This window comes from Harpia harpyja, chromosome 1, assembly GCF_026419915.1.
Source record: "Harpia harpyja isolate bHarHar1 chromosome 1, bHarHar1 primary haplotype, whole genome shotgun sequence".
NCBI classification, from domain to species: domain Eukaryota; kingdom Metazoa; phylum Chordata; class Aves; order Accipitriformes; family Accipitridae; genus Harpia; species Harpia harpyja.
In genome coordinates, this window is record NC_068940.1 from 97,357,713 (window position 1) to 97,934,428 (window position 576,716).

At 40.1% G+C, this 576,716-nt stretch overlaps 2 protein-coding genes and 1 long non-coding RNA gene across 14 annotated transcripts; 2 read left to right on the forward strand and 1 right to left on the reverse strand.

Moving 5' to 3' along the window:
- The first annotated feature begins 24,644 nt into the window (after positions 1-24,644).
- DIP2C (disco interacting protein 2 homolog C) lies at positions 24,645-362,509 on the forward strand. Of its 4 annotated transcripts, XM_052806472.1 has the most exons (39): positions 24,645-25,076; positions 203,863-203,934; positions 206,522-206,689; positions 216,190-216,300; positions 233,669-233,794; positions 234,651-234,860; positions 241,215-241,346; positions 242,706-242,825; positions 243,774-243,971; positions 254,073-254,164; positions 258,057-258,167; positions 273,864-273,987; positions 274,587-274,696; positions 276,059-276,161; positions 276,514-276,578; positions 278,412-278,505; positions 278,623-278,742; positions 279,549-279,663; positions 285,405-285,544; positions 287,147-287,283; positions 289,526-289,734; positions 290,564-290,678; positions 295,219-295,420; positions 297,539-297,648; positions 298,439-298,519; positions 302,297-302,420; positions 304,056-304,177; positions 306,881-306,992; positions 307,112-307,221; positions 310,015-310,145; positions 319,967-320,135; positions 321,083-321,253; positions 328,825-328,854; positions 330,555-330,616; positions 348,463-348,520; positions 351,185-351,259; positions 352,375-352,549; positions 354,397-354,520; positions 359,361-362,509. In XM_052806472.1, the coding sequence occupies exons 1-39, from the start codon at positions 24,992-24,994 to the stop codon at positions 359,611-359,613; spliced, it is 4,866 nt and encodes a 1,621-aa protein (XP_052662432.1). In that variant the 5' UTR covers positions 24,645-24,991; the 3' UTR covers positions 359,614-362,509. The 4 variants fall into 4 exon arrangements, with proteins under 4 accessions (XP_052662432.1, XP_052662441.1, XP_052662450.1 ...); XM_052806481.1 differs by lacking the exon at positions 328,825-328,854; XM_052806490.1 differs by lacking the exon at positions 206,522-206,689.
- An 11,147-nt stretch (positions 362,510-373,656) lies between these two features.
- ZMYND11 (zinc finger MYND-type containing 11) lies at positions 373,657-484,287 on the reverse strand. Of its 9 annotated transcripts, none has more exons than XM_052806511.1 (16): positions 484,031-484,287; positions 436,898-437,032; positions 418,317-418,476; positions 404,986-405,030; positions 402,024-402,185; positions 392,987-393,064; positions 392,494-392,586; positions 390,925-391,012; positions 389,658-389,713; positions 388,869-388,946; positions 388,206-388,324; positions 386,190-386,397; positions 384,239-384,307; positions 382,077-382,349; positions 380,795-380,980; positions 373,657-376,039 (listed from the first exon to the last, which is right to left on the reverse strand). In XM_052806511.1, exons 2-16 carry the CDS (start codon positions 437,011-437,013, stop codon positions 375,917-375,919), a joined length of 1,854 nt encoding a protein of 617 aa, XP_052662471.1. In that variant the 5' UTR covers positions 437,014-437,032; positions 484,031-484,287; the 3' UTR covers positions 373,657-375,916. The 9 variants fall into 9 exon arrangements, with proteins under 9 accessions (XP_052662471.1, XP_052662499.1, XP_052662481.1 ...); XM_052806539.1 differs by lacking the exon at positions 484,031-484,287 and adding an exon at positions 482,775-482,795; XM_052806521.1 differs by lacking the exon at positions 484,031-484,287 and adding an exon at positions 439,719-439,857.
- A 74,864-nt stretch (positions 484,288-559,151) lies between these two features.
- Positions 559,152-568,933, forward strand: LOC128150428 (uncharacterized). The gene is made up of 4 exons (XR_008238056.1): positions 559,152-559,217; positions 561,015-561,225; positions 565,440-565,492; positions 568,777-568,933. It is a non-coding gene; the product is annotated as an uncharacterized LOC128150428 (long non-coding RNA).
- The last annotated feature ends 7,783 nt before the right edge of the window (positions 568,934-576,716 follow it).

The following is a 576,716-nucleotide window of genomic DNA, read 5'->3' on the forward strand; positions in this document are numbered from 1 at the left end:
AATGAGCAGTTAATTATCTTGGATGGGAAAGCCTAGCTACAGGACTGCAGCATGGAGAGATACTGTGCACTGTAAAAATAGAAAAAAGATAAAACTGTGATATTAAAAAAAGCTAGTTTTCAGTGAAACAGATGCTAAAATATTACAAATACCCTGACAGACTAAGCAAAGCTACAAGCTGAAAAGGAATCACATTTGTTAAAAAGAGGCTTTGACACAACTTTCTGGACTGTTTCTTCACCAACTTTCTTTCCCCAGCAGCAGGGTGTCTGAGTTGGGCTACAGCCTCTCCAAGAATGTAGTGCGGCCTGTGACACAGGCAAAATTAATTCCTACCCAACACTGAGCCCAGACAGTGTTTTTTGCTTCTGTAGCTATGTCCCGCACCAACTGCAGCAGGGCACCAGTGCAGCCCCAGGCTAGAAACCCATCACCTGCACTCATGCTCACCCAGGTGGCTGGTGATGCTCCATCTCCAGTACTAACCCAGGGGCATCTCTGCCTGCATCCCGGGGCCGAATCCAACCCTTGGGCTAAGTCATCTTGGGATTTATAATGCAGTGCCTAGGTTGGAGGTTGGAAGGGGTACCCTGAGGCACGGGGGTACCTCCTTCTGATCATGCTGCCCTGTGGTCACAACCTGCCGTTTTTATTTGCGTAACCCCCAATGGTGGGGACCTCTGTGGTTTGCATGCGTGAAATAGCTGCTGACGCACAGCTTGGTCTCATTGTCTGTCTCCTGGGCCTGCCTCAAGGGCTGGATGTGGTGACATTTCCACATTATCTAAATTAGACCCAACCTCCTCAGACTCCAACTGCTTCCAAGAATGTGCAGCGTCACGTCTGCTCCCTGCGATCTCCTGGGTACGCGTGACCGACAAGATCTGGGGCTCACTGCAGTTTATCCCAGGCATGTTTACTGTTTTATTTTCTCCCTGGCTTTAAATGTCTCCTCACCTTACAGTCTGTATTTATGACTGGCTCATAGGAGTGATTGCCGGGCGTGCCATTGTACATCCGCCTCAACCACGAGATGCAGGCAGCTTCACTCTTCCCATTGTTTCATTGCTAAATCACTAATTCATTATACATTAAAATGTCAGACAAGATTTTGAAAGCCTTACTCACAAAAATGAGCATTTACTCATATGAATAAGCTTCCTTTTGTTATGGGTGTGCTTCTATGCCCATTGAATGAATAAAAGAGTATGACCTCTCAATCATGCTATTAGGAGGCAGATCTAGCTCTAATTTTGGTTTTACCCATTCCTTAGTCTCCCAAGACTTCCAGAAAGTCACGTCTAAAGGTGATTCTTTCTGAGACAGGCTGGAGGCATGTAGAAACACAGGCAAGGAGCTCAGCACCAAGGTACAAACCTCTTGTGCAATCTTGCCAGTACACACATAAGGAAAAAGGGACCGTGGTAGGTTGTTGGGCCAAATTTGTCCTTCATGCCAGCTATGAGATAGACTTAACTGTAACCGCTGACCACTTCTGAGTGCCATGCAGAGCACAATTTATGCTACTTGACTCTAATTTGAAGAGAGGACATAATCTTTTCTTAGGACTTCCTCAAAGTCTGAGGAAACTTAGAATAACTGAAGGTTAAAAACAGGGGGCAAAGCAATTATGGCTAACTTGCAGTCTCATAATTCTATGGAAGATCAAAGTAACCTATGTATTCCAGAAAAGACTAATTCCCAGTGTAATGTTTCTTACCATTTCTGCAAATGTTACTCTGTCCTCGGTTTAAATTAGATTTTTCTATGGGAATTATTCTTCCAGCACCTTATATTCACATGCATTTCTATCTCCCAAATATATATATTTTTTAATTCCAGTTGCATTGGTCCCATCTCCTCTTCATTTTTTGGAAGTTGCTCTTGCTTACACAGAAGTAACTGCATCTTTGGGAAACAGTCCTGACTTGGCAGGTATTTTATTAAGAACATGGTGGGTTTTGACCATCTGAAGAGACTTAAAATGAACTCCATTGCTCTAACTCATTCAAGATGATTCTGGTGATTTAAGAAGCTAAGAAGCATCATCTTAGAGTAAAGAAAAAATCTCAAGATTTAAAACGGTCCTTGATTATTTTCAAAGATGTGATATGTTACCCATAAAAGCAGGAAACTCAACTGAATTCAGTAACTTAAGTAGATCTGCCTGTCCAACTGAGGTGGTCTATAAAACATCCCTCCTTCATAGCCAGGCAACCAATAGCTATGACTAAGGCTGAGATTACACACAGCGAAGCAATGACTAAAGAAATCTATTTTTTGGAGTACAGATGATGGCCATGGATCCATAGTGTTGAGGAAGAAGTCAGTAACACTCTGTATTTAATATTGAACTTAGTTTATGACCTCAGGTAATTTGCAAGAGGAGTAATAGCTTGTAGCTCTGAGCTTCTTGTTTTGATTTAATGTCACAAGAAACTAAACTAAAACTTCTTTAAAGGATTGTTTCAGTCATAAAAAAGATGGTACTTCTTTCCATGGCACATTTTGCTAGCCATAAGATTTACATATTATACCAGCACGTATGACCCATTCAGATTTGTTAGTGAGGGATGCTAAATAAATTTGCTCTAGGAACTAAGCTGGAAAGTGGGCAGACTTCAGCTTTAATGCATTTAAACTCTTAAGTCTGACACTCCCTCTCTTTTCTATGTTTGAGCAACTTGAACAACTTTAATACTGTTTGCATACACAGCACATACTCACATGTTGTCATTTTAAGTACAGTTACATTTTGGCAGCAGGGTGATACAGCGAATGAGACGTGATAAAAACAAAGAGTCCTTGGTTAGGCTCTAAATAACTGACTAATGCTCAGATTTTATATCCCCATTTAACTTTCACTGGCTCGAAGTAACAGAGTGGGTCAATTAATTCTCATAACAGGAAGTAATGGCATTGGTGTTCCAATCCAGCCTGCAGAGAAAAAACACCATGCTATTTTCAAAGAAAGCAACTGCTGTACCAAGCCAGGGTCCCGGACAATTTATTTAGTGTCAATTTGTGACAGCCTCCAAGATCTGTGCTGCCACATCTGTGCATTTAATGTCATGGACCTGGACATAATTGCTTGTCGTGAATGTTGCAAAGTCCATTAAAGACCTTACTCCCTCCAGGAGGGAACCAAACCTGCACCTGTGATCTGTGTGGCAATGGCTTTGTCTGCATGGACCTGACGCAGCACTTGCACATTGTTTGTTCTACAGCCCATCAGATATCATGAGATATTCCTATCAACTTAAGCAGCTGATAGATTTGCCCTGATGACTTACTTGTTCAGGAGCGTGCTCACACAGTGTGCAGGTATTTTATGATTCGTTATCTGTATTGCAAGAATGGTTCTTTTCGTTATGTACTGCAAAATCTTTATACTCTGCTCTAAAGAAAAAGATTATTAGATAGGAAATTTCCTCATTAGTCTTCCTATTATGTTCACCACAATAGTATCTGAGGTCTATATCTAAAAGAGGAGGTGTGAACACACTGAGTGTGGTGGTGCCTGGCTTCTAGACAACTAACAGACTGAAGATGTTTCCTACTTGCAGGCAGGAGCTGGGTAACACCTGGGTACCTAGAACAGGAGATAAAGGTGTAATTTAAAGTTTTTTGCACCGTCCTCAGTTAATTGTGCCTTCTAGTCCTGAGTCCCCTCCAGGACAAAGTGAGGACTAAGCACTGCAAAAAGAAGATTGTTACATATGCTTTTTTCCAAAGAGAAGGAAGTTCTCATTATAGCCAGTAATGCAATGTATGGAGCATTCACCCAGGATGTAGGTGACAGATTAAATTCCTTTCTCTTACTGTGGAAATGTCCCACTCATTTCACATATATTCTCAGTTCTTCTTTGATCCAGTGAAAGTGCATGGAAATCAAATTCTGTGTGCTCCTTGCAAACTGCCCATGTTTGCTGGCTTTACCTCGTTCTTCCCATGTAGACTTTGCATCATGGCTTGTCTTCTCTGAAAGTATTAATAGTGTCTTTGCCATTACCTTGCTGCTGGGAACCAGCAGTAGAGCCAAACATAAATCTTGCCAGAATTCATTTAGACAATGGCTTGTTTAATTTTCTGTTTTATAATTTAAATAAGCCATCTTTCACATACATCTGTTGCTCTGCATGAAACTTTATATATGTGAGCCTGCAAGTAATGCCCCAGCACAATGTAAGTCCCTGAGGTTTGTTTCCCAGCATCTTTCCCTGTTACAGGCAAGAGTAGCTGGTCACTGAGCAGCATTAGAGAAAGGAGAGAAATTCCCATGACAGCTGCCTGCAGAGAGGAAGGGCCTGTGGCTGATGTTTTATCGATTGCAATGCAGACATACACTTTTCTATGAACCGTTGCAGTATCACTATAGAGAAACATGGGAGAGTTTTTCTGCCGGGCTCTGATGCAGGCTCAGAAGCTATGATGATGGCTGTCTACCTGCTGAACATCAGGTACCTTGCTTTAGTTAATATGCAGCTGAAAGCTGTAGGTGCAAAGTTTAGGGGATTACTTTTGAGGTATGGATGTAGGAAGGCTTTTTGCAATAAAAGTAACAACACACAGTTGAAGGTATATTTATTACGCATTCATGTCTAAGTTTTCAGTGGGCCAGATTCACATCCCTCACGTATGACTGAGGAGTAGCTCCAGCAAAGGGCACAGGATTACTGCAGGTTAGGCACAGGCCCCCTTCTACTGATTCACCACTTTCATAAACATTTCACCTATGTAAAAACTCTTATGTCCTTTGGCAGGGGCAAGAGCTTTTGCTTGATGTGTGAAGCAGCAGCAAACAAGGCTGCTCAGGATTTGTCTCTATAGGATTTGTCTTGGTTTTGCTGTAACTTCAACTGATTGCCAGTTACATCTAATTAGCCAGCACAGTTACCAATGCTCATCCAGATGAGACTGAACTGGAGGAAAGCTGGTGTCTCTAACTCATCATTTGCAACTGTATGAGGGAAGATTCAGATGTCCTCTTATGAATACGACTGACAAAGTTTAATAATTAATGTCTCAAAAAAAATGAGCTGATTAGGCGAACAATACTCGTTTCCTTCAATGAAAAATCAGCCTTTCTGGTATGAGGGAATTCATAATCATCTGCCTTGAATTACAACACAACAAAAATTATTTCTTCCAGTCTTCTATGTAGGAATAGGAAAAGAAATAATTAGCATGGGATGACACAACTGCAAAGGGTGTCTTTAGTTCAACCATGTAGTCTGCTACACTAGCCACATGTGGAATTCAATATTTTGATGACAAATGAGAACACTTACTACATTCCTCATGGTATAAATGATTCTGCAGCCATTGGTAAATAGGGTTACATAAAGGCCTGACTCATGGGATGCTATATTAAAAAGAGCAAATTGACGGGGAACATCCCATGAAAGGCCTCAACATTTCTGCAGCTTGAATAAAATTATCAAGGAATTGCAATCACAAGTTTTGCTAGAATATTTGCCTTTTAATACTGAATGACAGACTTCTTAAAGTAGCATGAAAGGAGAAAATAAAAAGGAAAAGAGTCTATTATCCTGAATTGATTCTTAAAGCATGAAACAGTTTAGGAAAAAAATAGGAGGAGGAAAGGAAAAATTGGGCTGCCAGGAAAACAATCTTCTCAATTTCCTAACTAGAAATTGTGTGAAGAGTGATACACAATAATCTCTTAGACTGGGTCTCTAAAATTATAAATCCAATTCTCATCAAGAGTGGTTCAGAAGCAAAGAGTTTATGCAAAGCTGATACTGCTGCTTGACAAATCCAAGATCTGAATGGGACACATCATTGCTTTCTGAGTACTATGAAATGAAGAAGAAGAGCTACTGTTGGTGTTCCTGTTTCTTCTATTAATTATCTTTTATAATGAAAGAATGATATCCTACTGAAATATACTTTAGTTCAATCACTGATGAATCAGGAGTCCCTCCCATACTCCCATCAAAGATTCTCGAACATCTGCAGAATCTGAGCTTTGCTTTTTAAACAAAATCATTTCTAGTCTCTGTGTTTGAAGAGAAAAAAAAAAAAACTTTCAAGTGTGAACTGAGTGCAAACTGGTGCTATTCTCTGCTATGAGCTGAGATAGTAAATCAATAGCAGTATGAAACATGAACTCCTTCCCCATCTCCCACCTTTCATCTCAGTAGGCTGGAGACTCTGAAGATTGTCTCTGAAGGGTGATTTTAGTGTCAATGTTGTTATCAATTTATTTTTCTGACAAAGGCTGTGAGGAACATGGAAATAGGACTGAGCGATCCTTCTAGGTCACTGAATTGACTCTCCTGCCATGGCAGCACTGCAACATACAACTCTCCCCATAAATACACAGTACTATTTTTTTAAAAATCTAACTCTACTTTTTGGCCCCCACTGTTCTGATTAAAGGCTTTACTGCTCCAGGGTAGCAGGTACTTTCTTTTAAAACCAAGGCCAAATGTATTAATGATCAGTTTATACCCATTTGATTGTGTGCCAGTATCACTCTTCAGTGTAAATAGCTCTTCTCCTTTCTTGATGTTAACCCCACAATGTATTTAACAGTAATTGAACCCCTCTTAGCCTTCATTTGCCAGACTAAACAAACGAAGCTCTGCGAGTCTTCTCGAAGCCGGCCCCTACTTCCCTCATCCTGCTAGAACTGTACAGGCTATTTCCAATAAAGACTCACCAGTATATTGCTTAAGTGGCAATAATGTTTTCCTAGTTTTCTTGGGAAAAGCCTCCTGAGAGTCTTTCTTTTCTCAATTCTGGCAGGTCTGAGAATAAGAAAACCGATGAGAATTACCCAGACTGACGAGGCCATTTAAAATATGCCTATGGGCACCCAGCTGATGGAGTGGCAACCCTTTCGAATGCCGAGACAGAACTGCTGAGTCTGAGGTCCCCAGGCATCTCAGCCCACACACATAGTCTGGAAAGAAAAAGGGAAACAAGGAGAGTTAGTTATTATTTCTTAAGTAATTGTTTTTGTAATATATATTTTTTTAAAGCCCAAATGCTCTTATATTCCTTTTTCCTGCCCTGCTGCCTGACACTCTCTGCTTCACAACAGAAACCAGTAAGGAAAACCAGGAACCAGGCAGGGCTAGGAGGAGGCTGGGGCACGAAGTGACCTGAGGCTGGCAGCGGGGAGAGGGAGCTGGTACAGAGAGGTCCATCCTGAGGACACTCCTCATCCCAGAGGTGCAACCAGGGTGCTCCTGTCAGCCCAGAGCTGTGTATCGCCTATCTGAATGGTTGTCTTATATGCCATCAATATTAGTTTCCCTGATGTCCCCACCATGATGGGAATTTTCAGAAAAGATACATTATAATAAAATGCAAATAGCATATTGTCTCTGAAAATGCCCACAGCTGAGTGGGCAGCATAATGGTATTAATTCAAGCTTCTAAACAACATCACTGCTATTGGTATTGATCTGACACCCATAATTGATATTAATGGGTTGTATATTCCGTTTAGTTACTCCCTTCTAAAATATCACCTTGAAATTTTCCACTGCTGATAGTACACAGCGGTGAGTCCCTTTCCAGAAGAGGTAGTTGAAATATGCCCAGAGACAGAGAAATGAAACGCAGCAGAGTTAGAGACAGAATGGCTATGGAAGAGTGTCCATAATAAGAGAGGAGAGGAAAGGCAGAGGAGAAAAAGGAACTAAAATGGGCCATACTATAGGCTGGCTATATTCGTATATAACGGTCACATCTCTTGCTGGGGATCTCTCAGTTACACAGATATAAGATAATAATTTGCTTTTGCTATCAGCTTGGCCCAGGAGAAGAGCGCTGGCCCTCTCACTAAAGTGAAGTTCCAGTAGAAGGAAGAAGGGCCAAGCATGCTTGGTGCCTCGGTTCACGCAGACCTGACCACCACCAGAAGAGCTTTCGTCAGACGGCAGGGACACCACTGTCAGGAGCTCTCTCATGCACTGCTCTGCCTGGAGCACCAAGTCACCACCAGAGAGAGCACTTCCAGACCTTTTGGTCAGACAAGTCCTGAGGTGAGTACTTCCACTTGTGATCCACGCAGACCTGCTTCATGAGCGAACAGTTTAAATATGACTGACGTGTAAAACATGCCATCCACTGGAGTGTGCTGGTGGAGATGCACTTCAAACTCCATTATGGCAAAGTCCATAAAAACACCTTAGCCTGAATTTAAAAGCACTTTAATAAATCTTCCATCCTTATGTATGAATTCTAGATTAGGCTTAAAACACAAGCTGTGTGGTTTGATCTCTGAGAGTGAGCACTCAGGACCTCTTTCCCAACGTTTCATATTGGTCTAGGGGCAGACAGAAGTATCAAGCCTTGATCTTGGGGAAATGAGAGCTGGAAGCCAAGCTTAAGTAAAGAAATGGTACCATTACAGTATCTTTCCCAATCTTATGATGAAGCAAATTCACAGGCTTGCTTCCAAAGGTTTTCCATAGTTGTTTTTTTCCCCCTTTTTCTGGCTGGATATTTATTTTCTCCACCTGTGCTAGCTTGAAACTATAATTGGAAAGCTCATAGTCTTCCAGTGCCTGCTTTCCGTAACTATTGACCCTATTAAGGATGACAAGGGAAACCAAGGGTCTGCTGTCCTCATATACGTCCCAGAATGTCTGACTGAGACAACACTCTGGAAAATTTGCTGATCACCTGTAATCTTCAAGAATCCCATATAAAAAATAATCCATGTAACCAGAAATAGGAAGGAAAGATGCATGTTATCTGAATGTAGTTCCAGTGTTCTCAGAACTAATTGCTTGAAGTGCTTGAAAGAAATCTGATGGATTATAATAGTTGTTGAGATGTTTTCCCACTGCCCAGGAAACACAGTGCTGATCTTACTTGGCTTTGCATGTTAATTTTGTGCAGTATTACTGATAATACTTAGAAACGTCTTGCTGTGTGGGTAGGATTAATGCAAGATGGCACTGATGCAAATATAGCTTGCTTGCTGAAAGTGAGCTGGAAAATTGTTTCACATGTTCACTAAGCTATACCCTGTTAGGCACATATCAAAATGTGTTCAGAAGTTGATGTTATTTCTGTGCAGCAAGAACATAAATTAGAATCCAGATTTCATAAAGACAGCAAAAGATGGATCTACCAGAATGGGAGAGATATAGGTTAAGACACACAATTGAGTTTCCCCAGTTTAATGAGTCACTACAGACCACTTAAGCCACTGCAGTTAACCATGTACAATGCCCTTCACCTGTGGCAAATATGAAGTAAAACACTGTGCAGAACTGATCTGCAAGCTGGCAGGAGTAAGCATGTGCTCCACGACAGTGGCCCAGCTGATGCTCAGTAGCGTGTCCAGCCAGGACTCACATTCTTCTGTGCAAGGTGGACACTTACTATTTTTCTGGTTTGGACTCAGTGAAAATAAGCTGCTACCAGCATCCTCAAGCTCCAGTTCTGCGGACGAAAGGAGCACCTGGCACTGTTCACTGAAGGGCTAGCAGCCCCTGTGCTGGTAGCTCAGTTGTGTGTTTGAGACATGGATCTCCAAAGCTCTTTAAAGGTTGCTTTGATCTCTAGTGGTGCTGAATACAGCATCTTGCTGTGAATTTAATGGGATCCAGAAAAGCTCAGCACTCCTGGAAAACAGTCTGCTTGAATCTATCAATGTTAAATATATTCAAAGTTTTTTTTCTTGTACTAATTACATAAGATGTTGAGTCATCATCCTAGTGTCAGTGATAGTAGACAACCTTCCGAAAGCAGTTCTACCTCTGTCTGCACTGAATCAGTCACCCTTTACAGGAAGTGATTAGGGCAAAGGATAATCAGAGTCAGGGTACACTGATACCACTGTTGCTAGCTTACAAAGGCAGCACTGGGTATTTCATGAGCTGTCATTACCTTTTCACTGGACAATGATTTTTGTTCTCCACAGATGTCTAACTTGTTAGCTGGATGCTCCTGTGAATTTGGAAATACCCTGGAGTACCAGCAACCCCAGGTGCTGAAGGGCGCTCAGGTTTCAGGGCTTCCTCCCTGACCTTTTGCACATTACCAGGCATGGCTTAATTTTTGTATGAAAAAAGTCATATTAAGTAATAGTCTACATCCACTTTTTGTAAGGGACATGGCCAAGTATCACGGTAATCTACATGTTAAACTCTGTATTAAAGGTTTGTGAAGAGCTCCATTCCATGTTCTCATTTTAACCATTATCTCATCTCCATTTCCTGACCCTGCCTCTCCTATGCTATCTCCAACATGAACTGCACTGGGTCTGATTTCATTTACACTCATTAAAGGCAGAAATCATCTTGTTACATATCTTAAAGATAGTTCTGAATTAAGAACTATATTTGATCTTTCTCTCCGAAGGAATTTCTACTCCATGTATGTAAGTCTTGATTAATGTATGTATACATCTGATGCAAGAGCAGTATCAAATATTCTTCACTGTGGTCTTTTACAGTATGATTTGACCACAATATGTCTTTGAATATTCAGTGTATTTAGAAAGCTTATTTAATGGTTACAGTTAGGGAACATTTTAAACTGATGAGATGATTATTTTTCCACAAACCAATAGCTTTTACTCATGTGTCAACCTTTTTGGCATTGGATATCGTCTTTTAGCTTTTTGCCTGTAAGTGACCCATAAAGAGGAAAAAAACCTTGAGCTCCTTTTGCTTTCTGTTCAATTTTTTAAATAAACCTGCCTTCTTGCCTTTATCCCTTTCTGCTGAATTTGGTAGAGGAGGGAAACACACTGGAGTCCTGCAGACTTCATGGAAATGGATGGTGGGCAGAGGCAGGAAATCCAAATTACTGTCTGTCCCAGAGAGAAGGGCTGTGGGTCAAGCCCAGGTATGCTAAGGCATAGTGCCCTGTTATGGGGACTGGGCACCGAGGAGGAACTCGTGTTGAAACTCCCACTCCTTTATTAGTGTAGGAAGGCAGTGAAAAGTGTCTCTCTCTCAAGCCCTCCAGCAGAGAAAGCCAAATGTAACAATTCTGATATATATTTACCATATAAAAACAACCAGAGGAAAAAAGATTGTACATTTTTAATCTTATATTGAAACAAAAGAGATATAAATCCAATCCAAGCAAAAATCCCAGTAGTCATCTAGTTCATCATCCCACAATATATATAACTCCAGTTGAAAAGAGTAGGTATTTACTCTGTCTCGCTAAGAAAAACTCAGGCCCTTAATATACTACCAATTACAGTTAGAATTATGTATGGATTATTTTAATGTTTTATTGACATGCTAGTGAGCTAAGTACCTTGTTTTATTAGTATCATTTAAGTCTGTATTAGAAAAAACATTACAGACTTTCAGTCTCAATAACAATAATAATCTAGATTTTTGAAGGAAAGACAAAACTGTCCATATGTCATTTCCATGATACAGCCACATAACAAGACATGATCCTAAAAGCATATGAAATTCCGAGTTGATCATAGAACTGATAGCAGAGTAATTCAAGAGTTTTTTAAATACCACTTTGTTCACAGTGGTAATTTACCTTTCATATGATATCCCTATAATAATCAATCATATCTGCATTGCACAGATCATTTTTTCTGATGTATGCCTTTCCACAAATTTATCCATCATAATTGTGCCCCAGACACCTCCTCTTTCCCTAAATTGCATCATTTTTTAAGTAGTTTCCAATTAAAAAAAAAAATTAAAAAAATTGTCCATGAGTGGATACACTGTAATGTACAAAAAAGGCTATTTCACTGAAGGATATCCATTACATACAATAACAGTGATTTGTTTTGCAACATCTATTTTATGCTTTCAAGCTACATAAAAAGCACTCTTGTCCAGTGGTAATTAAAAGCAAGACAACACAGACAAGTATTTTTACTCCCCTTTCTGTAACATAAACAAGCCTGAAGGGACGAAAGTTTGGTTCATCCTTTTACAGTGCCTGGAAAAATGACAGCCTAAATAATGGGGCAGGTGGTGAGCCATTCAGGTGTCACTAGCAAAGGGTGAACAGATGCCACCAGATCTTGCCATTAATATTATCTGGAAAGGTGAGTAAATGGCAGTTCCTAGGAGCAGGAGCATTTGACATCCCTTGCTTAGTCTGAGCCTGAGAGCCTGCAGTTCTCCCAGTGCAGACCTCCTCACCCACCAGCAGCAGCTCCTTCAACACCAGTCCTGAGGGACCAGACCAGGGTTATCTCCTGCTGGCCACTTGAAGGTCCTAGACTATTCAGTTGTCACAACCCAGGCTGATCCCTCACTCAAGCTGAGCAGAAGGTGCAAAAAAGCCCCTGGGGCTGGAGATGCGCCCTGCCCAAGGCTTTGGGTCAAAGAGCAGGGGCTCTTCAGAAGCAAAGTCACAAGGACTGCAAGGTCCCCAACATGGTGGCAGGGGCCCCAGGGCACATGGGGGTGTGGGAAGTGGGGATTATGAGTGGCAACAAAGATGAAGACATCTGGCTAAAGAACTGACTGAAAAATTAAGTTGGGGATCTAGGAGAAACAAAACTGTCCATGAGTTGTCTCTGGTGTGTTCAGAAAACAAGGTCTTTGCTAAACGAAAACATTACATGAAAGAATATATCAAATCCATATAATCTGTATTTTCACCCTGCAAATGCACTCAAGTAAGATATCGACCAACTACTCTGGCTAAAGAAGCAGTAATATCCTCTTCCCTTATACGTGTGAAATTGTCACATCAGGGTTTTTTTTCAGACAAACTCCCAGAAAGCATTATAAAAAATCTGGAGTTACCTCACCTACGCTGAATCAACATCACAGCTCAGAGAGAGGTGAAAACTTGGAAAAACTGTGAATCAAATCCTTTCCTGCAATACAAACTCTGTTGGTTTTTTTTCCAGAGGAATTACCTATAAGAAACCCAAGGACAGAATTTAACTCCAATGAGAAGAAATCTTTCTTACCAATAACCAAAAAAGTGACAAAGCATCAGGACATTTAACAAACTGTCTATGCACATAAGGTTGGGGAAAATGAAGAAATTACTTGAAACCTTCCCCTGGGCAGAATTTCATCTGAATAAATTATTTCAAGAGTGCATGACACTAAGTTTTCTCTATTACAGACAGTCACACCAATTAAACTGGTGTAACCATTCTTATTTTGGATTAAGGGTACTTTTACTTCATCTTAGTTTTAATTTGTTCCTAACTGATATAACTCAAGTTTAATTTGAAATAAAAGTGTTTTAGATAGTTTTTAACTAAAACTGCTTAGAAACAGTCTGTAAGTAACTCCCACGTGACCTGGAGACCTCACATCAAAATACAGTGTTCATATACAGACTTGCACCAAAAATATCCAAAGGTTTGAATTTCAGCCCATCTAGTTATTTCCCTTCTCATTATCACCCAGACAAACCTGTGGTTGTGTACTCAGTTACTGTCGGTGGTTCGGCACCACATACATCTGATAATGTTGCAAGTCAAGGCAAGAGTCCTCCTGAAGTGATGCAGGAGAGTTTTTTAAAGGTCAGTAAATAGATCAGTTAAACATCAGACCAAGAAACAGTAGAAACAGCAAGAGAAGAGAATGAAGCAAGATCAAAGCATGTGACTGAAGGATTACCCTATCTTGGGATGCAGGGCTGCCCTGCTTGGAGAATCATAGAATCATTTAGCTTGAAAAAGACCTTTAAGATCATCGAGTCCAACCGCTAACCTAACACTGCCAAGTCCTCCACTAAACCATGTCCCTTAGCGCCACATCTACACGACATTTAAATACCTCCAGGGATGGTGACTTCACCACTTCCCTGGGCAGCCTGTTCTAATGCTTGACAACCCTTTCGGTGAAGAAATTTTTCCTAATATCCAATCTAAACCTCCCCTGCCACAACTTGAGGCCAGTTCCTCTCATCCTATCACTAGTTACTTGGGAGAAGAGACCAGCACCCACCTCACTACAACCTCCTTTCAGGTAGTTGTAGAGAGCGATGAGGTCTCCCCTCAGCCTGCTTTTCTCCAGACTAAATAACCCCAGTTCCCTCAGCTGCTCCTCATAAGACTTGTGCTCCAGGCCCCTCACCAGCTTCGTTGCCCTTCTCTAGACACGCTCCAGCACCTCAGTGTCTTTCCTGTAGCGAGGGGCCCAAAACTGAACATAGTACTTGAGGTGCGGCCTCACCAGGGCTGATACAGGGGAACAACCACCTCCCTGCTCCTGCTGGCCACACTGTTTCTGACACAGGCCAGGATGCCGTTGGCCTTCTTGGCCACCTGGGCACACTGCGGGCTCATATTCAGCCAGTTGTTGACCAACACCCCAGGTCCTTTTCCACCAGGCAGCTTTCCAGCCACTCTTCCCCAAGCCTGTAGTGTTGTGTGGGGTTGTTGTGACCCAAGTGCAGGACCTGGCACTTGGCCTTGTTGAACTTCATACAATTGGCCTCAACACATCGATCCAGCCTGTCCAGATCCCTCTGTAGAGCCTTCCTATCCTCGAGCAGATCAACCCTGCCTCCCAACTTGGTGTCATCTGCAAACTTACTGAGGGTGCACTCGATCCCCTTGTCCAGATCATTGATAAAGATATTAAACACGCTGTCCCCAATACTGAGCCCCAGGGAACACCACTTGTGACCAGCCGCCAACTGGATTTAACTCCGTTCACCACAACTCTTTGGGCCTGGCCATCCAGCCAGTTTTTTACCCAGCGAAGCATACGCCCATCCAAGGCATGAGCAGCCAGTTTCTCCAGGAGAATGCCGTGGTAAACGGTGTCAAAGGCTTTACTAAAGTCTAGGTAGACAACATCCACAGCCTTGCCCTCATCCACTAAATGGGTCACTTTGCCATGGAAGGAGATCAGGTTAGTCAAGCAGGACCTGCCTTTCATAAACCCATGCTGACTGAGCCTGATCTCCTGGTTGTCCTGTATGTGCCGTGTGATGGCACTCAGGATGATCTGCTCCATAACCTTCCCCGGCACCAAGGTCAGGCTGGCAGGCCTGTAGTTCCCTGGATCCTCCTTCTGGCCCTTCTTGCGGAGGAGCGTCACATTTGCTAACCTCCAGTCAGCTGGGACCTCCACGGTTAGCCAGGACTGCTGATAAATGATTGGAAGTGGCTTGGTGAGCACTTCTGCCAGCTCCCTCAGTACCCTTGGGTGGATCCCATCTGGCCCCATAGACTTGTGTGTGTCTCAGTGGTGTAGCAGGTCGCTAACCATTTCCCCTTGGGTTATGGGGGCTTCATTCTGCTCCCCTTCCCCGTCTTCCAGCTCAGGGGGCTGGGTACCCGAAGAACAATTGGTCTTACTCTTAAAGACTGAGGCAAAGAAGGCATTAAGTACCTCAGCCTTTTCCTCATCCATTGCCACTATGTTTCGCCCCGCATCCAATAAAGGATGGAGATTCTCCTTAGCCCTCCTTTTGTTGCTAATGTATATATAGAAAAATTTTTTATTATCTTTTACAGCAGTAGCCAGATTAAGTTCTAGGTGGGCTTTGGCCCTTCAAATTTTCTCCCTGCATAACCTCATGGCATCCTTGTAGTCCTCCTGAGTTGCCTGCCTCTTCTTCCAAAAGGTCATAAACTCTCCTTTTTTTCCTGAGTTCCAGCCAAAAATACTAATACTAGAATAGTAAGCTCTCCTGCTTTCTCTGGAAGGCAAGGTTTAAAGCCCAGAAAGTGAAATGCTGTCCCTCTTAATTATGGTGAAGGGACATTTCTGTAAAATCTTGAGGACATTCTTCTTAAAAACAGAAGGAAATACTGGAGGCATTTTAATGCATAGAATTGTCTTAGTTATTAAGTAATACTGCTTTCTTCTATTGCTAAGAAAATGTTTATCATTAGATTAACATGGCATCTGTGGCATTCATGGCATTTCCTAGAGAAATGCACAAGTACTATTAAATAACTGATCCTTGCAACACCTGATGAGGTAAGTAAATATTGTCCTGTTTCTACACAGCTAGATGTTACCCCATTCTCTGGACGATGATGACCCAGAGAAATTAAGTGATTTCACTGTCAGCTCCAATGCCCCTGGAAGACAACAGAACTTAGATGGGTGCCTGTACTTAAAAGCATTAAGAAGATGAAGAAAAAAGTAATTTTAAACTTGGGAACTGAAGTTCCCAGCTGTCAATCCTGACCTGAATTTCCCGGACTATTTAAAACACAAATGTAAAAGCTTGTCACTGGAAGTTAAACAGTACAGGGATGATTAATCTGAGCCACTGACATGGGGTTGCAGGCCAGTGATGTTGTGTTTGTGGAGTTTCAGTCTTTTCTGGTAAGAATAGCTCCCAGGGCCAGAGAGAAGAGGGGGCAGGAAGCACTGTCTACTGTTATTAAAATGGTCCACTGATCTCACGCCTTTAAGGAGGCTTGGACAAATAAATAGTCAGACATTAACCTTTTTTGCTTAGAAAGGAAAGAAAAATGTCCACGCACAATGAAAAGCTGTAATGCGGTGACCCATCCTCTGTCTGCGGCTCTAACTGGTGCTGCCCAGCTGTTTGGTACCCTTCCGCTGCCAGATGCGACTGCTCACAGCAGTGCTCGCTGTTGGGTTCATTTGTCCACACGTCAGGGAAACCAAGCACCGGTTTCTCATTTGAAGGGTACACTTTAATTCATTAATTTGCTGCACAAGTGAGGCAAAGACTAAATCAATGACTTAAGCATTTGCGGAAAGCACACAGAAATCGAAAAAACTGCTGGTTAATCTCATTTCCAGCACTGAATTCAACCTCCATGTAATTATTTAACAAAAAAAATGACACAAATTCACAAATAAGAAGTTCCTCTTCTGTGCTGCCCTGAGGTAGTGCTAAATCATGCACCTTAAATAAAGATTGGGGATGTGCTTCATGTTGGAGTCTTTGCCTGCAAAACCATGGTAGTATACTGCCTTGAGTTTTGCACTCATAAACCAAGTAAGGAAATGACATGCAAAGAAGAAAACTTCCGGGACGTTTCATTAATGGCTATGTAAACAGCAAAGGCTTGCCACTTAAGCCCTGGCAGGATTCTTTTGCAAAGGGTCAGTGAGAATAGTTTTTGCAGGGTAGGTTTTAAAAGATGGCAGCAAGCTGTCAGGAAAAGTATTTCTACAGAGAAGCTTTAGTATAGTTCTCTGCTAATTTTCTCCTGGATTCAGCAAGCCCTAAAGGACTTCAGCCCATAGAGAAGTTGATACTGCAAACTTGAATACAGCAATATGCTAGAAGACATCCTTCAAAGCCTCATGGTAACATTGGAAGGAAGAAATGGCTCCTTCTGAGGCAAAAATAAGGATGGGAGTTTGAGGACAGGATCAAATTAGAAGATTTTCTCAAAAAACCTACCAGCTTCCCTATGGAAGGAGCTCAGAGGTGAAAAGCCTGGCCAGAATGAGGCAAGGATCTCGGGACAACTAGGAGGGATATCGTGAGTGTTGAATTCCCAGAGGACATCCCTGAGTCTGCACAGCATTTGCTGAAGGCTGACCAAAATGTGTATTTGCTTTTTGGAACAAGTATCTAGAACCTGTTGAGCCAGAACCAGGTGCACAGACTAAAAACTGATGAAGAGCTAAGACTGAGTCTAAGTATTATTTACTTGCATTTAGCTGAGTTAAATTCTTACATGGATTGTGACGGTGAAAGTGAGGATGATACCAGTATTTTCTCAAAAGTCAAGTTACTGCCTGAGAAATGAAAGAGTTTTCTAGCTTCCAGGAAGGTAGAAGAAATTACTTTATGCAGTTAAATAGTGAGATCAGTAATTGTCATATGTTTACTGCCATTTGTGCAAAATTGCTAATGCTAGATGTCAGATGTAAGATACTATGCAATTGGAGCAGATTGTAAAGATAATTCTAACACCGCTTCTCAGAACAAAATTCAAGCTTTTTTTTTTTGGTTGCTAAGTAAGAAAAAAATGAAAATGTAAAGATGGTGCCATAGACATTGTGAAAGCATTTCAGAATAATTCCACTATTGTTCAGATGGGTCATTGGGATGCAGCAGCAAGGAACTATATTTGCTTCCAGGAGTCACTGATAATTCAACTTCTACACCTTGCGGGCATAAATGCTCCAAGTCTTACTGGTAGTAAACTAGCCCCCACATCAGCTGAGAAAACAATTATGAGAAGATGGAGAAGAGTATTTTTTCTGTAACCACTGATACTTCAAGTCACAGAGTTATTCAAATGTTTTGGATATATATCTGTTACTCTGCATTAACAAAAAGTAACATATCATCTCCTTGATTATCTTCAAGAAAGCATGAAACTCTGCTAGGACTATCTCAAACCATCAAAAACATTCAAAAGTGGAATGTTTTGAATTTTTACAATGCATCCTCATTGCAGATGGTAACCTTAATCCTAACTTTGGGTGACAACAATCAAGCTGAAATGGATTTAACCTATCTCAGATAGTGCAAACTGAACAAAATGCTCAATGTTTAAAATATCCTTCTGTTTGTAATAAAAAATTTTAGTAATTTTTCCCTCATTTCCCAAATAATTTCACATTTGTAAAGGATATTTCGTGTTGTCTGCTGTGAATCCATGAAAATATTAAGGCATGTCCAATGAGTTTATCCCTGTTGTAGTAGAAAGCATCTTAAGATGTTTTCCAGGTATTAAAAGTTATTTTTGTACATTAATTGAGCATTGACCTGTTGCGATTTTAATGTTCTTTAGGAATGGTGAAGATGGACATCAAAGAGAGGCATATTAAGTGACAGAATATGACTTATATTTCTTTTACAATGTGCCAACGGTTTTGTATGATAGCATCTCAAAGCAACAATCTGATTTTTTGTTGCTAAAAAATATGATATAATGCATTAACTGGAGGCAAGCTATTAAAAATTCTTAGTTCCTTTTCCATACATGTATGTTTTATTTATAAAAAAATTTTTAGAAAAAGAAAAATGGAAAAGAATTTACTCCAGGGAATTTAATCCAGGAAATTTGCTCTCAAATACTCAATTTCACATTTTAATTTCAGTAGATTGAAATTTTTGCTAAATCTAGTTTAAGAAATTTCATTAAAGAAAAACTGCTGACTTTTCTGAAAACTGTAAGCATCACCGAATTTTCAAGCCTCAATGAAAGAGTGGACAACTATTATTCCTGTAAGATGCATGGTGCAGTGAGAGACTGCCTGTGCATGTGCATGTATTGGGATCTTGTAGTAGAATATTGGGACATTTCCTATCTTCTGATGCCAGTTCCCTCAATTTCTCTGAACTTGTGAAATGTGTTATCAATTCCTACCTCAAATGCAGCAGTGGAGAGGATCCTTTTTTTTTGTGTAAACAGGCTTTGCCAGACTGCAGGAGCCTAATGAACACTTCTTACGTGAGACTAACTTTCAAACCGGTTAATTTAAACTGCACCAATGAAGGCTTTTTATTAGATTTTTGCTTTTAATAAAAAGAAAGATGTATGAAAATTATGAAAATGTGCAAAATATCATTGTAAAAAAATACTTTTAAATTGACAGTAATCAAATTGTTCCTCTAAGAACAACGGAAATGCAAAGTGGAGAGAGAAATATCTAATACATTAAGGGAAATTATATTTCCCAAGGTTTCCATTTCCTTCCTTTTCCTGTGCAGTACCTCACTTCTAGCCAAGAAAGTTCCCTTTTATGCATCTTAGCTCAAATCCAGTTTCATCAGCATGAGAACTAATATGCCAAACTATGTGCAGAAGGAGCTCAGGCATGAATTTATGTTCCCTGCTGCCAGCTGTGCTACAAGGCCAGTAAGCTCTGGCACAGGGACAGGTGGAGAAAGGAACTTCTCAATTCCCCCACTACCAGAGCTCGTCTGCAACGATGTTAAGGAAGAAAATGACTGAAGGTTTGCTCACACACTTTTCTGCACACCTAGGTAGATCAGTCTATCTACAGTATTCATTTGGCTTCCCTCGGATTCACTTTCATAAACCATAGTGAATTAAGAGAGGGACATCTATATTATTTTAAAGTATTAAGGCAGAGAAACAAATGCCAAGATATGCAGCGATTTACATCTGTCACATATCCATGATAATTAAAGGGATCTAAGGTGTCTAAACAGCTTGGAGAAATGGAAATTGGTGCTTGCCCGGGTAGTACAAGAGAGAATGAAAATCATACGTGAGAAGTGCTGAGTGGCCTCCTTTCCCTTCTTCCCTTCTTCCCTTCCACCCTTCCCCTCCCTTCCCTTCCTTTCCCCAGGAGAGGAATTAGAAGATGATATTGGCTTTAATTTTTAAGTGTTAAAAGAAATTAGAACCCAACTTGGAAATAATTATAGAACCATTTGCATGCCATTTGGAGGTAACTTGATTAATGCATCTAATCAATTATTTTTTGCTATTTGCAGTATGGCAGCAGGTAGCCATCCAGCCACTTTGTGGTAGATACTGTAAAAGAATAATACATTTCACGGCCTGTGTATGACTCACAAGCAGACAGATGCAAACAGAGGGAGTGGGAGTGGAGAGGTGAAGGGGAAAAAATAAATTGAGTTCAACAGGAAAAATAAAAAGCAGTACATCTTTGCATAAGCAATGCCAGACAAGCATGTTCATCCCATCCCACAGTAGGATTACTTCCTACAGCATATTCATGATTGCTTTGTCTACTCTGGTTTTAATGTTTCAAATTATGGGGATTCCACCATTTCCTTTGAGAGCCTCTTCTGCAGTCTAGTGCTGCTCATCCCTTGGAAGCTTTCCCTGATACATGTTTCCACTCCCTTTCTTATTTCCATCCAATTATTCAAAGTTGTATCCTCTTCTCCCCACTTTTTCCCCCCTTCAACTTCCACAGTGCTTCCACCTTCCAAATATTTGTGGGCAGCTATTTGGGCCATCCTTTGCTGTTGCTTAGCAAGCTGAGCAAGCACGGTTGTAATCTTTCCCTATAACTCAGTCCCTCCAGGCAGCTGATTATTTTTGTTGTTTTTCTGTGAATGCCTCCTGCTTTTGACTTTTTTTTTGCTACATTGGCCAAATCCTGACTCCTCACTTCCACAGACAGAAGAGAAGCTAACCTGTTCATTCACAGACACGGTCCTCTTGCTTTTACTACGGTGTCCAGAAGACACACACATCATTTTAGGTGCTTTAGGTCAAGGTAATAGTGTCTACACAGGAGCTGTTTCTTTTTTCTAAATGTCTTTAGTGCCTTGCCCCCTTCCTAAAGTTATGATGCTGGGAACGTCTTCTAGTATAGACCTGGCTTCGGGCTAAATCTCTGCAAAATTGGATACATCTTTTGCTGTGAGAGAGCTAGGAAAGAGAATTTTTATCTAGTCAAGGTCAATTCTATGTAGTCCTTCAGAGGTTTCACTCAGCTACCAACACCATAAGGTGATTTGTATGGAGCACAGTCTCCAGTAGGATTTGACCACTACAATAAGCATTGTTAAGTAAAAATACACCTTTTCCCTTTCTTCCCTGAAGATACACATGTTCAAATGGGTCACTGCATGTAAATAATCCAAATCATTTTAACGAAAGCATTTGTGTACAAAGTCACTCATAAGTTGCGTTGACGAGGGCTGCTGTTGGAAAGCCATCACTGACGCATTTCTTCTCTTGAAAGCAGATGAAACCGTAGGCCATGCAACTATCGCCATGCCGTATGTCTTGATAGAAAAGCCTTCTACAAATCGTGACCATGCTAATTAATCACTGCATCCAAAATACAAATAGTATCCTGCTTTTCTTGGAGTCAGGAACGTATCTACCCCTCATTCCAGGGGATGATTTGGACGCAGCCTCTTATCTATAAAGCTGAAAGGATCCAGCTAGGTCAAATCTCCTGACTTGCTTTTTTTTTGGTTGGAATTTCAGCATTTCATCAAAATCATTGTGCAAATTTATATGCTTGAGATTTCATTCCTGGAGCCTGGGCCCTGATCCTTTGCACAAGTAAGAAATCTCTCCTCTTGAGATCAGCCCCAGGGGAACAAATGGGCTTTCCAAGGGAGGCTGCCATGGCCCTGCGCACATCCTCATGCTAGGGCTTGGCTGATGGAGCCCCAGGTCAAGGTTCCCACACTGCTTGTCCCTGTCTGCACCCACCCCCAGGTGGTGGGATGGCCCTGCCTGCCCGGGGGCCCCTGCAGCCCCCCAAACTCCTTCCACGAGAGCCACCATCCAGCACATCGCCCTGGCAGAGAATTTGCCAAATTCAGCCACTTCCATTTCTGCCGGGTAAGTTCCAACCCCAAGTGACTTCTCTTCCTCTAAAAGCACCCGATGCCTGAAATGCGGGGCTTGTCGTGGAAGCGCCAAGAAAATTTCAGGCGGAATGATGTGAATGTTAGAATATTTCTCTTTAGGTCCCTTTATGTAACATCACAAAAGGAAAAATTTGGAAAGTGAGGTGAACACCACCAGTACAGATTCTGTAATGATCAGATAACGAGTAAAATAATCAGCTCCTATCAGGACTGGGGAAGTAAAGGTGCAACTTGGAGATACGCATTAGCAAAGGAAACTGGATCACTGCAAAGCCTTCCCTTGGCTGCCTCCATTGTACTTGAAAAAGCTACTCCTGCAGAAGGCTGATACTTTCAGCCTATTTCATCCCACATAACACAACAAAAAACCCAACCTCGGATTCTCAGGTAGGAACCCTGGAACATAGTTGCATTTAATTGCTTTTCATTGTTTAGGTCTTGATGTAATGAACAAGAAAGACCTGGATAATTTTTTTAATGTCTGTATTTGAAACATGCAGTGCTCAACAAAAGGTAAAAATCTTACCCCTGTGTAGCACAGCACTGGGGGAGAGGCGTCTGTATAGCCCTAAATGGCATGCGTGTTGCCATGCTGCTAAAAGTAATGACCCTGCTAAAGAGAGGCTAACCAGATGGCTCTCATCTTGCAGTGTATTAAAGAGTAGCCCGGGAGTGGTTACTAGAAATCAACATATATGACAATAGAACAAATAGCAGCACCATAAAATTAAGGCACTTTTTGTGTTCAAGCCTTGTTTACGGCAGGCAACCTCGTCAAAGTATCCCGACCAGTTCTGCCACTGGTCTGGCTGAAGTGATGCTGGCATCGGCCATGATCTGGGTGTAGACAGCTCTCCCGCGTCTGGGGCTGGTAAAACCAGCAAAAACAGGAGAAACCACCAGCCCTACACATGCTGCAGGAATTGCTCCAGTGTTGACACCAGTTGAGCACAGCTGGTAATATGATGTAATTTGTTTTTGTTCCACAACGTATTAAAACATTACATTGTTTAGTATAGTTGCAGCCTAAGCTTTATCTTTTGAAGAAACTCCTACATCCTTGCTTTTCTTCCACTGACTGAAACAGTAAGCCAGTAAGCCAAGGTTGGCCTGGGGATGATTACGCCTTTTCTTTCTGCTAGCGTGGTGTCCCACCAAGACCTGTTCTACCATTGGAACTCCCAAGGATTTTTGAAACGATAGCTGCTGTGGTATCTTGCTCCTTCCTTCTTGTGAGAGATTTAAAGAAAACCCAACCAAAACCCAACCCAACCCAACCCAAACAAAAAAAGGAAGAAAATATGTACAGGGAGAAAAAGACAGAAAGGAAGATGTTCCTTGTGAAATATATTTGTTGATCTGAAAGGGAGTTTTATGAAATGTTTTCAAAACAGTTCCCTCTTATGTTGGAGCGGTGTAATGAAGAGTGCTGGCAGGTCAGCCCCTTTTACCACGTTCTCCAGATACGGGCTCAGTGTCGGCTGGTACACGCTGGTGCCGAGCATGGACACACCACAGTGTCAACTCTGTTCTTTTTTATTATATTAAGATCACACTACTCTGTCACGGAAACATGCACCCAGGGTTTAGCGATATATGTACCGGAATTGCCACGGCTTGTTTGGAACAGAAGAGAAGAGAATCACTTAGGTTGGAAAAGACCCTCAAGGTCATCGAGCCCAACTGTTAACCTAACACTGCCAAGCCCGCCAGAAGTTGGCGGAATGCAGAGAATACAGGTGAAGAGAGGGGTACACTGGCAGTTGTTCAGCAGGCGGGGAAGGAGACCGGGGCACAGGAGCGCGGTTCGCCTTTCTGGTGTTGAATTCCGGCCCGCCTCGAGCACCTCGCTCCCTCCCCCGCTTCCTCGGTACAACGGGGACCTGAAGACCTACTTCCAGGCAGGGCTCTCGGGACGAATACCTGGCAAGGCACCCGGTACCAGCCTCGCCCTCAAGCCACCGTACACGTGCGAAGCGCTGGGACGAGGGCGTTCCGGAGCCCGGAGCGGGGGCCGGGGAAGCCGCCGCGCCCCCGCGGGTGGTCGCGGCCCGGGGCGCCATGCCGGGGCAACGTCGCCTCGGGGCGCCGGCCGGCGGAGCGCCCCGGGCGGGGCGGGGCGGGGCGGGGCGGCCCCGCTGCGCGGCCGCGGAGCGCCCCGCGGAGCGCCGCCGGCGCTGGGGCGCCCCCTGGGGGCCGGCGGCGGGGGCGCGGGGCGGCGCGGTCACGTGGATGTGACAGCGGCGCTGTGCCTGGCCAGCAGCAGTCGCGGCAGCGGCACCGCAGCGCCAGGCGCCGCCGCCAGCCCGAGCCGGGCAGGGAGGAGCGGGCCGGGGCCGGGGCCGGGGCCGGGGCCGGGCCGGGGCGAGGCGAGGCGAGGCGAGGCGAGAGCCGCCGCCGCCGCGGTGCCGGGCGGCGGGGGGTGGGGGGTGGGCCGGGCCGGGCGCGGCGCGGAGCCGATGCGGAGCGATCGCGGGCGGGCGGCGGCGGCGGCGGGAGCAGCAGCAGCAGCAGCAGCAGCCATGGCGGGGCCCCGCTGAAGGAGGCGGCGAAGGAGGAGGAGGAGAGGGGAGGAGAGGAGAGGAGAAACCTCCGCATTCCCTCCCTCCGCGCCCCGTCCCCCCGCGCGGACCGCCCGCCCGCCCGCCTCCCCCCGCTGCATGCCCGGCTGAGACCGCGGGGAGGACTCAGCCACCCGCCGCGGCCCCGCCGCCTTCCCTCTCCCCGTTCCGCCGCGGACAAAGGGGGAGAGCGGGGCAGCCAGAGGAGGGGAGAGCCCGTCCCCTGCCGCGCGAGCATGGCGGACCGCAGCCTGGAGAGCGTGTCCCTGCCCCTGGAGGTGAGGGCCCGGCTGGCCGAGCTGGAGCTGGAGCTCTCCGAAGGTAAAGGGGCGGCGGGGCGGGCCCGGCCCTCGCGCGGGCGGCGGTTGGCGCGGGCGGCGGTTGGCGCGGGCGCGCGGCAGCGGAGCGGAGCGGCAGCCCCCGGCCCGCTCCCTACCCCCCCCCCCCCCCCCCACGCACACTCCGCCCTGCGGCCCTGCTGCCCGCCGGGCTGCCGCGGTGCTCGCCCCGGCCCCCGCGGCGCCCGCGGGCTCTCCTGGCGGACCTCCCTCCGCTCCCGCCGGCGGGCTGGCGGAGGATACCGGCGCGGGTGTTTTGTTCTACCTGTGAATTCCACCTCCGCCCGCTCTCCGCCGCGGCGCTGGCGGGGGCGGGAGAGGGGCTCTGGCAGCAGGGCCGGCCGCCCCAGCCTTGCAGGCTGTGGTGCGGGAGGTGGAAAAATGCGTACGGCTGGCTCGGAGGGGTTCCTGCCCTGCCACGAAAATGCAGCTTCACGGAAATCTGCCGTGTACCTGCGTGCACAGCCCCCCCTCTGACCGTATCCAGGGGCTCGCCACGGAGTCCGCGCAATGTGTGTGTGTCGGTTGCAACAAAATACCCCATGATAAGGTCGTTTTGGACAATACTAGTTAGGTCGCTTAGAGGAAACGATTTTTTTTTTTTTAATTGCGGGATTTTTTTTTTTTTATATGTATAATTGAAAGCTTGTGGTGATTTTCTTGGCGCGGTTGATCTTGATGCTCCGCCGGTTCCCGGGTTGGGAAGGCTGTCATGCAGTCCGCATATTGCTGTTGCCGTGGCTGGGAGGATGAGCCGGAGCCCCAGCCCGCCCTCCTCTCCTCAGCCTGGCTCCAGCTCCCCGTTTCCATGTGTGTCAGTCAGCTCCGGTTAAGGAGGGAGAGGCAGGCAGCGATTAGTGCCTGTCAGGATCCCTCGCTGATGGGGATTGAGCGCCCAGAGTGCCATCAGTCTTGGAGACGATTTTAGTGTATCAGATGTAATCTGTTCCTCCCAGAGGAAGAGAGTGGGGAGTATTTATACACATACACTGATGCTAGGGTTGGCTCTTTCCTGAAATGAAAAACTGCTATTAGCTGCCCCCCTTTTTTTTAATGGAAAGCCCCAAATATCAGGGTTCATTCACCACCGAGAGGCTGCAGCGCTTAACAGAAGGGGCAAATGACCCAGCATGTCCCAAATTGGTTATTGGAAGTCGTCGATATATTGAGCTGTCTGTCTGTCTTTCTGTCTTTTTGTAACGGTTTGTAAGGGCTCCAAGCCAGAAAGTAAAATGCGCTCGAGCCAGTTTCATCAGCAGGGAGGAGCTGATGTTGACATTGTATTTTCCTTTTAATGCTTTGAGGGTGAAGAGGAGAATGAGCTGCTGGGATTGCTTGTGGCTCTCATTTCTGTGCCTCCCCCTCCCCGAGGGTGCCCTGAAAACCTGAAATAAGAGGAATTATATACAATATTGCCTTTCTGTGATGCACTGCCCGTCGATTGGCCCTTATCTGTGGTAGTGAGGGTGGGAGGAAGGACTGTTTATATCACGGTATACGTAATGTTCTCGCTTCATGCAGAAAATGCTTCTTGGTGTGTATCACATCTTTGTCTACACACCAATGAGATACTAATTAAAACAGCTGTTAGTAAATGCTTGCAGAAGACCAAAATCAAACTGGCATAGACCTTCAATGAGAAATATGCTAATTCAGTCTACTGAAGTTGTAATACAGTTTTACGGTGCAGTTTCTGTTGCTGTAAGCATAATCCAAGAAGGCTCTGAGGAAGTGGGACGTGGTTTGCAATTGGACATCTGTATTCTGCACTGCTGTAGCTTCCCTGCAGCTAGAGCTGGAATGAATTTAGCCCACTGACAGAATCTTTCCTTCTGTGCCACTGATGTTACACCCAGCAGACGGGACAGCTTGTGTTTTCTGACTATGGCAGCCTAAAAGAAGGTCAGTTGGAATTGGGAGGTGGGTGGAGAAAAGGTCAGCGTCCCGGTTTCAGTGTCTTCCCCCAAGCTGCTCTTGATGTGCTCTTCAAGTACGTGACAGTGCTCAGTGCCTGAGAAAATGAAATCATTCACTGCTTAAAGCACCCGTGTTGCAAGTCCTGGCCTGTTCCCAAAACTAATCCCTACAGATAGTGGGATCAGTAATTTGTACAGTTTTGTGCTGTAGAAGACGGGTCCTACTCTGGCCATGCTAACTCAGAGTTAAATGGTTTTCAAGGCAACTTTGTACATCTTTATGCCCTGAATGTGCAGCACCTTGCCTTGTGTGCTTAACTTGACAGTAATGAGCCAGTCTACTGGCTTCAGTGGAGTACATTCACTGAGATACACACTCATATACATAAAAGTTCACAAGACTGAGGTTTTAACACGTGTGTGTTAGGGTGTCTCTGCTGCCTTCGTGAAGCAGGAAACTGTTGAAGGCAATAGACAGGCAACTGCATGCTTAAACACGTTTGGGTCTCACTGATAACATTGGGAGCTGAGTGACTGCCGTGAATTGTGCCCCTTTTTAAAGTGCTTTCCTTAGTCAGACTTGCTAGGAAAATATTTTTCAAATGCTGGATGCCTCAATCCGTTTGCTGTATTGTTTGTGAGCATGAGTTTTTCAGTTCTGGTGCCGCTGAATGCTGTGGGTCTCACAGCTGTTGCTTGTACCCAAGCAACCCAGTTCTCTGGAGCCAAAACCTGTTATGGACAGTGCAGCTTTAGGAACGGCTTCTGAAAGCGAGCTGCTGCTTTGTGGAAAAGAGAGGAGCACTGGCAGGATTATTGCAAGATTGTTTCTTGGGAGGGAGCTAAACCTGTCTCCTTCCTAGCTCTTGGAAGTGTCTTGTGCGATAGCGCGGGTCCTACCCACGCAATGCATCTCAAAACGTAACATAAAATAGCTGTTGTCCGTGTGACCAGACCGCTAGTTACTGTGTCACTAGCACAGCGGGCACTGTGCAGATGTTGTAATTACAGTCTTCACTGGTAGTCATCATACATTTAAATTTGGCCGTGGTATTTTCCCCCCTCCTTGTAGCTGAATTCTGAGTTCCTTTTTCAGCTGTGCACTAGGCATAGCCTCACTTGTGGCAGGGATGCAGGCAGGAGAGCCTCAGGAAGCGGCTGCTGCCGGGCACGTAGCACGTGCTTTTTAGATGGTAGGGCAAGGTGCCTTTTTTTTGTGAGCGTTTAGGCAGTTCTGCACTGCTTGTTGGTTGAGAGGGAGGAGCAGTTTGTCAGGAAGCTGTTTACTTGGGATTCTGCTAAGATCGTCTCTGTGGCAATCCTAACCCGTTGGTTATTGTGGGCAAGCCACATGCCTTCTACCTCCCCTTTGTTGTGGTCTGAATGGGCTTTTTTGTTTTAAACATAGCTATTTAAAAGGTACTATGGGTGCAAATTAGAATAACCATTTTAGTTTTCGTTACTTTCATTATTATGATTTAGAAGGTGAAGATCAGTTAGAATCAGAAATGCTTACCAGTGTCCTCTGTGCCTGCGTGCAGGTAGCCTGCCCCACGCAAGGAGTGAGTGATGGAGGTAGCCTAGCACTCTGATGAGAGCTGAGAATGACTTTCACGTTGATGTATTGGCATGTAATGTTACGTTCAGCTTAAGGCATCAATAGCACACTTTTTGACGGTGTTTTCACTTCGTTTTGGGAGGGGGAAATTGCTTCTGGGTTTCTCAAAACATAGAGGCACAGCAGCAGTTTAAATTTTATGAATACTAGACGTTGTGGAATCATCCTTATCCCACCAGATACTCTGAAAACATTTGTTTTGCTGTGTTTGAGTGAATGTGCCTGATGCTGGCATGTTACATACGTGTTCTTTGACACTCTAGTAGTTTCCACTGAGCGTACTAAAGCTTGCATTGCTCAAAACTATAGCCCTCCTAGGCTGATGCAATCAACGTGTCACTCTGCAGTAGTTGTTCTTTAGGGCTGCTTAGAATTTTACGAGGCTTTAGTTTTCTAACGATGTATAAAATTGTACTGGGTGGAAATAGATGAATCATCTTGTTTTTTAGAATAGCTTGGGGGTTGTTAACTGAAGAACTGATTTAATAAAACCAAGAGTCCTGAAATGTGCTGTCTTATTAAAAAAAAAATGTAATTCTACAACCCCTCCATTCTTAAAAACACTTAAGAATTTAAAACAAACAAAAAAAAGCAGCCCCCCAAATAGTTTTCTCATTTTCCCCTCAATTTAAGGATATACAAGGTTATATTGCCCTTCCAATTACTTCCTGAACCAAAATTAATTGGGAAAAGATGCTCTACAGTTCTTCCAGTATTTTATCCAAGTGTCAGATAACATAGCAGAAACCCTTAAAGAACCACAGACGCCACATGGAAAATGTGAAAACCATCCTGTTCAGAAACTATTCTGCCTATATTCCATACTATACTTCCAGTCCTCTTCCATTTTAAACATATGAGGCATAGCAGGTTTTTTTTTTTTTTTGAAAGTCTGAACTTTTCTCCAAAGAGCACTTTCAAGAAAGTGTCAGTAGATCTTTAGTGAGTGTTTACTTATTTCCAAAGGGACTGGATGTGCACTCAGCTAATTAATTTGGTCTTCAGCTTTTATTGTATTGACTGGCTCGATTATATTTGGTAATATTATTTGGGTTGATTGGGTCATTGTCTGGCCAGGTTTATTATTTTATTGAGTATAAGTTCTGTCTTTTATTGCCTGCATGTAGTCACTGAGTTGGGGCCAGAGAACTGTAGTTAGCTTTTCTAGTTATTATTTCTCCATAACATTTGCCAGCTGACTCTTCACCTGTGGAGAGGTTTCAAAATGTGAAAATTTCAATAACTAGCACACCTCTGTGATTTGGGACACAAATCATCCTTTTAATTCACTCCTTGAGAGATAGTGCTCTGCTTAGCAAGTGGGTATCACCTGCACAATGACAAAGTCTTAATACTTTCTGAGTTTAGGTGAGAAATGAACTAAGAAATTCAATACTCACATTTGCTTCTTGTTGTTTTTTGAGCTGTTAGGGTGCAGTTGGCTTATGTTTTCAGTTCTTTTTCTGGCAAAGAGAGGACTAATTTACTCAAAATACATAAAGCTGAAATTTTCATGTAAGTTACATGCAAGATCTAAGGCTTTAAGATACCAAATACCATGGGAATTATGATAAAATCAAGAGCTCTGGCAACAAAACCTTTTCTTTCTTTGTAAGATGAAGCTCCTCTCATCAGCTGTTCTGTTTCTTGGAAGGTGCTGAGGTTGGAGAGGGACTGTAACTTGATTATTTTAAAAACAGGTTAAATTCACTCATGAGTTAACCATTTGCATTTTAAGGCACTGGAATTTGAAGTTTGTTTTTTGTTTTTGTTTTTTTTAAATTATCTACCTACTTCACTTTACTGTGCTATTTGGACTGAAGGGCTTTTAATGGGTGGTGTTGTGTCCAAAGGATTCTCTGTTACTTATTCAGTAGAAGTACATTGTAATGCCTTGTAAAATAGACTATGCAAATCTCCAGGATGTTCCCAGAACAGCTGTCCCGAAGGCATGCTGTAAATATACCTTTATTGCCAGCTGATGTTCAGCAGCATTGATGCCCAAGGGTTACACTTAATAGATCATTCAGATGATCTTTACTGTATTACACAACAGACATACTCGAAAAACTTTTCCCAGGGATGTGTGAAAATTGCCAGTGGGGTGTCAGTTTTATAGGCAAAACAGGCAGTAAGCAGCGTATTTATAACGAGAACATGCATTGTAAGGAGTTGCCCTTTGCAGCTTCAGGGTATGTCTGCGTGATTCTGCTGCACAGTGTAGGGAGCAGAAGCCAGCACTGCTTCCCCTTGCCAAACCAACAGTGCGATGTATACCTATGGTTGTGAGTCAACGTGCTGCTTTTCTCTAGAAGGGTATTGACCTGCCTTTGTTACTCCACTGTAAGGGGAATGCTGTCATTTTGATTTGAATAGTCTTTATTCTAGCAAACCAAATATCCTTTGGTACCAAAGGAGTTCAGCTTTAGCACACCTCTTCCCTTTGTGTTTAATTTTTCTCAGGGAAAAATATTTTCATGCTGTATAAAAGACAGATATAATAAACTAATTTTTGATGGAGGATTTGGATTGGGAGCGGCAGAAAGATCAATGTTTCTCTGAAGGGACATCAATAGACTCCTTTAGGTTTTCATAGCTCAGAATGGATGTTTGTGGTGTGGTACAGCGAATCCTAAATGTACCATAGCTCTTCTATACTTAAAAATGCATTGACTGCATTTTAATTTTTTAAGAGGCTATTTGTATAACGCGTCAAGCAGGACATATAATTTTTTAAAAATAACTGCTTTAATTCCCCGGCAACTGTCAGACAAGATGACTCACTGCAGTATAAGAATTCACCACAGCACATCACAGATTTGACACAAACTCTTAATCCGTGTAAAATTATGCATGTATATTCCCCTACCTTCCCTGTGGGTGAGCTTCATTTTTGCCAAACTCCTGATGATCCCATTCTGCGTTCTCTCCTCCCCCGCCTCCTTTTTTCTCCCTTTCTTCTTGAGAACCTCCTTGCAGTCAGTAGCCCCAGCTGCGGGGTATGGATGCAGCAGTCTTTTCCTGGCTTGTTAAGAGCCTTTCCTGATCATTAATAATGGCCCCTGATTCTCTCCTTGACTGTGGTGGTGTGGGGGGCATTTCCAAAGCATGATTGCTCTCTGCAGGGTTATTTCTGATCTTTTCTTGTATTACTAGGGTAAACATACACTAAAAAACTGGAACTGGTTTCATTTAACTCCACGTGGTGGAATGCATCAGGGAATTGCTCATTTTAGGCCTGTATAAATCAATCAAGTTTTTTTTCAGTAATCTTAGCTAGGGCTTCTAATTGCTAGCCAGTATTATTTATTGCTAGGATTAAGTATAACTTTAAAAGATGTATAAAACGTATTGGGGACATCATGATCTTCTGCAATAGAAAAAGCAAATATAGGAATAGGAATACTCAAAGCAATTCAGCTTGAGACACATGCTGGGAAGGCCATGGCCACAGCTTTGGCTGGAGCCTCTGGCTGCAGAAGAGGGAGCTTCTGCCCTAAAGCCTTGTGGAGTCCTACCAGAGCAGCCTGTGTATGGCTCTCGAGGGATGAATGAAGGCATGTCATGGTGCTTCTTGTAGTCCCTTCTCTGAGAACAGAGTTGATTGCTGGTTCTTGGCAGTTTGATAGGTATAACCTGCAGTGCTTAGAGCAGCATTAGGTGCCGGGGTGTTGATAATTGTTGCATATTTTACAGCAGAAGTTAACATTGAAAAGTATATGATGTTTGGTCTCAATGACCTGTTTTGAAGAGTATCCTGTTAAATGGGTACATGACTAGAGAAATAAAGAATTCTTACAAAGTATCTTGATAACTTGGAAGGGAAGGTGTTTCCTATGGCTTTTTGAAGGGGCTGTTTGATTTCCAAAGACTGCACTGAACCATTTATAGGCCGTTTGAGGTGGTGTTTGCTTTTACGTGTACGGCTGGGTCTGCAGAATGGTGGCCATTGAGGGGAAGGAGGGATTCTTCGGATGTTCTCTGCTTATATGGAAGTAAAAATGGATGTTAGGATCTGTGTTTGGTCCTGTTTGTCTCTGGATCCAGAAACCATACCTCCACACTAACCATGACATCTGCAATTTCTTCATTTGAATCTTGGCTTGATCTGTATGTAAGATTAAAATATCAGAAAAAAGATCTTGTAAGTCTGGTCTGGTAGGAGCTGTTCAGAAGCCAGGAAAATGTTTCTTAACAAACTCTGTGACAAACACTGAAGTGTAAGTAATGGAGCCTGCTTTTTCGCTGGTGGGCTGGTGGTTGAAAGTCTGCCTAGACTAGCAAAAGTTCGGAGACTTTTGGTTGGCTTAGAGATCCAAACAAAGTGTGCTGACACTCTTTTTCCTAGTGTGTGGATGTCCTTGTGTCCATAAACAGCCTTGCAAAATAAAGAGACCCTAGCAACAATCTCTTCACAGAAAGCAGGCCTGGACTATCCACTCTGTGTGGCCCCTCCAGATGGAGTTATGCAGTATTAGCAGGATGATTAGAGGGCTGTTGCATCTATTACCATTTAATGAGAAAATAGACCAATTGGTCTTTGGGGTTCTAGTATCTCATTATGGAACAGTTCTGAAATTGTACATAAAGTTTCTTTCCGAAATCCATATACTCTATAACTACAGCCTTATAGAGCTACATGCCTCGAGGTCATAGCAAATAATGAAACTTCATCTTTTTTCATTTGAGGGGATACCCTTAGTCATATTATCTCATATATTTCATTGTTGTAATTGCAAGGAGAATGAGCAAAATCTAGAATTTTACATGCCATGCCTCTCTTATCCTTGATGAAAGAGATGTATTTCAAATAATGGGATAATATTTTTGGTAAGTGCCTGAAAAAATAAAACGATGGCATTGTGGTGACATGCGAACAGTTCAACTTTGATAAAGAATCTTAAAATGGAAATTGTGTTTCAAATGCTAGACTTCTTTGACAGATGCCTGAGGATGAACAAACAACAGTTATCTAGTGAAACAGCAAAATGCAGAAACATCCCTTTTCTTTCCTGAATGATGACAATGGCAAACCCCTCTGCTGAATTCACTGGAAGAGCCCAGTTTCATTTGCCAAATTTTTTAGTCTAAAAAAGGTGAATACATTGTTTAGAAGATGGTGTAAGTTTTTCTAAGTGTTGTGAAGTGAGGGGTTAACTTTTTTCAGGAAAAAATGAAAAAAATACTGTTGGACTGTGGAGCGATTTTTACTTCTGAGAGGGAAAATAACAGATTGGCGATACTTTTAAATGGCTCTACTTTTAATCGGCTCTACTTTTTATCAGCTCCATGTTGTAATGGAGAAGGTTGGTTTGTTGTGTTGAGCAACAACGAGACTATCAGGAATTAAATTTAATGTTTTTTATGATGGTGAAAAAAGTCTTGCATTTTATGTTTATGAATTTTATACTACTAAAGCATTTGACACATTCCAGTCACAAGGTTTTATCTGCGTCTCACAAACTCTGACCTTAGTCCTACGAGTATCCATACCACAGGCTTGGGAGAATTTGACAAAGCAGTTCAGAAGAGATCTTGAAGGGTGACCAAGAGTAGAGACATGGACTTTGGGGATTAAAGCAGTCCTAATAAACATTGTTAACCAGGAGAAAGAAGGGGAGTTTATTTTGATTATTTGACAAACCTTGTGTTGGGGAGGAGGAATACTTTCTCATAGTGCGATATTAGTGCAACGTTAGCAGTCAAAAACATGAGAAAATCCAACTCCTAGGAAGAGAGGTTAGACAAATTCATATTGGAGATAAGACAGAAAATACTAATAAGGCTAGATAAACACTGAAACACTTGCATAGAAAAGAAGACTCAACAGCTTTCTAAAAAAACCTACCCACTGGTAGACTTAACAGAAGTCTCCTTTCTAAGGAATACCTAATGTAAGAAGTTCGTGTATGTAGATAGATAATGTAAACCACTGAATCCACCCTTGACTGGAAATACGCCAGTTTAAGTGCGATAAGTACTTCTGTAGTGGCATTTTATGAAAGTTTTAGTCCAGTGTTGTTATATATATTTTCTGGTAACTTCAAAAACCACTGCAACAGTTGAGAATTCCAGGTTTAGTATGTTTTCAGTAGTTTACTAGTGATGACTTGACATTTACTTCCAGTAGTAATTTGTCTTAAATCAATATTGAACACCGTAAGGATGTGCATACGTTACAGTTTGAGAGGGTATCAAGTGCAGCCGCTCTGATAATACTTGCTTAAATACTGACTACTCGTATATTTACGTGTAGCTCAGGGGACTTCTGTATAAGCATGAAGTGGCAGAACAACATTTTTAAAAGCTCCCTTAAAATTTGTTATATGTAGCTTGATCGTTGGCTTTTACGTAAAGGTAGTGTCCTTTTTAATCATTTGGATAAAGAATAAGAAAGCACTCACTTCCTCTGAAGATTAATCCTTCCTGCATCCTATTCCCTGATACTTCAGGGAGGTGAGGTCTGTACTCAACAATGAAATGAGTTGCAGTAAGACGGTTAGTGTATTATTTTCCTGCTTTAGTTGTGTATTTCCTTTTAACTTTCATACAGTAGATATATATCATGGTGTACATTTTTAGTTAATAGATCTGCGAATATTGTTTCTTCCATTGCCCTTTAGTATTTCTTGAATTTTTTATTATTATTTGTAATTCCGTATGTGATTTTAATAAGCCTTGAATCCATGCTTTTCCAGTATACTAAGTTGCAGCTAATGAGAAGCCCATTTCTACTTTGAAGGCGAACCCAGTTCTCATGGGAAGGTTTCATCAGGATGGCTGCTCTTTGCTCTGATGTCTTTGCTTTTGCCTCACTGGCCAGTCGTGCTAACTTGGGTTTGCTCTCTGCACCGTGGTGATAGGTAAAGGGTATAGGAGGAGTGAAAATGTCTCTGTTCCTTTGTGCTGCCATCGGAAGGTCCGTGAAAACTGTTTTGTTTATTGGGAGTTTCACAAAGCTGGTATCTTTGACCTCCAGAGGCAACCACTTCTGGAATGAACAGTAAAATGTAGAGAGAACATATTGCTTTGTCTGCAGTGGGAAAAGTAAGATACTTCCTTTTGCTTAGCCCAGACACTGTTTTTCTTCTTGAGTACAGTGATGCTTCGGCCGGCATTGTCTGCTGATGGTACTTCTGAGGAAGATGAGGGCTCCTGGCAAGTCCAATATTTCTTCTTTAGCTTTGAAGGTCAGCCTCCTATCTGTTTTTTGTTCCACAAAGGATGCTGTGCAGCCGAGTGAGGTGACTGGGGTCACCTTGTGGGAAAGTGAAGAAGCAGTGTGTGGGATGCCTTGAGCCAGAAATAGGTGCAGTGATGTTAAATTTCATCTTTGACTGCTGGACCTTTTAGAGACGTGGTAACTTCTGGTAACCTAGTCCTTAAGAGTTTTCCCTCCATAGTATACTTTTAGAACAACAAATATAGGAAGCCTGGGCTCTTTCTTGTCAGTGCCAGTTTCTCTGTCCTTCTGGGAGGAATCTAGGCTGGTTCATGCACCAGCTCTTTGTACTATTCAAGAAATACACTGGGTTCTTTTCTGTCCCGAAGGTCATGCAAAGACCGCAGCACCTCTGAAGCTTAAGGATTTTCAATCTGAAGTCCTCTTGTTGTATAATGCTGTTTGTCATTCCTAGGTGGTGGTCTGGCGTTGGCTGACCTGCAAAATGCTTTTCTGTGTATTTTGATTGGAAAATATCACCTGCAGTGTTAGGTCTATTATACATCATTCAAAATGTCAAATTGCATATGTATGTTGCTACAGGTGCACTTCGGCTGTTCATGATTGTAATTGGTTACTTTTGGTAAATAATAAATGTAGTTTCAGATCTAACTTCCTTTATGAGCCATTCTGCTTCAGGATATACTAGAAATAACTCCAGGCCTCATCTGCCAACTTGCTCCTCTGTACTTTTTTAGGGCTGAGGCAAATTGAGTATCTAGGACTACGTTAGACTGAAATTGGGAAGAAAGAAGCCAACTCTTCTTTAGAGTTGGCTTTTTTAACATGAACAACTTCATGATCTAAATTTTACACAGTCTTTTTACTTCTGTCATAAATCTGCTCTAACTCAGACACCCGAAGAAGACTCCCCTGACTTCTCTGTGGATACAAGTTGTTTTGCTACTGGGGGCCTTGTGGAAAGTAATAGTTTGAAAATGGTAGCTGATAAATGCTACCTAAATGTCTTATTTAAGTAATAATAAAACATGTTATTTATGCTGCTTCATGAAAAATTGCTCACATGGGTATGTCAGGGTTAAGAGAGAGAATAAAGCATCTAAGTAACCATATCGTTCTGAAATACTGTGGCATCTGTTTTTCTCCAGGCTTCTTTTGAAAATACTGTATGACTGTTGTCATGGTCTGCGTCACCTCCCTCATTGGGTTCTGCATTCCACCCCCGGGCCCAGCAAGGACAAAAAAGCAGCCACACCTCCTGGAGCTGGGCACCTATGAGTGTACAGTAGGAATTACAACAAAATTACAATAGGAATTACAGTCAAGGAGGTAAATAAAGTCTCCCCAAAACAGAAGTATGGGAGTACTCTCAACGTAAAAGCCAAAGCTTCATTTTCAGGGGCTTGAATAAGGAGGGAGGGTGAGTTTTGCCAAAATATATTCTTGTATTTATTTTTTCATTCAGAATGAAGTCCAGTTCACCTAAAAATAAATGGCAAAAACTATGTTGGCATCAGGACTGCACTACTGGGTGTACTTCCACTTAAAGCTATGTCTGTGAATAGTCAGAAACAATCTGTGATATTTAAGGATCTATGCCAGGGTGTATGGTAGAAAGAAACAGATACTTTTTCTTCTCCTCTTCTCTTTGTGTCTAGTCATTGCTGGTACTAAGAGAAGTTTTGCATTTCAGACAAGAGCATTCACATATATGGAACAACAGGCCAGGATGTACTCCCAGTGGAAAGATAGGGACCCCATTCAGGACTGGGAAACTAGTCCGTATTTAGAGAAGTTGTTACCAATTTGCTGGAAGTAACGAGTGATCACAAAAGCTCTGTAGCATTTCTGGTCCTTTGTGAAAGGTAACACATGGTTGGTATCACCTCTTCTTATGTGACAGAGAAAGAGAAAGCCAGCATACGTTCCTTTTGCTCTCATTTTTGCTACTCCTCACCTCTCTCGCTCTGTTTTTTCCCTATTGTTTCATTGTAAACTCTGACCTTTGGCGCTTCTCTCCAAAGGCACCTGGCCCTGGTATGGCAGGTCAGGGTCAGTCTGCCATCCTGTGCCATGTATTTCCATTCCTTGGTCATCTGTCTTTCCACCAGTCCTCTTAAACAGCAGACTTGCGTGCAGGATCACGATGTAGATAATTCATGTGATGCCTCCTTTTGCAATAGCTTCTTTTTTTCACATGTGAAAGTGTGCTCATGAGACATCTCAGGATCAACGTGCTGAAAATTGAAATCTTATAAGTTGACTTAAAACAAATTCTTGTCTTGGAGTAACAGACTTGTTAACTACTGAAACTCAAAGACTGTAGAGACACTAGCTGAGGTATATGTGTTCTGCTAATCATGCTTGATGTTTGCTTTTTTTGGTTATTGCTGTTTACTTCTACTTTATCATGTTTGCTTAGAGCTAGATTAGGATTTTCTCCATGCAGTGTGAGGCATTTATGGAGAAACGTGCATCTTAGATTTTTTGAAATCTGATCTGGAGATAAGTAATGACATTTATTTTCCATCTAAAAATGCATTTCTCTTAATAATACTCCCATTCAGTGTGGGTTTGGTTTTTTTTTTTTAAATTCATGTGAAACCTACACTAAACAAAAATACAGCTTACAGAGCCTGAAATTATGAAGGAACTACTTGCAAAGAGCCGGCAATGCTGTCTACATGATGAAAGCCATTTAAATTGTTCAGGCATAAAGCATGGATTAGAAACTGTATCTTCAAATCATCTTTGCATATTTATGAGTACACCTGTTACATAAGCAGTGGAAAGTGCTGAGATTCCTCCTGCCCTGTGGTACGGTTAGCAGGGTGAAGAAAAACAAGATCGTTTGTCAGTTTAAGTCTTTTAAATCCAAAGTGAAGCCTTATCTGCCTAATAGCCTAATACCAGAGAAAGATACTGTTTGTGTTCAGCAGGGCTGTATTCATGTGACTGTCAGTGGCTGAATTACTGCTCTCAGTTCTATATAAAGATTCCTGCTCCCACCCTGCCCCTCCCCGGCACTGTCATTTAGCACAATGTGCAGCATGCAGTGTGGCTATAAAACATCCCTGAAATACTGAAGTGTGTCTTCTTTCACGCTTGTATATGGAAAAGAAGAAACAAATAGAGGGCTGCCTTCTTGGCTTAGTATGTTAACTTCCTAGCTCTGTTGGGTTCAGCGCCAGCTGAGGCAGAGTCATGTTACTTACATGTGTTTTCAAGCATGGCATATATTCAGGGGAAGAGTTGGGGGGTGTATGATTGCCATATCCTGCACCTCTTCTCTGCTCAGTGAAAGCGTTATGTTCAGTTTAGACTTTGGTGTTAATCTGAGTACCCACAAAATACAACTTCCTCAGGAGCCCGACTTGCAGCAACAGTACTGAGGGTGCTACACGATGTGGCACAAAGCTGGCTTTGAAAGTCGTTTCCAGTGTCCCTGCTGCCATACTACTGTTTGCCGGTGGGTCATGATTTCAGTGATGCCTGGGTTTACAAAGAAAAAAACAAAACCAAAAGAAACAAGAAAACAAGAAGAGGAAGAAAATCTTGTGGGTGGTTTCTTTTGTTGTTTCCCCCTGAGGAAATTTTTTTGTAGCTTTTTAAAGTTGGATTAATGCAGCAACCTGCTACATAGTGCAGCTTCATAAATAGCTGCACCCTACGGAGAACAGGGATCTGAACAGCGTGGATGGAGGAAGGAAATGATGGATGCATTGAGAAAGAATGTGTGTATAGAAACATCTTAATCCAGTTTTGCTGCTGAATAGAATATTTTACATAACTACACTGTCTGAATATAAGAAATTTTTTTTTTTTCTGTGAGACACTAGCACAGGTTGCCCAGGGAGGTTGTGGACTCTGTCCTTGGAGATGCTGAAAATCTGTCTGGACATTGTTCTGGGAAACCTGTTCTAGGTGGCCCTGCTTGAGAAGGAGGGTTGCTCAAGATGTCCTCTAGAGGCTTGGTCAAGATGTCCTCTAGAGGCTCCTTCCAGCCTCAACCATTCTGTGATACATCCTTAAATTTCCACCCTTTCACTGATAAGTAATTTTACTCTTCCCAGTACATTTCTCTTGGATTTCACACTGTATGTGGTTCTTGGAATGACATGCTCAGCCTATCTTGCAGTATGTTCGTACCTGCTATCGGTGGCTTCCCAGCAGAGATCTTCTGTAACACCAAGTTTTTAAATTTCCATTGCAATTATGCCATATGCACATTAGTGATAGTCAACAAAAATATGCAACATGGGAGGTGAAGCATAATGCATTAAACAGGTATTTGATTTTGAAACAGTTTCACTTAAAATATTGTTACTGTTTTTTGTATGCAAAACTTGATAATGGCAGTAAATTTACATCTTACATAAACGATCTAGAATTCAAGTGTGGGTAAGGTTGCTTGTGATGATTTTAATACTGTCATTATGATCATCACTCAGGTATACGACTGTCAATTAAACAATTCTTAGGTTTTTTTCTGTATGACAGAAGTATATGCCTGTTTGTATCTGGAAAAGTAATTCCTTTGGTTCTGTCAGGAGCAGGGAAATGAACAGATCTGAATGGTTTTGAACATCAGTTTGTTCGATTACTTATTAACACCAATTTTAGATACGAAAATATCTTGAATGTTTATGAGATCTTTTTTTATTGAAACCTGTTTTGAGAGTTGCATGCAGCTGTAACCATGCACTTAAATATAAAAATTTTTTCAAAGTTTCATGTCAGTAATGCAATAATGAATCCTCCTGACTAAGCTAGAAAGCAGTCTCCAGATACCTTGGCATTGTAGAACCACCCACAGTAAAATCTTCTCATGAAAGCTGTTTGGTGGCTGTGGTCCTCAGCTGAATGTTTGGCCTCACGCTATTAATTCTTTCCCAGCCGCCAGGCTTTCTTTTCCTCTCTATAAAAAGGGAACCTGGACTGTATTTTTTGGGGGTATGAACACAGCTTTTAAATATGGAAGAACTTCCATATCTGCATTGTCTCCTGACTATTCAGTGAGCAGCTGGACATAGCTTTTGCAAGAGAAAGTTATGTGGAGTATGGTCCCAACTCAGCAAAGCATTTTAAGCATGTCCTTCAGTCTCATTGATATTGCCAGTTTAACTTAAACCAAATTGTCACACATGGAGTGAGCATATCTGTCTCCTGCATGGAAAAAACAAATCTTTGTCATCTTCATTGCTTGCTTAAAAAAGAGTCAGTGTTAATCAAGGGATCAACAGTCTTTCTTTCACATTACTGTGTGAAAGGTGAGGGATCTTAAAAGCATTTTTTTTTCCTAAATGATGCTCTACTATATATTTAATATTGTTAGGTCATTAGATGAAGAACAACAGAACTCCCCATATCTGGTTCTCATTTTGTATGCTTTCTCTGTGCTTTATTGAATTTGTAGATTTAAGAGATTTTGGGTGATAACATTCTTCATTTCTACAGTATGAGGTTGGAGGTCCTCAAACTTAGCTTGCTTCTGTACCACAGTCTCAGAAACAGAATTGTATCATCCACATTCTGTCTGAAGAAGTGCCTTCAGTTGCCTTCAGGGTAAAGATAGTGATTACACGTGTCAGGATGGCAATGTTGGATTCCAAGACCTGAAATCAGGTTGATGTAAGTAAGTCAGCATTCTGTGCTGCAGGGTACAGTGGTAACCGCAGTTCTCAGATGGGCAGGAAAGTGTGAAGTCTTGTGATATTTGAGAATCTGCTTTAAAAATCAGACTAACCAGATAACAGAGAGAGAATCTACTTTTATTTCCATGAGATGGTGCATGTCAGCAGAAGAATATAATATAATAAATGTTTTGGTGAAGGATATGTTCGATATGCTTGCGGTGAGTTTTCAGAAGCCACGTGTCATGGAGAGGGGCCTGCTGTGTGCAGCCATACAAGTGCAATCACCTTAAAAGCCCAAGGCGGGTGCTTGCGTTTGGTATACTTGGTGCCTTTGAGTGACAGTGAGAAAATGAGGGATTACAGCAATTGCCTTTCCTCCTAAATATAAGGAGATCTAGGCACCCATTTCTGGAAAACGTTTTGAGTCTGTTCTCTTTACCTTTTGCTGCAAGGCAGGAAGAGGCAAGAAGCAAGGAAGAAAGAGCAAGGCTGGAGCCATTCTTCTATTTCTAGAATTGCCTTAACAAAAGTGGTTCATAGGCCAATTACTGTTATCAGCAGCCAAAGACAAAAATGCCTGTCTCCTGTTTTCCAGGGCTGAGTTTGCAGCTCAGGCACATGTCCTAGCCATTCTTTTATAGGAAAAAGAGGCAGTTGAGGGATGGGTGAGAAGATTTTTTTCTTTTCTTTTCTGGATTTTCAAAATGTCAAAAAAAGAATGAGAGAGGCCAAGTGATAGGTATCTCTTTATTTGTCCTTTGACATTGTATGGCAAAGGCATAAATTGTATCAGTTTTAGGAATTTGATAGCGTATTACTGTGATCAAGACATGAAATAAAAGATTCTGTTCAGGATCACGGAACACAATTACGACTTGTTTTGTATTTTTATTTTCATCTTCCTTTTACCATCCATCATGGTGTTTTCCTCTGTGTACCTGGGATCTACTGAACTTGGTCTGAAGGATCACTGTTTTCCCACTGAGTTTGCTTTGCTTCGTTAAGCCTTATGAAAACGTAGTGGCTGCAAGGAGCTTGGTCCTCTTGTAATATCCTGCATATATGGTGGTTTAGTCCTCTGTTACTGTGTTTCATGAGATCTGAATAATGAAAGAAACTTTTGATTGTTCGTGCAGTAAAAGGAATAGTCTGCAAAGCCTAATACAAAATTCTTGTGTGTACCCACTGCTACGGGGTGAGGAGGGTAAGAAGTTATGCTGTCACTGTGATGGAATAACTAAAATTTAGGCATAAAAACATATTTGGACAAGGACTGTGTGTTCCATTAAAGGCTAAATGTGATGCATTAGAGAACCAAAGAATTTAGCTGTGGAAACATCTCTCGAGGCAATGATTTATTTTTGGTCGTATTTAATGAAGTAGCTTTTTTAAATTGTAAAAATCAGTACACAGGCGTCATTATTTTTACGTGCAGTGTGTGTTTGTAGGCATATTTAAAGAGGTAAAGGAATATACATGCAGAGAAGATGGGGAAGGAAAAACCTCATACACTGACTCCTCAAATGAACAAATCTTCCCACTTAAGGGAATGTTATGGGAAGCAATAGCTCCCTTAGGGATAGGCATGTGCAAGTTACCCCTGTTCTGAGTCACGGATTTTTTCTCAGTGTTGCGGCTCAGATGCGCAAGCCCCTTCCCCACCATGCTTCCAATTCCTTAAATAACAGCTGAGGTCAAGAAGGACAAGGGACAGATCGCTGTCACTAGGAGGCCTTCTGGATCACACCAGGGTATGTGGGGTTTCTTGATGTTCCGTCTCAACTGTCTGGTACAAGAAGATAATTTTAATCCTATTTTATTTATCACTTCTCAGTAGAGTTTTGTCTTTTATACTGACTCACACCCTTTCTAATGAGTCACTAATGCTTTTGTTGTTAAATGCACTTAACAAATATCTTTACTCCAGTTAGTTTTGTGATGTGTATGTTTCTACTCGGTCACATGAAATGAATTACACACTGCTGTTGCTGAATTTACAGTGATGTCTTTTGGCTCGGAACAATTAACCATAATGACCCTTGGTACCTCAAAATACACAGTGAATAAAGTAAAACTATTGTATATATCTTGAGGCTTATTTTAACACATTGTGCCTTTCCAATTGCAGTATCTGGTGATCTCTGTAGGGGCATTTTATTACAGAATGCTCTGGCTCCCACTGAACCAAATCTAAAACTGGAGCAAATTCAGACCTGTATAATTGGTTGGGAAAATAATGAGAGAGGGAAGATCAATTTGGCAGACGGGGACACAGACATACAGAAAGTCTTTGGATGGAAGCAAAAGAGCTTTGAAATCGAAAGCTGGCTCAAAGACTTCTCAGCAGCATCAGGCAGAATTGAACTGTAGGAGAGGTGAATGCTGCTTCTGAACAACAGCCCTTCCTCTGTCCTTGAGGTGGTGGCTGAATGTACATGCTCAGACCTCCCTGTCAATGACAGAAGCAGTGTTTGCTTCTCAGAGCCTTAGCATAGGCAGTAAAGCTGCAGTGGTTTCACCATCTGAAGCAGTGGCTGCACTGACAGCAGCTTAATGCCGATGTCCAGGACCAGTTCTCCTGAAATGTTTCTGGATGAGCATGTGCCCCTAAAGTTATGTCTCCAACCAACATGTCAGTAAGTGCTCCAGCATATAAATAATGACTTATCAGTAGCTCAAGACATGAGCAGTGATTTTTTTTTTTTCTTTTTTTTTTTTTTCTGTGATACTTCAGGGATTCATAAGTTGATTGCTGTTTTGTCTGAGTTTTTCTTTCAGGTCAGTAGAAATTTGTATGTCTGCTGATCACACATAGACGAAAGGTACTCCCAGTAATTCCTACCTTGGGTCTAATATCCTTTGGATGAACTATAGTTCTTGTTAGATGACCATCCTTTCCTGTGCTGGGGGAAAAACTGTATTTTTTTTCCAGCTTGAAGTTCTCCAGTGGTGATTCATCCTCAGATCTTAGAAAAGGCTCTTGTGTTTAGGAAACTAATACTGTATATGGCTTCTTAAAAAAGTATTAGCTTTGGACATGAAGTTATGTATTACGGACAAACCTGAGCTTGATGTAACTTACTATATTGAAGTTGGACTCCCTTATACTTTAAGAAATGGAATTGCTACTGTGGGACCACTGTGCTACCACTTAAAGCCAAGAGCAAGTACTTACATCTTTCTTTACAGTCTATTATAAAAGGCTGTGGGGCATTTTATTGTGGACTGTCCTGTGAAAAACTGACTGGACTGGAAATTGCAGTATGACATTCACATAGAAGAAATTTATATTGGAATAGTGGTGTGAAGTTGTGCAACTATGGATTATATTATTTGCTTATGGAGGTATATAGGTGCAACCATAGTTGCATGGGACACCCTGTTTTTATTTATGGGCTTGCTTAAGTCATGTTGAAACCAATTAGAACTGAAACACATGGTTAAAAGTGGGCACATGCTTAGGGCTTGCATTGTTAAGGACTGTGCTGTCTAGGGTTGGATTACGGAACTGGAGCTAGAAGAAGAAAGCATCCACAAGGGCACATAAAAAGAAAAGATACCTGGAAAATCCTAAAAGAGTTCAACTGGTGATGTAAGGGATTCAGTACAAGGAAGACCAAGACTTTATGAGGCATCTAGGCCATTTTGGGAGACTACACTGTATCCAGCATCTTTAGTTCCAACAGTACTGAAGTGAACACAAAACCTGCTTCTGCAACTATTTTTAAGCCCCATGATCTTTCCAGTATTGATGTGGTATTGAGTTCTTCAGCCTCAAAGACTTTCACATCTGGAATAATTTTATTCATATTTTTTTTAATCATCTAAACGATATTTGATTATAATACTGTAATACTGTACACTGCAGAAGTCCTAAAGAAGAAATAAGCCTGAAGGTCCTTTAAATTCTTTATTTTACTGGACTAAATGCTCCCACTTTTAGAGCTGGATAAATAGTATTCTGGATATAGCTGTAACTTTTTTAAAATGTTCTTTTAGTAGGCAGGAACTGCAGTCTTGGAAACACATGGTTCTTCTTACTCCCTCTTGCCCTTTTTTATATCTGGCACAGACAATGAAGGAAAAACAGCAATAGTGTCCAGTGGACAACAGGAAAAATACAATGTTGGAACATTTTAGCAGTGAAGCAACAAGCATCTGTTCTTCAGCACCAAGGCTTAGTTTACCTTCAGACATGTTCTGCTGTTCACGTGGGAATCCCTCAGGGTGGTGTTGCCCCCAGCTGTCTGCACCGTCCCTTTCCTTGTGGGCGAAGTTGAGGCAGCTGAGGATGTGTTCTGGTACCCAACAGCGCCATTGCTTAGTTATGTACATTCACTAATTTCATGATTAATGTACTGGACTGTGAATTGAAGGACCTGGTGGCACACATTCACTTCTGCCACGTTTGCTGTGGCTTTCATGGCTGCATTCAGAGGGAGATGGTGGCAGCTGAATCCCAGCAAGAATGGGAGCATGTCTCTACAATTAACTTTACCAAAAAAAGATGCAGCAGGATTGGAAATGTATAGGTTGGTGTTCCAAGAGACTTACTTGACTCTCCCACTGTGTTCTTCAGGGGTTTTAAAGACGGTCTCTAGTTTAAATATAATTTGGGGGGTTATTTTTCATGCTGGTGTAATACTGAAAAAAATATGGTTGGTTTTTCCAGAGTTAATCGTGATAGTTTATCATAAGCTTTTTTCGAGGCTCAAAAAATTTAGTGTTCTTGTAGCTTTTAGATTTTCTTCTGTTAATAAAAAAACCTCATCTGAGTTTGGAGCATACTGAAGAGGATGATGAAGGATAGTCCAGACCTCTGGAGGCAGCCAGTTTAAGTAGAATCTTGGACCGCCCTGTTGACTGTTTTTAAATGAGATGTCCCCATCATTCAGCTCTGAAAGATCAGTATCCGAAAATGAGGCAACAGTTTACCCAAATGGCATTTAGTTTCTGTTCCAGAGCTCAGGTTTGCATGAGTTTAAGTGCAATATATAACTGACCAAGTAATTCCTTAGACCAATTTCTCATGGTTAAGGTTTGATATGTAAAATCAGAGTTCAATCAATGTGTTCTCTTTCCTACATAGACATTTTTTTTTTTCTTTTTGGTGTGTGTTGTTAAAGTAGCACCTGAAACCCTAAGCCCTCATCTGTCAATACTAGCATGGAAAACCATCCAGGGCCAGGGATGGTTCTCTGGTCCTGTGATTGAGCGGCCCAGCCTGGCTCACATGGAGATGTCTAAACCTTTTTGCAGCATATGGTCATATCCAAACTGCCTACTGTGAACAGTCTGTGATATGTACTATTCCCTGAGCTGTGTCTGGGCATTATCTGGGACAGTGCTGGCTGTCATGGGCCAAAACGGTGTCAGTGAGAGCACTAACTACCAAACAGAAGTGTGGGTCCATGCTTGACCCCATGCCCTGGCCCAGTTGTATTTCCTGCATATCTCAGCCATGAATGAAAACCTGTTTTTAAGAAGGTAACATGGCAGCAGCTTCAAAACTGATGCTCTTCCCAAAGAGAAGAAAGTCAGCGGAAGAATGCAAGCCAGCCTTAGTACTGTCCCACAGCAGCCCCATGTGGGGCTTTTGCCATCGCATTTGTCTTGCTTCTTTCCCAAGGGGTAAGCAAGTAGAGCACTCACATTTCCTAGGAATTATCTGTTAACAGAAGGATAAGACAGTGATAAAATAACCTTACCTTGTGATATGGAGGTTTTGGGTGTTGGCATTCACACCTTTTGTTGAAAGAAAAAGAGGGAACACCACACAAAGGATTACTGCAGTCTCTGCTGAATACTGTGTGGTGCCAATTCAGAGTTTATGAGCCTGTAGTTGGTGGCTTGGCATGAAGGTGGCTGCTTGGCTTCCTTATGAGGAGAGGTCATTAGTGAGAAGCAGGAAGAAGAAAATAGAACTGACAGAAAAATAGTTTCCGAATTGAAAGCATTTGCTTTTAATCAGAGATGCTAATAAATACTTTTTCAAAGTTTTGACATCCTGGTCAAATCTCCCCCCTCCCTGTTTTTTTCCATGAGCTGATGTCATCACTGGATCCACCATGCAGTTTCAGAACTATTGCTTTAGATTGCATCACAGTGTTAAAACTTTTCAGTTTTAATCCAGAATGTCTTTCTTAGAACAGTAAGCAGATGACCCATTTTAGCCAAATCACATCAATTTTAAGCAATGTAAACTGTAGAACCAAAAGCAACCTGGATCAAGCTGCTTTTTACTTCAGTGGGTACTTTTTTTGGAAACTGCAATTTTACGCTTTTATTTAGTGTGAGTATTTCCAAAGGCTTGGGAATATGGGCGGGGGGAAGAATGGGGTATGGAAAAGTATTGATTAAAAAATGCTGTCTCCTCTTCTTGATTTGTATTTCCCATTTCCTCCCCTTGTCACATCTCTGAAAATACATAAGTCCCTTCAGTCCATATTCTTGCATGTTATTGATGTATTTTTCAATTTGATTAGGATTTAGAATATATTATTAAAACACAAGGATAGCTTATAGTAAAAATTAAGAGCCACCCAAATGCCTGTGGGGAGTTTGAAATTGTCACATTAAAAAAAATTTCACAAAAAGCTTAAGACAATTCAACTGTTGCGATATTGTTTGCAAAATAGAAGGCAAACTGAGGTTTATTATAGTATGAAATAATGAGACAATATGCAACTGAATACATGCTTGGAGTTGGAAAAAAAGTAGCAATTGTAACTACAGATCTTTGGCCTTAATTTCAAAACCAAATAAATGCAGTGTATCTGAAGAAAAGACTCTCTTATGCTGCATTCGTTCTTGCTGGTTTTTACACCCATCTAATTGTCATGCTAATTTATGAGAGTGGCAACAGAAGTTCTGTCATAGTGTCTCAGTGTTTTGAACTCTAAACCCCTTTTGCTTTAGACTTTTCTTGAGTAGGGGAGCAAGCAGAGCACAAAAATGTAATTTAGGAAGTTACTAAAGTGCAGTGCTAGATAGGGACAGTCTTGATACTGAGGCATAATACTTCCACCCTAGGCTATTGAAGTACCTCACTGGTAGAGATGCACAAACATTCTTTCAAATATACAGGTGTTTCTGTTATGTGTTGGGGGTTTTTTTTGGCTTTTTTTTTTTTGTGGTTGTTTAGGGGGTGGGGGGTGGGGTGTTAATTTATTTTGTGAGACCTCTGTTCAGGTACCTCACCTGGATATCAGACTGCTTGTATACTTATCTCTAAGAGGGTGTACTTATGCACAGAGGGAAGGGATTGACTCAGGTACATGACTAACAATGTAGGTTTGCCATCAATAAGGTGTAAAGTCTAACAAGGTCTAAAACATACAACTGTTTTAAATGAAATAACCATAACCAGAGTTATCAGTAAATGACAGTAACAACTGTCATGGAAAGGTGCTGTAGTTTCAGATTTGAGAAATTATTTATTGTAGTCTTTTAAGTAATTATGTTCTAAGAAGTAATAATGTTAATATTTGTGGATATTTAAAATACTTCTCTTGCCTCATAACACTGATACATTCTTCTGTCTTAGTTTGTGTCCCATCTTAAATTAAAAGAAGTGAGGTTGACTGCCACTTTGGTTCAGAATAACTGGACCCCAGCTATTGATGGCAAAGAGAATTTGTAACATCTGAAACTACTCTGGGTCTATCATTTTGATTTTTGCTGTATGTTCAGTAAGACCTAAAAAGGAACCGGCAAAGGCAGCCTTAGAAGTCAGGATATGTTGGGAGATCTGTGAAAGAGGGTATTAGCATTACCACGCAATGTATCTTCTGTTCCTTGACTGTGACATGATGGAAAATGCTCCATTATGAGCTTATGTTAGCCCATAAGAAGGGCAGTATTTAAGCACGTTGAGAAGTTGTCCTGTATATTGATGCTTTTTCTTAATCAAAACATTTCTGTCACATCAAACACAGGTTGGACTCTGTTCGCTGTAGGGCAGTGTTTCTTGGGGGGCTAGGGTGTTTTGAGGAGTACGGATAACAGCACAGATTGTTGAGTATTGTTATTTACTTGTTTGTGTTTAGATTCATAAATCTTTTCTGTTTTAGCAAACAGAATATTTTCTGTTGTAGCAAAAGAAAAAAAAACAATGGAAAAACATGTCTGGTTTCCATTCTTATCCTGGATTTATATGAATTTGCTGTATTAATCTAGCTCCATTTGCTCATGTTGGATCTCTATATAGAAGACTGTGTTTTTGGCTCCCTTGTGTCTTCTAAGTGGGTGCCACTTACTGCAACAATGCGCCTAATGGAGTATAATTCTGTGATCTGCAGTTTTGGGGTTTTATTATTATTAATGTGTGGTTTTGGATATTCTGGATATTTGTTTTTATGAATTGTTACAGTTTGCTTTGTAAAATGATAAATAAAGTTAATAATTAACCATGTTCTGCCAAGAATTCATGTGTGTTTTAGTTTTGGTTGAGTGACAAACTAAGCAGCCCGTAAGTATATCCCTGAATATTCTTTTAATGTTCCCAGCCCTCGATGGGTGGGGTTGCCTCTCATGCATTTTGGTGGTATCATGCCACATCTATTTGCATGAACTGGCAAAAACTTATTCCAGGTGTACAAAAATGATGCAGCATTATAAAGTATCTTTGAAGCAGTGGCACCTTTAAAAACAGCGTGTACCCTGATTTTTGTTTAGTGTTTCTCATTAATTCTTAGCACATCCGTGTGCGCATATCAACCTGGAATAAAAATTGTATGGAAATGCAGGTTAGCTAATTTGCCTTAAAGTCCATAGAAACAATACGGTCAGATGACATAATCCCAAATCTCATTGTTAAATCACTTACGTCTTGCAGAGGAATGTTCCTACCGCATGTTAATTTTCAGTGGACAGTGTTTCTTTTTGTGTATGAAATAGTGCATTGTGTTGTAGAAAACAGTGCCATACAGTATTAGGCCAGAAATGTAGATGGAAAAAAATTCTTACCAACATTCATGTTTTCCACACTTGTTCTGGGCAACATTATCTTCCATTGGGTTAACTATATAAAGATCTGATGTGACATGATTTCATATCATCTCCTTCCTATTTCAGTACATCTTCAAAATCTTAATGGTGTTATATATACCTTCTACCTTCTATGTTACTATTTTCCCTTCCTATACAGATTACTGCTTAGGGCATATCCAGAGAGTAAATTTAGCTGTGTCCTAGCTCTGCTGACAGCCACAGGATTAAATGTCTGTTTTCTAACTGGTAGTGTTTTGATGCAGAAAGTATCAAAGATATTCTCGAATTCTTTGGAAGAGCATTCTGCCTGCACTCCCAGCACCCATGTGAGAATTTCCATACCTGCTGCATCTGCTTGCTCGTGTTTTAACGACAAGTTTTAAAGGAATGGTCCTTAAAGGTTTGGGATTAGCTGGCATTCATTGGAGTTTCCTTTAAATCTTCATTAGTCAAAGATGATTGACTTGTGGAAAGTGTGAATCTGCTTGTTTATCAAAAAAAAATCATGTTATTAAAATTTTTAACAGCACACATGTCCGTTTTATCAGTTTCATCTCAAAAAACAACCTGGAAACTTCATGTGATTTGAACATTTTGGATGTAGTGTAGACTCTGCATACCAAATATAAGAGGTCCCTAAGGGTTTTGGAGTCACCTGGCTGAGACCAGTCAGAAGATTGATACCCTGGATGCATGACTGCACCTCTGAGCATGAACGGAGGCTTGCTGAAGGCACGAGGATGTCCCCTGACATTAATTCTAGACCGTTTGTCGTGGATTTCACTTGACTCCCCTTGTTGTGAAAGCCTGCTGCTGCAGCAGCACGCTGTGGCCCGTCCATGGAGGGCAGTTCGGTATAGAGAAGTTGGAACACCTACACTCATTTGCCATCTTACGTGGAGTATCGGAAAGTTCTTCAGAAATGGTTGACTGGGGAACAAGGATTTGAGATTGAATATTTACATCAGATACTATAAAAAAAGAAATTTAGGTTAAGTTGTTGTTCCCTGCATCCTTTTCCCCAAAAGACAAATCTTTCATTTTCGTTTTATTTGCTTTTACCTAGGAGAGAAATACCAAGAAATACTGAGGAGCTGTTACTGGAAAATTCTGACTCTTACTGTGTTTCTCGGAGAATATTTCAAGTACACTCTTATTTTTCCTAGTCATATATTCTGTTGCTGATTTTTTTTTTTAAATTATTTTTTGCATATGTGTTTTAATTGACTTCACAGATGCTTTGTGTGACAGTGCTGCAAATAATTTCATGCCATCCTCAAAGCCAGGCAGTTTCCTGCACAAGGTGTGGGGAGACCCATGTTTGACATTGCTCATTAGCAGCAATGAACCGTTATTTGTGATCTCGCATGGTGCCTTATGGAGTTGTCTGCATCCTAAATCTGCAGTTACTTGTAGCTAGAGATGCAAAAAACCCTTCATAGTGCAAAGGTAAACTGTCCTACATTTCTGGGAAATTGCTTACAGTGTGAAATGCAGTGTTTGTGTCACCCCGGCTAAAAATTTGAGGCTTTTTATAAGGTTGCAATCAGCTTTATATGTCTTATTGATTTTATAAGCTTTCTATGACTTCGTTGGCTTAAAATGTTTTGTAAAAAATCTGTTTGACCTTCAGATACTATATGTAGTTCACATTTGTGGATTTTGCTATAAGAATACAGAAGTATGGGGAAATTTTAATTGTATTTATACTTTTAATCCAAGTCTGTCAGACACTAACACAGTTATATTGTAGAAAAATGGTAACTTAGTGCATATGTTATAGCAGTGATGTGCTTCTTATGCAGACTACTTCTAAGTAGATTGAACATCAATGTCTGTTTTCAATCTTATTGCAAAAATATTATGGTCTGATGACTTGAGAAATGGAGACTTAAAGGTAATTGTGTCCAACATTGTAAGTAGCAACAGGAAGCTTAAGATGCTGGCTTTGTCCAGTGTGAAAAAAAGTTAGAGGTACACTTCTCATATTCCTAGGTATTACCTCTGGATATGTGAGGAGATGGTGTGGATGCTCTTTTCTCATTCTTTGGGTAATAGCTCAATGTGAAGCTTTCAAAATTTCTGAAATGGAGACGGAACTATTTTTCTTTCATTATTCTTGTTGGGAGCATCCTTGCTTTTGGTGAGTGCAAGGCTCAGTCACTAGTAGGATGGAATTACGTAAATATCCTGTCTCCCTTCGAGACAATATTTATAGACCACATTTTTCCCCAGCTGAAACTTCTGAGTGAGTCTTAGCCCAGCCAAAGTCAAGGCAAAGCTTTCATCCATTCCTGTGGAGCCAGGGTTTAATCCCAGTGGTTTGGTGGGTAACAGCAGAGAGGAATTGATGCGAACTTTGTCAGGTTTACTGCTGCTTGCACAGACATTTCTCGCTAGCAGCCTGGGAGCCATGCAGGGTACCGTATGCACCATAATGTATACAGCAGAAGTGTGGTTCAAATGCAGAAGCATTTTCTCATGTTAGAATGTGAGTATTACTAAATCTTAACTGAATAGACTAGAAAAGTGAATGTTCATTTAACAAAATGTCAAAATTTTTTGACACTCAGACACTCGGAGCAAATCATTACTTGTTTTACTATCAATTTTTTAATCAACTAAAAAAATACTCAAAATCACAGAAGCGTATCAATGTGAGAATATCACTGAATGGATTCTTATTCTAGAGATGTTTTTCTTGCTGCCTTATCACACGGACAGAATTACAATGCATTTGTTTCTGAAGATGAATACATTAACACCATTGGTATGTCTCTCTCTGCTTGCTTGGTCTGTATTTTTACTCCAGGGTTTGGACTGCAGGCGAGACTTAAGGAAGTATCATTACAAGCATTTTGTAGATCTCAATCTCTAAACATCAGTTACAGTAAATGTCTGCTACTGAGGTTGAAGACTGAGGCTTGCAAATCTGTTTTTCTGTTTTTTTCTTAAAATTACTAGATCTATAAAAATCTGCCTGTCCCTGGCTTGGCTGCCTGGTTGCTGGTATGTCCTTCTCTGTAAGAGAGGACTGGAACTGTACCAGCGGTAACTTGTGCCTTGGCTGATAAGTAGCTTAACGACTCCTAATAAGTGGCTATTAGTAGGCAGATTGACTGATGTGAATAAAATTATACTGAAAGGTGCAATAAAAGCACTTGAAATATGCAGTAAAAGTAGTTAAACAATGTGTGTTTGATACAACTGATGATGTTATTCATCTTAAAAATTCTTGCTCAGATGATTTTGGAAAGTGCTAAATACATATATATGGAAACACAAAAAAAGGCGAAGCAGAACTCCACAGTAGAAGTTCCAGCTGTTACTTTTTGTTATGACATGCTTCTTGGCCAGATGGAGGTTTGTGATCTTAATGTTTGTTAAGTAATACACAGCTCTTCTTTTTTATGTTAAGTGTGACTACTTTTTTTAATACCATGGGTTTTTAGCAGTAATCTTTGAAGTGGTGGGGGGTATAACGTGTGTATGTGCTGCATAAATACATATGGTCAATTAATTATGAGTGCAGAATCTTTTGTAGAGAGAAAGGAAACATTAAGTAAAATAAAAGGTAAAATTATAATTAACATGCTGTAAACTTTTATTTGTAACACTGTCTACGCAAAGAAGTATGCTGCTTTAGAATAATGTTGTGGCCTCATAGTATTTTCTATCCGTAATTGCAAAAGCAAATGGAAATGCTGTGTTGCATAGAATAGTATTTCACATACTGTGTGCCCTAAAAGTATGTGAACCATACAACACAATATTATACAATAAAATATAAACAATATAAAATGAGTCATATTAAGATAATTGGAGCAGAGACCTAATAAAAGAGCAAACTTGTAAAATAGGCTTTACTTGAGACTAAAACTGTATCCACAGTCAGAATGGGAACGGGAAACTAATACTATTGCATTGTGCAAGGCTTTGCTTGATGCTGAATTTGTCACAGGAAGCTCAAGATATGTTTATAGGGTAGTTTATAGCTTGCACTGCTTTTAAAAACAGCAGGGGAGAAAAGAGTTAATGTCTTGAACAGTTACTTATGGCCTTTTTTTATTTGTTAGTTTCTGACATCCAGGAAACAAAGCTTTAAACAAAGAAAGAGTGTTTAAGAAACACTCTAGATCCTTGCTCGAACATCTGAGCATTCTTGCTCTCTTCTTTTTGCTTCATTATCATCGCTGAACTTGACAAAGACTGATTCATCATTGCTACAGTAAGGTGTGGAGAGCAGCTGCGATCAGGGTGCTGTTGTGCAAGGGTTGCCCAAGTACATAACCCCTGCTCTGAAGGGCTCCAGAGCAAACGGGCAGACAGCGAAGGGGTGCTGCGGTGGGTAACAGAAACCAAAATCACAGACTGATTTCCTTATTGACCCCGGTGCCCTGGAAGCGCTTGTTAGTTTCCAGGTTCTCTGCTGATCCATCATCGCAGCTCAGAGGCTGTCTTCCAGGAATCACGCATTTGCAATGCACAACCCACCTGGCTCCTTCCATTGTAGCCCTTTTCACAGGATTGGCTAAGTGCTGGTAGTGAGCTAACATTCTTCCTCTTCCCACATTGCTCTTAGTTCCATCTGGCAGCCTGCACCGAAGCACCATGCGTTAGGTGTTGGGAAGGGTCTTAATAGCAATAGACCCAGGTTGCAGCTGTGAAGAATGAAAGAACTGCTTAGAAATCTCCCTGGGCATCATTTGTTAAGAAAGCAGGTGCTGCTTCGCACTTAGTGCTGGGCTTTATCCTGAAGGGTTCTTCTTCCCAAATTCTGCCAGTAAGGGTATTTCATACCTTTTTTTCCACACTGACCTTCCACGCTGAAGTTAGATGCCTGCGTATCTTTCACATAAACTGTTCTGCTTTCATTTGACGTTAGTTGGAGACCTCCCCCAGGAGATGTAGCAGTACTCTGTGCAAGGGTAGTAGACTGAAAGTGTGGGCAAACTCCTTCTGTGTCTGTAAGTGATCACCCATCAGAAGGAGGATTCTGCAGTGTCTGTTAAACTAGAGGGTTTTCTCCCTTTTCAGCTTAAAGACCTTAAATGTAATTTTGTTGAGAAAATTGTTCAACTCTTTCACAAATAGTTTTTACTGATACAGCTATTTTTCTTTAAAGAAAGCACTCTCTGTGCCCTTATTTCCATATTAACCAGATCAAAGAATGCCCTTTCTAGCTCTTGGGTGCTGCAGAAATGCTGATATTCTGACAGCAAACAGTCAGGCTTGCAGTCATCTTTCCATTTAAAAAGGTGATAATATCTGAAAATTATTCCAATGGAAAATCTCTCAAACTTCAATGGAGTTTTTGCATTCTGGGGTAGACTGTAGTTGTCTTAGGATGTGCTCTAACTCCAGCTCATTTGTTTCCACTCCTGTTTTGAATGTTTCCCGAAATGAGCTTGATTAGAAGAGATCATGAAAATGCCGCTTGGGTGTATTTAAGCCATATAAATACATACTAATATATTGAAGAAACTTGCTAAATGTTCAGACCAATTCTAAGATACTGCCAGGACTAATGAAAGACTTACCATGAAATCCTTTTCAGTCCTACTTCCTGCTGTCGTAATACATTTCATTCTGCAAGCTGCAAGGCTGTGACTGTGAAACCTTATCACGTTTCCAAAGGTATGCACAAATCTGTTGATTCTTATGGTATACTTCTTCCAAATAATATCGTGGCCCATCTAGAAGATCTGTTTGTTTTTCAAAAGATATGCATTCTGCACAAGGACAGTTTTACCCAGTATTCTGGCAAAGTAAAAAGCCGGTTTTGAAATGCATGGAAATAGTATGCATTGATATGAAGGAACCACCTAGATCCACAGTTTTTAACACAGCCCAACTTCTTTTTCCTAATCAAAGCCTGAATTCTTAGCGGAATACTTAAGGTTACATAGTAATGACACCTTTGGTGCTTCATCAGATAGCAGCAGGTGAAGGAATAGGGATCTTTTTGAGATTATGAAGTGTCTGCCACCCAAATTCTAGCAAGCACAATCAGTTTTATTATTATTATTGTTATTACCATTATTATTATTACAAGAGGAAAATATTATAGTGATCACACTATGGGAAAATGCTGTGACAGTGTCTTCTTTGCACTTTCACAGTGACGAAATGCATTTAGTTTATGTTAAAAATATAGTACCCTAGCTGGGAAGTGACAGCATGACATTCTGGAGACTGTGCTCAGGTATTCTGAGGTCATAGAATCGTAGAATCACAGAATGGTTTGGGTTGGAGGGGACCTTAAAGATCATCTAGTTCCAACCCCCCTGCCATGGGCAGGGACACCTTCCACTAGACCAGGTTGCTCAAAGCCCCATCCAACCTGGCCTTGAACACTGCCAGGGATGGGGCATCCACAACCTCTCTGGGCAACCTGTTCCAGTGCCTCACCACCCTCACAGTGAAGAACTTCTTCCTGACATCTGATCTAAATCTACCCTCTTTCAGTTTAAAGCCATTACCCCTTGTCATATAATTTCATTTTCTGGGTTGCTTTCAAAACGGGCAAGCATCCTGAAAATACCAAATACTGCGCGGGTGGCTTCATAGCGGGATGTACTCTTAGAAAGTGGCAATGTGCCTTTTTTATATTCTGTTGATGTAGCTAGCAAACAGTGGCTTACCGTTTAGAAACCCATGATATTGTAAGTTCAAGTGTGCAGACAGAATTTAATCTTTGAAAGACTGGAAGTTTTTTTGAACCTTTAATGGATTTTTTTACAGAAGCAAGAAAACCATAGGCTGTGCCTGAAATGCGTTGCTGAAAAATTGTATCTCTTGAAAACTTTTTCTTTGAATTAGGTATTTGGGATACCACCTTAGCTCACTGCTCTCCAGAGACATCAATAGAAAAGCACCCTGAGGCTCTCTGCACAGCAACTAAATTTTCATTTCCATTTGTTCTCCTTCAGTGTCCTTGGGGCTTCGGAAGCTTACAGGATGAGGGAAGAGAGATGCATCTGATACAAGCGATAATTCGCATGACATTTAGGGTTATAGTTCTGCAAGACACTAGCAGAGAAAATCTGCCCAAGTTGGATCCATACTATCCCATCATCCTTATTGAGTGGCATAGATTAAAATCTAAGACAATATTTGGTTAACACATTTCAAATTTAAAGTCAGGTGAGCTATAAGAAAAAGAAAAGAAATTTAATCTAAATCCACCAAAGGGAAAAGATTAAACTTTGGAGAAAATTAAGTATTTTTGTGTTTTAGAGCACATACGGAATGTCACACTATTTAAGTGCAGTGCATTTGGTTTCCATGACGTCTTATCCTAGCAACACATTTTCATGTTTTGTTATTTTCCGTTCTGCCTTCCTTTTGCTGCAGAAGGTACAGAATGCAGCGTGTCAGTTGAGGTCTCTGGGTGATACCATTGTAGGAGGATTAGATAATTTTAAAGACAAAATATGTAGCTAGGATGGTACCTTCCACTTTGATGTTTAGACTTCTTTAAAGTGAGAGTGCAAGAATGTTACATACATTAGATCTTAAGATATTGCAATTTATCCCATAGAATAAATTTAATTCCAATTTATGTATAGTATTGGCAGAATTTTCATGTGTATTTCAGTGATTTTGGGACAAGGTTTCCTGTGATCTGATGTGGCCAGGCACGTGGGAGACGTCAGATTTGCATAGCTTCTGTGGAGGTGAACTTTGAAAGTGGAATTAGAGTTGTATGTTGGAAGGTATGAATTTGCCTAAGTGTTTCGGTATTGTGTGCTGAAGTATTTGAAATTAGATGGCAGTACCCTTTCTGTTCTTACTAATTCCAAGTAAGGATTGCAGAAATACATACTTCTTCAACAAAAGAGAGGTCAAATACTTGGTGTTATATAGCCTGGATGACTAACTAGTTGCTGGGGCCTGAAGCCATGCTATGTAATTGGAGTCCTTTGTAGTCCCTCCTTTCTGCTTTCTTCCCCTGAGACTGCTGGTGGGCAATGAGTAGGCTCAAATGGGATCCTGCGTTCCATGAGCTCAATCCAAAGCCTTTGGAAGCGTTTCTGAATCTTTCCACTGATTTCAATGGCACTTGAAACCAGGGCCTATATTATTATCTGAAATTTGAATGCAAGCCCACTGCCTTGAGGGTAAAGTTTAATTCAAATGAATAATTTAAGTTACCTTATAGGACAGGGGTCTACTCTGTTCAGCATGTTGAATCAGTATGTCATGCATTTTCTGTGTGAATAACTGCTACCACACTATGATTCATGGCCCATGCAATGCTTAGCATCGCAGTTTTATAATTAAGCAGTGTGAACGAGACTGGTGAGGTTATAAAAGCAGCCTCCATAGACTGCAGCAAGATATTTGAAACCACCTATTTAGAGACTATCAGCTTCCCCCTGTGGAAGAGGCCTTTTTGGGGTCAGGGCCCATTTCAGTTGAAGTTATGTGTGTGAATAAATGAGAGTTGTAATGGTTGCAAAGATTTGTACATATTTGAAATGCCTCAGAGCAGGTCAAGATGTTTTTGACACCTTTTGACACCAGGATCTCTCGATCTTGCTTTCCTACTCTTCAGCTGTAAATTCTGCTGTAAGACATGTTGGACCAGTGTAAGTGTTAGGGCAGCGGTGTGACCTGGTGGAGTTCCCGCTCCCTCTGTTTTGGATGGAATTTGAGTTTTTCTATGTAACTTCATCAGGAAAAAGCAAATAAAATGAGCTTTTGAAATTTCCACCCAGGTCTGATTGGTCCCGTTGCTTGTATGCTGTGGCACAGCAATGATCTGTAGCAGCTTTGCATTTAGGATGTGGGTGTAACAAGTGAAGTTTTAGCTGAGGTCCTGGTCATCCCATCTCACAAAAGGGGCTCTGGGCTTTGCTGTTAACATCTGGGATCTCTCCGAACTCTGCTCAAATTCAAACACATGCAGCAGCATCCCAAGTCAAAATTCCAACTCTGATGTTAGTATTGAGGCTTTTTTCTTCTCTCTTGTCCTCAAAAGTAATATTGTAGTGCCTTAGAGGTGACTTTCATTTATGAAATAAAACCTACTAAGTTTATTTGGTGTATAAAATGCTGTATAATGTATTCTGAGATTGCTGTGTGGATTATGCCGTGCAGCAAAGAAGGTTTGTTGACAGTTTGATTAACCTGTACTACTAGATTTCTAGTTCCTTTATTTTCTGTAAATACATAATAACATACCAGTTAGTTTTAGCTCCAAGTAATATCATTATAGCTCCAAGTAATATCATTAAATCAATATAGCTCAAAATTATTGAGTCAGACTGTATAAAGGCTTAGTAAATCGGGAATTTTTCACTAGTTCCTTTTTTAATAGGGATTTTAAAAATATGCCCACATTCTTCTCATCCTTCATCAATTTATATGTGCACAGAAATAAATGATGATTTGGATATATGCTAGTATGAATAACATGAGAGTATGCCTATCCAGATTTCATCAAAGTATATTTTCACTTCCACCTCTTTAATGAACAAAATCTATGAGTTAAAAAGCTTTAAAATTTGGTATTTGAGCCACAGCATTTCAAGCTAAGTTCTTGGGGAAGAGATTTGAGCTGGGGTGTCCTGCATGTGTCACTGCTGGGAAAGTGCTGAGCAAAACTTATTTAGGCCAGGGAGGATGAGGAACTCCTGGTAAGGTCTGCCAGTGCTGCCAGGTGGGGGGTGATGGTCACGGCAAGAGCACTGGGAGGGTGGGAGTGGGGAGAGACCAGCCTAAGGCTGCGGTTCGATGGTAGGCTTTCTTTCTGCAGTGATTCCTGCTGTTCCCTTTTCCCAAGCATTCGCTGCTGTGCCATCCCTGCCTCTCTGTGCCAGGGAATCGATCTGGCTTGAAAACTTTGCAAAAGTGTTTTGCACCTGGATCAGTTCTCGATCCAGTTAGCAGCATGGCTCTACAGAGAGTGTGTCAATGCAGTAAAGGGAGAGGGTGAGCCACAGGAGCGGCTGAGGTGGGAAGTCCTTGCTGAACCACGACTGGGTGCAAGTGCAAAAATACAATCTATGGGTGAAATAATAAGGGACACATTGACAGCAAGAGGAGGAAGAAGGGAAGAGAAATGGAAGCCTACGGTGAATGCAAGAAAGAAGTGAAAAGGGAGGTTAGCATCTGGGGGAGGTAAATTGGATCATGGGCTCAGACTGTGAGGTTAATATACATGGTCAATTGGTAAGTGAGTAGTAAAAATACTTTGCTCCGTCTTCCATCACGTAATTGTCTGTGTTCTATGTCTGGTTGGAATGTAAGTGTGAGAAACACAAGAGACATCTATTGTACATGTGAAAGTATCCACAGGAGGTGCAAAGTCTTTTCACTTCACTTTCAGGAGGCTTTGTTTTACTCATGGAATTAAGAAATAAAAACCAGAGCACACAAGTAGTAGAGAAACTGGATGTTGGTTGCTGGGTTTGGCTTTCAATGGAGTACACGCACATTGATCTGATCTTTAACTTCTAACATGCAAAGATATTCTAAGCTAAATATTGTCTATTTCTGAACATTGTTCCACTTTTCTTTTCTTTGAGACCATGGTCTTTTAAAAGACTGTTTTATTTTCTTGTCTTATTTTTATTTATCTTTATTTCCTGCTTATCAACATAATTTGCAATCTCCAGTTGTGTATTCTCTTGAATTTTTATAATACCTTATTGCTCTGTGAAAGACCACAAGCTGTAATAGAGTACGTATAATTTAATATTCCAGGTTTCTTACCAGTCAAAGATGATTTAAGTGTTGTCGAGGTAGACTAGTCAACTCCTGAAACACATTTAGCAGTTGCTTTGTGAGATCAGTATCACGTAGCACAAGTGCTGATTTCTCCATGCCTTGCTGTATAGTCCTTTTGTTTCTCTGGAGATGCGTTTCAGTGGGTGTGGAGAGATCTCAGTTGATGCACATGCACTTTGTATTGCATTCTTGCCTTAATTTAGAAACTCTTCTAGACCAGCTGCAGCCTTATTTAAAAAGAGAAGAGGATGGGTGGTTAGCTATAGAAGCGTCCTGCAGGGTAGGAACAGTCAGTTACAGTTGTGAATGGAGGTGCTTGTTATCTTGTCTTGAAACTGTGGGCTGTATATCTTATTTTTTTTTCCAAGTTCAAACACTCTTCTGATTTTTGGAAAACTAAAGCTACCATTTCTGCAAAATTACAGTAAACAAGAAACCTAAAATGAGATAAAATAGAGAGAGATGGATGCCAGTCACAAGATTTATTAGAATTTTACAACTGTCTATTAAATCGAATAGCCTGTTCAGTAGAAGTAGAGATAGTTATTAAAATGGCAGATGTTAAGTACAGTGTTTGGCTACTGATTGTATTAGAACTGCCCTGCCAATATTTAATATGAAGAAACTATTTCTGTAATATACTTACTACAAAGAAACGGAATTTGTAGGATGTATCGTTTGTGCACTTTTTCATGAAAATGGTGGCATAGGGTTTAATGAGGTTGTGCTGGGAATTTGCTCATCCTTTGAAAACAACCTTTTAGTCAAAACACAGAAAACACAAAGCATGTAAGGGCAGAACAGAGAGGTCACTATATTTGCTAGTTTGTTTCTAAACAAACTTTACAGTTACAGTAAAGCTGAGCCTGGAGCCCATGACTTCACCTGCTGCTTTTACCCTCTGAATTCTCTCACTGGCTGCTAGCATTTTATGAAACCACCCTGATTTATTTAGAACTGTTCATTGTTGCTTGTATCCATTTATTTATTTTTTTTTACCTTCTCCAGTGTTACCTCCTGGTGTGTGACTGATCAGTTCAAATGAAATAGTGAGAAATCCTTCTCCCAGCAAGAAGGGAATAGAGTTGGCTTTTAGTACCGAATTTAAGATTTATTTCCACTGAGTTGGAGCTGATTTTATTGGGCAGATCTTCAGGAGGTTTAAACTTTTTCATAGGCGCAGTCTCCTATAAGGACGGGGTGCCTCTCCCTCCCTGGGCAGAGCTGCTCTCTGCAGGGGCTGCTGGCTGACCCAGCCAGGGGCTGGAGCCCGTTCCTGCCCTCCCTGCTTGCAAAACTCTGTAGTTGTCAACCTCCTGCCACCCTGCCCTCTAAAACGGTCTGTGTCGCTGAAGACTGCCCTAGTGCCAAGCCTATCTTCAGGCAAAGATCAAAATTACAGGCCTATGTATTGCTGCAGCTAAGGCTGCAAACTGGTAATTAGAAGTTATTTTCTTTTCTTTAGTAATGGGCTTACTTTGCACCTGTCTTCATCCTCAGGCTTGTGGCTTGGGAGAGGGTTCTTGTAAGAACGAGTGAAGGCGAAGGATTCAGATTTCTGCAAATTTGATAGATGGTTGGGATGCATTTGAGGAAGCTGATTAGCTGTAGTATGAAGTGACAACTTGGTTAAAATTACAGGATTTCAGATACACTGTCAGGTTCCATACCATGCTTTGGCCGTAAGCTGCAGCAGTGCCTTGCCAGTAACTTAAAACACTTAATTCACAGGCTTAAAAACAAGTGTAATATGTCTGATGCTTAGTATTTAAATCTGGTGCTTCAGAATTGGTGTTCTTAAAAGCATGGCATAACTAAAGGACTGTTTGTTGCATTTGAAGTAAGAAGATGCCATGAAATGTAATTTTGAAGCTGCTACTTCCCATAAAAATTGATTGGCGTTTTGCTGTAGTCAGACTTGAAGGGCCAGATTGTGTAAAAGGAGGTGGGGGCAGAAGATTAATCCTCTCTGGATGCCCTACAAAGAGCCAGACACATTCAGACTGTAATTACGCATTTTTGTTAAAACAAACTGGGATTTCAGTCAATAATAAACTCTAATCAGCTCTTGTAGCTAGGGTCCTATACCTTGTCTTCTATTTTCTCCACTTTTCTTTTGACTCCCCCCAAACTCATTTTAAATTCTACTATCTTCCCTTTATTCTTTTGGTTCCTTTTTAGATAACTTTGTTTTAAACAATAACTTAGCCATTTGATCTGTTTAATCTTAAATTAGGTCTTTTTGGCTACTCTTGTCAGGTTTTCTTTTTTCTTGATGATTTATTGGTCCTTAATTAGAACCTTGTTTCATATTTAAGGGCTGGTGAATAGACAGGTGCTTTTTGGTAGGATTCTGTGATTTTTTTGCTGATACTTTAAGAAAAGATCTAGAACAATATTTGCATTCATATAACAATTTCCATCCTTATTCCCAGGCTGCAAGCCTATTCCTTTGCTGAATTGCAGCCACTTCAGAGGACTGTAGCAGCCAAGGACAACGAGGCAGGAATCTGTTTTTTTTCCAAAAAGCCCCAAGCTATCTACTTTGTCCAAGGCAGGCACACAGAGTATGGATATTTAAGGTCTCATCTGAAAGATGCAAATGAAGACTGCCATGAGTTAGAGGTAATTAAAACCACATATTCAGATAATCAGCCAATTCAGTTCTTGCTTTATTGTAGTCTATTTTCTAATCTGAGAGATATGTTTTTATGGTTTTAAATTTTCTAGATGCTCCCTGGTGGACAGAAAAGGTAGCTGCATGTAGCCTGCTTGTGCCAGCAGAAAAGAAGTTTGTTTCCAAGCACGAATGACTGGCATGCCATCATTTGTAGGGTGCGCGTGTGAAGCTGTGTATGGACAAATGGGGAACATGGAAAATCTGCTCTCAGATACTTTGTTCCTCATGAAATAGGGTGCAGGGCTGAGCCTGTGGAGTCTTTGGTCACTTGGAAATGTCCAGGGAGAGGATTCTTTATACCGAAATTGTAATACCAGGTTGTCTCTCTTATGCCCAAGCAAGTGAGTCATTTGCAGTGGCTGGTAGTAACGAGTGTAATTATCTCCTTGGGAGGTGGGATGGTAACAACCACCTTTTCCAACAGTGAGGCTGTATAAAGCAGTTCCTATAATGTGCATATTCCTGTGTCTGTTGTAGTTTTAAATTAGTGTTTCTCATGGTACTTGAGAACATTTTCCTAGGTAGTGTAGGATGGACTGGTTTTGATTTTCTTCTCTGAAAGATTTGGCCATGTTTTTGTAGACATCTCTTTGAGTCTGTGGTGGTGACTTTCCCATCCTAGTCCACTGTACAGATGTCATGGGCTGTGAACGCTCCAGCCCAAGCCTCCCCCTCCAGCCCAAGTGTGAGACCAGTGCTCGGCCACCACTGTTCCCTCTGCAGCGGCAGCTGCCCCAGCTGCATCCGAGGTAGAGGTAGCAAGCTGCGCTTAGGCATTTTCCAACATGGTCAACAACTGCTGCCAGGATGAGTCCTTAGCAGTCGTCTGTTGCACTCCTATTTTTGAAGCTCCTTCTGTTATTTCGTTCACTACAGCTGACGTGGTCCAAGTGCTGCTCTGTGCTTCATTTGTATTTACCTCGTGAATGAAGTCCCTTTTGCTTTGTCTGAATTTATTTAATGAATGGCTGCTTTTAAGAAAGCTGGACCTTAGGTCTGAGAGGAATTAACCCAGAAGCAAGAATAGTAGCAATAATTGATGCCACTGTTAATGGCTTAGCCTGATGTGGGTATCACTTCAGTACTCTCTCTTTCAGGGCTGAGGAAATGAAGGTGAAGCGAGTTAGAACAGTATGATTTCAGTTGTCTGAATAATGAAAGATAATGTGATAGCCACACACAAAGGATTAATTTTTGCTTGGTAAGTTTAATTAATAACTCACAGGAAGTCAATTTCTACCTTCAGTCAAACGGATGAAGGACAGAAGATCAATTTTCCATCCACATCTAGTTTCTGGCAGGTTTAGGACTGCAGAGGTCCTTTTTCCCCTCGGCGCTCGCTACGTTTGGAGACAGCTGCTTCTAAATGTGTGTTTGAGCCATAGCGGGGCAACAGGTGGAACTGATATTGTCAAATCTTATCTCTATTCATTAATCTCAAATAGTATTATGCCAAAGTGTCTGTATAAAAGCAATTATCATAACCTGTCTTTCTAAATCAGTATGCCATGGCTAATGTTTTGGCCTCCTTCCCTCTGATGCTGTCACGCTCTGGTGCATCCTACATTTTCGCCTTGTAAGACTTCATCCCAGAAGAAAATGCTTGAGGGTATTTTGTTTTCTTTTTATCATCCCCCCCCAATAATGGATTAATTCTGTTTAACTGGGTTAAGTGGTGTTAGCTAGAAAATGAATCTGTTCCGGCAAAGGGGTTGAATTGCAAACTGAACTGACCTGTATTACCTAGAGATCTTAACCCTCAGATAACACGATGCAAGAAACTGTGTGTATTATTGTAACAGGTCTGCTTAAGAAGGAGGGATTTTCTGTGCATAGTAAGTTAGCCTAGGCTGTAGAAAACCTCAGGTTGAATTTCGGTTGCAGACAGCTCCGACACTGAGTTCCTTGTGTGCAGAATGGGAATGAGGGTACCACTCTGGTCCTTGATGGCATTGCCAGGTGTTTGCAGTAATGGTGTGACTTGTCCCTTGATAAGAGAGGAAGATCTCGGTATATGAGGATCTTGGATAGGAAATGGGTCAGTTGCTCATTGGATGTAAGGGAATATCTTATCTTTATCATGGAGCTTAATTTCCCTCTTAACTCTTCACAGATCTCAGCTTTGATGTCTCTTTATACTGTAAGAGAAATCAGGCATTTGAATTATTGCTGTCTCTGATTCCTTTTCTTATTTTTGGGCTGAACCTGAGTTACTAGTTTACTCTTTAGGATTTCCTACAGAGATAACTGATAATATTTAATATTGACATATTATCTAACAGAATGAAAGCTCTGGGAGTTGCATTTTAATGCTTAAAAGTATTATTACTGGTGAAGCTGTCTTCAGGTCTGTGCTCTATTTTCCTACCTTAGTGCTTTCACAAGAGAGCAAAGGACATAACGTGATTTCTTTTCCTAAGAGGCTGTTCTCTCCAAATAGGATGAGTGAGACTGGCACTATTTTAGTCAATTTTAAGCTTGCTGTAAGAATCCTCTGCCTTGTGTGTAGGAAATATATTGCAATTCCCGATTGCCTCATCTTTGTGTCCTTGGGTTTGCGTGTGGTTTTACTGTGGATTATTAATGAAACTTAACTCCTTCAGGAAAATTTATATGTAAGTTTAAGTGACAGAGACTAGTGCCTTGAAGCTACCACCCTGTAGCTAGTTTGGTTATCTCTGATGACTGCAACAGCATACTCAAGTTGTTTAAGCACAGCACCTTTTGTGAATAAATCAAGAAATCAACCAATAAATAAAGGGTAGATTCTAGGCTGAATTTAATTTTTGTTTGTGGTAAAAAAACACAGAATACATTTGTAATTCAGAGATAGTAAAAATACTCTCTTCTCATACTCTTCCCATTGCTTTTTATACTGTTTTACAACTTCTTAATTTAGTTAACAGCTTTGCTGTTTGTGCAGTCAAGCAAACAAATGACTCTAGTGTGTGATTACAAGTATAACAGATACTAGAATTTTGAACATAACAAAGTAGAGTGTCTTCTGCAAAATAGTGTTTTGTCCAGTTAAGAATTAAGCACTTTACTTACCTGGCCCAGTTCCCATAACATTGTTACTTGTGTGTGCCCTTGTAGTGCTCTCTGTTGTAGGGAAATGCTGGTGTCTTTGCTTCGCTGGTGGACATAGCCTTATGAACAAATCAAGAGAGAAACCTCTGGAGGTCTGTGGGCATGACAGCATGTCATTAGTGGGTGCTTGACCCCTGTAGCTGCGTGCAGAACCAGAGCTATCTACCTTTACATGCAGCTGGGTCATGCATGAGACGAAGTTGCCTTTACATGTGACCTAAAAGGAAATGCAGAAATCTTATATACTGATTAATTGGGTTTTCTCTTACCCCACAGATAGTGTTCTTTATTGATTAAATAATAAATACTGTTTGTTATTGGTTAAACAAAACAGTATATCTGAAATGCCAGCTCCTCCGTAGAGCTGGTTTCTGCACTCGTGGGGATACAAAGATGCCTCACTCTTACTGGGTCAACATCTTACTTCCCTTCCTGAGTTGTCTGCAGATCTTACTTCCAAGAGGTGTTTCGTCTTGCTCTCTGAAGGCGTACAATAAAAGTAGCAGGTGGTGATCCTCCATACCTTTTACGTTCACTTTCCTCCACTTTCCACAGTTGGCACTGCAGGTTTGCACTGCCTTGATAGTTTCGGAGTTCTGGTCTGTGGCTTGACGAATTCCCAGTCTACCCTAGTGTATATGGGAGTAAAACACTGTGTAATGGGCTATACAGACAGGGTAGGCATGCTAGAACAAAGAGGGCAGAGAATAGGCTTGCAGAGCAGTTCACCTCCTTTTATTATCTTCTCTGTACATTGCATGGTGATGAATTAGCTTCCTATACAGTTCTAGTTTTCTGCCTCCAAAATATCTTAACTGAAACATGAGATTAGACCTTGACTTCACTTGTCTTAAAATAAGTTAACTACAAAGTTTTAGAATTCTATAGATACTTTACTTTTTATGCAGAAAAGGAGGAGAAGGCTTGAGAACATACAGTCTTTTTCCAGATACATACAGTGCTGTTAGTACGTATATAGAATTTCAGTGTCTGCAGCTCAATGGTGCTGTCCTTACTAATGTTTTATTTGAAAATTCAATCCATTCTTTTCTCACCTAAGAGTAAATATTAAACCAGGAGAAATATGTGAAGTCAATGCAATTTGGATAGTACTCCTCAGAACTGGCATGGTCCTGGTAATTCCCAGCAACACCAACTGTGCTAATGTGGGTTCAGTCTCTGGCAGTCTGAGTGTCACTGGAGAAAATGGAAATAGTCCAAGCCAAATCTGTGTCTGTAGCTAATAATAAGGGTGATCACCAAGCTGCAACTCTCGAATAGTTCCCTTTCCTTTCCTGTAAGTAGGAGACAGTAATAATAACTTGGGTCTGTAATTTTTTTTTTTTCCCTAATGTCAGCAAGGAACTGTTGCATGTGCTGTTACATATCATTTTTATTGGTACAAATGCTACCAAAGGATGGATATTCAGTGACTCTACCCAAATCATTCAGAAATGAACAGGGTGTTTCCTTATAGCACAAGGTGTAGTAGTTATGAAAAACTGTAAGTCCATTATTTACCAGTAGGCATTGAAGCTATTACCAGTTAATGCAGATTCCCAGTTACAGACTTTCTAAAAAGATAATACAGTTCTGTAATGGTTCCAAATAAAACTTTCAGGGATTATTCTGTAAAAGGTCCTTAGCTCAATGAAGTGTGAAAATTCCTTCAGTTTGTTACCTTAATTAGTCATTAAGTACGTGATACAATTTTTTTTTTTTTCCTATGGAAAACGTACATGGCTCCTACTTAAAAATAACTTCAGAATGACAAAATGCCCTGCGTGTTAGGAACTCTTAAGCAGATCAAAACAGATAGGCAGAATGAGCTCTTGGATTTCTCTTGTTGTACCTTACCAAAGCTACCATTTCTTTCTGAAGATCCATCCTCACTGAATGTAGAGCATTAATGGGAATCACATATGTTATAAAAAGATTACGTTCCTGGAAAGTATGTGGATAGAGAGTCTTCATAAACATGTTCTCAATTCTTCCCTGAGCCGTAGCCTTCCTTCAGCAGCAGGGCTTGTTTTGTTTGTAGTATTTTTTTCTATTCGCTAGCTCAGTATAATATTGCAAGTAGAAATTCCACTAATGACTACTCTTCTTGGATATTGTGGTGGTGAAGATTTCATAACTAGTTCATTGGTAATGTATTTATGATACTTTCTGAAGTTAGTAGTGGAATGCTCTAAGAGGTGTTTATTCAGTATCATGGTGCAGTAAGAAACTCCTTATGGAAGTTTTAAATTGAAGCTTTGCCTGTCAGAGTGGGAAGATTCTTGTCCATACTTTGTAGGTGCTCATATATTCACATCCAGGTGTTGTAAGTGAAGGCAAAGTGATTGAAGTAAGATGTGGGCAATGTCAACTGCATATTTCTTTGTCACGTTGTTAGGATCTGTATCATGATGTATGTTACTGTTGTAAACCTTTCCAGTTAGCAGAAATCAAAAGCCTGAAAAAGCACGGTTTCTGAACCATGTAATCCAAGTGGTTGGATTGGGTGGAACCAAGGTGATTCACTTGTTGCTTTTCGTCTTCTATGGATACAGTAAGATAGTTTCAGTTACTCTAAATCAGACACCAGTCACAAACATTTAAGTATTTCTACTTACTGCCCTTAGAAAGCTGTCTGTACTAGTCCAGAAAAAGTCTTTAAATTGACAGCAGCTATGCTCTCTGCATGGTTGCACAAGAAGAATTCCAGATCACCACTTTAGCAAAAACACCCTGACAGAAGAATGGTAGTCTCCGCTGTTGAAAGGACTGTTGTGGTTCAGGTACATACCCATGCGCACTTGGAAGAGACAGGTCTTGCAGTGTCGATGGGACACTCAAATCAGACTGATAAAGGATTGGAGGCTCCTTGTGGCTTCGAGAGGACGTTGATTGATGTTGCATATTACTTCTTCCATAAAAAGTCGTAAGGTGACAACGCTTCCTTCTCCTCCTCATTTCATTAGTTTTAGGAGCCATAGCCGGTAGAAAATCTGAAGGCAAATGGGACGAGCAAATCTGGCAGTGATTTTTTCATAAAGTAAAATTGGTTTCTGTGGAGAATTGTTTATATTGTATTTTTTCACCTTTTTTCTGAACCTGATTAATTATGTTCCACAGTTTTAAGTAATATTTTCCCTGTTTCATCTTTTCTTTCTTTTCAAAAGTAAAAAGGCTGTATTTTTGTCTCCTTACACCTACACTTCAAATACATTTTGGCAGGATGTATGAATTTGAAATGTGAAGCAAAGTTTTCTGAACTGTGTGGCTAGCTAATAGCAATGCAAATTAGTTACGTAACGAGAAAAAGACATCAGAAGATTTTTCTTGAAGGGTCTACTGAAAGAATAGCATCATCTTATATGTCAGCAATGTCTGCCTAAATTCAGTTTACAGCATGTCTGTTCTACGCAGTTTTTTGGATTATTTTAGCTCAAGAGATGAGGGGAAAATGTTTGAGTTTTTGTTTTTCCTCTGCTGTTTGTTTTCTTTATGAACTTGACACCACATTAGGTTTAACTTTACGAGTGGCTTGGAAAGGCAGGCCTCATTGATTTGCCATGGTGATTGAGCTCGTAAAACATTAGGCTCTTCTGGAAATCTTCCCTGTTGGTGGGGCGTCTGTAGCACTTGCCCAGCACGGTTAGCCGGTGCTCTGCCTGCGCGGGGAGGCTTACCGGGGCTGGGGGCTCCGTTTGCATTTTGCTGGTGAGATGCTGCTTTGATTTTTGCCCTCCAAGGCATGGCAGGGGACCAGGCTGCAGCGTTGGCAGCTTGCTCTGCTGGGTTCTGCCCTCCAAACGGTGCTGTGCCGCTTCTCTGCTTTCTCCTGAAATGCCTGCAACACAGTTGAAAGAATTACTACAGTGATAATTATGTAGGCTCATGTCTTGGTATTTCTCTCAGCTGAGAAGACTCATTGGCTGCTCTTTCAGGACTGATCTTAAGGTGATTATTAATACAACATGGGATTTTTTCCTGTGTTAAGAGGTCATGCTATTTTGGGGTGAAGCAGTTTCACCCCAACTGTAAGTTTCTTAAAGGAAGAGCACTTGTCTCAGGGGATGACAAACTATACTACTGCCAGGATACTGCCTCCTCACCTCCATGTCTTCAGCACAAGTTCTTGGGAAGCCCAGCCCAGGGTTGGAGTCACAGGCTGTCCTTCTCCCCACTTCCCCTGGGATGTGGCAAGGAGAAGAAGTGTGGCAGGGTTCCTGCCATGGAGAGCAAGCATCTTCCCAAGTTTGTGGAAATCCAGGACCTTTCCATCTTAGGTGCATGCTAGGAGAAAAAGACACTCTGTAGACTTAATTTCATTAATTTTTGATCTTCTTCCTCACCAATGTAAGCTTGGTGCTTTCCTCCTAAAAGTGATATTGATTTATCTGTCCCTTAGTGAGTCGTCTTGTGTTCCCCACTCCAGAGGGAGGAGAGACAAGTTCTAATCTTGTATCTTTAATCTACCAGTCTAGGAATATATCTCCATTTATTCCTTAAATAGAAACAAATCGTTGTTTATGCATTTCTCTAAAGCTGGTAGCTTCAAGGTATTTCCATCCACTGGCTAAGATAGAACCTGTGGTGAACAGTCTGAGATATAAGCCCCTCCGAGATATAAACTTCAAATATTAAATATTTCATTTTGTGTTTACCATGAAAAACTTCCTTGCAAAAGCTCAGGTTGAGATGCTTTTAGGCATTTCTAATAGCTTTTCATGTCAGCACTAACATATGCATACATGCTAAATATAGAATGCAAATTACCTGTTCTGTGCTGCAGTCATTTTTCTAGGTATTGTATTCATAGAGCTTCATTTGTTGTACTTTCTAGGCAATCAAGTGCAGCAAAACAAGAGCTAGGACTTGGAAGGAAAGTGGCTTTCAATGCTACTTTTTGACACATTTATATTTGCTCGTTATTTTATGTCTGCATCAAATTAGATGCAAACCTACCCTTTTTATTTTGGCGCATTTGCATTTCTGGTTCTTGTTGGATCTTATTAAAAGGGAACGGCTGTTTAACAGCAGAGCAGGTTTTAATGTATGACTCAAGTGAAGTGTGTGAGCTCAGAGAAGCCAGTTGCTTCTAAGAAATGCAAATACCATGTAAAATGGGAAGGAATAGAACTGCACCATTGGAAATGTGTTATTTTAAAATTAAAATGTGATTAGAGACAGTGTGAAATTGTGTTAACGATGACAGCTGTAGGTATGTTCTAACGAACACAGTCACTGCAGCTTGGAGGGGTGCATGTTTTAAACTGCGTGATCCTTGCTGAGGGCTCACTGCTGCACATGGCCGTGGCTTTTGTAGCCAAGTGACAAAGCGATGAGACTTCCAATACTTACTCATCCTGCTTCGTTTCCTGCATAAGCCAATCTTCCTTCATAGGCCAGTTTTAACCATTTGGCTTACTGGGGTTCCAGATTTGGAGACTGGAATTTCTTACGGATGTCCTTTGACTGAGGATCCGCTGTAGCAAGTGGACAGGCAGTGTTCCTGAGGTGTAAGGCTTAAGCAAGGTTGCCCTTTTCTGAGTCCTGAGCTGCTTTTCTCTGACCCTGCAGTATCCAAGCCCTGTGCTTTTAGCATATTGGAAGAAATCCCACTGCAATCAGTGTGGCTGGACTAGCCGCGTTTGAGACATTTGGGACTGTCCCCATTTGGGACAAAAGATGTGCATGGCAAAGTAAACAAAAACGAGCTCATGAATCAAATACCCATTTATATCAAGGGTTTGAGTTGCCTGCCTGGTTTGCTTGCTTTTGTCTTTCAGATAGACATGAAAAATGTTGCAGTCGGGAATAAGCCAGCTACTTAATGGTGTCAAGCAGTCATAAGTTTGATTCCGCATATGATAGACTGAAGCAAGTTTCTGATGAAAACATGCACTTCTCTCATGTTTAATGTCCTTGAAGTAACCTCTGTGCTTGAAGGATGAAGTTAGTTTATACTCATTTTTTCTTTCTGATGTGACTAGAGTAGAATCCAACTAACATTAGTGGTTCTTTACTGCTATAATCATGAACTTCTTTTTGGCAGAATCACATAAAATAAACACATACCTGTTTGTAAGATTTAAACAACAAAGTTCATTTCTTAGTCCGCAATAAAGATGTCATCTTAAAGATTCATGATGGGATTTTGTATATTTTTTCATTTTGCATAATTATGCAAATCTTGTAATTAACCTTTTCATTTAGTTAAAATAAATCACTTAAGTAGGGATATTGTTGCAATGGTCTAAAATGTGTTTATTATATGTAAGAATTAAATATCAAAGTTATGAAATAACTTTAAAGAACAGAGGCCTAATTTGTTTTTTCTTCTTACTGTATCTTTTTAGCTGACATAAATAATTCTTTTGGTTGCAGGCTGAAAATGTTTGTACTTAACAGCAACAAAACGAAAAACTAAAAATTGTGTGCCTTTGTTTCTGACTCCTTTTTCCACTTTAGCAATTTATAATGGCAGCGGGTATTTTGCTGAATGGAAAAAGTGTTTTGAAAGAGATAATGACTTAGTTTCACACTAAGATTCACACTTTGTTTCTAATGCTAAGTATTATGGTTTTGATTTTTTGTGATGAATAGATTTGTTTATGCGAAGTTACCAAAGCTTAATCTGATGATAGCATTTGTCCAAAGCCTGGTTGTTGTCTCTGGAAGAGGATTCTTTTTAGGTAAAACTTTCTCGTTATCCACTGTGGTTGTTTCTCTTAAGTTTCCTTTTCTTGTGTGCTTCGAATACTGTGTTTATCAAAAAACCATTGAAAAGAATCAGCTAGACCCTGTGACGATCCACTGTACTAGAAGCAGGTGTAAGACAGATGGAGGTTTCTGGGGAGCCCCAGTACGCAGCACTGTGGTTCTATACAGCTCTGACAGAACACAAGTCTTGCTTATAAATGATGTTAAACCCCAGTAACTTTAAAACAGACAAAAAAACCTCTTGCATGGCCGCTAAATTGCTGGAAGAGTACAGTGTAAGGTAATCTGCTATAAAGATCTTTTGAAATAACTTCAATGTATTCACTGTTGGTTGCTCTTTCTAAATCAATCCTATTACCATGGTACAAATTTGATGTGTGGACAAGGCTCAAATTAGGTTCAGGATTTAATTTTTGCCTCTTTCACTGCATGGCTTAGATGTTCAGACTGTGCTTTATCAATCAAGGTTTTATGAAAGTGAAAATTACTTATTCGTTGTTTTCTTTAAGGGTGTTAATTTTTACTACCTGACCAGTCCTCAGCTTGCCACATCACCCCTTAATATTAATTTCCTTTTTAGATGGATCCAGGCAAGTCACCATTTTAGACTCACAAATAGCTCTGTATTAACTTCTTTCATAAATCTACTGCATTGTCTTCTGTGTAATATAGTGGTATTGATCACTAAAAAGATTAAGTAGATCTTTATGGTTTTAGACACTTTCAAAAATTATTTGTACAAGTTAAGGGGATTTAAACTGTAGTACAGTTTATCATCTAGAATGGTGAAAAATCATTTAGAGTTCAGGATGTAACATCACTGGATGTGTTTTATGAAATTCTTTTAATCAGCGGCTATGCTAGTGACTTCCTGTGGGTCAGCAGTGATTTTATATCATGACAGGTTTTAGCTCTCTAAAAAAAAAATTTAAAAATTGTTGCCAATCTGCATTATCCTTCTTGCTTTAAAAAAGCAGTCATTCATATTATCCACTCCTAAGATATCCCTTAGGATTTGCTGTGACTACAGAAGAAGTTCAGCTGAGAGAGTCCTACAGACAAAAACTGCTGAAGCTTGCAACTTTAATCATTATTCCAAGTGCAAGTTACAGGCTTAAGCCTATTATTAGCTTGCATACAAAAAAAATTAAATATATAATTTGACAACTAACTCCTACAAATTACCCATTATCCCTTTCTTTAAAAACTGTGAGCGCTTCTGTATTTGGGCCAGTTTCCATGCTTGTTCTTAGTCACTGTCATGGGGCTCTGTGTTAATTTGACTGGAGCTGGCAGATGCAGGGTATGCTGCTTAACGTGCTAGCCAGAACCCAATTGGAGGTTAGTTTGCAAAGAAATAATAAAGGATTTGTTTTCAGAGAAGCAGACTTTGGGTTTGAGTGTTTTCCTTTCTTCACATTCATCCAGTGGCCAGCTGCACAAGTGTCTCTCCAATTTTAGGGCTGTACTTCTGTTTGGATATCCAGGTTTAAACCTGAGCCTGCAAGCTAAAATGCCTGACTGTGATTTCAAAACCCACTAAAAAATAGCAGTAAGGTTTTTCTTTGTTTTTCATTTCTTAAATACAGCCTATTCTGTCAGTAGTTCGTGTGTGGTATGGGGCGGCTGTGTTTTCAGAAAGTGCCTATCTGACAGAATTGAATGGAGCCTGGAGACAAAGTGAGTTACTTTTCTCTGTCCAAGGAAAGTGAAAGAATACTTTCAAGTGTTTTTTCTTTTGTTTTCCTACATAATGGTATAAAGGCTTTCTTTTACAACCCATGGATTGAATTCAGGGCTTCTCAAGAGCATGTCTGTCTCTGGCCTTTCACGTTTTTGAACACCAATCCAAAAAGCAAAGGAGAAGGGAGTGAGGGATGCTTCCTCCTGCAAGTCACTTCAAACCCGAGAGCTGGATGCTCAGAATTCAGCAGGCTGATGTGAGAGGCTCCAGGTCATGAGGCTGTGCTGTTTCATGCTGGGACAGGTCACGGTGAAAGGGACCATGACTCAGTGGTACTGCTAAAGGGCTAGGTCTCTTTCCATGTAAAGCTCTCCTAGGAGAGGCATTTTTGGGGTCATGGCTATTCTTTCTCAGCATGGGCTGGCTGGCAGTATCTGACATGCTGGATGATGGGGCGAGGTTGAGGTCCTGGAGCTACGTCACTTGTCTTCATGAGGAGCACGAGGTAGGGACCACTGGATGAGCTTCATGGTCACACGGCAGGGACTAGCTGAAAAAACGAGTGTTAAAAATGCAAGGAATAGTGGAGTGTAACAGGGAAGCATGAAGAGGTTCAGTTGTGGGGAGGAAAGTTAGATGCCCATGTTTTGGAGAAAGGAAGGGTATAAACCAAGGTCACTGTACTGGAAGTAGCTGTCTGGTGCATGACTGAACTGGCCATTGGTAAGAAAAGAGTGGACAGAGGTCAAAGGGATGGCAAGCCTTTAGCAAAGGTTGAAAGATAGAAAATGTCATGGTAGCACTTGCTTACTTGAAAGGGGAAGACTGAGTCCAGAGATTCACACTGGCTGTTTCTGGATCACTGAAAACATCAAACAGGTTTTGAGTATATAATATGTACTGATGCCACCTGCTTTAAGAGGGAATTTCTGTGTTCCTTACTTGGGCAACACTGCCATTTATTACGAATGAAGTGCTGACTGTAATGGCTGAGAAAGCCATTGAAAATTTCGGCCTAACAGAGCAAATAATTGCATAAGGAACAAGCCTGTAATCATTCCAAATGAGAACTGGAACATTTGAACTTGAAAACACAGATTGCTCTGTGCAAAATCTCTCCTTGCCTGATGATCATTGACATTACGATTGGATTATAAAGACTGCAACGTTTCTCTCTGATAATTTTTTGTGCCCTTCTGTGCTGCAGAAGTAACGGATACAATCAAGTAACGCAAAGAGCAAGAATTGATCAGCAAAAGCCCCTTTTCAACATGTATTCCTAATGGAAAATAATGGTTTCCAGAACCAGTCTTGGATGATTTCTAGAGATCTTCAGGTTTTCTGTGGATTTGAACCAAATTAAGAAAAAAATTAATTCCAGGTGTCACCATTAAGACTGTAAAGGGAGAATCATATTGAGTTTAATCAAGTGAATGAACTAGGCATTATATTCAGAGAAAATATTATATATTTCTTCCCTGATTAAAAGGCTCTGAGCTTGTGATTTTGGTTTTGGCCTTTTTTTAGCAGGAAAGATAGAGTGGAAGGAAAATTGAAACATGAAAGCATGGCTGATGCAGATATTCTAGTGTCCATCCCAGACTTTGCCAAGCAGCAGCTGCATGCTTGCTTTCTATAGCAGGTGTCATAGTGAGATGTTGCATTTGGAAATAGCAAAATAAGTTAGATGTAGATTTGCAAAACTTTGAATGTATTTAGTTGGAAAGCAGTAATGAGGTGAGAAAGGATAAACAGTAGTGTAGAGCCTGCAGAGATATTGCCTCTTCGTACTGAATAATTAGAGTGCCATAGCGAGAAGTCAGTGGAGTATGTAACATCTAGTGCATCACGCTGGTTGCTTTCCTGTGCAATGCCTAACATGTTGTTAGTCCTGGCCTCGTGTGTGGAAGTAATATCTGTTGAAGCAATTTTGTAAAAAGGATCTGTTAAAGAGGTTCAGGATTACAGTGAAATTTTTATAATCCATTTACAGTTGATTTATAACTTTACTAAGCAAAAAGTAACCCAACACATCACGTCCTCAAGAGCTTTGTCATCAAAGCTTGAATAAAACTGTTAAATTTTAAAGCACTTGAGAGTTTTTTTCCCCAATTACATTAGTTACTGGCCCTAATAGAAAAAGTGAAAGCTGAAATGAAAACATTCAGGCATTTTGTTGAGGAGGAATCGGACTCTATTTTATATTGCAAAATGAACTGGTGATGGATTATACTGTATTTGGGGAGGAACTGGGTTTCAAATATGGGTTTAGACTGAGTCAGTGGAGTCTTGGGCTGTCTTGGAATGGCTGTCATCAACTATGGCGCTTTTGTCCCATTTTAATTTTGCTGAAAAACGAGTTGTGGATAAAAGGCTGGAATCCTTCAGTTTGACCTCCTTTTTTGATCTTTATCTTCAACAGATTCAGAGAAAAACTGAAAGCAAGACTGTAAATTAGAGCAAACCTTGATAATGAGATCTGGTTAATTACTTTATTTGCATGCCGTCAGTGGTGAGGTGAAATTTACTTAAACACTGAATTTTCCCCTTACATGGAGGCCTTTCATTTTATCTTTCATATCCAATGCCACAGCATGGATCATGGATTGACGTTTTTAATAGTTTGTAAAATATATTCTTATGATTTTTGGTATTATCCTAATTTGTTTTCACTTGCTTTTAAAGGCTCAGTTCACAAGTAAGCAAGTAGAGCCACACTCTCTAGGTGTTTTTGTTATTACCTTGTTCTGTTTAATGCAAAGAAGCTCCAGCATATCTGACTTTCACAGTTTGTGCATGAAAATCTTTTTTAGTGTACTGTTTACACTGGGCACAAGTTAGAAAATGTGTTTTGGACACTTCCAAACTAGAGGTATGCTTTCCACCCAAATTGAAGAGTGGTATATCTTGGTCACAAAACCCCGTGCCATTAAAGGATCACGTTCAATATTGTTCACTCATAGGACTTACATGTCATCAATTGTTTTGCAGCCTCAAGGCCATTTTATACATGGTTGGACAGTTGAGCATTTAAAATGATTTTGGGAAGGGCCAAGAGCTAGGAGTCATTGAATTTCTTACTATTGTGTTTGAAATGTTATAAGCAGCAGTTGTGTTCTGTGCATCTAAGAAATGTGGGTAGGTCAGCTAATCCAGCCATGGGCTGATGGGCGGTTTTGCAGTTCATCTGTGACAAGACCTCATTAGCAGTACATAGTTCAGCCATTGGTTAAGCCTGGTGGCAAATGTGCCATCTGCTTGCTTACAGTCTTGGATCCTGCCAGACCTGCGTTCAAAGGCATCCCTTAGATCTGTCTGAGCATCCAAGTCCTGAGAACACACCGATAGAGGTGACAGTTGTGATCAGCGGGAGCATCGCACAGGGATCACAGAGGTGTGTATAACCTCAACAAAAAAGCATCAAAAACTGCACTGAAACTGCATCGTGAGTTCTGTGAAGTTATTCCAAGAAAACATACGTACTGAACATAGTGGAAATACCACTCAGGTGAAGTCAGCAAAAAGAGGCTTAATTATAGCAAGTAAAGTAAGTGGTGGAGATTATGGATATAAACTCTCATGCCTGGGGGCTAAGACTAGTTGTAAATGACTAAGTAGTATGGAGAAATTTCCGTAAGAGCAGATTATTGTATAATGCTTTCCTGAACCTTCACTACAGCATTTGTAAGTCCCTGTTGTCAGGGATGGGATATTGAACCAAATAGCTGACTGGTCTGATCTGATATTCCAGATCTATTTTTTATTTAAAAAAAAAAAGGGCTGAGCAGAAAGATACTGCAGTGTAAATTGTGATAGCAGAAAATTGCTTTTAATGAAAAAGTTATTTAGGGCTCATACAGGAAGAACATGGAATGAAGCATTTTTATTGCAGATAAGAAAATGCATAAAGCAAAAAAGCATTGTTTAACTGTGTGGAAGATTGAAGTTGAGCAATTTCAAATTTTAATGAGTCAGGAATATGGAGTACAAATACTCCAGTACAATATTTCAGCTTAGAAATATTTTGCTGCTTTCCTTTTTTGGCTGAGATGCTGTAGTGTATGTGAATTCTAAAAATACCGCTCTCAAGTTCCCTTGTCAAAATAGATTTCTTTCCCTTTAAAACTGCACATAAACCCCCAGTATTTTCAACATTCCAAACTATGTTCATGTGTAGCTATGCACATTAAGCTATACAATTGAACTTATGTAAAAAACTACAAAAAATAGGTTTGCACAGTGAAATCTGTATGGAAGGCATTGCTTAGCTCTGGTCACCTGCTTTGCCAGTTAAGTAAGGGCTGCTACCCTGCGAGGCGAAGTTGCACTCTGAGCAGTAGTTATCTACATAACACTAGGGACAGAAATAGAAATGAAGTTGGCAAATTTAGAACTAGTGATATTTTAGGGTATTTTTTTTTGTTTTACTTACGGTTATTTAATGTGTGGAAACTTTGAAAACTTCCATGGTGTTGCTGATGGTGGTGGTTTGGGGTGTGTATGTGGAGGGTTGGTTCGCCCCCCCTCTCCCAGTTGGTGCAGAACTGCAACCTGTATGTAAATCCTTGATTTTCCTCACCAGTGTCTGACGCGCTGTGCACACCGGAGAGATCAGTGACGTGTTGTGTATATACAGGAGAGGTTTTATGCCACTGAGTTCTGACCGGAGAGAGAACTTCACAGAACCCAATGATTCTCCAACAATGAATTTCTTACAGAAATATCACAGCCATAATTTTGTCCACACCTGTGTATGCATAAAGAAAATCTACCTGTATATATGAAAAGAAAAGAGGTATTGGTAAGGAAAAAATCCATCTCTGCTCATGGAAGGTTTTTAGGTGAGAGACTGTAACCCCCCTTTTTTTGTTTCAGGTCCAGTTATTTCTTTCTCTTCCTTTTTAAATTGAGTAATATGCATTGTCGCTCCTAATTCTGTACAACAATACAGGCCCTGTTTCAATCCTGTTCAGAACAATAAGATATCCAATTTGCCACTAAACGGCTTGACAGACTGTTTAGTTCTCCACGAGCTCTGAGTGAGCGTGAGATCTTCCAGTGTGGTATTCGTATGTCAGCTACAATTTTATAGATACTCTTTACCGCTGTAAGTATATAAGGACATTAGATGGCAAAGAGAAAGTGTTTGTTGGTATTGTCTTCTGGAAAGAAAAGCAATTCAATGTTTACAAAACTTGCATGTCAATGAGACAGAGTTATTAATGTTTTATTTTTGCTAAGAGAGACTTGAAATTGTTTCAGTTCCAGAATAGAAGAATTACATAATAAAATCCTGACACTAAATTAGGAAAGGATTATGCTGAAGAGAAAGCCCCATTCATTACTCAGAAATCCTATCATAGACAGAGGGAGAGGATCTTTACCGTTGGCTGAAAGGACTGGAGATTTTGTGCATGATGTATTGCACCGTTGTATGACAGATGCTCATTGTTTAATGACTTTTATACTTCAGCAAAGTTCGTACAGCTTACTTTGCTAACAAAGACTAATTATTGGAGTTAATATGCCATCAGCAATGCACATTATAGGCTTACTGGATTTGAGAGCTTCTTTAACATTCTTAACTAAACCAAGGCCTTTTATTGAAATAGGTATATTTTCCTATTTTCCGCCTTCAAAATAAGCAAAAAAATCTCAAAATGCATCAGAAAGAGGGAAATTGGCAAACTCATCCTTTGAAAAGAAATCAGATTGTTTACCACTTGCACAGATACTGTCTAGCACTGTGCCTGACTATCATAATTGGTCTTTCAAACAATATATACAAATTAATTGACATTTCTATCTGGCATTCATCTAAGATGTAAGTATGGGCTATGATTGCAATTCAGATTAGCCTGGAATTTAATATCTGGTTATAATCAGAATTGCTAAAGATGTCTGGCTAATTTAATTGACATAATTGTTATAATGTCTCTAATTTTATGTTGAAGTCTGAGGTAATGACTGCTGAGTCACCTCTGCTTTGGGAGGCTTTTAAAATAAAAATGAGGGATACATCGGACTGGGTTGAAAACCCGTACAAGAAAAGAGTTTATATCAGTTTTTCTCTCTCTTTTGGTAGGTTGCTGAAGGGGAATGAATGAAATCTGGAGGTGTACAGCAGTATACCAGCGCTATCATTCTCTAGTAAAGATCAGCATGAGAACGCAAATGGCTCATTTATTGGACTGAATCATTGTTACTTATTTACAGGACCAAAATAGTTTCCTTCATATAAAAAGCCTTCAGCAAGTTCTCCTCGGATAGGAGGATTTATTTATGAAGTCTCTCTGGGATAATGTAGGATGATTCACTGTTTCTGCTACTTGCCAAAAATGACTCCAGCAGATTAGTAGAATTTAAGCTATTGAAGTATCAGGTAACTTGTAAAAGTAAGCCAGGGACCTAACTCTGCTTAAAGTGTCAAGGGACAGTTAAAAATCTACCTGATGTAGAGGGCATGCTGGTGGTGGGGCATGCTGGTCAGCTGCTGACATCCCTGTGTTGCCATGGCCAGTCCCAGCTACTTGGTCCGGGAGTGACTTTCCAGTGCAGAAATGAGGACACTGACATTCCCCCGCCTTCCAACTGATGCAAAAGCTTAAAAATTTTCTTAAGTTGGCCGGAGTAGAGCCAAATATCGGTTTATGAGCTAAAATTATCTTGATTACTTGATTGTGGAGATCAGTCTCCTGACTTTGACTTCACCCCATGTCTCCAGCTGAACACAAATGCGTGATTATGTGTGGAAGGCGAGATACCAAACCGACTGCTTAATTCAGTACGTGCTGACAGAGAGACCCTGTTCATAATTTGGGAGCGGAGGGGAGCGGGGGGAAGCTGGAGAAGCAATAGGAAGAGGGAAGCTGTCGACGGTCGCACAGCTGGACGGCTCTGTGGGATGTGGGCACCGCAGGCTGTGCCTGATGGGTGGCTGAGGTGCACAGACCAGGATGGTGCTCAGGAGGCGGGCATCTATCTGACTAAAGCCCAGGATATTATTGCCTTCGGTTCTCTGAACGTATCATATTTTTCCCCTTGAAAAGTAGAGATTCAGTACAGAGGTAATGACCGCCAAGATTTACTTTATCCCTGCTCTGTGCAGAAGAAAAATGCGTGTGTCGTAATGTGTCTGGGTTCCATTTTCAGAAGGTTTCTCATTTCGAATAGACTACCTGAGTTTAGGCTTTATGTGCTGTTCTTGAAATTCAGATGGTCTCTATTAACATAATGGTTGTCTAACAAACTATCCATCCTGCAGTTCTTGGATTTTCAGTAAGCTTTTCAAGTGTCTGAGAAGATCAGGCTCTTCCTAGAACAGAGATTCTCTTTCCTCTCTCTAGTCAGGCTTTTTTTTTTTTTTTTTTAATTTGGCAAATGTCAGCAGACGGTGTCAAATGTGAGAAGATGCATCCATTCCCTTGTCAAAGATGAAGTTTTTTTGCAAACAGGAGGATATATCCAGGCTACTCTGCAACAGTGGTTTGGATCACCTGTGGCCATATCAGAGGGGATGATCACAGCACCATGGTTTTGTAGGTACCATAGAGGGGCACGATGCCATGTATTATTTGAATATTGTTTTAAAATGGAAAGAGTGAATTAATATTACCCAGGGGACAGCAGGGTGGTCTGCTGATGTGTCCATCTGCTCTTGTCCCTCCCTGGAGTGACTGAGAGATGAACTTTCCGAAAAACCTTGTAGTGTTGGGAGCAGTGTTTGCACAGAGCTATCCGTCATTGCTCTGACATCAGATACCTAATAATAACTTCCCAGCAAGTCATCCACTCTCTTCTGCTTCACCCACTCTTAGTCACTATACCAATTTCTGTAGGCTACAAGTAGTAGGCTATTTATTAAAAGCAGTAGCTAGCGAAAAATGGTTTTCTTAATCAAGTTTCTCCTGCCAAGAATGTAAAATCAGTGAGACCAATTTTAGGTGCCTTGAATCCTGTCCAAGCCAGATTACTTGGCAACTCGTGTTACCTCAGCTGCTTCCATACCTTCCATTCACATTCCAGTTGCTGACGGCTGGAGCACTATTTGAAAATCTGTGGTTATTAAAAATATTGCCTTAAAATTCTTTGTAAGGGAATAAAAATAATTGGCTAGTGTCCTTCCTGTGTCTCATCCAGATCTAGCACTGCATTCCATGATACAGAGTCTTCATTTACTCTGAAGGAGAGGGTCAAGGTTATCTGAGAATAAATCGCCCACTTCTGTATCCCTGTCACCTAAGCGTTACCCACAGGGTCATGCCTGAAAATGCCAAGGGGAAGCATAAGACTGTTGAAAGTCTGCCTGTACGCAACAGGGTTTGTATTTTTTTCTGACCTCGTTGGCTTAACACGCCAGTAGCTGTGCTTATGCCAGTTTTCTAGGTAAGCTCTCTTGACCCAAGTTCTTGCAGGAATGTGACATTTCACTTCCTTCTTATAATCGGTCACTGGTGGACAAGCTCTTCGCCTGTGGGAGCTATTCTGACGGCAGGGGAGCAGCAAAGCCAAGCACCCGCTTCTTCCCGCACAGGCAGAGGCTCGTCCTGCCTGCCAGGGAGGACAGAGAACTGGGAATGCCTCAGAGAGTTGCCTTGAATGGGATGCAGAAATTCGGGTTTGTAGCAAAAAATACCTTTCTGATTTAATTTGTTCAATTTATAGGTCAATATCCTGCAAACAAAAAAGAAAAAGAATTTTATAGATTGGAAGTTTCCCAGTGGAAGATTATTTCTGAATAAAAAAGCTTATGCTATCATAACTCATTGCTCAGAAGATATGACAATTTTTGACGCTGTGTGACAATTTACAGTGGAGGCTGTCTAATAGCACACGAGAGTGAGTGCCCTGGAGCCTCCACCACATTGTCATTTTACTTCATCTTAGCTACATAGGTTTGTCAGTGTGATAATTTATGGGAATGTTCCTCTTTAATTTTTGCACCATCTTTTTTCTGTACTCAATTTTCTATTTTCAGTATGAATTCATGTTTTTATGGTGCATAATTTGGGAGAGGGAGCACAAATTAAAAATTTTAAATCTTAGAGTTTTTTCCTCCAGGTTGGTTTATGCCCTGTGTTTCTGGGCCAACTTCTTAGTTCCCTGTGTTTTAAAACTGAGGAGTAAACTTGCTGCTCTCATGAGGGCCATCGTTTTATTGGTCTTTCTGTAGGTAAATGGCACTTTAAAAATAATTGTAGTATCAAACTTTTCTTATTTCTGGAATATTTCTTTTCTTATCAGGGCATTTTGTACTTCAGTGCCCAGTTTTATTTTTGCTTTTTTCTTTCAGCTTCCCAATTTTTGTTCATTCCTACTATCTATTGATAAAGTATTTCTGTCCACAAATTAAGAGAAAGAAGTGTCATTAAGTAGTCTTAGGAAGATCCCATTTTTGAGTTTTCAAACTGTCTTATACAACTGAAAAAATACAGATACTCGACTGAAGTTGGGGGAGAGGAGGGGTTGGAATTAAGGGTTTGGATTAGCTTTTTTGCCACCTGCCTTCTTTCAGCCACCTTTTGTACCTCTGAGATTCAGGGCTGCTCTTTAGTACAGAAGAGGTGTGTTTGACTGCTGAGCTGGCTGGTTAAGGGAACTTGGTTTTAAAAAACTATCTGCACTGAAACAGCTGGAAAACATCTTTCCCAGTCCAGCTTCAAGAAAGAGTAATAGATCTGTTTGACAGTATTGATATTTCACTACCAATTGCTATTCATCATTAGAATTAAAGCAAAAAAAGGTGCAGGGAAGCACCAGGACACAAACAGGACTTGCTTAAGTGTCCGTGCGAGAGACAGATGGCTGCTCCGAGAGAGGGTCTCTGTAAGCAAGAAAGGGTCGTGTGCTTGTGGTTGTGTGACTGTGCTTTGATAACGGGCTGTGATGGAGAATCTGGGTCTTCTGTTCTGAGTTGGTTTATATTTTATTCATTTAATTGCTTTTTTGAAAGGGCTGGTGTATTTTTATATTGTGTGGTATTGTAGGACTATATTATAAATAGTTTATGGGAGGAGTAAAATACCATATAGCAGTAATTTCGTCTTTCTGTGTTGAATAGTCTATCTTCTGGGGATGATAAAAGTTGTTGCTGGTCTTTGGTTTTTTACCTTAATAGATCGCCTGGAGTTTTAAATATCTTATGAGATCTGCTGTATGCTTTCTGCCTGAGAAGGAGTTTGCTGCTCCCTTCTTCCTTTACATCCACACTGCTTTGCAGCTGGTCAGCCTCAGTAGTACTTGCTGGTGAATGAGATGGCCGTACAAACTCCAGTGATAAGACATCTGAGGCAGACTCCTGAGACCACTGTCTTTTTGCCTAGGATCAGGCAGTGAAGCTGTATTTTTACATTCTTTTAGGTTTTCTGAATTTTGGCTTCTGTCCATGAAATGAGGAAGGTGGGGCCGTATTTGGAAGAGTGCACCCACATCATCCTGGGCTGCATTAGGAAGAGTGTTGCAAGCAGGTCGAGGGAGTCCGGAGTGCTGGCTCTGGTGCTGGGCTCCCCAGTAGAAGCAGGACATGGGCATGCATGAAGGACCATGATGGTGATGAAGTAATTTGGAGCATCTGTTATATAAAGAGGGGCTGAGCGAGCTGGGGCTTAGAGGGATCTTATCAGTATGTATAAATACCTGATGGGGGGAGTAAAGAAGCTGGTGCCAGGCTCTTCTCAGGGTATCCAGTGACAGGACAAGAGGCAATGGGCACAAACTGAAATACAGGAAATTCTGCTAAAATACAATAAACAAGCCTGAGAAGTCTCCATCCTTAGGGCTATTCAAAACCCAACTGGTCATGGCCCTGAGCAATCTCCTTTGCTGTAGGTGACCCTGCTTTGGGCACAGGTTTGGACTAGATGGTCCCCAGAGGTCCCTGCTGACCCCAGCTACTTTGTGATTCTGTGAATTGGTAGGAAGACCTGATGTGGAGGGTACTAGACACTGGTACACGTGAATGTAGCATTCACTTAGATCTTGTCTGAGCAAAGTGGTTGCAAGGATATTAGTAAGTCAGTTGGCAGCTTAGGTTGATACAGCCTACGTGTATGGACACCCCTAAAAGTATTTTATTTACTGGCCATTACTTTGAGAGGTATCCATACAAGTTTGATAAGTCAACTTAAGTAGGTGTAGGGAAAATTCTTGTGTTTCAGGTTGTGAATTGTCTTTCACTGCCCAAAATGAGGAAGACGGTCCACCCATAGAAATATTTTTTAATATATATCCATTAGGTGGTTTTGTACTTGAACAAATGGGTTGAGTGAAGAGCCTTGTGAAAGACCGAATAGGCCTTTCTAACCCCTTTGGTTGCCCACACATTACCACACAGGCTAATGCTATCTGTTAAGAACGTGGGGGAAAAAATTGTGGCCCAGGACTGTATAAAATGAAATTGGTTTTCAGTCCTTCTTGATGCAGACTCCTTGTTGCTGTTTTCAGTCATAGGAACAGCTATATTGGATCAGACAAGCCCTGCATGTTCCTGGCCGGTAACAGATAGTATTAGGAAGGGGTAAGCACAGGGCAGCTCTTTTCCCTGGTGAATCCCCCGAACCTCTCACAGTTGGCCAGCTGGAGACTTTCCGAGTGACATTGTTAGCTTGGTCATCTTGTTCAATAGTCAGCAATGAACTTATTTCCCCTGAATTTTTTCCATAAAACCATTTATACTTTTGGCCTCTGCAGCCTAGAGTTTCACGATTTAATTATTTTGTTTGTGTGGAAAGGTCCTTCCTTTTGTTTTAGTTAGATTTATTTTTTTTCTAAAACCTGCTGAATGATAATTTCTTTGAGTCCCCATGAGTTTTCTGTGTTTACAAGAGAAGGAATAATAATTCCAAAGGTTAGATAAAATACAAAACTACTAGAGAAAATATTCTCAATCAGATGGACCTTTGGCTTCATGCAGTATGACAGTTCATTCGTTCCTGTAAGTGATTAGGTGAAATTCCTGTAAAGTCCTGTAAGTGGTTCTTAAGGAGAGTGATACTCCAGACAACTGGGCAGCTACAGTCTTTGCGTTGATTTCCTATCCCTCTGAGAGTATATTCATATTCATCAGGTTTTTGCCTTTAACTACTCTTCAGCATTCAAAGGAAGTATCTCAGTAGGCAGTAGTATCTAGGAATATGGAAAAATCAGTGCATGGCCAGGAGAGCTATACATTTTGAGAAACTCAGTACATGTATCTGAAGTATTCAAGCTTTATTTGAACAATAGAGAATTAGAAGGTTTCGTTTTTCTGTATATTGTTTGTCTTTAGCTTTTTACAAGTGACTTTGAGATGTAAAGAGGTGGAGTGAGAAATTAATGCAGTTACAAAGTATCTCAAAGGTTAAAAAACTGAGATATGTACTCTTAGCTATTTATGTTCTGACTCCAGAATGACTGAGTAAAATGAGAACAAGAGATTAGGAAACAGCATTTAAGAGCAGATTCATCCTAAAAGGGGAGTTCAAAACTTCGCAGTTTGCTTTCTCTTCTCTGGGATGTGTTTTAGCAGAGAATATGCATTCCCCTTTCCCATGCTTTTAAAAGTTATTTTATTACTGTACTTTTTACAGTGGTCTTACAGATTTAAGAAGAAAATTGCTATGTGAAAACTGATGAGATCTTTTAGAGTGTCACACTCAGAACATGCTTTAATAACCAGATACCAGGTAGAGTTCAGCAGCAATGACAGCAGGAGGGGAATTCGACTGGGTCCTACTGCAACCTGTTTTCAAGCAGATGATTTTGTTTCTTATTAAAAAATACCCAGGCTTATTTGGAGAAGGATATTTTGGTGGTAAGGGTTTGAAAAAGTTGAAAATCTATTCACGATCTTGACAAAATAAAGAAACTTCACATTTGATGGAATATCTATTATACCAAAAAAGTCTTAGTTTAGGGTTATCCCTCATAAATAAATACAACTGTCCTAGTTTTTGGTTTTGACTTGGGGATGGAAAAACTGATGAAAGTCTGGGAGAGGAAACATAATTCTCCTTTTCCTGCCTCTCATCATCCTCCCGCCCACAGCCCCCTAAATATGATTTTGTCAGGGTTAGCTGAGTCTATTGCTTTGTGTAGTAGTTGCGTTTACCTTACTGTAGAACAGTAGGAGAAGGAAATACACAGTATTTGAACTGTATCTGTTGTCTTTTCAAAGTTGATTATAATTTGTAATTTCATTCAGCTAGCCAGTTTTTTAATAATGTGAAGTTATTTACAGCTGTGATACAGACGGATGTTTAAAATAGCATTCTCCTACGTTGAAGGATTTGAGTTGGTCCTGGACTTCATATGGGTCAGCTGTTGCAATGTATGCATTTTTAGTGATGTGTACATTGTAATAGGTACGTTATCCCTGTGGTCACTGGATCTTATTTTTTTTATTTAACACTGGTGCTGCTTTCTCTTAAAGAATAACCCATGTTTATGCTGCAACTTTTTCCTGTGTAATTAATTGTAGGGTTTTTGTATTGACTCCAGAGAGTCTAAATGGCACAACAGAAGACTGAAAGGAAAAGCATGCTTCATAAGGTGGTTGCCAGAGATGGAATTACACTATTATTATTAGGGTAAAAATACTGTAAGAAAAGTTTGATCATGTCAATGTATGAACAAGCAGGAGAACCTTTTTTGTGAGATAGCTTTGGCTACTGCTTCCACAGTATCTAGAAAATGAACTGTTATATTTTCAAGATGCTTGTTTTGAAGCATGGGATTAAGCAGCAAGATTAATTCTGTATATGATCAGTTCACAAGGTTAACATGAGACAACTGGGTTTTCTAAAACAGATTTATTTATCCATAACATGCAATTTCTGGCTTGTGTGTTTTTACAGACCCTTTACATTTAGAGTTTTAACTTCTAATTGCATTCCTTTTCCATACAGCTTGCCATCAAGACTTTAAAACATGTCGCAAGAAAGATTTGAGCTAAATATAGTGTGTCCTCTTCATTTGAAAATGAAGGCAGAGGAACATAAATGTGTAAATGATTTCTGTGATGTGGAGCTGGAGGATTACTGAATGGCTGCTCTCTCCCACTTCTCTCTCCCTTTTTGAGCTGTCTTGCTGCCTCTTCAGCTTGTGCGCTGTGAGTCACACTGATGTCATTCCCTGCGTTGGCAAAGCAAAACTCAGCAGATCCGTGACTCTTTCTATTCTGGGATTTACACATTTGGGGTTTGGTAGCATTGTAAACATCTGAATATAGGAGTAATAGTTTTACTGTCATCCCCCCCTATGACTTCATACATCATACATGTGATCGCTTTCCCACTCAGTAACACCTGAACAATACCATTTTCTCAATGTTTTCTCTCTTTCCCTTCTTACCCCTTATTAACACTTTTCATTAGGGTTGTTAAAACTTTTATCAATTAATTACTGTCAATACAACAGAGCAGCCCAAAGCCTGGAGGGTGCTGTTCTAGGCTCCTGTGCATTGTGAGAACACCAACCCCTGCTGTGTTTCTCTCTGCAAGGATCATTCCTTTATTGAACTGGTGATGGTCCTAAGGCAACTAAAGATTTCTGTTTCAAATAACTTTTCTGTGGAGGTTCATCATACTGTGCTGCTTTCTGAAAGTAAAATTGGACATACTACTAGATATGTTGAAAGTGAGGGTGCAGGTTGCTGAAGCCTAAAATTACTCATCATGATGAAAAAGAATTTTTATTAAAGGAAAGCAGTGCTGTCTCTTTTGTGGTGTGCAAGGTTTAATGACTGATGCATCATCTACCAAACACCTTCAGTTTCCAGGCATATTGCAGTTGGCCTAGATGATTGTTGTAGGTCCCTTCCAACTGAACTGAACTGAACTGTTCTGTTCTATTCTATTCTATTCTGTTCTATTCTTCCTCTTCTGTAGCTATAATCAGAGATACTGCTAACTCATTTTTACATTGAACTAACTTCTCATTTTAAACTAGCACTGAGTTGCCATAGTTTAGTTACTTATTTTTTCTCTAGTGTTAGGAATGTAGTCTGTACGTGCAAGCAAATTCTGTGTAGCATTCCCGAAGGAGGAATGTCTCTTCTTTTTCCATCTTGGCTTTTGTTGAAGTGCTGGGTGTCTGTCAAGCTCACTTTTGCTTAATATCTAAAATTCTTTAAGCCCTCTGCTTTGCTCTGTGTAAGCCTGACTGTAACAGGACCCCTCAGGGGTTAGTATACTCACAACACAGAATGAAGTAGGTTGCAACTACAACTGAATGCTTATGGCAGCTGTAATAAAACAATGTTCTTTCTGCTTTTCATTACTCTTGTACATATTGCGCTCCCACTAGAAAATGATGTTCTAATTCTTACTGAATGGCACTTCACACTTAATAAAGACCTTTTCAATAGGTTGGGGCCGTAAATAATTGTGTTTGTATGCTATATTAAAAATATTGCTGCCTTCTTACTTTTTGACCATACAATAGAAGTCACGAGACAGAAATCAGGAGCTGCAACCAAAGACAATACAACTAAGTAGTTCTTGCATTTTAAGGTCATAATTTATGGAGGCATCAACATTTTAGTCTTTTGAATATTATTTGTTACTGCTCATTGGAAATGGAAAGATTTACTGAAGGTAATGTGACTAAAATTGTCCAAAGCATGTGGCATGCACTGCAAAAGAAAAGGAGTTAGTTAACCAGAAGGCTTCAACAGGGTCTAAAAAGCGGTAGAGGTATTTATACAGCATTTAAATCTTCATAACCTCTGAATTTTGGATGCTGTTTAGTGTGTGACTAATTTGTTTTCATGCAGTGAAGGTAAAATCCAATGTGGAAAAGCTTACTGCAGTAATCTTTTAATAAGAACATAACTACAGACAGAACCCATCAGTATTTAAGGAATACGCTCTTTTAATGCGCTTTGTAGGTTTGAAAGAATGAGACTGGGTTGGAAAGAAAGAGTCAATAACTCAGATAGCAAAATGCTTTCTGATTGCTGCCTCCTTTTTGGTATTAGTTACACTTTTGAAATTACGTTGTCTGTTTTAATTTAGATTAATGACAGGAAAACAAGGGAAGATACATGGTGATAATTTTAAATAGATCTCACATATTGCTCCTCAGGCACAGTAATGCTGCGGCAGGATGATAGGTAAACTTGGTCTTGTGTTTTCGGCACTGTCTTGTGTATGATGCATCGCGGTGGCCAAAGCAGAGCCATGAGTCTTATCTAGGGAGAAATGCAAAACTGTGGCCATTCTTCACGTATTTGCGTATGTACAGGACCACAGTTTACTTGGGATTATTCAAGTATAGCTGGCTGTAATGAGAATTAATTCTCTGTGTTTTGCAAAGCAGAATAATTGGTGTGGGGCAATGTAATGGTGTCAAAAGTCTCCTTGTTATCCAAAGTAAATGAAATGGATTTTCTTTTTAAGAACTTAAATGTCAGCATTAGAACTAAAATATTTACTGTGCGATTAAGTTTCTCAACAAAAGTTTTGTTCTTGCTCAGTAAAAAGAACTTCACAGTGGATTAATACCATTGAAACTAAGGATGTGGAAAATAGTTTTAATACCAAAATAATTGTTTAAATAGAGTCTTAATTACACTGATTAGTGTAGTTCTTATTGAGTGATAATATATTCCAACTCAAAATCTTATCTGGGTTTTAAGTATTACTGTGTAACTGTGCACTGAAGAGTTATTTTATTTAAAACCAAACCAAGAACAGTTTGTGGTAAGGAAGTAAAAGACAAGTTTGATTCAAATGCATCTAGCATTTTTGTTTCATACAAGTTACCTCGAGAATGGAATGCCCAGATGTGTTCAGAGGGGCGCTTCCCTGTCAGTCCAGAATTGAAGGAAAAATATATTTCCCGTTATTTCAGCTATAAGTCCCGCTCACTCAGTGCTTTCTGGGGAGTGTTATGGTTCTGCTTTCGTCAGGACACATGGTTCTCCAGAATAAGGAGCTTTTAGGTGCTCCTTAAAGGGTCTTTTTTTTTTTTTTTTTTTTTTTTTGTGTAATGCATGGCAGTGGATCAGGGTTTGAACAAGTTTTGCCTTACACGTGTTGTGTATCTGCTGTTAATAAATGCTGTGGTAGCTGTGCGAGAGACCAAGGTGTCCCTTCAGTCACAAGTGCCAGTGTGTTCTCAATGGGGTGGTTTGTTACGCTCCATCTTTCCTATGCCAGTTTTTAAATACTCTTAAATTCCTTGGCTAGTCACTCCTGACTTCTGTTTTCTTTCTCTAATTACATTTGTTAACAGAATGGGTCCATGTAATAAGCCTTAAGAATATGTTCACCATAGGGTTTAAATATCAATGTTCAGAAGACTAGCATTGCCTTTTTTTCATGTGTCATGTTGGAATCATTTTGTGCAGCTGAAACAAGTCTTGGGCCTAAAAGCGATGGTATCTAGTGTGGGTTAAGTTCAAAGCTGTGGCTGGCAGGCTGCAATGATAGCCAATTTTGGCAGAATTAAAAAATTTAACAGGAATTTTTTAGTGTGATCTGATTTATGTTCTGACTATTACATGTGAACAGCTAAGCTGCGAGCCTGGTTAAATTTAAACATAAGAGTATTCCCACTGGCTGAAATGAGACTGCCCATGCTTAAGTGAAATGTAGGCATTGGAGTTTGCAGGGCTGGAAGACAACAGAAAATGCCCTCCTGCATTTACTGTTTTATGCTTAAAAGGGGAGTATAGACTCAAAAACGTAACCAGTGCACTAACAGCTGCAGTATATTTAATTTTAGAATGAACATAAACCATCTCGATCAAGTAATACTGTATATTTAATTAAGTTGGTTGCAACAATTTATGACACAAACTATAACCATTGCACACATCAGATTAAATGCTGCATTTTTAGAATGGGGCATTTGATAACTATTCAGAGTCCTTTGTTGTAAATATTCATGAAGTTTCTGGTTATATGTATATATATTTAATTCAGAAGTGTGTATACTTTAATCTCTTGTCTTTTATTTTATGCTGGGCATAAATTAAATGTTTTGGACCATGCATCAGGAGGTATGCTTGTCCTCCTTTGGTTTCTCACTATTTAAAGAAAGAGAATTGGCTTATTGCATTTTGTTAAACTTTAGGAAGAATTTGAAGTTTAGTAATAACATTTTGGATGCTTTCTCAGGGAAATGATTTCAAAAGAAAGCTTGGAAAACCTTGGTTGAGTAAAGCTCAGATATGAAAGGAGGAGGAGATCTGGAAAGTTATTGATCTTGGCAATGCTGTTTCTAAGAACTGAATGTTGCAAAACCTATTTAGTGACCTGGGAAATAAGTGGTAATTAAGAAAGGCCAGAATGGTCAGAGCTCCTCAAGCAGAGGCATGAAAATTTGTATTACAGCAGTTGAGTCAAACCAAATGGAAACGTGGCTAGGGTGGCTGCTCCTTTTCCTGATTATTGTCTGAAGGAAACAGATGAGGCAGCACGGCTCACAGCTTCACATGCAGTTTTAGGTTGAGTTTCTGTAGCTTGGAAAAGAATGTTTTAGCTTAAGGCAAGTCAGAAAGCATTCAAATGAAGAACAAGTCAGAAAATATACCCTGAGATCAGAGCTGCTTTATCCTGATAGATAATTTTAGTCCTAGGACCTAGATATGTCTCTCTTTTCTCATGGATGTTGTAGTTGTGAGATGAAGAAACACTTAATACCATAAATGGTGGTAAAAGCTCTTCACAGAACCTCTGATATAGTTTCCTTGTAGTTGTAAAGTTGTAGTTGCTACTGTGTTTGTGGGGATAACCATGCATACTGCACCGGTCTATTAACGTATAGAATTCAAATTCTCTTTATTGTTAACTTGCCATTTAGCATTTATATAGCATTAGCGATGGGACAGTTGATTTGCATCTCGACACCAAGGGTATGGTCCTGGGCCAGACTTTACAGTTGAGAAGCTAGTCCGTTCTCTGTGGCATTAGTAATTGAGACATTACAGATTTTCACAGATAAGAGCTGTCTGGATCCACATAATGGAACCTGAAACATGTTTTGTAAAGAGCAATTTTTACCTCTTTGATCACTGGGGCAATTAAATCCCTGATTTTACAGTTATGTATAGTTAACTGTGCCATTTTTACCATCTGTATTATGTCTATAGTTGCAAGGGGCCCTTGTGTTTTAGCTAGCTTGTTTGACTGTGTCCTTGTCATGAAATATGATGTCTTTTAGATTTAAAGGAGGCTGAGCAGCAGGCCTTGATGCAAGTGACCCAGCCTCTTCTCCCTTTCTTTGGGCCACCCAATAAGCTTGCCTTGCCCATCCACCCTACCCCATCCCACCCCACCCCACCCTACCCTGCCGTACCCGTGGCAGGTGGTTTCAGGGCTTTATCCCCATGCAGGAGAAGGTAGCCTCAGCTCCATCAGCTCCTCTTTACGTCAGGCTGAGGGCCTGCAAGAGCAGAGGAGGTTTGGTTCCTCAAGCGCTGTTTGCATCCCAGTCATCGGTCCTGGCTCCCCTGAGGACAAGGGTGAACCGTCGTGCAGCTGGTGTCCTTGCACAGGGTGAGCCCTTGGGCTCCGAGGTGGGATGTGCTTCCTCAACCTCCCATTCCTCAGTGCTGATTCACTCTTACGGGGTTGTCCTGGCATTCAAATCCTGTTGTTTATAAAGGTTTACTAAACACTTGAAATTTATTTACTATGTGGTAAGACACTTTTTTCTTCTTGCCTGGCTTTCACTGCATAGATTAGTGTTTCGCCAGGGGTATTATGACACTTCATTATTTAAGTGGAGCTGTTACTTTTCTAATGTATTCAAGACAGTGCAAGACCTGTTGTTTTAATGCTATCAAATCCTGGTGCATGGTGATGGATGTATTGCTAGCCAACAGAAGAAATCTTCCACTTTCCTGAAGTTTTATTTGCAATCTGAGAATTTAATTAAAAAAAAAAAAAGTGTTGGCTTCCTTTAACCTCTGTCAGGACTTTTGGAGCAGAGTGGTATTTGTCATCAGTAGTGTCAATAGTTTCCTTCAGGGGACTTTCAGGTTGACTGGCTACTGCATTGGCGTCCTCTTTCCTTCCCCCTCAGTCTTTTTGGTACATCTTTTATGGTTTTAACTAGGCTGTTTACTCTGTTGGAGTATACGGCCATAGGTGTGTAAGACATCTAGTCTTGCTGAGCCATCTTGGGCATTTTTCTGGTCTGGAGTTAATAAATGGTGCAGATTCTTAACTACAGTAGCACGTAGTTCAAACCACTACTGTTGTGTGTTGTGGAAAGTAAGAGGCAATAGCTGTCGTAGGAGTTTACAATATAAAGACATGAGAAATGAAAGCTGGTACATGAGATTTGTTATTATCTGCCCCAGGTATGAACAGGTAGGGTAAAAAGTCAAATGATATATCTAGTTTGAGCCACCTTGGTGACATTTGAGGTGAGACAGAAGGAGATATTTAGAGCCCTGTCATAATATGAATTGTTCTAATTAATCTCTTCTGAAGGAACCATGTAAGTGTGCAGTGCTGATAGTTATTTATGTTTCATACAGTCAGCATCAGGTGCAGTTACTCCAGTTTATTATGCAAATGTATAAAAAGAAACAATTTTTACCCCAAAGACTTTCCAGCTTCAGAGAAAGTCCTGGCAAGCAGACATTGCGAGAGGGGGAAGCAGGGAAAGGAAGGTGTGTGTATCGCAGTGTTGACAGATCTCATGGCTACACAAGAGTCACTTTCAAACCACGGGAAGCACTTGGCATCTTGCAGGATAAGGCCTCTTCAGGTCATCACACAAAGAATATACTCCTTGTTCCACCAGGTGATAAACGTCTTTCGAGTCCACTCTAGCTCCACTGCTGTTGATAAGAAATGCATATGCTCAGCATCTTTCAAGTATTAATTTAGAAAGAACGAAATGGAGAATTAGGCCTATGGTTTTTGTTGAACTGTTTAGTTTATCTAACCTGTGTGCAGCCTTTCACCTCTTTCTTAAAGTATGTGTAAATATGCTGTATACTGACTACCCTGTTGGCTGTTGTTACATGACAGAAGCATAATTTTGTAAGCTTCTGGAGGGAATATTCTCCATATAGGTATGTCCAGAAGCACTGCCTGATAAGAATAGCTAGCGCTTCTATACGAAGCTATCTGTGTGAAAGCAAACTGCATCAATTGTATAATCATTTTGTTTAGACTTGAAAGCTGGTAAAAGCTCATGGTAACACTGTATAAAGAATTGACAAGAAAAGCGGAATGTGTATATTAATACTGCTGATGAAATGAACCCAGTGTTAAGGATTCTGCTATCCCCAGGTTGGCCTCATTAATCAGTATCATCCCAAACTTGATTTGAGTTCATCACTGTATCCTGTATTTATTTCACTGGCTCTGTGTCTCACGTCTCATAGAATCGTTTAGGTTAGAAAAGACCTTTAAGATCATCAAGTCCAACTGTTAACCTAACACTGCCAAGTCCACCACTAAACCATGTCCCTTAGCACCACATCTACACGACGTTTAGATACCTCCAGGGATGGTGACTCCACCACTTCCCTGGGCAGCCTGTTCCAATGCTTGACAGCCCTTTCGGTAAAGAAATTTTTCCTAATGCCCAATCTAAACCTCTCCTGGTGCAACTTGAGGCTGTTTGCTCTCGTCCTATCACTTGTTACCTGGGAGAAGAGACCAACTCCCACTTCGCTACAACCTCCTTTCAGGTAGTTGTAGAGAGTGATATGCTTTCCCCTGAGCCTCCTTTTTTGCAGGCTAAACAACCCCAGTTCCCTCAGCCGCTCCTTGTGTGTATTCCTGCCTGCTACACTAGTGCTGTGTGCCAGGTTTAATCGTGCATGGTTTTGCTCAGGGCCAGTGGTGCACCTTTATTTCAGAATGAGATGAGAGTACTTAGCTATAGGACTCCTACCAACCAAACAGAAGAAGGGTGACTTTTTAGGAAGTGTAGAAAAAACCCAAACCTAACCAGGAGACCTTGTTGCGTAGGTTCTGATGAGTCTCTGAGCAAAATGTAGGCAGGCTGCTTTAACTTTGGAGGTAACCTGCTTGCCTGTCTTGCTGAATGCAGCCTGCCTGTGTGCTGCTATGCTATAGGATCACCCAGATCACATGAACGAAGGGACCACAGTGCGGTTTGTCATGAGCTGGGATTTTCAGGCATTCCTGCCACTCGGCCAGAAATTTTCACTCCAAGATGTTAGAGCTTGCGTTCCGTGTAGAATTTGATTTAAAATAATGGTATTTGAAACAAAATGTTTCTCTGTTGGCATTTCTCTTCTGTATAACATTTTGAAATGTTATTTTAATATAGAACATAAAAGAAACTTCCCATAGCACAAAGGGCTACGGTTCCTAGCTGGTTGTGATAGCTCAGCCCCGATGTAGCAGTAGACCTGAAAGAGTACATTTAGTTCTTATTCTGCCAGGGTGGTCACCCATGATGGGTCCTGGGAATTGAATCAACAATATTGGTTTATTTTGGCTAATAGCTGCACAGAGGTCTTGGGGTAGAGTTTGTCAAAGCTACCGAAGTTGTGAATCGTCTTGTATAGCTTCACATAGCAGTTTAGGTGTCTACCTCTGATCAAATCATACTAGAATCCATATGTAATCAAGGGAGAAGTATAGTTTTTTTTCTTGGACACAATTAATCTGATCCCTTTTTCAGACATCTGAGGGTCAAGTGAATTGTAGCCCAGGAGTGCCTGTCTCTATCCATTGTCTAGGAGTGGAAACCAGATTAATGAGATGGATTCATTTGACAAAACTGAGACACCCTAACCGGAGAATCTCACTATCGATTTTAATAAGGTTTCTGATCAGGCCCCAGATGGATTGACTCAGTGACTCTTGCCAAACAATGGAAAAATGGGACACGAATTCTGACTAGAACTTTTACGTATTCTAGAAATCCAAGTAACTTGATAAGTAGATTTAGTTAAAGTTATTTTAAGTACTGTATATACAACCCACAAAGTAGAAAAGAAGGATTTTTTTTTTTTAAATATATGGCTTTTCATGCAAGAAAGAATAGCTTCCTTTGTTACAGTTGGAATAAGATTTGTTTGTTATAGTCAGAATAAGTCCTTTTACTTCAGACTTCAGGGGCCTTTCAATTCCAAAAGCTGCTTTACAGATTTTACAGCTATCCAACTTAAGACTGATAGTCTGTGCATAGATGCATCACAGGCACAGTTACGATGCAGGGATGCATCATAGCTGATTCTCTTACAAGACTTGCTTACTAGAAGGGAAAATAACAAAACCCAGAGTATTTATTCATGGCTGGCCTGCATCTGGTATCATTGCCAGGTATGTTCTTCTCTTCCTGGGTCCCTAACATGTCCAGAAAAGAAAAGGAAAGAACCAGCACATTGCAAGTTCCAAACTTGGTGGGAGCTGTTTTGGTCAACATACTACTAGAAAGGCCTATCTACCTGGGATGCCACCCAAGGTGTGCCAGGTTAGGGTGCTTCCGACATCCAAAGGTCTTTGACCACTTATTGATGTTAAAAGGGCAGTCTTGGCTTTAGTGCAATTAAAGTTCATTTCACAGTCTTTTCAGCTTGTGGGGTTGTATTTTGTTGTTGTAGGAACAGAAGTTTCTTGCAAGGTATTTACATACTTACATGCTGGTCAGAGAGACCATCCTTGCCTGGACCTCAGTACCATTGTCTTGAAACTCATAAGGCCTGCTCTGGAACTGTTTTGCGTGTTGCCCAGTGTGTATTGCGTGTATGAAACTTAAGGCACTGCGTTAAACATCCCTATGCAGGAACAAGGTCTGAGATATAGGGCTAGAGTTCATTGCTGTGTACGTTAATTGGCCTGCCCCTCCACTTTCTGAGGGCATGTTTGTCCCTTGCAAAAAAAAGGAATTCCTGGACATACCCAAGATTTTACTTTATTTTACCATGTGGACCGCACTGTCTGTACCATCACTACTTTCAGCTGTAGCCAGACATACTATAGGTCAAGATATCTCAACACAGAAGATACTGAAAGGAATAACAGAGCGCCACTCACCAAATTAACAGCTCTCCCACTGGACGTCAAGGTTGTTTTCATCATGGTGCAAACAATATTCTTTGCTTCAGGGTTGGCACAGGATCACAAACTTGTAAAGCAGCAATATAATGAGAGCCCACTGACCTTTGTCGAGCATGCTGCCCTGCTCTTAGCTGCTGATTTCAATGACCAATTTGAGAGAGCAACCGTGTAATCAATACTCTATAAACACAGCAGAAAGTCTTTATCCTTGTCATCCTAAAAGGTACCGTTGGCCTGTCACTGCAGGGGGGATGCATGCTGATGGGGACTGGAAGGGGAGAAGACGGCTACTTGCCCTACAGTAGCTGTACTTCCCACAGATCCTGTTTGTTTATTCTGAGAACTGGTATCTGTCACTGCTTTTCAGAGACCCCCACTGTCACAGCAGTGTGTGGTGTGGAGCTGAGGGAGGGTCACAGGCATTTCACCTTCCAAGCCCTCTTAGGGGGATAGGAGGAGACCTGGAGAACATATAAGACCTTGATGCTGCTGCTGCCATTGAAAGAAAAGGTACTGTTTTGGATGGATGCTTGTAAGGGTGTTCCTGAACACTGCTGTAGCATCTGCACTGCCTACAGTATCTTGAAGTACTAGTTACTCACTGGGTAAGTCATACTGGTACTTTGGTATTGTATTTTCTCAAATCTACAAATGGCATCCTGGCTTCTTGGCATTCAAAATGAAATCTGCCTTGGTTCTCTTCATTTAAGCTACATGGCAGGCACCAGCCCACTGCTTAATTTACATTTTGATGTGGTATTTAAAGAAAAAAATATTTTTCCCTGGATAGAGAGAAGTTAATCTGTTAACATAGAGCTAAATTATTTTTATTTTATTATGGAAATATTTTTATTGACTTCATTGGAAAAATTTTGTATCAGTGAGGCACACAGTGTTTGGCTTGTAAGCAGCTGAATTTAACATGCTATGCAATTTAAACAAAAATGCAGATTCTTAGATCCATTTGTCCTTTTGATCTCTAGAGTATGCTAATTTAACTAGTGTTGCATCTTGTATTGATTATAGCGCCTTTAGATTTTAGTGAACATTTGCATCTTTGGCATTTCAGCTTTGGAAGGCTAAATGCATTTACTTATTGGCAAACAAAATCATTTAAGGGTTATTGATGTATTTGTTTATCAAGATGTTTTTAAGTCAGTCTTTCAACCATTCACAATTGTTCTCTGAGCTGGCATCCCTTGAACACAAGAAGTCACTGAAGGCCATCTGTATTTCTTCCCGACTTGAACAGGACTGTTGTAAAGTAACTAGATCCTTTTTAAGAGCTTCTGGCCCATCTCCTAAAAAATGAGATGGGAGAGACTGGAACAGGGGAAATCAAAAAGACCAGAATATAATTGGTACTTTATAAGCACTTGTGAGGTTTGTGTAAACTCTATAGCTGCAGTGGGCTGGGCATGGTCAGGTGGAAAAGGAGTAGAAGAAAACATTTTGGATGAAGAAATGTTACATAATTCCCTGCAAAGAAAGGGCTGGAATCAGAGATGATGTAGCACAGTGGATTGTTTATGCCTGGATTGTAGTGGTTGAATACAGTTTAGACTTTTTGGACTTGAGCTTGTATTTGTCTTGTATGTTTGCACTTTCCAACCATGCTGCTGAAATACAAGTAAAAATGCTGGGTTCAGAATGCCTTTTGCGTTCCAAATTACACTAAAATTTGCCCTAGATGAATCAAACTAAGCTATTGAAACCAGAGAGGCTTAGGGGGTTGCCTTAATTGAGAGTACAGAAATGAAATCATTGTGAATTTCAACAGCAGAATTTCTCAAGTTAATGCTAATTCTGACCAGTTGAAAAAAATGTACTGAATTTAACTTAATTATGTAAATTATTTACATAATTGAAAACATGTTAAGGGGCTGGTTGAGGGAATGGTGTATGGGAAGTTATAATGGGCCAATCTGCAGCTTTTAGTTGTCAAAATAATTCATTTTAGGTTTTGTGCTGATACTGTTTTGTTTTGAAGATACTTCCAAGGTCTCGCCTGTGGGTCAGGAGGGAGAGAAAAGGGATTCAGGGACTGCGAAATATGTTCTCCCACTGGTAACTGGTTTTGTCCCTTCAGATACCTGTGGGAATTCCTTCAAGTGTCTAGTAATTGGCTAATAGAACCCATAAAGTTTTGGTGAGGAAGAGTTATATCCCATTGGGTTATAAGAGGATTCTAGGATGTACATGTCTAGGATTCATGAACATGTTACGATGGAGGAAGAGGGAGATTTATTATGGAGATATATTTGCGAGTTTGGCATTTGTTGCTTTAGCACAGTGTAAGCATAGGCATTATTCAACCTACATACCTTTCCTTGGAGATGCCTGTTGTCCTCCATCTTGGATGTGTTTCAGCAGCAGGAATGGAGGAAGGCAGTGCATGGGACCTTCATGCATGACTTGTCTCCAAAATAGAGACACACTGTGTTGTGTGTGTGTCTTGGCAGTCTGTTGGAGACCTGAAACTGGTGGTATTTTCTGAGCTGGCAAAGGCTGGGAACATGGCATCAAGCTCAGCTGCTGGAGGAGAGAAGCATCTTACTTTCTTCAGTAGCAATGCCTCTGCCTAATGACCCAAATTAGATTTTTTGGCCTGAGAGGAGATTGTGTTTACTCAACCAGAACAAGGTCCACACAATTGGGTCTCTCGGTCTCAGTAAAAGCAGGAAAGCCTGCAGAAAGTCTTCTCAGATTTTCCCCATTCCCCCCAGTGCAGGGGCAGGTGATGGGAATGGAGAACCCAGTAAAGCTTTTCAGGCAAGTTCTCCAAGCTTTATCTGGTAGAGTGCAATGGTAAGCAGCCTCTCATGAAGAAAACTTTTGTTGTTGATGTTGGAAGGTACTTTTATTTCAGCACACCAGTGCAACTCATTAGTAAGAATGCCGTTTTAGCCCATTCTGACTCTTTAAAAGGAGCTAATAGAAACTTTCTCTAAAAAAAGCTTGTGTGTTTAGACTGGTTGTTTCAATGGTAAAGCTCCCCTCTTATTTCTGTGATAAAATGAATATATGAAGTAAATGCAAAGTACGAAGAAGGCCAGAGGAGGGGTTTGTAACAGGGCCAGCAGCGCTTCTCTCAGAGTTAAGTTCTGAGCAGCAGTCACATGTGAATGTTTGCTATTTCGTGCTGCTTTGCTCTTTTGGTTTAGACACAGAGGGGCTTGTATCCCTGGGATGGGAGTACGTACTGATTCTGGCTTGCTGTCACAAAACTCTCGAAGCAGCAGTAAACTTGTGGTTTCTGCACCTGTCTTCATGGATTAGTGCCCAGAACCTGTAATTAATGTGAGTCCTTGTGTGTCTAATCTGCCTTGAAAAATTAGACTTTCACCCCAGAATGCACTTGGTGCAGTATTCAAAACAGCCTCTGCAGGCTACGGCACTTGACAGGGTGGGATGAATACATGACGTGAGATGGCGGCACCAACTCCGCACTGTTGTGTGGAGCAATACTGGCTCCCTGGGTGGCTTCTTGGCCTGTTTTTGCCTGTGTGTACTGCCCTGTCAAACAGCACTGGTTGTATGTCCCCTGGGAAATCCCAGGTACGTGTATTTGCTCTGTGGTAGGTCCCCATCTCCAGCCATCCCACATGTCCTTGTGGTGATAGCACGAGGCAGAAACAATGAAAGAAGTGTGTTTTGGCAGTTGTCCTAAACCCCTTCCTAGGAAGAATGTGAAATCACTTCTCAAAGGGACAGATGGGATTTGCAGGCTGCTGGGCGCAGGTAGCGTGTGGGCTGTCCCTGAGCGTGGACGCCAGGTCCCAGCAATGGCGTGGAGCTGGGGGAGCTCCCAGAAGGTGGCAGGTACGCGGCGGGTGCTGTCCGCACGCTGCTTCCTGGGAGGTACCTTGAGGAGCCGTCAGCTTTTAAGCTGGTGTGTCCTGTAAGACGTCTGAAGAGCACATGTATAGCAATGTCACTCTAAATTGCAGTAACCAGCTTTGGCAGCCTGTTCTTGCAACTGGCTTTGGCCCACCAAGCATCCTTGTTCCTTGCTTGGCTCACGCGACAGGTGATGAATACAGATGTGAACAAGGAAGGGATAAGGGATATGGAAGATGCTGAAGAGCTAGAGCCTGATTTCCCAGTGAGAACTATTGTTGCCATTGATTACACTGTATAATTGGTATGAATTTATGAATACTGCAAACTTATTCAGCAACAGATTACCAAATTAAGAAATAATAGTAAGTATGATGCGCACAAACCAGAATAAATTGCCAGGACAGATGATTAAAAAATACCAGGTTTCAATCTTGTGCTTAAACACAAGAAATTTTTTAAGTTGTGCTTAAACACAAGAAATTTTTTAAGAGCTGAGCGGCGATAGCTATGCAGTACTTGAACAACAGTTTTATCTCTGTGTAGTTGACATTAAATGCCAGCTGAACACTGTTGATTGTGATTTTATGCTCTCTGGGAAGAGCTGAATTGTGAGCTGCCAGCCCCTGAAGACTACGTTGGTAGGATTTGTTTTCCAGAACCAATTTCTGGAAACAATAGTCAGGAAAAAAATGTGGCGAGTCGTATGTGCACATCATAATTTTGTAATAAAGGGACTCTGTTTTAACAGGATTTGTGGAGTCTTTCTAGGAGAATTAAAGGTCACCATGGCCTCAAGGTAATGAGGTATTGCTCTTGGTTTCTTTTCAGCTGGGATTTCACCATGTGAGTTAATTATCGTATTGGTGAGGATGAAATAGTGCACACAAGTACCAACTACCTTGAGCTTGTTACAATCATATTTCATTTTAACCAGGGATCATTTCAATGCTTGGGTAATTCTGATTGCCAAACCCATTTATTCCTTGCCCAAAGTGGCTGATGAGACTGTGTTTATGAAATGACTGAAGTGGAACTACTGCAAAATGATATAGCAGGTGATTCTCCTGATTTTTCCCAACATACTTTTCTCTGTCTCTGTGCTATAACATAGACTTCAAAAGTGGCATGAGTTTGGGTTTTCCCTGTATCACCTGGAGCTGCAAAGTGGAGCTTAAGTAACAGACAGAGGCAGAATAATTGAACCAGCAGTACAACTGCTGAGATACACAGTGCTTGATGTCGTTTGTGATAAATGTAGCTAATTATTTTGCTTTTAGTGGTGAAATTAATATAATCTGTCTGCAGTGTTGATCTAGACAAATGCAGTTGTAGAACTAATGTTTTGTTCAACTCAAACCTTACCATTAGCAGACTTCTTTTGCATATTGTCGAGAAGGAAAACCAGCTTCCCCGATCTAAGATATAATGGATTCATACTGCAAGTTTGTCGTGGTCATTGGTTCTGCTCAAGCAGGAGATAGACATTTGGGCTGCTAAATAACCTTTTTCCCCAGCCTGCACACACATGAGCAATATATTAGATTGCAGAAATGGTATTGTTATTGTTGAACTTAAAAAGTTAGCTGAGTGTTAAGGTAGTTGGCATGTACCTAATGCCATTCTCATTTTAGTTTTCTAATCTGGGGTGACACACACATGTCTGGGCCTCATAGCAGTGAGAGAAAACATGCTCTTGTGTCTTGGCACATTTCTACTTTGGAGGAGGGCTTCAGCATTGCTTTGCAGTAGGTTGGGTGTTGCGCTCTCCTCCGTGGCTCCCAGGTTGTCATGGGGACGTGTTTTCAGCTGGTGAGCTGAAGCAGAAGGGGGTTGCACTTGCAACCAGTGAATCAGATCTTGCAAATACTGCAACAATATCGCATAAAGGTTTGGAGGCTTTGTAATTTTAGGCAACTCTTAAGCATCATTTTGTTATCGGGCACATTGTCTAATGTCAGATCTCAGGATAGTATTTCCTTTCTGGAGGTTGGCTACCTGTAAAAATATTGCCTCCTCTAGCTCACATTTTTCCATTTTTACCGTATTGATCGTATCTTATTTAAACATGCTTTTGTTTGTGTGCTCAGGATAGTCTTCTGACTTTCCCTGCTACTCATTCCAGCTCAGAAGCTGATGGCTACTGTAGCTGAAGCTACTCAGCTGTGTAGGGACAAAAGAAGACTTAATTTTAAATGGGTTCAAAGTGTATCAGCATCAATCCATCAGAAAGGAAATCTCAAATTCATGAAACCATTGTAGAACCTGGCCGCCAGTTCTTGGCTAATTTCCTTCCTTCAGTCCCACTGAAGTAATTTCTGTTGTGTTTCCTGAATGTTCAGTCAAACTGAAAATAAATCTCAGTGCTAAGAGAAGAAGAAAAAACAAGCGCCCTACCCTTTTTACAGATCAGTACTGTTTTATTCGAACAGAAATTTTACTTTCATTTGTCTTGTTAGGAAGAGGAACAGGTTTTAAATTTTCCACAAATAAGGCTAGAAGAGATTTTCTTATATGTTATGTGTGTGTTATAATACTCACTTTAATTACAAATGAATTTGAGAAGAAAAGAATTTATAAATGAAACAGTGTAATTTTTATTTACTAGAATCTTTTATCTTAAATAATTTAAGCCTTTTTGATGCCTTTGGAACCATCAGCCAATCCATTTACAAAATAACTCTTGATTACTGTCTTTGTCAAGTCATCTTTTCCTTTCAGAGAAAGAATCTCACTTGATTTCTTCTCTGTCCCTGTGACCACTAAGCTGATTTCATCTTGCTGAAAATATTTTGTGTTACTACTGTACCATAAAACAAATTCCTTAAGTCTTGATATAATCATGATATTCAGCTTCCCAGGATTGTTAGAAATTTTTTTTTTATTTTGGAGATAGACATTTGGTAATACAGCAAACTTACTGTTGGTGCCATCTAAGAACAACACCTGAAAAATGCAGGTAGTTAATTTGGCTGTCTATGCCAATGAAGAGTTAGAACACCACCACACGTAAATAATCAGTATGCCCAAATCTATTTGTATTTAAGGCAGAAAAAATACTTCAGGCTAATCTCTGGACCAATCCCTTGGGCATGATAGGAAGAATCTTAATAAAATATTAAAATCTTAAACTCAGATTTGACTTCTCTAGAGCAGCATTGAACTAAAAATGCTGTCTATTACATCTCAGCTTTGTAGCTGCACTTCAAATCCCCATAGGCAAATGAAAAGCGAGGGGTGTTGAGCATGCTGTGGAGGTTAATAGTTTGCCCCAAACTGCATGAGAGGTGAGGGGCAGAATCCTGGAGCTGCTTGTGCTAGACCTTCCCCTGTCTTTCTGGTTGTAAGTGCATGATTTAGTTTTATTTTAAAACAAGTTTCTTTTCAAAACAAAAACACAACTGGAGTGGTTCTTTATGGCTCTTTGCTGTGTTTGTAAAATTTGTATTTCTGGCTGATTGAATGTTACAGGAAAATGGCCAAAATTCCTTTACTTATTTTCTGGCAGTATCTTTATACAGCTTAGGAACTCTTGTGTTTTCCTGTCAGTGCAGATACCATTAAATACCGGGTTTGGAATAATTTAGCTTACCTTCTTTCTGAAGTAGATATAGGTTTCATAGAGTAGGATTAGGAATCTGGGGGGTAGACATAATAACTGAAGGTCACATTTGATTCGTCACTGTTCTCTGAAAACAGATCTGTTCTGCGCCAAACCATTCGATTGCATGGCTGCATTGGTTGCTCTTGGGGCTTTCTTTTGCAGAGGTTTCTATTTCTTTGACAAAGTAAATTTTGCTTGTGTGATACATATAGACTGCTCTGGGCCTCTGAGATGAACAGCTTTGAAATGCACATTTACAAATATGATTTCATTGAATAAATGACTATAATTTATATGTATTATGGAAAAAGATGAAGTCAGTACTGTATCAACAAAAGGGCCAGAATGCAGCAGATATAGATACTTTAGCATGTGTTTGACTGTGGGACTAGGGGTACCATCATTAACTGAGAATTTTGCTGGACTGTTGAGCACAGTCTTGTATACCGGTGAGAGTATCTTTGTCTGAGATTGGGCACAGAATGTAAGTAGCCTGGAGAAATGTATCACACATTTTTTTCTCATTCCACACAATAATAATTTCATTGACTTCAGTAACTATAACTTTGCATAAGGCTGATGCGGAATCATTATTTCCTCTTTTGCTGTGTTTCTTCTAATTGCTCATATTTAACCAAAAATTGGATACTTACAAAATGCTGATTCAGTGCAGGGAGGAAGTGTAGTAGAGATAGTGCTGAGATTTGTAGAAAAATGCTTTGAAATCTGTAAATTTTCTAAAGTATTTGATTAAAACTCAGCCTTTTTTATGCCAATGGAAAGAGACTTTTTCACCCCTTTCTCGGTGAACTAAGCAGTGATTGGAAGCAAGTGAGAAAACTGTTCTTTACTATGAATTTTCCCCCTTTTCTCCCTTGTCTTGTTTTCTAGCCAATTGAAACAAGGTTTTATCAGTGCATGGTACCCATTGGAAACTTCTGAAGCTTTTTATGTCTTGCAAATGTCCTCCCACATCTCTTTCTTCCCCCGCAAGCATACAGGAGAAGGGGAAAAAAGTGAGCAACACATTTAGGTAGAGGATGATTAAACCACCATGTTTCTGAATAAAAGCAACATTTCTTTCACAGCAAATGACTTTAGTATCATTCTCTGTAATATTATTAAAAGTATAAAATGACATGCTCCTCATTTAAGCTAGAAGAACCCCACCACCAGACTGGTTAACAGATCAAGGCAGTCAGCTGACGAGCCACATATGGTAGAAACTGCTGCATATGAATTGTTAATGATCTTCACTGAGGAAAATAACCTTCTTCCTGTTGGTATGGAGCCCAACTGGAGTGTGGAAAAATCCATTAAATGTATGAAGATTACAGTGAGTCAGACTTTATATCCTCTTTCAATAGGCTGTTTTGTGAAATGGTGATTTAGAAATACTTTTCTGGTTTTTATTATATTCCCTGGCATCATCTGACCTTGATATACCACTAATTGAAACACTGTACTGAAGGCTAGATGTTCATCCGTTTGAGGCAAACCCCCAAAACTGGATTGTCTCAAGACGGGCGTTTGCACTTAAGCATTTCACTTACTGTTGCCAGTGCTGAGCGAAGGATGGGTGTTCGATCCCTCTCCGTCAAACGCTGTTCCACCTGAAGGCATCAACCAGAAAGTTCTGGGCATACACGTTGCCATTTAGGGTAGGTCATGGAGAGCAGCCTGGAAGTTCTGTCTTGTAGGCAAGCAAATCATGGTGGTTTAACACCACCATTGAGGTTTAAATGAGATTTTTTGTGGGGGGAGAATTAGAACTACTTTTAGAGTTGAGGCTTGGAGCATCCCCCCTCCTCTGTTGGTAACAGCTGTGGCTCTGCAGGGGGAGGTGGATGTGGCCAGCAAACCCTGTGGGTCGCTATGGAGCTCCCAGGAACAGGGTCTTGGATCCTGTGCCTTGGGGACGTTTTCCTGCTGTGAGCCCTTGCCTGGCTGCTTGCCCTGGTCCCTTACTGTATGGAGGGAGAAGAAGTAAAGGGGAAAGTTAATGGTGAGGGGTCTTGTTTCTGTTTTCCTCTGGCTTTGGAGACTGTTTCCACCTGTGCTGTTGAACATGTCTTCTGTACTGGTGAGAAACTGTGTGGGTGAGGAAAAACTTCCCTGTGCTCTGAGAAAAATGAATTGTACTGTGGAGTCACTATTGCTAACCTTCTTTCTGCTGGCTTTGGATATATTGTGCTATTATAGTAAAGAAGTTGCAGTATGCTGGGTTGGAGGCCTAAAAGCAAGGGTTGTCTTCATTGAAGACACTGACTTTACTGCACCTGAATACACAGGATAAATTCAAGAGTTTGTTTTAGCAGCCTGGGGTGCTGGTGGTGTGGGACGGCAGGCAGGCAGGCAGGAGGACAGGCAGCTGGCAGTAATGCCTGACCCAGATCGTCTCTATTTCATGTCAGCAGATCACTAATCCATTATCCTTACCAAAATATTCAAGTACTGTAAATCTTTTCAATGAAATTAAATGACAATGATATAAGTATTTCAGAGGGATTTTAATTCATCATCTTTGAAGAATATTTCAACTAAGTCTGCCCTTCTGTAATTTTTGGTTGAGTCTATAGCAAAACTTTTTTTGAGTGAGGCAGGGAAGACTGGCGTAAAGGCACCGTAAGTGCCGGTTTTCATTCCAACTCATCATTTTCATTCCAACTCATCATCATCAGATACTAGACATTTGTGGATACCATTTGAAGAGAAAAATATCAGTGCAAATTTATCAATTTAAGAAACTGAGAAAAAAGGGGAATGCATGAAAACAGAATATATTATTTCCAGAGCTGTATTATTAGCCCCATTTAGTGCTCCGTTCTATAGTCCTTTCTTACATAATGCCGCTGGGTATATTCAGCTTTGCAGAATTTGGCCTTCAGTAAATATTTTTAAATCTATTTATAGTCTGTTAAAATGACAGCATAAAATTGTTGCAACAGAAATGCTTCCTCTCTGCAGCTTCAAGTATCATCTACTTACTTTGGTCACCAAAGCAATTTTTAGCATGACTTTTACTTCTCTTAGGATTGCAGAGCTAACACAGTGTTAGCAATGGGGCTCACGGTGCTGTGTAAACCAGGGAGATTGCAGCTTTGGTGCTTCGATGGAGGTTTCAGCCCTGGCAGTCAAATTAAATGATAGTTTTATTTTTATCACCGAGGAGCAATAAACGTATCCCTACAATACCATTTTAAAGTTAATTTTCAGAGGAGATCTGCACTCCCATTAAAACATATGGTTATCTGGCAGTAATTGTTTTTCCTGCATGGCTTCTTTTTAGAAGGCCTAAGGGCGATTTATGATAAAACACTCAAATTTTGTATCCCCCATTTTACAGATCGCTCTTGGCCAGGATGTAATTTGAAGTCCTGCCTGCGGGTGTGACATAGTTGTGCAGCCTGAGGTGAAAAACCAGGGAGGAACGGTGACTCAGAGGTGAGGAGTAGGATTCACCTACCTTCACTCAGATGTCCAACTTTGAGATGCCTCTGTCTGAACCGGTCCTTCTGGCTCTATTTATAGTCACTGGAGGGAAGCAGGCCTCTGCCAGGGCTGACTCACCTCTGCCTCAGCGTGCACCCTGGGGCTGGGCTGGCACCCGGAGGGGACCTGGCTCCTCCACCGCTGCCCCCCTCGCAGCGGGGGGTACAGCTCCGGTGTGGAAGGCCAGCAGTAGCCAAGGCTTCTGACCTTGCAGACATACCAAGACGCACGTTTCCCCCCACTCATTACATCTGCATAGAGGATTGCAGAAGAAACTGGCAGCTGCACCTTGTCAGAAGCCACCTTTGGGGCTGGAGTCTGGGCTTTGCTCATCGCCTCTGCCCACCTGTTTGCGGCAGAAGCTGGAGCCTGCCTTGATCTTTAGTCCCTGTTTCCTATGGCTGTAGCTTGGATTTGAGAAGGTTAGAGAGGGAAATGTGCATGCGCATAGCTGGTTCGATTATATAACCCTTTAAGACTGCATGAGAGCTATGAAAATCTAACTTTTGAATGGTACTGCCTTCAGAAGAGGGACCATGTATTTTGTCCTTGATGCTTTCACATATTACACAGCATGTAAGATAAAAGTAGCTAGTGAAAACATCGGATGTTAGAAATTTTTATCTCTGTTTTTCTTTTTGGTTTGTGGCAATACAGGTATGTGGAGATACGCTGCTAAGTGTTTAATCTCCGTAACAGATTGAGTTGAGTTGTTCTGCCAAGTTGGAAATTGTTTACTGTTATCTTTATATCCACCATCAAAACTTTAGCAGCTTTTCGTGATACTTTTAAATGTTTTTGTTTCTAATTCTGTATTCTGATATGATTGCAGTTTATCATGCACCTTCATTGTCTACATAATGCTAAAAACAAGGGGTTTTTGAACAGTCAGATGCAAATTTATGGCTAGTTCAGATTAAATTCAGATCTGTTGCTCACACTAGTTTTTTATTTACTCTTTTTAGTTACGGTATCGACATTTTTATAATACGTATTTTAGAGAGTTTCTGCTGTCTCCAAGGCTTTAATAGAATAGCATGAGTTGTAACACTAAATGCTTGATTCTGCAAAGAATGGTTAAAGTAGAGTAATTACTTCAACGGGGCTGTGCAAGTAGTTTGCTTTGTTTTGTTTTTTCCCTACTTGGGGATTAATCTTTGCAGCGTATTAGAAGTATCCCAAAGAAGTTGTTCATAATGTTTATTATGTCATTTCTCCAAATCAGTTATTTTTTGTAATTATTATTTTAACCATTAACACTAAACTTGAGATGAGAGACTGTGTAGAAGTGCTGCAGCTGATAAAATTACACCATAACTTACACATTAAATATTTTAATTAAAAGTATGAATACTGTTGTGCTCCAATTTGGTCCCATTAAGGACGTTTTGATGCCGGCGTCATCCGAAGTGTGAGCAGGCCTTCTGATAGTTTCAGCCCTGAAATGTGGAGATCTCGAGCAGTGTGAAGTTCTGCATTGCCCTGTGGCAGGCCTGTTAGTTTAAGGCAAATTGTAGGAAGCCGACTTGCTACCGAAATCATGGTTTTTGTAAATAATGCTAATTAACAAAGACATGTGGTTCTCTTGTGGGTATAATGGTGTGAATGCAATTTTCTTCATTTATGGGCGAGCGTGTCCCGTTGTTACTCGGAGGAAAGCTTTTGCACTGTGGCACTTTGGTGTGTGTGTGGGGGGGGGGAAATCCTGCCCTCCGATCTGAATAAAGCTCGGAGCAGGCCTGATGTCGAGGCTTGGAGCGGCATAACAAAAGTTTTACAGGAATATTTTTCACTAAGCACTTCTCTGTGCGAAGGGTAATCCGGCATTGCAGCACTGGCACAGTTCCCTGGTGTTGTGTTTCTTGGGCTGAAGAGGAGAGAGGATTTTGGTTTGGGATTTGCTCTTGAGGCTAATTCCTCGCCTTCGTCCAGGTGTTTGTGCTTCAGTATCCCACTGTTTCCCTCCAGCCTCTTCGCTCCTGCCTGGCTTCAGGGGATACTGACCCTGTGCCAGGGTGCTTCCAGATTAAAGACACCTCATTTCTGCCGGGATCTGTCACACTCACGTGCTCCAGAGGCTCCCACTGGCGAAAGGCTACCAAAAATCTCGCCAGTCCCGCTGGAGCTGGTGCGGGAGCGGAGAGCTGCCCGGTGACACTGTGCTCTGGACTTGCCCAGCGCCTGGATTTGCCCTGGGCAGCCCCAGGCCCAGGTGGGCTCTCGGGTTCTCAGTGTAGTCCTGACTGTTCAAAGGCAGGGTTGTCTTCTGTGCAGCGTGCAACTGTTGATACCCTGAATATGTTCAATTAACAGCTGTGCTTCATTATAAAGTTGACTGATTCCTTAACTCACTAAGGACGTATGAGGTACCATATTGTTAATTGTTATAGCGACAACTTAAAATATAGGAAACACAGCAGTGTGTATAATACTGCTCACGCGTGTTCTTTGTGTCCTATTTTAATAGTTATTGCTGTTGGAAATAAACATCTATTTGAATGATTCATTTTTTTCATGCTACAGAAAGTGATATATCGAGTGGCTTTTTGTTAAAATGTAATTACTGGTGTTTGAGAAGAAGCCTGAAAAGAGTCAGCCATGTTGGAGCCATGGCGAAGTAATACCTTGAAATGTACTTTACATGTGTAATCTGGTACTAGCAATGCCATCTCAAGTCAAAGCTGCACTAGTTAACCATTGCAGTATCTTAGTGAGCTAAGTTTGTGCTTAAAATCCTTCTGTAAAATTGAATTGTTCTGGTTCCAGGCATTACCACTAATCACGTCTGGGATCATTAGATGGGGGCTACAGGTGAACCTTGGTGAAGTCCACAGAGTGGCTGTGGGATTTTTTTTGTTTTTGTGGGGGCTTCTTTTGCTCTCTAATTATTCTTTGCAAATGAAATTAAAAGACATCTGTAATTAAAATGTTCTTTTTTGAGGTTTTGTCATCTTGAGTTGGTAGGTAATACTGATGTGTCTCCTTTGGTGACAGAAGTACGGTATGCAAAACAAGGGTAACTAAGGAGGCTGTGAGGGAGAGGGCTGGGAGAAGTCATTTTCTGTGGTGGCAAAAGAGAGCGATTTCTATATTGTGTGCAGAAACAATGTAATGGATCTAAGCTAGCATTTGGGTTTTGTTTTTCTAATTTGGGGGACTAAAACCCTTTCCCTGCCCTAGTCATACAGCTCATCTGGACTTTCAGGGCAGGTTCTACAACTGAACACACTGGCTGTCTTGTTTCTTTATTTATTCACTGGAGAATTTAAGTGGAGCGAGTGCTCGTTGTTTTCCTCCATGCCAATTCAGCCTTGTGAGATTAAGCGGGGGAGGATCGGCTGGGCAGAGATTTCCGTCGGCGGGGCTCTGGATTGCTGGTTATTAGATGACCCACATACATCGGGCCCCTGTTGTGACGTGATTTTTTCAGCTCTTCGGTGGAAACCGATGGTGCACAAAGCCCCCTTTGAGATGTGGCTAGATGAAAGGAGATGAAACAGCTGGTTTGGTTTTATCCCATTCAGGTCAGATTTTTTGTAGTCAATGTGCAGCATTAATAATAATAAAACCAGCTGTTGTATACCAGAAAACTTGCCATGAAAGGGACATAATTACTGAGGGGGCTGGTACTGTCATTTAACCTATCCTTGCTTCAAAGCAGAGATCTCAAGTTTTAAGATCAGGAATGATGAATGGCTGTGGTGTTACTATTAAAGTATTTGCATTGATTATTTTTGTGTTTGAAAGGGGGAGGCAGAGATCATTCTTGATCCTGGAGCGTCATACAGAAATACTTGAATGCATACATAAAAAACACCTAATGTCAGAGAGATACATGGTTGATAATTAACTTCTAGCTCCTGAGGTTTTAGTAGGAAAAGGAGGAGCTTTGAGCAGTCAACAATCAGCAAAACAAGGAAGGTATGAAGTCCATAGTGGAGAGAGAAAGACAGACCTGGTGGATTGAAGGAGGAGGGATCGGCTATGGAATAATATTACAACCCCAAGCCAGTGTAATGGATAGACCCTGCTTTCCTTACAGCTCTGCAGTTAGTACCCTTCTGCAGCTAGTAACAAAAATACAAAGGGTCACTGCCACCACTTGCGCCAGGGGTAATTTATTTCTGGAAAGCATAATCAATTCGGCAGTTGAGGACAGCTACTTATAATGCACAGAGGAATCTGAATTCATGTGAGCCAATTAGTGGAAATCAGTGGGATTTTGTCCAGAGATGGTGATTTCAGGAATGATACCTACAGCAATTTCTCAGAAGTGAAGACTGATGCAGATAAAGATTTGATGGTAGATATTTTTTAAACCAGTATTAGATATATTTAGCCTAATCCTGGCCTGAGTTATGACTGTGCAAGCTTACTGAACTTACTCTTTTCTTCTGGGTTCTGAATAGATGTCCTTCTACGGTAGGCTATTTAGGATAAGCCCTGAAGCCTGGGAATTTTACATTGAGAGTTACAAAAATCATTATATCGCTCACTCTATGTATAAGCTGCATAACCATCTGATTCCTTCAAATATGTCTAACTTCCAGTTCTTTGACTTCAGTGAATTTCTGTTATAGCCTGTGCAGTCTTATTCAGTAATTCAGGAAGTATTAAGAATTCAGGAAGAGACGGCAGTCATATCTAACCTTGCTCACAAATTAATATTGAGATCACCTATAAAGTTTTCTGAGCTAGTTGCCTACATACATACACTGAGGCATCCTACAGATAAACTTCAGCTTCCTCAAATGCTGTTCTGCCATGGAAAAGACAGGAAAAAGAAACAATTTCAGGGAAGCTCACCAAAATTCCCTGTTAAGGAATTAACTTAATTAGATTTTGACTCTCACCTTTTTTTTTTTTTTTTTTTTGTCTGTGAAGAACTTAATATGAACTGTAACATCTTAGTATTTTCTGACTCCTAAAATTTTGGAGTAATTTCATTTTGTGTAGCCAAGCATGGAGACAAGATCTACTTTTACTTGAGACAGGAAGTCATAAGGGCAGCCAGAAATCCAGAGTGCTTTTGAGATCCAACTCTGCTTTCATGTTATTTTAGGGGCATCTCGAACTCTGTTTTACATTGTCTGTAATCCCCACCTGCCTTTGCGCCAGGTGATGGCAGAACTCCTCCAAGAAAGGTGTTGAGCTGCTTTTCCTGTCTGATGTTAGTCAAGTGGAATTGAAAACAATATGATGTTTAAAAAAAGATTATAATCTGTTACCACCTAAACAACACCAGAGAGGTATTTGATGTAGATTTTAAACTTAATTTAAAATGATGCTTGGCCTTGCCTGAGTTTGGTTCATGGTTTTGATCACAGGGTGAGCAGTAATTGCAAGAGATTTTAAAAACTCTTTAACATGAAGCATGCAAAAGATACATTAAAACTATTACTTGTATTATTTGTCTTTAATGCATATGATGATTGATATAAAACACAAACTGAATGTTATTATTTGTAACTTAAATTTGTTACCTGACTTGTATGTTAACTCTGTCAATGTTTTGTGGCTATAGTGAGTCTTCTGTGCTTAATTCTGTGGTAGTGCTAATGAAACCCAGGGGGTTTCTTCCACGGCAGCTGGGGGGCATGCGGCTGGAGGGAGAGAGACTGCTGAGTTGATGCAGGGAGGGATGTACATGGTACTGGGAGAGCAAGAGGTGTTTTCTGCCTAAATGTGGGAAAAGTGCCTAAATAGGCTGTTCCCATATTGATGAAGCAAACTTGAGATTGTTAATAATCTGTAAATTATGCAAAGCAAGATATTAGCTGAGGGTATGGCTGTATGATGTTTCATGTCATTGGTTTCCTACATTTGCTAATAGACATTTCAAATTGTGACTTGAAAAATATCTTTATTTGTAGATGGGTAATATGAGCTGTGTAGCTGCATAATGGTCACAAGGGTGTGGGGGGAGAAAGTATATGTGTGTTTATGGATATAAAGTAAATATTTATGCTAGCAACACAAACTCAGTTTCAAGTAAAACAGAGAAAGCTCACTGGTGTCTTAGTATTGACTGTGAAATTATTGTGGAAAGACTTTTCATTTGTCATATATGACCTATTAGTCCTAAGTGCAAATTGGCCAGCTTATGACGTATCAAGGGAGGAAACAGGGAAAGACAAGCACAGTTAAGTAAGTTTCTTGGGCTTCAGGAGTGAAGAAGCAGGGTCTTTCACTAGCTGGGGAAAGGCTGCATTGCAAAATTGGCTGCAGATAGGTCCCAGCCATGGTTGGGAGTAAAGGAAAAGATTTTAACCTACAAGTGATTGTACAGTTTGCTACTCTGAAAATTAAGAGTAATGTTTTCCACCCTTTTTCCTTAAGCTTTTCTCCATTTATTTTTTCCAAATCTCCCTCTCCCATTAATCTTTGCTGAGTATAAATTGTCCTCTAATATCAGAACAATGAAAAAATAAACTTAGTTTTACCTGAATGTTTTTTTAAAATCATACTATTTCTTGCCACTCCATAACTACTAATGTGTATCCCATGTGGTGACTGAATGTTTTTAATCACTGCATAGTGCTAAAGAGCTGGTCTAACCTCTAGAGGGATTTAAACAAAGCGGTGTAAATGCCCCTTTTTTTTTTTTTTTTTTATTAGGAAGGTATTCTTTAAAGAAAACAACAGTGGTGACATAGAATAAGATTAAAAAACCACGAGGCTCTTCCTGTCAACTTTAATGATCAAAATTCAGAATATTTAATGTTTTCTACTCCATGGGAATTCTTTTCAGCTGGATAGCTTTCTGAAAATGTTTTCAGGGAAATACCTATCCAAAACACCAAGTGAATAGACTGCAATAGAAGAGTGTTCTGTAAACACACATTGGTAATGCTGTGGGATCAGTGACTGTTAGAAAGTGTAACTACTTTCATTAGCAAAAATTCCTCAAAAATTGCACATTTTTGCTTTAGTCAGCCATATGACTTCACTTTATTTGTTTTATGGGATCATTAGCAAGGCATATAAGCAAAATTTGTTCATCTGATTATTTATTCTGTTGCATATTTGAGTCTTTGTATATTTTCAGCTGAGTGGTGATTTGAATTCTGTTGATTTGATGCAGAAGGCAATGTACTTACACAGAGGTCAGGCTGCAGACTTCGAATGTCTTGGAAATTTGGAAAAGTGCATTAACTTCTTAGAATGTACACAATGGGCATCTGATGTGATGAAAGCAAAGCTACCTGAGTGTTACCTGAAAGAAAAAGAGAACAGTAGTAGTATTTTGTGTGTCATTGGATCTGACCATGTTAGTTGGACACTGCAACTTTTAACAGAAGGATTGTTCCTTATAGTTCTACTTTGTTTTTCTGCTGCCTGTTGAATCTTTTTATTTATGTTGGAAAGTTGCATGGGTAACACCAGTAAGACTGTTTTCTAAGCATCAGCCAGTTTCTTGGTTTTCTTGGACTCCTAACATACAGTAAAACACTGAGCCGCACCTTAGCAACAGTTACCTACATCCCTCTGTGGCTTAATTACAAGAGGGAAGCAGGAGACTCAAGGATGCTTGGGTACCCAATGTGTGCTGCAGATTCCTGCTGACGTCTGTGTTGTCTGGGGTGATCACGTTACCCTGACAACCAAGAACATCCCTGTTTTCACGGCTGGTCCCTGCATCTCTTTGGATTTTATGAACATAACTATTTTTGTTAGATGTGCACCAATTTTGTCTTGCACACTCTGCAAGATGGACATCTACAAACCGCCCCAACAGAACAACAAAGAGATCTTCATCTAGGAAGACGGATGGCAGGCTGCCTCACCACATGTGTATCACATTTGCCTGCCAGATCCTAACTCCTTTGTACTTTCCTCTCAAGCCGTTTCTTATATTATAGCCTTCCTTCAGTTCTGCAGAACGTAGTGATCCCAATTAAAGCCAGTTCCTGTGTTCTTTCTTCCTCGTTAAATCTTTCGTTATTTATTAATTTTGGTCAATCTAATGGTGTCACATGGCTGGAGCAATGAGCAAAGTCACCTGTTTATTCTCTCGGAGCAGTCAAAAATAATGGAAACTAGAACCAGTGGGGGAAATAAATTAACATTTCAACTCCTTAAGGAAATCACAGGTCTTTGTAAGCGTAATAAGCACGTAAATTTTCTACAGAAACTATGTATTTGAAAAGGTCCCTGCAGACATCAGCCCAGATTTGATTTCTTACTGAGTCTCTTTTTACTAGTGCAGAGTAAGAAGTTTAATTATCTGATAAAGTATTTCTTTCATATAACAGATTACTTTAGATTCATAGAACCGGATACTGTAGACCAGCGTGTAGAGAGCTGTGCATTCTGTTTCTGATTTTATCAGTTCTTGGTTTATTGTCAAAATAGAGCATTTTGGCCAATGTGCTTTCTTGGTTGTTCTTTTCTAGAAAATGAACATAAGACTGTGGAAAAAAAAAACCAAAACACTTTTGGGGAAATTTTGTAGGTTAAAGGAATGCTTAATATGTGACAAAAATCTGAATACTGCTTCTTTGAAAATGGCGTTCCTTATTCAAGGCCATTTAATGACTTCTAGCTGAAATAAGCATCATCGATGAACAATTTTCCCTGTCTCCAGATGCCTAAGTGCCAACCCTATAAATTGAATGTCAGGCCATGTTTTTCATGGCTCACACATTCCAATCAGGAATAGCAGGTCTGCAACTGGAGTTTAACTAACAGGTCTAATGATGTATGAACCAGAAATAGTCTAGTTCCTCCTTTCAGTTTGTGTTGGATTTTGCATTGCTAAGAGCTGCAAATGAGTAGAAAAGTAATTTTAATCCCTAAAGCAACCAGAGCTAATATGGATGTCACATGCAGAGCATATCTTTTAAGAAAGGGTGGTTTTCTCATAGCTGTTTTTCTGAACATCAGTGCACTGTTAAGACCATGAGACTGGTTTTCCTGAGGCTAGGAGCAAACTTTCACAAATAAAGTTGGACTTTGCTAACTATGAATTTAAGAAATAGTTCTTTTTTTCCCCAGAATATATTAAAAGAATTCCTTCTTCTGTTTTCTTAGATGGAACTGCTTGTCAAAAGATGTTTGGATGTCAGCAATCATCTCACTCCTTACATGGATCTAAAATGTTCCTGGAGCCATTACTATTTGTCTTTGCAGTTCTGTATTTTATCTCATAACGCAGTGTGGTAATTCCTCATTTTGAGAAGTTGGGCTTTAGCAACTGCTTGGTGTACAGCTGTATTGCTGAGATCCTTAGGCAGGTATAGTGCAACAGACATTGAATTTGTAGTAGTAATAGAAAAAGTGTTTTTCTGTTGAGGTTTAAAGTCATCAGGACAAAACTACTTCACTTGGGATTGCAGAAAGGGACTTTACTGTTAATGTTCTTAGCAAATAGGGTTTGGATTGACCTAGAGAGATTGTCCAGTCTGTTCCTTTTTCTTGGCTGGAATCAGCTGCGTATATATCTTTTGGGTGATTTATAAGGACTTCACCTGGACACTAAACAGGGCACAGATGAAACTTTCTAGACCTCTGCCATGCCGTGTTGAGTAACTCCAGACTGTCTTAATAGGTGCTGAGTTAACGTATAGTGCCCAGAGCTGATCACCAGGTTTCACGTGAGGTCTAGCAAAGCTGAACAATGTGGAAGGATTATTCAGGTACTTTGCAGGCTAAACACCTGTTTGTATTTCCAAAATGTGGTGATTAGCTGTTGTGCAATTGCCTGGAATTAGTAATATGTGTCCTGCAGAAAACCAGTTGTTGCCTGTTCTGTAGTTTTGTGTGTGATTGTTTCTTTTCATACTGAACCATTGAGAAAACAAATAACAGGCTAAGAATGGGTAAGATACCACAAAATTTAGGATACAAGCAACCTCATATGTCCATTAAATTTCCTGTTTACTGAAAGCAGATTAATGAAATCTCTTTCAAAATAATTTTGTTTTCAGCAGAAAGACCCTGCTGAATGCAGTTTTCCTGTGGGGTCAGGAGTATTAATTTTTTCATTTATCCATGAAAACTTAGCAAAAAAATGGAGTATAATTTGAATTCTAATTTAGTTTTGCAAATATTCCTCATGTTTTTTGCCATTACTCATTCTTTTTTCCCCTTTCCTCTCCTTCATTTTGTATGTGAAACATGTAATCATAAGTAATTTTTTTCTTATATGACAGAGGCACTTAAGACCCAGTAAATTCATCGGGTTTTGCACAGGGCTGTTTATTCTTACTGACATGAACAGGAAATGCACTTGTGTGTCTTAGGAGATTAGATCTCTATCTTTTTTTATGACAGCTCTCCATCATGTTTTATTCATCATAAATAAATGAATCATTTTAAGACTACAACTGTTAGTTACAATTATTTTACTGTTTACTTGTGCATTTCCATAAATCGGGTGCTTGAAAACATGGGAAAGATTTCTTTCTTTTTCAATAGAAAGAAAGTAGAACTCTGCTACCTTTTTTTTTTTTTTAATTCAGTATGACACATCACACCAGAGCTAGTGATGTCGGCAGAAATTAAATACAGCTCAGCCTCAGAACCCCATCGACATTCCTGAATTTGCGAGTGTATAATTGTAAGTTAGTTTCCCAGCTCTACAGGTTTTGTGGCTTAATGGTTTTAAATCTAGTACCAAAGGGGAAAAACCCCTTCATATTTTCTCATTTTATTTCAGAGTTGTCTGAAGTCTGATGTGATCTGGGTCTTACTGTCATTATTACAGGCTAACAGTACCATACCAGCTCACTATACTGCATGTCTTGCAGCTTTGGCCATCTCACTCCAAATGTGAAACTGAAGTTATGGTTACCGCATCTTTGTTCCACCATCTGAAGTACTCAAATAAATAACCTGAATGCAAGATGGCTTATAAGTTCTGTTAGCAAGGGCTGGAATTAGCATACTCCTGCCTTCTAGCAGGAATGGACACCAAGATACAAGACCAGTTGTCTGTGAATGGCACTTTCATTTCAATACAGGCATTGGAGACTCAAGGCTTCTTTTTTGATTTTAATGACCCCCTCTTACTGTAAGAAAAGTTATATCAGCAATTCAGAAATTACTGCTTTCTTTTCTTGGGAGCTGGTGTGTTGTGGTGATGGTGGGTGACCTGGGAAGAAGAAAAAAGGAGAGCGATAGCTTTAAAATCTCCAGTGACACCAAAGGTTTAGTTTGAGATCTCTGTTTCTAAGTAAGTACAGTCTTTGTGCTAAAGGCTAGGAAATAAAGGGAGGTGGGTTTTTTTTTCCCCCAGCCTTAAAAGCATTAAGTTTTACTTTGATAATTAACTCTCCCTGCAGTTCTCTATAAGGAAACAATTTAGCTATTATTGGCAAGATTAGCTGAAAAATGCAAATAAGTGGGAGTTTGGTTCCTGGTTCTGTTCCATTTTCATTTTTCTTAAGACTGTACCTTCATGAGTCGCAGGCTTTTGCATATATTGGTCTCTGTAGGAACAGCATAGGCAGTGGCTTCTGTGGTACTTGCTTTTAATTGCTATACAGTGAACTGCCCAATAATAATGTTAAAGATTTGATTTAATAAAATGCTGTGATGATTTTATTGTGTATTTTGGGTGATTTCTGAAGTATTATATTCACTACTTTATTTAGGATAGGCTGTGGCAAACCTTGCACCTGTGGTAGGTGGTGTAGGAAATCAGCAGGAGCCTCACGGAGGAAGACTTGGTGCTAGAGATTTCTTAGTGAGGTAGCTTACTCTGAGGGAATATCAGAGCTCTTTGGTGAAAGCAGTTGGGTTTCCCTATCACTGTAGTTGTACCATGGCAATTTACTTGGGCACAGCCCTTGGTGTACAGTTCTGCACGATGTTGGGTCTTCTTCAGTCTTGGTTCTACAGGAGCATCTCTTAAGGGGCTTGGAGCCTGCTCTCCAAAAAGCCTGATTCTTTGTTACATGAATACATCCACTGTGGTTGTCACTAAAGCCAGCAGCAAAATAGCTTTGTAAGCGTTGCTTTGCATGCATTATTTCTTTTTAACTTCAGAGATGAATTTGCTCATAATGTGTGATAAAATACTGAGTTGAAGCTACCCAGCAGTGACAGTTCATGCTTGTGTAGCAGTTTTCATGTCCAAACTCTCCAGAAGAGCATCCAGTGCTCCTCTTTGGTTGATGTAACACGACAAAGGCAGTTGCTGCTGTTACAGTGAAGCTGGCCGTGATTTTGTTAGAAATCTTGATCTTTATCTTCTCCCTTACATTTTTCTTTGTTTATTGAGAAACGCTGGCTGCTCAACCTGAGCCAGCTGCCCCTGGATCCCAAGGGAGTATCCAGCAGCTGTGAGTAGCTGGAACAACTTGGTGTTGGGCCAACCCTTTCCTCGGTGGTGCCCGGCTCTTGCACACTCTGTGAATGGCCCAGCAAGGCTGAGGCTGCTGGAGAAGATACCTCTGTAAGTCCAAGGAACTGGTGGGCTGTGCCCTCGCTGTTTACTCTCTGGACAGGGCTGAAGACCCACCGCAGCTGAGGATTTTCCTATTTCACATGGTGTAAGTTTGTTGGCACCTGTGAAGCCATTCCCTTGGGACCCAGTGTATCCCTTTGTGTTGGTTTTTTTCCTACCAAGTTATATGTTAAATACATGAGTACTGATGTGTTAAATACATAAGTACTGATGTGGGTAGTGGAGAAAAGAGCATGTACATGCATATGTTAGACATGTTTTCTTACTATTTTTGGCAGTATGTTTTCTCTGCCTGAAATAACAAATTTGCATAGCTCTGTCTCCATTGCTACCACTCCAGCTTCTTTCATTTTCTGTTCATAGGTTTTTAGATGTTAGAATCATAGAATGGTTTGGGTTGGAAGGGACCTTAAAGATCATCTAGTTCCAACCCCCCTGCCATGGGCAGGGACACCTTCCACTAGACCAGGTTGCTCAAAGCCCCATCCAACCTGGCCTTGAACACTGCCAGGGATGGGGCATCCACAACCGCTCTGGGCAACCTCTTCCAGTGCCTCACCACCCTCACAGAGAAGAACTTCTTCCTGACATCTGATCTAAATCTATCCTCTTTCAGTTTAAAGCCCTTACCCCTTGTCCTATCCCTACATGCCCTTGTAAAAAGTCCCTCTCCAGCTTTCTTGTAGGCCCCCTTTAGGTACTGGAAGGCTGCTATAAGGTCTCCCCGGAGCCTTCTCTTCTCCAGGCTGAACAACCCCAACTCTCTCAGCCTGTCTTCATAGGAGAGGTGCTCCAGCCCTCTGATCATCTTCATGGCCTTCCTCTGGACTCGCTCCAACAGGTCCATGTCCTTATGTTGGGGGTCCCAGAGCTGAACACAGTACTCTAGATGGGGTCTCATGGGAGCGGAGTAGATTTTAAAGCTGGAAAGCAACCTTAGATCCTCTAGTCTGCTGTCTGGTATCACACAGGTCATAGAATTTCATCCAATTATTTCTAACTTCATTAAAATGTAACTATTAAAAATGCCTCCAGTCCTGTTTAAAGAATTCTAGATAATCTTTCTGCTTGCCTCTTTCTTGTTTTCTTCTCTCTCACATTCAGTAAGTTTATCTTCTGGTTAAAATTTTTGCTTCTTTATGTCACATCTCATTTTTTGTCTCATTGTGATTTCTCATTTAATATTAATTTCTCTGTGGTTTTGTGTACACTCTCCAATGGGATTGTTTGTAGATCAGGAGAAAGGTTTTAGCATTGTTCCCTAAAATAAACTCCCAACTGCTAATGCTGCTGCTCCTAGTAGTTAATGGCTACTTAGCTGAAATACCTGACTGTAGCCTTGCTTGATCACCTAATTGTGCTTAAAGTATACTAAGGAATTCATATTTAGGGTGTGTAAATATTACCTTGAAATCCCAGGTAAAAAAATACTGACCTAAATGGGCAGTTCATGCTTCCAAGCCCTGTTATAAGACTGACTGCAAATAGGGACTGCTGAGTTAGTCATTCTGAGCTCCCAGAAAAACAAACAAACAAACAAGCAAACAAGAAACCAGCTGCCAGGTGGTGCTGGGGTTGTGCATGTGAATGCTGCCTCTGGTCATGTCCCCAAACACAGCGCATGGTGATTCTGTGGGATACCAGTGCTCAGGCACAATTTCTGAAGTTGCTTGACTTGCATATGCCATCCATAATTCTATGTAAAGTATCAGGTGTTTTCTGTATGTGGTACATCCGTCTGCTTCTGAGGGTAATGGGAACCCTGCCCTGGAATAAGAGTTCTCCTGCGTTTTCTTGTAAGCACAGCACTGACAGAAATGTATGAGCTCTACTGCTACTTACCCGGGTGTGTTCAGGTGCTCTTCACCGCTCTCAGAAATACCACATGGTGACTAAAGTGTATTTTCCATTCCGTCCTTTGTACAAGATGACCCAGCACTTAGGAACGTTCATTCATAGTTGGTCTCTGGAAGGAATTGCTGGGAACCATTATCAGTAGTGTACTGGTGAAGGCAGGCACAGGGAGGGGAGCCAGGGACTGGGTCAGCCGGCAGCCGAGCAGAGCCTCCGGAGAGCCAGGTCAGTAGCAGCCTTACATTTGGCATCAAGTTTTACGAGGACTTTCCACTGAACAGAGTCCATAGGACTTGACACGTAAGTCTGACTGTAGATGAATGCAATCTGTTGTTGGTTGTGCACATTAGACCCTCATGATGTATATCATGTGAAAATACAGATTATAACTGATGGAAGGGTGTAGCCCAGAGCCACAGTCTGAATGTTGCTGAAGTTCAGTGGCTTATGGTATAAAAGCATGGCCATTTGGGAAGAAACACGTGTCTTGGTCTTCATTCTCCAAGACAGGCGACTTTAGGCATGTGAATAATCTTGTCTGGACTGAAATGTTAGTAATTTTGGTGGAGGCTTTATTTTAATCCCACATTTTGTACAGGGAAATTGTACAAATAGTTGGTTGTTACCAGGGAGTATAATAAATACTACTGAACAGCTGCTGGAAACTTTAAGCTTTTTTGGTGGTTTTTCTTTTTCTTCCTTTTTTTTTTTTTAAAAAAAAAACCCAAACAAACATGCACTATTAATTTGGGTCTGGATTGGAACCAGTGACCAAGTGGTGAAATGCTCTGTATCTGATTAACCACTCCCCTGCGTCATTCAATCACCTGTGAAAATGTCTTTCAGTATGGTGGATGTTTACAGGTTAGAAAATAGAAAACATTTGACTTCAGTTATTTTCATAGTTGCTGAGTTTCGCTAGGAGTAGGAGTGGAAGGGATACCCATGAAATGAATCCAAATGGATATTAGGGGCATGGACTTTTTATTCTAGTATTACTCACATGGGAACAAAAAAATGTGTTAGTACTTGTTACTCTTTGTGTAATGATGTAATGCTCTGTTTAGCTGATGTGGGGTTTTTTTTAAAAGTAATTTTCTTTTGCCAATTTTTTGATTCTCCATTTGCAGTTAAGGATATTGGTGACTACAGTAGTCAAAACTGAAGATTTTGCCTCTCATAAATTCATTGTGTAGGCTTATAAATGACTATATCTTAAGTGAAATATTTGCTAAAATGTTTTAAATGTACATTTTGCCAGTGTGATCAACCATTGTGCATCCTGTTATTTCACTTAGAGGGTATCGAAAAGATTAATTCCCATATTGCTCTGTAGTCGTGATCCTCAGCTTCAGACCTGGAGGTAAATTTCACAAATTCGCTCACACCGGGTACTGTGACAAGCTGCTGTCACCCTTTGGAATGACTGACCGGCATCTGCAGTTTGCAGCCAGGGCTTCACTCTCTAAGTGTGAGACTCTGGATCCAGAACTAAGTTAGTCCAAGTGACTGTAATGCGGCTCAGAGCACATGTAGGTCAGGCTTTTTTTCACAGGAACTTGGAAGACATAAGTAGTGCCATTTCAATAAGGTTATCACAGGTCAATGCAGTTTTTGAATATAGTCAAATTCCACACCAAGCTGTCAAGAAGGGTTAACTGTGAAGTTTTGGAACATTTTTCTGAACACCTAGCCAGCCTGGTAAATTGTGAGATTGCATATGTTTCCATTAAAACCGAACCAAAATGATTTTTACATTAAAACTTTTGAAAACATGACTCAAGTGTATAGCTAACAGTTAAAAACTATAAAGAAATAATCCAATTGGATTTTTTTTTTTTAAACCTTCATTATTTGGTGACCCAAACTTAAGATTTTGGGGGTTACCTTGTCATTTCTAAATTCTCAAAATGGCAAACCCCTCAGACTGATAATTTTACTGTTACTCTTTCTATGTGTACCTCAAGTGAGCGCATTCAAGAACAAGCATGTTTCTAGAGTGGACTGAAAGATATTGGAACTCTGTTCTTTCAATATCTGAATACAACTCAATATCAATGAAATATCTTAATATTTTAATAAGATTATCTTTGTTTATGGTGCATCTTCAGAGGGAAGTTTATTGTGTGAAAGGCAGTAAGAGGATGTTTCTGATCCCTCAGTTCTTTCATACCAGAGTCATCTGGGAGTTTGCTTTAAAATAGTTTATTCTCTGTGATTCAGTCATGGCTCTGTTTCACATACTCGAACATTTACATTTCAGGATTTTAAAATTTTGGACTTTTAAATCCAAACCTTGCCTCCTAAAGCCTGCTCTGCAGAGGCTAAGTCTAGTAGAAAATTTCATTTTAGCTATCATTTATCACTCCAAAGCCTTTGGGGAAAAAATGTCACACTGCTTCCTTGCCAAGTACAGTAGTTTCAGTGAAGAGGAAACACTGCCTTGGGATGGTTATGAAATATATTTATTACTCTTGAAAATGAACTTTTAAATATTTCAGAGAGTTGCTGACAGGAATAAGTGTGCTTCTTAGATACCTTGCCATCACCTGGAAAATATGGCACTCTCTGAGGCCTTCCCGATTTAGTGTCGTGTGGGATCCACTGCAGCAGAGGACTGGACTTTTTTGGGTCCCTAGTTTTTGATCATACGCGATGGAAGAGTTGGTGGCTGCTTGGCTCCTTCTTCTCATGGGTTGCCTCCAGCGTTATGTGATAATTATCCGTGATCACTGAAATCTGCAGTACCAGCTTTCCATTGATACCTCGGCGAGAGAGAGAGTAGGAAAGTGTACCTTGCCACGCATAGCTAGTACGCATCTCAGTACTGAGGTTATAAATAAAATAACAGGACTTGATGTATAACATCAGGCTTATCTTTGCTTTAAGTGATGGGCATTCAATGTCCTGTCCTGCCCAGTCAGGTAGGCAGTGCTTGTCATGGCAGCACTGCTGGGAGTGTTTCCATGATGGAGCAGCTTTCAGCTCCCTGTTTTAAATTAATTGTGTATGCCTCCACTTTCATGATGCATCTGTTTCCTTGTAAAACTGAACTCCAGCTTTAGACTTAGGCAGGGAACTCTATTGCAGTTGCCTTTTGTTTTAACTAAGCCTCTCCTGGGGTGCAGCCCAAGCAGGGAGACCGAGTAGTTTCTGCTGTAACAGAAGAAAATCATAATTTCTTCTGGTCTTGTGCTAAATGGTCTCTGTTCTGGCAACAGCTCAGGTCCCTGTGTTGGATAGATATCGTGCTCCCTGCTGGACCTCTGTGGTTTGAGCCATATCTCAATGGAGGGCAAGAAAAATGAGGCTCAAGCAGATACATTTGTTTAACCCAAGGCATCACAGACAGTGTGGCACAAGCTTACAGGACAGACTATCTTGGTTTTATGTTTTCACTGGGTATTTGTTTTCTATTTCTAATAGGCATAGCATGCTATGGCTGGAGACTTTCACTGAGCCCTTTTGCAGTTGAGTTTGTCTTCTGAGGATCTGCATGTTAGTAGTAGACAGGAGAATTTCAGGTACCTCAGCCAGCGTGCATTGCTGCTCACCTCCCCATACTGAATTCCATCCACAGTCATCCCTGCAACTCACATCTTCCCAAGCGCTGAGGCTGGTAAGAAGTACCACACAATCATTTGCAACTCCCTTTGTGCATTTCATTGTCGTGAAAGAGCTCTGTGAAACTGAGCTGAAAAGCTTCTATCAGAGAAAATATATACTTCCAAGTGACTTCTCAGCATATAATCAACCTATGTAATATTATGACTGTATCAGTGATTCCTGCTCTTTCAATTATTTGTGATAATCATTAGTTTTTTTGATTTTTTTTTTTGTGTTTCCTAGAATAACTCAACCTGATTGAGATCTCTGATGGTTGTTGCATTGCAAACAGCCTTAAAATACTGGGTAGACCTGATCTAATAGAGGGCATTGGGGAGTAGGCACAAGGCTGTGTCTCTGCTGTGGGAGTTTTCAAAGGATCTGCAGTTCCTCCAGACTTTAAAGTGATTATACTGTGTCACACTTATGAATGGGGTGCAAAGGCTTCTGCGGGGAGGGGGCGTGGGGGTGGGGGTGCTTCCTTAATGAGTATGTTTTCAAAGAAAAATTACATTTCCTTGTCACATGAAAGAAAGTAATGTGTACACAAATGCTAGCCATTATTTGGGAAATGGCTCGAGCTCAAAAATTCTGGCTGGAAACCATTAGGAAGAAAAACTTCTCCACCATCAATTAATGCATTGTTTTTCTTTTCCTTTCATGTTGCTAAGCAGGCCAAGAGATAAGGGGCCAGCTGTAATCCATCTTGTCAGATGAGTTAAGTCACTTCATGTTATACCGGTCATCTGGAAGATGAAAACTCCTTTTCACTCTGAGTTTGATTTTTAGATCATATTTTTGAAATTATCTTTGCTTATACTTAATGTTCTTGTATTCTACTTGATTGAACGTTCTAATCCAAAAATATACAATGTAGTGCCGCCTTTTACACTGCATAGCATTGAAGAAAAGGTGTTAATACGTGTTTGGTGTGATACTTAAAACCAGCAAAGTAGATTCTGGTAATTAATTGCCCTCTATGTCTTGAGAGCTGCACCTTCATTACCAACTCTAATTACAGAGGGTGGGTTTTGGGAGGAGATACCTAGCTCTCTTTGAAACCGGCTAGATCAGGCACTGCCAGCACTGCAGCCCAGGAGGAGGGAAGCTGGTGTCGGATGCTGAGAGGCTGCTGGCAGCTAAGCTTTGTTGAAATTCACGGGGACAGTTTGAGATACTGGTGCCCTCGGCTGGGGTGCACGCCACGTTGTTTTCGCCACCTCCAGCAGAAGGGCTAAACGAAGGCTTTGGGAAGCGATGGTCAGACTTGGCAGTAACACCTTCAGCTTTTGCATCTCACCTGTCATAGCCTAGAATACTCCGGTGCTTGTCCTGTGGCCTCAGTCTGCACAGTTACACCACGAGCAATATTCGAGCTAGCCAGTCTTTTCCTGACTATCTGTAGCACCACTGGTGCTCAGCTCGTCAGGTCCAAAGGGAGGGAAACACAAGCTGAATGTGGGTCATACACCTTCATCTACTGTATGTGAGGTCCCTGTGAGTGTGGCTTTTTGCTCTGTCCTTCACTCCAGGTGCTAAGGAAAATGATGGCAGAAGTTAGTGTTAAAACTGGACTTACTGGAAGCTAGCTTTTGTAGACACCTCTGACCGCAGGAGATGGGTGAGAGACCTAGGAGCGATACAGATCTGAGTCCTGTGAGCTCCACAACATGGAGCATTGGCTGGTGAGGAGAGTAACGACCTCAGATTGCTTGTCTTGCTCTCTTAACATTTGTATTTTATTGAAACAATAGAATCAAACCCAGTAGCACATTTAAAGGCATGTCTGACCTTTCCTATGTACAGCAAAGTATTTTGGGGTGCAGGAAGGTACAGAAGGGAGCTTGATTTGTCATTTTAAAGAGTTATAATCTAGGCATTTTTGAATACCTTTGCTGAAACCCAGGGTCCTCCTGCTCGGTGCAGCTGTAGAAGGCAGCCATACTTACAGCCCGTGTTCTGCGTTCATAAAGTCCCTTTTAAATAATGGTTTACTTTTATATCACTCAGACTTGTATACTAACTAACAGAAATAGAACACGTTTCCCAGAGTTAAACTCATCGAGTTTTTAATGCTACCAAATTGATTACAGATATTTTTCCCTGGGCCACAGGAGATCACTCGCCAATGTTACAGTGCATCGTCTCTGCTGGAAACGCTGACAGTGATTTGTGTCCATAGCCAGGGGAGAAGCAAACTTGTGGGGACCACGTACCATTGGAAGTGGTTCTGGTCTCCAACAGCTGTACATTAGACTGTTAAAAGACACCTAGATGTAAAACACTTGGAGATCCAAGGCTGGCACACCCTGCGTGATGCTGGTGGTCTGCTGTTGGGATTTGTCGGTGCACGAAAACGCTGCGGCTGTTCTGGCAGGGGGGCCAGTTGGCACAGAGGAGCCCTGGCCAGCACTGTTGAATCTATTACACTCCAAAATGGGTTGGTCACATCCCAACTGATGGGTGGGCAGAGCTCACTCCGGAGCTGGGCCAGAGATTGGCTTGGGAGAGCACTGCTTGGGTTGGGGCCAGGCGCTGCCAGGGACCGACCATCTCCTGCCGTGAGAGTGTAGACGATCAGGTTCCTTCTCCCGGGAACATTCCCTGGCACTGCTTAATGTGCCGGGATAGATGGAGCCTGTGATGCTTGAAGAGTGATTTTATTAATATAAATCTTATGTAGGAGGACAGCTCTCATTTATGAAATAGGTTCGGTCTTGTGTGGGAAGCTGAGGAGAGGAGGAAGATGAGAAGAAGGATTTAACCCCTTGACTACTGACAAGCTTTATTTAAAAAGGAGCTTGAATAAGCTATTGCTAAGTAGCATCAGGGAAAAGTTTGCATAGCTCATTCATCAGCCAGGACACACAGTTACTGTTCTGCTGCGTCTGAAGCAGATGTTCAGTAGTTTGTTTGGTTCTCTGTAGTCTGGGAAGAAATGCACTTTGTCCTTCTGTCTGACCATATTTTTTCAACTGAAATTTCAAATGTTAATTTTAAAATAATTCTTCCTTTTCTGTCAAAGATGCTCTTATTTTTATTTGGTTTTACTTTATTATCCCACAGACATAGGGTAGGTAGAGGACATAGCCTTTTGCAGTTTTGTTGTTGTTTAGACAAAGATGCCTCCATGTTTCTTCAACACTGAAGTTGTTCTATAGAACTCTGAAGACGAAGAAACATTAAGGGCTGTTTATGTGATTCCTGAGTAATTGAAAAAGATGGAGACAAGCCCTCCCTCTCTGCCCAGCAACTTGAGAGTAGATTTGTATTCCTTTTGCTTTACTTGGGCTTTATGGTATCAGCTTTTAAGAATAAGTTAAATAAAAAGCCTGTTCTGTTTGCTTTTAGACACATGGTCAGAGTGTCTAAGAGCACACTTAGAATCAAGGGCAGACTTAATAGTCTTGGATCCCACCTGCAAAGTATTTTAGCTATTGCTGTGTTTCATTCCAGTCTAAACAATTACATAATTTTATTAATTTCTATGGACTTGCTTGGCAGTCCCAGCAATATAACGTAATGGGAGTAAATTGTTTATTATTGGGTTTTGAAGTTGTGAGCTTTTTTTCATATATATATATATATATGAGTCATTTGTTGAATGCCTTCATTCCTCTTTTTGTTCCTCTTCATTGAGTGTATAAATTATACCTAAGGTTGTATAATCCTTTTCTTGTGGTGAACCCATTTTAGTACACTTCTCTCTTTGACTTCTGTATTCTTCAGTTGTCTGAAATGAGAGACCACAGTCGGCGTGTGTTCCTGTCACACAAACTCCATGGATGAGATGTGGGCAAGGAGGAGTCTTCCTTAGCAGAAACTCATTCCATACAGAAGCTGGCTAACTTCTTAGCAGATGCAGTTAATGATGCTATTCATTTTAATTCTGTTTCACAATAAATATAGTGTGGTTTAATTTGTGGCTGGCAGGTTTCTTCTTTTGTAAATCACATCTTCTGAGGCTATTTACATGAGATTTTATTTTTTGGTTTTTTTCCTACAATCTGGAGGAAAAAATCTCCATCAAATAGATAATACCTCCCACACCAGCTTCCTAGGTCTAAATCAAAGAACAGAAAAATGGAAAGCTCTGCGGAGCTGAAAACCGTCAGAACCAGATGAGCCTTGGAAGTTCAGTTTCCTGCCTTGGAGGATACTTTCTTTGCATTCTGCAGTTGTGGATTTCTTATACTACTTCTTTGCTGTGTTTCCTAAAGTTTTAGAATATCTGAATGTGGGTTTAGGAAGAGAAATTGGTAATACATCCAAACAACATTATAAAGCTGGCAATGTAAGAAGTCGGATTTCTTGGTTTAGGTTTGTTTTTTTTTTTACTAGAAAAGGAAAAAGATTTCAAACACTTATGTTTAATTCAGAGAGCATTATATATCTAATACAGATATTGCAGTTTAATTTCTTTTTGTATGATGGAGAGAAGAGTGTGCCAGATTATTTTATGTTTCACAGAAAATGTCATTACATCAATGTTACGCATTTCGTCTCAAATTTCTGCCAGATAGGTGCCAAAATATTTTAGCAAAGCAACTTAATAAACATACCCTTCCAATATTAAAAAGTGAAATCAACCATTGATGCTCTTGTGTGAATGTACCAAAACATCATGTTTAGTGCTATTAACCAATTTATGCTCCGAGAAAACTGCACTCGTTTTATTCAATCTACAAGCAAAAAGGTTAAAAATAATTCTTGCCAATTCATTAAATTTGCCATTTTGGGGGCAATTTACAGAGCCTAAGCAATATATGATGTAATCAGTGTAAAGAGAATTTCTATTCTTCTGCGATATGTGTCAGTCAGAAGATTTCCAAATTTTGTTGACCTTGCAAATTAATGTGCAAATACTTTAATCAGGAGCATGCAAACCCGCCTGTCTGTTGGGCATTGCAAGATCACAGATTCCAAACAGGGTGATTTTTGTGATTGATTAGCCATTTTTGAAGTGAGTTGAAAAACAAGCGTGCAAGTTAGAAAACTCAGCAAAGCATTCCTCTGACACTCAGGAGAACAAAAGGAATTGCATTTGCAGAATTAGCTCTTTTCTAGTGCATCTTGAAACCATTGGATTGGCCTTGAAATGTTTTTTTTCTGATAAACTCATTTTGTTTATGCCTCATCTGTACCATTAAAAATCAGTTTTAGGCATTAGTGTAAAGCAAATTTCTGTGGAGAGATTTCTGTCAAGAAAAGGAAATCATTGTGGTTAATATGTGGTACGTGCTGGCACAGGCTGACTTGTTATTAGCAGCCAATGTATTTGAAAGGTTTTCCGTTAGCATGTGATGCTACTTTAATGCAGTCGTTAGGCCTCACAGTAATGACTTTCACAGGTAATAGCAATAACATTTTTTGTGATCCAGTTTCTTTCACGAATGCATTATGAAATAGTTTCGGAGTTCCAGTAGTACTGCATTTTTGGCATACTGGCATCGTTTTGAAGTGGTATGTTAGGTACATTATTCAGAACAAAAATTCCTGTAAAACTTGTATGCATATCTATTGAGTAGAGTGGGATTCTCTTGAAAATCCTAACTACAAACCTGAAACAAAATAGAAAACTTCACTAGAGAGAAATGGCAATATAATCATTTTCTGCTGTTCACAGAGGTGCTAAATGACAGCTGTTAGATTCAGAGTTACTTCAAGGTGTAATTTAAAAAAAAAGAAGGAATTTTTTTAAAAAAGGTAAAGTTGGATGAGGTCAGAAAATAAACAAGTTCTTGTTAATGATTTACACTGGAAGGAACCAAGAGGTGAAAAAGTCATTTCTCTCAAATCAGCTTTCAATGGAGAGATAATGGCAAACAATAAGCGTACAATATAATGAGTGTTGTCAGGATGATGGGAGAGTCTGTCCAGCCACGTGGGAATGGGATGCTGCTGCCTTCGTGTTTGGGACCGTGGTTTGCTGTGGGATGCTGGGACAGGGCAGGGAGCTACCGTTGGCTGCAAAGTGCGAAATCCTGGAAAGAGGGAGGGTTAAGGAACATGATAAAAATATTCCAGTTGAATCTTTCAATGATGTCGTTCGTTTAAAGATAACTCCTCCACGATAGCTGGAGTTGGAATGTGGCCTTTCAGGCTGACCTACCGCTCTGTTGCTCTATGCAACAAAAAGTCCTGTATATTGATTCTGGGGCAGTGGGGTGTAACAGGCTTTTGGTTATTAATTTCTACTGCTGGTGCCTAGATGCTGTGCAGTAGGACAACTCCATGCCTTTAGTAGTTCTGAATTCAGGTATTTGCAGATAGGCAATTACTTTTTCTTTAGATTCATGTGTACTGCTTGGGGCGGGGGGCAGGGAGGGTTGGAGGAGAGGCTGATTTTTTTATTTTTTATTTTTCTGTCTCCCAGAATGACAGAAGAAATACAGAATTATTTTATTTTTACAGAAAATGCTGTTGAGTTGTACTCTGAAAGCCTAAGGGAAAAGAGAAATGATCAAAAGAGAAAAATCAAATGTTTTGGGAACTGGCAAGTCTCATTTCAACAACAGCTTCCTTTGTCTTGTTTTCATATACGTTGTTTGTTTGTTTTTGTTTTTTGGTTTTTTTGGTTTTTTTATGGAGCATAGTTCACTTTCCTCCTCTGTATACAGATTTCTCTGGTAATTATGAGAGCCTGTCTGTTTGAATTTATCACATTTTTGGCAACCAATGTTCATCTGCAGACACTGTTTCTGTAAAGAAATGGCATACGTGAAGCATGAGGAGGGAGCTAAGGCTCTTTTGCTTCTGAGCAAGGTTCTGAGCCCAGACCCAGACACTGCATGGAGCAGGACAGGCATCTCCATCTGCCTGGGGACACAGCTCCTCGTAGCCACTAATTGCTGTGTTACTGGCTTGGTTGTATTTCCTCTTCAATATAAACGATAGCTTATACTCGTAGCAGACACTTGGTGGTACAGCTATCAAACCCCATTACCCCAAAAGCATCCTCCTCCCCCAAACCTTTCCCTTCTCTTCAACTCAGGCTTTGTTCATGAGATTAAAAACACTGTTTATAACAGAATGGGGAAAAAAAAATCTATTCTAAATGTAAGGGGAAAACAGCAATTGCTCAGGCTACCAAGAGAAACCTGTGGAGAGCTGTGCCATGATGGGTACCTCTGTCTCCTCTCTGACTGCCAGGCATCACGAGAGAGAAGGAGGCGGAAAGGGAGAGGCTCCCTGCCCTCCCCTGGGTACCTAATTAGAGCTTCAGTCTCCAGCTCGGTGCAGAGCATTCATACTGCTGTGCGAAGTCTGGGCAGACTTCTGCTTGCAAGTCATCCCAGGATGCAGTATGTGTAAAGGGCAGGGATACCTCTGCCGTAGCTCATTTCATCTTTCTCCTCCTTTAATTTCAATTCAATTTCTATTTGGGAAATAATTAGGGAAAAAAAAGAAATCACTGTAGGTTTTCCAGTAGCTTTCTGTCACAGCAAGAGAAATGAGCAAAATCACAAGTGTAGTAGCTTGGTGCTCTGACTACCTAACCCTTTGCTTTGCTCTGGTTATGAAATAAATAGCCCAGCAGATAAGGGAGAGGTTTGGGATAGTTTGATTTCTTTATCTCTTTGAAAAACTGTTTTCCTCCATGTCTTACTATGATCTGCTGTGTCAAATTACTCTTGATCTGCTTTGAAAAAGAGTTGGAGCTATACTTAGAAAAACAAAACATTCAAGTTATTTTTCAACATTTTAATTTTATTTATGTACTTCATGCAAAATTCTGCTGTCTCAGGATGTTGGTTGTATTGTTCTTGCCAATTTGAATACATGGCTAGACGACAGGAATTACTAAAAAAGTAGAAGACCAAAGATATATCCTGAAGTTCTGTGAGCAGATTACATTTCATTTTTGAAATGCATGTTACTGCAGCCATCGTGTTAATTTTCTTCACGTGAAGGTTTGTGAACTGTTTTTTTTCCAAGGAGATGCTGTTTAGTGAAGCTGACTGAGGCTGCCAGTTAAGTAAAACCAATCTGTTGACAACTGCTAATGGGTGGAAGCAACTCTGGCAGTAGTTATTAAGGTTGGAGTGATCTGAGGCTTGTCTTTGTCTAACAACCATTTAGAAACAAATAATAACTGGTTTTTTAGGTCCTTAGCAGCTCTCATTTCTAACAGTTCAGAAAACAGAGTGAATTAGGCTTAGAAAACATAAACACAGGTCATACCCAGCTGCGTTGAGTTATGTGTAGTTAGAAATGTAGAGGGTGTTGATTTGAAGGTAAACTAAGTGGTTGTCAAATTATGAGATGTCCAAAGTTGGTTTTGGTTAAAGAAATTGTTCTTGGTTAATGTTGTGTGCTTCCTTAGACACAGAAGGAAAATTAGAGGCATTTTACTGTTTTTAATAATTTTTAAGGGCGTTGTGTTAGGTAGAGATAGGGGTAATAAAACTAATGGAAATACCATTGGAAGCTGTAGCAGAGCTTCCTTTAATTTTGGCTACCCCAAAATTTCCATCGGTAATGGCTTCCAGTGTGAAAACTGCTTCCAAAACTGTTCAAGCTAGTTCTGAAATAAAGAGCAAGGAAGAATTTCTTTTTGCCTATTAAAACCATGCTTTTTTGATGTATCAGTAACCCATAACAGGGTTTTACCGTTTTTTTTCTTTTCCTGTGAAAGTATACCCCAATTTTTGCCAAGTTTTTAAACCTCTAAAGAGGTACCTTTCTGGGAGGGAGTACGCAGACTGCTCAAAGCAAATATTGGGACTGTTTGGGTAAGGTAGGAGATGGGAGGTGGGAAGGACAGATGGAATCTGCCTGGAGAAAAAGACTCGGACAGAATGCAAGCCTGTGCCTGCTACTAGGTTTGCAGCCATGCCAGGCAGTCTCGACTTTACCTTGACTCATGGGAAGCTGTGGATGAATATACAGAGTTAAACCTGAGAAAAATCCCAGTATGAATTGTCCTGGCCTCTTTCCTTCAGCTCTCTGTAAGACACAGCCTCGCTGAGTTGCTTTTCTGGCCCCTGAATCAAGCCAAGGGGAACCGGCACCCCGTCAGGCTCCGGTCTCCCTTCCTCCACTCGGCAGAAGTCACCTTCGTGCCTGGATTATGAAAATGCATTTTCAGTGTAACTGTTAGAGGGAGGAAATGCCAGGCGAAGTTTGGGACAGTACTGTTAGCTGGAATATTAATCAGCTCACATCAGGAAACCATTTGTGACAACGGTGATATTTTTTAGGGAAATACTGCAAAGCAGCTGCACACCTTCTAATGACAATACTCGTACTGAGTCTTTTTAAAAGCTGCCTACATTAGGGTTTCAGTGCAGGAAAGATTTCCATATCAAATGAGCATGAGCAAGGAATTTGCGGGTAAAGTGTCTATTCTCTAACATTTAATGTGGGGGCTTTTAGAAACAGCACACCTGGTTATGACTTTTCTAGTTGGCCTCTTACACGTGAAATGCTTTGTATCTAATTAAAAAAATTTTCCCGTGAATAACATCAGTAACATCTGATTACTTATATACTTACATTTTCCTCAATTAGAGCCTGTCAGAGCTGCAAGGTCACACGGCCATCTTCCTCCTTAGAAATCCCTGCTAACTATTTAACCTTGATCTTCACTTTGCAGTGCTCCCGCGAGCGCGTGACTTGTGATGGAATAACTTAGCATGCTGAAGCCGTAGTCATCGCTGCAACTGGCAAAGAGGGGACATGGTTATTTATAAAGCCTTAGGCCATCACACAGTTTTAATAGACATTCGTTTGCATTCAGATACTAAAAATATTAATCTCAGCTGCAATATAATCTGATTTTTGGATAATGATAAGAAAAGCTGCCTTTTGGAAATAACCTTTAATTATTTAAGAGATCTAATTCTGTTTTCTACATAGGTACAAGCTCTAATTAGTTTTCTCTTACTGTGCATTTTTTGGCACTTGCTTTTTTCTGAAATGATAAAAACTCATCTGAATAAAATTTTGCCATTGTGAGGAGGAAAAAGTGCAAATTTTGAGCATATTTTTCTAAGAAGTCATTTTCTATGCACAGGATAGTGAAACAGCCACATGAGGCATCCACTTCACTGCTGATCTTTTAGTGTCTGCAACATTAAGCTTGAATTATACTGCATTGTATCACTTTGAATTTTTTGTTTGTTTGTATGCTTTATGAAGGGGTTTAAATTGTACTTAAATGAGAGTGTATTTTGTAAACTTCTGCTTTCCTAGAGTGTCGACTCCTTTGGCTTTATTATCTCCATTTTTTTGGATGTCTGTGCTTAGTTATTCCATATAAAACAAATTTGTTAGCTGTATAAAATTCGTGTGCTACAGTACACTGTAGCTGAGGTTCTCTGAACATAGGAAGCAAGCACTGAAGGAAGCAGGAGCAATGCAGTGAACTTCAGACAGGTGCTGCATAGGAAACCTGAACCATTGAAATGGTGTTGGAAGGCAGGAGACACATGCATGCCTGCCTTTGCAGTCATCAAGGGAAAGACGTACTAATAGGTGTTAAGGGGAAGAAAGAGGGGAAAAGGATTTACAGTGACAGTAGTACTCCAGTAGTGTAGAGCAGCATGGCGTGCTGCCCTTCGGGTAATTTTTTTCTTGCCTTTTTTTTTATGCTGTTCCTTGGATAAGCAGTTTGTTTTTCAGATGTCACTGAGCATCTGCAGCCCTCCTTCAGGTGGAGGATTGTGTCTGTGTGTGGACACAATAATTGTAAAAATCAGACCTTTGGTATTTAGATGGGAAGGGGCAAATACAGCAACTGGGTGTTCTTTAACCTCATAGTCCATATATTCTGTGAATTGCCATTTTGTAATTGAAGATTTTGACCCAGTTTCAGCCACTCTTTTGAAGAGGATGACAGAATGCCTTTGGACTTGCAGGTGAAGCCCTACTTCTACTGCCTTTTTCCTATATGACTGATTGTTTCTGGAAACAGCAGTTGACTGAATATCCAGATGACTTTTTCTGTGATTTTGTAAGTGACTACTTCTACCATATGGTGGAAACATTTCTTGAAAGAAGGACAGAGATGGTGGAGTAAAAAGAAATGCTCCAACATCCCCATCCAAAATAGTACCTTGGCAGAGCATGACAGAAATAGGATGTTGTTCAAATTCTTCTTTCTTTCCAAGAAGCTATTAATGTTGAGCATCGTAGATGGAGAGCCTCACCTGGTGTTTTACATCCTGCTGGGCTTCCTTCTCTGCTGCTCGTTCCTACTCTCCAACTCTTCTAAAGGAAGACCGTGAAAAAAGCTGAAGCTGAACAGTGTCACTCCTGAATCATCCTCACTTTATCCCCAGCAAATCTGACGTAGACTAAACCTGAACTGAATGAATCTATCCAGAACACTTCCAGCATAAAAGGATAAAACATATGTCCAGTGAAATGCTCTCTAGAGCCTATTACTAGTCAAAAACATTTTTTTCTTGCATTATAGTATTTTCCAGTCAATTCACCCATTGTGCAGCTTTTTATGTGTGCATAATGGGAAACAATTAACAATTGGTGAAAATCCCAATAGCACTTTGGTAACTGAAATTTCAGATATGTCTTATGGCAAACCTAAGCCATGGGTCTGTTGAGAAAGGCTGAACTTTGCCACCCTCTTTGTAATGGGCTGTGGTGCAACAGAAATAGTTGCTGCAGCTTTCCAGTCCTGGAGAATACCCTGCTGGCACACTGTTCCTGTGCTTAGGATAGAATTAGCCTTATTAATACAATGAAGCAAGGATTCCTTGTCGTAGCCCTTGTAGCCTGCTGACATGTTTAGAACTTCATTTTGCTCCTCTAAGTTATGAAGGGCTAATATAATTTCTGTGCATCTCTCCAGATGTATATGCATGATAAGGTCCCTTGGAATGGTTGCAGACCACTACCCCAGCTTCATCTTCTGCTCTCTAAACAAGCCCAGCTCCCTCTGTTTGCCAACCATGTGCCTTAGACCCGATTATCTTCTGGACCATCTTCCCTTCTTCCTCATGCCTCTTGAACTGGGAGAGGCCTGAAAATGGTCACAGCGTGGCCCAAGTGGGGTGTGTCAGTGGGGATCATCCCGTGATCTGCTGGCCGTGCTCCTCCTGATGTAGCCCAAAGCGTGGTTGGCTTTATTCACGCCAAGAGCATGCTGGTGGCCTTGTTTCTGCCAGGGTCTGTTCCAAATATGCTGTGCCATCGGGTTGTTTCTGTGTCTTCTCCAGCTGAAAAACTGTTTGCATGACTCTAGATCTCCTTTAATCTAAACTCGTGATCATAAAAATGCTGTGTGTTTGTAGCAGAACAAACCTTTCTTATGGAATATTTCTATAAAACTATATGAATATAAGCTATGGTTAGTAAATTCATCCATTTGAAAAAGACAGTATCTTATATATAAAAATCACCCAAATGGTCAAATACTCCTAATGTTAAATCTTCATTATTTTAACTCCTGGTCTGGCTCAAACTCAGTTTTTTTCCTATCTCTACCATACATCATTGATCATTGTAAGTGAATCTGTGCTTCAAAAAACTACGTAACTGTGGCTTATATAGAAGTGCTTTTGGTAATGCAGATTTTTGGCAGGGTGAACAGTATACTTTCAGGATAAAACTTCTTTCTTTTGAGGTTTTCAATTCTGGTGAGTGGAAAGATTGAAAACCTTTGGGAATTAAGCATATCTTTGTTTTATAGCTAGCAGGGCATGAAAATTGCAAGCTGAGGGAAGGAGAAAGAGCAGTTTCTAAAATGGACCATTGGTAAAACCTTCCTGAAAGAAGATTTTATTAGAGTTGTAATTTCTCTGTCATTATCAGGTGTTACTTTGAATGCTAGTGATATCAAGCAGTAATAAAGAGAGGTAAAAAGAAAATTTAAAGATTTTGAAAACATCTACAGTACAGTAAAGTATTTGGCCTAATTTGCATGCTGCTAATAGCAGCTGTTAAGGAACACAGAGCTTTACAGTAGCTTTGGCAAGGAGTTGTAAAATACTAAACTTGAAAAAATTCCCTTTGATCCCTTCTGCGTGTGTTTATGAACTACACAGTACCAACCTCCAGAAGTTCCAACCTGGGCTTCTGCTGTCACAAAGTAAGGGCAACCCCTACAGCTTGCTTACGATAATTTTTAATAGGTTTAAGAGTGAGCATGCAGTAATTAAGTCTCATTTTATTTCTTTGAAGACAACTAGGGTCTGTCTAGGTGTTCACAACTGATATTGAAGATTGTATGTCTGGGACAGAAAGGGAGTATTTTCATTCCATGATTTCAGACCATCAGGAGATTGGAGGGAAGAGCTGACCTGGTATCTTTTCAGTGACAGAAAATTTCTGCAGGGCTGCAAAATAACACAGTTTAAACTGGTAACAATTTTCTTTACTGACAAGTGGTTACTAGCCCAGGAACAAAATCTTGCCCAGCCTTTGGTGGCTATCACTTCAGGAACCTTCAGGAACCTGTGTTTGGAAGAAGGAAGAGGTTTTCTCCAGCAGTTGGCATTTGAGTCAGTTTGGGAGGTTGGGGTGGCAAGTGAGTTTAGGTATCTGGTGTCTAGATGAACCCTGAAATACTTCCTGGTGCTATGACCTGTGTGAATGTGGTATTTGTGTGCCGGCAGCCTATCTCTCAATATTCTCTTGTCTTCGGTCGTGTGTCACAGGGATCAACTGGATGTGTTACAGAAATAACGTCTGTCCAGGTTTTGTTAATATGAGGAAGTGCTGAACTGTTTCCAAACTGTGTACCTTGTAGGGCTACATTTACTCAGTAGTTCATCTCGCCATGTCTTATTCTAGAGTTTGAAACTCTTGGTCAGGTCCTGCTAGCTTCTATTTGGAAAAAAGAAGGAAGTTTGCAGTACGTGGATTATTTTCACCATTAACCCTAAGCCCAAACGCAAAACAGGAGTGCTAAGTGGGCACGGAGGACTTCCACAGAGGTAGCCAGGAATATTGAATGGCCATAATACACAGCTTGATGTACATATACGTCAGCTAATAGCAACAGAGGAAGAAGAGAAACGCATAAACCAGACTTTTTCTAGAGCAGGAAGGCAGTGATTAAAAGTGTCCCCATCGCCCCAGCAGACACAATATCATCATTCCTCACTGACACGAGGGTGGCTGTGCCCCTCCGTTGGTTTTTGTCCGCCCCAGGCACCAAGGCTGGATGTTTGCCCACTGCTGTCAGGACAGAGAGGGGACTCCGTTTGTGTGCCATGAGCATGCCAACAGAGGACTAGACAACGACTCTGGTTTTTCCATACCAAACCCTTCCTTGCAAACCAAAACTGGGTACAGGAGTAGAATGGGAGGAGTGAAGATCTGGTGGAAGTCCTCCAGCAGCCAGCCAGTGTCCCAGCCAGAGACCTCATTTTGTTTCTCCCTCTTTCATGGGAGGTACCATTGAAAGGGTCCTCCTTAAAACTCTGCTAGTTCACCTGTGTTCTGCAATTGTCCATGTCACACTACGAATACATGATTTAATAAGAAACCAGAATTTTAAGCAGATTATACAGACAGTTGAAAACGACAAAAAAGCCCAAAGCCTCAAAATAGCTGTTTTCAATTTTCACTGCTTGAATAGAGTTTCAGAAGGATTTAACCTTTGTTCTTTGATCAAGGCACAAAAGAATATATACATGCAAACGAGGAGTCTGAGGTAATGATTATATGCAAAGATGCTGCTAAGTATATAATTAAAAACTGCCCTGTGAGACACCCCCAAATTTTATATCCTAATTTTATTTTATACTGCCAGTTAAGGGAGGGATGAATTCACCTCTCCCACACAGTCTTTGCACCTGTTTCATACAATGGGCAGATTCAAAATCCATCTTTGTAGGAAGTCTACTCCATATTATTCAGATGATATTATGCAGTATTTGATAACCTAAATTTTGCCCCCGACAGATACTTCAGTCTAGACTAATTGACTGCAGTACTTAGCATTTAAATTATCAAGCGATGGGGTCTGTGAAAATTGATCTCCCCACGTTTGATACTAATTCTTTGTTTTCTACTTCTTCACTGAGAAAATTGCAGCAATTGTTCTGCAAAGCTTGAAGTGAAGGAAATAAATATACACTTATGGCCACACTTACGAACATCAGGAATAGCTTTTTATTTTAGGGCATTGTTATTTTATGTGATGGGATGCTGAAGCCAGGAATTCTCTAACCTTAGAATTACAAAGTACCACATTGTAACACACATCACATAAAGTTATATGCCAATGAAGTATGTAAAGATGAAAATATTGATGAACCAAGGCAATTCTACAGTAGTGCTCGTAGTTTCTGTCCTGTCACCAATATTTTCATTCTCCTACTCATAACTTCTACATTTATTTTTCCCTAACCCAACTTGATGTCTCTTTACATTTATACATCCTGCAGAGTAGGGCCTTGATACCAGCTGAGATGTCTGCGGCAATGCAAAGACTACTAGTAGAACTTCAGAATATAATACCAGAAACTCTGCAGATGGTGTTGCAATGAAATGCAACAGCCAGGTTTTTCTACTGACAAAGGTAGGAAATTCACTTTTGCTGGGATTTTCTTTTTCGTAATCCACAAGTCGCTGCATTCTTTTGAAATAACTTCCCCTGTAAAACATATTTTTCCTATAGAATCTGACCAACAGAAAGCACTTATGTGTGCCTGAGATACTGCAGACATCCATTGCTGTTCTTCCCAGGCAAGAGCATTTCTCAGAGCTATTAGCAATAGCATGTAGTGCATGTGTTCCTGGCTTCTCCATCTCATATACCTGTTTTCAGGAAAGGGGGAGGTAGGGTTGAGGAGTATCAGATACACTTGTTGATCACTGATGTCCAAGATAATGTCTAGATTTCAGAGTGCTTCTGTGACCCTTGCTGTAGCTGCATAGGTTCCAACGAAGAATGCCTCTTAACAAAATGGCTATTTGCATTGATAAACCCAGGGAAATAAAAAATTTGCCTTCTGTAATTATGGCATTTAGCAGATACTCTATTGACTGTAGTCAGAGCAGATTTCCAGGTGAGATTAGGTCCGAGTCATGAGCTTTGTATTTGGGAAGGGTATTCCTCCGAATGTTTTGGAATCTTTACCAGAAAAGCAAAGGGGCCAGCTGCCTAGCTGGGAGTTGCAGAAGAGGAGGGCAGGCTGTTGCACTGTCTGTAGTCACCTGATTGGTAACTCAAATTATTGCTCTTCAAGTTGAAGTATCATCAAGGAGCCATGCTTCTGTGCTAGGTACTGGATGGTACAAAAGCCAGTTTTATTTCTAGCCCTTTATGACTGAGTAAATGTCTCCCATTTTCAGTTCAACACTTCCAGTGTTTTGTGCTGTAAGTTATATACTTGCATTTCATTAATGCTGCTGGCAGTTAATCTAAGTGGAAGAGTTGCGGTCCATAACTGCTGTGTCTCAGATGTCTGGTCAAAATGTTTTCGTGTTCCTTGCTATATTCTCATCTGGCACAAGATCACTGTGCCTGCAGTACACTGTTGGCATTGGGCTGCCCCATAATAACAAATGATTTGTTGCTGGATCACTTGAAATAACAGGCCGTCTTCTCGCACTGCGCTGGATTTTCAGGAACACAGTCTCTGTGATGAGGCAGCTCTGTGGTGTCCCCGTAACTTTCGCGGAGCGTGGGGGAGGCTGTGGGAGGGATGCAAGGACCGGCCGGGCACTGGGCAAGGAGGCACGAGCCAAAGTGGGGCAATTCGGCGCTGGTCCCCCAAGGCTCTGGGTGCTCTGTTGTGTACTCAGTGCGTGGCTCGGGCTTTGTGGGCTCTGGAGGAAGTGGCCAGCTGCAGGACAAGCTTTAGTTTGTGAATACAGAAAATAGAAGGCAAAGGAGCATGGGTGTTCATGCACCGGCTAGCTGTAATTACAGATTTGGATTCCTGGCAGCATTGAATGCACTGGAGGAGCCAGGGCCAGATGGGCAGAGTCTCCTGATGTCTACCAGGAATTGTTTCAATGCATTTTCCCAATATTGATCACCAATTTGTGCAGCTCTTTTTTTCCTAAGTAGGAGCAAATAAATATCAAACTCATTTGCCTCACACAGCATCTCTTCGTTACTGTTAAAACAGTGGCACATGAACAGAAATCAGAATGACTCCTTAATTTATCTGTGACAACCAGTGTTTATTTCTTGGCGGAAGAGGGGGTGTCTTCCTTGGTAAACCTTTCAGCTATCTCCCTAGATGTACTGCTTTTCTGGCCCACGTCTCCGTAGCATGTGAGCATCTTGCAAATGATAATGTAATTACTGTTGTAATGGAGCTCAGGTAATAGGTAATGGAAAAACGCTATTACTTGTAGCCAGAGAGCAAAATCCAAAGGAGAGGAGATGTGATTTCTTAAGGTTGTACAGGATGTTCATGCAAGAAAAGGGTTTTGAACTAGCTTTGATAATTTTGTACCAGCCTTTTCTGGATCAGTTGTGAGAAGGCGGCTTAATCCTGTCCATTCTCAAGGAAAGCTTTGCTATCCATTTCAGGATGCACTAGGAATGGCCTTCATTGAGTTGAGTTTTATTTATTACATCTAAAGTTTGGGGGCATGCTGTGGAAGGTAAGACAGGGTGTAGACCACCAGTATATGAATGAACTGCTTGAGAACATGCTCTGCCCTATGAGAAATGCGGGTTTTCTTGTTCTGCCTGTGTTCTGGTTTCTGCCACGCCACGCGAGGTACTCAAGTGTTGCTGAACTCATGAATTCAATGCAACAAATCCTGTACTAATGTACGCGAATTAACTCTTACACAGAAATACAGTTTTAATCACATTTTTAAACAAGAGCAGAAAAAGTGATTTTTAGATATGTTATTTGTGGGTTTTATGGAAGACAAGTTTGCTCTTTTGTCATTACTGAAGACCATTTGTTTTTTTTACACAGCAGTGACTGTAACAGAGTATTGACTGATGTTTTGGCAAAATTCTCAGTGAGCCACGGCAAATTAATTATTTCCTCTTCTTGAGTATTATGTACTGATGCTCACTGCCATTGAATAGTTACTGTACATCAGTGGGTAACAGAAGGATTGAGTATATATGTGAGCACTAGATAGGTAATGGAGGATCTTCCTTGATGAAAGTTGCTTCTGTATTTAACTGTCACATTGGCAACCTTCCTGATCTTGCTTGGAGTGCAATGCTTGCGGCAAATGACCAGTGACTTCAGTAGGTGTGGGTTTGACTCTGTGCCTTTTCCTTTTTGGTTTATTTCCCTGTGCTCCAGCAGTTATGTCAGAATCTCACCTCTCTCTTTCTCTCTCCTTTTAAGTAAATCAGTAATCCTCAAAGTGTGGAGAAAAGTTTGAAAATAGGACTTTGGCATATGCTAGAAGTTAAGAAGCAAGGGAGGAGGAACCTGAGCATGTTATGTGTCAATCTCATAATTTGGAGGTTGAAGCAGAGATTATTTTTTAATGCTGACAGTAGCAGTATTGCAGCACGTAAAATAAAGTGATTGTTTTCTTACTACTGAAGTTAGGGAAATTTTAAAAATTAAGTTTCTCAATAAAAGTTGTGTAAATCCTCATTCAGCTTTCACTATACTCCGTGTGCTTCTGATCCTGGTGGGGCAGCCAAGATAAATAGAGCTGTGCTGTTAAGTGAATGACCTGTTTGTGGCTGAAAGAATTGGCAACAGTGTTATGAATCAATTTGCATGAAGGAATTACAGTGAACATCTAATTAATAGAATTCAGGCCATTTTAGTGTTCAGAAATAGTACAGGAACAAAATATTTTCATTGTTTTACCTTCCTGCCTGCCACTTGTAATTGTTTTTCACAAGTTTTTATGCACAGTTTAAATCCTGGGAGCAACTCAAGAATTGTTCATTACACCTGTTCCGTAGGATGGTTGATCTTTATGATTCAGAGACACTGGCTATATGGCCAATTACATAAATAACATATTATTTCTCTTTTCTTGATCACTTGAATGTTCTGCAACACCTTATGGTCCATGATTGGAGAAAACATAGCTATCAGCTCAACTTCTACTTTGCGCAAACATTTGAATAGAGTACTTTTTGATACAAACAGACTGAAGAAGTAAATAGAAGTGTTGCAGAAATCAAAACAAAAATTCCTAAATTCTGGAAAAGATTTTCCTTAATACTATCTTGAGCAATCAGTACCAAACTCACTATTTTCTGAATGTTCCATAGAGCCGCCTTCTTTCCTGATGCAGGTCTGTAGGCTGGAGTATCATTAATTGGTGCAGTGAAGCTGATCAGATTAAAACATCATACCTAGTCTAGCCTTCTGTGGCACTCCTCTTACAGTCTTGTTCGAGACTGGGAACAATACTCTAGAAATGTTGTCAGAAATGCCAGATAGAGGGAAATAATAATGTCTATAAGCCTGCTGGCTACACTTGCTATTACAGCCCATGTACAGTCATCGTTCTTTGCCACAAGGGCATAGAGCTGACTCATGTTTCCCTCTTTGGTTCACCAGAACCCTCAGGTCTTTTTCAGCAAAGCTGCTTCCTTGCCAGTCAGTCCCCATTCAGTATATTTGCATAGGGTTATTCTGTACGGGATGCAGAACTTCACACTTGTCATTACTGAACTTCAGGAGGCTCCTGTCAGACCTTTTCTCCAGCCTCTTGAGGTCCCTCTGAGTAACAGCCCTGCCCTCCAGCATACTGACCACCAACTTGGTACCATCCACTGACTTGCTGAGGGTGTACTGTGTCCCACTGTTCAGGTTATTCATGAAGACATTGAACAGTATTGGCCCCAGTGTCAGTCCCTCGGAGACACCAGTAGAAAGTGGCCACTACTTGGACTTTGTACCACTGGTCACCATCCTTTGCGTCAAGGATACAGTCAATTTTCCACCCTCCATGTAAACTTTTCTAGTCTCTATCATCTCACCAGTTTGGCCATGTGACTTAAAGAAAAGATCTGTGTCTTAAATAAGGGACTCTTAAGCCTCCACCCTTCTCCTCCCACTGCCAAAACCTCCTAAGAAAAAGTCCTAGTTCAAGTTCATGAGAAAGATAACTCCAGAAAAATAATTCCTTTAGTAGTCATGTTACATGCTTGATGATGGGTGCTCCAAATATGGCGTGTACACCATGGTCACCATGCTGTCTGGTTGAGAGTCAGGTCCAGGATCTTCATCAGAGGCCCCAACTCTGGAGCTCAGTTATGCGGACACAGTCACCCCAGTTTGATCTCCTTCTTCTTGGGTGAATACTAATTTACATGTCATCTAGCAAATGGAGATTGTTTTGGCAGTTATTAATCAGTAGATCTGATTCATCACTAACGTGACCTCTTCGAGTTTATGTGTCCATCCTGTTGATTACAGGGCCAGGGCTCCTGCTGCCATCGCTCCTTCCCTTTAGCGGCTGTTCCAGGGCTCATCGCTGATCTCCTTTGCCAAAATGAATGGGCAGGACTGTGTCTAAAAGTAGGTGTGATTGCTCAACACGGGGGGGGAAGAGCTTTGAGACCAACACCCACGTGGATGCATTTAACGCTATATGCTAGAATGATGATCATATAAATATTTTGTGCAGTGTATGTGAATTACAAGTACTGAGCAAGAAATTTTGGCCAAGGAGAGTTTAGGAAAAAACAAGTGATGTGTTTTCTTTCAGTCTATGTAAAAAGTATTGCCCATGATTACCTTTATCTGCTTACATTTTATTTCTTCTGGTCACTTTGACTCCCCTTCTCCACTTTCTTTCCATTATTCTTTCCATTACTTCTGCCATCAGCTTGTACTCCTCCTGTTAGGACTAGGGTGTGTGTTTTTAAATACAGATTATTCCGTTAATGTATGGGTGAAAGGGTTGCAGCTGTTTGCTGTTAAGGTATTTGAACCATGGAGATAGTCCAAGGGCAGGTATCTACATTTCTTGTTAATAGTCTACTCCAAACTTAAGTTAGGATAACATGAAAACTTCGGTTGAATCGTAATGAACTGCAGATCAGGGCTTACTGGAGCCATTTTGGTCAGTTTTAGCAAAATGAAAATGCTATGGCAGTTTACGATATCAGATAGTTCTTGCTTACTATGGTAACTTGGTAACTATGAGGCAGAGCTCAAGTTTATAATAGAGCAAAAGCTCTCTGGAATGTTAACAGTCAGAAATAGATATCTCTGGACACTTGGACATGCCTATAATTACCCAAATCGTGTTTCACGCTTCGAGAAAGTAACTCCCTGGGTGTGTCGCTTTGGGATTTAACTGAAAGGTTCAAGGAGAGACATCTGATATTCTTTCTTTTTATATAAAGTGCAGCGTGTAAAATTTAGGCATCAAATGTTGAAATAGTGAAATTTCTTTAAAAAATACATTTAGTTTGTCAACAGCAAAGAATTTACAGGAAAATTAAAGTTGGGTAGGCATGAAGAGCTTTTAGATTAACAATCCATTTGGAAATTGTTTCATTTGAAAGAAAAGGAAAAAATGAGCAAAAAAAAGGTGTATTTTTAAAGACAACATACTTGAACGCAGTGGAATACAGACAAATAAAGACCAGGCTGTAATTTAGACCAATGTGGCTGCTTTTACCTCAGACGGAGCTGGAGCACTAGTCCAGGCTGCCGAGGTAGAGTTTCGCGGTAGGAGTACACAAGTGGTGCCCCAAACACATGACTTAGGGAGAAAGCTGTGTTTGGGAAGACTGTCATAAATAGTTTTCATTAGTACCTAATGGTCACATTTGGGTCATCTTTATATGTATTGAAGAGCACAAGTATGTTAAGTATTTAATAAACACATTTTAGAAGTTGGAGAGATGGGTTTGGACATGCTGCATTTCAATGCAAACAAAATAAAGCTCCCGAAGAATCCTGTACTTGCTTCATCCTTAAATCTAAGCACTCTTCTCTTTGAGTCAAATAATTAGTTTCCTTGGTGATCTTCACATGTCAAGCACTGAAGATTGAACTTTTTGTTAATCCTTTTCTATTTTAAAGAAAGTATTCTTAGCGAGAATCAACAGTGCATGTCAAAGGCATGTTATTAAATAATAGGTGGTCCAAGTGTAGGCTTCTGACTTAGGGCATCCAGAGTTTTTTGCTTTAACAGGCACTTACTGTACTCACTATATTTACTTACAGATATTAGAAGTTACTAGAAATTCTGTGTTCCCATTTTATTATTAAAATAAGGAAAATTTCTGTGAGATTGTGACTGTCAAAGTTAGGAATCTGCAGATATTTGTGTATACCTAAAAAGTAAAAATAGGGGAGCTAAAAATTCATACATGTGTATGTAATTTCTAAAATCCATGTCTTTTGTTTATTAAGTTTTACTCTTTATAGAATTGCTACTTAGGAATTCTGATTTTTTTCTATTTATCTGCAAGTAGACTTGAGTCCTCAGCTGTACATGTGTGACTCTATTCTCTCTAAACTCCAGGAACACTGTAGTAATCCTGTTAAATACCCTTAGTGCTGTGTACATGTCCCAGTGCAACTGGAGGGATATTCTGTGGAGGTAGTACTGTTCTTTACATAAGACTGAGAGGAACAAGTTGAGTTCGAGTCCAGGTGGAGGCCTAGGTTCTGGCTGTTGGGTGAAAATATGTTTTATTTTGCAAAGGAAGCAACTGTAATATTGTAGTGTCTGAAAAAATCCTTCAAGTACAATCCAATAATGTTAATCTTTTTAAAGTACTTTTTTAGTGCGGATACTCTTTTACTTTCACTGTGTTGTTTGTCCTTACCCTTGCAAAAAAATGTGGCCAGAAACGGGGTTAATCAAGCTGTTGACAGTGACATGTACATGAAGAGTATGCAAAGAGGAAGAAAGGTACATGAAAATGGAAAGTGGGACAGAAATAAGTTTGTCTCTCAGACATGACAAGACATGCTATCTGGACAGAAGGGCTTGCAATCTAAATTTAGGTAATGGGAAGCAGCAGTTGAGAGAAGAAGAAAAGAGAGGGCAACAGTGCAAAAGTCATGCAGTGTGTTCATCCACGTAAGCGTATGCTCAGACGTCCATGGGGTTTGGAGGTGTGGACTCTGAAGATAAGTTGCAATCGTGATGCTTTTTTGAAATATCTTCCCTTAAATACAAGGAATTTGGAGTGAGATTTAGAGCCAGAGCAAAGGAAGGGGAGGTGGAAGGTCCAGGGGCTGGAGGTGGTAGAGCAGATGGGCAAAGGCTGGGAAGGGTGGTCTCTGTTGTCTCCAGGGAAGCTGAAGCTCCCAGCCGGAGAGGCCAGCTGCAGACATGGCTGGAGGGCCGGGGAGTGGGCAGAGCGGGGCGGTCTGGCTTGCCGTGCGGCCGACCTTCACGGGAGAGACTGGAGACCCGGGCAGGCCAGGCGGGCCACATGCTTGCCTCATGCTCTGCCCACAGAATTTCTTATTTTCATCATCCTCACGACTGGGGAGGCCACCTGAAACATTGGATAGAATGAAATAGGGGACCTTCTGGTATGAATGCTCATCTCATCAAAGCAGAGTGTCACAGGGAGAAATCAGAGCTGATCTGATTTTGTTATCACACGCAGTACTGGGATGCGTGCCGAAATGGACCATAAATGCAGTCACATTCATGTGCCGATACGCTAAAAGCAGATACACCTTTAGTGGACTTGAGGAATCTGTAAGATATTCTAAGTCTGAAGAAATTTGATCCCATAAATTTAGTCTGAAGGTGACTCTGTCGTGTTGTGGCTCTGCCCTGGGTGGGGAGGGGGAAGATGCAGAGACCTCCTGCATTTGTTTTTTTTCCCCCTACCTTTCTTCCTCTGCCATGTTGGACAACTAGATGCTGTATCCCAAAGTAACCCTCCTCTCCCCCGGATGATTTTTCAACCACTTCAGAGCCCAGACACTGGCTGTTCCCCACTTCCTTCCTTTAGACAGAGCTTGTGAGGAGGTTTCTGCTAGGAACTGGGACTGGGTGAGTAGTGGAAAAAATGCTGATCGTAGTTTAATTTTGTGAAGCTCATACTAAGAGGTGACATGTAATTAAGTCACCATTGTCTTGCATAAACTGTATCAGTCGTTAATGGAAACATAGTTATGTATAACAGGATTTCTTTTGTTAAGTATTCTGCTATTTATGTGGCCTTGCAAAAACGATAAAAACTGCTGGACATTTTCCCCATCCTGTGACGCAAGACTCTCTTACTTATCTACCCTCAGATCACGTCTATCTCAGAATTTATTTTACTTTTTTTTTTGTTCTGTCAGCCAAACATAATTCAGCTTTTAACACTGTCTTGCGTCGGAGTAGCTCATCTCTCCGATTTCCTGTCTCTTTACTAAGGCATCAGATGGCAACAACTCCATCATTAATTATCAGTGATGGAGGAGCAAGTTTACTTTAATATCTTCTTTGAAGCTCACCCAAGAGGAACGGAGTAAAGGTGGGGGCAGCTCCATGGGTGACACTTGCTGCCCCGAGGTCCAGAGCCAGCTCCCTGCACATGGTCGCATGCTTGCATAGCTCTTGGCTGCAGAAGGGAGGCTGGCAGCTCCCGCCTCGCTAGCAGATCCCTTTGGAAATGTCCTCTGTGAGAATACCTTCCTAGCAGCCGAACGAGGAGCTCCTGGCAGAAGGATGATCTGCATGTGGCATGGGGAGGTGTGGCGCTTTGCACGCCGTGCTGTAGGTAAAGGTCTTCTGTAATCATCTCTTAATTATATTGCATTTAGCTCCTGACATGTTTTCATGGAGCCTTTAGCCAGAATTTGATGTTCACTTTCCTATATCTATGTGATAAATGGTGACATAGATTTTTTTTGTTGTTGTTGGAGATATTGGCTGATTTCCTTCAATCATCTCCTCCTGCAATTACCCATTTCTTAATGATGAGAAATGCTTGACTGATAGTTGTTGGCATTCTGATAGTCGGTTGTAATTATGAACTAGCAAGATTGTGCTTCCTTAACATTTGTGATCTTTAAAAAAATAATATTCTCCCAGTCATCTTCTCAATTAGAAAAAAAAGTGGATTAGTGGCAGGATTGAGTAAAGGTTGTTCCAATAAAGCATTGCCCTGGGGGATCTGGAGGAGCTCTGTACTGAGAGCTGCTTTTCTTTTTCTGTCTCCAGTGGTGACATTCAGAAGCACATAATTTAGGACATTCATATTTTCCTTAGATATATGTTTCATAAAATGGCTGAGGGTCTAGCTGAATTCTTAACTTTCTGCTGTAGTTCTCAAGATCAGTGTGCAACAACTCATATAATTTGAGAACTTACAAGTTCCCACATAGCATGATGGTATGTCTAGATAAAATGTGTAGATAGCAAGCAAATAGAGTATTAGATTAATTGCTCTGGGTTTTCTTTAAAATAGCACCCATGGTTCCTTAAAGCTGCTGTGTGTTTACCACAGCTCTTGCCAAAAGTGCTCTCCAGCTGCGTCGATAGAACACCAGTTCCTGCTGAAAAAAGGGTAGAGGTGGCTCGCTGCCTCCCCTTCCTGACTGCAGGTCTCACCGGCTTTATGCAACAGAGCTGCCTCAAGAAGATTGCAGTTCACGTCATTGGTATTAACCCCTGCACTTTTCACACCTCTGGCAGCGTGGTTAATCCATGCCACAATAAATTTGCTTCTCCAGGTCATATTTTTAAGGAACTCCCGAGCTGAGCCCAAAAGAATGAATATACCTCTATGGCCAGGGACTGTGGCAGACAGAAAATCATTCTGCTGTTAATATTTATTTGTCGTAATGGACAACGTTTAGTTCCTTTCATCATTGGAAAACCAACTGTGTTCAATTTTTCTCAAGTCATATGTTCTCAAACTAATAATGCCGTTCAAGAATGCAGCCTGGAAGCCTGTCTTTGTGAAATGTGGTTACTCTGTGGAGCTTGCAAAAAATAGATGAACTTGCATTGTGAGGCTTTTTCAATTTTTTGTGCACACCTAATTATTTTTATAGATCTGAATTAGAAAGGGCAATATATGTAAAAAAAACTGTATTGGGTTTGTGTGGCAGGGTTTTGGTAGCGGGGGGGCTACAGGGGTGGCTTCTGTGAGAAGCTGCTGGAAACTTCCCCTGTGTCTGACAGAGCCAATGCCAGCCAGCTCCAAGACGGATCTGCCGCTGGCCAAGGGCAAGCCCATCAGCGATAGTGGTAGCACCTCTGGGATAACAGATTTAAGAAGGAAAAATAGTTGCGGGACAGACAGAAACGGCAGCTGGAGAGAGAGTGAGAACACGTTAAGACAAACAACCGTGCAGACCCCCAGGTCAGTGCAGAAGGAGCGGGAGGAGATGCTCCAGGCGCCGGAGCAGAGATTCCCCTGCAGCCCGTGGGGAAGACCATGGTGAGGCAGGCTGTCCCCCTGCAGCCCACGGAGGTCCACGGTGGAGCAGATCTCCACCTGCAGCCCGGGGAGGACCCCACAGTGGAGCAGGGGATGAGTGAGGAGTCCTGCCCCCGAAGAGGATGAAGCGGCAGAGACAAGGTGTGATGAACTGACCACAACCCTGTTCCCTGTCCCCCTGCGCTGCTGTGGGGGCTAGGTAGAGAATCCAGGAGTGAAGCTGTGCCCGGGAAGAAGGGAGGGGTGAGGGGAAGGTGTTTTAAGATTTGGTTTTATTTCTCATTACCCTACTCTGGTTTGATTGCCAATAAATTAAGTTAATTTTCCCCAAACTGAGTCTGTTTTGCCCGTGACGGTAACTGGTTGAGTGGTCTCTCCCTGTCCTTATCTCAACCCGTGAGGCTTTCGTTATACTTTTCTCCCCTTGTCCAGCTGAGGAGGGGAGTGATAGAGCGGCTTTGGTGGGCACCTGGCATCCAGCCAGGGTCAACCCACCACCACAAAAAAAAAAAAAAAAAAAAAAAAATCATACATCTATACTCCCTGTCCCTGTTGAGTAGGAACTGAATACTGCAGTACTGTAGAGGCACTGAAATAAGAAATGGATCTACTTGTTTACTAGTTCAACTGTTTCTTAATTTAATGTTTTCCCTGGAATAAAATAGATTTCCAGTTTTAGAAATGGATAGGAAAGGTGGTCCTCACCTTTCTGTGTTGGTATTGCTGATGATCTGATCAATCTGTGGTTAACTGTAAAGCATTTTAGTTCTTATCAGAATAGTATCCGTAGTGACACATCTGAATTCAGAATATTAAACTTCTCTAGTCTAGAGATAGGGAATGAGTTATTAGTCTGAAAAATGCTTCAAAGCGAAAAAAACCAGTTTGGAAGTGTTCTGCCTCTTTCTAGCAAGGAGCTGCTGGATAAGCTGCCAATTGACTTGAAAGGTGCTCTTCACTTTCGGTGCAGTCAAGAAGCCGGAACTGGGCAGGTGGGAGCTGTATTGCTCACTGCTAGGCTTCGCTTTTCGACATGGTTGTGTTCCCAGTGGAGAATAAATGGCGTAAAGTGTTTCTTCGGTGGTACTGAGATGCAGGAATATGAAAAGATACCTCATCTAAAACATGGTGCAGGAGAATGCGGAACTTCAGACCATTTGCCTTCATCCAGCCTTGATTAAGTTAGAGACTTACAGGTTTATTCATAACCATGTTAAATATAACTAAAACCACATTCAGCGTCATGAAAACTTGAACAGAGTATAATAAAGCAACAACAAAAAAATGTAGTATATTTGTGTATGTTAAAGAAAAAGAAAAATTATCAGTACACAATTAAGAACAAATACTGTGCCACAGAAATATTTGTTTTAACCAGATGGTCTTAAGTAATGCAGTCAGAGCTGTGGTCACAGTACATTAGTTTTGTTTCCATAGTAACACTAGTTTGGCAGATTGAGTTATTTAGATCTGCACTGCAGTGTTCATAACAGTCTAATCCTTATATACATGCTTTTATTGAAATTGAAAATGATACTTAGGTGATCGTGCACACTTAAAAGTGCGCAGACATCATGAGAAGTCAAATATCCCCAAAGCAAGGATGTCCACATGTACAAATGGTGTTTATTGTTTAATGTTTGTATTAAATTTTTGTTAAATATAGTGTAAATAGAAAAATATAAGTATAAATTTGAATATAGACATAGCATGTGTGGAAGCAGCACGGGGCTGCGCTGTGCGCTAGTGAGTGTGCTAGAGGTAGCTCTCGAGTTGTAAGAGACGAAGCTTAGCTCCAACTTTTCTGTTCCTCTGAAACTTTAAAGGAAGCTAAAGGGAGAATAACCACAAGCAGTTAGTACAGAAAACTCTCTATCAACTAATCTTAAGTTATGACATGCATACTGAGTTGTGTTACAGAGCTGAATTGTGCAGTGAATTCAAAGATTTCTCAGTGAAATGAATCTAATTTAGATATAGTAAATCATATTATTAGCTGTGATAAGTTGTATGCTTACAGAATATGCCCCAAATAATTAAGAGTGATGGTGATTTATGAAATTTAGTCTCAAACAGTTTTGCCAGATGGCAACAGCCAGAATTGTAATATATTGTTTATTGGAGGAACACAGACAGTACTGCAGCACTTTGGGACACAGATTGGATGTCCAGGTCCATCTGCATTTGGAAATCCCAGTTTATAGAACAACAGAGCTAACTTTGTATCTTTCTAAGCTAATCAAAGTTTGGACTCTTTTCAGATATTTATGAAAGTAGTATTTCCTTGAAGCAGGGATAGCAAGATGATGGATTTTCTGTACGCTGCCACCAAAAGGGACCTTGGCTATGGGTGCTCTAAACCAGCAATTTTCCTTTTGCCCCTCGGCACACAAGCAGTACCCTAATTACAGAGGGGTTCGGAAGTAGGAAAGGATTCAGAATTGGTTTAGCAAGTTTTGACAAGGGCCAATAATCTAATTAAGAACAAATGTGCTTTCCTTTTAGCTACAAGTGAACAAATCAAATATATCTTACTTCTTATTGATGATTTAAAAAAAAAGAAAAATATTATCTTAAGATAATCTTACTGTCTGACATAGATAAACAGCAGAATTTCTATTTTTAGCAACAGTGTGTTGAGCACTTGTACAGAAAGAGACAACATATTTTACTGTATCAAATTACAGGCCTGTGTACTTTTTCCAGGGTCTTTGGCTTGCTTTTCATTCAAATTATAAGTGTCCAGTTATTTTTAAAGTTGTTTAGCAAAAAAAAGGCTTGTAAGAGGAACAGTTTAATACTTGATGCGTCATTTTCCTCTGCCACAGCAGAGATGCTGGTCACAGTCCTTATTTAACGTTTGAGAGCCATGGACTACGCATCATGTGCCCTGTGGAGGGAGAGTCATACAGTCTGTATGAACTGAATTTTCCATTAAACTTTGGAAATGCCTGTAACGCTGAGATTCTGGGCAGGCGAAGGACTTGCCTGAGGAAGGGTAGGGAATGTTTATTTCTGCCCTGTCAAATCTATTGTACACGGAACAGTGGGTTTTCCACCCATTTTGATTGTTTTCCATAAAATTAGTGTTATTTAATAAACATTAGCCTAGTGGCTGACTCTTTACTTTGCATTTTGAAAGCTTCTCCCTGGAGTTTGTGTTGCAAAATTGTGTAGCTATGGATATATCCATGAACAGCATCTTGTAATACAAAGATATATAAAGTAATTTTAAACTAAAATGAAGTAAAGATGTGATAGAGGAAAGCATACTTACCATTTTTAATACACCACACTTGGCCTGCTTGTTGCAGCATATACGAAAACATAATGACACTTTGGGGTTATCTTGAATACGTAAGGAATGATGAGTTTAAATCATCAACATCAGTTTTGAAGTGACGCACATAGAAATATTTTTATTTCCATTAGAAGAAACACTTACAAAGTCAGTGACTGAAGTAGGTTAGGGGAAATTATTTTGTACTGTTTGTCATGGGCTTTTTGCTTTGCCTTTGATGTAACATTCAGTAGTGTTTACAGAAATAGCTAGGCTCACAAATAATTTATGTCCCATTGATGTTTTAGGTGATCCTGAATTAAGAAACAATGTTTGTGGTCAGTTTTTCTGCTCCCCATATGGTTCCATTGTTGGGGATTTTTTTGCTAAAACTTTGCTTAGCAGTGGGAGAGAAGAAATTTGGTTTTCATTTTTGAGTGGGAAGTGTAAGCTAAGGAATGCATTTCCAGTGTAGTAAATGTTAGTAATAGATTTGAGTTGAGAACTGCCTCAGGGGGTATGTTGGGGGTGCAGGATCGGACTCTATGCTGACTGTACACCTGCCCTGCCGGGCAGTTGGAGGTGTTCTGTGACGCACAGCATTAATGTGGCTACCCCATCTTCAGGTAGAGTTGCCTGACACCTGGCCAGCTCAGGACAGCAGACTCAGCCAGCCTGCCTTCATCTTCAGAAGATCTCGGTAGATGTGCACTAAGTGTTTGCAAATCTGAGCTCTTAAGCAGTTTTCATCTTATTCCAGGCAAAAAGCAATCACAAGTTGTAGAAGAAATGTCCACACAAGGATTGCTGTAGAAACACATGTTGAAGTAGTGCTGGGACAAGGTGTGATTATATTTTACTGGTGTAGTGTGTGATAGTATTACAGCAAAATGCAATTTTAATAAACAATTCTAAATACAATTTTTCACTTATTTAAGGTTTTTATTGAAAAAAACCTTTTTTCTAATAAAATTTATGAAATTAAAATACATAGTAACAAAACCAAAACCAGTTTCTTATTGAAGTGAGTGCACACTTGACTATTCTACTTTCTCCTGAATTGCAAAATCCTATTATAAACATTTATTAATATGCTCTAAGTTAGAAAAACAAACAAACAAATCTTTTATGGGATTTGGAAAGCACATAAAATGACCTGAATATAGGTATGCACAACCAGGTAGTGCGCAGCCCTAACACAACCAGCTCACCAGCGTGCTCTGATGCCGTTTCACCCCTATTCCAATAGCAATGAACTGTTGCTAGCACCTTTAAATCCTGTTTTTTAGATTCAGTGTGTTTTGATGAAATACATTTTAATCAGGGAAATGGAGACACTGTGATTTTTCATTTGTTGCCCCTTCAGGAAGCAAAGGACTGGGTCCTACAGGAGGTTAAACTTGAAGCATGCGGGTTTTGTAATTGATGGTATTTCATTCCTGATCCAGTGCTAGCAGCAATCATGAGCTCTAATTTAGACTGTACTTATCTCTCCCTCCAACAGGCATCTGTGTCTTCTGAACTTGCAGGAATAAATTTACAAAGGCACAAACAGTAACTTGTAGGAGTTTAGGCAGTGCCAAGGTAAAAAGCAGAACTTTAAACCAAGCCACTTTTTGGGCAAGATGGCTTTACGACGGTTAAGCCAGCCAAAGAGGCCACCACACGATATTTGACAAATGTATTAACTTTTAACACCTTTAAATGTACTGACTTGTCCTATCTAACCACGTGAGGTGTAACAGTGCCGCGCAATACATACCATCCATAGCAGCACGCAAGAACATTTTCCATGGTGCCTTGATATCTGCTATCAGTTTGGCTGGCAAGATACACTCAGACTCAGTTGACAGCAACTAGCTGAAATAGTGAGAACTGGTAAATGCATCAAAGTTGTTCATAACATTTTTGCATTTTAAAGCATCTTCCTGCTATATTTTTAGGAACAGAGAAACAAGTTGTGACAGTCATTTAGACCTTCCTTGGTGCTCAGAAATACCTATGACCTGAGCAATGTGGTGGTTTAATTAAACAATGAGTTGGGATATGGAACCAATACCTTGAAGCACTTGAGCACGACTAATTTTAAGCATGTGAATATTGTGTTTGTGCTTGGCTGTTGTCAGCTAAGTTGGAATGGCAGACTGTCAAACTGATAAACCGTAGCTACTAGGGTCAGCTGAGGGCTGAAAGTTAAGCATGAGCTTAAGCATCTTTCTCTGCCGGTCCAGTGGTGGAGCAGAAATACTGTCCTGGAGCATTAGGGCCTCTGTCAGGATGGCTGCCCTGCAGTTCACGTATGCTTTTTTAAAGCACTGCAGATTTAACTCTTTTCACTTGGCCTTCTGCTGCTTCTTCTCTTATTATTTTTCTAGTGTTCTTATTTTAAATTGCAGCCAGTTTCCTGTTAGCTGAATGTAGGCATACGCCATTTTGCTGCAGGTATATTAGAATACTCATAAAATCTGTCTTATTTTTGTTTCCAAGCATTTTTTCACCTGCAGTCTGTATAGAGGACTTTTTGTCTGCTTTTACCTTTTTATCAGTAGGTAGTGTTAAGTTGCTTCCAGAAGGAAAAGATGCACTATTGAGTAAGTAGGTCATGGGAACAGCCAAATGATGGCATTTCTGCAAAGAAATGAAGAGAAGAGTTAAGACTGGAAGTGGAAAGCTGCTCTGAAGGAAAGACAGGTATCTCCTGGGATGGAGGGACGTGCGCTGCCCGCGGCGTTTGGCTCTGCAGAGTGCTGCGCTGCCAGTCATGCTCACTGAGATGATCTATTTGATTAGTTTACTACAGATGTCCAGTTTAGAGATTTACTCCCATACATGGCCTTTCCTAAAAGATTAGACCTTTTTCTACATTTAAATATGCAAAACCTGTTAATGTGCAGTAGTGGAGGAAAAATTATCTGTGAGAATGAGTCTCTCCCCACCCAAGAGAGCCTCAGTCACTTTTGCAAATTAGTTGTGAGAGCGGAGATAACTCACTTGAATGCACAAGGTGTAACTGCTGGAGGTTTCTGGGAGATGGTAGTGTAGTAAAGGCAATTGCTGTAATAATACATTGGCTGATTTTCTTTTCTTTCAGTACTCAGGTTACAGCTTAGAGCTTTGTTCTCAAAGTCACTGGCCAAGCGTTGTGTTCTTGAAACATGTTACATTTGGAGTAATGTCATTTTTATTTGAATTATTTAAAGTCTTTCTGATAAATGTGTACCTGACGATTGTCAAAAATTGTGTAAACTCCAGTTGTTATGATGCTAGGTGAATTTTTCCCTTCATTTTTCTTAAAATTTTCTTCCTTGTTACCCTACTTAGAAAAAGGTTCACTTTGTTCCTAAAAATAAAAAAAATAAATAAAGACTAATGATGTTACCTTGGTGATTCAAGAAGGGGAGAATGGAATGGTACTTAGACTAAATCTGTATACTTTAAAAAGTATGGAACAAGACTGCAAAATTTTTAAGCAAGTCGGGTTTTTGGGAAGCTTTTGTACTTTATGCTCTACACCAGTTACAGCTATCATCTCTGTGTCTGTGGGATGGAGGGAAGTCTGAACTGCTGACAGTATCTGCAGAAAAGAGCTTTGCAGTTGGCTTAGTTCATACATTTTTTAAACAGAAGCTGCAGATGGAAGAATACAATATTGTAGGCCAGATGTGGCTGAATATGTACATATGACTGAATGTGCTTAAATGGTCAATGGATAACCTATACGGTCATAGATTTCAGTGTATTGTATAATTAGGCCATAGTCTTTAGACCGTTCCCATTATCGGAGAGATTTCTTTAACTTAGCCAGTAAGTTAAATTGCTCCACAACAGAAGAAATGCAAAACGTTTTATGTTTCACTTGAAAACTCCTTGACTGGAAGTCATCGGTGTGCAGAATTTGTGCTACGGCTTCCTGCGCTGGGCTGGGGTGGCTGCAGGATGCATATCCTAGAGAGATCCAACTGTGGGGATTTGAAAACCATACCACATTTTGACTGTATTTTAGGAATCTCTTTACCTGATGTTATGAAAAACAGTAGTTCATAAAGAGCCTATGGGCTCCTTTTTCAATGTTATCCCATTTTTTTCCTCATTTCACATTTAAATTTTAAATACATTTAACTTTTCAACAGTTCATGTCAGAGATTTTAAATAATTACTACATTGAGCTAAAAATGAATTTTTAACCTCTTTTCTTCAGAAGCAAAGAACATGTAAATTTACAGATATTTTTCTGGCCCAGTGCCGAAACATCTCTTTTGTTATCATGAAGGAAAATAGAAAGGTTTGATTAAAACCTTGCTCAGTAATTAAATGTCTATAGTTTTTCTCCTGTAGACATTGTTCCATTTTGGTGGTACTTGTTGTAAAGCTCTGTGGAATTTTAATAAATCCCTCAAATGAACCCCCAGACAGTTTTCAGGGTTTTTATACCACATTAGCAATTACAGAAATACACTGCAAAAATAATAAACGCCTGTTAATTGCAAGCATTTAATTGTGTAGATTATTAATTTAGCATGAAGAGCAAATTATGGGCTATATTCTGCTGTCTGTTGCAGAAGTCTTGCACATATTTTTAAGTTCTGTAAGTAATTTCATTTGGAGTAATGAATGATGCATCCGATACTTGGATCTTAAACTGAACACTTGCTGAACAAATTTGTTAATACACAGCCCTGCTCAGCGCTACCTACTCAACATTGCTACCGAAAACTGTAAGTCTGAGAAACCTGCAGTAGGGAAAGCTCACTCTTGAGTTTAATGACATTTTAAGCTACGTGATGTGTAAAGGTTGTAGAATAACTTGTATTTAATGGGGCATTTAGGAAGCGTGGGGGATTAAGGATACTTTCATGCAGAGGGAACTGGAAGAAAATGTGAATACTAGGGAGGGAAAGGCCGGAGAGGAGCACATGATTGCTTTGGGGTGGAAGTTGACTCTTCTGAGCTAGAATTAACTAGACCTCTTTCAAGTTTTGCTTACACATGGTTACCCCATTAAATATCTGTAGGATGTTTTTTGATGGTGAAAAAGCCATGACCAGTATCAGTCATGTTTCCTATGCTCAGAGCTTGCAGGCAGCAGTGCTTCAGGCTCAGTTTTTAATTTGGTCCAAAGGAAAAACATTACTGCTCGATAGAGTTGTCTGAGAAGGGTTTTAAAGACAATGGTCCATGAGACCCGCACCAGGGGTGAGGGCTAATGCTTTCTTTTGTGGGGCCTTCCATGCTTTCCAACTTTAACTTACGAAAGAGAATTTTTTTTTTTTAATTCTTTTTCTAGTTCCCCCCAGGCAGCACCCCAGCAGCTGCCACCTTCTCCCTCAGCTTCCATTCTGTCATTGCGTCGTGCTGCATGTCATTTCTGGGCCTTCACTCTCCTGCTTCTGCCTTTCCTGGGACAGAATGATGCTTTTCTTCACTTCCTCTTCTCTTTAGTACTTTTTCTCCTGCTCAAATAAAGCTGCTGAAGGACTGCATAATTTTTGTAGGTTTGCATGCAGTATGTAGTATCCTCCACCCATTTTGCTGCAGACATGACCCTTGTGATGAGCCTCTAGATTTAGATACATGGATTTCTCTGAGCTTCAAGTGGACAAAAAACGCTTTAACTTCCCAGTTCTCTTTTAAGGAAACAACAGAAAACTGAATTATTTAAAGCAGAAACCAAGCCCTGGCATGCGCCCTACAGCTTGTGAAGGAAACTGGAAAACTCTATTTGCACAGGCAGCAGTGGCAAATGGAGGTGCTGGGCAGATTGAGCTCTTGCAAGGGCAACAGTGAAGTGCTGCACAGCAAACACATGGAAATAAAGCGTCAGCGAAGTGAGCGGCTACAGAAAATTGATTAATCTGTGAAAGTATACGAATCTCCTCTCTACGTTGACTTCTGGGGTATTTTGCCAAAATACGTAACTGTGATTATAATATACTTTAACAAAGGCTATGTAGTCACCAAGGGCGTCAAGGTTTGGTCAGCTGGTGTAGTTAGATACAAAAGCTGTTCTTCAGGATACAAAAGTATTTCTGTGTAGTCATTACTGTAATTTAATAAAGCAGAGATAAGTGCTTACTACATCAAGGTGGTAACTTCTTTTATTTTAGGTAGAATTGCTTCCATCCTAACATTAAAGCATGAGTTTCAGTTCTGTTTGTAACACGTCTGTTTTAACGTGCATTAATATGCTAAAATCCTTCAGTTTGAGGTTTAATATTTAAAAAAGAAAAGGATATTTGTTGGATTTTGTTTCAGCTGTTTTTAACTTACATAGAAAAAATCAAGGTTGGGAGATGTTTTGGGGGGTGATGTAGCAGCTTGTACTAAACCAAAATACTTGCAAGGAGCCAAGAAGTTTTTGGACCCACAAGTCTTTTGTGAAAAAAGTATACTTTTGATGATCTCTGCCTCTAAATGTCACTGCTCTTTGACACTCTTTCTTCCTTCCTTTTTGATGGTGCCAGTAAGAAAACAGGGCTGTGCTGCCTTTTGAATTTCCCTTTCATCTAAGTGTGCTGTCTTCTACGTCATACAGGAGTTCTTTGTGTGGCTGGGGCGTACGTGACAGGAGGACTTACTTCTCCCTTAATTAGGGACAGGCGGTGGGCGTGAAGGCTCCTTTCGTAGCTTCAAGATTGTCATATACTCCTCCAAACAAATCAGCTAGTCACCTGCTACAAAACATCTCCTCTATTTTTACATAAAAATGGATATTTAAGGCTCTGGGAGGGGTTATGGTGTTTCTTATCCCACTGGGAAGGATTGTACTTGACAGTTGGCTGGAGAGTCCTTGGTGGTGGTCAGCAAAGCTGCGGGAGGGGAGGAGGAGCTCTGGCGAGTTGGAAATGCCAAAAGGGTTTTAATTTATGCAGCCTGGACAGTGTATGGTTGCTGTCTGAGAAAGCCTCCGGTGGCTGCCCGGCACGGCTGCTCTGCTCTTTATGGACAGCCAAACTGCAAGTGCGAGCTGCAGCTCTAATTCAGCAGAATACTGCCAGTCCTTTGCAATGTTATGATTTTTTTTTTTTCCCTAAGGCTTAGCCCTTAGCTATGCATTTTATGCTTTTTTTCTGGTATGATTTATATCTCACACATCACACTGTTGACTGCAATGGCGTCAGTGTAGCCCTGGTGAAGCCAGAGCAGGACCAGCCTGTTGAAGCAGAGGAGGAATGTAAAACTCCTGGTAATAAAAATAGTCTGTTTTATATTTTAAATGTAAACTAAACTTTGCCGTTTGTATGGGACTTTGCCAGGTATGCATACCGTCTGCTTCGTGACCTCTGTAGGACTAATGCAAATAGCAGTTGACTTCAGATAATTTGATGTTATTTAGCTCGTTAATTTATGTCAGTCAAAAGACAGGAGGACTTTCCTGCCAGCAATAAATTAGTTTCTGGTATTGATTTACTGGTAGTGACATGGAAGAATGAGGAATGACATTTAGTATGGCTATGTCAAAAACTATTATCTTAACATCACAGCAGTCAAATTTTAATAACAGCTGCCATGTTACTTCCCTGAATAGGGAGTACTTTCCAAAGTGCGGAAAAAATACATGGTATTACAGGGTAATAACAGGTGGAAAATTGTTTTTTTTTATACTCCAGCAGCACCGCTTCTCTCTGGATCAGTTGAGATCGCTATGTACCTCTCAGAAGAGGTTATCTTCTGGTTCCAGCAGAATTGTTGGATCCTAGACATGCCTTCAAGCCATCTGGCCACATCTCATTGCATTCGAAGAATGCTGCTGGGCACGTTTAACTAGGTCCCCACGCCAGGCTGCTCTGGCTGGCGGTGCTCCTGGGAGGCTCAGGAGGATGGATGCTTCCCTACTGCAGGATACAGCTTTTCCTCAGAAGTGTGTAACTGGCTTCAGTTTGTATACATATTTTACTGCCTTGTAATCTTTTTAGCGGAGGTTGTTTTACTTATGTATATCTGACTTTCTTTTTGGAGGTGGCAAATTTTCAGCACATTTTCAAGCAGTTTGTTTCGTGCCATTTTTAAGAAATATGCCTACAGTGTATTCTGTAAAACATTTTATGCATATTAAAAAAAAAAATCCGTAAAGGTCTTGTCTGCCAGAGATTATACAATGAGACCTTTGAGTTTGCATGATGTGTCTTGTTTGTGGAATGAAGATCCTTTGCTGTGATGCTCGGCCTTTGCAGCCGAGAGGTCTGTGCAAGGCCCATTAATTTTCCATCAGTGCAGTGTTAGTAGGTCCCAGGAGTTCTTTTATTGGTGGTGGGTGTTTACCATTGCCAGTATCGGGTGGAACAATCTCTCACTTCACAGTATTGTTGTTGACTCTTTCTTCTCTTTTGATGATACTTAATGCTTCCTTCTATTTTGCTTAATCTGTCAATCCTTCAGCCTTCTTACATTTCAGAAAATACAGTGAGAAAGCTTTTTTTTTTTTTAAAAAAAGAAGAAAATGCACAAAACAAAAAAATCTGTCTGACCTAAAGTTAGGTAGAGAAAGAAAAATGGAGAATTTTGTGTTGCTTTGCGTGTATGCCTGACTTTTGCATGGACATCTGTAGAGAAGAAGCGCCCTGAAATTACATAGTCTGTTACATTCTTCAGTATATTCATTTTATTTGCACAGAAGTAAGTTATGCATTCATACAAGCTTTATGGCTTTGTTTATAATTCTATATCCCTAGAAATTTAAAATAGATGCTGTGTTACGTGTGATCTGTGTTACCTAATTTCTTATCTTTCCTATGGCCTTTTACATAAATTTCGTGATTAAAGAGTTAGCTTTTCAAGAGGAAATTAATGCTAATTGTATGTAATAAACCTTCTTAATGAAATGTTCTACCCTGGTACATAAAATGAAGAGAGTAATTTCATTGCTGAGTTGGGTATCTGTAGTTGAATATAGTCTTTTAGTAATACATTTAAATATATTTGTAATTTCTTTACAGATCTATTTATTCTGTCACTGTAATTTATCAGAAGTTAGACTAGCAGACTTAAACAGACATCTTTACATTGGTGCATTGGGAGACATTAGGCTGAGTGAGGGCACGTGGCAGGGGGTGGAAGGGGCTAAGGTTTCCCAAGGAAGGGGGGATCTGCTGCCGGTATAGTTTCTTCCAAGGTCAGGAGCACAACACACACTTGCCAGATCAAACTAGATTTGGGAAGAAAGAGTAGTACATAATATGACACCTTCTTTAGGAACTGGTTACTTTTTGAGAAAGGAAAATAAATATATAGGCAGTTTATCAGAATGAAAAGTAATCACGTGGTTGTTCTACATGGAGTGTAGCTGCATGAATCAAAAAATCCTAAGTATTAGCAGATGAAGCATGCCTAGAAAGGAGGCTTTTTCACTATACCTCCTTTCCTCAGCTTTATCTCTTATTCTCTGGTTGGCAGATATTCTTGTACTGCGATTGGTAAGTTCGAATGGAATTTATTGCATTTAACTTTAGCTGCTAACTTCAGTCCTAGTCAGTGGATGTGGATTGAATCATCCCTGGAGATTCCTGTTTTATAAACCTATTTTAGGATCCAGTGAATCACCAGCTGAAAGTGCCTGTCTCTTATTGCTGATTCTAGAGGAAGCATCAATCATTACTGCAGAACGAGTGTCAAGCATATATATGGCTAAAATTAAGTATCATGAATCTGATCTCAGGAGCTGATTAAAAAAGCTCTGCATTTTCCTTTCTGAAGTGCAACAGAGGGGAAACAGAGTTACTTGAAAGTGAAATCTGTAAAATCCCATCTACCCATGTAGGTGTCGGACAGGCCGTGGGTGTGAAGCCTCCATGGGCTCAGGTGGCTGTGGTCCCACTGCCCAAAGTACCTCTCACCCCTCCTTTCAGCAGTGGAGCTCTGCCTTTCTGCCTTTGAACACACATCTCACCAGGCACTTATACTTGTTCTTTAATGTGCTTATGGTCCACATAACCATAAACAGCCAAATAACACGGCATTGCTGCTTAGTGGTGATCTGTGTTGCTTTCATGTTTACAGGCAACCGTTGCCTTCCAGAGTTTCAGAAAAGAATTTGCTTAGTTCACTACCATTTAATATATCTATTTGCTTCTTTCCCAAGGTATTTATTTTGGTGAGATTTTAATTTTTATGGTACCGTATCACCTAATTTTTGATATTGTGTAGAACTGAAAGGGCCACTTGAAATGAGCTGCTGTGACTGTTAGCTAACACAGATTTTTCCACTTTTTTCTTGGATGGCTGTTGAAATGCCTTTAATAGTTTTGTAAGTCCTACGTCTTTTTCTTCTTCCCTGTCGGCTGCTTTTCATTTCCAGCACAGGTATTTCTTTTTCTGTAAGACACTAAAGGCATAAGCACCTGCAGTGGATTGCCACCGGGAGCTTGCGCAGGGAGGATTTTCCAGGCAAACTTTAAAGTTCAACCTCTTCTGTTTACTACTGATGTGCAAATGCCTTCTCTTTGGTCCCTGCTGCCATATTGCATTAAACAGTGATAGGTGACAGCATCTCCTTCAAATTGTTCTGCTGTCCAGACAATGCATCGTAATTTGAGGCCCTAAGCATATAAAACCCAATTTTACTCTCAGATTACAAATTCCGAAACCATTAAATGAAATCTCTATAAAGAAAACAAGTCGACAGCCCTTTCACTTGAACCCAAATTAGTTTCTTTTAATTTTCTAGTGAAGTTAACTAACATACCAGGTTATCTTGACTAAAAAAATATAATCTGAAGAATGACCAAGGCTTGTTAAAATTGCATCTCTGAGATGCACCTGAGAAATGCAGTTATTTGACTGTGCTTTGAGTTTCTGCATCTCCCACAGCAGATTTCTTTACGGGATAAATAGAGTAAGAGAGAAGAACAAAGGGGCACATTAGGACATACTATTCAAGGAAGTGATGTGGCAAAGCAACATTTGGGTTGAATTTCAATTATTGCTTACATTTTTGAAGTACCTGCTGCCTTCCTCTGCCGGGAGTCAGGCAGTGAGCAGGCAGGGCTGGGGGGTGGCTGCTGCCCTTGTACCGAGCACTCAGAAATGAAACCCCCGGCGTTTCCTATGATGTGAAGAGCCCGGTGCGGTGGTTTGAGGCAATGTGTGCTTGCAGGAACCTAACTGGGTGCCAGAGTTAGTCAAGAAAAGCTAAAATCTCTCTGAGGTGGGAATGAAGTCTTTGGACATGCACAAAATACCTTGATTCACAGTCTTAAGAGTGAAATACGCCATTTCTTTTCATGATGGACTGTGAATGAGTTTGTTAACAGATCTATAAAGAGTTTGAGCCACGTTTTAAATTTTGTTGTTCTGGAATAAACCCAGGGTAAGAGAAAATGCATCGATTTTTGTCGCTGTACTGCCATCGGAGGTGTTGTGAGTGAGTGCCAGTACAGTGGTGGCCGGGAGCAGTCCCTCAACGTACCAGTTCTGCCTGGAAATACTCTGATCGTGCATCTGGCAGCGGAGAGGTTAAATCTCTTCAGCCAGCTACCAGCGATCTACTGGCAAGGAAATGAGTTTTCCAAAGTTCTGCGTAATGGGACCATTGAACAAGTATGTTGTGAAGCTGGTGAAGCAGAAAAGCTTTCTGCTTTAGCATTTCTGTCCTTTCAAAGACAAAATGAAAGCCGGGTGAAGCCTGGAAGGTTAAACACCTGCATGGTGAAGTGAAACATTAGCATTTTGATTGAAATCCAAATGTTTCTGCTCCTAATTCCAGTGATTGTGGTGTTTATTGTACCAACATCTGGCTTTTGTCTGTGTGTCCACAATACTGAAGTAAGTTTATAATTTGTTTTCACTGCTTAATGCTTTCACCCTCTGACTGATAACTTCTTTTTCCTCATCCTCTTGAGGTCATGAGATATTGTCGGGTTACTCTTTTTGCTCGACTTTTTTTGTGCACATAAGAGAAGCTTACATTTTACTACGTTTTTTATCAGACTTCACAAATAATTGAACTATAATTGTTACAGATCAGCAGACAGCAGTCTTTAAATGCACAGACCTGCAAGAACATGGTTGGGTTGAACTAAAGAAAACCAGCAGATAACATACAGCACTGGCCAGGGCCTGGCAGCTTCTGGGGCATGGTTTCTCTTGCCTCTGTAAACACATGCATCCTCCCTTCAGAGAATATAGAATTGATACATTGAAGAGGCTGTACAGCCAGCCTGCCTTGCCGGACCACAAGCTTTGTGAGCAGCCTGTCTCCTGCACCGAGTTTGCAGGGCCACGGGCCCCAGGGGGAGGATTTTTCCTGGGTTTCATCCATCGCTTTCCAGGCTATCCCATCCGCAGTGGGGCTGGAGCCCAGGCTATCTCCTTTGCTCTGTTCCAATTAGTTTAGCACTTCGAGAAAGAAACTCACTGGAAAGCAGGGTCTTACTTGAATGTCCAATGTAAAAAAGATACTGGGATGTGTGGGCTGCTTGTCCCATGTCTGCCTCTGTGTCTGCCTTGTAGCCAGCTGGCCGGCCAGCCAGCCCTTGTCTCATCAGGTCATCTCAGCCACAGTGGCTCCTAATTCTTCTTCCTTTCTAATTACATATGGACAAAGAAAAATTTAACAGGTATATCTTTGAACAGGTTTGCTTGGAATTGTGTCATTTTGCACCAGATGTGTTACAAGGAATATGCAGAGATACTTATGCCAGAACTTACTGAAAAAATAGGAAAGGGTTAAATGAATGTGGAAATCCTAAATGAGATAGGATTGCAAAAAAGACAAAGAAAAATACTGTTATTGACCATATGATAGTTATAATAGAGAATAATATCAATAGAAAATGCATAATGGAAAGAAATTGTTTTCAAAAGGATAAAGATAAATGACAGAGTAAACAATATTAGCTTCTTTGGGGAAAAAATACTGAGCTGTCCCAGCAGATAAAGCCACCCTACAGGAAATAGCGATGGAAAGAATAAGAGGGGCGGGTGTTGGCATTTCAGAGTCAACTATCTAAAGGCTACGGTGTGTCAGGGAGACCTGTCTGATGACTACTGGGCTTATGCCACTGGAAAGGGTAATTTGTGTTTCAGACATGCATGTCTGATAATCTAGCAATGTGAAAATCTAGAAATGCATCCAGTGTTTTATGATCAGAAGAGCCCAGGCACCATTCTGCATCCAGAATGATGAAATAGGGCTTAGCTGAAATATTTAGTTTGCCTGTATTTCTTCCGCCAAGCTATGAAAGCAATTTCTGTAGCTTTAGTTATCGATGTCACCTTCCACTGTTTGGATATGGTAATGGCTTTCTTGGGAGGGATAATCGTGCAAAGGATTGTGCTTTTTGCATAAGTACATACACTCTAGAGGGAAATGTGGGAGTACAGGAGAATGGAGAGCCAAGGGAGACCTCTTACCGATTTCCTCTCACAAACTGCTGAACGCTGCATGCAGGACTGAGCCCCTGGAGAAACTTGTCCTGCTACATATATATCACTGGCTTTGACATCCCAGTGTGGGGTAGGCAAAATCAGGGAGCACTTGGAAAGGGCAAAGCATTTGCTCCTCCTCCCCTCCCACACGCAGGCGCTCCCACTCCCCTCCATCCTGTTAAATTGTGACAACAAAAAGAAAAGTGTAGAAAAAACTTACAAATGGGTTCGTGCTTTTCAAAATGATGTACGCTGGGGGAGAAAAATGTGTTTAAATTTGGATGTTAGGCTTTAAATCAAGGCTGGTGGTGGAAAGGTTGGGGTGGTGTGCTTCAGCAGCAGGAGCGATGCCTGCCGTCAGCTCTGCCTTCTCCTCCTGTAGCAGCAGGGTCCGGCCCCGCTCCCAGAGCCTCCCTCCATCGCCTGGGAGGAGAAATCCAGTAGTGTCCTGGCTTCGGCTGGGGTAGAGTTAATCTTCTTTCTAGTAGCTGGTATAGTGTTATGTTTTGGATTTAGTATGAGGAGAATGTTGATAGCACACTGATGTTTTCAGTTGTTGCTAAGCAGTGTTTATAGCAAGTCAAGGATTTTTCAGCTTCTCATCCCCAGCCTGCAAGAAGGCTGGAGGGGCACAAGAAGTTGGGAGGGGACACAGCCAGGGCAGCTGACCCAAACTGGCCAAAGGGGTATTCCATACCATGTGGCGTCATGCCCAGTATATAAACTGGGGGGAGTGGGACTAGGGGGGGAGATCGGTACTCAGGAACTAACTGGGCATCGGTTGGCAAGTGGTGAGCAAATGCATTGTGCATCACTTGTTTTTTATATTCCAGTTCTTTTATTAGTATTGTCATTTTATTATTGTTATTATTACCATTATTAGTTTCTCCCTTTCTGTTCTATTAAACTGTTCTTATCTCAACCCACAAGTTTTACCTTTTTCCTTCCAATTCTCTCCCCCATCGGACTGGGTTGGGGGGGAGTGAGTGAGTGGCTGTGTGGTGCTTAGTTGCCGGCTGGGGTTGAACCACGCCAGGTGGCCATTCCCCTTGGGGAGGGTCTGGCCCCCAGTTGGAATATATTCGCACCAGCCAAAGGGTGAGGGAGAAAAAGCAAATCTCCAGCTGAACTCCTCTGTGGGCTTCCCATCCTATCATGGCTTTCTTCTGGTTTTAAATGTGGAGATCTCTTCTTTGGAGTTGTGTAAGGCTGTCATTGCATACCTCATACTTCCATGGAGCAGCATTGTAATGACTGGGGACCAGCTCAGCTTGCTTCTGCACAGGGAAACGCGGCAGCCTCGTGCCCTTGTGTAGGGCAGAATGCTTCCCCGCTGAAGTGTCAAGCTGGATAAGATTAAAAAAAAAGTGAGGGGTTTTTTTTTTCCAAATAAACATTTCTGAGGCTTTCTGGTTTCAACTGAAAATAAAGGGGTTTGTTTTTGCTTTTCCCAGCTGGCAGAACACTCTCTGACCAGCTGTACAATTTACACTAGATCGAGTAACATCACAGTCTTGGCAAATTGGACCAAAACAAATGTGGCTGGCTGTGAAGCACTGCTTGGTGTGACTTTGAAGCACAAGGGTGAACATAAAGGTTTCTTTAGTGACACCTATACTATTTGTAAGGAGTTTCCTGAGTAAGTTTGCTGCTTTTAAAGCTACTTAAAAACATGAGAGGCTACAATTCTAAATATCGGTACACAGGTCAAATGTGGAGCTATGTGAAAGCGTATTTTTATTTTCAAATTTTGTTGGAAATTGGATGGTGGAAGCAATCTTTGATGCATAATAAGCCTGTATTCTTGCAAATACGCGAAGAGTTTTGAACTGAGCTTTGTACGTATTTTGAAGTGGGAATGACTGGGGGGCGGGGGGGGCGGGAAATAGGCCAGAAGAATCTGTAAAGCACAACCTGGGTATAGGCCATATCAGAAATCCTCAGCTTGCAAGTGTTTGCTTTGGCTGTAGAGAGTTGTCAGATGTCTGGATCTACACTCAGTTATCACTACCAGCTTTCAGCAAGGAACACGTGGTGCTTCTCTACACAATTAATGCATCTGTTCCATAAAACATGTTTCCTAGCCTTGAGGAAGGTGCTTTTTCTTGCTTTCAAACCTCATGAATGAGGGGCAGCCTTTTAATTACGCATAGTCTCCTTTTTTTTTTTTTTTTTATATTCACCCTAATGCCTTTAGTAATAACATCTACTTTTTAATAGCTTAAGGACTGTGTTTACATGGATTTTCTATTGTTGTGTAAGCCCTATCTCTTCTGTGATGGAAAATAGCTACCATCTTCTGCCAGTGCTGTTGCAGAAGCGACAGGGCAAAAACAGGCGCAGGTGCTAGAATAGCATGGGGAAATGGGTCTGAAGAGTCCCTTGACCCGCATGGTCATCTGGCTTCCTTCCTAAGGACATTTCGTCTAAAAAAATGGTATTAAGGATGGTTTCTTTATGTTTGAACTGTGGGAGGTGTGTAAGAGAAGACATGGTAGTGTTACAGAGGTAATGAGGGAAAGATCTGCTTTGATTTAGTGTTCCTCATTGCTGAAGCTCCTGTAGGATTTTTTTGAATTACGTTTGAAGGGGACATTTCTAAACAGGCCAAAAATGTTAAAAAGCATAGAGGAGAGTGATGGACGGGGGGGAGTGGAGTAAGTATTTTGTAGACTCTTCTCATTAAACATCTGTTGTATAGGTACTTCGGGATGTGGTGTACTGCACACGATTTCCCGTGTTGTTCTTTCAGCCCTGGTATGCCTATGGTTTTTCTTTTCTAATAAAACAGAAGACTTAATGTAATAACTACATTGTAATTTCTTATCATTCATTTATTTTCAAATGGACAGAAGATTTGGAGCACAAATATCTTAGTGGTTAGTGGGAAGAGAAACGTTAAATTTCACAAGCTGTGCTCTGTAGCAGGAAGAATAAATTCAATATTCATGTTACTGTAAATATAACTTTTAATAATACACTTGCTTGCCATATATACAGACCTAGGTAGACATAAATTGAGCAATGCTGTGCAACACCCAACATAAATATAGTAAACATGCACACAAAAAAGTGGTCTGAAAGGAGTGGTAGAAATTTGAGAGAAGTGATATATATGCAAATACAACAGCATTGTCCTGCTCTAGTGAAGTATTGTCATATAGAGTGAAGAAATACATTGCTACTACTTTCCCAAGAATCTTCTTTCTTACCCAGTCTAAAGACATATATGCAGCTGCCAACTTGATGAAATAAAGATTTGTATTGCTTTTATATTAGAATAAAAGGTGTCCTGGCTTCGGCTGGGGTAGAGTTAATTGTCTTCCTAGTAGCTGGTATGGTGTTATGTTTTGGGTTCAGTATGAGGAGAATGTTGATAACACACTGATGTTTTCAGATGTTGCTAAGCAGTGTTTATAGTAAGTCAAGGATTTTTCAGCTTCTCATCCCCAGCCTGCAAGAAGGCTGGAGGGGCACAAGAAGTTGGGAGGGGACACAGCCAGGGCAGCTGACCCAAACTGGCCAAAGGGGTATTCCATACCATGTGGCGTCATGCCCAGTATATAAACTGGGGGGAGTTGGCCTTGGGGGATCGCTGCTCAGGAACTAACTGGGCATCGGTTGGCGAGTGGTGAGCAATTGCATTGGTCATCACTTGTTTCATATATCCCGATTCTTTTATTATTATTATTATTGTCATTTTATTATTATTATTACCATTATTAGTTTCTCCCTTTCTGTTCTATTAAACTGTTCTTGTCTCAACCCACAAGTTTTACCTTTTTCCTTCCGATTTCCTCCCGCATCGGACTGGGTTGGGGGGGAGTGAGTGAGTGGCTGCGTGGTGCTTAGTTGCTGGCTGGGGTTGAACCATGACAGAGGAAAAGCTTTTTATTGCCATATGGACAAAGGAGTGCAATAGGTTTTGAGCCACCATTTTAATAATTTTATTTTTCAGTATAGAAAGCTGTGGATAAATTTTACACTGTTGCTATCTAAAAAATGCAGACTTCTGCTTTTGAGTGTCACTGGTAAAGCAGTAGGGTGAAGAGAAGAAAACAGATCAAAGAGAAGTAAGAGAGTTTATTTCAAAGACAAAAATAGTGGGGTTTTAAAGTTTTATTAACAATGACCTGAATTAAGCTTAACTAATTTGGGTCCCAATCTTGAAAATAATTTCATGCATGCTTAACCTCAATCATGTTTGTTGTCAACTAATTACCTCTGTTTACAAACTATTAAGTAAGCGTAGAATGTTTGCAAAATGAACACAATAGAAAAATTGATAAAAACCACAGATATGCTAATGTGAAAAATCAGGCAGATACACAAAGTATAGATGTTATTTCACCTTTTAGCACTTGGAAGTTTAAGAGATGTTCATTCCATGTCTCTTCAGCCGCTCTGGAATTTGATGAAACCTCCTTTTTACCTGAAGGAATGAATTTAAAAAAACCCAAACAACCCAATTGTAAGTTGATGGAAGAATACTGAACTTAAATGAACATTGCAGTAAATTATGGAGACCGAGTAGATTTTTGGCTGAAGGCCAAAAGTTGTTTGGTTTGGCATGAGTCTTATAGGTGCTTGGCTTATCACTGGCTATTTGAATATATACTACATTGAAGTCATTAAAATTTTCCAAGTACCATGCACAAAAAGAATTAAGTAGCAGCATAACAATTAACTCTTATAAAGAATTCATAGCAATGCCCAGTAAATCAAAGCGCTGGTGTTTAAAATCAAGAGCAGAAATCTTGAGCTGTGACTTCTAAAATAATCTTTAGTTCGATCAGGCTTACACAAATAAAGTGTTAAAATTTCAAAGACAGGTAACGCAGGTGGAAGACAGGACCAAAAACTGTGATTTGCTTCCATGCATCATCTTCTTCCTAGTGGAGAACAGATTTTTTGGGGATGGGATTGATGTACTGTATGTTTGCTGTATGTAAATGCTATAAAGCAAAATGATAACTGAAGAACAGAGGCACTGTACATTTTGCCTTTGAATAATTGACCTTTGTGGAAGTCCTGCATGTTATACTGCAGATGAGAGCGCGTAATAGATGTCAAGGTCACTGTTTGGTGGTGCTGCTGGCACTGCCATGCGACTTTGACAAACACCCGGGTTTGTATTCTCTCCAAATTCATTTCCTGCAAGTTAATTTGTTTTCTATCATCGGTGTGCTTGGTGGGTAAGAGCTGTACTGAAAGGACCTTTCATCTGGAAGCGAGTTGGAGGTACTGTTTTAGGGAGACTGTGACTGATGGAGACTGTCGCGTATCAGGACTTCTGTCATGGTAGCTCCTGAGGGCTTCTGAGCAGAGCCAGCTGGAGGGGCGAGCGGCCTTTATGGGATGGCTGGAAATCACTCATTTCCACTGCCTATATGCTCATCTACTCTCTTTCGCTCTGGAATTGAATGAACTCAACTTTGCAGCTTTTGTATGATTTCGGTACAGAATCCGGATGTAGCAGACTTTGAATAAATCAGGCTCAGGTTTGTCAGAAAAGGACTGCAAACCTTTGGTTAGCCTCGCCTCAATTTTGAGTTCTTCAGTATCAACCCAAGTGATGTAAGAGAGGTTTTAGATGTTGCTGATAAGGATTCCCCTGAGTTTAATTCTACTGAGTTTAATGTCTGCTGTCCGCGGGAGCTGAATTAGAGCAATCGCCTGTCGTTGCTGTGTTGCCCCTTCTTTGATGGACTTGCCCCTTAGGTCACTGAGCTTTCCCTGCCTCTGGTACCTGTCAAATGGGGCAAGCAAAGGCAACCCATCCAGGAGAAATAAAAGCAGATATAAGATATGCAAATATAATTTATTTGGTATACAAATGCCAGTCTTGGAGTGTTCTTGCTAGTGAAAAGCACAGGGAAAAGCCAAAGGGCAGAAAAGTCATTAGAGAAATTCTGTGATGATTCCCCAGTTCCTATCTCAGCTCCTGGAGAAGGTGGGGGTCTTCTAACAGAACTGGGTATTGCTGGGCTTTGGGTTATTGGGTTTAAATGCGCACATAATTCCCCATCATCTCGTTTTCCATTGGTTATTTCTGACAGTTTGGGATTGTTTTCTGAAGAGGATTTTGGAGTGGAAGATGTTGAGGGTTTTTCCTACTCTTCTCCTCGCCTGGGCTTTAAACAGTACTGTAGGGAAGCAGCTCCAGTCCTCGTTGGCTTCAGTATGCAACTCCTCCGTGCCCGTGTGTGCGCTTTCATTCTGTGGTGTGACTCCCCAGAGCTGCAGCCGGGAGGGACCAGCACTGGTCGAATCCCACCGGTGACATCAGGCGCTCGCAGTGGGGCTGGGAGCTGGTGTTTTCTTTGTTTTCCCCATGCCCTCAGCAAAGGCAGCTGACCCAGAGACTCCACAAGTTGACTGGGCTTCTGTTTGGGAAAGGTCGTGCTAACAACAGGCACAGTGGGGCTCTGTCTCATGTGACAGGGAGGGAGAAACCTGCGCTGGGTCACTGGGAGCTGTCAGTTTTGGGGTGATGAAGGCAGCATTGTTTCCGAGCAGAAGCTGTTTCTCCAGCCTGTGGCTCGAGGTTGCCCCTCGTGCGTGATGGAGGGAGCTTTACGTTCCTGCCGGCACTCTTTGCATCCCCCGGCTGTCATGCCCTCAGTTAAACATAGGCTCTGGAGAAAGGACTATCCTTCCTGGTTGCAGAAAGCTGCAAATTACACCTCGCCTTTGCTAAAGAGGTCCATTGTGTTCAAGCTGGCAAATCACCCAGCTCAAATAAGCTTTAATTTCTCATAGAACTCTATTGTTACCCTCTGGTAAAAGTTACTGTGGGAAATTTCCATGATAACGACTGTAAATTCGTACCCGCTCCTTTCTGGCGCTGCCTGCATGGCAAACAACAGCAGGAGCAGGGACGGTCCTGCTGGAGCTGGCTGGTCATCCCCTGCCACATAGAGCTCGGTGCTTGGGCTCCTTTGGTCCTCCCTGGCCCAACAGCAGGATTATTCGTGGGTGTCTGTGTGTTGCTGGTCTTCTTCCCCCAGTTCGAAAGGTTGGACATAAGGGCTGCATCGAAGCTTGATGAGGAAGGATTTTTGCATATGTTCGGTACTCTGAACAAGGCACGAGGCAGGTGAGGGTGCTGGGCAGCACTGAAGGAGCAAAACCTGGTGCCTTGTCTGCGACGCCTGGTGGAAGCGAGCCCTGTTGCATGCTGTCATCCCACCGGTCCCCGCCACCGTGCCAGAACCTGCCAGCTGGCACCATCAGCAGCCCCGTGCCGGAGCTCACGCCACGGCCCTGGACGCTCAGCGTGCAAACGCCGCCGGAGACTGCCATTCCGCAGCCGCTGCTGAGTTCGCTGGAGGCTTCCCAGGCAGAATGCACGGAACTTCTTTAATTTGAATTCCCAGCAGAACAACCACGTGTGCGTGCACACGCATACAGCAAAGGCACGTGTCGATGTTTGCCTGGCCTGCTTGAAAGCCTTTGTGTCAGGCTCTGGCGTGGTCCTTGGCGAGACCCTGGTTGTCACTGTGGGGAAGGGTACCCAGGCCTGCTCCTGGCTCAGTGCTCGAAGGGGGAAAGTGAAATTGCAGTTTTGAACACTCATTGAAGCAATTTTAGAGCTTTAGATGTTGTGGAAACACATGCACATCACGCAAACTTATTTTTTATTTTCAGTGTGTACTGGTTGATTTTTTCGCCCTGCAAAATTCCTGAGCTTCGTTTTGACTCCATGGTCCTCTCTGTCTGCAGAAGGTGCTGGCAGCTGTGCAGTTCTTCATCATGTAAAATTGCATCATGTATTCCCATTTTAACATTTTATTGCAGTGAGCCACCTGTAAGAAGGGTTAGTGACTATCTGAAATACTTTTGCACCCCTTTTCTATATTAGATAAGGGGTTATTTTTATTGCATTGCCATGAAAAGGCAAAAATTGTGTAGGCAAAATAATGTTTCTGAGGCAACTCTGAAACCGTAGATTTCTGGTTTAGTCTTGCACAGAAATGGAGGAGTTCAAACAGTTTCTGCAGTGTCATTTAACTTCACGTTTCTGAAACCACTGACTCAAAGAAGTTTATTTAAAACATTTATTTTAATTTCTTACTTATCCAAATGTCTTTCTATAATAACTCCCCATTCTTTTTGATTCAGAGATGCAGAGAGATAGGGTATCCCTTTGCATGGTTTCACCTTTTGTTTCTTGGTTAGTCGTGAGACATTTTGGAAATGCTTTACCATTTTGTTTCTGAAGTGTAGGCTGGAAATCATGCTTCAGTATCTGATAAATGCATGCTCTCCATTTTAAGCCTTCTAGAGAAATATTTTTGTAATGTTTTATAGCTTTCTTTTGCCTGCTTAAAAACTTTAATGTTCCTGACTGTAACCTTGTTATTGCTCTCTGGCATATTTTTGTTAAAATCTTAAATCCAGTGCAGCCTGGAAAATCACTCACTTTCTTAACAAGAAAACCCAGGACTGGGCTTTTAGGTTTCTGTCTTTATTTTTCAAAATCAAACTCTCTTGAACTTGGCAGTAGTTGTAGTTTTCATTTTACTTTAGTTGCCCAACCCTCTGTGGCTTGTATTTTGTTTTCAAGTAAAATGTAAAAGGGGTTGGCAAACAATATCAAATGAAGCTATATATTCTAGAAATATTCCAAATCCCATGGATTTTAAGTCTGTGAGGTGCACCATTTTTAAGTAAGTTCTGTAATGCAGAAAAATGTCATCCTGATCCAACACCATCTATCCTACATGCAGGAAGGAAGTGCAGTTTTTATTGAAGTACTGTAACACCAGTGAAACCAGCTCCACCTCATTTCTAACTCCTTTTAGTTTTAATATTTCCAGTCTCAGATAACTCTGAGCACACATCCATGCTTTCTGAACATTCTCACTCCGAGCTATACTATGTAATGCCGTCAGGTTATATTCAATTATTTCCCTTTTTCGAATAGTTCTGCCCTCAACAACTCACACGATATTAATGTGAGCACTGGCACAGGCAGCCAGACACAGAGATACTTGAACTCATGCTTCATGTGCAGGAATAGAGTACGTCTTTATGCGGGTGTGAAGGCTTGTGAATCTCCAGAAAATTAAAAAGCCATGTCAGTGGATTGTATAAAGCAGCAAGGGAAGGATTTCTTTTCCTTGTCAGAGCTTTATTCTAAATCAGTGGTACCCATGAAGCCCCTTCTGCACGCATGGCAGGGCTCCATATGCCTGCTTAAGAGAATTATACCTTCCTCAACGTTGCCTGCTCAAAAACCAATATAAATTCTTACCAGTTTGCTAGATTTCTTGGTTTAAGCAGAAATTGTACAGCAGAAGGTGGCTTTCCCAGCTCTCTCCGTGGTTTTGGAAACAGCAAGGAGGGTTGCTCACGGGATGCCTTCATCAGACGTGGGACTGCCTTTACCAGTGATCCTGTGTGCGAGCATTTCAGAGGTAGCGTGGGATTTATCTTGAGCCGTCTTGTAGCTCAGCAGTGAGGGAGAGGGGGACTTCCAGGCTGGCTACCCACTGTATTTAGCCACTTTTTCTTTTTCTTCCAACCTTCTGACAAATTCCTTGGGTGGTTTGCCCCCCAGAGTGGTCACGCTCCCTGTCCCGCAGGCGTGCTTTCAGAGGCGCTGCTGTGGAGGCTCCAGAGACTTCCTCTACAGACTTCAAAGGGGCTTTTAGAAGCCTCTTGAAATTTAAGCACTTGGACCATTTTCCAACAGCCTCGAAATCCTTTATAATTGACTCATCTGATTTTTTTTTTTTTTTTTTTTTAATGGGAGGGAAGAAGGGAATGGACAGAGTAAATATGTGGCAGTAATAAAACCTGCAGATGATCCAGCTGCCATTATTGTCCCATCAGTCTACTTGTGCACTCAGCAGAGGTTGTGAAAGTGTTAAAGGCGCTCATTACATTGAAGTCTTTGAATCTCCTCACAGCTTTGGTCATGCATGGAGAATGCAACCACCTCCATTTCATGCTGATGGAAGTCTTCACATCAGCCTGTGTTTTATATATATGCAAATACACACAATCAAGCCAATTGTATATGAGTTGCACATTCAACATCCTTTGCTGGGTGACCTGTCACAGCCGCCACACTGATATCAGCTGAAGTTGTCATGTGCTTTAGCAACTGATAGTCACATGGGAAATGTTGTTTTTTAATTGAAAACTCATTTCTCAGAATTAGTGCTGCAGTTCAAAAGATTTCTCATGATTACTGGTGCGTATGTCTCACCTTCACAAGTCTTTGTTTCATGGATTAAATCAACTTCCTTCTGTTGACAATTGCCTGGGAAATATTTTTTTCCTGGAATATCTATTTTTAAATTGGGAACTCAAAATAAGTAGGTCATACACAGCTTACTGTTCAGAATGCTTATATATATATTTAAAAATACACTAAATTATTTAGTTATGAGGTAAGATGAAACACAAGATGTCAGGGGAAAAAAATCTCATTACCTGCAGTGTCAACCAAGGAAGCTTTGAATTGCTTGTCTCTTAAATTAGTATCCTGCAGCTTCAAGAATATGTTCATATATAAAATTAACATACCTGCTAGTTTAGTTTGCAGATATAATGTGTGATTAATACGTGCTTTAATTTATATTCTCCTTCATTTGCCAAAAATACCCATGCTAGTGTTTAAAGGCATAAACACAAATCATACAAATGTAGCAGGAATTCCTGTGCCTAATTCATGTGATTTGTCTTCTTGCTTAATAAAATGACAAAAATAGCCATGCGTCCCTCCAACTCTCCACTTCTTGGAAGACTGAAAGCTTGAATTATGGCATCTCGAAGGGAAGCGGAGAAATTACTCCCCTGTGGAGAAAACGTGAAGAAAACAGACTGCTGTTTGTTCCTGCTCCTTAAACTGAGTCCTGGCAGTTTGACGTCGGTGTCCACGTAGCCAGGTGGCTCATTTCTTTTCACCATTGACCTCACACACACTGACTGATAAGGAGAGGTGATGGAGGAGGGCCCAGGTGACAACCACCTCTTGCACTCCAAAGGGTACCTGAGATCCACTTAGCAGTGGTTCAGCTGGTATCTGCTAGGGGCTGCAGGCTTCTTGATGAGACTCCCTGGCCGATGGCAGTTGATCTTTATCCTTTTTAAGGAGAAGATGAGCCAGCAGCTTCTGCACTGTGCCCATGGCTGAAAGCAGGTTCAGTAGAGGAGAGGAGCCAGGATATCTGAGAACACCACAACAGCATCACTGAAATCATTCATCTCATCAGCAGCCTGTCTCTGCTCCATCACCCACCAGTTATGGATGATAAGGGGAAAAATATAGCACAAGTCAGGTATAATGTGACTTTGCCCCACACAGAGCTTCCTAGTTTCTGAAAGTAAGAGGCATAAGTCAGTTTGGTCCAACATATGCTTGGACCTCCTTTTTCTATAGATCCCTTTTTGCAGCTAATCTTACTGTTGTCCTTTACAACATGCTGGAGCAATCAGTTCCAAACGGGAGTTATGTGCTATGTAGAAAAATACTTCGTTCTTCAATCTCTTTTAAATCTGCTGCTTAATAGTTTCCTTGGGGTGCCCATTTCTTCTGTTTTGTTAAATGGGAAACCATTGTATCATCATGTATCTGCTATTCATGATTATATAGAAATCTATGATGTCTCCTGAAGGGAACATGTCTTCATAGACTTTCAGTATAGACAAATGTTTCCACAGGTCTGTTCACCTTCACTCTTGTTATCTCCCTGACAGACCCTCCCTAAGGTGAGGTGACTACCACTAAGTATACTGCAGGATGGGGCTCACTGCAAATTTATATGATGCTGTAGGTATGAGGTTCCCTATTCTCTCCTAATGATTCCTACTGTTTGCTTTTGGCTTCTGGTTATTTCTAATTATATTTCATAGGCTTAATCCCAATAATTCACACATTTTTCTCTTCTTGAATTGCAGTAGGTACATTATTATGTAAAAGAAATGAGTAGAGATGATTTTTCATGTTGTTTTAATGATCTCTTGCCAGACTGTGATGTTCACCACAGCTCAGTATTTAATGTTATTCTCTATGGAGGAGATGTCTGAATGCAACCTCTTGGGACAGGTCCTTTCTTCCTTTCTTCAGACAAGATGTGAATCTCCATCATTAATGGGTTTGTTCTTCATCCTATAGCTTTTCCGCAACAAAAACATGAGTGAGCTAGTAATGATATGTAACCAACCTTGCCAGGACTACAGAAGAGCATTGTCAGATATTAATCAAAAAGACCATGTAGGTCATAAAGAAAATCAGTGGGGCCCAAGCAATTGTCAGCCTCTATACTTAAAAAAGATGTACGATCTCAGTCCAGCCAAATTCAACATGCGTTTTCTAAGCTGACTTTTTTGCTTTTATGGAACAAGCAGTTTGCATAGCCTGGTGACCTGTAAAAGCAAGAAAGAGGGAATGCAGGATGTATTTAATCATCAGAAAGGAAGGAATCTTCTACTTTTTTTTAAAGAATGGTTTAATAGTATGGGTAATAAACTAACTGGAGATCTACATTCGGTTCTCTTCACTGCCAAGGACTGCTTACATGACTTTTGGCAAGTCACACATTTTATTTCCTCGTGTACTAAAGTAAGTATAACAAGAGGATATGATGCTGTGATGTTGATAATCACTCACTACTTTATGTGGAAACATTTGAAATAGATATTGCCACTGTCATATACAGAAGAGCAATGAAAATGATCCTGCTCTCTGGCCTCAAACTGAAGGAGACAAGGGCTACTGCGTATCAAACACCTCATCTAAATGATAGATGGGTAGATGGATGTGTGGAGCCTATAATTTCCATGGCTTTTGCAATATGTGGGTGGTATGCGCTTTGAGAAACAATTTCATCAAAAGTCCATCCTGTGCCACTTAGCAGGACCTAAGTATGTATGCAAATACAAAAAAGGTGAAATACTTTCTGTATTAGTTGCTTTAGGAAGGCGAAATCTCAGATACTGTTGGTTCTGTAGTTGTCCTTCTGTAATACTGCTTTCTGAAATGAATATGTAGCTATAATTATTTGTAGTGTAGTTGCCTCTTTTAAAGAATGATTTATTTTTGGTTTTTAATTTTTTTTCTGAATTTCCCTGTTCTTTCTCTGGAGCAACTAAAGGAAGATTTATGTAAAATGGTGATTTGCCATCAGTTTGCCTGTGGTTGTATGCCAGAGAGGTAGTAGTTTGGGGGTAAATAATCTTCCTTGGTTTTCTTCTATGAGATAAAATTGTGATGAGTAACATGTCAAAGCCTTCTGCACCTATGATCAAGAGTTTCTTACGTGGGTTTGTGAAGTATGCAGAAATGTCTTTTCACTATCTAGTGTTTCATTTACTTTATTTCACATTTAGTAAGTGCATCTATCTTTTTGTATCCATCTTAAATGCTGAGTGTAATGTGGACAAAAGACTTCTGTTGTTAGTAAAATTGGGAGGGGAAGTTAGAGCAGTTCGCTTGTGTCACACCGTGGTAAAATTTGGAGTATAAATCTCAGTGTTCACTCTGGAACTGGAACTAGAATGCAGCAGTATCTATTTGTTTAGAAAGAATAACGTATAAATTGTATAGAGAGATTTACATAGGAAAACTCATTCACATCACAAAATTAAGTTACGTTTTTCAAGCATGTCAGCATTTATTTCTGTGAGAGCAAATTACAGATGCAAGTAACTACACAATACACAGAAAGCTGAGCTTTCAGAGACTTTTTCTGAGTCCATACTGGGATTGCTGCTTGCAAGAAACAGAGGCAGTGTCTGAAAGAAGAGGAAATGTAATACTAGATTAGGTTTGTATAAATGAGAACACAGCCAGCCTCCATGTTGTCCAATGTAACATTGTTATTGAAGCTTTGCAACCTCTTGAATTTTCATGAACAAAAGAGGAAAAGTGTTGTTTGCTGAGGTTCACAGATCTGCAATCCATCTCCTTCGTTCTCCTGAACTCTCTACCCATGCAGCTCATTTTTCTCAGCCAGAACCAAAGACTTCATCCTGTGTCTTGCTTTTAAGTTTAAGAAGGGAGCAGCAGCAGAGTTCTGCTCTTAATGTCTTTCAGATTGGCCGGCTCAGCAGTGCCTGGAGTACAGTGGGAGTAGACTGAAGGTTATCTGCCTGTGGCTGAAAGAGAACAGGTTGAGGTTACAAGGAGGAGCTGTAGGTGGTTTAAATGCCATTTGGGTCCCAAGGTTGCATCTAGGTTCCCCATGTCCCCCCTTTCCTCCCTGTTCTAGAACATAAGGTAGTTCTGTTCTATTTTTAGGTTTACTGTGGCTCTATATTTTAAACTTCCTTGGTGTCTGACAACTGTAACAGAGACTTTCCATTATTATTTTACTTATTTCCATTTATTATAAATAATGTATTAATATATTATTATTTATTTATATCCTTACTTTTAATATAAGCATATTACTTTCCACTCTTATCAGATAGCCAATGCAGCCCATAGCTTTGCAGGAGGCTGCAGCCCAAGTTTTACCAGATTCTGTTAGTCCTGCGTTGGTGGGGGTAGCCAGGTAAGTAAGTAGCCTGCTTGCCTGAGAATCTTTCTGGGATTTACCGGTTAGATTTGCTGGAAACTGTGCAAACACACTGCCTGGGAGCAATAGCTGGTGAATCCATCTCTGAAGATCCACCAGTGGATTAGCCACGGCCTTGCAGTCGGTGCGTGAGGAGAGAGAGCTGCCAAGGTTCCTGCTTTAGGAGGACAGATGAAGGGAGGAAAGGGTCACAAGGCAGGCAGGTCAGTGAGGTTCAGCTTCGTGTGGAAACCTCGCGGTTGAAAGCAGTGCCTGCCTGCAGGTTTGACTCTGGAAGTCCAGCTCCTGTGTCGTCTGTAGTAATAGCATCACTGCGACCCGGGGGAGGCTCCGGCAGTGACTTGGCAAATTCTGAGATAAAAGCAAGCAGTGCCATTTTCTGTAGGACAAAGAGTTATGGTCAAGAAGAGAGAACTCTGTAAAGTTGTGGGTGCACTCTGGTATAGTCCTGAAGAAAGTGCATTGAATTGACTCTTACAGGAAAGAGAATTCATAAAATGACAAGGAAAGTATCAAACAATGTTTTGGAGGAGGGAAGGTGGTAGTGAGGCTCGGGACAGATCTGTGACACTCTGTGGGTCAGCAAAATTACTGAGTTCAATTTCAGGGATGCATGTTTGGGGTTTATGTATTTTAACTAAGGCCTGTGTCCCACCCTGTAGTCTTCACATGTAGTGTTAAATACTTTGGCTGCATTAGGGCAGTGATTTCCCTTGGGAAAAGAAGGATACCTTGCTGTATCTCCTTCTAATCATGCACAGCAGGCATCCGTCTTATCTCACCTCTTTCCCTGGCTGGTGTCCTCCCGATCTCCTACGCTTATAGTAGAAACAAATTAAGCAAGCCTCTTGATATCTGAGAGCGGAAAGAGAGCGAGCGCTACTGCAATACATCTGGTATTCCCTACATATACAAGCAGAAGTGAACAATGGCCTTGGCGTACCTGGAAGAAACATGGGCTTGTCTTTCATTACACTGAGTCCATGGCGAAGGTCATTCATCTGTCACATGGAAAAAAAATAGCGATTGCTCTCCAGTGACTTCACTGATATGGTAAAAATGAATCCAATCACCTTTTTGATTAGGTGACCAAAAGACAAATAAGCTGAGCTGCTTTTTTTCTGTAGTTTCTTCATACATATGTATGCAGAGTGTAACTTCTGAAATAAGCCATTATGCAGTGCCTGACTTTGCAAAAACTTGTGATTTTTAAAGGGGCTGTTTGACGTACAGCTTGCAGAGGTTAAAGAGTAAAAATGTATACACAGCCTGATTTATAAAACTCAGGGCAAGTGTTTTTTCATAGTGGAGGTACAAATGTGCTGTTTGTTATTATGCATTATTTATATTACAGTGGTACTTAGAAGCTGCAGAGAAAAGTGCTCTTCCAGGCTATGTGTGACCTAACATGGCTCTGACAGTGCACCTGAAACTGCAGAATAGGTCAGCACTAAACCATGATGGTTTCTTGGTCTGAAGAAGACAGAATGTCAGTTTTGTAAATTAATATATTTTAACAGGAAGATATTTCAGTGTTTGTTCTAGGAGCCGTTAGCTTTACAGAAGCTCTTTTGGCAGGTGGGAACTTAACCTAATAAAAACATTGTAGTCAATATATATATTTTTTTAAATTTAGACTTGTATCCTTGTTGTTCATGCTCCTTCCTTTAGTCAGCTCTTACCACTGCTGGTGGTAAGACCACACTGGCCTACTGGTAGGTAAAGGTACCTACAGAGCCACACCTGAATTCACCCAAATTTTTCAGGCCATCAGCCAGTCTTACCTGGACATGCCTGCAGTATACATGTAATCACAATCCTAGCTGTAGCTTTAGTATCCTCTTGTGTTTCAAGCCCTTTCAACATTTATGAGTCCAAAGAATTGGTGATTTTATGTTGTAACACAATTTTGTGCAAAAGGAGTCTCAGAAACCTTTACGTAAGAGAAATACTTAAATATCAGTGCAAATGCAAGTTGAAAAATGAAGGACTTCAGAGATTTCAGGAATTTATTCCTCCAGTTTACTGAGATGAGTACTAATTTCACATTGGTGCTCATTGATACAACATTTGCATTTGAGTTTTTTACAGTAATCCTGTATTTGTATAGAGCTCTTGTATAGGAGTAGCCATGTCTAAAGAAACCACCAAATATTTTGGGTGTAGAGGCTTGGCTGCATTGCTTTTTAGATTCAAATGGAAACTGTTCTGGGATTGTTTCTTCCAGCTTCTTAAATAAGAAATAAATTGATAGCCACTGGGGAGAAGATGTGCTGTTGGTCTGTTTTGGACTGCTACATTGCTCTCTCTAGTTTCAGCTCTCGAGTCTCTCTAGTTTCAGTCCCCCGTGCTATATACATTTTTTATATATATAAAAATATATATATATGTATGTATTGCATTTCAGAGAAATAAAGAAAAGGAAACTGTATGTGCTTATCTGATTTTAAATCACAGAATACTAAGATATTTAGAAACATTTATACATTAGCCACTATATTAACCACTTTTGGGAGAGAAATTGTAGGGAAGGAGTTAGTAGGAGTGCGGTGCATGCAACGTTATTTTTGTTGTTGAAAGATTTGGAACAGAATCCTAACAAAAAAACAAGGGGAAAAGGGATTATTTCTTTTATTAGCTAAAGTCTTCTTTCTAACTTTGAGGAAGCAAAAATATGTCTTTGTCTTTGTCTTTGCAGTCTCTTCAACCCTCTTATTCTTCTGTTTTTATTATTTTCAAATGAGATATAGGCTCAGACTGAAGTGGGTGTTCAAACCATTCTGCTTCAATCCAGAGAATGTTTTAGGGTAGCATAATGTTTGACTGAAAAGAACCAAAGAAGTTGTGCCGTCCTAAAGAAAAAGTGGGTTTTATATCAGAGCCCTTCAAAGTCAGAACTAGGCAGCCAAGGAAAACAGAGGGGACGTATAAAGCAGAAAAAAACAAGCAACCAGTAGAAAAACTCACTCCTAATGACAACATAATGATTGATGGTACTAAAATCACAAGCATCATAAGGAAAGCTTTTATTAATATACAAGTATATGTAATGTAGAATTAAATAATATATATAAATTTTAAAGGAGAAGTTTTGGGTTTTTTTGGATGTATGAAATACTCCAAACATGTTCTGTATGGGATCTGTGTGTCAGGATGAATAATTTTTCTTTTTCTTTTAAACTTCTGGCCTTGGACTACCTGAATCTTAACCTTACTATAAAATCAGATCTGTCAAGTTTTCTCAGTTAAATGTAGCTAATCTCTGCTTTTGGGAGCTGACAGTATGTTGTAAAAACTCGCTCTGGGATGAAGGTTTGTATTTAGAGTTTTTTAGGTGGGAACAGTGAGGTCAGAAGAGAGACATGAACATAGGTAATCGGTAGTTGGGGTAAGTGGGCAGCACTGCACAGGGCTGGCAACTGGGAGCCATGGACTGGGAGCACTGGGGAAACCCCAGGCTGCAGCATCCTGCCGAGTGCTTCTCCCTGTGCTACCCACTGCCTCGCCTTACCCGCAGGGGAACTGGCCTGTTGCTGTGTTGGTGGGATGAAAATGATGAACAGCATGGAAAAAATCTGTATCTAAAGTGTGTTGAAAATCTGGAATTAATTACCTTGCAAGGAGCCAAATGAGGAGGAACTGACAAAAGTGTGTCAAATAACGAATGCTGCAGAGAAGGTATGTTGTGAACTTTTCATGGCAGAGGGTAGGGGGATATTTAATTAACTTAAAAGTTGGCAAAGTCACACCGAATGTAATTACACTGTGGAATTAATTCTTCATTGAAAGTTATTGAGGCCAAGACTTCAGCCAAGACTTAAGCAAGGTTCAAAATGGGATTCCAGTTTTATTTGGGCAGCAAAAGGTACTCTGAGCTGTAGCAGTAAATCCCAGAAGGTTTTTGCAATGTCATGCTCTGAGGTTTAGGTGAGTCTCTAACAGCTTTTGATCAAATGACACTGTGAGGAGAAGGAGGATAGATTGTTTACATTTTCTGTTTCGAGGTTTTTTCTTACTCTGTCCTCTAAGTAACTCTAAGTGCTGAAAGACATAAAAGAGCATTGGAGGGGATCCAGTGTGACCACTCCTCTGTTTCTGACACTGGACGGGATCCAGTGTGATCATTCCTGTGTTTCTTGCACTCTTCTAGCCATAAAAATAATAATTACCTCTTCAGACATCCAAAGCATGACGTTATTAGAGAAGTGGCAAAAGCCATTATTTGTCTTCTGGAAGACACGAAGATGCTTTATCTTCCTATCTTACACGTACAGGTTTTCAGATGCCTCTCGCTATTTTAATTACATAAGTAGGGTGGGAATCACCTTTTAGTTAATGAAAGCATCCAATTCTAGTTGTGCTGTCCATGTTTGAATTATAAAATTGAAGAATGTAGTGAAAACTGAGACGTTCAGATGGGGAGACAGGCTTTACAGTACTGCTATGGTAAGAAAACATACTTTTAGCATCCTGCAAGTAACATATACAGTAGTGGTGATATCCAATGAAAACCATGAGGCGTTCCTATGGGGGCCAGACAGTTAAACTTCCAGACTGTGTGCAGAAGGGAGCAGTTGCAAGGTCTGATGTCAGCCTTGGCTGTGGAAAGCCTTAGCTGGACAGCAGCTGATCCGTGAGGATGTTAGGATGAGCAATATCTGAGGTTGCAGATGATTAATAAAGATAAATTAAAAAAAAGATGATAAGCCTTGTAAGCATTAAACAGCAAAGGGGTGATTCAAGACCTTTGGCCATGCAGCTCTAGGGTCATCGGTTCTGAGTGTGGCCAGCCCATGCTCAGGTAGTGCGTGGACACCCGTGACCTGAAGCAGAGCCAAGCGGCTCATTATTTGCGAGGCAGGAAAGAATGAAGGTCACTGAAAACGTGATTCTGACACAGCCTTACAGCATCAGAGTCCACTGGAAAGCAGAGGAGAGGAATGAGTAAAATATCAAGTCTGGGTAAGAAGTAGAAGAAAATAAAAGCATGGCTTGTGCCTAGTATTTCAGGATTATCGAGTTATTTCTTAAGCATTACCTGGGCCACCAGCTGGTCTGGGTGGGTGTATTCCTTTGCTGATGTGCACTTACAGTCAGAGGAGGGCTGTTCGGATGTGTGGATCTGCTCGTGTAGGGCAGCAAGCAAAGGTACAACTTCAGCTGCAACTTCATCCATGACTTTGTCAAGTTTAAGCGGACAGTTGTCCACCCGTGCTGGGCACTTGGATCAGCAGCATTTGGAGGCCAAACAGGTGCTTGAAGGCACAACTGCAGGACTGAGGATCTTGGATTTCAGTGTACGAGTTCGGAGGCTGATAGCTGATGCGTGCATGTTGGTCACACGCATTTCTGTCCAAAACAATCTATGTGTATGTGCTATCTGAATTACGCTGAAAAGTCAGTGTTTTGTGTATATTTGCAAGAGGTTGTAAATCCTACTTTATTTCTTGCATTCTTAATTTCTTAAAAAATGGCTACCTTCCCAGGCTCTGCTAGTCCAGTTTCCCAGCTAGGACTTAATAACAGAGTATTAAATGAAGTCTCTTGTTGCTTTTTTGGATGTTAAGTAATCCTTATTGGCACTTCTAAGTATAACTGTGTTTTAACTGTAAAAACAAATGGACTAATGGCTTTTGTAAGGTATGTTATTGGTGTTCCTTCAGTCCTCAGGCTGGCATGTTTGCCGATTTACCTACTGATTCACAAAATTAAGTAAGCCACAATGGGAATTCCTGCAAACCAGTGAATTAAGAAATGTTTGTGATAATAATTAGCTACCTGTCAGCTTGTGACAATTGAAGAACAAGAGCAGAACAGTATCTGTTTTGACATATTGATACAAACATGCATTCATGGGCTTTCTCAAAAACTTCTACTTCCAAACCACCAGCCCTTTCCATGAAAGCCAAACTCAAGTGCTGAACTTTATCATCATGGGAAATGACCTTTGCTAACGTCTGCCTGTTAGAAAGTCATTGCTGGTTTTGGCTTCCTAGTGCAGATGAAAATGAATACTACTTAGTAAAAGTTTGCTTGCTTTTATTTTATTAAGTATAGCTATGATTTAATTCCAGCTTTTTTTTTTTGAAGAACTCTATATTGCATGAAAGCGTGTAACAAAGATGTGAAAGCAGTGGCTTATTTCGGGTTTAAAATATTTTATTATTTTTGAAATCTGAGGGAAAAGGCTACAGAAATCACAGAATAACCTTTTTTTTCCCCCCGATTCTCTCCCCCATCGTACTGGGTGGGGGGGAAGTGAGCGAAATGGAGAAAAATAAGAAGGTTGAGAGTGTGGAGGTCTGATTTTCAACTGCACAGACGTGTGTGCCTTGGATCTAGCAGAAACTTCCGGATTTCCAAGTGCCATATTTCACAGGCACTGGAGGGTAGTGCCTCCTATGAGAACAGCTGCTGTGTGCTAACATCAGTATGAGCTGTCACATTAGGTCTATAATAATGTCACGGACCTTTAGGAGCCTTCGGAGGTGCTACAGCAGGGATAAAATGGAATTGTCAAATATTGTGAAAGCTGTGGAAAACAGGGACATCGATTGTGTCTTGAGGTAATGGAAGGTATGCAACTGTTTTTCCTTTTGAGTTGTTTTGCAGGCTTAAGAGAGTAGGATCTGAGAGCCTTGGGGTAATAGAAGTCCTTGAGTCAAAGGATGCGTATTTTCAGTGCTTCATAAACACTTTGCCCACATAACAGGAGAATAGTGAGCTGCTTTGGGGCTTTTCTGTTATTTTAGTAACACGCTTGGAATCGAGTTGAGTAACCAGATGATGTTAATTCATTTTGCTGTTTGAGGTCCTTCTGGAACAAAGTGGGAAAATTACATGAATACATTTTAGGTTATTTCTTTTAGGAGTGGAATTACTGTACTTCGGTTCATGCAGAAATTATGCTAGTGACAGTTTTCAAATGTAGTTTTTTACATAGAAAAGATGAAGTGATCTGGGTACCTTATTAACATGTATTGCAGTTCACGTATTGTGGATGCCTTTAAATAGCTGTTCGTGTTATCGTATCTGGCTGTTGGATCAAATAAGCTGTCAACAAAATGTATTTTAAAATATCAGCCTAAATTGCATTTGCAGGCTGTAAAATAAAGATTAATTTTTTTGATTTCTTGAGACCAGAGACAGATTTCATTTATTCTGCATTACCAGGACAGACATATTCTAATATTTATAATGGGAGATACATCAATTTGTTCTGCATATATCTTCCTTAGATGTGAGGCACAGATTTGGTTAAAAATCTGAACTGGCTTTTGTTTGAATTACAAATTAATTGCAGTGAATATTTAGTTATGTCAGGTTAGTAAGAAAATAAATACTTCTAGGGACTGTGCAGTTTGGGAAGCCTTTATCTTTTTAGAAACAGTTTGGATAGTTGTTGTTATATATTAATAACAATGGAAGAAAAACTCAGTTTAATTTGCTGAAGTAGGCAACTAGATAATACCAGCGCTGGAATACTAAAAGCAGAAATACTTGTGCGGGAAAGTCCCGTGGTAAGAATTTGTAATTCTCAAACAATAAGTGGCATTACAAGATTCACGAGTAGTGACTAGTAATGTTGTTTAGGAATGGGAAGAAAAGGTGATCTGAGCCACATGTCTGATTTTAATGGAACGGGACACTTCAGGTGCTTTTTGAAGGCAATTTAGTGAAAGACAGAGAGGTAAATGGAGAACTCGATAAAATACAACCTGAGTTATCTTTGATAAGATAGGTTGTACAAGACTGGCCCGATCTCTTGCTTTGTTAAAGTAGCTCACTTTTTTAGACAAATGAAGTTTGTCTACCTGGAGGCCAGTAAAGTCTGTGGTACAGGGTTAAATGGAAAAGAATTATTTCAAGTTGAAAAGGTGCAGATCAGTAGAAAAATGGCAAAAAAGGTAAAGAGGATGCTATAACAGCTTGGAATAAAAAAAGGAGTGTAGCTGAATTTAGTTCCAGACGGAACTGAATTATTTTCTGAAAGGGTTTGACATGCTCTCCTGCAATATAGGAGACTGGACTCAGTGACCCAGAAGTTGCCATGTACCTGTCTGACACCTTTTAAGACCTCCTGAAGGATAAGGTTAGTAAAATGGGAGGTCAGTTTTTCCACAAGTGAAAGTGAGCAGTGAGGTTTATAAATAAAAGTATAGTCCTTCCCTCCACAATGCGTCTTCAGTGAAGGCATCACTTCCAGGTTGCTCCATTTATTCCGCCTGCAGCCTTCATGTTCTGTCTCACTGGTCAGCAGTTCGCCACTGACCTGCAGCGGGACAGAAGTAGTACTTCAGATAGTCTGCTTCGAAGCTGGTGTCTGATGTTGTGCTCAAGTGAAGTTCTGAGGCACAAAATTCTGAACGGATTTCCTCAGGAAGACCACATCAATATGTATGTAGTATGGTATTACAGGTCAGAAATTTGTGAGAGCGGTGTTTTCTGTGTCTAGGAGTAATATTGGGATTACTTTCCAACTGCCTGAGAGAAAGTAACACAATTTTGTACCTGTTTTGGATTATCTGAACTGTTGGATATGGGTCAGAGAATGTTGGTTAGATCCATAAAATGCACCTGAATGCTAAGTCTTGCTGCATCTAAGTTATAAGTGCTCTTCTGCTTAGTGAAACCTATGTTCCCAGGTAAAATAATGTTAGGGTCCATCGCGGCCATCTTAGCAAGAACATAACTGAAAGCCAAGAAGAAATACTTTGGAAAGAGGTGTGGTTTTTTGAAATTTAGGTGACTTATTCTACGCTTTGGACCATCTCCAGCCTGTCTCACAAAATACAACTGGAGAAGATGCCTTCATTTAATGTACGTGTTAGAGCACATATAAAACTAAACTCCCTTTCTCCTTCAGAGATCTGAAGCAACACTTCACCTCTTAGAGTAAATCCATCAATAACCATCTTTCAGAGGGCATTCTAAGAAGGGAACTCTAAATAAAGTAGTTTTATTTTTCACAGAATAGTTAAAAATCTGCTGAGACAGAGAAGATGTAAGCAACTGTTTAATGTTGCTAGAGCACTCATCAACTGAGAGGAGGGGTGTTCACTTTGATCTGCTGTTCTTGCATGGCAGGATGTTGGACTGGGTGTCTGAGGAGGTCATTCCCTTTTGTATGCTTTTAAAATGAATATGTGTCTATACTTCAGATTTTTTTTTGAAAGAAACTAAAGTTATTTTACTCTTGTTTGGAAGCTTGAGAAAAGAACCGGAGTTACTGGGGACTGGAATGGAGGTAACAGGGTTGTGGGTTGGGTTGTTGGGAGAATTGCTTATCAGAACTTGTAGCTGTCTGGAGGCTTCCTCGAGCATCACATAACATGGTTCACATTAATTACGCTCGGGCACTCTGAGTTTATGATAAGGTGGCATCTTAACTGTTGGAAACATGAAAGCAGATGATGGGTATATCAGGCGTTTATGGGTGATAGGCGTTTATGATTCTTGAACGCTGGCAACAGAGTTTGTGATTGAGGGGTTTGAATTGAAAGTAATAGGAAGTAACTTATTAACTGGACTTAGTAAATTAAGCACTATCATTTCAAGAGAAAAATGTGAATATTGTCATGGAAGACACGTTCCCTTCATAAATGATTACTTTTTTTTAATTCTTCAAAGTCACATGTCTCATGTAACAAAACATGGTGTACTAAAATGGTAGACCAGATTATTGAGCTTGATGATCTCCCAAGTGATGCATTTTTAAACACATTATGGTCACTCAGTGTAGTAATTATGGTAATTCAAGTCCCTGTTCACAACTACTTACAACTCCTCAATATTCTTCCACAACCATTAGCGGTCCTCTAACTGTTTGAAAAGGAGTACTCCTGCTTCAGTTTCCCTGTGGTAGTTAAGAAATCTGGGCTTTTCTGCATTTGCATCCAGCTGTCAAAGTATGTGGAAATTTGCATTTGCATGAAGGGGTTCTTTTGCCCAGAAGAGGTTCTATTTTTACAAAAACTGTGGGAAGAGATTTGGACATTTTGGCATTCTAATACTATAGTACAACTGCTCTAAATAGCTATTTTTTAAGTGAACATAATGTCTTTAACCCACATTAGGGTAAAATAAAATGATTTTACATAGTGCTGAAATGCTTCTATTATTGACTGGCATAGCTAATCTCAAACACAAAAGCTTTATGGTGAACCCAAATCAAAAGGGAGAAAGTTGCAATATATCAGGTAAAAGCCATTCTTTTTTTTTTTTCCCAGCATATGAAAATAGGAGTTCCAGATTTCTGTTCTGAATTGAAATTTGGGAAGAGCTCTGCAGTTATACTGTGGTACATCAAAATACTGGAAGCAAAATTATGGATGAAGGATTTAGAAATCTGTTACTTTTTAGAAGATTTGCATTCTCTTCCAAGAAGCTGAACCTATTTGGACTTTTTTGGTTAAACTTAGTAAGGGCCAAAGTAATGAAAAAAAAGTTAAAAATACAAGGTCACAAGCAGGAGAGTTATTTTCATAGCCTGCTTCCTAGAGAAGTGGCAAAATAAGAAATTTCCTGATTAATCAATTTTATCATTTTACTTCAATATTGCAGGTTTTTTCTTTTGGAAAGCCTGGGTATATTTTTTCTACCCAGAGGAGTAAATATGCTTACAGACTGGTTCGGATAATGTATTGTCGATTTTGTTTCATACATTGTTGTATGTTCCTCCCTCAGAATTCCTCCTCCTCTTGTTGGTTTTTTGGGGGGTTTTGGTTTGGTTTTTTTTTCCCAAGGCATTTTCAGGGCTGGGAAAATATTGGGACACAAATTTGCAGTACCCAGCAGAGCGCAGCATTTATGGAAATGCCTGATTTGCTCTGAACTATAAATTCTAAATAATGATAAGTGGAATTGCTCCTGTAATTATCTTTCTTTAGGGAATATTTCTAACTTGAAATATAAAGCCTGTCTATTAAATAACATTTATCAGGAATGTTTCCTCAGGCATACTTTTCAAAATTGTATTTTATTTTTATCTTGGGCAAGATCTGACTCTGCACAGTTTGTGTTAGAGACAAGGAGAATAACTAGAACAGGCAAATGCCTCATAGGCAACAGGAAAGCGAGTGGAGAGATGAAAGATGAGCTTCCAGCAGCTGCAAAAAGGATATACACTTCAAGGGTGCCCTATAAGCCTTATAAAGCAATAAAGGAAGCAAAACAACATTATGAAGGGTCCTAACAGCCATCAAATTCCAAAAATGGCAAGGATTGCTTTCATTATATAAAGTGTTCGTTAAAACTTTAAATAATGAAATAAACTCTTGACACTGAGAATGGAAACCTGCACTGTTCAACCAGCCTCTGTTTACTTTACAGTAATCCAGGCCATAAAAGTAGTGCCGCACAAATACTCCGTTCTGGGGGAGCTCCGGGATGCCCGAGGACCACACAGTTCTCCGGCTTCAAAGGAGCGGGGTCTCCAGCAGCACGCCCGGCTCCTGGCCTGCCGCCACGCCGCTGGCAGCCGCCGATGGTACTCGGCTCGGCTGAACGGTAGAACGTCTGAGTCAGAAAATCCCCAGGATTGTTTTCATTGGCTTCAATTGGGTGTTTCAGGGTTCTTGGGGGGGGAGTTTTTTTACTTTCTTCTTGCTTTTGAAGCCCGGGAGTATTTTGGGTATTGGAAAAATGTGCTGAAGACTTTGGGACCAGAAAGTAAGTGGGGAAACTCATTAAGGAGTCTTCTGGGATTCGAGGTGGAGATACACAAAAATGTCTTCTACATAAAATGATTTACTACTCGCTTACTCGTTTCAAAATGTCGAATTTGAATTAAAACTAAGAATTTAGCAGATTATACAACAGATACTTAATTTGTCTATCAAAAGAATGGGAAGAAAGTATTCATTTTGAACAGAAATACTTTAAAAATTCAAAAGACCTTGTATCTGTTATTTTAACAGTGCTAATATAGTTTACCTTATCTATTAATAGCATAATCTGTTTAAATATTTTTTCCTGAATTAGAAGCCACTTTAGAAAACATTATAAGCTGTAAAGTACACATGGAGCACTCTTCCTTATGTGTCATTGAAATTCAGCCATCTTCTGCTTTGCTTGCAACATACAGGAACAAAATGTATCCTTAGGGAAAAAAAAGAATTCGGCTATATGTAGGTAAAATTATCACTGAAACCTTTAAGTTACAGCATACTCCCCTTCAAGGCACTTGAGCAGTACTGTAATTTATGATGCTGTTTGCAGTGAAAGTGTGGGATCCCATTAATTTTTCTGCCCAGTGCCATAGTTTACCATTTGTTTCTTCGTCATACTTCTGAGTAGCTTTCTAAGCTGCTGCTGAGGTTGAACATCTTTTTTACATTGGAAAAGAAAATGGCTCCTGATATATATATTTTTGTGTTCGTGTACATGTTACATGAGATATATTTGTGCAGTTTTGATATCTCTGTACTTGCACCATCCAAAATGAAATCCTTTGTCTCTTGGCGTATTTTTGGGAGACCAGACAGGGAGACTGTCTGCATCATGAGTGGGAGAAGTAAATGAGTCACAGTTCTCTTTATGAGGAGCTTTGTTTCATTCAAATCCCTCTTGCCAAGATGCTGACACTGAATTTGAGTCATCAGCAATAAACAAGTCGTACAGAAAATTGAATCTTTAGAGGGCAGAAAATCATGGGCAGAGGAAAGGCACTCACCAGTGAGCTCTGTGTTAGTCTGTGTTTGAGAGGAGTTATTGATTGCATTATTTCCCATGGTGGATTTTTCCATAAGTGCCTTAAACTAATTCAAAGTGCCAGCCTGAAATTTCATTTTGAAACATGCATGAGTAGTGAAAACCAGCAGCATCAGTCAGGCTTTGAGATCACTGAACATGAAATTGAGTTTTCACAGCACTAAAGAAGGTGATTGTAGTCCCTGGTTTTATCATTAGCTTTTTACCTGTGCTGTGTCCTCAAGGACTGAGATCAGTAAGACGGGCTGGTATCTGCCAGGAAGAAGGAAAGATCTGGTGAAATACATCTTGTGTTGGGTTTGGTTTAGGTTTTTTTTTCCCTGTATAATGCAATTATCCTTTGCTTGAATAAATTTACTTCATATATCATGGTAGCAGTCCATCAGGACTGGACGTGTTTGTGTTCAGGAAGTGACTATAGATCAGCTAATATATATTTCAATTGGAAAGGAAACTTTTATACTGTATCGGCTTTAAGTGTTTTACTTTCGTGAAAGTAGCACAGCACCTTATTTTTTTGTGGTACCAGAGTTTCTAACCACTCAGCTTAAAGTATAAATGCTTTAAAGAAGGGTGGTAATGTACAGATATTTTTCACGTGGACGTATTTTCACATTTAATAACCTTTCCCTCAACAAAACGCTAAAAAGTCAGTATTTTGCTGATTACCTAAAATGTGCCTTTTTCTTATTTTCATTTTAAGGTGTGATTCCATGATCAGTCTAGGACATGACATATAAACGGATGGAGCTGACTCATGGAGGGGCCAGGAACGGGGATAGGATAATGGGAATGACTTCAACATTTAGAGGCATTTCTTACTCCTCAAAATGTCTTGTACAATGTGGAGTATCCCAAGGGGCTTTCTATTACCTAGAGTTCCTTTTACGAGTGTGTCTGCTGTGCTTATGTTGCTCTGCCCGCCTCCCCCAGCTTTGCCCCATCATCTTTGTAAAGAGGCAGAAATTCAACACTGTTGAAGGAAAGTGGAAAAAACAGTAAATTTTCAAAGAGAATGGAGGGTATAACGCAAACAGTAGCAGTTGTGGTGAGCATAGTCGAATGAACTTACACTACAGTGCGGCTTTGCTAAATATAGCTACAAAATACTTGTTGTCTGTGAGCACCGATGGAGGAGAGCATTGCCATCTGCAACTCGGGAAGTTGCAGAAACAGGGGCACAAATCACAAATAAATAGACAGGAATAGGATTACAGAGTGCCAGAGCCCTGGTCCTGTACTCACTCAACTGGGCAACCTTCTTCCTTGCAGGATCGGATGGGCTTTCATTTGTGCTGTCCCTTTCATTGCAAAAGTGGCATTTCCCCTCTTGTGCCTGAAGAGACTCTGGAAGACTAGAAATGAACTTGTTTTGTGGAAAGAGGGTCAGTGTACTGCATGCCTGTTGTTCAGCAGTCCTTGACAGTCAATTTTAAATATGGATGGGGAAAAAATTAGGGTAAAATTTGCTCACTGTTGGTGAGTTCAGATCTCTGAGGCTTGTGCTTTGCTCTCCCCTGCTGACCGTCAGACGTGGTACCCTCCAGGGTATACATCTGTGGCCCTCCGATGGTGGAAACCTGTCAAATCACCAGTGGAGGTGAGGAGGAAAAGAGCAATATGTCCAGAGGGAAAAAACCTGAAGAGTGCTGATGCAAATGGGAGGCTGCAATCCTTGGGTGCAGTGAAGTGAATGCAGCCTGGGAAGAAGGCAGCGAGGAGGAGGAGGAGGAAGGAGAGGAAGGAGAGGAGGAAGAGGAGGAGGAGGAGGACCTGGGGACCAGCTGTGGGACGAAGCTGAGAAGTAGCGGAGCAGGGCAGAGTGCTTGGGAGCAGAGCCAGGGCCAGGGGATGGGGCGAGAGCCAAGGAAGGAGGCAGGCAGACAGAGCAGAGGGCTGCAGGGAGCTGCTAAATGGAGGAGCCACCTTTCAGCTGCCTGACATGTGATGGTGTCTTGTCCCAGGGAGACCCATCCCCAAAGCTCCCTGCAGCCATGTGCTTCTTCTGCTCCTGCCTGTCCTTAGTGCTGGAGTCTTTTCATCGTCCCTCCATCCATGGCCTGGCCTTTTTCCTTTAACCCACTCCCAGCCTTGTCCCCTGCTCATGCTGGCTTGCCTCCCAGAGCCGTTCTGTGCAGGATTGCAACGTGGCTCGGAAATGCCACACAAGAGTAGGCAAAGGTGTCGTGAGAAGACAGCTAGAGAGTGATGCAATGAGGAGGTCTAGAAGTGCAGGGCCTTTGAAGAGTTTGTTTGTGTAGTAAATAGAAAAACCAACACGTACTGTCTGCTGAAAAGACGTTGCGGGTGAGACCCTTTTCTGTCCTGTCTTTTGAGTTGGACTTTGAATGCATGCAGCAAAGTCCTGAGAGTCTGCTCGCTTTTCAAGAGAAGAAGGGTTAATTGAAAAGGGAAAGGTAGCATAAATCCTGTATTCTCATGGCAAGGAAGTATACTTCATGTAATCCTGTTGATATTCTCCAAAAGCCAAGCCTAAATTCAATATTGTACTGTGGAAGAGCGTGAGTTACTAACTGAAGAGGGGTTTGTTCCACATATGATACTTGTAAAATTGCTGCATTAATTTGCACAGGAATGAAGGACATAGACCAAAGGTCTTAATATTGTGTTTAAAAAACTGAGTGATTGGTAATTGATGATAAGAGCAGAGTTTAAGCTCACTTAAATTTTGATGAGCTGTGTTTAGTATATATTAGGATCTTACACAATGAGTTCCGCATAGCTTTGAAATGCAATAGTTTTGCATATATTGTAATAATATTTTAATGATAATTCAGTTATTGTTCATATTCTGAAGTCATTCTACCTGAAAAAATACAAATTAATACAGATACCATTAATTCTGATAAATAAAGCATTTTCGTTTACTTCCCCAGACTATGTGATACAGTTGACTTCCTTCCATCTCAGAGTGGCAATAGTGACAGACAATGAAAATTTTGGTGATTTTATATTTTCCTTTTACATGTTTTTTAGATTTGGTTACCAGGGCAATGATGGATGTGATTATAGAAAGATTAGTGATAATTCTAAATGATTTTGCTGCTTGCTGCTGGAAGTTGAAATATTTTCATACTAAATTGTCTCAAAAAATCATTTTATTGGTGATTTTTTGGTGGAGAAAGTGGTCTGGGGAAGGAGTCACCATTGTTCCTTCTTCGAATAATTCCTTTACGTGGTGAACTTCAAAAGAGTGAGTCTGGGTACTGATTTGAATGAAAACTTATTACTGACAGGAGGTAACACTTGGTAGTTATCTTTGGTAACTTGGTAGTTATCTTTCCCACTTTGGTGTCAAAGAAATTGCTTGTCCTCTGCATTTCTTCCCATTAAGGACAGTATAGGTTTAGAAACTGGCAGAAGAAACTTAGATTGTGGGAATGGGTGCAGGTTCCATGAGCAATGTCTAGAATGTATAGCTTGCGATATCGATTTGCATGTGTATACACTACCATGTGTGTGGAAGAGTAACCAATAGATAAGCACCTATTGTTAATAGTTTCATATTTAAAATGGCATTGCCAACTTGCACATACCACAGTGGAGCTGTGGTCCTCCATAGGACATCTCTGTTCTCCTTTAAGAGCAATAGTAAACTAATAAAGGCAAATTTTTAGTCAAATTAAAATGTGTCTGGAATGCATAAGAATTTGATATTGATGAGCACAGTAAATTAATGGCTATTTGTTTAGCAAAACTTGAAAAGAAAAAATTCGTTCATATTTTATAATTTTCAAATTGAAATAAACACATTTTTTCATTAAAACATTTTAATGAAGCAGTATCTATAGTTACTGTCTGGTTTGTGAGAAGCTGATGATTACAATGGAGAGGGAGCTTGTTTCACTAGTTTGAACACATGCCAGAAGTATTCAAAATGGGAAGAAATGTGCTTGAAGAGTCTGTGGGTTTGAACTTTAAAGGCTTAGGTCCTCCTGCCAAGTCTGCCACTTCTTCCCTGTGCAAATATGGGACGGTTATCATTTGAAGTGTTTCATTCTCACTTTCCTCATTTAAAAACACAGATATTTTAGTTGACTTCTTTTGTAGAGCAGTTTGAGATATGGTAGCAAAGAGGATAGGTGTTATTTTAAGCACCGTTTTTTAACCAGGAGCAAGAGGTTGGCTCAGGACACTGGTAGAGAGGCTCGGAGAATTTTGCCTCCTTAATGCTTGTTGGAACCATCCCCAAGAAAAGGTCTTTCATCGAGGAACAACATTTGAAGATGTTTTCATGTAGTTATTGATTTCAGACCAACCCACAGGAAGCTCTGTCTATACATTGGTGCTAATTTAGCATCCATTTAGCAGAGTGGCTGGGATTGTAATAAGTATGTAGTTCTCTTGGCAAATGGTCTCCTTAGGTGAAGTTTGAACATAGGGATGGAGGAGCATGAACAGACACACGTTGCTGAATCTAGCTGGACATTACTGCCAAAGCTCCACTTCTTTTTGTGGTTTCTGCCCTCCTAAGCCCTCAACCTTCTACAAACATACAAGTCAAGTGTTGCAACAGACCTTTAACTGCATGATGAGTCTCACAATAGCAGATATGCTTATTGAAAGGGCAGGCAATATGTCAAAAAACTTTAATTGTAAAAGCTATCACTCTTTTGAGCATCCGACATAGCTTGTGTTGAATTTAATACATACGTATATGTGTGTACATCTGTGCTCACACATTTGGAAAGAAGAATCTGCATGTTTGAATTATATTTGAACAAGTATTTCAACTGTTAAAGGTAGATCTAGAACTCCAGAGCCAGGACTGTATCGCAACTTCAGTGCGAAACCTTTCCTGAACTCTAACAAGACTAAAAGTGTATGTTTTGTCCTACGTACCTAATTATCCATCACTTTTCTTTTAGAGAACTTTCACAGAAAATTTTTTTTTTATACTTACATTAAAAAAAAATTACCTGAGGAAACCGCAGACACAGTGTAGGGTCATATTAATTGAATTTAAGAAATTCAAACGTTCATCTCCAAAATTTTTTTTGAGATTTAATTGGAAAGTCAGATAAAGAGTCTTTATGCTACTACTTTCTAGCAGATCTGTGGTAGATTTGGTTTGGTTTGGTTTTGTTCCTCTCAGTACTGCTTAGAAATCAGCTAGAACATTTATATTGCAGAAATGATATAGCCGCAGTTTCAAGTCTTTTGTGCCTTACATGCTTGATTAGAAAAATCCCATTAATGATAGAAAATGCTAATCAGCGATGTGTTTTGCCAGCCACCACAGGCCCACGCACTCTATATAATCCATTGTTTATTAACCTAATGAAGGTCATTGTAGCTTTTGAAAGCTTGTGTGACAGCATCTCAAAATGGTTTTAAAACTCTGTGCTGCTGGACTCCGGTGCTGGAATAAATTAAGGCTGGGTATTTACTTGTCAGAATGGCCCTGGCGTAAATGAGTTTTTTCTGGGTGGAATGATCATACTGTGCTTTTCATTTGTTCATTATAATTGTTAAGACAGACAAACAGTGCAGTGGTGGCTAAGCTGATGGTGCTGCCATTAAGCAGCTAGACACTGTCTTTATCCACATCTTATTGATTTTCCTTTTCTTTTCTTGGCAGGTGACATCACACAGAAGGGATATGAAAAGAAGAGATCAAAATTAATTGGGGCCTACCTGCCACAGCCTCCCGGTACGTGTATCTGTGCTTGCAATATATGAAGATGTCAAGCGTACTGATAGTTGCCACAGTAAAAAGCTGCATCTCTGAAGAAATATATGTGGCAGAAACAAAGCTATTGTTATGCAGAAAAAGCTTATTCCATCGATTTTATGTATATTATTATATATATGTCTGCTTTGATGTGTGTGTACATTTTTTTACATACGTTGCTGTGGGTTTGGCAGTCGTGTCTGGAAAAGAAAATCAGCCTAGAATCATTAGAGAGGCATTGTTTGTTAGAAGTAATGCAAAAAGACAGAGGAAAACATGATGTCCTAACTCATTGAGACCTCAGCCAAGTAAAGCTTTCTGAACAGAAGTATACACAAGAGTGGAAGAGAACCTTGGAGTTTGTTCGTGCCTTCCTCCATTTCTGGGTTTCCTGTCCAAATCTCCCTTTTGAAGACACCAGAGAGACCAGCAACATCCCTAGAGTTCAGCTTGTCCTAGAACGTGTGGGCAGCTGACCCTTCATACATACCTGGTCTCAATGTTGAGGGATGGGTTGCAGGTACTTGCCCAAAAGGTATGAGAATATCTTCAAACTAGATCTAATAGCATATTGCTTCATTAGAATTATTTCCTATATATATATATATAAGAACTCTTCAGAGTTCTTTCACTCTTCTGAGGCACTGGATCATGAAGTTGAATATGTAGTTGTAGGTATTGGTATAAGCTCCCATTTTGTGTCGACCTCACAGGAGCATGCGCCACACACTCGTGGCATCTCACTGTCCTTATGGAGGCTCCGCTTGGGCTTGGCTGTCCTCTGAGTCCTGTTTTTATTGCAGGCCTGGGGGCTAGTTTCCTCCTTTTACAAAATCCTGCCTTTATGGTGGAGTTGATGGTTTTCTATTTAAGCTGCTTGTGTGTGGAGACACTGCCTTGTTCTCTCTTCTTCAGGTCTACAGATATATTAGCTAGCTCCATAGCAGAATGGTATTTTGTGCCTTTGGATTTCACTAGGTTTACTCCACCGGGGGGAACTCCACAAAAGTGATCAGTGTTACAGACACCTCTGTTCTCTGAAGTGATACAGCCTGATTTGAGGGTGTCTGTGACATTTCCTAACCATTGGGAGCCATTAGAGAATGAAACAAATCAGATCAACAGAATTACAATACCAGAGGTGCAGTTATTAAATTTCTGGGTATTTATTGGTCTGACCAGACTGTCAGACATACAATAGTCTTCACAGTATGTTCTCATGAGACTTACTTACGTTTACTGAGTTATGGAAGGACTGTTGCCTCACAGTAATCCTCAACACAGCGGTGCGGTTGGTACCGGTATTTGTTTATACAGTTAGTTGTACCTTTTTTTTCTTCACACAAGAAAATAACAGCTTTTTCTCCAGAAAGTTCATAGTCTTCTCGTCAAACTGTATCCATGGCTGAAACTGCTGGCGATTCATCATGCATGTCATGATAAAAGAGAGAAGGTGGAGAACCCTCTGAGGTTTATCTTTCAAGGTCTCTGTTGTGATATTAAAGTTTTTCCTGTAAGGAAAAGCAGAGGGATCTCTGTAAGCCAGTCCTATAGTGGGGTCCATTCAATAATTTGAAGATGTCATGACTGAGGATGTAGTTGATTTAGTGCCGTTTTAAAGATGGGAGGAAATGGAGTGAATGTTTTCTGCCCTACCACTTCTCAGAAATTCCTGCACTGGGGATGTGGGGTATGGATGAGTGGAGGAAGATGATGATAGGATGAAAAGGAAAAGTATTGAAATATTGTCCACAGTTTTCTTGTCCATACATCAAGCTCAATCATTTAGGTGATGGCTCAATGAATTATTTTATTATAGAGGAAGACACTGCTTCTACTGTATTAAAGTGTTTTCCTCCAGAAACTGATATTATTTGTGCTTGGGTCTTTGCTGTCTTTGTACTTTTTGTTTGTTTTGTTGTGTTACCTTTTGGACAAAACTTGAAACAGTGCAATTTGATATTCTCCTAGAGACTTTACTCATCTGAATGGCTTGAGGTCCCTGCTCACTAGGAAGGGGGAGATGAATCCTTCCCAAGAAGAAATAGGATAACAAAACAGATGCTGCCTTTTGAAAGCCTCTGTCAATACCTGGACAATCACATACATGACCAATTAGTCCTTTCTTTGTTGTAATCTGTTTTGATGGGGAACTGCAAGAATTTAAAAGCTTTGGTGGTCTTGGATCTTGCTATTAAAAGGGAATAGACATTTTAGAGATATTTTAAAACTGGAAATGTACATGGCTCTTTCGCTAGGATTGGAGGCATTGAGGAAGGGCAGGGATTTGCGTTCTGTGACTACATTCAGCAAACTAAAGGAAATCCAAAGGCAGTTCCCATCTGTTGGGACATCCAGTCCTCTCGCTGCACCTTTGCTAACATTACTAACGCCCATGTTGGCAGAGTGGAACATTGACCCGCGTTGGCTCCATGAGTGTCCTGTGGTGTCTGTGCGTGTGTGTGCGTGTGTGCTCTACTGCATGGGGGCAGCAGCTCCATTCGTTGCTGTAACAAATGTAAAAAAACTAAACGTGAATTAATTAGTTTTTTTCAACTTGTTACAGCAGCGAATGGAGCTGCCGCAGTACGGTGTAGACTGCAACACAGTGAAGGAGCTGCCAGAAGAATGCTCCGCACTGCCAACATTGGTGTCTGTGACATCCGGGAAGCGGCCGCTAGAGAGAGAGCAGCCAGCACAGCAGGAAACCGGCCTCTCTTTTATTTTCGTTTTGGTGAGCACAATGAATATATCTTTTCCAGTCCATATCTGTCTGTAACTGTGCCTCATCTGGAAGCCTCTGGTAGACACCTGCATCAATATGATAGACTAGAAGCTGCCAGTGACAAGGCAGGACAACCAAAGGACAACATCTGGAAGGCCGTTATCGACTTCCATCTGCCTAAGAGTGAAGTGATGGGAAGGGAGAAGGAATACTCCTTCTTAATAACATTTGAACATGTTAATGTCTCTGTAGCTTCCATACTATGGATACTTTGGAGGAGGTTTTATACAATAAGCTGGTGAAGCACAGGAAGGCATGTGTTTCTAATTCCCTTTTTGGCACTGCCTTTTTACAGAGCTCTGGACAGGTCCAAGCCCACCAGAATCCGGAGGAAGCTGTAAAAATCTAAGCACCCTAATTCTGTGCTATTTTCAAGTAGAGAGCTCCGCTCACGTCCAAACCATTCAGAAGCAGACTAACTTTTAGGAACAGGAATAAGGCTGGTAGAGCAAACTAGAGGAAGAACATTCTGCAGGGCCACATGTCTGCAGTGTGGACCGGCAAGGCATGACCTCAGCCATGGCTGCATAGCTCTGCCCTTCAGCGGATACCTGTCCTGCCTTCTGGGGGAGACCTGTGGCTGGTGGCAGGCAGTCTGCTCCTACTCCCTGGGTTTGTAGCAAGGCTGCAGAGGATTCACAGCCTCTCAAGACACCACGGTTTCTCTTGCCAACCGTGTGGGCACACGGAGGACACCAAACTCTTGCCTGTGTGCTTGTTCACGCTCCCACAAGGCAGTCCAGACGTGGTGTAAGAGATGGCTACAGGGAGGATAAGATTTGCAGTTCTGTCAGGACAAGACACGCCTGTAAAAAGACGATCCCTTTGAGAAATGCTTCCACACTCATTTTCAAACCAATTTGCTGTAATACTATGGTGGAGGTCCATATTGGATTCTGACTGTGTTGTTTGTATTTCTCCTCTTACGTGGGGCTGCTCTAAGTCAGGTTCCCTCAGTCTGACATGGGTTCCTCTGCCCAGGATTTTTGCAAAATGGGAATGATTAAATTTAAATTGCAATTTCAGGTTTAACAGAATTAATGATATAAAATCACGTAAGTGCTAAATATAGGCAGTAGAAGGGTTGGATATATACATATATAAACAAGCATACATATACGGTCTTTTTTGTTGTGCTCATTGGGATGCTGTCATTTTAGAAAGGGAGAGCTATTGCTTTTCAGGAATGGGATTAATGAAAGGTGAAGCTGGGCAACCATGTGGTTGATACTCTACCAGGTGATATGGGAGTTCACTCTTAGGCTCCCTATTTTTGACAGGACAATCCCAGAGAGTATATTGTTACATATGCTGTACAGCAAACATGCAGTGAGTCTGACACATGAGGGACGTACTGGATCCGCTGCACATCTGCAGGTTGACTCCACTGTGCATGCACAATAGGTCTGACACATCCAGATGCTGCACAGACTGCACATATGCAAAGGACATTTGTACTGTTCCAGACGGGCTGTCGAACATCCAGAAATCCGGAACGGATATGCTGCGTTTGGCAATGTTAATGGGAGAAGGGATAGGGGGAGCCCCCTTTTTCTTTCCCATTAAATCCCCACCTGCTTTAACTTAGGGAGACAAAAGTACAGCTTTGTTTTCTCAAAACACTTTCTCAGGATGTCAGTTTGTAGCTGGAGATGTTCTGTGCGCAGAGTAGTTTTTCTTTTTTTAGCATGCCCATATGTCAGACATCTAAAAATAATAGTGAATTCGAACCTTTATATCTGCACGTATATCCCAATCTCTCTTGTGCTGTGACCTTTCTCTTACTGCCTCTGTAGAGGAGCCGTGGCAGCCAAGAGCTGAAAGAATAACCACTTAAACAGGCATTTATTTCAGAATATCTTTCTGAAGATTATCTTGATTAGATCAGTCAGTTCTGGGTAAGCTAACGTGGGCAGCTGCGTGCACGCTATTAAGAGAAACCCTCCCTAGAAGAAAAATAACTAAATTAGCTGCATCCCCCATAAGCTGTGTTTTTTCCCAATTTGCTTCCAGTCTTTTGCCAGGAAATTTGATTATTCATTCACAGAACAGAGACAATGTTGTTATCAATTAAGCTTTGCTTCTAACAGCTTAGACATGGGTGGTTCATTCTCTCTTAATCAAGTGCTGTGTCTACACTAGATTACTTTCTTTAATTTCCCATCATTGGTACCACCAGTGTAGCTCTATTTGTAGCGTAACTGTGTAGACCAGTCACCAGTGCTTTATTTATTATGGCTAATAAACCTGTGAGATGCAGTGTTTAAAAGGCACCTGCTGCTCCTTTCACAGGCCTAGAGACAGATCACTGCATCTCCTGCCGCTGGAGCCCCAACAGCAGCAGCACAGGGAGATTTCAAGCTACACAGTGCAGAGAAGATAATACATTCGCACAGAAGATCCCTTTACCTTATGAAGAAACAATTTTCTGTAGAAATACAGGAACCAATTTCCACAGCCTCTGTTATTAGCATGGCACTTATATTTATATATATTTGTAATGTGTGCATACATTTGCATACTATCCTATGTGTATGCGTGCATACATTTGCTTTCAACTATTCCTGCTGCTAGCCCTTTGGGCACTCAAAGTAAACTTGGTGATTACAATTTCATTTTCTCTTCCACAGACATTATTTGGATTGCAACATTATTTGGATTGCAAAGATTGCAAGGAAATGTTTAAACAAAGTTTGATTCTGGAGTTGAAAAAAACCCTCATGTATTCACTTTATTAATAATAATGAGTATTCCTATCACATCAGCCTTCGTAATTTTTAAAGATCTTATCAAGGGATAACCACGATGGGGCATTTCAAAGCATATACGTGTGTTGAGAACATGGATCTCATTGAAAGGCATATGCATTGCACCATTCCTGGACTCATTTCTGAAAACAGTGTGACAGGTGTTTCACAGATGAGAAACTATGGCACACAGATGAATGCTTAGTAAGTCTTGGTTTTAAAAAAGAGTTTTGGTTTGAATAGGTGAATGCCTTGCAGAGCCTAGTTTGGTTAAAACAGAAGGTTGTGAAAGCATCTGAGAACTACCCCTTGATGCGTCACTTAAAGCACGATGGTTACTGCTTCACTTTTGCCATGCTGACTGAGAGCCCAGTTACCGTTTTATGCATACTTTGTTTTATGATGGGACCTCTGTTTCCTATCCTGCAGTAAGACCTCATAATATTAAACCTTGTTCAAACACAGAGCAAAAAATACCTTTCTTCAAAGACTTTACACCCTAATAGTTAGGCCAAAAAATGGGTGTAAGGGAAGAAATGAGTACATGATGAAATCAGTTAGCAATGAGGATAGTGGTTTCAGCACTCGGCATGATGTTTTTTGGGCGGAGGGTATTTTTAGTACACATCAGAATCAGGGTGTTTTTCAAAGAATTTGAAGAATTTCCATGAAATACCTGTTGATGTTCATGGAGACCATCTGTAAAACATAAGAGCATAGGAGGAAACATGAAGATGTTGGTCTAAAAACCTGAAAAATGGGTGAGAAAGATGGCTCAGTCAGAGGTGAGCAATGGATAGTCGAAAGGAGATAGACCATTGAGGGTCTTGAAACAAAGCTTGCCTGTGCTGGAGCAGAGCAGCTGGAGCCAGTGGAGGCATACGAAGAACTGGATGCTGCTGTCAAAACGAGAAACTGCTGGAATTCACAATACTGCCCAAATTTGTCTGCAGTGTAAGTTGACCAGCACATTGGTGAATGTGTTTGCTATGTGGATGGGGAGCCTTTTTCTACATATTCTCCTAAAAGAATCTTCAAATGGTACACTGAAGCTGTGGGACTATGTAGAGAAAAATGGAAATCAAACATTGCATGTGAATTGGAGCTGTAATGTGATGTCCACCATCACTGAGATAATGGAGAGAAAAAAGAAGTCCATGATAGCTATGCTAAGCTTGAACTGAAAGCTAAAGCTTGCAAGGAAACGCTGGAAGGCAAGATCAAGATTGTAATAAGGAAAGAAGATGATCAATTTGAACTATGTGCATTGTTTGAAATCGGAACCAAGTGCAGGAGTAAGTGTGAAAGCTCACCTGTGAAGGAAAGATTGTTCATTAAACATATCTAATCAGAAATTCCATTTTCTCCAGATTTATCTGGCAGAAAGCGGCTCCACTTTCCTGAATGCCTTTAGTTAGGAGTGTTGCATTTTAAATCTCCTTTGGCTTATCCAGTGAATTTGTTACTTAGATGTACATTTGATGGGAAGAGTGAAATGCCATGCTAGGTAATAAATTCCATGGGGATGGTGCGACATTTAACCTGTTTACAAAATACACAAAGTGTTTGTCTCCTGGCTTTTCTTTTAAAGCTGAGCCACCAGCCATTGTGTAGAAGCTCAGGAAATACTTTGAACAGAAGGTAAATACTGTTTCTTAAAACTGCACTGCAAACACTGTTTGCCTTCCTTCCCAGTAGCCCTGGAGCTGCTGGGTTTATCCTACAGCTCTCGGTCCTGGAGGCACACACTGTAAGTTAGTTTTAGAACAATAAATGTAGCCTGAGTCTAAGAATGCCTTCCTATTTCTTGTCCATTAGACATTTCAGCTTTTAAATATTTTTAGATTGCAAAATTTGACACAGACATAGGAATTAGAGATACATCAAAGCAACTTGTCAGCTGTCATTAAGGAAACAATTGTCCTCTGTTGGTGAGGGCAATGTGGCTATTGCCACATTATCAGCACACAGCACTGCAGTTTAGCTACTAGAAGAAGTAATAAAGAAGGGAGGAACAAAGAGGTGAAGGCAAAAAAGGAAGGAAGGAGATGAAGCCTGCTTCCAGCTGACAGTTTGGTGCCTTCTATGCACTTAAAAATAAAACTATGCAGCTTGCAGTGGTATTGCTTAAATAGCTTTACTGAGGATCTTGCATTTTTAGCTAAATACAGTCAAGGCAGGATCCAACTTGCAGATTAGGATTTGTAGACTGATATATCTGCATTAAGTTGTCTGCCTATGAACCTGGTATTTAAGTTCCCATTCTTATGTGAAGAGACACAGTTAATTCAGTTGATGAAACCCAGAGAGCTTTTCAGCTTATTCCGTAGCAGATACCTCCACTGACCACCTGTGTAGCTCTCAAGGCTTCACTGGGCTCATGGAGTTGCCTGAAGATAGATGTCTAATACTGTTCAGGATTTCCTATGGTATCAGAGACATCTGCACAGAGCGAGCACATATAAAACAGGACTTAAATGGGACATATGCCATTCCGGTCAAGCCAGGTATCATAGTCCACAACATCTGAAAAGACATTGGGCACCTCTGTTTAGATTCCTGAGTCCTGGTCTAGGTCTCTGTTTTTCATAATGGGAGCTTAGCTTAAGCATCTTCTTGTAGACACCTAAATATAGGTGTCTTAATCTGCAAGCTGAATCCCACATTAGCAGCATTAGATAAATGAACTAATGCTTGTATTAAGAACGTGGCTGTTTGCTCCAGTGCACCTGGTAATGCTTATGTGTAATGTGATGACCATAAAGCACTGATTTCTCAGCCTTTTATATAAAATAACTGTGTTCCAGCATATATATTTTGCTAAAATTCATTACTTGTAATGAGTCAATCTTTAGTGCTAATTATGCTTACCTTTTAAAGTGCTGCTTTAGCTGCAAGACTGGGGTAGGCTGTGGCATTACTAAGAATGGTGCCAGTTTGACAGTGACTGTGATTGTGTCTGTGCACAGGGCACTGATGTGACACTGTCCTTTCTTTTATGAAAGCCATTCATTGCTCTGCTGCCTTCTTAAATTTAGGAATCGATCCAAGTATGAATTCTCAAAGCCCATTACGCCACCGCTTCCACTGATTCACAAATGCATCTGAGCGAAGCCGCACTTGAACAAGCATTAGCACTTAACTCACGGACCCTATGTGCTGCCTGTGAAAGCTATCAATTTTGGGAGTTTAGTTCTGTTCAGAAGTAGAAGTGGAAAAAAAAAGAAGATGCTTGTTACTGCACTATATTGGTAGAGCCTTCATGGAGGTGAACAATTCTGCTGTTAACACTGCTTCGCTATTTATGGCAACACTTCACTGATTTCATGGTATTCATTATTCTGCATGGCTTTTACTCCTACCCATTGCTCAGGAACGGCAGCGTGTAGGTTCTCGCTATTGTGTACTTTGTCTCACGCCATCGTTGGTGCTGTGCGAGGGAGCGGGTGCACGGGAAGCGAAGGTGTGAGTCCAGGTGGTGCCAGCTAATTCCTGCTCCAGTCCCTTCAGTAAGGAACCATCATCAGGTTTCTCACTGTCTCTCCAAAGTGGGGCGATGCTTTGTGTTTTCTCACATTAAAGGAACTCAGTACGAACAGAGGTCTCCCCACAGATGGCTGATGGAGAGCTTCTCCTCTCTATTTTAGTGCAGAATTAACTTCCTTGTGTAAATCGGTGCTATCGGCGAGCCAAGTTCACACGTCCTGCTCCATACTTGGGTAGAGGTTTATTCGCTGTTTTTATATTTATGGGCAAGTGGGAAGTAAAGCCATCAAATGATCCCCAGGCCTCATAAAAGCAGTAGATATTTTGATATTCTCATTTACTTTGCTATGGCTTTAAATGACTACTAGTGTAGGATGTTGGGGCTGTCTCTTTCCTAACTGTACAAAGAAACTCCGTACTAGCCATTGTGTCAGAAGAGACTTACTTAACAAACACACATGTACAAAGTAGGAGGGAAGTAAACTAGTTCAAGTGTCTCAATTTTAAGATTAGATGAGAGATTTCTGTATCTGTACTAAGAACAAGTAGCGGTATAATCTCCGTAGTGAACCGGAGGAGGGAAGAGCCCTTTGCAGTTTTAGGGGGTGCCTTGGGCGGCTGTGCTGCCTGGCCAGTTGGGCATCCTGCTGTCTTCTGCAATGTCAGGGTCAGTGTTTGAGGTTACTTTATCCTTTATGCCTTGAAAAGGAGCTTTGTGCACTGCCCACAGCTGCAGAAGAGACTGAGACACCTGAGGGGTCTCATAGCCACGTGGCCAGGAGAAGGAAACCACGGGCTTGAATGTATTTTGTCCAATGGCTTTCAGGTCTGCCTGAAAGGTCTCCCTCCTACAGCAGCTGTGTACCTCTTTGTAACTGATGCTTTTCCTCACAGTTTCATTTCCTCTCAGTGTTTCTAAAGCCTGTTGCATGTGGTTTTGTTGTTGGAAGGATGCATTTAATCCCTTTTCCTGTATAATCATGATGCTGTACTTCAGTAGTAACACCTAAATTATTGTTGTTCATTCTTCTCCACACGCCGTTGCCCTACACAAGTCATTTGCCATGGGAAGTTGTGGCACTGCTTTCTTCACAAAAGCGCCGTCTTACAGCAGCAATTTTAGGTCCATGATTTTGGGGTGTGGTTTTTTTAGGATTTTTGTAAATATATGTGATTTCCAGAAAGTATCTCATTCCTGACAATATGGATAGGAACTGAGATGAATAATGGTGGTTAGCATCTTGTACAGACTGAAAAGTTTCAATCAAAATTAATTTTATTGTTAACTTTATATTGCTGGTTCTCGGGGTGACCCAATAAAGAAAGAAAAACTCTTAAATATACAAGTGAGGAGAAAATATTTCTGATTATTTCAATGATTCAGAAGTTAGGTTCACCTGCCTTAAAGAATAGAAAGGCTTGAGGACAAGTGAAATTACACAGTACTATAGTGTGGAGACAGAGCAGTTAAATGAAGACATTTTATTTGATTTAAGAGTATGAATTATTAATCACAATCCGAGTAGAAGGAAATTTATGGATTCACTCTATCTTTTATGTGCCTATGAGATTTTACTCCAAGTATGTTTTTTAGCCAGCCAGCAACTTTGCCACAAAATCAAAGCAGATTTGACATTGCTGATATTCCAAAGATTTAAGAAAGAAGCTGTATTTTGAGTTCAGTTTGTTTTCACAAAGAAGTAAGTGTACAATGCGAACTTTTTTAAAAGATGCTTTTTAAAGAGTCCATTGAAACATAGTTGAAACTCACTGAAGTCAACATAATATTTTCGGTTGGTCCGTATTGTACATAAAAATTCTTGTTTCCACAAAAGTAAACTCTTATCCCCCTCCAATAAGCAGGCATTGAATAGTTCAGAAATAGGAGTGGAGAGTTTTTACATTGTGTTTTGATTGAAAAATATGAACATATTTCCAAGCATTGTTTTGTTGAATCCAATTTCAATTTATTAGTCACCCATTTGAATACTTAATTATTAATAATTTAATTAAGTAATTTTAACAGATCTTTCCCACCATCAACCCTAAATGCAAGAGGCCAGTTTTACTTCTGTCCCCACAGTTATGCATATTGTGTAACTACTATTTAAAGACAAAAAAATAAAAGGAAAGAATTAATTTAATTTCTTTAGGTACTCCTGGGTTTTTGCCCCTGTGCATCACAGTGCCTAACGCTCTGTGCTTTATTAGCTCTAAGATGAATGCATCACTTACTGGGCTTCTCTGCTCAGGTTCTGCTCTGGAGGAGAGCAAGGTAGCGTATTATGCCACTGTTACAGATGCAGGTTTGCTTTCTTTTCCTTTTGTTTGCTTGAGTTTTCCTGCTTAAGTAATTCACTTTTCTCTGGAATTTGTCAAGGAACATTAGTTTCTAGAAGTGTTATATACAATGCTGCTGTTATACCACTGCTGTTGTTGAAGGAGCCTTTAAGAAAATACCTATTTTTAAAAAAAAGCAGATTTGCAATGAGAAAGGGGTGATTACAAGGTTTGAATCTTAAATACTGGATGTTTAGGCCCGGCATACTGAGATGCCGCAGGTATATATTATAAGGCTGAGTTATTTTTATTGTTTTGCTGGATTAGATTACTATTTTCAGCCTGGTTTCCTGCAGTTACTGTTTACTTTCTGGCCTTTGGTAGCTGAAAATGCCTATAGATATTAATATAGTTCCCTTCTCGCAGGGTATCTAGTTTCCATAGGTTAGTATTGTGTTGTCACCAGCCTATATCATCCAACTGCATGAGGTTTTAGATAATACACACTAAGTCTATTAGGAACTAAGGCTAAGTCTTCTTAGGAACTGTTTTTAACCAATTTCCAGGAAAGCTTCAAGATCCATTGCAAAGTTGTCTGCATTTATTAGCACATTAAAATATTTCCTGAATACTGTTTTATGAAAGGTCACCTGTTTGGGAGAAAAAAACCACCACCAAGCTTACTGTCTATATGCTCTTCTTATGTAGTCTATGATCCTGGAAAAAGATTGTCTTAGAGAGAACCAGGAAAATAACCATACCAGAAAAGCTGACCAGAGGCAAGTACTGTGTAACCAATTGACATGACATGGTTTAGCCACTGAGTGTTCATTTTCTACTTCTAGTGTAGGCTGAACTCCTCCTCACTATTAACTTCTGGAATTCAATCAGAATGAGCTTGGTTTTGTTTTTGTTTTTTTTTTTTAATTAATGCAGGGGTGGACCAGGCATTACCACAAGAGCGTCGAACTCCTGTTACTCCGTCCTCTTCCTCTCGATACCACCGTCGCAGGTCCTCAGGGTCACGGGATGAGCGCTATAGATCGGGTAAGCAGAACTGAAGACCACAGAACTGGAATGAAAATTTGAAAAGGCTAGTTCTGTTCTTTGCTTTTTTAAAAGAATTTTGTTGTAAACTCATGTAGTAGCTATACATGAGAAATATTCGTTGTACGAATACAGAGACACCGTCCAAACATGCAGGGGTAGAGTTACAAAGCCAAAGTACATCTGGAATTGAATCTGGCAGCAAACGTGAAGGGCAACAAGAAGGGCTTCTACAGGCACATCAGCAGCAAAAGGAAGACCAGGGAAAATGTGGGCCCACTGCTGAATGGGGCAGGGGACCGGGTGACAAAGGGCACGGAAAAGGCCAAGGCACTTAACGTTTTCTTTGCCTTGGTCTTTACTGGTGAGACTTGCGTTGAAGAATCCAAGGCCCCTGAGACCAGTGGGAAAGTCTTGAGCAATGAAAAACTACCCTCCTTAACGGAGGATCAGGACAGAGAACATTTGAACAAACTGAACATGTACAAGTCCATGGGACATGGTGGGATGCATCATTGGCCAATGTCATTGTGAGGCTACTCTCAATTCTTTGAAAGGTTGTGGCAATCAGGCGAGGTTCCTGAGGACTGGAAGAAAACAAGGTGCATTCCTGTCTTCAAGAATGGCAAGAAGTAGGATCAGGGAAACTACAGGCCAGTCAACCTCACCTCAGTCTCTGAGAAGGTGGTAGAGCAAATAATCCTGGAAACTGTTTTTAAATACATGAAGGACAAGGAGGTGACTGGGAATAGTCACCACTTATTAGGTGGCTCCATCCATGCTTGATCAACCTGATAGCCTTCTACAATGAGATGACTGCCTTGGAGGTTGAGTGAAGAGCAGTGCATGTTGTATGCCTTGACTTTAGTAAGGCTTTTGACAGTGTCTCTCATAACATCCTCATTGACAAACTGGTGAAATATGGATTAGATAAGTGGACAGTGAGGAGGACTGAAAATTGGCTGAAGTGTTGAGCTCAGAGAGTTTTGATCAGCAGCACAAAGTCCAGCTGGACACCAGTCTCTAGTGGTGTACTCTAGGGGTAAATACTGGCTCCAGTACTTCTTAATAGCTTCATTAGTGACCTTGCTGGTGAGACAGTGCACCCTTCACACATTTCCAGATGGTACCAAATTGGGAGGAATGGTTGATACACCAGGTGGGTGTAATGCCATTCAGAGGGACCTGGACAGGCTGGAGTAGTGGGCAAACTGGAATCTAGTGAAGTTCAGCAAAGGGAAATGCAGAGTCCTGTGCCTGGGCAGGAATAACCCCATGCACTCGGACAGGCTGGGGGTCCACCGGCTGGAAAGCAGCTTGGCAGCAAAGTCCTGGTGCTTAACAAGGTAAACCTGAGCCAGCAAGGTGCTCTTATGGCAAAGGCAGCCAACAGCCTCCTGGGCTGTACTAGGAGGAATGCTGCCCGGCAGGTCAAGGAAGGTGATACTTCCCCTCTTCTCAGCACTGGTGGGGCACATCTGGAGTGCTGGGTCTAGTGCTGGGCTCCCCAGTACAAGAGAGATATGGAGATACTGGAGTGAGTCCAGCAAAAGACCACAAAGATGATTAAGGAATAGAGCCTCTGATATGTGAGGAGAGGCTGCGAGAGCTGGCATTGTGCAGCCTGTAGAAGAGAAGGCTCAGGGCGATCTTATCCATGTGTGTAAGTACCTGATGGGGGAAGTAAAGAAGATGGAGCCAGACTGCTCTCAGTGGTGCTCAGTGACAGGACAAGAGACAGTAGGCACAAACTGAAATATGAAAAATTCCATTTAAGCATAAGAAAAAACTTTTTTACTCTTTAAGAGTGGTTAAGCACTGGCACAGGTTTCCCAGAGAGGTTGTGGTGTCTCCATCCTTGAAGCTATTCAAAACCTTACAGGACATGGCCCCAAGCAGTATGCTGTAGGTGACCCTGCTTTGAGCAGGGAGTTAGACTGGATGATCTCCAGAGGTTCTTGCTGACATCCACTAGTCTGTGGTTCTGTGGCACAGCTGGATTTTATTCTACTGATTCTAGTTCGGTGAATGCCGTAAGAAAAATATTTAATTTGAAGTATAGCAAGTTGGGAACATCATTATGCCCTAAATAGAAGCACTGATTAAGGGAAGATAAAATTAATTCCAGAGCTGAACAAAAGGGTAAAATCTCATTTCCAAATGAATGGGATGCAAGTCTCTTCACGAAGCTGCTCCAGCTTCAAAATGAAGGAAGTTATTGGTTTATAACTGAAGGAAAAGCAAGCTCTGAAACTTCTTTTACCTTTGAAGGCAAAAACTGCATGCACTACAGGGGTAGGTGTGCTTAGCTGTTGTTTCAACTGCTACAGGGATTGCTGCAGTATCAGCACCCTTCTCATATGACAACCAGAGGCCACGGGCTGGTTTGCTGCTGCCTCTCTTGCAGCTGCAGAATAAGGGAGCTATAGACAGCAGCACCCATCAACGGTTGTGGCAGAGAGACCCTTGCAAGCTGAGAGTCAGGAGCCAGGGACTGATGGTTGTGGAGGGCACTGAGGAGCCAACTGTGGAAGTTCTGGATTGTGTTTGAGAGATGCATCTTGCTGGACAGAGTCAGACCCATTGTGCTGACACAACTGGAAAATTACAGCGAACTCCTTATTAAACCTTTTGTAACATATCTCTGGTTCATTCCATTAGTCAAAGAGCTTGCCAGTCCCATTTAAAGGAAAATGAAATGATAAATGATGGCAGAGAAAGTTCATGTATGTCCAGACCATTCTGATAAATTTGACAAACTCTCCTCTGCCCTCAGAAACCTTGGGTTCACACTGTAGATGCTGGTGGTTTTTCATTGAATAATGGTTGTGAGATCTGCGTAGTAATTCCTTGATGTATAAGCTCCTAGAAGCTTCTCCCATATTACACTGAATATCGTCTGATTTCTACCCAGTGTTTTTAAACAGGTGAAAATACTATTCCTGAAATTGTCAAGTTTGTGGGTGTGCAACCCATGGTCCTCAAACCTCCAAGCTGTGACTCTCCAGAGCAGTTCTGTTAAAAACGTGTATTTGACTGTATGTTGAAAGTCCTCCGCTTAAGCTATTCTTGCCATTTGTAAACTAAGATGTTGAGTCAGTCTGGGGATGGGCAAAAGGAGACATCATGCACGTCTTCCCTGTGTGCCTCTCCTGATAACCCAGGAGTGCTCCAAGTTGGTGTTGCTGCTTCTTGGTTTCAGTCGCTGCCCGCTGCCTTAAAATGAAGGCGTTTGTTCAGTGAAATGGTACATAAGGTCCTGCCTTAGGAATGGGGCAAAGTGTTGTAATGATACATATAAATAATAAAGACACAAACTTTGTTGCTGAGAGGAGAAGTAAGGAATTGAATGTAAAGGGTTGCTTGTTGTTAGTGCAGGAGTTTCATCTTAGGAGAGTCAGGACTATAGTATAAATTCAGATATCTCTTGCTGCTCTGAAAATGTCCTTGTTAAAACTGGAAAGCTTGACAGTATTTTGGGGGCTTATGGCAGGGCTCTGAATTCCTACCTTGATTGCTATGTAGCATGACTCCTCAGCAAGTCACTGAGCTCTCCAGCAAATTTGTTTGAACAGCTACTGCATCTTCACTCACTCAGAAGAAAACTCTATGTAGCAAATGTCAATGAAGGTAAATGTAAAGTTCCATTTCAATTTTGAAACGTTATCAGATCTTCAAATTTAGTTTCAGAGGAGCTTTGCTAAGATACAGTGGAATGTTCCTACCCTGATTTATGTTCTCCCCTTCTATACATTGCTCCTGTGAGATCAGAAGTCTCTTTCTCGGTCTCATGACTCACACTCTATTACTGCAGGTTACAAACTTGCAAGTCAGATTGCTTTCTGGTTTTCTTGTCTTCAGATTCAGATTTGCTTCAGGTAGAAGCCTTTGTTTTGCTTGTTGTTTTGCTGTGCTTAATACTTCAGTATCTCTGCTCTGATCATATTGTGATTATTAGATCCTAGCTGTTACCCAGTTTCAATGCTTGTTATCATATTTGGCACATCTTCTTGGAAAAGGCCCAAAACAAAGTGAATGTGCAGTCTTTAACCAGTAAGTAATTCACTTCTAGGAAAACATTTCCCTTCCTTAGCTTTTTTGCACAATTTATTTCAATTAACATCTGCAAACAAGTCCTCTATTCCAACTCTGATCAAAGTCCTTTCCTGTCTCTTCTTGGTAAGGTTTTCCTAATTGGAAGTCTAACATCCTGAAAGTCATCCAACTCTCCTTCCATGCCTTTGCTTTTTACATAAATTTAGATGTCAGTGAAGATTGTTTAATGAACTCTCTTTGGAGACTCAAAATCATTGCTGCCACTAATATCACCTTCAACTTACGCTCTTTTATTATGGAAAATGTCAGACTGTGACATTTTAAATCCCTACCTATTTTCTCACTTCAGTCTTTTTTATTATTATTATTATTTCATTAATGTTGTAACAGAATTTTTCAGCACTATAATTTTGAAAACCTGGTTTCTGTGATTTTTATATTCTAAATAAAATTGACTCTGAGTTTATGGAAGCTATTTTTTTTCCTAAATGTTCCTGGTACATTTTGTGTTTTAAGATAATTTGATTTTAGAATTCAGCCTACATTGGGAATTTAGTCTAATTCTTTAGAACCAGAAAGGTTTAAAATTTCCTGGCTGCTTCTTTTTATAAAGGAAGGGATCCTGAAATCATTATGTTTTGAAATGTCAGCTTCTTTGATCATTTTTCAGATGTCTAAAGAAATAGATAATGCTATAAGTGTAGTAACTGAGTGACTGCAGGGTTAAGCTATATTATATAAATGTGGCAGCTAGTTTAGCTAATACTAACTCAGAAGCATTTTTGATTTGTTTACTACTGAATATAAAAATTCTTGTAGTGTTTACTCACTTAGAAACAGTATTTGGAAAGTTTTGCCAAATGTAGATCACGGCAATGTTTTTCTCTTAGCAGCTGCTGTTCCTTAGCCAGTGCCTGTGCTATAATATTATCTGGGGGCTCAAGATGACACTGAAGCCAAATGTTGCTGTAGGCCGGATCAGTAACTTCTGCCAAGAGGCTTTTCTGGCCAGTAGCTTTTCAGGCAAGAAAACCCCATCAAAGGAAAACTGGCTTGCACTTCACTTCTGCCTCTCCATGCGGAATAGATGTCAGCATCTGGCTTGATCTGGCTCAAGTGATGTGACTGCAAAATCAGGCACAGACTTGAGTACAAAGTTAGTAACGGTCATGTAAATGTAGCTGCAGTTGGACATACGGTTTTCTTTCCTTAGTGCAGTTCAGAAGCTAGGTTTCTCGGGTACTTTTGGAAGCTGCAAATCCATGGATTTGGTATGGTGTGTTGAGATAAGGAGATAGGAATTACGTCGTGGAGTAAACAAGTATGTAACTTGAATGGCTTAGCTTTTACAGTCTTACCATGCTGTCTAAATGAACTAACTCTGTCAAATACTGAGATTTTCAAAGGATGTTGGCCCTACATGTCTTCCATACAGTCACTAGGGACCTGTTGCTCCCTGGTTAGCATCAGCTGCATTCTGCTCCTGCTAACATTGAAATCCCTTGTAGAAGGACCTGAAGCTTCTGCCACCATTATTTAAAAAAACATCATATAGGCTGTCTTGCTTTTGGAAGAACGGTCTTACTGATTTGGTGCTTAAAATAGTGATCTGTAAGCTCTCCACAGAGTAGCCCTGAAGTGATAAAACTGCTCCTAGAGTTTGGCCCCTTGCCTGTGGCTGTCCTTCTGGTGGCCTGACGCAGAGCTGGGCTCTACTGCCACGTAAAGGCTGCAGCGCAGTACAGCAGCATCTGCTGCTGTGGCAGCTCCTAACGAAATACCCCATGGGTAAACTGGGCAGATCGCCAGGATCAGAAATTGGCTTTCTTGATCACGATAAATATCCCCCAGATCTGTGTTTCTCAGCCAGTCGCGGCCTGCGGGGTTCAGAGAGCAACTCTCTGTCAGAGACTTTTCAGCACCTATTTTAACTACTCTCCAGAGAACAAGTTATCCTCCCTCAGCTGGGTGTTCAACACATGGAGAAATGAAACATCAGGTCCTTACTAACTTCATTTTTCCAAAGGGACACCCCTGTGGCCTTTAGAGTATGCCAAAACAAAAAGCTTCAGTTCTCCATCCCAATGCTGAAAGCCAGAGCACCTTCTCATGTACCAGGACCTGGCTTTTACTGTTTCCACACCTGTCAGTAAAAAAACCCCAAAGGGATGATGTAAATACACGAAAAGTATGCACCAATAAAAATTAAAAACTAAAAAAACAACATTAAGTGATAGGAAATGCGGTGCAATATGTTCAAATGCATATGCTGGGAATGAGATAGCAGCTCTTGGCTGTATGATTTCTGCTGTAGAATTCTCCTCTGATGAGATGAGGATATGACAGATGGGTTGGGCCAAGTTTATTAAGTCCCTTGTTTCTCATGAGGTCTCTAAGAGGCCTTGAAGATGACCAGTGTTCTGCACTGCCTGGAGCAAGTGTAATGCTTAAGAAAAATGAGACCAGTGAGCCCTAAAAACTGTGTTTTCCAGATGTCAGAAATGATGTGGGAAGTCGCAGCGTAAGTGAAATTGCACTGCCTCTATGTCTAAGGGTTCACGGTGTCCTAGAGGAAAGACCAGCAAATGAGAGCACATGTGCTACATGAACTATGTGGACAGATTTTAAAAGGCACAGCAGTGGAGCTGAGAAATGGAGTATTTTGAGAAATACCGTATGTGGATTCAGCATCTCTCAGCTGGTAGCATGGAGGAAGGGTACTGCTAGTAAGGTGGTTGTGGTACCCGGACTCTCAGGAGGGAGTACCTCCTTTCTCCCACTCACTCTTGCTGATTTTTTTCCCATACATTTAACTTCAGAAGATGAGAAAGAAAATATTGGTCTGGTACACCATTCTTGGAGGGCTGCCAACCCCTGCCCCAGAGATCCCACCGCTGCAGAGAACAGCTCTTTTTCCAAGCACACTCAGCACTTCTTTTAAAAGACATCTTAATATAGGAGATTTTTGGAGATGCTGCCAAAACAAACGCATCCTAACTACAACTCTCCCAGCTCAAATTCCTGAGCCACCTTTCCCACACTGTGGTTCAATAGGGAAAAGGCTGAACAGCTTATAATGAGTGTGAAATCATTAAACTTCAAAACATATCATCCCAGGCTAGGTTTGAGGGGCATTTGAAATAAGGGAGCTAGCAATGAAAGAACGTTCCCTGTAGACCCAAATCCTAGAGGAGAAGTTGGTACCAGACCCTAGGTAGCTGAGCTGCTCTTCTGTAGGATCTTCAATATGTGCCTTACCATGTATTTGTTCTCATTTACCATGAGGTAAGTGTGTGTATGAACTGTAGCAAAGGTTGCTGACATTTTGCATGTTTACGGCTTACCTCATGGTGATTTTAAAATACATGGGTAGTTTATATTTTGCATTTTTGAAAAGACATTCAAGATCTCGTTCTGCAGTCTTGCCAAAACTGACAAAACTGAATTACACTATGAGAATATAGGAGTTGTAGCGCATGGTAGAGGAAAGGATGGAATGGGAAGATTTGAGGAATCATTTTTATTGAAGCCTTATCATTTAGCATTTCTCCAAAGAATAAGGAGAAAGAAAAATATGATGAATGTGCTATGTATCAAGATGGGACTGCATATAAGTATTAAGGTGGCTCATCATAAAACAAAGAATTTGTTAACCCTTCAGGTGAGCAAGGGTTGCTTGGAAGAGTTAATCTGAATTAACCTGGCTGTAGACACACTTATTCAGAAATTAATTAATCTCCTATTTGATTTAGCTTACTTACAAACTTAATTTCAAGCTCAAACTCAATCAGAGCAGAAAAGAGGTTGAAGAAAAACTTTTGCAAATATGTGATCTATATGACCACATCCTTGCTTTTGACCCAGCAGAAAAATTTGTAAGGATAATTGCAGAACTCCTGAGGAAAATTGCTCAAGGATCTCCAGAGAGAAACTAATAGAAAGTTGATTTACTTCAGATCACATAATAAGGGGGCCTGAGATGAAGTCACTATGTGAAGCTGACTTCCAGATTGCATTACAAATGAGATAATAAATAAATGGAGGGATGGAAATTATTAGTGGCAGGCCTGCATGTTTGGGTTTTTTTTATTTCATTTATAAGTAGAGTTAATATAGTTTTAAATCTCAGAGATTAGAGGAAACTATTTTAAAATCAGCTTTTTTATAATACCTGAAGAATCCAAAGTCAACCAAGAACCATGCCTTTCAGCAAAACTAGCAGTGAAGTCGTAAAGAATTCAGTCTTCTGCTTTGGTGTCCATCACATAACCTCTGTGCTTCACAGCCTGCCCATACAGCTTTCCCATCTGCACATTCAGCTTTTACCTTCCTTCCACCCAGAATTATGGATTATCACCACTGCCATCCAAAGTGAGAGATGACATCCATGCTTTTCTTCTTTAGAGTTAAGGTTTCCGAGTGCATGAGAGCATACCACATTTCTGGCTTCTTCATGTGTGCAGCAGGAGCAGGACAGAAGATGCCCGGGAGGTACTTAGCAGCGGCTGAATAATGGCACAGCACAGCCCTTCACAGAGTGCGTGGAGTGAAGTTTTCTGCACCGGTGGAGTTTGTTGGCTGCAACAACCTAGAAAACCCAGGCCTTTTCCACTGGCACGTTCATGGGATTGAAGATGTTTTCTAAAACGCTGACTTTTCATTGTCAAAATCATGCACGTCAGCAAAATTTGGCCCCGACTTCATGAAAAGTCAGCAGAACTTTCCCCTGCATATCCATGTATCCCCAGTTCCCAGCAAAACCAGAGGTCCCTATATGGTTTAAACATCCCAAAGTCTGAAACTTACACACTTAAATTGTTTTTTGAAATCTAAGCAACAGTTTATTTCTGTTAGTAACCTCCACAGCCCTCGTATAGAGTGTCGTCTTAGAGCAGATGTTCTTGCATTCAGTCGGGTATTCACTGTGTTTGTTGTGAATGCCATATTTCAGAATTAATAGCACACCTGCTTGCAGCTGGAGAGAAATTAGGTGTCACACTGTTCAGGCTATGTGCTTTCCTACCTTAATACCCAGAGAGATTGTGAAAGTATTTTGAGACTGCTTCATTATAGCATCACCCACCGCAAAGATCCGTTGTTACAGGGACTCATTTACTTTCACATTCCCAGGGGTGAGATGATCTTCCAAGGACTGATCTGTGTTGGATGAACACAGCAATTTCTATGAAATCACTTGCCCTGTATCTGCCTGAAAATAAGTCAGTGCTGTCAGCCCAGGACAATCAAAAGACAAAGCCGAACTGTAATCTGTTCTGATGATACCACATTTACCATGTCTCACCCTATTTAGTATGTCCTGATTGCATTTCCAGTAGATGTAGCTACCAAATTATCTCTGCTCAGAGTATTTACAGGCCACGTATTAGGAAATGAATTCTCAGTATATCCTTCGTTTCCATGGTAGCTACAGCAAAGGTCTGATTAAACTCATAAGAGACTTTCATGCTTTCAACTAGTAGTTTCCTGTAAGGCAGCAATTGCCAACCTTTCCTCTGTATAATTACAGCACATACTATTGCTATACTTAGCATTGCCTTATCCACAATTTTCAGTCAAAATTCACCTTTGATAGTACCGGTGGGGTCGGGGAGCCTGTTTTCCTGTCATAGTATCAGTTGCCTCCCAGTAATAACTCAGAAGCTGTTAGGATTCTTCCGTTGCACTATGTGTTGATGCAGCAATAACTGCCCTTGCTCCTATTGCCTCCTGCCTCTCTCTGCATGTTCTTCCAGCTGTTTTCCTTGATGTCACCCCGGATACTGGCTTCCCTGAGACAGACTTATTTGTGGTTTTACTTATTTGTTAAATGTCTGACTTCAGGGCTGATCCTTTACTGCAATATAAATAAGACATAAATATGTATTATATGTACATAAATAACCTCTTATTAAAAATCCTTTGGCATTCTAAACTCATTAGTGCAGAGTATCAGCCTTCTTGATCTTAATAATCTACCATTCTGCAAGCAAGTCAGTTGTGTTTGTGGACTACCCCACAAAAAACAAGGATGCTAAACTTTCTCAGAGTCCTTGGGCCTGGTTGTATCATCATGTTACCAGGAGTTGGCTACTAAAGCAAAGGAAGAAAGATTGTTTCCAAAGGCTAAATCAAAAAAAAGACAAATATAGGTCAGGGGAGAGGAATTACATGAGGCAAAAAGAACAAACAGATGAAAGGGATGAATTTGGATCACATTTAGGTATGTCTCCCAGCAGTTTTATTCTTTCAGGGGTAAAGTCCCCTGAGGGGAGGGGTGGAAGTACCATTACTTCAAAACTGGAAAACCAGGCTGCAGAAGATCTGTTAGGTAATTCAGCATCTGTACAGCAAAAATTAGGCAACAGCTTGTTTCTCCATATATGTGTTTCTTAGATAGCTGGTGATTGGGTATCAAGGCTTTATGATTACTGGGAAACTGAAAACTTGAGCAAAAACAACAGAAGTGATACATTTTTTCTGAAACATAGGTAGAAGCAGACTTCTGCTATCTTGATTCTAGCAGTGCACGATTCCTATCTACAGCAAGTCTAATTTCTTGTCTTAAAAAGAAACAGGGCTGCGTGATAAATTAGATGCAAGAGAACCACTTGACATACAACTGCAAGACCTGATTTAAGTACAAAAGAAGATGCTGTTTTTCTTTTGTATGCTGAGGCATTTTATGCAAGGAGTGCAAGGAACAGTTTCATAATGTAGAAATTTTTAATGTAATGATGCTTACCATGGGAGGAGTGCCCTGTTTTGTGATCTCTGTAGAGCTAACACCCAGATCCCTGATCCATGAGGAGGTATCACTTTGCTTACAGTATGTTGAATGTTCGACATGCCTATGGAGCAAATGCAGCTAATACTGAATAAGGGAAGCCGCTGAGGCATGTTAAACTCATATAGGAAAAAAATTTTAACAACCCCTCCACATTGAGGAAGAATGCAACTGTAATTTGTTGAATAGGTTTTTGTTTTTTAAAAAAGAACTGAACAAAAAAGAGCAAACTCATTCTCCTGCTAAAAGCTGCAAAAGTCTGTGGGAGGACTAGGAATATGTAGCATATTTCAAATGTCTCAGTTACAGTTCAGAGCTTTCAAGGACACTGTATCTGGCCCACGTAAGGAATGGGGCATCCCTGTTTGTGGGGTGTAAGGGGAAGGGCGAGTCAGGATTATGCTCCATGCCAAATGAGGATGCACACTTCAGAAGAGTGCTCTTCTAGCAGCTGTAGAGAAACATGAGATACTGCAGCATGGCTCCCTATGTGGACCAGGAAATGGCTGACCTTGTTCATCGCACAACAATTGCTTTCTTGCTTCAGGAAAGGAAAGCTGATTTGCTTGTGGAGCTCATCTGAGCCTACAAGGATCATACGTACTGCCTTCCCCAAAGTCGATAGCTAGGAGAAGACAGCTTGTCACAGAGGAAACTCACCACTTATTGTAAATACACACACATTTGTGCAAGGAGGAGAGAAAGTATGTTCTACAGAAGAGACTTCAGTAAAAGTTCAGAAGAGACTTTTCCTATCCCAGAGCCAATACAAACCAAACTAAAACTCCTGGCCAGGCTCTCTGTCTGTGTGCCAACCCAACTACTGACTAAAAAAAAAATTGTCTTATCACTTCTCAAAAAAAATTACGTTCCATGTCATCAAAAATGTAGGGAATAAATGGTTAAAGAATGCTGTGATAAAGGGGTAAACAGTATGAGCGATCTGTAATTAACAGTGTTTGCTTCTGCATTTCTGGGCATCATTATTTAACCTTTGAACACTGCCGTTGTGTTGCAACGCAGTTGATACAGTTATGTCCCTAACATCTTCTTTCACCCAGTTCTCTCTGTTGAGAATAGGTTGCTCCGTCCCAGGTCAACGTGTTTAAAATGAATGGTCTCCGAGCACAGGCTTATCCCTCTGGCACGGCTCTGTGCCAACCACCGACTCTCCAGTCTTCCGCTGGTTTGTTACGCCAGTGGGGTCCCATCGGAGCAGCGTGCCAGTGCAGGTATGATGTCACTTTGCTCCACAGAATCAGAGATGTGCTTGCTCCCTTCTCCATGGACAGTCAAATGCACTGATGTGTTGAACATGCAGCCATTAGATCACACTGAGGGATAAAGCTGGGGAAGACCATGGAGAACACTGTGTCCATATCAAGCTGGTGCTGTGTAATAACGTATGTTAGCGGGTTGGTTTTTCTCCTAAGCCTTTTCAGTTGAACAAGGAGCACAACATTGTGCCAAGTTGCAGGATAAACCAGATGAAAAGAGTGACTACGCTAAGCAGAGCACCTCCTGGGAAAGCTGGGCAATTTGTCCTACTGATGGAATGAGGAGTTTACCTCTATTTGCAATGGATAAGAGTTTCTGATTACAGAGCGCAGTGGCCAAAGCCATGGGTGATCCATCACTCTGGGAGTCTGAGCTTATGAACCCTCATTCTCTATGCCAGTTTTAATTTCTCTGCCCTTTGTTTTGAGGCCTCATCTCTTGTTTAATAGATTGTTAGCTCCTTGAAGGGAAACTTTCTCTCTACCACGTGCTTGTTTTTACAGTTCCACTTCCTTTGTATTTCACTTACTGACTTTGCTCCCAGAAGTATGCTTGCCCTCTCTATCTTGTCATAGAAAGTAAAGGGAGAGAATAAACAAATAAAAATGCTTGAATGCAACAGAGAAAAGACTGGGGACAGAGCTGTTTTGTCTGAAGTTTGCTAAGTATTATCAGGCAGCCTATAAGAAATATGTGTCAGGTTGAATACTGAACACTAGGTTGATTGCAAAGCACAAGTTAAGCAAGTAACTTTCCCAAGCGTGTTGCTTTACTCTTTCCCATTTATTGATACCTTGAGTACAAACTCACAAATTGGATTCAACATATGGTTGGCCAACCTAAAACAGCGGAGGACAATAGCAGATAAGGAGCTGCGCATTGGTTCCTACTACTGTAGATAGAGTTGGTGATATTTTACTCTGTGCTGTAGATTTTCCATTGAGACTTCCTTGTAGAAAAGCCAGGTGGGAAGAGTATAAAGGTTTTGCTACCTATAGGAGTGCTTTGAATGGTCAGGACCTGGAGTCGTTTTATCAGCTGTAACAGTATAGTTAGAATGTCACAGACTTCTACATGAAAGAATATTTTGCCTAAAAGCATTTTCTTTCCACTTAGACCCGGGACTTTTTCAGAAGGCTTGAGTGCACCTACATCAAGGTATATCTGCATCGAAACTCTATCAGAAGTTTATAGTAGGTGAGAAATTGTAGCATGCCACACTATAAGGAAAGAGAGGAGAGGTGGGGTTTTTGTTGGGTTTGGGGTTTTTTTTAATGAAAGCTCCTAACTGTGTGGCGTTTCTGGACAAAATCTTCATACTTGGAACAATTTTTTTCAGGAAAATTTAACAAGAAATCTGTGTTTAAAGCAATGCTCAGTCACAATGTGATTAATTCAGTTAGCCTGAGTGTGCCAGAGTAGATTGAGAAGACAGTTCAGACACTTTTGTCAGACCTGCAATACAAGAGGCATCACCCTGACAGAGACAGTTTGAAATTCTAATGTGGTGTTCTCTGCTGATGCTCTGTATGATACGTGGAGAATACAGACTGCTTTGTGTTGATGGGATTTGGGGGGATAAGCAGTTTCCTGTCCCGAGGGAACTTGGATATGTCTTCTTACCCTCATCATACTATGTTCCAGTGTGTATCACAAATGTGGTTTCCTTCCTTCAGTGAACAAGGAGTTTCCAATAACTATTGTATAAATTCCTATTACAAGTCTCCCTGTATTTTTCCAGTAGCTGCTAGGGACAGATTGTGGGCAAGCAGTGGGAGAGAATGGGTCCCATACAATATGACGGACACCATGGCCCATCTTTCACCAAGGTAAAGAGCTACCACACTGTTGCTCAAATTGATAAGAAGCAAATCACCAGGGTCACCCTTTGGTGAGGAATGTAGGTTTCAGTTTAGGTTTAAATCCATGCTTCATGAAACTATGAAAAGAGATGATTAGTTGTATTTTGATCAACATTTGTTGTGACACATCAGCAGACTTGGCTTGTAGATCACAAAAGCAAAACTAGAACCTAGAGAAAAGCAAAGCATGTGTATGGAAAGTGCATACCTGAAGCTGATGCTTAGGGGGAACAAACCTACTTACTGTTTCTCTCTTGCTGTGGTTACAGGATAGGGGCTATAACCCATGAGTTGTTCTCAAGTGTAATTCTTAAGTATCAGTCTGGCTTTCCCTCACCTTTCTGATTTCTCAATACTTTGGGACTTAGTCTCTAGGTATGAATGGCTTGAATGCTGTTCATTAGCCTAACAAGTCCAACTCTGTACAAGGCTGTCAAAATAGGTTGAAGAGCATCTTCAGAACTCATCAATAGGCTTTCATTCAAAAAGAAGACCATACAAACTATATAGGCTGTTTTTCATTCTTTACCTAATCCTTAGTCTTTTTTTATATGCTTAGGGACACTTCGTTTAGCCAAGATTTTATTCCTGGGAGAGAACGTTGTGAAAAGATTTATCACCCAAGCTTGACTGTTTCTGCTGCCTTTTCTTCCTCTCTCGCTAAAAGCCTGTAAGCTCTTGCTGATAGTCCCTGGACCATCTCTGGACTGTCTGTCCTCAGCTTTTTCTAGGCAAGTGTCCTGTTTTTCTTGGTAGCCTCTGTACTCTGAGTAATGCCTTCAGACTAGCTGACCTTGCAGGCTTGGCTGGGAGCAGGTGTGCATGTTCCTTCTCCCCAGTCAGCTTCCTGCTTGTTTATTGAGAGTTTCTTATCTTTTCCATTGTTTCTGCTTTCCTGTGTGCTTTTGGAGTTGGGGTTTTTTTTTAGTAATCTGTAGTTTGGTTTATTCCACAGTAACTCATTACAAATAAACATATCAGGAATGTGCTTTATTAAGAAAAGAATTCAATTTCTGGACTCCCGTGGACTCATTTGAAAATCAAAACCCTGCAGAGTGTTTTTTTTAATTAAGCTGATGAGTTTACCTTTGTACATCAAAAAAGCATCAAAAAAGAAATCAAAGAATTCACAAGTTACGATTCAGTGTCCAGCTGTCACTAAGCATTTTAATAATGATTTTCTGTCAGCTCTCCTCCTTTAAAAAACTTTTGAAGAATTTGAGTTACACCTCATTTCCCTCCTAATACTTACAGTAAAAACCAATCCTAAATACAACAATAGACAAATAATTCTTCCTGTCTTGATCAGCAAAATTTATTCTCTTCCAGAAATTTCTGTAGAGTTTTGGGGTTTTTTCTAAAGGGAAAGCTCATTTTTTACTGCTTGATATCTAATTGCTATCCTTTGAAAGAACACCAAGAATGTTCCCTGTTTGTTGGATAAGAAACACAAATTATTAGTGAGCATGTTCAGTCCTGTATATGTTATTGGCATTGGTGTGGAGTGAGCAGGTAGGAATTTATCTTGGGGACATGCTGTTAGGTAAAAACTTACATTGTTTATTTTCTTAGCCTGATACTTTTCACATAAACTTTTCATCAGGTTTTAATTATAAGAAAGACCTTAAACCTTCTACTTTAAAATAATGACTTGACAGGAGAGAAACTGTTTTCTGGTTTGATGTTAGCATTGCAATCTTCCTCAGTTTTGGAGCCTCATGGCTTTTTTATCTTTTGAGTATGCTTTTCCAGCTTTGCTGTTTGCTTTTCTTGCTTTGCTTTCGCTGACATGCTCGTCCTCTTCATGATTTAAAACAAAAGCAAAACAGCTCACAGAAGCAGCTGATAACATTCTTTTTCTTAGACTTACTCTTCCCTGCAGTCTTTCCACTGAGAGGTGCTTAAACCCTGGCAGAAGATAGGGAACACTATTATTAAAAATGAGACATAGTGGCTTATCAGCAAAGTGTATCATCTAATGCTTCTAGTCATCCTTCCCAGTTATTACTTAAAACAAGTTACTTACTCTGATGTGATCCAACCAGCAGCTCTTCAAATAAAGACATATATACTCTTCTCTTTCCTGTGGCTTTTCTTGGGGAACATTGCCTGTTCAGAGCTGCCACCACATCGACACAGGAGTAGGAAACAGGCTGTGCGCTGCAAACCACCCTGCAAGGGTGGTCTTCAAACAGATTCAGCAGCAGCAGAAGTGGCATCACTCTGGATTAAACCTGCTTCGCTATTCTCCTGCTTCACAAATGGGAACAGCTAAATAGTGCACACAACTTGCTGCGTTTTCTACAGCTGACTAAGGACAACTGGTTAAAAGGCAACATCTAATGTGCTTCCAGTTGTGTGCCAGGTGGTCAGTGTGTGACAACTTCTTTAACCTTAAGTGGCTTTTGTTGGCTGCCGTGTGTTTTGCATACTGTCTCCTCATGTACATCTTGTCCCGACACCATAGAAATACGCAGACAAACAGTGCAAGGCAGTAAACTAAAGGCAGACTTATTTCAATGTACAGTTATGGTAGTTATTAAAAGATCTGCACAAAACAAAGTAATTAATCAAAACATGTTGTTAGTGTCTTTTAGACATGATAAATGGCCTTTTTCAGACTTGGGAAGGCAGACAGCTATATAGACACGTGAAAGATAGAGAAGCTCTTCACTAGGGATGTCCCCATGGAGAAGGGATCCGTTGGATGCTTTGGAATGGGCTGGTGTGAGCTGTGTGTAGCACAAGCCTGCAAAGCACAAGGCCTGCACTCAGAAAAAGCACAAGGCCTTGTGCTTTTTCTTCTCATTCCACCTCAGGCCAACCCTACGTAATACTTACTTTTCTGTGAATAAAACCAAGTGAAGGAAGCAGGAGGAGGATTTGGGAATGGGGGACCTGCTGCCATTTTTATTATGACATTTCGCATACCTCTCACCTTTCAAATAAACGTTCCTGTTCACTTAGTCTTTGTGACTTTTGTGTAAATTGGAAACCTCATTCATTTAAAAAACAGGCAATGTTAATACACCACACTTTCACTGAAAATAGTAATGGTTGCTGAAGTAATAGCTCTTGATGAAACGGAGCTCTGCTCTGGGGAAGCGGAGTTCCTACTCTTCAAATACTGCAACGCTGTTCTGGGAATATCATACAGCTCAGAGGGCTTGTTTGTTGGTACGGCACTTCACTATAGCTGCTTCTTCTACAGTGAGGAGAACTTATGCAGTCCCTCTGAGATCCTGTGCATTCCTTGCCTTTCATCATTCGATATGCATTGTCAGCCTAGCTGGCATACAAACGAACCTGCACGCAGGTGCACTGAATGCACAAACAAACAGCTCGTTTCTGTCTGAAACACTAGCTTGAAATTTCTCTTTCCTTCCAGATGTCCACACAGAAGCAGTCCAGGCAGCCCTTGCTAAACATAAAGAAAGGAAAATGGCAGTCCCCATGCCCTCCAAACGACGTTCATTGGTGGTCCAAACATCAATGGATGCCTACACACCTCCAGGTGAGCATCTCTGTGTATTTTATAAGAATTTTAAAAATGGTTCTTTGTGCTGCTAGGAACTAATAATCTGCCTGCATAGATAGTAATGGAAATGTCATTTGAAGCACGCTGGGCAGAAAACATTGAGATATGTTTGAAGAGGAGAAGGTGAACTGAATGGTTGGAAGGTCAACTGGGGCAGTTCGCATGATTGCTTTGCCCTTGGTGGTACCTCAACTTCATTGGTCCTTTTGGTTTTATGAGGACCTAACTATGGCCAGCTTGTCATATTTTCTGTGACTCAAAGTTCCTTTCAAGTTTCTAGTTTATTCCCTAACACTGTAATGGAACATTGTCTTTACAATTGGTCATGCCATCTATTTTCAAATGTATCTGCTCTTTTACCTACTAGACTGTGAAAATACCCTACATCTCATGCATTCTCATACTCGCTGGATCCAGCTGGGGCTCCATCTCTCACTGAGGGGTGGGCTTTCTACAATTGGAAAAGTTTTTCACAGACTTTGTGGAGTGAGCTTGGGAAAGTATTTTGGGTATTCTGTACTCTTAATACATGGTTGGAGATCTTCAGAAGATTCTCAAGCTGTATTATAAAGGAAGACTCTTTTATTACCCTTTTTTTTGTACAATAACACACAAACCATGGCCTTAGAGCAGGAAAGTTCTCTTGGTGTGCAGTTAGCAATTGACTTCATTTCAGGGCTTTCAGTATTACAGACTTTTCTTATTATGTTTGCCTACCTTCATGAGTTTTTCTTATTGGCAGTTTTCTTTAGATTTCTAATATGAACATGCCTTATTTCTATTAAGAAAACTCAAAAGCACTGCAAGTTAACAGGCTGTTTTTAATTACTAGATACTTCTTCTGGTTCAGAAGATGAAGGCTCCGTACAGGGCGACTCCCAGGGAACTCCCACCTCAAGTCAGGGGAGTATAAACATGGAACATTGGATCAGTCAAGCGATCCACGGCTCTACCACGTCAACCACTTCCTCCTCCTCAACGCAAAGTGGAGGCAGTGGTGCTGCACACAGACTAGCTGATGTTATGGCTCAAACACATATAGGTTAGTATACGGACACTTTGAGTATGTTCAGTTTAACATGAATTTTTTCTCTCACATTGAGCTGATGCTGCTGTATGAAGTCTTATAAAAGTCTTTCCTGTGCTTTTCTTCTTTTCTTTTTTCTATTTACATGTATTATATGGAGGGATAGTCCTATGTTCTTATTTTGTGAGAAAATTTTAAAAAAAGTAACAATTTAGATTTGGGGGTAACCTTATGTTGTGGCAAGCAGGGTCTAGCTGTTGACTCCCAGTATCTTAAAATGTGCAGTTGCATGACTTCCATTACTTAATGCTAAAGAAGATCTCTGTAGAATCCATCAGTAAGGAAAATCAGTGCATGCAGCATTAGGGATTGCTTGCACAGGAGTTTCCCCTAGTGCTGCACCACTTTAATTACATAGTTGGAGTGATTTTTGATAATCCTGTTAAGAGTAGGTCCACTTAAATATATTTTTTTCCACCCTTAATTGAATCTAGAATACTTGGGCTGGGATATCTAGCTATTATAATCCTTGGGGAAAATCTACTGTGTACCCTCGGAGAAGAGGTCTGTTATTGTTATTAGTAGTAGCTTGTTCATATCCTTTGGAAAGATCCTAGGAAGTCAAAGCTTTCTTTCCATTAGGGCTAAGCTTCGCAGACATTAATTATTTCCAAATATTGTGCCATTGACATTAGTCTTCATTAAAATAAGGCAGGTATTCAATTAGGCATGTGGAAAGCAAGGCTTGTTTTCCCTTCATTCTCTAGTAACTGCTGTTTATCATATGAGGCATCTGCTTTGGGTGCATTCAGAACATGGTTTAGTGGGCATGGCTGATGGTTGGACTCGATCTTGAAAGTCTTTTCCAACCTAAATGATTCTATGATTCTTGCTGGGGCTGTGTATTTTGGGTTGTCTCACTGAAAATCTGTTGGAATCTATATTGGGACAGATAAAGCAACCTTGCTACTGTTCTACTACGCATATGATATGCAGTTTTGTGTGACTGTTCCTCAACTGATCATTCCTTTTCAAGTATATGTAATGAGATACATGAAGGTATTTATCTTAAATGTTCCTGACTTTATGTGCTGGAACAGTGGTCTGTATCCCTTTTTTTGTTCTGAGTATAGCTTGATGTAACACCTGTATTTTCAGATAAGTAATCCTCTCATCATGGTCTGGAATTGCTGAATTGCAGTCAGGGGAAGAATTTCTATTGTATTCTTAAATTCATGCTAAATGAATAGCTTAGAACCTTGTTTTAGAAACACATACACTTCTGAACACATTAATCATTGCATTTGGTTATTTTCTGTGGCTTCATCTTGAAATGCTAGAGGAAATTATAGCACAGAGAATTAAATTTATCCAAACTCTGAAAGGTTGCATTACTCACACACCAAGTCTTAATGTATCTTTAAATATAGCTTCTTTATAATGTGACATTTCAGTAATTTTAAATCTGGCACAGTGAGTCTTCTTTTATAATCACTGAGTTTGTGGTAAATAATACAACATTTATAGAGCTAAATTAAGATGGCAGTATTCTGCAGAAGAGGAAAAATAATACTTCTTTTACTTGTTTTATTTTGCCTTGTTGTTGTTGACTGGAAGGATCTCTCCTTTGAAGGAAGCAGTTAAGCTTACCTCGGTTGTATACATATTTTTATCCATTCTGACAATAAGATAACCTTAAATTGCATCTGTAGTTGGACAGTAGTTGTGATGTAGTAATGCAAAGGTCATTTGGATACAAAATATGAGTGATACCTGCTAACAGATTGAGACTGTGATCTTAAGGTTGCCATCAGTCGTTGTTGCTAAAATCACTGGAAAAGTAAGAAGCTACACAGAAGATGACTGTAAGATGTATTTCTTCATGGATGAGCTGCTTTCTGTAAGAATTTGAAATTAAATGGCTCTTTTTTCTTTTCAATCTGAGGAGATGGGTTTTGCACTTAAATCTATTCTAAGAGCTCACAGATTTGAAGTATTCCCACAGATAGCCTTGCTCTTTAAGAACTGAGATGAATAATCCTCTTTGGTAGGAGAGAAGGTGACAGGGAAGAATAATCCTGTTCTCTGAAGCTCCTCATCTACTGGAGACAATTTGTTCTTGATCACAAAGAACATGTATTCCCATGGCTTGATGTTTTTTTGGTCCAGGGAGTTGTTCTCCAGAGACAGATCAGTCTGCAGGAGAGGAATCATCTGTAAATATGTAAGGACATACTGCCATACTCTGAAGATGCCAGTTCTGATAAATACAAATTTAAGGGTCAATGGGAAAGACCTTTAATGATAACCAAAAAAAGCCCTCCATTCTGATATCCACTAGAATTTGGCCTCCAGAGTGCATCACAGAATCAAAGGGAGATTTTTCCAGTTTAAGTACTGTAATGCAGTCCTGAGAAGGGATTTGTTAAAAAGCTTTGGCTATAATATAATCAGAGTTCAGCTTTGTGGATCATTTAGATAATTTGCGTAAGCTATTATATGCTTTTAATGTTATACTGTTCATTTAATTTGGCTGCTGCTGCTGCTCTATTATGGCCAAAGTTCTAGTTTAGGATAGATATCCTTTAAATATTTATTCTCAGCTTTTAAGACACTGAGGGGTGTGTACTAAGCTACACGGAGAATCTCTAGTTTGGCGTGGGTATCACAATTGTGTTGAGTAATTCTTGAACTTAGAGGTCAAACCAGTGAAATCTGTAAAAAATAACTAATGTTGTGACCCATCTTTGGGTCAGTACTGTATATATTTCTAAGGTCTTTAAGCTTTCATTTTTCTGTTTTGTATTTTTTGGATCTATATGTATATAAAAATCAGGAAAAGAAAGCACATCCAAAAGCTCAGAAAGTTCATCTAATGAAAATCACACAGTGCTTACCTATGATTATAAATTTATATAAAGAGTTAAACTTCTCACTACAAAATTTTGATCCTGTAGGTGCATTTAATGTTTCTTTTATATGCTTCAAATATGTTTCTGTTTGAAAATCAAAGGCCTCTATCCAAATAAAAAGCTACATAGATTTCTAATAAAGTAAATATAAAAGCATGTGCCATAAGGCATAACTGATAGTTCTCTGACAACCTGAAAATTCTTGTGTGTTCTGAGGGTGAATATTAACTTATAATACAGGAGACTATTTTAAAATACTCTCTGTCACCTGGACATCAGTACAGGAGAAACCCAGCTGGTGGACAAAGCTACAACTCTGACTCTGGATTTCCCTTCCCTGACAAGCAGAAGGGCTAGCTTGTTTGGAAGAAAAAGCTACATTTTCTTCAAGTATAGTATTGCAGGGATGCTTTTTGAGTTCCTGGAGACTTTTCAAATACATGGTGCTTATGTGAGCTTCCAAACTCCCACTGGAAAGTATTCCTCCACCTCTTTGCTTCTTCTCAGACATGGGGCTCTGTCAATGCACTCACTCTATCCCTACATGAATGTGCTCTGCATTGTTGGTTCTTTCTGATTTTCATGAAATGGAGTAAATTATATCACTCTAGTGGCAGAAATGAAGAGAGCCTGAACTGGAAACAGCTGTTCTGTCTGCGATCTTCTAATGCAAGAATATTGGAAGAGATGAGAAGAGGAGGTGACACAAATATGTATGTTTGATGGAGGAAATGCTTTGAAGTCATGCAGCTGTCACAGTTTCTACTTTTTAGTCAACAGATGTGTCAGGATCATTATTCTTAACTAAACCTCAAATAGTGCTTCAGGTTACCTGATGTAAGACGAAGCAGCTCTATACAGATTGTGTCCATAGTCTAAGCCTGGATTGACTGTTCTATACAAAAAAGGGTACATTTCACATAACATAACAATTATCTTTTTCTTTAGAAGTCATTCAGACCAAATTTTTGTCTGTATGGCTTTCATTTCTCCAACCTGGACTCTGAGAAGGGAACCGACTGAGGATTTGTAAATCTAATGGATGAAACTTACAGTTGTAGATATTGCCATAAGACATCTGTTAAGCAGATACTGTAAAGGAACACAGCAAGACAAACCTTAATGTTCCTCTTCTGCTGGATAAGAGTTCTTAATAGAAATGCAGATAACAGATGGGCAACCAAAGTACTAAACCCCCACTCTCTGGCCAGCCAGTGGTGGCCACCTTGGGAAGAGAGTTTCTTTTAGGTAATTTCAAGTGCCAGTGCTGCTGTTCAAAAGGAAAGCCCTTTACAAAAGAGCAGGAAGCTTCTTTCTCATGTTATTTTACCCTACTCGGCACCATGTGTTACAAAGAAGTATTTGGTTTCGGGTGTATAGATCTGAAGTGAGAACGTCTCTGCTCTGTGGTGCTTTGGATCACCTATCTTCTCTCTCATGCATTAAAAAAAATAATTCGGCTCAGTGCTAAAACCTGAAAGGAGATACTTTAACTCCAATTCAATTTGCCTTGTAAAGTCTGAAAGATGGAAATACTTCACTGGAAATATGTAAACAATTATAGATAACTTTAAAAATACTTTCTCATGTTACTAATAGCTGACTAAGTACAATTATTTTCTTAGTCATGATCTCCTCCTAGTTGCACAGCACGACTGCATTATAAGTAAAAGATAAAAAGATAAACATCAGCATTTTTTAATTGACTTACTTATTGGGTAATTCAATCATGATCTATAAAAAGCTCTTGCCACTTGGCAAGAAAGGGTAAAAATTGCGCTGAGTCTATAGTAGTTGATAGTGACAAGACATCTAAAATGAAGACATTATTCAAATGAATTACCAGCATAAGCTTCATTGTCCAAGCTATTATATTTCATTTGGTCACTTATAGCACAATATAAGGTGTTTGTTTCAGTAAAGTTGTAACAAAGGATGTGATCAGAATCAAAAGGGTCAACTGGACATGTGTAGGATGCAAGATGTTTTTCAGTTGCATGATAAAAGCCATTTTGTGTTTTCCCCAACCAAATACTGTGGTTGGGTGATAAGGTTGAGTCCTTATGATGTTCATGAATATAAATATTAAATAACAACTACAGCCATTAATATCATGTCTTAATTTTTCATTATGATTGTCCATCAAATGCTACTTTCATATAGGAAGTATGCAAAATAGGCATCTAATATAGCATCCTGTTACTGTATGTGTAGCCTTAAAAATTAGTTATCTGTGTTGATGGTGCATGAATTTGGGATTGAACGCACAAGAATTACAATGATCCAAAGTTCAAGACTCATGAAAATGCTTTATAATTACATTTGAGGTGAAATTTACTGTAGAAGTTGGTGTTGTAGCAGAGTTAGGGCACCATAATGCTTATAGGACATATTTAATAAAAAGCACATCTTGAAAATAGTATTGGAACCAGATTAAGTTTTTCCAGAATTTTTGCATTTTTGAAGACTCTTACACTATTGTGAAATGGAGTGCATTCCTCTTCAATTCAGTGGCAGTAGAATGAAGATCTGCCTTCTTTTGTATCTCAGAGGCTGCTGGGGATCATATATGTCAATCGAGAGAGAAGTTGTTACTTGCTCATGGTATTTATCTCCATCTACTCTAATGCTGATAAAAACCTGGAAAAAAATTATGAGACAACACATAAAAATAGTACAAATACGTAGGTAATACAGACACAGACTTGAAAACATGGGAAAACAAATTGTAGTGGCATGCTGAGTTATCAGGCTATGAAAGAGAAAGATTAGCTCTGTGGAATTGTTTAGCAGCGCTGGCATGAGTCAGACAAAATTGTGTTTGCCTTCTGGAAGGCAAGTTTTTGTTATGAGGAAGAATTGAAGTAGCTCTGTCTAAAAATAGTAGACAAGCGAGTGTCCATGCAGAATGCAAAGTTCATGATTCTTTACATTTTATTTCTTTGCCCTGGATTCCAACCCTGCTATGATTGATTTTTTTTCCTAATATACGAACAAATTTCTTTCTTAACTAAAATTGGCATATTCAAAATACAGAGGTTATAAAAGGGATATGCATTGGCACTTGCAAGTGATTGACAATATGCTGTATTCTTTTTATTTAGAAAAAACAATGAAATAATCTGTCAGAAGTATATTTGTCTGCATCTTTTCTTTTTGAGGCTGTTCACAAGCTTTCATTCACTTAGTATAAAATTAAATGTCAGTGGAGAACCTACAACCTAATTGTATCATTTTTTTAGCTTCTGGCAGATATACAGCCCCTGTTTTAATCAGTGGGAACTTTATTTATTAAAATCATTCTGTGCATTATAGTTGCGTACATTCATTTTGTGCACTAACACCTGTTCAGATGTTGGGAAAAAAAAATCAAATGGTATCCTATCCTCTCCCCTTTGCTTTTCTGCCCTTCAGCACTGGAGGTACACGGTTAAACCTTTTAACTTACTTTTCACAGAAAATCATTCTGCCCCTCCAGATGTTACCACTTACACCTCAGAACACTCAATACAAGTAGAAAGACCACAAGGATCAACGGCACGGGTGGCACCAAAGTATGGAAATGCTGAACTTATGGAGACTGGTGATGGTATGTCACAAAGCAAAACTAGTTTTTTTCTGAGTATCATAACTTTCTTAGTGGTTACTGTATGCATCTGCTCTTGGTTTCTTCTGGGCACTTTTCACTTATAAACAAGTACAAAGTTGCAGCATCTTTACAGTCTTGAAATAAACTGGTGTAAATGAAGCAGACATAGGGAGATATTTCTTAATCAGCAGAGCTGACTCCCTGTAGAAATTGTTTGGCAAAAGAAGGCAGTGAATCTCTTTAGATCGGCTTTTATCACGCTGCCTGGTTACAGCTAGTCTGGTTTTTAAATGGCAAGGAACGTGACATGCTAGGATGGCTACATCTTGAAAAGTGACGTGTTTGAAGTTCTATTTTCTGAGGGTTTGTTTTGTTTTGTTTTGTTTTTGAAAAACAGTTATTTGTAAAGCCTTTCTTGTTTACTGCTCCTCTTTTCTAAAACGTATTAAACAATATTTCAGCAGGTTGTGGAATTGTTGACTGAGTGTATCGCATCTAAACTTAGGAGCTTCAGCTCTAAAAACCACTTGATAAAAGTTTTGAAACCAACCTTATGGAAGTGTAGGAAGTTGAAATTTCTGCAATACAGTGACAGAAAGCTATTTGTCCAGGAACAGATGACATGAACATTGCAGAGGCTTTACACTCGACTAGGGAAAAGGAAGGGGGAGGTGATTGATGGGATTATACTATAAAAGTGCCCCTTGCCCCACGCTCCTGTTTGGAACTGTGTTTTTCAAAGTGCTGTATGGGCAAGCACGCTCCCTTTGGAGCTTGCTGGCTGGTGGGGTTGGCTATAGGGATGTTCAGAGAATACAGGGTCATGCTGAAGTAATACAAAGATGTGAACCATGTTTAAGATGGATACCAGACAGATGTCCACTACAGTGTAAAGAGCAACCCAGAATAAATGATGGGGCAGAGCCTATTACCCACACTCCTTGCTGAGCTCCGGTCTAGTGAGTCAATGTTGGTATGACCAGTGAGCACGGGGAGAGCCAGTGCCTGTCTTCTCACTGACCATTGCCAATGCCATCTAGAAGAGTTGTCTAAGGTTACTGACATTTGCTGTAGGGAGGGTTTTTTCACTGTGCTTCTCTCCCTCAGGCTGTTTGCTGTTTCCCCTCTAATTTTGCAAGCTCACTCTGACATTGTGTTGTTTTTATTTAAACCAGGCATCATTGTTCCTTTTTGCTGAAATGATCTTAATGTCTTAATGTTGAATACTTGAGTCATGGTATGGCATGAAACTATAGTTGTGGTGGCCTTGCAGTCCTAGACTTTTTCTTACCCCACTTAACATCTGGTGGTGTTCAGCATAGCGGTCGACTGATGTCTCCATTGATCCCTGTCCTGCAGGAGTACCAGTGAGCAGCAGAGTGTCAGCAAAGATTCAGCAGCTGGTCAATACACTAAAACGGCCCAAACGACCACCATTACGAGAGTTCTTTGTAGATGACTTTGAGGAATTGTTAGAAGGTAAAATGACTGTTTTTCAAAAGATTTGGGGATCTCTTATTAAAACTTTGTAAAATGTTTGTCTCACACATTGACTTTCTAGAAAGCTAAGTAAGCCCTCCCTGTACTGGCAAGTACCAAAAAGCATCGGTATTCAGTGGAATCTGTTTGTAGTGAGCTTGGACATAGTGCTGTAGAGTCAAAAGTTCCTCTTGTTTGCTCAGCTCCTGGGTCTGCTTGCAAAGAAACAACAGAAGGGAGTGGAGGGAAGCTTTGCTTTGAGAACATTCAGCTGTGGGTTACAGCCATTGCTTTTGAACACCAATATGAGAAAAACTGTCAGTGAGGGAGCATGTTAAATGTTTTACACATCCTTTGTGTAACACAGAAGCATCGAAAAAAATGAACTAAATGTAAGATAGAAACAAGGATGAAGTCAATAAATGGAAATTTTTTTTAAGGAGGCCAGTGCTTTGAGAATTAAGATTTGCCAGGATGTAGAGATTTAAATAGTCTTCATAGTAGTTTATAAGAAAGCACTGTAACAGAACATGACTTAAATCAATCTGTTACTGATGACTTGTTAAAGTACATTTTTTCAGTAGTTCTGCAGTTCATCTCATTACTGCATTTTTGCCAGGAAAAAGTATTCTCCATCCCTCTTTAGGAATAAAGAAAGGTTGATTATTTCGAAGATGAATATATGCATGCTGCCTCAGCAGTTTCTTTTCCTGCTTGTAGAGCTAGTGTAAGGATAAGCACGTGCATTCCTGAGATGTTTCAGTTGCTTCATCTCTGTTAAAGTTAAAAGTTAATTATTCTGTTATATTTCTCTGTTGCTTCTCAATACCTTCTAACATGTTATTATTTTCAGGATATTTTGCAAAGGTAGCTTATTCTCTTGGTTACACAGGTGTACACAAGGTATAGAATTTACATGGTAACTGTATATCTTTTCATAATCATAAGTCCAACAGCCAGATCCAAACCAGCCAAAGCCAGAAGGAGCTCAGATGTTGGCTATGCGTGGGGAACAATTAGGTGTGGTTACAAATTGGCCGCCTTCTCTGGAAGCAGCTTTGCAGCGATGGGGGACCATCTCACCGAAAGCTCCTTGCCTAACCACTATGGATACTAATGGAAAACCACTGTATATTCTCACTTATGGTGAGCGCTCTTCAAACTCCTTGTGCTTTTATATATTGTATACAGTGTCTGTGTGTATAGTAAATGCATAAATATACAGTGAAAAAAGCCCTCTAATGATGCATCTGTTCCATTTCTGAGTAGGGTAAGACAATTCTGAAACTGTTGGTGTCTGAGTATGAATTGCTGAGATATTCTAGTATGATTTATTTCACAAAGAGGAAAAGAGCTGAGTAGATACACCCATGGAATCACAGATTATAAATTAAAACCACCTTTTAAATAGAAATACATCCTAGGGAAGATTTTTCCTGAAGATTAACGTCTAAATCCATTGCCCTTCGTTATTCCCCAGGCTTTGTTCTGCAAAAGCAGAACCTGGTATACAAAATTCACCAGCTTCCTGAAGAAGTTAAAATAGGATTTTTTACCATGTTCTACTGACATTGTAGTAAGTGTGATTTGAATTATTCCTCCTGATATGTAGCTGTACAGCTAGCAAATGTACTGCCTTGAAATAGATTTGCCAGGATATATTTCAGTGTGATCTTTGGTATGTTGATACAGTTCAATGTGTACTGCCTGACAATCTATTGCAACCAAGAAAGGCCAAATAAAAATAAACATAAGGATATCTCTGGCAAATAACTCCCATATACCTTCTAATTTTGAGATGTTCAGGGGACATTTGGGAGATGTTCAAAGGAATTATTATGAATAACCGTCAAACTTATGAAAGCAGGTTGGACCATTTCTGTATGCTTTTGATAGGGATATAAAAAATGATTTTGCTTTTTTTATTTCCACCTTCTCAGGGACCTAGAGTTCTGTGCAGAGAATGTTTTTACATGCTGTGATACAGAGGTCTGTCTGTTTTGTTCAGTGCTGAATGCTCCTTTCCATTCAGGAGTCCGACTGAGTGATGGTCCCTGGCCAAAAAAATGTCTGCTGCAAGTTTGACATTGCAAATATAGTTAAAGGCTTTTAAAGCATAACAGAATGTTTGCAACTGAAGGTCATGCATGAAACATTTTCCCTTCAGGTACCTTAGAGTTTAGAAGTTAAATTAGGGCGCAAACATATGATTCACCATTGATCAATGTTTTTCTTCCTTAAGGACATTTACTTGGGACTAGAGAAGAACTTTAAAGTTTGCAGTTACATGTTTGCAGAAGAGCAATTCATATCATCTACTGAATGCCCTAAATAAATTGGACAGGAAAGGAAATTAAGATGTTAGTGAGAATCAGGCCATTTTTCTGAATATGGGACTTTGTCCAGAGAGTCTGAGCATATGCCCTGCTTTGCCTGAAGGGCTGTAGGCTGAGCAAATCAACCTGAGGAACTCATCCACGTGGCTCACAGAGCCACCTAGCCTGCTTCTCTGTCCTAAACTAACTCTTTCCAAACCCCTCTTCTAAATTGTCCAAATCCTGAGAAAAATGGGACTAAAATTCATGTTTTCATTACTTTCATATGGCAGCACTCTAGGATATGATTTTTGCTGTTGCCTTTCAGTAGTTTCTTGAGGTCAGAAAAAATAAGTTCTTTTTTTTTCTTTGTTTTTTTCCTTCTTTTTATAGAGAAAAGAAATTACAAACTGCAACATTTCATAGGAGATTTAGTGAATTCTCTGCTAGCTAGATTTCAAGCTGACATTCTTTTTCATGGGAAATGTCCATTCACTGTGCCGCAGCTGTTTTCTTTACTTAAATGACAACTGCTTTTGAAATATCATTAATATTACAGCCACCTGCCATTTTATTGGTGACTTTATGAATGATTTTGCTGTAACTATTCCACCTTTCGTGTCTGTAATATTTTCTAGCAGTTGTGGGCATGGCATTTTTTAAAGTTGAACATTAAGCCTTGAACTCAGTAAAGACACTCTTATTCATGAATTTTTATCCCTGTGCATAGTTCCACTGGCCCTGCTTGTAATAAACTTCTGAAAGATGAGCTTAACCCACAATCCTACCACATGGTATTAATGTGGCATTTCATTTCCTTGTGTGCGTGTGATGATCAGATGACTAAAACTTTAAAATACCAACACTGAGGACTTTCAGTAGCCTCTGAGTTCGTACCTCACAGTTATTTTCAGGTTCTTTGCCAGTTTAAGGAAACACCATTACCAGGATTTCATATGTTCACTACTTTGACAAATATTCAAGATTTTTAAGAATAATTCTAAGTTTCTAGAGGTTCAATCTTTGACATGTTACCAACATGGTCACTGTGCACCTCTTCTTGAATATTTCATGTCTGTTTACTGTTTCTGCTTTAGTGTCTTGTCACAGCCTCTTGTGTCTTCATGGAAATCCTCTTCATTCATCCTCCCAACTTTCCAGTTAAGAGGAGGCTCCTACATGATGCCTTTTGATCCCTACTTTTTTCATACACAGCATCTTCTCCAGTTTCTTGTCTCTGCATGGATGAATCACAGGTTTGCCTGCTTATTCCAGACTTCTTTCCGTCTTTCCAAACTGGATTCCAGGGGTGTCTCTGTAGCTGTCAGATAGGTCATATCCCGTCTAAGTAAAAGTACTTATTCCCTTAACACCAAGCATATTCATCTCCTCCTTTCTGGATCATTGTAGACAGTATTGCTATCCTGCCCATCACTCGGGCTGTAACTGGAGTATCATACATGACCTGGACATTTCTTTAGTTTTGTACAGCTGTTCTGTGTCCAAACCTCGCAGGTTATTTTGGGAGCAAATCTTTTCAAATGCAGACCTTTTGCTGCATCTACACGGCGAAATCTTATCCCATCTGTCACCTTAGTCTTGATTCTTACAGCAAGCTCTCTCTGGCACTGAAAAATGCAGTGTTGGCCTGTTGCATCTATCCAGCATGCTTTCATACTTGCCCTTGGTGGCCTTGCATGCTGAAAAGGAGCTCTCTGAGAGTCCACAAAATTCTTCTCCAAAGCCTTCCTCACAACTCTTTTGCTGTCCTGTCCAGTGACATCTGGGAGTGGTCAGACCGATAGCCAAGCTATGATATGCCATGGCAGACAGCAGTAGATTAGCATGATAAGACCACCTTACGTGATTTACTGGAATGAATTTCCCTACCTAACAGTGGCTGATGTGGATATGATACAGTTAGTGTGGATTTAAATGGTGAGTGCTCTAGATTGTGATGTGCTGTTGTGCCGTAAGGGGAACTAGTTTAAAGAAGTTATTCTTTCAGCTGTTGCTTAAAATCATCACTGCCTTCCCATTCCTCTGCAGGAGTTCAGCTAATTTGTAATGCCTTATATCTCCTGTGTCTTTTCCAGCATGTGTTTTGCGCTTTTTGTCTTCATAGCATGTTGGGACTGTTTTCTTCCATGTGTCCCAGCTTACTGTAGATGGAAGAAATGAATAACTGCACTTTTTGAACACTTAATCTTTTATTAAAGCAAGTTTTTGAAGTGGCTTGCCTCAGTTCTTGAAGTTCTCCTCAGTGCCCCAGTTGTAATCTTTATTTAATGTACTCAAAACTCTTAAACTCTTTCTAGTGAATGAAACACTATGAATATTACTTATTTCTCAAATATTTTGTTCCTCTGGGAACTTGGTTAAGTGGAGAACATCTTAGTTAAGTTACTCACAATCCCTTTATAAATCAAATCACTGAATATGCATAAATTGAAATGTCTGAGATGTGGGAAGGAAAGGTGTCTTTATTGGGTTTTATGTAAGTCTGAACTCTGACTAGAAACCTAACATGTGCTTTGAGGAAGAGGAAGAGAATTTCTGGCTCAGACAGTTAATCAGAGTAGTCAGGCATCCAGTTTTGGTATTGTTGGTAGTAATAATGAAGTGCTTAGTGATTTCTTAGAGGAAAAAATGTCAATAAAGGACAATTAAATCGTATATAGTACTTAAGCTATCACAGTTAGTTTTTTTACTTAAAATGATTATTCTAAGAAGAATCAGAAAGGCTGGGGAAAAAGTAAAACGCTGAAAGTACTTTGGGAATGAGCAGATTTTGAGCTTTCTTATTGTAACCATTATTAAAAACAACAAAACGAGTACCAGTTAACTACATCTGATTCAAAGAATCTCATTTCCTTTATCTAACACTTTCTGTAATCAGATTTTTTTAAAACCATTTTCAGTGGCTCCGATGTATTGTTTCACATGTCAGAGGCCTATTGGAGACAGCAAGGCTAGCAAAAGGAGCAAAGAAAGCTCTGGGGCTAGAGAAGTATTTTTTTCTTCATCTATTTGGATTCTGTGGAAAAAGAAATGCCTGAAAAATGGCATTTTTTTTTTCAAATGAATTGCCCATTAAAAAAAATACTCAAGGCAACTGTAAACATTTTGAGTCCAAAGTCATGCTGCCTTAGCAGGGGTGGTGTAGGTTATACTGGAGATACCCTGAGATGGCTGAAACTTAACAACAGACCAAAAATAGCCAACCCCAAGCCATGCTGCAGCTGGCGTGTGACCCGGCCACCCGCGTCCTCCTGCTGCGAGAATCTCGTAGGCCAGGAATTTCACAATTATCAGGAGGAGAGAGAGGGAATCGAGACTCTTCTAACGAAGTAGCTGCATAACCAGACTGTCCTTATCCCTGAAATAACTCAGTGCTTACAGAGGCATGGATAGTCATGGTTCAAGTCTCTAGACAGATATCAATGTTATGATTGTTTAAGACTTTAAACCTTTATTTCTTTAATAAAAAGGCAGAAAATTACTTTAAAAAATCTGTATTACAAGCTATGATTAAGACTGGAGTATCAAGCACTGTAATAGCAAGGTTACCTCTATTCTGAGTATGTCTGGAGTCTTTTATTCTCTGCAACAGAACATTTTTGTTCTTTTTCTTTGAATTTTTTGTCCCAAAAGACAACAGTTTCATTTGCTGCTCAGGATGGATCTAAAGAGTTTATTAAAAAAGGGTTAACAGAGCAGCAGAACTGCGACTATTATTTTGCAAAGCAGAAAAAGTGTCCCTTTACCTGCGTAGCAACAGGAAGTTTGCCATTTACACCAGATTTAATAAATAATTTTGTTTGTATTTAATTTAAGAAATGTCATACGTGATATTGAGAAAATGAATATTTGACAAAATTATTTGCAGTTAAACTTTGGCAGTCTTGCAATTGCTGTGCACGGAGATTGGTAAGCAACCACTGGTTTGGCTTTGTTGAGTTAGTGCTGTGTCATTCTGAAAAGCATCCTGAAGATGATAAGGAAATTGACTGTGGTTTGTTTTCTCTCTGAGTTTTCCCCCTGATGCAGCTTTTCTCTTATAACCTTCTTTACATTCAACACAAACATATAGTCAGTCCTTTTACAGATTTGTGAAGGAAGAGGAAGGGGATTTACTTCAGTGTCATGTGGAAAGCATCTAATTTTTGTTAACTGATCACTTTTTGTGTGGTTTTTAAGACCTGGTGGTTTCCTTTACCCTCCTAATGTGTTGCTTAACCAGATTGGACTGACTCTTAACTCACTCCAGCTTGCTAAATATTAATTGGTAAAAGATACTGCCCTCTGAATAGACTGTTAAAAATGAACAAGACTGAATACAAGTGAAATGCAAAATATGTGGTTGCTGGTGTAGAGTTGCTACTATTCAACTAAATCAAAATTCCATCAACAAAAGAAAAGGGACTTGCCCCACATAGGTGTTAACAGTGTTCGTCACAGCTGCCAGAAAGCAAGATGCTGTTTTCCATCCTGTCCTACCGAGAATATCTGCACACATGATGTCTGCCAGATATGGCTCAGATTCAGAGACATAGCAGTACTTGCTGATACTTGCTGGGCAGTGGGAACATTCAACTTAGTCTGCAAGTGTGTGAAGAGCGTTAAAGGCCTCCCTGAATAAACATGCTGCTAGGGCATGCAAGTCTGGCAGCAATACTCTGGGCAAGTGACGGAAGTGGCTGAGGAAGATACGATCATCTTTAGAAGAAGATTTATTTCAGTAAATGCTTAAGCAATTATAAGTAAGTTAGGCAATGACAGATGCAGAGAAAAGCTTAATTTCTTACCATCCTGTGGAGTTATACAAGATCTTGGAAAGCAGCACCACAGTTAGCAGCTTGATGGGAGGTAGGAGCAAGGTTATAATTTGTAGTAGCAGCAAGGTACGTGTTAACTGCACGTTGCTGGAGTTCTGTTTTCCTAAATCAACTTAGGAAACTCTTCTGTGGGCATCTACCAGTCTGCTTTGTTTGGGAAGTAGTTTTGTGACTTGAAAACTGAGGGGTAATTCAGGTACTCTAAACACCTAGTGCCCCGCGTTACCCACGATGTGTGTGTGGCTGGCAGACACGGCACAGGGTCTGCAGAGCCCAGGCCCCTTCTGGTGGGTACCCTTGTGCCTGAAACACCACTGGACACTCAGATCTCTTGCTAATGACTTATCTCTGTAGATGACTTACCAATTCTTCATTTTTAAATGCAAGAAAGTAGCTGCTCATGTATGGCTGGTGAGCAGATCGGAGCCTGGCAGGGACAAATGTGCCCCTGGCGAGGCAGGTAGGATTGTTGTTCGAAAGGACCTTGCGGCAGCGGGGATGTGGGCAGGAAGGTGAAGAAGACGAGGGCTCACGGGGTCTGGTCTTTACATGGGGAAATGGCGGGGAAGCAGCAGTGTTGCTCGAGGTTCCTGCACCCAGTGGCGTGTGCTCTGCCAGACTGCAGGCAGGGCCAAGGGCAGCTTTCTGCTGCGGTGGCACGGCTGGAAGAAAGGAGCTCTGGCATGGACGGAGCCGAAACATGGGCTGGTCCACTCACTAGATGAAACTGTTGCTTGAGCTTCTGACACCTGCCCTCCTGTCTTCAAGCCAACTTATTAGGAGATTAATGGCAGTGTGTTTATCTGAGGAGGACCGGTGCTTCATTGCACTCCTGCTGAGGACAATGGGGCATATCCTCAGCAGCTCCAAACATCCAGATTTCCTCTGTAGCCTGCGTAGTGAAGACGGTTTACCCCGCATGGGGATCGGCCTGGCGGCGCTGAGCCCTGTCTCAGAGCGAAAGCCTTGGATGAAGCACAGCTGGCCTCCTCACCAAGGCCTCCCTCTCCCACTGCGCAGATGTGGCACCGTATGGAGGTCGCGGCAAGGTCGCAGCATCGGGATTTGTGGGAGAGGTTTTAGCAATCGGCTTGTTCCCAGAGACGTCTAATCTCTCAAGTTCGCAAAGGAAGAATTACACTAAATTGCAACGTAGGCAGAACCAAGGAAGGAAATACTTCAAAGATTTCCTTCTTTATAACATCCTCCGATACTGAGGGCTTTTATCCTGCAGTCGTCGAGTCCTTTGTGTTTCTCAGTGATGTTGGGGGGGCCAAACAGTCAAGGTGGCAAAATAAACACACGCTTCAGTCCACCTCTGGTCAGAAGCTTGTGCCCCATGCAGCAGCCACAGATCGGGCCCTGATGATTCATAAGTTCCTGGCTCCAGCTTCTGGATTACTGCTCCCTTTGTAGCCCTTTTTTTAATTTATTTTTGGAATGCAGCTATATACCCTGGAAGAAAAATTATGGGCTTCCTGTTGAACATGATGCAGTTGAAGATCTGCATGGACTTTGCCTGGCCTGCTTGCAAGAGTGCCTCGCGGGCTCTGCCTGCCCCTGGCTGCTGCTGCCCGTGCTGGAGCAGAGGCAGCGGCAGCCAGGGGCAGGCAGAGCCGGCAAGGGTTGGAGTGAAGTTACGGAGCTTTTAAGGGCCGCAGGAGAGACCGTATATGCCAGCTCCTTCCCAGCTGAATGCAGACTAGCTGCTTTGTTCCAGTTTTCCACAGTTTCATACCCATACACACATGCAGTTAGTTCGGGTAATTAACATAGTTTCATATTGCACCAGTAAATAGAGCAGTAAAGGGCTGTGGTGACAGAAAATTCAAGTCTTTTCTGACCGTTAGAAAATATTATGGGCATTTTTTTGTGCAGTTTGAAGTGTATTTAAACAGAAAGGTGAGGGATTAGGGAGGCAGCCTTATATGCTCTATGGTTCAGAAGCTGAAATGAAATTTTGGCAATAAAAGAGCATCATGACAAAATGTATTTAAGGACTTAATTCTTTAAAACTTTACTAGAAAGTACGCCTTTAAATTTTTTTAGTCTTTGAGAGAACTTAATTTCTGCGTTTGCTCAGATCACTTACGTGGAGGTGGTTATACTGTGTACTGAGGTGCTTCTGAAAGAATGCATCTAAATACTTTAATCTGAATAGCCCTTAGATTTTGAAGAAAATACTGTAAGATGGCACATTTGATAGATGAAAAATTGGTATGAATATGTCACAAATGCAAATTTAAGACTTGTAACAGATTTAATCTCTATAGCTCATACAGAACTTTTCACAGCAGCCCCTTATGTCTCTCAGAAAAGGAATTAAAAATTCAATGTTCATTTCAAGCTTGAAAGTGTTTTGTGTAAAGACGGTTCTTTCTTGCAATTCAGAACTTTTGCCAGGCTTTTGATTCCCATTCTCCAATTTTCTGTATCATTACTAATTGCTCTTTTAAGTTTGTTGCTACTGAAACTTTAATGTTGGAAGCTTTTAAGAAAAAGAATATTTGCTTTCTTAAGGCATCCTTGTTTTTATCCTACTCACTTGTCAAGTTCAAGTGCAGCAGGGATGCTCTTAAAGACTTTCTTTCCATCAGATGCAGGTAGTTCTGCCATAGTGCTGTGAGGGTTAACCCTGCAGATGTACTCCTGTATCCATGCTGAGTTTCCAATGGAACAGAATTGAGTCATGTTTATTTCTGAACATCGAGGCAGTTCAGCATGCAAATACCGGAGTAATTTTAAATAAATTAAAAACTTTGCAAAACATAGTTTGATGATACAATATTACCATTTTCATAAGAAGTAATTGCATTTAGTACTTTCTTAGTAACAAGCAGCAGTGACCCTTCCAATTTTCCTTAAGAGGAAAAAAAGAAAATCTGGCCTTCTCATTGTACGTTATATTTACATCAAATTTGCACTTAAAAATAATTCATTAGTATTGCATTTTATAACCAGGATGTGGAGGAACTTATTACAACTGCTTGGCTTAGTTATAAATAGCAATACTGCATGTTTGGGAGCTTGAACTGCTGAACCCCATAGGTAGTCTGTTGTCAGAACCTATTATGGTTTAAGTTATTGGTGGGCATGAATTTGCTACTGTCAGACTGAATACTGCTTAAAGACAGTACCTAGGGGCCAGCCAAGAACAAGGGCTGTTACGCTCGGTATTGTTCAAATGGAAGTAACAAGGTGTCTAAACAAAGGCCATCTGAAAGAGCTTGTATAGTTGGATGATGCCAATCACTTGAAGGATTAATGAAAGGTATGTAACGTGACCAATGAGGTCTTGATGAGATAATTTTTTTTTTAAAGAATATTGAGGTGAGGTCTTGATAAGGATTAGCTAAGCGCAGAGCTGGAGAGATGAAGCGAGGGAGAAGAGAGAGTAAAAAGGAAGGGTACCTGGGGCAAGTGAAATGAAACCGAGAGAAGGGAGGGTATGGGAACAGGTGAGAAGAAAAAGCCCAGTTAAATGGAAGAAGGCCCAGAATTAAAAGTGAAACATGGCCATAGGGATGTGCTAAGGATCAGAGGGTCCCTGCTGCTTCAGTGTGCCCCTTTGGCTGTGGGGTGTTTTCTGTTTGTTGGGGTTTTATTCTTTCTCTCTGCTTCTTGGGACTCCGTTCCTTTTTCCCTTGGTGTCTTGGGGTGAGAGAAGTGCCATCGTGGAACCTGAGTAACACCTTCAGAGGTCAGTCTGGGCTGAAATGCGACTTGTCCAGCTTGTTACAGCTAAGGGTGTTAGGATGATGTCTGGACTTGATGATGTTCCAGCCGCTTCTGAGTGTTAACTTTTGGAGTCAAGATCCAGTTTTCTCCAAAGTAAGAAACTTCTGCCATGAAGAAAACTATTCTTACTTTTTTTTTTTTTTTAAATGCTGCTGTCTTGAAAAAAGTTCAAAGAAACCTTCTGATAAGTATTTAAATACTTCCGCTAGTCCCAGTAGTGGTGTCATATTTAGTTGGAAAACTAATATAAATGTTCCTACTATTTTTTTTCACTGCTCAGTTATTGTTTCTCTTTAATAATCTTGTAAAACATAAAAATAATTTTAAAATTAATTTCACAAATTTTGTGTTAATAGGCAAACTTTGGACCAGAAGTATGAAGGTTGCTTACAATATACTACATAAATTAGGCACAAAACAAGAACCAATGGTACGACCTGGAGACAGGGTGAGTGTCTCAATGATTTTTAATTACTAGTAATTCACATCCCACATTGACAAAGAGAGAATGAAGTATTTGCGGTGCTTAGAGGAAATTAATGAAGTGAAATGTTGGGAGGGTGAAATCTGCCTTTTACTCAGAAAAAGACTGATCATTCAGACAGATATTTTGAATTGCATGATAAATAAGCTGAGCCAGTACTCGCTGAATAGTAACTTGAAGTTGTGGCAACATCAACAATAAACATTCCCATGGAAAGTGATTTTTGGACATAGAACAGATGTCTGTTTAGCAAAAGCTTGCTTATGGAGCCTGGAGGTGTCATGCGGGTAAGAAACATACTTACTAATGACTTTGTAGTTGTTGAGATGGTGGAAACAAGAGAAGCATTGTGGAGGACAAAGACAAGCAAAGTAAGCACATTTTGGCAGCCAGTTAAATAAATAAATTACACTGACTGGTAACATGGAGAATATTTCCATTCCTGGTTCCTGACTCTGATGCAGCTACTGCTAGACGCTGAATCTAGGTGAGCAGATGAAGTCCACAGAGAACGAGGGTTACAGAGGTAACTGTGGTTGTTAAATGTTGACAAGAACAACCTATGGTTTTGCTAATGATGTACTTACAAACCTACCCCTTCGTCTGTCAAGGCTGGCCAAGCCTGCTACCCCTTTTCTCTGCCAGACTGTGTATGGAAATTTCCACAGGTCCCATTCCAGGTTGGCTTCAAGCCATGGAATGGATATTCCAGAACAAATTTGTCAGAAATGCAAATTTTAGTCCTGCCTTAGTGCTTAGAGTTGTGAGAGTCTTCCTTCCCCATGTTCTGATAGCAATTCTCAAGCTGTTAATTCACTTGATCCTCTTGTGCCACACGTGAGAAACATGTCTGTTTGCATTACACATTTCTTAGGGCTTCAAAAATGAGAGCATGCAATAATGCTTCCCAGAAGAAAAAAGAGGAAAAAAAATAATTAAAAAGATGAAACCTGACAGTCCTTCCTATGTTTCTTTTTGAAATAAATCATGAAGAATTTAACTAAATCTAAATTGCTTCCTACAATGGCATTCAGCCAGGAGTAGGATCTGAAGAATCTCTTTTACTTGACTTACAAGTGTGTCTCTAAGCAACAGCAGAAGAAACAAGTTGTTCAAGTGTATACATCAAAACAATCCACCCAGAAAGCTCCAAAAGGAATAAAGTTCACATATGGGCAATGTGCATCTCTCCCTATCTATTGTGTGCTAACTGCCCATCTTTGTATTCATTTACTGCAGCAGTCACTGGCATCTCCAAACATTAAGACGGGATTTGTGGATAATTCAGGCTGAAAGCTGGAAGTTTAGCTAGTGCAGGACACATAGAGAACAAATTGCAGCTCTTCTAAAATAAGTCCACCTAGATTACAGTGAAACAAATGTTTCTAGCTGAGTGCTGAAAGCATATGCTTTGCGTTGTAAAAACATCTTGCCTTAGCATCCCTGTGTAACAGAAACATGATCATTTGAAGCAACTTCACATTGAAGATGAGGTGTTACTGTACTTCTGATGTTCTAGGCTGTTATTCTGGCTGTTATGCCCCTGTTGTAATAACATAAAAGCTTTCTGACCTCTTTGAAGACGGCTTTTTATTCTAAGTAATGTATTTTGTGTGACAACAGTTAAAGGTAGCTTTTAAATACTAAATGAAATACAGACATGTATTTCTGGTCTTTTCTAAATGAGAGTGTAATTGTTTCCTTATGTTAATATTATTTAAAATTCAGAAAGGCCTTTTTCCCTTTAAAAGCATCTTCTATCAATACAACCTCTATTTTTCATGAGTACCATTACATCACCTCTTAGGTTCTTTGTCTGAGCCAAAAAAATGAATGTGCCTGCATTTCATTCCCTGTTTCTGTTATTATTATAGTACATGACGAACTGCATTTGCCTTCTATAGTAACTTCAGAAATTTAACCTTGTGTCACCCCAGACAGCTGCCTGGAAATTAAGCTTGCCCTCTGAAATATCTACTAGATAACCAGATTCTCGTCTGGTAATATACACTGTATGGTTTGTTTTCCTTCAGCCTTACCCCTTTTTGCTCTTACACATATTATTTATTTATTTGGTACAGGTCTGTTAGTGATTAATGTTTTTTGGAGGGGAAGTTAATGCCTCATTCCCACTGGACTTCAGTAAGATTTTTTCACCTCTGTCAGCTCCTTTGCAAAGATTCCGAGCCAAACCTTCCCTGCCTTTATGTAAGCAGAGACCAACACAAAACCCATCAATCTTCAAAGTATCTTTAGGGATCTTTCAACATCTTTCAGATGTTTGCTGTGCTCAGCAAACTCTACCATACCCTCAGTGCACCTAACAAAATCCCTTTCTATCCATTTCCCCTGAGGCTGTTTCTGGTATGTGCACATAGAATGCATACAATAAGCTCTGCACAGCCTTCTCCAGCAGTTGGAGTGTTTCATGTGCAAGCTTACAGTTAAAGTAGCAATGTATTTTCTCTGAAGTTTCTCTAAACAGTTATGAAGTTACGGTCTTCAGCTTAAAAACAGAGATATTTTGGACCTACTTGGACAAGGTTGGTTAGAATTTCTTCTAGTTTGAAGAAATCAAGTTAACCTATGGAAGGCAACTATCTTTGAAGCCAAACTGGAAACACTTATAATCTCCAGTAACTGAACCTTGGAGTGTATATGAAAACATGATGATTTTACTTCGAGAGACTAAAACACAGAACTTCTATGGATGTCAAAGCAGTCAAAACTCAAGAGTTATTAATTAGTTTCGGCAAATTTTAAGATGCTGTAATAATACAGTCTGATCCCGTGTGCAAGCCCAAAGGAATTAAGTTTGAAATCACTCGCCATGCCTTTTGCATGCCACTTCAGTTGACCATGCTGGATAGTTACCAGCTGCATTACAGCTGTTTAAGACACGAGCTGAGAACATCCATCTGACAGAATCAAAACAAAAATGTAGACAGGATTTAGCCACTAAGGTCATTCACCAGTAAGTGAGAGGAGTAGTATTCCCTGCTCTTGCAAGGAGAGTCGTGGACTCTCTAAGTTGCTGGATCCTCAGTGAGACTCTGCATTCTCGCCTTTCCTTCCCTTTGCCCCTGGAGGATCTAAGACATTGTCTGCAATGCCCACAGAAGTAAGCTGCACAGTTCAGCACATTGGGGGAAGAAGGGCACCTAGTGAGCATACAGGTGATTTGCTATGATCTTTTCTTGGCATTCTTTTATCTAAATAATTCCCTAGCCCGAGCCCTGAAGCTGTGAAGTTCAACAAATCCAGGCCTAGGTTGGCATGTTATATGGCCAGCTCTGGATGTGATGTTTGCTTCTCTAGATATCAGTTATTTATGTTCGCACAGTGCACAGAAACTTCTACACTTGGACAACAGCCCAATTCTAAAATAAAATTGTTGTATAAGGCAAAACATAGTGAGACAAAACATAATGTGTTAATGATTGACATAATTGCATCGTAAGTCTGGCTAATCTGAATTGCTCACAGATCCACTTTGTTTTCTGTAACTTCAAGCAAATTATTAAATTAGAATTTAAAATTCTATTAATTCCATTTACTTGTTTATTTTATGTCTGTAAAGCAATCAGTAAATTGAGAACCAGATGAAAGGTATTGTCAATGTAGGAAACAATACAGCATGAAAATATTTAACTACATCCTAAGTGAATATGTTCACAAAAGGAATACCTATTAGAATAAATTCCTTCTGATTCCTCATTCATCTTTCATTAGGTTTGAATAGTTATCATAGAATGTTTCAGTAATCATCTCTCTCCAAAAGGAAGCATGGAAACTCCAATTATCATTATCTGAAACCTGGGATAAAACATTTTTAACATACGTCTCTTTGTTTCAGGTAACACTTGTATTCCCTAACAATGATCCTGCTGCTTTCATGGTAGCATTTTATGGCTGCCTGCTTGCGGAAGTTGTTCCCGTCCCTATTGAAGTGCCACTTACAAGAAAGGTAGGAACTGATTTTCTTCTCTATACTGCATTTTAAAATTTGTCAGAACAAATCACAACTGAACATAGCTTTTGAGTACATTTTTGTGGTTAACTAGCTCTGAATTCGAGCATACAAAGATAGTGCTGTGTGGTGAGTTATATATAGTTCCTTCTTTTCTGTGATGGAAAATCTGAAGATGTGCTTGCAATTTCAGCAAATGCAGGTCCGTCTGGAAAAGGAGAGGAAAATTTTCCAAGAGAACAGTCCTAGATGGATTATCTTTGTAGCCTCTCAAAGCATTCTGGCGTTGGCCACTGACAAAGAATCATTGGCAACAACTGCTGATTTTCCACTTGTCCCTGCAACCCAAGCTACGTTACAATGCCACTAGTGCTGTGTATGCTACTTCAAAGCAGTTATGAAAATGCCTTCTGCTCTGTCTATATGTGCATATGTATCCCAAAGCTTCTGTCACCACGGTCATCTCTGCCAAGGGTGGCACTTGAACAAATTAAGTTTGGGAATTCTTGCCACAGAACATACATTCATAGAGAAAACTGGCCATTACTAATCAAAAGCCTTTCACGTCCAGTGTTGGTTCAGAGATTCAACCATGTATCCTAGGGAAGTGTTAGTAGACAGATGCAGCAGTTCCAGCCAGAAAGAATGCCTGGGGACAGTGAGGGGAGGGGGCTCAGTAGTGTAGGTGAGCCACAGCTGGGAAGCTTACACTGATGCTGCTGAACTTGCCTTTTTTTCTAGGGATGTATGCCTTGAAGGCTGTAAATACAGCAAAATGTATTTATTAATTACAAGTTCTTTTTATTATACCACCTTAATTTTACCATGGCTGGCCGCCATGGTCCTGTTGTAAGGTTCTCCCAAATATCCCCTTACATAATCCATTTTTTATTAGCTAGCACTAATAATGCCTTACTTTTATTATTTGGTCTGAAATTGTCCACACAAAGTGTGTTCTTTAATCCTTACAAGATTTCTTTTTTAAATGAAGTTCTTTTGGAAAATGTTGACTGAAGGCATGAGGTGTTTCCAGGCAAAGGGCTGGGGAAATCTATTGCTTTGCTCACATTTTCAATTTTTCTATTGTCAAGGGCTTTTAATTGAAATGCTCTGGTGTCACAGTACCCCAGAGCAGAAGCTCAAATCTTTGTTTCATGGACAGGTATCCTGCCTTTTAAATGAAAAGCCATGAAAACAAGTTTCTAAGCCCTCATAAAGGCTTTGCAGTTTGCACATCTCGCATAGCAATTTAACAGCTAAAAATATCTGGAGATTCCTTCCTAACTGAACATGTTTGAACCTTCCTCATCTCCAAGATCTCATCATTTCTCCATTATGTTCACACATGCCCTGGCCAACATCTGTGGTGGGCCCTTGCCATGGTGACACCAGAAGCTGGCAGGGAGAGGAGGTGTGGCAGCTGGACGAAAGGACGGTTTGCTGAACTGCTGAAGGGGTAGAGAGAGATGAGGGAGAGTGAGTGGATCAGACAACAAAAGGCCATGATCCAGCTGAGCAGACATGAGAGTAGCTGAGCAGAAGAAAGGACACTGGGAACCAAGGGAAAGAGGAGACAGGAGGTGCCCCAGCTTAACTGGCTAAGACTGGAGGAAAGGTGCAGCTGAGCTAGAAAGGCCATGCAAGGAGAGAGGATGGGATCTCAACTAGTCTACCTGCTTTGAGGAGTAAGGTTATGCTATTTTATTTGTAAAATGTTGTATTTGAGAGCACTGAGAGGTGGACATGACTATAGAATGAGGATAATGATTTTAGTAGAAACATAGCGCATTTGCATCGGGCTATCATCATGCTTTCATGTGTGAGTGCAGTACCTTAAGATAGTTTGAGGCAATATAAAACAGATTATAAATCCATCATCAAAAAAAGGCGAGCAGACTATGTATGTTTTAAGTCACTCACTGAGGCGATCAGCTCCTGCGCAGGCACGTTCCGCAGCGGAGCAGGGGATCGCAGCATACAGGGGGGTTTCCTGAGCTGGGGAAACCCTGGAGGAGCACAGAGACCCGCCAGGAGCCAGCAGCTCTCCGGAGGGATAGCGGCTGACGAGGCGTGGGCAGGGCTAGGAGTAACGGCGGCCGCCCCGTACTCCCACAAAGGGCAGCCCACAGGAGCGAGGCAACCATGGCGGGAAACAGGGCCTGGCGCGTCAGTTTGCGTGGGAGGGCATGCGGGGAGGGCGCCTCTTCAAAGGAGGAGCATTCCACTGCCCGAGTGGAGAGACTTAAAGTACACATAACCCAGCAACTGGGCAACGGGGCACCGTTCTGTGACCACCTGCGCACGTCAAGGGCACTCATCCTACCTGACCCTCAAGGCAGAATGGTCGGCACTTGTCTGAGAGCAAGGGCTGCAGCTCCGGCTGGGGGGTCTGCACCACCTACCCAGTGGTGACTGATGCCTCCACCCAGACGGAGCTGCTGAAGGGAGAGGCTGCAGTGCAGACCTCAGACTGCAGGAAGAGCCTAGACCTTTCTCCTGGGGCAGGGACATGCAGCAGAGCTGCCTGCAAAAGCTGTGCCCAGGCAGAGGACCCCCTGCAGCAGGTGGCTGAGCTGCAGGAGGCGGTGAGAAGGCTGCGTAGCATCGGGGAGGCTGAGAAGGAGTTGGATAGTTGATTCCAAGCACAGTCTGCAGTGGACCCACGGCCCATGGCCATGCAGAAGGGAGGGGGGGGGTAATAATGCAGCAGAATGGAAGCTTGCAACTGCAAGGACCTGCAGGAGAAAGACACTTCCCCCAAAGGCTGAGGTGCCCTTGCAGAACGGCTTCACCACTCTGCAGGCTGAAGAGGAAAGACCCGCCACATCAGGAGAGATGCTGGAGCTGAGTGAGGCAGCCTGATCTGCTCCTTGTATAACAACCAGCGCAACTAAGAAAAGGCGACGGGTGATAGTAGTAGGCAACTCTCTTCTGAGAGGTACGGAGGCACCCGTCTGCCGACCTGACGCACTCTCTCAAGAGGTATCCTGCTTACCGGGGGCTCGTATCAGGGATGTCACCGAGAGACTACCAAGCCTCGTACAGTCCACCGACTATTATCCGCTGCTGTTATTTCATGTGAGCACCAGTGATACAGCCAGGAGCAGTCTGAGGAGTATCAAGAAGGATTACAGAGCCCTGGGAGCAGCGGTAAGGGACTCTGGAGGGCAGGTAGTTTTTTCATCGGTCCTCCCGGTCAAAGGGAAGGGGTTTGAAAGGGCCAGTCGAATCTAAGGAATCGACAAATGGTTATGGGACTGGTGCCACAGCCAGGGCTTCAGCTACTTAGACCATGCGACTTGCTTTGAGAAACCTGGTCTACTGGGGGCTGATGGGGTCCATCTGTCAGAGAAGGGGAAGAGCATCTTCGGTCCTAGGCTTGCCAAGCTGGTGAAGAGAGCTTTAAACTAAAGTTGCCAGAGGAGGGGAACCTCAATCTATCCCACTCCTACCAGTTTGATGCCAGTGCCAGCAACAGATGCCCAGAGCCTGGAGAGGGATCACAGGTCAACAGGAGAGCACCTGAAGAGCAGCACAAAGGAATTCCAGCCACTCCAGCCAGTAAGTCAGCTTCATTGGGGGCCCAACTTAAATGCCTCTATGCAAATGCACGTAGAATGGAGATGTGCTCACACCTGCAGGGCTATGATCTTACTGGCATCACAGAGACGTAGTGGGATGGTTCCTATGACTGGAGTGTTGCAATGGAAGGATACAGGCTCTTTAGGAAGGACAGGCAGGGGAGATGAGGAGGAGCTGTTGCCCTCTGTGTCAATGACCAGCTGGAGTGCATGGAGCTCTGCCTGGGGATGGATGAGAAGCCAACCGAGAGCCTATGGGTCAGGATTAAGGGAGGGCAGGGACAGGTGACATTATAGTGAGGGTCTGCTACAGGCCACCTGACCAGGAAGACCGAGTGGGTGAGGCCCTCTGTAGACAGATAGGAGCAGCCTTGCATCAGAAGCCCTGGTCATCATGGGGGACTTCAGCCTCCATGATATCTGTTGGAGGGACAACACAGAGGGGCTTAAGCAATGCAGGAGGTTCCTGTAATGTGTTGATGATAACTTCCTTCTCCAAGTGATGGAAGAGCCAATGAGGAGAGGTGCTATGCTGGACCTTGTTCTCATCAACAAGGAGGGGCTGGTGGGGAATGTGAAGCTCAAGGGCAGCCTGGGCTGCAGTGACCATGAAATGGGGGAGTTCAAGATCCTTAGAGCAGCGACGGGGATGCACAACAAGCTAACTATCCTGGACTTCAGGAGAGCAGACTTTGGCCTCTTCAGGGATCTGCTTGGTGGAGTACCATGGGATAAAGCCCTGGAGGGAAGATGGGCCCAAGAAAGCTGGTTAATATTCAAGGATCACCTCCTCCAAGCTCAGGAGCGATGCATCCCAACAAAGAGGAAGTCAGGCAAATACACCAGGAGGCCTGCATGGATGAACAAGGAGCTCCTGGACAAACTCAAACACAAAAAGGAAGCCTAGAAAGGGTGGAAGCAAGGACAGGAAGCCTGGGAGGAATACAGAGAAATTGTCCGAGCAGCCAGGGATCAGGTTAGGAAAGCTAAGGCCCTAATATAATTAAATCTGGCCAGGAACGTCAAGGGCAACAAGACAAGCTTTTTTAGGTACATCAGTGATAAAAGGAAGACTAGGGAAAATGTGGGCCCTCTCTGGAAGGAAACGGGGGACCTGGTTACCTGGGACATGGAGAAGGCTGAGGTACTCGGTGACTTTTTTGCCTCAGTCTTCACCAGCAAGTGTTCCAGCCACACCACCCAAGTCACAGAAGGCAAAGGCAGGGACTGGGAGAATGAAGAACCACTACTGTAGGAGAAGATCAGGTGTGAGACTAAGGAATCTGAAGGTGCACAAGTCCATGGGACCTGATGAGATGTATCTGTGGGTCCTGAGTGAACTGGCTGATGAAGTGGCTAAGCCACTACCCATCATGTTTGAGTAGTTGTGGCATTCCGGGGAAGTTCCCACTGACCGGAAAAGAGGAAACATAACCCCCATTTTTAAAAATGGAAAAAAGGAAGACCTGGGGAACTACAGGCCAGTCATTCTCACATCTGTGCCAGGCAAGATCATGGAGTGGAGCCTCCTGGAAATTATGCTAAGGCCCATGGAAAATAAGGAGGTGATTGGTGACAGCCAACATGGCTTCACTAAGGGCAAATCGTGCCTGACAAATTTGGTGGCCTTTTACGATGGGGTTACAGTGTTGGTGGATAAGGGAAGAGCAACTGACGTCATCTGCCTGGACTTGTGCAAAGCATTTAATGCTGTCCCACATGACATCCTTGTCTCTAAATTGGGGAGACATGGGTTTGACAGATGGACCACTTGATGGATAAGAAATTGGCTGGGTGGTCACACTCCAAGAGTTGTGGTGAACGGCTCAATGTCCGAGTGGAGACCAGTGATGAGTGGCGTTCCTCAGGGCTCGGTATTGGGACCGGCACTGTTTCACATCTTTGTCCGCGACATGAACAGTGGGATTGAGTGCACCCTCAGCAAGTTTGCTGATGACGCCAAGCTGTGTGGTGCCGTCGACACGCTGGAGGGAAGGGATGTCATCCAGAGGGACCTTGACAGGCTTGAGAGGTGGGCCTGTGTGAACGTCATGAAGTTCAACAAGGCCAAGTGCAAGGTCCTGCACATGGGTCGGGGCAATCCCAAGCACAAACACAGGCCGGGGGATGAAGGGACTGAGAGCAGCCCTGCAGAGAAGGACTTGGGGGTGTTGGTTGACGAGAAGCTCAACATGACCTGGCAATGTGCGCTTGCAGCCCAGAAAGCCAACCGTATCCTGGGCTGCATCAAAAGAAGCGTGACCAGCAGGTCGAGGGAGGTGATTCTGCCCCTCTAATCTGCTCTCATGAGACCCCATGTGGAGTACTGCATTCAGCTCTGGGGTCCCCAACATAAGAAGGACATGGACCTGTCGGAGCGAGTCCAGAGGAAGGCCATGAAGATGATCAGAGGGCTGGAGCACCTCTCCTATGAAGACAGGCTGAGAGAGCTGGGGTTGTTCAGCCTGGAGAAGAGAAGGCTCCAGGGTCACCATATAGCAGCCTTCCACTACCTAAAGGAGGCCTACAAGAAAGCCAGAGAGGGACTTTTTACAAGGGCATGTAGTGATAGGACAAGGGGTAAGGGCTGTAAACTGAAAGAGGGTAGATTTAGATTAGATATTAGGAATAAATTCTTCTCTGTGAGGGTGGTGAGGCACTGGAAGAGGTTGCCCAGAGAGGTTGCTCCATCCCTGGAAGTGTTCAAGGCCAGGTTGGATGGGGCTTTGAGCAACCTGGTCTAGTGGAAGGTGTCCCTGCCCATGGCAGGGGTGTTGGAACTAGATGATCTTTAAGGTCCCTTCCAACCCAAAGCATTCTTTCTATGATTCTACAAAAAAAAGAAGCAACATGGCTTTGAGGGATAAAAAATATGTCTTTCTGTTACTATTTTCTGAGGTTTCATGACATTTTAAAGTACATGGATAAGTGTAAATTTGATGTATTTTGGAACATCTGATACCACATCCATCCAGTAAACTATAAGTTCCAGCTGTCCAAGTAAACACTCTATGTCAAATTAATAACTTACCCTAGTTTGGCTGAATGTCTTCGGTGTTTTTTTTTTAAATATGTGTGTATATATGAATATATAAATATACACTTACACATGCATATATATATATTTATATAAAGGAATATCTACAGACTTAGACTGTTTAACTATTGCCAAGATCATTCTATAATGTTTAAATAACAAATTAATAAAACAATAACAGAGATGTCTGTGGTACAGTTAAAAAAGCAACATGATCTACGATCTATAAATAAACCTATGCAATTTCACAGCATATACTATTGCATATATTTTTTCATTTGTTTATATGGAATGGGAACTGGAGTGGAAACAATGAGATGAAAATCGTGTTCTGAGTAGTCCCAGAAGGAATACCTCTGCTTGGTCAAATGGCAGCAGATTGCTTCTGGCATCCGTGGGAAGATGTCATTTGTGTCATCACACAATGGCCTAGACTGTTCTTTTATGCTTTCCCATTATTTGTTCTCTTTTCTACATGCTTCAGTACGTTCTGGCAGTAGACATTTTTTGGTTTGCTTTTTGGAAGGCAGAGATGTGAACTAGCAAATAGACCGACAATTATATTACAGGCTAATACAGACTTACAGAATAATGAGCTGGTACAGGATGAGCTATTTCAGGGAGTTACATTATAAGCACATTTTTAATATTAAAAATTTGCATTAGCAGCTTTAATACTGTTCTGCATTATCATAAAGAAGAGTTTTTCACAGCTCTGTGCAAATTTTTTGTGCCTGGCAGTTTAAAATTGAGCAGTAATGCTTGCAGCCAGATAGCTTTTTGACTTACATGTTACTCTGCAGACATCTACATCCACATGGAAGTAAAGGCTTTTGCTTTACCAGCCCGTAGATTTTACGTGCATTCCCTTGTCTTTGTAGCATGACTGTTATTTTTTTTAAGATTTTAGTGGAGGTGCGGGGGGGGGGTCCAGTTCATTATTAGGTGAGGATCCATCTCTCCCTGCTCTTTCCTTCTGTATCCCACCTTTGTCTTAACAGAATACCTAGAATTAGTTGTAGTTACCCCAAGGACTTCAGGACACCTGTCTGACATGGCATCTGGGATGGATTGCCTAAATACCCAGCACCCACGCAGCTTTCTCCAGTTTAGTTTTATTCCCAGAATGCTTCCTGGTGTTCAGCAAAGACCTGGAAATTGGCATTCACGTCATCATGGTTTTGGCTCTTTAGACTTGGGAAATCAGATCTAAAATTAAAAACTGAAATCCCAGGCTTTTTTTAAGTGCATCAGAACTAACTCTTTATTCTAGAAGCAGCAGTCAGGGGTTCTACGATCATTGTAGTGACAGAACAAACAGCATGTTTTATTTCTTCTTCTTCCCCTGCATTAATACCACTGAAATGCCTATATAGAATCATAGAATAGAATCATTTCAGTTGCAAAAGACCTTCAAGATCATCGAGTCCAACCATTAACCATGCCCCCTAAACCATGCCCTGGAGTACCCTGTCCACTCGCTTTTTGAATACCTCCAGGGATGGTGAATCAACCACTTCCCTGGGCAGCCCATTCCAATGTTTGACAACCCTCTCAGTAAAAAAATTTTTCCTAATATCTAACCTAAATCTCCCTTGCCTCAACTTGAGGCCATTTCCTCTTGTCCTATCTCCAGACACCTGACAGAAGAGACCAACACCCACCTCACTACAACCCCCTTTCAGGTAGCTGTAGAGAGCGATAAGGTCTCCCCTCAGCCTCCTCTTTTCTAGACTGAACAACCCCAGATCCCTCAGCCACTCCTCATAAGACTTGTGCTCCAGGCCCCTCACCAACTTGGTTGCCCTTCTCTGGACACGCTCCAGCACCTCAATGTCTTTCCTGTAGCGAGGGGCCCAAAACTGAACACAGTACTCGAGGTGCGGCCTCACCAGTGCCGAGTACAGGGGAACAACCACCTCCCTGCTCCTGCTGGCCACACTGTTCCTGACACAGGCCAGGATGCCGTTGGCCTTCTTGGCCACCTGGACACACTGCTGGTTCATATCCAGCCGGCTGTCAACCAGCACCCCCAGGTCTTTTTCTGCTGGGCAGCTTTCCAGCCACTCTTCCCCAAGCCTGTAGCGCTGCATGGGGTTGCTGTGACCGAAGTGCAGGACCCGGCACTTGGCCTTGTTGAACTTCACACAATTGGCCTCAGCCCATCGATCCAGCCTGTCCAGATCTCTTTGTAGAGCCAAACATGATATCAAAAAACCCACAAAATATCATGAACACTCCCCCAGATTTTTATAACTAATCCTCATCCCTTGGATTATGGGCTATGTTCTTTCAGAATAGTGTCCCTCTCTCCCAATAATTTACGTTTCCCAAACATTAGCAAGTAATATGTTCAATACAACATCTTTTCCTTCTGAGCTGCCATTTTTATTAATCTTGTCTGAAGCTGGAGTATTATAAATTGTTCCGTTGTCTGTGTGATATGATGTGAATTGCAAACTATGTATCATAGAATGTGCCATCAAAGTAGATGATACAAGATTTTCAACATGTTGAGTTCTAGTTCAAATAGCGAGTTATTATTTCCCTTATGAAAAGATTTAAAAGTATGTTTTTGATTTCTTTTTCTTTAGATTTTTTAGCTTAATTTTTTTTTTTCCACTTGATGGGCGCTGTGAAAATTATTACTGTTCTACTCTGAAACAGTCAGGGGAGCATATCAGTTTTAATCTTAAAATAACATTTTTGTCCTCCAAGCACATTAATAGTTATGCTTAATCACATGCTGTGAACATATGAACAAAGTGATCCCACATAGATCTTTATGGCCTCCTTATCATAGGCGGTGAGTATTTGTAGCAGGGTATGACATGAAAGTGTGTAAAAATCTTATTTCTCAGTCAAAACACTATTTCCTAGCCTGTTAGATTTAATGCTATGTGTGCTTCCAGCAGACATTTCTGTGCTCTTCCAGATGCTGGCTCTGGCAGTGTGGAAGAATGTGCCCGTGTACTGTGGGAGATGATACCCACTCCAGGACACTTGTTTTCTTTTAAAGGATGCTTCGTACAGGGTAAACACTGTTTCCAGGAGCTCTTTTTATTAAATCCTGAGAAGTTAGGTTATTAAAGGTTTAACAGTAGCCAGAGAGATATATATCTTTAAGGACAGTGAAATTGTCCCAGTCTTGTCTTCCATTTGAAGGCAGAATTGTTTTCCAAAGGAAATACACCTTGATACCTTTCCTAGTGTTTCAGGGCCTGAGATAAAATGAGCATTGTTTCCTCTCAGCTTTAGTCATCATTGGGCTGTAGTGTGCCAGAAACACTGGAGCTCTACGTACTTTTGAACAGCTTTTGACAATGCATCTCTTTCTCCACTGGATTTAAAATATGCATAAAATGTTATATATTTTCTTTTTGGTGACATAGTCTTCCAGTCCGTCCAAAGAATACAAGTTCCCTCAGCCCCACATGAGCCCCTCATACACACCGCTGGACCCCTGTAAGTCCTGTGCCCATCCTTCCCTCTTCATACTTTGGCAGCTGAGCACTGAGCAGAGGTCTTTGCTCAGTTGGCCACAGTGAATCTCAGATCCTTTAAAGTCAATGTTGTCTTTTTATGTTTTCAAGTTTAGGAAGTGGTAGTTTCCTAGAGAGCATATCGCATTTCATGCAGTGTCCCCTGCCAAAAATAACCATTGTCTTACTTTCATTAAGACTTTTGGACATTAAGACTGCTCCTAGTTGGAGATTTCATGTGCAAATTACAGCCAGATACCAAAGCTATGTCTGAGGAGACAGCTGATTTCTTCATCTTAAAGCTGGTTATGAAGATTGCATCTGCTTTGTGCTTAATTTTTATTAAGGTCTTTGATATTTGTGTTTTAAAAATAGAGGGTTTCCTTGATGCCTTTTCACTTTTGGTTCAGAACTGGTGATGCTTGGCCTTTATGTCTGATGGTTGCTCTATTTGTTCTTCACCAGCAAATTTTTGTTAGGGTAAGGTCCAATGGAGCTCAAATAAGTATCATAACAGAAAACAAGATCAGTTCAGTCTGCAGTGCTTCACCACATAATTCTCATTTTGAAAGCAGTCTGGGATTTGCAAGTGTACAGGAGTAACTTTATCAGGCCAACCTTTGCACAGACTGTCTCTTCCTTCCTTCCTTATTAGATAAGGACATGCACTCTCACTCACGGAGAAAGGATCATAATTGTTTTCCTTCATACAGATATTCTCACAAAGCATTATAGAAATGACATTAACAGCATGCTGAAATGCAATGACACGTGGGAATTTTTTATCCTGACAATGAATTATCACTCTCTGTAGCAGGAAAAAGACTATTTGCCTCCATGTACTGGTGAAAACCTTTAGGGAACCTTTAATAAAAGTCTTTAGAGAACCTTGAATAAAAGTCTTTAGGGAACCTTGAATGGCTACCTACAGCAGAGAGGATTTCCATCTCGCTTCATCTGAGAGATTGATCTCTATAGGTGTGTGCAGACATAGTCTAAAGCTATGCAGACCTCATTTTTCGTACCTCAGAAAGTGCTGTGCTTTCAAGAAATGTAAAATGATAGTTCCAAAGTCAGCAATTGGTCTCAAACCTCATGCTACAATACCTCAGCTCTGTCTTTGCCTTCTACCTGCATTACGTGCTGTTTCAAACTGTGAATTGTGGAGGTTTTGACAATGAGCATCGCTGACAAGTCTTTCCCTGTCTGCGGTTGGGACTGCGTTGGCTGAGTTGTTTTACCTGGTCTGCACTGGCTCCCTGAGGTTTTTTCTACCCCCACAAAATTCAGCAAAATAAAGTGTTTGTGGCAAGTGGGGGGTTGCCAAAGTATCAGATTAGCATAACTTACCAAAATAGCAAATAACACTGCTGACAAACACAGCGTGTCCTCAAAATCTAGTCCCTTTATGGGCAGGAGAGTGATTTTATTCAAGGAGGGGCAAGGATTTTTTTTTTTTCCAGCAGCAGATGATTTAGTTGGGGGGGGGGGGGTGTTCTACTTACAAAGCCATTTTCAGCATTGCAGCCATTCATTTTACGTTACTCAAAAGGGATGCCGATTGCTTGTCTCTGAAATCTGAAATAATCAATGCCTTTAAAGTCAGTAGTCTTTTTCCTGGCCCACATAGAAGCTTTGACTGCTTTACGCAAATGACTGCATTTTCAACTCAAACTTCATTTTCAAACTTAGAAGTTTTACCTAAGGTCCTCACTGCTCTGGGCCTGTCATGCTGAGGTATGAGGAACAGCAAAGACTATTGTGTTCACATGCTTGCGGTGTGTCTGTGGGATGTATAAGGCTCTCAGCTTGAGATGGTTTCAGATCTTCCACCTCCTGGCTGTCAGTCCAGTAGCTCAACACCACTTGAGTAGTTAGAAACAATTGCTTCTATGGGACAGCAGGTATCACAGGGGCACCTGCACAGGGCAAGTGATGTTGACCCCTTCTTCATGTCTCTGTTCTCTGCAGTACTTTTTGCTTCTAAGTCAGGACGAAGCCACCAGAAGCAGGCAGGAGGTGGTGATTGATAACTAGTTTGGAGGTGTGAGACTGAGACTGAAAGTGGGAATGATGGACACAGACTAGCAGACTGCCAGAAAGCTTCGTTGTGTTCGTACTGTAAAATCCTCAACTGGAGCTCCTATGGCCGTTGAGAACAGTGTCTGTCACAGTACCTCTACTTCAGCATCTTGATTTGCTTTTTTCTTGCAAGGCAGGATTTAGTGTGGACACCAAGGGCATGGCATTGGATTTGAAAGTCTGTAAAACACACTGGATGTTGTCCACGCATGGTGAAATTCTTCCAGTCTCCTGTGGTAGTGTTGCATCACATAATTGTTTAGCCATGTTGTCCTTCCAAATGAATAAATCAACTGTACAGAAAAGAATGAGGTGAAGATTTTAATGCTGTTCGAGATGGGGTTGTCCTGATGTAAAACAGTGTGATTTTAGAATCTGTGATGTGTGAGTAGATTGTATTAAGTAATCTATACATGATTCTCTCAGCTTGTGTGTGAACTACTACAAATGAATGAATAACATTTATGCAGACATGCTCTAAACCATTTGATATGGCACTTTCTTATCTGAAAAACCCAAGCTGTTAATACAAGTTTCCTTTTCATATTGTTTTGTTTTGCTATGAGAAGAGCTTGGCAGATCATTTCTTAACTGATGCATCCCCCAGGGCCATGATATGCTGATGCTCTAAGTTCCACACTTTCTACTGGTTTACGTATGTTAGATTTCTTAATGGAATTTATTAGTCAGTTTCTGGTTGTAAAGTCCTGCATTAAATGGGATTTGGTTGATTGAGAATCGGCATTTCTTGGTACAATGGTGAAACAGTTTGCTAGCAGTCTTTTATAGGGCGTACAGTTACAACAACATTTTATTTTTTATTTAAAATTGAGAGTGATGCAGTTGCTGCATTCAATTATGAAATTTATATGTAATATTGTGTTTTAATTGGTAGTCAGAAATTCATGCATATACATACATTGGTAACCATTTTTTAGATTAAATTTAGTGGGAAATTTTAGGTGATGGTAGTATGAGTCTGATATTTTAAGAAACTGGTGACCTCCCTTTATACATGATAGAGTAGCAGGTCTCAGAGGCTATGTCTTGCCCAAGGAGTGATGTTCTCCATGGAGCACTCCAGCTCTCATCTTCCTGCCATTCCTTCTGAGGGACCTCCAAGGAGAGCCATCACTCCCGCAGTGTCCAGGCACCCACGTTTCCTTCTGTTGAGCAAACTCCAAAAATGGAGATGCCAGGTCTCATCCTAATGTGGAACCAGGATCCAACTTGGCTAAGCACTTGTCCCATGACAACATAGAAATGGATCAACTAACACAAGAGTCAGTGAGGAGACTAATGCTTGACAAAGCCCTTTTTGTCATGGAAGCCCCCCCTGGTGCAGGCATGGTGGGGTCGACAAATTCTCCCCAAAATGTTGTTCACGGATATACCAGTATTATTCTCTGTTGTTCAAAGGGTACTTTCCTTGTCTGATTTTTTATTGGAAAAGACGATGCACAAGTTTAATTTTAAAAAGCTTTCCTGAAAAAGTACCTTGTCAATTTTTCCTAATTTTATATGCATTCTGGTTATAGTAAGAAAATGCAAATGAAGTATTTCTGGATCGAAGGAGTTACATAGCATACTTTTGAACAGATCAGTTTATTGTCCCATATTGTCTGCTCAGCTATCAAAGTTCTTATAACTTCTGCCATATACATATTTTTAGGTCATGTGGAAAATAAGTAAGCTTTGCTTTTTCCTCTGATCCCGCTTCCCTATTTTAGATTGCTTTATTTGACTACATAAAAATTGCATTAAAAATTAGTCAGATACACTTTGGGGCTTTCTTTCCATTGTACAGTTTTGCTTTGAATAAATCAATATATTAAGGCAACTGTTCTGTATTTCTGGTTGCTTCCATGGTTAAGTGTGCTTTATGGTTGATTTGAAAGACATTTTAATTTGATCTTTTAAGACTCTGTAGGCTATTTTCTGTAGGATCATTCTGTGAAGAAAGGGTTTATACTTCTATGTGCATTTACATCTAGGGCTTTGCTCAGTTGAAGAGCCTAGTGGATAGAAGTAAAGTTCATGAAAGAGTCATGACAAAACACTATACATAAAGCAGATTTAATGCTGTGGAAGCACAGCATCTCTTAAAGAACAGCTATGGCCCAGACTTGAAAATCATTACATGACTTTTTAGCCTCACTGCTTATATCCCCTTGATGAAAGTAAAATGTAATGTACTTTCTCTAATGGGCACTTGACTATCTGTAGTGCTCCTGAAACGTGTCTGTAACTTCTCAATGAAATGGTTATTGATGAATCAGGTTAGATCACCATAAATAGAGATACTGTCACCACTGTATGTCCATCATAACATCTTAAGGGTTGAAAGCTTTCCCCAGGCAGAAGCATCTATAACCTGTATTATTACCTAGAATTGTCACAGAATCATAGAGTAGTTGAGGTTGGTGGAGACCTCTGAAGGTCATCTGGTCCAGCTCCCCTGCTCAAGCAGGGCCACCTGGAGCAGGTAGCCCTGGACTGTGTCCAGGTGGCTTTCGAGTATCTCCAAGGATGGAGGCTCCACAACCTCTCTGGGCAACCTGTGCCAGCCATTATCACAGTAAAAAAGAAGTGTTTCCTGATGTGCAGAGGGAACCTCCTCTGTTTCAGTTTGTGCCCATTGCCTCTGGTCCTGTCACTGGGCACCACTGGAAAAGAGCCTGGCTTGGTCTTCTTTACACCCTCCCTTCAGATGTTTGTACACCTTGACGAGTTCCCCCCTGAGCCTTCTCTTCTCAAGGCTGAGCAGTCCCAGCTCTCTCAGTCTGTCCTCATAGGAGAGATGCTCCAGTCCCTTAATTATCATAGTGACCCTTTGCTGGACTCTGTCCAGTAGCTCAGTGTCTTGTACTTGGAAGCCAGAACTGGACCCAGCACTTGAGATACGCCTCATCAGTGCTGAGTAGTGGGGAAGGATCACTTCCCTCAAACTGCTGGCAATACTTTGCCTAACACAGCCCAGGATACCATTTGCCTTCTTCGTGCAAGGGCACATTGCTGGCTCACATTCAATTTGGTGTCCACCAGGACTCCCAGGTCCTTTACTACAAAGCTGTTTTCGAGCCAGTCTGCCCCCAGCCTGTGTTGGTGCATGGGGTGGTTCCTCCCCAGGTGCAGGACTTTGCATTTGCCTTTCTTGAACTTGGTGAGATTCCTGTCAGCCCATTTCTCCAGGGTGCCATCCTCTGGATGGCATGACCCACTGGCCTATCGGCCACTCCTCCCAGCCACTCGTCATTTCTGAAGAGATGTGAGAGCAGGCACCATCTGATGACTTCAGTTCTCTTTATGATTTATGTTGTTACAGACAAGAGAATGTCTAGGTTGTGGAATTCCTTTGTCAATGTACAAATGAGCTTTGCTAGTCAGCTAAGTTGCTTAAAGGAAAGAGACTGTTTTCCTTCCAAGATAATGTGCCAAAGGACAATAACATTTTCAGCCAAAGTCACTTCTAATCAATTCTGTGTATTGCTTTTATTTTGTCATCTATTAGGATGCAGGAAGTCAACAAATAGGCTTTTTGCTTGGAAGCTGTGGAGTTACTGTGGCCTTGACTAGCGACGCATGCCATAAAGGACTGCCTAAAAGCCCCACAGGGGAGATACCACAGTTTAAAGGTGAGGTAATCCTTGCTTATCGTGGATATCACAGGTCATTTACTACAGTAACAGTCATTGCACTTTTTAGTTGTAGCGGGTGAGGATCAGGCCCATGATGAAACACTTGCCACAGGAGCAGCTGTGGCTGCTGGGACATGATTGCCCCAGCTGTGTGTCACTGGCTGGTAGAGATCACTGCTCCCATCTCATGGCTGCCAAGAGTGCACCTGATCTGGTTCTCCGCTGGCTCAGCCGGGCTGCTGAGATTGTTTGTGGCCACAAGTGAAATTAAACCAACAGACTTCGGACCGTAGTAGATCAGAAGCATTCGTATGATTCAGTCCTACAGCTAAGTGGTAGGGACAGTAACCTCTGAGAGGAGAGTGGTAATAAACTGTTCGGGTCAATAACAGCTTAAACCGCCCAGCTATTTCTTCAGGGATTGTCCGAGAAGGCCACAATAGCCATGTTAAGAAAGCAGTTCTGGAAAATCTTCTTTCCCATGCTGTGCTGAGGTTTAAAAGAAGCAGTGTTTGGGTAGTAGTGACACTGGAAGAATTTTGTCTTGTCTTATCCATTAGAAGCTCGACAAAAGCTGACTTTTCTTTGTACCTCAGGCTGGCCAAAGCTGCTGTGGTTTGTCACAGAATCTAAACACCTCTCCAAGCCACCTCGTGACTGGTTCCCACACATCAAGGATGCAAACAATGACACAGCTTACATTGAGGTGAGTTAATGAAGATGCATCTTCTCCTTGAATCATTGCATATGGCACTTCTGGATTAGGTAAACATCATTATTCATTTGCTAGTCACAGAAGCAAAGAACATCCTGGTTTAGCCTGTTAATAAGTAATATTTTCTACTAAATTATACTGGATATTGATTTCAGAAAAGTTAATGAAATGTTAAATTGCATTTTGGGAGTTTCTAACGTTAATGTTTTTACATCATCTGTGTGGCTGCCACAATATTATATTAAACTTTCCTTGACCAATCTTGGTCTCATTCACAGTGTGGGCTTGCCCACTAGCCTTGAGATGGATAGATGGCAAGTTTCACAGTGAAGCTTCAGTTCTCATATCACAACCTTCAGACCCTTTGAAAGAGAAGGAACTTCTTGTTCAAACGCTTACCTGTCACTTACTGCTTTGTGAGTCATACTCCCCTCAAAAGACCAGCATCAGGAAGGGAAAATGAGCCATGCCGTTAAGTTTAATTTTTCTCTTTTATTTTTTTACTTTCTTTTTTCCCACTTCTGCATACACTCAAATGCCTTGAATTCAGTGATATTAGTACTGAATTTAAATGATTATTTAAAGGGAATAAGTTCAAGTGAATGGAGCAAAGGTATTTCTTATCTTCACGCAGTCAGAACACTTGGCTAGAGAAGCAAAGATGCCTCCATTTTCAATCTTGCTGATTATCTTCATCATGGAGAAAGATAAATGTTTAATCTACTTTAATTGCCACTGACAGTTTTCAGACTGTTGCATGAAGTTGCAAAAATTATTGAAATCATCAGCAATGATCTCCCACCTCTTTTTTATGCTGCTTTCTCAAGACTCTTTCCTATTCTTCTGATCAACGAGCTTGTGTCTTTCAGACTCTATACGTGTGGATTATTATAACAGCACCCAGCAAGGACTCTGCAGTCAGTTCTTGTCCCATGCCTTATAAGACACAGAATAGAGAAGAGAAGCTCAGGTTTATTGGTTGGCCTATAAAATCTAACGTGAACACTGAACAGACTGAACTACGTTATTCTCTGCTAAATCTAGCCAGTCCTTTAGTCATTAACAAGATCAGGATTGTTAGAATTATTTTTCCATAATGCCTGTATTCAAACAGCAGATGGATTTCTGATATCAAGCCTGGGAAGCTTCACTCAAAAAGAGAAAGCCTATCTGAAAAAAGTGTCTTTTAACAAAAAAAAAGCCTCCCAAACTCCTCAATACTGCTGCCTTCTTAAAATAGTAATTAGAGGTGTCCATCATTCACCTACATAGGAAATACTTTAAATGTAGCTATTAAATAATGGAAATAGGGCAGCTATTGCACATTGACTTGCCCTGCTTATTTCTTTTTAGTACAAAACATGTAAAGATGGAAGCGTGCTTGGGGTGACTGTGACAAGGATTGCACTGCTGACGCACTGCCAAGCTCTGACCCAGGCATGTGGATACACAGAAGGTATGGAGTACACTTCCCTTGCTTCATCCTTAAAATCAAGTGTGAATTGTAATTCGTTTCCCATCAGGTTCCTGTCTTATGTTTTACATAGATCTGTGTCAAAGGCTTCTAGGTTTAAAAACCCGATTTTTTTTTCATTAATTTTAGAAAATAGGCACACGTTTAAAATATCTTTGTGAGGGGTACAAATAATGTCCTAGCCAATACAAATCCTGCAGTGGAGACTTAGTATGAAAGTGAAGCTTTGAGGTCATCAGTCATGTTATACTGAATCTTCCTTCCTTTGAGTGGGTTTGTCATGGGTCAATGCCATGTTCTAAAAAATAAACTCTGTTTTGTTTTTGTTGGACAGCTGAAACAATTGTGAATGTATTAGATTTCAAGAAGGATGTTGGTTTATGGCATGGGATTCTTACAGTAAGTATTTTTTTTAATTTTGTGTGAGTATTTGAAAATAAACTAACCTAATATGGTTATTACTATCACAAACTGGGTTGTCCTACAGTTTCTTCTAATACAAATTTTTCTGCTTTGAAAGCAAAAAATATGTGACTTAAACCCATGATCTTCTGTTAGTGCACTACTTACCCATACTGAGCACAGTAAAGATGCCAGTGTGTTTTTATGCATCATGTCAAGTACTCTGGCCCCATTCTCACCATCTTACTCTGATCTTACTGATGCGTGATTTTGAGATCAGACTTTATAGCAGAAACAAATTAAATTAGTACTTGCCTCTGTAAGGATATGATCCAATGGCATAGCTATATTGCCACTGACTAGCTTTTCTATTGAAACTCCCACCAACAAATGGTTTTGCTAGTGTTAAAGCATTTCTGGTACTTTAAATTGCATAAACTGTCTACTTGCTCTTTGAATGTCTTCCTCGATTGACATGAGAAGCAATTGACATATTTTTAAGGATTCCTTCTAAAGGTGCTGCTGCAGTCAATGATTGACAAAATACTTAGTATTCACTATCATTTAAAGAACAGATACCATTTTCAGGGGTCATTGTTTGGGGGTCCCGGGATGTAGAGGCCCTACATGCTATGATTCCCTGGGATCTGATATACTTTTCCCATGCAGTGTTACACTGTTCTTAATATCAAAGGGCAGTAAAAGCAGAAACCATCTATTAGGCTTAATGCCCCTAAGTATCTCATGTTAAAAACCCATCTTTATCACTGAAGTTGAAAGCAAGCATGTAATAGGTCTTTTCTGTGCCTTCCTTTGCTATTAATCTTGGTATGAACTTCATTTTTTTCATGGCTTGCCTGTAAATGCTTTTCCTGTACCTACACTTGTGCCAGACTGAAAGGAGAACTATCTTTTGCAGTTCTACAAGTGTTTAGGTGTCTAATCCACTGGCACACTTAACCTTTCTTAAGCCCAGGTTTTCCAAACAAGTACTGTGTTTAACCTGAGCTGCTATGAGTGGAGACGTGTTGCCCTCAGAAGATGTTTCTAAATGGCAACAGAAGTAAAGCAGCAGCTTATTTACAGGCTGTTTGTTTAGTAGTAACACTTGAGAAATCACTAAAGAAATTGACTGCCTCAGACTGGGAGATCGGTTTTGGATCTGTCACTGGTTTCACTCAGCTGCTTTTTCTAAACTTCCTGCAACTTTTCATGACCTTGTTGAAAATAGTGGAATTAACGCACCTGGAGAAGGACTAAAAACTCCTTCATTTATTTTCTGTTAAAACGAATTGATATCTGCTTAATCTGTGATTCCAATTTCTCTGTCTACTGTCTTTTAAATAATTTGTGCCCCACTACCATTAGTAGTTTTTCAGTCTTCACAGAGATGGATTTCTTTAGACACATATGTTGCTGTTATTTGTCTTTTTGAGTAAAGAGTCTTCATGTATAGTGAAGTTTAGTAGGCTTAGGAATAATGTTAACCTACATAGCAAACATGCAGGCATTGTTTATCCAATGTTTTTTTATTTTTTCTATTTAAAGTGAACTGCTTAGAGTATAAATAGGAAGAAAATCTGTTTCTTATTTTTCATTACTGCTTCAGAGTTATGATCTGATTAGTCTAAATCCTTAATCCTTAATTAAAGCATTAGAAAATGAGGATCTGTTTCATCTTAATGTAGATAGCTAGATACGAAATGATAAATGCCAGCATTGACAATAAAACTAGCATAGAGTGATTTGCATAGATGCCCCTGCCCATAACACAATATAAATAATTACCACAATTGTTGTATAAAACCCATTTATCTTATTTGATTTCAGAGTGTCATGAACATGATGCATGTTATAAGTATTCCATACTCCTTAATGAAAGTGAATCCACTGTCATGGATACAAAAAGTCTGTCAATACAAAGGTAAGGAACAAGAATATACAAAAGTGTACTTGACCATCAAAATCAAAAGTACAAATTGATAATACAGCTGTGTATTTTTTATATGGTGTATTAGTAATCTTCCCATTCTTATTGCAGCAAAAGTTGCCTGTGTAAAATCCAGAGACATGCACTGGGCATTGGTGGCACATCGAGATCAGAGAGACATCAACCTTTCCTCACTGCGTATGCTAATAGTGGCTGATGGTGCAAACCCATGTAAGCTGTGCTTCTGCAGTCCAATAGAGAATAGGGAGTGCTTTCTGTCTTGCATTTAAAGTTTCAGTCGTCAGTCATCTTAGCTAAAATATTTACAAAGTATAGGGTTTGTCTACTGCAAACTATATGATATTTATGGAAACAGTAATTAATTTTGGATTTTTTTTAAATATATTTTTCTTTAGCTAATCCTGAAGCAAACTTGATATTCCACATAATGTAAGTTGCAGTAAATCCGGTTTTGTTTAACATGAAAGACTGAAGTAAATAACCTTAAGCTACAGAAACAGAACATTTCTTCTGAATGATGGCGCTCAGATGCAGAAGTAACTGAGAATTTTAGGGGAATACTTATACTACTCTAGAGAACAACATCTGGATCACTTCATGACAATTAATAGCATGAACTGTTTATATTAATTAAGATAACAACATAGAGATGTTCTGCTTGTTTATAATAGTTTGCTTTGAGTTCTGAATTAAATCTTTAATTTGCCTCATCCTAAAAAAGAAAAAGATAATGAAATTCATACTGTAAATCCAGCAGTAATGGCTTTTCTATGTAAGCATAGTGAAAGGACTTTATGCTCAAAAATCAGTCTTTATTCTCTGTGCATACACAACTGTATATACATATACATAGATGTAGCAGCTATGACTTCTCTTTCCTGGTGGACATGGTTCCTTTTTAAATTTTTTCTCCTGAAAAGCTTATATATTCAATAGTAAGTTTGCAGTTTGAATAGCATCACTTCAGAAATCAGATTATTTTTCTCCTCTGAATTTTTTTTTTTTTTTTACCCCAGGGTCTATTTCTTCCTGTGATGCATTTCTCAATGTCTTCCAAAGTAAAGGTCTAAGACAGGAGGTCATTTGTCCCTGCGCTAGTTCACCGGAAGCTCTCACTGTGGCTATTCGAAGGTACTGTGTTACACCAGTGGAAGTAGACCCACTGTAGAATATATGTGGTAATTTGAAAAGCAGTGAAAAATTTATTCCAGTATGAATCTGCATACTTAACTTCTGAATGACATTTTTAGTTTTCATTTTGTTTATGTCCAGAGAAGACATGCAAGAAAAATTTCTAGAGTAATAATTTAACTTCAGAGTCCTTTATAATATAGTTCCCATTTCTGTAATTTTACCTATTTTAAAATGAAATACACTGAAATGCAAAAGCTAATTCTGTAAAAAGAAGTGGAAAAATGCCACCATAAGCATAAAATTAATTAAAATGTGGGAATTTAAGTGGAATTGCTATCGAGGAAAGTCATTCTTTAAAGTAGTCTGTTTAAAGAGAATTATGACATTCTGCAGGGGTTTTTTGGCTGACTGGTGCTTTTTAACCATTCATAGACTCTCAGTAATCATCTGGAAATACCCTTTGAGTCTGGGGGATTTGTGCCTAGAAACAAAATGGATAAATTCTAATAAAACTCTTAAGTATGTGAATGTCAGTATGCAGCAGTCACCTGTCATGAGTATTGTAGCACACAGTAAATGGCATAACTGTTGTCTGTTTTGGCAGAGTTTTCCAAAAGTTATACCTTGAACAGTAGGCACTTTGTTTTTGAGTTCAGATTTCTGCAGCCATTTATAATTGTTTCACATGTTAAAACATGCAGTATAAAACTGTAAAGCACTGTAATAGCATTAAGTAAAATACTTCCTGCCACAAAGTTTGAAATACACTGTCCAAGTGAAATTTAACTAGATTTTCAAATAACTTTCCAACGAAACATCACAGGAAGAAAGACATGAAGCCAAGAGTGTGGTTGACTTTCAGCCACCTCATTATTAACTTAAAACATCTGAAAGCTATCCATTAGGGACTTATCCTGTCCAGGTTAGTCTTCTTTCTGTGAACTACAGGATCTCAGAGAGCCCTTCCTTCAGCTCCACCAGCCTGTTCTCAGCTTTATACCAAGGCATACGTTGTTTTTCCCTTTGCACTGAGTTTCCCTGCCATAGGCTGTGCAGACCTTCACTCCCTACGAATGAGCTCTTGCTTGTAAGTGCAGAGAGGAGGTGGAAGGGCAGCAGGCGTCGCTTGTGCTGAGCACTGATTAACAGGAGAGGGGTTTCATTTCCTGTGCTAGCCCTGGAAAATCTGCCCTGGATCTCAGGTTATGAAGTGGGAGAACTCACTGCATCTCAACATACGGTGGCTGGCATGCCCTTTCTAGACTTAAACTGTGCTTATAGCCACCTGAAGCACTAGAGATTCATTTTCAAATTAACTAGCATTGAGAGCTTACATAAAAAAATTTATTAGCATATAAAATAGTGGATAATTGAAAAAAAAAAGGCATTTTTATCTTCAGTGCCTCGCTGTGTAATTACAGAGCAGTTCTTACTACAGCGAATGTTATTGAACATGTATCTCCTTTTTTTGAAGTCTGTTTAATGGTAGGATAATACCATCTGAACTTGGGAGCTTTAGTATTTTTCATTTTATTCAAGCCATCTCCACTGACAGTAAAGTCATTATCATACAAGTTCCAAAGAGTTACAGCTGAAGCATGCATTAAAATGACTCCCTGCAGAGCACAGATCCAGAGAGCTACCTGTTAATGCTCTGACTCTTTCAAAATCTATGGTGTATTTTTACTGATCTTCCTACAAGGAAGAGTAACAAAATCAGTTCTCAGTTGAAATACCCTTATAGTTTAGGAAAAGACAGTCAGTAATAGACCAATAGGTACTTTAGCCTTAGAGCTGAATCACGAAGCCTAATATTTAAAGGAATGTGTCATGCAAATAATTCTTTATGGTATTCCCCTTTGGTTTATTGCATATTAGTCTGAACCCACTTGCTTAAGGGAGTGCAAAAGTTTAAGTATAGGTCTGTTCCCATTTAAACAACTGGCAAAAAATAGCGGTAAAATAGATTGTGTCTGTAAATGGTAGTGGTAACTGTTCTCAAAATGCTCTACAGCTACTCTGTACAAACCAGTCAGCTTTGAAGTAGATGCATGCTGTCCCACTTTCATGGTTAAGGAAACTAAAGGGGTAGGTTTGTCTGGTGGTTTAAGCTAGATTTACTTAGTATATGAAGTAGGTGGAATTATACCTTTGTTTAGTTGCTCCTACCTTAATCAAAGGATTTATTTTTGTCTAGCAAGCAGTCTTACAGAATTCCAAATCCAGTATTAGAAATGTTGAATGTGTAAAGAAAATATAAAATGTTGACTTTAAAATTAATTATAAGTACATTGGAATGGGGTTATTTGTTCAAGACAGCCAGCATGGCTTCACCAAGGGCAAGTCCTGCCTGACCCACCTAGTGGCCTTCTGTGATGGGTTGACTACATCAGTGGACAAGGGAAGAGCTACAGATGGACTTCTGTAAGGCCTTTGACATGGTCCCCCACAACATCCTTCTCTCTAAATTGGAGAGATGGATATGATGGGTGGACTGTTCAGTGGATGAGGAATTGGTTGGATGGTTGCATCCAGAGTGTAGTGGTCAACTGCTCAATGTCCAGATGGAGATTAGTAACAAGTGGTGTCCCTCAGGGGTCCATACTGGGACCGGTACTGTTTAATACCTTCTTCAGTGACATAGACAGTGAAATTGACTGCACCCTCGGCAAGTTTGCAAATGACACCAAGCTGAGTGGTGCGGCTGACACACCTGAGGGATGGGATGCCGTCCAGAGGGAACTGGACGTGCTTGAGAATTGGGCCCATGTGAATCTCATGAGGTTCAACAAGGCCAAGTGCAAGGTCCTGCACCTGGGTCACGGAACCCCCGATATCAGTACAGGCTGGGGGATGAAGGGACTGAGAGCAGCCCTGTGGAGAAGGACTTGGGGGTACTGGTGGATTAAAAGCTGGGCAAGAGCCGGCAATATGCGCTCGCAGTCCAGAAGGCCAACCGTATCCTGGGCTGCATCAAAAGCAGCATGGCCAGCAGGTCGAGGGAGGGGATTCTGCCTCTCTGCTCTGCTCTGGTGAGACCCCACCTGCAGTACTGCGTCTAGCTCTGGGGTCCTCAGTACAGAAAAGGCATGGACCTGTTGGAGCAGGTCCAGAGGAGGGCCACAAAAATGATCAGAGGGCTGGAACACCTCTCCTGTGAGGAAAGGCTGAGAGAGTCGGGGTTGTTCATCCTGGAGAAGAGAAGGCTCTGGGGAGACCTTATCGCAGCCTTTCACTACTTAAAGGGGGCTTATATGACAGATGGGGACAAACTTTTTAGCAGGGCCTGTTGCGATAGGACAAGGGGTAATGGTTTTAAACTGAAAGAGGGTAGATTTAGACTAGATGTGAGGAAGGAATTTTTTACCATGAGGGTGGTGAAACACTGGAACAGGTCGGCCAGAGAGGTGGTAGGTGCCCCATCCCTGGAAGTGTTGAAGGCCAGGTTGGATGGGGCTCTGAGCAACCTGATCTAGTTGAAGATGTCCCTGCTTATTGCAAGGGAGGTTGGACTAGATGACCTTAAAGGTCCCTTCCAACCCAAACTATTCTATGATTCTATGATTTATATCTCGTCTTCTTTCCAGGTGATTTTTTCTCTTTCTGTTTGGCAGAGGTATTTGTTTTAGGGATGTTCCTGTGTGGATATCATGGACAAGACAAAATAAGATACCGTGTATTACAGGATTGTTGCTGACAAGATGCTTTTTAAGGTGCTGTCAGGTGCTTGGCTCCCCACCTCACTCCTCCGTCCTGGACCTCTGACTTTGCTTTTAGTGTCAGATAACTAGTTGCCTGCAAGAGGAGCACGGTTAACTGGTGTCTCATTCAAGGATCAGCCTCAGACTACCAGGATACCAGAAGTTACTCTGAAATAGCAGCTCTGAAGTGCCTGTCGTGTGGACCCCAGTCCTCAGCACGGACTCTTTCCTTCTGCACACCTGCTTCCATTGCACAGCACTTCTGGCTAACGTGGGCAAAGCTGCTATCTCAACGCAGGCCACAGCAAGTGTAACTCTATTGACAAGTCCCCCAACATGATCCTAGCAGGCCTCTTGTCTCCAGCTTCTTTCACTTCTTGGCACCCCTGTCCTGTACACAGCCAGTGTCTTTCAAAGCTGCACCCACTCTTCTTTTTAGCAGTCTTTGGATGTGATAAGTAATGCAAGAAAATGTATGTGATGAAAGTCTAGATGGCCTCTACTCCTAGAAGGTTGTGAGAAGCTGCATGTGCCTGCAGGAGACCTTTCGTCTCATGAGCAGTAAAATGTGTGTTTTGGGAAGCAAGGGTGACAGGAAGTTGATCAATAATGTCGCTGAAAGTTCCTTTTACATGATGGGAATGTTATTTATCACAGCTTCTTGTTTACTAGCACCATTTGTTATGCTCTAATGCGCTTTCAAGTGTGCCCACATCCTTCTTTGTTGACAATGTCACTTGAGAAATAGGCCTCGTAAAACCTATTAATTGAAATTTATAGTGCCAATCACTGCAAGGCTTACGTGAGCATGATTGGCTAAGGCCCATCTAGTATTTCAAGCACAGTAGAGGAGAAATGTCATATAAAAGGACATTAGCTGTTAAAAAATAGTTGTGTTATGATGGACTACTTAGGAAAAATGCAGAATCTTGAACTAAATATTGGCTGGTTTATCCGTCTTGAAAAAGGCTGGAGTCTGGCTGCTCTACATGGATGCATTATCAGCATCACATTAGCTTCCGGTTTTGCATTTTAAAATGCAGGACAGTATAAGAATCTTTGCAGAATGAAAAGCCCTGACATATTCTTTTGACTTAATAACTTGCATACATCAACATTCGTTTGCTCAAGGCACACACTACATACATATAATTGTATCCACTGATACAGCAGGCGGGTTTATATTGAAACAAGTTGACAGACAGCTTGTGCTGGTGCTGTGGAATTGTACAGCGTGTCAGCAGTGAATCTGAGCAAACTAAGGCGTTACAAAGAGGCTGCATCCACGACATTTTGACCATGACTGATGAAGGTGTAATTTGTTTTAATTTTCATGGGGTAAATTAGAATAGGAAGAATTCAGTTATATACACTAAAATAAAGATGGTAAAGTCCTTGCAGCTTCCACAGATACTTGGCAGTGAATCTATTATAACCTAATTTCTTCTGTTCAGTAATTTTAAATGCTTAAGTATTGGGAGTGGGAAGTCATGTCTGTGATTTAAACACAGCATACTTGTATTCTAATCTTGGCTTTGATACTAGTGTGCTAGAGTTAGGCTTTTAGTCTGGCAGGTGAGTTGGGTTTCCTAGGTTGCCCCAAAGTAGGTAACATATAGAGAGTTTATCAAGTTATTTACTGATCAGTTCCAAATATTTAGAGTGCAGTTTCCCTCCACATCATCTGCACTGCCTTTCAGTATTTTTAAAACAAGGCAAAAGGCCTTTACTTGGGTAATCAAACAATCTTTATAAATCTATCTAAAAATTAAATACAAGCTCTTTTGGGTAAATGTTAGGTGTTACTTTCATCTCTGCAGCCCCATATATGTGGGTGGCTACTGAGTAGGAGAGTTGACAGACATAATTACTCAGAAAAGACTGAAATACAGGATTCTGTCAGGTGTAGTAGGGGAAAAAAGAAGGTGAAATTTTAAACTCTCAAGTAGAGGTGTATTTGCAATAGTAGTCCATTAAGAATAAATAAATGCTTACGTCTGCGCGATGGTGTACTGATGTTATAACCCATGGTTGCAGGCCAACAGATGACAGCAATCAGCCACCAGGCAGAGGAGTTCTGTCCATGCATGGTCTCACTTATGGAGTGATTCGAGTGGACTCTGAAGAAAAGCTTTCTGTTCTGACTGTTCAGGATGTTGGCTTAGTGATGCCAGGAGGTAAGGAACTTTCTTTGAAACTTACTATGATTCATCAATTTAATTAGCTGTAGAAAGTCATAGGTGGGCATACTTTGCTGTTAGACAACAAGCTTTGGGATTAGAACATGTGTACTTGAAAACATTTTAGTCCAAAAGCATTACCTTGTAAAACTTCATGGTTTGGAAATCCCAAGATTTATTCTCTCTGTTTACCTCAGTGGCTGTCTTTACTCACGTTAGGATGTGCTTTAAACAACCTGTCACCACATCAGAACATCCGTTCCTTAACTGTGAGATACTGGTGCAGAAATTAAGAAAGTTGGATTCCGATCTCTGCAGGCTATAAATATCCATAAGCCTGTCCCAGATGTGACTTGGTAGTGAAAGTTTTCATAACCTATGCTAAGGATCAACAAAATTGCTATCTGAAGGCTTGCAGAATATTTTTGCAAAGATCTTGTGCTATCACCCAGTTATTAGAAAAAGGAGGTATGACTGAATAGTTCATGCTGATAAATTCAGACTGAACCAGTGCTTCTAAAGATGAAGATAAAATTTTTCCTAAGAGAGCTAGATTTTAAATGAGATGTTAGAGACTAGAAAAGGATAATACTGTAGTTTTTCATGAGAGAATGTCTGTTATGCACCAAAGGAATAAAACATAATGATGCATCTTCTAAAATTTCAGTTGAACAACTTAAAGGAAGATAAGATTGGTTGTTGTCTAACAGTTATCATATACGATAATATAGATGTGCCATCTTGCACTTCATACTACATCCTGATTGTTTTAATAAAAGTCGATGCTCCTGTTTATCCTCAGAGTGAGAGAAAGGTCATTCAAGATTCTTTACACTTGTACTTAAAAGATGTGCTGATTCATTTCTGGTCTGCCTTGTTCATCATATCCTCTCTCCAACTGCAAAATCTACACATGCTGGACTCCCAACTCCAGGGATTATAGCTAAAGCAGCATACCTGATTCTTATTCACATGGCTGACACATAAAATAGTGCTTCTTCCTCACACCAGTGCTTTCTAATCCCTCCTGTTTAGCTCCTGCTGTCTCTGCAGTCCTTTAAGACCAGTGAGAGGGTGTCTGAGCTCTGATAAATTCTTAGTAAAACAACCGTACTAGTCTGCTAGAGTATCTTGATCTTTCATACAGTGTTACTTACTACTTTGTGAGAAGTGGATTTCCTGGTTGCCTGCCTCCCTGGCAGTATAATTATTACCAAGAACTCCATTAGGGTATTTCATTTTGCACTGACAAATGTGGCAAATCTGGTCTTCAGTACGCAAAACTGGGAACACAATCACATTTCACAGCAATATTACAGATCAACTGAAATTTTAGAGAGCAAGGCAAATTAGTTTTTGTTATCAGTGTGAAGACTGAGTTTACATAAAGATCTTCACATTCTTTGTATAAATATTATTTATAATACAAATAACATTTGATAATGTTGAACACCTTAATGTTTGAGAAACCAACTGTTAGCCATTAGTCTACATAAAATTTGTTTATGTCTACTCCACCATGATGTCTTTCCCACAGCATTTATGTTATTCTGTAGTTCATTTTATAATATTTTTTAAAGTCCTTTGCTCTCCCTTTAGCTATAATGTGTTCAGTGAAGCCAGATGGAATTCCTCAGCTCTGTAAAACAGATGAAATAGGAGAACTTTGTGTATGTGCTATTGCAACGGGTACATCATATTATGGACTCTCGGGCATGACAAAAAATACTTTCGAGGTAAGCTGACCAAAAAATTCTATATAAAATCCTTCCTTTTTAACTTTTTCTATTTTGAGATAATATTTGACATAAAGTATTGATATTAGTAATATCAGAATGGCAGTAATAATCAATGCTTGTGGCTTGGGACCTATACTCTAGCCAGATAATCTGCACTGAAGCCCAATTCATCAAGTGCTATAGTAGATCTTTATGTGGGTTTAGTTTTGGCTCTGAAAAGCTTGTACTTTAATTTTGAAAGAAGGTACCAGGGGCTGAAACAATCAGAAGGAAAGCAGGAAGAAAGACAAAGTTCGAAAATGTAATACTGTACAAGTCTATGAGCTAGCTACGTGCAGAATTTGATAGCTGCAAAGAGTAGGAAGGCTGCTGGGTATCTTTAAAAAGCAGTTTCTAACATCTCCACAATGCAGCCAGCTTTAAAGGCTTGCATTTATACAGAATCCTGACAGATGTAGTCTTCAAGAGGTATCTGAATAGCAAAGATACCTTTTCCTAATTAGTCCCCACCTGCTCTTGTTTGAATTGCCTTAGGGTAAAAGCCTTTTTGCTTTGTGGAATCTGTTTTCCAGTAGGTTTCAGCTCCAGTGCAGACAGCTGTATTGATAGCTCTGTTGTACCTGCTCACTTGTTATCATTAACTTCTGCTGAAGCCAGTATGAAAGGCTGAACAAATTAGAGAAATACTGAAAAAATGTGAGCTGAGATTTTTATTAAGTTCTGATCCTTTTCTATTTTAATATTTCAGAAAAAAAGACAAATACATTTACATTTCCCTTAACAAATGCTCCCATATTACCATTTTTAATAGACCAAACATGACTAATATCTGCTGCAAAATGCAGATCTGAATGTTGTAAACACTATACATTAAATAATTAATGGAGTCTAGTGGATACGATTCTCCATCCTGCTATTGAGGCTAGGAGTCCTACTATGCTATTGTGATCTGAAATTTGTTGATAGCTGATTACCGTGCTACAAGTACAATTGGCAATACCCAGTGTGAATGATAATCCCAAATTTGACATATTTCAGGGTAGAAACATACTTACATTCATTTTGTAGTACTTGCTGTAATTGTGAAATCATTCATAATTCATAACTGGGTCTGCAGTTTAACAGCATATTTAGACTAATTTAGATTTATTCCCAATAGTAAGCAAATAAATTGCCATTGAGTGAGCAGGACCACTCATTTTTAAAGCTAAGCATGTTCTTAGGAGCCCTCTCCAAGTGGACCTCTTTTCTGTTTTACTGTGTAATTCATGGTGCAGGTATTAGAGAGCCAAAGAGCTTTGTGTTCCTGAAATGAATTATGGCTGAGGATGTATAAGCATTAAATCTGTTCAATAAGAGTCACCCATGGGCATCTGGCAGCAGAATTTGACCTTTGCTTTTTGATGAGCCTTGAAGGACACTATATAGCCATGGTCTTCCACTTGCCATTGTCTTGAATAACTTGCCTTTAGACAATTTCAGTTTAAAGAAGTGACGGCAGGAAAGTGTAGTTGTGTCAGAATGCAGCTCAAAGCAGCTCATGTGCCAGAAGGATAACGCTGTGCTAGTTAGGATAGAAAAAGAGGTAGAAATCTATCCTGTGGAAGTCACATATGTGTCTGGTGTTCAAACATTTAGAGAGGCTCTGATTAGGGCTGTATTTTCAATTTTAGACATGCTACAGAAGGCATTATTACTGATATTGTGAGGACTTAATTGACCTTAGATAAAAATGTGGTCAGCTGGAAGAGTCATTAATGTACAGTACCTTAAAATAGCTTCACTTCAAGCCTGCTTATTTCTCTATACTGTGCTGAAAATGAGCATGAGGTACTGAGAAGAACCTCCTCTGTAATGTTTACAATTTAATCTCTCAGTAACCTGTACATAGCACCTCAAGTTAGCTGCACGCTGCACAGCGGTTCTTTTTATTCAATACTGTTTATGTTGATTTATGTATCTTTTTTAAGGTCATAAATGATTTACAGAGCCATGGTTAGGGAAAATGTGTATGGTAAACAGAGTGGGATTGAACTTGCTGGAACTCAGGTACTGAAAATTACACACACTAGTCTAGGAGTTTCCTGACACTCCCTTTGTGGTCAGTGAAGAGTAAAGAGCATCACCAGCGACCTATTTACTTCATTCCAGAAGAGCCATCTGAGAGAGCATGCCTGAAATATTCCGCAGTGTGATCTCTGTGTATAGAATTGAACGCCTGTGTTTCTCTGTCTTACAGGTGTTCCCTATGACCAGTTCTGGTGGCCCTATCACTGAATATCCTTTTATAAGGACTGGACTGCTAGGCTTTATAGGACCAGGTGGACTTGTCTTTGTTATCGGCAAAATGGATGGTTTGATGGTTGTCAGTGGAAGAAGACATAATGCTGATGATATTGTAGCAACAGCACTGGCTGTAGAACCAATGAAATTTGTCTACAGGGGAAGGTTTGATCCTTTCTTTTCTTACATTATGTAGAAATCCTTATTTTGCTTAGAGCGGATGTAAGGGACACAAAATGCTTTCAGAAGGCAGTGCCTAATCTGCACAGTGGTTTCCCTCCATTGCTTTTCATATTGCTAGAACCAGGAGACAGCAGAGGGAAGCCTAAGCCAGCGTTGAGGCAGACTTTAGATACCAAGGTTCAAAACTGTGATTGCTAAAATTTCCAGTTGAACAGCTGGTTAATTCTGAAGATGTTGACTCAACAGGATCCTTTCTGTTTGAGTTGAACATTTCCAATATGCCTAACACTGAAGTTCTTGAACATGATAGCGTTTCCTTAGCAGTTCCTTGTGTGACCTTCCTAATGTGCTGAAACCGAGCAGGAGACATCTAAAACTTCTGAAGACCCTAATGCTGTAACATGCGCTCACACTTGATCACATGACAGACCTCTCACAAAATTATGTTGCAATTACTTTCTTCTAAGATGGGGCCAAAGAAGGTGCTTATGCTGGCTGTTATACAACAGCTTAACAGCAACCTTGGTGTGACCCAAATTTAGTGCTTTTCTTCCCAAGAAGGTTCACTTTTCCAACCCTGCTGTGACTTTATGCCTGTATTTACATGATTCTAGAACAAAGTCCCCTACTTCTCCTCCAGAAGTTATCCAAAACTGTTCTTGTTGCTTTTTCCCCATAAATAACATACTAATTGATGTACCAGTTGTCAGAGTAATAAATAACAAAATCATAGTTCTGGAGGATTAACTTAGAAGATGGGTTTTTTCATCTGTCCTGGCACTAAATACTCTTCTCTCCTTCTCTTCTATAGAATAGCAGTGTTTTCAGTGAGCGTGCTGCATGATGAAAGGATAGTTATTGTTGCTGAGCAAAGGCCAGATTCGACAGAGGAAGACAGTTTTCAATGGATGAGTAGAGTTCTCCAGGTAACGCTCTTTATGTATGTTTGGAAGCTATTTTTTCCTGCTTTATATTCTTTTTATTGATCTTTCAGGCCCCCAAGGTAACTGACATTTGTCTTTGAGTAATTGTAAGTCCACTTTCAGTTGCACTTGCACCTAATGAGCACAAAATTAGATTCTTCTGAGTGACAGTTCCTATCTGGGCTGCACATACCCACAGAGTGATCCTTTTCCTAATCAAAATGCTATAAGAAAACAGGGATGAATTGAAGTAATAGCAAGGAGAGACTAGCGTATGGTTTATAAGGATATAGTCATTCATTACTTCAGAAGGGTAATGAATGAATGTATTATATATTCTTACTGTCAAAAGCTACCGAAGTCTCTTACTAAACAGTTACTGGCACTGAGAATGGGGTTGACCTCATCAAAAGTAGATATATGTATCTGAGCTAGATCTCCAGATATTTTTTTTTTATCAGTGGGAGAGAATTATGTGTTTGAAGGGCACCATGTTGATAGCTAAAATAAACTGAATGAAACACAACCTAAAAATGCCAATTTCTCTCCACTGAAATGAAGTGATTGATTAGCTCAGATCGTGGTATCTGCAGTGAGGTTATCTGCATAGAGGACATCTATTGCAAGGAATCCCATTCCAGCTGTCTGGTGGATCATGCAAGGCACATACCACTGTGATGAAACCCTCCTTGGTAGTGTCATTCAACAGTTTGACCAGAAGACAGAAGCTACTGAATACTAAAAAGTTTTGATCTTAGCTTTACATATAGCAGTCCAAGTTAAGGCAATATCATTACCATACTCAAAGTTTTTTCAACTCTAATGTCCACACACAAAAAATCAGATGCTTTAGATAGCAGTCATCTTCCATCTCCTTCATCTCCATGGTTCAGCCAATTCTCACTCAACAGAAATAGGTTTAATGGAGATGTAGTCAAATTAAGTCTGTCTGTTGCTACCTTGTGAAATGGTCTCAGCTCTGTCTACAGGTGGTCGCCTGTTACTTCCACTTCCCTTTCCTACCTTCTTTTCTGTCCTTCCTAAAGGACTCTTCTCAGGTAAATATATTGCAAACATCTTTTTTGCTTTACCCAAGAGCCAAAGAAAAAGATCCCACACAATTCAGGGAAGATGTTGTTATTCATTATTGCTTTGTACTGAATGAGAAAGGGAATCTGTCTACTGTATCCTTGAAGAAACTGAACAAAAAAAGCTTTCATCCATCTCAAGACAGGTTTATCTGCTCTCTTGATTTAAAAGATAGCTACATTTCATACAGCTAGAGGCATCTCGTATTCACAGTAGGTCTAAATTATTACTGAGAAAAGCTAGAACCTCTAGCTTGTCTGTCACACAGAAATCCTTTGAAGCACCTAGTAGCATCTAGGGCAGCTACTGTAGAAGGAAAGGCTTTTGGATTGCCCATGCTTCAATAATTTTTATCAAGTAGCAAGCGCCTAAAGAAAAGGTTGAAACTCTGGACTTATACTTCTCCTGTTTTGTCAGCTGAGCATTTTTGTGACTTCTACAGAAATCATGTCTTACACCATCATAGCCAGTAGAATTCAGTACTGAACACTGTGGGAGTCATGCGTCAAGTTACCCATGCCAAAAGTCAGTCCTGTTATTCCAAGTATGATCAAGTCACAGCAGTGTCTGAGAATGGTAGGCCATATATCAATGTACACATATGTGTGGCTGCTTTCATCACCTGTGTGTGAAGTCTGCAATTCTGGCATGCGTCACTATGTGAACAAGAAGTTTCTGTTCACATAGTTCCACTTCAGCTGAGAGCAGAGATGGAGAACAGAAACCAGGAACATGTGGGATGCTTTGTGCCTCCTTCCCAATCAGAGTTTTAATGACAGATGTCAGAAAGTGGCAACCAGTTGTACCTGAATCACCTACTAGTGATGAGCAACGTAACGATGTCACACTTGTGTCATGACTCTCAATGGCGTCCATGATAGCAAACTCTACCAAATTGCTACTCATTTCTGATGGTATTTGTGAGACTCATCTGACACCCTGCGTGTGCTGCCCTGTGCCAGCCCTGCCCTACACTGCCTGCTTCTGCTGTGCCTTGCTGTGTCTCTGCATCTCTTCCCTAGAGTTGAGCTGCATCAATTTGCAGAACTTCCTTGCAGTGGGTTGCACATATTCTGAGTCTCGCTGGCCCTTCCTGCTCCTCAGCAGAGGGCTGAAGGATGGTAGAGCTGCTGTACGTACGGGACTATGTTGGACTGCATCTATGGGTTTTAGCAGAGGCATGGTTGGGAGGGAGTGGTCGGGCTGGGTATAGAGTTTCTTGAGAGTCGTGGAGGAGGAGGGTATTTTAGTGATAGTGTGAGTGAAGATCCCAGGTCACCCAGCAGTTCAGTCAGGTGGATCCTAGATATTCATTCATCTCCCAGGCTGCTGCAAACTGATCTGACCCTTCAGGCAGGGTTGTGGTTCCTGTACCTGGCAGACTGGATGTTAGTTTTACCAGTGCCAGCATGCTGGCAGGACTTGACAGGACTAGGCAAAGCTAGGACATCTACTGCAGAACTAGATAGTGTCTGCCCAGAGAATTTTGTCAGAATGAGATGTTTTCTTAGCTTGAACAACATAACAGTCTGGACTCTCTGCAAGTTCTGGTATCTCTAATCCATTTTCTCAATGAAACAGAGGGATAAAGATTTCAGATACTCTGTTTACTTCTGGCTGGACAGAGTAATTTCAAAAACCAAGCCTTCTCATCAAGAGGTATAAATGCCAGCAGTATTAAAATTGACTGGTACTCTTCTCTCTCAGAATTTTAAGGGTCAGTTCATTGGTGCTCATCCTTGTGAAACAAAGTCATTCCCTGCTTCAGAAATGTGCCAAACTCAAAAGTGTGAAAGGTGAAAATTTTGAATGACCCATGACATTTTATCACAGCAGGCATTGTGCTGCAGAGGTAGCTGTCAAAGGAGACAGTTAGGAAGTCACTGGGGAATCATTATGTGTAACACCCCTCATCCCATCCCAGCTGGGTATTGTTTTCCATTCACCAACTCTAGGAGCCACACTGTTTTACATTTGAATGAGTGGTTACTTGCCCTGTAACGGTTTTCCTTCAAGCTGATGTCAGGTGAGGATCCCATGTTTTATCGCTGCTTTTCAGAACCTACAAATAACATTATGATTAGGAGGTTATGATGGGTTCTGCCAGAAACATGAGACATTGTGTGTTGGCTGTCATATATATCTCCCTATTGCTGATCTTTCAGGGAAGGTTTCTGTAGACCAGCAGCAAGGTCTTCCAATACTACTATGAGATCTACCACTACTAGAACTGCAATGTTTGTAAAACGAGTAACTGCTTTATTATTTTTTTCTTATGAAATTTTGCAATGAAATCGATGAAAAATGAAGCAAACAGAAGCCAAAAGCAAAGCGTTACTTCAAGTCTCTGTAGAAGTAATCAGTAATTTGTTGGTCTACACTTAAGTACATAACTATAAATGATTATTTGATTCTCAGAATATAGATTGTATCTTCAAGGCAACAGATGTATGCATCCACTTTTCTCACAGTTAAAAATTAAAATGCAAGTTAAGTAAATTATATTTTTGAACATTTAACTACTCATTAGAGATGCTGTCTGTAATTTGTTTCTCAGTCTGCATGGACGTCTGAAGTTCTTTTTCTGACTCACTGCAATTTTTGTTACCAATGTAAGGAAAGTAAGTAGTTCAAATGTGTATGGAATTAAAATCTATAAGTGCATGGATATTCATGTTTACCTAAATAAATTACATAGATACTGTATGTTACAGGTATCTTGAAAGTGATGCAGTTTACTTCACTTGTCAGGCAATGAACATTGTTACTATAAGATTCAAAGATGCTTATTTTTCAGGTTTTCATTTAACAGATTTTTTTTCAAGTGGATAGTTTTGTAGTTTTCTCTTATATTGTTGTCATTTCCCATTCCTGCCTGACAATCTTTTACATCATAATAAGGGAGTGAAACAGGTACTATCTTAGAAAAAATGTAAAAATTCATAAGCTACATACATCAGGAGGTATATGGTGATATATGTGCAACCTTTGAAATTCTTCTTTGCTCTGCAAGATGGACTGGATGTTATGTTGATAGGAATCCTTTGAACTTTAATTCTGAGAAGGGCACAGGTTAAAATCAGTTTCACATGGGTTGCTATGTGAAATAATGGCAATAATAATACATGGCAATAATAATAAATCTCCAGTACGTGCTACTAACGTGTGCCTAAGAGGGATGCCTAGGTAGCATTTCTTAATAGATTTCTGTGTATTTATCACCAGGTTTTTGTTTGCTTTTTTATCTTCTGGAATGAATGTAATAACATCAGTGTTACATTTCCGTCCACCTGTTCCCACTGAAAAGAACCTCCTTATCACTGACATTGCTAAAGTGTCTTTCCATTGCCAGTTAATTATTAGGGTTGGTTTATGCAGTAATTCAGAATAAAGTATGCTTATTAGAATGATGAAAAATTAGCCTTTCATTAAAATCTACTTCCTGGTTTTTTAGGCTATTGACAGTATTCATCAAGTGGGAGTCTACTGCTTAGCACTCGTACCAGCAAACACACTTCCCAAGACACCTCTGGGAGGAATACATCTGTCAGAAACCAAACAGCTTTTCTTGGAAGGATCACTGCATCCTTGTAATGTGCTGATGTGTCCCCACACATGCGTAACAAACCTGCCTAAACCAAGGCAAAAACAACCAGGTAAGATGAGTGAAGGCAAAGGGACCATGACTTAATGCTGTGTGTTCATGGTACTGTATGGAGCAAAATCAAGTAACTGTTAATGCAGGTGAGAATCAGCTCGATCAGCTGTTCCTGTTAAATATTCCAAGTGTGTTAAAGACATCATGAGTTTTGGCAGAAGCTAGAAGTACCTTCACAAAGAGTGCAAGGAAAAATGCTCCAAAAACCGAAGTTCAGTAAAGATGAAGATATTTTTATCACTTTACAAGGCACTGCTGAGACCACACCTGGAGTTCTTTGTAAATTTCTAGTCAGTTATGTTTAAAGAGGATGGACTGAGACCAAAACAGAGAAAGATAAAATCTTGACTTATTTGAAGGCTGTTTGTGAAGTGGAAATAGAGAGAAAGAGGAGTGTTGACACTAAATAACAGTGTTGGAAGAAGAGTAAATACTTAAAAACTGGTCATGAATAAATTAAACCCCAGAATGAGAATAGAGGTTTTTACCTGAGTAGGGAGGTTCTGGATTATTCTTACAGCAGGTATATTTGAGGGAAAACCCTAACTAGTTTTAAGCTGGTTCTTCAGAAGTTCTACCACACTTTATGAAGAATATTGGATGAAAAGGTACAGCAAGACACTGACTCAAGAGACCGAGAGGGCCCTTGTAGCCTGAGTAGTCCAGTCTCTGGTTACTCATGCCCAATGAACAAGAAAATTTTAGCAAATATTTGACTTTGAATCCAATTGCAGATTTTAGTACTCAGATTAATTTCAAGGATTTCTGGATCTGTAGGCTCAGGCTTAAGACCTGAATTCAGCTATGTTAGACTAAGTGTTAGTTACTTTCCGCTTTGAAAACGAGCTTGGAATATGAGGTGTTCTTATGCTCTGGATCTCAAATATGGGGACTATCCATCATGAATTCAGTGCAAGTTTGCCAAAACTGTCAGCTTATTTCTTTAATTAAAACCTTTGGACAAACGTTTCAGAAATCAAAACCATAATCTCAGTTTGCAGATACTGGGAATGTCAGAGGTTAACAGTGACTTCCACTTACTTAATGAAAGTAATGAAGCCTTTAACTGCAGTGCTCACTTCAGTATTTCCTTGTTGCTGCTTTGCAAATTAGTCACTGAATTGGGATCAGTGCAGTGGAGATACTTACGGATACTTTATGTATACACTATTTGGCACTATGGTAAAAGCAATGCCCGGAACGCAGAAACCAAACTGATAGCATCACATTCTCCCATTTTGCATAGTTGTGACATACCCAGAGGATATTGCTTTCATCTTTTTAAAGCAGAGTAGTCTGTAGATGTTGTTTGTTGTACATTATCTGGTTACTTACACATCTCATATTTTGACACTTAAACCACATATCACTGAGACAAAGCTTGGACATCGTAGACTGGAAGTAAAGCCTGGTATCAATTGCAGTTGATCAGTAATCCATGCTGGAGAAGCAGAAAACAAATGTTACCATGAGCATTAATGGTATCTGTGAGACAGGAATTTTTCCCTAATGGCAGCAGCAAAACATCAGTGGAATCCACCTTATGGACAAGTGTCAGCAGTGACATCTTCATTTCTTCTAATGTTAAGTTATTTTTCTTCAGTCTCTACCTTGTGCTAAAGGGCTTGCATGTATTTTATTATAGGCACCATCTGCCTTCCTAATCCTTGTCACTTCATGTCTCTAGCACTACAGAATTGCTAATACAGATGCAATTTAGCCCAGGGAACAGAAAAGAGAAATAGAAACATTGTCCCTTAAGCCTGGATACATCTCATCTGGCTTTAGGCACTTGAATGGACATGCCTAAATTAGGAGCTGAATTTTCCAAAGATTCCTCGTATCATGGCAGACAAGACGTGTCTCTGGCTGTAGAGAGCCTATGCTAAATGGGCTCCTCAGTTAGATATGTTTAGAGAGGATGAATCCAGGCCTACATATCTTCTAGCTACTTCTGGTCCATCAACCAAAGTTTGTATCAGCAGCGATGTGCTCAAGGTTTGGTGTTGTGGATAGCAATGAGGAAAATATCATGTAATGCAAAAGAAATACAAAGTATTTTCATCAGCAAGTGAAGCATTTTTATTGCACTTAACACATGTCTGCTTTATTCTAGAAATTGGCCCTGCCTCTGTGATGGTGGGGAACTTGGTCTCTGGAAAAAGAATTGCACAGGCTAGTGGTAGAGATTTGGGACAAATAGAAGATAATGACCAAGCCAGAAAGGTAAGCTTAACTTTTCTCATACGGCTTTTATTTAGCTAGTTAGCATCAGGATACTTAGCAATACATAGATTGTAGTAGTATTATTGCAGAATATGTTGATGGCTTGCTTTAATTCACACTAAAATATTTCAGAACCCTCTTTACAGATAAATATAAAATAGACATGGGGGGGCATCACTGCATTTCATTTGTATGGATTTTTTTTTTATAAGTTTACATGGGACAACAGAACAAACATGGTGGAAAGTGTTAATGGGGCTGCTACCGGAAATCACCCTCTATTATATCTTTTTTACTCGTTCAAGTGGAGTCCAGGGAATTTTGTTTGCATATATGGTCCTGACCTTATTTGATGTTATTTTGAGCATGTAAAATTAAGTTGAAAATTCAGCTCTTTTGGGCGCTTATGTGAGAAATTAGTAAATTCTAAGCTGTATAAATATTTATATATTTATAGTAAGAAAAAGAGAGGAAGCTAAAGAATTAAAATCATGCTTAAATTCAGAGAGATCAGTAAGAACTGTTTTATTGCTTTGGAAGTATATGTAATAATATATTATAATCCCAGCAGTGGCTTCACTTCCAGAGAGGCCGCTCCTACCATGCAAAAGAACCTTCCTATAAATATGTGTGATGACAAGAGAATTATTCATGTTTAGTGCTTCTGGGTATTGATGTAAAAGGGGGCATATAAATAAGAGAGACATAGCTAAACTAGCAAAAATAGTTATCTGTTTTTTAAAGCCAGAAAGTTATTTAGTGTCATGACTAGCACTCTGCTTTATTTTAGTTCCTCTTCCTCTCAGAAGTGTTGCAGTGGAGAGCTCAGACCACTCCTGACCATGTGCTTTACACTTTACTCAACTGCAGGGTAAGAAGCTCAGACCGTTACTTTGACAGGCTGCAGTAGGAAAATGGCATACTGGTATTTTAGCTGCACCTGCTTGTGCTATGGCTGAACACGACCTTTCTGTTCCTTTTCCCATTAATACTCAGCTGTTACATTTAATGTTCACTGAGGCAGAAAGAAAAAGAGAATAATCATTGCCACTTGTCAAAATATAGATTGCTTTTGTATCAGACGGCGCGCCTTACATATTTCTCATTTCTTTTTCCACCACATGCATGTTGTGGGTGAGCTGACACTGCAAATCTATTTCAATACTGATCGTTCCTGTACCAAAGAGTAGTATTTAATACTGCTCACCATCCTGATTTCCAATTTGAAAAGTACAGGCTTGGCAAAATCAAAGCATTTTCCCTAAATAGAACAATGATTGTTGGTTTTGAGACTGGACCATCTAGGGGAGGTGTGAGAACAGGGAAAGAAGGTGAAGAGAAGAGGTATGTCAGGAATCCAACCAGGTCTGCAGAGGATCACTAATAAATCTCTCTGCATAGCCTACATGAGGTGCTAGCCTGGCACAACATTTCATTGCTTATCAAAAATGAATTAATGTATGTTACATGGTACAGACCTTGGCTTTACTAAGAGTGGGTGATTACAGACTTCCTAGGCGACTGTAGATGACAAACCAATAATTCCCAAGACCACTGTAGAGAACGAAAGTCTGATTTCAAACCATCCCACCACAGTACATCTAGACACATCTGAACTTCCAAGTCAAAACTTGGAAACATACATAGTGTGTGAGGGTCTCCAGGAGATGAGGGGCCTGGAATAGTGCTGTTCCCCTGGGCCACCTGGAGTATCTGGTGTTGTCTCAGCCCATGTGGTCACTACACAACTTGGATGGGTTATTAAAGCTCCAGTAATTTGTGAACCTCTGTGAAATGACCACTTACTGTATTTACAGGATATGCTTCCCCAGCGCATATTACAGTGCTGGTACCAATGTTCAGTTTGAGGCTACCAATAAGTTGTTAAATGACCTTTTTTAAATTCAGATTAATAACTAATATTATGTGAACATGTGCAACTTGACAGATAATAGTGAAGTAGTAATGTAATCGTCCGTGGCAAAGTAGAAAACTTGAAAGGCAGTGCTCTTTATAGATTCAATATTACACCATTAGAATAGTGCATTGTTCTGTCCTGTAAGTTAGGATCAAAGATGCTGTGAGAAAGAGACAGTGATATGTACTGTCCCATCTCCTCCACACAGGCTGTTGCTTTTGAGCTTTAAATAAAGCCAGCCTTCCCATGCTGGCAGAAGGGTTCAAACAGTGGGAGGGAAGGACATAATATGCAAAATAAGGATTAACAAAATAATTTATCATTCCATAGAAGTGAAAAATAATTGAATTTTGAAATTCAGTTTCTCCACTATTCTCAGTGTGGAGTATCTTACCATATGAAATTTGTTTGAGAGATGTAATGCTTTATGGAGAGATTTAATGTTTTATGGAAAGGAGTGACAGGTTTGGTGGGGCTTAGCCTAGGCAAGTTTTATTACCCATCTTGAACTTTTGTTCCGGTTTGTAACTTTTCCCTTTTTGTCTTCCTTGCACATTGTCTGTACACTTCGTTCTAAAACATCCAGGCATCCTGCAGTGGATGACTAATAGAAATCCACTGAGATTAGTGTTTTCCTGTAACCCAAGCTTTTGAGAATTTGGAATATTTCAAAGTCAGCGCAGCACGTTGTTTTTGGTGTGTGTCATGAAGGACTGCAACACCTTAACATTGCAAGACACCTCATATAAAAGACCTCAAGGGAATAGTTGCCTGGTGCTTGCTGATGTTTCTTGTCCAACAACAGGATTCTCCTTCCCTACACTTCATGTAAACACTGTCTTTCCACTGGTTCACATGCAGCAAGTGCCAGAAGTCTTAAATGTAAATAAGTATTGCACAAAGTCACATGACTTGCAGCAATTCCCTTTCTGTGTCAGTGGGACCTGCGCTTCTGATGTCTGTGGGGATATAAAAGGTGCTTCTTCCCATGAGTAAGCAAACAGACAATTTCCTGAAAGAAGGAACCAAGGGTTTAAGCACATTCCTACTGGCAGATCTACGGTGACAAGGACACCCAGACCTCAGGTCACTTTGGCCATATTTAGGGCTGGACAGATGGAAGCCATCTCTAGTCCAGCATCCATATAGTTGCATATGTCTTTAGAGGAAGCTTTCGTAGAGAAATGATCTGCACATTGTTCAGAAGGCTTGATTAAAACTGCCTGAAGTTTATTTCAGTAAGTGTGGTTGCTGAAGATGGTGAAGAGGAATGCCAAGCCCCAACTTTGTCCTATTTATTTTCAGTTAGGTTGTCCTCTTTGTTGACAGTTTATAATAAAGTTTGTAAATGCCAAGTGATGCCTGGTAACGTGCCACTACTTCCAGTGCTAGACCTTTATCAAACTGCTCTCTCCTCTCTGAAGCTTGTGGTCAATAAATACTGCAGTGGTGTGTGGGATGGGGATGGTGGATAGAAAGCAGCAATCAGGCCAAATGCTTATTATTATTGTCTTGTTAAAATAGAGTGTAAAGGGTATTTTTTAAAACAGTAGAACTTCTTGCTTTCTCTCTTACTAAGGAGAGTGATACAATATTTTTGATTGCATTGCATTGCATTTTTGATACATTGTTCTTTTTAAGTGTGTGTGTATATATATATATGTTCTTACCTTTTTTTCCCCCATTTTTTTCAGACTCCCTATTTTTAAGTGAACTTACTACTTGTGATAGGTGCCTGGTATATCATAGCAGTACTGGAGACTGAAATCCTCTTTTTCCACAGAACAGGTGCCCAAGCAGAGGTGCAGCCCTTCCCATCGTGCTCTGTCCCTTTATCTCAGCCCAGACCTGGCCAGAGCAGCTCTAGGCACAGTCAGTCTGTCCTGCACATTCATTTTTAGACTTCTTTTCTTAGGTGTCAGCTGTGGTAGTGAATTTTGTGATACAGATGCATATATTTCTCTAAATGTGTATTTCTGTGTGTGCATATATACACACACACATATATATATTTAAGAAATTCAAGAACCATAACACTCATCCAATTTAAAACACTGTTTGATATTTTTGGCTTAGCGCTATTTGAAGTGCTTCAGAAAGCCAAACTGTAGCATATTGTCACTTCCCCTTTTTTTTCGTGCTGACCAGAGTTACTCAAATTCAACAAATGCCTTTCTTCTCTATTTCATTTATATGCATGTGCTTAGCTTTTGTTCCAGACTAATTCTTTTCCCTGTCACAAAGTATTGTTTTCTCCTGTGTCTTTTGTCTCTTGTCTTTTAAAGTACTTCTGCTGTGCCATTTGGCTTCACTCCAGCATGCAGACAATGAAATGCAATTGTCAGGATTGCTCTCCATAGATTCTCCAGATTGCTGCAGAGACCATAAAGGCACTTTTCCTGGCTGTAGCAGGAATGCTGCCTGTGTAGCAAGGGAAGTACAGGTTACATGCGCAGGATATTAGCATACTACTGTACTCCCCTGGTTAGAGTGAAAACAGTGTTGAGGGCAGCAGGTACAGAGAAAGGAACAGAGAACGTTCCTCTGCTTTACAAACATCTTTTTTCCTTCCAGCTACAGTTTGCCGTAAGGCTGAAGGTTTCCATATTTAACTTGATTGCATGACATACTGTGGCTGCACCTCATTCAGTAACTTCTAAGGTGCAGAGGAAAATAGAGTTTCAGCGCATTGCATTATCTTCTGTGACATTTATCTTTCTTCCTGTGCAGGGAACAATAGCCAACTCGCTAACATGTGTCCAGCTACATAAACGAGCTGAGAAGATAGCTGTCATGTTGATGGAAAGGGGACATTTACAAGATGGAGACCATGTGGCTTTGGTTTACCCACCAGGTAAAGAACTGCTGTGTTCAGTACCTTCATAGTTCTGAAAGTTTATCAAGATCCTTTAGAATGGTGCTGCATTGGTGATGTTACCAAACTGTAAACCATGTTAATTGGCAAAACACAAATTACTTGCCTGATGTACGTTTCTTTGAACTTAGTCAAAACATATTTAGAAGAATTTCTCTCTGTGTGTGCACATAGATATTATTCCTTTGGGTTCAGATTAAGATTAAGCTGTGTTTTTAAAACCTGTCTCTTATAAGCAGTCAAATTTAATTACTGCTTTTCTTTTAATTTGCTGGGAATATACTATTTTATGAGCATACAGTTCTGCCAAAATACTCCATCATCTGCTGAGTGTTCTTAGATTCACCTGTTGAATTCCCTTTTGGAAGTGCCGCATTTCATGGGGGTAAAGCAGCAATACCTAGGAAGTAATCCATGTTTTTTTAGAGTAGAAATATGATGAATAAATAGCAGATGATTAAGAAATACCAAATTATAATCACTATTTTCTCTATAGATCTTTAACCTAGACAGCTCTCTGTGGCTTGGATCTTCATCCTTTGACATAAGGGCTTTTAAGCTTGTGTTAACCGGTACCATGTTTGGCATTTGCTTGAAATTATTTATGATCTAGTGCTGCTCTTTTGACTTTAGCATTTCATGTGTGTTGATGTAATAAACAGTCTGATTTAAGGTCTGTATTGTGATATTTGGTTTGTAAGGGCTGCAAGATACAGGTTAAATCTTTACAGGAGTAATTTCTCAACAGTTAATCTGAGAAAACCTTTTCCACAAAAGAAGACTAGTATTTTAAACTTAAGTTTTTGTTGTCTGTATTTCAATTCCCATGAATAAAGCATTTTATTGAAGGAACAATAACCTACCAGTACTGCAGATCCTTTTCCACTGACAGAATAAAACAGCCCCCCTTGTCATCTTATCACAGCCTCTGTACAGCACCAGGGAGCTATCAAACAACAGTATTCAAGGGATCTTTGTGCTGTTGTCTGTTCAGCCTGAAGTGTGCTGTCCACAATCTGTCACCTGCAGTCAATATTTATATAGAACAACACATAATTTTATGTTAGAAGCAGGATTTCAAAATCATGACTCCCTTTTTTACTGTAAAATTTCAGGTAGATAAATCAAAGCTTTATATCTAAGGTTAAAAATGACATGAGAAAAACAGTATTTAATGAAACCTCCAGATGTTCTTTCTGCAGCTGATAGGAACAGGCATCATCCTACCTCATCTTTTTGCTGGGGCATCCCTCTTCTTGTAGACTCTCATTTATCTATAAATGTAAATTTAGGAAGATAATTAATCTGTAGAAGTCTGTCTTTTTAACAGGTTATTTCCTGATCATAAAAGTGGAGTTCACCTAAATGATGATATCTGTCTGCAGCTTTGTGTGTCGCCTTTGGTTTTTCATGCTCAGAAGAACAGTACAATTGAAAGGAATCAGTGAAGCTGAACAAATACTGACAAGGGGCTGAAAAAGAAGTCTGTTAAAGGGCTTAGTTGCTCATTTAACCTTCTGAGTTGAGTTCCAAGTAATATTTATGCTGACATAGGCGTCTGTGATTAAATGATTTGATTTTCAGGGGAGGATTTTTGTTTTGTTCTTCATGCAGGAATAGACCTGATTGCTGCATTTTACGGATGCCTGTATGCAGGCTGTGTGCCAATAACGGTTCGACCTCCACATCCCCAGAACATAGCTACCACATTACCTACAGTGAAGATGATTGTGGAGGTGAGCAGATACCTGAAAGTGCACAAGTCGATTAAATGGGTGATGGATTTGCATAGTCTTTAGGAACAGTAACTTAAGTGAGTGGTGGTGTACGTTGAAGAGTTGTATTCCTTCCAAAAGATTCAGCACTTCAGTGTGTTGCAGGGTCAACACTGCTTGACAGCACACAACCTTCTGTCTTCTGCTGTCACATTTTGCTGCAGTTATGCTACTCCTTTCAGGAAACATATTTGAAGTGCTTTCTTGTATTTAGCTGTATGCCAGGAATGGTAGGATTCCTCACCTGGCAATGCTACACTGACTATTGAGAAAAATTGCAATGGAAAGCTTAGCTTGACCTGATGGTGATTTGTGCTCAGCTCAGTACATCTAATTGTTTTGCAGTTTGAAGTGATTTCAAAGTTCTGTTGTAAAGATGTTGGTCGGTATTTTGTTTCATCCAGAGAAGTGTTACTCACTCAGACTTTTCCATTCAATACTTTCTTTTGGTATTTTGGCTTTATCTAATACTGTTTAGTCTTTGTTGCACAGAAATAACTGCATTGTGCTTGTTACTGAGGGAAATAAAATGGTTGTAAAGAGATGGCCTTTTACATCTGGCAGTTTCTAATCTATTGAATGGAATTCTGAGTTTCTGAAAAAACAAGTTGAAACAAATGTGATTTTAACATTTCTAATTAATGTTGATACTTTCGAGTAATAAGTACTAGAGATGATAGTTATAATTTGTGGCTTTCCTTACGGCATCAGATGCCACAAAGTATCAGTAGAGGTATGAGAAATTGTCCTATTGTCTTCAGGGTTCTCATTATTTAATATTTTGGCACTCACATTTTTTAAACATCAGTTGTTAAAATCACAGAAGTGATGCAATATGTGTTACTTTGTTTTTCCTTTAATGTTTAATAGCCAAACTAGATCTGTTTGGTTTCATGATGAAAAGCTAGGACAGGTCTAAGCTGACTTGTAATCGTCGTCCCTTCAATAGACTAAATAAAATGTTGAAATTTGTTAGCCATATTAATGCCACTTTGACTTAAAAGCCTCTCAGCTCTGTTTTACACAACATTTTCTTTCATTTTGGAGAGGGATGACCTTGCAGAAATTAAAATACTGAGGCTGTTCCTTCATTGCAAATGCAATCATATAAATTTCCTGATGTGATGGGGTCAAAACCTGATCTGACATGCTATATGTCTACACAGCACCTTCTGAAGTCCGTAAGAATGACTTCTGAGCAAAATTTGGCCTACTTAATTGTGTTTTGGTGATGAACCCGTAGTAGTAAAATATAACTAAACATTATTGAGCCCCATGTCAAGCAGTTGCTGACATGTAGCTAAGATGTCTTCTTTCTCCTTCCCACCATGCCTATGTGTTTACTTGCTATTCTCCAGGCATGGACATTCTGTATTTTAATAAACCTCCTCATCTTCCAGATAATATAATTCCTGAGAAGCCTAGTAACCACCAACTCTTGAAATTCCTTTTGTTTTATGGCTCTACTATGTCCCAAATCAAGATTTTCATAGATTAAGATTATTAGCTATGTAAGAATTACCTTGCCATGTGACAGTGACATGATTGGATTAAGGGATGCTGCAGTGGCTTCCTTTGTCTTCACTTTTAGCTTGAAATATTTAGATCATCCATACAGGGAAATCATGGGGTTAGTGGAAGTAAGTAGAGCTTGGGTCAGTGCTTGGATGCTCCTAATTTCCTCATGTGCTCTATAAAGTTGACCTCCATGAGATTACTGTCAACAGAAGTTGATCTCCTCTGCTAAGTGGTAAAATTTAGTGTACATGTTGTTACTGATTTCCTTAGGTTGAACAGTGCAAATTCAGTGTACAATGAAATGTCTCAAATTCTTTAAAGAAAAGAATACTCTTAGCAATATTTGCACAGATTCTCAAAGTTTGGGGAAAAGAAGAATTTCAGTTTTTCCTCTGTACTATCTTCAGTGATTAACAGTGTTCCTATTTAAGTTTGTCTGAATATTTCCTTAAATATATTAATTTTTATAATCAGTAAGAAATATTCTCATAGTTGCCACTTAAGTATTTTTAAAAATAGCAAATCTAAAAGGAGAATACCTTCAGCATGTGTCATCTAAAATTCAGTGCAGATGATATTTGCAGTAAATTCACCATTTCGTTTCTTAGTGCCACTTGCACAATTTCTGGTCTAGAGCTACTTTTGCTGATATCAGAAGAGTTCCCAGTGGTTTATCACTAGCACAGGAACTGGAAATATATGGCTAACATAAAATTGACTTGAGATAGTAAAGTTATTCATATAAATGTCAGGCTAGGTTTTGGTTTACATAAAAATATTGTTTATAAACCAAGATATATCACCATCACATAGGAAATGTTTTGGTGGCAGTCTTCTGTACTGGCATTCTGGGTTGATAGCTGATATAATGTGTTGGAAAAGTCACATTCTCACTATTAGGGTGCCTTTAGCTTCATTACAACACTCTTCTCAAAGTGCAATTTTCATGTAATTTGTAAAACTCACATGACTTTGTCTGCTTTGTGAGCTGCATTTTTTGTCCATCTTTCCACCTCCTGATTGGAAAACATAAGACTAATATACCTGTGTCCTGTTCTGGCAGAAAATAAATCATGGTCTTGCTCATTTTCATGGGAGAATTAATCAGTATCCCATTGCGTTATTACTTATTTCTTAAATTCCTAGGTGAGCCGCTCTGCCTGCTTAATGACTACACAATTAATATGTAAATTGTTACGGTCGCGAGAGGCAGCAGCAGCAGTGGATGTCAGAACGTGGCCTCCAGTACTAGATACAGGTGAGTACTAAGGCTAGGGGACCTCTGTGTCTTCTTCTATCATTGTATTTGTCAAGCACTCAGAGGTCTATCTGTCATGGGAGTAAGATACACACATTTTCTTTCTCTATTTTCACTAGACGATTTGCCAAAGAAGCGGCCTGCACAGATCTACAAACCTTCTAACCCTGAAACGCTTGCTTACCTTGACTTCAGTGTCTCCACAACTGGCATGCTAGCAGGGGTAAAGGTAGGGACTTCTTGTTAAAGCTGGCATTCCTGCTATCATGCCTGGCTGGCAGGTGGTACATTGCTCCTGATTTGTAACTCCTCTTGATTTTTGGTAATAGAAATTGAATTGCTTCCTCCCTTGCAGTCATTATTTGATTCCATTAACATTAAATTAGTTTTTCTATACTCACTACGGTACTGTGTGTGGCAAGTTTAGCCCCTCTCTTCCTCCTTGGACTAAAAATTTTATACCGATACCCCTGTGGATAGCCCACTAGCTTGTCTCCCTGAAGCATTCTTCAACTGACTCATCTATTATTTCCATTTTATGAAGGATATGAGACTCGGTGATCCTTTTTCTACTCGTTCCAGTGCCCATTCACTGTTTCCTCCTTACTGCAACTCAACTACTGGCCATTGGTCTTCAATACTTTCTTTGTGCAATTAAGGGAACTGCTGATGTCTCTGGTATATTCACCTGGTACAAGACTAGAGGAAGCAGCAAAAAATTCATTGATGGATTTGTTTGATAAGCTCAGGCATCTTGAGCTCTTTAAATCTTTATTCTGCCATTTTCTCCAACCCTCTAGCCACAATTCATCAAAGTTGTTTTACCTAGCTGCTAACTTACATATTATTCCAGTGTTGGTTTCACCAACACACAGGCAGAGGTAAAATCACTCTTTTATTCTTACCTGTTACTTCCTTACTCCTATCTGTTGCATATCCAAGGATTATGATTATTTCAGCAATCTCTGCCGATGTGTCACACTTATAGCCTACATTGAATTCCTCATACTCTTTGGCATCATCCATCTATTTTCAGAAGCTGTCAGCATACTTCATAAACAAAGCAAGCATCATTTCCCCAGGTTTCAGATGGAGAATTTGAAGCACAGAGTGGTGAAGTGACCAGCCCGAGGCTGACTGATGGTTAAATGGCTGAGCTGGCTGATGGTCACATATTGGACAGTCCTTGAAGATTCATCTAACTTTAAATAGCTACAATGCCTACAGATGTGGACTAGTCATTGGGCTCCTCAGTAATCAACAGAGAAGTGGGGACTTTTAGGGTGTAGTTTATCTGACTTATCTGAAACACCTGTTTTTGAATTGAGTGAATGTCACATAAGTCTTCATTTCTTCTAAAGGGAGCCTTAAATGATTGTTTCAGATGCAGTCATCTGAGTCTATTAAATCAGGTCTGAATTCCACCTTATCAGACTTGCAGAAATTACTACTTACTGTGCAAAGTCAGTATCTGGAGAACTTCAAAGATAGTCAAAGGCAGGGCAAGTCGACAAACCAAACCTTTTCTTAATGTGGCTAAAGGGAAATCCAGATAAATCTGTCAAGGAATTCTTGATGACCTTCTGATACCTGGGTCACAAAGCCTCCAGATCACTGACTCAGCATGTTTACGTAAACAGTTACCATCTACTAGATCATCACTAGTGATTAATTAATTATAAAAGGATCATAAGAGACCACAAGGCTTATATTCATAACTCAGTGGTGCTAAATTAAAAAAATGGCTAAACAACTTATGTGGCTTCTGAAAAGTTGATAAATGTTTTGTCATCACTTTGGAAGTAGTAGATTCCACTTAAGTTTACTCTCAACTTTTTCAATAGCTTTCACTCAATATGGTGTAAAAAATCATGGAATAACACCAGTTCTGGACCTATAGAGTTCAGTTTAATCCTGTGTGAAAAAGTGGTTTTGATTCAGCTAGAGTAGAATTAATCTCTGCAAACTGCAGATGATCACTGTGTGGACACCTGTTTTGAGCTGGGCCTTTTGCATCACTTGGAACATGTCCAGCCTCATTTATGGTGCTCATTGGCAATGGAGAAAAAGTGACTTCTGGAGCTTTATTCCCCTGTTTACCTTAAGATCAAATAAATTTTACCTTCCAAATGCCTGTTCCCCTCCATTGACTCTTAACAGTATATAAGGCAACTAGCTCAGTATGTGGCAGAGATCAAAGGTTAGATGAGTTAAATCCTATCCAGGCTGTATTTCTAACACATGTATCTTCCTTGTTATTAACAGAGAGGACAAAGATTAAAAGATGTAATTCTGTTCCCACTGTAGTTAGGACTTCTAAGCCAGGATGGGTGAGTGTGGGAAACATCCTAAAACTAGAAAAAAAAATCAGAATAATTTCCTTTTGATCAGGTTTTTTGTTTCTACTTTCTGCTTGTTTTACCTCTGAGAGCTTTCTTACCAAGATTTGAAGAGCCTGTTTCTCAATTAGGAGCCTGGATAACGTGAAGACATTTTACAGAACCCTTACTAAGTTTACTGCGGATCTTTACTGCTGAATGATTAGGTCCTTGGTATCACTTTACATGAAAAATCCTCTTCAATTTAAAAAGTGCATTGGCATTTTTTATTTATTGTATTAAGAAATATGTACTCAGAAATATGTTACTGATGATCAACAAAATACTTCAGACAGATCCTGCATTCATTCATTTCTTTGTTTTTCCAGAAAGTTTAGCTTGTTATCATTAGCTTTGCATACAGACTGGAGCACATCTCTAAACCACTCACAGCTTTCTCCCTAAATCACTTCAAACTTATCATTCATTCTGTCTCCCCTCCCCTTTCACGGTTATTTGGATGCCCTTTTAAAGGAAAATTATGTTTTCTTAGATATAAATTACATGTGTTTACACTGAGCACAAAGTCAATATTTATTTGTTTTCTTTATTCTGTAACTGATTTGAGCACTTGGTGCAGTTGGGGAATGAGCCTTCTGAATGACACAGTTGATCATTTTAATTACTTTGCTGTTGTCTTTCAGATGTCTCATGCAGCCACTAGTGCCTTTTGTCGTTCTATTAAGCTGCAGTGTGAGCTTTATCCCTCCAGAGAAGTCGCTATCTGCTTGGACCCCTACTGTGGACTTGGGTTTGTCCTCTGGTGCCTCTGCAGGTGAGGTTTCTCCTCAACCTTTTGAAATACCATTTCCATTGTACTATAATACAACAAACCAGATGATGTGAGTGGTAAAAGGATGGGAAGAACAGACAATACCTCTGGGACATAGACAGTTGGAATTGCTGGAAGCTATACGGAGAGTGCTGTATGGAGAATATGCTTTCTTTGAGCGGGACACGGTTCTAGGTATTTAGACTTACGAGTGCAGAGCATCAACACAGCTGCTCATTGACCTCCTGCTGTTTTACTGCTGTCTCTGCAGAGTCTGGCTAGTTTTATTTGATGAAAGCAGTGCTCTACTAATACTTGAGGAATTGTTTTCCTGGTGTCCTCTTTTTCATTCTCTAATCTGAAAGCATGAGTAGATACCAGGGACTTCCCCGTTTGTGGGACTTATGGATGTGATTTTTGCGGAGACGTGGAAGTGTGTTTTCTTGCAGAAAGATACTTCTATGGCAGTGGCAAAGCTATCAGAGAAAAGCATTTCTAGTGAAATATGAATCAGCTTTTTTTGTTAATAAGAATTTTAGAAATTTAACAATTCTGTCATTCTCTGTACTCCAGGGAAGTTACAGTTCAGCACTGAAAGCAGTTCCATCGATTTTTTTTCTTTCTTTTTTTTTTTTTTTAAGTTTGCTGATTTGATGCAGAGGCAAAGGGAAGGAGCTATGGGAGTGTTAATGGAGCACATATTGATGAAGACATCTCAGAGTCACAGTAGTCCGACATAGAAAGTTCTTTGGTGTTAGCAGTACTGCTATTTTTAGTTACTAAAATGAAGATAATCGAGGGCAATAAAAATACTCTGGATAAACTTTTTACCAATTTACTAAATACCTGAAGGAAGCATTGTTTGATAACAACTGCAACAATTTGTTTTCAGAAATTATTGTTTATTTAAAAGTAGGCTATTGGCCGGTTTTGTTGCCCTTTTAAAATATTTGTTACTAAATATTAAATGGGCCAAAGATTAACAGTATTAGCTAATTCATTCTTGATCAGTCTTTCTTGATTTAAACTATACTTGCCCTAATATTATTTCAGATTTTACATAGGGTGTAGAGATTTCTTTGTTTCGAAAAATCTTTTTTTTTTCAACATCTTATTTCCCCAAGACAAAAATAAAAATATTTAGGCTGCAAAAAACCTCAGAAAACCTTTCAGAAATTTTGAGATTTTAATTATATCAGTCTCTTTAAGTTAAATTTTTAAAATGTTGATTTTTTTAACTCATTGAATATTTCCCGTATAGACTTCTGTGTTCCAGCATGCCCTGATGTCAAGACTGTTAGGCCTTCTCTCTCTCTGCTGGGTGCTAAGCCAAATCTGCCATGGTGCATTCAGTGAGACCAGGGAAGGACAGTAGAGCACCATAGAGGAGTTCAGCTAAGGAATGTATTATTGTATGGGATAATGTTGGGACGTGGAGCATCCAAGAATAACTTATATGCAACATCATGATAGAGCCGTAAAATACAGATAAATGTTGACCTGTCCAAAACCCAAGTAATTTGTGGTGCCCATGACTCCTGAATATGGAAAGTTTTGTTTCTTCCAGAACCATACTTGCAACAAATAAGCATTTGCTACCCTTAGGTCCTTCCCAATACTGATAGTATTCAGCCTTTTAGGAGGAGAAGATTGTTTATGACTGGCAAGTGAATAAGGCAGCGAGCCTTTGGGAGAAAGCAATCAAGGTCTGTGCCCCTCTGTAGTTTGTAGAAGGAATAGAAAATTTTATACCATTTTCAAAGAAGAGAAAGGAAACGAGGGAGTTGAAGGAACTGAGATCAGGCCAGCAACATTCTAATCTTATGAACCATCATGTCAATCTCTTCTTTGCCACTGATCTCCTGTTCTTATAAAACTAGAAAAACTGCAGGCTGCTTGAATTGCACCTGTCATTTAGAGAAAGCTGACATCAGATACAGCTTCATTAATTCTACTTACAAACTTAATTTCCATTTCATTACTATTTTAGAGCTGAGTATTATTTGATGTGATAGCAAAAAATACATCCTGGAGGTTATTAGGCTCTTACTCTTCGTAACTTAAAACTTTGCAACTTTGCGTTTTGCTCTGTAGTTTAGCATACCAAAATCCTCCCCAACATTTTACAGCCCAGATTTCAACCTCAGAGGATTCTACTGTAAAGTTACGATTGTATGTCACCACTCCCTTTAACTAAATTAGTACTTCTAATGGCATATGGAAATGAAGTTAGATCTTCAATTTTTTATCAGCTAGGGCATTTTGAGAGTTAAATAGGAACTCTTTGTTTTAGGTGCCCAGCAGGAAAAAAAAGCAACCTCCTGTGCTAGGTGCAGTTAAAGTGACAAGTACATTTTAATCCCTTTATTAACTAGACCAAAGGAGGCATTGACTAAGGAGTGAAAGAAAAAACTAACCTTTTATCCCCATTGTAGGTGCTTAGACGTTGTGCTGGCCTGCTCCACTGTGGTGGCCCAGAATGCCCCATTCTGTGAGGTCAGAGCTACTTAGGAAAGCTGCTGGAGCATGGAGCCAGCCCTTTGGTAAGTTTGGAATATATTGCATAGTTTTGCAAAGTTTTTATTTTTTAAAAATTTATTATTTTATGGCCTAAAGGGTATAAAATAATAAAGAAAAGAAACCTTGCAAAGCAGAGCAATACATTTTAAAAAAATGGGATTTACCACGTTCCCTCTAAACTGGCTGCATGCTCCAGCAGGGTTTCCTTGGAACCTTTGTCATTGAACAGCACGTCCTGGGTGTGGTGGCAGTCATCAGACCCATGTGAGTTCACAAACCCCAAACTTCCTAATTTTAACAGGTTCTTACTAATCACTCAATAAAAGAATACATTATTTTTGTGTTTTTCTCTTTAATAATCTCATTTATCCATTCTGAGAGGGTGCTCCTAGTATTCTGACTTAGAGTTGCATTACATTTTAAAATGTATTACATTCTTTAAAAGAAAAAAAAAAGTAAATGTCCTCCAATGTAAAAAAAATCAATACTAAATCCCATTGTTCAAAAATGCTTCCTGAAATGAAGATGTCCCTATCTTAATGCTGCTCACTGTGGGACAGAATAAAGCATACTGCAGTTCGTTAGTGCAGATTTACTTGATTGATAGTTGCCGAGCGATGCAATAGAGTAAGAATTTTCCCTCCATTTTAGCCCAGCTAAGCCAACCCATATTGCAGTTCTACTCCTACTACTGGAAGATAGAATTGTCCTTGCTGAAATTAAAATTAAGTACATCGATAATTTTAAACAAATTATATATATATATATTCTCAGACACTGAGATTGTAATAGTGCAAGTCAGTAAGACTCAAACTGAACCAGAGGAACTGAATTTTCTAGTCCACGGTGGCTATGTAATAAATAGTGTGAATACTGTAAAATGGTCCTGGGAAGGCTTTCCACATAAGATGCAGTGACATGGCTTTCTCCTGTCCTGCTCCTGCTGTCTCTGTTCCATAGCCACAAGCTGAAGTCCCCAGTGGTGCTGCTGAATATTTTCTGCAGCAAGAGACTGCAAGGTTTCTTATTAACCGAACAGGTGGAACCGTGCAAGAAGTAAGCAAGGAACTGAAGCATTAACATGAGAACTGCATTTTAGAAAACTTTAGTGTGCTAAGACTCATTAAATATTACTAGGTTTTTTAGCCTAACTTGAAGATATCTGGCAGGCATGAGCATTTCACCCAATTTTCAGCCCATTTATAGCAAATTAAAGGCAAGACTGCATAAAGAAGACTAAATGACACATCAGAAAAGGATAATTCTGACATGGGAAGTGAAGGATATGAACATAACCAATCTCTCGTGTTTTGCAAAGTGCGTAACTGGGGCAGGAGGAATGTAAAAGTGCATCTGCCCACACACTGCTGTGTGCCCATTTCCTGTGGAGTCTTTAGCCAGTGGCAATTTGTGAAAGAGACAGTTTGCATTTCTTCCACGTTACAATAGGTCTGTTAAACCTGCCTCAGGTCTACAAGGTTCAAGTGCAGCTGAAAGCCCTGAGTTACCTTGATAGCGAGTTCTGCGATGCATTGACAGACTAACTTGAGTGCTGCTCAAGTCTGAGCAATGGCTTATAAATACAAACTGTGCTGTAATGAACTGAGCTGGATGTGTTTAGCCTCTGCCTGCCTTAGGATGTCTCTAATGCCAATGCCAACAGAAATAACACTGCCGTCTGCATCCTCCAGTTAACCTCAGACTGTGTTGCCTATGCAGGGCAAGATGGCCATCTCTCTTTATTCTTCAATACTAAATAGAAACAGTGGCCAGAGTTTTAAAACTTGCTCACTTGCTTTAAGTATTTAGATGAAAAGACTTTGTGTTGAAATGGCTGAGAGCACTCCAAGTTCCACCAAGTGTATGATTCCCACTCCTGGTGCTGCCGGGTGATGTGTTTGTGCTCAGGAGCAGTCAACAACATGCTTCCCAATGAGAAGTTACACATCAGTTCAGAAGTGCCCAGGAGCAGCCTGGAGCCATGTTAGAAAGATTCCCTTGTGAGGCTCAGATATTGCTGAAACAAGTCTCTGAAAGGAGGAGGTTAAAGCCTTCTGAAGACATGCCAGTAACAAAAAGTTCCAGTTAACCTCTGGCTCTCATTCTGGGCAGACAGCACTGTCCCAGCAGGTAGTGCAGGGACACCTGCTACAGGAAGAAAATACTGGCATTTCAGTGTTGACCAAAGACTTACGGGTATCTGGTTGGGGTACCAACACCAGAGCTTGAGTTAAAGCAAAGTGCTGGGTTATGGCACTGCTCTCACTAGCTCCCAGTACTCTGATGTGGAAGTTGTAAAGACTGGACCTGTTCTCAGCACTGGAAGCCTATCAAGATTTATGGGTGAGACCTTTTCCTTTCTGGGAAAATCTGTGTGCCCTACACAGTGATCCCTTTTGCTATACATTAGTTAAACTTCTCTGTGAGATATCTCTGTCTCACCAGTACTGATTGCTTATCTGCTTACCATGTGCAGTCATGCTGTTAGTGCACTGTATGCCAAGTGGGCATCTTTGGACTCTGCAGGTGGTGTGAGGTCCTTTACTTGTTCTCCAAAAGTCCCCTTTTTGTGCACATAGTGGGTCTCCAGCAGAACTGAAGATCTGATTTTGGCCCAAGTCCTATGAAGCCTAGGTCAGGCATATGCCCAAACACTCTCCTCTGTGGCCTGTACCATCCTTCCTACAAGCTCTGGTCCAGACGATTGTGAAGGTTTTTGCTCAGTCCTGTTCAGGTTCCCTCAGTATGCAGATTCTTTTCACAGATTTTGAATTATGGGCATGGCAACTCAATTATTTCAGGCTCTACCAAATGCCCAGTTCCCATACTTGTCCTGCATCACTAAATGCCAAATATCATCTGTAGAAATGCAGAAACTAAATGCATGTACTTACAAGGCTCAGCAGTACCTACCTGCCTCCTGCAGGTAAGTGGGAAAGCAGCGCATACCACTCAGAAGTAAGGGCAGTGGCGGGTCAGTAGTCTGCCAGAATGCAATTGCAAATTGCAGTTGCCATTTGTCAGCATTTATTGCCCTGCTGAAATTTTTGGAACTCTAATAAAACCTCAGACTTCACTGTTAATCTGCCTCTGCACAACGTGGGGTAAATCTTCAATTCAGTGGAACAGTTAAGTGCCAAGATGTCCTTCCAGGCATCTTCATATGCTGCCAAAACAGCCTCCCAGCCAGTGGAACCGGTGGTGTGATCAGATGGCACTGTCATACCAAAATGCATCCTGGTGCATTTAACTGGAGTATTCCTGTCCTTGGGCAGCCCTTGCTTAGTGCAGGCAGATAAGGCTCTTCACTTACTGCCAAAATCCAAGGCTTTGTCCACCACATGAATATTTTTTTCCCCCAGATTGCTTTTTAGTCCCCTAAAGGAAGACAGCATTTCCAAAAGGTTATCTTCCACCTCAGCTACCCTGCGTTTCACTCTGCATCTGCATCCCAAAAGTCATTGTGACAAGATGATGCAGGGATGCTCTGTAGTCACTCTCTGGTTTTTGTCTTCTTTTTTGCCTACTCCTTTTGCATTTTCTAAAAGTGGTGGGGACTGATAAATAGATGTCCAGGTCTGTCAGATAGTCTCTGCAGTTCTGCACTGTGTCTCCTCCTGTTATAAGACTTACATCAGGAGATGGAGTTACTTTTGTGACAACAGATTTGTACAGCAGTGGAAGAAACAATCTTGCTTCAGTTCCTTCCCAGTATTTATATAACAATTCTTGCACCTACTCCAATATATCATGTATTGTTGCAATTTCAGAACAGTAATTTTAGCTTCTACAATTTATATTTAGGCCCCCGACTTTTCCTAATATCCTGTCTGATCTCCCTGATGCCACAGTGTTCACCACGATTTTGTTGCTTCCAGTATGAGAATAGCAAAGCTGACAGCTTAATCGTCTCTTGATGACTATCATGTTTTGAGGTGAGATGGAACTATTTGTTCAGTGCCTCAGCTTCAGGATTAACTCTACCACATCTAGAATGTACCATACCTAGACGTACCTACCAAACGTCTCTACCATACCTAGAAGTACATGGAGGCAGCATTGACAGAACTTCCTATAGGTTTGGGACCATATCTAGCTTTATCCAGCATCTCCAAAGCATCCTTCCACAACTGCAGTCTGTTGAAGTGCATGGTCCTCTGCTTAGTTGTTGGCATCCATACTAAGCAAACAACCTCTAACATCTCACAGTGATTTGAAACCACCGGCGCAGTAGAAATGTTTCAACCAGCCATACAAGAGAGTATCTTTTTTTTTCTCAGCTTCTCTCCACCAAAACACTGGTGACATACAGCTTCTCGGGGTTAACATGGAAGTATAAAGTCTGTGAATTTGCAAGGATATGTGGCTACCAGGAATGTTTTGTTGCTTGGAGTGATTCACAAAACCTGCGTAATGTTTCTGAGATTGATTCAGGGAGGTGAGCCAAGTTATGACTGACATAATGGTGGCCAGGTGCTGCATAAACCACTTCAGCTGTGGAACTGGCACATTCACACCAGAAATTTGTCTTCGTAGTTCTTCTCCTAGCTCCACCAACTGCTCTAGCAAATCATATTATATGCATGGGTTATTAAACCACAGCTCGGTAGGCAAAGCCTGTGTTGGTCATCAAGTTCCCAGGCACCGTATCATCTTTCTGTAGGTTTATGTACTGTAGACAAGAGCAGGCCATGTCTGAGGAAACAGAAAGTTTCCTTCCTGCTAGATATTTCCTGCTGCTCTGCAGTTTAATTCTGAACTCCTCAGTATTTCTGAGGCATTAGAAAACTCAGAAGAGGTACTAGCAACATCTTCATTTATTTCTGTCTAATCAGAGTGATTGTTTTAGTCAAAGTCTTACCATGAGTGTTTGTTACCCTCAGTCTGGAGAAGATGGGTTTATTTTGCATCCAGATCCTCATGCTTTGCCGCATGGCTGTTGGTGGGAGGTTAAGAGCAAACACAAGTATCTTTCTTACTTGTTCAGCACAAGTTGATCAAGAGAGGGAAACAGTTCACCCCCACTCATTAGTGTTGCTGAGCCAGAAAAAATTTGTCTTTGGTGTACTTTTGTATTCCCAAATTTCACCATTTTGGACTATTTCCTGGTAAAATGCCCTTGGAATCAATTTTCTGTTCTTGTACTGAAAGCAATGCAGCTTTTTCTTCCTTTATTACTATGGAGTTTGTGTGGGCATTTCTCAGTACAGGGATAAAGTTTGTTCTTCTGGTTTTGTTTTTATTTTGGGATGTTCTTCTCAGTTGAGTAAGTGGCACTTGAGGGATCTTAATGTGGTTCTGACTAATAATTCTCCCACATTTGACCCCCGGCAGTTTGTTTATTATTGAGCAGATTCTTTTTTTCTTCTGATATTGGTTGCATCAACTAGAGGAGTTCAGGGACAGGGGGAAGGGTTTGATGCTGAATCTCTGTATACTGTAATCATACAGATTGGAGCCCATCCCAGGTTCTTACTCGAGTGATTACAGCTTCCTGTTTGTAAGAATTACGTGTTTACCAGACAGATCACACACCTTGATTGTTTGTGGGGCCCTAACCTTAAATTTGCGAAGAACTAAGACCTTTTGGTTTTCTCTGAAAAACTTAATAGAATTGGCTGAGAAAGAGTGAAGTAATATTTCTAGTAAAAACTGTTACTACTCTCTCGCTGGGTTTGATGTGTCACTTGAGCTCAGGGCATACTCCTTTCAGGCTTGGGTAAGTTTGCCAACATCTCTTTTCACATGTCTATGAAGCACATGCTCAGGGTTTGGTCATACTTTATTCTGATTCCATAAAAGCAACATAAAAGCATAATGCTTCATTTGACCGTTCTGTGCTATAGTCATTATGTCAACCGTATCCGAGAACACATCGCTCCGTGGCAAGTCACTGGTCATGAATCATCAAGAGTGGCATAAATGTGGACAAGCAGTCAAAGATAAAATTTTTACTGTATGATGAATGAAATTATTTGAACTGTAGTTCGTACATATTCCATGACATCCTCTGGCTCATACTCCAGCAGAGACCTAAGCTATTTGGATTATTAACTGCCATTGTGGCTGGACTTGTATACCTTTTATGCCTTTATCATACCAAGTAAAGACATCCAGGTCACACAAACCTTGTTCTAAATTGCACAGCTTTTGAAAGCACTCTCATCTGGGTTTGGGGGGAGTGCGGGCACTCACTCACCAGGGAGGGAAGCTGTGTGAGCAGCCCATCTTCAAGAATAGTAAAGGTGTGTATCTTCTTCCTAATGTCAAATGTTACAGAGATGTTCATATTCCTGAAAATAAAGTTCCATTTCATGTCTTACCTCGGGCACTTGGATTTGAAAACCTCAGCTTTACTTTACCAAGCTGGCATTTCAAGTTTTCAAGTCACAAATTAATTTCTCTCATGTGCGTCATAAATCTCTGAGGCTTTATGGTCCTTTCTCAGAACTGTGATTTGGGCGTTTTATGCTATGACCGTTCCAATTTGAAATATCTACAAATCACAAATTAAGATATGAGGGGACTGTAAAACTGATGGTAAATCTGCCTGTCTGAGATGAGTGAACAACATAGGACCTACGGGAAATAAAGACACCAAATTGGGAATAATTTTTTTCCTTGGGGAGAATCTTGGTACCAGAGAAATTAGCTCTGTCATAATTGTGTCCTTCAGGGACCCTGATAAGTGTCTTTTCTCAATACTTACGCTCACTGGGTATCCAATAAAAAAGAGATGTAGTATATTTGGGTTTTAAAAGTTCATAAAACTTTCACAGAAGAAATTTAAAGCCACAAGGATTGTTAGATTGGGGCCAGATTTACTCCCTTGAAAATGATTGCAAACCTCTTGCTTGCCTCAGCAGGAGAGAGGTTATTTCCATATTAAGCAATCAAGTACTCTTTTAATCAAGGTATCTTAAAATGGTAATTACTCAATCTTAATTATTTGTCAGCAACACATAATTTTTGTTGATATTATAATACTGTTTATTAGCACCATTAATAACTAAGCTATTTTGCTCTCTTTGGTATCTAACAGCAAAGTCCAGGGGCATTTTGAGTAAATTAGTATTTTAGGAGCATATTCTGTCTGCATTCCTCATGATTCCTCAGAGACCTGAAGGCACAGCAAAAAACAGAGTTAAACTTCATGTTAAACTACTGGACCTGTAGAGCACTGTAACATTATTACATGGTTCATCCAGTGCTGTGATGAACTTTTTATTCTAGTACCCTATAGCTTGTAAACACCTGCGGACACAGGCGTTTAGTGTGCGTTAACGAATCTTGTGTCTTTACAGCGTTTATTCAGGACACCAGTCTATTTTGATTCCTCCCTCAGAACTGGAGACCAATCCCGCTTTGTGGCTTCTTGCCGTGAGTCAGTACAAAGTGAGAGACACGTTTTGTTCCTATTCGGTCATGGAGCTTTGTACTAAGGGACTCGGTTCGCAAACAGAGTCGCTGAAGGTGAGTAATTCTGCCATCCTGCACAACCTGTCGTCTGCACAGTGGTGTTTGAGAACCTTCCCTGCCATGAACAGCTGTGCTAAATGTCTGCAGTGAGGAAAAAATCATCAGAGGGCAAGGGCAGCTTCCACAGAACCCATGTTATTCTTTGCCAAAGGCTATATATGAATATCAGTCATTCTTTTTCAGATCACAAGGCTTTTAAACATCAAGGAAAGGCTTTTATTTACCTAAGCTTTCTGATCTATGTTGCAGCCTGTGTTGATAGGCAAGTGTTGGAAAACAGAGGTGTAAACGTCCAAGACGCCCAAGGAGTATTACATTGTATATTATGCTTTATGAATTCCCTGATTATATGAAGTACTAGTTTGGTTTTGACCCCTGTAGTTAAATAATCACATACTTAAAAGTACTGTATTGTTTTAACTGGATTGTCCTCATTGAGGTGGGGGGGGAGATCTTCTTTTTTCCCAAAAAATTAAAAGCCAGGTTGCCAGTTACATTTCTGAAATCATCTAGATTTTCCACTATGCTACTGAAATAAATTAGATCTTGGGATACTTATATTTATGATGTCTCCAGCCTTTACCGTCCTCACTTAATAATTTCCTAATCAGTTTTTCCAAGGCTAGAGACTGCTTCCTGTTTGCTGTTATTCACTGGCTTTCTGAATTAATATTGGGAAATAGCATTCCCTCCCTTCAGAAATAGCTCTTCCTACATGCTAACATTGAGATGACAAGCAAGTATATCCGCTGTTCTCCAGCTATTAGACTATCATCTGGCCATCCAGCCTCCAGGAAAGATAGAAATTATACTGGCACCTTAGCCTCTATTCTGCTATTCCTCTTGAATCATAATACCTACATAATACACTTATGTACTACTAATTTTTATTATTAAATCTGCCCATTTGTGGCCTTTGTTACATTTTAACTTCTTTTTAGGCAAGGGGACTGGACCTTTCACGTGTACGGACATGTGTAGTAGTGGCTGAAGAAAGACCTCGGATAGCTCTTACTCAGTCATTTTCAAAATTATTTAAAGACCTTGGTCTCCATCCCCGGGCTGTCAGCACATCTCTTGGCTGTAGAGTTAACCTGGCAATATGTTTGCAGGTAAGATTTTTCACTCCTTAAGCTCAAAGTTGTTTTAAGAAAATGGTTTTCAGTAAGAAGCATTCATTATATTTCCTTTGGCTGCTCAGTTGTAGACATACTAAGAAAATGCATGTGGTACTTAATGTTCTTGCATATACAGGTAGTAAATTTCTGTTACTTTGTCAACTATTCATCCCTTTCATGTTGCAATCATAGCATTTATTCTGCCTATGAATACAGTAATTCAGAAAAGCGTATGGTAGTGACAGAATGCATCCTCTGTACTCCAAAAATAGTATTTAGTCATGTAATGTCGAATCCGGTTTCCAAGTTCTTACTTTAGAATGTTACAAAATGGATTCCTTCTGTTTATAAAATAATCCCAACCATTACTTAATTAACTAGATAGATATTTTCTGCACACAGTTTATTGCTTACAATGGAAAATTATTTTGCTACATCTCTTTCGTTCTGTTTTGATCCACTAATCAGGAGAAAGTATCTAGGGGTAATACAGGATTTAACTTGCATTCTCCAGGAATCCTTATTGAGTCATGATTTTAAGGACAGATGGAGCACTGTAGCTATCTGGTCTGAATTTCTGAATAGCCTCTGGGTTTTCACACAATGATAACTACACCAAGCAAATAGTTTTAGGTTGATCTGCAGTATATTATTTTATCTTCGAGGACTTCAAGTGATGAAAGTTAACTTGCATTTTTGTAAGGTGTTCAATTTTTAATTGATTTTGCCTTATTTTTAGTTTAAATTTATCTGGCATTAGATTCAGCCATATTTTATTATATTTTTCTAATCTAGAATAAAGAATCTCATTTCTATCATGACTCTAATACACATCTTAGTCTTTGATAAATAGATAAAGAATCTTAAGACTTGCTTTCCTGATCTGTGTCTCATTTCTATGACTCCTGATCTCTTTCTGTTCTTCACATCTGATATCAGAACTTCACGTATTATTCCTGTACTAATGCCACAGGTGTCCTACTCAGATATAATATGAATTCTGACTTAATAATCTTTTTAAATAATACAAGAATCATCTTCTGCATTGGCAGCTGCATTGGCTGGGAGCTCCATATCCATTTGGTCACCTACCATGTCTCCAACCTCTTCAAAGTCACTGTCTCCCCAGTAGAACTTGTCTGTACTCTATATGGTGCATCCCACATTTCAAATCTGGCAGTTACCCCTAGTTTACATTAAAGGCTTTCTCATGCATGTGACATGCATAATTGCTTAGGTGTGGAAACCAGAACAGATCTTCTCAGTGACACTGCAAATAAGGCATTTGCTGTTCTTTTCCTGATTGTAAATGTGAAGATTTTTTATTTTATCAAAACAATGTGACAAATACAGGTTATGGGTTCAGCACACACCAATATGTCTGTGCATTATGCCTGCCTTAGCCTCTTGCCCTGTTCAACATCACTAAAGAATCCTGGCTTTCATCAGACCTTGGCTAAACATGACCTTGTAGTTCAGCATGTTACCACAATATGAACACAGGAGGTATGCCGCATCTCCAGTACTGCTTGCTTCCTCTCTCACTACCAGCAAAGTATCCCTTCAGCCTAGGGTGACTTTAATTATTACTATCAAACATATGACAAGGCAAAGCTGAGCAGGGTTAAAAGTAATTCTGTGTCCCAGAGGTAGAGTTCTTTAGTTTGACATTCTGTAATTGCTGCCATAAATATTCTCCAGAAATAAGAGTTGAAGAAAATCTCCTGTAGTCTCAAAAGCAGCACTTGAATCCTTCAAAACAGTTTTACCCTGATAAAACTTAATAAGTAGTCTTGTGAGAAAAATACATCTAGTAGGTTAGAAACATCTATGAACTCAAGCAGCATCTTCCCCCACATTTATGTCATGGATTTGATACAAAAAGTACTGACTGAGGTTTTGAAATCTCTTCTACTTGTCGTGGTTTCTTTGCAAGAATACAGGCCATTTTGTTTCTTTTTCCATATCTAGAGTCCTGGGTGATGACAAGGCAGAGAGAACAACTCAGAAAACATCTAGGATATCTTTAGGCACTCCCACCTGAGACAGCACAATTTGGATGGTACCAGTTTAGGCCAGTTAGCAGGTGCAGGTCAGTGTGCTTTCCCAGTCAGCAACCCAATCAAGCTTAAACACTTGGCTGGGAGGGGCACAGCAGGCAGCAAGGACACTACTTTCCCTCGAGTAGAAAGGGAAAACAGAGGAGAAAGAGGTGAGCTGGTTACTTGGTAACAACAGTTTTCTAATTTGCTCCTGTATCTTTAGCCATTTTGAAGTGCCCATGGGAGGAGGGGAAGGAGGGAAATGATGGCATACCTTCATGGCCAACTGCTCTGACTTTCCCAACAGATCAGAATGGGGCCCAACAGCTCCACCCTGCAGCTGTGGTAGAGCTACTTCTGAAAAATAACTGAACTTCTCTGGCTTCTGGTTCATGGAGGGACCAGACATGAAGGATGCTGTAGATAACAAGGACATTTTAGCTGCAGAAGTTTGCTTGCCACTAATGAAAATCTCCGTTTCGGGCTTGCAGTGATCTCTGGACTGTTCATGGTGGCTGCTTCACTTACAAGAGAAGTCATTTGTTCAGGACAAATAATAAAACCAGGGAATAACACTAAGCAGCAGTAAGCCAGGTTCAGTGCCCAAGTATGCCTCATTGGAAGTAATATTGTACTAGGTCTGCTGGGATGGAGTTAACTTTTCTCATAGCAGCCCATATAGAGCTGTGTTTTGGATTTGTGACTGAAATGGTGTTGACAGCACACCGGTGGTTTAGCTATTGCTGGGTTTAGCTATTGCTGAACAGTGCTGCACAGCATCAAGGCTTTCCCCGTTTCTCAGTCTGCCCACTGCACCACCACCCCACTGCCCACAACGGGTAGGCTGGGGGAGAGCAAGAGGCTGGGAGGAGACACAGCCAGGAAAGCTGTCCCAGGCTGACCTGGGATATCCCATACCATACAATGTCATGCTCAGCATTAGAAAAGGGGGAGCTGGTCTTCCAAAGTAGCCATTGCTCAGAGACTGGCTGGGCATTGTTCTGCTTGTGGGACGCAATGAGGGATTGCTTTTGCATCGCTTAGGGTTTTTTCCTCTTTCCTTCAATTAAACTGTCTTCATCTTGACCCATGGGTTTTCTCACTTTTGCTCTTCCTATGCTCTCCCCTGTCCTGCTGAGAGGGGAGTGAGCGAGCAGCTGGGTGGGTACTTCGCTGCTGGTGGGTCAACCCACTACAAACGTGCAGGAAAGCTGAATACACTCAGAGGAACTGGAAGTCCTAATCAGCGTGGAGTTAGGCTGGATTTTTGCTTGACTGTGTATATCTGCCTTTTGATTGTGTTAACTCCTTAGCTGAAGTTTGCTTCTTAGATGGTTCTTTACAGAAATTCTTGAAAGAGTTATTGAATCAAACTGTAAAAGTGGATAGCTCTCTGAAGGAATATTATTATTGATACTGACTACGAATTTAAAAACAGCACAGAATGAGAGTCTTGAGTGAGGTGATTAACAGCCTGGCTGATCACAGAGCTTAGTGTCAGGCTTCACGGAGTTCTAGTAAGATGTTGCATCTCAGTTCGTAGGACAAACTAAAAGCCATACACTGTCTAAAGAGTGGTGTGGCTGGAATGAAGAAAAGCCATTTCAGAACAGGCTATATTTAGTAATGTTACCCTTCCAAGTGGAATGGGTTTTGAAGCATTTAAGCCGAGGGTAATTTGGCAAGTTTTAAAGGGGTTTAAAAAATTACTAAAGGTGTTACTTAAAAGCATCACCACAAAACATGTCATTTTGATAGAGAATATAAAGATACAGGATTGCATCTTTTGAAGCATCTGGTAGTAGACATTGCCAAAGACTGGATACTGAATTAGACTGAATGCTCTTTCAAAACTGTCTGGAAATTTATGGCTAGTGATATTCCAGAATAGCTTGTGGGCTATTCTGTTTTCTGGGCTGAGGAACAGAATGAATTTCAATCCTTGATCAACAATGTTCCTGAAGTTAGCATTGTCTCCAATATGTTCCAGAAATGGGTCATGATTTCTGGATTCTTCACACTGCATAAAAATACTTCTAAAGATGTTTGAGTCAGTAGCATCTGCCTTTGCTTTTTTTCTTCCAAGTTGTGTCAACCATGAGATCAGTGTGTGGTTCCTGGAACACCATCTTCCACAGAGATAACTGTGATCCAGCCTATCGTACGGTCTTTCTAAAATATGTATCTACTAATCACCTTTCTAAACATATCTCAATATTCAACTATTGACCCTTACCAGCAAAAAGCCTATCCAGGTTTTCTTCTCCATGGGCTGCCTCTAACGCAACTTGAATGTGATCTTTGATACCTTCTTCACTTAATTTCCAATTTTTTGGACAAATTTAAGACTCAGGTGTTTCAAGGGGAAGGTATCCTGATTTTTTCAAAAAGCATCTACTGTTTTTCCCCCCTCCAAAAAGAAGGGTGGGGTGGGAGTGTATGTACATGTGTGTGTGTGTGTCTCTGTGTGTGTGTATAAAAACTTCATAGCAGAATTTGACCTTTTATTAAAGATTACCTTTAAAAGGAAATCATTGTGATAATCCCGTTGGTACAAAAGAGCCTTAGTCTACCAAATGATCTTAATTTCAGGATTAAGATCACTGACAGACTAATGCATTGTCATTTGTATTCATTTCCTCTCAAATTTAGAGCAAATTTACTATGTTTCTTTTGATGTAGTCATTTTGGACTAGATTTTTAGAGGTGTGCTTTTGAAAATAAATAATTCTCTCCATCTTTAGGCACTTAAATACCATTAATGTCTGACCTTTTATGGCTATATAGTCACAGATAATGGTGCAGGGATTTCTGAGATGAAAAGATTGCATCCAGCATATTTTAATTCTCATTAACTAGCATCTTAGCATTCTCAAGAGAGAGAGGAAAATAGATATGAAAAGTAGCCTGTTTCTTACAACAGCACAGATGGTTCTCTAGGATTTTAGCTAATTTCCATTTAAAAACTTGAAATAAATATTTTTATTTTATTCAACCTGCTACTCAATTTCAGTTGAGGAAAAACTTCTAGAAGTTGTTCATTTTCCTTAGTTAACCCTGAAAATGTACTAACAAATCTGCCCAAGCTAGAGCAGGAGAGCAGGATTCATCTTGCTTCTTTTATGTCACCTCTAAGTGAGACTGCAAGGTTAAGTGAGTTATCCAATATCCATCTATAGTCAGTAGAATCAAAGTAATACTTCAAGAGAGAGCTTCATTCAGCCTATTTCAGGTGCCCATCTTAGGATGGAATTCATCACCATCAGGAGATACTTCCTACCTTATACAGCACACTTTCTTCTTTGATGGCTGAAGTTATATGAAATGAATCCTTCCCTCACTGTCTAGCAGAGGGAACTTTGTTAGTAAATTTACAGCTTAAAGTCAGTGCTTCTTTTTACTTAGTGATAGATCACACTTTTTGAGAATCTTCCATACTAAAAGTAATAAGGCATAGCTCTGCGAAGAGTGCAACAGGAGACCATGCAGTTTATCAGAGGTATGATTCACACTTAGCACTATAGTACAGCTCTGGGTGAGTTGCCTCAGATTCTGTGTTTTCCCACCTTTACTATGAGTCATGCCATGAAGTTCTTTTCACAGCTCCAGCTGCTGTGCTTGCTTATGTGAGATTAAGTGTACATTAAAAATTCCATTTCTGAGCATCACTGGAGCAGAAGTAGACTCAGAGTAAACATTGAGGCCACATCCTTAGATAGCAAAACAAAACAAAACAGCAGTTATTTTAAAATTCTTTAGACTTCTGATTGCCTAGTTCCTGGTTTTTAACTCTGGGGAAGCAGGGGAGAGCATGCAGCTTGGCCTTTGACTTCAGTGGAAATTAGGTACAGGCCGGGTGCTAGGACATGGTCATCCCCACTGCTGACTTGCTGGGGTAGTCCTCTGTGCAGTTTTGACCTGCAATGTTTTCCCAGAGAATAAAAGCCTGACATGTTGCAGAGGTTTGCACGGACCAGGGGTGGTTCACTGGTGGCAGCCTATGTGTCGGCTGGAGATGCACGTAGTCCAAGGGATGTGACTTGTGATGTACCCGTTTTCAGACAGAAAATGATATTTAGCCCATTTTATTTCCTTGAACACTACCTGGCATGTCCTTAGTAAGTATCAAATACAACAGAAGTCATGTTGGTTTTTTCCTGTTACCAGCATTACAGATGCTCTCTATCTCAGTCTCGCAAAATAAATGTGCACAGATGAATTGAGTCAGTCACTCTGATCTTGACTAAGGCTCTGCTTCTTTTGAAACACTTCAGAGTTTCTCAGCTGCAGCTGGCCGCAGAAGGACAGTGCTGAGAGTTCAACTGCTGTTTTTCAAGCCCTTCCTTAGTTAAAAGCCATATGAGGCTGTGGTACTCTCAAAGTCCTGGACCTGCAGTATAGTCACAGGCAATGAATTATATAACTGATGGATTTCAGCAATTCTCCTGCTTTCTTGCAGTTACACTGGAGTGTTCAACCTGGATTATTAGTAATATTTCCATTTGGGGGCAGCAATGTAATAACAGATCCATCCTATTTTTTTAAATGCTTCATCTTGCCCTGCATCCAAAATAAACCTGTTTTAAGATGCTGCTGTAGTCTTTAACTTTGTTGGAATTCAGAAGTTTGATGAGAGGGATGTGGGACACCAATGCTCTCAGAGCTGTTTATTTTCGCAAGTTGTAGGGCAAGTCCCACTGCAGCCATCTGGTGTTAGATGCTCCACGTGACAGTAGCAGCTCTGTGTTGTCTCTTTGCTGTGTTATAGATCATGTTGGAGAACTGATGGGTTTCTACTGGCTTTTAATTTTACTGTTATTTATACGATTTACACTGTTTATCAGAGCAAAATAGACTAGGAATGAAGAATTATTGAACTATGAAGTTACTCCATTTAGTTATGGTCTTCTAGTAATTAGGTTGTGCACGAAGCTTTGTTTTTATTTCACTTTAGGAGCAGGTTAATCTGTATGAAACAAGGTGTAAGTATCTTTCTCCATTGTATACTAATTTTTTTTTTCTAAAAAGTGAGCTTACTTTTGATTTCCAGAGGACATCGCTTACAAACTTCTTTTGGTAGTGAAATGGTAGACCTGGAACCCCTGTCTTAATGGATGTGCATTAAAATAGCAGGGCCATAATATTTACTGACTTCTTCACCAAAACAAAAAAAAAAAAAAATCAGTATACTAGACACATGTTTTCCACTAACAATGTTGTCTGTAGTGTCCTAAAACCATTTAAGTCTGTTTGTCCAAGGTTAGCAGTCTACAGCTGTCTCTTCTGTTGCTCTACTAAAATGTTGACACCTCATTTTTTACTTTTTTTAACCTTTAATGGTATAATGGTTAATTTGTAAGATTCCTGTATTTGACATTGTTTTTCTTTTTATTTTACTCCCTGCTTTTTGCATTCTCCTCTTTTTTTTCTCCCACCCTTCATTCCCATTTTTTTATTATTATTTTCGTCTTGTGTTACCTTCTTTCCTTCTCTCCCTCATCCCTGCTATTCCTGCTGCTATAGCCTCACAGGCTGGGGAAGCTGGCCGAGCAGGTAGGGGATTTTCATGTTCCCTCAATACCCACCTATCAGCTTCCAACAGTGGGACAGACTAGAAATTGAGTCTGGAGATTTGGGGATTTTCAGATCCTTCTATGAAATTATAAACAAGTCCAGTATAGCTTTATCTGGATGCAGGTTTCATCAAATATTAGCTGTCTGTTGTAACAGTTTCATTCACACTGAAAATAACAAATACCATAGTGATTGTCTTTGATTTTCAAACTTGACTGTTTCCATTGTTTTATAAATCAATTCAGGTTTAGGGTTTTTTTTAAAAGATAATCAATTTTTCCTTGGTTTTGGTTTTTTTTTTCAACATTGCATATATTTCAAAGAAGTTCTCCACTCAGCACTAGTCTGTTACACTGCTGAGTTTACTAGTAGACTGAGAATCATGTCGTTAATAGCTAGAGAGGATATTGTATCTTGTATTGTGTATAACAAGCTAAAGAGGCTAACATGCATGTGCAGCTCTATTACTCTTTTTCTCCTCTGGTGGTGGGTCACTATCAGTATCTGTACAGTAAGTATCAATTGGTAGTGGTAACTCTTTTCCCCTTTAGTTACAAAAATTATCTATTTGTGGAACTCCATCACAATTTTCTGTGCTCAACAAATTGTAGAACTACCACCCAGCATTGCAGAAATGCAAAATTTAGCCCTAGACATTCCTAATGTGAAGAATTATACTCTGTAATATATCCCAAATGGGACAGAAATCACTGGGAGTTGATGTTGCCTAATGTTTTAAGTAGTAAGCATCTAAATAACTGATAAAAGAGTTCCTGCACCTGTAGATTTCCAGGGTTAGGTGAATTTATCTGCTGAAAATAAAATTTCCAAAGTTCCAGTGTTCCAAAATGAAGTTTTGCTTTTCTTCTAGCTTTCTGCTTAGCAGTGATGTGAGGTATGCAGCAGAGAAAAGAGCCGTAGACTAGAGCATTGAGAATTCACATGATGTTCACTGGTGATGAGTTTGAAGTTTCAGATAAGGAAAGATCATGGCAGGTTACAAAACTGCAGCAAAACTGTGGATGGAAAGGCCTAAAAGACTGTATCATCTCTGCATGAAAGGAAACTAAAATTAGTCTACTGCCTTTCAAGTAACTAAATATTGTGACACAAAGCAAGGATTTAAATTATGCAGTGGAAGACTGAAAAGGAACAGAATAATTGCTTACAGACCTTCAGTCCACATTGGTTCATGTCATGCGTGCTACCTTTATTATCTTTAGCTTCAAGTATATTCTCTGTTGCATGTATGGAAGACTCTCAGTAAACCATGCTTCACATTCCTGACCATGTGCTTCTGCCATTAAACTGTGTCTCCTCAGCAATTTCTGCGTTCCTTTATATGGCAAAACGTGTTTAACATTTTTTGTATGTATCCACGTGCTGATTACTTGGCCTTCTGTAGCAAATAAAACCTATGTTGACACGTGTTTGGTTAAGTAGTATGGCCGCTTGGTGTTTTTCCGAACCCCAAGGTAACAAGTACCTGACGGTAGGTATGTTTTCCAGTGCTCTTTCTGATTCTGTAAAGCTGAGCTTTGTTTGATGAATAGCTTAAATATAACTTGTCATTTGATTAGCATAATTAGCAGTGAAATGAACGTTCGGTTATTTGGGGGGTAAAACTCTTTTCTCCTCCCAGCCTTCAGGTTCTGATTAGCTGATGTTGTTGTTCACAGGGAACATCTGGACCAGATCCCACCACAGTGTATGTTGATATGAGGGCACTGAGGCATGACAGGTCGGAACCACCTTTTTCTTTTTCTCTAATACACACAATTAACAGAGTTTCTATCAAGAAAGCTACTTCAGCACACCTCAGGTCCCTGAAAACCTTTGTAATCCTCATAAATAATTTGTGCTAACTCCTACCAGCAAGCAGACATAGACATTTTTATTAGTTGGTTAATTAATTTTACCATTGATAAAACTGAAGCATCTGACATCACCACTGCAATGACTAACAAGATTCCCTGCTTTTGTTGCCTTCAGAATTTCATGACACTTGTATTCAGGACCTAGCCGGTCCCTAAGAAATGGAGTCCCGTTGGGCCTCTTAGCTTCACAGAGGTGTTTCTCTTGGGTTGGTAGCTGTTAGCCAGTGGGGAGACCATGGGGGCATTTTGCTGCAATTCTTAATGCTGCAAGACTATGAGGAAATGGATTATTGACTTCAGCCAATGTGAGCAACCACATTCTGTAACTGTGGGTATTTTCTAGTTCCGTCTTTAATGTTAGATACATATACAAGAAGCGAGAACTAAAATTTACCACTAGCGGTATTAAGAGGATGTCTGAAATCGTATGGTTAGAGGGAAACTTGTGATTTTAGGTGTAATTTTAGAAAATACCCATGCATATATATTTAAGTTTTCCAATACTCTAGACAAAAGGCTAGCAGGTAGTCTCTTTACAAAATTGTAACAAAAAGTTTTCTATTAACTCTGGAAAAGGTGAACATTTAATTGACAGTGTTCACTAGTTCTGGTTCCTCTAAAACATCATCCAAATAGGGCTTTTTTTGTTGTTGTTGTTGTTTTTTCTTTCATCCTTCTTAAAAGCTTATGTTGTGGTTTAGCTCCAGCCGGCAACTAAGCACCACACAGCTGCTTGCTCACTCCCCCCACGGCGGGATGAGGGAGAGAATCAGAAAAGTAAAAGTGAGAAAACTCGTGGGCTGAGATAAAGGCAGTTTAATAGGTAAAGCAAAAGCCATACACACAAGCAAAGCAAAACAAGGAATTCATTCACCACTTCCCATGGGCAGGCAGGTGTTCAGCCATCTCCAGGACAGCAGGGCTCCATCACGCCTAACGGTGACTTGGGAAGACAAATGCCATCACTCCGAACGTCCGCCCTTCCTCCTTCTTCCCCCAGCTTTATATACTGAGCATGACGTCATATGATCTGGAATATCCCTTTGGTCAGTGGGGGTCAGCTGTCCCAGCTGTGTCCCCTCCCAACTCCTTGTGCCCCCCCAGCCTCCTCGCTGGTGGGGTGGGGTGAGAAGCAGAAAAGGCCTTGGCTCTGGGTAAGCACTGCTCAGAGTAACGAAAACATCTCTGTGTTATCAACACTGTTTTCAGCACAAATCCAAAACATAGCCCCATACTAGCTACTATGAAGAAAATTAACTCTATCCCAGCCAAAACCAGCACTGCTTAACAGAGAATTTGTTCCGCTTCGGTGAATACCAACTTTGGCTATATCAAAGTAACCAGCTTAGCACTGCAGGCCCAAATTATCCTCTGGATAGTTAAGTCAGATACAGATACACATACAGATATTTTCTTGTAGCACATGGAGTTTGGCAGGTAGAAGAAAGGAACTGCAAGATAGTTGACTCTCTCATCATTTCTTTATTCCTTTTGCACACAGTGTTAGCGACAATAATGCTTGTGTTTGATCCGTCCTTTTGGATACTACGGTCTGCATAACCCAGCCATAGAACACTTGGTCTTCTTGGCCCAACAACTGCAGTACTGTGTAGACACATTCCATGCTCATACTCAACCCAGCGACAAAAGAAGGCCTTTTTTGTAAAAAGGTGTTATCGTTATGTGAGCATACCATCTCTGCATTGGACTTCTGAAAGGAGATTTATTTGAGAAGTTGAATGATTTATGTTGTAAAAAAGAAATGAGAAGTGGAGCATTTCTTTACCTAATTGCAGAGCAAACACTGTGACCAGGACAGATCTCATCCAACCTGAAGTGGTCTCCTAGGCTCATTCAGTGGTCACTGGAGAGGCGTGCACACCACCAGTGTGTCACAGCTATCTCAGACATGCACCAGCATGGGATGAATTGACCTTTAAGGTACCTTTCTTTCTGTATTGATGAGGAAGGAAGCTTACATGACTAACTTTGGAAATCAAATGTTTATTTTTTAATAGACACAGTAAGCTGAGACTCACTTACCCATAGGTTTGCTCTAATCTCAGAGCTCTGAAATGGTTGAAGATTAAGTTGAACACAATGTAGATAGATATGTGTAAGCATCATTCAAGTGCAGGAGAAAGAGCTAATGAATCATTAAAAATAAAGTTGTAGCTATAGAGGAGAAAGAAAAATGCAAATGTAGATTAATTCCTTATTTGGAGTTATTTTTTCTGAGAGGAGAAAGAAATTTATAGAATATTCATTGCAGGGGAAGTATATAGAAGCAAATAGAGAGAGAGAGAGAACATAACAGTCACAGTTAATAAAAATTATAAACAATAAAAATAAATGTATATACTTATATAGAGGAAATAAAATTTACTGGTCATAAAAACTGCATAAACCATGGGTATTCTATTTCCCTGCCTTAGCATGTCATTGAGAAGTAGGCATCATTATCAAGATCAGATTTTGCAGTGTTTTAATTTATATTTAGTGACTAGTTTTACAGAACATGAAAGAAGACAATCTTTAGAGTTGGCTTCTCAGATTGTGGTAATACAGATTTTAATTTGATGGATTAAAGCTGTGCCTCATTTACTCAATCGTGTGGAATTTAAAGTAAATTCACGGGTCATAAATTAGGGGACAAAACAACTTTATTTGACATAGTCTCTTCACACTTGCTGTTTCTGACCATTTTAGTGGAACTGAATGTCACTACTGCTTAACAGTAACTGAAAGATTGCTGTACATAGCTGTGAGACTGTATAGCAACAACCCACCAAGTCTTTGCAGGTCAGCCAGTCCCCTAACAATATGAAAAATTTACACTGTACACATAATGTGAGAAAAATTTTTTCTTATTTTATATTTTAGAAGATATTTTCCAGAATGTGAAAAGGAGTGAACTTCATTTTTTTTTCTTGGCATGTGTTTTCATAACACTTTCTAGTTGCTGCAAAAAGCAGCTGTAGTTCATGTCTTTGAGATTACTCAAATCCTATTCACATCTATAAAAACTAATAATCAGGTTTAATACAACTATTTCAAGCTCATCTGGTAGTTATGTGTTTGCACACTTCACAGCTTATGAAAATGTTGGTTGGTTGATGGGAGTTGAAATAAAAATACCTGTGCTATGTACAATTCGTGTAGAGCTCTAGGGGTGGTCAGTCGACCAAACTAGATATTTCCTCCCAGCTCTCCGTGGATTTGGATGGTTTGCTTCTTAGGTCAGGTTGGATGTTCTCAAACACCTTTCTGTGTGTGCCTTTGTGTGGTTTTGAGCCACCAGCCCAATGGTTTAGCTGCTGGGACTCTGCAACTCTGCCCATAGTTGCCAGCTGAGGGAAATGCCGGGGACTGGGCTCACCTGGAGGTTCAGGAAACTTGTGGCAAGGGGTTCAAGCACTCGATCAGTGGCTGGCATCGGTTATGGTACTGGAAAAAGGCTTGATTGCCTAGCTCTGAGCATCTGGAGCAGTTTTAGGTGCTACAGCTACTCCGGCAGGGTCTCCCATAAAACACGTGTTCCATTTGCTAGCACTGTTAAGATGTCCCAGGCACCCTGTGCTGTCTCAAATGGCATTTGACACCTCTTTTTGGAAACTGAGTAACATCCTAATAGCAAGAGTATACAGCTCTGGCTTGCTTTTGGTGACAATACATCAGTATTGTTGTACTCTGCATCTCATTGATCAGACTGTCCTTAGATCAGAGTGTCCTCAGGATGGCCAAGAAAGAGTGAGCAAAACCAGGCAAGTCCCACCTTGGCTGTTTAATAAAAAAACAGGAGAAGACTCCTGAATTAGCACCAAGCGGCTGATATGCCCCTGCACTACAGTGCAATGCAATTTAGAGAGGTTAACTCAGATCCAGTAGGCAAAATAGGTGGATTAATGCTTCACCGTGCATGAGCTGGCCTCGCGGCAGGCTGCACTGGCACGGCATGCCTGGTCCCAGTTGCTGACTGTGCAACTCAGGTCATGTAAATGTGCCTGTGTGCATCTGCAGGGACGGCAGATGCAACAAAACTTAAGGCGTGAGCACCCTGTCTGGTGGTTGACTGCATTTCTCTGCTGCTGCCTCTGGGAAAATAACTTTACCCACCCGCCAACCCCTCCCCCCCCCAAAAAAAAAGAAATAGAATAAATATATTCATATTCTTGTCCTGCTGTCTAAACTGCTGATTTTCAGATCACTCCATCATCATTTTAGACCAGTCATGCTCGCCTCAGAAAGCTTTTCAGATGTTAAGCACCAGACGCCTAAATATGCTAAAAGCTGAGAAGTGTTTGGAAGATGAGAGAGAGAGAGAGAGACCCTTTTCTCATCATACCAAAACACCAAATATTTGAAAGATGTTCATTTTTATAACACTTACATGCTTTTGTAGCAGTAAAGATGTAAATTTAAAGCCCAAGCATCCGTTTTATCCAGGATGTTCTAAAACAATATGTTCATGTATTTATAAAATTAAAAATGTCCAAAAAGAAATACATCTCTGATATTACCATTAAAATTTCACAGCCTCTTCATTCTTAACAGCAGCTTAGTTCTTCATAGAAAAATTACTTATTGGCAAAAGGAGCCCCTTCACCAAACTGAGAATAGACCTCATGTTTATTCCAAAAAATATCTTCCTTTCACATAGACAGGGCAAAAATATGTTTTAAGTGTTCTTCAGGAGGTCAGGCTGAGTTTTCAAATGTTTCAATATATTTGCAAATATTCTAAAACATATTTTTCTTTAATAATTCAAAACTGTTTTCAAAATGTTGCTGTTTTAACCTGCTAGTTTAAATTTTGAAATTACCTTAGATTTGAAATGAAGCTGGTATGACTAAGAAATAAAATATGCAAAATGTTGAAACATTTTGACTGCTTTGAATTTTTTGCTCAGATTTTTAACATAGGAATTTTTTTCTGTGTTTCTGTATCTTTCATATTTAAAGTGTTATATAGAGGATTTCCTCAGAAGTTTTAATTAGTGAGCTGAAAAATCCATCTGGTGATGGCTGAGGGAGATCATTGATCTTCTCCTAAAGTTGAAACTTCCTGCAAATCCTGTAAAGATAAACATCCTCTTGCATCCTAACATTGTCTTCTATAGCAAAACCTTATCCATAAAGAAAAAAAGGTTATGAAAATCACTGTCCTGCCCTAAGTGGGGCAAGGAAAGATCTACTTTGATATCGGAGTTTATTTTAAAAGGACAAAAAAGTAAAAGGAAACAAATTCATTGCAATCTATGTCTATCCCCAAAAGCGGGTAAAAACGTTGCTAGTCTTGTTCAGTAGCAGGTAGTGACAACTTACGAGCTCTGATGGAGTGGAGGCTTAGACTTCTAGGGGGAGAGAGCCACTAATCAAGTCACATATGTATTGATGAAGATTTTGATACCATTTTGCATGCATTTGTAATAGACAGTTTCCCCTTGTTTTGACTACAAATTGTATATAAGCTGATTATTGAACTACATCCACATTTTGTACCAAACTGGGCAAGAATGAAGACTTTCAACCAGTGTTAGTAAACACTGTTCTCAATGCAGGCATCCTTATCCCTTATATCCTTCTGATCCTGTCTTTAAATTCCTGTATTCCCTTTGGTGAAATAATAGGTGCATTAAATGATCATTTAAATTACTCAATTTCATCTAGTTAAGTCTGTATTTTTTCAGTAGGGTTAGAAAAATGGATAATTTAATTTATTTAACCCTTTTGTGGTTTACTAGATTTCCTTTTGAGCTACATGGAATGGTGAGCTACTTGGATAGTTTCTTGGTCACAGACATGGTGAGGCAGCTGGCACCAAAGAGGGAGCCAAATCCAGATGTAGGATATTGCCAAATAGACTAGAAGCACCAAGATGTATTTGGCTTCAAGTTACAAATTTTTTAGTCTGGCTATCATTCAACATGTATCCATAGTGTCTCATTTAAACTCCCACTCCATCATTAGAACAATTATTTTAATCTGATTACCCTCGGTATTTATTAAACAAGCAGTTTGTAGAGCTGTACAAATAGGTGTCTTCTCTTCTTATGTGGTCACTGACATGTTCCTGGAGTGATGCAAATTAGTATATCTCTTAAAAATAAGTGACCCTTATATATACATATGTCATTAGCAGACTTGATTTCTTAGGAAGTCATTTGTATGTTGTGCTAAATCTTACTGTTCGTTTTGGACTTCGGGGGTGTTCAGAGATATCTGAACTTCCATCAGACTTGCTCAGACATGTCTCCTTGACAAAGGTAATTTCAGGGGATGGAAATTCTGAACCTCATTGCCCAAGAAAAGAAGGGAACACTTGTAGCATTTCAAAGATATGTGAAAACAGTTACTTAGGATTTATTTTTATAGATTGCTTATACACGGAGCCCAGTCTCAAATGCAGGCTCTGTCAAAAGGAATCACTTAAGGCTTTGGCTTCATTTTAATATATTCCAGCATTTCAGACTTCATGCAGGAAAAGAAAAATAGCATTTTATTCTGGCTGTCAATTGTTTATCCTTCTCCTCCATATTTTACTAAAACTTACATGTTGTGTATACATTGTTTTGGGTAATGCCAAGCAGCAAAGCCACGGGAGCTTTTTTTCTAATTCTCAAACACTTCTACTCCATCTACCTTGAAAAATACTTTTATTGTAGCGTTACCAGACAAAAGAACTACTTAGCTGAATTATTATCTAAGCTATAGCCACAGCAGTGCTCTGTAGCACAGTCGCAGCATGGAGGATAACCATTCTATAGTCACGTAGTAGGGAAAAGAGACTGGGGAGGAGATACGTGAGAAGGAGACATGCTAAGGGCAAGTGACAGCAAAATAGTTACCTTTTGTGAAACTTTAATTGATTAATCATACTTGAAAGCCATTTGCCAATGGTAGCAAAAGAGAAACTTTGAAGAGTGCTCCCTGATGTGCTGGGGAGCAGGAGCAGTGCTTTTTTTAGCTCTTGTAATGGGTTACAGCATACAGAGCCTGGTCACAGGTTACAGAAAATCCCAGTCCTCAATTATTCGCTCTGTGTGGGGTCCAGAGGGGTAGTTAAAATCTATTATTGCCCCCTTTGACACCCAGCCTCCTTTTCCCTTGCAGTGAGATTCAGTAGGTAAAGTGTGTAGAGTATTTTGAGGTTTGAAGTACTGTATACCTGGTGAAATGTTCAAAACATAGACCTCACAAGTCATTGGCCTCAGAAAGCCACCAGAGCTTTATACACAATAAGCTCAGTTACAAATTGATACCTGCAGCAGTGCCATTCTGGTCATCCTGAGCTTCGAGGATCTTCTCATATGTGTGGCTCCAATTCCAAGTTTCACACATCACCCGTGCTTTTTTTTTTTTTTAGATTGTCTGTTGCTTTAGCTCTTCAGGTTTTTTTCTATTACCACAGAAACAGGTTTTTCATGGAGGAACTAAAAGATTTTCACCCCCATGAAGTCAGCAGAAGAGGTAACTCAGTTGAGGGGCTGAGCTATTTAAAATAAAAGTCCCTCAAAGTTTTAAGTATGATAAGTAACAATGCAGTTTTATTTTGAGGAGTCTTTGTAGAAACATCTGGCTTTTAGGCATTTTGCCCATTAACTTGCAGAATCTCATTAGTGATTTTAAGCTGTCTGTCATGGTACTGGCAAAACCCTCCACATTCTTCATGTTTTTGCTCAGGAGAAAATACAGCCTTAGCCTTTTAGCGGCATTGTGTTTTGTTTCTGCCATGCAAACACTGCTGTCTCAAAAATCCCCTTGGCACTGTTTCTGATCTAAGGGAAACAAATCTCCTAGAAAGAAAAGTTAATTCGGGCTGATAACCATCATATCAACACTTCCAATTCTGACTTAGAGAAGTCCCGGTCTCTCTAGAGTAGAGGAAAGGTTCTGTCTTGCTGTTCCTGCCTGCGTCAGGGGACGAACCAAGAGACTTGTTCAACCTCTGTGCACTGGATAGTAAGTGATGAGGCATAAAGCTGACGACCTGGGAAACTGAAGAGGAGTAAATACCGTCTAAGGGATTGAACTGTTTACGTATGAGGATCCAGAGTTACGACAAAATTTGTAAATGTACCTATTTTAAGAGCTTTGAAAAATGCTTCATGTTTCCAGGCATAAAGCAACTTCTGTTGCAGGGCAGGAGAAGGGGTCAAACATCCAATAACTTTCAGATGGGAAGTCACCCCCTCTTGTCCCAGTCTGTCTGAGCTGTGAGACTAAACTAGGGGGATGGGAGCCCTACAAAGCTATTTCTGTGCTTTCTAAGGCAAGATTACTAGCTCTTGAAGTATTTCCTCCCTTGAAACAAGTCTGTTTCTTCCTTGATAAAGTCATCTTCAAGGGATCAGAATATTATGATTTTAGTGGAACAGGACAATAAGAGTTGGCTTTAAATGTGGTTTTTGAAAGAGGATGTGGTTTAGCATACTTTAACTACAAATCAAGAAATTCCAGTTACATTTCCCTGGAGGGCTTAGGGGAAAGAGAATAGTGTCACGTGTACCAAGTAAGACGAAGACAAAGGGAAAACAAAAAGCCGTAGCTTTCCTGGAAAGTAGGTGTACTGCAGTTGTACATTTGTGTAGTTGTTTGCAAGTGCCATTTGCGTGTCATTTTTCAAACATAAGTGAAAGAACTAGATGGAAAGTGGTTCCATTTTTGTTTGTTTTTACAAACCAGTTTTGAATTTCCCAATAATATTCCAGCTTATTAAAATACGCCAACTTTTTTATTCCTGAAGAATGTCTGATGCTGTTAAAAAAAAGGGATCTCCCATTTCAGAGTATACTGAGCTTCTTTGGTGTTACAGGTCCTTCTCTTTCAGTCATGCTACTTACAGAAGCTGGTAATTGGTAAAGCAAGCTGACTGCTCACATTTCTGAGGAAGATTTGTTAAAAAGTCTTTATTTTTTTTCCCTACAAGCCATACTTCTTTCTTTCTCTTTCCCAGAGTTTGCCTTGAGTCTAACCATACAGTTACAGGGATGTCTTTAAAAAAAGCAATTTTCATTCTTCCATTTTCTTTACAAATAAAATCTATTATGTATTTGGTTTGTACAGGTAATGTATTCTGAAGCGTAATTTGCTTTCTTTCCCTCATTATGGTATATACTACTAATGTAGCACTAAACAGTGATGATTTCAAAATGCCAAGAGTGATCAACAGAGTACATTTACTGTTTCAGTAGTGGAGGAAAAAGCACTGCTTTCCCATACTGCTACCTTAGAATGCATTTCACAATAGAGACATCTGCTTTGGAAGGAAAAATACTTAATGAATACATGTAAAATTTGGAGCGAGCCTTTGTAGCTTCTGCAGACCAAGCCATGGACTGTGGTATGCTATGAGATGGAGCTTCCTAAGTGCTTTCCACCCCTCTTTCCTTTCCCCTCTTCTCTTGCCAGCCTTTGCGGGCCTTTACTGTCCCACACACTGACAGTTTTTTGCAACAGATAATTCAGCAGAGGGTGCTGTGCTGGTGGTCACTCCTGGGAAATGGGCTCTGTCACCTTTGGGACCCACTCCAGCTTTGCTAGCCTCAGGCACTCGTTTGGCTCCTGTCATCAGTGGAGTCTCTGGCTGTAGGAATACTGAATGGTTAGTGTTGGGAAGGAGAGCTCTGAAAAACAGTAAAAGCATCCTTTATTTATATAAGGATCTGTCACTAACTTGGTTAGAAATGTAATATCTTCTTAAATGGCTCTCTTCAATACCTCTTAATATGTTGCTTCAAGCCTCACATATCCTTGATACTGCCATATAGTAGAAGTGTCTGTTTGCAGATGAGCTTACTTATGTGAAGAGTCTTGTGAAGCTGAGCCAGGGTTCCCAATAAGCCTGTGAAAAGGACAGTCCCTTTTTGGTGCCTTCAGGTGTATAAGGCACTGCTGCTTGTTGGCAGCGCTGACCTTTTCTTCAGAGTGGTAATCTGCAGTTTTAATTAAACTGAAAAAATAGCTCCGTGTGTTGAAGATTTCTATGCACAGGAAATGTCCCTGGTGGTTGTTAAGGAGAGGGAACTTTCTGCAAGTTCTTCCCCAAAAATTCGGGGTGAATCAGCTGGTGGTGTGAATTTTGAAGGTTGTAGCAAGATAAGGGTACAGGTGAAAGAGAATGACTTGATTTCAGAAATTCCACCTTTGGTTACATTGTGTGAACGTAGAATATGAATATTGCATTGGGGAAGCTAAAATTATTTCTATTGTTTGTTAACAACAAATAAGCTAATTCGATTAGATGAGGATGTTTTCAGATCCCCAGCTTCTTATAATGAAAGTTTTCCCTATGGGTGGAGTCTCTTTTTCTCAATTAGAACTGGGAAGATAAAGTGTTATGAAATAGAAAAAGCTTATTGCCTTAAACAGAATCATCAGAATACAATTGTGATTATGAAAAGTGCTGTAAAAACAATTAGTGATAAACACTGTGTCCTAGGAGGTTTGTAATCTAAATAAAAAGATAATAGCTGATAGCAGCATTATGCCTGTTTTTGCAAATATGAACCTGAAGCACAGAGAAGGGTGATGGTGTGCCTGATGGCTCACTGCAGGTGTGAGGTAGGGCCAGGAGGGAAACCAAATTCTCCAGAGTCCTGGTCCACTGCATTCACTTGAAATAGTTGTGTGTTGTGCTTTACACGATGTGCAAAGTTAATTTAAAGAAATTTAATGTAGTTCACGTATAATGAAAACTGAACATTTTAAAGTACTCCAAGGTTGAAAACAGACATAAACATAGCTTAGTTTTTTTACATATTCCCGTAGTCTTATGTCTTAAAATTCCTATTACTTTTTTAATCTCTGAAGCTTTGAATATTCCCTTCCTGAACCAGAGTTCTGCCTCATTGTGATCCCTTTGCAACTTTCTGAACTGTGTTAGATCCTTGTGTAACCTTTTCCGCTTATTTGTTCAGCCATCTGACGGATTAGAAGCTGTTTGCTTTTGACCTCAGGGAATTTGGGACATGAAGTGTAATTTAGGTTTATAGTGAAGAAAAGTCTTTACCTTAAAGGAAGTGATTTAATGCTAATTCTTTAACTGAACTTGTTGATTATTGAATTAACAGGATTAAAATATGTCCTAGACATATAGAAGATTTAATGGTTGTTAATTTTGTTGGCTAAAGTTTGCCTCAATCCAACACTCCCTTTTTCAGTCTCAGTTGTATTTATCCATTATCTGAATTTGTCATGTGATGGCAGGAAAACTGCTCTGAGGAAACCAGGATGATGCAGGGAAACTCTTCTTCATTATCTAGATTTTTCCTTCAGCCTAAGTATTCAGCTATGCCATTTTCCTCCTTTTCTGATCTGGCTATTTGAACTGGGTATGTCATTCTGGAAGGCAGAGCTTATGTTCTTTGATCCATATTTCCATTTTTGGTAGAACGAGCTCACTGACTTGTAAATTCTGGAATAGTTTATGTAGAAATATTTTACTGTTTGATTAAAGAGAAGTTGCGCTGACTGTCTTGAGTGTGAAAGATGCCTGACCCCAGTCCAGGATCCCACTGTTACATACAGTTGCCCATCTTTCCTCTAACTAAAGAAAATCACAACAGGCTGCCTCAGCCCTTTCCCACCATCAGTCTTACCCAGGCACCATCTCAACATTAGACAGCAATATATATCTGAAAGGTGTTGATGATGGCAGTAGTTCATGGCAATAGTTCCCAGCCATTTGAGTCAGAACTGGGTAATCACTGTGTTGTGGATATAGCTACATGAAAGCATATGTGCTCTCTGGCATTAAATGCCTTACAATTAGATTTTGGCTAAAATTTCTAATGGATTAGGTGGTTGTCTTTTTTCACCAGAAAAGACCGTTGTGTTGAAAACAGAAGAGTCAGATTTGACGGATCTTTTTTAGCTTAAGGAAAAAGTTAGAATTCTCAAAGTGGTCAAAACACCCTACTTTAACTGTTGAATTTTTGCTCATGACAGTGGTTAAAGCATTTTCAGTTTGGAGAGTACATTTCAAAACAAAACAAAAAACCTGAAACACTAAACATAAATAACCTCTTTTTCTGACCTGGAACTTTTTTTTTTTTTCAGATTCTGTTTACAGCTTCTTTCCATATTTGACTTTTTTGTTCCAGTGTAATACACAAAAATTTTCAAAACATCAGTTTCTTGCAGGGTAAGAAAATACCCACTTTTTCCCCACAAGCTCAACTTCTAATGTAAGATGACAATCAGCAGGAAAACTTAAGAAATAGGGCTGGAATGAAACCAAAGAGACCATTGGCTGTTTCTTTCTGCCACGGAAAGGCTATGCGCAAGGAGGGGACTTACATACAGTGTATTTTCAATATATATTAGGTTATATGTGCATCGCATCCTATCTGGTTTCCTCCATTGCATCCTATCTGGTGTCCTCTAGGTTTTGTTGCTGAAGGTTTTCAAAAGTGGCAGCATCCCAAAACTGCTACTGAAAGAAATTAGTGTGCAAAATAGCTAGTATTAAAGAAAGCAAAAAGCTGGACTTCTAAGCTGGCATGGCTGCGAAGTGACATGGTGTGAGAACAGGCTGCTCAAGACAGGAGGAAGGGTCAGTAGGATAGACAGGGAAGTAAGAGCTTGAGATGATGGAAGGTGCAGTGCTTCAGTGCCCAAGTCTGGCTAACAGCAGAAGATTCTGGCACACTGGCAAAGAGGAGGAGGGCAGTTACCATGGCTCAGCTTGTGGGAATGCCTATAAAGGAAAGAAAAAAGTTCAAGATGTGGAGTTTGGCCAAGTGTTAGGGTAAAAGGCAAACTCTTTAGCTGAGTTATTTTTAAAAAGAAAGGGGACGGTGGGAAAAACTCCTTTGAATTGGACGTGGAGAGCTAGTTAGAAATAACAAGAGGAAGCTAAGAACAGTTTGTGCCAAGCATTGCAGAGTAAAAAGGTTCCTGACTATGAAATACATTCAGCTAAGAAATAAACTCTGAAGGGAAGTGGAAGAAGCCCCATCATTTGAAATACTGTAACAGGAGTAGACAAAGCACTCGAAAGTGCACTGCAGGGAACAGTCTTTTTTTGGCAAGGAGCAAGACTTGGATGACCTCATAGCTTCTTTCCATCTCTATTAGAATCACAGAATCCAAAGTCTTTCTCAGAGCAACAGGACAGCCAGCTTTGAAGGTTTGCCCAGTTTTGGCATTGTAACATTGGTTAGTACCACTCTGCATGCTCCAGCCCCTGCAGATTCCCAAAGCAATAGTTAATAGCTCTGCTGACAAACTCCCTGATTAGTGCGAAATACTAGCAAGCTGCGGAATATATTGTGGAGAGTTTTCATCACCAAACAGAGCAGATCTAAAGAGGAGCATAAATAAAATTTGCAAGTTCACATAAGACAGTTGGGCAGAAAGACATTGTTACTGTATTTCGATATCCCCTTTGCTGCACAGTGATTACAGTGCCCAGTTAGTTTTCATTCTGAAATCAGATTTCAGTCTTACTTTTCTATAGTGTTTGATTTAAAGGAGATTAAATCTGTCCAATGTATTAAATTGTAACAAGAAAAGAAGTTTAGCACATACTGGCATTGTAGCTGCATTCCTTATTAAATCCCAGTTGCCAGACTTTGAAACACAGGCAGCTTTCTCAACTGTACAGCTCCAGTTAGAGATTTTTTAAGAAAAAAAGATTAATTCTTAGGAACCAGTGAAAAAAATCTAAAAATTATACTCTCCTATGTAAATACTACAGATTCATTGCATATCATCATTGCTTATAGCTGTGTAACAGTGCAGTGATTCTTCAGTATCTTCTGCCTCTCCCCTCCAGTGAGACATTTTGGTGGGAGAGAAACTCTGTCTCTGCCCTGCATTGGGTCACTCATTAATGTTTTCCCTCTCAGCTTGGCTGCAAACCAGCAGAAGGTGCAAAAGTAGCTTTCATGCCCAAGGGCAGCATTCTTCTCCCATCCACTTGATTTTCAGGCTCTTTGCCCAGGCTGGCTCTACTGCCATGTTCTCCTCTGCCCTTCCCAGCAAGATTTGAAGGCAGCAGAAATCAGCGGGAGGGCTCTGTACTCACTTTGTAAGAGATTGTTTTCAATCCTAACAAAGAATGGCTGAAGCACTGCAGAGAAACAGGACTTGCCCTTTCGAGACCTCTGCTGTCTGGGAGCACGTTATGATTGTGAATTTGGAGAAGTTTTACTGACATTGTCCTAAGAAGGCTGTAAGAAGCCATGGCTTTCTTTGCCACCATCACCTGGGTAATTCAAAGGCGTTGTTTTTCAAGTGTCTGATGGGCCCCGTGCTCTGCCTTTTTACCTTGCCTGCCAGACCAGCCCCAATAGTGATGCTGCTCACCCGAGAGGGAAAGCGAAGTTTTCAATCGTCTCTGCTGTCTGTGTTTGTCAGTGGAAAAATGGAAATCTCTTGGGGAAGAGTGGGAACAATTGAATTATTTTATGCTGAGGCACAGTAAAACTATTTTTAAAAATTATTGCCTAATGGCCATAATTTATTCACAGTACTAGTCCCAGTAGAGTTAATAAGACTATTACGCACTTAAAATTAAGTATGCACATAGGAGTCGGTAACATCAGAATCTAATGTTTTACTTCTATTTTTTGAAGTCTCTTTGTGGCAAAACATCTTTTATTATTTCAGAGTTGTTAGAGGTTTAACAGCATGTTCCCAAATGGATTGTGAGCTTAGCAGAAACTTTCTAAAAAGGAGTCCAAGTTTTTGAGTGCTAACAGGGCTCTTGCAGAAAACCTCCAGGAAATACTGTCTCTATGTTTAGTGTGCTGCTGTGATAACTCTGTAGGGATGTGAGGCAGAAAGCACAGAGTGGGAGAGGTTTAACAGAATTGGAAACTGAGAAATTGTGCCTTTTGGATCATCATGTGCTAAAAAATCAGACGAGGTTAAAGGAAATAGGTGGAGAAGGGAACTAGAAGAATATGCTTGTGATAATAAGAACAAGGTGGGAAGCACAGATGCTGAAAGCAAAGAGGAGATGGTGAGATTATGAATGTTGATTCATTTCCAGTAGTCACTTCATTGACTGTTGAGCTTATAGCTTTATTATATGTGATTTCTGCTAGGCCTGGAGTTCAGCAACACTTCATTGAGGCATGTCTTAATAACAGGAAGGGAGCAAAGGCCAGCAGTATCTCTGGGCAGCTGGACAGCTCTGACATACACTTTTCCTGCCCCAGAGGTTTTTTGCTACTGTTATCCAAATCGAATTCTTTGTAAGCCAATCTTAAAATTCAAATAAAGTACTTCCTGACCTTTGTTACACCCTCACTCTTAGCAGTGCTTATGACTGAGGTTTTTTAAATTGTCTTTTTTTTAAGATTTTCTCTATTTGACAAATGTTGGTAAATAATAAATGAGATAACACTGTCTGTTAAAGGAGCTACCAAGTGGCTGAAATGACAGCTAGTTCTTCTAAGAACAGTTACCTGTCTGCAAATACATATCTAAAGATTGGAGGTGTCAGTTGTTTGGGAAGAACTCAGTTAAAGGCATTTTCTATTTCTACACTAACAGGGATTTTACAGAACAAAGATATATGTAAAAAGGCAGAAATACAGGCATTATTAACAACTGTTTTCTGCAATATTTGATTTTGTTTCCATATGCACAGAGTTATTTTTAAAGCCTTTGCTGCATACTGCTAAACATCTATGATTTGGCTTGCCATTTGAACAGCAACACAAGTGTGGCTTATGTAGACATACCCTTTATAGAGTAGCATTAATTTAGCCTTGCATGTATACCTTACAGGCAAGCTCCTGTGGCCTGGGTTTCTGCTGCCCCATATCTGTGTCCCTGGTTGAACAGATGGATGTTGTAGCTTCACTGCTTTTGCTGTGAATCCAGTGCTGGCCCTACTGTTCTTCACCTGGTGGGAGGCTCAGCAGAAAACGTAGAAAACACGGGCGCATGTGCACACCTGTAACACAACAGAGGTTTAAGAGAGCAATACAGTGTAAAACAAGGACACTATAACATTAAAGGTAACACACAGAAGTGGTAATTAGTGCTGCAGGCACTGGCTGCGAGTTCTGTGGCAGTTGAACAAACGTTGGAAGGTAGTTCCTATTACGCATCTTGCAGGAGAGCACATCAGCCTGCAGCTGCCTAACCGTGCCTGCTCCAGGCAGTGCCCTTGTAGGGCGCTTTACATCCTTTTTTCCTCAAAATGACTTGGAAAAGCAGTCTGAAATTGCTGGATATTTGGATTGTATCTCTTGCTCTTAGTATGAGGAACTGTTCACACTGATGTGCAATGCCTTAGGGCTTAGCCCTGCCCTGTTCATCAAGGTTGAGAGACTTCCCAGAACTGCAGATAAAACACTATTCACTATTCCTGCCTTGACCTCGACAGTGCCAGCTTTTGTAGAAGACTTTTGGAGCAAAGAAACAGCAAAAAAAAAAAAAAAAAAAATCTTTGTCCTTCTCTTCCATCTCCTTTATGTTTAGGGGCTGAACTTGCCAAAGCTTTGTTCTTCTCCAAAGGGACCTCTAGCTGAGGTCTCTCTGTGTCTCATCCCTCCTTTCCCAAACTGAGCACTGCAGTACTCTGTCTATAAAAAGACCTCAAAACAGTCCGAAAAAGATCTATCATGACTGCTCCTAACAGACTGCAGTTTTATGATCAGTTTAACCAGATCCAGTTCTCCACCCATCTGTTCCTAGCTATGTATTCCTCCCTTCTGATGTTTCATCTTTACCTTTTACAGGGTTGGTTTTTAGGCATCTTACGTTGGTTTTTTTCTTTCTAATCACAGAGCTGAGGGGAAGAAAGAGGTAAGAACAGCTCTTTTGACAGAAGTCCAGATTTAGCTTGGTTAAGTGGATTATGAAAAATGTTCAGGAGTGGGAAGTTTAAGGTTTTCATGGGCTGTTAGAACTTTTAAGTTATCTCACTTAGGATGCAGGAATGCCTAGATGTTACCAAATTTTCTTCACCATTTACTGGCTGAGATCATCGGCTATTTTAGGACTTTAAAGTCTCTTTCATTCTAACCTGCTATTTTTCTAAGGTTAAATGAGGTATTTCCTTCCAGACCATCATACAACTGAAAGAGAGCTGCCATCTCTGTTCTGTAGTGGGAAAATAAGTTATCTAAGAAAGGAGGAGAGAAGACCAGAAAGCTACACTCAGAGAAGGGGTCTGACCTCAGCAGTAATAACATTTTTCATTAAATGATTTTTTTTTAATATTAAAATGTTTATCAACCACTGTCCATTGAAAATAATTAAAAGATTGCAAATGCAGATTTGAAGCTGAGGCCAGGTTATGAGTTACTTCAATCTGACTTTGATTTTAGTCGTGGAATGTGGTTGCTCACTCAGCTCGCATGCTTTTGTGTCTGTGCCCTGGCATTTATGATGTTCTTGTGGGAAATCAAAATTTTAGATCCCCCTTGTTGTGAATAAATTTCTGCATGGAATTCCATTTACAAAAGTCCATCAAAAATAAATAAAAGGCACCAACTACATTTGAAGAATTTAATATTTAGGAAAGCATTCACACACATCTTTTTTTCATTATTTTCCCAGCCATAAGTCTTGACTAAGATTAAATATTGGGCCCGATTATGTTCTACAGGATATAAGCTTCATCTGTTCCAAAAATAACATTAATCTCTGTGACCATTAACTATTCCTTTTAGAAATAAATGTTAAGGAAAAGCAAATAAATGCAGCCATGTATTATGCATATTATTTTTACATGTATTTTACAGAGTTCGTTTAGTAGAAAGAGGATCTCCACATAGTTTGCCACTCATGGAGTCAGGAAAAGTAAGTACTGAAAGAAGAGTTAAACATATCTTTCATGGTAAATATTTTCAGTAAATTTCCATTTCTGTTAATTTTTTGAGCGAATGTAGTGTTGAGGAAGGCTTTATCAGCTGTGCAGACTGAAGACCTTTCTTTACTGTTGAGGTTACAGCATGATCATAGATCATAGAATCATTTTGGTTGAAAAGGGCCTTTAAGATCCCCAAGTCCAGCCGTTAACCTAACACTGCCAAGTCCACCACTAAACCATGTCCCTTAGCACCACATCTACACGACGTTTAGATACCTCCAGGGACAGTGACTCCACCACTTCCCTGGGCAGCCTGTTCCAATGCTTGACAACCCTTTCGGTGAAAAACTTTTTCCTAATATCCAATCTAAACCTCCCCTGGCACAACTTGAAGCCATTTCCTCTTGTCCTATTGCTTGTTACTTGGGAGAAGAGACCGACACCCACCTCACTACAACCTCCTTTCAGGTAGTTGTAGAGAGCGATGAGGTCTCCCCTCAGCCTCTTTTTGTCCAGACTAAACAACGCCAGTTCCCTCAGCTGCTCCTCATAAGACTTGTGCTCCAGGCCCCTCACCAGCTTGGTTGCCCTTCTCTGGACACGCTCCAGCACCTCAATGTCTTTCCTGTAGCGAGGGGCCCAAAACTGAACACAGTACTCGAGGTGCGGCCTCACCGGGGCCGAGTACAGGGGAACAACCACCTCCCTGCTCCTGCTGGCCACACTATTTCTGATGCAGGCCAGGATGCCGTTGGCCTTCTTGGCCACCTGGGCACACTGCCGGCTCATATCCAGCCGGCTGTCAGCCAGCACCCCCAGGTCTTTCTCTGCCGGGCAGCTTTCCAGCCACTCTTCCCCAAGCCTGTAGTGTTGTGTGGGGTTGCTGTGACCCAAGTGCAGGACCTGGCACTTGGCCTTGTTGAACTTCATACAATTGGCCTCAGCCCACCGATCCAGCCTGTCCAGATCCCTCTGTAGAGCCTTCCTACCCTCAAGCAGATCAACCCTCCCTCCCAACTTGGTGTCATCTGCAAACTTACTGAGGGTGCACTCGATGCCCTTGTCCAGATCATTGATAAAGATATTAAACACGCTGTCCCCAATACTGAGCCCCAGGGAACACCACTTGTGACCAGCCGCCAACTGGATTTAACTCCGTTCACCACAACTCTTTGGGCCTGGCCATCCAGCCAGTTTTTTACCCAGCGAAGCATACGCCCATCCAAGGCATGAGCAGCCAGTTTCTCCAGGAGAATGCCGTGGTAAACGGTGTCAAAGGCTTTACTAAAGTCTAGGTAGACAACATCCACAGCCTTGCCCTCATCCACTAAATGGGTCACTTTGCCATGGAAGGAGATCAGGTTAGTCAAGCAGGACCTGCCTTTCATAAACCCATGCTGACTGAGCCTGATCTCCTGGTTGTCCTGTACGTGCCGTGTGATGGCACTCAGGATGATCTGCTCCATAACCTTCCCTGGCACCAAGGTCAGGCTGGCAGGCCTGTAGTTCCCTGGATCCTCCTTCTGGCCCTTCTTGCGGAGGAGCGTCACATTTGCTAACCTCCAGTCAGCTGGGACCTCCATGGTTAGCCAGGACTGCTGATAAATGATTGGAAGTGGCTTGGTGAGCACTTCTGCCAGCTCCCTCAGTACCCTTGGGTGGATCATTACGAGGACAGTAACTGATGCATTACTGCTCTTTCAGAAGCTATATCTTCCTCTTTTATGCAAAAAGCATTTCATCCTCCACATCTCACTCTTGAAACAGCCAACAAATGTGCCACTAGTAAAGGCAGTTTTGATGTAGACCCACCTCCACTGACAACTGGTCTGAGATTACCAACGTTGTACTCATAGGCTAGTGATCACCTGCAGAGCGACCGTCCCTGGTGGGCGGCATCGCTGTGGGGACAGGGTGAGGACATAGGACTGGCACACAGAGATATGGGTGCTGCTTTTAGCTCTGTCCCTGACCGCTCTGCCTGGCCACGTGCCAGTGACCGAGGTCTACTGCTAAGCGTGCTTTGCCTTTGGGAGAAAGGAGAGGTGCCATCGCTGCTGCACTGAGCCACCGAGGCAGTCCCTGCTTACTGACTGCCCCTTGATGCTGTGGATGCTCATCTAAAGCTTTCTAACCATAGCTTTGGAAACACTCATGGTCAGAGGATGCTACCTTTTCTATTTTGAGGTTTAACATCTGCCCATCTCTGTAGTGGTTGAACGTCCATTACATGAAGTTATTGGTGGGGCCTTGTTCTGGGAAGATTGCATGGTGCCTCTGGCTTTGTTTTTGTTTCAGGCCAAAGTTTCATGTGGATAGCGGGGGTTTTTTTTCTATTCTAATATATACTCTCAGAGGGACTTGGGCCATTTGGTAGGATTTTTGTATTGTAGGTGAACATTTGATTTCTGAGGAGTTTTTAATGATGGAAGGTGTTCAGCTTTCACAAAGAGAAGAGGTTTTGTAGCTTTTCCCAGATATCTCAGAATTTATTACATCTATGGACTATTTTAATTTTTTATGTTATAAGTCTACTTTAACTTTTTAAGGATTTCTTCTAGTTTCTAATGAAGGTTTTTTGGGGACGAAGAGTCAGCATATGATTGCATAAGCCGGTATCTCCTTTCTCACTGCCTCATGTTTTCTTTCAATAGATCCTCCCAGGAGTACGTATCATTATTGCTAATCCAGAAACAAAGGGACCCTTAGGAGACTCTCATCTTGGTGAGGTGAGTCATGAAAACTTAACCTGTGTATGCTCTGAATGAAATTGCAGAGATAAAGCTATCATCGTGTATGCCAGTGGTTTCCTATAATACATCTTACCAAATGCCCAGTTAAGAAAATTGTGGATTCTACAGATCTTTATAGTCTATAAAGTATGTAGCATGATATTTGTATCATTATTAAAATTCCTAGTAACATACTTGATAAATACTAATAATAGCTCAAGTTTGTTAAAAAATTGAAAAAAATCTGCTTTTTCTAACTGTATTTTCTACTTGGTGCTTCACTAATTCTGATGGAAACTTAGATGAAAAAATAAGTTTATTGATTAGTCTAATATCAGCTAGATGGTTTTCTAGTGCTATTCTCTTTATAATCACTGTGCTTCAACACTGAAGTACTCTCATTAGCTGAGTTGAGCAAGGCTATATGTTTTTCCAATTTTATGTTTCTGGAGAGAAAAAAAGTTATTTTCAGTGAGCAATTAAAGATCTAATTAACCAAATGAAAAATTTGCTTAGTCATAATTAAAACTACAGTCTAATTTGTGAGATTCATCTGTCAGATTTCATTACTATGAAATCATAAATATTTCCGTGATGCCTTGAGTTAGATGAAATTAATCCTTTTCCATAGGTGAGGGTCCCTGGCCTCACCCTTTAAAATAATCTGTCTGTCTGGTGTTCATGGAGGATCCCTGCTGGAGTAAATACACTGAACCACACGTGGGGGACTATGGAAAGAGCACCGTGGTCCACAGGCTCTTCTGAAAATTGCCATAACCAAGCAGACCTCAAGGCTAGATAAGCCGTTCAAGAAGGCTGTGCAGGTCTTTGGCTAACCTGGGGCCAGAGGGCTGCAAAGCAGGTATCCCTGCAGCCGTGAGTCCAGCATCCCTCTCCCCCAGGCACGGCTCAGATCCGCACTCTGACTTCAGTGAGGTTAGATTGGGGTCTCTCTGCCTAAAACTGGGTCAGTTACGGGTTCAGAAACAGTGTTAAAAGGCATTATGGTATTATCTAGCTATGACTAAAAATATTTGCAGCAAAAATTTTCAATAATGCTTCATTCTGGAAAGCTACTTTAATTAATACCAGTATAATTGCTTTTAACTTAGATATGGGTTCACAGCACTCACAATGCCAGTGGGTATTTTACCATCTATGGAGATGAATCTTTGCAATCAGATCATTTTAATTCAAGACTCAGCTTTGGAGACACACAGACTATTTGGGCTCGAACTGGCTATCTGGGATTCCTAAGAAGAACAGAACTGACAGATGCAAATGGAGGTAAGAGGTTTCTCATCATCTAGGTCTATACACATAACTTGGATTATTTTGAGGCTGACACCATCTCTTGGCCTGCGCTACCCAACGTGTTTAGTCTGTGAAACCTGTAGAACTGCAAAAAGGCCTTAGTTAAAATAATCAGAAAATAAAACAGAGGGTGAGATTTCCCTGCTGAAACAGTTGCTTTTCCTTTGCTGAACCTCAGGTGCTATAAATCCCCTCCACCAGTGATTTTTTGGCATAGTTAATGTGCCAACTGCTTCAGCTTGAAAAAGATGAAATGCAGCTTAAAATGCCATCATTTGCACTCGCAGTCATATCTTCAGGAATGCCTTTGTGCAGATAGGAAGAGCCTTGTTGTGAGCCCGAGTCCTGTCCCTCCTGTGACGACCACCTTCTTTGATAATTCCTCTGTTATAAACTTACTTACAGAAGCTGTCCATTTCTCAAATTTCCCTGTCTTTAAACCTGCGGGGACAGTTACTGAAATATAATACAAGCAGTAGCCTGCAGGAGAAGCTACGGGGTGTTTGGGTTTCTTTTGGAAAGGTACAGGATTTCATTACTTGTTTTTATGACATTCCTTGTGTACACATGTAAGCAAACCAGCACTGCCAGGCACACAAAGTCTCTGCTTGGGGAAACGTTACTTTCCTGTGATTTTTGCAGAGCACAGTGCCACAAGCGGTGGCTGGCTGAGGTGGCAGTCGAGGCTGTTGGCAAAGTGTGGTTTCTAGCAATGCTGCGAGCACCTCCAGGAGTGATCCCAGGGCCCCGGTGTCAGTGCAACTAGAATAGCCACTATTCAGCCAAAGAGTGAATTCATTAAATCTGAAAGCATTTTAGTAATCACTGTGGACTACAACTGCTGCCTGTGTCCTTATGTTAGCATCTTCCTGAAGAGATTTACTTTCCTTTGTGGAGGCTTTTTTGATTTCATAATGATAGCCCAGCCTTGAGCAAAGTCAGGATTCTCTGAGGATATGGCAACTTAAGTATCCAAATGGCTTAAATCTTCTCCTGGCAAAGAGTTGCTAAGTCTCCGTTCTCCTCCCACTTTTAGCTCCCAGTGCAGAAAGTTCTCTGCCCTTTATTACTGGTAGAGGTTATATTGCCACTACATTACCACCATGCAACTATCTGAATTAATGTAAAATGAGCCAGTTATCTGCTTTTAAGTCTATTAGCGAATATTATTTCTTTATGAATAACATGCAGTCATTTATTATCAGCCTAATATCTTTTAAAAAGTGTCATTTCAGCCTCATTTATTTCTTCAGTCAGTAAAAATTTGTACTATAAGAGCATTACGCTCCAGAGCTTGCCATTTGTCTGAATGAGCAATTTGCTATCTGGCACATAGCACAATATCGTTTATTGATAAACACCTTTGTAATACACCTTAAACATCAGTACTGACCATCTCAAAGCTACTGGAAGAATATCATCCATACTGTTAGGGTCAAATCCATCCTTACTCCTTCAAAAGAAAGAGAGAGAAACAAAGCCTATTGCCTATATAGGGGGCCTTACAAAAGAATGAGTCTGTTCTGCATGCACCTAGGAGAAAAACAGGAATTTATGCCACTGTCTTTGGATAAAGACTTCCACCTTTCTCTTCTTCAAATGGGAATAGTGTTTCTGCCTGCCTTCCTTCTGCTTTCTGCTCTGCATTGCACTTCAGCAATGAAAAATCCTCATTAGTTCAGAAATCACTTTGGGGTTTCAGAAATTCAAGGATAACTTATAAGTGTTATGCTTATTTTACTTATTTATTAATGTGAACATTTTTGTAATTTAATGTACTGGAGAATAGAATCATTAACATTTTTGTTCCTTACAACCAGAACGCCATGATGCACTTTATGTTGTGGGTGCATTAGATGAAGCCATGGAGTTACGAGGGATGAGATACCATCCGATTGATATTGAAACCTCTGTAATTAGAGCACACAAGAGCATCACAGAATGGTAAGGATTATATAACGCCAGGGCCCTTATATAAAGCTGAAATACCTATAATGTTTGGGGGTTTTTCTGGCATATTGCAGTTGATCCAGGAAATGGCCTGTCAGGATGGTCATAGGATTTATAACCCGGCTGTAAATATGTCGTTAGGATGAAACTTTTCACAAACAGATTTAATCAGGTAGGACTGTTTTCTGCTAGGATCATTCAATATGTTTCGTTTTTAATATGGTTTTAAGTACAAGTGAAGGATTAAAACTTTTAATTTGAGAGAGCCAAGCAGCTCTCAGGTAGGTTGGTAACTGTTTCTTGGAGTTTGAGATTTATATTCTAACAAGGAAAAGCAAACTGGTATGAGTTCAAGCTTTAGGAGTGTTGTTATTAGGAGGAGTAAGCAAGCAAACATTTCAAATAGATGAACACACTAATAAACTTTATTAGTGAGCACACTGTTACTTTTGAATTGGTTATTAATAAATCAAGCAGTGATCAAATCAAGGTCACAATGGAAATTGAAGCAGTAAATCAATGAGTTAATAATGATGTCTTAATCAATGTATCACATCATCAAATGCACACAGCAGGTAATCATTTCTTGAGGCCGACATGAGAACAAATTGCTTTTCATTATTCTTGCATCAGAAGACTGAGTCAGGTAGTTGTTTTGTTTTGATATAACCTCAGCTCAGCTCTTCTCCTTTCAACCAAAACGAACCTGTCGCAACAGCCAGAGCAATTTAGTGAGGATAAGATCTGACTCTCCATTTTTCTTTTCAAACCTGGCTGCAAAGGTGTGGCCTGGAGCAGTAAACTTAGTAATTGAAGCACAGTGACCAGACTGGTTTCTTTGGTCAAAACACCTTGCTTTTTTTCTTAAATATCTGTTAAAATTAAGGCAGTTAATTGCTTGGCTGACTGTAACTGAGATTTTGCCTTATTTTCTCCTCCCTAGAGCATCATTACTGCTGGTATGGTCTTGTGCCAGCTAGCCATTACAAGGAGTGGCGGATTCTGTGTCCTCATATAGACCAGTGTGAACACTTTAAGGATACTGTGAAATTCTCCTTGAAAATGTGTCAGATCAGTATCAGCAATGGATGGAGAGTTTTCAGATCAAGCTGTTTAGGGACAGGTCTATTATAAGATGGCCACAGATTCATAAATTGATGTGTTCGTCAGTACCTGTTTGTCACTTGTCCTCAAAGTGTGAGCTCATGGGCAGTGAATGAAGTAGCCATATCACACTGCAGAAATGTTCATTATGGGTTTCAGTGGCCAAAAAATGCTTAAATTATGTTCCTTTTTTCAAGACCACTGAGAACACTTTGAGGATCCTTTTCCTTCCATTATCATGGAAATCATGAGTGGGATAGTGGCAACTAAAAAAGGGTTGGGGTAAGCTGAGAGGACCAAAGAAAAAGGCCACTGAATTTCTGCAAGAAGGTAGAAGTACATGCAAATAATTCTCAGCGCCTTAACTATTCCCAGTAGTTGGGTGATAATGTACAAGGCACATGAGCAAGATTTCAGAAAACATGCTGTACTATTGCCCAAAGGCCAAACCTAAAAGTCTTGAGGGTTGTTTCTTCCTCAAAGAGAAGAGATTGCTAATGAGTTAGGTATTTCTCTGATGTGGTCCCTGCAGAAATGGACACACAGTAGTTCGGAGCAACAACATCTGGTTTGCTCACGGTTCCCAATGTCTTCCTAACTAGTGCTCTGCCTAATAGCTCTCTCAAGCCACCATCATGGAGTTTTCATTCATAGTCCTAGTCGTGACGGGCCTTGACTTTTCTCGCTTAACTTCTCTTTCAGCTTCTCTTAGAGATCCTCTTGGCTTTGTGAAACACTCGTTGACAAAATAATAGCCAGTTAAATCTTTCTTTTTATATATACTTTGTATATGCCTTTCTTTGGACAGGGGCATGAGCCTCTGTTCTTGTTGGAGGCTGCTGTTGTTTTGGTTACAATGACCCATTAAGGATTTAACTGCATCGATACCTGTTGCAAACAAAGATACTGGGAATGTCCAGTCAATAGATTCTAAAAATAGCCTCAGCTTCCAAAAAACACATGCTTATTTTGTAACATTTAACAATATTGAGGAAGGTGGTGACTTGTTGACTGACATGTGATCCTGCTGTGCAACTTCTGTCATTGAGGATCAGATCTAAAAGGTCATTTAAAATTATTCTTGTGTCTTAAGCAATTTGAGCACAAAATCAACAACTGCTGACTCTAGATCTCCTGTGTCTCAATATGTAACAAGCAAGAGTGGCACAGTCTGTTTTTTTTGTGATGTGTAACTACAGCAGGCATTTTTTAAAGTGTTTCTAATACTGCAAAATATCTTGAGAAATAATGTATATATATGTGTTTTAATTAAAGCACATTGTTAACTCATTTAAACTTCAAACCCTTGAAAGAGGAACAGAACATAGCTTCCTGGAATTTGCTAAGAAGTGGTTTTCTCTCTCTGCATAATGACAAATAGGTAAAGCTACACAAGGTATTTGGAGAAGAAAACCATTATGGCCCTCTTTCTCTGGAGGTGTTTCAACAACTTCTTGCTTTTCCTGAAGTATTTGGTGGGATGGAAGCAGCAAGAGGGGCCGTTCCCAGATCAGTGCATTGGCTGTGTTGCATCTGTTGGGTGTGACTCCGTAATTTCATGAGAAGGTGCAGCCTTCCTGGGTCCCTAGTTTTCTGGTTTGGTTTGGTTTGGTTTTTATTCATCAGGGCTAGAAAGTTAATGTATTCATAAGTGATACGTGCTGGCCAATATATCTTCATCTCAGCTGGTGAGAACATAAAGGGCAATATTTCCTTTTACTTACAGTGGTCAGCAGTGAGTTAGAAGCATGACATACGAAATGAGTTTTAAATTAAATTGAAACCCTCTTAGGAGTGTCAGTGGCTCTAGGACTTAATAGAAGCTTCATGAAGGTTTTGGGAATCAGTCTTGTGAACCCAGATGAACTAACTTCTCCTAAGCCATGTTTTAGGGACCTGCTCCTGAATCTTGCCATTGATTGCTTTCCCAACAGTTCGTTTAAGGCACAGTTTCAAGTGCTAACTTATATTTTAATAAAACCTCCCCAGACTTTTTTGTTAAAATATATATAATACTAATTTAGATGTTTGTACAGCAATCCATAAAAATTCTAGGGCTTCTCTGGAGATGGTCACCTGAGCAGACTGATATTTCACTTTGCTAATATTCAGCATCAATCAAAACTTACTAGAATGTCTGTGAAAACATAATTACAAATTAAAATTCATTTCATAGCAGTACTAAGTCAAAAGCCTGCACAGCCTTGCTTTGGCTGCCCATTAGTTTTCCAGATCAATAAGCACATAAGAATTCAACTAGTACTTCAGCGGGATCTGAAAATGAATTTTTTTTTAATAGTAAGTACTTTTCTCCTAAAATCCATTCTGTTAAGCATCAACATAGAGCACATTTTCATAGCTAACTTTTGGGCGAAGTAAGATATGTTTCCAAAGTACAGGGATTTACAGAATTGTCTTAGTAGCCTAAAACAGTGCACTTCTGTCTCAGTCAAGCATCGACCTTAGGATAAGTAGCTCTTTCTGAAGTTGGCTTATATACGTAATATATTCTAACTTTAAGATGCATATGCTTGAGACAATTCTGGAAAATTATCCACTGATTTTATAAGGTAAAGGAGAGTCAAGTACAGGGTTTGATGTATGAGTTACATGTGTAGAATATTATTATTTATGCTATGGAGTAAGTTAGAGAAAGAAATAACCATCGCTCTGTGTCTTAAACACCTGCAAGGAAGAATGGGATTGCTCTTTGTGGAGCCTCAGTCCTGCTGACCTCCTGTGAGACTTCAGAGGCTTTGGAGGCATTTGAGAGGTGGGGAGGAGGATGGAGTGAAGCATACACCAGACTTTCATACCCTCCCAGCCTCCATATTTGGAAGGATAAATGCATTATCCTTTGCCAGAAAAGATGCCCAGTAGCAGAAACTAAAATTTACCTGCTTCAGCTCAAGGGTTTAAGCAAAATTTGGGGGTTTTACAAAGTTCTTTTAGTAAAGAGGAGATACTGGTGATAAAGGTGTTCCCTTGACCATCTCACCTGTTAATAAGGAATGTAAAAACTCCTGTCCCCTTAAACCCAACAGAAATAAAACAGATGGAGACACTGCTTATTTCTGTGTAAACCAATTGGTCCAGAAGAATCGCAGCTCTTTTGTGCTAAGCTCTGACCTGCCTGGACAGCAGCCAGCCCAGTCCAGAAGGCACGTAGCCATTTTTGCCTAGCACTGTGCAAGTGAGGAAGTCGCCTCCCTGGCCACCCGGGGACCTTTGTGCAGCCTGCAGTATGCCATGTAAATGTTCGCAGGGCTCCGCACCCCTTCGCTCGGCAGAGTTTATCCCAAAGATCTTTCAGCTCGGACTATGTTCCTTCTGTTCCTTTTGGTGTCGCCTCTTTTAACCTCCTTTGCTCTTCTGGGCTGCTCTTCAAAAAACTCCAGCGAAGACACCTCCACCCACACATTGCTCACGCATGCCTTCATGAACACAGCAGCGCTGTGACAGTTCTCTGGCTTCCAAGGGAACTACCTCCTTACATGACAGGCAAGGATTAGACTTGAGTTTCTGGGAAGTTTAGCCCAATACTTAGTATTGCAGCAATATTAAAGTGAGAGCTAGTGGGGCTGGTCTTCTGCCCCTGCCTGCAGACGTGTTCTCTCTTGCTACTTACACTTTGTGAAACAAAAGGTAACCCAAGGCTGAATGAAAAGGGAAAAAAATTAAATGGGTAAAAAAACCCCACCATTAATACTACTTTTTTCTTTCATTCCAGTGCGGTGTTTACCTGGACAAATTTATTGGTCGTTGTAGTTGAGCTGGATGGATCGGAGCAAGAAGCTTTGGACCTGGTTCCTTTGGTCACCAACGTGGTCCTGGAGGAACACTATCTGATTGTAGGGGTGGTGGTGGTTGTGGACATTGGTGTAATTCCTATCAACTCCCGTGGAGAGAAACAACGTATGCACCTACGAGATGGATTTTTGGCAGACCAGCTAGATCCCATCTATGTGGCCTACAACATGTAGTCTTGTACCTTAAAGCTTCCATGGACTTTACTATAGATGTATAAAATTTTTTGGTGTCCACTAAAAAAGTGCGCAGATAAGATGCTGACACTCATCAGAATGGAACTGTTTCTATTACGACTTTTCAAAGCAGTCACGATTGGCAGGAAATAAAATGTGAAATGTTTTCTTTTACCACTAAATTTTAGAAAAGAAGGACTATGGGGTGAGGCCCTTCAGTGTGTTGGAAAAGCCCATTTTAAATTTTTTTTTTTTTTTTGCTGATTGGACAATACTGCTTTTTGAGTAAATGTGGCTTTGTATTTTACATTAAGTAAGCTGAAGTAGATTTTTTTTTTATTCTGCCCTCCAAATGGATTCTTTTAAAACAATTTGCATACTAATACAAATAATTGTTTTCTTCATTTGTTTTAATATGTCATAAAAAGCTGATGAATACAGATCCGTTACTAACTTAAGCCATTTTAGATCCCACATGTTAGGAAACTACGTAGTGGTACGAGGAGAATACCCAAAGTAGCACCTTTCAATTAGAGATCTTGCAGCTTTCTGTTGGAGATGCTGAAAGCCCAAAGGCCAAAGCCTTTGCTGTTAGCGTTAGAATGGAAGAAATTTATAAATAAGGTGTATTTCGGCAATGAACTTGCAAATATCTTTGTACTAAACTAAAAAGATAAAATAAGTTAACTACTTCTTCTGTAATTATGTACAAAACGTTTAATTTATTTTGATCTCTTTAGAAGTATAAAAGAGAAAAAACATTCAAGAATATTAAACTCTTGAAATGTTTGCTAATATAAAAAAGTGTTGTATTATCTTGAGTGGATAGTATCACATCAAATATATATATATGAAATATAAATTCACTAATGACAAAAGATTTTAAAGTTTAAAATGCAGTACTTGTCACTTGCATGGTGTCTCCCACTGTAGATAATCAAATGTTACTCACAAATTTTTTGGAAAAAAAAAAAAAGGCAATCCTGGATTGCTAAGTATCCCTGTCAAAAAGAATCCTCTAGATACCAGCAAGTGGAATTATTGCTGCCTTTAAGGCAGTGAATGAATTTAAGACTAAAAATGCACTACAATAATTTTCTTTTCTTTGCCATGGAGGCAACAATAAATATTCGTGCTGGCATGTGCATACACTTGTTAGACTTAGAAAAGGCAGGTTGAGGAATAGCACTGTTGTCTAGCTGCAGAACTTTGTTGCACAATTTTTTTCATTGTTTTAGTTGGTGTTTTTATTGCTATAAGGAAAAGTTCTGGGGTTATTTGCACAGAGTTATCAATTTGCCTCTCAGCTAGGACACGTAGCTCGGTGGCCAATGCATCCGGTTTACATTTACAGGAAACGATTGTTTCGATGGTCTTTAATTTATTCCTTAACAGAGAGGAGCGTACAGTCACTACAACCGTTTTGGCACGAATCGTGCATCTGCTAACTAGTCCCTAAACGCATTAAAACATCAGAGGAACCGATCTGCCTGTTTAAAGAACGGAGGAGTCCCGCGGTCTCCGATCTGAGGCCATCACGGGAGAAGAGTAGGAAAACATGCATCACAGCTGCCTTCATTTTACTACCTTTGGATAAAAAAGAGGTTTGATTCCCCAGTTCTGTTGTCTTCCCTGCACCCCGTACCCCTTTTTTTAAAACCTTCCCCTTCCTTCATGTGGTTGTAACTGAATTGACCTGTTTGTGATCAAGAGTGGGATGTACCAGCTGCAGTCCAAGAATGCTTTTCTTATTGTCCCAAATGACGTTCATGTGCTGGCTCTCATTACCGGATATGCATGACTAAGATTGTTGCAGGGCAAATGTAATCATGTTTATATCACGTATAAGGGAGTCTCAATGCTGGGTGTTTAAAATCTTTTTAAAAGGTAGGGACGTTTTAGTCTGCATGTACAGTACAGAGCATCTTGCCATGTCAGACGCATTTTCTTTCAGACCATCCTTTCTGCCTTCACTGTCCTGTGAATAACCCTATTCATGCTCTGCAGACCAATCCTATATTTTGTCAAATTCATCTTCTGCTCCCTAAAAAGAATAAAATCTGTTCTTAATGGCAAGTTGTTGTAAGGTTTCAGACAAGATGTTGATTGATTACAAACATAATTGCAGTGTGTGAACTAACTTGTGAAGTCCTGCTATCGCTGATCTCAGTACTGCAAAACAAATCTCGCTGTCGTTCAAAGCATCACTTTAACCTTCACGAAGTCAACTTTGCATTTGTAGAGAATAAAAGAACTGCAATGCAGTTGTGAAACGCAGTTAATAACAGCTCTCTTCTGCAACCTGTCATCCGTGGTTGTTAAATCCTGAGTTAAGAGAAATGATAAACTGAGTTTCTGGTTTTGTTGTGCAAGCAAAAGGAAGGAAACATTTAAGCACCATCAGACTGAGCAATAAAGAAGGATTGTTCTGTATTAGAAACTGTACTGTAGATAAACCATTCATGAGAATGTATAAAATGTTTGTCTTGTGACCTTGTGCTTTTGGAGTCAGACAAAACCATGTAATCAACTTGATGCACATGCACAAAAAAAGAGGGTACACAATGAACATTTAAACACAAAACTAATCAAACAGGAGCAGATTCCTCATGGTGCTTGTTTATTATATATATTTAATCCTGCTTGACACTTTACCCAAGGGAAGACTGTCCCTTTTATCAGTTGAATGTTAGCAGCGTTATTTCATAGAGTGTGGTGACTGGTTAGAGAAATTCATGTAACTCAGCCAATCACAGTTTCAAACAAAAATTTTTATGTGCAAAGGACAGCAACCTTCTTGTATGTTAAACCACCAGTACGCTTTGTACATCTGTGATAACGCCTGTTTTATATTCAAATGAACAAATAAAAGCTTTTATTTTTGTTGCTCTGAAAATATCGGTTTCTTAATTAGTCACCTAAAATGGAGCTTCCGAGAGCTGCGAACGCTCAGTGGAGGAACATGGAGAGCTATACTGTAATTTTATTTTGTTTACCTCTCTTGTTGCATAATTTATTAGTACAAATCATTATACTTTTAACAATGTTTAAATACTGGTGTGGGCATTTATTGCTGAAAGACTTTCATATGGCAACAAATGTTTTTTGTGAAATGTTTTTTTAATTCTTTTTAATATATTCAAATATACTGTTCACATTTTTGCTGAAAGTGTAAAGATTATTGTAAGCTTGGTAACATTTTGTGAGAAGCAATAACAAGCATTAGTACTGTAAAACTCCTCAAATTTGTCACTTATCACTTTTGTTGCAAGGTCTTGCTACCGACATACTACTAATCAGTCACTTAAGTAAGTTATTGATCCAGATGTTACATCTCTGCTGGAGCTTTCTGCCAGTGGAAATATGTGGGTAACTGCTTGGTCACACATGTGGGCTAGAACCTCTGTATCAATTCAGAAGCCTTGGACAACAAGATAAAACCCCCAGGAAATGTGATCTGCCTATTTCCATTGGCCTTTTCCAAAAATAATACCTGTTTCAGAGCTGGCTGCCAGCTGCTGAGTAGCAGCATCCCCAGAGAAGAGGTTTGGCCATAGCTCTGATTTTCCAAATGGGATTTCAAAGGATGAAATTCCAAGTCTTCTTGTCTTTGGTAGCCCATCCAAGAAGTTCAGGGTATAAAATCCCATCTCCAATGGCTTAAATTTCAGGTTGCTCATCACAAGAGGTGGATGCAGGTTAGAGGACCCACAATTTTCCAGAGCAGAGAATGTAACCCGAAAACTGTGGGAGGGAGAGGGCAAGTTAGGGGTGGCAGAAGGAAGAGGGTGGCAGAACAGCAGTAGTTCAATTCAATTTTACAAATCATTTTCTTTAAAAAATGGAAGGGTTTTGATGTTTTATGCTAATGGTGATGAGGACTTTTAAAAGGTCAAAATATTTCAAGTACACATTTTAAAAATAATTTTGGCAAATGGTGGCCATAACGCTGAAAAGCTGGTGGGGAATCTCAACAACAAAATTGCGGTAGGTTTAGAAGAATAATGTACAATAAGAACAGTATAATTTATTCATTATCAGGTTGATAAAACAAGGTACGAACTGGAAAAAAGCTTGATAAAAGACCTTGCAGCTTTTTGTGTGTGTTTTTCAACACAAAAATTTGCTTTATGCACCATTATCATCTAAGGCAGGAAGGGGGGGACATGCACAGAGATCAACAACAAATTCTCGCCAGTCACCTTGTGAATGAAATCACAGGAGAGCGGCGCTTGGGGGGAACTGCTAACTTCCTCTAGCACAGCTTTCTGCAGTCAGCCCCAGCAGTCCAGACCCCTCTTGTCTCAACCTTGGGGATACAAATCCCTGCTGTGCCTTCTTGCGCAGGACGTGCAGGTGGTTTTGGGGGGGGGTCTGGGCTGGGCACTGGCGTGGGGCATGGCTGGACGGGCAGTGTGGGGAGAGGTAAAGCCCAGAAAGATCATCCCAGTGGGGCTGGACCCCACTGTCCCCAGGGTAAGAGCCAACCCTGATTTTGAATTGGTTGGTTGGTTGGTTTTTTTAATAGAACTTTTTGCTTAAAACTGGCTGAGGTTTGAAGAGGAAAAAAACTGTAACCCGATTCTACATTCTGAAAGTAGAAATGGATCATTTCATTTGGGGATAAAACAGAAAAGTTCAACCTGAGTTATTTTTTGGTATCCGGAGTGCTTCATTTGGCAGCCCACATTTCCAAAAGCTCTCACTCACCTTACCATGGTTTAGATAGATAAACGGGCTTTCCTTTCCAGGGTTTTTCTGTTCTCTTCTGAGTGGTATTGCCTTAAAGACAGTCCAAAAATCCTCTCAAGGCTTGCCTCATTTGTGATGTGCCTCACTGAGGTATATCACAACATCCTGGTAACAGCAGCTCTCCCCTTCTTACCCAGCAAAACAGCATCAGCCCATTTCTACACATCTTTGGCATGCATCTTCATGCTGGAACCTGCATGGCATTTAAGATCAACCATAGGTTTCCGGAGCACGTCATGCTGCATCACGCCAGTCAAAATCGGCACCAGGAGTGGTCTTACACTTCTTTCTGGTCTGCATGGACAAGATTGCTTCAAAGCCAAAGCACTATTGTATTCTGCATGATTCACCCGGGGGGGGGGGAAATACCAAAGTCTTTCCCCAGGGATCCCAGAGCACAACTAATAATAATTTTTAAAAAATATTGCAAAATATTGTACAGCTATGGCCAGTTAATGGGCTGATCCTAAAGGCCCAAACTTGATCTTGTTTTAATTTCATGCTTTGGTAGATTGATAGTGGTAGGCTTCACGCAAGGGAGTGTGGAGGGGTCTGAAGGAGGGGAGGAAGCCGGTGGAAGCACCGTGACAGGGAAGGACTTCCAAACATGAGTGGCAGCATGTGGGAAAGGTTTGGAGCTGCCGCAGAGGGGCACTGAGGGAAGAGCTGTACTGAGCCATCCCGGCTGGAGAGGACACCAGTGGAGGAAGCCATAAATGAAGGGCAGGTGTAGGAAGAGCATTTGGTGTAGACGGGAGATAAGGCCAGAAAAGAGAAGATCGTGCATGTGGAGGTAAGGGTCAAGCAATTGAGACTATCTATATCTACCTCAGTGGTATCAGGCACCTAATTTTAGGTGGCTACATTTTAATTTTCTCACCTAGGTGAGCCCATTTCAAATCTGGGAGCCCCAGGGGCTGGGACACAGCCCTGCTGTGCTTAGCCCCACATTCAGTCTGGAGGCTTGGATGGACTACCACCTGCTGAAATCAGCCAAGGGACTTTGGGGTAAGACCCAAGAGAGGAAATGTATGGAGGTAGGAGGACAGACGTGGTGCAAGACAAGGACAGAGGCTATCCCAACGCGAAAGGTTCAGGAAAATTAAAAAAAAAAAAAAAAAACACCAAAAGGTCTGTATCGGGGAAAAGGCAGGACTGAAGCAGGGAAGTGCTGAGAGAAGACTAGGGTAAGAGCAGCTGCATGCAAGAAGAAGATAATGTTTCCATGAAGCAAGGAAGGGGGGGAGTATGGCATGGCCAGCATTCACAGAGCAGAGGAAGACAAGAGTTTGAGCCAACAACTGCCCAAAGGAAATCAGTGACCGAGGAGATGCAAAGGAATTAAACTTTCCATTGCAGATGCACGTGCTCATTAACAATTCTAGGATGCCTCTCACAAACATTTGGCTTTGGATACTTTCCTGAAATTCATAGGAGGATTTTTTTTTGCGTGCCCACTTTTCTCCCCACTGCACGCTCGAGTGCATTTGCAGGGTCTCTCAGCCATGCACATGTCCATGCTGCCACCACGGCGGCTCAGCCCAGGTCAGCTGCCTGCACGGGGCAGCGGTGGAGACGCGCAGCAAGAAGATGCCTACGTGTCGTGGGTGTCCGCGGTCATGGAAACCCACCGCCCACCCTGCCAGACCAGGGTGTAGGTCCAGCAAAAACTGAATGGGGAATGCTTAAGGTTTTCCTTCCTCTTACAGCTCTTTGGTTAGTAAAGAGAAAGAAAAAAGCAAATGAAGTGTGGGCTATAATTACGTTTTCGTTCAAAGGGTGGATGTATATGCTCCATCTCGGGGCAAAGTCTTTTAACAGAACAAGAGGCTTTTAACTGCTGTTTTAAGCCATGATAAAATGACTATTAGAGATCACTCAATTTTGAAAATTTTCTAACAAAACCCAGATTTTTTTTAAATGAAAACTTTTGTTAAAATGCTCCCATTTCCAGTGGATCACATAACAGGCCTGTAGCCTCACCACAAAAACTGTGCGACTGCATTCTTGCTGTGTATGCCTGCACACACGTGCACTTTCATTGCGCTTTACTTACAACTAACAAACAGCACTATTTATTTCTCCAGCACAATAAAGCCAGCGCATCTGCAGGAGAGAGACAAAGGCAGACTGCAATGTGTCAGTCCAAGACGTGACAAAGTGTAAGCGTCAGAGAAAGCAACCAGAAATGCAGGTTACAATTGGTCTCATTGGCAGTTTGACTTAATTTTAGGTAAAATATATTTGTTCTATTTATCCAGTTTTGATTTGGAAATGCTGAGCCACAGGAAGTATAATAATTAGAGGACATGTTGAGAGCACTTGCTCAGTGCAGACCTGCACATCAAGTCATAGTCTTAAAAAAAAAAAAAAAAAAAAAAATCCCTGAACCCACATTTGATTTCGGTTTTGAATATGGATTGAATCTATCTCAGAGGGAGAGCATTTTCACAAGGGGCCTTAAAGAGTGGCAGGAGTTACACTGTTTCCTCACCATGCCCATATGGTTCCCGTTAGGAAGTACACAAGCATCTCAGAGGGCTCTTCTGAAGTTCAGCACGATTGGTCCCGCTCGGCTAATATGGAGCTGATACCATGCACCCCAGTTCATGGGGGAAGGCCGGGCTGGAGGAGCACCCCAATCCCAGTGTGCTCCATGGGGGACGAGTGAGGCGAGAAGCCCTGCTTTGTGGCACCAATGGAGCTGCACATGACCTTTGAGGTTGGAGGGATGTGATCGTGCAATGAACTCAAGTTTAGTAACTGGTAAGAAATTTGGCTGAAATTCCCTTCAGGGCAGTGTTTGCTCCACAAAATGCCTTTGGAGAACTTCCTCTGCTCTTTGTGAGTGCCTTTGCACAGGAGCATTCCTGCTCTGAACACAGGATTGAGCCAACCAAACCACAGATTAAAAGGTTGCTAAGAAAAATAAAAAGGTAGAGAATAAAAGAAAGTCAAAGCAAAAGAAATCCCTCCCTTGCCCCTAATCCCATTGTTACTCCTTTGGATCCAGTTCTGCACTTCTTTTATCCACTCAGCCCTAGTGAAGTCATGTTAATAGAGATCATGGAGTTGGCCCATGTGAAAGATGCTCAGGAATGTCCTGATGGGTGTTTCTAACCCTACAGCTGAGCTACACACCCTGCAGAGTCCCCAGTGACTGCCATCATGTCGTAAAGTATCTTTGTTAAAAAGATCTATGGTGTCGACATGCAAAAGGACAGCTTTCACTCATGTACCAAATTGCCACCCTGTCTTCCTACTGCGACTTCTGGATAGGCAAATGAAAATGGCCCTCCTCTGCCTCCTTCTCTTGGTGCTCCACCTCCTCCTCCAAAAGCTGCTGACACATCACTTTTTGAATTTCAGCCACAAGCAGCTGCTATTTAGCAAAGTTCCTCCAAGCGCCAGGAGCTCTCAAGGCTTGGGTACTCAATCAGTCAACAAGCTGGAGAACCTCAAACCACCATAAAAATGTCACAAATTTTGGTCTGAGGCGCTGAGCACTAACGTATAGAAACAAGTTTCTAAATCAAAATTCAGCCTTTTTTTTTTTTTTTTTTTTTTTTAAATCAAAGGTTGTTGCAGGACAGGGGACTCTGGACACCGCTTTGCTGCGCCAAATGGTGATCGCAGTAGGTGGGAGCGATGGAACCGCTTCCTCTGCCCTGGGAGGTCCTGACCACAGATCAAGATTAGGTGAAGAATTGGCAAATTCTGAACAAGCTGTTACCAGAAAAGCCTGTAAATAAGTTATATCTCTGCAGCTAATTCTGTACAGAGTGGGTACCCCGCCGGGAGCCTTCTGCTAAAAAGGAAGGCTTTGGGCATGGGTGTCATGCCCGGGAGAAAGCCTGGTCCGGAGATGGAGCTCACCCCTGCGGGGGGGGCAGAGGGCTGTCTGTGTGGCTCTGTGGGCACCATGGTTAAGCTTTCCCTAAGGCCCAGCAGTCAAAGGAGCGAACAGGGTTTCGGGGGAAGGAGGGGGGTGGCACTGATGATTTTGGAGGTGCGGGCAGGTGTAATCCCTCTGTTGATACCGGGACTGCCGAGTCAGCAGCCGTGCCATGCTGTTGGGAAGGGAGGGCTTGCTGCAGGCACAGGCTGGGCCCTGCCAGGCAGCTTGCAAGGGCTAAAGGGTGCCAGGCTGGGTTGGAGGAGTTCGGGGAGGCCTGTAGCTCTTAAGCATGAGTTCCTGGCGGCTTTTTCCCTGCGTGGGCCTTTCCTGCAGCAGTTGGTGCTTGTTGTTGTCAATAGCTTTTGAAAGGAGGCTCCTGCACGGGGCCAATCTTGAGGTGGCTCAGAGCTTTCTCAGCTGGAGCCGGTGGCAGCGCAGAACAGATCCAGCACCCTGGGGCAGACACTGGCTGTGTGAGCTGCCTCCTGCTCCCCTTCTGGGCTCTGAAAACCCAACATCACCCCACCGACTGGAGTGAAATACAATCTCCAAGGCTTGGGGTTTTTTTTGTTTGCAAGTGCAGCATTGCACCCATCCAAATAGAATCATGGAATCATTATGTTGGAAAAGACCTTCAAGATCATTGAGTCCAACCATCAATCATGCCCACTAAACCATGTTCTGAAGTGCCTTGTCTACTCGCTTTTTGAACACCTCCAGGGATGGTGACTCAACCACTTCCCTGGGCAGCCTGTTCCAATGCCTGACAACCCTCTCAGTAAAGAATTTTCTCCTAATATCCAATCTAAACCTCCCCTGGTGCAACTTGAGGACATTTCCTCTCGTCCTATCTCCAGCCACCTGACAGAAGAGACCAGCACCCACCTCACTACAATCTCCTTTCAGGTAGTTGTAGAGAGCGATGAGGTCTCCCCTCAGCCTCTTTTTATCCAGACTAAACAGCCCCAGTTCCCTCAGCCGCTCCTCATAAGACTTGTGCTCCAGGCCCCTCACCAGCTTGGTTGCCCTTCTCTGGACACGCTCCAGCACCTCAATGTCTTTCCTGTAGCGAGGGGCCCAAAACTGAACACAGTACTCGAGGTGCGGCCTCACCAGGGCCGAGTACAGGGGAATGATCACCTCCCTGTTCCTGCTGGCCACACTATTTCTGACACAGGCCAGGATGCCGTTGGCCTTCTTGGCCACCTGGGCACACTGCTGGCTCATATCCAGCCGGCTGTCAGCCAGCACCCCCAGGTCTTTCTCTGTCGGGCAGCTTTCCAGCCACTCTTCCCCAAGCCTGTAGTGTTGTGTGGGGTTGCTGTGACCCAAGTGCAGGACCCGGCACTTGGCCTTGTTGAACCTCATACAGTTGGCCTCAGCCCATCGATCCAGCCTGTCCAGATCCCTCTGTAGAGCCTTCCTACCCTCAAGCAGATCGACCCTGCCTCCCAACTTGGTGTCATCTGCAAACTTGCTGAGGGTGCACTCGATGCCCTCGTCCAGATCATTGATAAAGATACTAAACAGAACCAGCACCAGTACAGAGCCCTGGGGAACACTACTTGTGACCTGCTGCCAACTGGATTTAACTCCATTCACCACATTCTGGGCTCGGCCATCCAGCCAGTTTTTCACCCAGCGAAGAGTACACTTGTCTAAGCCACGAGACGCCAGTTTCTCAAGGAGTATGCCATGAGAGACACTGTCAAAGGCCTTGCTGAAGTCCAGGTAGACAACATCCACAGCCTTTCCCCCATCTACTAGGTGGGTCACCTGGTCATAGAAGGAGATCAGGTTGGTCAAGCACAGTACTGCACAGAGACACAGTGGCCATGCGGCTGCTGGTGGGAAGGGGTGAGTTGTCCTGGGCTCTGGCTTAGCATCCAGCGCCAACTCAACAGCTCGGTTAGCACGGAGCAGCTTGCCCGCTGCTGTGGCTGCTGCTGACATTAGGGAGCCTAGAGTTAAAAACGCTGCTGGCTCCAGCGTCTGCAGGAAAAAGTAACAAGCAATTGCATTACTGAATTGCACATCTTTTGGTTCTGCAGGGGAAAAATAAAAGGCTTTCCAGCATTCATGGTTTTTACAGACTTGTGAAAAAATGGGGAAAGGCTCTGTCACTCAGTCAAGTGTTGTGCCAGCCAAAGAAATTCTCTCTCTAGTGCATAAGGCACGCATGGCAGACTTTCTGGCCATGCTTTTTCTTTGGGAAAGAGCCAGTGTTGCTCCTTGGTGGGGGCTGAGCTGCAGCACAGGCAGCAGAGGAGCTCCCTGCCTGCACCGCACTGCCCGTGCCCCTGGGGTTTGGACACCTCATTTTGCTCCCTCCTGAGAGCATGCCAGACCTGCACAACTCTCTCGTGTGGAAAACGGCTCTTATTCCTTCTAACAAGGACAGTTAACGGGGTGCCCTGACCAGCAGAGGTGTGCGTATTGGCCCACACCAGGCAAAACCCTCTTTTCTGATGACAGGGACTTTGAGAGCTGCAGTGTGCAAAGCACCAATTCCCTTTTTGCTTTTAATGGAGCCATTTTTCACCTTGAAGACTCTTTTACAAGGGACAAAACCACATTGCTGTGGCCAGGCACAGTGGGATTGTGGCTCAGCACTGGCCCCACACAGAGCCAGCTCCCACAGGCTCTTCCCGTGGGAGCACGAGTGGAGGAGAGGCAGAGACCTCACATGGCAGCAAGCGGAGTCCTGAGCCACCTGCAGTGGCTGGCTGCAAAAGAGACTGTTCCCATTAACGAAGCAGTTGTTAAAAATAAAATAGTGCTCTGGCTTTACTAGTAAACATTGTTTTCTGCTGCAGAAGTCCTTTTCCAAACACTAGTAAAGCATTTTGTATAGCCAGCTTCACAGTATCTTCTCTATGCAGAACTCAAGTTTATTTTTAGGTACTTCTCTGGGGCAAATCCTATTTCCACTGAAGCTTTACACCAGCTTAGATTTCACTTCCAGGGAGTTAACAGAAACTGGCCAGTGGCTTCGTAAACAAACACATCGCTCTGCCTTTTAGCATGGTCCATTCTTGCTCTCTTGGCCTTTCTTCTGTATTATCTTCAATTATTAGTCCCCTTCTATGCAAAAATTATCTGCAAAGCAGACGCTGTATTTAATTTCAGCCCCTCCATCACTGCCCTGCCTGAAGGCATCCTTCTGCACGTCAATACTGGCTCCAGGGCCGTGGGGCAGAAGGGGTCCTGGTTCAGGCATGGCCATGGGGAGCAGGAGGGGCAATTTAGGGTTAATTTTCACTGGGTTCTCTTTCTTTTTCTGATTTTACAATTTTGAACCTTTAGCAACCCAGCATTTCTTTTTTGACGAGCATTACTGAGTCTAATGTACTTTTGAGCCTCTGGAAATAGGTTTTATTAAGATAAAATATGACAGTTTTTTCAGGGTTTTGGAAGGTCCAGGACAGTTGGTTTTTTTCTTTTACATTAGCTATAAACATCTCCCACTTAAAAACAAAATACTCTATTATTCTCACAAATGGCTGGACCTTTCCACTTACAATTGAATTTCCTTAACATGAAACAAAGCAAGATGGGCCTTTCTGGTTTTGATACCCCACCAATTTGATTTATGAAAGCATTTGGAAAGCATATGCACAGATCACATATGTGCTCTCACTCAGTAAGGCTAAAATTGGCTGGGTAGCCCCTAACTACCGGTAACAAATCCCAAACATAATTCACATACTCAGTCATTTAAGACCTGGAAAGGCAAGCAAGCTCTGAGCCGGGCAGCTCACTCCACCTAAAGGAAGCAGGAGGCAGAAACCACTGCTCCTCCTTATTAAAATAAAGTAATAGGCAGAGTTAAAATTAATAATAATTAAAAAAAAATCATAATAATGATAAAAAATAGGAAAAGCAAACAATAAAAAGCCAAATAATGCCTTTAAGACTGGTGCTCTAGGAAGACTAAGGTATAGCCCTGTCTGCAGTGGTGAAGATGAAGCAGCTCAGAAGAACTCCTGCTCAGCCTAAGATTGCTGGTGGAAGAAAATTTGCAGGTTTGGGGCAGTGCAAGGACAAATATTCTCCTCCGCTTTGCAGGGGTGGCAGTGACAGGGCCCAGCATGGGTTGTGTGATGGGGTACGGCAGGTCACAGAGAACCCCTGTTAAGCGGTGAGAGTGGGAAGTTGCCGTGGCAGTTCCAAAGCATTTAACCTGTTTGGTCCCGATACCGGCCCCACTGGTGACACCTGAACCGGCCAAATGCACGTGGGGAGGGGAGTGGGGTGAGCGTTTCCACCGGGGATTTCTGCCAGGGGGGTGCTGGTGAGCGGCGCTGTGCTTGGAGGCTGACCGCAGCCATTGAAAGGGGAGAAGGTCTGCGAAAGGGAGCTGGAGGAGGACGCTGCTGCTTCCTGATCCTGCTTTGCTGGCTTGATTCAGCATAAATGATTCATTTGTAATACATGCACTATGCTGCTTATTTGTATTTAATCGAGTTTCATCAAGATGAATGAATAAAATTTGCACTCTCAGGTAAAATGCTATGACTCATGTAAGAACAGAAAAGTTTGGATAGTAAAATAATAAAAAACTTTTGAGGGATCTTTAAATATTCAAAATATAATTCCCCCCCGGGACTAGCAGGTCTTAATTCCCACAGGGAAATTCTTAATTGCCACAGAGAATCCAATTCCCATGATGTCCCTCCTGCAGCCCTGAAGAGACAATGGGGCTCCAGGACAACGCGCCCTGCCTGTGGCTCATTCCCAAATGGCCCCTTCTCTTGGGGGTGGCTGTGGGACATGCCCGGTGGGCAGCAGCACCAGCATGGGCCCTCGGCTCCCTCGGGCACCTGGCTGGCAGCAAGTCCCGACTTCCAAAATAAGTGAGAGAGACTGCTGCTTCTCAGGGCTGCCTTTGTAAGAGCAACGCTGCTGCCCTTCAGGCTGGAGCTGGATTCATAGAGTCCTCTCAGTCCCTCCAGATAAAATTATTTTATTAATAAACTATATAACAGGCGCAGGCTCAGGGCTGGTGACTGGGTTAGGGAAGAGGCAGAGTGGGGCCGGGGGCGAGAGGAAGCACAGGGAGCGGGGGGTCTGCGAGTCCCACCCTGGCTGCCGGCAGCGCAGGGCCTGGCATTAAAACCAGAGCGTGACGGATGCAACCCTTGGAGGCTGCTGGCCCTGAACGGGCTGAAAAGATGGACTTTCGGTGCAGAGAGCCATGCTAAATGCTCAAGCCCTTGGATGGACCTGCCAGCTCACCTCAAGTCGGAAGCGAGGCCCCTGCGAGTTCAGGCACAGCTCCCCCACCCACAGCCCCCATCTTTCTGGGTGAGGACAAGTAAAAATAGCAGCCACATGCATGCCCACCCAAGGGCGTGAGGACAACTGGCCAAAATCAGCGCAGACACTTTCAGTGAGGTTTTTTTAAATACATTTATTAACCAATGTTAACACATTAAATGACTCTATATATTGCTAGTCAGAGCAGCTTACAAAATGCCAGAATGCATCATAAACTGGACAGCCACAATGAATAATTACAATGTGCATAGTGGCTAAGCTCAACACTTTAATATAGCTTTATGATTTGCAGAAAAATTAATTTTAAATCATGATTCCTAAAACAATCAATTGTAATTTTACCTAAAACTTATACAAAACCAGGCCACAATCTTTTTTTTTTGTTTTGTTTTTTTTCTTTAAAACACACAGTTTTCACGCTGTAGTAACTTGGAAATGTGCAACCGTGTCAACAGAGACAAAAAAGCCAAAGTAACACGAATCTTACTTTCATGCAGCTATCAGTTAAATATTACATATTCTGGAATGATTTTACACCAAAAATATTTCCACAATAACTTGCTTTCATAGGGGTGGATCGAAGTTTTGGAACTTGTAAAGTAATCGAACAAGATTGATTTTTAGTTGTGAAGTGTTTTACAGTCACAACACAGAGGCGACAAAAGTTAATTACACATTTATCAGGCAATAATGTAGCTGTGGTAATACAAGTTACCATCTACTTACTATTTTTTCCAATCAACTTACCACTTAATTTCTGCAACATATTGGGCATTATTTGGCAGTATCTAGTCAATTAACTTATATCACCACTGTAAGTAAAAAAGATCAGGATTTCAGTGGTAGTTCACAGAAGTCTTAGTTATATTTTCATCTTTACAATGACCCTGACAAATCCTAGAGAAAACTTTTTTAAAGGCTTTCCTCCTGATTCTTCAGCTTCCATCGTTCCATCATGTAATTGCTTTCAATAAATATCAAAGATCTAAATAAATATTTACAAATTATTCCTCTAACTTCTCAAAAAATAGCTGGATGATTAATGGGCGTATGACTCAGTCTAAGACCAATCTTTGAAAGAAACTAAAATGCGGAGACACTTTAAAAGAAAAGCTATTTAAGTAAGCTTTACATCTATTTAAAAAATTGTCTCTGAACATGGATGCAATTCATATATCTATATATAAAACAAACAAAAAGAAATCATTTTTCAACTATCGATCCATTCCTATTGGTAATGCTTCTTAATCCAGACATTCCGCAAAATACAGACTTTTTACAAATCACGGCATCTTTAATACAAGAAAATTAACATGCATTATTCTTCATTCTGAGTACAGTGATGGAGCTCATTATTAGGCAATGACCCATTACTACAAACATAACGGCTTCTGTGAAACTTAAGTGCTTTTTCTCCTTTTATTATCAAGTTACAATGGACCAGGTGACACCAGATCATAGGCAGTCAAATGATGTTGGATTGGGGAGGCTGAAGGGGGGGCGCAATAAAGAAATTTGTATGCCTCATAATCCCGTGTATGAGTAAAGGTAGTTGTTTTTTTTTGTTTTTTTGGCTTTTCTTATTCTTGTTACAAGCACTCATGTTAGGACAAAGATGAAATGTGCAAACTTCAAAATTTAAATATTCATTTTTCTCTAAGATCCAGCTCAGTAAAAGATTACCCCAGTTCCCTGTGATTTTAAACTACAAGATCAAAGCTAATATTTTGTTATAAAAGTTATATATTGAAAAGAAATAATGAAAATAAAACACAGTTGGGAAATATTTAAGAAAAAATACGCAGGACTAGCACCTGCTGTGTCAACCCTGTTCCCTAAATTCAATCATGTACCCACTGGTATAACCAATAGATAATGCCTTTAAACAGTAAAATTAAGCTGAACAAAACCAGCTCAACAAGGTTAAGAAATAAATGTTACATCAAGGTAGTATGCTTCGTTTTTTCTGAAACAGTTCTATACTTCTTACATTCAGATCTAGTTTTTAAATGTTCCTTTTGTTAAACTTGCATGATTTTTTTATTTTTAGATCTGCTGTTTTTAAAGATTAAAATCTCTGTAAAACCTAAAAATGTTTTAAAATTTGCTGAAAATGCAACAAATCCTCTAGTTCAAAATTATTTAAAGTAACCTGCTCCCACAGATGTTAAATTCATTTCGCCGACAAAATTTTGGAGGAGCATTAAACAGAAGATTGAAATTACTGTGCAAAATTTCTTTTACGAAAAGTGTTTAAAGGCTGGTGCAAAATGGGAAGCAAATTCTAAACAATTTTGGCTTCTTGGAAACAAAAACCGCTGTGTCTGAGAATAGCAATCATCGGGGTGGTTTTCTAAGGGAGGAATAACTCTTTCATCTTTTTCTGCGGCAGGTACGTTTGTGTTCAGCATGCCAGTGCTCCTGCTGACACTTGATGGAGCAGTAGGAAGTGTTCCAGCAGCAGTGGTACATGGCCTCCTCTTCACAGTTGTAGCACTGGAGAGAACAAACGAGACGAGATTACCACCCTCGCAGGATCCCTCCTTACCAACGCACAAGTGTTCTCACCTGTTCGTGGATGAACCAGCACATGCAGAGCAATGCTTCTCTTTTATTTATGCCTGGGGCATCCAGAGGCGGGAGGGCTTTTTTCACATGTGCTGAGTAAAGCAGCAATCTTTAGCAAATCTGCACAATGCTTTCATATTTTCCAGAGTCAGGATTATTGCTTTTGAAAAAATCATCTCTCATTTAAGAAAACTCATCTCTCAGGGCAGCGGACTGACATTTTTCAGCCATACAGTGCAGGAACCATCTTTTACCCTACATTTGTGTAATGGCATGCTGATCTATGTCTTAAAAGCTATGATAAATCAACAGGCACTTCTGGCATGAACAGATTCTGTGCAAGCTTGAAAACTGGTGTTTCTGAGGTTTCTCTACAAGCCTGACCTGTCCAGTGGTTACTGGGGCAGATCCTTTTGGGCTAGGAAAATCTCAAAAGTCACAACAATAACATCACTGGAGAAAAGAGTAATTTGTTACCAAGTGGTTTGTTATAGCCCATTTAGGGTAGGTCTGCAAGGTGGCTACTGTCATTGCGGTTTGCTGACTACCAGACAGCGCTGCAATCTCGTGAAAAGAAAACCTTGTGCTACATCAGTGCTACTGAGAAAAGCAAGAAAGTGCCTTTTCCTTCAAGTCTTCCAGAAACCAGAGAAGGCCTCTCATACGCAGGATGGCTGCGTGGGCTCTTGCCCCTTGTCATGCCTGCCGGGATGGCACAAAACTGAAAGAAAGAGACGCTGCACAGCCTGTGATTTCTACAGAAATACTTGGTTCTGGGAAGTGCTGCAGCAAAGAGGATTTCTACCCTGGAACACACAGAATGCCCCCAGTTTCCTGGAAGCTGGAAGAGCTACCTGGAGAATAACCCCAAGGCCTCTGAGGATCTAAAAAAAGGGAATCAACATGCTGGTCAACACTAGAGGTGGTCAGCAAGGAGGTACAGCACCCAGACGGGCAATGTGCCCTGTCTCCAGGTGGTTTTATACCCCTTAAGAGAGTGTTGCGAAAGCACTATCATTCTGACAAGATCTTGTAAAGTAGGGTGGCATTGCTGCTAAAGGAACCACTTATACTCAGCGCCCTTGAGAGCCAGCTTCTAATGATCTCAGATTTGTCTTTCTGAATTTGGTCTGCTGAAAATCAGAGAGTATTTTATGAATCCAGTCTGAAATGCTTATTGCATGACAGGGAACAGAGGGAGGGATATCACACAGTCTGTGCAGGCTGCTATCAAACCACAGAATAACACACAATTTACTTTTTGTGTCCTGACTAGCTACAGCATTATTAATAAAACAGAGAATTACAAAGAAAACAAACCCAACTGCCTTAAAACAGAACAAAAACACAACAAAGCCTCCACACTACTAAAAGACAGATCCAAGAAAGCCGACATTTACATTGGCTAAACTGATAACCATTTATTTACATCAGCAATAAAGGGACTGCCCTAGCTGCATGAGAAGGGAACCTCTCCATTTTCCTTTTATAACTTAGCTCCAGGGAAGTTTATCTGTAGAAATGTCTGCAAACAAGTGTCCTCTTGAGAGCTGTTTTCCTGGTTTTTCATGTTGCTGGCTGCCCACAAGCCTGTGGGAAGCATTAGGATCATCCACTGGAAAGATGCAGGGAACAGCTGTGTCTCTCCGTTATGTACAGCATGGGCCTCAGCCCAGATACCAGCTTCACATCTGCTTCCTTGGAGAGATCAAAAAAAGCTAAGACAGGAGAGGACAACTGCTCTGTGGGTCCTGCACTTCCCTTTACATATGCTGGCCATAAGAGTGGGATGTAAATCTCCACTTACAAAAGGACAATAGTGTCATCTAAGCTGGTACCAGCACATGTGGCAGAGAAGGCAAAATGCCAGCTAGCCTCAGGCCTCCTCTTTTCTTTGCATTTTCAGGTTTTTGTTTCAGACAGTACACATCATGGACAATGTTCATTCACTTAAAAACAACCTGCTGCAAGTTGGAATAAATATACATGTAAATATAATTGAAAGAGACAGAAGTTAAAAATTATCTATAAAAATGAACTATGCACCAACTTACATGAGGCTTATATGCAAATAAAAGAATTGGGAGAAATTAAAAAAGAAACATTGTCAAGACTGGCACTCTAGCCTGTATTCTGGAGGCCATCAAACTGCATGATCTCATGATCATTATCCCTGCCTTTACATTTCTTCCTTTCAGTTGCTATTTACTTGAGGTATCTGTATTAAATCCAAATTTTTTGGAGGTATAAAAATGAAATTGCATTAAGCCAAGGGGACTGTGACCAGTTAGAGCAACAGAAAATATTGTTCTTTAACTATGTGTTAGGTTCCTGAGGGCCGGGAGCACATCTTCTCACGTGCCTGTACACCATCAGTAAAGCGATCCCTTCATCCTGACTGGATTTTGGGCGGGGGGGGGGGGGTATGAGAAAAAGATAAATATAACGTGAATAATAGCAGCTGTATTCCCAAGCCTAGACATCTGCATTACGCAAAACCAGAGGTCTCTGCTTCTAATTAAAAAGCAAAGCCACCAAAACTCATTTAGTATGTGTGTTAATTACATGAGATTTTGGTAAGGAGGTATCATTATAATAGCAGCATACAAGAGCAGTACTACACACCAGGGACTGTCATTAGTACCATGGAAGGAAAAATCACTGGGGAGTTGTGTAATTGGACCAACTCCAGCCGCCTGAGGCTGTGTGTTGGCAGGCAGATCCATCAGTTTGAATGCAAAGGTGTTTATCCTTATCCTCCCTCTCCTACCACATGCAAACCAGCTGCCTGTATGATGCCTTCATTTAAGGTGGTGATTGAGAGATAGTTCTGGGGCCACAGAAATAGGCAAAACTGTCAAACACTCTTTATATCTTTAATTGTCTTGCTCAGAAAGAGGCTTTATACACATGATCGTGAGATGCAGTGATGTGGTACCAGGGCACTCTCTGATTAGCCTAAAGGATATGGTAAAGGCACATTTGAGTGGATGAAAGCAAGTCTCAGGAGTCTCTTTTTATAAATTCTGCCTTCAAAACCACCAAAAACAGCTATAGCTAAGAGTCCAGACTCACAAGCAAGTTACTGTGAGTTACTGCGTATCAGCTGAATGGTGGCAACTATTCACATGTGCACTCTTAACTTTTGACAGAAGAGAGCTAATTTGATGTAGTTCTATAGTGGGCAAAGGCAATTCAATTTCCCTCTCAAGTGCTACAGGCAAAAGCGTGCATGCAGACACCCGCAGCTGGTGACTCATTAAACACAGTAACTTGATCAAGTCAGAGACCTAAATAACTTCTCTGGTCTGCAGAGACAGGTAGACAGGGAGGAATTTTCTAACTGACAGAGACCCAAGCACTGCAGCATTGTAACACCCACAGTAAAATCTCTACTAGGAACAGAAATGAAGACTCTACAGGAGCTCTGGCATTTGAAGCAATTCTGCTCTTTACAAAAAACCAAATTCATAACTTGTGATAGTCAGCAACCGATTGTCTCGCCTTAGTATTTATTTCAGCCTTCTAAAGAGCAGAATTTTCTCTGCAGGGACCATCGTTTCATCTGTAAGAACAAGGACTAATGAGGCTGAACATAAACAAACAGCCCTTCGCAGCAGAAGACAAACGGGAGCTGCGGGACAGAGCCAGGGCTGGCTGTCCCTGGGCGGCAGTGGCAGTGGGACGGCAGCTGGCCATCGCTCAGATCATCGTGCCATCTTGTGGCAAGGCACCCGCACGCTTCTCAGCTGCATCTGGCAAAATCAAAGCTCGGAAGGAGGCGAGCAGAAAATCTTGTACCCACCTTCCTGTATGTTACAGATAACTAATACAGTGCAGTATGATTTCCTGAACGATGGTTTTCATTTCCTTGTTCTATGAAAATTAGCAAAGAAATAGCGAAGTTTGTATGTGTGCCAGGCTCACCACTCCTCAGCGTAACAGTTTCCACCCTTACTCTGTTATAGGCTAGCAGCACAGTATTATAGTACTTGCAGTGTTTGAGTAGATGCTGTACAGCCATGTGGGAGAACACACTTCTAGCTTGAAAAGAAAACGTGAGACACAAAAACAAAAACCAGGAAAAGTTTGCAGCATGTAATAGAATGGTAAGTTAGATGCCTGTTTTTACTTTTCTAAAGGGCATACAAATGTTTTTTGTAGATTTGGGCTTAAGGACTGAAAAAGGGAGAGAAATGTATTTCAGAAAGTCATGTCTTAAATACAAAAGAACATAAAAGAGCTGCAGAAAAAGCTGGGAGAGGAAGGCCAAAAGGATATCACTACCAGCATTATTAGCATGGGAATCCAAATTGATGCTGCCAGATATTGTACCCTCTGGAGCCTTGAGATCAAAGGAGTGTTAACATAATGCAAAACATGTCTTAAATGGAGTAAAACTGCATTTAGAAAAAAAATATTTTGATACTAACATCTGATTGGACTCAAGAAGATGGTGCTGTTAACACTACATAATTAAGATGGAAAGTAATCAGAACTTCAAGTTGAAATTTGGAGGTTAAGAAAATTTGAAAGGAGAAATATGAAAGAAAAACCCTTAAAGTTGAAAGACCAGTGAAAAAACGGTGCAGTTAAAAGTAAGGAAGAAATCACCTTCAATTGGCCTGCAGTATGCATTATACATTTCCACTTACTCTCTTGTAATATATTTTTGACACTTACCCACTGCTTCTTCTTGGTCTGGGAAATCAGTTGCTTGTGCTGGCCTGCTAGCTTCTTAATTTCTTCTAAAAATTCTTCTTTGCACTTCTCCTTTACCTGCTTACATTTTCTGTCCATCTCTCCTTGTGCGTTGGCCACAGCTTTATTTACAGCCTGCCTTTTCTCTTCTTCCATCTCTGTACGCAGCTGCCATAAGAAAGTCAGCAAAACGAGTCAATGGACAGCTATTGGAATTAAAGTATCTTCTTTAAACCTCTACTCTTTAAACCTCTATTACTGATCTGGGTGGAGGTCACATAATTAGAGATTTCTCCTAATTAGAAAACAAAAAGTTCTCTCCTTTAGAGTTATAACAAAACTTCCATCCCATAAGAAATGTTCAAAATAAAAATGCCACCATATTTCTATTCTGCTAGGCATCTACAAAACCAGCTAAATAGGTTCCATGTATATTTTGTCAACAATCAGCTTACAAATTTATGAATTTATCTTAGACAAAGATTTTGTCTTTTCCAAATGTACAACTGCATATAAATCTACAGCAAGGGCACAATGGAAAATACAAAATAGAACATCCCTGAGTTCCGTAAGAGGTACTTTTTAGTATTCATTGTCAGTGGGATTCCTTTGCCCTTGCTCAGTTATCTAAAAGTTTGGTGTCTTAATCCTACAGGATTAACACTTAAACTCCCTAGGTTCATTCCATAGTCCTTCATCCAGAAGGAAATTCATCTTGTCTTAAGACAGGTACTTAAGAGAGGTCAGACAAGTCATCCTCTAAATTGTCTTGCTCTCTCCAGCCAAAGGTGAGCAGCTCAGGCTTAGATAATGAATTTTAAACAGGTTATCATTAGATAAGAAAATTCAAACAAATTTCAGCAATTCAAACAAATTTAATGTTTAGGTCAGAAGATTGACAAAAGAAGAATTACTTATGAATAGCATTTAAACAATGCCATTGTTTACAACCACACTTGACAATGGAGACAAAGGCTTTGGAAACGGATACTCATGAATAAACAATTAGTTTCATTTTTGGATCACAAACTGATTTAACTGGACAAGAAACAGAAAAAGCATGAGTTTTCTGTTTAAACTAAGGTCTGTTGGTATAGAAATGGTCTAAAAACCAGTAACGAAGACTACTTTTATGTGGTCTCTTTGGAAAACGTTTTTATTCATTTTCTTAAGGGTGGATGTTACAAAAATAGAAAAGAATGTGAAAAAAATCCACACTCCTCCTCTCCTCAAACCAGAGCATAGGGGGTGTTTGACACGTTACCTTTTCCACTGCCTCTCGCACAACCCTCTCAGTTTCTCTTTTGTGATCAGCTTTCATCCTGTCCTTGAAATCATTAAAGATTTTGGTGTATTTGTCATGGCACATGTTCTGACACACTCCATCATTACTGGTCTGGGTGCTCCGATGCAGCATTTTTGGAGAAGAGGCACTTAACTTCTTGGTCTGAGTTGAGACTGAAACTTTTTCAATGGGCTGAGGCATTGTGGGAATTTCCTGGCTTGAACTTACTGCTTCAGTTTCAGGTTCTGGCTCCTACAGAGAAAGAACAAACTTGTAAATCCAGATACCAAAATAGAACAAGTTAACTTTCTGTTCCCCCTGGAGAAAAAGTGTTACCCGACTAATGCTAGCATAAGTTATGTTAAAGGTGTCTGTTGAAGACCTTTAGTGCTAATGGGATGTGGGATCCCTGAGGAAAACCAGCCTGACACTGGGTAGGCTCTTTGGTCAGGCTTTTCTGACTTCAGCTAGGAGCCTGCCAGAAAGAAGCACATCAGTATTCTCACTAGCCTTACTTCCCCAAAAGTACGACGAACTTCAGAGGCTATTCTGAATCCCTGCAGATCCCTTGGGCTTACTAAAGGGTTGCTATAGATTTTTCCCCCTGCCATTCTCCCTGAAGAGACTGTAGCTGTGTGGCCAAGGTGCGTGAATTGTTTTGGCAAACTCTGGGCTTACGCTGGCCCAACAGGCTCCACTGGAGTCTGTAATAGTCCACCGATTTCATAGAACTGCTGCAAAGATTGATTAGTACTTCAAAGTTGCTTTGAAGATGAAAGGCTAACGAGCATCTAAGTCTTGCTTCCAATAATATAGAACTAGACTTGGATGACCACAGAAGCTTTCTGTAATTACACAATTATCAAGAAAGAAATCATAGTTACTGTAGTGTACTGCACTGAATTTAGCTGCCTATGTTATTACACTGTAACACCAATTGCTCCTGCTCTTTAGAACGGATAGAAGTAACATCCCTGCAAACTCTTACTGATACTTGAAGTGTCTGAAGACACAGATGAACATTATTTGTTCTGGTTTTTTAACTTAGATTTTTTAAAGCTTATTTAACAGTGTACAGACAAAGCACACAGTCCTTGTAACACCAGACTTGCTCAGGACTGGACTTTGTGCCTGTCTGCGTGATGTGGCACTGCTCACACCAATCAGAAGGCTGACTGTGTATTCCCTTTTGCAACCAATTACTCTCCAATAGGTCACTGTGATTGACTTCTGGATCACTGATCAAATATGAGCAGAGCTAAGGAGGCAAATGTTAAGACATAAATATATGAAGCAAATTACAGCATTTGGTTGACAGAAAACATAATAAAAATGATGAGACATCCTAAACTGTAGTCTCCCTATCTTGCACTCAAATATAGCTTGTGCCTCAGGGAGCACAAACCGTGTGTCACTGCCTCCATCGATGAAGGTGCCTCCTGTGGTATCAGATACAATGGGGAGGCAGGTGCCCAGATATTAGGAGTGGCAATGTCTTTATTTCAGGCACCAGGGCCATCCCACATAACTCTGGTGCTAAAATACCTGAACCTTCCTCTGTAATGCAGTCTTGAGTCCTCTTCTGAGAACTGTGCATATGTGCAACTTTTTCTAAGTGTTCAACATGCAGCTGAAACAAGGCCAGGAAAAAGTACTCAAAAGTTAGGAAATACGAGATTTATGGCTGTCTCGGTAACTGCCCCCTTGTGTACAAGCATAATAATACAGTCCCTTGGTTACATGATCATTCAGGGGGCAAGTTGGATAAACAGGGAAGGAACTTCCACAAAGGTGGATATGATATTTTATAAACTTAATATTCTTGATCGTGCAAAATACTTTCTAATTCCTGCTGTTTATAGACTTACTAACTAGCCTGAATTTGTCATTAAAAAAAAAAAAGTTGTAAGCTGACTGTTGATTTATTGAATATAGAATATTACCATGATGACAGTAGTGGCTTACATGTGGGAGTTACAATTATGTTTGTTAGCAAGGAGGACCGAGCTATGGGGCTGGAACTTTCAAGATTAAGACTGTAAAATCAGTAAAAGGTGACAGAAATTGAAGGAGTGTCTATTAAAATTTCAGACTTTTTGTACTTTGCTATGTCTACAAACATGGTAATCGACTTTACTTACTTCTTTTTTGAGTTCCATGCTCTGGTTACGTCGTCCTTTCTTTGCTCTTGGTTCCTGAGTAACCTTCAGCTGTGAACATTGAGAAAAGCATATTGAATCATTCCAAAAACCAGTTCATACAAGTACCGTTCATTGTCACATGACTGATGTACCTTTTATTTGTGATTATTTGCAATTATTTAATTTAGCAAATAGAAAGTGGAATACTGTTCTTAAATAAGAAGTGCAGACAATAAACTTTCCACATTATCACTGATGACTATGATTGCATGAAGGAACAAAATTCATGAACAAGTTCTAACATTCAATATGTATTTGCTAAAATACCCTTAATCATTCTTTTCTTCATTTCACATACAAGTTCAAACACTTGTTTTCTGGAATATCCTGATATCAGTGATCAATAGTTAGGCAGCAGATTTTGTTGGAAGCCAGAAAACAGCAATAAATATAAAGAGAATGAATATATGTAAAGATGGTAAGATTATCCAGACTTGCTATAATTGATTATGACCGTATGCTTGGAGGGGTACGAAACTTCATGCTTTAGAATAAAAGCCAATCTTCAGCCATAGAAACAAGGGTGAGATCTAAGTGGATGCTATATTATCTTACAATGGCTTACAGAAAAGTTCTTACTCCTGTCTTTGAAGCATCCAGTACCGGGTAGTGTTAGTGACAGGATACTACAGATTACTGCAAAGCACTGAGTTTGATGGCTACTCCTATGTTCCTGTAACTGGGAAACCAGTGAAACAGGTATAAGCATTGACCAAGTGAAGGATGAGCAGTTGGGGTGGAACAGAAAATATGCAAATGGACACTTCAAACACTGTGACCGACACTTCTCAAAAACTGGGAAAATGCCACTGTTATCTTTCATAAATATATTTATGACTGTTTTCCTGTTTCATCATACATTGTTGTATGACTGCATACGTGGCATTAAATAAAGGGGCTACGAAGGGTTAGCTAAGCAAACTAGTCTAAAAAAAATTAAAACCACTTTGATAAGGAGCATCCCCTTCAAGCAACATTCAGTTTTATAAGCTTTAAGTTTTTAGCTACAAATTGGATGATAGACCTGTTTGACAAAAGAGCAAAAGAAGAGGGTCAAAACATGCTGATTTTTTAAAATACAGACTTAAGAGAGAGGACAGTGGTTTTAAATGAGGAAAGAAAATGTTGCCAGGGCAAAGGCTGCCAAAAATACAGAGAAGCATCCTGCAAGCTATGAAAATCTTACTGCCAAGTCAGTAATAGTGAATATATAACACCCTCTTGGACAATGAATGACTAGCCATGTTCAGCTGTGATAAGGGAATTTCCATATGGCAATGCAAAGTTTTGTATCTTGGCCCTTTGAGCTTTTCACCATTGTTAAAGCAATATATTTTTTCTTGTTTTGCAGAATTATTTTTAATGACTTTAATCAGTTGCTGGTCACATGGTCCTCAAGTGCAACGTTTGCACCTAACTTTAATTGGACTTGCTGACAATGTCATTGCTGGTGTTACTCAGGGATCTGTAACGCAGAATACAGTCCAAAGTGAATATACTCCAGCTGAGAAGAGGCTGAACAGCTACAGGGCTGTCCCTTGATGGGAGTCCAAGAAGGCAGGTGTGCAGTCTATCTGATATCCATGACATTTAACTTGAACATTCCTATGTAACTTTAGAAATCTTGGTCTGTCTCATCAAGGTGCTGTAGGTGACAAACATTTTGAAACTTCCCAGAGGTCATCCAAGAAACTGAGGAAAGAGGAAAACTCTACATTCTTGCTATTATGGAACTACAAAACATAGGGAAAATAGGCCTTGGAACCCTATTCTTGTCACCACAAAACTGCAGACAGAACACAAGGCTAATTTAATAGTAGATTAATCAAAAATGTCATCTTTGTACCCTTTAATAAATTGCCCTTATTGCTAACATTGTGGCAGCACTCACTTGCTCATTGCTGGTGGAAGAGATACTCGACTCTGCCTCCTCTTCCCCTTTATCCTCATTCTTTGATTTCCAGAATCTTCCCTCACGAAGAAAACGCTGGTGCAGTTCCAGCTCGTCACAGGCCTTCTTCCACCCCATACTGCGTTTCACATGCAGCCGATGGATGTTAACTGTGATATCTTGAATGTTTTCAGAGGGGATCCAGGCCCTTTTGAATACACAGTACAGACAGATTCAGAAACATTAAATACAGATAAAGGATCTTGACCTGAGAAACTGACTTCAGAAGCAGTTTTTCACAGTGGCCAATCACTGACAATTCCTTTTTACTCAGAATTTTTGTATATTCAACACATTTGAAAAAAACCAGACTGCATACTGTTAGACATTTGTGTTATTATAAGCACTTGTTAGCTGTGGGTGCTATGGCTGAAAGTCTCTTTCATTTTCAGTGAGCCACAAACCTGCCCCAGCACCAACAGCAGTCACATCTCCTATCTGCTCTCTTGCTAAATGCCCTGCATCAGACACAGAAACATCTTTACTGAAGGTTCGTATGCTAATCCAATTTAGCCCTTGACCTCTTTGCTAAAACTGTCAAGGAATGTACCAAATTATCACCTCAAATAGAGACATTTTGTAGTTTGGACCCCTGTCTATCGGGACTGAACTCCTGTGGGGACTGTCATGCTCTTTGGGACTGAATTAGTGCCTTTGGTTCCAAAGGTACTTTGTCCTCTTAAATATTTTCAGAGGTCCTCATACAGTTAGATGGGCAGCTCTTGACATTTTGAAAGGTTATAGCAAGCAACACTGGACATTAAAGAAAAAGAGTCACTGCCATGCACATCTACGTAACAGAGTAAATATGGTAACAAATTCAATATCTGCGGACAGATTCTCAATTCTTGCAACATAAATTTCATTTCAGTGAAGTCAAAGAAACAATGCTAATTTACACCAACCAGGAGTTTGGCCTTTCGTCCAAGTCCAGCACAGTAACTAAGCAATGGCACTCTAGTAATATGTATTTTGCCTTTTCTATCAGCACGTTTAAGAAGTTACAAGCACCTCATCCCACAAGCATCATGTTACTTTATTGAATAGTTTGAAGTTGTGTGAACTTAATGCCAAAACTACTAATGAGATAAGCTGTATTTGCAAACAGATTCAACATAAATCATTCTGTGATTGAGACACAAATAAAGATATTTTACCCACTTTATGCCTATTACATTATGTACTGTGCAAGTTACACTAAAAGCAGTTTAAATAAACAGCCTCATAAAACACTGTTACTGAATTGCCTAGGCCCTTTTGGGATGCACCAAAAAATACCACCTTCCCAACAACGATGAATTACTTTGCAAATGTCTCCTCTCCTCACATTATAGGCATATAAACCAAAGAGCAAAAAAAATCAGTACATCCACTGTAGTAACACTACTATAACCCTCCCCAAATGCTGAACAAAAAACTGGAGATGGAAGTAAAAACTGATCTCTAAGAGTGACGTTTCCAATGTAAAGAGTTATTCTCTGAAATTGCAAACCGGCTAACAGCAGGAGCTCTGTCAATGTTCTAGCAGTGAGACAGAAACATTTGTGATGTATATTATGTTACTAAAACACAAAATTGCAATGTGCCTGCTCAGAAGAGAAAACTGCACAAAGTCAACACTGCTGGTAGTAAGAATACATTTCTGTCCAATTTTCACCTTGGCCTGGATTAGCAGGCTGCTACTGATTTGAAGAAACAGTTGAAGTTCACTTGCTTTCTTTAATTAAAATGGCATTAAGTAACATCCCTATGGCAACTGTGGAAAGGGAATCTCTGAGCCATTTGGAAACTTCGGGTGTATTAGACTGAGCTTTAAATTTTCTGAAACAATTATGGCAAAGTACTCAGTCTTTCTAATATTGGCAACTAGCTAAGCCAGGATTTACAACATGATAGATGAGATACATTCTTTTAAGTATTGTTTGTAAAAAGCAGCACATGGAATTAATAAATTACCTTTGGTGGTGATGGCCAAAAAAGCGAACATCAACTTGATTGTCCTCTTTCTGCATGACTTTGGCTGGCCAAAACCCAAAGCCTTTCATTTTGGCCCAAACCAACTCATGATTAGGTATCTGGAAAAAATGTTGTATTTATTATTGGTTATGAAGTATTATATTGATATCTCCCCCAAATATTTTGCTGTAATACTATGCTAGTATCTTAAGAATATGGTTGCTGATTATGTCTAGTGCTATTTTCATTTTTATCTTCTTACAATACATATTTCCCTGTTAGATGTATCACTTGGATCAAAGTAAAAAAAATACAAAGTCTGAAAAGGGTGTAACTGTCTATTGAAAACAGAGATCTTAAGCAGCCCCAAAATTAAACCTGTTTTTATAGCTTCATCCAGGAGCAAAGTTTCATTTCCATAAGCTCCTTATTTTCTTATGAGACTGTTGTAACTGGCTGATAACCAAGTTTTATAACCTGTATTGTTACAGCTTTGAACTTCAATCAACATTTCACTCATGTAAAATATCTACGCTTACAGTGTCTTAACCATGCTTTTGAAACAAGCCTACTGAAATGGAATATTCAATGCATTAATGACACCAAAACTGCAGGCTTTTATACAGAAAAGCAAACAAATAAAAATCTGTGTCAGCAACATACACAAGGATAGCAGAACCAATTGTCAGGTCGCGCGTTTGACAAATAGAAACAGTTCTTGCAAAGCTGCAGTTCATCCAGCTGAAAAACAAAACAAAGTAAATAAGCCCAAAAAATCCTATTTATGTGACTTCAGTAGTATCCCTTGCTCTTAAGTAGCAAAATTTTTCAGCCTGGCTTGCTAGTTTGGTGGAGTTACTTCTGTCTGTGCAAACTAGAGGTGTGAAACTGAGGTGAGCTGAGAGTGGATGGCAGACAAGCTGCAAAAACGTTATTCATGTTTTAGAAAAAAAAGGCAGAGGGAGGAGACTAATTCAACTCTTACTGATTTATTATAGTTAAAAAGCAAAGAATAGTTCTTTAAATTCATCAATTATTTTAAGTACATTCTGAAAGAAGTAATTCAACTGCACAAATGGATAAAGTGAGACAGCTCCCCTAGCTTTATTTTTTGGTCTCCTCTGAATGTTGAGAAATGTTTCAATGCCAGTTACAGAATTTGGTAGGAATCTCACCTCAGGATCAATTTATATTAGCAAGTACAATTATTTCTAGTCCAATTACTAGATTATTTTCAAAACTAAAATTTGAATATTGGTATTTTCCAAATGACAGGCTAGTTGCAAAAAAAAACCCCCAAAAGGAATTCTGAATCAGCTGTTAGAAAGTTAGGGGAAATTTATAACAAACTTCACATGCTTTTTATTTTTGTAATATGAAGAATAATTTTCTTAGATTCTGAAATGAAAATCAAATATCTTGCCTACATCTTGGTTACTTGGTACTACTTACTTCATGACATGTGTCTTTGTAAAGCATCCTCGCTATATCAGCTTGTTCACTGTCCGCTATAAATTAAAAATAAATGGTATGAACAATCACAGTATGATCACAGTGCTCACAAAGATTTGCATCTGTCATTGCAATGACTTTCATGCTGTAATTGTGTTGCTTGAGAATACAAAACATAATTTAGTCACTTGGATAACCCCTCCATTTAAAATTTTCTAACGATCAGTTCTGTATTTGTTTTCTCTTTCACATTTATATGCAAAAATACCATTGGAAGCTTTTCAACTGAACAATACAAGTACACATCTGAGGAGCAGCAGCAGGGAGACAGGATTGCTCTTAATATGGATCCAGTTTCCTTCCCTGCTAGTGTCTTAATGACACACTGCAATTCTCCTAAAACATGTCGCTCTGCTATCACCACTCAGCAGGAACACAGGTACAATCACATAAGTATTTCTGCTCAGAGTAGTCCTTCACAGACTATTTATCACTATGTGTTTCCCTTTACACCTGTGTATTTCTCTATTAGCACACTCACATCTCTCCCTACCAACGACACCATGGATCTTCTGATGCTGCAAATAGACTGGTCCCACCCTCCTTCCAGTTTCCCTGATGTGGGCAATGTCTGCAGGGGAGAACCACATCCCTCCTGAAATGATGGCTCTGGAGAACCTTGTTACAGGACCTGGCTATATCTTCTGGACACAGTGGTGGCAGTTTTCCTCTTCCAATCAGACTGTCCCACCATATCAAACAGTCACTTATTACCTTCCCAGCGGCTGGCAGCTTCTCTGTACCTCCACACACTGCACCAGCAGGACACTTCTAGTGTGGATGTACCTACATTTGCTGTTGCAATATGGCAGATATTGCCCAGGAGTGAAAAATATGTGTCTATAGTACATGTTTCTGCTGACACAGTACATCAGAGATCAGACCACTTTCCACCCTAGAACAACATATCTCTACTGGCAGAAATCTGCAGTATAAACTGACTTACGACTTAGACTGCAGAAACAGGATGGCAAAGGTGCAAATTCCCACTAACAGGCCTAGCCAGAGAGGATGACAATAGTTGTGTAGTAGGTGGGCCAGAAAAGACCCTGCAAAGTCCTCTTGCAGCTTACTTTGATTTTTAGGTACTCTCAGACGATCTCATCCACACTTGAGATTATCTAATACCAAATTCAATCCTGAACTTGTGAGTTTCCTACAGATAAAAATAAATCAAATAAAGCAAGCAGTAAATGTAGTACTTTACCTCCATAGAAAATCACTGTGTTGTGTAGAAGCAGCTGAGCATCTGCTTTGAACTCCTCATAACTCCTGTACTTTCCTTCATTTACTTTCTACACAAAAGAAAACATAGGACTGTGAAAAACCTGTTAAAGTGCTGTTACCTGTTTTATGCAGAGAAGCTTTCACAGAAATCTGCATTATGCAACACAGATCAGACACTGCCTTTCCTGCATACAGAAGGAATACTTACAACTTTTTGACATGGTTTGTTAGTACCTGAACATTGGCTGCATTGGTCCCTTTATACAATGCCCAGAAGTAAAACAGGTGCTTTAATACTTGACTAAGTTTAAAAAAAATTTTTCTTCATTATAACAGGGTAAATCTGGAGTAGCTTCCTCATAAGGTGTGGCCCAGAACACTTGTTCAAATTAAAATATATTCCCTGAAGTGATGATTTTGTATCTTAAAATACGAGATCGTTTCAAATCAATATTGACTGCCTTTATACTTCCAGGATCTTCACTTGACAGTCAGTGTTTTCTGATGAAGGCTGATTGCCTTAGTCTTCCAAACTCATAACAAATGCCTACATGGAGCCATGCAGTTCATTTTCCCAGTATGGTCTTTTGTCTCATAAGGAATGCAGCATTTTCAGTTGTGCTCTGTCAAGAACACCTATGAGAATTCCAATCATCAAACAAAACATCATCTGTTTCGAGGATGTTATCAAGGCCAAAAGACCTTCTGTGGAAGCAGATGAAGGTGACACAGTCAAAGGAAGGCCTGACCTATTTTCAGGCTCAACCAGTGTTGCCAGTACTTCAAGCCAGCCCGTAGTGTTCATCTCCAAAACTGTCAGTGAAGCTATTGTTTATCCATGTGGTTCAATAACAATAATAAAACAAAGGCTTTTCACATCTTGTTGTTGTAAAGGTTGTAAAGGGCAAGATATACTACAGCACTGCATAGTAAACCAGTTGCAGCAATGAATAAAGATGAATATGCTGTTCATTTTGGTCATGTGCAGTTGATTTACATGAGTCATGGTCAGACCTTTGGTTCAGAAAAAAGGACAACATATTTATTTTTGGAACAATTAATGCAAAACCAATGTTTTAAGTGAGTCTTGGTTTTTTGTGATCAACAAATGATTGGTTCTTTAGGAATCGTTTAGATGTTTATAAATCTGACACCTATACAAAGGCATAATGACTAAGATTGGAATATGGTCAAAAACATTGGGCCAGATATGCAAACACAGGCACTCAAGTCCATATTCAGTGACTTTAGATAAAGGGTACTTTCTCTAAAGATTTCAGCTACTACAGCACCTAGTAAAACCTTACTACAAAAGGAATTGAGGATATTCTATGTCTGAAAACTAGGAACCACTCAATGGTTTTACTCAGTTAGCTGTTTATGAGGAAAATTTTGAAATTTTAAGCTCCCATATCTAATGCTGGATACAATAGTGAAATACTGATCATAAGGAGAATTAAACAGGATTAGTACCTTTGTCCTTAAAGTTTATCTTCACTGTTAAAAGACACCATAAACAGTGTGGAAGTTAGCAAGCAAGTCACTCTACCTCCTGTATAGTAGGAACATCAACAGCTGAGTGCACCAGCCTTCTATACATTGGGTGTTTGTTGTCCTTCCCTTTCTTGTTTAGATCTATAGCCTGAAAGGACCATGAGACAGTGTAAGTTATTGCATTTAGAATCTGCTTAAAACACAAAAAAAAAGATTAAAAAAATGCAATAGTTTGGAATATTTCAGGTGGGGAATACACAAGGCCAAACTATGGATCCACAATCTGACAGATTATGTGTCTCAAACCTGAAAAATGTCCATTTCAGAGGAGCCACAGGCCCATGTGAACTACTCCTGTGAGAATGATACTAATCGGAGCAATGAGACCTGCTAAGTGTATGCTGAAATACACACACTGCTTATGACAGGGGAAATAAAATGACACCCTGTTGTAGCCCTCCTCCCTGCACAGTCACATGTGGCCAACCCTAATGCACCCTCTACAGTGCAACCCAACACTTCGATAAACTTCCCTGTTTCAGACTCACCCGCTCCTTCATACGAGAGACTATGAATCGCAGGTATGTGCTCATCTCTTGTTTACTTGTGTTTTTTTTCTTGATACTCTGTCAAAGAAAAACAGGATCATATTATTATTTTAAACTTGACTTCAAAATTCATCCAATAAAAATTTTCTCTGCATCACAACATTATTTGAAGAGGTAACTTTGAATCACATATCACACAATTTTTTAGGGAAAATCTTTTCTGGGAAATTAGTAACATCAACACATCACAACAACTATATATGTTGCTTTGAATTATGTCTGGGCTGAGGAGTTCAGGTTTTATTTCCACTTGTAACCATAATACTTTGTCAAAACCTCTCAGGTAAAAAAGTGTCTAATTAGAATAAAGCAATGAAGAAAGGCATTTTAGGGAGCGGTTTAAAATTTATTTAATGATCTTTTTATTAGCAAGGCATTAATATTTTCAGTAAAATAAGAACTTATTTTTAAAATATCCCGCACCATCTACAAATTATGTGCTTACTAGGCAAAATGACACCCTCTAGGAGGAAGTCAAATAGGCTCTAGCCAGTAAAAACTCAGAGCATTTTTTACTGCTCGAGAAACATAGCAGTTGTTGATTTTTGTGGTTCTTCCTTCACAAAAACTAATCCAGATTCTGGAACAGACTGCTTCTTTTTAGCAGTTGAGCATCCAGAGTTCTTCCTCCTCATCTTAGACTAGTATAGAGACTTATCCCCACCCTTCAAAGTCAATACAGGCTAGTGGGAAGCACTGCATACAGAAATCGTGCTGCTAAAAAGAAGGTGTCTCTCTGCAAATGCCTAGTGTGCTCTTACAAACTAGCCTTTCCAATTCCAGGTCACAGCAGCTGTGCACAGTTCTGAATGGCCTTACAACAGCTGGCTGAAAAGTGCTATCTCCTCCTTGCTCTTGTCTACAGTAGTTCTCCAAAACAAAAGCACAGTAAACAACTGCACGAATTCCAGGGTTATTATTCTGAAGTGATTTCTAACTGCTCACATCTCTTGCAAAAACATTTATTCCTCCTCACACCTCCGAATGCACTGAGTGCCAAGCTGAGTTCTCCCCTTCTCATCCCTGACATCACCACCTGTATGCAAACTGTGTGGGCCGAACTGGCTCAGTTACACCTGCATCCTCAAATTTTGATGGTCTTTAGAAAATCCACAAAATAGTGCAGATGACTGTTGCTTAGAAAACACAAGAAAAAACAGAATCCATGTCCTAATAGGTAGGTATGAGACTTATGAATTATTAACTACTAGAAGTGTGCTATTTTTTACTCAATTACTTATATATGACTCTGAACATATAGAGGGAGCAGACACATTGAGTACAGAGCAACTACTTTTATGTATTTACTTGGCAAGAGTAAAAATTACACATTAGCGCAAAAAAAACCTGATAGGATTTGATTGTGTCTCCTCTGCTTTATGTTCCTCCTGCAAGACACTGAAGACTGAAAATCACAGGCTGGCCCTTGTGCTACAGCAAGTGCACAACCTATACATCTCAGGATTGTATTTACTACCTCCTTCTTAAATCAAAATTGTGCACAGCACTACCAATAAAGCTGTTTATTTGATTGCTTAACGGTATGCATAGAATCATTACAAACTGTGCTGAAGTATCGGTTCAGTCATGAACCTATAAAGATACCACTGTATGCATAACAACACTATAAGTTTTTCCTGACAAGACAGTACCACTGTTGAGTAAAACTCACTATTGTGGAAAGGGCCAGCACTAGGTCTTTCTAACACTTACAGTGCATTTAAGCATTATTTTCATAATATTAATGGTTCCCTGACCTTCCTTAGAAACTCTGGAACAAGACAGAATTTTACCCTGCGCTGTATGTCTGAATCACCTTCTGTATATTTATGTTTTACTTTGTCTGCCGTGAGAACGTGCATTCTGCTGGAATTCAATTCACCTATTCAGTTTTGCATAAACCAACATTGCTACTGCAAATGCAAACCCAAATGTGCATTAAATTACCTGCATTATGAAACGCTGCTGTCATTTTGTCACTTTAGGCACTGGAGTGCTGTATGCTTGCTAATGACACAGCATTTTAAAAGACTGAGACTTATTAGGACACAATAAAACTCAATTGCACTGACTAGTCCTTCTACACCTCTTTTTCTGACATGGTTCTGAATTTATCATCCTTTGAAAGTATTTCAGAATTCATGCGAACCATTTTTCATGCCCTGCTGGGCAAGACAGTTTGTAAGAGACTGTGTTGAGATAGATGGTTTACAGTCTTATCCTTTAGATCATAAGAAAAGATAGATAGCTGGCTTTGTATCATTATTGATGTCAGCAATTAATATCATCTTAAGCACCAATGAAAATGATATAATTAACTTGCCAATTCAGGCAAACTCGAATTTCTCCACTTTTCCTTCAATTCCCTACACTGATTTATTTTAAGAAAAATTTGATCTCCAGGTTCCTCTACTAAATGTTGAAAGGTAATAAATTTAGGGAATTGGAGCCTATGAGCCAGCAAAATGTCTTTTTATGGCAAGGTTGCTCACCCTTTGTAGAAAGCAAGTTATAATCCAACTGCTTCATTTGCTTTTCAACAAAGATTAGCCCTTTAGGAGGTACCATTCACACATTCTTTGGAAGCTATAATGAAAAACATGTAATTTTTTAATTAAAAAAACCCTACTTTGTATTTTGAAGACTTGTAGTGTTCTCAGAGAAGTGAATCTAGAGCCACTTAAAACAAGAAAATAGGTAATACTAGATGGGGGATATGATTTGCATAAAATCTATTTATATTGCTCTGACACAAGGAAATATACCCACTTTCAGGTCCCTTTATAGCCAGAGTGATACAGAAGCAAGTCTAAATGAAAATTAGGTCTTTTAATTTCCTACTTTTAGGAAACGAAAACAATGATGGTGGCTTGTGAATCTGTAAAAGTGGCAAGATCCACGATCCACTGTGTTTCTTTTCCCACAGTCAGATCTACTAAGATATGCTACTGCAAACCTTGTTTAAGTACAAGTTTCTTTCAAGGAGACTGCTCAGATTCAGTCCAGCCCCCAAAGATTAGCAGGATCTTTATACCTGTAGATATCCTATTTGTGGGATACATTATCTTAACATAGCATTGTACTAGGTCTGGCTGGGATGAATTTAATTGTCTTCACAGCAGCTCATATGGTGTTGTGGTTTAGATTTGTGACCAAAACAGTGTTGATAACACACTGATGTTCTACCTCTTGCTGAACAGTGTTTGCACAGTGTCAAGGCCTTTGCTGTTTCTCACTCGCTGTCACAGTGAATAGATTGGGGGGGACGCAAGAGGAGACACAACCAGGCAGATAATGTGAACTAAGCAGAGAGACATTCCATGCCATATAATGTCATGCTCAGCAATAAAAAGGAAGAGGAAGGGGTTTAAGGGGGTTAGCTATCTTTTGCTTGGGAATTGGCTGGGCATCAGTCCACCCATGGAGGGTGGTGAGTGATTGCCTTTGCACCACTTGTTTTGTTTCTCTCTTCTTCCATTTCTTCACTTATTAAACAATTTTTATCTCAGCCCAGAAGTTTTCTTGCTTTTACTCTTCCTTTTCTCTTCTGTCCCACTGGGAGTTGGGGAGAAGTGAGAGAGCAGCTGTGTGGTGCTTAGCTGCCTACAGGGATTAACCCATAACAAGGATGATTCCTAAGTCATGCCATTTTTAGAGAAATCTGCAACCCTTCTGCTTTAATCAAGAAAAACTGAAAGGCTTGGTCAGGCATACATGTTTACATAGGGGATGTAGAAGTGAAGTAATAAGCTTCACAATAGCAATCCTCATCTAGAAGATTAATGAGATCTGGTAGGTGGAAGGCCAAGGCTGTAACCTAACTCTGCTTGTGGGTGCAGGAAATACCTTATGTATGCCTTATTCTCTGCGGCACATCTATTTCTTAGAAGCTGGTACCTGAAGGTTGGATTTACATTAACAACGTTATATTCAATATTCCAGATTAATAATACTGCTTAGCTGTTAAAGAGGGTAGCAATATATTGCACTGTGCAGGTGTGACTTATTTAGCAATTCTGACACGCTTATAGTGCAGGAATTCACTACAAGACTTTATGAACCACACGAGGTTTGCAGCAGCTAGGGGTACTGCCAAGAAACACTCCATCCTGCAGGAGCACCGTTTATGATGGAAGTAACTATCCTTTGCACCCCGAGTTAGCATGTAGCTCTCGACTCCCAGGGTGACAATGGTCACTATGCTGCAGTTGCTGCAATCTTTCATTTGAAGAGAAAAAAATAGAGAAACTCTAAGAAATGCAAGGTGTTAGTGCCAGCATTCTGTCTAGCTATAAGCATTTAAATTACATTATTTCCATGTAAAGAGGTTTCCCTGTAATCTCCCATTAACGAATATTTTTTTTCCCTTCCTCTCTCAACTGTCACGTGTATACACATCAAAGAGCTTCATTTCAGTACAGTGATGGATTAGGTGAAGGCTGCTCAATGACAGATACATGTTTCTAAGGCACCAGTTCCATTTTCAGAAGGAATTCAGGTTTCCAGGGGTTTATCTGCAGAGGGGAACTATGTGCATGAGTCTAACATACATTCACCACTGCTGTTTAGAATCTCCTTGCTTTACCCACTGGCCCTTGGATTTTTTAGGGCTTAAATTTCCAGAGGAATTTGGTGCTACATATGGAAAGCTTTACTGTTCTGCCGCCCTCTCAAACTTCCAACCCTCAGGTCCTCAGGTTTCCTGTACCATTAAGAAAGGTATGCAGGCACGCAGGCACACGGGATGGGTCTCAGAGCAACCAGTGCACCATATGCCCTAAGCAGCATACAGAAAAGCATCTGCATGAGCAGAATATGGCATAAGACCTGCCTCTTTCAAGACCATATACAGTTAAACTAGACATTTCAAAGCATTAGGTGCTTCTGGAAATGTTACAGCTGAATCCACAAGTTGGTTTGTACTTGTACGGTGCATTAAGCATCTTCTGAATATGAAGCATCATATAAATTAAATGTGCTTTTATGTGCACAGAGAAGGTGGTAGAAGGCTTGAAGTGGAGCTTTCCCAGTTTTCTCACTGCTGTGGACAAATTCCTTTATACTTTATTAAATATGCCTTATGCAGTGCCCAGTTCTGCTGGCTCCCTGATTTACTCAAGGGTGTATGTGGCTGCAAGGTGAATGGGAGGGACCTGCCAAGCACTAACATGTCCCCAGGTGTGGTCTCTGTGTACTGAGCCATGTGGTGCTAATATCACTCCTATACTAGGAATTCCCTTCACCCACCAATCCATGGCTATTATTTGTGTGATTATGCCAAATCATATTTATAGAATGTTTCATCATACAGTTATCTACCAAACTCCTACCATAACACCCCATAAAGTAAAAGTCAAGTTCTTCCTTCCTTGTATTTTACATTAACCATCTTGACTGACAGCTAGTATCTAAAACCCCCTAAGTACTTGAGTTACTTCACTTAAGTAACCTTCATCTTTCTGTGCTTCTAACTTTGTTAGTCATTCTCACTTGTCAAATTATGTCTAAAGTTGATTGTGAACTGCATGATGTTGTATTTTTATGTACTCTATGAAATGCTTAGTACAGTACCAGAACTCAGAAATAGCCTATTTATAGAATACTTATCAGCACAGCATTTAATACCTTAAGCTCTACAGTTTACTTTACTCTCATATATACAAACCCCAGAAATATTGAAACACCCACTATGATAGGTAAATTGGTTATAATTCCTTGCAAAGCACATGCATGGAAGATCAATCTCTGATCAGATGATTGTAAAAAATGTAGGAGTCAAGTGAAACCATATGAATAATTCTTTCTTTTTGTTTCACGAATCAAAATCTATTCCTCTGGGACGAACTATATGTCACCATGCATAATTTTGCCTTTCTATAAAATTGTTTTAAAATTTTATTTTTTTAAAAAAGAAATAATAATAGTCAGTTACCCCAACGTGTGATCAATAGTCTCCTATTGAGATTTTTGTATGTATCTACTTCCCCCCCCCCCCGAAAACCACTAGTATTTTTGCAGTACTTTCTGCAGTCTTTAGGTGCTAAATTAACAGCTGGTTAACAGTTCCTCCTTTTATCTTACCAAAGAGCAGCAATAAATGTACGTCTCCTGCATTCTTCAGAGATTGAGTTGACTAATGCTGTCTTGAATGGACCATTCCAGTAGTGGGGAACGTAATCTCTAAGCCCATTCAATATTGAGTTTTTCTCTTGTGACCTGTCTACCAGGAATTTTGCTGATCTTACCAACTTATTTCACTTAAGACAATGATTAGTCAGCAGTCAGGGAAAATTTTCAGTCACTGCAATGTGGTTTGAATCGAACTTTGTTTGACTCTTGACTCCTGCTGAGAATTATGTAGGGTACAAAGTATTCAGATTGGTACCATCAAGTTAAAAAAAAAAGCCAGGAACTGGACATTCTTGCTTATGGATGCAGTGGAGAAAAACCACCAGCAGGGAAACAGAGTTCAGAGCAAGGTTTGCAAGGGACTGTTATAAACGTTACGGGAGGAAAAATATTTTAAAGTTATGAACACATCCTTGGCAATGTCCTTTATAAAATGTTTCTGAGTAGTCAAGTGTGCAAGATAAAGCTGTACAGGTTGATTGAACTAGTACAACCAGCAATTGTGAAATGAATAATCCAAAGGCTTGCTGACCTTGGCAGCATTACAGAAGCAATCTTTACATAAGAATGAAGTGTTCTTAGATTATTTCTCCCAATATATTAGGTTTCAAACACACTTTTACTTCACCTTTGTAAAGAGCTTTGAAATCCCCAGGTGAAAAGTGCTACGTCCAGTTACAAGAACAAAGTATGAAAATATATGCATCTCTTTGTCCCAGCGATTACTTTTCTTGAATGTAGATATTTACTGCTGATAATGCAAAGTAAATCCCATTGCCCTTATGCAAGATAGTTAAGCTCTGTTACGTCCTCTGGACATCAGCCAGAGCTCTCCAAATTACCATAGTTTTTTGAACACAGGCCTCTCTTGCTTTTAAAATAAAAGTAGAGCAGTCATTTCCTAGGAAGGTGGGGAAAAAGTAGTGGAAGAATACTGAAGCCTGACACAAGGATGCTAACTTCCATGCTAAAATAGACCTCCTTTGCTTACAGGGACTGTGCAAGCCTCCTTAGTCCAAGTTCGCAGAATTAGGGCTTGAAGTGATTAGAAGTAATTACAAGGAAAATAGGAGCTGCCAGCACAGGGAAAAAGGATGCCATGGCATTCAAACTGGCAATATTCACAGAAATAGTTGATCATCATCTGAGGCACTGAGCAAGCCAAAGACCTCTGGGGCAGGAAGTATTTAAAAGCCCCCCAAACCTCTCCTTAGTCTTTGTATAACAAAAAGGGAATCAATATGCAGAAAGACAGACACAGTGCACATGGTCTGAGTTTCATGCAATGATTCAGCATTTCCACTCTGACGACATCCATGGTATAAGATAGATGTTATAAGCCACCTCATATACAAGGTGGCTTAAACTATTTACATTCCCTACTCTTACCAGGTGTCATCTAAAATTACTGGTAAACTAGAGTGGAGACTGGATCCAGTTTACTTAATTTTAACTATTTATAAGAACTATCAATACTTATTGCCAGAACCAACAACTATTAAAGAGATATATTTAAAAATCTGAAAGCCTTTCACCTATATATGGTCAGTCTTTGTTTCTAACAGGGGGAAAACTGAGTAGCTAAATTAAATGCTAGTAATTCAATATGGAGAGACACAGTACATGTCCTTATTCTTAACTGGTTTTTCCCTGCCACTACTTCTTTTTCATTCCTTTCCACTTCCTTGAGGCAAGCTCTGTTTCCTTCCTATTTCCCTAAACCCTGAGAGCTCCCAATCTGAGGCAACAGGCAACAGTTTTTTCACAACTGGTTGTAAGGTAACAGCAGTCAGAAAGTGCTGTTTTGAAACAAAACAATCCACATGTTTTCCAAAAATGCTTCTCCGTACTACAAAGCGCCTGAACCCTTACATTCCTTGCAGCACAGATCATCTGAAGGTCAGTCTGCTGCTCTACAGCTAGATCTAAGCTTTTATCAGGGGAATTTCCTCTCCCTCCAGCAATCCAAGGCAGAGTGCAACTGGCAGTTTTATGCCTTTCTATAGCAATAATTTTATCTTAAACATTCATATGCATTATTCCCTCCATTTAAGGAAGCCTAGGAATGTGCTGCATTGGGGGAGGTGATGCAGAGATGACAACAGTAAGAAGAAGTATCTGGCTGATTCAAGGCCAGATACTAGTAAGCACCACCCTGACTAGAATATTTAGTCTTCTAATGACATGTAGACAACATACCTGCTCATTCTTGGAATGTATTTAAAAGATACTCTTTGCTGTCTCCCTACCATACTCATAAGAACAGCAGTTTTAAAGAAAAAGCAACATAGATATGGATGCTATGGGTGAGATCCAGATTGGCCTTTTTGCACCAATAGAATCCACAGAAGTAAATGTGAAGCAGGATTTCACCCCATATTTTTTTATACAGCCCTAATCAGTGACATGATTGTGGCTTTATAATGTAAAATATGATTCCATTAAAGTATTAAGAATGCAGTTATCAAAATACAAGAAAGTTACATTATGCTTCATTAAAATGATGTTAAGTAAAAACAGTAGCATCTTATACAGCAATTCATTTACTCATGTTGAAGATTTCCACAATATACTGCATTCACACGTGGCATACATACATACACACATTCCCACACAGTATACTGTGTGTGTTCAAATGCATAAGTAATACTTGCTGGAGTCTTCAAAAATGACCATCTGCTACATGCACCATATTTTGTTATCTCTGTATAGATGCTCTAGGTATGTACCATCATTTCAATATTCAGTTCTTTATCCATTAACCTGGCCAGACCATCTGGACACCTTAATGAATCTATTAATGAATATCAATCCTCTAATCAGCACATGAAATCTCATAGGTACTCACCCTGCAAACTGGGCACTGCCAGTGACTACTGCTGTCTCTAAGCCTGAACTCATCAGACAAACACTTGGAATGATACACACGAAAACACAGGTCACATATCAACACCTCTCCAGGCAAATGGCATTCAAAACAATACCAGTCATGATTTTCTGTTTCCCAGTCCTACAAAAAATACAAAATATTTTGGTATGACATTTTGTCAAAATCTGCAGGAACTAAGAACAAAATTGATATGTCTTGAAATCCAGCAGCAATTAGACATTATAAACATTTTAAGAAGTGTATAATGTTCAAAAAACAGGGGAAAACCTACATGCTTAAAGATCTTCATCAATTTAATACACACTAACTCCAATAGAATATGAATGCCAAGTTTTAGTTTTTTCAAATGTCCGATTAGTAACAATTTCAAATACGAGCTCTGTCCACAATGAAAAGTGGGTTTGTTTTCTACCTTCGTGTAAAACACTTGTTGACCTCTCTGTATTAGACTACAAACAAAAGTTTGTGCACCTCAACAGACCATACCTATTTTCTTGGACTATTTCCCCTTGTTTTGATTGTTACAGTATATTTTCAACTGTAATTTTTTGAAGGGCGGTCCCTTCCAGTCTTTACTCTCTTACAACTGACAACTTTTCAGCATCAAAGTGTTGAGTTACAAGAAGTAAATGAAATCATGAACCTATTACTGCAAGAAATGTTTTTGCTAAGCAATCCCAATGCAATTCAAAAAATAGAGAATGTTTCACTTGCAGTGACCAATAGCACTAGGCTTATTCCTAAAATGTTCTAGAGAAGACAAAGGATATGGTTCTGCTGATGCACTGATGTCTTTAATACATTCTTCCTTGAAAATTCAGCCCCAACGGCCAAATTGTGACCTTTGAAAAATGTGCACGAGCTTTGCTGAAGTAAAAGAGAGCAGCATGCATATAATTGGGAGACAGAATTTTGCTCTAGGAATCTATAGTACTAAAACCAGACAGAATTGCCAGTGGCCACCGTTAAATGTTTATGTTTGTTATCTGAAATGCCACACTTCTCCCTACACTTAGAAGACCAAATAGCTTTCATATATCAGATAAAACTCCCAATGCCTTTTCATGTCAAATGTCACTTTTCAATGGGTTCAGATCTCTGAAAAAATTACTCCTATTCTTCAATAAATTATCTTGATAAAAATCTGATCAAGCTATTTTTAACGTCATGTTGTAAAGGTGGAGTTAGCAATTCCCACCAACTGCCAGAACTGGCATTTGTCCGATTCTCATTTTCCCATGCCTGGGAACTACAGTCATTTAAGTGCTTGTGTGAGAGGTCTCCTCCAATGGAGCAGCGTAAGAAGTGCTACACAGACGTGGCACTTCCAGTCCCTTATGCTGAAGAGCAGCCGTGTTGTGTACATAATTCATCTGACCAGAGCCCCCATGAATATAAGATTTAGGGACACCCTCAACCCAGATTGCCTACACTAAAGTTTATATACCATGAATGTTGGACTGCAGGGGCAGTAAGTTTAGGGGAAAAAAAAACCCAAACAACCCTTAACCAATGATTTTTGAACTCAGAACTTTGCCCTCCTTTGTTGTTCAGATTAACAGTATAACTTGACTTTTCTATCGTTTCTCCTCATTTAATTTTACTTGCCAATTCTGTATATCTCAGAATGGCATAATAATACCATCAAATTTGGCTATAAAAAACACATTCTCATTTCACCAAATCTTTCCCCTTCCACAAAGTCCAGTGGCAGTGCACTTTGGGAGCCCTTTCTTTATGGTATTTTAGGAACAACTAAAGATACTGCATTGTCGATGTACTTGATTTGTCTGTAGACTGAGAAAAATAAGGATAAAGTATTGCTTTATATTTCTTTCATTTTAAGTGTAATACTTGTCTTCTTTATGAAACTAAAAAAAAATAATCAGATGGCAGTAAAGGGCCAATTAAGCAAGAAAAAGAATCAGTTTTGATTAAAGATCTATCCGGATAAAAATCAAACTGAGAAGACCCCAATAGGTCCTGGCTACTGAGGAATTTCACCACAGAATCAGGATTCCAGGAGTCTTAATTTTTATTTATACTATTTACTTATTGGTATATCCCAGATATTCCATTATTAGGAAATATGCTGGCAAAGAGATGTGGAATTTCATAAACATACGGAAATATACTTGCTGGCAAGAAAAATCATACACTCAAGCCAGAAACCATAATGTTAAATAAAACACCAGAAGAATCTTCCTTCAGTATTCACACTGTAAAGTTTTGAAAACATCATTATTTCTAAATATAATCACCCAGGTTTTTCACAGAAAAGATTTTTAGTTTAATGCAGTATATTTAGTGCATAAGTATATCTAAAACATTCATTTATGCAATATATTTGAAAAGTTAATAAAGAAAATAAAAAAGGTACATAGCTCTTGTGAACAACTACACTATTGACTTCAACAGCAAGGTCAGAGGCATTAATTTTGCTCCAACAGCAATGAAATGTTATTGCTTCGCTTGGTTTACATAAGTTTGAATGGGAGGAGAATGTGCTCCCAACATATTTTTTTTCATGCAGGAGATCAGATTCATTTAAATAGCTCAAAATCTGACTGTCAGTGCTCGGGGTAGGACAGGTCAAAATTCTCCGCCAGCTGCAAACACGGTTAAGTCTGCATTTACAAAATACACCACCAGGTGTCATCAGCCACTCCAAAAATGACTGATTAAAGGGCAACCATTGTAACATCTTGAACTGTAACATGTGAGTAACCACTTCCAGCCCCCAGGAGAGAGAAAAAATCATCAAACTACATACATACATAATGTAGACTAAACTCAGAATTGGAAGTGATATGGATGATGGTGGTGGTTAATATAGTAAACTAAGCTATCCTAATGGAAGACAGAAACGTAATAGAAAATATGACAGAATTCAAAACCACATAGTGCAAAAATTGTTCACCTTGTTTTTTGCTGCTGTCTGGGAAAAAGGCTGCATACCGTAGGCCTTTCAAAATAAAAACAAAACAAACTTTGTATCTATACTGTAAGCCATCCGATTATCAGGATATACACAAGGCTAGAAAGAATTCATGCACAGTGACCAGGAAATCAATCTGTTACTTCTAACATCTGGTTGCATACATTTCCTCCTGCATTTCTGGAATGCTACCTAATGCTTTCACCACATTTTGTTTCATTAAAATATCCCATGTACTTACATCATTAAAAGAACCCAACCCATCTTCTTCCCCCTATACAAACCCACCACCAGGCCAACTTAAGAATCATCAAGAATATTAATGATTATTAATTAATGCACTCTCTTTGATACATAAACCTCCTTTGGGCACCCAAAAAAGATCCCTGTGGCCCCACCAAAATCAAAGTAACACCTTCTTTGCTGCATGTTGTCAAAGATTAAGCTATCACTTTATCAATAAAACTCACAGTCCTTATTTCTGTTAAAAGGTGATGCACTTTCCCAGGGCCATGCGGAATGAAGGAAGGATCTCTGCCAAAGGGACCAAATTTGCCAGTATCCTTATTTCCTGACGCAGGGCGGGGAAAGCCTCTTGGGCCATGGTGCTGGCAGATGAAGGGAATCCTCTGCCGGCAGCACCCGGCTGCCCAAGTTCAGCAGTTCAGCGGCACCCAGTGACTGGCCACAACCCCCAAGAGGGAGCGGATTTGGCAGCAAAGCCGCATAGCTCAGATATAACAGGAGGCCTTCCCCCTTCATTTTACTCAGCTGCCTACTGCATTTGTAGATACATGCATCAGCAGGGCAGCAAATGTCTGTTTGGGGGATTGTATTTAATAGCCAAAGAGCTATGCTCCGTTAAGCAGAGTGGGATCTTGCAGTGATATGGGTCACTTGTGGTCACTTGTTCTTTATACTCAAATCAGTCAAACATTATATCATAAAGGTCACTTTGCACTGACATAAATAGTTGAGATTTCTCAGCAACATGAATGAAACAATGCAACAATTTTGAAAGTACAGCTTAATTTATGACCGACATGTAAGCTTACTTTTTTGTGATTTGTCTTAAGTAGGTTGTCTTAAAGCAAATACATAAATTTATTCTGGAAGTACAGAAAAATAACATGGGACAGAAAATGTCAGGCTATCCAGAACATTTGACAATTTAAATACAGATAAACCCAACAGAAAGGAATGAATCATCATGTTGTAGCCTTTACTGTAGAATAAAATATATAGTTGTTGTCAAGGAAAGAATAATTTTAGTGCATAAAGAAAATGTCCATTATAATGCAAATGTACGTGGAAAAGAAATGCTTACTCATTAGTAATGGAGATTTACTTAGCTGTAATTGAAATAGGGAATCTGTATGTTGGAGAATGTGACATCCTGCTGTACAATTAGCATACCATTAAGTAGGAGATGTGAAGCACATACTGACAGAAAATTAAAAATAACTTAGAGGTCACAATTGCAATTATTAGGTCACTTCCATACCTTAGCAAGCCCATAATTATTGTAAAAAAAAAAAGGTAAAAACAATTAGTAAATTTTTATTTTCCTATAAACTACATGTAGGCATAGCACATGAAAACAATATAATCTTCTTTCTTAGACTTTGTCTAAAAGGACCACTTTGCCTTTTTATAATGCATATTCCATTAACATAGCTCATTTCTTACCTGTTAATCTGTTTTCTCCAAGTCCCTTAATGGTAGCCCAGATACTCGGTATTAAGTCACTCTACTATCAGGTGGAGAGAGGAAAAGGGAGGGGGAAAAAAGGCAAACCTCTATTCATGAAACTCCCCTTTACGGGGATTTGCTGGTTTTACACTGTTGAACTAGATTTCTCAAACCATCCAAATTATGGATATCCTTTGGACCCAACCAGTAAGCTAAAAAAAAAAAAAGGGTCACATAGATGGGAAAAACAATTATAAGTCAGTTATCTCTTTGGTGCAATCATGTTTATTTATGAATAGTATACATACAGTTCTGTTGTCCTAAATTCAATATGACGCAAATGAAGGAAAGCATTTTCCATGGAGCTCATGGTCATGGTTCCCAGCACTTCCTGTGTGGCACTTGTCCCATAGCACTCTTTGGACTTTTTTTTTCCCCCAGGTGTTCTGTTTCAAGTACTTCTCCAGAGTTTCTTTGCTGTTTACATATGTGCTGCTGTGGTGTTTCTCTATATCTCTCATCCACACTCATGCACACACAGATTCTTCCAGATCACTGGATTTTCATTCAGACCCACCTGTGTGCAAACTCATGGTCAGCCCTGTGTAGTGTCTATCTTTAACAGTCCCTAGAGCTCCAGCTGTCTAGTGGATAAAGAACTTAAAACAGTTTTTCACATTTAGTCTAAAGGAAGAGTATTAGCAGATACACAGTATATTTCGCCCACTTTCTATCGTAACAACACTTTTGGTCTGTCATAGTGGTGGAATCTAGAATGGCAACGAGGTCCATGCCAGCAGAAAGAAGTTGTTTACAAAATATAAACTATTTAAAAATAGTAGTATTTGCATGTTACATTTATTTCAAGACGTTTTCAAATCACCAACCCAAAACTTGGAGTAATCTTTTCCTGACTATTTCATAACCCTTTAGAAAACTAAAAAAGGATCTGAATGAATGAGTTCCTACCATTTCTCAGATTCCCATTTCTTTGACATCTAATGAGATAGGCCATGCCCAATTTGAAGATATCATTTCTGAGGCAAATGTTCTGGATTCTCGTATTTGAGGATTTGGGAACAGCCATAAAGAACACATCTTTCTCTTCTCCCCGCTACCATCAGCTTTAACATCAGGGTTTTTTCAATTTTCCCACCTTCAGCTAAGAGAGAAGCCTTTAAAATCTTGGGATTCTGCTGCTAAGGTTTTTTTGTTGGCTTTCAGTAACTCTTCACTGGAACCCAACAAAGCTGACTACCAGTCCATATGAAGTAGACAGATACATTGAAAGAAATGCCTCCCACAAGAACTACATATTACTTTTTTCACATCTTTCACTTTGCTCTAGGTTTTGCAACCTGCATCCATCATCATCTGCTGTTGAGAAGTAATTCCTATCTTCTGTACTCAGTCTTTCATATTTCAGACTTTCTGCTGTAAATGAAAACCCTTTATTATAACAAGTGGTGGTACTGCATTCTAGCATGGGTACATCTACCATACCATCACTCTTCTCTGATATCCGAGTCCTCTCCTTAAGAGGTCTCAGAGTATTGCCACAGGAACCTATGCCCCCATTCACATTAAACAAAGCAGCATCTATTTCTTTCTCCACACATTCTCCATTCTTAATCAATCAGTTCCTTTCTGTCTTTTTCAGGCCGCATCTGTTTCTGTCAAAGCTTTCTTGATTGGACACGAGCTTTACTATAGATAACTGTTAAAACTTTGCAGTGCATTTCACAATCTTTATGACTCACGAATACAATGAACCACTGTGGGGACGCACTACCTGTGTGCGCTCCTGTCCTCCAGTACAAAACCTGAAGGAAACGCTTCTGATTCATACATTTGCGGTAAATAGGTACGACACACTTAAATAATTTGTCTGTTCACCAATACTTCTCTCAAAGTGTAAATATCAGAATCTGTGCCCCATAAAAAAGGCAGTCTGAAACAGGCTCAGATGAGAGCAGTTGTAAGAGCCCTTAAGAATTGTGGAAATGCTAAACCGTGCTCAGCTTTGAAATGTCTCCCCTTGCCCATGTATCCGCTGCTTTTGCAATACTGTTGAACTTCCAAGTGTCTGCTCTGTAATAAGAAGAGTTTTACAAAATGTGGCTGTTTACCTGTAGAGCTGGACAGATTGGAGCCTTGCTGCTTTTTTTTTTTCAGAGGAAGACTAGCATGTGCACCTTGTATTTGCACACTGGCCTCTTTTTTTAAACAGACTGTATCTTGCTGGGTACAGTAGCTAGTAAGAAATCTTCAGCTTATCATGGATCTCTGGCAGATGCATTGGTTTTCACTCAGACGCTAGCATGCATCAAATACTACCTGGGTCGAACAAACATAATGTGTCATGGAACACCATTTCCAGTATTTTTTCAAACACAGTGGGGACACTGTGTATATTTTTGCCAGAGGTTCTAGCCTGCTGTGAGGGCAGTCCTCCTCCTGCCCTTTGGGTCAGCTTTCTCTTCATGCCACAACATTCCTGGCTCCATCTATTCCTTAGTGAGCATGAATCATCCTGTAAACTTGCTTTCAGTAGCCCACTGAATCTGCTTTTATCTTTTCATCAGAACGATAGGTTAGGCTCCGAACTGAGGAAGGCGTGATTAATCCCTTGATGGCTCAGAGGACTTACTCCATCTTTGCAGCAGGTAAATAGTGAGCTAGCTGTTTAATAAAGTATTTCCCTTTTATCATTGCTGTACAGGATCCATACTTGATCAGGATGATTGCTTTACAATGATACAGTTTCTTAGATCATCCCATGTTTTACATTTAATGTTAGAGTAATACAATAGAGTAAATTCAGCATCAAAATAAGCTTATTTTCTCCCCTGTAGTTTCCTTGTATATATGTATTTACTAGACACATTGCCTCCTGTTTTGCATCTATTTTTTTCCTACTGCTTTCGCTCATCAAAAGTGCTCAGCAAATAAACAGGCATCCATCTCTCCTTCAAAGCCAAAAAGACTTCAGCAGCTAGAATCTCTTTATGAAAATTGTTTCATTTTATCTTCTCCTTCCTTTTCTAGAAAACTACCACAGCAGGTAGCTACAATGATGTGTGCTTTTACAGACAAGATAATCTGTCCATTGCAAATCAGTTGCCTTTATAGATCCTTTCCTTTGATGACCTGGGCTTCATCTTTAAAATGGATTTCCATAAACTGACTCTGTAGGACACTTTGTAGGTATTACTCATATTTTATCACAAAGAAATCCAAAGCAATTATGAGTTAATATGTCCTCACAACTACCTAGGCATCCTGCTTAATTTCAAGTACTTTTATCTACCTATCTATCTATCTATCTATTTATTTATTTATTTGGGCAAGATTTTCATAATCTTGGCAATTAACTGGTGTTTTTTTAACATTATTTTTAATTTCTCTCATTTTAGAAATCAGTTTTATTCTAAAAACAACCAACACAAAACCATCAGTCAGGAAGACAGACCAAAATCTCCTTCTCCGTAGTGCATATTAAACGCAGACATATTTATAGACTCATGATAATCCATTTCCATTTTCTTCACTGATAACTGCTGCCTCTTCTGATGCATTGATATAAGAAGACTCAGGTTCGGCAGTGAATTCCACAGCCTCTCAGAACACCTTTGGCTTTCTTTCATTGAGTTTAATCTGCAAGCCTAAGTTTGTCTAATTAATTTATTGCCAGTTTGTCTTAGAAGTCTTCTATTTCTGGCAGAAACCACCAAAGTCTTCTCTGGATTCCTGCCAAGACAGGTAGATTTTTATTCCCTCTCCTACCTTGTAGTTATGTTCTGGACAATTCAGGATGAGAGGCTCCGAAGTATAGAGCCAGTCTCTAGCTCCCAGAGCTAAAGAAGTGAAGTTTCTTCAAGAAGTGTAGTAGCATGCCAGCAGCCAAAATGACTGCTAAAACCCCTGTCATGCTTATCTTCTCAGCCTGTGAGCTGTGTTCCTGAAGTAATGAATAAACCTCAGTTTCCCTCCCAAGAAGATCACATTTAGGTAGCAGTAGTTTACATTATTTAAGGTGAGACAATACAAGTATTCTCCTCCAGGATATTAGAAGCAGAAAATAGTTTCAAATGAAAATATTTTTCTTCTTTCTTCATGTTCCAAGTGAGTTCAAGGTCAATAGAAACTTTCAACTTATCTCCCCAGAAACTGGATTCACTTCTGCTATTAATGTCACCATTAGGTTGAGCCAAGAGGAGCTTTGAAGGCTATTTTCATTAGGGAGATAAATCAGTGATGGAGTGAAGTATTTATTAGGTGCAATGCCTTTTATTCCACATCATGTATGTGAAGGTTCTGTTCCCCTAGAAAGAAGCTGAATCCAGACCAGAAAGAAATCATCTCTTTGCCTGTAGTTCCAAGTCTCCTTCCAAGAAGAACTGTGCACAAAAGGGGTCTCCCTCCCCTCTTCTTTCTTAGAATATGTTCGCATTGCTTTTCTGGCCTCATTTTCTCCATGGAATTTTGTAGTGGTTTTCTAGGTTGATGCTTCTGTACACACAGAAACATTTCATCTGAACCAACAGCAGAACCTCCTACACACTTCACTTAAATCTCCAACTTCTTGTTCATGTCCCCTGTGCTGTAGGTGTGGCTGGTACCGTTTCAGCTGTCAGTGATATAAGGGCATGAGGGCTGCATTTATTGTGAATGAAGCATGAATATTAATAATCCCATCAGCTTCAATGAAGTTTCATTCAGTGACCAGCATGACATAGTAATAAAAGATTCAAAACAGTTGCCAGAGATGCAGAGCATTTTGAACCCACAAAGTTAATAAAAACAACACTACTACGTCAGGGTTGGCACAAAAGAGGTGGAAAAAACCAAGACGCATATTTTCAGAAAAAACTCAAGAGGGACTGATCTATGTCATCTAGTCCATTAGCATAATTTAAGTCCCATCATGGAAGCTTTATACAGACTAGTTTGACTAATTTACTTCAAACCCGTAGGTAAATTATCATTCTTCAAAACACCTTTTCAATTAGAAAAAACATTTTGTGAAATCTGTGAACAACATCATCAGTATCTCAACTCCAGAACAGTGAGTGAAAGCCTCAAAGAAAACAGCACTACATTGACTGAATTTTTAAAAGTCAAGTTGGCAAAGATGGGAGAAGCAAGCGAAGATGCTGATGAGGTTGTTTTACCAGTTTAAAAGATGCATCATCTCTTAGGTATGGAATAAGATGGACTCTACTAGTGTCATCTTTGGTAATATGAAGATCCTCCAAACAGTGTGAGCTCCTTTTTTAGGGATGAAAAATAAGGATGAGCAGAGGAGAAGGGAAGAAATACTCCTGAACAGATGGGAAGAGAAAAACAAGACTGGAAAAGGAATGCAGAGAATTGTTCATGATTCTTAACCCATCTGGAGACGGGAAGAGCCACTGGAATGGCAGTAAGGCCATTCTCAAGAGCTGCATGCTAATAGCCTTAATGCAAAGACAAAGGAGGGTCTTGGCTTTAATACAGCAAGAATTTCTTGTCCATGAGATGGGAGTTCAGAATTCTAATTTGTTTCTCAAGGACAAAATAGTCTATGCTTTGATTTAGCAATTTGAAAATATTTGCTTTTCTGAATTTTCACAAATCCACAACAGGATATTACACCAGTGGACACTAATTTTTGGTTCATTTAATAAGCAGAATTTTACACTAGTGCACTTGGTGATAATAATTTGCAAGAAAAATCATTGCTTTTAGCATGCGGTGGATTGATATGGTGGAAGTCTGTTGGCAAAATAAGCTCAAAATGATGGGACCTTAGAGGATGGAAAGACAGACAGAAAAGAAAGATTCAAAGAGTTCCAGAAGCTCATGTCCCTTGAGTGCTCTCGTGTGACCAGACTGTTACGGGGCCTGACCTCAAAGCCTCCTCATACTCTCCCTGAGGTGTGGAATAAGAGATGGAAGTCAGTCTGAACTTTCCTCTCCCACAGGATCATTTATTAACTCTTAGCATCAGTGAATCACCAAATGTAAAGAACACTGATACTTTCACAATAATTAGGAATCTGCCTGGAATGTTCCAGCCTGGAAAATCCTCAATTTGTTACAATATATAAGAAATAGTAACTATCACAGTTTAGGCTATGTTTGGCTTTGGATCAGTGAATTCACACAGGACTTCAGATTAAAGGCAATACAGATGGGTAAGACAAATGGAGAATTTTTTAAACAATGAAGGAAATTTTTCTTCATTTGGTGTGACATGTTCTTCCTCTTTGTGCTCTCTAGTTGTAAGAGCTTTCATGATAAAGGCACTGGCTGTCACTATTACTGTTTCATATTATCCTTCTGCTCCTAACTGAAATGAATGGGATGCACATTAAAACCACTCCTCAACCTAGTTAGTTAAAAGCCCCTAGCTTGCTAGCAATAACTGGTAGCTATGTAGGTTGTTTTTGGTTTGAGGTTTGGTTTCGATTTTTTTTTAATTTAAAGTGTATTTTATGTATAGGAAAGATTCAAACCCTCAGTGACTGTTCTTAAGCTTTTTACAATTATCTTCATATTTATGGAGACTCAAGATGACATAGCCGGTTCAAAAAACAGCTTCTGGCTACCGATACTGACCTAGCATGGAAAAATCAATATAATTACAAAAGCAATTAAGCATGGAAAGTAAGGAACCCACCCTTTGCTCAATCTAAAGCGATTTAGATTAACACAAACATAACAGACAAAATATTCCTTTCTCCTAGATTGATCCTAGCAAAATTGAACCTGCAATACGTCAAATCACAATAATCACTGGGTGTGTGCCTAAGGTCACTAGGGTTAACAAAATCACCTTCAAAACTTGCAGTGCTAGCAGTGGGCTACAACAGAGGTTAAAATGATGGGAAAGCAAACAGAGTGAAGAGATGGATTATTTAGGTAGCTTTGAGACTTGAAAGTATCTGGAGTCACTTTGAGCAAGCACCAGTACTTCCCAGATATAAAATATTAAAAAATCCCCAGTAATGAGTTAGCAAGTTATGAATACATGGGTGTGTTGGGAAAAAGCACATTCTACTTCTAATGTTTTCTAAAAACAGGAAAGCAAGCAAACTGCCCCTCCAAATAGCATGCTCTTCACTAAACTAAAAAATCTTTAGAGGGAGGAATTGGAGAGGCAGTAATTTAGATAAGGAGAGAACCAAATGCACAGGAAAATGTAACTAAACCCCAAAGTCAGACCTACCTAGCCAGAAGAGTTGCTGGCTCTTTCTATAAGCAATCAATTAAATGATCAGAAAATAGAACTCTGTAGAAGAGTAACTTCTTGAAAACATAATCACCTTATATGCATTTTGTCAGTCAAGAAATAGCTCAAAGTGCCTTAACTATGTGTGAAGCCTCACTCTTCACATCTCATTAGAGAATTTGGCCACTATGAACCAACTTTAAACCACAGCAGTGCTATGAGATATGTTGCATTCAGGTGCAAACAATGAACCTGCGTTACTAACACATCTCCATTTTAAAAGAGCACAATATTGTTTGGCTTTATGAACACATGTAAATTGAAATTATACATTCATAATGCCTCTCTCTGGGTCAGTGCAGTTTTATGACTTTAATCATGAGGAGAAGAATTAGCACATTATATGCTCAAAATAGCTCCATGCACACTGTCTGTAGAAAAATCACAAAATATGTAAATGAGTAAGACTAACGAACTCCAAGAACTGTACCTAACTCCCCATAAAGCTACATGACATTGGTGCTTTAATTTGATTTCTTTCATTGGATTAGACTGAGCACTTTTTTACACAGATAAAAGTACATAAAAATCATGGCATAACTGAAAATAGAAATGAATAGGTAAGGAGATTCATGATTCTTTTCTTCAAGAACTACATTTCCCTTCTATTTTATCGACTGCATTGAAAACATAGTTAACAACACTGATTTGCAAATTTTATTCTAAATCCAAAGAGCAAGGAGATAATTTCTTTCTTGTTGATAATAAATAACACTTCCAAATTCCATAAGTTCTGTGAGAAATAGAAATAAAGCTTTTAGAAAGAAAAAGTAAACTTCCATTACCAGATTTCAGGATTGACATTTCCCTTGCAAGGCAAGAAGCTGCAGAGATTTTGTTGAACTGCATAATAATGGCATCAATAAACAGTGAAAATGCAAAATTCCTAACTACAATCCTGGATAACAATAGAAAATAATTTCTTCTCTCATTTATTTTGTGTCAATTGCGTTAATCATCTGCAAGATGAGAAAGCCTGTAAGATGAGAACACATTTTGAAAATGTGCAAAACAGCTGTATAGATGGCAAATGAGCAAACAAAATGAATACCTGCACAAGCCCTGGAGATATAATATTTGCAGCAAAGTTCTTGTATAGGTACCAACCCTTAAATATCAGTTGGAATACAGTACGTCTGGCAACTGACTCCATATTTTAAATTTAGTACCTTATATAAAAATATTTCTCCCACATATACCTGATAGAGAAAGAGAACAATTTCATACTCTTTTAAATCTGATCATTCTTTTTCCTAGTTTTTCAGAATATTTATTTTCACACGAGTTGTCCCCTTTGGAGGGGCCTCCTGATGCCCTCAAACTGTTTTGCCTTTGCAGCTCAGCTTGTTCTTTTGCATGGTATCTCTAAATATATGAGATTTTGCTTCATTTTTTTACCACAGCTTCAACATACTGATAGAACAATGATAGCAAAGTGGCATAATTTTTTTAATACATTCCTCTGAAGGCTAAGAGTAACCCTATCAGAGATCGTGTCCTTACTGCATAGATCTATCATTAGGTCAATGTATTTGATAGGGCAAATGTTTGGAAACATGTTAAGTAAGCACCACATATTACCTAATTAATCTTTTCCAAATAGAGGTGTGTCTTCATAATCTGTATACTTTCAATTATTGTTACCATTTAGCAATCAGTCTGCAGTCATCATTAAAACCAGTACTTTCAGGCCTTGTGGCAGTCTCTAGTCAGGAACCTATATAAGTAACAGATAGAGGTGCTCAGCAGTTCTGCGGCCCAGGTCAGTAATTTATTTACTTGAATATGGATTTAAAATGCTAAGATTTAGACCCAAAAATTCAAAAACGTAAAGAAACCCCAAGCAAATACTCAAATAAAAAATGGGGGAAGGGACGACAGGAATGTGTCCCTTTGCTAACTCCTTGAAACAGCTGGTCCTTACTGACCTCCACTGTGGTGCCAGAAAACAAACTAAAATCCAAGGGCATTCTTGTACTGATGTCAATAGGTGGTGGATCAGTTCTCAAGTCTTTCTCTTTCACATTATGAGTTTTCCAAGTTCCTGCAGTACCAGTCAAACCAAGTTTGACAATTGGGTCAAGGGTCTGTCTGTAAGTGCTAAAGTCTGATGAGCCTGAAATCCCTGTTCCAACATCAATAGCACTATTCCATAGCGCTCTATCTCTTACAAGTGGATCTCCGAAAAGACTTCTGTGTGTTTGTCCTCACTGAGGTGCAACTTGAGCTCATGGTTCAACAGTCATTAGTACCAAATCTGAGCAGTACTGAATTACAAAGAACTACAAACTGCATCTTGATCAAGGGCAGACAAAGCATCTGTAAAACTATCCAGTGTGTTCAATGTAGAGAACATACCAAACTTCATGGTTTTGCACCAATCGTTGGAGAATGAAAAATACTTGATTTGATGTCAAGTGATGACAATGACACTTTGTTACTCATTAAAATTTTTTGAATAAAAGAACAAAGAGAATGACTTTACACCAAGTCAATGTGTTTTGCTTCATCTGCCTGCCGCATTTTGATTCAGTATTAGGATCAAGAAGTTGGAGGTTGAGTACTGTTGAAACATGGCCTGGATCAGAAGCTGATTCCTATTTTTGCATAAAACTGTTAAGTGTGCACTGGTGTTCCAAACAACTGAGATGGCCATCAGACGTATGGACACAGCACAATGCATCAGTGATTAGCAGTCATGCTGAAAATACAGTCAATACTTCTAACCAAAGGGCTATTCATAATGTGACTTAAGCAGCATCTTCAGTCAAGTCAAAGACAACTCTTCATTCTGAGATAACATAATTACATAATTCTAATGACTCACTGGGAATTTACATGCTGGTTATCTTACAAGTTTTGTTAGATAAATGTTGCCAATAAGTAGCAGGAACATTTTTTGAATGACCGTTTAAGAAATGGCTATTGTGAGGCATTTTGATTTTATTTTATTTTTGCTCTTAGCAATAGAGGAAACAAACATACTGAGTACTTGAGATAACTACAGATTTCAGACTTTATGTCATGTTGAGTCAACACAGTTAACATCACCTCTAAACAGATAAAACTGACATAAGAAATACCTAAAAGAGCTAAGCTGGAATTTTGAAATGTTTACTTCCAGGGAGAACAGTGAAAACAAAGCTACATACCCTTTAAAGTCTTCCTTGAGGGTTTCTAATGAAATTAGAATGAGAATCTTAACAGTGACATAACGTACATTAAGTACATATTTCAATACTTTAAATTAGTGTAACTAGGATAATTTTAACCATAATGTTTTCTGTTATGGATACTGCTTGTTTCCACTTTCTATTTCTCTCACTTTAAACCAAAAAATAATCTGTTATGTCACTTTCAGGATCTTATTGATGGTTGCAATAATGCAGTGAGTATTTTGGTGCTTTTTAGAATTTATTTTTCTGTATAGTTTTTCTGTTTTTCCTCAAAATTTAAATTATTATCTATGTCTGAGACAATGCTGTCCATTTTACCAGTATTTAATGCAATTTATATTCCAAAGCAACAGTTCCTAGTTCAAGTATTTTAAAACTTTGCCAAACTCTTTTTTGAATTACAAAAATGTGGTCTTTTAAATACAGAGACTGGGCTTCTGAACAAGGCAAAGCAACTGTGCAAGCTTTTTCCTACTCTATGGGACTATTCTCAATTAACTTTGTGAGTGCATTCCATCTCAGCTATGGAGGGATAGAGGACACATGGTTTTCTTCCCTTCACATAACTTTCAACCTGTTTAACTCTATTTAAATATTTATGTTACACATCCAATGGAACAGTGTCTGGATGCCTGTAACTAATTTGCTAAGACAATCGTTCCTAACTGAATGCCCTGGTTCTCACAAATATCTGTAAAACACATCTTTTCATGTGTGTTTGTATATAAATGTACAACTTCTTGTTGCACTTTTGAAAGGGAGGAGTTCTTCCTTCCTCAGATTCAGATTAAAGCAAGATTAATCAAAAATTCTTGTCTTTTTTTTTTTTTTTAAAGATACCATCTTTGGGATTTGAGGACGTCTGAGGATTTCAAGTAATACCAATAATATTTACTGTCTTCCTGTACAGCTGTAGAAGAGAATACTACATAAAAGTGAGGGATGACTGAGCAAAGGACTTTGCCAGTGTTTCATAGCAGAAAACTCAGAATTCGAGAAGAAAGAGCTTCTATGGAATAGAAAAGGTTAAAAAAGTTTAAGAGTGCATTACCTCCTTGTTCACAACCACCAACACAGCATCTATAAATATCTTTAAATAGAAATTAAAACAAATTTCATGCTAAGATACCAGAAATTGTGATTTATTTTCTCAAAGACTTTATACTCACAATCTCATCTCCTGGCAACCAATATCCTTCTTGTTCAATACCAGCCTTTGACCCTTTACACCCCACCGTCAGGGTTTCAACAATAAGACCATCCTTGACTGCTAAACTCAGCTGACGTGTGGTTTCTTTTGGATGCATACCATGGACTCGAGACATATACCTGCACACAAAGCACAAAAGTCTTTAAGTGTTAGTGTTAAACTATAAAATGCACCAGCAAAAACATACTCTTTTTCATATGATTTAAAATAATACACAGTCTAAGGTTTAGGTTGTTTTTAAACCCTCAAAATTTATACAATCTCCCCCTTTACTCCAAATCATCTTTTCTTCCCCTTGAAGTTATCATGTACACACTTAGACGAGTAGTAGCACAGTAATCTCCTACTAAAAAAATTTACCACACCCCAAAACTAACACCCACACTGCTTGGGCTTGTCTCTGCTAAACTTCCACATCCATTTGTGCCCCTAAAGAGACTTCTTTAAATTAATTGAAACTTACATGTCTGTAATATTTCCTATAGCATATATACTATAGAATGAGTCTGGAGATGTAAAAATGAATCTACATGATACTCATGAGTACAACACTTTTATAAAAAATGTGAAATTTATGTATCACATGAAAATCCAACAGCTAGAGTTATAGTACTAAGTGGTTTTTCTCCTTTTCTTGAGATAACCAAATGATCACACTATGATGAACTGCACTGGTGAGAACAAAACATATACAGCCTAAGCCGTGTATATACATGAGATTCAGCTGTGTAATGTCGACCTTTACCCAGTATAATTTACTTCTAGACCAACACCAAATATCAACATGGAGTAAACAACATAAAATGATATTCCCTCAAATAAAGACGACCTCCCTGTTTTAAGATCATTACACTTCAGACTTTTTTTTAGCAGAAATCCAAGAACATACCTATGAGTCATTGCACATGGAGAAGTGAAGAGAGCTGCAATCGCATGCAGCAGATAAGTGAATTGACTTGGAACCAATTGTTTTGTGGACGTATTTTTCTAGTTATAGCTCCCTTACAGTTACAGGGCTAACTGAATTTCTCTTCCTTTTGGTTTCTCCAAGTACTCTGTCTCTACCTGTCTCCTAGGAGAGAAATCTGTAATTTGCCTGCTTTAAGACAAAAAAAAAAAAAAAAAAAAAAAAAGCTGCTCTCAGCTATAGTATCTTCTATTTCATGTTTCATAATGAATTCCAGCAACCATGATTCTTTTGTGACTGTCATCACAAACACCTTCACAAAAAATATTGAGGAAAAATTATTTTAAAGCAGTAGCATTACATGAAAAAAAAAGTTACATCAGTTCAGAATTTTTTTAATAACGTGGCTGACAAGAACTTTTAATGCCTTAGAAGTTATAAATTACAATAAGAGAGGAGGACCACTTTAGTGGTCAACTCTCCAATCAACCCTTCTCTTTGAAGACATAGGCCTTTCAAACTTCTTATTGTTTTGGATGCATAAAGGTCTTTTCCAATCCTGCACTCTCTCTCAAGCTTTCACTGGAACTGGTTTACACTAATGTAATTTTTTTGTTTTGCTCTAAAGGAAAATAAATTTATATAATCATATAGTAAATTTCTGATTGAGTAGAAGTATGTGTTTGTGTCGTAAATTATACAATAATCAGAGCAACACTGGACACTCATAAATTTACACAAATACAGCATGTTTGCAGGATCTTGGGAAGGTGGGTTAGGGTAAAAACTCTTGGAGGCAGATGCTGCCATTTACTATATTTTACAATGTCTACCACAACATGGTTCAAGTCTGGTTGGTTTGTGCATGCTACCACTTCATAAAAAGTAAGTAATAATAAAGGAAATTAATAGAGAAAGAACAAAAATCTGTGCAAATCTGTGAACCAAGTTAATATATATGAATCTTATGCTGGCTAGCAAAAAGGATCGAGGGCCAAGCAATGACTCAGAAGATAGGCAAATTAGTTCAGTTCTTTATCACGCTGGGTGGATGTTCGTCTGCCCAACCTGATCTCTCTCTGCTTCCGTAGAAACCAAAACTCAACATGAGAATCTGTTCAAGTGATATTAAACACTACAAATGAGTTTTCCAAGTTCTCCAAATTCCAAGCAGGTCTTAAACAGGCAGAGACTCAAATCTATTACTTCACTTTCAGAGTGCAAGCGAACACCATTAGTTTGCTGAAGCATAAAGCACTAAAGCTTTAAAACTGCCTGAAATAGGGAAAAAACCTCATTTTTTATATACTCATACTCATGTTACATGTATTTCATCTGTGTGCACATATGCACATATTTATGCAAACATAACTAGCTTTTTAAAGTGCAAATTATCTTTGTCAACATTTGCTAACTTCACTGGTTTTTCAGCAAATTTCCATTTTAACTCTGTACTAATGTCCCCATCAGAGCCACAGCATTCATGCTTTCTGCAATTTCTTCAACTCCTTAATAGTCTCAAATTACATAGCATAGGTATTATCATTCTTCCCATTTTACTGACAGAACAAATCAGGCAGTGAGCAAGGAAGTGATTTCCCTACAGTTACACAGTAGGCTGCTATAGGCCTGAGAACAGAAATCAAGTATTAACCCAGTGCCATAACCTTCAGTGCATCCTCCTGAAGAAACCATGTATTTTGCATTGCATCATCCATAGTTGCAGAAACACAGTCCAAGGAAACTCTTGAATGTAAGCTACACATTTTGTGATTATTTCTCACTCACATCTCTGAACAGAACAGATACATAATACAAACCAAAAAGCCTTAAACCAACTGTAATCAGCTAAGAGGTTTAATCTGCCTATTTCAACTGTGACAGGTTATGCACTAGTGAAAAGGAGCACAAGGTTCAGAATCTCCCATTTCTCAAATCCAATCTGTGTTCTCAAGCAGAGTGAAAGTACTGCCACCAACTAAACAATCTCCTCATTTTCTCCAGCTGTAAATCGGGAGTAATAAATCCCCAGTGGCTTTTTGAAGAATACTTTAGTCAATGTTCAGACTGTGCACTCTGGAGATCCACAAGGGCCATGTTTTCCATTTTTTAAATAAAATGCTCTCAGCCTTCATAGGAAAGCACACACATGTAGAGAGAATCTTTCTACTTCGAAGAGTAGAACTGCTGTTAGAAAAGTGCTCCCTCCCCCCAAATTTTTACTTATATTAAAACCTGTGAAGTGTACGTGGCTAGATATTCACAAAGACTATAAAACAACACTGGCAGGGTCTGGATTAAATCCTATCTTGTTTCTCTTCAGCCAGAAGGACGGCAGCTAAACTAAGAAGCAATTAAGGCACAGGATTTGAAACAGAAAAGATAGTTAAAGTTCTTTAATAATGAAATGTGAAAAACTGTCACAACACATGAAAGATGCTGGAAACACAAAATAAGTTAAACTCCAGCCTAGAGACAGAAAGCTTTAAGTTTGGAGTCCTAACTACCACATCAAACTCATTACTGGATCGGGGAAAAACAATATTGAAATGTTTTTGTGCAGAAGTGACACTACTAATCCAGGGAGCACAAGTCTTCTCCTGGCACTGCATGCACTGAAGCATCTGGCACCAAGAAGTTAAAAAACAAGTAAGAGAGATAAAGCAATCCCCAACTGCTGTTTTCAACAAAAGCTGATTAGCCTTACCTTGGAGACAGGGAGTTGAGGCAATACTGGTTTGTTATGCTCTTACCCAGTCCTCCATATCGACAGATTGGGAAGTGTAATACAATCCCTACACTGCTATTATGCAGCCAGCCAGGAGAAGTAAAGCAAATGCACTTTCAGATGGGTCAGAATAAGGCATGAAGACAAAGTAAAATCTCCTAAATCAGCAAACCAGCCCTAATCAGATAGGGGGCTGAAACAACCATTTGAAAATACAATTTAACTATGCTAATCCCTACTATATAAAATGAGGGTCTGTCTGATGAAAAGAGGAGGTTTGGCCTCATAATCTGCATGTTAAATTCCAAATCTCACCAAATTAGGCTGCCTGTCTGCAGGATGCAGAAGCAACTGAACTGCTGCTCAATATTAGCATATTTATACGTCAGTATTTTCTCCATTTATAAACTGGCAGCATAAACCTCCTTGACGTTAGCATAGAAAAATCTAGCAAATCTAGCAAACTTACAGTTTTTGTAATCAACTTCTAAGAGCCTACTAAAGCATGTTTTTAATTATTGCAACACCACTTGGAAAGCAAAGGATAAGAATCTTTACCATGTAGGTTGTTCATTACTACCCTTAAACAAACCTCATCATTGTCACACGATCAAATGTATATGTAAATGTGCTGACCTTCAGAAACAAGACACTACCAACAGAATCAGGTAAATGCACATGTGCACATAGCTAATATACACACCTATCTGACAGCAAAAGAAAAAATTAGGGAAGAATGGTAGAGGATAATCATTAATAGATTTGTAGATTGTATGTGTGTGTGCATGCTCATCTGTATTCAGTACACAAAATACCCATCAGAAAAATGTGAAACAACAATTTTCAACCTATTCGGGACTGCAGATGAACAGTAGTGAGGTCTTTTCAAATTTAGCAGGGATAAAATATCATCATACTCTTCTGCTTATATACCTTATTCTTGTCACCCATCCTAAAACCTTGACCACCTCTCAGACACCACAGGGACAGCCCAAGGGAGCTGGAGGTGAGGACTCAAGCAGTTCTCATAGGCCTCATGGCATCCAGAAGCCATACAGCCATCTGCTGCACATCCCACCTGAGCCATGTTGCAATGGTGGAGGAGGAATGATATGCAGGGAAACCTGGTACGTGCCCTTCCAGACTCCCTCTCCTTCACAGCAACAAACTGCAGAAGCTCCTATAACTCATGCCACTACTAAGTGACAACTGGATCTTGCCACCTCCCTTTGCTGGACAAAACTGGACCACAGGACTACCCTAGTCCACCTCTAAATCTCTTGCCTGCCCAATATACAGAAGACATTATAGAAGCACCAAATTCTGTCAGCATATGAGGAATTCACACCTAAAACTTAAAAAAAAAAGAAATTCTCAAACTAGTCAGTGTTCAGCATGTCTTTCTATTCAAAACCTACATCTAACACATGTGCTTCGTAACACCTTAAAACTAAAAAAAAAGGTTTGTTTTGATCTAAGGGGTGTGGAGGAAGCAGACTCTAAAGCTGTGATCACCATGGGAGCAAACCAATAGCTGACACTTTGCAGGGGATCAGATGGTGAACTTTTTGCCTACAGCCGTCACACAGCTCACAACTCTTGCTTGGTGCTGTGCAAGACACAACACAAAGCCAAACCCTGTCCCAAAGAGCTTAATATATATGGCCACAAAATAATGCACGTAAATAGCTAACTCTGCTCCCAGAAAGTCCTCTTGAAGCCAACTGTGGTCTACTGAGATGCAGCAAATGGTTTACATGGGCACAGCTGTGTTGTGGCCCGAAAAACAAAGCCGGCCAAGGAAGGAAGCAAGGAAGGTTATTTAAGGTGGAAAGTTGACACAGCCATTTAAAAAAAAAATCTCAGTTTTTCTGGACTCATAAGGAATTGCATTTTCAGCCACCTGAACTCAACAAAAGGAAAATACTGAAAAACTGCTACAGCAAGCATCTCTGTAAAAGACTAAAGTAAAATACATATCGGAAATAGCTGCCTTATATAAAATACAACAGTGTGACAAGTGTAGGTAGATGCTAATTTTAGTGGCAAACACTGTAATCTTGGTCTGATCAATTATCTCTGTCTATGCTTGATGCCTCCGCCCTCCACAATACGAAGGGAAGTAGCAGCCTGCTGGCAACAGCAGACTATCTGCTAAGCAGCTCATCCAGGGAGAAACAAAGGTCTTAAGATTTCCTTGTATGCATACCCCATCTCACAATTGAGATCTGATAAAATACAGCAGATCCCATTAAACTCAACTGCCATTAATTTTAAATGTTACCTACAGGTATATAAAAATGTCCTAGATTCAGGGACAGTCCTTAAGGAATAATACATAAAAATGGAAGGAAAGCAGCCAAAAATCTATTCTGAGTTTCATATTGTGTTCCTACCTCTGGTGAGAAATGATGCCTTTTGCTTTAGATTCAGGGTATGACAGCAGTCTTATAGAAGGCCCATGCACTTCTTTTAAGACTTTTTTTAATTTGCAAAGAATAGGTCACTTGGTCATACTGAAAGTAAAAATGGAAGAGAAGGCTGTGATTGACTTTTTTTTTTAACAAATACAGTTACATGGCATAAGAACTTAAAATACCCAGGCTCAAATCTCAGGAATCCACTAGCTATCCTTGTGGAGAGCCAGGTGAAGATTTGTGCTTACAGTTACATCTCAAGGTCTCAACTCCAAAGCACAGGCTGCCTGCTCCCACCAGATGTAGCACTGTGGTACAAATCAACTTTCACAAAACACCAACTAAACGTTATGGGTATTTGTATTTCAGAACAATATATTTGAAATATAAATTCCCTGCCTGCCAGAAACTGAGAGCTGGTCTGAGAGCTGAAGACAATACAGACACACAGAAAGTAGAACTGTTTACAGTGGGGACACAGCACCACACTTTTGTTTTCTAAGATACTTTTTGATATGTTTACAGTTTCTTAAGTTTTGATTATGGATTATATTCACTAAGATAAAGACAACCAAAGCATAACATTTTTCCTCTGTACTTACACTTCAAAAAGAGATGCATGTATATGAACAGGCTGCATTTGATTTCCACTGTACTCCACATACCAACAACACACTGCATAGACCACGCAAGCATTGACAGAGCTGTTGCCTGTGCAATAAAACACTGATTATATGATCTACATTTTGTGCAGTCCAAAATTCCAAGTGGGGGACACAGAGAAATTGAATTACAGAGAAATGATGAATTTTCTTTTCCGACATCAGTATCTGCAACATTCATTTTGAAGACACATACACCATCTAAGTAGGAAATGTTTTAAAAATTTGTTTTGTCTACCCCTCATAGTCTAGAAATACAGCATTTGCATGAATATGGAGTCTAATTTTGTGCAGTGTTTTTATAAAACAAAAAGAATGCACAAACTTGATAGTGAAACAGTGAGATCCTGCAGTTCAGTGAAACTCAGATCTGCTTGATGTTTCTGCTGCTGCTAAAACAAAGCTAAGGAGTAATCTTTTTGTGCGTGCTTTAGATATCCCAGGCACCACACAGTTTCCTATAATGTTAATCACCTGGGTCATTTCTGTCAAAAACACGGTAATTTTAGCTCAGGTAATTCCTTATTTCAGTAATTTCAATTCTCACTCATACAACTTCACTATACACTTAAGACTGTGTAAACCTCCAATATGACCATGAAAAGCAAGTAATTAAGGTACCAGCCTATTCAATCCTTATCTACAAAAATCTCCCTTTCAGAACTACTACCAGCTTCTTAAGGAGGAACTTATATAAAAAAGGGCTCTGCTCCCATTTTCCCAACCTAAAAAGTTGTATGGGATACTGCTGGTAATGTACATGTATGTGCGCTGAGCACTACTGGCAAACAGGAGCACTCATCATTCAGGGGCATTGCATGCACATGTACAATTGCTTGTGTGTATGCAGAGCCACTGTTCCATCCAGCACTTTTCTGCAGATGTACTGAAGAGACAAACAAGTAATACATGACTCAGAATATAACATCCTAGCTACCTTGCAAATGAAATAGTCAGCTCATATTAAGAGTCTATTCAAAACATGCTTAAAAAAAGACACATTCAAGTGCTTTCATGATTCAGTTTTTTAGAGTTTTCTATCTAATTTAATTTCCATTCTTATCTGTGTTAAAAGTAACAAAATCCTTTTTTTTTTTTTTTGTCAGGTAAGTTTTAGCTTGGCTGGGTTTCAAAATCATCACACTGTCACACAAATGTTCACCTAATTACCAGCTAGGGAACAGCACAACGGCTGGAAAAGCCATCAGGGCAGGGCTACTGCTTTTGGTGATGATATTGTTTATATGAATGGGAATATGAAACTGCAGCCTAAAATAGATGGTATGAGTAGTGCTTTGGAGATCATTCTCTCTCCACTGATTACAGAGAAAGCCTTGATGAGCACTTCAGGCCAGGTAACAACCTGTTAAATGGCTATGTCACACTCATTTTTATCTTTTACTTCTAATAGAAGGCCACATTTATTTACAGCAAAGAAACCAAATGTAAGCTAGAAGTTTCACTTTCAAATATTATAAAGATGTTATGATTTGAGCAAAAATCAATACTGGTTGTGACACAAAAAGTAAATTGGTTTGCTTTTAGTAATTAGAAATAAAGATAGCCTGTTATGTATTTTTCTGTGTAAACTTACACAACTTCAACACAAATATTAATAGAAGTATGGAGTACATGAGAATATTCATTAAAATGAAAATGGGGACAGTGATTTTCAAATCAGTTACACTCTCACCACTTTCCTTCTCGATATTTATACTGGAGTTCATAGTTTGCATGTATTTTCTAAGAAAAGTATTACACATGGAACATTACAATTTTTATAGTAACACACAGTAAGGAGAGTTTAAATGAGTTTGCACTCATTAGCAAATATCAAACAAGGAGAACGGCTGTTGTTAATAACCATGTGTTTGTGCTGTTAATGTGAATCATTTTGTTTACCAGTCATACTCATGCTCAGCCCAGAGATGACTTCACCTGCTGAATCAATGAAGAACACTGACCTCTGAGATAAAAAAACTGCCTTACTAGCAATACCACATAAGAGCATTCTTAAAAGAAGGATTATTAAATAAGGAAAATTGATCAAGCAAAATTCATTAGGACATCTGAGCACCTATCTATTTATTTTTTGCAGAATGAACTGTAGGAACTAGATGTGTATGCATTAATATTTCTGAACAAAGCAAATAATACACAAAAAGTTTAGCCTCACCTCAACAAAATAGCCTTTTATGCTAAACCCCTACCAGCGTAACGGTTGCAGAGCCAGCTACACCATCCTTTCCATTCCAAGTAGTCAGCATAAAGCAGGAAAAAAGGTGGCAAGGCTGGAGGAATTTCTGTCAGTCCTATGGTGAAGAGTTTTCTACACTAGGCACTGAATTAGTCTTATGACAGCCAGCACTGTGAAGCAGACCCAGCAATTCAGGTAGCAGTGTTCTTTATCACATGGTGGGAGAGTGGCTCAGTACCAAGTTGAAGGAACAATTATCCCTAACACGTCACAAACAACACTGCTTAATGTATCTAGACTTTTTTTTATGTATTTCTTTAACCAGTTTAATTAATGTGATTAGATACAATCGTTACACAAATTGAAGAAATTATCTATATCAATGAAAGAGCTTCATGGGAAAAAAGAGTAATTATTAATATGCATTATTGTCCTGGTTTCAGCTGGGATAGAGTTAATTTTCTTTCTAGTCGCTGGTACAGTGCTATGTTTTGAGTTCAGTATGTGAAGAATGTTTATAACACTGATGTTTTCAGTTGTTGCTCAGTAGTGTTTAGTCTAAAGTCAAGGATTTTTCAGCTTCTCATGCCCAGCCAGCGAGAAAGCTGGAGGGGCACAAGAAGTTGGCACAGGACACAGCCAGGGCAGCTGACCCAAACTGGCCAACAGGGTATTCCATACCATGTGATGTCCCATCTAGTATAGGAACTGGGGGGAGTGGGGGCGGGGGGATCGCGGCTCGGGGACTAACTGGGTGTCGATCGGCAAGTGGTGAGCAATTGCACTGCGCATCATTTGTATATTCCAATCCTTTTATCATTTGCTGCTGTCACTTTATTAGTGTTATCATTAACATTATTAAGTTTCTTCTTTTTATATTCTGTTAAACCGTTCTTATCTCAACCCATGTGTTTAACTTCTTTTCCCGATTTTCTCCCCCATCCCACTGGGTGGGGGGGAGTGAGTGAGCGGCTGCATGGTGCTTAGTTGCTGGCTGCGGTTAAACCACGACACACCATATGAAGAAACAGATAAAAGCTTTATGACAAACATAGCTATCTACAGGTAACACAGGTGAAATTTAATGAACATATGCCATTGTGAACATTTCTTGTGCAATCAATGAGAATCCATCGCTCCTTCTCAAGGGTCTTATAAAATATGACTTCTTTTCAACATTTTTGTGAATCTGGACGTTAAAAATCCTCATTAGCTTGCTGAATATTACCTCACTGGTCAGGCTTAGTACAAATTTACAAGCAAAATTGTGTATCAGTTATGATGCAGAAGTTGGTGAGATTCCCTGTACTTTCTTGCATATATGCAGTTTTCAGTGTTCTTTTTATTACTTTATAGCATATAACTGAACTTTCGAAAATGTACAAAAAATTTCAACCTGAATGCATCACTTAACCTCACTGTGAAGTCATCAGTATAAAAAAATAATGTATCAAACAAGTAAAACATTTTGGTGTCCATCATATTTCTATGCAACATATTGCTATGCTTGTAACTGATAGTTATGCACACATAATGCAGAGTTTTTATATATGACCAAAATAGTACTTTTACTAAAAATTTTGTTATTAGGGAGTCAAATGATCAGGTCTAGATTGCTTTTTGTTTTATTAATATAAAGATTTTTAACCAAATTGATCAAAAATTGCTGAAAAAGCACAGAAGACTTTTTTTTCCCCCAGGATTATCTATGACTAAGTATTTACAAGCTTTAAAACTCTGGACTTAGTTCATTCTCTTGGTTTAACATAAAAATAGTGTCATGAAAACAGAAAAAACCCCATTGCTTTGGGGCTAAAAGAAGCAACTGAAGTTTATCATGGGAAAGAGAAGTAAAAGAAATAGAAAAGGAGATTGACTTAGTGGAATCAGACACAAAGTGCTTTGTCCTTGACTATAACAGAAAACACATAAAAAGGTATTTAAGAGTCTTCTACCCTATCATCACCTGGTGATGTGTTTCTGTGTTTGTTTTCTGTAATGCATAAATCTATAATTAAGCCAACCCAATACAAACTGAATTCAGTTTTCTCAGAGGTGAACACTCAATAGACAGGCTGCCACTAAAAACAGCTATGTGGCCTGCTGAGGAAGCAGTATCCTGCTTCTTATTGTAGGACCTTGTACTCCACACTTTTGCTTACCCTTGCATAATTATGAACTACTATTACGCTACATGGCAGGGAAAAAAACTTCACTGTACTGTTCTTCCTCATCCTTTCCCAACTGGTAAATGTGAGCTTTCCTGAGCACCTCCTTTAATATTGACCTCTTCCACCACAGTACAACTGACCAGGGTTTGATTAACATGTACCAGATTCTGAAGAGTCGGTTTTAATAACGCTATTTGCTTCACATGGTCACATTTAAAACATACATGAGGATGTAAAAATGTGGAAAATGAGCCAGTAACACTGGTTAAAAGTGAACTCAAGCAACCATTGCATTCTTCTGCATAACAGGAGGATGTTTTACTTCAAACAATTGTTTTCAGATAAGCCTACTCTCCAGTAACAAAAAGACAGATATTTTAGGGGAATGGCTTGACAAAGGATAAGAAACCAACAGAGCAGAAAAACATTTCTAAGCTTTCCTTTCAGTCAAAGAAATATCAGGTGCTACAATACTACTGCTCATGTAAAGTTAAACAACAGGATTACCTAGTTATAAATCCAGAGTCATCTGCTCTCCTAATCATTCTTATGGCTTACAATTTTGTTTATGCATGACTATTTAGGTGCAACATGCAAAATACTAGGAAGATTTAAATTTTCATCAAAGGTACTATAAATAGTGACAGATTTTTTCTAACAAGTTTCTGAGCTTCGAAAAAGCAACACTGTAAGAATCTTGTTCTTTCATTTTTCTTGCCACTGCATTGCATATTCTGTTCTTTCATTTTTCTTGCCACTGCATTGCATATTCTTATTTATACTCTCTTGTGATTGTTCTCTACCTGTTCAAATTGCTTATTTTCTTATTTATACTCTCTTGTGATTGTTCTCCACCGGTTCAAATTGCTCATTCTCATCTTTGCTTTAATCAGTGCTTCTAGAAATTGTTTTCTGTTAAAGTAGACAGGCTAGAAAGAGAACAGCAAAAGAACTAAGGCAACAAAAACAGATTTATGGATGGGAGAGGCCCTTAACTTTAACGGTTCTCAGAGATTGACTGGAGAAATTTCACAGAGTGATATTTGGAGAAGAAATCCCGCTCTTCGGACTAAATGTCAAACTAAGAGGGTCACATAGTCAATCTACAACTGCTAGAGACTCCACCTCAACTGTGGGAGCAGAGTATCTCATCATTTTACAGTAATCTTTCATACTGAGTAATTCTCTTCTGGCATGCTATCCCATCAATGCTGATTCATGTCAGTACACGCAAAGCGAACAAGGGACTGACAAAGTCTACTCTATATAGGCTTGGGATCTGCTCATTTCTCTCAGATGTTCTGACTTAGCTGCACTTACATTAAATTAGAATTTAACAAAAATGAGTCCACAGAACAAATGTGGGAAAAATGGTTATGACCATTTAGGGATGTAGTACTGGACCATCCCATTTGAAAGCCAATTAAAAAAGATGAGAGTCTTTGAACCTATTTAGGAAAAAAAGACATTTTCTTGTATCACCAGTGTTGTAAAACAGCTTTCTGACTGATGAAACTGATAGTTTCAGTTTTGCCCTATTTGAAAACAACACAAATTCTCCAATTATAGCATATCAGTTTTATCCTAGATAATGGTCTTTCCATCAGCTTCATCCCCCCAAAAGCTGGGATACCGTGTGGACTATGGTCACTCTTGGTTTCATTCCCAACTAACTCATTCTCAGGCTCCATTCTGGAGAAGCCAGCTTGTTCCTCCTGGGAAAAAGGCAAAGCACATCCAAGAGGTTAGTTTGCTCCTGAAAGAGAACCTTCTGCCAAGGGCAGTCCAACACTCATTCCAGCATGCTATGTGTCCTCAGATGCCTTCACATCATGTCCGATGGCAAACTATCATGCCTCTAGAATCAAGTTTCAAGAATAGCATTGTTGTGGGCTGTATTATTTTTGGTGCTTAGAACTGAAGAACCACACACACAGATAAAACTAACAAAAAATATGTTGGGGCCAAAGAAATACTCCATGAGCCAAAGGCAACGTGGTGTACTCACAGCATATCTGCTCCAAATGGTGCCAGGGCATTCCCTGCTACAGTACACAAAGACAGTATGGACACAGACTTTATAGGAGACAGGGAGAGAAGCCAATCAACTAAATAAAACATCAAACACATCAAAGGGAGAGAGAAAAAATTATGAGGAAGTAAGTATGGAAGAAAATAATTATGTGTTGGTTCTTCACATTAGCCTTCATGGAATAGTTCAGAAACCAGAATAATTATCTGTTTACAATGACAAAATCTTGAAAGCAGTGAATAATAGTTCTAGAACACCGTATTTGCCAACTGGGTATTTTAATAACAACTTAATAGATAATGCACTCTGAACTAATCATAAAGATCATGAAATGTTCATAAATTGCTACTGAGGAAACCCAATACCTTGTGAGAAAAAGGGTGAATATTTAATTAATAGTTAATTAAATCTTAGGAGTCCAATGACCTATAAGGGAATTATAAAGAAAACACTATAAAAGAAACTGGAAGACTGGAGTAGCCAAAGAAAGAGAACTTTAAAAACATGTCTGTACAGGAATACTTACAAATCTGCTATGCAACTGAATGTCAATAATTTATCCTACTCATTTAAATATGCATGCCTTTTTTCCAGTGTATTTTAAGGCATTTTATTCCATAGAATAAATTTTTGAGGTTACCCCAAATCCAAAACAGATGGAAGATAATGAGGAAAAAAGAGAAAGTCAAAGCATAATTATAATTTTGAACACACTTTTAGGGATGAACAATTTGTCAAGCTGCGCTCTTGACAGAGAATTCACAAGATATGGGAAGCCATTTCTCCGCTAGTGTTTACACCATAACTAATACCAATAATACTCACCTAAATAATTGATATATTAGGGTCAAATTGTCCCAACATCAAGTCTGGACAGAAAAATAAGTCACATTACTTGATAAATACCTCTTGGAAATATTTTGTTATTAAGTAATTTGGTAGTTCAGAAATGTTAGATATTTCTAGTAGTTAGATCTTAAATTATTATAATTCATTGACTTGAGATACACTATGACAATATAAGCCGGGTTAGAATATTTATTTTGTGTAGCCTTACAGAAATGTTACCACTGCCTCCAAATGAGCTTTACAGTTAAATAAAAATGCACTGAACACACTGAAGGCTATGTACAAAGATAGGAACTTATATATATATTTTAAAGTTCTCTTCAAAAGGCAGTTTGCACTTTTAGTACTAATCCCTTTAAATTCACTACACTCTTACTTCTTCTTAGTATTGGTTTTCAATCCTTCGTTTAGTTTTCAAGCTACTGAAAAATGCTTATCTCCAACCAATGGAAAGTACCTTTCCAACTATAATGTACCCCCACACATAATCACTAAAATTGCAGAATCCCTTTATAATGATTTTTTGATTTTTTTTTTTTTTAGACATCAAGTCTGTGCAGTGTGGTCTCTTCCCTACCAATGCTTTTATTTAAGTATTTATATAATATTCTAACTAACAGTGTCATATTCTTGCCATTTTTACACACACACATGTTTAATTCTTTCAAAATTACATATCTTTCTTGTGTTTTTTAATACTTCTCTGCATGCAATGACTCTTCTAAAATAATGGAGAAAATTTCAGTAAGCTTACTAATTTCTTCAAGACTCTAACTTGCGTATTCAAATTTTCCAGGTGACTCCTCAGTCTAAGACAGTTTTCAATCACTTTCTAAAAATGCATTTTTCTATTCTTGCTTTTCCCCCTCATCAATTTAAAAAGCAAAGCATACCTGATTTAGTCTACTTTTAATTAAAGGGCCTCTTTCCTTATAGGTTTTTCCTGATAATATTAGACGTACCTTCTAGTGCTCTTGGCTCCTCCTACACTATCCTCCTACTCTTATGTTCTCTACAGAAAATGCGTGGCTAGTTCTATAGATTTTTCTTGTATGCTTTCCATTGCCAGTATCTTCTGGAAGTCTTTCTTTACCCCAGATACTTTTTAAAAATTACACATGAAGTGCACAGGTTACATTTTACATATTTTAATGTGTGATATATATTTGTCTTTTTTACATATTGAGTTGAAACAGTTAATAATCTATAAACAATGAATCCTCTTTTTATATTACCAACATTTCCTCTCTGGTCATAGAAAGTAAATGTTCCTCGATATGTACAGTAGCTTCTACTCAGCACCAGAAGATTAAGAAAAGCAAGAAGTAAATGAAATAAACAGGAGTATGTTAGGAAGAGGGAGACAACCATGCTGAGCTGCTGGTTAGGAGAAAAGCCAGCAAACAGGTTTGCCTAAAAGTAGCAAACCATCTGATGAAGAAAGCAACAATAAATTAACCTGCTGTTAAGGTGTTTAGACTAACAGGTCACAAAATATACAGGACAACTTGTCCCTAGCAACAAATGAACCGTCAAACTATGGCAAAGAGAAAATGAAATAAAAAAATCAAATAATGAATCATCTTTTCAACTTGTGAAGTTCTCTGAAAGTACACATTTGTCATCCACTATATGACACGGTAGGATGACTGTCACTTGCCTTAAACGTATTTATAAAAAAAGATTATCTTGCTGTTTTTCTGTATCCTTACTCACGAATAAGACATGCTTCCATGAATTTCATTGTCATTATTACTTGCAAATACTTGTAATATGCAAAGCCACTCTTTCAGTCAATGCCAAGAGGTATTAACACTTCTAAAAAAAGTTACTAATCCAGGAATGAGAATCCTCCCTTTAGCTCCAACTATGTATATATGCTCATAATTTTCACTGTTTGGTATTGATCTTTCTTATTATTCATGTATTTGCCTACGTGCCCAGAAACCGATCTTTTAAGGAACTGCAGTTGTACTTGACCAAATGATCTCTGAGCGTGGAAGAATACATCTGTGCTGGTTTTGGCTGGGATAGAGTTAATTTTCTTCATAGCAGCTAGTATAGGGCGATGTTTTGGATTTCTGCTGAAAACAGTGTTGATAACACAGAGATGTTTTCATTATTGCTGAGCGGTGCTTACCCAGAGCCAAGGCCTTTTCTGCTTCTCACCCCACCCCACCAGCGAGGAGGCTGGGGGGGCACAAGGAGTTGGGAGGGGACACAGCTGGGACAGCTGACCCCCACTGACCAAAGGGATATTCCAGATCATATGACGTCATGCTCAGTATATAAAGCTGGGGGAAGAAGGAGGAAGGGCGGACGTTCGGAGTGATGGCATTTGTCTTCCCAAGTCACCGTTAGGCGTGATGGAGCCCTGCTGTCCTGGAGATGGCTGAACACCTGCCTGCCCATGGGAAGTGGTGAATGAATTCCTTGTTTTGCTTTGCTTGTGTGTATGGCTTTTGCTTTACCTATTAAACTGTCTTTATCTCAGCCCACAAGTTTTCTTACTTTTACCCTTCTGATTCTCTCCCCCATCCCACTGTGAGGGTGGTGAGTGAGCGGCTGCGTGGTGCTTAGTTGCCAGCTGGGGTTAAACCATGACAATATCAGCTGCTCAGTTTTCATCAGAAGAGATATTTTGATGCCCTGCTAATTTCAGAACTTTATTTTGAATATTATGTAATATGCATACTCATTTACTAAGTCATCTGTGTTTCTTCATCAATGACTAGTACCGTAAAGCAACTCAAAGTCTTTATCTTTTCCTTGTCAAAAGTTATCTCCTTAAAAATACCATATGACAGAAACTAGATCACTGTTCATTACTCGTGTCACTGATGTGCATGTAGAGCGCTTACAACGTCCAAGCACTTTTTAGATTACTCTTCACTGCTAACACCTTGCACATCTTTCTCAAAGTACTAAGGCTGCCTGCATCTCTGTTTAGTCACTTATTTGTCTTCTGATTAGAGATGAGTCATACAATCTGGATCTAGACTGTTTTTTAAAAAATCAAACTACCCTTCAGTTACCAAGAGCAGTACTTCTTTTTCTAGTATCTAATTACTTGTTTTCTCAACCTTGTTTGTAATGATAGGATTTGTCTTACCTAACTTTACCCAGCTAAATGTTGTTCGCACTGTCTTAAAATAGGCATGTCTCATAAGAGTGGGATGAATCCCCAGCTAGACATGCCTGTCTCCCCTTATTACATATAAAAAGAGCATAAACAGCTAACAAACTCAGCTAATATATGGCCTGGAGCAAGTAATTTGAAATGTTAAAATGGAAAGTGTATACCATTAGTTTACCCACTTGTCTCCTTGGAGACATGATGCAAATATATATGCATTAAAGCATTCTGAAACTCAAGTGCAACCGCAAAAATGAAATTCTGCAAAATACAATCTCCCTCTCAAGCCCACTTGGAACTCTATCTCTGGGAAGGTGCTTTTTGGTTTAACGGTGCGTTTTTCTTTGTTGTAGGAGCCAGCTACACACTAATTCATTTGGGACATCATCTTTTTTCTTTCTCCTGTTTATTGTTCACTGTGTTTGGAGAACCTGACCTGTTATACTTCTTCCACTTATGAAACCAGTTTTGCCTGTCACTTCCATCCCACAGCTTCCAAACTCTGTCAGTAGACCATGTTATAATGATTTTCACTTCGTTAGTCACCTGTACTGTTTATAACTCTCCCTTTAGTGGTCTCTGGCCTCATTATCAGTTCACGTTGGTTCTGGCAACTGAAGAGTTGCCAACTTGTTACTTTTGCTCTTTTAAATTATTCATATTGATTACTTTGACAAATGTGACGTACATGTTGGCCTGGAAATGCAGACAAAGCAGAGAAAGGCACAAAACCTCCCTCAGTTTTACTACAGTGGCTACCCCAAGTTATCTTAAAAGGTATTTTAATATTGTAGACCTTTTTACACATTGCCAGCTCCACAGAACAATGAATATATATTTCTCTGTGTATACAGCACCTAATATATCTTGAAGAATATTTTAATATTAACAACAGTATTAGGCATAGGTGGTAACCATCTCATGTCTTCTTTAATAGCATCCTATGGCCATCTAAGCAAGTATGGCTTCTTATTTGTTTGAGCAATCTAACACTTCAGGTTTATCTTTGCCTTCTGGAAAAGAGTTCCTAACTGGCCTATCACATTTTCCTAAAGAATTAGATTATATACAGATTTTATTGCCCCTTACTCCTTAACTGTTATATCTACTTCTTGTATTTTAACCAAGCTACCAAGTGGGTACAACTCTTACATGGTAAACTCAGTTCAAGTACTATAAATATTGCATACTTCCTAAAGATGCTCATACAAAACAAATACAGGGTGAGTAAGACCTCAATTCAATGGATTAAGCCGCACTTTAGGATCTTTAGGTGCTCAGTTCTGTAAGTTTTTTTTTTTATAATTAGATAATTAGTAACACAGAAATGCATGTAACTGTTTCAGAGTGTCTCGCAATGTTTACTGTCTCTCCTTCCCAGGGCTTTTAATAGCATCAACCTTCCCCCTCATCAAGACTTTTTTTGGAACGGATCACTTACTTTGTAATACGGTCAATGTTAGCAATTTGCTTCTGGTTCCGGATTATTTCTATAGCTGCCCAAAGATGCTGGATAGCCTTTGTATCTGCCTGTCGTCTCTTCGTTAAGCGTGCCATGACCTGTTTACTTGATCAGCTGCAGCCGATAAATAAAAAAAAATACACCAAAAAGTTAATCATGAATTATGAAATGGATTACTTGATGATCATATTGCAATAAATATGATTACAAGGAAACTTTTGTTAACCTATAGCAATTCAATTTGTATACAGCAGCATGTTTTCTTATGCTTAAAGAGCAGTAAAAAACAACAAAAAAAGTAGTTTAAAAGAACCCCTTTCACATCACAAAATCTATACAGAAGACAAAAGGTGAACAGTAAAAATTATCAAATCAATAGCAAACAACTTAACTGGTTACGAAAAGTCACTTAGTTCACATCTCAGTTCCCTAAAATTTGGTAAAAAGCAGAAGCTACCCTAGCCTGAAGCTTCCACAGCCTTCTGCATTGCCTGAAACCCTTAAAAAGGGCAAGTGGTGCTTGACTACATCGCACAGTGTAAGCATGAACCCTGACACAGAGAAAAAGCTGGACCCACAGTTTAGTATACAATATAGTTCTCAGAGTATTACTTTCATATTTTTATCATTTACAAATATTTTTAAAAATCCATTCTATGAGCAGAAATGAGAAGTATATTTTCATGGATGATAAATATTTAAAAAAATACTTTGGAGCAATTCCATTTTCTGTAACATGCTAAAACCCAACAGGACCAGAGTGCTTCTGATGGCATTTACCCATCTAATCAACCCTGAACGGGAACATAATGAGCATCTGGCTTTGTTTACAAATTTTCCAAAAGCTCGAGGCAATGAGTACAGATAAGCCATAAATCGCCTACAGCTCTACTACAAGCACAGAATCCCTTTTTAAAAGCTTAACGATGCATTTTGATCACTAAATAACTTTCTTCCAGTGCCACCACTTTCTCAATGAAAAAAATGACTGATTTATGACTGCTACCAAGGTCTATAATTTATTTTAGAGCTCTGTCCTCAAAATGAACTCTGTGGTATGCACGTGGATATTTGTAGCTAGCAGAATATTAACTTCAGTAACCCCAAATAATATAAAAAATGCAAAAACATTACACCATCTGTGCAATGTTAAAGATAGGAATTTAAGTATTAAAAGTGTCCCTCCTCTCAAACTCAGAAAAATTAAACAGAATTGAGTATTCCATCAGTTGCAGCAATGTAATTTTCAAGTCCATGGGACCTACAGGTACTTGTCAAAGAGGGCTGTCAAGTTTCAGATCCAGTATTAGCTCAGCAACGCTCACTCACTCTACAGGTGTAATGAAATGAAGTGCAACGTTCTATTATTAAGGAGAAGAAATGATTTAACAGCATTGTACTTAACATTACATAGCCCATTAAAAAAAAAAAAAAAGAGCAAAAAAGATGATGTGAAGTGATATGTGCAGATCCAGGTGCATGAGGCACCTCTCTCTGGCTGCTGGAGATAGCAAGGAAGGGCAGAACAGAGCGGCACTCACGGAGACACGGCGTAGTCACACATTGACCCCACATTTCCGCTTTAGAAATCTCTTCCCACTGGGATTTAAAGCAAGGGCAACTGGGTGGATCTCCCAGTAAAGAAAGGCCAAGAATACACTTTTGAGGGAAGGGTAAGAGGCAATATGACAGATATACAGCTAAGAGTGACAGCCAGCAGATAGTATCGCCTAAGAATGATTCAGAGAAAGAAAGCCTCTGTTGGGAATAGTGGTAAAAGACACTGCATCCCTGTGAGCTCCTTTGCATTCATTTCACAGAACATGAGGCCATTACAAGTAAAAAAAAAAAACCCTCCTAGTTTGTAAGAGAAACATATGATTATTTGTAGAATTTAATTCTTAAGGAAAATAGACCTGTAAAATACAAAAAAAGGTTAGACACTATCATGAAAAAGGACTATCTTTACAGCCCTATTATCTTAGCATAGAACTCCTTTCGTAAAACATAACTGACTGAAAGTGCAATAGTTCTTTTTATTCTAGCCCTCTACAAACTATCTGCTTTAAAAGCTGTCAGCTGATATGGTAGTCAACAGGCCGGACACAGAGCCTCTTACGCAGTATCACGTCCACATGCGAGGATCAAGGAGGAAACACTCATCCTTCTCGACCCTGATATCAGTGTGAAACAACAGACTAGTTCTCAGTTCATTTTGTTACAAACGAAGTGGGTCCTGTTATCCCAACTACTTTAAAAATAACCGTTATTTTTGGCAGCCTGGCACATGGCTGCCTGCGTGAGAGCCGCTCTCAGCGTGCCTGGCAGAGGAGGAAGGAGCTGGTTTTCTCTCACACCCCTGTGACGCCTGGGCCTGAGGGCCCCAGCACAGGGCAGGGCCTCAGGGAACTCATCTGCTGCCTCAGCGTGGCCCCATGTCCCCACTGTGCAGCCGAAGGAAAGGCTGACCTTTGGGGCTAAGGACTTCCCTCTTGTGTCTCCAGGGTGGGAGAAGCAGCCCACGTCCAAGACAGGGAGAGGGAGAGTGAAGGATCGCTGTAATTACGAGTTCCTGAAGCCCTGGGGTTGCAGAGCTGCACCTAAGATGGCTGCCAGCGGGCAGAGGAAGACCTCTCCCTGCAAAGGCCCTACGGGCTCCCTGTTTCCTTTGGAGTGCACTTTTGGAACAAATTTCCCGACCACCCCCCTGCCCCATCCATATCGCGCTTTATTGGCTTGGAGTGTGCAAACGCTATGCCCTGTGCCATGGCTAACTCCAACCCACAGTACAGGCACACACCTGCCAGGCCCCAACCATACAGGGAGGTGACTTGATGGGACCAGACTGGACCTGGATGGAAGGAACCCCGTCAAAACGCTCTGGTGCGGATCCCTGCCAGAACTGCTCCCTCCTGGCTGGTCCCCTGCTCCCCACCACTGCTCACACGAGCACAGCCATGGCTCTTCCCCCGTCTGTCTGGAAATAAAAGCAGTAAGAATTCTGATACATGGGGCACAGCAATCACACATGTTCTGTTCTGATGGGGTTTTTTTTTTTGGTAAGATACAATAATTTTAGCAGCTGTTCTGCCTTCAGAGAATGTATGTTTCATTTTTATAGCTTTGGTTTACTATTTAAGGGCATTTTTCTTAAAGTCGAGACTTGACAGTCCACTATTTAAATAGCAGTTCTTATACACCACACTTCCAAAAATATAAAAATAGATTTTTTTTTCCTCCCCAAAAAGCCCAGACCACTTTAGCATTATTTTCATCTTTTAATTGCACGGTGTAGAAGAAATATAAAGCCTTTTTGCATTAAAGAAAAAGATTAAAAGATTGTGGCGTATTTCTTGCTGTTCATTGCAGTCACTCTTCCTCCATGCTAAAACTAACCACAACAGTCTACTCCCTGCATTCCTGCAAAAATATAAGCAGTTTTCTATATTATTACAAAATCTGAAAGATAACTTTTATCAGACTGTAAATAGTTCATAAAATGCTTTGGAGTGCTACTTCCAAGCAACAGAAAATGCTCCCAGTGCTTCAACATGCACAACTTATTCATGCAAATAATAGTTTAAAGTTTAATGGGAGAGACATTAGATTCTTAAATCCATATTTATCACTCCTGATTATTTGCTTATGTGTGGGTGCACACACAAACACACACAAGAGAACAAGCATAAACATCCAGTGCGTGTGAGTGTGTGCAAGACTCTATGTCTTAGAGGTTAAATACTGAAAGAGGCTGATTCATCCATGCAGTGTTTTAAAGAAGATAGAATTGCAGAGACTCTTTAAAACCACAATACTGAAATGTACATTTACGTATACATGCTTGAAGATGTTTCTCATCGCCCTCTTTCATTATAGCATTCATTTCAATATCCTGGAAAGAAAAACTAAAAGCTGAAGTAAACATTAATTTCCCACTTGTGATTTGCTAGCCATCATGCTTGTTTAGCTACGGTATCCCCTGTCTGTACAAAATTATTTACTTCATGCCATTTCTGTCACATTCTGCTAGCAAGTTTATGGTAGGATGCAGCTTCTTGGAGAAAGGTTGGCAACCAAAAGATGGCTAAAAATCTAAAAATTTATATCAGCAGGATGTGTCTTAGGTTTTGTAGACCTCCATGGGACATGCAGAATATAAGGAGGATTCTTCTAACAAAGGAAGTTTTGTATGGCTGACATGCCAGTTCATACACTTCCATCACACACACTCACACAGGGCCCAAAGCAAATAATTTATCTTCTCAATTTTCAACTCTCTAACAGTTCCTCAGTGCAATCTGAGCAAGGTTTTACTATATTTTATATTTTAAATCCCTCTTGAATGTCCTATGTACAACATTTCGAACAGTATACCACTTTATTGTACACAACTTTCCTCAAGAGATAAATGTTACCCACATTTCTTATAGGCAGACTCAACAAACTGTGCTTTATCTTGTGAATACACACAGCATGGTTTATCTTCTCAAAACCCATAGCAAAGCATGCATTGCCATGCGGTGGCAATGTTACAGCAGTGGCAAACCAGACTTACTGTCAAAACAGCAAGGCTACTAGTCGTTAGACACACACTTGGCCAAATCAAATGCTGTACAGCTGTCTGTTGCAATAATACTGGATACGGAAATCTGCACTGCAAGTCAAAATAAACAAAAATCACCTTGCAGCATGTCTAGGGATTTAGCCCAAGGAACCTCCTGACCTGCTGCTTGCATTCAGTTTAGCAGATACTATCAGGTACTAAGTTTAGCTAGAAACTCTCCCTACAGACAGAAACAACTGAAAGGTAGTCAAACCTTGCCATTCTTTAGCTATTAAATACCATTGTCCAAGCAAAATATGGTGCTTCTGAAAATTTAACTAATGAATTGGACTTTGCACTGAAGCAGACGGTGTTGCAGTTGGGTGCTGCTGCTCTGATGGGAGCTGCTAATTAAGAGCTGACAAGTAGTAGCTTGTTAAATCTTCTGTTTGTACTTCACTGTAAGTGAGGCTACCTGTGGCGCTCGTCCCTTTCAGTGCAAAGTCAAACAGGTTAAACTTCATCCCTCCGATTAGCCACCATTTGGCTGAGATTTGGTATGCAGTTAATTGCAATGGAAAGGCAGTTTAAGAAGTTGATCCTTGCCACTACTCAGCTGCTAGTTTCTGCCTTTCTGCAATCCCTGGGGCTTGCTATTGTTTCTTCCACACTACACAGTGAAAAGATTTCAGACTCAACAGAAGGAAGAAGCTGGGCTCAGTCCTAGTTTTTGTGGCTTTCATGTTGTGACACTGGCTGAGTTTGGGTGGTTAGGAAACTTGAAGACGGGCTTAGCTTCGTATTTATATGCACATTATAATATGGGCTCTAGTACTTCTTAAAGTGTAACTTTTTATAGTAAACATAAAACTGTATATATCAGCAGTACAAGCAGTTCCAAATGTTGAGTGCTTTGTTCTTGTATTAAATAGGAGTCTCCTATTAAAGTCCAGATTACAAATTTGCAAGTAGAGTTTGGGTCCCTGGACTTTATACAGGTCTTTGTTGTACTCTGAAGTTCTGCAAGTTTATAGTTTACAATTTAAACTGCTGTTAAAACATATCTTTCATTACCAGTTTAGTGGCAGGGTAAACTCTTTAGTCTTCCCCTCCTAAAGCAACTGAGAGCAAAAGTGGTAACCACCCTATTTTTACATCTGGAAGGTGCATGTGAAAACGCTTTGACTGAGCAGCAGCGAAGGTCATGCATGGAGGGAAAAACAAGAGAAAGTTTAACTTCAGGTCTGCCTTGCAGATCTAGCGATCCGAAAGCGTGGGGAGTAGCTGCTAGGGTGAGGACAAAACTTTTGGCAAGAGTAATCCTACATTTTGCTTATGACTTACTTGTATTCCTGAGCATGCGCTATTATGAGCATAACCTAGGATTAGCTGGGCACCTGGTAGCAGGACATCCTCTTTTGCAAGTGTACAGGTTATCAGAAGTAAAGATTTTGCATACAAAGTAATTTTCAAATGTTTAAGAAAAAGCAAATGTTTTGGTATCATTAGATATTTATTCTGGACTTAATCCCAATCCACTGAAATCAACAAATCCCTTTCTGCTCACTTTCCAGGGTTTTGGAGTAAACTTCCAAATGCTGACTGCTCTTCCACATCCTCACAATGAAAAGCTTAAGGAGGTGTTCAATGATGTTAGTGAAGCTGAAATATGTAACAAAGGCTTGTGGCTGAAATAGGCAAAATTTCTTTGTTAATTAAACTAAACTCAGAAAATTAGACTATAAATTAATAAAAGTTACTGAATTCTTCAGTGTGCCTTTTTGTATTAAGAGATTAGTTCAAGCTGTAATGCTGTCATTTTGGAAGTTATTAAACTACAGAAGATTTTTGGATGTTAAATGTGTGTCATTCCTAATGAAAATCTTTTCATTTCACTGTTAGATTAAGGTGTACACAGTCTATTCAAAAGAGATGTTTATTAGCATAATTACCCTAAATATTTCACATGTGCAAGTGAAATAATTGTGCTGTTATGCACAACCACACCTTTTGCATTTCCTGATTGCTAGGTTTGTAACCTTGACATCATGCAACTTTTTGAGTGAGGTTTTGCATAGCTCCATAAAGTGCAGTACAGACAGAAAACAGGACTATATGAATACAAAACTGTAGTTCTGCTTCTTTCTCTCTGCAATTTAATTTTTTTTCCAACTTCAGCACACAGAATACAAGAAAGCTTTTGCTATTACTTGGTGCCATTCCAACATGGCAGTTAGCCACTGTAGAAATCAGAGCCAAGGACAGTACAGAATTAAAGGCCCCAAGAATACTTTTACTACACATATGTGTAAGCTCTATTTTAATCCCTGATATTGCATTTACTTCATTTGTATTGTATTTCATTCAAAATGATTAAGTAAGTGTCCTTCACTGAGGCTAAGGCATATGATACTTGAATTTTAAGCTCAGACATTCTGAATCATTAGTATACAAAGAGTAGAACTCTCTTTCTTTTTCTTCTGAAACCAAACCTGGAGTTTCTTGTTCAATTAACTCACCCTGCTAGAGAGAACTTGACACAAATCTTGAGGCACCATCCCAAAAGAGAATTTCTAAGAAAGTGTAAGTCACTGTAAAAGGAGTATAACAAAACCTGAGATGAAGTACCAACAACAGCTGCTAAGGAAGAATAATAGCCATACACCCCAAACAAAAGCTGTCAAAGTGGTTCTGTTTGCTACCTAATACAAATACATGTACAGGGCTAAAATGTAATCCTGTATTCTGTTGCCCCTCCAGCCAACCCCAGCCTGGAATTTCACAGACAATAGCAAATGCCATCCTAAAAATTGGAAGGAAACTATCCTTTGTTCCTGTCTGGCAGATATCACTGAATAAAACTTTATCTAGCAAAGTAAGTGTGGAGAAGAGAAGAACACAGCTACCAAAGAAAGTAATATAGTCAAAAGGGCTGAAAACGAAGAGCCAAATCGGTTACTAGCAATGTAGCTACACCAACTTCTTTAAGTTCACTATTTTTTTTTTTTTAACAGCCATCGCATTTTACTCCAGGTAATGTACCTAGGTAAGCTGAAGCACATAATATATTTTCTGCTAAAGATTTGTCTCAATACAACTTTTCATGTGTAGAGGCTCCACATTAATCTTTTAAAATAAGCAGTATTTTTCTTAATAGTTCAACTTTTAATAGGTATTAAATACATGAAGAATATATTTTTTTTTATAGCTTGTAACAAAATTAACAGTTACATAGGAACATCAAGAACCACAGAAGTTTTTGTTTACATGAGAAAATTATGGTTCAAAGCTGCACCACGGGAGGTTTAGACTGGACATTAGGAAGCATTTCTTTACAGAGAGGGTGGTCAGACACTGGAACAGGCTTCCTAGAGAGGTGGTTGATGCCCCATGCCTGTCAGAGTCTAAGAGGCATTTAGACAATGCCCTTAATAACCTGCTTTAACTTTTGGTCAGCAATGAATTGATCAGGCAGTTGGACTAGATGATCATTGTCAGTCCCTTCCAACTGAAATATTCTATACTATTCTATTCTACCACTGAAAATGCATATACTGTTAATGCATTTAGCAAACTTCTGAATGAACACAATTTCAATTAAAAAACAATTTAGTGTGGTTTGGCTAAGGCTTAGTTAATGAAATCAAGCTACATTAAATCAAAAGTTTCCACAATGGAGCTTGCACTAGTATAAATTGCTTTAAGAACTACGGTTCTTATAAAGTGATGCAAGTTTCTCCTGAAGATAAGCTTTAGCTACCATAGTAACAAAGCCCCTTATTTCCAGGATGATGATACACTAGTATTAAACAGCCTTTAAGTTGTTCATCTTCAGAAGACTACTCATCTTTGTTCAAAGGAATTTTCTATGGAAAAGACGGTCAAACACGACTAACTTCAACATCACTAAATAATAGATGGCTCATATGAGGTGTAGAAGATCATCCTACACACTTCTTGTCCCGTCATGACTGAAAAATAGCAAGTTCTCATCAGATTTGCTTACTTGGGGAGTTATCAAAAATACTACTAGCACCCAAATTGCTATCAGCGACACTCTGGCTCCCCTGTATGAATGCACAGATGCACAGACACACAAGCAAGTTACACACACCTGCCTTGATATAAGAGGCTTGAACCAACACGTTTTACCTTCCATTTGCCACAGACTAAGAGCATGAAAAGGGTCAGTTACAGAAGATTAAGTGACACGTGGAGACAGGATCATGTTCTGAACCCATGCTGCAGGCCTATACAGGCTTTCTGTGGTTTAACTACACCCACTACCAAATTCCGTATTTTCCAAAGCAGCCTAAAGCTAAACCATGGAAAGATGCTCAAGGAGAATCCATAGAAGGAGTTAATGTCTGATGAACAGTCTGAGCTATTTCCCCATGTAGACAAGCCCTTAGTAAATAGATGCTTCCTGTCCATTCGCTTGGCTGTAGCAAGCAGAGATGATTAATGCAGCTATGCATCCTGACAGGCTTCAACGCTCACTTGGTCGTAAAAGGGGAAAAATCATGGCCAAAGAAGGCTGATGGTGAGGGCTGGAATTTCAGTTTGGATGATAAATAGATGCCACTTTGATTCTGCAGCTCTCTCTAATAAAAGTGAGAGGTGGAAGACATCTTAGAAGGTGCTAAGAAATGTAAATGAGAAGAGTAGCTCTTTCTCTGAAAGCAAGCTTTTGATCATCATCTTCCTTTCTGTTCTGAAAGCTAAGGAGCTTGGTTATTCTGTAAGCCTCAACTGAACTGATGCAATACATTTCTCTGTCAGTTAAATAAGCTATGATGACATAAATAAATAAATGATTCTTCATGGTATAGTAGCAGGGAATGTAATTCCGCATAAAGTCAGTTTCACACTAAACAATGAGAAAGAGAGATACATTTTCCAGGTCAAAGAACTAGGAATGTATGGAAAAGCACTAAATCATGAAAAAAGGTAAATTCATTGCAGATTACTTAAGCTACATGGTAAAATAAGGAGTTGGTATTCACTTTTTGCAGTGTAACATGAGATTCCAAATTGCTGTTTTTTCACCTTTTTCTCTGAACTACACACAACTGACAGTATCTTTAAAGTACAAATTGTGATTCTGCTGCTAGCAACAGGACTTAAACCTTAGATGTTTGTAAAAACTGTTCCTCTACCAGGCTGCATTTTTATTGACAAAAGGCAGCTGAATCGATTTTTGTTGCTCCTTAACAAAAACGAAGACTGCCTGAACGTGTTTCTTTCAAAGCTATTCTCTTTGGCCTCTCCCTCTCTATAAATAAAAACACAACTACACGACTTCTAGAACTGCTCAGATATTTAATTATTTGAAAGTCAGTGTGTTATGCAGACATGATCACTTTTCTCCAGAAGTCAGGCCATGAGCAACGTTAACCCAGAGTAGACTTTCTCTTGTCAATAGTCATCTCAAGGACAGCTGATACTATATAAAGAAAACAAGTGCAATTCTGAAACAACTAAGGTTTTCAAACTGAAGCTCCTTCAAGCCCAAAATGCCTGGGCTCACCCTTGGAAACCTTCAGAAACACGCTCAGAACTTACAGCATTAAAATACATTGATCTGTAATGCAGGTAAGATGAGCCAAAGATAAACACTGCCAAAGCTTACAGGCTTTTACAGCATTAATCAAAAGAAACTTTAAGGCAGGGAGAGGATCAAATTGTAAAATCTGAGCTTTAGGTCCTGCTTCTGAAATTCAAGGCAAATGTAAGAAATAACGGACCTGAAAGTTTCATGCAACACTCCCCCAGCCGTGGGACAGTTCATCAAAACAAGAGCAACAGAAAGAATAATATGTTGTAGAACTGGAAGCCTTTCCTCAACTCCTCACCTCGCTTGGTTTTCTCCTCTCTGTTTTTTAGACAGAGTATTTCCTAGGTTGGGCACAGCCATCTGGCTTAACAGTACACTCTGAAGTATATTTGGAGCGTATGCTCTCTCCTTCATAGGCAGTACCCAAACTCACTAATTATATGCATTCCAATAAAGCTTTCCTCTCAACCTACCCCAAACCAAGTCTATCATCACTCCTTAGTGAAGCCTTAATCCCTATCCATTTCAAAGGTCTGTTTTGATTTTTTTTTCCATTGACATTTCAAATTTTTTTTATACTGCAAAAGCAGGTAATTTATTTTGTTTGCACTTTCTTACTTCAGATTGCCCTCGGCTCTCCCCCTAAAATGTTCATGTCTGGACAAGGACAGCGCTTGCCTAGAGGACAATTACAGACATGTGAGAACAGCAGTTTTCATGAAAAACAGTGTACAGTGATAAGCAACTGCATTCATACTAGACACATCCTTAAGTGGAAAACAGCTGAGTATAATCATGACCCTTTTTATCTTTGCTGCAAAAGTTGATAAATGTAAAGTGGAAAAATGATAAAAAGTAAGTTTCAAAACCACAAACTTTTTATAAACGGAAACTTTAAAAGCCAAAATATTATTCAAGAAATAAGGATCTTCCAAAGAAACTGGTCAGGTGATGAAAATATGTTGCCATTACTTCAGATAACAGCAGTTTCTCAGCAAACCTGGTAACAGCTGACATCAAGTAAACTTTGTCCTACCATTGCAGGTTAGCATTTCCTTCCTGTAAGTTGTTTAAAAGAGACAGGAGTGAGGACAGGAAGAATATACCACTTAATTTTCTAACCAGCTCTTGGTGTGGCTGATGGTATGGGGGAGGTTGGCAAATGGGCTTTTCTGGCATAGAATTTTTTCCCAATACCATACGTGCTATCTTGGATTGCAGTCTCAAATTTGTTGAGCTGTTTCTTTCAAGGATCTTGGTGGGAGCTCTAGTGTGATCTCTTTTGATACATTTTCTATTACCTATGACTTTCAGATGCTTCCAACTCTTATTTCTCATGTTCTCTTACCTGAAGCCAACTTACAACATGTCTTTATTTTTTAATGTAGAGAATTCTTCTCAAGGCTTTTCCAGGACCAGTTGCGGGTGAACTGAATTATGCACTTTTTTGATACTGAAAATCCATTTCACATCAGCACGATTTTTGCATTTTATATATGCTCCGTATTACTTCTATGGGAAAGTTACTACTTTGACCAAGGGTTCGCTATTATATTCATACGCACATCCATGGCATATGCTAGAGCTACAGGTCAGAGAGACAAAAGACCCCTCTGCAGCTCTGGGAGATTACGATACTTCTCACTTGCAAAATGATGTTCTGCTTCTCCTCTGGCAGGTGCATCTGAAACCTATTTCTTCAAGTGCTGCTGCTGATGGTGATGACATAGAGCAGATTACAAAGGTCCTTCAGGGAGGAAATTACTTCCTGAACACTCAAGAGCTCTTCCTGCTGTATCATTATCTAGGGGTGAGGTTTATTAAAGGCAACAGGACCATACTGTTCTCTTCTCAGCCATTTCCTTCAGACACAGAAACACAGGATTAATAATTTTGTCAGCAGAAGCAGGACTTCATTTTTCAGATTATTTCAGTTATTCTACTGCCAACGTTTGGCTGGGTTTTATTTTACTCTTTTAACCTGAATGCAGAGGAATGAGCCAGAGCTCTGACACAGAGACTTAGCACTATAGGGTGAGGAAAATTGATGGAAGTGCAGGACGTAACTGAATAGCATGCCATCCCTGTGGCTACCAGCAGAAGTTAAAGCCCAGGAAAATTAACTAATCCTACTATCAACCTAACATAAATTTCAGAAAATGTCTTTCCCGAAATACAGCCTCCTGCTGTGATTTCTGCAAAAATCTTTTCTGCCTAACCCAAAGAAAATGAACTGCAAGAGTGTCATAACATTATGGTGTTATAACAAAGGGCAAGCCTGTTGACTTGAAGCTTGGATTTACAATACAATATTCCACAGGAAATAGAGGAAATAAAATGCTAGAGTTCTGGCAGTCTTTCCAGTCAGTATCTTATTTTGTCATGTGGTGTTCTTTCAACCTAGGCAGAAGACCTGAAGTCCACTGTGCTGCTGAAGCACCTGCCTGGGACAAGTCCAGTCGTGATGCCTGATGCTGAATGAAGCGTTTAACTCTGGGCTACTTCACCAAGCACTAGAAACCACCTGAAGCACAGTCTAACACTTAGTCATCCTCTTAAGCTGCTCCCTGTCCTACAGAACTGAATCCAAAGTGGAAATAATTTGTTCATGACAGTTTTTGAAGCTGGATTACCAAATTGCTTGATATCAGACAGCTACTCCTTAGGAAAGTGGTTATTTCCTTGCAGGGGTGTAACTTTTATTCTCACATAAGTCAAATCCATTAATTACGAAAACCAAGTCTAAATTTGGGAAGACTTCATAATAGTAGTGATTTTCTTACAGGCTTATATACATGTTTCTTTTTGATACGTGCTAAAATTCATTCTAAAATGGTTTGGAGTGTGCTCAGCCCCTATTTCTATTTCACTTGTTCATGCCTGTTTCATAAAAGTTTAAGTTAATTTTTCATTTTGCTTTCTTGAGTATGACATGACATAAAGCAAGACTATGAGAATTTCTTTTACTTTGAGGAGCAAGGTTTCTTTGTTTCAGTGATGCTGAGGCCCCAGTGGGTGCCCACAGTCAGTGACCAATGCCTTGTTCTACCCTATACCATGAAATCTGAGATGTTTTTCACTGTTTTCACCTCCATTAACAGAAACAGAATGTGTCTGTCCAAGTGATGACATATGCTGAAGAAAAAACATAGGGAATCCTGAACTGGTCATTTTAAAGCGAAGAAAGACCATAGTATTGTTTTTAGCTGTTTCACATCTATTCTTCCAGTGCTGAGAGATTCTGACTTTTACCACCTTCTTTCTGTTGAAGATAGTCTGCTATTTTATTTTTAGACATGAGATTTCCTACCAAAACCAATTGCGGGTTTACAATCTTCGCTGAGCTCCAACAACAGAAAAAAACCCTCCTTTGGGGGACACTTTTCAGGCAGGGTTTGTCTGAGGCTGCTGCCACGAAAGTGGTCACTTGTGGTTCAAAGCACTAGTTTAAACTGACCACAAGAAATTTTACTCCCCAGTCTAGCAGCATGGTTGTTAAACCAGACACTGTCCTGTCTTTGTTAGGGCTCATGCTCTTTCTGCAGCCTTCAAGCATAACTATTTTGGTGTGCTAAAGAAGACACTGACATTCATGTCAGTCTCTGGATTGCAGCTTCTGAGTTTATGACAGATGGGAAACCAACAGAGGAGTTAAAATCCTGTGAATCCACACACAGATTATAGCCAGTAGCCATCTGGCTGGGGATCCACATAATACCACGAGAGGATGAAAAAAAAAAAAAAAGACAAAAAAAAGGCGGTTACATTTGCACTTCCATTTCTCTTCCCCTTCTTTGTGCTTCCTGGTTTGAATATACTTAATAATCGCATTACAAATAATCTTTCAACTACTTCATTCGGGTTAAACAACTACAGTATTTTCTTACTAGCACTTTCCACACAGAAAAATAAATTCAGTGTTAGGCAAAAAGTCTAACACATGACAACATACAGCGTTTGTCTATGGTAGGTAACAGCCAAACAGGCAGCATTTAACGAAAGTGTAAGCATTTGAGGAGAAAACAGAGGATGGAAAGCACCAAGAAACCCCGTTCAGCAGCACTGCCAGTTGATCTATAAAAACAATTCAAGGCAAAAGTTGTAGCACAGGGCCCCTAAAGTATAATTACTTGGGAAAAAAATGTGGCCAACAAAAGTTACCTAACCTGTTCAGAGAAGAAAGCAGCTATTTATCCCCAAAATGTGCTGGGAAGGCTGAAAATCTGGTTTTCAAAGGAAAAAGCATAAGCTTCATTAAAACCCCCTTTTGCACAGCAGCGTCTCCTGCTAGCCAGAGCCAGGAAAACAAGGAAACATGCAAACCTTCTTTAAAGACAAAACCCATTTATCGCCTCAACCTGCTGCAATGTTCAGTGAGGCATTTTCAACCCACAACTGTGTTTGTTGGGGTTTTAGTTTTCTGAAAAGAGCAGATTTCTGATGTAAATAAAGAGTAGAACCACTACACCAAGAATTCTTTTCCCTGCACGCTGTGTTGCAAAACATGAGCATATTAAGCAACTCGAGAACAGGAAATCACACTGACAAACAAACTGATATTCTTTCCATAGCATAGTTGCTCAGAGGAGGACATTTGAAACTTCATCTCCCCAAATCAAGAAATGTTTATTCTGCTTTTGGCAAGGCTGCTGAATGCTTGTGTACTCCTAGTTCAACTGTTTTGTGATCCTTTCAGTCAAGGAGATAGTCACACCAGAGTAGAAATGAACATTGAGCTGGAAATTTTTTTAATAAAGCTCTCTCCTTCACGAAATGTTGTTTTATTGGTACCAAGATGGTTCATGGAAATATATCAGTTCTAACTGACATGTATGTGGGAATATATCTTAGATCCCTTCACCTCATCTGGAGTGTCCAGCAATAGCTGAATACTGTAGAAGCTCCAGCTATATAGCCACTGTCCTACAGCGAGTCTGTTATTTTGTTAATGTAACCTCCAACATGAGATAGAGATTGGAAAAAACAGATTAAATGCAGATATCTATTTCTGAGCTAATCACTCTATGCTCCCTTCACACTTGACATGACCTACTCGGTGCAACAATTCTTCTTGTTGTGAAGCAGACATTGCAAATAGGTCAGATGAATTAAGCCCTAAAATTAACCATTTCTCTCCATGGCAGATAAAGTGAGATTAGGATGACTAGTTTATGTGGCTGGACTTAAATCACATGCACTCCACTCAGGCTGTCTTTTTTAAGCCGCGCCTACACTTACCTAGTTTAAAGTCCTGCTTGAAACTGAATTTCTCACATCTCAGCTAAGGGCTTTAGCCACCATATCACTGATTTTTCTGCTACTTTGTCTTTTTTGGATGAAAAATTTAATCAATATGTTTTCAGTTTCCATATGGGCATCTTTGACTAACTGAAGATATCTTATTTACCCCATCTGTTTAAAGTAAAAATATGCAGTTGCGTTTTTCATTGAGAAAGGCTTAAATAACTGCTTTTTTTCACTCAAAAATAAAAAATAAACAGAGAAATTTCAATTATAACCCTAGTAATATTGTTGCAATGCTAGTAAAACTGCTGATTAATGGTAATATCTGATATATATTCTAATTCTCAATGTGAATAATGTATATTTTGAATTAATTTCTTCTTGACAGATTGAGTTTTTAATTAAGAAAAAATTGCAGTGTAAGACATTTTTTCATTTTTCTTAAAAGAAGTCTGACTTTTATAAATGTGGCTATCTAGCCAGACAAAATGAAACTGCAAAAGCATAACCATAGAATTTTCTTCAGTGTTTTATGACAATACCTTGATCAAGGAAAAACTGAGCTAAGAAAGAAAATTAATATCCTCACTTTTTCAGGAGGCTAACTTCACTAACTTTGACTCCTAGGTCACAAGGCTGTTTATTTCAAATCAGTAGTACCTTCCTTTAAGGTAAAGTACAAATTTTTCATCCCTTTTCATAACTTTGTGGCCTTCGTCCTCTACACCATATCACTACTGCAACCGTCATCTCACCCTCTTGACTTTATCAGCATGCAGCTAATCAAATTTATTTGGCTAGTCTGAGTTTGATTTCTACATGCACTGCCTGCGACTACCTACAAACAGTTTAAGTAGTGCAATAAAAAGAAGCTGCAAACATACAAGTAGTGGAAATTTTCAATAGTGATGCCTCTGTCTTCAACAATTTAAAATAAACACCTCCCTTTATTCACAAGAGTTCCTTCAATTTGACCTTGACTTTTATGGACTTCATGGAAAGTTATAAAATGGAACATAAAGTAAATAAGAAAAATGTTGAAACCACAGGTACAACCTCCCTTCCCAGAGAAGCTGTACGTGGAACTATATCCCATGGGCCAGCAAGCAGTCCACCGAGGAGTCACCCTGCTTACAGGCGATGCCCCAGTCCCTTCACGGACTCCTCTTTAGAGAGGGTGCTGGAAAAGCAGTTCAAAACATTTAGGATTCATCTGACACTATAATTCAAACCTTCAGACTCAGAAGCTGTCTTTATCTCTTTCTGTGATTTATTAAGAGTTAACAGCATGTTCTTCTACCTGTTAAAACATGTTACTCTTTCCCAATTTGCTAAATAAAAAGAAACAGTATCTAAATTCCTTCCTATTGGTTTTACTTACACGGGAGGAACTCACATATACTCCTTACATTGCATTTTAAATAAAATATTTTAACTTCAGCAGTTGCTATTTACAGCAAACTTCAGAAATAAAAAATTAAAGCAAAAATCAGATGTAAAATACACTTCCATTTTTATTTCAAAAGAAATTGCCTACTTCCATACATTCAGTTGTTATCTTACTACTGCTTATAAATGCAGGGGGTTTTTGCATGAACTATAAGAACTGATTTATGAAAGAGTTGAATTAAATCCCAAAGTAACATGTAAAAACTGTTCAAGTTTACTTCTATTTGATGGCGGATCAGGCAATTTTGTGCTTTTGCAGCTAGCAGCACCAGCACATCACCAGGTTCTTTTGTTTCAGACCATGCTGGTGTTATTCAACACAGCAGCACAGAAAAGCAGGGCAACATTCTGTGCAAGTGTTTGATACGATATGATGACATACAGAAGACTGTATCCTATCCCTACTATTGCTAGTAGCAATGCTTCAAAAAAATCAGACACTACAAATACCCACAATGAACCTTACTAATTGCAGAAGGCTTTGCAGGTGACAGAGAGGAATGAGGTCTTTCCAGATGCTCACAGGTAATGCGCTTATGTCTTAAATCATGAGATTTGATTACCCTTCTCTAAGCATGCTTTGCTGCCACTGTTATTAGCCTTTATATCACCAAGCCCTTTTTGAAAATTGAACCACTACATTTAACTATGTGACCTCCACGGTGAATTCTACAGGCTAAATGCACACTGTCTGAAAACACTATTTATACCTTATAAAATTACAAGCTACTCTTAAATATCTGATTTCTTTATCTTGTTTTATGAAGCTGGAAAAGAAGGAGAAAACAACACAACCTGATCATTTCTTGTCTTATTTCATATTACTATGTACCTCAAAACTAGTTTTTTTTATTACTTCATTTCCAAAACAAAGAGAATACATCCCCACCCCACTCCCTGTCATCTCACAGACAGGACCTGTTACTCCTCTCTATACTATTTAGTAGTCCTACGCTTTATAGGACTTTGAAAAAATTAAAATTTAAATTTTATAGGCTGAAACCATTAACTCTTTATCTCTTCTTCAGTTTTGGGGCTCTCTGTTATGGTTGCCAACTGCAAACAACACTTTAATCCAAACCCCTCCACTAGGACCACTGAAGAATGAAAAGGAGTTCCAGACCTGTTTTTTTCCCCTTCAGCTATTCTCTTTAAGAGTTATGGATTTTTCTTTACTCTTTGAAGACATCTGTATGAAATTACCCACACAACAGTAATCCTAACAAAACCAAGATTTATTAAAACAAAGAGAAAATGGAATTAAAACAACATAAATTGTTTGCTTAATATAGCTGAATTTACAGTTCTCGTAAGTTAAATTAGATAAGGCATAAACCAGATAAGCTTGACTTCAGATAAAAAAGAAAAAATGAATCCTGTAGTTTATCCTTTGAAATTAAATATCCTTTCTGACCACACCAGTCAGCCTGTCAATGCCGCTTGCTGCTTGGAGACCAACAATTCCCTCTTTTGTCTCCCACAGATATGCTTAATAAACCCTGGTTCAGGTTTCCTAAACACTTTTCCAAAGACAAAAAAATGGGCTTTGGTAAACAGTTTCAGCCTCCATCTCTGAAGAGCCACACCACTGAGGAAACAAAAAACCTTAATTATGATTTATGACTGCCTTTTCAAGGTTTATGACCCAGCTCAAATATTGCCTTTTGCTAACCATCTTGGCTGGCTCTATCTAGGTTTTGGCTAGACCCATGGGCAAACCTCAGCAAGACGTTCCTTTTCTCTTCCGCTTGTCACAAGCAATGAGTTATAGACAAGGGCTAAGGCTCGCTCCTACAATCAGCTACGTCTCAAAACAAAGTCCAAGACTTTTGGAAAAAATCAATCTTGGCTGATGTCTCAAATGACAGATTGTTCTTTGTTTCTGCCTTTATAGGTTTTAGGACTCAAATATACATAGTTTTTGCTTGAGTACACTGTGTCATTTAGCGGGTGGTATTTCCCTGATATAAGAAGAGTATGACTCTTGGACAGCTATAATAAAAACTGATCTGTAATAGAAACTTTTGCCACTTTGGAAGTATAATGAAAATGGCAAACTTGTTCCTTCTCATATGCAACCGTGCATGCAAGCATGCTAGCAAAAATGGCTTAGATAAGCAGAAATTCTTTCTGTTAAGCAAATAAATAAAGACAAACTGAAAACAGTCCCACTGAACAGCCTCCACACTGGGACACATACCAATATGGATGTACCAGAAGAATGAGGAGTGCAGTGGTGAACAGACCTGTACCCCACGTTATTAACTCAGTGTAACTCTTCTCAACCTAGAGCATCATCTAAGCAATTCTCAACCCTTTATTCTTCAGCCTCTCCAATAAATTTGAAATGAGAAAAAAACCAAACAACCCAGACAAGAAACCCTGATGGCATGAAAGTAATGGAGATATTATTACAGAGCTACTTAACAATATCCACATAGGTTTGTCTGATGCGATACAGTCCAGCACTAAACCAGGACTACTGTAGGCAGGCAAGAAAAGGAAGTAATCATGACTCAAAATCAGATTCCTGTAGAAGAAGGTTAGCTTGTGACTCCCAGAGCTGGAACTATGTCACGTACCATTTTTTGATATAACAGGATGCTTGGAAGAAACCCTTCAGCAGCAGGAATTCAGGGTGCGGCTGCAGTTAGGTTCCCTAAAGCCAAAAGCAAATGAACTGTGATCTGAGATCTGTTCAATAGAACATTATATTAATTTTTTTTTTTAATTATGAAATCATACATAGGACAGTCTTTCCAAGCTCCAGATCAAGTTAATTTCATGCATTAGAGGCACACAGAGTTACTCAAACTTTCAATTAAAATAACCTTACAGAACTGTATTTAAATTGTATCATCATTCTGACAAAATCCAAAGCAAAACATAAAATAAAGGTCAAACTAGAGAACACTATAGAACAAGTTAATACCCATGAAAAATGAGCACAAGAAAAATAAAACTATTCCCCAGTGAAAAATGGTAGCAGAGGATGTGAGAAGGGATGTTATTCCTCTCCTTTATTGCTGCTCATCTAACAGAAGAAAAGCCAGAGAAAAGAACTTCAACATTTGTAATGGGAAGAGAAAGACAACTCTGCCTTACCACGTAACAAGGAAAGAAAGAGTTAGAAAAGAAGGTGCACAACCAAAATAGGACGTCACTGCTTGCACATCTCTCTCTCAAGCCCTAGGACAAACAAATCCTGCTATAGGTGATTTTATGGGTTTTTTTTAGTTTAGTTTAGTTTAGTTTGTTCGGCAGTTTCTTACAAGGAAATCATTTTGTAATTGACTTAAGGCAAGGATTCCTTCTTAAAAACAACCAGAAAAAAATCTTAATGCTTTGGTAATCTCTGTCTTAATCCTCTCTATACATATCATTGGAAAAGACTTCAAAAACTGATTAATCCAAAGATAATTATACTCAACTGTTCTCCAAAGAGGAATAAAAATGTATTGGAACTCAGCTAATATCTTCCTTAAAGAAATAAATTAATTAAATATTGTTTCAAAATGCTTTCAGATGCATATATTGATAGCATCAATAAAAGTTAATGAATCTGACCTAAAAATCTCTAGTAGATTTCTTTCAAAAGAAAGTTTTTCTTAATTTTATAGAGTTTCTGCACACATTTGAGATGAGTCCAAGAATCTACCAACGAGTTTAATTATTTCTAATGTAGAAATGTTTGGATAGCATGCCTGTATCTGTGAGGAGAAGGGAACGGCTCTCCTTGTTTTTACAGGAAAAATATGTAATATATTAGCCATAAATTAGCATGATACTTTGAGTAGTAACCATGAAAAATCAACCTTGCTACAAAATTGGAATTATTCAGAAATATATTAATTTTAGATCCTGACCTTCTGGCTACCACTGCAGCAGAATACAATTAACACTCTTCTGAGGCTCCCACACTGTATATTCAAAGAGGTTTTTTATGACTAAGTGATACATGAAACGATACAAGGGAACTCTTTGAAGTACTGCACACTAACAAAACACTGAAAACCAGTATCTGCCGTGTTTGCACACAAATATTCTGCATAAGCAGTGCCGAGCTAAACATACTACCAGGATAGATTTTCTTTACAGGTCGTGAATTTGGACAAACATTATTGGCTCTACATTAAAAAATATGACAAAATGGCGGAAGTCTGTTAGCAAAGTAATGTTTTAGAATCAAGGTTTGTCTTCAGTGAGGACAGAGCGTAAAGACTCATTAGAACGCTAGTGTCAGAAAGGTAGGTGGAGTTTTGATAGTTACCACTACTTGAAGTGGATCCTAGTACAGTGGGAGTTGGGGCCACATTTCAGGGGTATGTAAGTATGTACACATGCTGCTAAAGATGCTGAGATTTTTTTTTTTTTAAAAAGCCCAAGTCATTTTAATTTTAATAATGGAATTACCCTATTGCCAAATACCCAACAAAGTGATTAACGATTGTGAGCGTGCACCTAGGTTCTGTACAAGCATTTATGGACGGCTGTAGGAAAACCAACAGATGTACAACTCAAAACAAATATTTGTAAAGTCTCTGGATTAGTATCTGCAATCATTTATCTGAGTTAAAATAGGAGCTTTCAATATTTGGGTTATAAAGGTGTGATTCACCACAGCACCTGACTACAACGTGGTTTACCTGGGATTCGGAGAACCCTCAGCAGCACCCTGCATGGCAAGGAGATCTTCCCCACCACACTGGAGCAGCTGATGGACAGCCCAGGCTACAGAGTGCTCAGCTGCCCTGCTGGAGTGCTGCTACTTACATGAATAATTAAGTATTTATTCTAACATGGTTCAAACCCTCAAATCCTAGATAGCTGCACACTTCCGAAGGTAAGAAACCTGGTGTCTGTGTGCCTTGCTTATCCACTAAATGCAAGAGCTTAAGATCCTACTAGGCAAGAGAAACTAACTCTCCTGTACATTACAAAAACCTGCAGTGAAAATACATTCATCGCTGTGATATTGTCCATTGGTTTGCACCTGGAATTTCATTTTTCCTCATCCCTAAGTAAGGAAGAACTAAAACTGCAGTGTTTTTTATTTTTATTTTTACTGAGTAAAGAAAGCAAAACTTATAAAAACAGATATTTGTAAAAACCATACATGTTTCAATTTTCAGAAAAGAATCTGGAGAAGGGAAATTATGTACTACATTTTCTTAATACATTATGCCTCCAGTGACCTTCAGCTCTGATGAAAACTGGCACCACTCATTTTTTTAATTACTAACACAAAGCTCTGGATTAGTTAAAGAGCTTATCAACTCTTCAATACTTCAAATACATTGTTAAAGGCAAAAATGTAAATGGCCTTCATTCATAATATTTTCAATGCAAAAGGTGACAATTCTCACGATGGCATTGTAAGAAAGCACTGAAAATAGCATATGGTGGTTTTGAATTACACCAGGACAGAAACTGGCATGTCCAAACCAGTCTGAGAGGGAAGGAGATGGCTGCGAGATGCCTACCACCACTAGACAAGAGCATAAAGACAAATACAAAAAGAAAGGCTCTTATTCACACATGCCTGGCAAAGGAGGGGCCTCACAAGGACAGGGCCCAAGATGGAGAGCACTCCTCGGGCAGGTCCCTGTGAGAGGGGGAGTGCAAAATGCTTTCACTGGAGACAGCATGGCCCGACTGTCCTCACAAACCAGCATGATGATGGGAATGGTAACAGGAGCTGCACACAGGTAGAAACTGGCAGAAGAAATATTCTACGGAATGACTCAGGCTAATTCCAAGAGAAAACATTATCCTCCACTGCTGTATCAGGCAGCTCATGTCCACAAGCTGATTCCACTGCAAAATCCCACAGCTCAAACCCTAAATGGATGCATTTGGCCAATACACTCAGTACTGGATTTGCCATAGGATACAGAGCTAGCTCTAAGTTACAAAGTATCATCCAAAACCCAGGAAAATATTTACTTTCCAAAGCTCATAGACAACCCTTCACAAAAAGATACTAAGACTGGATGACTGAGTAACTCGTTTTCTCTAGTGTAGTTCCTAGTACCCTAAACAAGTTGGATTCTTTTTGTTAGCCCTTCCAAAGAACTTCAAAACCCTGCCCACAATGTGAAGCAGGGGGAGTTGAGTCTGTGAAAGGTTAAAGGGCTTGCCTAAGATCTGTAAATAGCAAAGACAAATCTCCAAGCTCCATCTCTCCTCCTGTTCTTCCCTTACTCCACCATCATGAATCAGATATAATCCTGCACCACAGCTTTAACCCAGGGATTACAGAAATTATTTTAAAAGACTGAATATGGAAAAAATACATAAATCAAAAGTTCTGGCATGAATTCTAAATAATTTGATTTTAAGAAAAGTAGGGGTTTGGTTCAATTCTCAGCTCCAGTTACATTCTCTCTCCTAAAAAAATCAAGAAACTCATTTGAAACCAAGATGAATAAACACTCTTTTCAGTAGAGCAGCAAATCAGGTAGATGGAGATCTTAAAGATAAGTGTTCAAAGTTTCACATCTCATCACTGCCTACAGCCCTCCAGTCTCAATCCTGACAACAGTCAACAGCTTTTATGAATAAGCATGTTCTGGAAGAGACGCTGGACTACGTGGCTGGATAAACAGGCAGATAAGATGGTAGAGAAATACAAAACGTCAAACATCCATTTACCACAGGTATCAGCCTGGGAGCTTGCAGTAATGTTTATGCAGATAAGAAAAAAGATCAAAAAGAAGGCGATGCAAGTAGTTTGGTTCTATTATTTATTACAAGATTTTGGCTTTGTAAATATAAATCAAATACAAATGTACAGCACTGCCAAGGAAATAAATTATATTTGATATCTATACATTAATATATTCCACTAAACCAGACTAAGGAACAAATCTAGTCATAATTCAGTCAAGAATCTGTACAGAACCATAATATTCAATTTCTATGGTATGTGAAGAACAAAACTAGTTTAAGCAATACAGTTCTTCAAATCATATCAAAAGCAAAATGACTGCAAAATCCTAAAGCAATGTTACTAATTTATCATTGTTACAGCTTAAGAACGTAGCCACATCACATAAATTGCTTCTCCCTCATGTAGTATCTTTGAATCACTCAATCTGAAAAAAAAAAATTAAAAAATCCAAAGTGTATTACAAAGAGACTGCACTTTTATAGCAAAGGAGGTAGCAGACGGTGAAACAAGAAATAATATAATGGCATGAAGAATTATATGCATTTTGCATTGGACTTATCATTTATATGATAAACACATAAGTGTACAAAAAAGTTGAGACACTCGATTTTTTTCTCTTGAAGGAAAAAAACGTTTGGTATAGGGTAACTAGTTGGAAGACACATGGATTTTTTAGTAATTCTAAAAGGAAATGAAGTAGACAGTAACAGCTAAAATGTAACTCATACTACAAAATGCCTCCCTAAAAATTTTGGGATGTTACAAGGTGCAGATCTACTTTAATTACAAATAGAATAAAGATATTCAGAATCCTACATACCAGGCACATTATCACTACAAAAATTTGGAAATGAAATTCAGCTTTGCCTTTCCTGGATCTCATCCAGGCGGAGTAGTGGACTTCATCGTTTTTTCTCTTTTAATTAAAAGAAGTCAGATTTTTCTTTGTTAGATATTTTTCTGCAAGTCTTTACTTTCAAAAAAGAACACGGGAGACATCAAGGGACTTAATTTCCTTCAGGTAATCCAGCACATTGATAAAATTTTTCTACCCTTACTTCTATGATGCCTCCAACATTCATGACCTGCTCGCTGCTGTTCTACTTAGCCATAGGATCTGAGTATTTCTCTGCTGACTCCAGTTATTTTAGTCATTTTCCCACACTAAGAGCCTCTTCAGTTGCCCAGCTGATTTGCTATAAATTTTCATGGATTATAGGCCACCTCCCTGACATCCTCCCCATTCCTTGTCATATCTTGTTTCCTGCAATCGTGGGAAAGGGATACTGGACATTTCATCTGTGCTCTGCCTGATTTTCTTGGTGGTCCTTACTTCCTTTTATTTCCCATTTGCCAGCACCTCAAAAAGCCCAAAGATTTTCTAAAAAGCAGTACCAATGAATAAATTACAAATATTTATTTAAATCACCCCAAAACTGCTTTGAAAGTTTAGTGCATAAAGTGAACAAAAAAATATTAATTATGAGGAATAAAAAAATAAACTGACGTGTTTTTAATTGGCCACAGCTAGCAGCTGGAAGAAAGCAAGCAATAGAAGTACATACTGGAAAGCAAATTTGATTATTTAAAAATGTAATACTTCTTTTTATTGGGAGTGTTTTAGCTGCTGTTTCAAGTAAGCTTCATGAGGAAATGTGAAAATTATATTGTCTCCATTTATTAATTTTTTTCAAAAATCACTATTTTTAATAATTTGCAATCTTAAGAAAGTTTACTTCTCAGTCTACTTTTTCTTGTTGTTTTTCTTTAGAAAAGGAAAAGCTTGTGTAAAATCCGTGCAACTATTTTTTGAGAAAGAATTAAAAAAGACTGCTTGACCTGATAAGCACTCTGGAAGAATCCGCTAAACGTCTAAGAAATAGAAAAGCTGAGCTGCAGGAAGATTGCACTGACTATTTTGGTACTAAGACTCCTGTCTCATGTACCACTCCTATCTGTTTTAAGCAGAAATGACAATGCATGGCCAGTTGCTGACAGCCAGCTTCAACAGTAATTGCAAATAAATTTGTTTAAGGCGGTCTGTCCTGCAGGTATGCCCAAGTTCAGTTCCTGGCAGTGCTACACCAGGAAAGTTTCTTAACCTGAGTTAAAAAAAGGTATCATATCTATATTCTTTAGCAGTTCATAAATTGTTTTCATTTTTGTAAAATGGGAAAAACCCCAACATATACATTCTGATTACAGTACTCTCTAGTCATTCTTGATAGATGGGTATTCAGATTCAATGAGTGAACACTGAAGAAACCATTCCTGTTTAATTACACTCAAGAAAGAAATCCAAGAGGGTGTTTCCAACTGTAGGGCTCATGTTCTATAGCACAAGCACCCTCTGTGCTGAAGTCTGAAACCTGACAATTTCTATAAGAACAACAATAGTCAGTTCTCTAAAAGGCTATGAGGGCAGTTCTAGATTTTATCACAGTGAATGCCTCAGCTCGCTGATGACAACAGAACTCCTGATGTCATGGCAAAAAGTAAAGAATAGGCTATGAGCAAATATAAATTAAAATACATTTCAGTCTTCCCAAAGAAGAGACATTCACTCTGAATGAAGAAATAATAGTAGAGTACTGGTAAGAGAATTGGTAGCAAGATTTGTTGTCTCTTGGTGAAGATTTAAAGGAAGATATTTCTCCTGAGGAAGATGATGCTAATTCTCGTGACATTCTTTCACAAATTATTAGCAGTTTCTCAATTTCAAAATAACATTCATTTAGTTACTAAGTACAAAATTTGCTACCTTTAATGTAGTACTTTCTTTAAAACTAATCGGAAACTCATAGTAGCAAGCGTTTTTCATTATTTCTATGGCTTAAGCACCATTTCATTTCCTGCTACTGCAGGGGTACCATCAATTTAAAGTTCCAGCCATTTTTATAGAGCTATTAAACAATTTAGTGTATTAGATCTGCTTGCCTTTTACTTTTGCACTTGCCTTCATTTTTATCAAAACCACTTTCTTTCCATCTGTTGCTCCCCCCAAAATAACATGCACTATTTCTTACTTCTTTTTTTCTATTCTTCTAGTGCTAAAAGTATTGGCATATTATCTTCATCTGCTTCTGGTCCTAGAAGCAGACCTGTCCTCAGAATAAAATCAAAGTGTTTGCCTTAGCAACTGTTCCCCTCTAATTTATACTCCAAATGCCTTGTAATGTAGCAAAGTGCTGATACTGCTATTTTACAGGGATGAAATCATGCCATAGAGAAGTATATTCAGAGTCTGTTACAAGCCCAAAAGTGAGACAGCACGACTGGCAAATAATTTCTGAAACCTGATGAGTTATTCTCACCTGCTCTGTACAGAGCTGCTGAAGCCAGTGGTGGCCAGCGCACAGCTCCTGAACCACTCCTGGCTCAAAATACTTCAGGTGTGGTTCCCATGAGGCTCCCAATCATAGAATCATAGAATCATTTCTGTTGGAAAAGACCTTCAAGATCATCGAGTCCAACCATTAACCATGCCCCCTAAACCATGCCCTGGAGTACCCTGTCCACTCCCTTTTTGAATACCTCCAGGGATGGTGAATCAACCACTTCCCTGGGCAGCCCATTCCAATGTTTGACAACCCTCTCAGTAAAAAAATTTTTCCTAATATCTAACCTAAATCTCCCTTGCCTCAACTTGAGGCCATTTCCTCTTGTCCTATCTCCAGACACCTGACAGAAGAGACCAACACCCACCTCACTACAACCCCCTTTCAGGTAGTTGTAGAGAGCGATAAGGTCTCCCCTCAGCCTCCTCTTTTCTAGACTGAACAACCCCAGATCCCTCAGCTGCTCCTCATAAGACTTGTGCTCAAGGCCCCTCACCAACTTGGTTGTCCTTCTCTGGACACGCTCCAGCACCTCAATGTCTTTCCTGTAGCGAGGGGCCCAAAACTGAACACAGTACTCGAGGTGCGGCCTCACCAGTGCCGAGTACAGGGGAACGATCACCTCCCTGTTCCTGCTGGCCACACTGTTCCTGACACAGGCCAGGATGCCGTTGGCCTTCTTGGCCACCTGGGCACACTGCTGGCTCATATCCAGCCGGCTGTCAACCAGCACGCCCAGGTCTTTCTCTGCCGGACAGCTTTCCAGCCACTCTTCCCCAAGCCTGTAGCGCTGCATGGGGTTGCCGTGACCGAAGTGCAGGACCCGGCACTTGGCCTTGTTGAACTTTATACAGTTGGCCTCAGCCCATCGATCCAGCCTGTCCAGATCCCTCTGTAGAGCCTTCCTACCCTCAAGCAGATCGACCCTGCCTCCCAACTTGGTGTCGTCTGCAAACTTGCTGAGGGTGCACTCAATCCCCTCATCCAAATCATCAATAAAGATATTAAACAGAACTGTCCCCAACACCGAGCCCTGGGGAACACCACTCGTGACCCGCCGCCAACTGGATTTCACCCCATTCACCACTACCCTCTGGGCTCGGCCATCCAGCCAGTTTTTCACCCAGTGAATAGTGCACTTATCCAGGCCACAAGACGCCAGCTTCTCAAGGAATATGCCATGAGAGACAGTGTCAAAGGCCTTGCTGAAGTCTAGGAAAATAACATTGACAGCCTTTCCCTCATCCACTAGGCGGGTCACCTGGTCATAGAAGGAGATCAGGTTGGTCAAGCAGGACCTGCCTTTCGTAAACCCATGCTGACTGGGCCTGATCCCCCTCTTATCCTGGACTTGCCATGTGAGTGCTTTCAAAACAAACCGTTCCATAATCTTTCCCGGTACCGAGGTCAGGCTGACAGGCCTGTAGTTCCCCGGATCCTCCCTCCGACCCTTCTTATAAATGGGAGTCACATTGGCAAGCCTCCAGTCCTCTGGGACCTCCCCTGTTGACCAGGAACGCTGACAGATGATAGTGGCTTGGCAAGGACCTCAGCCAGTTCCCTCAGAATCATGTATCTGGCAGCAGAGCCACGCTGATGCAGCAGGGCCTGAATAAATTCAAACTATTGAATTTGGAAGAAACAAGTCAACATGGGTTGCTGAAGCAAATATCACCCTAGCATTCAACGCTGAGACAAGTCCCAACACGCATTTTGGGAGCCCTCAGCTCTCCAAAGCATATGGTATGGGGGTTTTGGCTCTTATTCATATAAGAATGTTAGTGTGTAATCTATAGGGCGAGTAAGTTTGGCCATACTTGCCCTATAGAGTAAACACTGAAAAGCAGCCATGACACAACATGCATACAATACAGACATCATGATGGGTTCTTCCATCTGAAATGCTAATGATTAGAAACAACAGCCTAGCTTCCAATCTGCACTTACTCAGACTGGCTGTATCCAGTCATCCTCACGCCAATACTGGTCTGTGGCTTAAGTGGCTTTTTACTCTCCTCCATAGTCACCTCCTTCTAAACACATTTATAGAGATCGTAAGAACCATAGGGATTGATCAAAGACACATTTACCAAATTCCTTCAGTATGACATGAAGCTACTAAAATACGTGGGATACTCATGGGCTAAAGATGAAGAAGGTAACAGCATAGCTTCAGCCTCTCTATTGGAACACTAGAGAAATGTCAACATCTAATTCACAACAAATCTAAATCCTAGCTTCTTAATATAAGCAGACTGTAAATAAGAGTAATAAGGATTAGATATTTTTACTGACTCAGCAAACAGACCTTCATGTTTCAACCAGTTGCCTTCCCATCTAACATACCTGTAAGGCCCACAAATATCAGTTCTTTCTCTAAATCAAGCTCTGACTAGAAAGACTGAGTATGCTATGAGGAATCTTGAGAATCTTTTACTTTGAAGACAACATGAAGTATCCTGGGTCTTCCCTGGGGAGCCTTTTTGTTGTGCCCAAGAGAAAGAATCCTAAGGAGAAATGTGTCCTAGCTTGGGGGCTCTCAAGGTAGGTGTTCGCTAATTGAATCCTTGAAGGGAATGGTCTCTAGCCTTTGGGATCAGGAACAAACCTCAGCTGAGCAAGTTACAGGAATTAATTTAAGGAAGAGAGACCGCATGCCTGTTCTCCTGCCAGAAAAGTTTACTGTAATCCACTCTAAGTGATGGGGTAGAGAAAAGCAAATAAGCTGGGCCAAGAGCTCCTGTAGTACCTATAGCACACACATCCAACATTGCCCAGTGTCCCTCCTCTACAGGCAATTTTGAGAAAGCAAGGAGAGAAGAGTGGTAAGTACTCCATGGTGAGTAGCAGCTGGATAAGGTTACTAGTGTTCTTTCTGCAAGCCATCGTGGCTGAGGATCTTGTACCCTTGTACGTTTTTATGCTCACAGCACTTTGTAAGATTTATTTTTCAATTTTTTTCATTTTACAGTTGGGGAACCAATACAGAAAAAGCTGTGTTTGGAAGGCCCAGCGGAGGTACCCAACTTCAGCATCACAATTACCAGGGTGTGCAATTTCAGAAGTCTGACTAGTGGCTTTTAGCCTCTGCCCCCAGTGAAATCAAAATAATTACATCCAAAAACTAACACTATCCAGGCTATTCTGCTGTGAATAGTCCTGGGCATCTCCAGTTAGCTTACAGCTCAATGCATTATTTTGGTGACTTTATGCAAAACAGAAATAGTCCCCATCACAAATTTCTACTATAGACAAAAATAACATGAGCACATTAAGCTGCTTTTGCTTGTCACCCCTGATGAACTTCATATGGCAACCAGACCAAAAGCCCCCGCTGAGCCCCTTAAGCTGAATGTGAAACGGAAATATCACAAAAAAACACTGCCAGCATCCCAGAACATGACTCACACTGCTTAAGTACCAAATCATTACATTTAGAAGATTCTCGTCTGGATATTTTGTATGGATAGATCAAGCACTCTGAAACTACATTTGCTGAAGAAAGTAGACTGAGCACCAGGACTCCTACCTTGGTACAGTCTCCTCCTGTGCTAGTTAACTTCAGGCAAGTCACTGTGTATCTCTGTGTTGCCACTTCCAAATGCAAAACTAATTACACTAATCCCCTTTGTGCAGCACTTAAACATCTATGGTTGAAAAGAATTATCCTAAGAACTATTTATGTTATTAGAGCAAAGAACTACAATACTATGTGGAAAGCCAGGACCAACTCTCTTCTGTCAGTCTAGCCCTCTTGACAGGTATGAACTCTTAAGATCAGAAATTACTATCAAATGCTATTTATAATTGATGGACCATCCTGAGCAGAGTAAAATGGGGAATTGGTAAGGGAGAACCACTGAAACAACACAGGGAATGCTGTTAACTGTCCTAAGGGCCAGATTTTCAAAGATGACTAAAGACAGAGATGAGGTCCATACGTAGTGGGATTTTGAGAACTAACATTTATTCAAAATCCCACTAAAATCGATGGCAGCTAAGTAGTGTAGCCTTTGCAGACAGTCCGTGCAAGTTTAATCACTTTAATCATTGAAAATCTGACCCCAAGTAAACAAACTAAAAAGACATTGTTTAATGTTATTTGTATGACTATTGTGGAAAACTTTTTTTAAACAGAAATCTGACTTTTAAGCTGCAGTTTAGCAATCCATAAATGCTAATGAAATCCCGTGCTGTCTGCCCTGTGATAAATTTTTTCCTATTAAAAGCTTGTTCTTTTTTTAACCTAATAAGCACATGACTAGTCTAAGCATATTCATTGTTCAGAGTTTAAATTTATAGTTAAAATAAAAAGAGAGGTCGCTTACCAGTAACCAGAATTCTTTGAGACATGAATTCTTCATGTCTATTCAAACTAATGAGCTACATATATGTCCTTTCCCTTAAGACTAGTCTTAAATCTTTGCAATGAATAAGTATATAAGGTACAGACTGACTGTGCCACTTTCTGTTTCCTCCCAGCCATAGAAATAAAACTCAGGGAACTCACAAAAATTCTGAGGGAGAGCAAAGTAATCAAAAAGAAAACATAATTGTGAACTATACATATAAAAAAAAATTGCCTATTGGTAAATCACCTCTTTTTCTCTTTTTGAGTGACAGTGCACAAGTATAGAGTGACTTAAACAACTACACCTGGCCACTAAGTACCTGAGGTCCTGCAGTCTTTTGTACAAACCACTCTAGCACTTCTTTACCAATACATAGGTTTGAGTAATGTTACAGAACATGGTGAAGGTAGGGACAGAGATCCAGATAGCATCATCTCCAATATCTCAACTATTTCTTAACAATGTTGTGTTCTCTGGAGAAGTACTCTGTAGTAACAGCAGGAGATTCATCTTAGCAGTGTGATAGCAAATTTTGACAGAGGCTCCAATTGACTTCGACAGTCTGTGTGGAAATGGCTGAACTGTTAAAGCCTTCAGAAAACACACATGAATAGCCTGAAGCATTTGAATGTGTGAATATAGAAGTAGACAACCCCTGGCATAAAAGTATAAAAGCCAAATTCTGCTTTAGAGGCAGAACACCAGAAATAAAATTTGGAGATTAAATAAAACCTGCTGATTAAAAAGTATAATTCTACCATGATTTGAGGCAGAAAATGAAGAAGGTCATTCATAAGAACATATGTATCTCCTGCAAAAGCCTCTGAGGAAGCAGCCTTGATGAAAGCAGAAGTAAACACCAAGCCCAAGACCTTAATGAGGCTAAGTGAGAGTTCAAACTCTTTTAGCCTTAAGCAGATATTCCATAACAGCTTTAATAAATGATACAGAAGGGGGGGAAAAAATGGTAAGAAGCCACATGGATCTCATTCCCAGAATGCACAGCATGTGGGTGCTGGATGGCTTTCCTCATTGAAGTATTCCTGTCTCTTTCCATAAAAAAAAGCCCACAAATGACCAAAAAAAAAGAGCCAACTAGACAGACACTGCTAAATGGGTAAGAACCCTGTCTGCCCCACAGCACTGAAAGATGGGTTTTCAGTCCTTTCACTTACATCTGGCAGGCTGGCTGCTATCACAAGGGCTCGTGATGGCACTTTCAGTGGGCTTGATGCAGGAGAAATAGGTAAAATTATTTAAGCTGGGTTACACAGGAGCTAAAGGAGGTCAGAAAAAGTGATCACTGTAGTTCTGCTAGATAAGAGCTTAAAGGTTATACTACTGTGTATCTGTGACCTAAAGTGAAAAATATTTTTGTTGAAATTCTTTCCAAATACAATGCCAAGACAGATATCCCAAAAACCATTAAACAGACCAAAACAAAAATAGGAAGAACCGCAACTTTCAAAAGCACATGCATTGTCCTAAATGTCTTTTGTGTAAGTACATAGTACATTATGTACTACTTTTATTAGTAAATGAAGTCATGTAAAAACAACTACTAACAATAAGAAACATCAATGTTAATATGCAAATTCCAAGATATTTTCAAAACCATTTTTTCCATTCCTAGAAAAATAAAACAAAAAAAACCCCAAACCCTCTTTTTGTGAACAATCTATTTGAGATGAGTATGATTTCACTCACAAGAACTATTCAAAAACATTTTTCTTGAAAGCATTTTCAAAATGAAAACTGTTTAAAACTTTTTTCCATGTACTTCTAATATCTTTTTCAAATGGGGTACATCTGGGCTGTAGATGAAGTGTCTCTAAGCAGACTTAAGTATTTTTGGAAGAACACTGGGACAGTTCTTGTAAATATCAGACTGCTATGGTTACGCAATATGGTCTAATATTAGTTTATTTTGAACTCCTCTGGAAATCCATTCCAGGTTAATATTGATTATTAATATCAATCAGTTTTAAGAGTAAGCTTGCAGCTTTAAAGTTCACATTTCTACAGAACAACTCTCCACAACAGGATGTGGCTTGGGTTCTTTATTTCACCTACCTGTTGCTCTACAGTAACACATAGCAAGTTCTAAGCAGGATCCTGAGAGACCGAGTGGTAAATGATAAAATGTACCTTTGTACGTAGAAGAGGAACATTTCTGCACCAGCAGATGATTGCCATGTGCAGATCTGTGATTGCCTAAGTCCCACTGACATGTACACACACCACCACATAAATTGACTCCCCCTCCCTTGTTGATATACATGTAAAATCTACACCAAATAATCTTGTAAAAAAATATATATAGTTTTAACTACAACACAAACAGGTATTATTTCTCCTACGAATGAATTAACATCCATTCCTGCTGCACAATATATCATAAGTTTAACAGTGCACACGACTCAGCAACTTAACCCATGGTGTACCAGCTTTTGCAGGAGTGTCTTCTACAAAGCATTCTTGAACTACACTTCATCCCACGTTTCTTTTCTCATCCCTCCTAGATATAGTTTCCTCACTTCTTTATCTCCATCACCCCTCTGCTGTCTTCTTTTACGCTTGCACTTCATGGATTGCACTTTCTCTTCTATTTCATAAACTCTGAAAACCTCCCTCTTCTATGAATCCTATTACTGAACATGCCACTTTGTATTTTTTCTGTACTGTGTCATGCCACACTACATTTATTCATGCACAAATACTAAATGTAATTTGGAGCAGGGATTTTTGTAACTTTTTTATCGTGTGCTGTTATTTTGTAAACTGCCAAGTACATATGCATTACTATGTAAATAAACAACAGTAACAAAATCCAGATGCAACTTTACAGAAATGTAGGTAGTCTGAATGTAATTACCCAAACTGGAACTTGGCCAGGACAAGAGGGCAAGCATCCTTACTCTTGTGGAAAGTGCCAACGGATCACACAAACGGCTTGGATGAGTCAAAATCATAACTACATAAATAAATACTTGAAATGAAATTTCCAAACACAGCACACCATCATCACTTTTTAATTATCTAGCACACCCGTCACGGGTGCTAGAACCTCATTAGCAAACACCTTCTCAGGGCTACCTCCCATTGCAGCTTGCTGTAGCCTAAGATGCACGAAGTGAAGGTCATCATTTAAATTCAAGAGAAAGCAACTGTAAAGCAGCACATTCTGCCCAAGATGTGGGGTTCCTGCGACAACGGCTAACCAGCAGCTCTCCACCGAGTTTGGCAGTTCAGTTAATGTCATTAATTCAGTGGAACTCAGAAGAAATGCTCAAGAACATGGCTGTAATTTCAAACTGTCAAGAGCTCTTTTGTTTCTTAAGTCTAGTAACGTAGACATGAAAAGGTTGGATACCCATTGTAATATTGTACTTAATTTATTTGATAATCATCTGGCCACCACACCCACCAGAATGGACTGAACTCAACGGACACTTGTTAACTCTCCTGCACAGGAGGGCTTCAGCTTGCTTCACCCATAGCTAAACACCTTTTCCCTTGACAACCCCTAAACTGTAATTCAGCCACCCAAAACCTTTTTCAAGAGGCATCTTCAGCTCCTGCAAAAAACCTGCAAGTATGTTGCATTAACACTGACTTTTTGCTTTTATTATCACTCAGTTCTCATTTTTCTTTACGATGCAGCCGGGTTTCAGCACCTTTTCTTTTTTTAACCTCGCTGAGTTGTTTCCATGACTGAAGTCCCTATTTACTGGTAAAGAAATACACAGTGTGGACACAGCACATCCTTCTGAGTTTGAAGCCTATTCAGTGCTCTTCCAAAAGAAAGAGAGCAAAAGTATCAAATCCCTATTTAACCTGCCTTGCTGCACTGGGGTCTTACTCAGCGATGGGATGGCATTCATAAAACCTTTAGTCAGATTCCTCCTCTACAGTTGGACTCCACATGTATATACCTCATGGCGTGTTGCTTATAGAAAGGAATCACATCCCAGAGTGCCCAGATGAAAGTATAAAAAGAAGTTGTACCAACACTGCCATAGACTAATATAACAAAGCAGAGGAGCTACTAAAATAGTCTGCGAGTGAAACCTTTGAATAATTTGCTTATTAAGAAAACACTGCAAATAAGATGAACAACTGACCCCTTCCACTGTTTACAGTCTCTCTGCTGAAGGTATAGTAACACTGAGAGATACTTAACATGATCATAGCCACTCATCTGACGAAGCTTTCAGTGTACATCAAGAAAGCACAAGGAAATAAGCCAAGGGATCCAGACGCAGACAGACAGAATTAGCATCTCTGCATTCTTAGCTTTCATTTAACATGAGGGAAATACATTTCCCATCTTCATATGAAACAACGTGACTTTCTTGTTCCACCTGCATTCAGACAGACTAAAACAATACCTCAGAAGAGCATGAACTTTCCTTTTCATCTCTGTAGGGAAATAACTGAAAAGCACATGGGTGATCCTTTAAAAACCGCTGCTGCCAAGTGCATCACTGCCGAAGAATTTACTGTCTTTTTTTATACAAGGTACTTGCCTATTGCATACCAAGGAGGGGTTTATTTCATTGTGAGTAGCTCCCTCTCAGAAAACACAGGACACTTAAGAGCATCATGACAATCTTTTCCTCTGCTTTTCACTGCCACACATTAGCTGTTGCCACATTTATTTCCCTCTTTATATATCTAGATCACTGGGCTTCTACTATTGCAGCACTTACAGTCTAGCAAATTAGTTTCCTACTGCTGCTGAATACCTAAAATATAGACTTTCCCCACTTTCTTACATGATTATAATTAAAGAATAAGACATTTTTTAGAGTTTTTTTAATTTCTTAAAGTTATTTGGGGTTATAATTTTAAAATGTGGTTTTCATTTTCATGCTCACAAACTACATCTGTTATGAAAATATTTAATAGCAAGCTGCTGCCTAATTAGATGACTTAATGCTGCAAAACTCTGTATTTAAAGAAAAGAATTACCAAAGAAGATAAAAATCAGATTTTTTTCCTTTTTTTGCTACAATGTGCATTTTTTCCTATTTATATTATGTACAGAAAAAAAAAAGAGAGTTGAATGATAAGACCATGAATTCACATTGTTTTTCTTTATACTGTTTATAAGTTAACTGGGATGTTTATAGCTTGTTTGCTTTTTTCCTTCTTTTTTTTTGCAAAAGCGACATTTAGAAGCCAATAACTCAAGGTATATTATGAACTCGTTAACAGTGTCCGATAGGTAGACAACGTAGCTGCACTGTGATTAAATAAGCTAACTGCTAGATCAATGAATGCAGCATGAATTAAAATGGCTGCAAGCTTCTCCAAGCATAAGATTAAAGATCCAAAGAAAGGTTTCCCTTACTTTTTATTTTACATTTCAAAGAAAATGTAACAATTTATTAAAAAAAAAAAAAATCCAAGTTTTCCTGACAGAAATAATACAGTATTATTCTAATATATGGAGACTAAACCATATATTTTTATTGTCACAGATCTGACTACATTTTGCCATTCTCATACTGAATAACCTCATTCAAGGAAAAAGCAGTCTCTGCTCAAGAAACATAATGGTACTAGGATCTGGTCCAAAGTGAACTGTTATCTCACGCGTGAAGATAATGAATGTTAATTTAAAATAATGTTCTTTCAACTCCATTTTTTTTTCATATAATCAATCAGGCCTGAAAATGTGTGCATGCACTCTCGCTCTCGCACGCTCTCTCTCTCTGTCACTCACCCATAAACACTTCATTACATATTCTCATTCCCAGATATTCAGGAGAAAATTTTCTGCAGGTGTAAACTAATACTGCTCCACTGAAGTCAACAGTGCTGCACCAAATTTTGTTAGCAAAGACACTGGTCCTCTCTCACGTATACTGTGACATGTGTACCTTGACTTTGACTTAATGCGCATTTCACGCCAAACTCTCCCTTTCATACGTGCATTTCCCAGCTCTTATTTGCACTCAACAGACAACTGCTATGGCCTTTCATTAACTTGCCCCTCAAGGTCTCTTATCTCCATCAAATACTGTGCAGACAGGCAAGTATACAGGGCTCTTTTCTGCAACCGAGGAAGGAGCTCTCTCGGTAAACGCTAGAAGAGCACTGCAGTGGGAGGCTGCAAGGCATTCGGCGTGGACAGAAGAGGCTTAACCTAAAAAGGAGTAGGTTTTAACATTATTAGTTAAAATGTTCAGTTATTACAGTAAATAGAATTTAAAACATCCCAAAATGGAATAAATAAAAATTCTGTATGTGTAAAAGCAGAAAACATGATCTAAATGATTATTGTTTGGGAACTAGCATAGAAAAAGTGTTCTATTGCTTTCTACATCAGAAAATTGGCTGATTTTTGGCACCTTTTTAGGAGACATTTGAGATTGGCAATGGCTGGAGACAAGACTCTGGATTATAACACATGCTAGTTTGATCAAGAAAGGCAGTTCTCATGTAAGAAGAGCCAAGCGGAAATTTGGATACCATTCCTTCCCACTGGCCCAGGAAACACTGTAAGTGCTTATCCACGAACTTGGCAGAGCAAACCACATTCTGCTTCTAGGCTCCTTGGTGCACCTGTACTCAAAGTATCTGCACCATCAATTAGCTTTAGCTGATATTTATCAATATTTCCTGTGTCACTATAAGGGACAAAAATAATTCCATTTTATTGAAAGCTACATATCTTCAGAAATTAGTGCTACAAGTTAGGCGTACACTTGGATGACTTGTAAATGGGTTATTTTTATAAAACTTTTAAAACTATTGAGAAAAAGAATGTCAACATGGATTAGAAAACCTAGTAAAACTGGCACCTGGAGATACCTGACTGATAATCCATATTTCCTAAAAGGTACAAGTTGAATAACAAGAGGAGATGTCACATCTGGAATCAGAGAGAAGTTAGGAGTATGTCTCCAATTAGGAGGTTTTATAAAGAAGATTTCTGGAAGCCAGCGGAGTGGAAAGTGTGCAGGAAAAGGAAGAATCTCTTTCTTACAACAAATATTTCCTGTAAGTCTATTTACTTCAGGTCAGTTTAAGAAGAGGACAAAACCTACAAAACTGAAAGATGCAATTACAGATTTGAAAGTATCCATGTTTCTTGCTTTCCAACACTGTGAGCCTGAAATGCTTCCAGGTATGCATCAGCACTCTCCTTCAAAAAGGTATGTCAGTGAAATAAAACAATCTTTTTTAACAAGCAAACAAACAAACAAGATTTTAATATGGCAGCTTTTAAGCAACCTGACATTACATTCCAGTCCGACTGATAAGAGGTCAGACACTGAGTTAACAATAAGCAAAGTGCATATCTCTTCTCACTCTTCTTCACATTTTACCAAGACCCAGAAAAGTTTTCAGAAAGCTATTTTGATTGGTGAAAAAAATTAAAATTCTCCTTTTTTATTGACAAAATCTTGGTGTCAATGCCAAATTATTCAGTGTGCTGTATTATCTTCAAATGTCAGCTTGCACATGATGACTGACACTGAAACATCCAGCTTCCTGGGAAAAGGTTCATGCACTCGGTTCTTAGGAACATCCTAAGGCTCAACTATAGTTATATCAAACTAAAAATGGTGCCAGTTTGGTTCCTGTGAAAACAACTAATAACAATTCTTTGCTTTTAATTAATATAGCAAGGAAAAAAGTTTTCTGAGATTTCTGAACTGCATAACAAAGAAAGAATAGAAGCACAAGGTGAGGAGAACATTACTCTTTCTGAACTCGTTGCATGGAGCAAAAAGGATTGCCTAGATTTTGCAGGTAAATGCTAATGAACAGGATGAGTCAAGGTAATATTCAAAATTCACAGGTTTTTATTTTATGTTCTGTGATTAAAAAAAAAGAAAATAAAAACATGTGATTATTAAACTTGCTTTCACATACATGATTTCCATAATTTTGAAACTATGTTAAAATCCTCAGTTTCCTGACGTATCTGTTTTCTAGCTTTCCTAATGTAAAAATGAACCTTTCTTCTCATAATGGTATCAGCTTTTCCAGTAAGAATCTTTGTATTTCTTTTTTTACCAGTTCCCTTTATTTATAATTAAGGCTTTCTATAACATACAGGATTTAAGATACACACAAATGTTAAAAGTCACTAATAGAAAAATGTTACCCGTGTTTCCTCTGTATTTTCATAGATACTGTAAATTCCTTCAGACTAACGTGCATGTAGGAAAAGTGTATTAACTTAAATGGGAACAATCATCAATGTAAAATTTAGCATGTGCAAAAATAACAATAGTCATACTGTTGATATTCAAAAGGCATGAAAAATGCCTACATAACATTGCATACTGCAGTCGAAGAATCAAAAATGTAACATTCCATAAAATTCTACAGGCAAGACAAATTATAACTGTTCTTCCTTGAATATTGGAGTTGTACATAAAGTTTTAATTTTTAAACGTATTTTATGAAAATAAACTTGATTCATCGGTATGCTCCAAGGCCTATGCATTTTTATGCCGTGGGAAACAAGTACTTGTATGATCAAGGTCTCCATCATTATATTAATATTAATCTATTGTTAACAATGAATCTTCTGCAGTGAACATCATCAATTTTCATCAGTGAACAATCAGTGGCCTGTGATTACATTTTATGAAATAGCAATTCTTTTGTTTTGATTTTGTACAATTTTGAACCTGAATCTTAAGTAATTGGTTGGGGAGAGGGGATTATGCATAAACTCTGGGTTTAAGCTTGTTTCTGAAGTCAATGACAGCTCAGAAGATACTGATCACAAAATTAACAACCGACCAAAAGGAAAACTGGAGAAACAAAACCTCCACCATTTTGAGCTAAAATTTCCACTTCAATTTGTGCGCGTGAACACACGCACTGCAATGTCATGCAAGGCATAGACTATCTCCTCTTCAGAAGTCTTCTGTTACTGGCAATGACACCAAGAAAATAGTAATAAGGCACAAACAGCCAATGTGGACTTGGCTGTTACTTGGTTTCTGACTTGAGAAGCATCTGTAATTGTAAACAGGTATCTGTAGCGCGAGATCCTCTCTTACCGAATGCATGAATGTTGTGTGAGACTTAATAGAAAACGATCATAGCATGCTAAGAAAGATAAAGCTCCCTTGTCTCTCAGATCTTGTCAAAGATTTGTTGAGCAATAAACATATCTTACATCCTTTTAATTTATTTTTCACTGTATATTACTTCTAGCTACTTTGGGATTCTGCTAATCATTTTCTCTCAACTCCATTTTGTTTCACTTCACCGCTTTTCCAAAAGGTTCCAATAAAACCTAACATTGAAAGATAAGAATCGCTCTGCTAAAATTAGTGAACTAAGTACCATATCCCATGAGTCACTGCATGCTACTCCCATCCACCTATCTTTAAAAGACCAGATAATAATGCCATGCTGCAAGTGCACGAGATCAAAGTACAAATACCCACTTTCCAAACCGCTGCTTTTGAGTACTACACCTACTAGCAGACTCCTACGGTCTGTAACCAAAACATTAGTTAACTTAGCTGCATTAAAATCATATATTTGAATATAAGGCAAGTTGGTTTCATGTTTATTTTGAACATACTAACAAAGGAAACGAAAATGAAGCACAGGAGAAATGAGAGGTAAACAGCAGTATGTTTAACTCCCCTTTTTTTAAATTACTAGATCTCAAATCAATAGTATCCTATTATGGACAAAACCGAACTAACACAGTGAGACCAGTTCTTTGCACGCAAAAAATGCAATTTCCACAGAAAGGGCGAATGGGATGTTACTGGTATTTTTGTAAGTATGCTTGACTTCATTTTTTAACGAGTAAGTGGATTTTAGCACTTCAGATTTCACTGTCTCTGGTGCTAACATTATTTGTTAAGAATTAGTTTTATATCATACTACAATTGAGACTTGTATGAAGTCATAATCATTAATTCATAATGTTTTATTCTGTAATTATTTAACCTTGGAATTTAACACTGAATATAGGGTAAAGGTATATGCAAAGATATTCTGATGGTACAGCAGTAACTATTTCACTTATATTTTTTTATATTTTTGTAATTTTGAAACTATAAATATTATGGTCCTGCCATTTTAACCCATAAAGTACTTTAAACTCAAATTACATGTCTCTATGCTTTCATAGCAGAAACTTCTGCACTTCAGCGAAGTGGAAAATGAGAGATTGGAAGAAAATCAAAACCAGTCTTTTTGTACACAAAACTCTCAATAACTACACTTTGGATTTATCTATGTGGTACAGCTATAGGATCAGGCTCTGATGGGATATTACCAAAGCTGGCTGACCTAAAATTAGACACCATGAGCTTTAACTTGGGTTCATGGACATGTCACAGTATATCACCACTGTGCCTGCTGTCGCCTGCCCACAAGACTAAAAGACCCTGTTCATCTCAGGGAGAAAAAAACAGGAGAGAGACATTAAAAATATGAATAAAATCTTATTAAAACATAAGGAAAAAATCAGCCTCTACCGTAGCTTATGATTCAAGTTAGTTCACCCTTTAATAACTTGTGTATTTAAAGAAACTGATTGCAGCCATCTTACATCAAAAAGCATTGCAAGCCAACTGTGTGTGTTAGCATGACTTCAGACACTCAGTGAAGCTGTATAGTTGGAACAAGTAGCTTATTTACTCCTTTTGAAACAAAAATAGTGCTAAAAATCCATTATGCAGTTATTTGTCTAATTTTATGCCTAAAAAAAAATTCTTCATATAATTCAATACTCACAGCTTAGTTAAAAATAAATAACAAGACAGAGTTCAGGCTTGCTCAATTAACTTGATAGCAGACATTGGTTTAAACAAGTAATAAACCTATGTTTAAAGTCTAGAATTGAAAATATGTAAGAAATACTGGCTCAACCTAGCTCTGGTGTCACAGGGAGATGCATGTAGAGAGGCCTCTGAAATCAGAGAGCTCTGTGTGCCACAGGAGTTCACCTGTTCAGGCTAGAGGCCACAGAGTTTATTATACTGTACACAGCCACTCTGGTGTCTAGCAATCTACTTCCAGTTACCTCCACTACACCCAGGAATGAAGGGTTTTTTTGAAAAATGTTATTTTCCACCATTTAAAGACAAATTTGAGCTTTATTTTAAGAAAAAGTTTTTCACACTTGTTTTCATTTTGTATAGATTTTGTATAGATACTCTTTCACCACTGCTGAACTTGCATCTTTATACTGCACTGAAAATCACTGAAAACTTTTTTTAGGAATGTAGGAGTTAACTTATTAAGAAATTCCTGCAAAATGGAATCATTACCTCACCTTATAAACTACCTATTTTGCAGGCTATATTCTCCCAACTGGCAGATTAAAGCCTAGAACAATAACCCAATTATGAGCTAAATTTACATTCAACTGATCAAAAATCATCCAGAACCTGACAAGAACAATCTTTGCTCACAACATTTAGCACAAGCAACACTGACAGACTAAAATGTATGAGCTATATAAAAGATGACATATATTGCACTGCCCAGCTACCAAGGGCACCATGCTCCAAGTACTACACAAGTACTATACGAGTGTTCATCACATCCTGAGACTAAAAAATCCAACAAAAACCAACACAAAAAACCCCGTGCAGATGAAGAACATGATCTGACATTAGCTGCTAAACAATCAGTGCAAGAAGGATGGATAAAGAAAGTCCTATTACATGAAAGGAAAACCACCCCAATTAATAAAATCAGTGGTCAGGATTTGAAAGAAATGTGTATGTTTACTGGATAGACATGGGAAAAAGAATTGCTCAAACAATTCTGACCTAACTCTTGCAAAAAAAATAATTTTTTTCCTCATTCAGGAAAGTAAACTCTTGTATGGATCTGGCCAGTCATTTTAAGCAACTCAGCATTTTATGAACCAAGTTCATCACTGGTGTGAGCCACATATACTTTGCATAGATTAATTTTGTTTATAGTTTGATTTAGCATTTGTAACAAACCTACATTACAGATAAAAGACTTATTTTACCAACACTTATGCCACTCTGGAGCTAGCTAAAAAGCCATTTAAGAAGAAAATCAGAGGTTTACTGAAGACATCATCACTATCCTGTCCCTCCTTCAGAACTTTTATCCTGGACACATTCACTGAAGTCCTTACTTCCAGAGCTAAATGCTCTGAAAGACTGTGGAAGGCAGTAACTATGAAAACTAGTTACACATATGTCCAAAATTTGTGAACTTCAGTTGACTGAAGTCGGGTACTCAATTCCAGAACAAGTCTCCTAACTCCAAAATTTCCCTTGATTCTCAAATTGTCTGAAATGAGACAATTTTCTAACAAACTAGACAATGCTGACATTTATGGAGAGGTTTAGATGCCTAAAATTAAGAAAACATCTTCAAACATTGTCTTTTATCTATTTATTTTTTAAATATTTCATCCTAATGCAGAGACTGCAGATAGTTCAGTGGTCCCCAAGCTGTGGTTCATTGGTAGAAATGCACAACAGTGTAGATGTAGCCTAAGCCACTTCAAGGCGAGTTTGAGGCCAAATTCATCGTCCATCCACATCATTTTCTTCTCCAGGAGCACCACATCACTAACAGCATGCACTAGGTTATATCTACCTGCAAGGTGGAAATGCCAAGCACACTTCACAGCCTTTCACCATCTCATTTGCTCTTGAGATGATGTTCGGCTGAAAAGATTATCCAGGCTCTTCCCCTGCAGAAGCCTCAAGTCTTTCCTGAACAGTCCCTTCTACTCTCTGCTACAAGGACAGGCAGGACTCTCAGGCACCCTGAACACTAGCTGCATACAGACCGCCTACTACCTACAAGTAGTATGGACAAACAGCACCAGCTTACAGCAAACGACCTAGCAGTCACATATTGAGTGCACAGCAATTACAGGAATGAAATTCTTGTCGCTTCTGTAGTGTTCAATTTTTCCTGAAAAGTTAGGAAGTATTGCTCTGGCTCACAATACATAATGACTAAGACAAACTACTAAGAATTTTAGTTCATGGTGAACAAACTCAATTTTTTTTTTTATATTTATATTTAAAAATAATAGCTGTAAGTGCTTGCTTAGATTAAAAAAAAAGAATTATACCAGTTTAACTGGTATGGAGGGCATTTCCCTGTTAAGTTAGTGCTATAAAGCTCCAAACTGTGGAAGAAGAGCATCTGCTAGCATACCACCAAAGTCTTAAGACCCCCACCCAACATCCACTGACTCACAATTCCCCTTACATAGCTGACTTCATCACTAGGTCATTTCCATCACACTATCCAGCTCAGGAGATAGAGTGAAAGAGGAATTTTTCTCACTCAGTCCTTTGGTGCTGAACCCAATACCAAATATCAGTTGCAGATGCCTCTTCTTGACGGCAGAGACCACCATCCATAGCACAATCAACAAAGAGTCACCAACATAGTAACTTTTTTTCCCACTCATTAAAACTAAACTCACCATCTGAAAGATAAAGTGCTCTCTGTTGTACTACCTAGTCCATGAGCCATTCCCTTCCCCATACAAGTATCTGGTCAAAGCAGAGAGGGTTTATTTAGGCATGGAAAAGCTGGCATTAAACATAAATTCATGCTGGGAATTATTTTGTGGGTACTTTCACTTTTATACAACACAGCAGCCAGCAAATGGTCTACTTTCCTAAAGACTCTCTGTAGCACGCTCAGAATGGTTGATAACAAAATAATAATAATAAAAAAAAAGTGGAGAGATGCCAGGTCCTTCACGCTGAAGGATGAGGGACTAGGAAAACCCAAGGGACTGCAATCTGAACCACAAACTGGCATTTCCACTCCCACTCTTCCCCCCTCCTGACACCTGTCTCAGTGATCACCCCTAAAGAATTAAACAATTTCCTACAAAGAATAGCAATAGCAGTGCAAAAAAATCAGCATATCTAGGACAAGGAAGCATTTTCTACTTTTGGTCCTTTCCACTGCCTTAAGATCTTCTCAGAACTACAACAAATAGTATTACTCCTACAATACAGAGATTCTGATCCTACAAATCAGAAGATTCCAGGGTGTTAAAATGCCAAATTATACAATTATAAAACCAACCAGCACCAAATTAATTAGTTTTTCACCCCTTTTCCCCTTCTCAAGCCACCCCAGCTCTAGCCTTTGTAAAGTTCTGTTTTTCATGTTCACAGTAGACAAAAAGCAAATTCCCAAAGTCTGCTGTTTTCAGGATAAGCCCCAAAGGACACACAAAGTTTCTCAAGTTCGTAACACCAGTATCTTACAGGGGGACTGTCCTCTGAAACGCACGGAAGGTGAGGAAAGCACGCCGAAGCTCCCCATAATCCTTACCGTAGGAAACCCCACACCTACACTTGCATACGTTCCCCCCGTAAAAGAAGGGAGAGGAGACAGACAGGCCTCTGGACAACCCCTGGGGTGGGGGGAGAAGGAAAACACCTCACAAAGTGAACGAGGGGAGTTACTTGGAAACACGGTTTCGGACACACACACCCCCAAAACACGAAAAGCAAGCCCCTCAGTAGTTCATATCCTCCCGAAATCCAACCGCCGAGTTCGGCGGGGCTCCGGGAGGGCCCTTTCTGGCCGGGGGGAGCGAGTGAGCTGTTCCTGGAGGGCGCGGGAGGGCCCCGGCCCGCAGGCAGCCGGGCTCCCCGCAGGCCCCTCGCCCGCAGCGGGGGGAAAGACGGAGAAATCAGCCCTTCCTCCACCCCCGCGCCCTACCCCGGAGCAGATGCGGAAGGCGAGGAAGCCCCCCGGGGCTATGCCGGGGGACAAGGCGCTCCGCCAGCAGGGCGATCCGGGAAGCCAGGGGCCCCCCGTCCCCCGCCTGCCCTCTCGGCAGAGCCGGGCGGTAAGGCCGTCCCCGCCGCGGGGGTGGCGCAGCCCGCCCGCAGCCGCCCGGGGCGGGGGGGGGGGGGGGGGAGGAGGGCTGGGGCTCTAAGTTCACCCTTTCCCCGTCCCCTCCTCTGCCCCCCCGCGGGGAAGGGGAGTCATGGCCCCTCTCCCGCCGCGGCCGGCCTGCGGGGGCCCGCCGTCTCTCTCCAGTGGCGACTCGGCGCTGTCGAGCAGCTGCCATTACTCGGGCCAAGACCCGTCCTCCAAGCAGACATCCCCCACCCCAGCGAGGAAATGCGGGGGCGGCGGGGGGGTGTGTGTGAGAGAAAGGAAGGCGGGGGGGGGAGTGGGGAGCAAAGCGGTCGCCCCGCGTGTGGGAAAAGAGCGGGGCTGGGGGGGGGTGACGGGGCTGAGGCCGGGCTGCGCCACACCCCGCTCGGCCTCGCCTCTCACGCGAGTCCCCGGCTCCCCCGCTCCCTGCAGGCCCGCGCGGAGCGTTGGAGGCAGCGATTCTCTCCTGCGCCCCTCTCCCCACCCCATCTCCTCCCGCCCCGACCCCGGGCTGACTGCAACTCGGCACGGGGGCGCGGGGGACCCCCCGCCGCCGCCTCCCAGCCGAAATCCGACCGGGGAAGGTGTGGGAACAAAAATAATCGCCCTTAATAATCACACGCGCTCCGCCGCCGTCCCCTTCTCCTCCTCGATTTCCAAGCGGGCTGCCAGATAATCCTGCCCACTCCGAAAAATGAAATAATAATAATAATAAAAAAATCCCGCCTTCCATCTCCCCCCCACCCCCCGCAGCCCCACACATTTTATTATTAAGTATAATTGCTCCCCCCTCCCCATATGGCACCCCGCGGGGCAGCATTGCCCCCTCCCCTGGTGCCCAGCCCTTCCCCTGTCCCCTCTCCCCCGTCTCCTTGGAACAGTGTGTACATGATTTTGTAGTTTTTTTAAGGCGCCATGTTTATAATCCTCCATCATATTAAAAAAAAATCCACCCAGCATGAGACACGGCGTCTCTCGCACCCCAAAGCCAGGGAGGCAGACACAGAAATATCCACAGGGCTGTAAATTCACCCCCCCCCCCCCCCGCCGCACACACACCCCTCCTCCCCAGACTTAAAAGTCTCTCTCACCTTGTGCTGCTGGCGCTGCTTCTGCTGCTGCAGGGGGGGAGAAGTTAAGCCAGGGGAAACTTTTCAATCCCTTCCCCAGGCCGCTGCTGCCTCCTCCTTCCACATATTTTTCCCCTCAGAGTTTTATTGTGTCTGAATTTTCTCTCTCTCTCTCCTCTTCTGTCTGTCCACAGTTCAGGTTTCTGGGGTAAACAGGGTTTAGGATGGTGCTAGGGATATTTGGGAGAAGGAGAACTCTAGTGGTGTCTGCTGGAGTTGCTGTTTGTTTCTTTTATTATTTTTTTTAATAATACATTTGAAACGGATCTTTAACTATTTATTACATATGTATTTTATCATACTCTTAGGTCTGGACCCTAGCTTATTGCAGAGGAAAAATGTGCCGCTTATCTGGCCCTGATACATGCAGAGTCCTCCCTCCTATCATGAAGTCCAACTTGGAGAAATTCCAGATAACGTTTTTGAAAGTGGGTACTCGCCTTGAGCAACAGAAACTAAACCATACAGAATCACTGGTGTATCTCAGAGTTGGCTATATGTTGCAAGGTGTAGATACACACTTTCACTGCAGGATTGGGAGAGATACAGTAATATGAAATATATAACTTTATAGGCGCATATGTATATATATGTAAGTAGCAAGAAAACATGTACATTTTGTCCTGGTTTTATACGGACTGTGAGGTAAATATTATGAATAATAAATGTCTAGGCAATTACATTCTAAAGTTTCTGAAATACTTCAGGAATTATTTAATGGAAAAGTAACATGCTTCACAATTAATTAATCTCAACTAGAAATGTGACATACTTTATTAAAATACACTGTGAGCTTAGTTCTATAAACATTTATGCATGCAAATAATTTTAGTCATATGAGTAGTCATTAGTATTACTAAAATAGTTTTGGACTGCTAATGGTGAAAAAAGATGCATCCATTGTGCCTGATCAGTCAAAGATTTAACAGAGTTTGCACACTGAACAGTGAAAGTTTTTCCAATGTGTTTAGTAAATAAGATTTCTAGTAGTGTCTAAACCCGCATTTTGTTTGAGACTGCTGCATCAGGACTTTACGTCCTCTTTTAAAAAATAAAATGCAAATAACAGTTAGTTGCACAGCAGTGATAAAGCTTTACTTCTATTATGTATTTAAATATGAAAGAACATTTTACGTTATCTAAAATAAATAGATAAGAAAGAAAGTGCTGGTAATCTGTTTTCACAGGGTGCTTGAGGGGTTGGGCAGATACCAAGCAGTAGTACTATAATTTATTAACTGCATTATATTGCTTGTATTAATAAAAAACAAATGAAATTTACAGGCAATTCTTTAAGTATGATGGGATTTACCATCAGTATAATTACAAAAAGGCTACCTTATGTTAAGCATTTAGTTGTGATGTTTGGCTCTGATTTCATTAAGGCATGTAATTTTCAAAAGAAGTTTGATAGAAATATATGCCAAGTTTCCATGGGATGTTGCTGGCTTGGCTGTCTTAGGTTTCTTTGAAACCTTCTCTGTACAAACTGCATCTGAGCTATATTTATATAAGAAAAAAAAAATGTTTGGGTCCTTATCATTTCTACTGTTTCTACCATGCAGTCAAGCTAACAGTTCTGCTCAAGCTGGCATGGTTAAGGCACACCGATTTTTGCATCCAGAAGGAAACAGAGGAGAAGCGTAGCTAGCAGCATACATAACTGTCTTTAGTTCTTCAGCCCTACCAGCCAGGTACCCCCTAGAGCTGGGTTGGCTGCAGGGATTTGCGATAACTCCAAAACAAAGCTCCAATTCCAGTCTCAGGTTCTTTAGCGAAGAGATTTATTACCCTGCCACAGTGCCTTCTCCTTGCCTATGTAAATACTTATTTAAGGCAGAAGTTTGGCTATCTTCAGTATAAAAAGGTTTTAGCCCTTTATATCTCAAGGACCCACAGAGACCTGTCAAATAAATATTTAGGCCGCAGTTTCACCAATGCGGAAGCATATGCAGGGTTGAAGTCTTATGGTTTGCCTGCCTTACAGGTTTTTACCTGGAGTCTACTGTTTGCCAACAATGTGCTGTACTTTACATATTTGTAAAGGCTAGTCTGGACAGCCTCCAAGTATTTGTTTCATGATACAAATATTTGATTTTGGAAAGAACAAGGTATCCTAAAGCAAACATGTAGGGAGTGTCTGCAGCCGTACCCACCTTACCTTGTCTGAGCTGGTGGGCAATGAATTAAATCAAGTGTAGAAAGACAGGCATATAGCTTTTATATGGGTGTTCGTGGGTCTTGTTTTGAAATATTTTGATGTCCTCATTAGGTCCCCTGGGTAACTGTTTGCATTATATAGCCTTCAGGATGCACACTGAAGGATAAAAAAGATGCATTTTTCGGTCGTTTTGACTTATTTTTACCTGTATTGGAAAGACTTTTAAATGCTCATTAGTATAAAGGTTTGGAGCCCTGCTAGCCGGTCTCAGTTAGCCCCGATTCTTGCCTTTATCTGCGTTTCGTTTGGTATCTAGTATGAGCCCTTTCGCGGATCCCTTTTGGCCATTAACTTCCACGCAGAACACGAGCCGGGAGCGCTAAACAGTTAACGCTGCAGCCGGGAGGGCTGAGCCCGGCAGACAATGGGAAGGAAATCCCACCCTCCCCCAGCGCTGGGCAGCGGCGGGTTTCCTCATAGGCAGGGGGAAATATTTGTTAAAACAAAAAAGCGGGCTTAGGGACCTCTCCAGCCCCCCCCCCCCCCCCCCCCCCCCCTTCCCCGGGGCGAGGGCTGGGGGCGGTGCGAGGCCGCGGGGCCGTTCAGGCATTTCCTCCCTCCCCGGCCTGGGAGGTCCCTGGGAAGGACGAGCGGGGAGCTGGGTTTCTGGAAGAGGACGGGCACTTCACTTCTCGGGCTGAAGTAGCTTGGTTGGGGATCGAGTGTGGTTGTCAAAAACGTCTGTAGAGCTGCAACCGGCAGCTTGCGGTGTAATGGTGAGGGGTCCAGCCATCTGCTTGCTTATGTGGTTGCGGGGAACAAAAACACACTACTAATGCAATGTCAGAAAGAAAACATGATAAAGTTACTTCCTTTGGAGTGGAAAGTACTTACCATAGGAATACATCAGGCTGTGTGTGTGCTATGTGCTTTTGCCAGTATTGCTGTGCTGGTGTGTAAACAGCAGGTTTGTCGGTACTGTTTGCTTCCCTTGGAAGGGGGCTTGGAGGGCAGGAGAAAAAGCTGCATAAGCAGAAGCACAGTTTTGCCAGAATAAGCGGCATCCAGAGTAAGAATATAATCTACTTCTGCGAATGAAAGGGGATATCAGGAAGGTTCATGGGAAAGAAACTCCTTGCAGGTTGGAGACACATGAACCATGACTGAGCAGAAAGCAGTTGGAGGCTGGGACGCAAACACCATAGGTGCCTGGCTGTTAACCATGTTTCCCAAGGTATGGATGGGGACTGGTATGTCCACTACGCTTTTTGTGCGTGAGAAGACTGACACTGCCTAGTAACATGCAGGCTGGTAAATATGTCTCCATTTTCCTTTTAAATGATGCTCCTCCTCTCCTCCTTTTCAAAAGTTTGTTTTGTTTTTAATTCTAATACTGGGCAACGCAATCCTGTGTGGATATGACCTTTTATTCTTACCATGCTCTTTTGCCATTCTCTTGGTTCAGTGGTACAACCATCAAACACATGGGTGAACAAGTACATCATTGCCAGTGGGTTCTAGGTGCCAGGCTCAGGACTGTGAAAACATCAGTTGAATTCTGCCCTGAGTACAGCAGGGAATGTTGTGTCCTCTCCATTATGGGACTTGTGCTAAGCTAATGAATGCACAGCACAGCCTTCTTCTCCAGGACTTTCTACCATCTTCCTGGCTGAACCAAACCCACCCACTATGTGCTCAAGTCTTTATCCAGCTTTGTAAGATAGCTGTCTCTTGCTGTTGGTGCCAACCCACTTTACTGTGCACTCTGCTCCCAGCCGCACTGAAACAAAAATAATTTGAATGTGTTTCCTGAGAGGCAGGTCCGCTGTGTTGTGATCATAGAGGTATTAATGCAGAAAATTAGTGGAAATTTTTCATCAGAACATAATTTAGCAACATAGTTTTCTTTGCAGTAAAAATCTAGCAATGCATTTAATTTCGGAAGCTGAGGGGAAGGGAGCAAAGCCTTAATAACAACAGGCTCAGGAAATCCAGTGAGCTGAAAACAGTCAGAGGACGGAGGACGGGAGAGTCTTGGGGAGAAGCTTTCACTGTTCCTTTTTTCCCCAGGCATTGAAAAGAAAATACCAGCCTCAAGAGGGGGACACAGAGCAGAGAACACCTAGTAATGTCTGCTGCTCCATGAAGCTGTCTAAGGAATGAGTGCATGCCACCCGGAGGTGCTGTCCTTGCAGGCTTGATATGATGAGGATTGAAGTAGACGCTGCAGCAGCCAGGATCCTTCCTCCCTTTTCAGCTTCCTTCTCTTTGCTTATGTCCCTGGACGTGCAGACTGGCCGTCCAGTGCTGGCTAGCCACAATGCTCAGAGGAGCTCGATGAGGAATTCTGCAACTTGGTGGGGCTTGAGAAAGTAAGGGTATAAACAAAAAGGTGGAAGGAAAAGTACAGGCAGAATTTCTAAAGACATTCTGGGGTGTTTGTTGAAGACAGTACACTGTGGGGAGGTGGATCTTTGGTCTGACCCTCTATGGCCAGTACTCAAATGTGTGAGTACCTTGTGGGTATAATAACTGGTAATAACAAAACCAGAAAAGCCTGCCAAGTATAGATGTAGATTAAGATACAAAATGCATTTTTTTTTCACTGTGTTCTCTCTTTACATTTTCATGCACAACTGGGAATAGAGGTTTATCCTAAAAAGTTTACCTGTGAGTAAACTGACATATGTTTATGACATATGACATGACATGCGTTTACGCCAGCATTATGCTTCACAAAAACTGTATGCCTTATTCAGCACAGAGTCTGCCAAAGGAAACTTAGCTCCATATTTTTTAACTAATTCAAAACAACAGAGTGAATTTGTACCGGTTTCATACTTTGTGTCATCTGGCTACTGTATTTTCAATACGAGAGCAGGTGCCATAACACGTAACATGAAAAAAGTTTTAATGTCTGCTTCCAAGTGTACATCAAATTTATCTCACCCAGGTTTGTCCAGTCTTGGTGTAATTTCTAAAATAATTTATATCTATGCAAAATAAATACACAAAACTTAAATTTCCTTTTAGAATGAAATAGGATCTACTGTTATTTTATGAGGGTGCAGTGACTGGAGATATATCACTTGCCAGAAAAATAGCTATGACTTTGAGGAAGTAGTACCTTTTGTTACTAAAATAATTACAAAATTAGAGTTTTTACATAAGGAGACATTATGAATGTCATAAGTGCAGGGAAATATTAATTACATTGTGCATCATATTAAATGCCAGCATAGCCAATAATAAGAAAAAAATATCCTATATTAAAGTAAGTGGGGTCCCAAGGCAGTGGAAGTAAATGGGTAAAGGAGGTATTACAGCATGCATTAGGAGCATGCAGAGATGTCCAAGTGCCTTTGCACTGAGTCAGTTCATGACAAGCCAGGCTTGACCAGGTTTGGTCCAGCACTGGCTTTGAGCTAATTATTGCAGAAATACTCCGTCTCTACCCTGTGCTTCAAAGCCTTCCGTGTTCAAAGTTGGCTTGTTAGCTCTGATGTAGTGCTGGACCCAGGCTGGTTACATGCATTCATGTGGCACTCCTCTGGGATTAACAAGCCTTTCCAGTAAACAGACTTCTGTCATGTATAGAGCAGAGACATCCAAATGTTTCTGAAAGAGATAACGTGATACCACTAGTACTTAACTGAAGCTAATAAGCCTTGTTGGACCCGAGCTGATCATATGCAGAGCTACCCAGCTGTGGCTCTGTACAGCTTTTTCCCAAGCTCCAGTTTCCAGGAACACAGTGTTTTGCATGGCATTAGCTCCAGTCTCACACAGCTTATTATGCCAGTTGTGATGCTACGCAAAAGAGGCAAAATTGTTTCTGGAACAGAGCTGCTCTCAAACCTAACACATTGCCGGAGCTAAAGATCCCTAACAGACTGAAGCTGGCCTGGCATGAAGCCAGCTTGATGTGCTTGCAGCTTTGATGTATCCTGATGTCACCTGCAGCTTGAATAAACCTCCTAGAGATATCACTGATTGGCTGTATAGGATAGGCATAATTAATAGTGACATTTTTGTCAGTTTTGAACCATTATGGTCAAGATGAAAGCTAATGTAGGAACAAAAAAAAATCCACATCTGCCATTCTGTGGTTCTGACCCCTTATTTGAAAGCATCTTCTATTATCCAGAGTTAAAGATAATATGTTGGATAAGATAAATTAGTTTTGATCCAGTATCACCGATTTAATTTTCATTGCGTTCTGTAAGGAATCACCTGCTCAAAACCAATTGTAATATTCAAGTCTAATTGTCCTATCACTAACAACCTTCTTACAAGGACAGAATTGGAAGAGAATGCCATGACAAGTTACCAAAGTGGAACTTATACACTGGGACTGTTCAAAATGATGGGATTTGAAGAGTGCTGGGAGAAATAGATTGTATATTGTTTGATCTTACATGTCATGTATGATATGTATTATGTATAGTTCACAAGTAATAGATATTATTTATATATTTCTCTATTTATCTTAGCTAATAGCTGCATTATGTTCAGCAGATGGCAATGCAATCACTTAAAAGATTTCTCATTAAAAAAGGAATTTATTAACACCCTATTAACTTTAATAAGAATAATCTGGGTTTTTTTGACATATCTGCTAAATATACCGGGCATGCTATTCAAAAGTCATGGTTAGCTGTTAGCAGGGTAACTAAAATACAGTTACCATTGAAATAGTAACTTTGAATATCCCAAATTGCTGAATTTAAAAAGTTCCACCAAATTTCCTCAATCCTGAATACAAAAATAAAAATAATTCAGACTTTGACATGCTGAACTGTATGCTTGTGTCACTCAGGGCAATCTTAATAACACATTCTGTGTTTGATACTTGCACTTACTAAATTTGTCACATTGAGAAATAAATCCACATATTTTATTTCTGGTATTTGCATGTTTTATAGCCTCTTCTTAGTGCTGGACTAGTGCTAATTTTGTTCATTTGTTAACATAAAAGGAAAGATTTATCGTCCCCGTATTTCATTTCTTATCTGTAGGTCATGCTACTTTTCATCTCAGTTACTTATGTGAACATTTTCCCTTTTAGATGACAACTATATTGCATTCACTTTGGAAATAATGTTGCCTTTGAATGGTTTAGCACAGCACCAAGGTGTTGGGACAGACATACAGATAGGTTTTCCTTCTTTCCAATAAGTCTCTAGAGATCTAGGGAATCCTGCACAAGTGGCAATTAAATAAGTGTTGTGTTTCTTTTCTTTTCTTTTTCTTTTTTTTTTTTTTAGAAAAAAAGCACTGCATATAGTTAGGGGGTATGCACATTCCTTCTCTAAAGACTGTGGCTCAAAAGCAGTTCCACATATCTAAGTTTCCTTAGACCTTCTCAGCCATTTAATATTTCCCTCAGCAAATATAGACAGATGAAGGGAACAGGGTACAGCCACCAATCCTGCAAGCACCCTTTCATGTTTGCAGTGTAAAAACTGTGGTTAAAACTATTACGTTTCATATGAATAAAATGCTCCTGTTTCCTTTATTCAAGCTCTGAAGCTTGTTATTATATGCAAAATTACAAACAGAGAAGCAGAGCCTGGGCAGAGCCTATGAAGCCCACTGAAGTCTCTGGAAAGACTCCCATTGACTTCAGTAACCCTGGGATCAGAACATAGGTAACTTTATTCTGGACCAAGCAGGATTTCCAAATCATTTGAACTCCAAATCATTTTTCTTCTGATTCCTTCCTGTCTCCATTCTGTGAGATGTGGTTGCACAGGACTTAAGACATTTTATGCCTTAGCTCAACTCCTCAAAAAGATGCAGCAACACTTGTTTTGGACTAGTAGAAATATTCTGCATTACGTAAGATCAAGCTAAACATGAAGTGTTGGTACCATTTTAGAGTCTGCGCAATTTCTGTGTGACTTTTAAAATAAAAATAAAGCATAGTGTTAGTTCTGAAATCTATGGGTAAAGTAAGCAGAAAAATTGTGAAATACCAAAAATAGAAAGAATTGTATTTGGAAAATGAATCAACAGAACTGGTGTTATATAATCATACTATTCTTATATTTAGAATTATTTTTCTAATGCTATTCAGAAAAGTTGCAAAATGTTATGTGTACACATGGTACAGAACAACACAGTTCTGCTGATAAAAACTCAGGAAGTTGCAAGAAGTTTACAAAAAATTTCAAAGGGGTTCCTGTAATAAACATTAAGCAGCAAAGAATTGTAATAATTAATTATATCATTATTGGAAAAGTGATTGAATTGCCAAATGGATTCTCAGTTTGAAAAGGGGGCGGAGTTGTTTGGATTCTTTTCCTGGGCTAATTTGTGTCCATAAGAAAATTTTGCAGGGGTTTTAGACAAAACATTGTATCAATTAGATTCCTGAGAAGGTGACAATTTACTTACGAAGTTGTATTTGCTTCCTAGTACTGAATTGTGAGCATATAAGGTGGTAGTGCACACCATACATATGAGGAATAAAAAAGATAATATGTGTCTTCTGGAAATCAAAGGACTCAAGACTACTCCAACAGGTGGTCAAAAATTTTAGGAGAGGCAAAAAACCCCAACCCAAACCCCCTCTAAAACCAAGACAAAAATAATTTTTTGCAAATGGCCAGAAGACTCAGACTGAACTATCTCAAAATATTTTATATACATGTAGGTATACATGAAGAGACAAATTAAGCCTTTCTGTCAAGTTGGAAGTACTGTCCAATGCGTATGAATATCACATTCAAGCAAGGATTACAAGAGTAAAATCTTTTCTACCCTGGGAATTTAGTGACTAGAGAAAGAACTCAAAGTATCTTTGTGGTAGCAGTATGGCTGCTGTGCACCTTAATGTATGTGAATTCTGGGGTCCAGTGTCCCAGATTTGTATCCACGTTTATATTTTACTGGTTAGTAAGGCCACCTAGATGACAGGTGACACTAGTGCTAGCAGTGAACTTCTCTTGCCTTTTCATTACCACAGTGAAAGCATTCAAGTGCCCCGATGGTAAAAAACTTATAACAGATCTGTGCACACTATTTTAAAACATGATGTCCATAGGGAAAAAAATTATAATCTACAAAACCCTTGCAGAACATTAACTGAATTGTTAAGTTTTACTATTTGCAAGCATTTTCATTCAGTCCTGTGGAACTCCCAGGCTCAGGGAATGTGGGGAAGTATGAGCTATTTGTAAGCAATTAACTTGCCATGAAGTAATGGTGGCAGTTCGTCTGAATGTTTTCATGGAAACGAAATGTGATAAGGAGACATACCTTTGGAGGATTGGAGTCTCGATTTTTTTTGTCTCAGTTACTAGATTTACATGGCACAATACAGACTGACAAAATTCTGCTCTTGAGTTCTAGCTTGGCATTCCTGGGAGTGCAAAAGTCAAACCTGAACTCATTATATATGACAGCAGTGTAATTGTATTATTTTTATGGGAATACCTGATCAAATATGATACTGAAAAATATAAAAAAGACTTTAAAAATTGGGAAGCTCACAAGCTGCCAAAAGTGTTACAAAGAGATGCTTCCAACCTTTCTCACAGGTGACCCCTTCTTTAAAAAAAAAAAAAAAAAAATCATTCCTCCTTCCAGAAACAAAGAATACAGGTCGGAATTGTAAGGCTAGAGAATGTATGACATGACTCAGTAGTTTAATAATGCTGAAAGGAGCTGGTGGTCATGCTGGATAATTAGTTGAACATGAAATTGTGTAGCTAATGAAAGGAAGATATTGTTGCAATAAGTAAGGTAAAATAGAATGGATTAGAGGAGGAATAAGGAGTTGAAAACCAAATTAAAAACAAAAAGCCTTTGCTATATTTGAAGCAGTAAGTCTACAGGAAAGTTGTTACGCCATTGACTTAAGGTTTAGATGGTGTATATGGACACTGTTGAGAAGCTAAATGAATTTGTTGTAGCTGAGGCTTCAAAAAGAGGTAGTAAAGAATAAAATGCCAGAATAAAATGCCCTTTGTAAAATTTTTTAATAGAAGTTTGGGTTAGTATTTTGATTATAAGCAATAACACTGTCTGATTAGTAAATAAAATGTGTCCCTGACTATTATCTAGCCCTGATACCAACCTACACAACATGGCTTACATTCAGGGGGCTAAATCCTGTTACCTCCAAAATACAATGTTCTCATCTAAACTGCCTATTGGGAATAGTGCCTGGCTTGTACTGCCCCCGAGGGCTGCTTGGCCTTTTTTTTTTTCGTCAGAAACCATGTTAACCATTTAACAAAATTGGTGACCATGTGCTAGTGCCTGTGCTTGGACCTTAGCACTGCTTAGTTTATCAATACAGACATTACTTCTTTATTTATACAACCTGCATACTCTGATGTATAGAAATATATGTGAGTCCAGTTATTCTTAAAAAAATTCATCTACAGACAACCCTGAAATCAAAGCAGAATTCCCATAACCATTGCCCTAGACAAATAATTTTGTTACTACTAATGTGAGCAAACTGTTTGCAAAGCAACTACAAGCCTAGCAAGCAATGAGAGATGGATTTGAATGTGCATTCATGGAAATAGAGTTTACAATTACTAGAATTAAATACATCGTGTCTAGTGCCTGTTTGTGTGTGAAAGACATTAATTTGATTGTTTACTATTTAGTTCTTATCATAACATATATTAAAAAAATATTGAAAAACATGTTCTCTGTGTTGAAGGCCCATGATTTTCAAGTGTTTAGGAACTTCTACTTCTTAAACAGCTTTTTTAACTTGTCAAGACATGTTTGAGTTAGCAAACACAATAATATCTGAATAATTATTTAAGCATACACATACAACCTGTCTTAATTAACATTAGAAATGTTAAAAATAAATGTATAAAAATAAGTTTTGTAAGTCAGAAACACAACCTTAAGCTCCTTATATCCTATTTTTTCAAAGAACACAATGTGAAAAATGGAAGCTAAAAAAGTAAGATCTGTAGTAATAGCAACAGCTGTCACATATTCATTTTTGTCTCAGATATTAAAAATGGCTAAATAGAACTGATTAAACTTTTTTTTAGAGCTGCCCTGGAAAGGAAGCAGCTATGACAGATTTCATCCAACAAATTACATATTTTTTAAATTGAGGCTTATAATAAAAATGTTTGGCATTATTATATAGTATTCCTCCTGTGGTACTATGAAATAGAGAGGGGATAGTGAAACTGTACTGCTGTTTGTCATATTAGAATCACAGAAGCTGTCTGCACTCCAAAAGACTATTGCTCAGTATGCCTGTGGTTTACAGGAGCATATGTGTGAATCTTTTAATTCAACAATAGAAGACAGATCATACTGATTATTTCTGTTACACAGAGATATTACTGATCATGCCACAGTTTATTTTTGGAAAATAATTCTTATTTTCAGACAGTCTAAATATTCATTGTGCAAGCATTTAGAAAGCACAACAAGTTGTAAGTTAATATCACTGGAATTCAGAGAAGGGGTAATGGGGAAAAAAGGGATCTGATCCCCAACATCTTGTTCTGAACATATCAGGTATTACTGTATCCATCTCTCACTTATTAAGACCATGAAGGTTGTAGTACTTAGGTACCTAAATAGAGGCATAACAGTATAATTTTAAAAAATCACAAACAATTTTTTTTGGCTGTGAACAAATGTCAATGGTACCTAGGCAAAGAGACACTCAGAAAATTCAGGTTACAATGCCATTTTAAAATACTTTCTATTACCTGCTGAGAACCATTTGTAAATGTTTAGAATTTTGAATGCTCTTTGTAAAATATAGTAAAAGACCCTGCAATGCCAAAATTTGTAAGTGTAACTCTGAGTAAAAAAAAAAAAAAGAATCATAAATGATTCCTTATGCTTTCATATTTCCATTGCATCTGCACTGTTGGACCTTCTGTTAGGCCACACTCTACATCTCTGAATTCAGAGGGAATTTAAAGCCCCTTAGAAGTCAAGAAAAGTTAGCTTGAGTGAGGCCCTTACAGTTGTTCCGTTTCTTCTGTTTACATTGAAACCTAGCAAAATAATCTCATAGTTTTGGAGGTTGTTTTTACAGGCATGCATACAAAAGAGAAATAGGAGCCCACTTTTAATATTTTGCAAAAGTGATTTAGCAAGGCAGAACAGGAAACTCCATTCTTTCTTTCTAGCAAACTCAATAAATCACTCTTGTTCTACCAAGTTTCAAAGTTTGCTGAAGTTCTGAGTTGTAAATGAGCTGGGGCCTGCTTCTTACTTTGGGAAGTTTTTGTAAATGCTAAAATGAATGCGAGAAGAAATAAACCTCCCTATGATGTACTAAAAGCCTAATCTGAATTCCAGTGAAACTGTGTAGAGAGGGTCCTCTGCCTTACACAACGGGAAAGAGGTCACAAATCATATACATCACTTATACAGCCCATACTGTACCAGACAGGAGAGTGATTCTTAAAGGAGAAAACAAGCATATGCCCATGTACTTGGGGACAGTAGTAGTCATCTTCTGTCTGTTATGGAGTAGCGTTGGTGACAGCCAGGGAAGTGAGGACAGGAAGGATGTGAGACCTGCTCAGCTCGAGAGATCAGCAACTGCAGAGTCAACAGAGACACACCAGGGAAAAGAGAGGCCAGGAGAGTAATGTTTTTTTTCACCAACCTTGTTGTCTTGCTTATTTTTTTTCTCATTTTATCTGTTTTCCTTACCACTCTTCATGTTGCTCCCTTAACTTCACTGACTGTGTGTGTCTTCCATCACAGAGAAGGACTTATGTGGTCTTCAAGGGAGGAAGGAAGACAGTGGAGGCACAAACCTTCACATCCGAGTGCACATTGCTCAGGAGGGGATCAGCATTATGCTAGTGCGGCCTTGATCGAATCTACAGTTTCAAATATTAGATACATTTGTCTGCAATTGGGTCAGTATTTTATTTTCTAAGATTTTTTTTTTCCCAAATATTTTGTAAACTACCAGTTTGAGGGGGGTTAAGCCTTTGCACAGAACACTCAGCCCTGTATATTTGTGCAAAATGTAAAATAATGCCTGGCAGGCAAACATAGAGTACATACTGCCACAGTAAACCGGTGATTGCTTTCAAACCATTGCTTTCTACTTCATTGCACATAAATACGATTCTCCTAACCCCTTTGCTCGAGTTTGACAGGAAGAAAATCACAAGAATTTCATGAAAGAACAGCTAAAAGCAAACTAAGAAGGAGCATCTTAGAGAAAAATAGATAGAGCTTACTGCCATAGCTATGGGCCTTAAAGCATTGGTACTCCTGGTGTGTATGGTCTAAGATATCATTCTCGTGGCCAGCTCCAAAGTATGAATAACTGTAGCCAGGTCTGCATTTGAAAGAACTGTTTGCTATGTCCTGGTGAGGCACTGAAAATAGAAAGCTGACCTGATTATACTGTCTGTGAATGGTTGCATGCTTTTCTACCATAATGAGTGATTTTGTCATTTTGAGATGTTGTGGGTTAACCCCATCAGGCAGCTCAGCCCCAGACAGCTGCTCCCTGGCTCACTCCACCTCAGTGGAAAGGAGGAGAGAATCAGATGGGTAAAAGTGAGAAAACTCGTGGGTTAAGATAAAGACAATTTAATAGGTAAAGCCAAAGCTGCATGCTCAAGCCGAGCAAAGTAAGGAATTCATTCACTACTTCCCATGGACAGGCAGGTGTTCAGCCATCTCCAGGAAAGCAGGGCTTCACCACTTGTTACGATGACTTGAAAGACAAACGCCATCACTCCAAGCATCCCCTTTCCTCCTTCCCCCAGCTTTTATTGCTGAGCATGACATCGTATGGTCTGGAATATCCCTTTGGTCAGTGGGGGTCAGCTGTCCCAGCTGTGTCCCCTCCCAACCTGTTGCCCACCCCCATCCTCCTCGCTGGTGGGGCAGCGTGAGAAGCAGAGAAGGCCTTGATGCTCTGTAAGCACTGCTCAGCAGTAGCTAAAAAATCCCTGTGCTATCAACACTGTTTTGGTCACAAATCCAAAACATAGCACCCTACGAGCTGCTATGAAGAAAATTAACTCCATCCCAGCCAAAACCAGTACGTAAGATTATGTTCTTATAATTCATCATACAACTCAAATCCATTGAGAAGGGGGTTCAGTAGCATCCTTGCTAAGGAATATTTACCATAAGCATTAGACAGCAGCGCTCCTCTGATCTCCTTGATAAAGATCAGAGTGTCAGCTCCTCTATCTGTGCAGATGCTCAGTGTGGGACTAGTTTGCTAACCAAGGGAAGCAGGTTCTCATGATTTTCTCTGTCTGCAGGCCTTTTGAGTGTATTCTTTAAAATATCTTTTTTGAAAATGTGTTTTAGAAGTTGGTTATATTTGTTGCCACCCAGGGCATAATCACCATTTTCTTTTTGAGCCACTATTTACCTTGGGAACGCAAAGCTGAGAACAATGTGATTTAATTTTGCTGGTTGGAGATTCAAATACTGAAGAAAATTGCTGCTTATCTAGTTTTAAAACAACTTCAATCAATGGTAATACATTCATTTTGAGGTGGATCTTCTTTTAAATGTTCTTATCTAAAATAATTTTAAAAAGTATTCCAGAAACAAAGCAGGGGGGGAAGAGAAATTCTATTTTGGGAAGACTGAAGCTTTTAGTAACAGTATTCATATAAAAACTATAATGTAATGAGAGATTGCAGGAGGTGATGAAGGGGAACTTTAGGAGATGAGAAAGGAGACATACATAATTGCCATTATGAAAGCTTTGTAAGAGAGAAGGACTTCAGACTTGGTACATATCAGAGGTGGAAACAGCACATAAAGTTTTAAATAGGCTGAGACATTGCTGAATGTGTATTCCATCTGCTTTAGTACACATATCAAAATGTAAATGAGAAGGAAATCAAGTCTTGCTATGGACACTGACACCTGTAACATCAGGATGTATGAGTTTGCCACCTGTGAACATATCATTCAAAGCTAAAAAGCCTAGGTGCACCTTATTTGCATGGGCACCTTAAAAGACTACTACTTTTTTCTACTAAGATTCATTACAATTGTGGTTATAAAAATAAGGTACAAAAATCCATTCACTGTGTGGTTTTAAGATTTATTTCTGGTATCTTGTGGTGATAGTTGTACTGTCTTTGTTAGATTCTTCTTCGCCTCTTTGAAAGAACATGAGAAAGTCAAGGAGTATTTGAAGTTTCTTCTCAGGTCTGTAGATTGCTTATCCTACAAGGCTACTATCAGTGACAGCCCCCTGGTTTGATCTGCAGTGTTGAAAATGTTTTTTCTCTGTTTCTTCCAGACACTGCAAATGTTGTGCTAGATTGATCATTGACAGTACGGATGGGAGTAAAGTAATCAAAGTCAGTCTAGAAAAAATAGCAGTGATGGTGAGAATGTGAAAGCACCTAGTGGGTTTTTGCAGAGTTTGAATTGCCCCAGGTCTGGGGATCTGCAAGATCGTTGCTCATCTTGTGTTCCTTCACAGCATTCGTGTCTGTTTGGTTTGCTGGTGCAGCATGTTGCCAGCATTGCGCCTCTCAAGAATTCAGAGCCTGTTTAGCAGAGGGTTCACACTTCTGCAGCCTGCTTCTGACAAGGTGAAATGCCAAATTTTTGAAAGCCCGATGTTGCAATCTAAGAATTTCTTTGTATTCGATTATTTGGAGAGAGAATGGAGCAAATAGTGAGTGTTTCTTTGACTAATGTATTTGTTAATTACTGTTCTTTAATTATACCCTGTTCCCACATGCCAAACTTATATGGCATGCTAGTACATTTCAAAGTAACAGCGTTTTTACTTTAAATAGCGATTTGGAACATTTTAAAAAATAAGAGAAAGGAGAGTACAAAAATGGATAAATGATTCACACACTGTGTTTTCCAGTCTGAGATAAACATCAAATAACAAACTCAGGCCCAAAGGGTATATGTTGGCAATCAATTCTGCTCAGCCAGACATTCATAAATACGATTTATTTAAATTATGTGCTGTTCAATAAACATCTGAATCTTTATTTATACCTCTTGATTTGCCAAAATGTTTTGCTAGAAATCTAAGAGGATGAGGAAATATGATAAGAACTACTTTCACCATCTGTTAAAGGAGAAAACTTGACATATTTTTTGGAAGAAACATGCATATTTTCTTCTGAAAAAATATTGTGAAAGACTGCTTATGGCATGATCAAGGGGCAAAAGGAATGTAAAAAATATTTTAACCTACTCTTTATAGGCAAGTAGCTAAAATAGTTGTTTTAATAATGTAACAGGGTTATAGAGAAGTAACAATGAATTTCAATAATCTTCCACTACCTTTCCTTAGACAAGTGTTGCAGTTGGAAGACAGTCTTCCTGGACTTTCGTTTCTTTACCATAGCATTTTGTTATCAAAAAAGCAGGCTAGTCTGTGCATGAAAGGGATATGTCATTTCAGAACATTATGGGGAAAATAATAATGCAAGTAATTTTGTGTTAAGCAAATTATAAACAAGAAAGAACATGAAATTTTGGCACATATTAGCAGGTAGAACTCCAAGAAACTTGTTGATTCCTATTCATAGTGGTCCCTGTAGATATTCTTGGCTTTTCTTTGGCTTCAGTTCACTTTACTACTGTGACAGCTAGGAGTTATGTGTTATTTTAACTCTCAAAAGCAATAAAGGGATTAGGCCCACATTGTGCTAAATTCTGCAAGGATATATAGAAAAATGCTTTTCCTCCCTGAAGCTCTTATTCTGTTGTCTTTAGGGTCAGAGACAGAAAAGGCAGGCAGAAGAGATGCAATATGTGTGTAGAAATATTAATTTAGCATGCAACTTTAGTTTTTGATTTTTTTTTGTATTTTACTGGATTATATGTAAACTATTATTATAATTTCTTTATTTTGTTCTACAATGGTTTCCTTCTCAAACCCTTTTTGGGTACTTCCTTTCCCCTTTAACTTTCCTTTAAAAAACTGAATCCCAACTTTTCTTTTCATCCTTGTTTACTAAGGAAACACATGATCAATTTTATTTGTGTGAGAGAGAGGAAGAGAGAGAAAAAAATCATTGTTACAAGTTTTGTGAAAATACGTAGCAGGACGGATAGAGAGTCTGCAGAACCCTTTATTAGATGATCCAGATCCACATTTCTACAAAAAGCCACGGGAAGCGGCTCCACTGTACACAGAACTGCTTGTGTCTATTGATAAACTTCCTCTGTGCTGGCACTTTGTTTCAGCATGATACATGTATTTGTAGTTTTAGTGATCAGTCACACATCTATCTGGAGATGCAGTTACCTGCTCTACAGAAAGAACTGCAGTATCTAAATATGCAATAGGGCAGTTGGGTACTTAATTTTTTAAAAACGTTCTCTGTTCTTTAAAATTCACAACACTGTTTTCCTTAACAAACACTGTCCTTCAGCAAGAGATTAATCACAAATGAAGGATGAAGAATAGTATTTGCTAAACATTACAAGTTGAACATCACCAGGTGTGGAAAATAACTAGCTGGTCACATGCAATTCAAGTAATTGCAACAAGCATATTGTCAGGACTATTAGTGATAGTTAATTATGATTGCCTACAGGCTTATATTACACCTTTCTGTGTCACCTTTGTTTGTTCAGTCTCTTGTGTCTGCAAACAATATGAATCCTATTGTCCTGCAGAGATGAGAATCTGAGAAGTACCCCTTTGTGGGCACTTTGGTGAGCTTGGAGGTAATAATAGCTTCTGAGAAGACACATCTATCACTACTATTTTGTTCATGTTTGACTATCTGGAATGCAAAAAATACTGAAAGATAGTAAGAGATTTTATGGGGTAATTATAGATGAGATATAATGTCTGACTTGGCTTATTTTAGAGGAATTATAATGAATTTTCCAGTGAAGATATTTCAGTGTTGCACTTCTGAGAAGCTTGTATTAATCATGAACCCTTAGGCACACCTGATATGAAGTTTTGGCATGAAGAAGTATGCTTTCAGCTACACCTGTGCAATTCAGCTAAGTCCAGTATTAAATGCTTTTCTCTTTTCACTCTCACGTAAGTATGTTTATAGAACTGAAAGCACAACTGAAGAGCAATGAAACGGTGTTGATGGAAATAGAGCACAAAGACTTGACATCTTCCTTCTTGAGAAAGTACAATGCCTAGACAACCAAACTGAGCAGCACCTTTGGTGCAGTCAGCGTACAAAATGCTATTATTTCAAAACAGATCTGATAATGATCAGTTTTTATTTAGACTCTTAGCCATAGGATTAATGAGATGATACATAGTCAGTGTTCTGCTGGTAGATTAGATGGCCCCTTCTTTCCAAAGTGACTTGAGATAATGGTGCCTTCAGATTTTACTGGCTAAATTTGGGAATCCTATGAATGTTAAATCCCTTCAAAGGGTTACAAAAGGGACATCCAAAAACTAGGAAACCCCAGTCAGTCTTCATTTTTTAAAACTTGGGTTCTGAAATAATGAAGAGGTTGCTTGGTTTAAAACCTACTTTGGTTCCCATTTAAATAAATGATAAATATCTTACTGTATTGAGTCTGTGTGGCAAGGTTTTGATAGCAGGGGGGCTACAGGAGTGGTTTCTGTGAGAAGCTGCTGGAAGCTTCCCCTATGTCCGACAGAGCCAATGCCAGCCAGCTCTAAGACGGACCCACCACTGGCCAAGGCCGAGCCCATCAGCGATAGTGGTAGCACCTCTGGGATAACAGATTTAAGAAGGGAAACCTGCAGCAGAGTGAGGAGTGGGATGAGAGAACCAACCGTGCAGACCCCCAGGTCAGTGCAGAAGGAGGGGGAGGAGGTGCTCCAGGCACCGGAGCAGAGATTCCCCTGCAGCCCGTGGGGAAGACCATGGTGAGGCAGGCTGTCCCCCTGCAGCCCAGGGAGGTCCACGGTGGAGCAGATCTCCACCTGCAGCCCGTGGAGGACCCCACGCCGGAGCAGGGGGATGTGCCCAAAGGAGGTTGTGACCCCGTGGGAACCCCGTGCTGGAGCAGGCTCCTGGCAGGACCTGTCGACTCATGGAGAGAGGAGCCCATGGAGCAGGTTTTCTGGCAGCACTTGTGACCCCACGGGGGACCCACGCTGGAGCAGTGTGTTCCTGAAGGACCGCACCCCATGGAAGGGACCCACGCTGGAGCAGTTCATGAAGAACTGCAGCCCGTGGGAAGGACTCACGTTGGAGAAGTTCGTGGAGGACAGTCTCCCGTGGGAGGGACCCCACGCTGGAGCAGGGGAAGAGTGAGTAGTCCTGCCCCTGAGGAGGAATGAGTGGCAGAGACAAGGTGTGATGAACTGACCACAACCCTCATTCCCCATCCCCCTGTGCTGCTGGCGGGGAGGAGGTCGAGAATTCGGGAGTGAAGTTAAGCCTGGGAAGAAGGGAGGGGTGGGGGGAAGGTGTTTTAAGTTTTGGGTTTTATTTCTCATTACCCTACTCTGATTGGATTGGTAATAAATTAATTTTCCCCAAGTTGAGTCTGGTTTGCCCGTGACAGTAATTGGTGAATGATCTCTCCCTGTCCTTATCTCAACCCACGAGCTTTTCATTATATTTCTCTCCCCTGTCCATTTGAGGAGGGGGAGTGATAGAGTGGCTTTGGTGGGCACCTGGCATCCAGCCAGGGTCAACCCACCACACTTATTGATTGAAATGGGAACAAGAACATATTCTTGATGTATTTGTCATTTGAGATTCGCAAAGCGTTTTGCTTGTGCAGCACTCTGAACTATGGTCTACTTGAGTTGTGCTCACAGGAGTTAATTTTTCAATATACAATCCAAAGCTTTCTTTCAAGTCCTAGTCTGCATGTTCCTGGGGATTTTAATGCTGTCTCCTTTTAGTAAGTTACATGTATAAATTTGTAAGCAACTCAACATTAAAAAAAGTCAGGATCTAGATATATCCTTCATGTTGTCTAATATGATACACATCTATGTATATCTAGAAAATGGAGATATACCAGATTTTTTGTTTATAATTTAAGTCCCATGAACCAATTTTTCAGAGGAAACTCATTATTTCTTTGAAGAAAGGCTCAGCTGGCATGGATTTGCTATTGGTTATTAGGATTAAGAATAAAATTAAAATAGTGAATCCTCTTATAATAGGGCCGGATCCTCAGAAGGTATAAATCATAACAGCTCAATGTAAGTAAAGTAAGGTCTGACAATTTACATCAGTTTAGGATTTGACCTTCTCCCCAGAAAATTATTTCTCTGAAGATCATACTTCCTATATTTGTCTTACTTTGTGCCTGGCAGAGAATTAATTAACACATAATTGCTTTGGTGAACTCAGGCTAAAACTTCTCTGTTCAAGAGCTCTATTCATTTACTGATTAACTTGCTTCATGGCTGAGTTAGTTCTGCAGGGTCATGCTGTACTAATGACCAGAGCACAGGAACATTGTCAAACCAATAAGGACGAGGTAAGCTTGGAAGTATTCCAGATTCTGTTCAATTAATCACTGAAATTTCAGGAGCTTTGGGGACAGAGTTGAAAAGTAAGTTGAAGAGAAAGTACGTAAAGAATTAGATTCATATTCCGGACGGAGGGAGTGGGAGGGAGACCTTACCGGATGAGACTCAAAGAAAGATGAATCGAACAAAAATGTGAAGAAATAAAAATATAAAAAAATGCATAAAACATGTTACTGATTATTTTTCAGAGGACTGTGATTATTTCTTCCTTACTGTAATTTAATTTTGTTCTTTTTCTTCTCTAACACTGCCTGATAGTGCGATATCTACATCAGTGTGACTACTTGCATATGTACAGACCACGTATGCATAAAGGCTTGTAAGATCTAGCTCAGATCTCTTTTAAAAAGTTTCACTTTCTTTTTCACAGTCCAGATTTTCTGCCACAACACACTACTATATGTAACCTAAAAAAAAAAGTGCTGTGTTTAAGACACAAAACTTGTTCTTGTTAAGCTCAATGAGAACTGCAAATGTTCAATATCTCTCAGAGAGGTCCCAGAGACAGGCACGGTCTCTGGACAAATGGTTCCAAATCCCATTAACACTACTGAGATAATGGCATGTGCACTGAAAGGAAAATAGGCTGCTCAAAGATTAGAGGAGACCATGTTTTTCTCATAATCAGCAGTTCAGTTAGTGGTTTTGTTTTTTTTTTAATAGCACTCAGCTGAAAACTTTGAGCAGGTGCAGTACCATGCCAGCTTCACACAGGTTAAGGGAAAAGATGAATTTCAGGAAATTGGGCAGAATCTTCCTAATTGTGTCTTAGGTTTTCAGCTAATCTTTTTCAGGTTGCTGAGCACTATTATATCAAGTGACTTGAACTTGAATTGTAGATACTAAGCACATCACAAATGTCATTTCTTTTAACAACTCTGGCTGCATTTTTTTCTGGGAAGAAAATTGATTTCAGCTTTACCTAATTGAATCAACTCAGATGCAATTAAATTCTACTGAAAGCTAAACTCTATTTTTAGTTTTCATATCGACTAATAGATCAATTAAAAACTGCACCTATGACCTTATTTTGACCTGTCAACTCACGTCAAGGTTGCAAACTGTCTGGACTTCAGTGTTACCTTGCATTATTTAACTTGACTTAGTAACTCAGTATGAGAACTCAATTTTTTTCTTGTAAAGATGAGACACCCTACTTCAGTTCCTCACTCTCTAGAATCTGGTGAGTATTTTGATTTAATGTTGTAAGTGAGAAGTGAAACTAAATTCATTAAGTTTGCTTAACTTTTGGAGCATTGGTCAAAAGGTGCCATAGAGAAAATCAATACAGGCAGGTGTTGTTAATAAACTGAATTTCAGCATTTGATGTCTAATACTGTAAGGACAATACAATTACCATTGTGCTGTACAAATTGTGAGGGCAATTTTGATAATTTTTTTCATGAGGATCAAAATATTGCAACAGTTTTAGCTTAATTACAGTGGCAGATGAAGTTTGGTTTGTTTTTTTTAAGTAAACTAAGTTTCCAAAAAAAACCCAAACCAAAACAAAAACTGTTTCCAGGGTTGAAATTTTTCAAGCTTTTAAAAAAATCATTCAGTGAAGTCTAAACCTTTTATTCCTATAAATCTACTATACTGCACAGCTGGACTCTGATATTCTGGTTATTATAGCAGAATATTTCTGTACGAGTTTCTAAATACTTCTCTGTGAACCAGTGAACATGGTTGAAAACCCTGCCAAATACTATGTAACAAGATATACTAGTAGATCAAGAGGAGATTGGACTATTTTTTCAACCATTTATCTGCTTGAACATCTTTTCCCCCAAAGAATGAGGAAAAGATACCCTTATCCCTTCCCCTCCCACCTATAGGAGACAGAGTTCTCCATTAAGAACCAGAAATCTTTGGTAGATTTTTCACCTCTCTACTGAAGCTAGTATCACACCATGCAAACTTTCGGTTTCTAAGTTAGCTGAGATACAGGCAAATGTTATAGATTGTGCAGTGACTGCTGTTAGCCTTTGTAGATTACAGAATTAAGCTTTAGGGAAAGCTTTGGGAGGATGGCTGTGCTGTGTATCAGACTTAAACCAATTTAGATAATATAAGCCTTGCAACAAACCCTGAGAAAGTGGAATGATGTTACAATAATACAACATTAACTAAAAAGAAGTCTGAGAACTGTTCTTTAAATTGATACTTATTAATGTGTTGTTATTGCCAATGGGGATGGCATTAATCTAACCAAAGATAGGTTTACATTTGATCTAGTTAATCTAGTCAGTGGAGAAGCAGTTACTTTTGTCAATATGATCTAGGTATAAATTCATCTTGTTCTCCAGGTAGATAGCTAAAGTAAATCAGAAGACCATCATCCCAAAACACATTTTAACTCCCTATAAAAAGACACTGGAGTGACTTGTTTAGCTGTAAATGTCTACACTGTTGATGTCTGAAGTTAGGCGAGATGAATGTCATACATCAAGGCTGAATGAATACAATTTTCTTATTTAGAGGTATTCTCTATTGAAAGTTTAGGACTTCGTATGTGACAATATATTCCTTATTTTGCAGTCGAATGAAATCAGGAGACCAATACACTTTCTAAATGTCCAGAGGAGGGGGAGGAGAAATCCTAAACCCTGCTATAGCAGATATTAATTTTATGAAGAGTCACACAACTCAGTCACACATCAGGGAAAGGTGGATGTTGTCAGTAAAAATAGACATGACTTTACAAGTTAATTATATCAATAAAATGTGCTGGAAATTTTAAAGCATAGATGTGGGCTTGCTCTTTTCTTTAATTTTTGAACTGTATATCAAACACAAGCACAGAAGAACACTGCAAAGAAAAACACACTTATTATTACTCATGCAAGTAAACATCAGTAACATGAAAAAGTTTATCATGGATATTGAAATTTATATTACTAGAGATATGTAGATGCAGGGATAAGTAGCAGTCTCTTTTGTTTCTTCTTTAAATTTATATTTTCTGCAGTTTTAGGTCTGAAAATAAAGATGTCTTAAATCATTAAAATACAGAGGAAACAATTTTCTATTTGGAAAATAGAAAGGGAGCAAGGTCTCTGCATTAAGTTACCCAGACTGGCCTTCCAAATGGGACTGTGAACAAGTGATAGACAGTCAGCCCTCATCGGTGCGGGCTTTACATCAGCACCTATCACAAGGGTATTGGAGCATCATAGCTCCCCACTGCTTCCCTCCCCAATTCTGTGTAGCAATCTGCACTCCCTCCACTCAAGTGTGTAGCAGAGGCAGTACACTTTCACATCGGTGTCTTTCTCACTGCATATCACCTCTAGGTCTCTTTGGCAATGGACAAAAAGTTCTTCAGAGGAAGCGGCAGCAGCTGTAGAACAGCTACCAGCTGGAGATCTCTGATAACTCAGAGAACTCCAGGTGCATTGATTACTGATGAAAGGATCTGGTTTCTTGAGTGTATCAATTTACCTTTGCAGGTAATTTGTCTAAGTCAGAATAGAGGCATAGAGTCCTATATGACAAAATAGTTTGGAAGTCAGCATCTGCTGCCATGAAAACATCTCTCTTTTACTTCAGTAATCTCATAAACTGTCTTCTGTCATTACTATTCTACTGACTCTAAGTTTTAATCTAAAGTGTCTCAAATCCCAGCATTGCTGGTGTTTCGATGAAAAACTTGAAACAGGCTACTGGTGTTTGAATCCGATTGAGAAGTTGATACAGAGCCCTTCCCGTGACTTAGGTCACAGTAAGAGCGGTAGCCCCAGGTTATAGTCCCTCTTTTAGCTTCCAGCCAATGCCAGTTTAAGGTTTTAGTGTTAGTTTTCAAAGCAGTCAGTCTGAGACTCATGCCCCCAGCTTCGTGAAGGAGGAATTTTTCATATTTCCATCTATTAAATCAGCAACCTGCCGTCAGAACAACACAGAACATGAGACTAGCATCTGAGAGCTGGAAGTAAAGCACTGGCTGCCAGAAAGGTCCAAATAACCTTCCAAGAGATCGGTTGAATGTAGTGGCCTGGTCCTTTCTGAGAAACACTGCACTCTGAAAGATCCTTTTCAGCAAATGAAGGGCATTCAAAGCCTTCAAACTCTGCCAGCTTTCCCCCTCAAAAGACAAAACAAACAAAAAAGTTAAATAGCTTTTTGAATTGGTATGGCTTTTTCAAAATTTGTCCATTGTTCCCAGCCTTGACCCTTGTCCAAAAAGGGATACAGACACTTGTGAAGTCTCTGTTACTTTGGTATTGCCATTGAATTTGTTTGAAAAGATGTTCAAAATTACAGTGATGCATGGATTTTCCAAATTTCAGATGAATAAACTAAAAGTAATGAATTACCTGTACCTAATTAGCAGACTGATTGCATGCATTAGTTTTCAGTAGCATGTTGTTGGAAATTGCTTATAAGTCCCATTTAAAAATAGTTATAATAAATCTATATTTGTCAATTCTGAGTGCACAAATTTTACCTTTGCATGTCACAAGATGGCACTGTAAGAACACACATTGTGTTTGTTCACTGAGTGCTTTCATTGCCACAAAATACTGCCAAACGCACCTACATATCCTTCAGACCCTGACAAACAGTCTCATTACGATCTTCCTGAGGGGGTTACACTGGCAGTTGAGTGTTGTGGCTGGTCACAGACTGCTGTCTCCAAGACATCCCTGCAGCCGGCTCTCCTTACCTGGCAGTAGTGCTGGGGCAGGGCAGGTGTGCAGAGATCTGCACCATCCTCACAACACACCCTGCATGGGTACACAGTCTTGCTCATCATCCCGTAAGATTGAAGGGGTACCGTAATGAGCTTACATGGAGCCTTTATGAAATTCAAAGTTCACAACTTCGTAATAGGGAACCAGCCTGGCACATCATCCCTCATTTCTTGAGCCCAGACCTTTAGGAAGCACTCTGCAGGTAACAGTCTCTTAGCTACAGAGAAGTGTCTTCATATGATGGTAGGGATGGCCATGACACACAATGCCTGAGCCTGCTGATGAGTCGTGAAAGAAGCAGATGGAGCAGGCAGGGGCAAGTGAAAAGTGCTGCGTGAAAGTCCCCACACTACACAGGGCTTTACTGGTCTGTATCTGCAGTCTCTGCTGTGTAGTGGCTTGTTTGAGAACCTCCTGCTACCTCAGACACCCTGTTAGAGACTTCTAAAAGCAATGGTAAGTGTCATCACGTGCTATTGCTCATCTACGCTGCGGCGTTTCCAGCACCGTGTGTGTTGTCAGGGCTGCTCTAATGGCTTTGGGCTCTCCTCCTCATCTCCCCACCCCTGAATGTCTGCCTTGGGGAGATTACACCTCCATCTCCTGTGCTGTGGCATGAACAGGGGGAATCCTAGTTGAAGCAAGAAGTTGAAACACCTGAAAGAGACTACAGGATGTCCCATATAAACCCAATAAACTGCCACCCTGCCAACTGTGACTTGTTTCTATGAAAATAGGAGAAAGATTTCTTTCCCCATCCTCTCTGCTGCCAGCTTGCAGACAGTGCTGGGCCATTTGTTCTGTGAAGGGAGGATAGTAGGGAAGCATCTACACATGCTCCCCTGATAGTCTGAGACATGTCTTTGGTTTGGAAGGCTCACGCAGAGCGGTGTTCACTGCATACATCTGCCAGGCTTGCAGCTGACAGAGGCTGAAGCTGTGGCAGAGTCTGCACAGCTGCCACTAAACAGCGCATGGGACTCCGGTACGTGAAGAGACTCCTCTCCTTTGCCTGTGTGTTGCTGTGGTGGGGGATGTGACGAATGGGTCAGGCTGATTCTGGAAACTTCTTCCCACCTCAGGATACCATACCTTTTGGGGGATCATTCGTCTGTCTGTCTCACACTATCCTTTAAGCTCAGCCTGAATACTTACTCTTTCTTCCCTACGAGTCCTCAGCCAAATGTAGGCAGAGCGAGGCAATCACCTGAGCTGGGGAGTACTGGGAGGAGGAGGGGAGCGGTCCATCTGAGCTCTCCTGCCATGTTTCTGGGGGGCAATGGTGAAACCCTGAAAAATGGACCCTCTGCTAGATCTTCTGAAAATTTTGAAGATGGGGGATGTTGAAGGCACCTGAGCCCACTGACTCTGAAATGCCAGCCTTGCTGTAACGTCTGCTTTGGAGGCCGCAGAGTGGTATGGCACAAGGTACAACTCTGCACACCACATCCTTATTTGGCATCCCTGGCCTTCATAAAGGCCACTTTTTAATCTCTTGAATTTTGGGTGGCATTTAAATGTCTTGGTGTCACAGTCACTTTTGACATTGCTAATCTGCTGTGCCATCCTCTGGCAGGTGCCAGGCTCCTGTGTCCCAGGGCACAGCTTCCTCATCTGGGGGATGGAGGGGATTTCCTCACAGGCACCATGAGTGACCCAGCCTTGGAGGATAACTCTCTCTGTCCCTGTTTGTAACAATGACAGTGGATTTCTCTGGCTCAAAATGTCCATAGAACTGCTATGCAGCTCACTGGAGCAAGTGTACATCAGGAGCAGTAGGACCTTTGTGGCAGTGTCAGAGGCATGTGGTGGCCATGTGTGAATATGGTCTCTCTGGACCACAGCCCAGACTGTTTTGTCACCAATACACAGGTTTCCTCTCAGGGAAAGCTTGATATCCAGATGCCTGAGTGGAGCCTTGTGGTGGGTTGACCCCAGCTGGACACCAGGTGGCCGCCAAAGCCACTCTATCACTCCCCTCCTCAAATGGACAGGGGAGAGAAAATATAACAAAAGGCTCGCGGGTCGAGATAAGGACAGGGAGAGATCATTCACCAATTACCGTCACAGGCAAAACAGACTCAACTTGGGGAAATTAGTTTAATTTATTACCAATCCAATCAGAGTAGGGTAATGAGAAAATAAAACCCAAAACTTAAAACACCTTCCCCCCACCCCTCCCTTCTTCCCAGGCTTAACTTCACTCCCGAATTCTCGACCTCCTCCCCGCCAGCAGCACAGGGGGATGGGGAATGAGGGTTGTGGTCAGTTCATCACACCTTGTCTCTGCCACTCATTCCTCCTCAGGGGGAGGACTCATCACACTCTTCCCCTGCTCCAGCGTGGGGTCCCTCCCACGGGAGACTGTCCTCCACGAACTTCTCCAACGTGAGTCCTTCCCACGGGCTGCAGTTCTTCATGAACTGCTCCAGCGTGGGTCCCTTCCATGGGGTGCAGTCCTTCAGGCACAGACTGCTCCAGCGTGGGTCCCCCGTGGGGTCACAAGTCCTGCCAGAAAACCTGCTCCAGCGTGGGCTCCTCTCTCCACGGGTCCACAGGTCCTGCTAGGAGCCTGCTCCAGTGCGGGCTTTCCATGGTGTCACAGCCTCCTTTGGGCACATCCCCCTGCTCCGGCGTGGAGTCCTCCCCGGGCTGCAGGTGGAGATCTGCTCCACCGTGGACCTCCCTGGGCTGCAGGGGGACAGCCTGCCTCGCCATGGTCTTCCCCACGGGCTGCAGGGGAATCTCTGCTCCAGTGCCTGGAGCACCTCCTCCCCCTCCTTCTGCACTGACCTGGGGGTCTGCACGGTTGGTTCTCTCACATGTTCTCACTCCTCTCTCTGGCTGCAATTGCGCAGCTTTGGGGTTTTTTTCCCCTTCTTACATCTGTTATCCCAGAGGCACTACCACTATCACTGATGGGCTCAGCCTTGGCATCTTGGAGCTGGCTGGTATTGGCTCTGTCAGACACAGGGGAAGTTTCTAGCAGCTTCTCACAGAAGCCAATCCTGTAGCCCCCTGCTACCAAAACCTTGCCACACAAACCCAGTACAAGCCTGCTGATGAACTAGGAAATAAGTTATATAGTGGTGCTGTCAATGAGCCAGGGCCCAGGCAAAAAAAGGTGGTGAGTCAAACTGGTAGCGTAGATCCACCATAACACTGAATGTACTCATGCAAGCATCTTATCTCCTTTCAGATAGCAAGGACATTCTGTTTATTTAATTTCACACCTTTCCCTTCACTAATCAAGCCATTAATAATCTAGAATTTTATCTTCTACAGATTTATAAGATACTTTCTCCATATCTGTTCCACAAGCTAAGTATTTTTTATTTTGTTTTTAAAGTGAGCTTGTGCTTTTGTAGTGGAAAGAATTAATATTTTGTGCTAACTGTGCCTTGTATGTGCAATGTTTTGTGGCTGGGTCATGTGCAGTGGAATAAAGGCCTATTTCCTCCTATTCCCATGGTATTTTTAGGCTTTAAATCCCAGTTTGCCCAGGGACATTTCTGGTCCCTGGACCACTGTTATCTGTCTGATTAACGGTTTGAACGTTATCTAGCAGCAGCTTTTCCTGTCCCAGGTAGGACTTTCTTCACACTCACCCTGTGCAGGAGCTGCTGGCAGTGAGGACTGGCCAGGGACCAGCCCAAATAAGCATTTGCTTGCAGGCATTTATTTTGGAGGCAATGACAGTTTGCTAGCACAGATGCAGAGCACTCCATGCCTCTTGGTGTATGTGCCCAGGCATCCTCAGTTTAACAGGGATAGGCATAGCGCTAGTGACTAGTGTTTCTAGACTCTCACCCCATCGGAATACCTTTGTTTGAGTTTCAAGCAATATCCGTTGTCTGAATCCCATGGACATAACTTAATGATCTTATTTCTCACATGTTTTCATATATTAGGTGAACATGCACTTCACACAACTTAATGTTTCTTAAGCACTACCAACACATTTTAGAAAATATCAGAAGTGGTGAGTTACAGGACAGAATTACAGAAAATTCCAGGCTGGAAGGGACCTCTGGAGATCACCTGATCCAATCTCCAGCCAAAAGCCAGGCCTTAGATTAGGTTTTCCAGAGCACTGTCTAGCCAAGGAATATTTCCAGCTAAGGAGATTCCACCACTTCTCTGGGCTGCCTATTCCAGTCTTTAATTCTTCTCAGGATGAATAATTTTTTTCCTTAAATCCACATGAAATTTCCCCTGGAACAACTTGTACCTGTTGTCTCCTGTCCTGCTACTGTGCATCCTAGAGAAGAGAGTACCTCCAGCTTCTATATAACTTCCTTTAAGGTTTTGGAAGACAGTGGCAAGGTGGAAGCCTGATTTCTGAACGACGTGGATGCCCACCACCTCTTGGAAATATCTGTGTGGTTGTGGGCACCCTCGGTTAGCTCTCTATCGTGATCAAATGAAATGTCCTATGCTTCACAAAGGTTTTGTGAATCTATTTCATTTTGTTAAGCTTCAGGTAAGAAGATGCTAGAAATGCCTGTAGATGATGGGCTCAAAGCCCACACCTTTTAGTGAGAACTGAATCTGAATCAAAATCTGCATCTTTTTAAGTTCAAGTGTGTAGCAGTGGAATATCATCTGATTGCATTTCCTTGTCCTGTCAATGTTGTCTCTGCTTGTTCTGAATGTTTCCAGTGTATCACAGGTCAGTAGTTAATCACAAAAGTAAATCAGGTCCTTTCTGTTCACCTTTTTTTCCTGTGTGTCCCTGTTTTCTGTGGGAAATAATTGCTATCACTTAGTTATGCTGATTAGCTGAGTTGAATTTTTCATACAGCCCTTTTCAAATGAAGAATCATGTAAAAGCATTAATGGTACTTAAATAACGTAACAAATCTTAAGCATAGAAACACCAAGTGGGGCTATCAGCTGGTTGGAGGGAGTCAACATTTATTTCATAATTCTCTTTTTTCCCTCTTGCTGGAACTGGGGTAGTAAGGAGAAAGCATTTATAATCTTCTTGTAATCTAGGAGCTCTCCAACAGAAGCAGGAGTTATACCACCAGATTTTCCAAGGAGCTTCATTGTAGCCATGTATCACAGTCAGACCTTTGACTCAAGTGTAAAAATGTAGAAAACTAAGGTTATCCTTATATAAGGATATATATCACATTATATAGGGTTATATATCAGGTCTCCAAGAAGGATTAAAAGTAACCCACACAGAAAGACAAAATAACACCACCACCCCCCCCAAACCACACCCACATAATTTTCCTCTCACAGACTGCAACTTTATCTAAATTCGCAGCCAAGGTGAGAATACTTTCCATGGAGTAAAAGGATAAAAAACAGGATGAAAGATATATGCTGAGTCTTATTTTTCCTCAAAATGTGCAATCCAGTTCCCTGGTAGTGATGTTATGAGGTGTGTAGCTGACATTAACATAATTTCCACACTCCTTTTGAAAGATGGTATGGTGGAGGGGGTTTGTTTTGGGGGGAGTTTGGGAAAGTAACAAACAGTAACTGGGAATATGAAACACCTACACTGCTTCTGAGTGCTCTAATTTTTTAGAATTTTTAGAGCCTTGAGGCAAAATATCCGACTAGCCCTAAACTTTAGGCAAGCATTTATATGATACAGGCAAGTTATTTCCTGAGTTTAATGCCTACAGATATCCACATTACATGTAAAGAAACATTATTATAACCTTGAAGCCAAATCAACTCTAAGAACACAACATGCTCTGTATCTAGGGGTCCTGAGTGTCAGGCTGCTTGTATGAAGGGGGCATTTGCCGGTTTGTTTCATAAAATGAGTTGACTTTTAATTCAGCAGCTCTTTGCAACACAAATTTTGACTATGGAGAGCACTTGGTGAAAGCCCCAGAAGAACCATGAGGACCGTGCTGCAAGTACCCATGATGTACATTGCCACTGAATTTCATGTACAAATCTGATACGGCATTTTCATTGTTAACTGTCAGGACACAGCCACTGTCTCATTGGTGAGGTCTTCACAGAGCAAACCATCACATTTACTGACTTGTAATTTTTCTAGGAGTCAGAGATGCTGAAGAGGGTGAGTGGGGGTGTACATTTCGAGAACCAAAGGGTAAGGATAGACCTCAAGTTTTCACACAGCTCTCAAAACATTGTGTTTTCCTTGCTGGAAACTGTGTTTTCCTCTGCTGAAGAAACTCTGTAACTGCATTTGGGAAAATAGAGTAATACTTAGTGTCACTTAGTTCACAAGAAGTAAAATCTAAGGCTCAAACTTTCTTTGTTTTTGTTACTACATATTCACGGAAAATTCACAAAGTGCAGTGCGTTACAATTTGATATAGTTTCACTGGTGAAAGTAGAAAGTAACTTTGTGTGAACCAAGTGCTTGCAAGTAGATACCTGAATTTTCTGGAGACTGTAGATTTAAGCTGTAGCCATGTGAACATGAGCAGAGCCTAGATCAGTGCAAGCTCTGACCAGTAGCTGGTTAAATACTTTCTCTTTTTACAGATATCCCCTTCAGCTATTAGACTTGAAATTCTGGCCTTGCTAAAATCAATGACAAAACTCCTATTCACATCAGTGGGGCCATAATGTTATCCAAAGAATCTTTTTCAAACCAGTAAAATCTTTCAAAATTCAGGAAACTTTTAAAATGTGACCAGCTACGTGGCAGATTTTCATAAACTCAGGGAGGATTTATAGCAAGAAAAATGTCTGCAAGATTCATGTTAGTGAAATGTGCAGCAGGAGTTCTCAGCATGTAGCCGTGACATTCATCATAGTCAGACACCCTCTTTGAATTCATATGCTCCCCATATATTAATAGGAGCTTTAATCTCAAAAGACAAATCTGACCCACAATTGAATTCATGGGGAGGTGCATTCCTCATGCATGAGTATATGAAAACCTTGTAAGCTCTCGGCTGAATTGTTAAGGCCTTTGCAATGGTATGTGTGTGTCCTCCTTACACTGACATTATGCCAAACTCCAAATTTTGTGCTTTGTACATTCAGAATAAATTCATAAGGGTTTTGGTGGTGTATGCGCAGGCAAGAAGTATCAGATATTTTTAGAAAGGAAAAGTGGCAAGAACAGATAGTAACTGTTGTAAGGATTTCCATCAATGTTTAACACATGGGAGAATAAACTTGTAGTTTTGAGAAACAGTCCTTGTTTTGTCTTGATGCCTGGCATGACAAATCCTCTGCATTCTGTAAAATGTTTTGCTGTCATTTGCTTCTGTGTAAAGCTGAGGTTGCTTGGAAGAGACTCTCCACCATAAGGATGTATGAATACTGATGGAATTAGTGAATGTTTGAAAATGTAAAATTCATAACCTTTTTGCAATGGTTATGAATAACATAAAAGTTTGGGTTTGGTTTTTTTTTTTTCAGTGTATATAAAGCCATTCTGGAGACCTGTGAAGTTAATGGCACTCTTGTATCAGAGTTATTTTTCTAAATGAATACAAAAAATGTTAAGAATTCACACAATCCACCTCTAAAAGAAACACCTAGCTAATCTTTCATTTACTATGTATACAGAAACTAGACAAGTTTTCACCTATAAACTTCCTTTACATAAAACGAACAACAGCAACTTTGCCAGTAAACCATTTCATAAATATTCTGCTAAAATATCTTAGAAATGTTCTTCTTCTGGAACTTTAGTATTCTGAGGATAATAAGCCTGCACCTTGGAAGGAGCTGAGAGTTTGTGAACTCAAGTGATCATGACTGCCACTTTTTTCAGGAGTCAAAATAATTTCTTGTGATAATACATCAGGTCAACTCATAAGAAGATTTTATATGTTTCAAGCAGTTGCTGCTTGGGTGATTTATTCCAACTGTTTCAGAAGTCAGAATACAAACAATGTCCTGCGTGACAAAGAGCTGATGTAGGTTAAAACACGGCTTTGGTAGTATAAGCACAGTAGCTCATATCTTCAGTTTTTGGTTTTGTTGGAAGAAGTTTTGCTATTTTTTTTTTTTTCCTCTTTGGTTTCTTCATGATTCTTTAATTCCTGGCTTGGGCCAGCGCAAAAAGCACAATTTTATAGAGAACATAGCAACAGCTATTTCTGTGGCATTCCTGCCCTCATTATCATAAAATTTCATGAGAAAAAAGTGGTTCTAATAATCTTGGACTCTTCCCATCCATATTGCTTCTTCAGAAGATAATTGCTGTCTTTTTCAAACTACCTTGCTGGCAGAATAAGGCATGCTCCTGCAGTGTCTCCTCTCCTGCTTTGCTTCCTGCTGTGCATCATTTACTTTACTAAAAATCTCATATATGTGCTGTCTCAAAATACCTTGCCTTTCACTGTCTCTGCAAACTCTGGTGTCTGCTGCTTATTGCAGGCTTCTCTGACAACTACTCTGCTGTATCCTATGTTCCCCTTCCATGCTTTTATCCATTGATGAAGAATACAAGTGGGAAACTTGGGATTTTTTAAAATTATTTTTTACACTTTTGAAGTAAGAAATAAGAAAGAAAAGGGGTCTAAAAGCAAAAGTATGGTATTCATTACCTCTATATGTATAAATGCATCCACTAGTAATGACACTGAAGAGTGTTTCTCAGTTCATTACTCACTGTCAGGCAGTTCAGAGAGACTGGAGGAACTTTGATTTGGACTCTCATACTACTTTAGTCTATTAGACTCTAGACAACCTATTATGTATTTTTTATCAATTATTATACCTATATTTACACATAATCTGGGAAGACAGAAGCCTTATAAACAAACAGGTGAGACCAGTATACAGAAAATTATAACATACATGTCCTGATCCTTCATTTATTCCCTCCTGGTTCTGAGTGAGCCCTGTGACTTGTGTTGATGAAGACTGAAAGGGCTGCTCATGTGGCACAAGAAGAAAACAGCTTTCTTTTGGGCTTTCAGTGGGTAAACGCATATGTCTTGAATTACTGTTCTGAAATACATGGGGCATGAAAAAAGAGCCTGGATTTGTCCCAGAGCCTGGGATCCAGTAGGACCTCTTGGGATGAAGAGGCTAAATTTGTAAGCAGAACATTCACTGTTTCCCATCACATCAGCAACCAGAGTTTACAAGGGGAAGAGGACAGTACTGTCTGGCTTCTCCAGGGTGGGAATGGCGAGCTTTAAACATACTGGCAGCAAGAGAATCATTCTGTCTACATTCGAAACACCTGCTCCTCAGCTCAGCCTCTCTGTACCTGATAAAAATTTATTCTTTATTCTTCTTTAATGAATACCTACAAAAAAGTCATTTGTATCCTAGACGTTTATTTTGTCTTGTTAAAGATAAATAAGCAATATACGCACAAATGAAAAGGCTATTTAAATGGGATGTAAGTTAAAAGCCAGCAGTACATCTGCATCACCTGAAAAACAGGGAAATTGAGATCTGACTATAAATGTTGTGACTTGGTCTCATCTTTCAGCTAAACAGTGCAGTTAACAACTGTGTTTATTTTATTATTATTATTATTAGTGCACATGTATTGCAATTTTAGGGTGCTGAATTATTCAGTTAATACTCAGCTAGCAAACGGGAATATGAGAGTTATCCGATAGAGAATCCTAGTTACTTTAAATGTAAAATTCAGTAAAAAATCTAGAAAAGCTATTTTCAGATTCAGAACTGCTGTATTATTGTGTGCCTCCAGCAAAGTGTATACAAATTCAGGCACTGGAGATAAACTCAAACAAGCAGAGTCTCAGAGCTACAAATTCAGATGTTGCGACATGTGTGAAGGATGTATATCATACTTCAGCTAATACCTTAACACTGTCTCCACAGTATTGCTGCCAAATTTGTTCTAAGGCAGAATATCTATAGATAGAAACAGAAATACTATATACAGAAACAAACACACTGTTATCTAGAAGATAAAAAACCCCACTTTTTTCTTAAAAATGCAAACCTGAAGATTCAATATCTTTTTAAAGGAATCAAAGAGCACATAAGACATAGGAAGATGGAAAGATACTTTAGTGTCCCAGTAAGGAAACCTTATGGTTAAGTATGGTTTTGTGTAGAGCTTGTGAAAGGGGAAGCTGAAGTAATAGACTCCTTTTCAAAAACATTTCAGGAGTTTCTGAAAACTGCTACCTGGATAGACAGAATTTACCCCTTCCATTATAGATAAAGGAAAAAAAAAAACCCAAACCAGTTTGAAGACATATCCTGACAGAAGCACTTGTGTTTTGGCCGTCCAGTATTCCTGGACCATCTTGTTCATCGAGGACCTACATTGCTGGACCTACACTTTTGTGGACTCCCGTTTTGCTCTTTTCTGATACAGATAGACACAGAAGAAAAGGTCTAGAGGAATCTTTTCTTGTATTCAAGGTGGTTACTATATTTGGGGTGATTTGCCATGATGCATTGCTGCATTTAGGTTCTCAGCTGGGTTATATTTATACTACTAAAAGATTTGATTAAATCAATTGAATTATTACTGAGACGGATGTTTAGTGTGAATAGTGTGATTAATCTTTTACTACGGTGTATGACAGCATTTTTTTTCTTTGCTTCTGCATAATTTCTTTTTTTACAGCTTCATTGTGGGTGTCTTATAAAAGGTGGACTATATCACAAAGAGCTGAACCGAATGTTTTTTATTTCTGCCTGCAGCTCAAACCCACCAACAGCATTTAATACCTTCTCACATGTATGCATTTAATTTTGGTCATCTGTCTGAAGACTGCCTGACTAGCGCCTGATACTTCACTTATTTGCAGTCTGAATGCAAAGAAACTTTCTTGGTTTTGGCAAGTGTGGCAATATTTAGCTCACCTCTGTGGAACTGAGTCATATTCTCCTCTTGTTCAAATACATAGGCAATTTTGAAACGGGAATTATGAAGCTTTGTAAAGTTTTAATCCTGTCATTAAACCACACTTCAGGGTCCTTGGTCCCTGCTAGTATAGTATAAAAGAATGTAATGTCCCCAGCATTGTTAATTCCCTGCAGCTCCTCAGCTGCCCGTCAGGAATGCAGCCTGTATTTCCTAAGCCTTTCTAACATGTCGTCTTTTTTGACAGTTACAGTTACTACAATATCTATCCTTTACTTTTGTCCTGGTTTCAGCTGGGATAGAGTTAACTGTCTTCCTAGTAGCTGGTACAGTGCTATGTTTTGAGTTCGGTATGTGAAGAATGTTGATAACACTGATGTTTTCAGTTGTTGCTCAGTAGTGTTTAGACTAAAGTCAAGGATTTTTCAGCTTCTCATGCCCAGCCAGTGAGAAAGCTGGAGGGGCACAAGAAGTTGGCCCAGGACACAGCCAGGGCACCTGACCCAAACTGGCCAACGGGGTATTCCATACCATGGGACGTCCCATTTAGTATAGGAACTGGGAAGGGGGGGCGGGGAATCGCCACTCGGGGGACTGGCTGGGTGTCGGTCAGCGGGTGGTGAGCAATTGCACTGCGCATCATTTGTACATTCCAATCCTTTCATTATTACTGTTGTCATTTTATTAGTGTTATCATTATCATTATTAGTTTCTTCTTTTCTGTTCTATTAAACCGTTCTTATCTCAACCCATGGGTTTTGCTTCTTTTCCCGATTTTCTCCCCCATCCCACTGGGTGGGGGGGAGTGAGTGAGCGGCTGCGTGGTGTTTAGTTGCTGGCTGGGGTTAAACCACGACAACTTTAAGTATAAATGAATGAATTACTTCCAGGAATCCAAAAGAAGTATTTTTCATTTTAATGAATTTCAAAATGTCTGGAAGGATAAAATTCCATTAAAAGTGTGTGTCTTTAAATATGAACCAGGGCAGAGTCTTTCTAGGACATGCTGTACTCCCATGGTTTATGATAACACTGTGTTGAAGTTAAGTTTCTGGGCCAAACGCTTGCCTGTGTGGTGAATTTTGGAAATACTAGTGTGACAGAGAAGGCCCTGGAAAGGGGACTTTGAATATCTGGGTATGCAATGGTGGTAGTGATAACTGCTGTAGGAATCATAATCATGGCTCAAGCACTGCATAAAACCAAAGCAAAGATGCAGTCATTGCCTTACAGCACTGAAAATGCAAAATATTAAACAAGAGGCAAAAGGCCGATTCAGAGCTAAATACTAAATGGAATTACCTTTAGGAAAAGGTAAATGTCTTGTACCATGAGGTTCATCTACGGGGATGTTGCTAGTCTGAACTACTTTACAACCAACCATTCCTAACAGAGAAAGAAGCAACAAGGTGTTAGCTTTCACTGTCTCTTCTTTTTGACTATAAATGGTGGTTATCACTCTTTTGGCAAAATGTCTGCTCAGCTGGGGGTAATTACTTGTGATAACTTCAGCCTTTTTCTATCTTCTCCTGGGAAAAGTGGCCAATTGAGGTGATGCTGGGATGCTAATTCAAGTACCTGTTTGAAGTTTAAGCACACCTTGAAATAAAATGAACTGACAAACACCACCATGGTTAGAAAAATCACTGGCATTTAGTTCTCGGCTACCTGGGGAAATACAGCTCCATATCCATTCCTACTGGCATATGTTGACCTGTCTTTTTGTTTTAAACTGTTTTCGTTAAATGAAATAGAGTGTGTCAGGCCTTAAAGCTTCTAGATAATAAGACATGGCAGTTTGTCATTTAGGACAGAAATAACTACTGCTTCACCGTCAGAGTTCATTACTGTCAGCTAGAGTAGATCCCAACTTTGGTTACCATGTACATGTCTGATGACATGCTATGTCATCTTCGTAGTTGTGAAGGGTTGTATGTACCTTATAAACACACTTAAGATAACCACTGCATGCCCAGTCTGTTCAGGGTTACTGCCCAGGGCGAAAAGACAGGAAAACTCTGACATGAAGTTTATGACTGAGGGCTGAAACATTCATAGTTGCCAGTTTAAACGCTGACTAAATCCTTTTTTAATCTGTATAGTTCGTAAGATGACTAAAGTCATTGCTTTTCCAAGTATTTAATAAATTAGAGTTAGGATAGGAATCTGTAGATGAACTTGGTCTGTTTTCAAATATGTTTCTGAATTTCACTGGATTTTGAGATATCTGGTGATTTCAGATAAGGGAGATGACCTCAGCTAATCTATGCCAATATTTTTTGAGACATTTGCTTGTAAATATGCCATCAGTGGACTTGAAAGTACCTAATCAAGAACTGGAACTGCAGAAGGTAAGTGTTAATTTATTTTTACCAACCAAATTCATGAATACAGTGTACAAGTGTAATATGCTTTGACATCCAGGCCCAGAACAGCAGCCCACAAATATGTCAACATTACATTATAAGGAACAAAACACTCTTGTTGAGATCTGATGAGAAATTTTCTCATTAGCGTATTTTATTGAAAGATAACTACTAACAGCCTTGTGCTCTGCATGAGCTGTCAGAAGTTCCCATAGCTCTGGGAACTTGAGAAATAGTAATAATAATAATAATAATAATAATAATAATAATGATGTAACCTTAGCAAGTTTCATTTATTTATTCAGTCCTGGAATGAGGAGATCAGCAGAGCAGCTTCCCTGCAATCTGTTGACATGGAAAGCTAAACTTTAGTAAGAAAAATGAAGAGGGTATCGAGCCTGGTAAGCAAAGGAGGATAATGAAATTCAGGAGCCAGCCAAACACAACATTAACTCCTATGGACAATGACAAATCACTTAAGGTGGGAACAAAAGAGGCTGCCCACAGTAGTTCTTGTCTGAAATCCACAAAAGTCTCTAGTAACCTATGTTTCAGAGATCCTCAGATGTCCCGGGTGCTCACGTTTTGGACTGCAGTCAGACATGTCAGTAATTGCAGAAATAGCCCTCTTTTAGTAAATAGGTGCCTCACCCACAGCTAAAACCCTGCTGATTCCGGTTGGGAGGTGCCTACATTTTTCCATCAAAGACCAGGTCTCCCAGTCTTACTCATCGCATCGTAATACACAGCAAGGTGCCTGAATCCAGTGCGACACATGAAAGCTGCTGCTGATTTCTCTCCGCAAGAGGTGCAGAGGACACTTCTCTGTCTGCCTTTTTGTAATGACCTTGCGGGTTCGTGGTGCCACAGACCAACGAAGCAAGCTGGAATGCCAGCCTTTCTCCGTGCGGTGGGGATTGCAGGAGCCTGCCCAATCACCCGACTGTCAAAAAGGTATCACAGGACAACTTTCCCCTTAAAATTGAGCCATGGTGTAACCTCAAACACAAGAAATGTGAAGTAAAAGGAGAAAAATGAATGAACTGACACTAGCCTCCTTCTGAGGGAAGGTTTGGCCTTACGTTCCTTCTTGCAATAGTTATTTTTGCGTTTCTTAGTCACCGTATTTTTTATATAATGCTGATTGCATGTAAAATGCATGAGCTAAGATGCTGGCAGTGAGTAGGGCCCAAGTGTTCTCTCTCCAGCGAGACTGCTTCTGGCTTCCTATTGAGCTTTAGAGCCTGCTGAGATTACAAGTGGCTTAATTAACCCTTATTAGTATTTCTTGGTTTTTCTCTCACCAAACCAAGATGAAAGGGAGTCACAACCTTGCTTAGAAAACATGTGGTAGAGTGAGCATTATTTATTGCTAAAACAGGCAAAGCATTTTTTGCTAAGCAAACCTTGGCAGCGGTTACGATCCCTCTTAAGCATTCCACCTATTTGGCAGAACAAGATGATGAATGGATGTAATATCTACCAGTTTGGTGAAAGCTCTAAAAAAACCCCAAACCTATTTTTAATTCAAACCATTTCATGTACATATTTGTATATATTGCATGGTACACATAGTTTTGCTTTTGGTTTCTGATTGCATTTTGTGGTATTTCTAATGCCATTTAGGTCTTGAGTTTATAAAGCTTTTAGGGCTTTGATAATAGCTTTTCAAAATGGTATGCTCTAACAAAAGTCTTCCTGAAACTTCCTGATCACCCAAATTAATGTATCACATTTTAACCAACCATTCTTGCTTTGTCCAAAGCAATTCCTACTTCTGTTACACTTATCTAGACCATACAGAGGCCAAATTATTTCCTAGCTACACTCCCCCCGTTAACACAATCTTTGCATTCTCTATACTGTTTTCCTTCTGATTTCTTTCAAGCATTTCCTATTTTCTAGCTGTAAGCAGTTTTTTGTCGGACACCCCTTAGAGGGACCTAATTTTTTTCAGTCATTGAACATTGACATTTGGAAGGACTTGACTCTTCCCATTGACTGTACAGAGCAGCCTTTGGCTCTCTTAAATTATCCTCTGACTCCAGCCACCAAGTTTTTAGGCACTGCGATGCCCAAATTGGAAGTGCGTAAGCATCCAAGAGTCTTCTTGTCCTTAATAGATATAAGATGGTGGTATTTACCTGTGTAACTTTAAGGGCAGTTAAAATGCTACCATGTTTACAAAGTTAACGAGTTAATGTTTACAAAGTGCTTGCAGATATGTAAGAATAGATACAGAGAGCTCTGCTATATACTATGAGAATTTTGCAGCAAATTATTTAGCATTAAAATATGCATTTATTATATTGAACAATCTAGATCGTGGAAAGCAGTGTCTGTAATGGAGAGAGGTATTACTTCAAATTGTATTTACCACCCTGAATAACGGTTGCACTATTTTTACTATTTACTTCAGATACTCAGCAAAGGAGGAAAAATCTGAAGATGGAGTGTTTACTACTAGAGTGAAACACTCTGACAAGACATTTGCTTTTAGAAGCTAAGTTAGTATACTTTTTCATGGTTTATACTTGGCTGAAGCAAGTAAGCAGAAGCCATTTAGTTCTGAGTAATGCACATATCTCTGTGATTCTGGTGTCATTTTTTGCTTTGTAACTATGCAGAAGTTTTAGTTATGTGGGAAGCTATGAGAAAAAACAGCTGTCTGGCACACATGATGGCTTATCTTAAAGTGGGTGAATCAAAGTAAAACTTGCAGTGTTTGACATACAGATGTATTAAGCCTGCTGTTATCCAGAGGTCAAAAAGATATTTATAGATTAACTGGTGTTAAAGAAAATATTAACTATTTACAAACCTAGGATACACTCGGGAAAAAACCCCACACTTCTGTAGCTTATTTCTAAGGCATTATTTTATCCCTTGTTTAATGAAAAGACATAAGTTTACTTTTCCTTCTTTTGTTATTTTCAGTAGAAAGACAAAATATGCACTTACCCAGAGTACTAGTGTTTATGCGAGGGTGAAATCCCCACACACTGTCTCTTCAAATGCAGTATTTAAAAGCTACCATATACTACATTAACACTCCCTCAGCATTATCCAAAAGATGTATTGGGTTTGTTTCCTGCTAATTATGGGGAAAACTATAGCAATTTGAATGCCATTATACAGGAATTCTGGAGAGATGGTGACTTTTAAATAATTTTGTAATAAATAAAATATTAATAAATTTTTATTATCCCTTTTAGGCCTTTAATAGAGGAGTAAACACCTGCAGAACTTCTCTGAGTCAGGAACTAGACGGATAATTCTTTGTTTAACAAGTTGTAAAGTCAAAAGAGTCTCTATTTGAAGCAACTGTGTTGTATACATCTTACATTTGATATATTTTGTCAGTAGCATAATCACAGGGAGATAGGATTAAATACACTAAACTGAAAGAAGCATATTTAGAACATATCCATATAACAGCCCCTTAGTCTCCGGTGGTCTGTGAAAAAGGAGCGGCTCCAGAGACGCGGATGGTCCCTGAGAACAAGCAGAAACCAGCCTGGAGGGGTTCAGCTCCTGGGCTTCCTTAGAATAAACACCCAGAACGTCACAATCCTTGCAAACAATCTGTATTCCAATAAAACACCTCTGCAGGAAGGTGACTGGGTTTGGTTTTTTCATTTGTTTGTTTGTTTGTTTGTTTTTATCGACATGCATTGAATTTTTAGATGGTAAAAGAGCTGAAGATATGGAGAATTGTTATGGATTTCATGCATCTTGCCAGACATTTTTGAAGTGAAAAGGCAGCTACACCAGTTTGCCCAAGGCACCCGGGAGGCTCAGGGGCATCCTCTTCTAACAGCTGCTCTATTTCTGCACTTCAGTCATATCCGCATGATGGCAGAAGAGAACAGACAGTTGCAGACACAACCTGACAGCCGGACTTAAGCAGCAAGTTAACTTCTGATATTTTTGTAAAGTACTTTCTATATTTATCTATTAAAATATATAAACATCTGGAAGTATTTAAATATAAGTATATAGCATAAATGCATATGTGTATTGTGTCTATATATATGGTATGCATTTATAAATATAGATTTCTGATAAGTGTGAGGAGAACAAATGTGGTTTTAGTTTTGGATGGGCCTTACTGTTCCTAGGAATCAGAGAATAGCAGAAATGTAAAAATAGTTGACTTAAATCCCCTTCCTACTTTCATTACTAGAAGTTAATGATAGTTTGTTTTATCTTTACTGTTACACAGATAAAAGTCTATGATTAAATGAGACTAGGATCAGACTCTGAAAAGGAGAAAAACATAATTTTAAGGACTTCCATGGTCAGTGAAACTCCAATTTTACTAACTTTGAGCATGCTGCTCTCAGTAACTGGAAGAAGCTACTAGTTACAATCACATCATGCAAGAGTAAAAAAGATAACTTTGTTGTTACCGGTCTACATAGTTATACTGAATACATTGCGCATACCAATGTTTAAAATCTCCCAGCATAATTCAAAGTGATCTCTGACATGCAACGTATTTTTATAGGCAGCCTTGTAAGATAATTTTTCTTGGTTGCATGTCTGGGAAGTGTTGACTACATTGCAGGCACTACTTTAGCTAATAGTAATTACTTGGGGGAGGAGGGGGGAAGAAAAAGAATTGGGAGCAAAATTAGCAAATCAATTATATGTGGAAAGTTAACAGAAACTATGAATTGAGCACAAGGCTAAGAATCACTTCCCCAGAAATCCTACTCCCAGCTCTGCCATCTGATTCATTGTATAACCCCAAATAAAGCTGACCTTTCTGTTTCTCATTGTTATGAGGATTAATTAGTGAGTGGTTGCACAACACTTGGGAAAAAAACAAAACACAACAAAACAGAAAATGCTGAGCATTGTTATGATGAGTTTGAAGCTCCTTGATTTGACATGGATGCACAAGTAGATGGCCTTTTAATTGCAAACTACATATAAGTGATTCTTTCACAGTGGTTGATTCCTGATTGCAATTGTATACCTAAAATAAAGAAAAAAATTGTAATTAATTTTTTTAAATTGTAAATTAAATTGTAAAATTTTAAATTAAATTGTAAATAACAGTAAGATGCACAGGTTGCAACAGTTAGTCACCTCTTGCTTTGTGGAGCATGCTACTATTTCAGAGCATGTTACTGCAAGGCAGCTGCAACAGAAAGGGAAGAACTCATTGAAGTATTTAGATACCATGGTACCTACACTGCAGGGTAAGAGCAATTGGATCACCACAAATGCTTAGTTATGCAAAAGAAGGAGGAAGAATATGGTGTGAACATCAGCAGCCTGGTAGTAATCTGTGTTTTCTGCAGTGCTTTTTGAAAGAGAGACTAACATGATATGGCTGTGCCCACCCTTTTGGACGCAGTAATGTGTCTGAGCCTCCAGCCTGGAGGACACACGGAGATGGAGTGTTGTGCCCCAGCCCCGTGCCTCTCCTTGTGCCCCGGTTTCCATGGGCAGAAAACCAGGACTCATGGCTTGCTCGAGACCAGGGAACTGGGATTGCAAGGGAAGGACCCCCAAACACTCCCTACCCTGAACCTAGATGTAGCCTGCAGTATTCAAAGCAATCCGCCAAACAGTTTACTTTTACATTTTTTTCTAAGTCCCACTGTTCATAAGAAGCATAGACAAAACATTGCTTAAGCCACTTTTGCTGGAGACTAGCACTCTTATGCGAGATGCGTTTCATTCTCTCCCTCTTACTTTCTGCACCAAGTGCTTTCACATGTTCATATACTCATCTGTTGCTTTCTTACATATTTGTCAGTTAAAAAGCAAATTTACATGCTTTGGTACTGGGAACTCATGTGTTAACAATGTAATATGTGGATTTTTTTCTGACTCCCTGACACAATAGAGGGATTGAGGGAGTCAAGGACAGTGCCACAGGCCTGAGCCCATCCTTCTTGCAGCGCCCAGACTGCGGCTGAAAATGAGCAGCCCTTCCATCACCCTGGATGCAGGATGCCATCTGTGTACCAAAAGGTGGCTGTTTAGAAGCAGAGGAAAGAGCAGCATGTGAATAAGGGAAAAAAGAGAGCAAAAGAGGATTAGACGTAGCATATGTTGGCATGAAAGTTAGAAATTAAGAAATAAATCTCTCTTATCCTGAAAAGAAAATGAGATGAGTGTATCCAGTGGTATGCAACATCAGGACTTGTTCTGAAAGATCCATGTGTCATGTCAAATAGGAGCTAATGACAAAGATTATCTAGAAAGGACTTTTTTTTCCTTAATGTCTCCAAACTACTCTATATCAGACCCCCTCCTGCCATGATGACTCTGTTACATTATGATGGGACTCCTAAAGTCATTATGTGTAACCCAGTGCTGCCATTCCTTCTCCTGCCCTTCTAAGAAATTCTAGGGTGAGATTAACGAGCAAAACCTCATGCAAATGGCCCCACCAAAACCTGCACAATGTTTTTTGTGAGTAAGTGGTCACCTTTGTTTGTTAGAAGCTCACAGTCTGGTATCTACCTATTCCATATCATGGGATAGTATTGCTGGTGGTGTGGCTTTGATTTCCATTGTGGTCTTTAAGGAAGACTACTGAATTGGAAAAAACCCCCATGATCTCCAGAAATCAAAGCCAGAAAACAGCCTGAGATCAATTACCATGCAGCCTCTGTCTATATTAATCTCTCACAAACTCACTAGAGCTCCTAACTACAGTACTAGTATAAATACTGTTTCTTCATTCTAAAAAATCCATAATAAATACTAATTTTCCAACTTTAATTTGCCATTGGAAAATGAAGTGATTACTTACACTCTGGCTTCATTAAAGCTTAATTTTGCAGTTCCAGCTGCCTGCACACCACCACTTCATCTGTGGCTAAGTAGAATTTGCCTCGGTGGAATCAGGAACAAGACTTATTTTGTAATCCGGTTGTTTAACACTGGCTGAAAAGAAGTATCCAACTGGATTTTTCTTTTTAACAAATCTGATTCCCATGACAAATCTAATCACCTGCGGGGGGGGGGGGAACCCCATCTTTTAGTTGCATGGTATTTGTTCTTTCAAATAACAGCTACCTGTGGCACCACTGGCAAACTCAACATAGCTGCTCCTTTTGGCAGATTTTTTTTTTTGGAAGTCAGTCAGCAGGATTGAATTGCTTTAATTTTACGCAACAAGAGATGTTCTATGCCAAACTTCAGCACCACCTGAGCACTTAATGATCTTAGTGACACAAATGTTGGTGTTTGTAATCTAAGAGCTCTTACTAAAGTAGAATTGTAATGTATAGTCTTAATAAGTTTATGAAACAACACAGAATAAGGGAAAGTTGGATACTGGAAGGCTACTTTAATTCATGGAGCAACCTAAATGATTCTGTGATTCTATGATTCTAAGAAGCTTTAATCAATTGCCAAGGTAGCTAGAAATCTTGTGAGATGACTGGACAGATGAAAGAATATGATTTGAGTTCTAAGTCTGATTTTACTTCTACACTAGGAGACATATGACAAGACTGGGTAGGGAAGATTTGTCTCTAAAATTAATTTAAAATAATTACTTAATAAATTAGTCAATCCCTAGAAGGAAATATGCTGTGAATTGCTTGGTTCTTTGCTTCTTTGTTTAAAAAATAGCCATACTTCTGATGCTCATCAGTACAACAGTATTCTTAATGAAAAGTGACATTCTGAATTCATTGGCAGGTTGTATGAATATGTTGTGCACATTGAGGAAAATTATGGGAAAAAAAATCAAGATAGAAGTGGGTTTCTGAAATTTGATTGCAAGTTAAATCACATTTAACCTGGACAGCCGTTTCTTTGCTGCTAATATGGGACATAGCAGTTGCTTTCTTTCTGATGGCACAAGATTAAAGAAAGCATACACTATTGTTGACCAAAACTTTAAATTTGACGGCTTCTGTAAAGATCCTCTGTCAGAACCTCTCAGTAACTGGGGAAGATATTCTAAGGCACAAACCAGTAAGTGAAATAAAGATAAAAAAGGCAAAAAGTGGTAAACACAAATCTAAAAGCAGGCTCAGTCCTGACATCTAGAAGACTGTCTCTATGGACGGTCTAACTGCAATTATGCCTGAGCACAATTTATCTGCCTGTTAAAAGCAGGCATTGTTTTTGACAGCTTTAATATCTAAATAGGTATTCAGATTAAGTTGTATTTTCTATCTTTCCAAGGAATTATTTAACATATTTAGCTGTTTCTCAATGTTTCTGTGCATTTAGTTTCTTCTATTAGTAAAATGATACAGTCTCTACATTTAATTTGATGTTATAGCCCTTCTAACTTTCAGCTAAAGCTACTTTTCTTTTTTTAATAAACCCAATTTTGGCTTAGAGAAACCTATTTTTTTGTTCAAAATTGATAAGTTTTATATAAATGTTACGTGAAGCTTAGTTTCCATCTACAAAGATCCTGAAGAACAACTCATGGTCAGACTCTTGCTGGTGGAGTCTGGCAGTGATGGGAAAGCCAAATGTTCCAAGTATTGGTTTTGGTACGTACTTCTGGATATGTGCTCAACTCAGGAGACTGAGGAGTTTCCCTAGGTGTCTGGCTTTCTTGCTTCGGTTGGACTGGACCTTTGAAAGCATCCAACAGTGTGCATTATCATACGACTTTACATCTTTGAAACATGATCAAATTCAGCTTTCCACATAATCAGCCTGGGAATCCAAAGGGGAAAATAAGAACTTAAGATGCAGACAACAGCTGATTCTTGAAGCCGATTCTTCTTCTCCTGTTCCCACCCCTGCAAAGGCAGAGGGGAGACTCCCAGAGGAGTGACCGCCCTCCTGGAAAGCAGGTGGGGAGGCTGTTCAGAGAAGTGAGCCTGCTAGCGAGTGTGTTTTACACCCAACAAAATGCCTGTGCTGATGCATAAATCTGGGTCATGATTTGGCCTTCACTGATTTTTTCACAGATTGTGGGCCAAATGTTACTCTTGGTTGCAATTAAGTAACCTGGCTTGTAAGGCCAGTGGAGCTGCTCCCAAATCACAATTCATAAGGGAGACCAGAGGTTGGACCTCTAATTTTTTAAAGATTTAGATTTTGTTATTTGAAAAGTGCTCAGGACAGACTGGTATTGGTAAAACCGTATTTTTTTTTGAAAAGTGTCATGAGAAAAATTACTGACTGAAATGAAGATGTTCACTGCTAGGCTGTAAGTTTGGGAAATTTTTTAGTGTTACTTTGTGGTACCTTTTGCTTGAATAAGCAGTTGTGCTTGATGGATTTTGACAGAATCAGGGAGGATATTCTGAAAGGCAAAAATTATTTACATTTCACAGCCGACTGACTAATGGTCTGTCTCTGTATGCTGAATTCGGCAATGCAAGCTCTGTCTCCGGTGCTTCTCAACTAGCTGGGAATCAAAACAACAACATGACTTTCCAGCCCAAGTGATTTGGGTAGGGAGCTCTTTGCAGGGCTTTCTGTGGGAAATCCACGCCACCTCAGGGATCCTATCTGGCAGAAGTGAAGTCAGTGCCATGCTCTGCTCTTTCTGCTGTTCCCCCATGTCGTGAAAGGGAGGTCTCAGTAATGACACTTTTGAAGATGACATGGATGCAATCTTCTTAATAAAGATTGTGAGGTGGTATTTTTAGTGCCATTTTTAAGATACAGTACGCCAGTATTTTCATATAAAGTTTCCAGTTAATCTGGAATCTTCGAAATCCAGCTCAGTGAAGTTATATAAATCTGAGTGTCTGGCACTGCTGGCTCCCAAGAAGGTAATTGTCGATACCACTGCTAAACTGTTGCAACTAGTTTCTTCGTGAAGTAGGCATCCTGGCCTGGAATATGCTAGTTATTCTACTGCTATATGGGTGCCTGAAGTTACTTACACCTCTGCAAGGAATTAATTTAGAGGAGTCTACTGAGTAGAACATTATACCTTTACAAGATGAGTTTAATCAACATAGAGAGGTTAAAAAAGAAAGGGGGGGGGGGGGCTTCTTTTGATGATTCAATATGAAGTTTGTTGACATTTCAAATTGAAAATTAATCCTCTAAAAGCAACCACTGTGAACCCCCCCTAAAATAATAGTGTGACTTCTTCTCACTTTTACCACCTCAGGAATATGCTAACATGTACCTGACACCATTACTCACAGAGCAGAATCAAATCTGGCAGCCCTGGAACAGTATTGATATAGTAAGAGAGAACTACTTTTACATAGCCTCTAATAGTCAATAAAAGCTACTTAATTGTATTATCTATTTTTAAATACATAAGTGTATCTACCTAAGAAAGAAAACCAGCTGACATTCCTTCGATACATCCATTACTGTATACTATGAATTGTCTTTATTCATAGCAACCCGAGATCACTTTGTTTGCATATGTTTTAAATGAAAAGAAATGCCTAAATGTAGCCCTTGGAGTCAGTCCAGACTGACACTTTCTGTGTGGTATCATTTTGTGATCCAGATTTATGTGATGTGTGATTACAGCCAGAAAATAGACAGCAGTTTGGCCACAATTTTTCAAGGGCAGTCAGTAATGTGAGATTTTTTGGGGCCTGAGCAATCTCATGTTGCTTTAATGCGACCTGCTTTTTCAGGCTTGTGTTTGGTTGTCTTCAGTGATGCAAAGGTGCCCAGCTCCTCACTTCCAAAATTCTGAGTACTCCTCGACATTTTTCAGACTGCCTAAATGATGGAAGAACTTGGACCATGTTTCCAAACCTTAAGTTGCCTTGAAGACAAAAACTTGAGCTCCTAAGGCACACAGTGATTTTGAAAATTTTCAAACCCTGCTCTTCTGTGAGAAAGTGGACCAATGGAGGCATGTCACTGTGGATCGTAATATATCTCCCTACAGAGGAAGGCATGCATCTGAGCCTCACTTGGACTGAACTGGCTTGTGCTGAAGGCTGCTTCCCAAGGGACCACCATAAATTGCTTTTAGTTATTGGGGCTGGAGAGGTCGTCCATACAGCGTTTGCTAGTTGTATCATTTCCTTGTGCTCTGCTGGCTGTTGGGGTGTTGCAGCACCGCAGCACTTAGGTGATGCTGTGACCTTATAATGACATTCTGCGCTGTACATGGTGTCGTCTTCATCTTTCTCATTTGTTTCAGCCTATCAAACCCCCACAGAAGGAAGCTGGAATAAACAAAGCTTTTGAGAGTTGGGTCTAATGCACTTGGTTTCTCCTTCTGAAAAGTAAATATTTGTGTAATAATCTACAGAACCCCTAAAGCAGCTGTGAAATGATCTAGCCATAAGATCTTATGAACAGATCCAGGATGTAGGAAAACAGCCAGCAAGATCTTGTTTCCTCTACTTTGAGAATACTACAGCTGGAATTATGGATAAAACATCTGTCTGAGAGGATACTGCCAAGTCTGAAATGTAGCTGCAGAGTATATAGCCATACCTGTTGTGCTGGTAGTAAGAGGCTTTCCAAGGGACACAGTGACCAGAGGGGTGCTGGAGAACTGTCACTGTCCCTCCTGTGAACAGCTCATTCCTGATGCCAGTGTTGTGCTCCTGTGTTTACTCAAATTCAGCTCTCCATAGTTTGCAGAATCTGGCCTTTTCTCAGCCTCGACCCTGCCCTTGGGTGGCTCCCACTGGTTTCTGACCTCCAGCTACCTTTTCTACGCTATTTATAGCACACCAGCTGGGGAACTTTAATGTACATATCTGTTGTATTTATATTTTGAAGAGTGACTCTGGTTTTTATTTACATTCACATTAGTTCAATAAGTCATCTGGCATCATTTGGACTTTTCTAGTCAGGCTCCCTTTGCACTGCATTTATCATATTGCCTACTCCAGTTTTGTTTTCCTTTTTCTTTCCCCTGCCATCACTGATTCACTCTGTCCTCCAGCTTTCCATTCAGCTGTCTCCTTTGTTTGGAAAAACGTAACCCAGGGTATATTCTTCTTTCTTAAAAGGGTCATTTGTTACTAGGAAAAAAGCATACAGATCAGTTGGGAAGTAGACCCCAAGTCTCAGTATGCTCATCTGATTTCTTCCGACCTCCTGTGCACAGGATGTCTTTCTTGCAGATGCTATGTGGTATCTTGTTTCAACACCTCAATCATTGTGCACTTCACTCATGCCTAATTAATTTCCAACCAGGCTGTTCTGCTTTGTTTCATGTGTCTGCATCTCTTGTGCTTTCAGCTGCCCTATCAGATATAGCCTTTCAGTTATATCAGATTTTATCTTTTGAGTATTCCAACCTCTCAGACATAAACTCCTGTAATCTGGGTCCAGACTGTAAATACTGTATGTATATAGATGGGGAAATACTCAAAGGAGTAGATGATCTGCGAAGGGAGTGAAGGACTTACTTAGGCTTAGTTACTAATTTTTACTTTTTTTTCTGCTTAGCAATAAAAGAGGAATAATAATACTACACATGCATATAATGTTAATAACTGTATGTCATTATTATCTCAAGTGTTAGTGTGCTCTTATAAAAGAATATGTGCTTCCACTGTGACATGAGGCAATATAATAGACTCCACATTCAGTTCTTATTTTATAGAGCCTGTGAGTAGTACATAACACCTCTCTTCACAGACAGGTGCATTCTGCGAGCATTTCAGTGTTTAACTAGCAGATTCACTTGTACCATGCACAGACAGGATCCTGTTTGTACAGAAATAAAACTCAGTGATGCATTTTCCTGTATTTAGAAAGTCACAAGAGAATATTTAGCTGTGACTGGCCTTACTTCTACAGATGAAACTCCTTGATATTTGAAGAAAATATTTTTCTTCACTCAGTTTACAACTATTTTATGAAACTCTTGGTTGTGGTTCTTGTACAGACCCAAAGAATCTGCTACCAACAGCTGCAGCCACTGAAATGAAGTTTACTTATGGGGTGCTTGCTCTGATCTCCTCTGGGGACTTCCAAATGCCCTAAAAATCTAAACCCCAAGATTTGTCATTTCAGATGCTCATAAATGATACTGATGATCATTAATAAGGCCCTTAATATCCATTTGGTAGGTTTTAAGCATTTTTGACTATGTTTGAGTAATGAAGAAATTAGAATGGTGAATACCTGAAGCTCTGTTTTTTTCACAACTTCACAGACACCTGTATCATGTATTTCTGCAGAAATTAAATATTGCACCATGAGGGTAATCCATTTATGCCTCACAGATATGGCAGCACTGGACATAAATAACACTGTAGGTATACAACCAGGGTATCTGACTAAGCCAAATCTGGCTCAATGAATTGGAATGTTAAGGCTACATTTTTGGCAACTTGCTGGTTGGACGTAATGCCAAATCTATTGCTTCAGGCTAAAAAAAGCATAAACAATACAAAACCCACTATGAAGATCAAAGAATTGAATTTTCTTTAGATGTGTTATAGTACAATGCTTGTGGCTTGCTTCTTTCCGAAATTTCAAAATAACATGTTAAAATTCCGCTTTGCCTCTTTAATCTACTATTCTTCAAAATGTTAAAAAGACACTAATACATAGGCTATAGACAGAAAGCACTATAGGGTGTGTCTACACCAGCAAGTAGGGCAGATATGTGTAACATTTGGTGTTAGTGTCTATACCATACACACTTCAGTGGGTTCTACTTTGGGTTAGCTGTAGGCAGGCCCCCCGCACTGAACTGCCCCTTGCGTTTGGAGCACGTGAGGAATGTGTTTGGAGTTACCTTCTGGTTTCATTCAAAAAAAACCTTCTTATGCTCTCCGAGACCTCCCCATGAAGCAAATCAAAGCATGGGAAATGGGAACAAAGCACCCTCCTGATCTGGACTAAAACACTAATGTAGACACAATCTTGGATTAAGTCACAGAAATTCACTGGACCTTCTTGTAAAATAAATCATCATAGACTATTCTTGATGCAGTTTGGCTTATTTTCTCTCAAAACATAGTATCTTGCTATTTAGTAGCTTGAGCAGAAACTCTTACGTTTGTGAATTTAAATTACTGTTTGGTAGAAGACATAAAATTTGCATGTTTTGTTCCATCCCATCCCTCAGACTAAGTCTTAAATGTTTACTTTCCTCATGGAGGAGAAATGCTATCTGAAGGGTTTCCTTTCAGCTATGAAAAATATTAATGAGTCTTCTTCAAAGTTTGTGGAATCCATATAGTCCTGTCAGCAGTAATCCCTGGGCCATCAGTCTTCCAAGCCTAGGAGAATACAAACTTGCATGCTTATTATATCTTTATTAATACATTATTAGGCCTTGACTGCAGTTGGCACCTACTGGCCCATAGTGGTCCACACTGCTAAATGGTACCATTCCTTGGTCTTTCCATCCCCTGAACTGTGCCTACACCTTACCTAGGAGAGACAAAACCATGTTAAGAATTTATTATTGGCTACTTCCTAGCCTTGTTAGCTGTGTCTCTACTAGTAATCTAAGCAGGCCCAGGGGATAGGACCCCAGCAGTACAATTGTCCCAACCACTAAGCTGTAAAGATTGGCCTGGCATGGCTGCAGCTTTCTCCCAGTGGTTTTCTGCCATGAGATGCCCAGGCACCATGCAGGACATGGTATAGACTGGGGCATCTCGCTGCTAAGGGGGCTGGATGCAGCTGCCTGCTCTGGTGGGTGGCAGGGGACAACTGTACAGGTCCCATACAGCTTTGCAGCCAGCAGTGGTCTGTGTTTTTTACCACTGCAGATTTACTGGTTAGTTTACTAATACAGACATAACCTCAATGACCTGTCCCATTTAATACATACTGGAAGACTGCTATGGGATAGCAAGTCACTCAAGCAAATGGTTAATTCTTCAAAATAAGAAAGCATCATCCTTTCCAGCTAGGGCAGAAAAACATCCTAAGGTGTGTTATTTCCATATTTACTCTTCTGGCTCATCTGTCTTCCTTTAACCACCTCTTCCCCACCACAGGACTCCACCCTCCTTCAGATTTCAACCCACCACGAGAATTTTTTTCCATCATTGCAACCACCATTTTGAGGTATACTGACCTCAGCATGGACTGTCCTGCATGGGGCAGCCACGGTCCAGACACAAAGATGGTGTGAGCTGGCGTGAGCGGAGGAGCACACAGCCAGGCCACGGGGGAGTGTGAATACAGAGGGCTCTCCTTTGACTGGCAGGGCTACTACAAGGTACCGCATGAAATTATGGTCCAGGAACAGCCCGTAATTACTGGCTGCAATGTTCATGCCTGCCAGGGAGCTATGTTTTCCAGCCAGCAGTTCCTTCACAAGGAGGGGAGATGGGGCAGGAGAAGGGAGAACATATGCTTGCACCTGCACCAGCAGTGATATCTCTGCTCACTTCTCCCTTTGGCTGGGAACCGAATGGCTGCAAGGTTTTATTAGCAGACCTTAATCTTCTTTAGATTTTATTATAGCTCCCTCAGCGGTTGTACCTCAGGGCATGAAAAACACTGATCTGCACCACTGAGTATTTATTTAGTAGAATAACCGCTCCTTCCACCATGGAGTCTGCCTTTTCCCTCTTATCTCAGAAAGAAAAGGAGATCAGGAAAATCCAGGAAAATAAAATGTGACTGAAGTTTCCCAGATTTGCTGGGAAAAAATAAATATAATTCCAGACTCTGTTTGATACATTATTTATCTCAGTAGAAATCTGAATTTGATGTTCTCTCAACTTCCATCATCCTTAAAGGGTGTTGCTCAATTCCCAGAGCTGACAAAAAATGGACAGAACATGAGGCATATCGAAAAGCTAGCAGAGCATGTGTACTTCTTGAAGAGTACATAAAGTGCCCAATACTGACTGTTTCAGAGGGAGAAAACTGTCCTCCTTTTTAATCATGTCACATTCCTGACTTGCTGGAAGTTTCTTGGAAAGCAAGAGGGCAACATTTCCAGTTCTGTTTGTTCATAAAAGCGATCATTATGCAACATTCTGGCAATAGCATTTATAACCCATTTATTTAATATTTTTCTCTCCATGCTGTTTTCTCTATTATCCTTTCTTTGGTTGTCTTACTTTTTCCTCATCCTTCAAAATGAGGACATATGGTTCTTAGTTTTCTTTTGAGCATATTTATTTATGTTCTCCTTACGGGAAGTGTGACTGTTATTCCAATTTGTTTTTCTGACAAGCTAAAGTAGTGTTTCTGTACATCTTTACTGCTATGCATTAAAATAATTGTTTGCATTAAAACAGTTTTCTTCTTGCCTTGACTTGGGTTTTAGATCTAACACTAGAGCCTACTTTTATCTCATCATAGAACTTCTGCACCTTCAGTTAAATCTAATTCTGATCACTAAAATACAGTTTTAAGTCTAAACTTCAGTTAAAATTTAACTGAGATTGGTTACTTGAGTTTTTTCCTCTTCATTTTCTCCTTTCATTTAGCTCAGCACATGTCCCACAACTGACTTGTGGTATCTGTTATTCCTGTCTTCTGCTGTATCTGAACTGAGGTGACAGCTCCTCCCAAATGGTACAGTTTTATTTTACAAGGGAACATGTTCTACAGTGAATCAAATTTTTATTTTCTTTTCATCTCTGCTTGAAGCTTAAATTTGATTTATGGAGGTCTATAGCTAACTCCCAGGGCTATCAATGTGAGGTATAGCTACCCTACTGGATTACTTTAGTATTTTAATTCTTTGCCTGTGGCAAAAGAAATGTGTTTATGTAAAGCTGAAATATTTTCTCTGACGGGTTGGTTGTCCCCCCCCCCCCACCCCGTCAGGTCCAAGTGGTTGATCGTTTTGGCTGAGATACTGGTGCTTCAACTCTGGGTTTGGGACTGATTCACTGAATCAAATGTTCCTGACAAACGCTTTGGGGGAAGTGTCAGGCCAATTTACAATCAATTGCTACAGACAGTAGAAACATCTGCTTCCTATCCTCTTCCTTTCATTCACCATTAGAGACAATTTTGGCTAAAGTGGAAGAAATTGTAGGATGCCCATTAACATGCATTACTTTATTTAGCATCTGCATTTTACTCCTCTTTCATTTGTTTCTAAACTAATCTTCATCTGCTGAGCCAAGAACAAATGACAAAAAGTACAAAATCTGGCAAGGCAGCAAAGATCGGCAAGTGCCTGCAGGGGACAAGACAAGGAATTAGTTTCACTAAGATTTTCAGCTGACATCAGACAAAGCCTCCAAGACTCAGTGCATGACTTACTTAGAAGAAAAATATTTTTAAACCGTATTTAAAAAAAAAAAAAATAATTTTGTATTGTATCTAAACCAGTGATGGTCAGTGTTCAGTTCAGTTGCCCCATATAGGTGTGTAGTGACATCTGAGATACCCGATGACCATGGGTCCCCTTGGCTCCAGAAGGGCATGGGTATCTCCACTGGTCCTCCCAGCTCTGTGCAGGTGCCTTGGATGTCCTGGAGCATCTCAAATCCCATGACAAAATGACTACTGGGAATGTGAATTGAATGCTGAGATTCACTATCAGTATCTAGGGACAGAGCCAATGTTAGCGTGCCTGAAGACCTGATAAGAACACAGTAAAAATATAATGTCCAGGCACAGCTTTTATATATAATTTTTAATTTATACTTAGTTTACATAAAAGTTTTAATTTTTAAGATGAGGTTTAGGCATAGTCTTGTGGTGACTTCACCAGCTTTTTGGACCATGAGATGTCACCTGTATTTCCTGGATTCCCCCTTGCCTTACCTTCCCCATGTTTCCAGCCAGGAGCTGCCCACTGCCCTGGGGTTGTTCAGGTGTGGAGGTGTCTGATGGGTGGGGGAGGGAACAGGGGATGCCGCTTCACCCGTGCCTAAATGGTGTTGGTGAAATCCAAATTGTTCCAGCAAAGGCAAATGCACAACCCCATGCCACCCTCTCGGCTGGCTCTTAGGGTTAAGAGGTTCCCATCATGTGCACTGTATGATGTATATAGCTACAGATTTCAGCTATGTCCCAAATTTAGACTAGGAAAAGAGTAATCAGGCATAGGGTTAGGGATTTTTTTCTGATGTTAGAAGACTCAGCACGACACTGGTGCTGCTCAGGAGCACTTTGGCCCAGAGATTATCAAAGCAATCCATTGCATTCAACCAAATGTGTCCTAAAGGCTATAAAGCCGGACTGTGTCAACATCCTGCTCTGCATAAAGCAGCACGGTCCCTTCTACAGGACGTCCTCTGGGACTGTGGTCACTGGCACCTCTCCAGTGGAGGTGGTGGTTTTTTTGGAGAAGATAACCTCACTGTCCCCTTCTTCCTCATCACTTACAAATTAACTGTGCTAATGGGGACATTAGGGAGGATCAGCCCATATCCCAGGAAAATCTGTAAGAGTGATACTTTTACTTGCAATACGAAGTGGAAAGATGAGAAAATGTCACAAGCATCCAAGGTTTCATCTTCATCTATTCTGTGTTCTTATGTCCTGCACAGCTAAGGGAAGATTCTCAAAGAAGGCACAAAAGCCTCATCATGAGCCAAATCCTCCTCCTCTTTCTGACTGATGAAAAGGTGAGATGCTCATTCTTCCACAATTACATTATATAATGAGAAGCAAAAAAAAGTGAATTACTCAATACCTACACCTGGAAGGAAATCTCTTGAGTCTATATTTTACACTGAATGTGATCCTTTTTCAAAGCGCATGCCAATACTGGCCTATGACATTTGAAATTGTTAGCATTCTTTCCAACGAGGTCTAGGTCTATGAGTGATTTCTTGTAATAACAACCAGAAATAGCTACATTTCCTTTGAAGTTAACGCAGACCCCCTTAAACTGCAGAGTGAATCTGCCCCACCAAAATATTTGACTAACAAATGTCCACATTTTCACAATGTATACATTTGTTAGGGTGACTGTTTTCTAGACCACACACTTTTATTATTGATCAAAACTTAGAATCTAGGTTTACTTTAGTCTTTCACATAAATAGGCTAAAAGCTCTAGATTATTAGTTCTTTCTGCTTTTATTTACTGGGAAAATATTTCATACCACTTTTAGAGATTAAGATTTGGTAACACTTTATTTTAGCTGTCTTATTATTTTAATTTATGTGGTCTCAGGAATAACAGAGATCATAACAAATTCCTTTGGTATTAAAGAGGGTGGTATTTGATGGAGAGTCGGCTACAGACATTTCTTTTACTTTCCTTTAGAATCTATTAATTACACTGATTCTAAAGGCTCAGACAACAAACAAATCTGTTTACTTTTTGGTGATCAGTCAAATTGGTGATTTAAAAACTGCACTGTAATAAGAAGTTTTTTTAAGAGCTGAAAAGGGAGGAAGTTTGAGGTCTAAGGGTAAATAAAATACTGGCAGGATGCTGATTCTGAAGCTATCTTGAAAATATAGGTCATGCATAGGTATCAAATGACTTGTCATTTTCTTTACCCTCCATAGTCTTCATGTAGGCTGGCACTGAGCCTGTAGTCCATATCTGAGACTGTATAGTAAGGCTGCAACAGCAGAAAGATTGAACTCAGCATAGTTTGATGTTTAGAAGAGTTGTAGACTGACTTTTCAGAGGATGCTGGAGGAATGAGATGCTCAGTTTTCCATGAATTTCAGTGATATCTGTCATGAGCCAAGTCTCTGTGCCCTGAGCGAGTCTTCAGAAGTTCTACAAAGCCTCCTCTTTTGCTGACTACATACCCTATCAACAGTAACTGTTCAACAGGCAGGAGGAAAGAAACAAATGAAAATGTTCTTGTCTAAATGAGCAAGATAAGGGGAGAAAGTCTACCCTGAGGTTAAATACTAGAGGAGTTCTGAATCTCTGGCCTAAAAGGAGAGGTAAAAAAAGAAAGAAAAACTGGCTAAAAATAGCACAGGAATCCTTGTCTAAGCAACCTATTACATAACCATAAATCCTGGCAATGAATAGTGAGCAAGCACAATGTACTGCTAAAGCACTGGAATCAGTCTGAGTATAAAAAGTAACCTACTTCCATTTATGTCCAGGTGTAATATTGTCATCCTTGATACCAGAAACTGAGATTAAAGAGATTTGTACTGCATTTACCTGGACTTCCATGGGTGAATGGCAGTTCACAGGAACTGAAGGAATTTCTCCAGAAATCATTCCTTACTTTAATAGTGGATCACCACAACTTAAGCTCTTTTCTTGGTATATTTTTCAAAATGTGAAGATCCAGGGATGAATATAAAATTTTTTCTGGGACTGTGAATGTTGGGGTGTCGTGGTTTAACCCCAGCCAGCAACTAAACACCACGCAGCCGCTCACTCACTCCCCCCCACCCAGTGGGATGGGGGAGAAAATCGGGAAAAGAAGCAAAACCCGTGGGTTGAGATAAGAACGGTTTAATAGAACAGAAAAGAAGAAACTAATAATGATAATGATAACACTAATAAAATGACAACAGTAATAATGAAAGGATTGGAATGTACAAATGATGCGCAGTGCAATTGCTCACCACCTGCCAACCGACACCCAGCCAGTCCCCCGAGTGGCGATTCCTGGCCCCCACTTCCCCGTTCCTATACTAAATGGGACGTCCCATGGTATGGAATACCCCGTTGGCCAGTTTGGGTCAGGTGCCCTGGCTGTGTCCTGGGCCAACTTCTTGTGCCCCTCCAGCTTTCTCGCTGGCTGGGCATGGGAAGCTGAAAAATCCTTGACTTTAGTCTAAACACTACTGAGCAACAACTGAAAACATCAACGTTATCAACATTCTTCGCATACTGAACTCAAAACATAGCACTGTACCAGCTACTAGGAAGACAGTTAACTCTATCCCAGCTGAAACCAGGACATGGGGATGGTGAGTTATTGCTGGAGGGCAATGGGAGTCACCTGGCATGTACCTGCATGGTGGAAAATGCTCTGGGAGACACAAGTTGGTTACTTCCAGATTGATCTTGAGTGCAAATCCTCAATCTGGAAGTAACCGTGGGTTTTTTTCCCTGTCTTCTGCATGAGGTGTAGACTGTCCGCAAGATCATTTAAGCAGATCTGACCTAGTTTGTTCTTTGCCACTGTGGGCATTTGGGCATCTCCCGTTACCTCTGTGCCATGTCCTTTATCTACAGTTGATTTCACTCCTCAGTAGGTGAAGTTTTTAGCAAAAGGCACTATAGAAGAAGTCAGACTAACTGATACCATACTTTCTTGTAGTCTGAAACTGCATGAAATTTTATGAGATTTTAAATGTGAACTGAAAGATAAGCAGCAGAGTTAGCACCTTAGAGTCTCCCTGAGATGTCATTTACTATGTGGAAAAGGACAGATAATGTTCAAACGTAACTCAGTATCACATAGCACAGGAATTCACTGTAGATTAAAACTTAATCCTTTTAATAGAAACTTTTCCTCTTAGCCACATGTTAGTCATCCCTAGTCCAAGGTGGTTGGAACGGGCAGGAAGAAGCATCACTGCTCATGCATACGAACAGCAAAACCACAGCAACAACAAAAGATGGGCGCTCCTGATTCATATTTAGGCAGCTAAATAAGTGGCTTCACTTGGAGCTGTGCTGCACACTTGAAGATGTGCCCAGTAGTGTAGGACCCACAACAGATGCTGATTATTATTGACATTTGCTTTTAGCCAAACACAAACCGCCCAGCTGACAGCTGCACTGGTAATTTGCTGTTAGCCTCAGAGAGGTCATGGAGCTATATAAAATGTAGTAATGACCCCTTTTCTTGATCTGGCACACAGCCAAGTGAAGTTATAGAGTCCAATATGTAGTCGTCATAGAGAGAACAGTAGGGTCACAGAATCAAAATGGATGATAAAGGCTCAGGCGGACAGTCTGGTTAGGTCACATTTTTCTGTTAGAGAAGCTGATGACAGCAGGAGGACTAATTATGGGACTCCTGGTCACAGCATCCTGTAGCAAAACTGTGATTTTTCTTGGGAAAAGAATCAAAAGTCCAATGAAATATTCAGTGCTGCAACTCCTAAATGTTAGCTGTCTGGCACCAAGAATTTACAATGCTTTGATGGACACCTAAATTGCTATGCCCTAAGTAAGTATTAAGTGGGGCAAAGAAAGGGATTTAGAGCAACCATAAGCTAAATCAGCTGGTAGAAAAAGCTACGCTGAGGGCTGCAAATGAAATGATTTCTCCATTGCACACAGGTTCCCAATTCAAGACTTTTCTCAGTTGCCTCTGAGTACTTTTATATTGCACAGTACATGTTTACCTTCTGCTCACTGGAGTCTGGGCTTCCCGTACCCTGGGTCCTGCAACACAGATTTTTTTTTTTTTTTTTTAGTTCTGAATAATGGACCTGTAATGACTCAGACTCAAATAAATGCTATATGCAGACATTCTCATCATGAGAACTGTGGTCCAGAATGCACTGCAAGGAGACACATTTTCAAACCAATGTGCAAATTCTTTGCTTGGGACTGATACACCTCAATATGTTTTATATAGATAGATATACACTTTTGCTGTAAATGCAGTTATCTAGACAAAGATAAAATGCTTTTCCTTTTTCTTTCAAAGGCAATCTGAGTTCTGATGCTTTGTTAATGGGTGGCATATAACACCAAACCAGTGCCAGGCTACCTCTTTTTGCACGCATGGCCTAGAAAGATTCAAAAATTATCTCCATTTATAACACTACCACACTATATAATTAGATCATTTCCCTCTTTTAGGAAATAAGTTTATGGGTTCAGCTTGGTGAGATTCATGATGCTGTTTTCAGTCATTTATGTAGCTACATAGAAAATAATTGTATCATGCATCCAAATGGAGTGGTTACTTGGCAAAAGCGGCATCATTTGCTAATGGAGTAAGTAACTAGTTTGAAAGGGTAAAAGAGCAATGAACTAGAAATTCAGGAATTCTGAATTGTTTTAGAAAGGGCAATGAGAGGTAAATAGTTCTGATGATTGAAAATTGTGAATTGTGAGTGAGTAATAAATAGTGAAAACTAGTAGAAACATAGCATAGGTAGGAACCACAGACCTCTTGAGTTGTCTCGACCTTAGAAGTTGCTACTAGGAAAACTGCAGAGGTGAGGCTTGTGAAGGTTTTATACCTGCTCTGTAACACAGATGTAGCTAGTAAGTTGTATTTTTATTATTAAAAGGAAAAACACACTAAGTTACCCCTTTGGCTCCCGAGTACTGGATTATTGCAGGGACAGGAAAAAGAAAAACAAGAAAATGGAATGGGACAAACCCACAGGTTTAAAAACAATGTCTGGATAGAGATTTCTTGATATTTCTGCTCCCTTATCTCTATCCTGGGAAATATATCTACAGATATACTGGGAGTAGTAGTTTCTGGCGTTTATATTAGCAGGTAAGTACATTTTATTCCAATTGTGTGTTTTAAGATGTGGTATTACAGTGGTACCTATTAATCGAATGTTTAGAGGCTGAATTTTCTTCATCTTGCCTAGAGCATTTTCATACCAAGACTCAGAAGATAATAATTAAAAAACCGCAACTGTGAGGTCAAAAGAGGCATAACAGAAAAAAAGGAACAGTGAACAGCCTTAGGGACAGGTGCCTCTGGGTGCTCAATAGAGTAACCCCAGTTAATAGTTTATGTTATGATTTGTGAAGTGCTTCAGGATCCTTCAGAACTTGAATGATGGCAAACTGCCATTAAACAGAGCTTTGACAAAGCTGAGAAGACAAAGCCTAAAATATTACAAAATGGATAGCTTAGTTCCTTTGGCTAGAAAGGGCTTAAATAATAGAGGCAGAGGGCATGTAGTTCAGAGGAGGGGGATTTATTGGCTTTCTTCTGCACCTGAGTTGAAGATTTGACCATTTCAGATATCCACAGTATTGGCAAGGTCATAGTAAGCCAACCTTTTGTTGTTCTGCACAACCTGAATAATGCTGGACATTGCTCTTGCATGCCTGACTACTTCCATGCACACTTAGGTGTCCTAACGATTTTGTCCAAGAATTAAAATATAACCTAATATGACACTTGTCTAACAGAAACTGTAATGCCTGTGGTCCTCAGTGAGAATATACCACTAGGACTTTAATAAACTTACTGACAAAGAACAGCAGTATTGAAGAAACTCTATCTTTTGGCTTGCTCTTGCCAGTCATGTTGGCAAAGGAAAAAGGCAGGAGAAACTTGCTTTTGAGGGAGAAAGAAAACAGTCACTGTTGGATTTGTTTGCACATGTTGTTTAGCAGTGTAAAGTACTTATCAGGAAAAAAAAAATGTTTTCCCCAGCAATTAACATTTTTTATATAGGAAATCCCTTCAAGTCCATCAAATAACACTTAATGAATTAAAATAAATACATTCAAGTTCCATAATTTGTTCTTCTCCAATGTATATCTGTTTTGTGATGAGAAAATAGTCCAATTCTCCCTGAGAGTTGCAAATGTGGTCACTTTATGCAGCTGACAGCATTTATTATACAATATGAAGAATCATTGCGCTACTACATGACTGTGATGAATTTTTCCAGCACTGAAGCGTGTTCAGGGGTGGAGATTACCAGGAACTTTATTACGTGGAAATGACTGTATCAGTGTTTTCTTTTGCTCTTTCTTTTATTTTGTTGTGATTTTTCAGTTCAGAGTACTAAAAATAGCAAGAGTGCCATCTAAATAGGAGTCTCACCCACTTTTTTCCTGAAATCATCATGTTACACGGAGCATTTTATACTGAGTTATAATCTACCAAACATATTGCCACATGCTTATGAGAAGAAACTAATTTCTCACTGTGACTGAAAGGTTTTTTTATACTTTATATGTAAGTGTAAGTATATATATATGTATTTCTGTATATGCAATTAGCCCTAAATATAAGCTTTTGAATTAGGCAAGTAGGATGTCCGTCTGGAGGCTTCAAAGGTATCTGTCTTTCTCCCTGTATGGAAGGCAATGTGGACACACACTGTGTCTGATGTTCAGATCCACATGACTATGTTTATTATGGACCATGAGCTACTTACTGCACATTATTTACCATGAAAGCCTTGTAAACCTAAAGTATTTGGGGTAAAGAAGGAGAAAGATCCTTTGATTCTTAAATACCAGCTGCAATAGCCATGCAGAAACCTTCACTCTTTCCCCTTCTTAAGCTCAAACCCGCAAAACTCAACGGATGTACAGATGTGAAGCAAACACCTCTGAGCTTCAAAAAATACCATAGTGAGGAGGCTGAAATCCTGGTGTAGCCAGCTGTGTGTGAAGAGTCTAGCTCCACTAATGCAGGAAGGTGCAAAGCTAAAGAAGGCTGCAGAGACAAGGGAGAGTGACATATATGATTTAAAAATTGCCTGGTTATTATTTCAGTGGGGACAGACCAGCACTATTACCAGCTTGATCCAGCAAATAATTACTAGTAAATACTATTTGTAGAGTGGAAGTGTTAGCAGTCTTTGACTTCATTTTGCATAGTACTTGTAGTTTCTTTAAAGCAAAAAAAAGTAGTTCTGTATGAAGGAAAGACAATCTGTCTTATGTTATTTAATAAGTTCCCGCAAATGCATGAGCTCAGTTCTTGTTCAGCTTTCAAACAGATGTTATCTTCTTTAAAAATGATCACATCCCAAACGCAGTAATTTTAAGTGCACATTCACTGCGTAGTCCAACACTTCTTGGGTTTAAAAACACATTTTATTACAAGCCAGAACATCAGTATCTTGAAACAGAATGTGTACATATTCTTTGGAGCAGGGACTGAACAGCAGATACCCTTGCCCCCAGATGAACCATGAGAGTGAAAAATCATTTTCCTCTTCTCTCTTTCCCCTTTTATTTATCATATGCATGATGCATATTTAATTTTCCCATGGAACAAAGCACTTCTTCCACAGGCCAGGTCACAAACCCAGTCTATCTTCCAGCCTGGTGAATTAGGACTGTCAATTAGAAGAGGTGGGTTGAGATGTCCTGGCAGAGAAGTCCTCCTTCACCTTGCATCCCGCAACATGGCCATCCCTTCCCTACAGCTGAGCACTACACGAGTCCAGCCAGGGCAGGGTGTTCAGAGCAGGACTTCCAAATCAGACCTCAGAAGGGTTTCTGGTTATTTTCAAAACTTTGGGATCAGCTAAATGCCTAATTGCTCAGGACTATTGAGACATATTGTTCTGGGCATGGCCAAAGCACACGTCGGCTTTGAGGCTATGGAGCTTTTGGAAACTAGAAAATTCAATTCCAAAAGTTTCCTCAATTGGAACTAGGAAACTTAAGGAACGTGTTACCTCTTTGAGGATGTGGCATCTGAACAAATATATAAATGCTTTCCACTTCAGCAAGTGGACTGATCCATTTCACAGACCTGCCTGAGAGACTTACATATGGCATTGAAATTTAAATCACGTGTAGGGCCTGAAAGTAACAGCAGCTCCTTCCTTGAAGTGCCCTGTCCCAAGGAGGTGGCTGGATTGCAGGAACAAGTCCCTCTTGTACAGGTGGAGTGAGCCTTGCCATGAGATAATTCGGCCCAATTGTAAACATTGAGAGAAGTGGGTTCTCTTTCTATTTCTCTCTCTGTCTTTTTCTTTTGCTTTTTTTTTTTCACTCACTTTGTCATTCTTGACTGATAAATCTGGCAGACAGGGAAGAAAATGAATTTTTGTTATTATCAGCCTGAAAGAATATAAACTTTTGCAATTCACTTGTGTTAATGCTGTGCAGCTGTTTGATGGTCTGACTGTAAAGGACCAAGAAGATATTTTAAAGCTTGGACTTTTTCAGACAATGTACTCCTGATTGCTTTTCAGTCAGCTCAGAAGCAGCTAGGTTGCAGAGATAGGCTGACTCTGCCATTCAGACTGCTTTAATCTGAGACACAATAATCAATGCAGAATGGAAGTCAGTGTTTGGTAAAGAACCCAAGTGTAGGGAGAAGAATGCAAGTGTAAGGAGAGGACTAGAAGCACCAGGAAGTTTACCTTCATGCTGTGGGTTGCTAGGAAGGGGGTAGGATTATGGGGTAACATCTCTCAGAGTCCATAGCAGTAAGACAAATGAAAAAAACCCCAAAAAGCAACCAACCACAAACAAGATCAACATTAGAAATATTGTAAGGAACGAGGCACTGCTTGCCAAGTATGAAGCCACCTGAACAAGTTTAAAGTCCTTGTATAGTGTTGGAAACTTTTAAATTCATAATTACAGCATAAAACTTGGTGAAGAAGTCTTTTTTAAATAAAAGATGGTGAGGCTGTGAAAAGAGTTGAATGGAGAAAGAGCCAGTCTGGACTAGCAAGTGATAGAAAGGCCACACCTCACTGGGATAAAAAATGCATTTTAAATAGGGTTATCAGGCTTTAAGCTAGAGTTAGATGAGATTTAGAAAATGATCCTGGATGAACTTACCTAGACCCTTTTTCATCCATCATGAATACACCGGTAGGTTTTGCTACCGTCGTGCTTCTTAGATGGTATTCATGGGTTTTCCCTGTCCTAAGACTGGGGCCAGGTAGACAGCCCTCACCTGTTTCCCACCCAAATAATCCCAAGCGTCCAACTGTATTTCTCACCTGTGAAAAACCTTCCTTTCAGAGCATGTACCTATATTCTACATCCCCAGCAACGAGTCATATTACTGATGCAGTCAGTGTTAACTTAAGAGCTTTTTGGATTGTTAGAGGAAATGCTGATAAGCGAATGGAGGATGTTGTTGTGAGTAGGGAGGATGGCATTTATTTGAAAAGAATATGATCTGTTTAAGTGGATCTACCTCTGAGGTCATTTGTCAGATTTTAAAAATACCATCTGCAAATTTTTCAAATTACACTTTTGAAGCATAAATACTGTTGATCTGAGTTTATTACCACTGTGTAGGGAATTCAACAAGCCCTTTGATTTTCATTAGTTTGCCTGGCCGGATCTTTCTCTAAACCCTTTCCTGGACACAATGCTGCAAAGGAAAATTCCAAAGTTCTGACATTAAAAATAAAACAAAAATCCTATTATATTTTATTTATTTTGAATTGGAGGTTGAGAGGGTGGGGACTGCTGCACATTGTGCCCCATGCTAGCAGTGTCAGAAGAATTATGTCACTTTTCAGCAAAGCAGAATTATTTGGTTTCAAAGTGCCAGTTGTAATTAGACTTTTCCTTTTAAAAGAAATTCCCAGGGTGTGTAGGCAAGATCAGCTGCTTGCTTTGTGTGAATTCTCAGATTGCAGAGCTACTTTCCCTCAGTCTGATTTCCTTTGAAAAGGCCTACTTCTTTAGACTGAATTCATCCATTTCCATTGTAAATGTAGTACAAAACATAATTACTTTATAAGAGCTGGAAACTCAGAATGGCCTTATTTAGAAGGCAGAAGCCTTGGGATTGTTGTCAATTTGTAAAAAGTTATGACTATGTTGCCGTGATCTGTCAAACTAGCAAATTGGAATATTGTTACACGTGCTTTAAAAAATAACTATGAGAATCTAATGCTGGATTACTGTAGTGCTCACAGGTCCCAAATTAAATCAGTAAAAGTGGCTTAATGTTTCCTCTTCATTTTCAGAAGTGACAAAGATATTTAAAAGGTTTCTATCTATTAGTTTTCAGTGGCAGAGGATAATGCGATGCAGATGAGGTGAGAGGGGGGGTTTTTTTGTTGTTTTGAATTAGCAAGAATGGCAAGTAAAGGATAGATTCAAAAGATGATAGAAATAGCTGTGGGGGCTCTTGGAAGAGAAGTCAGAGGGTGGTCTGAAGGACTAGAGGCAGAGGGGAAAACACAGACACAGCAGTGAGAAGAAAATTGAGGAAGCAGCCAGAGAGGTGGAATAGAATTAGAGAATGAAAGCCTTTGCCTAAGTTTTCTCAACAGATAGAAAAACTTTAAAATATTTGGAAAAAAGGGGGAAAAAAAGGAAATGCAAATCAAACTGCAAAGATGATAAATCAAGGGAATGATAGCTGCACCCCACAGACAGCAAAAAATTTTCTCAGTGGAAGGGACCTCAGCGTGCTGGCAGAAAAGCTGCAGAGGCGAGAGGAACTGCATAGGAACCAGAGCAAAAGGAAAAGGATGGGGGCTGAAAATAGAGCTGAGCGACAGCTAGCACGGACTTGGCAAGAACAAATAATGTCAGACCTTTCAAATTTCCTTCTGCAGCTCTGTGAATGAAAGAGGAGCAGAAGATACCCTGTGTGGTGTCTGTAATAAAGATTTTCACGTTGCTTTATTGAGCATTCTCACAAGCAGGCTTTGAAAATACGTTTCTAAATGGAACTACAACAGGCTGAGGTGTAAAACAGGCTGGAAATATGTACTCTGTAGTGATAATCAAGGGGGATGCTTCAGAGCCTGTTTTCATTAACTATGGAAGGATAGAAAAGGAGAATGCTCATTAAACATACAGAGGACATGCAACTGCGAGGAGCTACCAGGAGATTGTATAATATGATCAGAATCATGGAAGAAAAGAGAAGAGAAAAAGACATCATAGGAGAAAAAGCCTAAAAATTAGGACACATTTCAATGAGAATAAATCCTGGCATGCACTTTTTAGGTAGGTATAATGAGCTACCATGTAGGAAAGATCTGACATTCAGAGAGAATCTCAATCTTCTGAATGGTTCTTGTTAGCAAAAATCTTAAATAAATGTCTACAAGGAGAAAATCTAGAGATCAAGCCCGTTTTCTTCTCTCCTTTCTTTTCACAAAATAGACTCCCTTGTACTTTTACTCCTTAATTTTCAGCATCATTTTTTAAATATAATGGTTTTATCATCTATTGACGCGACCTGATACCATCTTGTCTTTGCTTTACCATACTAGAGCTAGAAGATCTGAAAGCAAGTTTCAACTATTTGCTCTTGCAAAAGTCATACCCTCTGGAAAACAAGAAAATAAATCATTAGTAATCGAAGAAGCAGCAAGGTCAAACTGTATCCTTAGGAATATGTATTTAATAGTTTAAGGCTTTTGTAAATCGGACTGACAGCTGGACTCACCAGTGTATTTCTTCTTAAAGGTCCAGTCACTTTTTACATGTTAATTTCTATGTAAAAGATCAGTAACTGTAACGATCAGAAGGTACCTGGCTCTGTTTTTCCTAGCAGAGATTTGTAATGCCTTTCTAACATCTCTTTAAGTCCCGCTGATCTGTGTTGGAAAAATAAGTTTAACCGGTGCCAGTTTAACTACTATTCATATATAATGGTGGGCTTTATGCTCCAAGAACAAGTTTTTTTTTGTTGGATGATATCCTTCCACAGAAATTCTCTGTGCCCAGGAACCCTGGGAAGTGTTACAGACTCCTCCCAAACCAGCTCATTCCCCAGGATCTCACATCTTGCTGCTGAGATAAGGTTTGACTGGGATTAAAAATGCAGCCACTTCCCTCTTGAAAAGGTTTTAGAAGCCAATCTGAATAGGGATCTAGGTGCCACAGTCAGAGCCCACCCTGGATCCCTGAGAGTCAGCAGAGGCTGATAATCACATTTAGTTTTTGTATTAGTTGCTGATAGGTATTTGCATTGAAGAACAACAAAACCAAATAATTTTAAACTACCAAAAAATCATCAGGTTCTGCACATACCAAGCCCACCTAAAGCATGCTGCTTTAGTACTACGGCCACAGTGTGGAAATCATTGTTCCTAAATGTAACATCCCATCTTTTAAACATGGACCTAAGTTAGTGTAATATATGTCCAGTGGGCAATTGATCTCAGGGTCTCCAAGGCCCATCCATGAACTTCTGCAGACTCTACAGTTTCCATTTTGCCTTGGGCTCTTGGGAAGTCTCTGAACATTTTCATAGATGCTACTGACCTATGAAAGTAAGTTGGTATTTCCCTGGCAGTTGGTTATTCCACCAAAAAAAAAATAAAATTCCGTAATTACCTGTCATGGGGTTTCATGCCAGCATTTGGCATTTGCTGCTGGAAAAGGGGAAAGTATGTTTAATGAACCACCAGTCTTACTTGATAGTCCAGCTCTTATGTATCCTTATTTTCTGCATGAATAGAACCAGGGAACAAAGATTTTAGAAAAAAGAAACAGGAAACAAACCACTGAGTTATTTCCTTTCTACTGATAGTTCTGTAAATCCACTAATTTAAATGATGTTCATGGAGCTGTAGGTTGAGGTTTCTTCCTTGCATGTTGGTAGATAATTCTAGTTAAGCTTTTAAATGAAACTTAAAAATAGATTCCTAAAGATTAATGTATGCACTCAGAAATATAAAGTTCTTTAGGAAAAGTGCAAGTAAGAATACTTCAAATAATCTGCTTGTTTGTTTTTGAAAACCTTTTTACATTGTGTTTCCCTAATGACTGCTAAAAAGAAGTTGCTTTAAAAGCACGAGCAGCAGGGGAAGGCGGATGAGCTCCCACATGTAAACTGCACATTCCTCATATGGGGGATTTACAGGTTACAAAGAACAGTGCAAAAAGCACCACTGGGTACAGATGGGTGTCTATTAAATCCAAGTTCTATGTTAACAAAATGACTATTTAAAGCCCTTTCTTTCCACTGGGCTTTTACCGAACAAAAAACAGTTGACAACTGTGGACAAAAAGCCCTGAGCTCTTTATGTTTGTCAAATTGCCTCTTTAGTAGCTGCATTAGGAAATCTGAAGCACAAGAAAAATTCAAATTGCTTCAGGCTTTTGTGTTGAAACTTCTTTAACCAGAAGCCTTATCTGACCTTCACAATACACATATCTTTCATTAACCTGATTATCTGAAGCCATACTGTCACGTTTGTTTTAGGACAAAGAAACAATAAGAGGAAGGAATTAAGGGCACCTAACCCATTAAGACTCATCTCTTATTAGACCTCTTATCTCTCTAGGTAACATTTAACTGTTTCTGCAGTGACTCATACCTCATATTTTCACAGCTGTGCAAACTGATACACTGTGCAACTTTAGTTTAGCATATGTATAGATGGTTTTCTTCTTCTGGTTGTTCTTTATTTTCTCATAATCCATTATCTTTATTAGTTGAAATAATTACTATATTGATATAATATGAAGGGTAAGTTAATAGAAACATTGGTCAAATTCCAGGTTGCAATTTAAATCTGTAAGTTAAATGGGTGTGATGATTGAAAAATCTGTAGTGAATAAGCCCTTTTCTATTTATTCTTTGGGAATTCACTTGTCATTCATGAGAGTCGCAGATGGCTCCTGGACTAGAGGCACTGGTCTAAATAAAATGTGTTGGAAAGAAATTAATGGGTAAAAGAAAAGCACTTCACCAATCATTTAATCATGCAGTGGGGATGAAACCCAGGTTTTTCAGCTCCTACAGGACAAAGTATAAGCCTCTTAATTTGGGCACTGATCTCTGGGTTACGGTAGGCCAAGAATCCAGAAATGTTAGTTCATTTTTCCCTTGTATGAATGAAAGCTGGAGCAGTGAACAGAAGTTGACCCCTATTCCTCCCTCCATCGTCAGGAGTCTTTTTGAACCCAGTTTCCTTAATCTTACAAGCAACAGGGAGGAAAGTTCATTGCCAGCCCTGAGAAAGACAAACATATAATACTATACACAGTATTGGTATATTATAATGTGTAGTACATATATTATGCATGGTATGCATATGTAAATACTAATATATATAGTGTAATACTACATATAAAAGAAAAGGTTCTTTTGTCTGATCTAAAGAATTTAGATTGGTTTTCCTCTAATGAATGAATGTGTGGAAAACAAGAGGTGAGTGTGAGCAAAGGGCCATAAAACACATACAAGACACAACAGTACAATGCTGTACTGCTGTCTGGCTATAAAAATAAAGACTAGAAATTTTCAAAGGTGTTTGAGGACACAAGAAATAAGGCTAATGTTACCGCATTTAGAATAAAAAGATCTGAGTTATTAATTCAGATTCACTAGATAGTCAGTGGAGAGAAGGTGGCATATTTTAACTTGTCCCAGTGAAGGAATCTTAGGTTGGATTAAATACTTCCTGATAGTGCCCACTTCTTTCTGTTGCCTATACAGAATTATCGGGTGACGAAATTGGAAGCAGACATGTAGAAGCAAGTGTCCACAGCTGGTGAGATGGATCCTACTAGAGCAGTCATAGCTCCTCTGGGGCTGTGGTTATGCTGCTATCAGTAATGGCTCAGCATTGTAAAATGCAGTACCTGAATGTGGGTCATCCCGAGGACGTGCACAGGTGCCCTGCCGTCTGCCTCGGGACTGTCTTCAGTTACCTCCACTCCTCTCTTTCTTGGTGCAGAAGCCCCGATCCACTCTTCTTCTCCCAGAGGGCCGTCCAGCAGTTCATGGTGCGGGGATTGGGGGATCAGGGCTCATGAGGGCTCTTGGGAGAGGAAGCAGGGGGCTGATACAGCTTTGTAGATGTCTCTTTGCTTTTTAGGATTAGAGAGTGAAAAAATAGGATAACACAGATCATGAAAACCATTACAAAAAAATTAATCCTTGTCCTCTCCATCAGAACGGTAATCATGTAAAGTGCCATCCACCTAGATTAATATTGGAAGCTCTGTGCTTTTAAAATGTTGTGAAATCCCCAGTTGTTATATACCGTGAGACCAGTTTATTCACTGAGGGAGAGCACAGTCCTGTGTTCTCAGCGACGCTGCTGAGAGCTGTGTTACTTCACAGCAAATGCCTCTGAATCCTGCTTTCTTCTAGGAGGGCTTCCCAGCAGGACAGCTGACTTCTTCATTTGTTTCACACAGGTTTGAATCCTGGTAAAAACTGCAAAATAGTCAAATTCCATTTATCAGGTGCTTTATTGTGTTTTTTGCTAGTCTATGGGATTGCTTTTTGCTTTTTTGTGAACATAAGGAAAACACTGGAAAAGAAAAGAAAAGGAAGTTGTGGGTCTTTTGGAGGCTCTTGTCAAAGTATTTTTATTCAAAAAACAAAAGTTAAAATTGTTATCAATAGGTAGCATTTGGCAGGTGCACTGTACAAACCTAGTTTCACAAAGCTAAATGACTGAGCAATTTATAGTTTCCTTACTGCGGAGCTGAGAGACTGAATTCCTCATGCAAGGTGCTGCATGCACAGCTCGTGACTGCAGAGATTTCTTGGCAGCATCTTTCAGAAACAGCCCCTGTCTTCCACTTCCCCATCTCCCGCTAAGTAAATGCTCTCTAACAGTAACTCTGGCATCCTGCTATGGTTGTGGTACAGCAGTATGAATGGATATCTGGCCAAATATGAATCAAAAGGTACATAGGTACTACTAGCAGTGAATTTAAAACAATTTTTCCAATGATTAGTTGGTAAGTAACATAAAATCCTTTGTATGTATGTAAGCCATACATACATACATTGATAGATACTCAGCAAAATACTCATTAGAGAATCTTGGCTACAAGAAGATATGTAAAAATCTAACCTTGTTTGGAAATAATTTACCAAAAGAGTGCAACGCCTCTAAGGAAAGAGCAAGACTGCAATTAATCATCAATATTGGTGCTGTCTGCCACACCTTTCATAGCTACCACAGGTTTTAAAAGTCTGAAGTAGAGATGCTTAGTGGTGTTTCAAGACCAGCTGGACACCAAAGGTTTTTTTAACCTCTTCTTTCTTCTAACATCAGATAATCTTCAGTGCAACCCAGAGCAGGTGCCAGAGGAGAAGGTCACTTCCCACGGCGCGTGTTGGCAGGTGGCACGGTGTGGCAGGAGGGTGACACTCACCAATCTGAAGTGGTGGCCAGTGGTGAGAGCACTGTCACAGGGAAACAGAGAAAATCATGGGTTTGCTAATGGATGTGGCTGTGGCTGTGTTTTGACAGTATAAAAGATCTCATTTAACAGAAACCAGACATACCAGTATCAGTCCCCAGATGTAACAAAAATATGTTTATCTGAGGATTCCCACAGCACTGAGAGGTAATGACTTCCTGTGCTACACCAGAAGAGACTTTCTCACTTTCTGTGGCGACAAAATCCTGGAGCTGCAAGCCTGCTCTGCTGAGATGAACAACTAAATGAAGTTACTCTGATAATTAAGATCATACAGCAACTGCTAAGCATGATACTGTGCCCAGCAAAGAATTTGTGGCTTAGTTACATTTAATATAAATTCAAATATCCCATCTAGAATATAAGCTAATTTATACTGCTGTCTATTAGAGGCCCATTTATCCTTTTCGACAATGAATATTTTTAGCAGCTGTTTGATTTAGTCTTGGAGAAAGGTTTTCATGGATCAGAGAGTAATATTCGGCCTCTCTTGTAAAGCGCTTTCCAGGCCTATGTATTTAGGTAATTTTGCTTAAAAAGTGTTCATTTTTCAAGCCTCTCTAAATAAAAGGCCAGCCTGTGTAAACTGAGGAAGCATTTCTGATTTCAGTGGGTTTATGACCATTTACCAGGGGCTGGTCCTTGATCTCCAGGCTGCAGTTACAATCATTGCAAATGCTATATCAGAGACAGTTTTGTGGTCAGATTTTTAGACTAATGCTAGACATAACTCCCACGGTCATGACCTTTTTCCTGATCTTCTAAGAGGCATCCAATTTGCTATTTTTCAGGAAAAATCTCTTTCTTTGTGTTGTTATCAGAAAAGCAGATGAAACCCAGCTCTTTTATCCTTTCGAAAACAACCCAAAAGAAATAGGCATCAGCTCTGTACAAACTTGCGTCGGGTTGTGGGGTTTTTTTAATTTAAATTCCTAAAGGAAGATATATCCTTATGTCCACAGTTATTTCTGCATAGCCAACAAACAAAAGTAAAATGCAAGAAAACCACAATCTGTATGATATCTGCTTTTTGTCATCCTCTCTCCTTTTAGCTCCTTTTTTCTGAATGGGAACGAGCAGAATGGAAATCAAATGTAAAAGAATATATATAAATGCAGCATGGGAAAAAAAATCTTTCACAAATATTTAGAAACATGTTTATTTTATGGCTTTAATACTTGGTAAAAATAGCCCCCCAAACTGAATGCATGTGGAAAAAATGCAAACTGTGCTCTGCGTCTTCAAAATGCAATTGTGTTAATGCCACATACAAAGCCAGAGCAACACACTGCAAAAATGGATTTCCATGTGTAATCAGAGCGGGTAGCACAAGCCTATTCCTTGTTTTACTCCATAGAGTAAATGTGATGTCAGGTCCTATTTTCACATTCTCCTGACACCACAACATGTTCAACAGTTGTCTGTTGTGTTTGCCCACTGATACTATGTTCTCAATTACAGACTATTTATCACTTCTGCAGTTACCAGGGTAATAGATTTTGTGAAAAGCTCCCTTAGATTCTGTTTGTCAAGGCTTCCATATAAACACAAGCATCCACTTAGCTTTTTTTCACTCAGCCATATCTCTAAATATAATGGCAAGCTAAACATCTCCTTGGAAGAGCTCTCAGATTCGAGAGGCTTTGGAGCTGTAAGGGGGGATATGCCGCAAACATAGGCTCTGGGTGTAATTACAGCAGTAATCATCTGTCACTCATGTAAGTAAGTAGGCAATAACCATCTTTTTGGTTAGTGTAATTCTGAACACATGGAGGAGGCCTTAGGAAATGAAAAAAGTGATCTTCAAAATAACTTGCAAAATAAATACATTGGTGTGTAATGAGAAGGGAGGAGATGCCCTCAGCAGAGTGTGGTCTCCCCAGCTTGCCTATGGTAAGACCTGTAAATATTGACACATGAGAAACATTTTCAAAGGGAAGACAAACATGCCACCGTTTACTGAAATATTAGTTTTGTTCTGTTTAATCCTTTCATCATTCTTTTTTTGGCCTTTCTTTTTTTCCTTTGCTGCCTTTCCATGGAAACATAACACAGTCTATTGTTTTGTTTAATTTTTGTCATTTGCTTTTCTTCTATTGACCTCCTCTAATATGTGTCTAATTCTATTTTTTTTCAGACAAGTTAATGATTCAGGAAGAGGAAAGACATTTTCAGGGCAGCTCGAATATAAATGATAAACTGTAAGTCACATTTGTTTGCACATGGATAGTATTTGTGGTTTCGCACTGTTCCAAAGCAGGGGCTTTGCTTCCAAGAACTGGCTGGGTAGTTCATCTGTTATTTATCACAATGTCCCAAGCAGATGATTTCTGGATGATTAACAGAGCTGTCATTGCACTCTTACATGCAGGCCGAACCGATCTTGCTGCTTTTGAAATAATTAGTAGTTGTTAGAAAGAAAAAAAGCAGCCCAGAAATACTCATCTACTAACCTTGTTGTTAAATCTTCTAAAAGCTAGCAGTATTTTATCTGTAATTAAAGCCTAGATAAACTTTCCCAGCCCTCCCATTCCCCATGGCTTGCAAGCAGTTGCAATCCCAACCTTTCTTTAAGTCACAGTGAGGAGATCACTGACGATTATTGACTTCTGAAAGTGGGAAAGCTTCTCAGAGACAATACTGTCTTCCAAAGAGCATAGGGCAGTTTACCTTCAGCATCCCAATGGGATTAATTCAAACAGTAACCTAAACTCCAAAATATTCCAGGTGGTTTTTCCTCCTTCAGTTTAGAAACTAGATTAGCAGAGCCCTGAGGTAGGGATGACGCTACCAAGGAAGTACTTTCTACATGCCTGGAGAGCATCTGCCAGTCCTCCTCTTCAGTTTATGGACATAGTCTGAGGCTGTCCTTGGAAATGCAAATTCATCCTAAAAACCACCGAGTTGTGTGCTGCCTTGCTGCATGGGTTTAACAAATCCAACTTACAGCCATTGCTCTGTAGGATGTTGGGGGAGTTTTCTGTGGTCTATTTAGGAACATTTTATGATTAAAGGGTAGGAAATGATTATTTTTACTTCAATTGGTTAAACTGCTCATATTGCACTGTGGTAGCAAAATCTGTGACCTGAGAAAGTTTGCCAAGTTCCATGACACATCTCTCAGTACAAGCAAATCATATATAAACCCATCTTGGGTTACTTTATTTTCCTTTTCTGGGCTGTGGGAAGCTAAAAGAGAATCCACGAGTGTTATTATTATCATTACATTCACTTGTTTCATATCACTGGGCCTAAGCATCAGCCCTGTGGAAATAGAAAAGAGTCAAAAATATTCCTTAAATCTCTTGCCATGGATTCTAAGCTGCATTTACCTCTATATTTCCTGTTTGTTTACGTGATTAATCTATATAGATATTTTAGAGAGGATTCAATCCCAGAGTATGCAGAGAAGTATGTTAAAATATAGTTAAGTTCCTAAAGATGAACTGGAAACACAATGGATTATTCAAAAGCAACTATGCTGCTTTTCTATCAATTTCTTCATGGCTTTTTATGGTCTATAAGTAATGTGGGTGTTAGCCCAAGAGAGAATGATAGAGAAAAAAGGCTTAGTTTTACTAAGAAGTGAAGTGGTCAAGGCCAGCCCTCTGCCCCTGCACTAACAGGCTTTTGCCATGATGAAAATACCATGTTCTAACTGTGGTTTTTATCTTTGAACACCTCATATGCACTCATCAAACCAAAACAGAGGAAAAAAAGGCTTATTTTGCTCATTGAAGACAACCCTTTTGACTCTTGATTAAATTTGAAATCTAGTTCTTTTAGGAAAGTGTTTAATCTAGTTTCTGCTACACAGAAAAATAACACCAGTAATTTCCCCCTTCTTTATCTAGATATAGGAGTAACTTTAACAATGCAGGGAATGATACTTCATTGTATTTATTCTGTGATAGAGGGCTATTTTGATTCCATTTTCATAAGAACAAGCCTCCTAACCTGACCTGCAGCATTTTTTTCCCTTTTTTGCTGTTTTCCAGATGCTATCTTTTACCCTGGGAATATGGCCATTTCCTGTCATAGAAGCACAGCAAAAGGAGGAAAACAAATGCAAAATTTCCTATTGAATGATTCAATTCACCTGGAATAACATTTGAAATAACGAGAGCAGTCTTCCATTACCAAAGTCCTGTGCACATTATTTAAACTAAAATGTGTGTTGTGGAATTGCAGTCCTGTCTGCTTGGAAAGGTAAGTGAAAACTTTCCAGAAAAATTGGTTTTCTTGCCTAGAGGGCAGTGAATGCAACCCCCCCTCCCCAAAAGAAAAACCCACTCAAAATACCACAGGGATTTATAACACTCATGTCCAAGAACTAATTTGCAGGTTATTCATCAGAATATTTCGCAACAGTTTCAGTACCCACTGTTACTGCATTATGCAGTGTCTTGTTTCGCAGGGCCCTGTCGCCCATCACTAGATGGTTATAAATTTTGAATTATTTTTGAAAGTTATATTGAATCCTGCAATTTCCATTGGATTTCCAAAAGCAGTTAAGTTGCCATATCAAGCTTGTAAAGGTCAATGTCCTGAGTCAAGTCTTACTGAAAACTCAGTTTCCTCCCGAATCACTGGTTCATGTTCCAAAATTTATGTGGTCATAAGCACATTATTTGGTCAAATGTTGTAAGGTCAGTTATATATGCTATGACTGCTGGCCTGAAAGATAGCAAAGATGGTGAAGGTGCATTCATTCCCATTCTTTTTTCACATAAATGGTCTCAAATAGTCACTCACATAGGTTTAGTTCAGCCAACAGTGCCACTGCAACCAGTGGATTAGCTGGTTTAAAATGGTTATGTGAATGACAAGAATCTGATCACCAAAAAATATTGAATCTTACTTCTGGGATTCACAATGTTTTCCACTCTACTCTGTTAATGTAAAGTGGTGCAAATGTCCTTCATGAGGCCTTGAGAGAGGACTCAAGACAGCAAGAGGAGCCCCAAGCAAAGATGTGTCTGTTTAAAAGTGTTCTGATGAAAACTGAGCGATGCCTTTATGGCTCTGAAAGTTCATTGCAATAGAGGACATGTTTCTGGAGTCCCATGGATTTTAAAACTATTCTGGAGTAAGCCTGATCCTCTAGATTATCACATATGGGACCAGCTTTCTAGTGTTGGAGCCAGAATGTGTAAAAAAGAGCTTTGCGAACTACTGAGAGGGAGCGCCAGGATGTTCAGCGCCGACCCAGCATTTCTGCAGGGTTGCTGTAGCCCTCGCTCTGAGTTGAGGAAAGGATGGACTTGTGGTGGAGGGCTCCAGCCCACCCCAGCTGTGCTTTCTGTGCCGATGGGCCCAAGATGTATCTTCATTATTCTGATCCTGTGCTTCTTTTAGGACAGAAAACATATTGCTATTATTGCTCCTTAGTTTTGTCCTCTTTATGACATTGAGCATTAGAGTATGCCTGACTTCCTAGAGACTTTTTTATTTTTAATCAGTGATAACAGATAAACTGCTGGATTCTTCTAGGGAAAACTTAGTGGTATAGAGAGACCGCTAGTTCTCTTTCTAGTGTTTAATTTAATGTGCTATATTTCAACATTGCTACACTCAAAAAATATTTCATATATATAATGAAAGAACCTTTTGTGTCTGTGACATGTATGTCAATGCAGAAGTAGCTGGCATGTGCCAGGCTCATTTTACAATAGACAGCGGGAAGCAGGGTCAGACCTGTATAATTACGGTGAACCTTGAGAAAACTCTACCATATATCAAGAGTAAGCTCAGTCCCTAGCTAGCACCACAATTGCAATTGAGACCTTGGGGAAGATCAGCTCAGAGTGAGTCATTCAGGTGTAACTTGTTCATCTTTAAAACTTGGAAGGGATGTGTCTCCATGACAGTGCAGGAGAGTTGTACTGGGTAATAAACTAGGATATCAATTTGGTTTTTGTAGAGCACTGTGAGTCCTGGCTGCTGTGTACTACTATGGGAGACCATAGCTTAGAAAAGCCCATAAGCTGGTGCTCCAGGAACTGCCTTGGAAAGAATTTTGTTACGCTCCAACTTTTTGCTGTTCAGAACAGATTGAATTGAAATGAAATTCAGGATGGGACTCAGCCATAATGAAAGGGAATTTTTGTTGTCTGGTGACTGTTCAGCTTGCAGTTAGCTGTAATTAGCTCTGTTGTTCCCCGATTAGCGATTGCTGGCCTTCTGCCACTCTGCTTCATAATGATAATATTAAAGAACTGAATTCACATGTAGCCTGCTACAATCTCAGGGATGCCAGTGCGGGCTCTGCTGAGAAGCTGCTTATCTATGTTTTTGTAAAAAAGAACCATCTACATTAAATAAGAACAGATAAAAGAATGGGGCACAACAAACTGAGGCTTGCCACCTGCTACATCTTACTGTTGCATTTTGGTATACTTCTATAATTTCAGGCTCTGCTTTTGCATGCTCAGAAGGTTTCCACTGCTTAGATCTGTGGCTGGGGACTTGGCAGTTGGCATTTCATCTAGGCATCATTTAATCTTTTGGTTCCTTGCTTCAGTGATTAGTGTATCTCCAAAAGGAGCTTAGGTGCACTTCATGCGTCTATGCATTACTGGGTGGTCCACCAAGAAACCATCTAACTCCTCAGTCCTTTTGGTTCCTGAAGGCGTCCTTAATTTTTGCCCTCACACAAAAAAGTGTCTTTGCCACAGGGGAGACAAATGGGTGTGTAGGTCTTTCCCTGCTGGTCCCTGTAGAATCCTTAGGCACCTGGCACACAATGCGTAGGCACCGGGGGGCTTTTGTAGATAGCCCCCTCCTGTCTAATTCCCTCAAATTAATGTGAACCTGATCCTGACCTGCAGGAACAAAATCTTACTCATTCAAAACGGAGTTAGGGCTCAAGCTCACAATTCAAATCCCGTCAATCTCCTGGTCTCTAAATTTTCCAAAGGGCTGCAGTACCAATACACAAGACAAGAAACAGCAATAGCCGAGTGGCATTTGCACAGAAGGTCAGAAGAGTGTAAATTATGTTTTCTCTTCATGATTTAGATGTCCTCAAGCTACTGCTGCACTGTGTGGTTCTCACGGTACCTCTGTATAGTCACTACTTAGCACCTTCCCGGCTGATTTTGCAGCTCAGCTCAGAGCTGGGCTCATGTCTCCAGATTCAAACTAATTCTCAGCATCCAGGGAATTTAGTTACATTTCAGTATTGTACATGAACAACAAGAACAACAAAAAGGATAGTAAGAAAAAAGTGTGCAATAGTAATTACACTACTTTACAAAAATTAAATTAAATCTCAGCCTTTCTTTCTGAGCTACTGGATTCAGAAGGTGGCCTTCCATTTCAAACAGTTGTAACTGATTTCCCTCTTTGAAAATTATTGTCCTTCTCTTCATATCAGAACCAAATTCACCTTCCCATTCAGTTCTCTTTGAACTTGCACATTACACACTTTTTTACATCTCTTGTAGGACACTTAAAGCACTGATGCTCACATTATTACTCATGTCCAAACTGCACTTTAAGTGATGCTAAATTTGAGAACATGGACCTTGTATGTGTGACAAAACCATTTAGCTAAGCTTTAAAAGTTCAGAAAGGTAAGAATTACTCTAAGGAAAAATCCAAGCAAGTTAAATCTGAAAACAGCATCTAGTGTACTAGGGCAACCATAAACCTATGCCACTGTGGCAACATACAATGACCCTATTCTCATGACTAAAGCATTTTATTATTCTTACTTCTAAATTAGCTTAAACATTTAAAAAAGAGTAGATATTTCCTCTTTGTGTTTTCCTTCCCAGGCGCACACATGGTTATTTTAGTTCTACGTTCTGCTGCCTAATATTTGCTGCCTTAATATGTTTTGATTTATTTTAAGAGGAAATTTATTTTATTTCTTCTATATAGCAGCCTTCATCTTATAATCACTTCAGTTTATCATCTGTGTTTCATTTGTGGAGGAGAACAGGATGCCTCTTTCTTTTGAATTCATCTTGTTTTGAGTAAGTATTGTGATAAAGTGGAAGTAATGAGGTTGAAAGCATCACTGTACCTGTATAGACATGTTGCAGAACCAAAGGAAAGAGAAAACATTAACAAATACAGTCTACTCAGTCATCAGGTCTTTCCAAGCAGCACAGGAGGAGAAATACACCAGAGTTAACAAGGCATAGTGTTTTTGAAGTAGACAGAGGAGGAATGAAGCACAGTGTCTCTCTTGTGCCAATATGACAGATACTTCCTTTTAGTCTCCTACTAATTTTTTTTTGATTGTTTGAACCAGTGCTTTGAATAGTTGGAGCTAGCTAAGCAATGGATAGTTTAATTTTTTACATCATTTGGTTCACCTTTAATTAGCAGATTTTACTAGCCTTTTCAGCAACTATTGTTAACCACTTATGTAGCACCGTAATGATCTTGTGCGAGGACTTTATATTTTTCAGAACTAATTGCTGCCTTACAACAGAAGAGGAAAGTGGGACTCCAGCTCCCCAAGGTAAGGTTGAATGACGGGTTTTGCACAACTTCTGATAAATAACACTCTGAGTCTCTATTGTGTTACAAAGGCCATTTGTCCACTTAAACACTTTAAAAGCATCTGTCACTGTCTTTTCTTTGCTTCAGTGCACTATGCACTAAAAGCATTATTTCCACAAGGGAAATTAGAAAATCCACCTGCAAAATTATCCCTATACCTCCAAGCTAGCTGGAGAATATTCACAGCGGCTTCTTGTTGTTATTGGATTTGGTTATTGAGAATGTAAAATAAATCCAAGTAAAAATAATTAAATAAACTTGTGGGGTTTCCTTTCCTTCCTCTGTGCCTGACAGCTGCTTTAACACTTAAACCTCCTTTCCCTTAATGCCTGTTTCCTTAGGACAAATCATTTATACTTTCATAAAGTGCTCAAAATTGACAGTCTCTTATGCTCTGTAAGTGCAACTTATTTTCTGCTGGGAAAAGAAATAAATATAAATACATCAATTCTGGCATAGTGTAGATACTTCATGGACATGTTGGTCAAAATCCTCACATCTGTTGGATCCTTCCAGTATGAAAATATTCTGAGATCTGGCATATTTGCTGAGCTAGAGGATATAACGTGGTCTACTCAAACATATGTGCTGGGACCTTGGTGTTTTAGGAGCTGTACAGAAAACAGAACAAAAACATCATCAAAGCCCTGAGAACTTGGAGTCTAATATGGAAGAAGAGGCAGCAGATCAATAGAAGTCACATAAGTGCTCTTCAACAGGAGAGAGGACAGTTGTCCCAGGAAATTTCCAAACGAGCCAAGGGGCTGTTGAAGCATCACGGAAAAGAAAAGTTTAGGAAAGAGTTTAAAGACAGACTGGGAAGTTTTGCATGTATTTGTAACAAGTGGCTCTCAAACATTAACAGTGGCTGGAAAGAAAGGATAAAGCTGCTTTTTGGAAATCTGGCCAGGTACAAGCTAGCCACATGCTCTGAACAAAGCCCGAAGCTGGCTTCAGAGCCAAATGGGAAGAAAAAAAGCTGTTATTGGCTGGGAAGGTCCTCAAAAGCCTTTCTTTGATATGAAAGAGAGGAGGAACCTCAGAGAGAGAGAGAAGGTGACTAATGGCATGGAGAATTATCATTGCAAAGGTCTTCTGGGTATATAGGGGAGACATGGGATTTACTTGGGCCCAAGGAAGCATGCCACATGCATGAGATGAGAGCCTGGATAACAGTTTGAGCTGAGTGAATGAATCAGAAACAGTGTATTTTAGAGACATCAGATAGAAAGATGCTGTAAGACTGAGTGTGCAGATTTCAAGAACAAGAAAGTCAGGTTATGGTCCTGTGTGATCAGATGCTTGATAGTTCTGTCCACAAGAAATGAGCAGAAAAATACTATGGAGAATATGAGTTTTATATTAGCGACATTGAGCCTAAATGTCTACAAAGAAGTTTTAGAGCTAGACTAGGATTTTAGTTTGGACAAAAGAATGGGATTTATCCTACCTAACTTTATATAGCTACAATGTAGGTGTTACCCTTTATTGTGAAAGGAAAGAAGCACAGTTAGATCGTCACTCAGCTGCTTTATTTTAGTGATGTTCTTTAGCAGTTGGATTAATGGCACCCTACAGTTCTTTAAATATTATTGGCTTGATTTTTCAGACTACACGGAGAGCCTACAATGGGTGGTTCAGAAACAAATATCTACATTCAGACATATGAATCCCATCCACAGGGGCAGAATACAGGGGTAGAAGTGAGGCATAGAAGTGGAGGTAGAATTTATGTTTGTAGATGACATTTACTTAGAAAAGATGCAGACAGAAAAGACAGAGCTGTAGGAGATCACCACAGAGGGATGGAAAAAGACAAGGACTCACTAAAGAACATACAGAAGGAACCATTAGAGAGGTAGGAGGGTTTATTTACTGAGGTCAGTAACTAGAGACTGGGGAGAAACAGAGGAAAGAGGGCTAAAGATGGTGAGTTGAGCATACATGGATGTATTGGCTTTGTGTGGTAAGGTTTTGGTAGTGGGGGGGTGTTACAGGGGTGGCTTCTGTAAGAAGCTGCTGGAAGCTTCCCCTATGTCCAACAGAGCCAATACCAGCCGGCTCTAAGACGGACCCGCCACCAGCCAAGGCTGAGCCCATCAGCGATGGTGGTAATGCCTCTGGGATAACATTTTAATAAGGGAAAAAAAGTTGGGACAGACGGAAACGGCAGCCGGAGAGAGGAGTGAGAACACGTTAAGACAAACAACCCTGCAGACCCCCAGGTCAGTGCAGAAGGAGGGGGAGGAGGTGCTCCAGGCGCCGGAGCAGAGATTCCCCTGCAGCCCGTGGGGAAGACCATGGTGAGGCAGGCTGTCCCCCTGCAGCCCAGGGAGGTCCACGGTGGAGCAGATCTCCACCTGCAGCCCGGGGAGGACTCCACGCCGGAGCAGGGGGATGTGCCCAAAGGAGGCTGTGACACCATGGAAAGCCCGCACTGGAGCAGGCTCCTAGCAGGACCTGTGGACCCGTGGAGAGAGGAGCCCACGCTGGAGCAGGTTTTCTGGCAGCACTTGTGACCCCACGGGGGACCCACGCTGGAGCAGTCTGTGCCTGAAGGACTGCACCCCATGGAAGGGACCCACGCTGGAGCAGTTCATGAAGAACTGCAGCCCGTGGGAAGGACCCATGTTGGAGAAGTTCGTGGAGGACTGTCTCCCGTGGGAGGGACCCTGCGCTGGAGCAGGGGAAGAGTGTGATGAGTCCTCCCCCTGAGGAGGATGAAGCGGCAGAAAATAACGTGTGATGAACTGACCGTAAGCCCCATTCCCTGTCCCCCTGTGCCGCTGGGGTGGGGTTGGTAGAGAATCTGGGAGTGAAGTTGTGCCCGGGAAGAAGGGAGGGGTGGAGGGAAGGTGTTCTGAGATTTGGTTTTATTTCTCATTACCCTACTCCGGTTGATTTGTAATAAATCAAGTTAATTTTCCCCAAACTGAGTCTGTTTTGCCCGTGACGGTAATTGGTGAGTGATCTCTCCTGTCCTTATCTTGACCCACAAGCCCTTTGTTATATTTTCTCTCCCCTGTCCAGCTGAGAAGGAGGGGGAGTGATAGAGTGGCTTTGGTGGGCACCTGGCATCCAGCCAGGGTCAACCCACCACAATGGAAAAACATACCAGAACTTGTCAGTTTTCTCTTGGAATAAATAAATGAGGTTTTGGGGGAAGTGAGAAGCAGAGGCAGGCATAAGGAGGATTTTGAGGAATGGGTCAAGCTTGTGAGAAAATTCTTCATTTTTTTCCAGAACTCATTCTCCATACCTGTAAAATGGGACCATAGCAAGTACTGCATCATGAATCATCGTGCAGAGCATGGAGATACTCTTCTTGGAGGCAAACAGCAGCAGGACCCAGAGCCACTCTGGGTCCTTAGCAAAACTTTCTAATTCTTTTTGCTTCTCACTGCACTGCCCCAGCTGCTCTGTTATGATGAATCAATGTACTCTGTTTCCTCCAGGGCCACACACACTTTGTGGAGTGTGATGCTTCTTGGTGAAGTGTAATACGGCAAGACAAAATTTGATTCATTCAGTTTATGCCACTGTTCACATATGGTGCACATGAGCAATCATGTTTCCATGAAGGCTTTCCTCACTTTGTTTCCTTTCCATCCTCCCTGTCTCTCATATCTTCCATCCCTGTCTTTAGGGCAACAGCCTAGAAAGGAAAAATTGCAAAACATGCTATTGCTTAACTATTCATTGGATGCAGTTAAAAAATCCTGTGAAGGGTGAGCTGGATGGTATTACAGATACATCAGGAATAAAACTGGTTAGGGCAAATTGTTGCCCATATATTGCTGTTCTGGAACGCAGACATCACAAGCAATGAGGAAAGATTTTCCAGTAGGAAAAAGTAAGCTGCTCAGCTTGAAATAGGCAACACAGATTACAAATCAGGATTCTCTATTTTCTGCATAATAATTAATGAATTGAAATTAAGTTTTACAGCAATGACAGTTGCTGATTTGAAGGAATATCCCACCACTAATCTCTGAGTTTCCTGGGTTGGGAGGGTTTGATTGTTTTGTTTGATTTTTAACACACAGCACTAGTATTTCATAACACTGTCATCTTTGTCACTGAGAGATAATTATACCTTTTTTTGTTTCAGTTTGATCCAGGCACTTAAGCAAACCAGTCTTTTTGTACTATAGGAAGAATGAAAAATCCAGAGCAAAACTATAGGTACGCCTCATCTTGGGGAAAACTCAGACTTATGTTGGTTCTTATCTGCTAAAAATAATGTGTAGCTGGCTGTAAGCCTACTTGGCAGGGGACTTGTGAGGGTTTTCGGGTTTGAAACTCTGCTTCAGGTGTTGATTGTCATCTGCTAGCCTTTTGGCAAAAAATATACATGGAACTTGGATTTTAGGCTAAAAGGGCTTGCTAGAATTGCAATAACAGTAAATTTACTTGTATGTGCAGCTCCACTGAAACTTCAGAAAACCTTTTAAAAGACTCCTGCCACTTCAGGGGTTACATTTCCAGTGTATTTTAATTCCAATGAGGTTCATGTGTCTCTTAAAATAGAAATACTTGTTTTTCTTCTTTAGTTCAACAGTGAACTCTCTAGTTGGATTATTGCTAGTAACATGGACACTGATAAGAGTTTTCAGGCAATGTTAAGACCCAGAGTTTTAGATTTTCTCTTAAAATGGACTAATTGGGATACAAAAACTTCCAAGGTTTTTGAAAATGTCAATGAAAACAATAATATTTTTCAAAATTAAACCTGTTTCTGCCATGCTGGATACACATACCTCAGAGTATCACACAAGTGCATGAGAACTACAGACTGACTTACATCACTTTGTGTTCTAAGATGAGGGCATAATTTGCTTAAAAAGCCAAAATGCCTCTATTTTTAGACTCATGACTGCTCATGATATAAAGGAAACTAATTTCAAAATGTTTTCCTAATTATAAAGGAACAGATTATTTTGCTGCATTACAATAGCACTTTCCTCCAAAATTTTTATGCACGCTATTATATAACACTGAATTACTTATATTTCTAAGACAAATGTTTGAACACCTTTGAATGCAGGTCTGTGGATTTGGAATGCTAATATTTGGCACAGTAATATTTTTTCATATCTTGCAGTTTATTTACATTAATACGCTTTTGTGGGATTATAAATACATTACGTTATTACATGTACAATAATGTGTGAGGATAAAACACCATAATAAATTGCATGTTGTGACTTTTGCTATAAATAACATTCCTTATTTTACTCTCTTGTGCTCAGTTTTCACTGTTAATCTGCTTTGGAGTTCTGTGTCAGTTGGCTGCAGTCACCACTGTGGTCCTCAGGTTTTTTTTCAGTGCTGAAACAGCAAATTTGGGAGCAGAGCTGGTGCAATGGGAATATGCACTGTACATAGATAATACGGATAATACAAACTAGTTCACTGGCTGTTGCTGTTTATCTCCTCTTCGCACGGAAAGAAAAAGAAATCTGGCTAAATTAGTTGATCACAGAATGGCCTTGATCCATTGTTATGTGCACCCATCAGAAATGAAAGGCAGTAGTAGGATTGCTGTAGGCTGGGTACTTTCTTTAGAGAAAGAGTAGATTTAATGACCTTGTGCAAGGCACGGCTGGGACCCTGCTGGAGTATTGCATGCAAATTTAATCACCTATGTTCTAGTCTCCATGAAAAACCAACAGGGAGAAAAGAGTCTAAAAGATTCATCTTCTTTAACTAAGTGAAGCAAAAGCTGAGAGGGAATATCATGGTTTTGGAAATATATCAGAGCTGAGAAAAAACCAGTGTGCTGTTACTACTACTTAATCTAACTGACAAGGCAGATAATGGATCCAGACTATGTAGGAATACAGGTAGGCTAGAAGTCAGCATGAGTTTTACCCATCAAAGCAGTGTGGTCTGGAACAACTTTCCAGTACAATAAATATAGCAAAAGCCGTATATAGTTTAAATCTTGATCAGTTTTTAAAAAAATCATTGTATATTCTGAGGTCCCCAAGTGGTGTTTTATACAAAGATAGGAATCTTGAAAATGTGAGTTGAGGCTGCTGCACAATTGTCATTGCAGACAATGTTTACTAAAAGTTTTTGAGTTGGAGGAAGCATCACTGTTTTATCTCTGGCTCAGAAAGCCTGTTCTTCCCAATGATTAGGAGAAAATGAAATCTTACCACAAGCTAAGTTACTTAAGAACAGTAAATATGTATCAGAATATAGAAGGTTTGGCACAATGCTATGGCTACACATGTTTATCTTATCACGGGACTCATAAACATTTTGTGTTAATTTGTTCAGCCACTGAGGCAGTTACTCCATTTATAACATTTATGACTTCATTTATAATTTGAAAACCTTTGCCAAACAAATACTTCTGAAATTATCTGTGTTACTAGAAGTCTCTAAGATTTCTTTTTTCTTTTTGTGGAATACTAGCTTGCAAGTACAATCTAGAAATCCTTTCTTCTAACAATTTTTACTCTCAGAATCCGAATAGGTATCACTGTTGATATCTTTTTCAAATTTTACTTTTATGCCAAGATATATCTGACATGAAGATGTATGGAATGTACAAAATGAGTTGAAATCGGGATCGCTGAATAAACGGTATGCTTGATGCCATAGTCCACTGAAACCACATGGAGACATCAGCAAACCAACTTATCAATGGCACAAGTGGGATTTTGGGGGGGGGTGAAAGGGCCTCTGAATAGTGTCCCATCCATGACTTCAAGTGAAAAGATGATGACGTTCTATTAGTGAACACATCTATTCTGTGAAAAACAGTATTGCAAATACTGTACAAAAAATCCTTATTATTTGAATGATATTATCCTGAGCAATAAGCACCCAGGTATTCTAGTCTCAGGTCCCAAAGTATTCATGCACAAATACTGTGATGGTCTGAAAAACCAAACAGCATTTGAATCACATATGTAATTTTAAAGGAGTAATGGAGAATAGTGCAGTCAAAACTGCAGTTATCAATAGACCTGTAAAAGCAGAAAGTTCTGCCACAAAAGTGATTGAAAACTGCTGTGGTGAGAAGGAGAAATTAGTGTATTGCTTTACGCTCACTGCAATGGACTCAGCCTCTCTTCTACTCCTCCTTTGCCTGAGAATTAAAGATGCTGGCCTAGCTCAGTCAGCAAAGACACCGGTCAAAGCACTTCATTATTGTCGTGGTTTAACCCCAGCCAGCAACTAGGAAGACAATTAACTCTATCCCAGCTGAAACCAGGACAATTATTTACTGGAAATATATTAGAAAACAGGTTTCTAGAGCTTTCTCTGTTTTCTGGCTAGTGCGGAGCTGGGTAGCTGAGGAAGTAACTCAGAGAGCCGTGGGAAGCAGCTGAGCCCGGTCAGCAAACCGGCTGCGACTCGCAGAGCTGCAGCAGGGAAATGCACTGCCCAAAGGAGGGGACTGCTTGGGTTTGCGATTGCCCCTGTGCTCTCTTAGGCTGATACCAGGTCTGCAGTTCACTGAATATCAGAGTGTGTATATGGTATAAAACCAGGAGGAGGCAAGCTGAAAGTGCCATTTTTTCTTGGTTTGCTGCTTGGTGTGCCCTGCTGAGATATCGTGATAATTTTTAGCATAAATTACTTTGCACTTAACCCTTAACAGAGATTTAATGCCTGTAGAAGCATGCATCACTGTCCAGCTTTCTCATGGTTCAGGTACTCCATAGTTTGGTGGTTTAGGACATATAATTTATTTCTTTTGATTCTTCTCTATATGCTGTCAAATTTTCCAAGCAGATTAGAGCTCTGGTAGGGAAAGTCCTGGGAAAAAAACCAGGACTTCTCATTCAACCTAAACCCACAAATTTACATCATATCTCTTCGTGTGTATTTTCTGTTCATGACTGTATAAGTATAGAGTTTGTTACTGGAAGCCTTCCTAAAGAAAGCAAACAACTAATGAGTATTTCATTGAGTGAGTTAATGTGCAGTTTTTCCTTAAGTAACTACTTAATTTTTTTAAAAAGTGTAAAATTTTGTTACCTTAGTAAAGAGGAGAAACTACAGCATGTGTCTTAAGTGATCAATTTGCAGATAGCTAGAATTAGTTACTGTAGAGTCTAATCTATTTGTGTGCAGTGTTGGGTAACCTGAATTACAAAGTACCTTATTAAGAATTTGCCACCTAACCATACGAGATTGATTCAGCACAATGGCATTTAAAGCTTTGGAGCTCACTAGGAAAATTAAGTCTCGTAAGAGGCAGACAGTTTGTGCAAGGTGGGTTTGGAGGAGGCTGAGCTGAGTGGGATGCTCCTTGCCCGCAGGACACATGGGGCAGATGGATGGGTTCTTGTCACCCAGGAGCTTAATGCAGGGGCTGCGCATGGGGTAGCTCTGTGCCCCAGTGTCTGACTCCTCTCCCGGCAGCAAAGGCAGAGATGGAGACTCTCCAGTCTTTTAAAGACATTCACAGTGGCTGAAACCTGCCTTTTGGAGTTTTGTAGTTTGCCAGGGGTTTTGTAGTTTCTGGAAGGGGCATTCTGCATTATAATTTTGAATATAACCACCTTGATACTGCCCAGGTGCCTCTCTCTCTCACCGTAGAGACTTTGCCGCAACATTCTGTGTAGCTGTAGTCCCAAACCACCCTCATATATTTTTGCAGTTAGGATGTTATCTCTTCAACATAACAAAACTGAGTTTCTCAGGTATGCTTTGCAGCTGATTAAGCCTTTGAAATGGTGCTGTCAATACTTTCTGGACTGACAGCTTTAAAACAGGTTACTTTTTAATTTCTTGATGAGTTTTTCTAAGCTAATGTTCCCTGCACTACAATTGCATAATAGTGTCAGATCGACCTCTCTTTAAACCTGCTGCTGTTGCTTTGATTTGAAATAAATAGATTTTATTTACATCTTTCATTTTTTAATTTACTTGATCTCAGTGGAATCAGTTATTCTTGGGCATTGATTCATATTTAAATTATCTACAAGAAATGCATTATTGAGTATTAGGATAACACAATAATGATCTGATTAAGGTGGTAGTTTTAAATCACAAATATAAATTTTGTCTTTAGCCTGAGGTTCCATAGGTTAATTTGGGGGAGAATATGTACTTAGCACAGCCAGATTGGGTCCTCAACAAAAAAAGTTATTAGCATATAAAATATAAAGTGAAAGCTCTAAGTATTTTATAAATAGTATTGATGGGGTTTTGCATCCAAGAAAGATCATAATGTTAGATATATTAAGTCTTTGTGTTCACTAATGCATGTGATTAGACACAAATATCTGCTTATAATAGAATCTCACTGGAGAGCTGGGAAAGTGTGTTTGTCTGGATGCACAACAGTTTAAATAATTCAAGGACAAAGGAAAATGTAGTTACTTGAATAATAGATAAATCAGCAGACTGTGAGGAGGAGATCTAAAATAAAACTATCTATCCCCCCTGTTCAGTGACAGGGGAGATAATTTTGATGACTCAGAGGTTGTCTATCTTCAGATATTAAGTGAAATAGCTGTCTTGGAAAATAGTGGCCATTTGAAGATTTACAATGAAACAGTTATTCTGGCTATTTCACCACATTTTCAAATGCAAACAAGTCTTGACTGCTGACGTATTTATGAGTTTAGCTGCTGGTGTTTATTTTAAGTTCATGTTTGCAAAAGTTGGATGACATAAATGATTAATAGTAGAGTCAGAGATTGGGTAACTACAGCCATCCCAAATATTTCTATGTAATACATTTACGTTATTAGCACTGTGCTTTCCACAGTTGAGGTGTCAGCATTGGAGACAAGATAGTAAAAATATTCTTGTTATAAAGAAGATAAAAGAGAATAATTACCTTTTTCTATCATAGACATTACTAGCAGGAGTCTAATTCAATCATGCATGTTAACACAGCTGAATAAAGTTACCACTATATATTGAGCTACCCGATAGTAGAGGATTTTGTGTATTCTTCAATGTGTGGCTGGATACCAGCCCAGGGACCTACAGCGCTGGGCTATCTGTTATGCTGCAACTTGCTGTGGTTGATATTAAAGGAAATACTGGGAAATGTGGGTCTGCATGTCAGAAAAATGAGAGTGAAGGATTTTTGGATTCTCCATCCAATAAAACTAAGGCCCAGTTCTTAGAGGTATTATCCTAATTCTGCTGGAAGAAGACAAGTAAAATCAGGCTTATCCGCAAAAAGTTTCCACCAACAGGTAAAAGCCCAAAGTTTTTGGGTTGTGAAGTCTGGAAAATTTGGTCATGTATTTTCATGAGCACCTACACACCCCTCACAGCAACTAGTGCAGGGACATATATTAGTTAGTCTCTACTTTATTGAAGCAGTCCAAATTCTACGTGTATCTTGAATAACTCATTATTCTTGATAGAATTTTGTAGATATATTTATCCAAATTTTGAACAGGTAGCCCAATACTAATTCTTGTGGGACATCACAAGCCAATTTCTCTTTTCTTAATGAATTATTTATAATTTTCCATTGTCAGTAGCTCACAAGCCAGCTTTTGATTGGACTAATTGTATTGTTGTCTAAGCCAAACTGATTTAATTTTCTCCATAGACTATCATATGCCTCCTCATCAAATGCCTGTCTAAAATCCAAGCATATCCATGGCACTCGCTCACTTTGGTTTTCTGCCTAAAAACTATCAAGCGTGTCTGGCCAGCTTTATTTTTAGTATTTCCATGTAGTTTTGTTTCCATGACAACAGTCCCATCTAGGGACTAGATAGTGACAGCCCATCATCTGTCACACAGGGACTACGAGAGCTCTGGGACACCTCATGACATTTCTGAGCCTCACCTAGATGTTCACCCAGGCCATGAGAGTGGGCTCAAGGACTGGTCTCCCCAATGTCCTCTGAAAGAGAAGGGCCAAGAATGAACAAAAAGCGGTGCTGGCTATGGCCCATGCTCCAGCTATCAAGCCTAAATGAACAGTAAATGGTTCCACTGAAACAGGAACAAAAAGACATTCCCACCAAACATGGGGAAAGCAGTGAGAGAATTAGGATTGGGAATATCAGAGGCACAATGTACCCACCTGCCACGTACCTCCCATCACGTTGCTGCCATCAGGAGCTACAGGATCCCCTGGGGATAGGACACAACCCATAGCAAGGCATGTTGTGTTAGTTCTGCTGTAGTCCAAGGTGATCTCACCATGTGGTGTTTGCTTCAAGATGAGCTGAAACTTT

Bases quoted from the DNA above. Each gene is read 5' to 3' on its own strand.
- DIP2C (XM_052806472.1), top strand. From the start codon at position 24,992: ATGGCGGACCGCAGCCTGGAGAGCGTGTCCCTGCCCCTGGAGGTGAGG. The intron at 287,284-289,525 runs GTAAGCTGACCA...TCTGTCTTACAG, and splicing joins TGACAAAAAATACTTTCGAG to GTGTTCCCTATGACCAGTTC. The intron at 352,550-354,396 runs GTAAGAGGTTTC...CCTTACAACCAG, and splicing joins ACTGACAGATGCAAATGGAG to AACGCCATGATGCACTTTAT.
- ZMYND11 (XM_052806511.1), bottom strand. From the start codon at position 437,013: ATGGCACGCTTAACGAAGAGACGACAGGCAGATACAAAGGCTATCCAG. The intron at 391,013-392,493 runs GTAGAGTGACTT...TCTTTTGTGTAG, and splicing joins ATGTTCCTACTATACAGGAG to AAAGTAAATGAAGGAAAGTA. The intron at 376,040-380,794 runs GTAAGTGTCAAA...TGTTCTCTCCAG, and splicing joins AGACCAAGAAGAAGCAGTGG to TGCTACAACTGTGAAGAGGA.